The 480,433-nt window shown below is 42.6% G+C and overlaps 3 protein-coding genes and 1 long non-coding RNA gene across 9 annotated transcripts; 2 read left to right on the top strand and 2 right to left on the bottom strand.

Annotated features, from left to right (window-relative positions):
• Positions 1 to 53,144: 53,144 nt before the first annotated feature.
• WDFY2 (WD repeat and FYVE domain containing 2) lies at positions 53,145 to 212,202 on the bottom strand. Its single transcript, XM_040991464.1, has 12 exons — positions 211,861 to 212,202; positions 140,724 to 140,791; positions 128,830 to 128,903; positions 96,693 to 96,747; positions 92,077 to 92,227; positions 82,547 to 82,659; positions 72,285 to 72,411; positions 62,446 to 62,551; positions 57,511 to 57,612; positions 56,568 to 56,698; positions 54,957 to 55,065; positions 53,145 to 53,653 (listed from the first exon to the last, which is right to left on the bottom strand). Exons 1-12 carry the CDS (start codon positions 211,995 to 211,997, stop codon positions 53,624 to 53,626), a joined length of 1,203 nt encoding a protein of 400 aa, XP_040847398.1. The 5' UTR covers positions 211,998 to 212,202; the 3' UTR covers positions 53,145 to 53,623.
• Positions 212,203 to 212,622: 420 nt separating this feature from the next.
• Positions 212,623 to 308,800, top strand: LOC121163722. The gene is made up of 3 exons (XR_005884948.1): positions 212,623 to 212,683; positions 226,216 to 226,335; positions 308,358 to 308,800. It is a non-coding gene; the product is annotated as an uncharacterized LOC121163722 (long non-coding RNA).
• Positions 308,801 to 310,719: 1,919 nt separating this feature from the next.
• INTS6 (integrator complex subunit 6) lies at positions 310,720 to 453,662 on the top strand. 6 transcript variants are annotated; one of them, XR_005884945.1, is made up of 24 exons: positions 310,916 to 311,523; positions 311,922 to 311,999; positions 312,814 to 312,963; positions 329,920 to 330,009; positions 358,362 to 358,545; positions 363,504 to 363,629; positions 364,269 to 364,423; positions 369,357 to 369,509; positions 369,646 to 369,778; positions 370,757 to 370,851; positions 373,847 to 373,957; positions 374,887 to 375,102; positions 376,958 to 377,084; positions 377,875 to 378,017; positions 378,989 to 379,220; positions 383,437 to 383,811; positions 384,752 to 384,845; positions 386,240 to 386,382; positions 403,286 to 403,413; positions 407,365 to 407,452; positions 421,092 to 421,236; positions 421,783 to 422,014; positions 452,065 to 452,217; positions 453,430 to 453,662. XR_005884945.1 is itself a non-coding variant. In XM_040991461.1 (19 exons), exons 2-19 carry the CDS (start codon positions 311,452 to 311,454, stop codon positions 386,331 to 386,333), a joined length of 2,628 nt encoding a protein of 875 aa, XP_040847395.1. In that variant the 5' UTR covers positions 310,720 to 310,935; positions 311,438 to 311,451; the 3' UTR covers positions 386,334 to 390,819. The 6 variants fall into 6 exon arrangements, 3 of the variants coding, with proteins under 3 accessions (XP_040847395.1, XP_040847393.1, XP_040847394.1); XR_005884946.1 differs by lacking the exon at positions 407,365 to 407,452 and having other exon boundaries at positions 453,430 to 453,661; XR_005884947.1 differs by lacking the exon at positions 329,920 to 330,009 and having other exon boundaries at positions 310,917 to 311,523.
• Positions 387,831 to 411,531, bottom strand: SERPINE3 (serpin family E member 3). Its single transcript, XM_040991462.1, has 8 exons — positions 411,276 to 411,531; positions 407,721 to 407,972; positions 406,622 to 406,819; positions 404,549 to 404,747; positions 398,001 to 398,101; positions 390,730 to 390,816; positions 390,189 to 390,272; positions 387,831 to 387,874 (listed from the first exon to the last, which is right to left on the bottom strand). The coding sequence occupies exons 1-8, from the start codon at positions 411,529 to 411,531 to the stop codon at positions 387,831 to 387,833; spliced, it is 1,221 nt and encodes a 406-aa protein (XP_040847396.1).
• Positions 453,663 to 480,433: the final 26,771 nt, after the last annotated feature.

Genomic DNA, 480,433 nt, shown 5'->3' with positions numbered 1-480,433 from the left:
CTCCCACCCAGTTGCAGGGTCCCATGGCTTTGGGTCCCAAGGCTTTGGGCAGTCCTCAACTGCTTTCCCAGGTTACAAGCAGGGAGCTGGATGGGAAGTAGTGCTGCCAGGATTAGAACCTGCGACCATATGGGATCCCGGCACATGCAAGGTGAGGACTTTAACTACTATGCTATCACACAAGGTCCCAAGTCTCTGCTTTCAGTTCCACCTTCCTGCTAACGTGCACCCTGGCAGGCAGCGAGTGATGGCTCCCACATGGGAGACCTGGATTAAGTTCCCAGCTTCCAGCCCTGTCCGCTGGCAGCATTCGGGGAATGGATCGGTGGATTGCAGATCTCTTTCCGTTATTTCCTCTCTTCCTTTCTCTTCCTCTCCCTCCGCCCCCCCCCCCCCCCCCCCGCCAATCTCACACCTTTTCAACTATTTAAATGGACGACAACACATACACACACACACACACCATCTGATTTGGGAGAAAAACATTTTCTGATTCTCTGCCTCTGGCAAAGCCACTGCATGCCGTGCAAGCGTTCTCTCCCTTGCCAGAAACTGACCCCTTCCTCTCAAGCTTTGTCCACCTTCCTGGGCTGAATCAGGCCACAAGGGCTCCGGTCCTTCCTCCTTCAGCCCCCAGCCCGCCTGTCTTTCACTGCTGCCTTCCAGAACCCACCCCCCAAGCAGGAAATCCCCAGGCGCTGGCCTCCTGCTCCCAAGCACTGGCTGGAGGGCAGCCCCAGGCCACAGAATGGACTTGCGGTTTCCCACACAGCCCTTGCGCCCACAGGTGCCCTCTGCTCCCACTGTGGGCTGACTCGGCTTCAACACTGACAGAGGCACGGCTGGCATGCACGAGCAGAAGAGCAGAGTTGCTGGGGAAGACGTGTGCAGCAGAGAGGAGCTGGGCTAGCAAGTCACAGCCAAAAGGAATTGATTAAAGGAAACAAATTCCGACTGCCAGTGGGGGAGACAGGCAAACCTGTGCCCAGTCCTTCAGCAAGCCTTTTTTCTGGGCTTTTCAAATTGAAAAGTTTCCTCTTCTGATAGTGACTGGAAAGGAATGCAGGTGCTGGAGGGGGAACAATACAAGGTTTCGCAGGTCTTCTGAAACCCTCTGGGGTCTAGGTCTGTTCACAGTCCCAGAGCTATGACGGGCAAGGAACTAGAATGGCAGGGGCTTGTGTCCTTGCCCCCTCCGGAGTCACCTGAGAGCTATGAAAGGGCAGGGAGCCTTCCGTTGTGTATACTTTGTGTCTGTTCCCAGAAACCAACTTTTCCCATGAAATAACAACAAAACCAGGATGCCTTCACTGTCACCTGATTGCACTGGTACCCACAGCCACAGTGCTCACACAGGAAGCACAGTGAGTCTAAAATGCTGATTCCTGGCCCAAATTGTTGTGGAGAATCTGGCATGGAAGACAAGACAAAGGCAACCTCGGTTCTTGTCTCACACCAAAGAAGAATTTTCAGGTGGACAATTTCAGCGAGCAAAGCAAGATTTACGACTGTCAGAAACCTGCCTCAGCATCAGGAAGGGGGCTCTACGAGAGGAAAGACCCAAGAAGATGGTGGAAGTGGTGTCTTTTAAGCAGAACTTGGCTGAGCAGAAAAACAACTAACAATCAACGTGAGGGCAGGAGCAAAACCCATCAGAAGGCCAGAAATTGTAATCCTGTCTAATTTGCTCATGATAAAACAAAAAGCCATTGGGGGTGTGACTGGTAACTTGTCTGGATAAGCTAAAAGCTCAGCTGGCTGGGAAGGCACGTGAGTCTTCCTAAAGGCTCCTTCTGGGCCTTTTGTACATTTCTAAAGAGGATGCGACCAACAGGGAGGCGACCCTAACTCCTAATCAGCCCCTCAGGCACACAAGCCGAGACCTACAGTTTCATAAGCCTAGGGAGGTGAAGCAGGAAGTTGAGTTTTAACCTCTGAGTCCCAGGCACATAAAAATGTAACGGAGAACCCTGCTCCACGATGCATACTTACTCAGGCCACTCAAGCCTCACAAGGTGGCGTTGCTGGGATCTGTCAGGAAGGTTCTTCCTCTCAGGGCCGCTTCTCACATCCTGCGTCCCGCATCCAGCACCCTCCCTCTCCGGCCCTCTTCCACCTGTGGTCCCAGCAGAACCCCAAGGCGGAGCAGGCTTAGCGCCAGCCGCCTTCCGACGGCGCTGCTGCCCCCTGGCGGTCCAGACCGAGTGGTGCATCGACGCGCCGAGCGTACAGGGCACTGGGGAAGCCGGCGGTGCGCCTCTCGCGGAGCAGCCAAAGGCTGCAATGTAGCGGCGGTCTTCATCAAGTCCAAAGTGGGTTTGGTCACGGAGAGAATGATCGTAAGCAGCCGTGAACTACTGGGCGCGAGCAAGTCAGTCTCAACTGCAGATTACGGTCCTCTCCGCCAGTCTTCCCGCCTGGGACTGCGCGCAGGTGGTACTGACTGCTCCGTGAAAGCCAGGCGGAGCTCACAGGACGCACGGGTTTCGTTTCCGACGGAGCCGACCTGGCACGTGGCCCCAGCAGCAGCTGGAATCCCTCCAGCACACCCTAGGGTTGCGGTAATCTTGGCTAAACTCTGCGTAGAGGACTGTTGGAAGCGCAGACAGAGCACAGGTTACAGAGAGAACCACAGATGCAACAGGACGGCTCCCGGGGGATCTAGAACAACTCTGCAAACCAGTCAGCCCTTGGGACCGGGCGCTGTATCACGTCCGGTGCCATTTTAGCCCAGCCACAGCTTGGGGGCTTACCCTCGCGCCTCGTTTAAGAATCAACAGTTGGCATACCCCCAATCTGCTCACTGATAAAACCACGTCCACCCGGGTGACACTGGAGCTTTGGGGCTGAACGTAAAGGGAATGTTCGGCGTAGAAGAGTTTCTTCAACGCAGTGCTGTGGAAGCTTGAGGGCAGGTGACGTTTGATTGGGGCGCCTGCCCCATTCCCAGAAAGCTATTTTAGCAACATGTCAGATCTCTATTATCCGCAACCCCCACCACACTCAGGAGGATACCAAGGGTTTGGGGGCATTGTCCCCTAGGGGCACAAGTCATTCCTGATTGAGCATCACGGAGAGGCAGCACTTGGACGGACCATTGGCAGTTGTGATCGGCTCAATTCCATTGTGTCCGTTCGATCACTCACCTTCTAGGAAAGAAATCAGTAGGGACCATTGGCACATGGGCCCTGACCCACCCATCAAAGAGACAGGAAAGGCTTGTCCGTGCCCACACACCCCACCCAGCCACCTGGGAGAGCCTCCTGGAACGGCCCCGGGCCGCTGTGCAGCCCTGGCTGTTACAGTCCGTCTCCATGTGTGAGGGAGCGTTCTTTCTGGCAAGTGGCTCTGCTGGGGGGTGTTAATCCTTTCCTTCCTCCATTACCAAAATCCTACCTCTGGCTGTGCCAGAGGTAGTTTCTCTTTGAAGCTTGCCTTGGTTTCCTCCTCTGGGAGTCTTTAGTGGTCCCTTCCACACACTGACTGGTGGTGTCCATTAGGTATGCATCTTGTCTGCCTAATGAGGCCAGGAGGCTGCTCATGATACAGCTCCCTAAACCTTTCTTGTACACAACAATGGATGGATGAATATCCATAAAGGACTCATTCTTGTTCAAAGCACGTTAGATGTCAAAACAAAACAATAATGCTGACGCTTGCACCTTGCTGTTGGGCAGGCAGGGGTAGCAGAGAGAGGGGAAGAGGGACATATATGAAAAGGAGGGCAAAGATGGAAAGGTTGCATGTACCAGCAGAGACCAGAAGCTGCCCGGGTGAGGCAGGCTGCAGCTCCTTCACAGGTACAGGAAGTGGAGGTGGTCACTTCCGGAAAATAAGGAGCTCATCTGCAGCCATGAGCAAGAATCCAGAGCCTGTGAGCCGAAGTTGTCCTGAGAGGTGCCGTCCAATGCTCTTGCTTCCGCATTCTTCTGCAAATCAGGAATCCCCTGGTCTGTGCCCTTGGCATAAAGAATGATTTGGTTCCCAGGTCCCGATTCCCCTCGTCTCTCCCTCTTGCTCTTTTTGTGAATTCTTTCCTCCACTGGGCCTCTCAGTTCATCTGGTTCTTTCCCTCAGCTTGTGTAAATCAAATTGACAGACAGAAACTTGGGTTGTCTGGGTCAGAATGTGGCACTCAGAGCCTCTTTGGGATGGGTGCCTAGCCCACTTGAATGCAGAGCAGTTTCCCAGTGCTAGGCACTGGGTTGCATGGTTGCCCTGGTAATGGCAGCATCACCAAGATGTTCAGCCTCTGCTTCAAGGAGATCTAACAACCGAGGCTTGGTGCACTGATCCTGGAGGGTCGGGGGGCCCAGGGAGAGGGGAGGACCTGTATCTCTGCGGCTGAGGCCTTCCCATATGGACCCAGTGGTAAAGCAGCCCTCCTGCCAATGAGATTCAACAGCCTGGCTCATGTGCTTATATTCTCTGGTCCCACGCAGCTGCCACTGTCCTCTCGGACGTCACTGACAAAGCACAGGGTCAAAGGGTGATTCAACAGCATGAATAGGAGGAAGACTTCCTAGCTGCATGATGCTGTGCCTCAGGAAGAGGTTTGTTAGTGTTCATTTTGCTATAACAAAAGACCCAACCAGATCCCAGCCACATCCCAATCAAAGCGTCACTTTGTATGACAAGCTTGAGGACACATAACCGAATCAATGGAAGTGGAAGACTAGGAAAAGCCACTTTTTAAAGCAATAAAGTGAGTTGTCCTTGACTTTTCTTCAGGAAAGAGAAGAACCATCTGTCCTTGACAGGGCATTCCAGGAAGCCCTTGGTGAGTGCCGGTGGCTTCTGGCATCCGGGGCTGGGGCAGAGCAGCAGTATAAGAGCTGCTTTTAACCAAGACTTGGAGGGGTGATGTGGGGAACCTTGGCCTTGGCACAGTGGCACCTTCCTAGAACACATTTAGCGCTCTCAGAAATGCACGCCGTGGCTCCTGGCCTCCCTATGTGCAAGCCCCAAGCAAACAACAACTTTCTCTTCCCAGCTGGTGACTTGAGGAGGGCAGGCTTCCCCGGATGCGGGCAGGAGCTGTAGGGAAAACGAAGGGAAAGAGTCTGAGTGTTGCTAGCTTGCTCTTCTCCTTCAGCCTGCGTCGCGTTCACACTCCCCTCTTCTTTGGCCCTGTTACATCCATGGCCCTCACAGATCAGCCAGGTTGGGGGCGAGGCACGACTTCACCCTATGTCTGTCCGTTGTGAGCACTATAGCAAGTGTTGATCATGCTAGGGTCACATACGGGCACGCTACTGTTTTTTTTTTTTCTGCTCAGGGAGTGAATACTTGCCTAACTAGCTTCATAATCCAAAAGTATGAAGTAGAGCGGAGATAGTGTGGGGGAGGGGACAACATGGTCACCTGTCAGAGACGTGATTGGCCTCCCTGCGCGTGCGGCCCTGAGCATTCTGTGCGGACTCTCACTTCCGCCCCCCTACCAGGGGGCCCACCAAGGCGGGGGTCTCAGCATGCTAGAGCAGAAATGGAAAAGGGCATAGGAGTTGTTGCAAACAAAAATGACAAAGAGAGAGATAAAGGGAAAAAAAAACTTACACAAAACCAGTATCTGAACTGCTTCGTAGGTTTGGAGATCTTTTGGAACCAGAGGAGGGGGCTAAGTGTACAGAGTGGGCACACTGCATGCCACTGAACTTCACTTGGAAACCACTCACTTTATGCAAAGTGAATTTCACCTCCAGCAGCAACAGCAACCAAGCAACATGACCAAAACTGAGATCCCAGGCGGAAATGATGCTGTTAATCCTGCCAGACATAAGTGTGACACCTGGCAGGAAATGGGTCAAAACACAAAACCGAATTCTGAAGTCTGCCCAGAGCTAAAGCAGCGATGTAACTGGGGTCGTGGAGTGTCAGTGCCTTCTGCTTGGCCTGGCGCTGTCAGCACAGCTCAGCTGTGAGCACCTGTCAGATGACCCTGCCCTTCTGAAAGAATGTAGGGGCATATCCTGCTTAGGCACCAGGAAGCCTCCTAAGAGAGTGTTTGATAGAAATTCTATTAGGTCCCTTGAACCCTGTGCTTCCTTATCTGGCATCTGGACCTGAACAGTTCATCAATCAATTCTCCAACAAGACTGTGTTAATGAAACAAGATCCCTGAAGGCCAGTTCCTGCTAACTTTATATTCAAACCACTGCAGGGATGGCAGAAAGGGGGATATTGTGGGAGCCACTGCTAGCAGGTTATAGAGTTTGTGTTGGGGGTGATTAAAAATGTTTGGTAATGGTGGCACAAGATGCTGAGTTAACATCACTGAATTGTACACATAGAGGCAGTTAGTGTGGAAAATGTTTTAAATCTTTCATCATAATAAAAACTGTCAATTAAAAAGATGAAGAGAAGAAAAGGAGCAAAAGGAAGAGAAAAGAAAAGATTTCCGTGTTGGTGAAGCCCCTATACCCGTGGAGGGTGTTACCAGAGGTGCTGGGAAGAGCTCCTGAGCCGAAAGGCTTGCCTGTGATACCTGCAAATGGGATGAAAAGCCAAAGTTAAGGTGAGGCCCAAGCCTTAGGTGGGGAACACGGGCATGAAGACAGCTCTCGTTAAATTCATTGGGCTCTTTGAAAGCCATCTGTGCTCTCCTTGCCCCCATGTGAGCAGCAGCTGTTTCTCTTCATTAGAAATGAGCAGATATCGAAGTAATTACTCAATGCTTATCTCCCAGCAAGGTTTTGAATGCAAAGGTGTCTCATACCCCACCCGTCTGGCACCAAGTGCTTCAAGAGCCTTGTGTGTGAAGGTTGGGTTAGGGTTTGAGAACCCTTCCAGTTGGTAATGAAGGCCATGAAAGCTCAGATCACTAGAAGGACAAACCGTGGTGGCTGGTGATGGAGTGGGAGCCAGAGCCTCCTTGTGGGGCCCTTGAACTGATGTGTGTGTGTGTGTGTGTGTGTGTGTGGTGTAGTCATACAAATGTGGTTTACTGCTTCCTCTGCATATGTGCGAAGGTCTTAGTGAGCAATGCCAGGTCAAGTTAAAGCTAGAACTTTATAATGAAAAGAGAGACTTGGATTCTACAGGGAAGATTTCCTTTCCTGGGCCCAACTGTCTTTTGGAGAGATGATGTTTTTGGAGAGCTACCCTCCCCCGCCCCTCTTTCTTTTGTATTTTTACTGGGGGTGCCAATGGCAGTGCATTAAAAGCACTATGTATTTCAGGTCATGCCGAGCTAGGTTCTTGCACCTACTGGTCTGCGTGAGCCAGGGATGCTAAGCCACAGTATCTAAGACAAGGGCCGGGACAGGTGAGGGGCTGTGACAAGCTGAGTCAGAGAAACCACTGGCATGCGTGCGATCTATGGCGGGAACAGGCCCAGTTGGGGAGCTAAGGGGACATCCTAGCTGGGTGGAAGTTCCCACCAAGGAGCACAGGGCTGGAATGAGGGCTGTGTTCTGATCCGGATACGGTTGTAGTCTCACCACAAGTGTGGACTGGGACTGGACGCACCAAGCCAGGCTAGATTCCAACACCATCTGGTGCTCCAGAGGACCAGGGTAGATGTGGGATGGACTAGGATAGGTCTCAGCCCCTACTGACCCATGAGTGAGCTGTATGTGGGTATGGACGAGCTAGGGCTGGGCTGAAACATCCAACAGTAAGAACCAGTTTGGGTTGAAGGCCAGTCAGGAAAAGCCACTATTCCTGCTATGATGGTGAACTGAGTAGGACTGGCTCATGGACCCCCTGGTATGCGCAAAATCTGGCATTGGGAGAGGTTCTGATGGAGGAGCCTGGGCAACTCCTCGGGCAGGACACAGACCCTGCAGGTAAGCACAAGAAGCATGATAGGAAACAGCCCAGAACAGGCCATGCAAAGTTTCCCACCAGCATACATTTGGCATGGATCGGGGCAGACTAGGCTGAATCAGTTTACGTTATCCACTGGCAAACCCTAGCACTGGAACAGAGTATGGGTCGAGCCAGGTTCGGTTGTGACAAAAACCAGTGCACAATAAGGAATGCCAAGGTGAGGTTACATGTACCGGATGTGACCTCAGCGCCCAACCAGCACACATGAGAACCAGGAAGGGAGGGGCGGAGTCAGCAGGGGGAATATGGGGTGTTCCCCTGCTGGACAGCTACTCCCATTGGAGAGCGTGAGCTGGGTTGGGGGCAGACCAGACTAGGCAGGGCTATCACACTTGTGTGCCTCATGTGAGCTAGATCAGGGAAAAGCCAGGCTGGGCTGACTGTTCCTATTGGTGCAAGCACCAATAAATCAGAGTGGGTGAGGGTTGTTTGGGCTTAGCCACAGCATCAGCTGGCAGAAGCTGGCACTGGGGGCTAGTTCTGTCAAGTCAAACCACAGAACTATCTGGGAGTGGGAGAGGCCTGGGAGGGAAATAGTGGGCTCATCCCTCTTGGGTTACCAACCCTGGAGGGAGGGCATAAAACGAGGACAGCTGATGGGGTGGGAAGGTGTGTGGAATAGACTGATTACTGCTACACATACTGGCAAACCAGGGTAGGAGCGGGCCTAGTGGGGGTTATTGTGGGTCGCTCTGACGAGGCTGCAGCTCCCACTGGTTTATGTGAGGGCCAAGTATGTGCTAGGCAGAACCAGGCTGGACTGCAACACCCATTGGTTCCAGTGGAAATCGGAAGTGAAAACAGAACCAACCCAGCAATTGCAACCACCAGCTGATTGAGGCAATGGACTGTGGCAGGCCCTGTACTTGCTAGTTCATACAAAAATCTGGTCTGGGAAGACCTCAGACAAAGTTTCTTTGGAGATCTCCCCAATCGAAATGCCGGACTCAGAACCCTAACCAAGAAAAGACAGAAGACAGAACAAGTCAATCAACCACCTCAGCCATATGTTGGCAATGAAAAACTGGGCAAATGGAGACTCTATGAAGGAACTATGTCAGTCAATGGATTCTTCAATGACCTCATCGTGCTTGGAATGGCGAGATTGGCAGCAATTCATAACTGGTGAACTATCAAAACCACTTGGGCAAGAATCTCAGAGCACGCCCCACATCAGGGACCTTGGATGGGTGGGTGGGAGACTGGGTGGGGCTTCTCCCTTAAAATCCCCCTTTACCTCAGATACATGCAGCAAACCATGTGGAAACAATAGTCTAACCCACTTTCCTGTAGCCCTTGAACCTTTTTACCCTAATTAACTATGTAAGGATTGTCAAAAATATAATTTAAAAATGGAAAAAGTTAAAAAACATTTTTTTTTTAAAAAGCACTGTGTGTTTATCTGTTGTCTGCAATACTTGTAGATTCAGCTGACATCAACTCAGGATTAGCACTTGTGAGAAGTCCTCCTAAGTGTGGCTGTTGGCTTTAGACACAGAATTTTCCAGATGAGGGGCATTCACCAGAGATGCACATCTTTGCAACAGCTTCCTTCCTGCTGTAAGTGTAATGTGTTAGGCTGTGGCTTTGGTCTGAAGACAGGTATCCCAGTTGCCAGTTACCCAGTGAATTTAGCCAATGGGATGCTGTGCGTCTCTCTCTCTCTCTTTTTTTTTTTTTTTAAAGATGTTTACTTTTATTGGAAAGGCAGATCTACAGAGAAAGATAGACAGAGAGAAAGATCTTCCTTCTGCATGTACCCTCCCCAAGTGACCACAACAGCCAGAGCTGTTGTGAAGCCAATGTGAAGCCAGGAGCCAAGAGCTTCCTCCAGGTCTCCCACATGGATGCAGGGTCCCAAGGGCTTGAGCCATCCTCCATTGCTCTCCCAGGCCACAAGGTGGGAGCTGGACGGGGAGTGAAGCAGCTGGGACATGAACCGGTGCTCACATGGATCCCAGAGCATGCAAAATGAGGATTTTGCCACTAGGCTACTGCGCCAGGCTCAACAGGATGTCTTTAAAAACAAGTTTCGGATTAGTGCCATGGCTCAATAGGCTAATCCTCTATCTTCAAGCAAGAGCATTCCATAAGACCACCACTTCTTGTCCCGGCTGCTCCACTTCCAACCCAGCCCTTCGCTTGTGGCCTGGGAAGACAGTGGGGAGAATGGCCCAGGTCCTTAGAGCCCTGTACTCATGTGGTCTCCCAGAAGAGGCTCCTGGCTTCGGATCAACTCAGCTCTGAAAATTGCAGCAGTTTGGAGAGCAAACCAGTATATGGAAGATCTTCCTATCTTTCCTTCTTTCTGTAGATCTGCTTTTCATATAAAAATAAAATAAAACAAATCTTACAAAAAAATAGAAGCAAGTTTTTTCGTTTCAGGCAAAAGACTGCATCTGGTTATGGTGTGTTTGATTTAATAGCTTGGTTTTTTGTTTTTAACAGCACCTCCTTGTTCTCAGATAACGGGATTAACTGACTGCAGTCACAGTCATCAATCAACCATTAAACTCCGATGTCTGGAGCAAAGAGCGCTTCCCTGGGACTCTCAAGCTTGTGTCAGTTTAGGGAGCTGACTTGTTCCGGGGGAAGGAATTGAAGGGGAAATATCAAGGGAACACAAACAGCCTGCAGTTACATTTCCAAAATCCCTGGCCTACAAAAACGTCGCACCTGCCAGAGCTACCTCAGTCAGCCTCTGTCAACGATTCCCTCAGTGGTGGAAGCCCATGTTCTGTCACTATAACGGCATACCAGGGGGTGGAGGGTGGAAAATGAATTAAGAGAAGTGAATAGTTCAGCTCATAATATCAGTAACCCAAGACAACGACTCTGACATCTCCTTGGCTTTGGTGAGCAGGCTTTCCTTGGCTACATTGACTTTGGTGATGGTATCGTGGTGGGAATACCTGAGAAGGAGACCATATGGCATACTGGTCATTTGTTTTATTGGAAAGGCGGACATACAGAGAGGACAGACACAAAGAAAGATCTTCCACCTGCTGGCTCACTCCCCAGATGGCCGCAATAGCCAGAGCTGCGTCGATCCGAAGCCAGGGACCAGGAGACGCTTCTGGGTCTCCCACATGGGTACAGTATCCCAAGAACTAGTAAAGGGAGGTGGCCCCATAGAAGACCACTCCAGTGTCGCTGATTTGATTGTAAAAGCCATCACGCCCAAGCCCGACCCGCCCATCCTCAACACTGTCCAAAAGCCACTGGGCACTCAGTAAATTTACAGAGAGGCCGGGCTTGTCAGTGAGACGAAAGCCACAGTGTCAGGGCACCTGCTGCACTCTGACGCTGCCACTCGCGACAGTGCCTGCCTCTCGAATTCTGAAGCCAGGGACCTTGCCTCGCAAAGGCTATGCTCCCCTCACCAGCAACTGGTTACCTGTAACATTCACACTCCGAAGCTAAAAATCCATCTGCAGAGACGGCTCCTCAGGCCGTGCAACCTGCGGGAAGCCATGAAATCTGCACCAAGCGGCTGTGCATACGTCACAGAGATGGGCACGGACAACGGGGGGGGGGGGGGGAAGAGCCGGATGCAAGGCACCAAGCACAGACGTGACAGCACAGGCTTTGCGTGTATCCAGCTGGGCAGGAGCTTCTTGAATCTGGCAGGAAATGCAGTGCCTTTCTGGTGTTTTCTGAAACACCTGCACTAAGTCTGTCCCCTGAAAGTCTGTGTGTGTGTCTGTGTGTGTGTGTGTGTGTGTGTGTGTGCGCACGTATGCACATATGTGATCAGCCTCCATGACAGCAGATCTGCCCCTGGAACTCACATGGGCACAGGTGCTGCCCAGGCGAGTGAGGCCAGCACTGTGTAATGGGGCACCAGGACCCTCACCTGCGCACAGAGGGATTTTTTTTATGGGATTTATTGTTATTTTTTATTCGAAAGGCAGATTTACAGAGAGAAGGAGAGACAGAGAGAAAGATCTTCCACAAGCAGAGAGCTGGATGGAAGTGAAGCGTCCAGGACATGAACTGGTGCTCATAGGGGACCCTGGTGCCCGTACAAGGAGAGGACTTCAGTCACTAAGCTACTGCACCGGACCCAGGGACAAGGTTTTGTGACAGGGATCCTGTGGCCGCTGAGAGGGCCAGGAGACACCAGGCCGGTACTCAGAACTGACCCAGTAGTTCCCCAGAGCGAACCAAAGCAAGACACTAAGGCCTGTTGCTGATGGCAGCTGTGGACAGGAGCCACCACACCCTGATGGAGTCCTGCCACAGTAGAGCCCCCTGGAGCATGCCATGGAGGGCAGGCCAGGGCAGGGCAGCGAGAGAAGGGGTGGAGGGCTGGAGAGGGACAAGTCGTGAAAAGTGTGCACCCTGGAAGTGGCTGCCACAGAGTGATGTGTAGTGTTGGAGACAGAGTTGGAGCTATCGAGTATCTCTCAGAGTATCTCCACGGTGCTCCAATCCTGAAAGACCGCTCCTATGACAATGGGGCTTGGGGGCACACGAGGCCCTGCTGAGGGTAAATGGCATATTCTCTATTTTTCTAAAATGTCTACTTTCAAAGTTTATTTTTACTCTAAAAGTGATACATGCTATGACTAGAAACTCAATGTCTAAGGGTGTTAAGCAAAATGTCAAGCTTCATCTCAACATCCATTTCCAGTCCCCAGAGAGTCCCCGGCGGGGTGGGGCCTCTGGCAGAGCAGCTGCGACTCTCCTCGGGACACTCCAAACCCTGAGCAGTGTCTGGGTTTGAATCCCAACTCTGCTTTTGATTCAAGCTCCCTGCTAACGCACACCTTCGGAGGCACGCGGTAAGGTACTTGGGTCCCTGTGAGCTGCATGGGAGACTGGACTGAGTTCCTGATGCTGAGCTGTGGCCTGGCCCAGCCTCGGCTGTTGCAGCCTTTGGGGAATGAACCAGCAGATGAATGGAAGGCCTGTTTGTCTCACTGTCTTAATTAAGACACTCTGCCTTAATTAAGACAATACACAGTGTTAACTTTCTAGTGTCCTTTCAGCACCTGACCGAGTATATCTGAGTCCGAGTACATGTGCACCAATTATACAAGACTTTCTGTCATTCTGTAACCCACTTGCTCTTTGCATCATTAGTGCAGAGATGGGCCTCCAACTCCAACACATGCTATCTTCCTTGCACTCGCTTCAAGGGGCACAGTCTCTGTAACTGGCCTGGTATTGTCTTTCTTTTCTTTCCCTTTTCTTCTTCTTCTTCTTTTTTTTAAAGAATTATTTTGGGGTCTGGTGCAGTAACCTAGTGGCTAAAGAAGTCCTGGCCTTGCATGCGCCATGATCCCATACGAGCACCACTATCCGTCCAGCTCCTTGCTTGTGGCTTGGGAAAGAAGTTGAGGACAACCCAAAGCTTTGGGACCTTGCACCCAAGGGGGAGACTGGGAAAAAGCTGCTGTCTCCTGGCTTCGGGTTGGCATGGCCCCAGCCCTTGTGGCCACTTGGGGAGTAAACCAGAAAATCTTCCTCTCTGTCTTTGCTTCCCTCTGTAAATCTGCTTTTTCAGTAAGAATAAATAAATCTTAAAAAAAAAAAGTTAACGTGGTGCAATTCATCTTAGCTATAATTTGCCCCGGGGGGGGGGATGTAAACGTCGGGGGTTGGGGACTCATGGTATAAACAATGCAAAAACCCACTTCCTGTGATGTCAGCATCCCAAATGAAAGCACCGATTTAAGAACCGGACACTCCACTTCCAGCCCAGCTCCCTGCTGTGTGCAGCTCCATGCTCTCGCACACCTCCCCCTGCTCCCGGAAACCTGTCTGTATTGGGAACAGAACCACTTATCTCTCAGCCAAAAGCCCTGAAACAGACTGTGTGAGAGAGGAAGTCCAACACGGGCTGGACCTGCTCTGGCTCCCAGCCACTATCCCGCCCTGGGCCCTCTCCACACCGTGGGTCCTGCAGAGCAAAGCTGGGGCAAGAAGCTGTCTAAAATATTGTTATTCTTAGTGGGTCCTGCAGAAGTTACAAAATAAAAGGCACAAAAGACTATGATTCCATGTGAACTGAGTCTCTTCCCCGCACCTCAGCTCCCCACGGCCAAGTTCTTGCCAGGCTAAGACCCACACTAGGTATAGCTTCTCGTGAAAGGAATGAAACTCTCCAGTAAATTGATGGGTGCTGGGCTCGGTGTGGCAGCCTAGCAGCTAAAGTCCTTGCCTTGCAAACACCAGGATCCCATATGGGCGCCAGTTCTAATCGCGGTAGTCCTGCTTCCCACCCAGCTCTCTGCTTGTTGCCTGGGAAAGCAGTTGAGGACAGCCAAAGCCTTGGGATCCTGCACCCACGTGGGAGACCTGGAAGCACCTCCTGATTCCTGGCTTCAGACTGGCTCAGTTCCAGCCATTGCAGCTGCTTGGAGTGAATTATCAGACTGAAGATCTTCCTCTCTCTCTTCTCCTCCTCTTTGTATAGCTGACTTTCCAACAAAAAATTTTAAAACCTTTAAAAAAAAATCAATGGGAGGCTTAGCATATTGGTTCTCTCCTAGCGGGAGTGCCCATCTGGGAAAGCTGAAGGAACCATGAGTGCCCCAGGAAGCAGCCTGAGCTGCATGGCTGCAGTGCTGGCCACCGCGCAGGAGCAGAGTGGTGGAGAGTGGTCTACACTGGGTGTGACAAGGATCTTCCATAGGGTCCTGGCTCCCCAACCCCCTGCCTCATCTGCTACTCCTTGCTGCTCATTTCCCCTCCTCCCATGTCTATTCCCAACCACCAGCGCTCGCTCAACACCTGCAGTAAATAGTGTCTGACTTCCTGCATACACACGATGGAGGGTTATTCATCTTATTAACTAAGTGGCTTTGCCAGGTAAAATATGAAGGCACTATTGCCATTATGACCTTGTCTTCCATGATCTCATTGGCAGGCTGGTGTTTCCATGACAACTTGGCTAGAAAACCTGCTATTGAGATGCACACTGGTGTGTGTGTGTGTGCGTGTGTGTCTGTCTCTGTGTAAGAAATACAGTCCCCCCATCATATATATCTGGTGCAAGGAACCATGGATTTCTTAATCCACACCGGCTGTGTCTCCCTCCACTTCTGTCAAAATTCACCTCAGGGATCTAAATCAATGGGAAGGAAGATTTAGAGGATGACTTGTTTTTCTGGTCTTTTCAGTGGCAAGCTGGAACCAAGTACCAACTACTGGAACTAAACTGGCAACAAGAACCAAAATGGATGGGCAGAGGGGCTGGCTCAGGGTTCCCGCCTTCAATCACTAAAGATGTGTAAGAATTCCAAGACGTCTCCATGTTGGAGAATCCTCTGGCCGAGGGGTGAAGCCGTTGGCGAAGATGGCAGCCCAGTCACTCTGTGCCACCCTCTGCTTCTGCTAGGTGGCCAGACTGGCGCAGCACAGCTATGGCCGCTGCGGCTGTTTAGGGAATGAATCGGTGGATGGAAGATGCTCCTCTCTGTATGTCTGACTTTCCAATAAAAATAAATCTTAAAAATAAACAGATGGAAATGAGCCATTTTGGTTGCACTGTATGCAACTAAGCTCTCCAGAATGAATGCTTTTTTTTTTTCTTTTAAATATTCCAAGCAACACAGCAACCTTCCGAGGTGAACGTCTCCTTCCCATTTTACAAATAGGAAGGCCAAGACCCGTTCCCACAACGTTCGTAACCCCCCTTTGGCGTCAAGGGGCCACTGCTGCACTGCGTGGACTTTGTGGTTCCAAACCATTTCTCCCAGCCTCCTGTGTGAGCCCAGAGGATTTCTCAAGATAGCTACAGCCAAGCCGGACAGCTTTCCCGCGGCTGACAGAGTCCGCAGCACCAAACTCTGAACACCCAAAATATTCTCCCACCTAAAGCGCATAGGCCTGGAAAGTCACACCCAGTTGGGAGGCTCTGCAAAAATGTGATTTGTGTCAGGGGTAAGGGCCACTCAGGACTTCCAGAGACCTGTCTAAAGCAGAAGCTATTCTGGGGAAGGTATGGGTGCATATTTGGGCTAGGGCAGCGGGGAGGCAGCTGATGAAGGTTCGGCACCGCAGAAGAGCTCGCAGAACCCACTGATTCTGCACTTGAAGGGCAAACAGCCCATCAGGTGGGAGGCCCAGTTCTGCCCCTGCTGCACCCACCCTGGAACTCAGAAAATGCTAGTTATTACAAATAACCCTTATGGTAAATCCGAGTCGTTGGAGATCAATCTCTTAATACAGTCTCATCTTCAGATTTCGCAAGATAGTCTTAGGGAGCCCAGTTCTTGGAGGTACGCGGCGAGCCGTGCTCACAAGCTGCTTGCTCCAGCACGCGCCTACTCCCCAAAGGCGCGACCCCGCCTGCACGAGCAGCGGCCTCCTCCCAGCCTTTCCTGTGCAGTTGGGGCGGGTACATCCCGCAGCCTTTCCCCGTGGAAGAAGAAAAGCCCGGGCCTCGGCGGTGCTTACATAACCGGGATGCCGTCACCGGGGGCGGGCACCGGGGTGCTGCGCGCCGCTCGCGCGGGGCCTTTGCCGCAGCGCCGCGTGGTCCGGGGCTGTGCCCAGAACTCCAGGGAAGGCGGCCGGGGCTGTCACGTGGCCCGCCTTGGAGGAGCGACCCTGGAAAGCAGGTCCCCGCAGCCAGGGTTCAGATCCGGGTGGGAGGGTCGGGAGTGGCCGCGCTCCGGCCCGCACCCGTCCCCCTGACGTGGGGCCCCCCAGCCCGGCGCTGCGGAGCCTCCTGCGCCCCAGCCTGGCGCCCAGGCCCGCGGCCCCTTCCCCTGTGAGGCTGGCGGCGGCGGCGTCAGCCCTGCCCGGTCCAAGTCGCCATAGTGAGGAAGACTCGCATTTAGTCCTTCCCTGGGCGTGTTTCCGAGAAGGAGCGGCGCGGATGGCGCGGCTTCGGGGCTGAGGCCGCCGCGGGCCGCGTGCGCTCGCCTGGCCGTGCCGCCCCGGGTCCTGTAGGCACCCAGGCAGCTCTCCATCCACCTCACCACGGGGTTTTCGGGGTGGCGCGTCCCGCGAAGGACTCAGGGAGCTCCCCGGTGGTTTGCCCGCCCCCCACCCCGTGTGAGCGTCCGTTTTGTTGATGGGAGCTGGAATTACAGGCTTCCGGGCCCGCCCGCCCCGGGAGACGCTGACTCAGTGGGCCTGCGCCGGCCCCGCCTGGCTTTCTAATCTTCCAAGGGACAGACGCCCGCCCCTCCCTACACTTTTTGTTTGTTTTAAATCATTGATTCCTTTCCGTCCTAATAGGGCGTAGGCGGGGCTCCCCGGAGAGGCAAGGCCTTTTGGGGGAAGAAAAATTGAGCCTCCTCCCAAGGGGTCCTGACTGCGGAAAAAGTTGGGCAGTGTTTAGCCATCAGCCCTGGCCTGCGCGGAGCTTCATTTTGAAAAGGAAGCTGCCCTCTGGCAGGAGCCACTGTGTGCTGGATCCTTCTGTTTTACACGGAGCACAGCAAGATTCTGGGCTGCTTTCCCTTCCATTCCCCCACCCCCTGCGCCGGGAGGGGAAAGCAGTCCGTTTTCCTGGGGCAGCATGGCGTCAGGGGGACAGCTTTAGGCGTCTTTCCTGGCTGCACTTGGTGAATTGGAGGGAAAAGACCGCAGCTTTGTGTTGGTGTCTTTGTGAGGGCTTCTGGTATTGCTCTTGGCTCTCCGATGTTTCTCAGGTAGCAGGTCTAATCTATTGTGTTCTAAACTTACCAGAACCTAGAATTCCCTGGGGAGACGTTGCACGGGGCACCTTGGCAGGTGTGGGTGGGACCCATACAAAATCCCTGCTTGGGTGAGGTGGGGGCTGTAGGGTGTTGGGAGGACCAGAAGGCCTGCCTGCTTGCACCCCTCACTGCCACTTCCCACTGCAGTTCCCACCATCAGGGTTCTCAGCTTGAATCTCACCCCAAAGGGTCCAACTCCGGAGGCAAAGAGGGCGTTTCTCGTGGGTTTCCAGACGAGGCTGTTGGCAGCTGTTGGTGGGCAGCCTTTGAGAACAGAAACTTGGGCTTTATCTCCCCCATCCTCAGCGTTGGAAAGACTGGGATCCACAGAGGGTGAGGAGGAAATGCTTCCGTAAGGTGGGAGCAGAAGGGGATGACAGGTGCACCTGCAAAAGTCAATTCTTACTGACACCAGATAGGACCAGGCTGGAAATCTGGTGTGGAAGGCAGTTATCCAAGGCAAGGGCCTGGCGCGATGGTTCAGTGGTTAAATCCTTACCTTGAACATTCTGGCATCCCGTATGGGCGCTGGTTTGTGTCCCAGATGCTCCACTTCCCATCCAGCTCCCTGCTTGTGGCCTCAGAAAGCAGCAGTAGATGACCCAAAAGCCTTGAGACCCTGCACCCTCACGGGAGACCCGGAAGAAGCACCTGGCTCCTGGCTTCGGATTGGCTTGGCTTTGGCTGTTGTGGCCACTTGAGGAGTGAGTCAGTGGATGCAAGACCTTTCTCTCTGTCTCTCTTTGTAAACCTACCTTTCCAATTTAAAAAAAAAAAAAATCCAAGGCAAGAGGACAGAGGGTGGGCAGGGCACATCCTGCAGGCAGGCCGTACGCTGCCCAATTGGCAGGGCCCTCCCAGCCTGAGGTGTGAGGAAGTGCTTGAATCTACTGAAGCCACCCTCAGCCAACAGTAACAGCAGCCAGGAACCCCAACGCCCGATGCCTTCTGTAGTGGGGTGTCGCAGAGAAATACCACCGTGGCTGTGGGCCCCAGGAGAAGGGGGCCTTCCAAGCCACTTTCCCCAGGTCCTGTCGCTTTCTGGCTGGCTGGCGGGTTAAAAACGCTCCCTCGGTCTCCACTGTGGCCGCTCACTGACCCGGCGAGGGCTTCCTTGGTCCTATCAGGAAATCCTTTCACCTGCAATTCAAGGGTTGCGTTCTGCCCGGAGGGGAACAAGTCCTGTGTAGAGCCTGTTTTCTGAGAGGTCAGTGAGCTCATCCCACCGTGGATAGTATTGTCATTAATCATGTGTTAAAAAGCACATGGAATCCTATTTGTAGAGTGCTCAGTATGTTCCCAGTGCTGTGATAAATAGCTTACACGCAATCTCTCTTTTCTGTTTAGGCCATCCAAATCAGCACTCTCAGTATTTATATTGGTATTTCTCATCCACAGAAAGTTTAAATCAACACATTCAATTGCATAGCTACTAAAAGGTAAAGCTGGAAGGCTGGCATGGTGGCTCAATAGGCTAATCCTCTACCTACAATTACCAGCATCCCATATACATACTGGTTCGTGTCCCGCCTGCTCCACTTCCCATCTAGCTCTCTGTTTATGGCCTGGGAAAGCAGTGAAGGGTGACCCAAGGCCTTGAGACCCTACACCTATGTGGGAGACCCAGAAGAGGCTCTTGGCTCCTGGCTTCAGATTAGCTTAGTTCTGGTCATTGCAGCCATTTGGGGAGTAAACCAGCAGATGGAAGATGTTTTTGTCTCTCTTTCTCTATAAAAATCTGTCTTACTAATAAAATAAATAAAACTTTTTAAAAATGCAGAGTTATGTTGTTGATGTTGCGGTGTGGGGAGTTAAACTATATCCTAGTTTGCAGTTGTTTGGATTCTGACATGGTTTTCTGCTAACTCATCCTGACAGGCAGTGGACAATGGCTTGAGTGCTTAGGACCCTGCACCCATGTGGGAGACCTGGATGGAGCTCCTGGCTCCAGGCCTCAGCCTCCTGGATGCTGGGGGCGTTTGGGGGCGTGAAGCAACAGATGGATTGAGGATCCATCTCTTTTTCTCCTATTGTGAAGCAGATGAGCTGTGACTTGCCCTCAGGCTGTTCATGGCAGCAGCGTTGGAAAACCAGCCATTGTTGAACAAGTCCAGCAAGGAGAGCAGTGTGCTGCAAAGCCAGCCTGAGGCTCATCTGCTGGGGCGAGTGCCCCAAGTCATGTCAGGCTTGGAAGTCCTGGGCAAGGACCCCATCATGGTGGACACTCTGCCAGCTTTCTGGGTGGTGTGCCGAGCTTTGGGTCAGAGGTGTGGAGAGCCAGTGTCTGGAGCCTTTTCCTCAACACTGAATTCCCAGTGTGGCCCAGGCCTCCCCCTGTGTCACTGGTTTTGAGCAAGAGTTCAAGCTAACCCACCAGAATCACCATTGGAGCTTAAACCATAGTTACCGTTTAGCTTGCAGCTTTGTTTTCTGAAAGGCAGGGTTGCAGAGAAGGAGAGAGGAACGGAGAGACTTTCCATTTGCTGGTTTACTCTACAAATGGCCTCAACAGCTGGACCTGGGTCAATCCAAAGTCAGGAGTCTGGAGCTTCTTTTGGGTCACCCGTGCATATACAGGGTCCCAAGGCTTTTGGCCACCCTCCTCTGCTTTCCCAAGCCACAAGCAGGGAGCTGGACGGGAAGTTGAACAGGTAGGACACGAACCTGTTCCCACATGCAATGCTGGTGCTGCAGGTGGAGGGTTAGCCTTGTATGCCACATCACCAGCTCCTTTAGCTTGTATATATATCCATACATTCAGCAACTGTTCACTGAGTCTCTACTGCCAGCTAAACTAGTGCTTATCCACTATGGCTGGATGGTAGATCAGAATTTATATGTTATAGTTGGAAAGCCAGATATACAGAGAGGAAGATCTTCCATCTGATGATTCACCCCTTAAGCAGCCTCAACGGTTGGAGCTGAGCCAATCTGAAGCCAGGAGTCGGGAGCTTCTTCCGGGTCTCCCACATGGGTGCAGGGTCCCAAGGCTTTAGGTCGCCCTCGACTGCTTTCCCAGGCAACAAGCAAGGAGCTGGGTGGGAAGCAGGACCACTGCAATTAGAACTGGCACCATGCAAGGTGAGGATGTTAGCTGCTAGGCTACTGCACCGGGCCCTAGCTTGTATCTTAATGAGACACTCATAAGGGTTGATGTAGGAATGTGTTAAAGCTTAGATATGGGTCCTAGTTAAGAGCCAAGGCTACCAGAATGACTGGAGAGCAGAGTACACTGAACTGACTTCCTGCTTGCTGCTGCCTGGCCTCCAGCTCAGAACAGCTGGAGATGAAAACAGCCTCCACTCCTCTTTCCAAACTCTGGACTGGGCAGCAGCTTTCCAGGTGTCCCACCAATTGTTCTGTGGGCCAAAGTCTTCCTCGGAGCAACCTCCAGAATGTCCTACGTGGGTTGAGATGGCATGGGGACCTGGCTGCCTCTCCCCAGAAAAGCTAGGGAAAGGTTGGGAATTGATCTCTACTTTTCAAGATGCTGAAGCTGGATGCTGTTTCTACTTCCCTGCCTTGCTCATAAGACCAAGTTAGGTGTGTTCCCAGGGAGCAGGAGAGCCCTGGGAGCTTTATTTAATGATTTGCCAAGTCAGGAGGAGGATGAACTGCACCTTGGCAACTGGGAAGCCTTCTGCTGGCCGTGGAGGGGCTGCTTTATGACTGAGGCTTCATATGAAGCAGGCCCTACTTATGAAAGCGAGCTCTCTCTACATGGATGTATCTGAAAGGCAGAACTGCACAGAGGGAGAGGCCGAGCAGAGAGAGTGAGATTTTCATTGACTGGTTCATTCCACAAATGGGTGTAATGGCTGGGACTGGGGCAGGATTACTTCAGGCCAAAGCCAACAGCTTCATTCAGGTCTCCCACATGGCTGCAGGGGCCCAAACATTTGCTGCTTTCCCAGAAGCATCATGAGGGAGGTGAATCAGAAGTGGAGCAACCAGACTTTGAACCAGTCCACATATCAGGTGCCAGCGGTTTTACCTGCTACATCCATAGCCCCAATCTCAAAAGTGACTGTTTTTAGTGAAGAAACAGATTCCCAACTTCTTTGTTGCCATGGCAAGGGCAGCCCTCTTTAGAGGGTCCTTGGTGGATGATGGATGCTATAGTGTTTGCTAGAATAATACTGGGACCACTTGCAGATTCCACATTCAGTAACTGTTCCTTGAGTCCCTACTGCCAGCTAGACTAGTGCTTGTCCACTGTGGCTGGATGGTAGATCAATTTTTTTTTTTTTTTTTTTGCTTCAAAATCGGAGTTGCAGAGAGAGAGAGAGAGACATAAAAATCTTCCATATGCTCTTTCACTCTGTAAATGGCTACAACAGCCAGAGCTGGGCTGGTCCGAAGCTGGGAGGTAGGAATTTCTTCCAGGTCTCCCATATGTCTCAAACTAGCACCCATAAGGGGTGCTGGCATCACAGGTGGAGGATTATCCCATTACACTGTAGAACCAGCCCCAACTAGTGAACATTTAGCCTAGCAGCTGAGATACTGGAGTGCACCATAGCACCTAGGCTTGATACCCGACTCTGGCTTCTGGCGACAGCTTCCTGCTAATGCTGACCCTGGCAGGCAGCAGTGATGAGTCAAATCACTGAATCTTGCTACCCACAAGGAAGCCTGCATTGAGTTCCTGGCTCTGGCTTCCTGTAGCTATTGTGGGGTACAAATCAGTGGATGGGCACTGTCTCTTTTTGTTCCTCTGCCTATTGAATGAATGAAAGAAAGAAAGAAAGAAAGAAAGAAAGAAAGAAAGAAAGAAAGAAAGAAAGAAAGAAAGAAAGAAAGAAAGAAAGAAAGACACTGAGATTTGGGTCAATCATCTAACTCTTTAAAAGTTCCCTGAGTGAGTCCAAAGTTCGGTTGGGGTTAAGACTTCTAAGACTGATAATGTACTGGAAAGGCAAAGATGACCGAGATGCTAGCATGATGCAGGTGTACTGCCAGCCCCAACAGGCAGGAGAGAAAGTTCAAGTGTCACCTTCACTATTAACTCACCTCTCCACCTGTGGGATGGGGCATGAAGACTTTCCCAAACAGTCTCAATTGGAGGTATTTTTTTCTGTAAGTCTTCCACGTGTCTTAATTTCCCACTGGGAGCCTGGTTCTCACAGCAGTGGCTATGGATGGTTTCCACCAGGTGGCACAGTTTACCTGGTTTGTCAAAGTCAAGAGCAAACTGCAAGTGCCAAAAGTGAGATCCTAGGGGAGAGCAGGGACCAGGAGAGTGGCTTGTCCCCATCCCACTGGGTGCTCTTGCCTGTGGGCAGCTTCAAGGAGGCTGGGCTACCGCCTGCATTCACAGGGCAACTGCCTTGGTGGCAACGTCAGCCAACAAAGCCTCATCTGCCTTGAGCTGCTGGGACACTGAGGTCTGGTGGTAGCCCTGGGCTGCCTGTGAAGCCAGCAGAGCCAGCAGGCGGGTCCTTGCCGCTATACTGGGCAGTGGCACTGGTAACATTTCCACCCCAGGGGAGCCCCATCAGGAGCCACCAGGAAGTGCATCAGTCCACTCAGTTTGCCTTCCAGTTAAAAGAAAAATAATATTCTGGTCTTGATGAGAACTTCTTGTTTGATTGTTGGTGTTTTGTTTTTAATTTATTTGAAGCAGACAGCCAGCCAGTCTCCCCAAGGCTGGACTGAAGCTAGGAGCTGGGAATTCAGTCCAGGTCTTCCATGGGGCTGGCAGGAACCCAACTACTTGAGCTATCACAGCTGCCTCCCAGGATGGGCCTCAGCAGGAAGCTGGAATTGAAGCCAGACACACAATGTGTGGGGGCATATAACTGCACCCAGCCCAGCAAGAGCTACTTCCTAACAAGAGCCACAGATCTAGCCCACATTTTGTGTTTTTCCACTGAGAGCTGTATCCCAGATTGGCTTATGCAGTATGCAGGGTTTAGTGCCACAGGAGAAGGTAGAACCCTTATGTCCAAGCTCCTGAGAAGTTCGGGATGGTGAAGGCAGAGGATTAAACCAAGCGTGTCTGAATGTAGAGCCCACTCAGCTGTGCAAATCCTATGCCCATGAGGTGGACCCTGCCGGAGGAACCCTGACCCCCAAGGTCAAGTGGAAAGAGAGGAACCCTGGGGATGCCTCTTGGCTGCTCCAGATTACTGTAACTGGAGAATGCCTGCATTCCATGTTTACCTCTCTGTCCAGTGGATCCTGCAACTAGTTGTCCCAAAGGAGGGGAGCAGGGGAGGGGTAGCCCATCTCCCTGCCCTGCATGCTTGGCGTGGCCTCACGTGGAGTATTTTGCATTGGCCCATGAAGCATGTTATTATTTTTCAATTTCTTTCCCCTGCTTACAGACAAGCATTACCTGCCTCACAGCGGCCCAGTGCTGGTGGCAATGGGGAGGGTCTCTAAATCTTCCCTAAAGCCTGCAAGTGCCACTGCGGTCTGCAGTTCTAGAGATTGAAAGCTGGCTGTTGGTCTGCTGATAATTTTCAGTTTTGCTGCCAGAGGATGCAGCAAGAATACTAATCTTGTGGGCAGGCAAAGGAGGGCTTGCTTGGATCCCACTCTACTGGGCTTTGGGACCTCATTAATAATAATAATAATAATAATAATAATAATAACAATTATTGTTATTTTAACAAATGGAAAAAAAAGATGATACTATGGTTCTGTTGATAATATTGACCCATTTCTGTGAGCTCCCCCCATCTTTGGGAAGGCTCCATGCATGCATGTTGATCACACACACACACACCACACATAAAACTCTCCCCCCATTTGGGATCATCAGAAGCCCCTCTGCCTTGTCTCTGTGTGTCTTGACTGACTCTGGGATACCCCTGGGCTCTGCTCAGTGGGGCAGCCTCAGCCACCTTCCCTGTTAACACAGAGGCAGTCCAAGGCAGGAGCTCAGGCCAGAGGCTGCTCACATCAGCAGCAAGCTGTGCATAGACAGGGATTGGGTGACCCTTTGAGGCTTGGTTCTGTACTCTTCTGCACTATGGGCTTGGATGCTGTTTGCTTCCCCAAGCCCCTGGTTTCCCAGACTGAAGATAGGAGTGTTGGTTTGTATATGACCCCTGTGTCAGGTAGTGTACCAGGAGGTGCAGACCCGGACGCAGCAGAGAAGGACAGGCACCCTGTGAGTGATCACTGAATGGGTTTGTGCAGCGTGGGTGTGCCCTGCTGGCACTGCCCTACCTCCTAAGGGTGGGAGGAGTGAGGCAGACTGAGGACCAGTGTCTTTCCCTTTGTCTTTCTCCTTGACTCCTCTTGGCCATGATGCTTTCTCAGACGCCCTAGTTTTTGATGACCTTGATGGATTTGAGGAGTCCAGCAGGTGTTCTGTAGCTGGGATTTGTCTGATATCTTTCTTGTGACTAAACTGGAGTTGGGGCTTTAGAAGGAATGATCACAGAGGACCAGGTGCATGGCAGCAGTTTAGGCCCTGCCGCCCTCTTGCGGTGGTGGGGAGATGCTGACAGCATGCCTGTGTCCCGTGGGGACTGAGCCCCAAGAGGGAAGCTGGGTTTCCATTCTCCAGCTGCCCTGGGCTAACTTGGATTTCCAGTCTTTCCAGTAGGATTGGTTTGGACTCCTGAGTATACTTTATTTATAGTAGATACCACCCCATTCCTACGCTGTGATTTCTACTTTTGAGAGCACCTCCATGCTCTGCTTATGTTTATTAACTGTGGGGATTGATACAGGGAGGCTAGTTCCCGTGATGTCACCTCATGACTTTTGAGCCACATCATGGCCAAGTGGTAGCTCACGTGCAGTGGAATTCTGTTCTGTTTTAAACATTGTGTTTGTGTCCCAGGGTTTGAAGGGTGTGGTGTGGCTCAGAGGTTCCCAGGTGGAAGTTTTTATTGTTTGGGTCCACAGGTAGGAGTTTTTACAAATGTGTATCTGTTTCCACTTCCTTCCTTCCCATTATTTTTTTATAGTTATGCATTTTTATTCTCTGTTAACTCTCACATATCAGAGAAGGCTGGTTTAGTTCACTAAGCGTAATGCTTTCTAATTGTATCTATTTGGTGGCAAAGGTCAGCAATTCTTTCCCCAAATTTTAGTTCAATTGTCAAACATGCTGTAATTCCATGGTTATTTAAAAATACTATAGGATTAAGATTATGTGGTCAAGAGATTCATAATGTCTAATATTCAGTGTGTTTTTATTTTATGTTTATTATTTTCTAATACATTCCATAGGCTCTGGGATTTCCCTTCTTCCCTTCCCCAAAACCCCCCCTCCCATTGATTTCCCCCATATTATTACAATAGTATAGTCCTTCATAAACAGCCACAAGTCCATCATTCTGCTAGTTAAGTGTATCCTAATATTGTACGTATGGACAATGGCAGAAAGTCCAGCATCTTATTGTCGAGACATATTTAACAGTTTCATTGGGAGTCTATCTTTGATTTGGAAATAGAGATACATATTGCATTGCATCTTCACATCTGGGTATAATAGTCTCTATTACATGGTTACTATGCATCCCCTTAAATGAAAAGCCATAAAAAAAAAAAAGATTTGTTTAGTTGACAGGGAAAGTTACAAAGAAAAGGAGAGAGAGAGAGAGAAAACAGAGAAATTATCTTTCATTTTCTGGTTCATTCCCCAGATATCTATAATGGCTGGGCCAGAAACTCCATCTCGATTTCTCATGTGGGTGGTAGGATCCCAAGAACTTGAACCATCTCTGCTGCTTTTCCAGGCACATTAGAGGGGAGCCAGATCAGAAGTGGAGCAGCTGGGACTTGAATTGACACTCCTTTGGGATGCTGGCATTGCAGGTAATCACTTAACCCGAGGTACCACAACACTGGCCCCTTCCTTCTGCTGGCCTCTTCCAGGAGCTTTCTGCTTCCTCTTTTCCTCTGGGGAGGGAGATAATTTCCTTCATCCTTTCGTGGTGTTGCGTCCCACCAGGCTCCCTGATGGAGTGTGGTCCTCTCCTCACCAGCGCTGCCTCCTTTTCATTCTGAGACACTCCGTTGCTTGCAGAAAAGTTCAGGGAGCTAGTGGGATGTGATTTTATGTGCTGGAGTGTTGCTGCTTCTGTTCTTCCAGCTTGGATTTCGGGACTGTGCAGCAGTATCAGGCAGGAGGGAGTCTAGGCTGGTTTCAGAGAAGGCCTTGGCATGAAAGGATGGAGTGTGGAGACTCAGCTTGCAGTCACTGAATCTGGCCCCAGTGTGTGCCAGCAGTCTGGCAGAGTGAGGTCCTTCACAGACATTTGCAAAGAGCCCAGTCCTGTTCAGACAATACTTGTCTTGTCCTTTGAAGATAGAGGAATATTTGATGGAAGCTGAATATGAGATACAGGCTAACTACAGACTTCCTGAGTCATGAAGGGCAGAGTGGTTTCTGTTTTCTCATTCTCTGGTCCCAGGGTGAGAAAACAACAGGTTTTAGTGCAAGCAGAAGAGATTCTTTGTGTTCTATGGCTCCATGAATAGGGAAGCCATGGCAGGACACTAGCTCCTCTGCTGGACCAGGAGGACTGTGGCTGTTGCCCACATCCGTGGTTGGAGCTTCAGTACTTAGGTCTCTGCAACAGCAAGAATTTCTGTCTTGGGTGGCAATCAGTCACCAAGAGATACTGCAGCTCAGAGGAAAGCTGCCTTGCACTAGGCGCTCCCATGCAAGTCCCGGCTTAGCATCGTGTGTTTAAAGGACCACTGTCACCTATTACTATGGTTTGCATAGTTGATTGGGTGTTCCCCAAGGATCTGTGTTGTTGAAGTCGTGATCTGCAATCTTCTGTTGATTGATAAAAGGTGGGACTTAATCCATGGTGTCTGAAGGTGGGGTCTTGGAAAGTGATTGGTTTGCTTTAAGTTGCAGGTCTGTGGTCCCCATAGTTGAATCACGGCCGCTTTATGAAGAGAGCCACAGGACATGAAAGACGAGTGTTTCTTTCTCTCTCTCCCTCCTGAATCTCCATGGGTCCTCCTTCTACATGTGTCTCACCGTCCATTGCCCTCAGCAGCTGCCTGATCTGGCACTGGAGTCTTCTCTACACCTTCCGCTTTAGCGAAAAGCTGACTGGCACGACTGTATGTACGAGCACACGCAAGAGATGCTGGTAGACATGGATTCTCCATCAAGGAGGGAGGATGTAACAGTGTAGTGATAACCACTGATAAGATCATGAACAAGGACTCAGGGTTGCAGAGAAACTATCAGAGCTATGTAAGTGCCTTGTAGCACACCGTTTTGCGAGCTCTATGTAAACTCTAAGTGGTTGGCAGCAGAAACAACGACCTATCAATGCAAAGCGGTATTGCATAAGCATTAAAAGGGATACAGTATGTTTATATATAACAAAGTATCTCTAAGACCTATTATTACTATTTTTAAAGGATATATTTTTTGTAGGAAAGGCAGATTTTCAGAGAGAAGAAGAGACAAAGGTAAAGATTTTTCATCCTCATATTCACTTCCCAAGTGACTGCAACACAGAGGTGAACTGTTCCGAAGCCAGGAGCCAGGAGCTTCTTCTGGATCTCCCATGTAGGTACAGGGTCCCAAAGCCTTGCACCACCTTTTTCTGCTTTCCCAGATCATAAGCAGGGAGCCGGATGGGAAGTGGAGCAGCTGGGACATGAACCAGCACCCAGCCGGTGCTTACAGGCAGAGGGTTAGTCAATTGAGTCATTGCACCAGCTCCATGAACTATTATTTTTTAAATATTTATTTTATTTTTGTTTTAAAGGCAAACTTACACAGAGGAGAGACAGAGAAAGTAAGAGAAATTTGCTGGTTTGCTCCTCAAATGGTCACAACAGCCAGAGCTGAGCTGATCTGAAGTCAGGAGCCAGAATCTTCTTCTGGGTTTCCCACAGGTGTGCAGGGGCCCAAGCACCATCCTCCACTGATTTCCCAGGAACATTAACAGGGAGATGGATCAGAAGTGGAGCACAAATGGTGCCACAGGTGGAAGCTTAGCCTACTACGTCATAGCACCAGCCCCAAGATCTATTATTACTCTTACAATTCAATAACAATTAAATAACAAAACAGTGAACAAGTTATCTAGAAAATGATGTGGATTGGTGGCTAAGATGCCAGTCAAGTTGAGCACAGCACACATTGCAGTGCCTGGGTTGATATGCAGCTCTGGCCGCTGACTCCCTCCAGCTTCCTGATAACATAGACCCTGGGATGACAGTAGTGATGGCTGAGGTAGCATGTGGCAGACCTGCCTTTAGTTCCTGGCTTCTGGCTTCAGTTCAGCAAGTCCTGGCCTTTGTGGACATTTGGGAAGTAAATTAGTGGATGGGAAAACTCTCTCTCAAATAAATACAAACTTGACAAAGCTTTGTATATTCTGATTTTGCCTTAGACTGTTTTCATCTATACACTGCAAACTTGTCTGGTGCCGGAAAATCTGGAAGTTTGCTGACAAGTTCCAGCAGGAGCCTAAACTCAGTGTTATGGTGAGCTTTGTCAGTGGAAGTGAAGGATAAAGCTCGTGTTTGTACATTTTTGTCTGGGTGTGGGCATGTGAGTCTTTATGAAGGAATCTCTTACAGTCAGATCTGCTTTCACCATCAAGGGAGGGGGGCGGGTCACTGGGTGTGAGAGGAGACCCGGGGGTAGGCAAGCGTTGTGGGGAAACGAAAAGGGCCATCCTTTAGGATAGCAAGGTGAGAGACTGCTTCCATTTTCCATCCAATGACCATTTGTATACCTATGCTGATGTATCTTGAAGATCTGGGGCCTGGGATGTTCAGATTAGCTCAGGTGGCTTAGTCCCAAAGATTACGCACGGCAGACAAGCAGAACTTTCAGTGATGCGATCAGCATGGACCTCCATGGTATACTCCTCCCAGATCTTTGAGGCAGAGCTAAGCTGCCTTTTGATCCCAGCACAGCACGTCAGCCCGACCTAGGGCGGAGTCCTCACCCGAGCGGTGTTCTCCCTGGACAGCGTGCAGAGCAAGGGGTCAGCAGAACTGTTGTCGTCACTGGAATGATGGACAGCAACTATCGGCTCCTGGGTGGCAGTGGAGGAAACAGATCCTTTGGCCATGTCTTCCTCTGGTTTAAAATGGGAACTGTAATCTCTAAATCAATCATGCAGGTTACAGTCAGTAAAATAGAGGTATCAGAAGGTGGACTTGGGAAAAAAACTTGGACCTGGGAGAGCATTAGGGATGCCCCAAGTGCTTTGGTGCCTGTGTCCATGTGGGAGACCCAAAAGAAACTCCTGGCTCCAGGCCTCAGACCGGCCTAGTTCCAGCCATTATAGCCTTTTAGAGAATGAACCAGCAGACGGAAGGATCTCTCTCTCTCTCTCTTTCTTTCTCTCTTTGTTAACTTTGCATTTCAAAAACGTGGAGATGGGGGAGAGAGAAGGAGTAAGAGAGCTTTGGTTCACTACCCAAATGCCTGTAACAGCCAGAGCTAGGCCTGGCTGAAGCCAAGAGCCAAGAACCCAATCCAGATCTTTCACATGAGTGACGGGGTCCGAGTATTTGAGCTGTCACCTGATGCCTCCTGTAGTGCACATCAGCAGGAAGCTGGAGCAGGAACAGAGCCAGCACTGAAACCCTGGCATTATGATATGGGATGGGGGTATCCCAAGTGGAGTCTAACACCTGCCTGAGTTGCATTTTTTAGATTTATTGTTATGATTATTTATTTGAAAGACAGAGTTTAGAGAGAGGGAGAGAGAATGCTCTTCTATCCTCTGGTTCACTTCCCAAATGGCCACAACAGCCAGTGGTTGGTCAGCCCAAAGCCAGAAGGCAAGAGCTTCTCTGAGTCTCTCACATGAGTGAGGAGGCCCCAGCGCTCAGGCCATCTTTGTTGTTTCCCCAGGCCATAAACAGGGAGATGGATCAGAAGTGAAGCAGCCGGAACTCAAGTTGTTGCCCATTTGGGATGCTGGTGCCACAGGTGGAGGCTTGCTTTACTATGCCACAGCATTGGCCCCTCAACTTGCAGTTCTTTTTAAAAACAAGTATCTGGAAGGCTGCTCTGAAATAGTACAGCAGTGAAAAAAATATTTCCGGTAGTGGCTTAATTCCAAAAACAAAAGTATCACAATGTATACTTTTATGCCTGAGTCATCCTTGGGTTTGGCTCAGGCGTTGCAGGGCTGACTGCTCCAGCTGGGCCTCCCCGGGGCTGCTCAGCAGGACTAGATCCAGGCTCTGCAGAGACCAGCAGCCACATGAAGGGGGAGGGGTCCTCCGTGGTAAGACACCTGCAGTAACCTTGGAGCGTGAGGCCGAGGGCAGAGTTGTGTGGACTTGCACAGGAAGCAGCCAGCTGTGTCCTTTGCCCAGCCACCTAGTGCTGCTGGCTGTTGGCTGTGTGCTGGGAGATAGGGGGTGCTCCTGTTTGTTCTTTTTTTGATTTGTTTTTATTTGAAAGGTAGGTATGAGGGGCTGTGAGGGAACACTTGGGGTGATGGAATTGTTCTAAACACCACAATCCAATGCACAGAGCTACCAAACCATGTGCGTTTGTCAAAGCTCAGACGCACACATGAACAAACACACATATATCATACACAGAGAGAACCTGATTGTATGTGAAGTGGGTCATTTATTATGATTGTCTGATACTCTCCTTCAGTAATCAGTGAACTTCCAGAGGGCCAGGGTGGGAGGAGGGTAGGGACTGCGACCTCCTCAATGTGGTGGCAGAGGACAGATTTCAGGGCACAAGGATGCTGGTGGGGTCCCGGGCTCCTAAACCACAATTAGGAGTCCCCTTGCATCTGCAAAAAGATCTTTGAGCCCCTGGCGAGGGTTTTGCTTTGAGCTCTACCAGAGAGCCAGCCCAGGGAGACAGGATAAATACACCTCAAAGTTAGTTACCAGCATCGGCTTTGGGATGTCTGCCAACTGTTGGAGTTGCCTTTTATTTTTGTGCTTTGATCGATTGAGACACAAATGTGACTCAGGGTTAAGCCTCTTGAGCTGCCTGGTGCAGGGCCCTTGTCCTGCTTTCTGGGCTCTGGGAGGACTGTGGTCCTGTGTTGCCAGGGAGCACTGGCTCCAAGTGCAGGCAGTCACCCTGTGGGTCCAGGGCCTCAGCAGATTATCTGGTCAGGATTTGGGGGGAGGGTTCTGAAAGGAGTGCTGCCAACAGGCTTTCAGCGTGGTAGTAAATGTCAAGGTGTTGAGATGCTGCTTGGCATACCTGCCTCTCATGTTGGAGGGCCTGGGTTTGAGTCCTTGTTCTGCTTCTGATTGCAGTTTCCTGCAAAGGCACACCCTGGGAGCTGGCAAGGGATGGTTCCGCTGCTTGGGTCCTTGCCATTTATGTGGGAGACCCAGAGTGAGCTCTTGGCACCTGACTTTGGTCTGGCCCATATCTGGCCAGTAGATGGGATCTCATTCACTGTTTTTCCAGTGAAAAACATCATCTCAACTTTCTCATGAACTGAAGCTGAAGTGTGCACCTCGGGGTCCCCTTGGCCCCACAGCTGCGCCAAGTGCAGGCCTCAGGTGCCTTTGCCAGTGTGGTCGGCTGAGTCAGAAAAACCAGTTTGCTGCCTCACCAAGATGGTGTGGAGGGGAGAGGGGAGGGGAGGAGGATGGCACCCGCACATGCCTTCCTCCATGTCCTCATTCCCTGGAACTGCAACCCCCACAGCCTGGATTCCCTTGCTGAGATCACCTGTGACCTGATGCCACCCCTTTGGAGGCCACACCTCCATCCTTACCTTCCCTGCTGTGCAGCAGCTCTGGGCACTCTGTCCTCTCTCAGGGCACCCTGTCCTCACCCACGGGGCACCCTGTCCTCACCCACGGGGCACCTTGTCCTCACCCACGGAGCACTCTGTCCTCACCCACGGGGCACTCTGTCCTCACCCACGGGGCACCTTGTCCTCACCCACGGAGCACTCTGTCCTCACCCACGGGGCACCTTGTCCTCACCATGGGGCACCCTGTCCTCACCACGGGGCACTCTGTCCTCACCCACGAGGCACCCTGTCCTCACCACGGGGCACTCTGTCCTCACCCACAGGGCACATGCTTCTAACCCCACCTGCATCATTTCCTCCCTCTGTATCCATTCTCCAGTCACCAACAGCAGGCCCAGTTTGTTTTTAAATATATGTACTTATTTGAAAGGCAAATTTATAGACAGAAAGAGAAACAGAGAGAGAGAAAAAACTTTCATCTGCTGTTTTACCTCTAAATGGCTACAATGGCCAGAGTTGAGCCAGTCCAAAGCTAAGAGCCAGGAGCTTCTTCCAGGTGTCTCACATGCATGCAGGGCCCAAGGTCCAAGCCATCTTCCACTGCTTTCTCAGATCATTAGCAGGGAGATGGAGTGGAAGTGGAGCAGCCAGGACCAGAACTGGTGTCCATGAGGGATGCTGGTACTGCAAGTGGAGGATTAACCTGCAGACCACTGTATATGGCCTTTATAGGTCAGAGTGCTTTCCAGCCCAGTCCCACGTCCTCCTCTCTTATCCCACTACACAAAATCTCATCTTTGACCAGAGCCCCTGGTACAGTCCTGTGTCTTGTTTCCCAAGGATCTGAGACCATAACTGCGCCCAGCTCAGGGTAGCTGACTGTACTGTCCCTCTCTTGCTCATCTTCAACACCCCTCCTCGCTTCCTGTAGCCGGCTGACTGCTGTGCCTTTGGATTGCCTCTATAAAGTGTATCTGGTCTGTCTCCTCTTCAGCGTCTCTGTTCCAACCTGGCTCCGGCCACCTTGATCCCTGCAATGCTGTGTGTGAGAACACAAGAGTGCTGTGGTGCCCACCTCCCCACCAGCTGCTCCCAGCGAAACCTGACTGACAGGTGATCCTTAAACACACAGACAGTGGGGGGCTGGCCTGGTGGTTAAGCTACAGGTGGGAGGCCTCTGTCCTATGTCATTGTGTCTAGGACAGATGCCTGCCTGCAGCTCCTGACTCCAGCTTCCAGCTAACATGGTCCCTTGGTGGAAGTGGACATGGCTCTAAGTCATTGGATTCCTGCCACTCAGGTGGGGTACCTGGATTGAGCTCCCAGCTCCTAGTTTCTGACCAGCTTCCAGTTATTGTGGGCTTTGGGGCAGCAAGCCAATAGAAGAGTGCTTGCTATCTCTGTGCTTCTCAAATGAATACTAAAAACAAATACAAATCAGTTTTCTGATTAGTCCATCCCTTTTCCCTGGCCCATGGTAGGCCCAGCCTCACCTTGCCTGGGCCTTCTGCCATGCTGGCTTAGTGGAGCTTTCCCAGCTCAGGGTCTATGTGCACAAGCCACACTGGGTGCTTACAACACACTCCTCCCCATGCCCAGCCCTCTCACGACCTCAGACTACCTGTTCCTGCCTCTCCTGTAGTCTTAGCTGACCATCACATCGCTGCTTACGTGGGCCCTCACCCCACCCCACCCATGGTGCTAACAGATGCCTGCACCGCTCTAGTGTGGGGGAGCAGGTTGAAGGCTGATCACGTAATAGCATGTTTCAGGGGTGCTGGTGCCTGCTGAGCCCCTGGGAGCAGGGAGCCCTCACTCCATGTGTTTGGTGCTTAGCGGTGGGTCTGCCATCTAGCAGGCTGTGGAAGAATACTCACTGAGCGCATGGACTGCGTAAGGGGATGAGCTGAGTTTAGGGTGAAGGAGAAGATCTGACTCACCCTCAGGGCTTCTTGCCCCTCCTTCTGGGTTCCCAGCTAATGTGATCTTAGACATTGTTGCTGTATAATTTTTTAAGGTTAGTGAGTGGGTCCCTATCTCCATGACTGTATTAAAGCAGATGTTCCAAGCGACAGTCACAGCAGCAGCTCCCTGCACTCGGAGAGTTGCTGCCAGCCACTTCCAGGGATGGATGGACAAGGATCTTCTTCAGCAGAGGCCAGCTGGAGGAAGTGCAAAACCCACCAGCTGTACCCAAAGAGCTTTCAATTCAGGGTGGCCCTGCAGACTTCTTATGAGAAAACTCTGGTTTTCCTGTGTTGAGCTTAAAACTACTCTGTATCTGTTTCTCTTATGAAAGGATTCCTAGAGCCAGTGTTGTGCTGTCGAGGGTTAAGCTGCCACCTGTGACACTGGCATCCTCTATCGGAGTGCCATGCTGTGGTTTAGCTGCTCCACTTCCAAATCCAGCTTCCTGCTAACGAATCCTGGGAAGCAGCAGGCGATGGCTTGAGGACTTGGGCCCCTGCTCCCCTGGTAGGAGATCTGGATGGAGTTGCTGGCGCATGGTAGCCCAGCCCTAGCCATTGGAGCCATCGGAGAGCGAACCTGTGAACGGAAGCTCCTTCTCTCTCTCTCTCTCCTTCTCTCTGTCTCTGTCTCGCAGGCTGAGCAGAAGTAAATCCTGAAGGAACTGACCGCATCAAAAGACAAGGAGGGCCCGGCGCGGTGGCTTAGCAGCTGAAGTCCTCGCCTTGAACTCACCGAAATCCTATATGGGTGCCGGTTCTAATCCCGGCAGCTCCACTTCCCATCCAGCTCCCTGCTTGTGGCCTGGGAAAGCAGTCATCGAGGATGGTCCAAATCCTTGGGACCCTGCACCCGTGTGGGAGACCTGGAGGAAGTTCCTGGCTCCTGGCTTTGGACTGGCACAGCATCGGCTGTTGCGGTCACTTGGGGAGTGAATCATCAGACGGAAGATCTTCCTCTCTGTCTCTTCTCTCTTTCCATCTGACTTTGCAATAAAAAATTTAAAAAAAAAAGTCTTAAAAAAAAAAAAAGACAAGGCAACTTATCACAAGCCAGGAACACCTGGTGATCTTGAAGCATCAAGCAGCAGACTGAGTCTATCTCTCCCTGCCTCCCGCTGGCTGCAAACAATAAAAGAGAGCTCCACCAGCCTCAGTGCTGTCTTTGCTGAGGTCAAACAGACACTCCCATCCAGAAATGTTCCACATGTCAAGTCTGCACAGAGTCAACACCTGCCATGCTGACGTCACGGCCACAAGCATGCTCACACTGAGGAGCTGCTGCTTCCCCCACCCTCCGCACCTAAGAGGTACAAAGCCCAGTGCTGTGCACCCTGCGTGCTGATTTCCCTCATGGGTCCCTCGGCCATGTGAAAGTGGTCCTAGCCTGTCTCCCACCAGGGAGCAGTCCGGCAGACTCTCCCTCACTCTCTCTTTCCCCAGTGTCTGTCTTTCTGCTCCCTTTTCTCTCCACAGCTACCTCCCTTGCTGAAGTGAATATCTCCTGTGTAACTTACTGTATCTGGCTTTTTTGGGTTTGTGGCGATAAAAGCTAACACTGTCTCTCTCTCTCTCAAGCTCTGCCTTTTAAATGAATAAATGTTTTAATGCTGCCCACATCCATCACTCTTAAGATAACACATCATTTCAAGAGCACTGAGCTTCACACTTGGAGGCTGGCAGCATGGCGTTAGTGAAATGGCAGGTGCTCCTGGCCCCTTTCCTCCAGCACAGCTTCCCTGGACAGAGTTTTACAGCCCTTCTTAATTGGTTTATTAAGGGAGATTTGCTTCAGCTGGTGCACCCATGTAACCAACATCCTTGTTGCCATATTTAGAAGACTGTCCAACATAAATTCTGCTCCCCAATCTCTTCCACGTAATGAGAGCCTCCATCCACATAATGATTCCTTGGAAGGAAGGCATTGTTTAAATGAAAAATACTAATGAGTCATAATGATGTGGAACTGCTTCCCCTATTACAGGCAACAGAACTCACCTCAGACACATTTTCCAGTAGTTGAAGTTGCTTCCCCTCTACCCAGGGCAGCTACTCCTCCTAACCCTGGGGAACCGTGCTCTGCTGCTTCCTTTTCATCTTTCATCAAAACCTTGAATCCATGCTCTTCCCCCTCACAACGACCTTGACACTTGCTGGGAAGTCTAAAAGAAAGCAGGTGACTGAGCCGGTCCTCGCAGACAGCCTCAGCCAGTGCCTACGGAACCTGCCCAGGGGCATTCTGTTGAGCCCCTGGAGGGACCTGCAGGCTTCCTAGCTAGGATGAGTCAGAGTGTCTTTCCAGCTTCTCGCTTCTAGGTAGTGGACACCCACTTAGCCTAAGAGGAAGGGGTGTGTCAGCAGCTCCACTGGCAACTGTCACAGAACCGACCGCAGAGGCACAGCTGGACTTTGGGAGGTCAGGGGCGGCCCAGCAGAGCATTAGCTGCTGGGGTGAACGTGGGCCTCTCGCAGACTGCTGTCCATCTATGTCTTGCTCGGGGGAAGGTAGGCCTTCTGCTTTGCCACACTTGTGGGGTAGACCAGCTGCCCCAGCTCCAGGATTGCATCTCCAGGCTCCCAAGGGAGGGATGGCCTGGTGTATGGTTTGTGTCACCTATCATCCTGAGGCAGTCCACTCTCCCCAAGGGGGTCAAGCCCCACAGGACAGATGCTGGCCAGGCCCAGTGTCAGACTCAGTTCTGAGCTTGTGGCTGGGATGGGTGATGTGCAGCTGGAATCTATCCCCCTAAGCGGCACATCAGGTTGTTTTTATTTTTCTCCTCCGTATTTGGTGGGGAAACCAGATTGTTGAGGGACTTGAGGGCAGGAGAGTGACGTTGGCACAGGTGTTCATGACAGGCCTGTGGCTGAGACTGTGGGAGGTGGGCAGGGAGCACCTGGCGCCAGACATACCAGTCCCTGATCTGTAAACAACCGGGCAGGTGCCTTGGCTGAGACATGGTGTGGGTTAGTGACGCAGGAGAGGGTAGACGTGGCGTCCCTTCTTCATCTGGGACCTGGGACAAGTTGGCTGAACCTCCTAGGGATTCTCTGATTCCAGTGGTCTTAATAACTTCATATACACAGACACGCATGCAATGCATATGCACAGACTTCAAACGGCTTGTGGGAAGAACCATTAAAGATTAGCTTCATTTAGCCTGCAAGGGGCGGGGTCTTCAGATAGTTCAGGCACACTGTGCATAGACTTTAAAGACACTAAATGAACACATCTTTTAAGTTCCTACTTTATGTGGCCTTTTTGAACTATAAATATACACATACACATACACACATATCTTCCTCACACATATTTTGTCATTTTTTCAGCAGGTGATTCCTGCGCTCTCTGAAAAGACTCTGAGATGGTACAAGAAAGGCTCTGAGAGGGCGGCTGGGGGTTTGCAAGGTGCTGATGGCTGGGGAGGGAGCTTCCTAGTCAGCTGGGGCGGGAGGTGCCTGTCAGAGAAGAATTCCTCCCCTGCCCTGCGCAGAAACACCTGCTGCTTCAGCACCGCCCCTTCTGGAAGGAGGAAGAAGGCAGGGGAAAGACCTCTTTGTAGGAAAAGGGAGATTTCCAAAATCCCTAGAAGCCCCAGTGCCAGGAGCTGGGTAGTCTCCCTACTGGTTTAGTGCCTGCACCTGGCACTTGGGGTGCCCTGGAGGAAGGGCAAGTGGGGGCCAGACAATCCCTCTGTGGATGACGCTAAAGTGTTGCAGGTGTTTGCTGACAGAGCATGGAGCAGGAAGCAAAACCTGTGAGCGTCTCCTGGGTCACTCACCTTGGAGGTGAGAGGGCTGCTCTAGGCAAGTGGCAGTTGCAGGGAGCCAGAGTCCCTACCTCTGAGCAATCAACTAGGAGGCTTGGCCAGGGCAGGCTGCATCACAGAGACGGCCAGTGGCTGTGGACACCAAGAAAGTATTATTGATGCCTCCGTGGAGGTGAAGAGTTGCTCAGGACATCATGCAAACCCACAGAGGCCACGGAAAAGGCAGGACACTCTGCGGAGAAATTGGGCTGGGGACTATTCAGGACCAAACCAGCCATGAAGCAACAGGCCTGCCCAGAGGACCTACTAGTCCTCCCAGGATGGACACACAGTTTGATTTCACCACAGGATCCTCTGAGGTTGCGCAGTGTGCTGGCCAGCATCATGAAGTGACCAGGGCTGACCATGCCCTGCTGCTTGTCCACACTCTGCTGACTGAGCCAGGGCTCCAGTGCAGGACCTGGCTCTGCTGGCAGGGCCCTCCCCTCCAAGCCAAGTATGCTTTGCTGGCTGGACCCAAGCCATGCACCAAAGTGCCTGAAGTCGTGGAGGGAACTGCTCACACAGCAGCTCAGAAAGCATCCCAGGGCCTCCCACATCTCCCTCTGACTGGATTCCCATATGTCTTTGGGGTAAAAGGCTTTAGCCACCCTCTTCCCACCTTGGAGGTGCTGGTGTGCACTGTGGCTGGGTAGGATACGCTGCTGCTTGGGATTCCCACATCTCACCTGAGTGTGCCTGGAGTCCCATCCATCATCTGCTATTGTGTCTTTGGGGCATCAGGTGATGGCCTGGGGACTTGGGTTCCTGTCACTCACATGGAGACCTGGGTGAAGTCAGTCCTGCTGATGGGGCATTTGGGGAACCAGCAAGTGTCAGAGCTCTGTCTTCTCTGTCTCTCCCTGTCACTATGCCTTCCAAATAAACAGATATCATTTAAAAAGTAATATGGGCATTATGAAAAAAGTGCAGACATGACAATTCCACCAGAGATCAGCATTTTACACATCTTAGTGCTTCAACATATCATCCTTGTAGACATTTTTCTTCTGTTTGACTTCTTTTCTCTCAAAAAATGGAATTGTTTTATTCCTGCTACTTCAGGACTTCTAGTTTGTGTATATTATGAATATGTCTCTGTGTCAAGTATGATGTTTTCTCTTATTCTATTAAAAAGTTATGGATATATTTTGATTGCAAAATAATCATAAAGCTATATGCTCATTGTGAAAGCATTCCAATCCAAACAGTTCAGAAAGTAGAGCAAAAAAGGAATAAGCCTTTCCTAATCCCACCCTTGAGATTTAGGAAGTATTGCTAAATTTCCTATTCACATTTTTCTATTCACAGATAAGACATGTGTACAAGGATACTTCAGCAAAATTTGTGGAAAATGGAATTCAAAGGGAGGTTCATTTTTGTGTCAACTTTCTGAACCCCGTGCATAATTTTTGCACGCTATGCCTTGTCCTTGAACTTTCCATAGACCCCTGGTTTATGTATGCCTCCAGTTCTCCTTCCGTCAAGGGGCCCTCTGCGTGGCTTTGCACTCCTCTGTGCAGGCATCTTCTCTCAGCACAGGAGGCCACAGGCGTTCCTTCTCAGTCCAGGGCGGTCAAACCTTATGAGACTGAGAAGCTGCAAACTAGCAAGGAGTAGCTACACTCACCAGTCTGCACGATGCGCCTGACACTGTGTCCCCCCAGTCCCCGATGACGGACCTGCTATACTGCCCCCCAGCCCCCTACCGTGGCTGCTCACTCAGCTCAGGTGCTAAGGCCCTACCTTGCCCTCCTCAATGCCCTCACTCACGTGGAGTGCCTTTGCCTTGCTTAGGTATCATCCCCTTACATCCTGCCAGATCCCTGAGCTGGGGGAAAGAACACAGCCGTGGCATGGCGAGCTGACCTTTTGGGGTGACTTGAAAGCAATGACCCTTTCTCCTGGTTGGCAGCCGGGGCAGGTGTATCATGTAGCTGTCCCAAGAGAGTATTTGTGCCCACCCTGGGAGAACCCAGTTCTGTCCACAGGTCCCAAAGGGAGAGGCAGCCATGCCAAGGACTGTGCAAACCCAGGGCTTCTCCCACCGCCCTGAGCTTACTAGGAAAGCGTCAAGGCCAAGGGCAGTGGAAGAGGCAGTTGGGTCAGGAGTTGTGGGCATGCCTCCTGGACACCCTGCTTCTCAAAGGGAAAGGGACAGGCTGACAGGGCTTGCTCTGTCCTGAAGGGTTGGAATGACACAAATCAGCAAGTAGGATGAGGGCTGCTTATATAAGCTACCTTCCTGCCACCATTGTGAGAATAACATCTCCCTTCCCTGATATCCCAATGACTGGAACCTGTGACTGTCCCCTTTACCCAGCAGATGGTGGATGGAGCTGCTAAGGATCTTGCGTTGAGAGGGGCATGTACTAACCCGGTGGGCCAGGTACCATTCCTCAGGTTCTCTAAAGAGGCAGGTGAGGGTGCTGCTGTCTGGGAAGGAGACCTGGTGAAGGCAGCAGGGGCCTGCGAGGCGGCCCAGGGTGGCGGAGCTGGAGAAGCAAGGAACAGGTTCTGCGTGGAGCTGGAAGGGCTCTGCGGCCATCTGGATTTTAGCCTTGTGGCACCTGTGCCAAACACTGCCTTGCAGAACACTAATGGAATTGTCTCAGCCCGCAGTTTCCTGGTCACCTGCCACGAAGGCAGCAAGCAGGCAGAGGTGCTGCCCCATAGGTGGAAGAAAGGGGTGTGTCAGGATATTTCCTTTTGGTCCCTGTGGCATTTGGGCATTGGCCAAGAACTCAGCTGAGCTTCAGCCAGGAAGGATGGCAATGGGGGAAGGGGAGCAGCACTGTCGCGCAGTAGGGAGAGTCATGGCCTGGGATATCTGCTTCCTGAGCCTAAAAGCAGCAGCTAAACAGCCAGGTGCTTGGGCACTGCCCCTAACGTGGATGCCTGGCTTTGACCTGGCTCCCGTCTATCTGTTGTGGACATTTGCAGAGTGAGTCAGTAGATGGGAGATCTCGCTTGTTTCTATGCCTTTCAAATAAACAACATTTTTTGTTTGTTTGTTTAAGAGAGAGAGGATGGAATTTAATGAAACCATGGCCCGTGTACAGAACTTGGCTCCAAGGTTGCTATTCGTTGCTGAGGTGCCTGTGCGAGCTCGTGCCCTGGAGCAGGGATGTTCCCAGGGTGCTGAGCATCATCTGAACTCCTCCCTTGGGAGTTCAGCTCAGCCCTGCAAAGGCCCGGGTGGGCCCTTGCCACCCTCCAGGGAGAAGCCACAGGCGTGGCCGCCTCTGTTCTTGGCATTTCTCAAGCCCACGCAGAGTGGTGGAAGCTTGGACCACAGAGTCAGGAGTCAGCCTTGCCCACATGCCCAGTTCAGGGACATGAACATGATGCCATCTTCACCTCTCTCTGAGGGCTGCCTGCTGGACGGAGGTCACAGGAGCAACCCTGGCTCCCCAGGACATGTGTGTTCAGTATTGACTAATGGGCAGGAAGGGAGTCCAGAGTCTACAGAGTCCAGAGTTGGCTGCTGCTGGGAGGATGGGCAGGATGGGTGTGACCACTCAGGCACGAGCACTCCACCGCAGGTGAAGCAGTGGTATGATGCCAACAGCTCACTTCTTGTTTCTGGATGCCCTGGCCTACTGCCTCCCCGCCCTTGCCACTCGTGTGCTCTACAAAGACCCTGTTCTGCTCATTCCCTCCCCGAGATTGGCTCCTGGTAGCTGCCCCTTGTCAAACCTGCCACATGGGCCAGCCAGGCATCTTCCTGTCACCCAGGGTGACTTGGAGATAAAGCAGCTGCTAGGCATGGCTGAGGCCTGCGAGTAGAGACTGGTCAGTACACAGCCTAAACATGACTGAGGCTTGAGAAAGCATGTGTAATAATCTTTATTTTTTAAGAAAGATTTATTTTAATGGTAAAAGTAGAGAAAGAGAGAAAGCAAGTACATTTCCATCTGCTGGTTCACTTCCCAAATGACCACAATAGCTAGGGCTGGGCTGTGCCAAAGTCACCAGCCTGGGATGCCATCTGGGTCTCCCATGTGGGTGGCAGGAGCCCAACCACTCAGGCCACCTTCTACTGCTTCCCCAGATGCATTAAGAGAGAGCTGAATCAGAAGCGGAGCAGTTGGAACTCCAACCTATGTTCCTATGAGGTGCCAATGCTGGATCTTTATTGTTTATAACTGCGGCATTGTCCAAGGCTTCCCTCCATTGAAGGCAGGTGCTAGTTCCCACCTTAATGGCTCAGTGGTAGCCCAGGCCAGGAGCTGAGAAGCAGTGAGCCGGGAGACCTCACCCTCTGGGAGTGCCTGGCCGTCCAGGGCGTGTGATGTCCAGGGCTGCTTGGAGCGGTGAGGTGTGTGCACTGCTGCCTTTGTGATTGGTGTTGGGTACATTCAGGAGGAAGGGGACATGAAGGGGTCATACCTACTGCACAGCCTGTGGCAGGTGAGGCTGGGTCTTGCTCCGTGCACCTGCTGCCCATTCCTGTCCTGGTTTCTATAGACACCTTCTCTCTCCTGCTCACCCCTCACCCTGTGCAGGGGCCACAAGCGGATCTGACCAAGCAAGTAGTGTGCCCAGATGCACCTGGCAACCCATTCCCCCCTGGTGTGCCATGGCCTGGCTGACACTCCTGGTGTGTCAGGGCCATTTACAACTGAGCTGCTATTTCATTTGGGGATGACTCTCCCAAGGAATGACCTCCAACTGTGTCAGGAAGACTGGAGAGTCACTTCATTTGCATCTGAGTAGGGCATCTTGGGATCAGAGGCAGAGTTTTTGCCTTCAGTTTGCCTTGTGTAGTGTCTGGGTAGGGAAGGATGGGACACAGGGTCTAATGGGTCCTCTTAATCAAAGTGTGACCTGGTGAGTGAGGGCACTCACGTTGTCCTTCTCCTGTTAAAGAGAAATGAACAGGGCTGTGGGACATCAGTGGGAGCAGCTTGGGCATTGGGAGACAGCCCGGGGCCCCGCCCTGCTCCCCAGGTTTTGGGAAAGAATGAGCAGTGCATGTATAGGTGAACACTGAGGAGTGCCAAGGCGTGCAGGGAACTGGAGCAGCAGGAGGGAGCGTGGATCTGCCCGCTCCACAGCTCCCCAGGCTCCCTGATGAACCAAGGTTAGCAGGTACTTGGGACCAAGCACAGTCTCAGTGTCCCTGCAGTCCCTGGCAGGTGGGTACCACTACTGCTGGAGAAGGCGGGGACCTTTCATGGTCCCGCCTTAGTGTCCCAGGAGGAGCTCTCCAACTTTTTTACGAGCAATTTCCTGTGTATGAACTGTATCCCCTTCCTTTTTTTTTTTTTTTTTAATTTGAAAGGCAGACAAAGGGAGAGAGAGAGAGCAGAAAGATCGAGATCTTCCATCTTCCGGATCACTCCCCAAATGCCTGCATCAGCTGGGACTGGGCCTGGCAGAAGCCAGGAGCTCATAACTCCATCCATCTTGCTCCTCCCAGGGTGTGTTTTAGCAAGAAGCTGTCATCCAAAACAAAGCAGGGCCAGTGTTGTGGCATAGCAGTTAAAGCCACTGCCTGCAATGCCAGCTATCCTTCTGGACACCAGTTTGAGTCCTGACTGCGCTACTTCCTATCCAGCTCTCTGCTAATGACCTGTGAAAAGCAAAGGAGGATGGCCCAAGTCTTTGGGCCCCTGCCATCCATGTGGGAGTTCCAGATGAAGTTCCTGGTTCTTCGCTTTGGCCTGGCTCAGCCCTGGCCAAGCGGGAGTGAGCCAGTGAATGGAAGATCTCTCCCTTTCTCTCCTTGTCCCTCCCCCCTCTCTTCATAACTCTTTCAAATAAACAAATTGATCTTTATAATCCAGTGCAGAACCAGAACTGGAAGTCAGGCTCTGCAGTGTGGGATGCGGCAGCTCAGGCAGCCTCCTGCGTGCCGTGCCAAGAGCTTCAATGCACACAGACATCCCTGGGAATTCATTCTGAGCAGAAGAGATGGAGGACAATGCTGTTCCATTGGGCACAGGTGGCAGGAGGCAGCGTGCATGTGAGGGGGGTTCCTGTGTGAAGGTGCTCTCTTCAGGTCTGGAAGCTGCTACTGGAAGCTGTGACTCTGGAAATGGCGAACTGCCTGGTACATGGCATTGGCACGCTCTAGGAGTCTACTTTAGAAGCCTCTGGGTGCTGCGAGGCACTCCGCAGAGCTCTGGCTCGGAGACGTGCCCTCTCCTAGCACACATATGCTGGGGGCTGACTATCTGGGGGCATTTGGGGAGTGTGGCTTCCCAATTCTTGCCACTGGGGGACACGCTCAGCTCAGGTCCCCAGCAGCTGATAGCCCCCACCTACACTAGGCCAACATCTTTGAGAACTGGTATACAAGGCACTGTGGGCAGTGAGGCATGGCAGGATGAGAAATCTTTGGTTACTGTGCAGTCACTGTCAGCCATCGAAGTACCCAGTGCCCACCATGCCTCACAGGTATGAATGACTCTGTGGTCTTAGCGGCCCCAGAGGGCGGGGCATGGGGACAGGTGTCGTGTCTAAAGGGTGTGGCAGGTTTCAAATTCCTCCTTTTCAGTGATCAGCACATCCTGCTTTTTCTGGGGCTGGCAGCTGTGGCATGGATTAAGCTTTTGCCTGTGGTGCTCATATGGGTGCCAGTTCATGTTTTGGCTGCTGCACTTCTGTTCCAGCTCCCTGCTTATATTCTGGGAAGTAATAGAGGATAGCCCAAGGCCTTGGGCCCCTGCAGCTACATGGGAAACCTGGAAGAAGCTCTCGACTTCAGATTTGCTTAGCTCTAGCCATTAGGACAATTTGGGGAATGAATCAGCAGATGGAAGATCTCTCTCCCTGTGTATCTCTTGCCTTTGAAGTATGTAAATAATAATTTAAAAAAGAGAGAAAGATATCCCTTGAGGATGCCATCCTAACCAGCTACCCTGGGAGACTGCCAATATTAGGCCCCACACCATGGCAGGCTTGGGGACAGACTGCCAGGAGCTGGACTGCTCATCTTTGTTCTCGCCCCTGTGGTCACCATGAAGCCTATGTTGTCTTTTTTTCATGGTGACGTCCTCTCTGGCCCAAGGCCGCTGGCATAGTGTTGAGAGGCAAGAGCTCAGCCTGAACTGCATCCTCCCCTTGGAGACTGGGGAATGGGCTGAACCCCTTTGCTCTGTGACTATGTCCTGGCTTCACTGGTTATATTTCCCCTCCATTTTTCTACCTCCCAATGCCCACAACAGCCAGGGCACTGGGTACTTAATCAGGATCTCCTGTGTGTACAAACCTTGAGCTCCATGTTCCCACGGTGTGACTTACTAGGAAGTGGACTTGGGAACAGTGCTGGGACTCAAACCCAGGCCCTCTGCCAAGTTGTGTTGTAACTGCTGTGTCAAACACCTGCCCCACCAGCCCTCATCTTTGTGAACTTGGAGGGTCCTGTGAAGGTGTGCCATTCCCATCATCGGGGCCCGGGTCAGGGGATGAACGGTGGCTGGGAGTTGTGCAGCGGCATTGTGAGGGAGTAGGTGTGCTCCTGCTCCAAGGCCTTGGGAACAGGTTACCGTTCAGGTTCTGTTCTCTATCCAGGGTGAGTTCCTATGGGCCAGGGACCAGAGGAGGCAGGTGTGAGATGTGGTCTGAAACACCTGATCTGGGCATATGCCAGGAGTGCTAAAGTGCCCGCCCCCACCAATGAGATAACCACCTTTGGCTCTATGATCACTGAGATGCTCAGAAGATGGTGGGTATGGCATCCACTCCTACCCCTTCTGCCCACATGTGCCCCTCCTCCAACACTGGTTGCCACCCCTTGTGTCTAGTGTTCCACTCAGCTGTGTATGGCCTCTGCCTGTGACTCTATTAAAACACATCCCTAGCTGCTCCCTTCACAGCCTTGAGCCCTGGAGCCTCACCCATGGGCCCTCCTAACTTGGCACTCAGTGATGGGCAGGGCCTAAGCAGCAGCAGCAGCAGACAGAGGGTGATGCATACTGCTGCCATCATGTGTCTCTGCGTTCTCTTACGTGTGGATCAGAGACCAGTTCCCACACAAGAGCCTTTGGCTTGAATGCTCTCTTCACCAGCCAGAGGACAGACTCTTGAAATCTTGCTAGAGCTGACTCAGATTTCAACAACCCAGGCCAGGGGCAGGTGTTGTGGTATAGCATGTTAAGCTGTGTCTTGCTATGCTGGAATTCCATAGGAGTGCTGATTTGAGTCTCAGCTGCTATGCTTCCATCTAGCTGTCAGCCAATGTACCTGAGAGCAACAGATGATGGCCCAGCGACACTTACCTGGAAGACCTGGAGGGAGTTCCAGGTTTTTGCATTGGTCAGGCTGTTTTGGCCATCTGGCGAGTGAACCAATGGGAGCAAAATCTCCCTCTCTTTTTAAAGAGAGAATTGCCTTAGAAAGAACTGCTTTAGAAAACAATGGAAGGTATAGACTAGGTGTCATTGGACAAACCACTGCAACAGCTCCCGAGCATGCCACTGTGGCCATGAATGTAAATGAGGTCAACTGGACACGAGTTTAAGATAAAGAGCTCCTCCGCGGAGCTGCCTTGGGCACGTTCTCTCAGTGGTATCAGAGAAAGTTCTAACAAAACCAAGGACAGTTTAGAATCCATGGGCCTAGATTCCTGGTGTGTGAGAGGTGACGTGGTTCATGCTCCACAGTAGAGGAAAGGACAGATGGGCGCAGCTCCCTGGGGGGGGGCGTTGAGACATTTGGATCCAGGGAAGGATTGTTCCGGGTGCACCTGCTGGGGCCCTGTGACTGCACAAGTTCTGTTTCTAAAATTGGTCACCCTCACTGGCTGCTGCTCCATGCTGTGCAGGTCACTAGACTTTTATCTTTAAATTTATTTACAAGGCAGCCTGACCCCCCACCCCACTTCCGTCTGCTGGTTCACTCCCCAAATGGGTACAACGGCAAGGACTGGGCCAGGCCAAATCCAGGAGCCAAGAACTCCATCAGGGTCTCCCATGTGGGTGGTGGGGACCCAAACACGTGGGCCACCTTCCTCTGCCTTAGCAGGGAGCTAGATTAGAAGTGGAGCAGTTGGGACTTGAACCAGCACCTCTATGGGATGCTGGTGTTGCAAGTGGTGGCTTAACTTGTTGTGCCACAGAGCTGGCCCCTTCTCTACTTGATTTTTTTGCATCTGTTTCTTTCTCCATAACATGGACTTCACAGCTTTTGAAAGAGAAAGCTTTCCTGGCTGGATTTGCCCAAAGTCCTTTTTCTCCTTGTTTGAAAAGTTTGTGTTAAACAAAGGAAAAGCAGACTTCCATGCAGGTCAACGAGAATGAAAAGGCCAGGTTACAGGTTGTGTTCGCAGGATGTGGAGGAAGGTGGCTCTGCTTCCTGCTGTCTGGACAGCACGCTGCAGGAAGGGAGGGGCCTGCACACTATCCCCACCCCCAGTGGGATGTGCGAAGGTGTGAGTGTAATAACCACAACCACAGGGAGGTTTGCACAGAGATTTATTTCACACCATGGAGGCGACGCCGCACTGTGAGTCTGACATTGGTCGTGGCTACAACGGGTTCACTTGGGTTAGAGGGCAGCACAGTGGTCGAGCAAGTGGGGTAAACACATTGTCAGTGCCCAGCAGCGTCAGGAGGCAGTGCTGGCTACAGACGTGCTGACACCGGAGTCAAGGCTGGCTGATGACTGCCTGCACATTGAGGAGCTCAGCGCCGAGGCTGGCTGGGGGAAGCCAGCGAGAGAGAGCCCAGCGATGCAGGAGAGGTGCAGCTGGAATTGGAGGAACCTTTTGCAGCTCCATGCTCACTGTACTCTCTTAGCCAGGCCTAGGCCCCTTGGGGGCATCTCTTCATTCCATAAAAGGAAAAGAAAAAGGTATCTGTAAAGCAACAAGCCCACTGCAGCTGGGTCCAGATGTGGGCCACAGCCCTGCAGACCTGCCAAATGGATGTCCCTGGTTATGAACAAAGAGGTGGGCAGGCACTAATGAGGGGCTAGCACCTCCCCCTGGCTGTCCAGTTAGTAACAGTTTTTGTACTTTTTATAGAAAGACTTTCTTTTGCCAAAAATAACAGTACCTTCAAAAGCAATCATTTGAAAAGCAAGGCAAACAAACGTAAGAACAAAGATATAAGGTTACAATGGTTAATTAAGAGTGACACAAGTGTTTTGGTCCATATTTCAGACTGGCATACCATATGATATAAGGCTGCATCTCTTTAAATGATTAAAAAATGAAATACTATTTTCAAACCACTTCCCCTTCTTGTCAGTTATGTAGCTGACTCTTTTGTGTGTCCCAGAGGAACAAGAAACACGGAATCACAAATATCAAGGTCCTTGAGCCAACCTGCAACTCCCTGACACTTCCTCTTGTGAGAAGTAGACATTCTTCCAGACTCACAAAGAATACCTTGAGGTACCTCTTTATAATGACATAGTACCAGGAACTTCCATCTTCACCAGGTTTTTCTAAAACCTAAAGCCCTAGGCTGATAGGGAAATCCAGAATGGAATTCACTTGATGTGACAGAAAGCTACAAGGGCATGGAGACTGGCTCCCATTTGCCCGAGCTATCAGCCACATCTGTGTGGTCCCATCACTGCGAGTGGCTTAGGCCAATCCAATAATAAACCAGATCCATGGGAACATGGGACCACAGGGTTGGAAAGCAGCTAAAGAATGACTATCAAATCCATTGCTCACTCAAAACTTGAATTTCCTTCCCAACTTCTCAGGCAAGGTACTATCAACTACTTAGAAAGGAAAAAAAAAAAGGGCCCTGGCATAAGAAATAAAAAAGGGGGAGCCTCTCATTGCAATTTAGGATATATGGTACAATTTTCAGATTCTGTCCTTGTAATTGGGATAGAAGTAGGCTGTTGAATTGAAAGGCGGGAAAATGCATACTGAAACTCCTGTGGGCTGGACTATCGCTCTTGGCGCTGAGAGTTGAGTTGAAGTTTAAACATGAACATCGACATCTCCAAATCTAGTTATGGAGACTTGGGGCTTGAAGAAGCAAGGCAAATGCTGTCACAGCAGGAAATAGGCACTGCCAAGCCACACCCCAGGCCAGAATGGTGGTGGTGGCTGGAGGAGAGGATAGGGGGTGTTTGCCTTAGCAGAGCCAGGTCTCTGAGGCTGTGGCTGCCACAAGCCCTTTAGATTACAGCTGAATTGAGAAAAATCATTCCCTTGCACTTAGCAGGTGGCACTGGGATGAGGACTGACCACATTTTTCACGTTGTACTCCAAGGATCCACTACTTACAAGACCAATCAAGCTAAGGCCAAGAGGGAGAGAGGAGGGCAGTGGTGGCTGCCCTGGCACCAAAACACGTGGTGCTGCAGATGAGTCTAGAATGATCTGTGATGAGTCAGGGTCTATCCTTTTTGAAAGTGGAGCAGCTGAGCTGATCCTGTCCAGCCATGGGTTATTCTGGAAGCTCTTCCAGGCCCACGGCGGTGCATGTGATGGTATCTAGCCCCATCTCAGCCTCTGAGAGAGACCACGAATTAGTCACCATGGGTCATTCTCAGGTGACAGTTCTGGGTACTTCCAGAGAGATGGAAGAGCACACTAGCTAGGGCTGACGAGGGACTGAACCTCTGTAAGAAGCTCCTGGGGTGCTGTGTTGCAGCTTCCCCAGGACCTCGGGACAGCCACAGCTAACAGTGGTGACTCGGGCTGTGGGACTATGGCTGAGCTGCAAGGTTTTCCCAGGCAATGCTCCTGCAGCCCCCATGTGGTCCCTGTGCACTCCTGGGGTCAGTGCTGTTCCTGCAGCCTGCAATAACTGCTTTCTTCCCTCCAACTCCCCCCTCCGACTTGGAAGGCCTTTCCTCTGTGAAGCCCCATGCCGCCAAGCTGGGGATGCTGTGGGCGGGGCCTTATACCATCGCCTCAAGGACCCTGTGCCAAATGATGCATTTCCCCACTGTCTATGAGGCCTCAGTGGCAGAACAACCCACTGCCTTGGGAACAGCCTGGATCTACAGTTGACATCCAAGAAGCAGTTGGTTATTCTGCACTAGAATCTAGGGATCCTCTAGATAAACTGGGAGCTCAAAGTGGCCTTGATTTTTATAATCATGTTGGAACAATTTAATCTAACATTGTCTTAAATAGGGGCAAAATAGCACTGTATTAGAATGCTTTCTTTTACTTTAACACATAAATTTTAAGAGCCGAGCTTACCTATTTACAGTTATACTGCTACAAACAGGCAAAACAAAGGACCCTCATTTAATGAATATTTGTTTCCAGTAAGCGTGACACTTTTGGAGCTCTTCTTTTATTTAAAAAAGCCAACATCCGGGCTTTAAGAGTTGGTTCATGTTTAGCCAAAAAGAAATCCTGCCATTCAGAAGCCAATCTGCAGTGACGAAGAGGCATTGCTCCCTGGGAGAGGTAAATGCTGCACACCCCAGCATTCCCCGGGGCCTTCAACAAACAGGGGCAGGTGCATTCTCAGAGCCCCTGGAGGTCACTCCAATTTTGCCACTGTTGGGGGATGAGTGTAGGCAGTTTCTACAGATGAAAAATTGCAATAATCTCCTCCTCGGATAGAACCCGCCCACTCCTAACCACAGGGCTGGGGCCATCAAGCAGTGTCAAATGCGTGTCAGTAAGAGGCACAGACCTGGTTCCAGAGCTCCCTGTCTCAAGGCACTGCAAGTCGTCTCTCCCATGCATGCCATTACTTGATGTTGAGAAACAAACATTCTTTAAGATTTTTCTTGCTTACTCCTTGCCTCTGTTGGCCTGCTTGTATCACTAAAGTGTTTCCTGTTTGGAACATTCGGGAATTCAAGATCCTTTCCAGTTTTGTGATTCTGTGTTGCTTTGAATAATTCAAATAATTAAATGAGGAATATGTTATGGTTGACCGACCCCAAATAAAATGGTGTGAGATTTCCAGGACCTAACTGTATTATATATATAAAAAAAATTTTTTTCCAGGACTTAATCTAAAAGCATGTTTGCTACTGAGGAAACATGCAGGCAGTGGAAGGCTCCTCTAACACTGTCCTTTCGAAGGAACTAGAACCATCTGATTGGTTTTTCCCACCAAGCAGAAGCGCTGTGTGTGACATGTGAGGTTCTGTCATTTGCTCCACGAAGCCTCATTAGTCGTTGTTTGGCAGAGCTGCTGTATATTTAAGTAGCAGAGCAAAAGCATGTGTAAATGTGCAAAGTGCATACCCAACAAGGTAAAAGACATGTGGGGGAAGTTACGTGCTGGTGCCAGCTTTCACTCCCCACGAATAAAGGTTCTGTACCCCCACAAACACTGGGTAGAACTCTAACACCAGCAAGTTAGGAACACGGATGGAGACCCCCTGATGCACAACTCCAGAATTCACAGTATTACAAACTTGTACATTTGGTACTTGGTATGACAACTCTTTTCATCAAGTTCAAGTTCAAGGAAAAACAAAAGGGTGAAGCTACAGCTACTTTGGATGCACCTGTGGTTTTCCATTTGATTCTCATCACCAATGAGGTTTCAAGTGGCTTATCTTTGAGCGAGATTTTCGGGCAACAGTGACGCCAGGGGAGGTGGTTAGAGTGAAGCACCGGGTCTCAGAGCAGAGCAACCACGATGAGTGATCCAATGGGGACAATCGGAATGAGGCCTGAACCCACCCAGGCATAGCTCAGGGCACACACGAGGCTTGCTGGGCGCCTGAGCCTCCGTGTTCCATCGTACTGCTGTACCCCATCCCCCACCCCATACAGGCCACTTTCAAGTTTAGGAAGACAGAACAGAGCGACTCATTATAGTTCTCCATTATGTGCAACTCAGAAAGTGTGGGTTCTAGGAATAAACTTGAATATTTTAAGTGTAATTCCCTTTTTAAAGCTCTCTTGTGGAGCAGTCATGCAGACAAGACTCAGAGTAGTTACCACAGCTTTGACTGCTGGCAAGAAAGGGCAGGTGGAGGTGATGATGAGTGGCTAGGGCTTCTTTGTGCGTGTGGTACGTGTGTGTCCAACCCTCAGCATTCTGGTCATGTAGGCCGACCTGGCCTGGAGGCTTGCGACGGCTGTCACAGACCATGGCCCATGGGCCACACACACGGGCCCTGCTTCCCGCACGGACCTGGCTACAACGCCTCCAGGAAGCCTCCCTTCAGGACAGCTCACGTGGTCAGTGTGAGGGGTGAGGTATGGCTCGGGGTCATTTCCCCAGTTAGATGGTGGAGTCATGAATGATGGTCAAGGGAACACACTGCTCTCCGGGACAGAAAGACAACGGCAGCGTTTCAGTTTCACTCACATACTACCACCGAAAGTGCCTCCCCCTGCCTCCCGGAGGCGAGCGAGATGCTGTGCACAAGCAGTTGGTCTGTGGATTCTGTGCACAAGCAGTTGGTCTGTGGTGTAGCCACAAGGCTTGATTTAACCAGATGATCCGCAGAGATGCTGATCCCCCTCGTGTCCATGGGGTGAGGTGGTACAGGTAAAGTGCTTAAAATGGGGCAGGCACCTGGCACCTGCTGGCTGCTTATTTAAACCCTACAGGTGAAAATAAGATGTTTCAAAAGGACTTCAATATCCTGAGTTGCGCCATTATAGACAAGAATATTCCACTTTTTCAAGCTTGACTGGATTCCCTTCGAGACAGGTGCTCTCTGGGGTCATTTTTCAAGCCCTCTTTTACATTCCCCAGAAGGAACAAAGCATGTGCCATAGGATTCAGTACTTTTACATTTCAGATTACATGCAGATTTAGTATGAACATGAGCAAAGTGTTTTGATCAAACACCCTAAAATAAAAATATTGGAGAAGCCAGTTTTTAAGGGAAGAAGATGCTGATGATGGGGAACAGAGCACAATTATAATCTGGTAGTAAGGTCAAGGTCAGAGATGATGTCATGTGCAAAAGCATATCTGGAAGACACTTGCTTCTGAAACACACAGGTTTCTGTGTTTGGTTATGAGTAAGGGAGAGTTGTGTCAGGAACACTACAACATAAAGGGCTCCAGGAACTCCAGCTGAATTCTAATTTATCCAGGCACTGATGGTTGAAGCTTTGAGTTCTGCAATTATCTGCTTGGGAGTAGCTTTCTCACAGCATTTTCTAATGTGGGGAAGACGGAGAAAATCGAGGCAGAAACCTAAGCACATTGCTACTCAGTACAAACGTGACTGGGTCAGACATTACAAATGATCTACAGATGATTCAAGAAGTCAGTCAGGGAAGCTGCACAAATGGTTTTCCAAATCTCCCCACTGATGAGGACATAAAGCAGAAACACAATGGTGTAAATGGGGATTGAGGGTGTGAACACCTCAACCCTGGTGGGAAGCAGAGAAGGTGTGGGAGATGCAGAGAGAAGGGCTTCTGGCCACATGGTACGTGTCGAAGCGAAGAACCTCCTGTGTCTGCTACAGAGACCCACACGGCCTGAACAGACATGGCCTAATTCTCCCACACTCAGCAAAGCAACACGGAAAATGGAGCATCGGGAAAACAGACAAATAAAACACACCACACAGATTTTTCAGTATACTCAAAACAAGGTAGCACAGCCAGGCTGTATAAACCATTTGTTAAAAAAATATCATCTTTTATATTGTATGAACAGGTTGGAAGAGGCCCTTGCAAGTGTCCACTCACTGGGTGACCCCTGTGTGCGGCAGGCAGTGCGGATTCCTCTCTGGCTCCTCACGGGGCTGCTTTACTTCACCAGGCATGATGTGCACCAGAAGAACCGTTTCTTTAGTAAATACCATCTCTCTGATTTCTGGGAGAGTCATCAAGACACGACTGGGGTCATATCCCACAGCTGGAGAACAAAGAAGATGATGGAGGATGAATCAAATTAAACCATGTGGAGGAAAAGCAATCCTTATTGCTGAATTCTTCAAGTGAAATATCTTCAGTTAACCAGCAGCTACCGGCTGTATATAAACAGGATTTCCCAACCTATGAAATATTTTTCCATTAAGACGTTCAACATTTGCTGGCAGACGTGACAGTGGCAGCTGGTATACCCTGCACCCCAAGCAGGGGCTGTGGCCTTTCCTTGCCTCCTCTTTAAGCCTTGTGGAACATAAATGAACCAAGGCTTGCAGCCTTGACTTTAAACTTGCTTAAAGTCACAGAGGTTGCTAGCTTCCAAGGGGGCTTATTTTACTTTCTTTTTTTTAGAAAAGAATTGATTTATTTGAAAAACAGAGAGAAAGATGGAGAGGAAGAGAGAGCAAGCCAGAGAGAATGAGAAAGTCTTTTATCCACTGGTTCATATCTCAACTGGGAGCAATGCCAGGATCTAGGAGCTTCATCCCGGTCTCCCACATGGGTGCAGGAACCCAATTATTCAGGCCATCTTCAACTGCTTTTCCAGGCACATCAGTAGGGGGTTGGATGGGAAGTGGAGTAGCTGGGACAGGAACTGGAGCCCAGTAAGGGATGCCAGCATTGCAGGTAGTGGTTTAACCTGCAGCACCATAGCGCCTCCTCCCCACACTCCCTGCCTCCGCCCCCAAAGGGGTTTATTTGAACCACCCATCCTGCCACTGCCTCTGAGAAGGAATTGGAATGGGTCAGGGAGGTAGCATTCCATGTACTGGGTGAGCTGATGCCTCTGTGTTTCTCAGAAAATGACACTGGGGAGTGGCTCTTGTGTCCTGGGCCTCTGATGTGGCAATGAAGCCATGTCTGCTACAGTCCCAGAGAGGCCTTGGATGAACGCTACTGACTGCTCTAGCCTCACAGGTATCTGTATTACCTGTTGGCTAAGTCCGGGCCCACCTTGCAGTTTCTGTTCAACCCCATGCCACCTCCACCCTCAGGCCTCTCTAGCAGCACTGTCTCATTCTGCCCAACTCCTGCTGTCATTCCCTTCTAGGTTACTTTCTTGACTGCCACGTGCAGTAGCCGCTACACCCCTAGTAGACCATTCATCCCCCATAGTCGGGAGCCATGTCTTATTTCTTTGTGTACAACTGGTGTCCAGGCTTGAGCCTTGCAGGCTAACAGGCTCTCGGCAAAGCTCACTGCCAAGGATAACCTCTGAGTTCTTGGTACTCCTGTCTATCTCCATTAAGGCCAAAGGCAGAAAGCTTCTTAATAAGATGGCATCTTACCTTAATCACTTTGTCAGTTCCAGAAGTCAGTAACCAGCTTCTGGTCGCATCAAAATGCACATGCACGATGTGATGTTTACTGTCATGGAAGGTAGCTGTAGGTGCACGTCTGGAAAGGGCAAAGGCAGACTCTGAGTGCGGTAAAGGGTCATGACATAAGTGAGGGAGAGCTAGGTAACACCACGCTCTCACTGTCAGCTTAACACCTGAAATGGCTTCACTGCTGGAAACCCTCCTCAGAGCTTCCATTATTCTTACGCTCTCTGATGATAACAGAGCAAAACAAAGCAAAAACAACAGGCTGAAGGATCCTGATAAGTCTTCCAAATGGGAAAGGATGAAATCTCCCAGAGTCCTTTAGGGAATGGCTTGCTCTGGTGCTTCAGTCGGGGGACCATCTGCACCTGTGTGATGGAGGAATCTTTTTAAAACCACAGGCCCTTTGCTCAGTTCTAGCTCAGAGCACTTGTGAACCAGTCTACTTCGGCCTCTTTAATTAAGAATGCTCAAGACACTATCATTCCCAAGGAAGGGCCAGCCATCCCCATCACTTTATCCATCAAGACAAAATATAAGCGAATGCTATTATCTTCTTATCTGCTTTGTGTGTTTTAATTTTTCTTTTTTTCTTTTTTAAAGCTGGAAGGTCTGGGTGCCCTAGAGGTCATGCTAGTGCCATTGTGAATAGGCCGAAGGGATGGGAAGTGACAAAGAGGGCAGCTGTGTCTTCCCTGCTGTGGGGGCTTTCTAAAGATAGTCTTCCCTTTTTCTGCATCTGAATGTGTAGGGTAGACCTTCAGGATACTCAAACTGGTCATGTTACATTTTAAGAACTAGCAATTTAGGTTTAACTTGCCAAGTCCCTTAGACTCTCTGGCTGTGTGTATAAGATGAGGATTTCAGCTGGAACATCTTTAGGGTTCCAGCTGAACCCTAATTCATGAGAAGGATGCTGATTAACTCCATCATGTTTGATGCGTGGAAAATAATCAATGAACATAAATGCTTACTTATTCAACGGTATTGTAATTTATATTTGATACGGGTAAATAAAAACACATGACTTCACTGTAATCCACAGTGCTGGGAGACAAGTTACCTAGGAGATCATGCTGTAACTGGATACTTGTTTACACCCAGGGCACCTTTCAATTAGCCCACATTAGAGACAAAACAGACTCCCCCAGCTTTCAGTGTTCCCCGGGGGTGCCATATCCTCAGGTCCCAGGTTGCTGGGCAGGAGTGACAAGAAGCAGTTACGTCGCTGGGCAACCTAGCACACTGATCTCTTTTAGACAAAGCAGCTTAGCTTTTTCCTGGCCAGATCCCAGCTTGGGCTAGAAAGTGAGCCTTGGGCCACTGCACTTTTGGACAAATCAGCTTTAAATGCACGTACCCCTGGGGTTAGGACAAGCACAGAGAATTCTTTCAGTGTATTCTCTCTTCTGCCTCACAAGGCAACACAAATCCTTTGGTGGCACAGGAGGGCTATGCCATGGTCTACACTCTAAGTCAGGGCACTAGAGGTCTGAGCTGGAGCACTGAGAGTAGCTCTCCTGTTAGATTGTCCCCCTCAACGCAGGAGTTGGTTGGGTAGACTGTGCAACTTACTCTTCATCTGTGATGGCCTCGTGGCAGCTGTCACAGACCCTCACTTCAAACTCAAAGCCCATCAGCGGGATAGAGGAGCGCTTGGAGCTGCACTTGCCGCAGACAGCCTTCCCACACTTGCGGCAATGGTGCTAGAGGGAGGAGAGAAGACATGCTGGCTATAGTCACGGCCTGAGCCCCACCCTGCTGGTCGACTAGGGGGCCACCAGCTGCAATCAGGTGAAGATGCCTGATGAGAGAGCCCTAGGTAAAGGCACAGCCCCCAGGCATGGTGTGCTCAGAAGGCAGGCCTCCAGGACGCACACCTGACATTGTACCTACTCTCCCCATCACTTTGAACTACAGAGAAACCACCCCATTGTCAGGGCATCTTCAAGTTGGGTATCACAAACAAATGTGCTCTCTAGAGGGGACACTGCTGGATAAAGGACACAATAAGGACAATAACAGAGTCAATCCAATGTGTCTACTTGAGTCCCGCTCATCCTAGGTGACCTAGCATTTGATTTCCTTGGGGAAAAACAAACTGAACCATGGAATCAAACTGAAAAGACTGCATTCTATCTAAATCCCCGAAACTACATCAGGAGGGAGAGTAAAATAATTAAGAAATTAACACCACTTACATAATTTCACAGTTTGGTACCAGTATGAGTTAGGCATGACACCTCTAATTTTAAGGTGTATTTTAATAGAAGGCACTAGAATTCTAAAAGTGTATCTGTAACTACTCACTGCGAATAAATCACTACAGACACAGAATTTAGCTCGACTCAGCTACAGCAAGCGGACCCAGGGAGTAAATTACTGTGCAGTCACAGGATGATTTCAGGACAGTAATTTATCCCCACCACCAGTCCCACCCAGGGGTGTTATTTCTTCCACAATCATAGGTTGTTTCCACACAGCTACATCTGGATGAAGAAACATCCATTTCACCAACCTGTCTCAGGCCAATTTTCTTACTGTCCCACATTTGCTTGAAGTTCCAGAAGAAAGGCTGGTCACACTTTTGGCAGGAGTCACTGTCCAGCCATTCAGGAGTCTTGTGAAATAAAACACATCAAGTCATGGTGAGAAGCAGTGAGGACCAGAGAACCTCTCACACTCAGGAGACTCCTTGACTCAGGATGAGTTTGCAAGGAGCAGAGGGGTAGCATTTTGGTCAATTACTCAAAGATTTTTTTCCAGACCACTTACCTACTGTCAGGCCCTGTGGAGGGGATGTGTTGGTGAGTAAAAACAACCTCCATCATCAGTGGAGCCTATCACTTACTGGGAAAGACCAGGCATGAACACACATATACAGCCACTGACACTACAATGACACAGCCTGAGCACAGTGGCTGCTCAGGGACACCGCCTGTCCACTGTTCCCTCATGGCCACGCCTTGTGGGGTTTGAGACTCTTCTTTGCCTCATGCATGGGGCATGGTGTTCTGGCTTTGTTCATTATTTCAGAATCCATGACTAGCCCTCCAAATGATGCCTGGTGGATTTCAAAGAAAAGTTAGCTGAAAGGGGTTCTTGAACTCTTCCTGGCTGATATGCACTAGCTTCCAGAGGCCTGTGTTTAAACCCGGAATTCATCACTTGGCAGAGGACAGCATCTCTTTTCACCAGCACAGAATCCAAGGAGCCTACACACATGCAGCCCTTCAGGGTCTCCCAGAGGTGAATTCCAGGGAATTTAGGACTTGTGGGACACTTCCTATAAAAGAGGCCTGAGCTTACATCAGCTTAAGAAGTGTGGCAACTGGCAGCCGGCCACTCCAGAGGCCATCCAGTGCACAGCAACAGAGTGGAGGCACCAGGAGGCCTTTTCTCTTGATGTTACCCTGTCTGTGCTATGGGACAGATTTGAGCATCTAGGTTCTTCAACCTTTAAGCAGAAACAAACTCAAAGTACAAATTTTATTTACAGAAAGAAAAGAAAAAGAAAAGAGCAAAAAAGGTAACATTTTACAGCTCTATTGTTGGTCTATTTATTAAAACCATGTCAAAGAAGGAAGTTTATTCACTTTGTAATTTTCATCTAGTTTAAAATCAGAATTAATAAAATAATGCAAATTTTTAAGTGAAAAACATTTTATCCTTAAAAGGTTTATCTATGCTGTGGTTTCCTCAGAAGATTCATAATGAAGGAAAATCAGGAAGATTAAAAAAAGAAGAAACAAAAATTTGTCAGACAAATAAATCAAGTGATGCCTATAGTTTGTAATTGCATTTGGGTTAATCAGGAACTTCTAACAACCTAAAGAAACTGAATTAGCAACACACTTCACATCGTGAAAAACATATTTATATACTCCTTACTCCTTAGAGAACTGATGGGGCATGTTAACACTTGTTTATGGAGCAATTTCTCAAGCAGCAGTTTATGCACATGAAATTCACCTGCTACTTTACCCAGCCCCAAAAAGCCAAAGCCAGAAAAGGGTAAAGCTCAGCTATCAGTGACGATGGGGTGTGAGGAAGCTCTGTCCTCCTCTGGACGGCCACATGTGGGGAGCTGTCTGGTTATTACTTAGCAAAGTCAAAAGGTCCCCACCCACCCCCATCTTGGAGTGACAGCTCTGAGACTCTGACACAGGTATGAGGGCACACGTTGCAAATGTTTTCAGACTTTATGGAAAACGGTTAGAAAAACACTGCATGGGTTTCTATTTATTTTTCCACACTAAAACAAGCTCTAATCTTTTTATTTCATTTTCTCACGGCCTTTTAGAAGTCCCCTCTTACAAGAAGGTCCTCTGGGCATTGTGTGGAATCAGTGAGTTTGAGGCAGATTATTTGCCCTTCTCTGGGGAAAGGGAAAATGCAGAGCTACATACTCTGGGGGCCCTGTGCACAAGCACCCCAAGATACACACAGCAAGGAGGGCCCAAGCAATGTTCCCTGAGAGCGTCTGGAAACAAAAGCAGACTGATGGTCCATCCCTTATGCTCACTGTAGAAATACCTCCTCCCCACCCCAGGACAGCTTTCACAAGGAAGCCTGCCTGTTTAGGACACAACTCAAGGGCCTCATGGAGGGTTTCTATGAGGAAGGCTGCAGGAAAGGGGATGTGTGGAGTATGATTCCGTTCTTTTTAATTTAAAAAAGTCTCACACACATGCATTAAGGACAGGTCAGGGAGGTCTCTGAGCAATGGCCGTGCTTTCCATCTGCTTGTGAGTGTTTCGTGGCTTTCCTACAAAGAACATGGAGAGTGGTTCCCTCTTTTCTACAGCTTCCCTTTTCATGGTTGCAGTCATCTGCAGTCATAAAATAGTAAGTGGGAAATTCCAGATCTAAACAATTCCGAAGTTTTAAATTGCTTGCTATTCTTTTAAAGATTTATTTATTTATTTGAAATGCTGAGAGACAAAGAGAGAGAGACAGCGAGAGTGAGAGAAATTTCCCATCTGCTGGGTCATCTCCCAAATGACAACAAGAACCAGGGCTGCAGTATGCTCGAGTCAGGATCTGGGGACTCCATCCAGGTCTTCCACGTGGGTGGCAGGGACCATCGCCTGCTGCCTCTCAGAATATGCATCTGCAGGAAGCTGGAGTCAGTTGCCCAAAATGTGGCTTAAACCCAGCGCTCTCATACGGGATGCAGTTGTCCTAGGCAATATCTTAACCACTGCACGAAACATATGCCTTGGCTTTGCTCACTGTTTTGAGTAGTGTGACGGAAGTCTCTCACTGTCCTACCCATGGCTTTAATCCTTTTTTTCTCCAGTGTATGTATCCTGTGTGTACACGACCCATCAGTCATTTAAAAGCCATCTCCACCACGGGCTCTACTATTGTGATATTACAACACACTGTTTGAATAACTCTCATTTTACTTAAGAGTGCTCCCAAAGCAGAGAAACAAAGCCAGGAAGGCACCAGGGCATAAGCCATTAACTCTGGTACATGCAGCAATGCTGCAGGTTCAGCATATACAGAGATACTGTTCAGAGTTTCAGGCCTCCGTTACAGGACAAAGGGGCACTACTACTTTACATGCACTTTAAAAAATTTTTTATTTGATGATTTTTACATAGTTGATTAGCGTGATAAAGGGTCAAGGGCTAGAGGAAGGTGGGTGAGATCACCATTTCCACATTCTCTTTTTTTTTCCTTTCTGTATCTGGGAGAAGAAGGGAGATAAGGAAAGAAGCCATACCCCCAGCCTCCCAAACACCTCTGCACCCTGGGATGGAGGACAGCCACCTGGCCCCACCCCAGGGTCCCCGATGTGGGGCATGCTCTGAGGGTCCTGCTCAAGAGGTTTTGATAGTTCAACAGTTCTGAATTACTGCATTTCAAGACACATGATTTATGTGTGTCAAAGTAATGTCTATCAACCATTTTGTTCTTTTTCTTAAGTTTATTTGTTTATTTGAAAGGAAGAGTGACATAGATGGTAGGTGGACAGACAGATAGATCGTCCATATGCTGGTCCACTCCTCAAATGCCCACACAGCCAATACTGGGCAGGCTGAAGCCAGAAACTCTATGTGGGTCTCCCTCATGGGAGGAAGAGATCCAAGTACTCAGCTGTCCCCTGTGCTGCCTCCCAGAGAGTGCATCAGTAGGAAGCTGTATTTGAAGTGGAGGGGAGAAATCAATTCCCAGGCACCTAAAATGAGAATCAGGCCCCCTAAGCAATTACCTAATCTGCTGCACACAATGCCTACCACAACCACTTCATTTTACCTGAGGAAGCCACATCATTTCCTCTTTTGGACTTCTATAAAAGACAGAGGCCACTTGCACCGAGACAAAGCACCTGGCCATCCTTCCCTTCTCTGGCTTCCTCAGTCCCAGAAAGAAACTGGACTGACTAGGTGTGCTGATCCTTAACAAAAGCAGGTGGAAGTCCAGCCAGGACACAAAGGTCCTGTAGGAGCCTGTTAGCATCACCAATACTCACTGTCACAATGCAGTGCCTTTGCACTGAGGGTGCCACGTGCACTTTGCAAAAACAATATTCTACCATTCCCTATTTCCCAACAGTCATGAGCATTCTAATTAGTTACTAATAGAACTCCTGTGGATTTATGGTTTAGAGCAAATAAAGCTTTAATCTTCCTAAGCATTTAAATTACTGACTTTTGAAAGGTGAGATATTGTGGGTAGTAGCAACTACTTTCTTGACCGGGGTGAGGATATGGAAAGAAATTTGGGAAATTGCTTTTGTCCTTTTAAAGTGTTGCTTTTCTAATTCACATCCTGTTAGGGAAAAAAAATTGAGACAAATGGACACAATCAATGGGGAAGGTTACCCAGAATAACTCTGGATAATGGGAAAATGGTTTCCTTCAAAGACTTGTGAAAGGGGCTATCGGTAAACAGAGTCGTGAAGATGCTCAGAGATGAAGAACGAAAGCCATAAAAATTAGTGTTATGATAACATTTAAATGTGCTAAAAGTTACAGTATATACTCACATCTGGGAAACTGCTCAGAACATAACTCTATTAAGCACAAACATAATTCTTTCTGATATTTCTAATATTTCTAATAGACCCATACTAAAAGTTCTTAGTTCACCTGAGTCACTAATTCTCTCAATAGCACAAAGCACACATGCCTTCTGTTTTCACAGGGCCTTTAAATCAAAGGAAATAGATGGCTCCCTTTCCTCACCTAGACTTTTGCTAAGAATGGTGTCTACATCACTGAGTCTACACAGTCTAGTTTCAAAGTCCTCATGAAGTCTCTGTCCCAGTAATGTTACACGTCAACGTGCGAGGGAGTAAAAAGGAACTGAAATTCCTTTTATAGCACACGTTTTAATTCTCGGAAATAACCTCTCTGATTTCACGGTTTCATCACAGAGAAGCAGGAGGGGAGGTGAAACCCAAACTGCAGGGCCCAACCTTGCCCTCTGTGCCACCTACCTCCTGCCTCTCCACATCCATGTTCCAGACGACAATGCCACCATCACCGCCACATGAGATGAGCTGCCGGGTGTGCTGTGCATAGGAGAGCGCCTGGACTTTGTCACTGTGAAAGAAACCAAGGGGAGCCCGATGAGGGAATCCCAGGAGAGTTCACCAACATGCACACCACTCCTGAGCATCCACTGGTCGGTCTTAGAAACCGACGGGATCTTCAGAACACTCATGGCAAGGAGAATCTGAGACTGAAAAGAAGTCTGAACGTGGAGAAGCTCACTGGTACGGCTGCGGCTGGCCTTGTCTCCCAGAGGGAATCCAAACCAGTCACTGATTTGGATTTCACTGATCCATTTCTGTAGTTCTTACTGCTTGTCCTGATTTTGTGTCATTTCTTTCCAGTTTGTGCATGGTTAATAGGTTATTCCCTTTCAGTGGCGAAGATGGTGGAGAATTCAGTTTTATCATCTGATAACAGGTGATCACCACTGGCGATTATAGAGATCTGTTTTCTGATGAGTGAGGGAGGGCAGCAGTTCCTTGGCTGTTTCTCTCTGTATGTTTGTGTATTTGAGCTATTTTTAGCTTACATCAATGAAAAATTCTGTGTCTACTGCAAGTGACAATAACCTGTTAGTGATTTCTGTGTTTTTTGTTTATTCTTGACTTGTAGCAGAAGCTGTAAGACTAAAAAGCTATTATACTCTATTGTGTTTTTATGTATAAAATTTGGACTTGTCTTAACCTCCTGTTGTGTCTTAAATGCTATCTTATTATCACAGGTGTTGATAAATTAGGACACAGCACTTTCTACATTGAAAGAACTCATTCTGATTGGCTTATAGAAAAACAGGTGCCCACAGAGGTAGCATACTCTTAAAATTCACAGAAAACAGGGAGATTTAACCTCTAACATTTTAGATGTGCCAAACTTAAAATAGCAATCCCTCGCTCCTGCCATGGAAATGTGAACCAATTCAGTAACATTTAACAAACACAAGTTCATACAATTAAGTCTCATTTGGCAAAGGAGAGTCTCATAATAAATTTTAAAAAATAGCTATGTCTCTCTGATTTTTTTTTCAATGTTAAGTTTAATACAAGCATATGTTTCTTTCACCTGGTCTTACCTTTACTAAATTTACATAGAATAGCTGGCCAAATAAGTTTATATTATTCTCACATGTTTAAGATGATTGAATGTACAAATTTCTGTTCATTTTAATTAAATAATTATTCCAACAAACTTTTTATATAAATAGCAATTATGTTTTCTAGCATATCATCTTAAAGATAATTTCCAAGATCTTCAGGTAGCTTACAACAGACTAATGTTAACAGAGCTTAAAAACAATTATAGCAAACCTAGATAATTTCTAAGTTATACAGAGCACTGAAACTTTGATTAAAACATACAATACTAACTTTGCATGCTTGCCTCTTATTTTTATACCCTTTAGGGAGGTTATTCCTTTTGGTCTTACCAGTGATTGAATTTACTTCTTTCCATTTTAAGAATACATAGAAGCAGTGAATGTAGTGGAATTTTCTATTGTGTTTTCATGAGTTCTCTAATCTGCCGACATCTGTGTATGGGATAACATGGTTCTCTACTGTCCATTCAATCCTTCCTTCCAATATTTGGATTGATTCCCATAATTTAAATGTGTGGTTGGAATTATGTAGCAATAATGGGAAAGAAGTACCACAGTGTATTTGTTTTGTTTTTGAAACAAGGAAAATAATTTTGTCTTAGAGCTGTGGTTCTCAAACTTGTTGGTCTTAGTATATCCTTTTACATTCTAGAAATATGAGCTTTGGTTTAAATGAGAGATATGAACAATATATATTGCAATTGAAATTCAAATTGAGAAATAAAAAATTCAATGCATTTGAAAACAGCAATGATGAATCAATTCTATTTTATTATCACATGTTTTATGAAAAAATTGCTTTCAAAAACAAAAGATTCATGGGAAAAGTGGCATTAATATTTCTGCAGGTCTTTCTAATGCTCAGCTAAATAGGCGAGGGCAGGCTGCCCTCTGTTTCTGCACATATCATGACATGATACCACTCAGCAAGCAGCCTCTGGAAGGCTCTACTGCACACCTCCCAGGGCAAGGATGTAAAGGCATTCCCAAAGTGTCACCTTGCTCTGGAATCAGAAAGGGAAATCTGAAGGACAGGACTTGGAAACGAAATTTTATTTGTTTTGTTTAGAATACTAAAGTCTTAAAGTCTATAAAAAGCATTGCAGTTTGGCCAAACTTTCTCAGCTTTGATGACTTGCTTCCTTGGTTTACTGATTAATGCTTCTAACTACAATGGAAAGGGATTTTTTTATCCTCCTTGGAATCTGCCTAGCAAGCAGGGAGCTTACACCTCACCAGGATTACTGTCAGTGCTTTATATTGACTTGATTAATGTTCTTTATTATATATATGTGTATATAAAGAACAAAGGGTCCTCACTTAGAAAAAGAGCTAAATTCTTTACAATGGTGTACTTTTCTACTATTTCTAAACGTCTTATCACGACTTTGGTTATAAACTTCACCTGTGCTCCTAGCTTCTCTGAGTGCCCACAGCTCCTCTGACAACTCTTAGCTGTTCCTTTCCAGACTGGACCCTCTACTCCGAAAACACAAAATGGAAATTTTAGGCCATGTTTTACTTCTAAAATTCTCTTTGCGACTTTCCAAATAGTCCTCATACAAACATAGAGATCTGTACCCTTACTCTGTTCAAAAAAAAGAGAGAGAGAGAGGGAGAGAGAGAGAGAGAGAGAGATGCTATAAATAATTGCATTGGTGTGTTATCACTTTAAGAGTTGCATGGCCAGAGCTGTCACTTGAAGATGCTTTTCCTTCCCTAGGCTAAAGCAAACACTTGGAAAATTAGGTGCTTTATGGGATGTCTGTGGATTTGCCAATACCCATGTTGTCGGTAACGTATTTTTTCTTTCAGGGGAAACATTGATCAAATATTGATCAAAACTCTTAAAGAGTTATGTAGGGTATCCTCATGGAGAATTTTACTCTCAACCACTCTTGATACTATTGGTGATAGTGACAAGTTAACCACTATGTCATTCAGTCTCTGCAATGTACAGATAACTTTTGCAATACTCGGATTGCCTGAAGACTCTGCTCTAAGTATAGGCCAGAGACTGCAACTTCAACCAAGCACAACTCCAGTGTTTAATGAACAGTAACTGCATGTTGTAGGTATATTAAAATACTGGGATTTCAGAATAAACTCTTGGGCATAGGCCACTAAGCTGACACTGCTTACAGTGCCAGTGGATCAAGAATTTCCTTGGATTTCTAGACTTTTTCCAATGCAAATGCAGATGGCTTCTTGAATATGGACTACCACACAAAGAACTAACAGAACAAGAATTAAAGTGCATTCATAAGGATGAATAACAAGAAGGAAAGTTTATTGTTATTTCTCTGGAATATTGTTATTTCATTAATACTATATTTTCTGGATATATGAGGTTGCCTTTTCTCTTTTAGAGGTATCTCTGACATATGTTTAGTAAATTCTGCTTTTATAAGCTAACCCAAAACATTTGACACTGACCTCCAAGTCTCACTGACTGCCCAGAATTTCAAGGTGCCACTAAGCCCACTTAATTTTAACAGTAACCTCGCTATCTGCACAGGTTCAATGAGATGCAATTTACAAGATATAATTGGACAAAAATCAATTATATACCCAAGACTTTTCCTGGAGTGCCATATTAAAGAATGATGCTCACTGAGGCTGGCAACATGGCATGGTAGGTTAGGCCTCTGCCTGCACTGGTTCAAGTCCTGGCTACTCTACTTCTTATCCAGCTTTCTAATGTACCTGGGAAAGCAATGGATGATGGTCCTTGGGACCCTGCACCCGCATGGGAGTTCTACAAGAAGCTCCTGGCCCTGGCTTCAAACTGGCTCAGTTCCTGCTGTTGTGGTCATTGGTGGAGCGAACCAGAAGATGGAAAATTTATTTTTCTGTCTTCTTGTCTCTCTGTAAATCTTTCTTCCAAACAAAAATAAATACTTTTTAAAAAAAAAAGCAGCCATTGACAGCATAAATTAAAAAACAAACTACAGAATGATGTTCACTGAATCATACATGACTAGCCACTTTAAAAATTTATGCGGCCCAGATTTATACTGCCCATTCTGGAAACTGGTCTAGTAGCCTCATCTGTATGACACTGGTCTTTGGGGGTTGGAGGTATATGGAGAGCTGAGTGGCAATGGTACCAGGCCAGGAACCCAGCAAATACTAGAAACCTCAAGAAATTCAATCAAGCTGATAAGCATTGTAGGTGAAACATGGTGGAGTCTTCCTTGGAAGTGGTTCCCTACACATGAGCTAGCCAATAACAGAGGATTTGAAAAGTCCAATTAAGTCATCATATTCAGTTAACTAGACAGAAGTTACTTCTGTGGTTTTAACAGTTGTTGAATACCATATAGCTCTAGATCTACAAACTGAAGAAAGCCTAGCTGGTTAATTAATACTTCTACTGCACTAATTATAACTAGGCCAAACCTTGCAAGACTAATCTTTCGTGTATGTAATTAAGAATGGTCTTTGAGGTTATTATCATTATTATTATTTACTGGGGCTGAAGAAAAACATAAGGCAGACAGTGGGCTGGAAGGGAAAAGCCCAGGATCTTCCCAACGGAGTATTTGGTGCTGTCAAAGCCCCTTTTCTGAGTTATCTGATTCTGCACTGATCTGCAACTTCTACTATCTTTACTGGAGCCATTTTGCAACTCTAGCAGTTACAGAAAATCAGCATTACTGCCAACAATCTTGTGCGGTGAAGCACCTTGTCACTTCTTCCAGCCTGAAGACGTCAGTACTGTATCTGTTAGCAAATTCACTCCAGGAATCCCCAATGGCTCGGTTCATTTTTCCTCTGGATTTTCTTTTGGGTTGGCTGTAACATCTTACTGGTTGTCTTATTAATTAATGACTATTGAAAAAAGTCTCTGACATGAACTCATTTTTTAAAAAGCCCACTTTCCCTCATCACCTCTCCTGGTTGTCACCTTCAACAGTATATGGTGACACTGTTCTGATATTCAAAGGAAAGAAAGAAAACATTTATCTAGTTGAACAGCCTCATACCTCCGTGATTTGAACTACATTTTACTTGTTAAGGTGCCTTGATTCATGCCAATGATCTTGAAAATGCAAAATAAGCTGCAGAAGGAACTGCCTTGCCACCCAGAGGTGGCAGCCACGCTCAGCAACAAACAGATAATTTATGGCACTCCAGTATTCCAGTAATTATTCTAACACAGAAGAGTGGAACAATGATGAATGCTGAGTCCCAAGATTTATAATAATGCTGTTCAGGGAATTCTTGATTTAAAGATGCAAAACTGTAATTATTCTGTAGTTAAAAATTTGGTGAGAGAACAACTCCAGGTTCATAGATTAAGGGATATAAAAAAATAAAAAGATACCTTCTTATATTCATATTTTATCTGACATCACTGGAAAATGCTTGATATGAGAAAATATTTCAAAACTGGCTGCTATTTCATGAAGGGATACTCTGTGATACACTGCAAAAGCCCTAAGGAGTGCATAAACCCGCACTTTCATAACCACTAGGATCTGCTATCTATAAATACTACACTTACTGGGATGACCTCATCTGCTTTCTCACCAGTCCTGGAGGCAAAACATATGTCTGATCAGGCCCAGATACATCATTTGAGGGAAGCTGTGTAGAATGAAAATAAAGGGCTCTTTGTTTAAAATGCATTAGGGATGATGAGATGGTGACAGCACAGCATCAAACCTAACGTCACATTTTCTTAAGAATGGGGTTTTGTATCACTGCCTGAGTCACACATTCATAATGAAGTGCCTGTGTCTGACGCAGAAACAGATTCTCAGGCAGGCTGACATCTGCTCAGAGGTCGGTCAGGGCCCTCTTCCATCCTCCAGGAGCAGGAGACCGGCATGTATAGACTTTTTCATTCTCTAATAAAAAGTCGACACCCGAGCTCCTTGGGTGACAGGCAGTCGGAAACTGAACCCAGGGACCCTTGATAAAGCACCAGGGATATTCTGCTATTCAATGGCGCAGGCAGAAGTACAGACTGAGTCCTGCTCCTTGTGTGTTTGCATTTCTTGAAGCCGGTATATTTTAGCGCATGCTGTTCTCTGTTTTGGGTAACCTCCTAACCTCAAGGATAATGAGGATCTTTCCTCCTAAGAACCAGACCAGCAGCAGCTTCCTTGGGGGGGGGGGCATTGTCTTGTGAGCTTGGCATACTGTTCCACTTTCACCCTTCCTTGCATCTGTATCCAGTGCGACTCCATTTGGACAGGAGCTACTTTCTTACTTCTTTTGTGCTTCCAAAGGGTCCAATACAAAGTTTGGGTTGTAGCTGGAGTTCAGTAAACCTATGCGGAATGACTCACGAATAGAGGCATAAGCCATACGCAGCAGTATTCCATAGGAAATGCTACAAACAGAAATAGTAGTTATGTCGAAAAGTGTGATTTTGACCTACAGTTTTTATTAACAAAAATAACTTTAACTGCCACTTATTAGGCCTTTTTCATATATATATTCATATATAGTAAATACGGATATATATATATAAATACACCTTTCTTTTAAAAAAATATTTCTTATTTTCACTTCTTTTTGGAAGGTAGAAATGCAGATATCTTCCCATCACTATTTATTCCCTAAAATTTCACAACAGCCAGGGCTGGGACAGGCAAAGCCAGGTAGGAATTCCACCTGAATCTCTTACGTGGATGGCAGGGACCCGAGCTATCCACCTGCTAGCACCTGCTGCCTCCCAGGGTGTACAACAAGAGGAAGTAGGAATGGAAGTCAAAGAACCAGGACTTGGAGCAAGCGCTACGGTACTGACTGCGGTATCCCATGTGGCAACTTAATAGCTCTGCCACACACTTACCACCATCATTTCTGTTTTTTTTTTTTCCCCTTATCTTAAAGACGAGGAAACTAAGGATCAGACAGATACAGCGCTTTGGTCTAAGACTGCATGACTATTAGCAGAAGGGCTGACTGACAGGGAGCTGGATCTGACTTTGAGACCTGTACACTAACAACCACATCATGGACTTCCCCTCTCTTTTGACAAGATTTTACCCCAAACACAACTCTAATATCTAACACTTTGGTTAACCATGTGGCTAGTTAACTAATTAGAAATAAAAAAGAACTGCTTCCCTTCTGTTTTAACAGTTCCCTAGCACTCCTGTGGGAAATGCTTCCAGATCTCTAATTCTAAGGAGAAAAAGCTATCACACTAAGCTTGGCTGATTTCCTTTCCAGAACCCAGAAATTGCAGGCAAGAATTCTAATTCTACATGAATTTCCTCAATTACAAGGAGGATTACAAGTCACAAATTCTCTGACTGTGTATTGATCTACAAATAGCTCATTTTTTTTTTTTTTTTTAAATCAAAGGGCTTTGAGGACACTTAGAACAAAGGCCTTACATGGGAAAAGTAAAAGCAGTAAGAGACAAACCAAGAGCTGGGATGTGGGTAAGGAGCAAACACCCAAGCCTAAGTGCCCGGAGTCCCGGGTGTGACTGGCCTCACGCCACCTGCATCCATGGAAGGCAGCTCTCTGCTGGCCTCAACTGCATTTGCAGATAGAGGTTTCCACAGCAGCCTTCAATGCTGTCACCTGCAGATGGTATCACAACCCTCTCTTCTACACAGGTGCTAAAGATTATACTGTATGTTTTAAAAGCTACTAGGCATTATGCAGATACAAGAATCACTGCCTGGTCAATTCTCCAGGCAAGGGGCTGTTGCTGTGAAGGCAACTGTAGCAGCTCTCCTTTCCTGCCTGGTGCCCTAAACCCCTCTCCCTTGAACCGCTTTGACACGGCTACCCTACCACTTCCAGCAGCTCCAGTGGCTCATCTTACCCACAGTGGGATTCAGACACATTCAGATAGAGCAACTCTGGATCCTGGCTGAGCAGGCACACTCCCCCCAGCTCTGGAACCTAGGGCAGCCCCTCAGAAAGCCTCCTGTCTAATATGAGGCTCAAACAAGATAAAGCCCCAGGCCAAAGCCTGTGCCACCCGCCTGCCTGCCTCCCTGTCTACGTTTTACGGCCATGAACCTGTCAGCAGGGAAGTAAAGTGAGGCCTCCTCCATGTTCCAAAAGGACACATTTGTACTTCTTAGTAAGCGGAAGATCTATTTGTTCTGGTTTTATTTTTCTTGAACAGAGGCTAGATCTAAACTTTACCATGTCTCCTTGCTTAACCAACAGTAGATGTAAGTTTCTCAGAAGTACGTTTAAGAAACAGATCAAGGGTTCTGAGTGCATAGTGACCCTGGCATTGAATGTAACTGTTTTTCACGCTCCTGTGGATGAAACTGGTGTGTGATTGGTTGGAGTCTTTATCAGATCATTGCATAAAAGTAAGACTTGTCAGGTGATAAACTAAGTGCATTCAACAGAGGTTCCTGACCTTCATCTTACTTCTGTTGGACAGCCTGAGCTGGCAGGAATTACCCAGCAGCGTTGAGTCACAACTAAGAGCTATTAAATAGAACTGTGGTTAAGACTCTATCTCTACTTAGGTGGATGGCATAAACTCCTCCGACATGACCTGGGCATGTACCCCTGTGGTCATGGCGATGAACATGAGGGGAGTTCTTCAGGGGAGCTGAGGGGGTCTGAACGGCCCCAGCAGCCAGGTGAGCCCCCAGACAATGGGGCTGTTCCTTGATAAGAGAGGCAGGGCTCCACAGCTTCCTCTCTAACAGTAAACTCAAGCTAAACTTGTTATCTGTTCTGGGCCTTCCAAATGTCATGAGTTGATACCCAGGAATCTGAACTATAGATGGCACTACTTAGGAGAATATTTGAAAGTCAGTGTTCCAGGCAGCAAAAGCTAAGACTGATGAAAAATCTGTTTGCTCCCAGGAGCATATGCAACCTTTTGTTAATGGTTGCTAAGGTCACTGTTAATATCATTTTGAAATCTTCACCAGGAAAAGCCCATCAGATTAGCTCAGCGTTGTAAAGCAGATCCCATATTCTTTTCTGCAGAATGATTAGGCTCTGTCCCCAGGGATGGCGGCAGCGCTCGCAAGGGCAGCTTGGGGTGGTCTGAGAGTCACCTGCAGGCAGTTGCCCGGGTGGCTTTGTCCCAGCACAGATTCCCATGGCTCCAGACGGGCAACCAGCATCTTAGCAGACAGGGCCCAGGAATTCAGTTTTAAACAAACTCCTCGGTGATTCTTTGTGGAAAGCCAAGTTTGAGAACTGCTATGAGGGCACACGAGGAATTTCCCCGCTCTTGCTCTCGGCTCCCAAAGCCCATTATTCCTCAAGGAAAAGCAGCCTGATAAGCCCCCGCTGCCTATCTGGTGCAGAACAACATGTACCGTGAGGATATTATCTCTCTCCTCCCCTTCAAGCTGTCAGGAAGCTGCAAGCCACACTTGCACTCCGTTACACAGGCTCTGCCGGCGTCCATGACTCGGATTCATAAGCTGTTCCTTCACTTGCTCTCAATTTTTTACTTTTCTCTTCTTCTGGGCTCTAATTTTTTCCTTTTCTTTATTTGCCCCCACTACTTCATCTTATGGCTTTTGTATGCATACTCTCAAATCTCTGTGAGAAAAAGCGTGGGTAGAAAAAAGAAGACTTGTGCACAGACATAAATCCAAGTGGCTATGTGTGTGTGCCTGTCACACCCCACCCCATGCTGAGACCCCACCCAGTGCCTGGGCCACACTCCTTGCTTCAAGTCTCTTCTTGCTTTTTTTTTTTTTTTTCCAACAGAGGCAGACTTACGTGTGTCCCTGGAGCTCGATGGCTGTTCCTTTTCTCCCTCCGATGTCCCACATGATGACTGAGTGATCCGAACTGCCCGAGAACAACACCCGCTGGACTGGATCCCAACACAGCGCGGTCACCCCACCTGGCAAGACAGATACAACTGAACATCAGTCACAAAGTCACACTGCTTCTCCTCCCAGGACCTGAGAATGCAAAGGAGCTGAGATCCAGCTCAGGCCCAGGCACAAAGACATTTTTGTAGAAAGAACAAATATCCCACGAGAAAAATAATAAAAAAAATAAAAATCCCCCCCTTAAGAATGCCGCCCCCAACTCAATGTAACATAAACTCAACTATTATAACAAATGGAGGGAAACAATTAACTAACCTTCAAACAATAAATTTAAGAAGAATAAAACATATTGAATTGTCTATGGAAATAATAGCCAAATTTTCTTTCCTATCTATCTCCCATCCTGATAGTAACACATCAGAAGTAAATGAGATTCAAAATTTAAAAATGTTCAATTAGACTTTTTCTTAACTTAGTACACAATAATTGCATATACTCATGCAGTACTATGCAATGTTTCAATACATTGTGTAATGATCAAAAGGTAATTAGCATATCCATCTCTTCAAACATTTAACTTTCTTCATGGTGGGAACATCTCCAAACTCTTTATTTTGAGATCCAACAACATATTGCTAACCGCAGTCACTCTACTGTGCAATGGAATACTATAAACTGCTTTCCCTTTCTAGCTGTAACTGCTATTCACTGACAAGTCATTTCCACTTCCCTCCACTCCCCAGTCTCTGGTAACCACTGTTCTATTTACTACTTCAGGAGATTACTTTTTTAAGATTGCACAAGTGAAATCATGCTGTATTTAGCTTTCTCTGTCTTGCTTATTTCACCTAACATTAAGTCTTCTAGGTCATACGCGGTGTCACAAATAACAGGTGCTCATCTGTTTTGATGGCCAAACAGAATTCCATTGCTAACACATGTACAAGCATGCAGACACACACACACTTTCTTCACAGATTCACCTGGCTTTTAAAGATGCATAGATTGATTCTATATCCTGGCTGTTAAGAACGGTGCAGTAATAAACACTGTGGTTCAGGTATCTCTCCCAACATACCTATTTAACTTCCTTTGGATACCTAGTACTGACATGGCTGGCTCATATGGCAGTTCTTCTTCTTCTTCTTCCCCTCCCCCCCCCCCCCCCCAATTTGTAGGAGCACTTTCAGGCTGTTTTCATGATGGCTATGCTAATTGATACTCCCACCAACAGTGTTTACAGGGTTCCTTTTCTCTACATCACCACCAGCATTTTTCTATGTCTTTCTGATAACAGCCAGGCTAACTAGAATACAGTGGTATCTCATTCGTGGTTTTGATTCACATTTCCCTACAAGTGATGTTAAGCTATATATATATATATATAAACATATCATCTCTATAAATATCTATTACAGATTTGCTATTTTTGAACATAAGCTGAAACTGGGCTACAATATTGGAATTTAAAATTATTTTTTTCCTTTTGGGGGACTTTAATGTATAGATTCCAGGCAAATAATTTATATCTTTTCAAATGCCAATTTCCTCAACTATAAAATGGCGATGATGGGGACACCATGACCACTATGACTATGATTACTAATGATAATATCAACTCAGCTGCCACCTACTTCATAGGCTGCGGTGAGAATTACCACCTTGGCCGGCTCTGTAAACAGCAGTGTGCAGCACATGGCTATTAGGGTTACTTCAGTGGTTGGCCATAATATATCATGATGTATTTTCTTCATGGTGGTCTCAAACTTCCTGCATAATGAGAACAGTAGTAATATTGTTCCACATAAGAGGAGCACAAAGCCTACACATACTTACAAATGTCAGGAATACTTACGTTTTACATTACTAAAAGATATTATATTCAGAAAAGAACATAAAATGGCTTTCTATTTGTTGCAAACTGACACCTTTCTTATTCAGATCATCAATTTGTTCTCATGAAGAGCTATACTGTAAATGCTCTTAGGAAGGTTGCTCTCAAATAAGTATCTCCGAAGATTTGTGTTTTTTAAAGATCAAAAGGAAAAAGAAATCCCCATTCTTCTAGGCTTGGCTTGTTAGCTTCTTTCCCTACCCGCACAACATTCTGCTGTGTGTACTCCTGCCCATGTAAGAACAGAATCAGGGACTGGCGGTGTGGCCTAGTGGCTAAAGTCCTTGCTTTGAGCACACCGATCCCATTTGGGTGCCGGTTCTAATCCCGGCAGCTCCACTTCCCATCCAGCTCCCTGCTTGTGGCCTGGGAAAGCAGTCAAGGACAACCCAATGCTTTGGGATCCTGCACCTGTGTGGGAGACCTGGAGGAAGTTCCTGGCTCCTGGCTCTGGATTGACGCAGCACTGGCCGTCACGCTCACTTGGGGAGTGATTCATCAGACGGAAGCTTTTCTTCTCTGTCTCTCCTCCTCTCTGTATATCTGACTTTGTAATAAAAATAAAATAAATCTTAAAAAAAAGAATGAAATCACTTGCCCCAGTACATATGTGGTTAGTCACCCACTACAGCTCCTAGCCTTCTCCTCCCTGTTCCACCAACAACCACCCCATAACCACAGCCATGCACAGAGCTGGGTGCACACAGGCTTTAGGGCTGTCTGTCAAATGCACTTTATCTTAGCCAAAAGGCCAAGAAGTGACGCATGAAGACAAAAGTTCTTTTTTCCTTCCAACTTTATGCAAATCTTTGTTTCAATGTTACCTCCCTAGAGATATTTCCCTTGCCTAATTTCATCATTTTTTTCTACTTTTGGTGGTTTTAAAAACTGATTATCTATTGCCCCAACCAAGAGAATGTAAGCTCCAGGAGGGCAGGGATGTTACTCCCTCTTCAGGATGCAGCGTTGGGGTCTGCTAGTCCGGGAAGCCATCACAGCATTCTCAGTCAAGGGAAGGTCGAGCCTCTGAGCAAGTCTCTGTTGTCTCGATCACCCTGCTGAACTGAACTTAGTAGATTGCAGGTCTATCTGTTCCCCAGATAGACTCAGGATTCTGTGTCCGGGTGTCTGAGTGCCTGGTACACAGAAGGTACTCCATAAATGCTTTCAACTGGCCTGATGAGCCAAGCGATAGAGAGGAATGAGGCGTTATAAATAACAGATGTTCAGGAGAGCCTTGGAGTGGGGGCTGGTGGGAAGGTAAGGCACTGCTGTCAGGGCTGAAGGGGCAGGAGGTGAAGGGACACGGCAGACATGAACAACCTCGTACTTCTGCAAGGGGCTCTGTGCAGACAGCAGTTCTCCACATTCAGGTGGCCAAGACAGTCAATGGCCATCAGCGGTACAGATACCTGTACCTCATGGCCCAGCCCATGCCAAGTACAGAGCTAAGGGCTACAAGAGTGTGTTTCTCCAGTGTGTGGATATTTTCAGGGGGAAAAAAAAATCTCCCATTTCATTTTACTTTGGTTTAGATTAACGCTTCTTTTTGTTCCTATTCAAGGTTTCTTTTATGCTTCTTCCTGCCTTCGACTTCTGTAATACCATCAACAGTGCACTTTTCAAATTTAAACAATTTTGTTCTTAAAGATTATCTTTAATGGATGTTGAAAAAGTTCAGGAAATGGACAGTGGAGATGGTTGTATAATATTGCAAATGGACTTAGATGCCACTGAACTACACTTGAAAATGGTAAAATGGCAAACTTTATATTTTGTATATTTTATCAGAAAAGTCACATCACCAAAATATTTTTAAAACAAAAGATTTACTAATTACAAAATGTATCTCTGCTATTATAGACTCTCATAAATGTAACTTGCAGATGGGGTAATAGCCCATTGTGTTATCTCACTTATGGTTAGATTCTTCTTAATTTTGAAATGTTATAAAATAACTCTAAGAATGTTTTCATATGTAGAATTATATGCATAGCTCTGTCTAGTGGAACTGGACCTGAGTCTAAACATTCAAAAAAATTATTATGTGCCAAAATGCTTAATTTTTTCAAAGATATTTACAGCACAGCTTGTAGTATGGAGTGTTGCAAAGTAAGGATTGAAACTTCTGGCTCTGCCTGTACCAGGGGGTGACACAATGACTCACCAAGAGTGTGACATCAGCCTCTCCAGGGTCAGGTGTATATAAACAACACACTGCTAAAGAGGCGCCTCATTCAGTCCTCTGATGATGGAGCCTCCTGAATAAAATATGTGACCTTTTAGTTACTGCATTTTGCTCTGGGCTGAAGTAACGCTAAATGTGTAGAACTAAATGTGCCCCTTCCCTAGGCTGCACAGGCGTATTGCTGGCTGTCTCCTTGCTATCACCCCAGGGATGTCTGCCAGACATATGAAGTTCAAATGCTGTGATAGTCTCCCCGAAGCCCGCTGCCTCCAGCATTCCAGTTTCAGGAAATGTCATCACTGTCTCTCTAAATGCTCCAGACAGAACCTGGAAGTCATTCCTATGTGAATTAGTTGCCAAATTGCAGCTGACCCCTCATCTCCAAAATAGCTCTTGAATCTTCCATCTCATCTCTCTCCAATGCCGTCACTCCCATACTCTAGATGCCACCTTCTCTAGGGGAGAATGGTCACTCCCAATATCCACTCTTATTCCTACCAATCTATCATTGACCACTGTCTCAATGATTTGGCTAAAATGGCCAAGATTGTCTCAGGCTTCCTACCACTCAAGAATAATGTCTGCAGTACCTGACAGTCTCATAGAGTCAACCCACATTTTCCTCCCCAAGCTCTCATGTGGGCCATTTGCCTTGGTTAGGCCACTCACAGGGCCCATCTCCAGGCTTCTTAGCTGATACGTACAGGGTCTGGAGGGCCTTTTCCTCCTAGGAACTCTTCTTTCTCCTAAGAAGCTATGTTTACACCATTTCCTTGGGATGCCCCCTTTAACTCTGCCTAAGGAGAAGCCCTCTTGTAACTTGCTTCTACAGCAGCCAGAGTGTGGCCACTAGGGATTCCCAGCACATCATCACGTTTTGATGAATTATCTCATCACTGGTCTGGTGCTTGCATTGCATTCTCCGGGATGCTGGCCGAACAAGTGCAAGGTTCTTGCTTGTGGTACTCGCCTACCTGTCCCAGAAGCTATTGTAGAGACTGGGGCTGATGACATGACCGACTGGCTGCCAATCTACTGACTTGTACTTTGATAGAAACTGGAACTGTGTGAAAGTCTCCATCATAGATAAAACTAAATTGCTCAGTGGAATTAGTGACCTTGCCTATCTATCTTCTATGACATTTCTTGGTTTGTTTATTTAGTTACACTGTTCCCTTCTCCTGACAGGCAATGAAAAGATCCCTGTTTAATTTTTTACTTATCTGTATGCTTTGGCAGATTTACATGCATGCCCTTTCTTTTCAAATATGTGCTTGCAGCTCAAAAAAGTTCTTATCGAGGAAAAATAATGTATTGATAGTATTAACTTCCACTGATCAAAACAGGATTTTTCTCCCCCTTTATTCAAGTCAGTTTATGACTTTTGGTAGAAATGTATTCTGATTTCTGCAGAAATAGCAAAGAATTCTGATATCTAATATTTAGTTCCCAAAGGAAAACCAGCAGAGGGAGCATAAGAACATAAAACTAGTTCCCTGAGTCCCCATGGATTGGAAAATGTGCTCTGGCCTCTGGACATGACTCTCGGGGGATTCCGTGCAAATCCACATTTGAATGCCTTTCTGTGCTGTGAAAGAGTGATGGGGCTGAACGGTCATGACTCCACGCGTTGAAGGCTGGCCTGCTTCTGAGTTTGAAATGGACCAAAGAGACCCCAAAAGCACTCTTTAATGGGTCTTTGTTTGGTCCTCACTAAAATCTCCTTCCAGAATTGTATCAGGCTGAATTAGGGACTTCCCAGGGCGAACAATGGCCCACCAGACAGGAAGAGCCACCATGAGCTGTGTGACTCATCATGGAATCTCTCAGCCGCCCCTGCTCTGGCTTTGAGCAAGCGGTGCTGCAGCTAGGCCAGGAATTGGCAGATAGGAATGACAAGTTACATATCTGACCTGCTCCATTTGCCTTCATGGCAACAACCTTCTGGGATTCAAAGATATTTTGTGATGAAGATGAAATAATTTAAACTGTTTGAGAAGACACACTGCCATGGTAACATTTTATATCAGAACAAGCGTACAAAATAAGAGAGCTTTGAGCCACATTTGGCTGATGATGCAATGATTTCCAGCAGCTTTCACCCCTCTTCTGACCCATGGGCAATGATGCGGAACTCAGTGGATTCTTATCAGGCATCATGTGGTGACCAACTTCTGAGGACCCAAGAGGTCAGCTGAAAGCCACCACTACCTAATCTAGATCTGGGAACCATCTGGTCTGTCACCAGGCCTGAGGTCACCTCCTCAATTTTACTCTGAGTCTATTTACTCCTCACAGATGCCAAAATAATATTTTAGATGTGCCTTGGTGATCTAGAAGACTCTTGCTGCCCTTCTTGCCCTTTATCCCCACCACCCGCCCTCGCACACAGGGTTCAAGTTACAAAACAAGTGACCAGTAGTTCCTGTGAGACATGCTCTAGCGGACCTTCTTGCCCCAAGCCATTCTGCCTTGCTCTGCCTGCTTGCTTGCTCCTCTCCTCTCCTTGCTCATGAACTCAATACCTATTCATCCCCAGGGATCTCAGCTCAAACCACCTCTCGTTGGGGAGGCCTGCCCTGACTAGCTCCCACTTCCTCCTACTTCAGTCATCCATTCTGAAACTGGAAATATTCCATGCTTGCTCCCCTGCTTAGGGCCCCTGCCTGGTCACCAAGCAGGAGCTTTTCTCTCTCACTGAGTCATGAGCAGTTAGGGGACAATGACTGTGACCTTTATTTCTGAGCTTGGGTATAGTAGCTAAGGTCAACCAGGAAAATAGCATTTAAAGAGAAAAGGACCTGGGGTCGGTGTTAAGACATAATGGGTAAAGCCTCTGCCTATGCTGCCAGCAGCCCATAAGGTATTGGCTCTCACCCTAGCTGCTTTACTTCTGATTAAGTTCCCTGCCAATGTGCCTGGGAAAGCAGTGGAAGACGGTCCAAGTGTGTGGGCCCCTCCCATGGACAGGGCAGTCTTGGCTGAAGTTACTGACTCCTGGCTTCACCCTGGCCTAGCCTTGGCTGTTGTGGTCACCCGGAGAATGAATCAGCAGATTGGAGCTTGCTCTCTCTCTAAGTCTGACTTTCAAATAAATAAAGAGGAGAGGATTCAGGAGAGAGCCTTGGAATTGTGGGTAAGCATTGTCAGAGACATGGAAGGAAAACTGGGAGGGGCTGTGTCACTGAAGCTGAACCAGGGCCGCTGAGCAAGAAAAAAAATCACTGCCAGAAGGTTAAGTAGGACAAGGTATACAACATGTTACAGCAAGGCCATGGGCCGCCTTGGGGAAAGCAATCCAGAGAAATTGGACACAGACCAGATGGCAGGGGCTGGAAAGCAAGGGGGAGGTGAGGATGTTGGAGCAGCTGGAAGATTCTACCTGTTTAAGAAGCCCTGCTGTTTGCTGCAACCAAATGTATCTTGAAGACATTACACTGAGTGCAATCAGCCAGTCACCCAGGGAAAACACTTAATATGAGGTGCCTGCATCCATCACAGGCACAGATGCAGAAAGCTGGATGAGTGCCGTCAGAGGCTGGGGTGATGGGATCACTAAACAAGGACACAGAGTTTCAGTTCTCAAGGAGACAAATATACTAGGGGCCTGGCATGATGGCTCAATTGGCTAATCCTCCCTTTGCAAGTGCCAGGATCCCATAGGGGGAGTGGGTTCATGTTCTGGCTATTCTACTTCCTGTCCAGCTCCCTGCTCATGGACTAGGAAAGCAGTGGAGGATGGCCCACGTCTTTAGGACCCTGTACCTCCATGGGAGACCAGGAAGAAGCTCTTGGCTCCTGGCTTTGGACCAGCCCAGTTCTGGCAGTTGCAGCCATTTGGGGAGTAAATTAGTGGGTGGAAGATCTTTGTCTCTCCTCCACTCTGTAAATTTGCCTTTCAAATAAAAATCAACAAATCTTAAAAAAAAAGAAAGAAACATGTTCTGTGACTGATGGTGGTACTGGGTGCTACTCATGTAAACGTAGTTAGTACCACTAAGCTGCACATTACAAAATGGTGGAAATGAGCAATTTAAAATTTGTATATTTTACTCTGATTTTTTTTAAAGTGCAAAAAAAAAAATAGCACTGCTATTAGGAGAATAAAATGAAAATGGATACAAAAGGACATGGGATTGAGATGGCTCCGTTTTCCTTCTAACAAAGGCAAATTAAGCATGTTGATAAACTGATAAAAGTGAGTTAAAGGGAAGACCCAGGTGTGCAGACCCTGGGAACTGGCTTTGGCTAGAGGAAAGCAGGCTCATCACAGAGATGAGGGGGCGGAGACTGCTCAGGGGCTATACAGTGGCCTTTCCTCTGCTGGCTGGGAAGGGGGCATGAGCTGGGGAAGACCTGTAGAACTTGTTTGTGGGGATGGGGACACATGGTGAGCTTATCAGGCAGCTTGGTGAATCTGGATCAGATCTGCTGGTCACGGTGTGCTAAGTGTCTTGGCTGCACAAGAAGACGTGTAGACAGCTAGTGTAAATCACAGCCAAGCTTACAGAGAATAAAGCACACTCCTGGAACTAAGTGTGCTGGGAGATCCAGGACTGAAGGACTGCAGCACTGTGAAAGAGGGGCAATGAGTACTGAGGCTCTGGGCACATGGAGAAATGGAGGATCAGAATTCTTCACAAGGGAAAAGAGCAGGTGACGTGAAATAAGAGCTTAGAAACTAAAGGGTGATGAGACTTAGGTATTAGTGAGTCTTTAGGTATTAGTGAGACTTTAGTATTTCTTGGGTGGGACATTTTTGGGATTGTAAAAAACCCAGGGTAGCAGAAAAGAAATTTAACCAGGGAAGATCAGGAAACCTCAATCCTACATTTCCATGTTTTTCTACCCAAAGGGAACAGATAATTAAGGTTATATTTTAGAAAAAAAATTTTTCCTGGGAGCCAGTGCATTGCCTTTACTGGCTAATCCTGTCTGCAAGCACCAGCACCCCATATGCGCACTGCTTTGTGTCCTGGCTCCTCCACTTCCCATCCAGCTCCCTGCTTATGGCCTGGGAAAGCAGCAGAGGATGGGCCAATGCCTTAGGACCCTGAACCAGTGTGGGAGACCCAGAAGAAGCTCCTGGCTCCTGGCTTTGGATCAGCTCAGCTCTAACTGTTGTGGCCACTTGGGGAATGAACCAGCAGATGGAAGATCTTTCTCTGTCTCTCCTTCCCTCTGTAAATCTGCCTTTTCAATAAAAATAAATAAATAAATCTTTTAAAAAACCTTTTTTTTTTCCCTTGGATTCAATTTTCTCTTTAGTATGTTTCTTATTCGAGTATTCCAATTCTTCTCTTCAGGAAATCCTTTATAATCAAGCTATTATCCAATTTAATATGAAATTTCCTCTGTTTCTGTTTTTATATAATAAACTCGGAATTACACCTGTTGTTCACTCAATTATGGACTGATAGTCTTCAGAAAACACAAAAGTTCACTACGAGTCATGGAAACAGAGGATATTTCCAGGGCCAATATTTTCTAGGTGATAAAATACCTTCAGCATGTCAAAAATATCAGTAAAAAATGAACCATCAAGTCTTTCAAAGGCTAAGTGTGCATATTTAATAATACCTTGGTCATGTGGCCCTGTACAAAACAGTCGTTGTCAAAGGGAACCTTGGGTTTTAAACTGAGAAGGAACCATTAGGAAAGAAAGAGGTTCCTGTCCTCACTGCAGACCCATGCTACTCAGTATGAATGTGTTTCTCTTTTTATTTGTCATGGACTCTTTCTTACACAACATCCTCTCACTCCAGGAATGGCCAGGATGGAGACAACTGTTCTTTTGATCCTCTCTGAAGTCTGAGCAGTTGCCACAGAGTCTCAAACAATGCACCACTAACGTATGTGCACACAAGCTTGCTCCATGCAGCAGGACAAAGGACCAGCCACCAACATTTTCAAAATAGGTCTTCCTCTTTTGTTTAGATTCTGTAGAAAACTTTTTGACATATGTATTATTGAATCATTCTCTAGTTTAAGGGTCTCATGTATCTTTGCACAAGCTGGGACAGTAGTTTGCTACTTCGAAAATCTAATATCTAACATCTGAATCTGTAGCAGGTGACAATATGTTGTGACATGAGCACGCGAGAGTTTCACTGAGTCCTACCTGTGTGTCCGCGGAACGTGGTGACCAGAGTGCAGCTTTCTTGCTCCAGTTTGAGGATTGTGACTTGGCCTGAGTGGTCACCGATAAACACATGCCGAGTTTCAACGTCAAATCTATCATGTAGGCATTAAGGATTATTTCTCAAAATTGACTAGGGGATTTACAATAAAGAACAAATAAGCAAAAACATAAATAGAAGAAGAAATGTGGAATTCTAGTATGAGAAAAGTTCAATGATGGTGCTGAAAGACACAAAGTGGACTTAATAAAATGAGGGACACAGGTACTGCAGGATAACAAGAGTCAACAGGTAAAGATGTCACTTCTCACTATGGTAATTCATAAATGAAATATAGGCTCAACAATGACATCAATATTTTTTCTCCATAAATGTTAATCCCAAAAATCATATGCAAAGATATAGAAACAAGAAGAGGCCAAATACTTTGAAAATAAGAATATGATACGCGATAAGGGGAGATTAGTGCCCTACCAGATATTAAAATGTTATGCAGTTTCTTTAATTAAAAACATAGTATGATGTTAAATAGACCAATAAAATAGGACAGAAAATTCTAGAAATAGTCCTGAAATCATACAAACATTGAAGATGCTTGGGCGCTTCACATGAATAAGGAAAAGATAAATTTAAACAATAAAGCTGGGGCCCGGCGCAGTAGCCTAGCAGCCAAAATCCTCACCTTGATTGTGCTGGGATCCCATATGGGTGCTGGTTCTAATCCAAGCGGTCCTGCTTCCCATCAAGCTCACTGTTTGTGGCCCAGGAAAGCAGCCGAGGATGGCCTAAAACCTTGGGACCCTACACCTGTGTGGGAGATCTGGAAGAGGCTCCTGGCTCCTGGCTTTTGACTGGCACAGCTCCACCCATTGCAGCTGCTTGAAGGAGTGAATCATCAGATGGAGTATTTCCTCTCTGTCTCTCTTCTCTGTGTTATCTGACTTTCCAATAAGAACAGATGAATCTTTTTAAAAAGTAGCTTATAAAATTGGCACAATCTCTGTGAACTTGACCTTCAGGGGAATCCTTCTATTCACAGGCAGGAATGGCTCACTGTCCTCACCTGTGCAGCAACATGCTGATGCTGACCGCCTGCTCTCCTTCTGGGCGTCTGAACACAGGCTAGGCGGAAGCTGTCAATGTGATCAGCCCCCAGTAGAAGCCCTGGGCACCCGGCCCCTAATGAGCAGCTATGCTGGCTGGTGGAGCCTAATAACCGTAATTCCAGGGACACATCCTAGAGACACACTGGCAAAAATACAAACAGGCACAGCCTGATTCATCCCATATTATCTTATTAGTGAAAGCTTGAAATAATCTGCAATATGGGATTACTGAGTTAATGACGTTACATCCACACAAAAGAATGCTATGCAACTAGAAAACAGAAGTGAAGATCTTGATTCACTCACACAAAACAATTTAACGATGGTATTACTAAGTGGGGGAAAACACCAAGTCATGTAAGAGTTTATCAACTGTACTATCTTTGTCTAAGAAACGGACGGAAATGTAAATGTGAATGAGCGTTCACACATGAGTGAGTGTTCATTTAGGAAAGGAAGCACCAGCATAACCAGGATCTAATAGAAAGGGCTACCCACGGAGGAGGGTACAGGTGAAGGGGCAGTGAGAGCTGAAGCTTTCCTTTAATAAGCTTTAAATTTTACAATCTTGTAAATGAGGGGTCTAGCAAGGTGGCATAGTTGGCTAATCTTCAGCCTGTGGCACCATAAAGGCTGCCAATTCGCATTCCAGTTGCTCCACTTCTGATCCTGCTCCCTGTTTATGGCCTGGGAAGAGTAAAGGATGGCTTAACTCGTTGGACCCCTCTGCCCACATGGGGGGATCTAGAAGAAGCTCATGGCTCCTGACTTTGTATTGGCTCAGTTCTGGCCATTGTGGTTTTGTGGAGAGTGGGCCAGTGGATGGAAGACCTCTCTGTTTTTCCCTCTCTCTACAAAATCTGCCTTTCAAATAAAAATAAATAAAATATTTAAGAAAATTTTGTAATTATCTTGCAGGTTAAAAATACACAAAATGAAAAGAGGGGGAAAAAAATCCCCTACCTGAAAACAAAACAAACTGAACTATCAGGTTAGTAAACAGTCACATGGTTGAAATAATTATTTCAAATGACTTTAGAACACACCATTTTGAATGCAATTCTTTGCAAAATATAATGTAAGGACAAAGAAAGCTGAAAAGAAATCTAAAATCTCACTTGTGAGACTTACTGTTACTGTAGTATTATTCTCACTATTGTGAACCATTTAAATAAAGCACAGGATGATGCAAATAAGGAAATACTGACGTTTCAGCCTAAGACACAAGAATCCAGTGCCTGGTGCGATGGTTCACTGGATAAAACCTCACCTTCCAATCATTGGGATCCCATTGGTCAGAGCTTCATGTCCTGGCTGCTCCACTTCCCATCCAGCTCCCTGCTTGTGCACTGTGAAAGCAGTGGGCGATAGCTCAAAGTCTTGGGACCCCTGTACCCATGGGGCAAACCCCAAAGAAACTCCTGATTCCTGGCTTCCGACTGGCTCAGCTCTGATTTTTCTATCTCTCCTTCTCTCCATATATAAGATCTGTCTTTCCTATAAAAATAAATAAATATTTTAAAAACTTACCTAATCAGAAGCCAGTGTTAAGGTGCAGCAGATTAAGCTGTTGCCTGTGATGCTGGCATCCCATATAGACACTCTGCTGTCCTTTTCTGATCCAATTCCCTGCTAATATGCGTGGGAGAGCATCAGAGGATGGGCCTCTGCCGGCCACATGGGAGACCTGAATGAAGTCCCCTGACTTTGACCTGGCCTGACCCTAGCTGTTGAGGCCAGCTGGAGAGCGAACCAATGGAAAAAGGTCACATGTTCTCTCACTCTTTGTAACCATTCATTTAAAACAAAAAACAAAACCTCTCTGTCAGGAGTGGGAGGAAAGATACGTGACAGCCTAAGAAAGGTAATGTCAGAAAGTCAAAAAGCTACCAGAAACTAGAAGACACATATAAAAAAAGCAGGAGGAAGTAGTAAAGGATGGACAGGCAAGGTCGGCTTTTTAGGGCAACAGAAACACACTGTATGATAATACAATGGTGAGGATGTCATTATACATTTATCCACGTCAATGGGACACATTGTACCAAGAGTGAACCCAGTGGGAACATACACTTTGAATGATACAGGGTCATGATGATAACAGATGTGGCTCTCTGGTGGAGGGATTCTGGAGGAGTGTAGGCATGAGTGGGGACAGGAAGGGTATGATCTTTGTACTTCTTTCTTCTTTAATGTGCATATAGAACTATTCTTAAAAACAGTCATTCTGATGAGATGCTTAAGCCAATGAAGGTAAATTCAAACATTTAAAAAATGGAAATTTATTGAAAAATATGGACTATTAAAAAAAAAAAGAAAACCAAACAAAAAGCCCCAGCACTTCAAAACAAAACAAAACAAAACAAAAGCAAAACACAAACACCAAAAGCTAAGGGTTTATGAAAATACAAGATCCCTACTGGAGGTAGCTAGGGCAGTAAATCTTCACTCTGAAAACCAGCTTAAAAAGACTTAATTATCCTGCTTTCTCTAAAGTAATTGTATTTCAGCGTAATCAAAGAGCCTTAGCTAATGATTCTACTAGAAGAATCATTAGGAGAAAATTCTACTTTCTTCTTTTTTAAGATTTATTTTTACTGGAAAGGCAGGTCAGATTTATGGAGAGAAGGAGAGACAGAGAAATCTCCCATCCTCTGGTTCACTCCCCAGGTGGCCACAACAGCTGAAGCTGAGCCAATCCAAAGCCAGAGCCAGGGACCAGGAGCCAGGAGTTAGGAACTTCATCTTGGTCTCCCATGGGGGTACAGTGTCCCAAGGCCTTAGGCCACCCCCCAGTGCCTTCCCAGACCACAGCAGGGATCTGGATGGGAAGTAGAGCCTTGGACTTGCAAGCTGAATATTTAGCCATTGAGCCATTATGCCAGGCCTGGAATATTCTACTTTCTGAAAGAATTCCAATTACCACATGTAGAAGAATATGACAGACCTGGAGAATGGCTACGTTTCAATTCTAACGACAGGACTAATTCAGGCAATACTCACCAATGGCAGAAACTAGTTTTTAAAAGAATAAAATAGGTAGGGAAGGAGAATGGCACAGCATTGCTGCCCAATCTCAGTTAACTGCAAGGCCAGTCCCCGGCTCACAAGTCTCCCAGCGGGGACTATCATGAAGCGTACACAGAACCATCTCTCGTCTCCCAGGGTTCTTAGCAAAATGGTAAATCAGAGGGAATCAAGATTTTAAAGGCAACTTTCAGTTTTCAGAAAATATGAGAGGAGAGGTAAAAGAACGTGTAAACTGACATCACAGAGGATTGAACATTGTGGCAAAGAGGATTAAGCTGTCACTTTACAAGAGAAACCCATAAGGTGTGTTTGAGTGTTGGTTCCAAATCTAGCTTCCTGCTGGTGAGCCTGGGAGGACAGCAGATAGAGGCTCAAGAGCTTGTTTCCCTGCCACACACATGGGAGACTCAAAGGGAGTTCCTGGCTCCAGACTGGTTGTGGGGTAAACTAGTGATGGAAGATCTTTCTGTTCTTCCCCCTCTGTTTCTCTGCCTTTCAAAGAACAAAAACAAAACAAAGCAAATTACATTGCGAGAGAGATCGATTTGGAGTGTGTAACTGTCTGCAGAACTGGTTCTCTATGTTTAACTTGCTTTCAGTGGCATAAAAAAGTGAAGAGGGGGGATACTGCTATTTACAAAGAAATATTTAGAAGATGATAATCACATGCAATATGTGGATCATGTCTAAATACAAGTTCCAATAAATCCACTGCAAAAATCCATTTGCAAAACAATAAGTGAAATTTTAAAACAGGTTATTATTCAACATATCAAGGAGTGATTAACTTCCAGATACAATAGCATTGTGATTACTGAAAAAAATTCATATATTTAGATCTAATGAAGCATATAAAGATGAAGTGACATAAGGTCCAGAATTTACAATTGTCTAGTTAAAAAAAGTAAAATTATGAGAAAAGATTAACAGTGCAGGAGAATGATGTGTATACTATCCTAATTTCTATAACTCCATACATGTTTAAAATTGTCTCATTGTAAAATATTAAAGGACAAAGCATATGAAAAATTAGATCCTTTTTGCAAATGATCAAATTTATGTAAGATATTAAAATTTATGAGGAAAAAGAGTACCTTAGATTTATCTTAATTTTAAGAAAAAAGATTTAAAAAAGACTCAATTTGACTGACATCAAATACTATTTACAATTGCAACAGCATTCTCAAAAAAATTTTTTTTTGAAAATAAAAATTCAACAAAAGCCATTTAGAAGAGTTTGAAATAAAATGAAAGCACAGCCTTGAAGCCAGAGTGATTGGCATGAACTACTGAAGCAAGAAATTGAGATGATCTAGATAGCTTTCCAGAACTGTTTATCTGCAAGGAGTAAGTCCAAGAGATTACATTTAGGGGGGAGATATTTTACTACTGAGGGTGACATTTGGAAACATCTGGAACATGAAGAGAATCTTAAAATCAGGAGTAACTGGATTCATTTTGTAAAACATGAAAAATGTGGTAACATGGTCAGATAATAAGACATTGATAAATAAGACTGGATTAAGAATCTACACATTTTATACTAGCAAGTGAGGTTAGAAAAAAAAATTATCTCTATTTCCTACCATTGGTTCACTCCCTAAATGTCCACAAGTGGCAGAGTTGGGAGCTGGGGATTTGGTCCAGTTTTTCTGTATGGTGGCAGGAAGGAGTCCAGTTACTGGAGCCACCACTTGTTGTTCCCCAGAGCCTGGGGAGATGGAGTCACAGTCCAGCTCAGGATTGAATCAGGCATTCGGATATGGAATATAGGCCAGAAGGTCTAATCTCTTCAGATTTCTACACAAGATAAGCAAAGTATCAGAAATTATTGAGAAATTGGTAATTCCATTCATGAAATGGTTAGTTTCTGTCTTCCCTTATTGCTCTACTTAAAAATTTTTTTTTATTTTTGTATTGCATAGTTACTGTTCCATTAAGAGACTTTAGAGAAGAGCAAAAAGGAGAGACTTAATTCCATCTGATTTATTTGATCATTTGTTGACTTCAATGGCTCACAGATGGGAGAAAAGCAGTTCATCTCTTATTTAAACCATTAGTTGCCATTAGGAAGACAAATAGGGGTATTGATATAATTAGAAATATTTTATGTAGCTTTCATCAGAACTTACTCCTGCTTTCTTCATCACTTACAAAACTGAAAGCATGTGGACAGTGGCAGAATGAAGGGAAGAGAGGTGGGTGGGTGGTGGCAGTGTCTCATAAATTCATGCATTTAAAAGTTTAAACTGAAAGGTGCTCCCTAATACTGCTAGCTTGCCTGTAAAATGGTGTCTACTAGCCATTTGCAGGGAAAAAACTTGCATCTTCAAGAAATCTCATGGCTCTTGGCTGAGATCCTCTAGGGGAAGCACAGAGCTTTTGTGTCATCAGGGTTTCACACCAGAAAATATTCAAGACTATGTGCTGGCATTATTCACCAAATAATGATGGTGAGGCAGAACTGGTCAAAGCTGAGGAATGTTCTTGGAGGAATTGTCTGTTGCAAGGCAGCTTCCCTTTACCGTAACAGTGATGCTGCCTGGATGGCTCTTGCAGTAAGAACTAAAGCTTGGATGCCTGTACATACCCATAACACACTTCTGATTCCCAACTGCATGAATTTCTGCTTGGTAAACCATTCAAGGTGGCCAAAACCTGAGGATGACTTTTAGAGATGCCTAAAGTCTCAAACTGGTGGGGAAAGTCCTACATGATAGGCTACTACAATGAGGACAAGTTTAACCATGTGTTTTTCATACTTGTTTTTCGGACAATTTAAAAAGTTAAGGCAAGATCAGTAGGATCCTGAGGGTAAGATCTCTAATTTTGTCTGCATTCTTTGGCTTGGCTAAGTGATACAGAAAACAGATAGTAAATATATCACTAGGCTTGGACAGTGAAATGGAGGTCAGTGTAAGAGCAAATTGTAGAGGCCATTAGTTCTGTTCTAAAAGGGACAATGCAGTATAATGGGGAAAAACCAGGAGTCTAAAGACTTGGGTTCTGGTGGTGGTTTTCCTACTAATGGGATGGTGGCCTGAGAGAGGGAATGGGATTCTTTCTAGGTTTAAGCTGGCTTATCTATGACATGTGGGTGCTACAGATGAAAAACTTTCATTAATAAACAAAAACCACATATATTCAAGGTCTATAACATGATGATTTTATGTATAACTGTAATAATTATCAGTCATTAATTAACACATCCATCACTACCAATAATTTACCACATTTGTGCAAAATTGTGTGTGGATGGTAAAGGAAGACAGAATGTTTATGGCCCCCTAAAATTCAGATATTGAAATGTAATGTCCAAGGAGACGGTATTTGCAGATGGAGTCTTAGGAAGGTGACTGGATCAAAACATAAAAGCCTATAAGAACAGGTATGCCCTTATCAAAGAGCTCTAGAGGACTACCTTGGCCCTTCTACCATGTCAGGACATAGCGAGAAGATGATCACCTGTGAACCATAATTGTATCTCACCAAAACTGCTGGCACCTTGATCTGAGACTTTTCAGTCTCCACAAATGCAAGCAATATGTTTTTGTTCTTTACAAGCCACCCACATAATGGCAATTTGTTACAGCAGCCTAGAGAGACTAAGACAGAAGCAGGAGATTAAGGACCCATCTACCGCTAACACTACTAGAAGTCATTTATTTGGGATGGGCATTTGGCCTAGTGGTTAATGCCTCACACTGCTTGCCTTGGTTCTACACCCAGAACTCTTCGTGATTCCAACTTCCAGATACAGAACCTGGGAGGCAGAGGTGACAGCCCAAATGTCTGGGTTCCTGGCTCTCAGCTTTGGCCCCAGATATGGTACTACTGTGGGCTTGTGGGGAGTGAACTGGAAGATGTGAGTTGTCTCTCTCTATTATTTTTTTGAAAAGATTTATTTTATTAATTTTTATTGGAAAGTCAGATGTACAGAAAGGAGGAAAGACAGAGTGGAAGATCTTCTATCCGCTGATTCACTTCCCAAGTGGCCACAATGGCCAAAGCTGAGGCGGTCTGAAGCCGGAACCCAGGAGCTTCTTCCAGGTCTCCCATGTGGGTGCAAGGTCTCAAGGCCTTGGGCCGTCCTGAACTGCTTTCCCAGGCCCCAAGCAGGGAGCTGGATTGAAAGCAGGGCTGCTGGGATTAGAACCGGCGCCCATATGAGATCCTGGAGCATGTAAGGGGAGGTCTTTATAGGCAAGGCTACCATGCTGGGCCCTCTCGCTGCCTTTTAAGTAAACAAATAAAAGTAATTGAAAAGAAATCATTATTGTGTTGGCAACAGAGGCCATATATTTCAATTGAAGCACTCTGTTGCCCTGGACAGGCTGTCAGAAGGCAGGCTTTGCTGGGTCTTTTGTTCTCATGTGGTTCTACTCTCCCAAAGGTTCTCCATTCCCTATTGTCTTTGCCTCTGGTTTTCGTGGTAACTTGGCACTTTATATCCTTTCACATGGTCATGCCTGGAGTCTTAATTTTGTCTTTCCAGCAAGAATAACATAAGCCTATACATACACAAAAATACACCTACTACCACTTAACTGCCAAGAATAGCAATGCATTGATCAAATTACCCAGAATCACTAAGGTATTTTATAAATATGGGAATGAAAACTAGAAATTAAGTCCTACTTTGTTCCTTCGTGCTTTTACCAACAAGTGGTCTCTCCCAGCTACTTCTCATTTGTCATAGGTGGAGAGTCTGAAGGATTTTTACTGAGAACACCAGGATCATTCACACACGCCCCTGGAGTCCAGCGGCCAGGTGTGAGAGTTACCCAGCAGAAGCACGTGGATGCCAGCAACTTGAGATTCCATATTATTGTTCTCCAGGTCCTGGGGAGCCCTCACACCTGGAAAACAGTGTGCAGCATCAACATGTGGATCCTGGCCAATCCTTTCAGGTCATGACATGATAACCTCTCGGTAAATAATAAAATGAGTAAGAAACCTGTGATTCTTTGCTGGATATCAAGAATGTTCACAACCCTAATACACACGTGAATGTTACCTTTGTACAAAAGCCAAAGATTTTATTTTGGTGATGGCTTCATCTCAGTGCAGCTTAATTCTTGCTGAAAGGTAAAGATGTCAAACTAGGCTGCATCCTATCCAGGTGTCAAAGTTTGTGTCACAGTAGACAAAATGCTCAGCTGGGTTTGTTATTTCCAGTGAAGTTATCTCACTTCACTCCATCTATATAGAAATCCTAAATGAGTTAGGAACATCTAGGAACAACTTAATCAGATGGTGCAACTCAACAAGTGACAAAACATACACTTCTCAGACTGCACACAGCTCAGATTTTCACGCATCCAAGAAATTGACAGCCACTTCTGCATCCTAGGATTTTGTCTGGTAAAGGATACTGCAGGCCAGAGGCCACGGCACTGGTGCGATAACCTCCCAGGCGCTGTCCGCTCTCTGAGCAGTGCCAGGCGAACTGCTTGTCCTGTCCTGTGCTCAATACCCACTCCAGTTCCAGGACAAACAGGACCATCGTCACTCTGCTCTGATGTGCTGAAAACCAACAGACAAGAAAACAATCAACAAAGCACCCCAAAGAGGCTGAAAAGCATGGTACACAGAGATGGATTCTTCTCTTCTCCCTCTCTCCTTATAAATAAATTGTGAGACCACCTTAGGACAGAACAGAATAGCGGTTCTCATTAGGGATAGAGGTGGGCCTGGTAGTCACACATGTCTGTGTTCTTATATGAGTTTTAAACACTGTTTAATCCTTCCCAATGCTTCCAATTCAAAAGGCAGTAAAGATGCCCCAACTACCTGTGCCCTAGTCACCCACGCAGAAGATTCACATGAAATTCCAGGCTCTTGGTTTATGACCATCTGGGTAGTAAACCAGCAGATGGAAATCTGCCTTTTTCTCTGTGACTTGCTGCTCCCTTCTGCCATTCTGTCTTCCAAATAAATCAAGTAAATCTTTAATAGAATACAATCACCATCGTTTGTTTTTGTGCACTTATAGAGCATACTAATTTTTCAAATTCTGTTTTATAAGCATGTAACAAAACTCTAGACACAGAGCTCTCTGTCAGAAATCAAATGCTTGGAAAGTACAGAATAATTCTCAAGTGTCATATAAAGGCAAATGACATACAGTCACACATGACTTAATGACAGGGATACATTTTGAGAAACATGTCATTAGGAGATTTCATCACTGCGCAAACTTCATAGAGCATACTTACTCAAAGGAAGACAGCTATGCCATCACTTGGTGACTGATCTTACAGGGATCACTGTTACATATGAGGTCTGCTGTTGATTGAGCTATGTGGTGCACGACTGGGTCCCTTATACCAAAGTGTACACATACGCATATACTCATATACATGTGACAGTTGGAGCAAATTTCCTAGAGCTATTCATATGCAAGGGCAACACAACCACAGTCATTATGCCACCCAATCTTAGGGGATTTTCATGGAATCCAGCTCATCTCCCTATTTTATATAGGGGCAAAGTGAGGAATAGTACAATTGAGTGGATTGGCCAAGGTTCTTCTGGTTTCTCAATTACTGAAAGAAATCAAGTAGGAGGATTTCTATTTTCATGTTGATACAAAATTCTAGGCAGAAAAGTGAAGGAAGATTGGGGTCACTCAATAGAAGCTAACTGGAATGAACAAAAACTACTGTCCTGCTCTCTGGTTCTCATCACACCCTCCTCCTGGGGGCTGGCAGTCTGCTAAGGCATCAGTACCCTCATTTTGGGTATGGTGAGGTGATAGAAAAGTCATTGGGTTCCCTTATTGATCATGAATTCAGAGTTAGGCAGTATGGATGTATAAACACAGTTCTGCAACAAATAACCATAGTACCTTCCAATCTCTAACAAGTGTTATTAGCACAAAGTTGTTCATAATATTCCTTATTAAGCTTTAAATAAACTACTTGTTGGTTTATTATTGCATAATGATTTTATTGGTAATTTGCTCTTCTTTTTCCCTAACAAGTTTATCACTTTTCTTAGTCAACTCAAAAGTCCCCACATTCTTGGTTTCATTAATTTTCTATATTTTCTATCTTATGAACCTCTGCTGTTTCTTCCTTTCTAATAAATAAATCAAAACTATTTAAAAATTCATAGTTTAATTATATGCATTCCATGAATATTCTGAAGATTCCTCATAAGTATGCATATTTCAATTTGAATAATTTTTCCATCCAAAGAAATTTATCTTTCAATTTCAATTCCACAAAGTTTTTAAAATACCTTTGTGTAGGTATATGGTGCTATGAATTTTGCCAAAGGCATTATTTTAGCAACATCCCATACGTTTGGCTTTTCTGTTTTAATACTTTCTAATTTCTCCTTTGACCTTTAGAGAATTTAGAAATGTTAATTGGCTTCCAAATATTTGAGGATTTTTCTAGACTGTTCTGTTTCAATTCCATTCTGAACAGAGACCACACTTTGTATGACTGAATCCCTACAGATTTATCGAGACCTGTTTTTGGCCTTGAATGAAAGCTGTGTTGATTACTCATTCGCAGTTGAAAATGATGTATATTCTGCTTTTGTTGGATGGGATGTTCTACAGATGTCAAATATAGCAAGTTCTTTGACTGAACTTTTGCTCCTTAATGCTTTTTCTCCTTACTTCTCCTATCAATTAATAATGTGTTCAATTAATTGAGACAGGAATATTAAACTCTGTGACTAGAATTGTGGATATATCTATTTCTCCCTAAAGTTTCACACACTGTATCAAGTGCCTCAAAGCTATGTTAATAGATACAAAAGCATTTGGATCATTACAAACTTCTGATTGGTCCTTTATCTTCATAAAACAATCTTCATTCCTACTCATATTCCTCACTTGGGACTCTATTTTAGTATTAATAAACACACTCCTGCTTTCTTTTGCTTAATATTTTCATGGTATCTCTTCTTCCACACTATTGCTTTTGTCTTTACACATAAACTGTGCTTCTGGCAGAGAGCTTACATCTGGGCATTGGATTAGGATTTTTCACTCAATCTCATAATCTCCTGTCTTAATGGGCTTTAGCCCATTTATATTTAACGCGATAATGATACTGTTGTGTTTAAATCTATCATCATGCTATTTGTTATCTATTTTCCATGTTTTTTTTTTTGCTTTTTCTCTTCCTGTCTTATTTTTCCTGACTTGAGGATCAGTGATATGATACCATTTCATTTATAGTTTATAACACTATAATAGTATACAAGTATACTTTAAAAAGCTAATTAAAGATGAAATGAAAATATTATGCACATTTCCATGAACTTTTTGAAGCTACCTTAGATTTCTTTTTCTCCTCTCCCTTGTGCTAGGTCTTGTCATATGTTTTAATATCACATTTGTTATAAATCCCATGCAACTTTGTCATTAGCCACCTGTCTCTTAAAGAGGTCTAAATAATAGGAAAAAAACCTTACAGTTACAATTTTTGGTACTCCTCATTATTTTGACTAGATTAATACTTTCCTTTGGCATTATTGTCTCCAGAAAGACTTTCTCCTCAATTTCTTTTAGTGCAGCTCTATGGATGATGAATTCTTTCAATTTTTATATATTTGAAAGTATTTATTTTACCCTCCATTTTTGAAAGATGCTTTCTCCTGGTAAAGAATTCTATCTTAGCAGTTTTTTTTTTCTCCCTTTCAATACTTTAAATATGTTGTTCCATTAGTGCCGAATCTTTTCCTAGTTTACTCCAGGTCTAATCCACTTCATCTATCCACTGAGTTTTAAAATTTCAAAGTCCATATTTTTCATGTATAAAATTTATATTTGATTCTTTTTCAAATCTGCTTTTCAGTGGTTTTTTTTTTTGTTTCCTTCTGATTTTTACATTTTTTTTCTTTTCTAGAATTATTTACTTGAAATACAGAGTGACGAACCAAGATCTTACCTCTGCTGGTTCACTCCCATATGGCTATTGCCAGCAGGTCTGGGTCATGCTGAAGCCTAAGCCAGCAGCAGCCACAGCTCATTCCTGGTCTCACACATGCTCAGCAGCAGAACTGGAACTTGAACCGGCACTGATGCAGGATGCAAGCATCTCAAGCAGAACCTTAACCTGCTGTACCACAATGTTCAAGCTCTTTGATTTCTTTAATTATTTAAAATACCATGTTATGGTCTCTTTCAGATTTCTGATCAATATCTAAGACTCTAATGCTTCTGTTTATGCTATGTGCTTAGGTTTATACATAGTAGACCAACTGCCTGCCACTTATATAAATGAAAAAATAATACAAGTTAATCTGAAGCAGGACTAGTTTCTACTCTGAATCTTTATACTTTGCTATTTTAAAGAGTTCACGAATTTGAAACCAAAAGGTATCACTGCCCAAGATCAATTTATGTTAATTTCTTAAGGTGGTACTTCTAGTATCAACTAACTATTTTATTCCAAACTCCAAAGCTTTCAGTTTGAATTTTTAAAAAAATTTTTTTAATTGGGAAATCAGATGCCATTTGTAGGAAGCTACAGTCAGGAGTAGGGGGTGACTGGGGTATGTGACATGGGACACAGGAATGTGACATGGGACACAGGCACTAGGCTAAATGACTACCCAAGAAACATGTTATTATTGACATCATTACTGTGTTCCTTTTTTAAAGCAAGAATTTTTTGTTGTTATTCTTTATTTTAATTTAGAAGGCAGAGGCAGAGACATAGATTTTCCACTGTCTGGCCCATGTCCCAAATGCTTGCCACAGCGGAGACTGGGCCAGCCCAAAGCCAGGAGCACAGAACTTAGTTATTTGGGTCTCTGACATAGGTAGCTGCTGTGGGCTCAAGGACTTGAATCATCATCTGATGTCCCCCAGGGCATGCCCCATCGGGAAGCTGGCCTCAGAAGCAGAGTTGGCACTCCATTAAGGCACGCAGGCATCTCCAGTGGTGTCCTAACTGCTATGCCAAACACCTACTTCTCACCATTTTAAAGCGTGGATAGTGAAGCCACTCCCCTCACTTCCTACCTTGATAGTTTTTCACAGGAGTCATCTTGTTATAATCTTCTGACAAAATAAACTCCTGCAAAATAGGAAAGCAAAATGTTAAGTAAAAAGAAATTCTTTAAGTAAATGTTTTGGTAAAATTAGACTGTGTAGAACAAATATCATCAGAGAATTACATCTCACACATGCAACGTTAGTACTTGCCTGTCAGCATTTCATACCTTCTTAAAGGAACAACTGCAATTATGATCTAATGCAATTAACATAGGTTTTGCTGTGTGGCTATTAGGATGACTTCATATATACAAGAGATGAGAAATTAGATCATGTTCAGAGTCTTGATATTGGCAACTCTGAAGGTAAACCTGATGAAAAATGCATTTCTTCTAAAGATGCTACAACTGAAATTTGCTAGACTCAGGTCAGTGATAAATGGATGCATTTGCTCTAGTAGAGAAATAAATTATAAATACTTTGAAGATTTTGTTTATAATACCAGCAATTTATTTCCCCTTGTTTATCATCACTGGATTTCTGATACAGCACCTTGGCACAGTGGGTATCAATAAGCACTGGCCCCAATCTGATGAGATTAGTGTGGGTGTCAGATTTGCTGCAAAAATCAGTGTCTTTTTAGCACACTGCATATACTCCTGGGGAGTTATGTCAGCATGTATGCATTTATAAAGTGACCCACATGCAGAAAACAGCCAGGGTTGAATCTAAAGCTTCTTTCAAAGGCAAAATATCTAATACATTCTTACAAGGTAAGCTGTCAAACATAAGCTGCAAAGTATTATAAACTTATGACTTCATCAGAGCTTAAAAAGAGAAAAAAACATCTTTCAAAAACATTTGGAAGCAACCAGAATTTTATTTTGATGACTAATGAGAGTGGGAGAACAGACACAGAAACCCCTTATTTGCTATCAATGTGTTTACTGAGTTCACAGAGTCTGTGTAATTTTTTAGAAGAAAAAAAATGAACAATTTGTGTGATAAATGTCACAAAGGTGAAATAGGAGGTGATTTGAGAGCATACAAGTTTCTTAGCTATTCATGTTTCTGTTTCAGCCCCCTTTAACAAGCTGATCTACAAATGAATTTCTTCACCATGATTTTCTCAGAAATAGCATTATTCAACTTGTCACTTTTTATCTTCCTATTATTTATTCCTCCAGGGAGTGGTACTTACCTTATCCATTTCTTAATTTCAAAGAGTTTTTAGACTAACAACTGAACAGAGCTGACTCATTTTTAAAGTAAAGTGGCTTGCCATAGGAGCTCCACTGTGGGTAGGGAAAGATAAATGTGCCGAAGCAATGATTCACCCTCAGCCTTTCATTGCAGGTAAGAGCAACCTGACCTCGAGCCTTGTTCTTTATAAAGCCCCAAATATCCTGACATACATTCTGAATAGGCCATTTCGAATCTGACAGAAATATCCAAATTGAGTTTTAAAGACTCAAGACTCACCACCAACATCTAATTGCTTTTAGTGCTCATTGTAGTATATCAAATAATACAGGATGTAAAAAAAAGTCTTCAAAAAAATCATGGAAATTTGCATTATGAAAAAATTGTGCATCGGTATCAAATTTCTTGCATTAAAGTAAGTTTATCTTTTAATTCCATTTTCCACAAACTTATTGAAGTACCCTCCTTTAAGAAAAAAGCTACTACCTGCTGCCACCTGCAATCTCATCCCTTCCAGGCAACCAAACTCAAGGCAAGTCAACAGAATTCAAAGGGAAATGGAGAACTGGGAGACGAGACCCATCTCCATCATCCTCTCTGGTAGAGTCATCCAAAACGCACTGTTTCCGTTCCAGCATTTCTGTCTGTGCATGGAGTTTACGTAGGATGGAGTTCAGCTGGTGTTCGAGTTTCTGCTCCCTTCACTTACACTGCACATCTTGGACCTCCAAATGAAGTATTGGTATCTAAGTTTTCAGTTTTCAGAGAACCAGACCAAAGCAAGAAAATTTATACAACAAGAAATGAAAATGACAGACTGATACATCAAAAGTGCTCTAACTCATAAACAGGATAATACTCATAAAGAACAACTGGTTATCATTTTTTTGTGCATCTATGTTGTAAAAAAATGGAAAAGTTAGGGATGTCCAATGATGATCAGATATGGAAATAGGCTATCACTTGAAAGTGGCAGTGGGTGGGACAATGAATGGATACATACTTTCCAGAAAGGGATCTAGCAATGTTTATTAAGACAGTAAAGATTGGTTTGTGGCACTGTGACTAAAGCAAACGCTTACAATGCTGAATGCTGACACCCCACATTGGAGTGTGGGTTCCAGTCCCAAGTGTTCTGTTTCCAATCCATCTCCCTGCTAAACCGTCAAAGGAAGGCCCAACTACATGGGTCCCCGCAACACACATGTGAGATCTGCATGGAGTTCCTGGCTCCTGGCTTCAGCCTGGCCCAGCCCTGGTTGTTGTAGCCATTTGAAAAGTCGGTCTGCATATGGAAGATGCCTTTCCTGGCTCTGTCACTCTACCTTTTAAACAAATAAATCTTAAAAAGAAAAGACTAGTAAATGTATATAAATTTTGAGCTAGTAATATCTTCTGCATATATTTCAGTTCAAAAGGAGTTACATATTAAAGATCTTTGCCTTCTTTAACATATTCTTTTGGGGTTAGGAGCCAGACCCTAGACTTGATTAATTTGAGAATACTGGGGGAAGATGAAATACACTAAGAGCATGAGTGCCTAAGAGCACAGCCTGGACAAGGCTTTCTCACCCCATACCTGTTTCCCTACTGGTCCCTGAGGTGGCCTTGGTAAGCTGGCATTGTGTATCCCATTCTCACCAGCATGTTAATAATCTTGCCATCCTCTACTGTACCTGTGTCCTGATGTCCATTCCTTGTCAGCTAAGAACCAGGATGAGGGTGATAGTCATCTGGGGCTTGCCACCCCTCCCCCAGGTATCTGAAACTGGCAAGAACCCAAACTGTTGCCTCAGAACCTGCAGAGGGTGCTGTGGTTGTACCCTAGCCTGGCATCACAGAAGACTGGGATACACCCCACGGAAACAAGTGAGAGAGGATAAATGGAAAGGAAAGGAAAGGAAAAAGGCTGGGGTCAGAGGTCAGACACAGGGCTTAGGATGGCCAGTGTACCCTCTATGGCCACTACCAAAATGTTGAGATGCCTCTGTACCACATCCCACATTGTAGCTCAGTGTTCCTGGTCCTAGAGCACGCATGGGTCAGGCCCATGAATGTGGCTATAGATCCAAGCGCATAGCTGTGTAGCATCTCCTGGAAAGGCTCACAGGTTCAGGAAGGTTCAATACATGAGCAATCAGCAGGTCACTGAGCATCTAGCTCTGCAGGTGTCAGGGCTGCCCTTCTGCACTGTTGATAATGTGTTGGCTGAAGGCTGTGGCTGCCACTTCCAATTACTCAGCTGCAGCTCAGAGGTCCCAGGCTGATGGCTGCTTTCCAACAAGGACCCCAGTTCTGCACAGCCTGCAGAAACCTGCAGAGGGTACTGCTCTAGTCACTTGTAGGGAATAGCTGTAACTGAGCAGGAGACACACCTTCTCCACTGTCTGTGCCATAGCCTGGTGGCTGCTGAAGCCAGATCATGGGTATAGGGGAAGACGGTGGAGGAGAAACCCAGGAAGTGAATGAAGTGGCATGTAGTCACTGCTGGCACCCAGAGAGCTCAGACTGGGGTCTGGGATGCTATAATTTAAGAACCAAATCCAGCTGTCACAGATGCTAAGTTTTTTGCCATCTAGCGAATGCATCTGGTGGGATGAGAAGCTAGTGTCATTGTGAGCCCTCCCCAGCCCCAGGTAGATGGCCGATTTGCCTGGGCCGCAGTCTCTTGTCCACCCATGGCTCCTGGACTTACAGGATTTGTTGCACTTGCAGCATTTTTGTAATTGTAAAAAGCAGCAAACAAGTGGAATATCCACTCAAAGGAGAAAGTACTTGAGTAGCATACGGCATATTTATTTCACAAAGCATTGTAGAACCAAAGTTAGAACCATGTGCTTCCTAGAGGGATACCTCTGATAGTTGTAAGTGAAAACAAGTTACACGGTAATGCTTATTATGTGACCTTATTTTTACACAACAAAACAGGAACCAAAAAACCCTTATAACATGCAACTTTAAAGTTAGTTTGCATTTTTAACACAGTTGAAAGAAATGTGAAAGGATACAGGAGAGTGTTCATGTTGGTTACATATATTGGTTTCTTGCCTGGTCCAGCCCCTATTCCCATGGATTTTGGGGTAGTGAGCCAGGGAATGAAAGCTCTCTCTGTATCTGCCTCTCAAATAAATAAAGCTGAAAATGTAATGAGTCTATAAATAATCTTCATCTGCTTTTATGATTATTTTCCTGTGAGTGGTTTTCTAGACATGGAATTACTAACATAGACTAAAATACTTCTAAAGCTCTGGATAAACATTACCAATATTTTTCCTAAAGGGTTTGTACCAATTTATGCCCCTACCAGTGGTGTATGATAGTGACTGTTCAATCCTAATCAACACATTCTAATGCATACTACTACTTGAGAAAAATGTAACTTTTATTAGTCCTATGTATTTCTTTGATGCAACCTTTCTGCTAGCTGTAATATTTTTTACAAGTTATTTATCTGAGAGTCAGTCAGAGAGAGAGAGAGAGAGGGAGAGAGAGGGAAGGAGAAAGTGTGTTCCCATTCACTAATACCTTTCCCAAACACCTGCAACAGCTGGGACTAAGCCAGGCCAAATCCAGGAGCTGAGACCCACCCAATCCAGTCTCCCATGTGGATGACAGGAACTAACAATCTGTGCCACCGCCTGCTGCTTTCTAGGATGCACATTAGCAGGAAGCTAGAATTCAGGGCACAGTTGGTTCCTAATCCCTAACTTTCTGATACTGAATGAAGGCTTAACAACTGACTTTAAAAATATATATATTTATTTGAATGAGGAAAATAAGCCCGGGGGGGGGGCGTGGAATATGGAGAGGGAGTAGGGAAGTCTCAGGCACTGTGGAATTGTACCATAAAATTCATTCAAAATTTAAAAAATTAAAAAAGAAAGGATGAGAAAAAATATTTATTTGAAAGGCAGAATACAGAAAGAGAAGAGACGGAGAGAGAGAGAGAAAGAGAGAGAGAGAGATTGTCCAGCCTCTGGATTACTCCTCAAATGGCTGCAATGGCTCGAGTTGGGCTGGTCTGAAACCAGTAGCCAATATTTTTTTCCAGGTCTCTCACGGTGAGTGCAGAGGCCCAAGAACTTAGGCTGGTTCACTCCCTGAGCAGCTGCAACAGCCGGAACTGAGCCAATCAGAAGCTAGGAGTCAGGAGTTTCTTCCAGGTGCAGGGTCCCAAGGCTATGGGCTGTCTTCAACTGCAGGTCCCAAGTAGGGAGCTAGAAGGGAAGTTGAGCAGCTGGAACACAAACTGGTGCCCATTTGGGATCCTAGTGGATGCAAGGTGAGGATTTAGCCAATAGGCAATCATGTGGGGCCCACACCATTCTATTTCTAAGCTTCAGAAGAAAAGGAAGGGGGCTGTTTCTTTGATGTTTCAGACCAAATTAAGGATGGCAAAGAAAAGAAAAACGGCCACAATGCTTAAACCACAATGTTCTTAGAATCCAACACTGTGGCTTGCGGTGGAGTAAAGAAAAAAAAGCTTTTAAGCTTTTTTGTACATTTGTCAATGCCTTTTCTGCTTCTATTTGTCTCTGAATTCCTATGAAAAGTAAGGCTTGAAAAAAAAATCCATCTTAATTTGGGCAATATCTTAAATGTCGCTAGTAGCTCTGTCATTAAAGAACATACAAGGAGGCCCATGACTGTGTATACACATGCCATTCACAACCCCCTTGTGGCATGTTTCACAAGATTCATCATTATTGTTTTTTGGTTTATAAAAATGTATGCCAAGTGGATACATTGCTTTTTGTTTGCTAACATGTCACCTTATCCAAGAGGAGCTGCTATTCAGCCTTTTGTCAGTCAAAGCAACAGGTCAGGAGGCAGTACTTCATGCTTTTACTCAAATGAAGGGTATCACTTGTTTTCTTAGGTCATCTTAAGGCCCTCACACATTGTAAGTTCTCAGTGATATCTCGTGAAAGATGGGGAATAACGGACTGGCAGACTAGAACCCACAGTGCTGTGTGGTGTCTTATAGTTCCACGCAGGAACAGGGCTTGACAAGCGCACATAAGGCTGAGGCACAGGGTAGTGTTTTCAGTATTTGTCTGTCCTAAATTAAGGGTTTAAAATTAACTGAGCATGTGATGGTATTAGGAGGTGCAGAATTCAGGCGGTGGTGGAGTCATGAAGGTGGAGTACTCAGGAGTGAGATTAGAATCCTTTACTGAAGAGGTGAAACGGATCACACAATCCTTCATTCCCTCCACCTCCTACACAAAGTTAGAACCTAGTGTCCCTCTGTGTCAAGGAAGTAGAAACTGGAACCTCATTAGACATCAAACCTGTTGCAGTCATGATGCTGGACTTCCCAGTCCCTCGACACTGTGAGAGAGAAAATTCTGTTGTTTACAAATAACCCAGTCTCGGGTATTTGTTAAAATATCTGCTCTGGGGCCCGGCGCGGTGGCGCAGTGGTTAAGGTCCTCGCCTTGCATGCCCGGGATCCCATATGGGCGCCGGTTCTATCCCGGCAGCCCCGCTTCCCATACAGCTCCCTGCCTGTGGCCCGGGAAAGCAGTCGAGGACGGCCCAAGCTTTGGGACCCTGCACCCACGTGGGAGACCCGGAAGAGGCTCCTGGCTTCGGATCGGCATAGCATGGGCTGTTGCGCTCACTTGGGGAGTGAATCATCGGACGGAAGATCTTCCTCTCTGTCTCTCCTCTCTGTATATTTGCCTTTCCAATAAAAAAATAATAAAATAAATCTTAAAAAAAATATATCTGCTCTGCCCACAAAGCTATCTCATATTTATGGTCATGTTGAGGCAGAAGCCCTACTCTAAGCCAGATGTACTTACTGGATTTGTTGTCTCCCTCTTTTCCTTCTTCTCAAAAGTAATGTTCAACCATTGCAAAGAATAGAAGAACTTTTAAACAATCAATAACAATTAGGAAACAATGTGCTGGATTCCTCTGCTGTTTCCAGGGCCACTCTGAGTTTACTGACAAAGGAGAACTACACAGTTCCAAGTAAAACTTGACTACTCACCTATAAAACACCCTCCCCTCAAGAATTCCAACATTGGCGCTGGTGTTGTGATATAGTGGATAAAGCCACCACCTGCAAATGCTGCCATCCCTCATGGGCACTGGTTCATGTCCTGCCTGCTTTCAGTTGAACTCCCTGTTGATGGACTGAGAAAGCAATGGAAGATGACCCAAGTGCTTGGGCTCCTCCATTCATGTGGGAGATCAAAATGAGGTTCTTGGCTCCTGGCATTGTCTTGTGCTCGCCCCGGCCACTGCGATCACTCAGGCAACGGACCAGCAGAGGAAGATCTCTTTCTCCTTCTCCTTCTGTAACTGACTTTCACATGCACACAGACATAAACTTGAATTTCTAGTTTCTTTGTTTAAAAGTTCCTCAATGATCCCTATTTCTTAAAACACAGCACTAATTGGAGGATAAAAAGTATTATCTAGGTTATTTGCTACTGATTCTTTGTCATGCATTTTGCTTATTGAAGACATGAACTAACTTTTAACTTTGAACAGGGCAAACATAATTAAGGACTCTTAATGCAAAAATGATTAAGAGTGAAGGAAGAGATAACATCTATTTACCTAGCAAAAGTATCATATCAAAGTACACAGCTTTGGGGTGGGTGAGCTTGTATGTGTGCCTATGCCATGCCATTAGCGAACAGCTAAACACATGAAAGGGTCCTGTGAACCCAGAGGTATCTTGTTTTTGCCTCCAAATAAGAGGATGCTGTAAGAGCAAGAATATTTTGGGATTAGTAAACTCTTCATGCTATATTCACGTAAGAAATCTATTTCTGCTTTTGCGTTTCTGCTGTAGAAATGCATGTATGTACACTGTACTTGTTAAATACATATTTGTACCTCTTTTTTAAAAAAAGATTTATTTATTTTTATTGCAAAGTCAGATATACAGAGAGAAAGAGAGGCAGAGAGAAAGATCTTCCGTCCAATGATTCACTTCCCAAGTGACTGCACTGGCAGTACTGTGCCAATCTGAAGCCGGGAGCCAGGAGCTTTTCCAGGTATTCCATGTGGGTGCAGGGTCCCAAGGCTTTGGGCCATCCTCAACTGCTTTTCCAGGCCCCAAGCAGGGAGCTGTATGGGATGCGGTGCCACTGGGATTAGAACCGGCCCCCATATGGGATCCCTGTGCGTTCAAGGTGAGCTTTATCTGCTGGGCCAACTGCGCTGGGCCCCATATTTGTACTTCTACATGTGTTTGTCAAATACATAATTGAAATCTACTTATTGAAACGAATGTGACTGATTTTTATTTCCTTGTAGCAAAAACATATACAACATTAAAGTTGTCATCTTCATCATTTCTGGGTCCCTAGCTTATTAGGACTGAGCAAACTTACAGTTTTGCACATTATACCTTTTTCATCTTGTAAAACTGACACTCTACACCCATTAAACACCCATTCCTCCAACTCCCTTCCTTCAGGTCTTGATTAATCACCTTTTTACTTCTTTAGTTCTATGATATTTGACGGCTTGAGGTACTTCATTCATGTGGAATCATGACATTTTTATCTTTCTGGAACTGGTTAATTTAATTTAGCATAACATCCTCCAGTCTCAACCATGTTGTAGCAGGTGACAGAATTTGCTTAGTTTTTAAGGTCACATAACTGCCCACTGTATGTATATACTATGTATCTATTCATTTGTTGATGGATATTTGTGCTTCTAGCTCTTCAGTAATGTACATGTGACTGTGAACATGGGGGTGCAATGATCTATTCAAGATCCCTGATTCTAGTTCCTTTGGTCATATACCCTGAAATGGAGTGGCTGGATCATGTATGGTGTTTCCATTTTTAGTTTTTTGAGTAACTTTCATATGTAAACAAATGACTGATTTGAAATCATTGTTAGAAATATATTATTATCTTTAAAACTGATTTATTATATAGTTTCAAAATTAGTAGTGTCTTGTTGTTCCTGCCTCAGATACCAGGAAGTTGAGAGTCAAATTCAAGTACTAACCACACAAACTCTGCTGATCCTCATAGTCTGCACACATTATTTTTATTATTATTCCAGGTTTGACTTAGGCTCTTTTGAGTGTAAGGAACATAAACCACTACAGAGGAGCGGGATATACTGCAAAGACACAGAGGTCATCATGTGAAAGCAATGGGCCAGTGGAGTTGTACTGCCCCCACTATAGCCTTCACAGGCTCAAGGCCTCTCTCGGCATCTCCGATCTGTCATTCTAAGTGCAACGACCTAGTATCCTTTTCTAACTAACTCATCTCTTCTGATTACCCAGCTTCTGTTCTCTCCTAACTGGACCTTGCATGGGCTATCTCAGAACAGGATTTGTAGGACAGGACAACTGAGTGATGGATGGGGACACATGTCATTATGTCTTGGCCCAAACCCCTAGAATCCTCAGCGCCAAGAATGATTTTTTTATGTAAACTGTGGACTTTGAGTGACAATGATGTCAATACAAGTTCATGCTGATAACAGAGAAGGTTATGTGTCTATGGAAGCAGGGGGTCTATGGGAATTTTTTTCAATTTTGTTGTGAAACTAAAATCTCTCTAAAAACCACCAGCAAGTAAAATCTCAAAATCCATGAGAATGGCACTGAGCAAAGAGCTTCTAAGCTGCAGGGGCCTCCTATCTAAGGTTGCCTCCATTCTCTCACCCTGAGTGGCCTGGAGTCTGGGACATCTTAGTTACCTTTTTGTTTAAAATCAGTAATTCTCAAAACTTTGGTTTCTGGTTCCTTTACCCTAAAAAATAACGTATTCTGAACATCTTGGATTTCTGTGGGTTACACTGATTGATACATCTTATTAGAAATCACAGCTGCAGAAATTTTCAAGTATTAAGTCAATAAAACAATGACAATTTAATTACAGTAATGTAAAAATAAAATTTTCTTTACAAAACAAAGAATGTAGTGAATTCAGAAGCACTGCTTTCCAGGTTAGCAATTCTCATTAATGGAGTGACAAGGTAGAAGCCTAACAGAAGACACTTGTGTTCTCATTTGCTTCTGCATCAAATTCGTACATGTGTTGGAAAACGGGATTGAAAGAGACAAGTATCTTGACGCTAGTATGAAAAAGTTTCCTTCTCAGGGATCAGAGCTTGAGAACTACTTTTTTCAGTGACTAAATTGATTTTAGCATTCCAAAATATTCATTTCAGATTCTGCCAGTATGCCTGCAGAATTCAAAGACATATTCTTGTTTATGATTATGAAAAGAGGCTTTGGAGCTAACAATCAGTGGGGATGTTCTCTCATCCAGGCTCTGAGAGGCTAGTTGTCATCGTCCCTAATGTCAAGTGCCTAAAGACTAAAACCTTTTCTGAAGACAGATATTTCAAAAAGGTGGTGAATGGATGCTTTAGCGGCAAACTCCCAGCCTGGACTGCAAGCTCTGTAGGAAATTCCAGACACATTTCTAAGACTGACATGTACCACAGAAGTGTCTGAAACAAGAGGTGGAACAAAGATGCCTAGGGTTTGGGCAACAACAGCCGGTCTCTTCAGATTCAAGATGATGCTTACAATGAAACAAAGTCAGGCTTATAAACTCTATTGATTCTTGTTCAAATTCAGGTTTACACACAAAACATTTCATGATCTCGTTGCACAAAAATTACTTAAGTGGTTGCTCTGCCTGGGTGCTTAAGGGTTTACTTGCCAGCATGTTTGCTTATCTGTGGGCGGGTGTTTTTGTTCTTTCCCATACCCTGGCTTTTCAGTAGCATTTTTCCCAAGAGGATGGAAGGGAGAAGTTGGTTAGGATGCAACCACTCCTGAAACTGCCTCTGGCAAACTGCAGAATCTTAAGGACAAATGCCCTTGAAAGTTATTCAATGAATGAAGAACATCCAGTTCAAGCCCAAAATCTTAATCCATAATATCTATGTTGTACACAAAAGAAAGTCTCTCTGTATCCTGTACCCTCATTATCTTTCACAGACAGTAAAAGAAGTTGCATATGCTAAATGACATTGATACTCAATAAAAATTCTGCTGTTATATTAAACAAATGATATGAGAGATTAGTTTACATAATTTGCCATTTATTTATCTAAACAGAAGAAAACATAGGTCAAAACTTTTGAGAAAATTATTCCAAAGAAAGAAACTGTCTACTGAAGCTGAAAGGATCAGATGCTGTAGGAGCAGGGAACTCAGTCCAGGTCTTCCTATTACTTTGAGTCATTGTCACTGCCTCCCATGGTCTTCATTCGCAGGACACTGGAGTCAGGAGCCAGGCACTCCAAAGTGGGATTCAGGAAATTCCAGCCAGTATCTTCACTGCCAGACCCAACCCCAGCCTCTAGCCTAATAGTTACAGCTGACAACTATTATTCCCAGTTGATACTGAAATTACTCTAGAACTTTAAGCTCTTGCTCTCTCGGAGTTTCGGAGTTTGTAAAGGATCTTAGAGACTACCTTATCCAATGATTCATTCCTTAGATGGGAGACTAAAGTTTAGAAGATGCTTGGACTTGTCCCAAGATCACAAACTACTCTGACTGCAGAGCTGGGCTGAAAAACAGGATCTGTCTCTTGATTTTTTTAAATTCACTGATCTTTTGAGCTCAAAGAGCTCTCCTCAAAACATTGAAACCTGAGAAAACGTCTCACTGAATTTTTATGAGCAGAGAAAAAAACTGCGGTGCAAATTCTGAAATCATTATGCTTTGTAAAAAAAAAAAAAAAAAAAAAACCCAGACAATACACCGTTTAATACCCACAAAAAGGGAAGCATGAAGCACTGTGCGCCTCCAATGATGGCTGCTACCCAGTGAAAGTACAGTCAGCTGGTCTGCCACGGACGCTGATCAGTCAGAACAGATGCTGGCTGTGGACAGCAACAACTGATTGGACTGGCTGTACAAGAGGCTGGCCATTGAGTTATCTTCGTCAATCATTCCTTCTCTCTACTCAAGCTCTCCTACACATCTCTATCCAATCATCATCTCTCTTGAACGCTGCCCCCTCCAATGCACTTCCAACTATCCTGGACAATGACCTGCACATTTCTACCTCCTAACCTTTGCTCTAGTCTCTCTCCAATTTCTGTTATTTCTTAAACCTATCTCTCCAAGCCAGGCTGAATGGTCTGTGTTTATTACACTCATTCCAGGTAGAAAGGATCTTGTTTCCCTGAAATTCAAGAAATTCCAGTGCTCTTTTATGTTACTGATCACAATCTGCATTAAGTCCGTTCTATCTATGATCAGACTTTTTTTATTCCCTACAGATTTTAAATTGAAAGGTAGTTTTGTTTTTCTTGTTGGTGTGTCTCCTACAAGATTACCATTTTCCCTATAGTGTATGAGAGGGAACCAACAAATACGTATGAGTAAAGGAATAATCACTCCCTTTTTAAAAATACAATCAAAATTTTAATTGTATGAGAAAAGCTTCTGTCGCAGAGCTTTGCTCTGTCTTGGCCTCTGTGTGAAACTCCTTTCCCCAGATATTAAGTATGACTCATTCCTCCACCCACTTGTCTTGTACTCAAATGACACCTCATTATGAGGCCCAACCAGTCTATCTTCTAAAAATCACAATTAGGCAAGGTGCTTGGCCTACTGGTTAAGACACCAGATTAGATGCAGGCATAAAGCACTCATTTAGAAGGCCTGCTACTTAGCTTCTATACCTTGGGAGGCTGTGTGTGGCTGGATCCCTGCCAACCTTGAGGGAGACCACGACACAGTTCCTGGCTCCTCCTGGCTGCTGCAGGCATTGGGGGAGTGCACATGCAATTAGAACAATCTTTGTATGTCTCCTCTCTGCCGTTTAAATAAATATATTTTTGAAAATTTCAATCCATTCCCTTTACCCTGCCCTCACATTTCCATTCCCTTTTACTCCACGCTATTTCACCCGACAGTACATATCACCTTACAATCATCTAACAAATGTAGACATTATTATGTTCCTTATCTAAATTGAGTTTATTATATATGACACAGACAGAAGAGGGCCTTTTTAAGAAAAGATGACATATTTAGTTTGCTAATGTATCACAGGCATCTAACACTTGTGGCACACGGAGGGTAATTAATATATTTTGCTAGAAGAATCAAATAAGAATACAAAATAGCATTTTAAATGTAATAACTGAAAAATAGACTTTGAATGCCATAATATTTTACATGTATGAGTTTTAAGAAGCATAAAAAATCAATATATACTACACAAACACAAAATAGTTAAGTCACAGCTGCAGTTAATAACCAACATTTCCTACTTGTGTTTTTATTTAGACAAATCATCAGAGAAAGATTAACTGGTTTACTCATCAACAGTAGGCTTAAAGTAGGACCATATTTGTCATTTTGGGGTTCAATGCTTTATACAACTATGTGAATAAAAATATTTACAAGATATTCAACAAATAAAGGAAAAAAGAGAGTTTAACTGCTAAACATTTACTTCTGTTAATCAATGCCAACAAATAGAACAATTTGTACTTTTCACTCAAATCCCAAGACTAGCCAATGTCTTGGTGTTTGGTTAACACAAAACACAATAATGGGCAGTTTCTTCAATCTGTTTCTAACCATGTTATCCATGCTTAAATATTATAATTTTCTCTTATATTTAAATTCACAAATTTTCAATTCTGAGAATTATTCAAATCTACATAAAACTAATAAAAAAGAAAATTTTATAAGTAAAGCTTATTAGCCAGCAATGGTACTCATAAGACACAACCTAGTCTAAAAATATTTGTTAAAATATATTTAAACTTCCAGTGGCAACTCATTGCATACAAATTAAGTTTGGGACCTGGAATGGTAACCTAGCAGCTAAAGTCCTTGCCCTGCATTTGATGGGATCACATATTGGCACTGCTTCATGTCCCGGCTGCTCTACTTCCCATCCAAATCACTGCTTGTGGTCTGGGGAAGCAGTTGAGGATGGCCCAAAGATTTGGGACCCTGCACCCATGTAGAAGATCCTCAAGAAGCTCCTGGCTTTGGATCGATTCAGCTCTAGCTTTTGAAGCTTCTTGAAGAGTGAGGCAGTAGACCGAGGATCTTTCTCTATCTGCATTTCCATTAAAAATAAAGTGTTTTTTAAAAAATTAAAGGTTTTTACTTTTAGATAAAGCATTAAGCTTACCAAAAAGTAAATTAAAATTTATTTATAGTAAAATAGAACTTTTGCATTACCACCTGCAGTTGCAATTTCTGGAAGACTTTCTGAATGCTAGGCCTCTTTTAATTACTATTTTACTTCTTTTTATTATTATCAATTTATGATACAGTTCCATAGGCCCTGGGATTTCCTTATCCCTTCCCCAATTTCCTCCCGCCTCACTGAGTTCCCCTATATCATTACTATGGAATAGTTCTTCATAAACAGTCATATGTCCATCACTGTCGGCATGGACAATGGCAGAGAGTCCAGCATCCTACTGTCATATAGTAAACAGTTTCATTGGGTGTTCAAATTTGTGTGAAAGTAGAAATGCATACTGCATTGTATCCTCACATCTGGAAATGACAGTCTCCATTACACAGTTACTATACATCCCCTTAAATGAAAAGCCACAATACCAACAACAGGAAGAAAAATAAAAATTTATATTGCTATGAAGCTAACTAATATGCTGCTAGATATGATAATCTCTATTACACCATTACTATACATCCCTTTAAATGAAAAGCCACAAAACAAAATAAACAACAGTAAGAAAAAAAAAAGAAACTAACAACACCATAAAGTTAAATAACATGCTACTGAATCACTAATATGTCGCTGAAGAAATGAAAGTCAAGAACCATCTTCAAGAAAATGATGCTATCTATGATCTATGAGTCATTGAAGAATTTAATCAGAAGAAAATGTTTTGAAGAGATGAAACTAACAAAAAAAATTACAACCCATGAGATACAGTTTCCACTGATCTTTCTTGGTGCAATGTGTCTCCTGTAGGCAATAAATAGATGGGTTTTGTTTTTTCAATCCTGTCTACTAATCTATGATGTTTGATTGAGCTTAAGTCATTTACATTCAGAGTTTAATATGTATGGGTGGTACTTTGTTCCTGTCATTTTAGGAATGGGTTGTTCGTTGGTTTAGTTTTTTGTTGTTACTTTACTGGGATGTTCTTCACATTTGCCTTTGGTTTTGGTGGGCGTTATTTTCTCTGTCAAGAAAACATCTTGAAGTATCATTTGTAGGGCAGGTTTGGAAGAGGCACATTCTTTTAACTTTTCTTGACTGTGGAAGAATTTTATTTAATTTTTAATTTATTTAATTTTTAAAGATAAAGGAAAACTTTGTGGGTATGTTATCCTGGGTTGACGATTTTTTTTTTGTTTTGTTTTTTAGAATCTGGATTGTCACTCCATTCTCTTCTGGCCTGTAGAGTTTCCTGTGAGAGATCTCCTGTGAGTTTAACTGGCATTCCTTTCTATGTCAGTTGATTTTTTTCACGTGTGCATTTAAGGATCTTTTCCTTATTATTGACTAAAGAGAGCTTGATGATCACGTATCTTGATGAAGATCATTTTTGATCAGGCCTGTTGGGAGTTTTGTGCCCCTCCTGGATGTTGTTTCCCAGTTCTTTCTCTAGATTACGGAAAATTTCCCTTATTATTTCATTAAATACATTCGTAAATCCAACTTCTCTTTCTGCACCTTTTGGGATTCCCATAACTCTTGAATCCTTTTTTTTTTTTTTTTTGGTCTGATCCAGCTCTGCTTCCAGCTTTTTGTTTTGTTTTCCCTTGGTGACAGGAAATCTCTTCCAATTTTGACATTCTTTCTTCTGCCTCCTTCATTCTATTTTGGAGACTCTCTACTGTCCTTTTAATTTGCTCTACTGTATTCTTCATTTCTGATATATCAGCTTTCATTGGTCATTTCCAGAGTGACATATTCCTTGAATTCCTTAAATGTCTGCTTGATGTGTTTCTCGTTGTTGACACGAAGTTTTATAACAAGTGTTCTGAATTCTGTATCTCCATTTCTCGATATCTTCCTCAGTTAACTGTCAAGTTGGCAAAGGCTTTTGCTCCTTTGCAGGGGAGTCTTCAGTAATACTCATTGTGCCTCTGTCTCTTCTTTTACTCTTGGTCACTGTACTTTTGGTTAGCAGATTCTTCTCTTTGGGGAAGGTTTCTAAACTGTGTCACCCATAGGTCTACAGTTCGATTTTACTTATTGTAGTTGGTACACTGCTCTTTGTTTATAGTCACTTGTGCCACTTCCTACAGCGAGTTCCTGGTCTGGATTCTTGTATTAGATTTCCTCCATGGTCTCAGTAGCCCCAGCTCCTGGCTCACCAGTCTGTACCTCCTGTGATTCTGTGCTGAGGCTGCTCCATCGTCTGTATAACCTTTCTCCCACTTCTGGTTGGAACAGGTCCCAGGATTAGGGAGACACTAGCAGTCTTATATAGCTAGGTTGTTGTTGGTGTTGATCTTGCTGAACCTTGTTGGCCATTAGGTCTGAGGGTCACATGGACATATTTTGTCCTGTCATAGTCAGTATTATTTTCCTGTGAGACCAGTGCAATGCACTGAACTCAGTGAGTTCTTGCCAGGTCAGTGTGTGCAGCTCAACTGTTGTTCCTGTGGTCTTAAATTATTTGCCACACTGTAAGAAATGTCACCTGATGTACCACTCATGGAGCTGTTGGTCTGCTGGCCGTCAGGTCTGAGGGTTACCTAGATCTATCTTGAGTGGAACCTATAGGATGCCACGTTGCTGCAGTTCACTGAGTCAGAAATGAGTTCACTCCCAGCTCCGTGCATGTCCTGTCCTATAGCTTTCGTCTCCTTAAACAAAATGGTGCCCGACATGCCTCTTGGGGCAGACTGTCTTGTGAAATCCACCTTGTTCTCACACTGCCTGTCCAGGACCTGGTGCTCTGTCTCTGCTCAAGGTCAAATCAAACAGACCAGCAGGGTGGGCAGTTCTTCTGGGTTACCTCCAGAGCTCCTGGTAAATGTCCCTTCGTACCTTGTTGCTGGTGGAGTTCCTGTTTTTGGTGGAGTTTAGATCACTGTTCACTGAATGCCACTGTGGTATCAGTCACTGCAACACCACACAGTTATGTCTATCGCTTTCCTGTGTCTGTCAGTTTCTGGGTACCCCACTGCTGTTGTTCTGTCCTCTCCTATTTCCTGGAATATGGTTTCTCTGCTTCATAGTGGTTAGTATTTCTCCGTTTGTTAAACATGCCCTTACCCTATTTCACCATTTTGATTCTCCTGAGTGCTAGGCCTTTATATAAGTTATGTAATTTTCACTTCAATTCCACATGGCATATACTCCTAACATCCCCAGTGAACAATGAGTAAATTGAGGTTTCTGCAAAATCTGTCCCAGACGATCTGACTAAATAAAAATAGAAATGCAGATACTCTGGAAGCAAAGTCACACCTCAATCACCCAGGCATTTTGTCCTTTCCCTGTGGACGTAGCAGGTGCTAACTGTGAGTTCTCCCATGAACTCTGGGTTCGGTCAGCCACAGGGAGTAGGGCATAAAACAATGACTTCCTCCCTTTGCAAAGTTGATGAGAAACATGGGCTTCTATAAAGATGACTATGTATAAGAGTGAAAATGAAAGGAGGAAAAAACTCCCGTGTGGGGACACAGAGGAGGCCTGTACAGTTTCTATTTACTCAAGAATCAACACTAAAGTTTCAGTTTGTATGAGGTTCTGTACTAGACATTACAAAGTTGAATGGATTTAAATCTCCTGCCTCTACTTGCTCAGGGTAAATAGGTAAAAGAAAAGGCAAATTTCTTTTGGTTACAAGAGACTGTTTGGGGTAACTTATGTATTAACACAGACTTATACAAATAAAATATATATGTAAACTGTGTTTGGCTCTGTGGCATAGCACGAAAGCCACTACCTGTGGTGCTGGCACCCTAAATAGGAGCTGACTGTGTACTGGCTGCTCCAGTTCTAGTAGGCTTTCTACTAATATACCTGGGGATACAGTGGAAGATGGCCCAAGTGTTGGTACCACTGTGCTCACATGGGAGACCTGGAAGAAACTCCTAGTTCCTAGCTCCTAGCTTTGACTGACCCAGCTCCAGCCATTAGAGCCATTTGGAAGAGAACCAGAGGATGGAAGACCTCATTCTCTCTGTAACTCTTTCAAACAAACACGTGTTTTTAAAATATGCATAGAAATTGGGCCTGGCACGATGGCTCAGTTGCTAAATCTTCACCTTGTAAGTGCCAGCATGCCATATGTGTGCTGGTCTGTGACCCAGCTGTTCCACTTCCCATCTAGCTCCCTGCTTGTGGCCTGGGAATGCAGTACAAGATAGCCCAAAGCTTTGGGACTCTACACAAGTGGGAAACCTGGAAGAAGCTCCTGTGTCTTAGCTTCTGATCGTCTCAGCTCTGGCCATTGCAATCACTTGGGGAGCGAACTAGCAGACAGGAACTCTTTCTATCGCCTTCTCTCTGTAAATCTGCTTTCCAATAAAAATAAATAAACCTTTTTTGAAAAAAGATTTAAAAAACCCAAAACGCAAATAATGAACAATATCACATAAATACTAAAGCAGAAATTTGAATTCATAGTGTACAATACCATGAGTAGAAAGCCTTTCAGTCCTGCATTGAAGTAGGCCAGATTTTTCTTAAGAATGGGTTTGGAGTTTTGATTCATCTTAAAAATAGGGCAAGAGTTGTTGGTAAGATCTGGGAGCAGGAAAGCAGTGATGTGGGCATGAGGATGTGAACCAGATAAGTGTGGCATTTAGTAAGAAGAGCTGTGACAGATAAAGTTGGTGAAGTAGAATACAGCATTAGGCTTTTAAAACTCCTCCTGCATGTTGTTGAGAGGCTGGGTAAAGACAAGCAGCATGACTACACTCAATATTATAATATATCTGATGGCAGAGTAGCCGGAGGGAGTGGAGACATCAAAGACTAGGCCTGTCTGGAGCTTATTGCAGCAGACTAAGCAACAACTGTAAGGGGTGGGAAGAAAAGGCACTAGTGGGATCAATCAGAGGGGGAGGAGCCTCTAGTCCTGAGATCAGTCGGTGGGTCACGGTTGCAGAGAAAATGTGAATCCTGTTTCTGGTTGGGGATATTCAATAATGCCATCTACTGAAGCAGCAGAGGAGAAAGTGCCTATCTGAGGGTGAGAGGGAGAAGAGAATTGTGTTTACGTAGAAGCACGTTAAATCAGAGAAGTACAGCAAGCGACAGCAAGGAAGCAGCAGCAGAACAAGCACAGGTGTTTGGGCAGCAGGGCCAGAATCCCAAGTAAGAGCATGCGTAGGAAGGCAGAAGAGTGGGGTGCACCCAGTCACAGCTCCACTACAGGAGGATCTGGGGAGATGTTATGGTTTACAAAATTAAAAACCCCAACAAAAACCCAGCCACCACACCATTCATGCACTGGAAGATATTTCCTCTCCCTATTCAGCACAGAAAAACTCTGAGCTGACCCTGCAGCAAACCAGTTGGACCTGTGTGACTGCTGCTGAGGGAAAAGTTGTACCATTCTTCAGGCAGCTGTGTAATGTGCTTCAATAAACTTAAGGTCTGAATGAGCACCAATCTAAAAAAATGAAAACCTTCACTGGGGACTGAGAGAAGGGTGTCAAGAAGTGAAGCTGGTGGTGAGAGGGGGTAAGCAGCCTTATTCAAGGTGCAGTGTAGGAGGAGCAGCAGATAACAGGGAGGGACAGGTTCCTTGGAAAGAAAAAGCTACTTTGGTTACCATCACCCTAGGCTGCCACAGCATCCATCCTTAGTCAAACAAAGACACACAAAACCAAGCAGGGACTAGGGTCCTCCAAACACTACTCCCCCTGTTAACACCAGCTCCTGGCCAATAAGAGGCACTCACTTTTCAAGATTGCCTGAAATCATACAGTAGGTGAAACATTGAGAGAGATTTTAAGAGAACTGCTTTTTTCAGACAGTTTAGCTCTTGGGAGTTGGCAAACTTCACAACAATGGAATAAATGTCAGATGGTTCTTTGGAGGCTGTTTCATGACTGCTATTGTCAGGGTACTCTTGAAAAGCATACCATTGAAGGTGATTAACAATGGAAATGCCACATCCATCCCTATGGGCTACGAACCTTGCAATCTAGATGACGGCAATACAACTCTAGTCTCAGTTTGTATTAAAAAATTAACTCAAAGGAAAAATTCGCAAAATGTTTGTGTATACAAATACATTCTCAAACCTTTCATGAAAATGACTTAAAAAGAACTTTGGTACCAAAGATACTGATTTTTACTGTTGAAAAATAAGACAAAATTGTAGGCTCAGATAGCTCTCTAGACACTGGCCAATGAAATCTCCAAAGGAATAGGAATCAACATAACCCTTGATGGCTGGGATCCCTTGCCTTCCGCTTCAATCATCCACTTAGAGCATCTTCAATAATTTGTACACCTGTCCAAGGCCAATCCTTTCCTTGTTTGAAAAAAGTTTAAATATAAAGTTTAACAGTCATATTAACAAAAGTATTTATTTATTGGATACTATGTGATGCTTTTTGACATGTATACATCATGTAAAATGCAGTCAGGGTAATTATATCCTTTCAAGCACTGGACATTTCTTTATGGTGAAAACATTCAAAACCCCATCTTTTAGGTATTATCTAGTAGGGATATACAACAAGTTAATATTATCTATCTTCATCCTACTGTACAATAGAACCACAGAACTTCTAACTCCTATCTAGATATAACCTAGTACCCATCAATCATCTTTTTTCAGCCTCTGCTAGCACAAATATATTTTTTACTTCTATGACATCACTTACTTTTTAGACTCCACATATGAGTGAGATGGTGCAATAACTGTCTTTTCTGAGTTTGGTTTATTTTAGTTAACATGATGATCTGTAGGTCGATCTATATTACTGTAAATGACAAGATTTCATCCCCTTTTATGTCTAAGTAATATTCCATTGTGTATATGTACCATATTTCCTTTATACTCACTGGTTGATAGACACTCAGACTGTTTCCATTTCTTGGCTATCCTGAATAGTGCTGCAATAAACACAGAGTGAGAAACTTTGACAGATGGAGTTCACTTCCCTTGGATTTATACCAAGAAGTGAGACTGCTGGATCATATGGTATTTCTAGTGTTTTTTTTTTTCCTTGAGGAATCTCTATACAGTTTTGGAACCCTTGTCTTGATAGGGTGATGGAGATAAAAATGACAATCTGGATAAGATTTCTTCTGCAGAATAAAGAGTGTCTGACAGTCCAGGTTTTATATATCATGAGGAAATTGCTGTGATAAGGCAGCAAAGATGAAAGATGGGACCAGAACTAAGTTGAATCATCCTAACACATTTCTTCCCCCTGGAACTAGCCTACTTCATCGGTATCACACAGATTTTAGCTAAGGTTTCCTGGGTTTTGGTATGCTGTTCCAAGAACTGTTCAAGTATTATGTCAGATAACCTTGACAACAGACACATGAAATGGATGTAACTATAATCTTGTACAGATAAGGAAACAGAAAATAAAGCAATGTGCCCAGAAACACAACTTAAAGAAGTACAACCATGATCTGATTCAGCAAGTCTGACTGCACAACCTGTATTCTTAATCTCTGTCAACTCAACAAACACATTCATTCAATCATTCATCACTTTAGCTGATACTCATATTCACAAATCACTTAAAACTTATAGGCACTTTAATGGGTGCCAAGGGTGTAACAGAGTTAAGCACAGTCCCTGCCTTGAGAAACTTACGCTGAATATACATACTATTAAAATAATTATGCCAATCAATATAAAATGACACTATGAAAACCACTACAAAGGTTCCAGTTTAGGAACGTGACTACTGGAAGATAAGGAGAAACCTCCCTCTAAGACATGAGAAATCAACTGTGATGTGAAAGATGAGAGTAAAATAGGCAAATAGAAGGAAAAACATTCAAACCATTAGGAACAGCAATGACAAAGGCTCTGTGAAGAACGGGAACATGGTGAACAGAATGGACAGAAAAGCGGGCCACAGAGCTGAAACAGTGCAAAGGAGACCGTTCAAAAACACCAGCAGCAGAGGTAGGAATGGCCAGAACTGGCAGGTTCCACAGGCCATGTGAAGGACAGTATTGGCCTGTGTCTACCAGCAAGGGAAAGCCACCTGCTAGATGCTGCCAGGGCACATGGCAAGATAAAATTTGCACTGTGAGATTACTCTAGCTTTAATATGGAAAAACCGGCTGGCGGTGGTGACTAGTGAGGGAGATGCCTGAGGAATCCAAGAAAGAGATGACAGAGAAATTGTGTGTGTGTGTGTGTGTGTGTGTGTGAGACTCCTCAGGTCCTTAGTTTACACAGCAGTACAGACAGGAGTTTCAGACCTTCAAACAAAGAACACTGAGACCAGGTAGGAGGGGAGGGACAGGAATTTGATTTTGAATTTGTTGTTTCAGTTTCCTTTGAGACAGTTAATGAGAAATATTAAGAAAGAATTTGGAACCACAGAGAAAAGCACTAGAGTGAGATAAAAAAAAAAAGTGGCTCTATTGTCAAAGTCACAAATGAAGCGATACCATGGATGAGACTAATTTGAGAGAGAGAAGCAGCAAGGGTCTAGCAGCAAGTGTTAAGAAATCCAAACACTGAGTGAAAGCTGGTTAAAGAACACCTTGCAACAGAAACAGCCAGGGAGCAGGAAGCAAGCCAGGTTTCCAGTGTTAAAAAGAAACTATTTCAGGAAGAAATAGTGAATAGTGTTAAACGCTACTTGGAGATCAAACAAACAGAAAAAGGATTTAAAAGTGTCAATTGGTTAAGTCGACATGGAGATCTTTTATTCCTGCAGCCAGAGTAGTTTGGGTCAACTGAAGGACTGGAAGCTGATTACATTGATTTGAACAGAGTAGAAAATGAGGATATGAGAAAGTGACTATGGAAGTCATTTGAGAAGTTTGATTATGAGCAAGGAAGAGAGGCAGTTGGTGAGGGCTGAGCAAGAGCTGTGATGTTTTACTTCTTAATGAAAAAGATTCTTAATGAAAAAGATTCATTGGTGTGGTTAAAATCCTAGGAGAGTGATCCAAGACGATTATTGAAGTATAAGGTTCCTGAGAAGAAAAAAGGAAACTAACTTAGGACATGATCCATGCATCACTTTCTAGGCACTGCCTTTCCTAAGCATGAGTGTGCTGCAGTGATACGACCAGGACAACACCTATCAAACACACAGCAGTGATTTCAGCCCACCACTAACTCCAATGGATCTCCTCAGCATCTAATTGAAAATAGAGGGCAATGTGGGTGCCGCAGAACTGTCTAAAGATTGGATTAGAAAGACCTCCAAAAGTCCCAAACTGCCAATGGAGATGCCACAAAGCAATCATGGGTGAAAGAATGCGCTTCCTCTCTGTTTTCACTACTATTTGACCAAGTTTTTAGACAATATGCTGATACTCAGTGAAAGATGACAGGACTACCACATACAATTTGTCCTTCAGAGGTTCCATGAAGGTCACCGATCTGCACAAATACCACAGGCACAGTAATGCCCACAGTAACGGCAAATGTTTTTTTTCTTTGACAAAACCACCTCCTGTGAATTATACTGTGTTAATAGACAGCAAACCTAGGACTATTTTTCTGCCAAGCATAGTTCCAACTCATAAAATGTGTGTGAGTTTTTTGTGATATGCTAGCACACATACTCAGAAGAAAGGGTCTATCTAACAATCTCTAAAAAAACTCTTTCTACATTACAAAATCCAGTAATTAATAATGATGAAATGACTCAGAAATGGTGGTCTTTTATAGTCTAAACCACGATAAAATAAGAAAATCATAAGTCAGTGTAAACAACAGTGGGGTTATTATATAAAAGTTAAAAAAAAAAAAATGGAGGTCCAGAATTCTCTGAAGTCAAGACACCCTAAAACTTCCTCCAAATTCACCATCTATTGCTCTCATGACTATGAAATGGTACCACTAGGGCCCGGCGCGGTGGCGCAAGTGGTTAAGGTCCTCGCCTTGCACGCCTGGGATCCCATATGAGGGCCAGTTCTATCCTGGCAGCCCTGCTTCCCTTCCAGTTCCCTGCCTGTGGCCTGGGAAAGCAGTTGAGGACGGCCCAAAGCTTTGGGACCCTGCACCCGCGTGGGAGACCCGGAAGAGTCTCCTGGCTTCAGGTCGGCATAGTATTGGCCGTTACACTCACTTGGGGAGTGAATCATTGGATGGAAGATCTTCCTCTCTGTCTCTCCCCTCTGTATATCCGCCTTTCCAATAAAAAAATAATAATAAAAAATAAATCTTAAAATAAAAAAAGAAATGGTACCACTAAATATCTGAGAAAGTAGGAAGGGCCTGGTGTCATGAAGCAGCACGTTAAACTGCAGCCTGTGACACCAGCATCCCATATGGGCACTGGTTCAAATCCTGGCTGCTCCACTTCCAACCACCTCCCTACTAATGCACCTGGCAAGGCAGCAGAAGATGATATGGACCCCTGCTACCTATGTGGGACAAAAGGATGCTATTCTAGGTTCCTAGCTTCAGCCTGGCCTGAACTGACCACTGTGGCCATTCTGGGAATAAACCAGTGGATGGAAGGTCTCTGCAACTCTACCTGTCAAGTAAATAAAATTTAAAAAGCAGAGAAATAAGACCTTCAAAATAAGACCTTCAAAAGAACAAATCTTGGGGCACATGATAATAATTGGCAGTGGGAGTCCACTGTTGTATTGCTGTTTCTAAGCTAATCAAAGTAAAGGTTTTCAAAAGACCATCCAGTGGGGATGGACAACTGCACAGACAATTTAGACATTAGGTGGAGGCTATAGAATGTGACCTCATCATGTGGATCTGTTCCATGTTGGCTCATTATAGCCTATAGAAATAAAGAACTCATCCTAAATGTCTTGTTAAATTCAGTACTCAAATTCTTTTCTCCTTCTTTTTTTTAAAACAATGGCTAGATGCATGGAGTTACATGAATTCCCACAGCAAGCTCCCAATTCACTATGGCAATTCTTGCTGTTGGCCTATCATGGTTACGTGAAGAAATCAGTCTGGTATAAAACTAAGATGTAGTCTTAAATTATACTTATAACAATATAATAATAATATCCTGGGTCAAGGAAGACTTAGCTCTGCCACACTCTCTTGTCATATGCCTTATCTACTAGATTGCTTAATCTAGAGAGGTGGCATTAGGTGCAGAAGAATAAAGAGACTTCTCCATTCTAATATTCTCTTATATCTCCTTAGAAGGAATGTGAGTCATTCTCTTTAGATATTTCTTCTTGAATGCATCATACTGCATAGTCACAAAATTATTTGCAAATAATCTCTTAGAACACTGTTAAGGGAAACACCATGGCTATAATACCAGGTGTATTGAGTTAAACAAAGAAAAAAGTCCTCCTAAAATTCATGCCCACCTAGAATCTTATAATGTAACTTTACTTGGAAATGAGGTCTTTGAAGATGTAATTGTTTGATATGAGCTCACATCGGATTGACGGAAGTCCTAAATTCAGTGCCTGCTAGCCTTATAAGAGAGCCATCTAAGACACTGAGCTGAAAGCCTATGAAGACACAGACAGATCTGTAGTGGTGCATCTCCAAGTCAGAGAACACTGAGCACTGAGCACTGAGCACTGCCAGGAACCACCAGCAGCTTAGACAAAGCAAGGAATGACTGTCCCTTTCAGCCTGCAGGAATATGGCCCTACCAACATTTTGATATCAGACTTGTGGCCTCCAGAAAAATGAGAAAGTAAATTCTATTGATATGATTCAGCATGTGAAACTAAGCTATGGTAGCTCTAGAAAGCTAGGTATATCAACTCCTGATGTGCTGCACTGACAACTTGCCCTGTTCTGAAGGAAATACAGTAGATCCCCCATATGCATGGTGGGTATGTTCCAAGATTCCTAGTGGATGTCTACAACTACACATGGTACCAAACCCACATACACTATGTTTTTTCCTCTATACATATACATACTTATGATAAAGTTTTATTTGTAAGTTCAGAACAGTAACAAATGAACAATAACTAGTATCAAGATAAAATAACAATATACAGTAATAAAAGTTATTTGAAATTTATGAACTACTATTTTTTTCCTGAAGTTTCCTATTTACTATTTTCAGACCATGGTTGACCACAAGTTACTGAAACCACCAGCAAAAGAAACCACAGCTGCGGAGACTACTGTCCTCAGATATGAGGACTGTCACGGACACTATATTTCAGACCTTCTGCATGTAATAAAAACACTTGAAGTTCAAAATCCTGGTTTCAGGTGACAAAAACTGCTCTGATGACATTTGATGATCCTTCTACATTATGGTAAAAAGTAAACATCCAAAGAAGCGATTTCTCCTTTTCATTTGAAAAAGCAGTAACCCCTCTTACAGCAACTACATTTCTGTCTCTTGAAGCTTCTGGAGCAAGGACACTCTCACTTCTCTGCTGTAGCAAGAACTCCTGGGTTGAGTGCTCTGTGTTAACTTGATACACGGTTCCCTTCCATGAGCTTCTACCAAACCTAGCCCATCATGAATTCTGTTCACAGGCATGATTTGAGAATATGCTTTCTAAAGAATGACAATGGTGAAAAAGATGGAAACAGGGAAACTCTCAAAGCTGTCAATTCAATTTCTGAAATGCTAATCTTTAAATAATGAAAAAATGAAGTGAGAAGGCTCAATTTTTCAAAATTCCAAGAAGTTTTTCAGATTTTTAGTCTTAGATGGGAAAGAGATAATGAAAGATTAATTAACTGCGTATTTTAGGGTGCAACACACTGACAGGAGTAAGTCATATTTCCACTTTGGTTTCCTACTTGCTTATTCAATACATCTGTATTAAAAGATTGCCAAGGAGAGCATAATTTCAGATTCTTCCTGTCCAACACAGTCATTCTACATATACTGTGTCGCCTGTTGAGAGCATATTTGCCTTTTTGCTCTCCTGTTTTTACCAAGAGTTGAAATCTTTTCTTTCTTTCATTCAGCTGACATTTTACAAAGCACCACAGAGGCCCAGGAAGTCTATCAGGACATAAAACTGAAGCAGACATGGTCTCTCTCCTCAGACACAGGACTGTCCTTAGTCGAGGAAGGACACAGAACCACAGAGGACAAACTAGGCCTTATGGCTCATGGATAAGAGTCTTGATGTCAGCTAACTAAGCAGTGAAGGTATAAACATTTTGTAAGTCTTAATTTCCTATCTAGGTACATGTGAGTAATACCCCCTCCATCACCGGATTACCCTGAAGTTAGAATGACACAGCGTGAATGTGTAAAGCAGCGTACCTGGCACATGGCAGAAGATCAATAAATGTTTAACTCACATTCCTTTCCATTCTCTAGTTGCAAACAGTAATATATACTGTAAGAGTATAACAATCACAAGAACTACCAAACAACAACACATCTATCCACAGTGCTATAGTTTAAAAATATTCTTCCAAAAGCATGTGTTGAGAACTGAACTCCAATGGGAACTGTTTGGGTCATGGGGTCACAGTGTTCATAGATTTATGCCATTAATGTGGGAGTGCGTTCCTTATAACAAGATGAGTTTGCCTCTCTTTCTCTCTTCCTCTCTCTTTCTCTCTTCTCTTCTCTCTCATCCTCTCCATGGTCTTCTCTGCCTCTCTGTCATATTATAATGCAGCAAGAAACTCTTATGTGATGAGCCCCACCTCTACCTTAGACTTTCCAGCCTCCAAAATGTGAGCCAACAAACTTCTGTTTCTTAAAAATGATCTGGTCTCTAATATTCTGTTATAGTAACACAAACAGTCTGAAAAAAATGGTCAATACCAATTATTTATACAATAGCAACCATTCTAAGCCGCTAACCACTCTGCAGAGCAGCAATCCCTCCTTGTTGCAATCAACTGTAACACATATATCAGATTAATCTTCACAGGACAGAGATGTAGTCACTTTGGAGTGTTCAAAAAACCTACAATGATGATGGATTTACATCAGCAAAGAGATTATTAAAGAGAGAGAGTTCCTGTATGCTGGCTCACTCCCCAAATGCCTGTAATGTTCAGAGCAGGGCTGGATCAAGGCTGGGAGCTAGGAACACAATGCAGGTTCATGTTCCAGTTCCAGCTCTTGATTCCTTCTTCCCAGTGTTGACCCTAGGAGGCAAGAGGTGTTGAATCAGTTAGTATGATTCCTGAGGTGTGTGGGAGACCTGAATTGAGTTCCCAGTTCCAACTTCAGTTGGAAGTATTACAAATAGCTAATCCACTGAGTATTGTGTGAGATTAATTTCAATGGGTAGTTTTGTGTCTTTTCATTTAAGGGGATATATAGCAACTGCATAATGGAGATTATCATATCCAGCAGCATGTTATTTAACTTCATGTCATTGTAAATTTCTATTTTTCTTCCTGTTGTTGATGTTGTATTGTGGCTTTTCATTTAAGGGGATGTATAGCAACTGTGTAATGGAGACTATCATATCCAGATATGAGGATAAAATGCAGTAGGCATCTCTACTTCCAGATCAAAGATGGACTCCCCAGGAAACTGCTTACTATATCGTGACAATAGGATGTTAGACTCTATGCCATTGCCCATGCCTGCAATGATGGACATATGATTTTTTATTAAGAACTATACTATAGTAATAATACAGGGGAATTCAGTGGGGGGAAGAGGAACTAGGTAGGAGGGTAAGGGAGATTCCAGGGCCTATAGAACTGTATCATAAAATGATAATAATAAGAAAAGAGGAGTTAAAAAAAAAGGGATAAAAGATAACATTTGAAAGAGGCCTTAAAAATTAGGACTTGGTAGAATTAGATGGAGAAAGGCACCTAGGCTACAAGAACAAAAAGAGCGAAAAACACAGATATGAAAATATTTTCATTCAGTCTTTACCCTCTCTCACTAGGTAGTCTCAGCTACTACACAAGAAAAATAGAAATCATTCCTCTTGTACGCCTCTAAATTTAACGAAGTTTATTTCTTTCCTTTCTATCTGAAAAATTGTTCCTATCCTTCTCAACAGCTCAATTCTCCAAGCTGAGCCAGACCCTCTTACTACTTGTTTCCCAGGGATCCTTTTCCGGAGTTTATCCTTTTTTCATTTCCTTCGTAGCCAAATGTTTCAAAGACTGGCCTCTATTTCTTTTATTTCATTTCTAATTCACTATTCAATATATACTTTACAGTGCATTCCTTTCATTTACTACAAAAAAAAAAGTGTCATTATGATTTGCTTTGATTTTATCCTTGTGTTTTTTCTGGAATTTCAGAGAAAGGTAAGGTTTGTTATCTCAATACCATACTGACAGGACTAGGGAGGAGATAAAGTCCCTATCATTGACTCATGTTCTAGTTCTCTGGCAGTTTCATTTACTAAAATAATAATGGCTAACATGGTCTGTCCACGTATACTCAATAGCTACAGTTCTCTATAACTTACGGTGCTCAACCTTCTTGCCTACAAAGACAAATTTATGAGCAGCAATTAACAACTCACATTGATTTCAACAGTGCAAAGGACTATATGTTATGCACAAATCTTCCTGAGGACAATGAGTGTTTTGCACACTATTTTGATTTGTTGGACAGTATGTGGATCTCAGTTCCACTTTTCAGATTCCCTTTATCATAAACACTTCAGTTTACTGAACAATCAAATTTTTTTATTTATTACTTAAAATCTTTACTATTAATCTAAAATATTTTTAAGATATTATTTATTTTATTACTGAAAATAAATTTATTTCACATGCTCTCCTTTTAAATATGCACTCCTAGGGTATTAAGCCATGTGGTTAACAAGCCCTGTGGTTTAAGTTCCATTCTATATGAACATCCTCGGGTTTACTACCTCATTCCAGCTCCTGACCCCAGCTTCCTACAGCTTCAGACCTTGGTAAACAACAGTGATGGCTCAACTGACTAGTTTCTTAACATTCTCCAGGAAGTCTGGATTGAGTTCCTGACTCTCGGCTTTGGGCCTAGATCATTTTAAGTAACTAGGGAGTGAACCAATAGAAGGGAACTCTGTCTCTTCCATTCAAGTAAATAATTTTTAAAATATAAAAAATGAAGTTAAAAATGGTTTTCTTTTTTTTTTCTTAAGATTTATTTATTTTTATTGCAAAGTCAGATATACAGAGAGGAGAAAAGACAGAAAGATCTTCCGTCCGATGGTTCATTTCCTAGGCGTGTGCAACAGCCGGTGCTGCACAGATCTGGAGCCAGGAGCCAGGAGACAGGAGCCAGGAACTTCCTCCAAGTCTCCCATGCGGGTGCAGGGTCCCAAGGCTTTGGCCCATCCTCGACTGCTTTCCCAGGCCATAAGCAGGGAACTGGATGGGAAGTGGAGCTACCGGGATTAGAACTGGCGCCCATATGGGATCCCTGTGCATTCAAGGTGAGGACTTTATCTGCTAGGCCATGGTGCTGGGCCAAAAAAAAAAATGATTTTCTTAAAGCAGATAAAGATATGTTCCATAAATTTCTTTTCTGTCCTCCTAAGGAACAAAGTTTACAGGTTTGCCAAATGCAATAGATATTACAGGAATTCCACAAATATTTGCTAATGGTGTAACTTATATGTAGTGATGGTTAGTATTTCCATAAAGGCTACTAAACAAACTTTTTGATCATAGATTAAACAGAAAATTTCAAGCCCATTTCTAACATTAGCAGAGGGCAGGGCAAGAATATAAACAAAGACCCATATGCTGTATGTCTATATATTTCAAAGTTATAAGTCAAGCTAAACTAGTAAAGAAAATATAGTCTTATCCTCTAAACTTGACAAACAAAACCTACAAGAACACGTCAGGTTGAAATTTAGAATTAAAGTTCTAAGTTCTTGAAGTTCTACCTTACAGTGTGGTGACATGAGAGGGTCAGCGTGCCTTTTTCTATTCTCATTCTCCATTACTGTCAGTCCTAAGTCCTTAGTGGGGACTTGCACACATGCCTGGACGTTAGGCCCACTTCAATCTGCTATCCTTTGTCTACCTCTCAGAACTCGGGTTTTATCAAGTCCATGGAAAAGGCCCCTGTAGACTCTGGAAGCAGGTCCTGTGCTGTTGAGGAAGGAACTCTCAAAGTTCATATGCCAAGGGGCAGGGCAGAAGGAGTGAGGCTGGTCATTTCCTTCAGTTCTGCAGATGTTCACCCTCTGGTATGCTGTGGCCACAGGAGACCCTTCTTATGCGCACATTCCAAGGCAAGATCACCCTAGTCCAGCACTAAAGGCAATTTGACCAAAACGGAAAAGTTGCCAAATTAGTCTGCTACCAGTTAATAGGCTAGTGAAAAGTAGACACTTGTATGTATAAAGATTAAGTAGATGAATAAAACCTGAAACTCCAGTCTTGAATCACTTCAGTTCCCTCAAGATATATAGTCAAAACATTAATACTTATCAGGACCTAGGCTATAGACTATATCCACATCTTGTTCTTGCTTTACAAATCCACACACATTTACAGAATTCCATGTGCATGCTAGAGGGAGGTGAGAAACCAAAAGCAAAAGAAAGAAGGGAAGAACACAGAACATCAAAACACACAATAATAACAACATTCAGATGGAAGAGAAAGTGTGTCCTCCCCGCCTCTCCTCTCCCTGCCATGTTCTGCTGCTTGTGTGGGAAAGCTTAGGACATTGCGGTTTAACCATCTGGTCTAAGTTCAGTAACACAGCAAAGCTAGTGGCACAGCTTGCCTCACTCCTGCAGATTCATGCAGTAGTGGCTAGCTTCCTAATGCCCCACCCTGGCCACTGTGTACATGCAGGCCAAACTGGACTTGTCAAGTAAGCAGAGATCCATGACAGATCATCCTGCAAAGAATCTCAACCTTGCCACAACGTGCCATATTGCAACTTCTACTTTATTTAGCAAGAAAATGAATGTTAATTTGAAAACTCTAATCGGTAACTCTTAATACAAAGGAAGTATTTCAACTGGAAATCTTATTTATGTGTACTTACTGAGATTGTACCATTGTCTAGACCTATGGACAGTCTTCTTGTTTCCGGGTTAAAAGACATGCATGAACATGGAGCTGAAAGAAATGAACATGTTGATGAAATTAACAAAACGACGGTTCTGTTTGTTTCAGGAGTGCCTAGCCAGCTAAGAGTGCTTCTTCTTCTCCCCCCGCTACTTCCCGACTGAAACAGTTAGTTTACAGTTTTTCAGTTATCCTCTCAAGGACTAGAACAAACTGGGAAAGCTTCTGAAGACTTGATCCCAGATTGTTCTATCAGCGTTAGTGTTGGCTGGATTAGATCAGCAATGCCTTGTGCTGTGTAACCTTTCTGTCCCCAATCTCTCTGTTCCATTCAGAGACAATCTGAAACAGAAACAACCTCTCCTTTCTTAACTATGAAGCAGATGATCTCATTACTGTCCTCATGCAAACATATACCCATGCTAGTAGAGAAAGCGGAATTGTAGGGGGCATGTGAACTAAAGGTATCTTCTGCTGTTGGCATTCAGGGAGGCTGCTGATTGAAAATTAAAGAGAATTTGTCTTTATCTAAAACACAGTGTTGGGGCCCGGCGCCTTAGTGTAATGTTTAAGGTCCTCGCCTTGAACGCGTCATGATCCCATATGATCACTGGTTCTAGTCCCGGTGGCTCCACTTCTCATCCAGCTCCCTGCTTGTGGCCTGGGAAAGCAGTCGAGGATAGCCCAAGGCCCAAGGCCTTGGGACCCTGCACTGGTGTGGGAGACCCAGAAGAACCTCCTGGCTCCTGGCTTTGTATCAGTGCAGCACCAGCCTTTGCAGTCACTTGGGGAGTGAATCAGCGAATGGAAGATCTTCCTCTCTGTCTTTCCTCCTCTCTGTACATCTGCCTTTCCAATAAAATAAATAAATCTTAAAAAAAAAAATCAAACACGATGTCAACATAGAGTGACCAAGAGAACAGGTACACCCAGTCCTGGACAGGGACTCTGTTCTGCAAGACTGGCTGACTTAGTACCTGTGAGCTTAAATAAACTGAGTACTAACCCCTGAAGCCACCTGTGGTGAGTGAGTGCTTACTAAACTGCCCACTTCCAGGTTCCTGCCTTCTTTATCTATGCTTGCTGCTAAGAGTAGGGGCTTTTTCACAATTTATTCCATATTGAAAGGATTGTTCTAAAAAGTCCAACACAATTTCTAAATATCTGCCTGCAGAGTCAGACAGTAGCCCTGTAGACCATGAACTATTTATCATCATAAGCATAATCAGCATCAGATACTTTTATTTCTACTTTTCATAGTTATGACTGGATGTCTTACTCAAGGTCATACAGGCAAAAAAAAACCTGGAAAAGGTTCAAAGACATAATTCAAACAGCCAACTTAGATTATCCTGAAACTATAAAAGAACTTTGAGTTCTACCAACAGAGTCATTTCATAAACATTGCTTAGAAATTTCTTTTCATTCTCTAAAAAAAGCCCAGAACAACAACAAAAGATTCTCTAATTTGAATAAAATACTTATTTTGCTAATCTCCTACCTTGACATTTTCAGAAAACAGAAGCATCCAAAAACAAAGTCTCCCTAAAAACTCCCATCAGTACAGCTGACCAGCTTCCTTCTGGTTCCGTCGCAAAACAAACCCAGATTGCCTTAGTTCCCTGCTGAGGAACAGCACTCTAAGGATATGGAGCGCTCTGCTCTAAGAACATCGGTCTTAATCATCTTGACCTATATGGATTTGGCATAACTTCTACACAAATGTTATGATGCGACTTCTCTTAATCTCATAATAAGTGTAGAGTATTAAAAGCTAGTGATTTCATGGAACATTATCATGCTAGCTAATATACAGCAAAAGCAAAACAATGCAAATTCCACACACATTAAGCACAATGTTTGCGTTCAAGTGACAAGATTATTTCTGAGACACTGTCTTTAATATTATTTTGCTGTCCCAATTAATGCTTATTTTAAATATCTAAATTATTAGAATGTAAGCATGAACATACAAAGCAAAACCTGACTGTAGTCCCAAGTGGGTAGAGCTGAGCCAACAAACACCCTTACTATTTCAACTATGAGTATTTTCTATGTAATTTCCTTCACCGTTCATTTCTGGTAATGCTATAGTTAGAAAACCAACTGATTCATGAATGTGATTTAAAAGACTTTACAACACTGCATAGGCTACACTGCTATTTCTACATTGTTATTTCTCTATTCCTTATTTTTTCCCTCTATTTACTATATCTCTTATTATTCTTTCAACAAATATTTACAGTTCTTGCTAAGCTCCAGGAGGAACACAAGGATATAAGCGGTATCACTGCTGTATTAAGGAATTTATGGATTGTGATAGCAACTACATTTAGGAGCTGCATGACAATTTGACCTCCTTGGTTGAACTCACCTTATGTATAGTAAGAAACACCACCAGAATTCAAAAGCAAGAGAAAAGATCTTTTGTATAAAGGCGCTTACACAAAGGAAATTTTAACAGAAATGTTGTTATTCTAGAACTCATATGCCCGAACCCAAGATGTTCCAAAGGGGAGAAGTCAGAGCTACTCAAGCCTTAACTCAGGTGATCCTGCAGGCACTATCATCAACTTAAAGAGGTGGCAGGGAGAAACAGCAATTTTACCTGCCTGTGTACGGGTTAGTGTAGGGAAAGGCTTTTGGTGGGTGAGCCTTATGTGGCCGCTCACATCATGTCTCATGTTTCCACAGGAGCAGGCCCTGGGATGGTCTCCCATTGACCTTGGCAGAGTCAAGGAGGAAGGAAGCAAATTTATACGAATACTGGTGTCCAGATTAATTTTTAGGGAAGTAGACAGACTTTCACAGAGGGCTATTTCCAACCTCACCTTAACAAAAATGAACTAGATTGCTACCGATGAAAGCCTACTTATCATATCAAATATAAAATAATTCCGAATCATGCAAGACAGATATCCAAAGATCAAAACTATTCAGGGAAGGCCAACGAGACACAAGAAAATAAAGGCAAAATTTGGCCAAATGACAAAAAGATTCCTTTAGCAGTAAGGAAAAAGTGGAAACCAACAAAATAGGATTTAGCCATAATCATTGCATTTAGGACACAAACGTGAGATACCTTCACAAGGAAGACCTCTTCTTTACATGCTATATGACTGAAGTGCAGGTTAGAGACAAAGTGACCAGGAAACTTTTAAAAATATATATTTCTTTTTATTGGGAAGGCTGATCTACAGTGAGAAGGAGACAGAGACAGATCTCACTCCCCAAGTGGCCTCAATGGCTGGAGCAGAGTCAAACCGAAGGCAGGAGTCAGGTCTCCGTACGGGTGCAGCGTTCCCAGACCTTGGGCCATCCTATACTGCTTCCATAGGCCATAAACGGAGCTGGGACAGGAACCAGTGCCCACATGGGATCCCAGCACTTGCAAGGTGACTATTTAATATTTAGCCATCACACTGGGTCATAGGAAACTATTTTATTTTCCCATCTGAAATTGCTTTCTTCAAATAGAGACTGAAGTGGCTGACCAGAAGGGCACAGCTGCCCTCTACTGACTTGGTTTTCAAAACTGCAACCTTGAACTGTGATGAAATAAATACCAATGTGAAAATATTTTTATTCCCCCTCCTCACCTTTACCGGCCTCTCCAAGGGTAAGGACAAGCACACTGAAGAAGCTCCATGGAGGGACCCCCAGACCAAGGCCTCTCACAGCTGTCATGTTATATGTAGTTTGAGACTGCTGTGACTGACTCAGTGAGAGAAATGCAAGGCCTTGCCACAGATCACGATGACACTGAGCCTGAGATTCCTATTTTTTTCTCCCCTGTTTTTATACCATGTAAAAGGAAATGATCTCACTTTTTTGATAATACAATATGGAATCCATTTTCCATACTATCTTAAAATAGGATTTCCTATCTATTTATTCTGTCCAAACTAACGACATCCCAACAAAGTAAAATTTTGAGAAGTAATGAAAGGTACAAATAAGACAGAAATGTGTACAAGCTCCTTTATTCTTTCATATTAATATCAGGACAGACCTAATGGCATGTCAAATTTTCACCTAAAATTAAGTACTTCATAGCATTTGAATGTTTTTTAAAATGAAGTCTTTGTAACTTAAGGCAGCTAATCAGTTTAAAGTTCAGGGAAAAACAAAGAGAAGCCCCAGTGTGGGTGATAATTTTAATGATCACATCATTTGAAGGGGAAAGCTCAAAGGATATGAGCCTTAGACAAAGAGGACTCAGGAGACCAACATCACCCTCACCAGGGTCAATAAGTAAATGCATAGAACTGGTTACTTGTGCTTCCAATACTTCTATTGCACAATGTATGTGTGTGTGTATACATAACCCTTGCCTTGAAAAAAATGTAGTTGGAAAGAAGCAACCTGAAAATATTTGTTTGGAGGTAAGTTTTCTAATTTCTATAGCTGAGGTCTATAATTCTTTCCTTTTGTGACTAATTCATCATCCTTTGCTGATTGGTTACCCTTTGGTCAAATAAGCACATTTCATTGAAGGTTAAGCTATGAAATCTAATTACATTGACTATGATAGTAACGGTGTCATTTGGCAGGAGACACTAATCTGTTTCAAGAGATGTTCTTGTTGGAACTTAAAAATTAAGTAAGCACTGGTACATACTGAATAAAACTTCAGGTATGGTTACCAGGTAAAATGCCAGGATCTTCTGATAAGGAAGGTTTTAGCAGAGCCCCTAAGAGGCAATACACCCAACAAGGTAAAAATTTAACTTACCAGTACTATTGCATTCAGCCCTTTTTATCATAGGATAATGTAGCTCAAGTTTGCAGTATGCAACCCATGTTTTATTCTATTAAGCACATGCATATTTAGCACTTGAACTGTCTAGAACTAAAAAGTATTCTTCATTTAAATCAAATTTTTTGCACTCTACTAAACCTAACCAGTTGTTTTCTTTTCAAGCTTGTCTAAAATTAATAAAGTTACATTGAATTAGAAGTTGTCATTTTTCCCTTCAAAATAACTTATAAGTTGCAACTGTAGTAAATTTTAAAAGGCTCTGTCAGATGAAAACCAAACCAGAGTATGCTAACCAAATGCTGTATTTACTCAGATTAGATACTATGTGGCTTCCTTCATCTGGATAATTTATATGTTCCTTCATTTCCATTAAAAATCAAAAGTTTCTTGAGTATATTTTCTTCTTTGTAAACACAAAGATAAAATTCCATATTACATTACTATTTTTAAAAATGAAAATAATAATAGATGATTTTTATAAATGGTTCCATAATAATTTATATTGAAAAACCAATAAACAGTAATATGTTTTACAACCAGGAACAAAAGAATTATTTGAAATAATAGAATTACACAAACACGTAAATTATACAAATATGCAATTATACAAATATCTCCTAGTCTGCTAAGAAGCTCTCTTAATTGAGCTAAAATTTTTTTAATAAGTCACCGAAGCAATCACTAAAAAGCCACCAAGTTCATGACTAAATATCTTTTCTGGGACTAATCTATTCCCCAAAACTCAAACAGATCCAGCAAAAGACGTAAGACAAGCTCACAAATGAGGCTTAAATTGAAGATCTTAGAAATGGAAAAGCTAACTTTTATAATTTATATAAAAAAAAAAAACTTATTCCTAACCCAGATATGAGACAGACAAATTGATTTACTGTCCAAATCCTGAATTTTTATAATAATTTTTATTTTCTTTTTAATATTAATTATATAATTGAGAGAGATACATGCCTATGTGGGCCTCTGACAAAGTCTTCAATTTCAAGTTTTCTGTTGCATCCAGTCCTTCTCAACCAAAGGGAGAAGGGAAGCAACCCGGCCACAAGCTCACAAACCAACCTGCTTTTTCCTAGTAACAAGATCTAGCAGGATAATACCAGTAATGATAACAAATTTTTAATTTAAAAACCTTGAAAATATTGTAGAATTAGCTATTTGATATGTTTAATCATCAAAATATTTTTGGAAACTGAAGAACAAATAGTAAATTTATTAGGTTTCAAAGCACAGCAAATATAAATGACTTGCCAAAATGACTCAGCAAACTGGAAGCAAAAATGAAAACTGAATTCCAGTTCCCAATGAGGCACAGGTTCTAACCTACAGATTAAATGCTCATTACTAAAGAAAATATTTAAAGAAATACACAGTTAATTACTTCATATGGAGCAATGTATTTTTGGAGGTGAATTTAATATAAACAATAATAAACTATGTTCAAACTTCATCTTTATTTGCCTTAGCTTATTGACCTCATGTCTTTCTAATCTAATTTCACAAAGAATTATAAAATGGCTTAAAAAGCTGTAAAAGAAAACCAAATAACAGACAGAAGTAAGGCTTTGTGAGTAAGGGATATGTATATAGAAGGACAAGAAGAAAACTCAAATGAAGATCTCTGGGAAAGTTTCCAGAGGGCCGTGTCTCATTGGCAAGTTCAGGAGCACCAAGTGCCAGGCCCTTAGAGGTGCCGCCCTCAAAGTTTTGCATTTCATGATACACACAGACACTTCTATCTGTGCACACCTGGAGTAAACAAGAGAGACTGCTTACCCCTCCACCTGTCCCCGTCCTGGATAAGGGGTCAGTTTCTCAGGGGAACCAGTTTTCTCTTGGAGAGCACCAGTAGATTGTGGTATATGGGAGCAGAAACTTTCTCCTTCAGAGACAGCAAAGGGCTCCTGGTCTCCAGAAATGAAAAATATTCCTACTGGTGCTTTTTTGTGACATGGGCACTGTGTATTATGGTAGATAATTACTTCAAAACCGGTCATGGACACAGCATATCAGCTAAGGGCACAAGGAACACACACATTTCCACTGAACTCAGAATTCAGATGAATATTCATGTGGTCGCTTACACACAGCCTTTCACTCAACCAGACCTTAGATAGAAATCACAAAGCAGACAGTTCAAGACTGCCTTCATGTGCTTAAGTTGGCTGAGCAGATGGAGGGGTGACTCCACACATGAGAAAGCTGGGAGGCCCCAGCTGCGTGGACGCTATCCCATGGGGCCAAGGCAGAAGGAGGGGAGAAGAAGGAGACAGGTTACTGTACTGCCATGTGCCTTTTATTTTGTTAACTATCTTTAAGAATATATCTTCTGTTCTACTTTGGGGGCAAAAATCATAAACATTAAGGAGCCAAAGTAAATCCCACCTGTCCGGCCTGGCAACAGCAGAACCCACAGAGGTCCTGGTTCTCCCGGTGTGGGCCCTTTCCTGCTACCTATTCACCCAAGGATTACCTGTTCTCCCAGGCCCAGCCATGACACCCAGTCCTTCAACAGAGAAACTCAATCTCCCACACCTGCAAGCCCTTCTCTTGTTAGAGGTTCTTCCCCGCCTCTCCTTTGTCTGGCCCCAGGAATGGCAAGCCCAGGTGCTAAAGTAAACCTAAAATCTCAACTATCAAAGTGGGAGAATGCCTGCAATTTTCATGGGCCTTTTCTCTCTAGCATAATACAAAAGTGGTAGTCGAAATGGTGTCTACTAGAAGCCTGAAAAAAAAAATCATTATTTTTATGGCTGCAAAGGAAATTTAACTGCACTCTAAGAAAAGCCTCTCCTTAAAGGCTTAGGCAGAATCACTCTATAAGACATTCCAGGACAATATCCTTTTCTGAAAGTATACATGGATGCTTCAAAATGTGCATGCAAAAATGAAATTGTAAGACAAGTTGGTTTTGGTGTAAAATATGTAAAATTCATACACAGTTTTTTCATAAGCACTTTCCATGAATCTTTTGAAGATCCCTCATACACAAATTAAAAAAAAAATTGTACCAAAATGCACATCTTTTAATACCATCTCAAAGAAACCTCATGTATTATCATATGCAATAAGGAAATGCTCTGATTCCTCATTCATCCACGAAAAACAGCTGACTTAAAGGAAGCTATAATACAAAGCATCAGTTACCTAAACGCCCTATGGAGAACACAGGATTTTCTTCAGAGATTTTGTGACCCCACCTTGTCTACTTTCCTAAGAGTCCCTATGCATCATGGCTAGTCCTCAGCAAACACCTGTCTTCTCCAGCAACTGAGAGAACCCTGAACACACGAACTGAGTGCCATTTGTAGCTATTGCCTCCTTAATAAACTGTGCAGCCTCAAGTTTGGAATAAGCACTTAACAGTTGCTGAATGAACTGAACAAAGAAGTAAACAGGACAAAATGTTACTCTTTGCTTTACTTATTAACAAGCCCTCTCTTGTCCAAGCCTGTGCTCCCCTCACCCCAATAGGGCTACAGCTCAATCCTCCTGAGACACCCCCCCCCCCAAATGTACAGGTGACAACTAAGATTCATCTGATCAGGAGTAAGTTTACTCAACTATTTTCAGTCACAACTAAGAGAGAATGCCCTGGGTGAATGTAGGTACAAATGGGCATATTTGGTGTCTCTTGAATCCAGAAGCTGAGCCTGATTTAGGGGATTAGGAAGATGAGAGAGGGAATTATCATCAGGTGGCATTTCTGACGTGTGGGACCTGGGATGTGGCCTTCCTCTCTCTTGTTCACTGGAGCAGCTCCATTTGCCCATGCACAGTGAGCTCTGGGCTTTCTGTGTTCTCAGTTTAACGAACCTGCTTAGGCAAGGACTAGGACTTCCTACTCTAAATGCCGGGAAAATCTGATTGGCCCAGGAGCAAGCACACTTACCATGCAGGCCCAGTTGCTCCTGGCTCCTGGAAAAGAGCACAGCCATTCCCCAGGCAGGGCTGTGTCTTTGATCAGGAGATGTCTGCTCTTCACTGTTCCTTAGGAGTCAATCCCTCAAGACCACAGGGCCTGACGCCCTCCCGCAGGCTGGCTGGCTCCCTGTCAAGAACTGTAGCCTTTGCTATCTAGCCAGTGCCTTCAATTCATTTTCTCCATTAAACTTCTTCTCAGAACTACAAAGCATTAATTCTCTTACCCAGAAGAAAACAGATATCACATTTGAGAGTGACAAAAACAATGAAAATAAGTCATATTGTAAATGCTCAGAATATTTTTTGTCTTCTGTATTTGTAATATTACTTATCACGTGCTAGCACAAGTATAAACAAAAACTGTTGTCATGCCTGCTTCATAATGCCTAAGTTACAGCCTATATAGAGGTGGTACCTTTTTACAAACTTCGCAACTAATTCCACTTGTCATTTAAGCATAAGGCTGGGTAACCCTTAACAGCCTCCCATAGAAATTACTGCAAAACAGTTGCCCGGAGAGCCAAACCTATTTCAAGTTCTCTGATTGAAATGTAGCTTATTTCCTTATATAATCAGATGCTCGAGTTAAACAAAGCTTAAATTCTAGCTCAGAAATCAGTTACTGTGTCATCTGAATGCATACGACTCCCAGGAACAGAAAAAGGCAATCTCTGCCATCATGACAAACACAGCCCTTTTTCTCTTGCCTCCCCGCAGCAAGAGAATCATCTAACAACGAAAGAGCACGGAAGTCATTCTCACCAAACGCACTGTGTTCATTACCAAAGCCCTGCCACCTGGACTGGTGGCTCGTTCACGGAGGCATGCAGTAAGTGCTTAAGGACCAGCATGTGTATTTACAAATCAATGTGATGCATGAGGTTTCACATGTGTTCATACATATACATGCATATCATCAACATATTAACCACAATGTCACAAGAAATTTTTCTTCAGCATTATTGTCTAATCAAATCACTTAGTGGTTTTATTCAAATGTGGATTCTGGGGTGGGCATTTGCTATAGCAATTAGGATGCCACTGGAGTCAGACTGGGATGTCTGGACTTGAGTCCTGGTTCCACCTGTGATCCCACCTTCTTGTTAATGCACACTCTGGCAGGCAGCAGGTCAAACAGTTGGGTCCCTGTCACCTACAGGAGAGCTCTGCATTGAGTTACCAGTTCTTGGGCACTTGGGCAGTGAACTAGTGGATCTCTCTCTCCCTCTCTCTTTCTCCCTCAAATTGAAAAGAAAAAAATAATCAGATGCTGGTTCAGTAGCCTGGTGGCGGATTCCAATAGTGTCATTTCTAATAGCATGTGGCATTTACTAGAATGTCACAGATAACTATATAAATGTAGCAGAGGGTCCTCTTTCTCAATGTTCATGTTCAGTCACTAGGAAAATGAATGATGATGTCATCAGGGAAACTCAACTTGATTATCAGATTCAATCTTTCAATAAGTGCATCTTGAGCAACTTACGCCAGCTATGGTGCTACAGCAAACTTAGTCCTTCTTGCAAACTGCCTACTAAATGAAGAATCTCTTCTATACTTTCACTGACATTCAAATACAGAGAATATTAAAATAACAAAATGTGTGTGTGTGTGTATGTGTGTGTGTAGGAAGGGACGGGTCAGCAGTTTTTCAGAGTCCACGTATTCTTAGTATTCCTATTAATGCTGGAAAGACTCAAGCAGACTCCTTACTTGCCATCCTCAGCCCCCGTTACTTCCCCCAGGTCTGTCTCTCGTGCCTGCACAGCCAAAGGAGCTATACTTCTTCAGAGCCAACTTGAAATTACTGAATGATAGTCCTTCCCCATCTCTTCCCTCTAGAGATTTTATCAAGTTTGATGAAAAGCAAGCTAGAGAAAGGACAGGTTATAATCCCTAAAAACCGAATATTTCCTTTCTGTTTTCATTTACTTAGACCCTCATCTCTTCTTTGGTCTGAAAAGAAAGTTCATCAGAGGCCTATGTGTCTGCTGGAAGTACAAATAATGGAAACCTACTGTGTTCATGATTAAAGAAGTTCCTTCTCCAAAGGAAAAAAAGTTGAACACTTGGCACAACTTAGTGGAAAACATCTATTTACTACAAATTTCTTAACACACATAGAGCCTCACAGATAATTTGAAAAATCAGTGAAAAGTGTTACATCCTTAATGATTCACTTGTTCATAAACAAATAAAATTATTATTACAGTATTCCTTTGCCAGAAGCATACACTTAATCAATCGATAGTTTAGCATGGATTTATTTTGGTTCTATCCAGTGGCATGTACCTCTGAAACTGAGGTACTTCTATCAGATGGAGAGACATTGAAGCAAGCCAGAGGATATATTAGCTCTAACAACAAATCTGAAAAAAAAAATTAGGGTACTAATTTTAATTAAGAGTTGAAGGGAAAGGAGGAAGAGGAATTGTGAATACAACTGACACTGAATTTAAATAATTCTTTTGAACTTAATAAACATGGGACAGCACACCCAACTTCATTCATCTTAAAGATAAAAATACTATATTAAAAAGAAATCTCTTATTTTGGAGGTGGCCAGCACTCCTCCACCTGCAGGGAAGCTTCTGTCAAACTTCTTGCACTCACTCACATCTTCGTCTTTGTTTCAGTGTGCTGGAAAGTCTATCAGTGCAGGGGCATATACATAAGATAAGGTCTTGGCAGCAGTGAGATCCACTTCTCATTAAAATGTTTTAATCCTAAGCAAACCCTTTTAAGAACTGAATCGTCTATGCGGTCTTGAATTGGAATAAATGATACAACAATAAGGCAAGGAGAAATTTACTTCACAAATGTAATCACTGGACAAAATTTTTGAGTTGTTTAAGGATGTACTTCATAAAACAGTTAAACAAAAAGTTGAAAAGGAGGGAGACAGCTGTAATCAGAGGATCTGTGTGCTGTACTCTTTCTTCCATTAATCTTATTCAAAAACTATGAATATATAGTCAATTTCAGAACAATTTTCTTACTTTACATAGTGAGAGCTTTGAAAATCTGAAATGATTTAATACGGTACTTTTTATTATAATGAGATTCCTAACAGTCTTCCCAACTCAAGAAGGAAATACAGAGAAGGCAGTCTGGGGAGGAAAGGGAGTGGGGGTGCATAGTCAGTGTTGCAGCATAGGAATTCAGATACTTACAAGGCATGGCATGGTATATGCTCGGCCAGTACTGTCCACTGTCTCTCTTTAACCAAACACGAACTGTCCTACAATAGAAGAAAATGAAATGTGGGAAATTATAATGTTTAGTCATGGGAAAATATTGATTCACAGAAACCAAACCTTGTCATATTAAATACATACTGTGTCTCAACTACATATGTTAACCATATATGTATATAAATGCCTCTTTAAAATGTATATATAGATGTAAATACATTAACCACAAATACATGCACATGCCTGCAAAAGGCCTGTGTTCCTTAAATTTAAAGCTTTTGCATATTTAGAATTATATGATTCTCTGGAAATCACTCTCATCTACACATATATACACATTTAATTGTAAGCATGTTGGAAGTTATTATTTTCATTATTGTCTTGCCTTTTCAAATGTCTGACTTTTGTCTTTGTCTTGTTCTGCTGGAAGCACAAACCTGCCTAGAAAATTATTATGTTTTCCTAGTAAAGGAAATGCAAGGAGACCAAATGAAATAATATACAGCATCTAACATGAAAGGAATGATTACACGGAAAGCTAATCTTGGAAGTCAGACCATTAAATGGAGGCACACATTTTCCAAACAAGGTCAGCAATGGCAAACTCTGATATTCTGATTTCCTGAGCTAGAAGGCAGATCATGGGACTGAGTTCTGGAATTAAAGGTGGTGAGTGCCGCTCCAGATTGGATAGAAGCAAGGTACCCAGGAGAGCTGAGAGAGCAGCACCAAAAGTCATATCCAGGGAGATCATTAGTCTGACGAACCAGAAAGAAGCAATCGTGAGCTTCACCAGCTATCACATCACCTACATTTACCATGGCACAAGAAAAACACATTAACAAGTTAACACAGAACTTTCTGGGCCAGAAGAAATAGCAAACTTCAAACCAAGGAAGATAGTCAGCTTCGCACTGTTGCCAGGTGATCATAGAGGCTACCTATCTTCCCCAACTCCGTAAGCCATCCCAAATAATAATACTAGTAGAAAAAGGAAAAAAGTAGGCTGAGAAACTAAGTGTTCTTCTCCAGAGAGAGATGAACACTCTATCTAAGGAGACTGTTTAAGTCATTATACTGCACCAAGTTTTAAACTGTGTTGGGTATTTTCTCCCATGAGACTAAGCAGGTATCGTACAAATACGCAGTGGGAAAAGGATTGTGCCTCCAAGTAGAGGCACAATAAAGAAACATCATTTTCACTAAACAACAATGAGTTATAATATAGTGGGTGTAGTATACACAGGTGAGATTTAATCTTCTTGGTCAACTATATTAATTTGTGAGATGAATAGGTATAATGGTAAATCATCTACAAGAAGAAACTTTATACATAAACCATCTCCATATATATGTGTATATATATATATATATATCAGCATGTTTCCTTTTAAACAGATTCTTTGACAATATATGCCAGTTCACCATTGGAATATTGATATTATTATCTCAAATTAGAATTCATTTAGTATTTATGCTGCCAAAGTGAGCACTCAAATGAAAATTCATAAATATCATGTGTCTCCCCTAATCTGTGATAACTAATAAATAGAGTTACATAGTCTATAGGAGTGAGAGTAACATTATGGGGTTTGATTAGCTTTTTTATATACTAGAGGATCAGTATGTTTTTTATTTTATTTTTATTGCTCTTGGTTTTTCTCTGCTGTTATTATTATTGTCTACTTGCCAGGCACTGATATCTTTACCTAATACTGTGTTAAACCTGTGACTGCAAATTAAAATCAGAGTATGCTAATGTAAATACCAGGGGAAAAGCAAGAAATTAAAGACGGAATGTGGGTGGGAAATGAGGACAGGAGCAGGAGTAGGGTGGGGGTGCTGGTAAGCTCCTGAATCTACATTGTGATATAAGTAAAATGTGTCCACTTTACATAAACAAATAAGTTTTTAAAAAAGAATCCATACCTGCAATGTTAGTATATGCTTAGATAGCAGAATGATGGACTTGTGAGTGCTTATGAAGGATTATACAGGGGAAATCAGTGGTGGGGAGGGGATTTACGGAGGAAGTATAGAAAATTCCAAAGCCTTTGGGACTGTATCATAAAATAAAAAAAATTTTAAAAAGAATTCATAATAGCAGCACCAGTGTATAACACTGCAAGAATCAGTCCCCCCACCAAACCAACGATAGGTCAAAATTAACTACTTCAGACCATTCACAGTACCCAGGAAGAGTGTTTATCAAGGAAACAGAGTGGTGTGTTTCCGCGAATTGGAGCTTTCCTACCTACCACTGACTGTGCCCCAGGCCCAGGACAGCCAGCTGCAGAAATGGTGGCTTGTATTCCTGAAGTGGTTTGCTGGGACCAGGGTAAAAATTCTACTCTCCATAATCTGGGGATGTGTGTTTTGATTTGCCTGGCAGTTTACTAAGAGATTGGAACAGAAACTGGCCATTGTCCCAGCATTCTAGGACTAAGGGCTTCCTGAGCAAAAATATCAAAGGGAAAATTTTTTTCTCCTATTGGATTCCAGCATTTAAGAAAACTCTTGGTTGACCTCAGAGCTATCAGCACAGAGGCATCAGTAATCACACAGAGCAAGGAATGAAGTCTTTGCTAAAACAACTTGGGAAAGTCATCAAAAAAAACCATACACAATTATAGCATTCAATAAGTGAGAACAGCAATCTCTAGAAACAAGGGGAGGGAATCTGATTTCCAGAGTTATTCTATTACATATTTTAAAAGTCCAGTTCTCGGCAGATGAGAGAATGGCTAATCACAGAAAAAAAAAGGGGGAAATCTAAGGTATTTTCAGAACATCATTAAGTGTTCCAATAACTATGAGAGTATTACAAAAACAAAGAGATGCAGAAAAGTATTTGAAGAAAAATAGGCAACAACTTTGTAATTTTTTAAAATTTATTTTTATTGAAAAAGCAGATTTATAGAGAGGAGAAAAAGAGAAAGATCTTCCATCCTCTGGTTCACTTCCCTAAAGGGCTGCAACGGATGGAGCCTGGCTGATCCAAAGCCAGAAGCTAGGAGCCTCCTGCAGGTCTCCATGCGAGTGCAAGATCCCAAGGCCCAAGGCCATCCTCGACTGCCTTCCCAGGCCATAAGCAGGGAGTTGGATATGAAGTGGAATAGCCGAGACACAAATCATAACCCGTACGGGATCCTGGTGCTTGCAAGGGGAAGATCAGCTAATTGAGACATCCTGCCAAGCCAACAACTTTGAAAGTTTGATAAAAATATGAATCTACACGTCCATGAAACTCAACAAACTCCAATAATGAACACAGAGATTAATATCTAGATATATTATAACCAAACTCAAAAACCAAAGCATAATATTGAAAACAGCTAAAGAGAAGCATCTTACTCACACAAAACAGATCAGCAATAATATTAAGAGTGAATTTCTCATTACAAATCTTTGAGGTCAGAAGCAGTGAGAAACAATATTTAGGATGTTTAAATAAAAATGCATATCATTCAAGAGTTCTGTAATTGGCTAAACTACTCTTTTAAAATGGAGAAGCTATGAGGCTGGCAAGTGTCATGACAGGATAATCTTGTGCTTGCAGTATTGGCATTATATATGGGCATCGGTTCAAGTACTGGCTGCTCCACTTCTGATCCAGCTTCCTGCCTATAGCCTCAGAAAGCAGCAGTAGCTGGCCCAAATCTCTGGGTCTTGGCAACCAGATGGGATACCTGGAAGAAGCTCCTGGCTTCTGGCTTGAGTTACACTATAAACAAATTAAATCTAACATATATTTATTGAGCAGCAGCAGACAACATTCTCTTCCAAGGTGCATATGGAACCTTCTCTAGAACAGATTAGATGTTAGGCTGTAAAATAAGCCTTTATAAATTTTAAGATTAAAGTAATACAAACTATGTTTTACAACCAAAATGAAATTAATTGAAAGCAACAGAAGGAAGATGGGGGGGGGAAATCACAAATATTCACAAATTTAGAAAACATACTCTTAAAAAACAATTTGCTAGGAAAATTAGGAAATGCTCTAAGAATAGAAAAACATACAAAACTAGTGAGGGACAGAAAGCAGTTTTTGGAAGGAAATTTATAGCTGTAAATGCCTATGTAAAAAAAGATTGGTGCAGGCAATCGGCACAGCTGCTAAGTCTCTGCTGGGATGGATGCTCACATGCCGTATCAGAATGCTAGGCCAAGTTTTAGTTCTTGTACTTGTGACCCAACTTCCTGCTAATGAGTGCCAGTGGGAGGCAGCAAATGTGGCTCACGTTCTTAGGCCCCTGCACACATGTGGGAGACCTGGAGGAGGCTCCTGGCTTCATATTCGATCCTGGCCATCGCAGTCATTTGGAGAGTGAATCAGTGAATGAAAGATACCTTTCTCTTTCACTCTCTCTCTCTCCCTCTTTCTGTAAATCTCTCAGATAAAAATATATAAATTGTAATAAACAAAGGCATAAATGATGATTCAAGGATTTGTGTCCCTAAAATCGACCCATGTTCAGTGCCAGGTGCCAGGCTTGGACCTGGACTGAACGCCTTGGATAATCTAGGCATTTCGGGAATTCAATCGGTGGATGGAAAAACTCTGCTTCTCTGTCAAATGTCATGGAAATAAAACAAATTTTTAACAAAGAAAAATAGCACCAATCATTAACCTAGCATTACAGCTTAAAAAACTAGAAAAGGAAACCAATCCACACCCAGCAAAAGGAAGGAAATAAAGATGAGAGCAGGATGGAGAGAGCAATTGCCTTGGCCAACAAGCAAAGGGCATTCATAAAAAAAAAAAAAGTCACACCAATCAAACTTAGGCTAAAATGAGGACTAAGGAAGCTCATTTCCACTCATGCTAGTCAACATCATTGGAAATTCTGGCCAGAGCAATTAGACAAACATAAGACCTAAAAGGCATCCAAATTAGAAAGAAGTAAAACTATTTCCAATGACATGATTTAATATTTAAAAATCCACCCCAAAACTCTTTTAAAATTAGTAAATTAAGCAAAGTTGAAAGATATAAGGTAAAATGAAATGAGCTTTTTCTAAAAAAAAATAATTTTTAAACATTTATTTTCATCTTGAAAGGCCCAGTGACAGAGATGAAGACAAAGAGATCTTCCATCTGCTGATTCACTCCCCAACTGTGTACAACAAAAGTGCTAGGGCAATGTGAAGCCAGGACATGCCATGTGAATGGCAGGGGCCCCAAGGACTTGAGCCAACATCTGCATATCAGCAAGAAACTGGACAGAAAGCCAGGGGTGCCAGGACTCAAACCACATCCCAAACAGCAAACCAGCCTGCCAGTGCTTGCTCTGGCTGTGTTTCTAACTCTAAGTACACCCGCCAAAATACTTTACACAGACATTTAATCCTTACGGTACACTGTTTAACAAGGCTACGTTGTCTAAATACACTGTCTTCCTCATACCACTTTGTATTTGGCATTGATAAACTTTTCATATCTAAAAATAAAATTGTATAAAAAAAAACCTGTTCTCCAAACTTCTGAGACAAAGCAGTAGTTTGGACAAGAAAAAGAGGCGAGCATTCCGGTAGAGCAGGTTAAGTCACTGTCGATGCTGTCTACATCCCATTTCAGAGAGTCCTTTCGAAGGAATCCCCTACTACTTCGCCTCTGAACTTTAGCTTCCTGCTAACGTGCCCAGGGAAGCAGCAGAGGGTGATTAGGTGCCTGGGCTCTTGCTGCTCGTGCAGGAGAACCAGATGGAGCTCCTGGCTTTGGGCTCCAGCCTGGCCTAGAGCTGGCTGGTGTGGTCATCGAAAGGAGTCTGCACATGGGAAATCTCTCACTCTTTGTTGCTCTGCCTTTCAAACAAACAAGCAAATATTTAATACAAATGAAACAAGAATATTACATCCATGGGATAAAATGTGCAATTTGTTTGGTTAGGGGTTTCTCAAATAAATGTAAATCCCACTCTATAAAGCCTAGAAGTTTTAACGTCTCTTAAACCACATTTGAAAAGCCATTTAAAAAGCTCTTAACATGAAAACCTTTTTCTTGAAAAAAATTGACTGAACAACTGAAGAGTCACACTTAAGGAGCCAGCACTGTGCCTCAGCGGGTTCGACTGTTGTCTGCCACACTGGCATCTGATATGGGTGCCGGTTCATCTTGTCTGCTCCCCTTGCAATCCAGCATCCTGAAGATATAATCATGGAAAATCAGACAAAGATGGTCCAAGAACTTATGCTCCTGCATCCACGAGGGAGACCTGGATGAAGCTCCTGGCTTCTGGCTTTGGATTGGCCCAGTCTTGGCCAATGCACCCATTTGATGATTGAACCAGCAGGTGGAAGATTCTCTCTCCTCTGTGTAACTCTGCCTATCAAATAAATAAATAGACCTTAAAAAAAAAGTTACATTTAAGCCACTAGAGGTTAGCGTGTTAGGGGAAAAAAAAATGTATGCCTGATGAAGGAAAAGTGACCACCCCCCTCCGGCCCCATCCCTCAGATTTGCAGGAGTCCAGTAGGGCCAGCTGCGTTGCACTATCCACTCTCCCCTACCTCTTCCTCTCCCTTAGGCTCCCAGGAGTTAGGAAAGAAGACACTGGGAGAGCTGGGAAAGAGACAATGCTCATCTCAAAAATAAAACAGGGTGATCCTCAAAGTTCAAAAGCTGGACTATTTTGAAAAGAACATAATTTGCATGGACTCCGTAGTGTAGTAGGTTAAGCTGCCACTTGGCAATGCTGGCATCCCATACTGGGGTACCAGTTCAAGTTCTGCTCCTTTGCTTTGTATACAGCTCCCTACTAATGTGCCTGGAAAGGTGACAAAAGAGATGGGCCAAGAGAATGGTGCCCTGCTACCCATGCAGAAGACCAGATAAAGTTCTGGGCTCCTAGCTTTGGCCTGGCCCAGTCCCAGCCACTGTGACCATTTGGGGAGTTGAACCTGTTTCTGTTAAAATAAGGAGACATCCATGCTGTTGGAGCCTTGGGTCAGAGAAAACCTTTTAGGAAAGACAGATGATAAGATATTTGATAAACAGATGAACAACCAGCAGAGAGTGGAGTGGAGAGGCAGAAGGAGCATGCTGCTAGCAGGGGCCACCCAGCGGCCCTGCGAGCCAAGAGCAGCAGGAGCAGTGAGAAACAGTCCACACAGAGAAGTGTGGAAGCTACCCAAGGGCCTTGGAGTCCAGGACAGAGATTCTGGATTTTACTTTGAGGACAACTGAGAACCACTGAGGATAAGCCAAGAAACCAGCTTGGGGGAAACCTAGGAAAAAAAAAAATCCTGGTTACTCTCAAGTAACCAGTTTGGAGGATGTAGGCAATATACCAGGCAAGGAAAGAGAAGGATCTAAGAGAGAGAAGATAACAGATTTTAGAGTGTTCTGAAGAACACCTGGGCTTACAGACACACTGGGTGTGGGCTGCCGTGTGAATGGTGGTGCCATCTGATTTTTGTGGAGGGTAATGCTGAGTTCACATGGAACCTGCTGCATCTGCAGACTGCTATGGTTCCAGTGAATCGCCCCCAAGGCTCAAGTGCTAAAAACTTAGCTGCAAGTTTATATGTTAGCGGTATTTGGGAGGCAATTGGGGTGAAACAAAGTCCTGGGTGTGGGTGCCACATGAAGGTATTAGTGGCTTTATAAGAAGAGGGAGACCTGAGGAGCCTCATTTGCTCCATTTCTCTAAAATATGATACATGTTGCCCTCAGCTGTGGGCAACTGCCTCGGTGACCTAGGCAAGTGTTAACACTGTTGGGACAAAAGCAGTCAGTAGCTGTCAGGCATCCTGGGCTTGGTTAATGCCAAATTTGTGTTAAATATACCAGTGTGCCAGCATAGTTATTTGCGCAGTCTTGGGTTTTTTGCTTGCTTGTTTATTTGTTTTTTGAGATGGATCGAGAAGGTGGGAAACAGTGAGCCAGGGCTTGGCACCCTGGCCCACAGATGGTGGGGAGCGGGCAGAGGGGAAGAAGCTGTAGGCGGGGGAGGCTGATGCCTCACTGGATGCCAGGCATACACAGGGTCATGATCTTAACCTTCCCAGTCTGTAGAACTATGAGCCAAAATAGTCTTTATAAATTATTCTGTCTTGGGTATGTTGAGTTACAGAAAACAGACTAAGACATGGACAAAGCAGGCTACAAAGCATTGGAATTGGTGAAGAGAATGAACCTAAAATGCGGGTTTGAGAGTCACAGCACGTAAATGGTACAATCAGTGTAGAAGATGGAAAGCGGGCCCACAGCAATACCCTGAGAAACATCAACATCTAGTGTAGAAAGAAAACATCTGTGAGGAACGTAGAGTAGGTTACCAAAGAGGTTCCGGAAATATAGCTCTTTCCTTCTCACACACAAAATGTGTCCTGATTTTTGTCTCGAAAAATAAAGTCCTCAAAAACATTCCTAAGAATTGAACTGAATTCACAGTAAAAACATACCAACAACAAAATCCTATCTATACAGGTCACTTTTCTGAGAGGAAAGGGAAGATTGGGGTAGCGACAAACACTATCCCACAGGTTGCTAAGTTACTGAATAAAATAAGATGGGGTGTCTACCCATGTTGAAATCCAGGCTTTTAAAAATGTGCCCTGGAATGATGCAACCTTCATAGTTACCATAGTGATGAGCTCCTTTTCCCAGGGGACAATTGTTATTTTTGCCACCACTGAAGTAACGGGGTGAGAGAGTGAGTGGGTGAATGAATATCACTGTTTTTTCAAGACCCTGGCTATCCAGGAAATAATTTTCTAATAGATTACACACTGCAACAGCCATACAAAAAGAGAGAAGGCAGTTCCCAGTGATCTGGAAACTAACGGAGAAACTCGAGGTAACAGGACGTCAGCCCATTTTTTTTTTTTTGTAGTTTTCTCAGTGACCTGTTTAAAACCCAAAAAGTCTGATGCACAGAATGTTGTGGAAATTCTTAGAAATCGTATCTGAAAGAATTTTTGCAAACGCTTATTTCTTAATGATTAGATTTTTCTACTTGCAACAAGAATAAACTATCAGGTTCCCAATAATTGCATTCGGATAACATACAATTATTTTTTTTAAAGTGTGTACAAAAAGTGGGTGGAAAACTTAAGTTTATTTTGGTGCAAAGAAATGCTTCAAATCCACACATCCTTTTTTTCATCATATGAATTTCTCATGAACTTTCTCAAGACCCACTGCACAGTAAATGAACCAAATCACAACATCCTGTATATCTCTGGCATCTGGGGTTCCTCCACAGACAGAGGCTGTTGTGTGGAAAGTTCCGGTGAGTTAGGGCAGGGGAGGGTTACCCTGCAGGGGCTCGAGCTGGGTGCTGTCCAGCCTTGCTTCTAACTGCCAAGCAGCTGAGTTCCTAGCAGTACTGGGTCCTGTCACAAGAGAATGAGAGAATGAACAAGTCTGTTGAAATACAGACACCTGGATTTCTTTTTCTCTCTTTGTTTTTTTTTTTTTTTCTTCTTATTGTTGTAGTAACCCAGCAACAGGCTGAAGAAAAGGTGTGGCCCTTTCACATTTCAACATACTGGGCTGTGAATGACGTTCTGGCTTTGCGAACATTAGCTCTGATCCTCTGCAGTCAATGGCAGCCATGAGATGTATTTATTGCAGCCATCTTCTCTCTGCATTCTAATCAGCTGGGTCATTTCTCTTATTGCAAAGGCTGTAAAAGCCTTCACGGTTTAGAATCTTAGGGAAAAAATGACAGTCAAGTGACAATATTTTCAGTGCTTTTAAAATCTATAGAATGAAGTCTCACAGATTAAATAGACCAAAATATCAGATGAGAAATTAGACTTAAGCAAACACAAAATGCCAATAATTGTTTTTATCTGCAGGAGCCTGCAGAGCCAGACACCCTACACACAGCCCTAAACCTGAGTAGTATGATTAATACTAAGTACTATTTTGTGTTTGTAAAGAGTGTTCCTGCCTGGTAGACTTGTTTTAGTGTATTGTGCTTTCTTGCTAATTTCACTGTTACTGGCTAATGCTTAATCATTCCCATCACTGGCTAGTTCGGAGTTCTATACTTCCCAATCTCCCTCCCTTTTGATGGTGTTACATGAACATCCACTTTCCCTTTTACACTTGGCTCCCCTGTGAGATCTTTGGGACTGCTCAGGCAAAATAAAATTCAAGATCACACTGCACCTTGTTCAGGCCTATGCCAGGACAAGCCACATGAGTGGCCAATTCCAGAACACAAGGGCACCCTCCCAGGCATGAGAAGATGAATGAATTCCCTGAGGACTTTTAACATTCTTATCTTGGAATATTTTTATCCTTTATTTTATTTTATTTTTTATCAGAAAGGCAGATATACAGAGAGAAGGAAATACAATACTTTGATTTTCAATTGCATGCACAGAACAGGAACTTTAAAAGGTTATATAAGTACATAATAGAAAGGAAGAAAAAAGAAAAGAGAAAGACCCCATCTGGGCACAATGGAGAGGAGGACTCCCAAGGAGGTGTTGGACACAGCAATGCAGGGACCACAGAGGCTGGACAGGGCCCTGGTAGGCAGAGTCAGTGATGGCATCTACTTCTCAGGCAAAGAAACGTGAGCATAAATACTACACTCCCAGTCTAATGTAACAATAGGAAAGTATTCATCACCTCACTGAGTAAGAGGAATCTGCATGATTAGGGGAACAGTACAGATTAAAATATTGTTCTTGGCTCCATACACAGTGGGAGAGCATGGACTGTGTGTGACTACTCAACACTGTATGTATTCTTACAGCCTGCCACAGGGGCAGGTACGTGACACATGCTCAGTAGGGACCTAATATAATATTAAAATGAAGGAACAGTGCTTCAGAGGATGCCCTGGTTGCACTGTTCTGATTCTGTAGCTAGATTAACTACTCATTTCTAGGACAGTCACCTTAAAAACACCAGAGCTGGCAGGAGAGAAAATGGAACATCACCGTTTAATGGAAACAGTTTTCTGTCTGAGATAACAAAAGCTGCTGAAATGGACAGTGGTGATGTCAGCACAACACTGGAACTATCCTTAATGCCACTAAACTGCAAACTTAACATGTTAAACTCTGACATATATAGTTTACCACATGCAAAAAAAAAATTAAACATCAGAATGTCTATCTCTCCAAAACCGTAGTTTTCATGAAGTTACCAAAGCAACACCAATTCAAAGCTGGTTTTGGACAGATCAAATCAGTAAACAGACATGTTGGAGGAAAATGTGAAAAGGAATTCACCTGCCCACTCCAGCAGCACAGAGCAGTACCTACATGGCAATCATATTTAACAGGAATTCAGGGTTTGGAGGAATTTACCCTATGAAAGAAAGAACACAGTCTCAGAACCAGGTGCAGATGGGTAAGATTACATAAGGAAAAAATGTGTTTTCAAAAGATTACTTTAATAGCAGTGACTAACTTGGATTAGGCAAGAGAAAGAGGAAAGGCTGCAAGACCAGTTGGGTGCCTCCTGTGGTAACCAACCTATGTGAACACGGGAGTGGCAAGGAAGGAACCTGTTAGTTTTCCAAACAAGATCAAGTGAAGGAGGAGCCAAAGGCAGCTACAACTTTCTGTTCTGGAGAGGCATCTTTATAACAGAAGCACGTGGCAACAGACACTTCAAACTCATATTTTAGAAGAAAAGGAAAGCGTTCATAAAGTCAAACTACCTGCTCAAGAGAGAAAATGGAAAACATTGCTGACTTTCAGCAGTGAGACAAAACAGATACCCCAAAGACCTTCTGCATTAAAACCATCAAAGTACCAGGTAAGACAGGAAACGTGATTTTTGTCACTATTTTTAAACATGGCAAGATACTTGAAAGAATCTGTAGACCCTCCACTCCACCCTCTTCCAAGTCTTCAGATAGTAAGAAAGCTTTTAATAGTTTCAACTCAAGTGTTAAACATGAGTTTCTGTTGAATCCTGGAAATACCAAGTACCCGTTTTATTATTTTTTTTTTAAAGATCTATTTATTCTATTGGAAAGGCAGATGTACAGAGGAGGAGAGACAGAGAGGAAGATCTTCCATCCGAAGATTCACTCCCCAAGTAGCTGCAACAGCCGGTGCTGCGCCGATCCGACGCCAGGAGCCAGGAACCTCTTTCCGGGTCTCCCATGTGGGTGCAGCGTCCCAAGGCTTTCAGCCGTCCTCGATTGCTTCCCCAGCCCACAAGCAGGGAGCTGGATGGGAAGTGGAGCTGCCTGGATTAGAACCGGCGCCCATATGGGATTCTAACACATTCAAGGTGAGGACCTTAGCCATTATGCTATCATGCTGGGCCGTAAGTACCCATTTTAATGACACACTGAGCATGGCATGGAAAACATGAATGTACTTCAAAATGGAAATCTATGCATAGTTTTTTCATAATATGTATTCCCCATGATTTTTTATAAAAGATCCTAAATATGCCTGTATTTCAAATTATTTTGTTCCAAAATAAATTCACCTTTTAATTTGATTTTCCATGAACTTTTTCAAGTATTCTTATAAAAGAAAAGACTCAGATCTTGGCAGAGAGAATCTAAAAGACACCCCAGACTCTTGTTCCTAAGTAACAAATTGTAATTAAAATTAAGATTAATGTTTTAAAAGTTAATTAACAAAATAAATTCTGGACTCTAGGAAATGGACAATCTTGGATAGTCTCAGTTATGGTTTAACAGTTTAAGTTAATTATCCCATGTGTCCAAATGTTAAGAAATTGTATAAAATATTGGAATAATTTTGTGTGGAAGCTATTTTAAAGCTCCCATGTCAAAATATTCTCTGTATAAATAGGACAGCATATATCAATGATAAAGGAAACAAAAACATAAGGGCTTCTTTAAAGTTAGCTTAGTGGATGAAAATGCTTTAACATCCAGGGAGTTAACACTACCAGAAAACACGAAATGGCATAAAATAATTCTGATTTCATACTAAATAATCCATATTATTTCCAGAACCCCTCTACCCATCAAAAAGTCAAGTATTGATTCTTTAGGTGAAAAACATAAACACCTTTACAATCTGCCTATTGTAAAAAGCAACTAACCACAACGCTCACACATTTTTTTAAGTGTTTGTGACATGCTTTCTGGTAGCACAAGGGAGATATAAAATAGGAAAATAAAAAAGATAAATGATATTACATCTAAATTTTGCCAAATCAAATAAACAGGAAACAGTAGCTACTGTTCTCTAGAATTGTGCTTGATATTAAGTGCTGATTTAGAATGAGTAACTTAAAAAATCTCATGTTATCTTGAAAAACCACAGTATACAAACATTCCACCCACCCTATAATCAACCTTATTTCCTATGGGTCTTGGAGAAACAGAATATATACTCACTGGTGTTAATAAATCCCATAAATCAAAACTGCATCAATTTTTCTTCCTTTCCCATAATTTCTAGCTAATTGTGTATCAATATATCACAGGAGCATGGTGTAAAAAGGAAGAGAGCAACATACAAAAGCAAATTTTATTTCTACGTTGGCTGGGGAAAAATCTATTGCTGGAAATAATTCACTATGTCTTGACCACCTTGATTTTAAACCGCCAATAGATAAGCCTGCAAGTAAGCTCACTAAATGAACAAAGAAGCTGGGGAAACAGAACCTTCTGCTTACTAGTCAACATTTATTAATGTTTTTGTGGGTAAAGTAGGATAAAAGCAGTAACAACAATCTAATTATTTGTTAAATTCTCTTCAAGAATTCATCAAATTGCAAAACAATTCTCAGATTTGTTAAGATTCTTGAACTAAGATTGACAAGCCACACAGTCCCATTCCTCCAAGGACCATCAAACAGGCATGGTATGTATGTAAATTATTGCACAACATAATACTCATCAGAATCAAGTTAAGCTCTATAAAAATAAAAGTGAAAAACTTAGCAGTTCGCCCAAGATTTTCAACAGCCAGCTTCTCCCAAGGCGTTCTATATGTAATAAAATGAATGAAATCAGCATTTTCTGACTCCCACAGCATAGCTTTTCATGAATGGGTGCTTATGTGTGAAGATGGATTAACTCTGCGATCTCATTTGAATGAGTTTCTCTTTGTCTTTGAGGGAGTGCACTGCACAGAAGTTCAACCACTTTGCTCTACAGTCATTTAAGTCAATCCATTTAGGAGCTCTGAGAAATGCACGGACTCGCATTTACTTGGGCATACTAAATTCGGCAAAATTTAAAGCCAGAGGATAGTTTAAATAATGTAAAGTTACCTCTGCCTTCCAATAGACTCAGTCCTGTCAAATCTACCTCCTTAATGCAAATAAGTCCTCCAGCTGCCTTAGTTCACAATTCCTGATGTCTCAGTCCCTCAGCTGCCTCCTGACTCCTAGTTCATCCTTTTCTGATCCCCGTTTCCCTCAGCAGCCCAAGTGCCCTCTCTAAAACGCAGATTTGTATTCTCTCTCTCTTTCCCTCTCTCTCGCTCTGTCTCTCCACCCCTTCTTCCTTCTTCCTCCTCCCTCTCCCTCTCTGCCTCTCAAATAAGTAAAATCAATTTAAAACATTTTAAAGCGCAGGAAGGCTTCTGGTCTAGCAATGACGACACAGACTGGCATCCACAGCCCATGCCAGAGTCCCACAGGCTGAGTTTCACTTTGCTTCCAATTCCAGCTTCCTGCCAATCCAGACCCTGGGAGGAGGCAGCAGTGACAGTTCAAGTGGTTGGCTCTTTGTTGCCTACATGCGACCTCAGCTGAGGTCCCATTTCTTGGCCTTGGCCTGGTCCAAGCCAGGGCACTGCAGGCATGAGGGAAATTTTCCTTTCTCTCTCTCAATCTCTCTCTCTCATTCTCTCTAGGTTAGACCACTGCAGGCAATATGGGAACTCTCTTTCTTTCTCAGCTCTTTCCCTGCTTCTCTCTCTCTCTTTTTTCCCAAACAAAATATAAATACAATATGTCACAACTTTCAAAAATTTGAGGATCAAGTCCAACTTTATGGTCCACCAAGCCCTCCAGGATCTGGCCTCTGTCTGCCTTTTTAGACCTAAATGAAACTCCAATTTCCCAATACTGGCTGACCTCATAATCTCAGCTATTCTTTTTTTTTGGTCAAACTTCTGGATTTCATAGGTCATGAAAAACAACGGCTACAAAAACAACTGCAAGAGTGGTGAGTTAAACATAGGGTTGCCAACTTTTTATTTACCCAGAATGATTTTCAAACAAAAATAAAATCTGCCAGCACTTTCATTTTATAAAGCTTTAGATAGATTGGTATTACAATTTTAAAGATTTTATAAAGCTAATTTCAAAAATAAAAAGTTCATTGCATTGCCCTTTTTTAATTTTACTACACAACTTTTGCATCATCTTGCTCAACAAAATCACTACCCCTAACTCATCATACCTCTTTGTTGCAGCACAGGCTGGCTCTCAGAGGTAGCATCTGTCCCTCCTTCATCCGCCCTTGTCATGTACATAACTAGCATACCCCTTAGCAGTCACCTTACAGGACAAGTCTACCTCAAATTTTCAAGTGCCTAAGAATAACCTAGGGATATTGTTACAAAATAGTCTGGTCATAGGCATTATGTCCTATGGTTCTGCAAGTTTCATGAGTTTAGATTTTCATTGAGTCTGTTTTGTGTTCATTTTTTGTACATAGAATAAAATAGAGAATGAGGTTCATTTTTAACTGAAACATATAAAATAATTTGCCCACCACTTCTTGGAAAAAAAATTATAATTTCTCCACTGACTTGCCTTTACTCTTTTTTTTAAATTTCTTTTTAATTTATTATTATCATTTTATGATACAGTTGCATAGGCCCTGGGATTTTCCCTTCCCTCTCACCCCAATGAGTTCCCCTACATTATTACTAACATATAGTTCTTCATAAACAGTCATATGTCCATCATTGCGGGCATAGACAACGGAAGAGAGTCCAGCATCCTATTGTCAAGATATAGTTAACAGTTTCACTGGGAGTCCATCTTTGATCTGGAAGCAGAGATGCATACTGCATTGTACTCTTCTGTTAAAAGTCACTTGATTAGGGGCCAGCATTTGGCACAGTAGTTAAGAAACACTTGGGGCACTCGCATTTCATATTAGTGTCTGGGATGGAATCCACACCTGCTTTCCACTTCAACTTCCTGCTAACATGTATCCTAGGAGGCAACAGTTACGACTCAAGAATCTGGGTCTCTGATATGCATATGGAGACAATCTGGATTGACTTCCTGGTTCTTGGCTTCATCTGGCCTAACTGTAACACTGGCTGTTGCAGGCACTTGGGGAATGGTACCTATTTTTCACTCTGCCTTTCAAATAAATAAAATAAAATAAATTTTATAAAAATCAATTAACCATATACATGTGGAACTTTCTCTAGATTTGGCTCTAGTGCACCAATTTATTTGTGTAGGCCAAGTTATCTCACATATAGCATGACGCTAGTGACCCAGAGACAAAGAGCATTCTGTGCAAATGAGAGCGGACGTGCTCAGATGTTTGCCTGTGCTTTTTTTCCTCCTGTATTGTATGCTTTGTCTTTATTAGCCTTAGGTAAATACACTTTGTGAAGTCTTGTGATCACTTTCAATTAACAGACCCTGGGAAAATTGCTGCAATGATTGTGCTTTCCATGAGTAAAGAGACTTTTCTTACCTCAAAGCAAAAAAAAAAGTGTTTTTCATCCTGCCCACATAAGTCAAGGTCAATTCCCTCATTGCCCTCGATAGTAGGTTGCACATTCCAAGTTATATTGACTATAACCCGAAGGTCTATTTTGATAACATTTAATTAACCATAACTATGACAGCTAAAATCAATTATAATGGGAATTTTTGTAGTCTAAAACATGTTTACAAACATATATATATATGTGTGCGAGGCCTGGCATTAGGCTCCTGAGACAGTAGCATTCCCTGTGAGCATCAGTCCTAGTTCTGGCTTCTCCATTCCATCCAGCTCCCTGCCAAGGTGCCTAGGAAACCAACAAAGAAGGCCCAGGTGCTTGGTCCCCTACCACCTACATGGGAAACCCTAATGGAATTCGGGACTCTTGGCTTCAGCCTGGCCAACCCCAGTTGGTGTGTCTGGTTGGAAAGCCAAACAGTCGTTAAAGGATCTATTTCTCTCTCTCCCTTTCTCCCTGTGTAAATGCATATAAACAAAGAGGACAAATGGGTAGCAGTGGTAGTATGGTCAAAGAAAACCCTTGACCTCTTTTTCCGTTAATTGAGAAAGTTAAATAAAAGAGTAACAATATCTTTAAGATTTGTTACACGAGACACACTGTGGTTTTTTGCCTTGCAATATTTAAACCTCACAGAAGTTTTAGGAAGGACATTGTGTTTTCATTTCTATTTCAGAAGTAAAAACACTGACTTGCCTGTGATCCCCTTCCAGAGAGAGGAAGAACCAGGAGCTACTCCCACACAGTAGGAGTCCAAAGCCTGGGTTGTGCAGGCCAAATGTCCCTAATCCAAAATACTTGGAACCAAAAGTACTTCAGATTTACGATTTGGGGGTTTTGGTTTTTTATTTACAGATTTTGCAATATTTGTAGATAAGTGAGGGATCTTGGGGGAAAGGACAGAAATCCAAACAAGAAACTAATTTATATTTCATAAAAATATGTACCTTACACATAGCCTGAAGGTAATTTCAGACAATATTTTTGGCGCACTTGTGTGTTGACTGTGACTAGGCACATTAAATCAGATATGGAATTTTCCACCCTGACTTCAGGTTTAACACTTAACATATTCAAGTTTGGAGCATTACAGATTTCGCATTTTTGGATTAGGGATGCTCAATCTGTACCACAAAACCTTTCTGAATTTTGAATGTTCACAGAGGAATAAATCAGACGAGGAGGATAAGAGGTGAGAATGGAGGAACTTCAGGAAAAAGCTTGCATTATGTACAAAACAATGACAGCAATCCAAGGAAAATGGCTCGTAGGCATTTAGCACACCTTGCGCAATACAGAAGCTAGATCTGAATTTGATCACTTGTAATTTATGCCATTTTTTCTTTTTCACATTTTTTTCTTTATTTTTTGACAATCTTCACACAGTTAATTAGGGCACAAAGGTTTCAGGGCTACAGGAAAGTGTCTCACATTACAAGAGACAAAAACATGCTGCTCTGAATTTCTGTCAATTAGATAAAGCTGCTGTTCTTCTCCACGTGGAATAAGCAGTAAAGATCATTCTATAATTCATTTCCCAATTCTTCCTTCTAGGACTTTTCTGCATACTGCCCTACCCTCTACTTAAGAACCCAGAATTGTCAGTGTGCATAAAAGCCACTTAATCCAACCATAATGTCCCTGACTGCTTTGAACAATGCAGAGTTTTTGATATAAAAATTACCCAAGCTCCAGTAAAGTTATTTTATCTCCAAGTATAGGAGACACAAGAAGGAGCAGACATGGGGCCTGGCGTGGTGGCCTAGCAGCTCAAGTCCTCGCCTGGAATGTGCCAGGATTCCACATGGGCACCAGTTCCAATCCTGGCAGTCCTGCTTCCCATCCAGCATCCTGCAGTCAAGGACAGCACAAGGCCTTGGGACCCAGCACCTGCGTGTGAGACCTGGAGGAGGTTCCTGGCTCCTGGCTTCAGATCCATGTGGCTCCAGCCATGCAGCCACTTGGGGAGTGAATCATCAGACAGAAGATCTTCCTCTCTGTCTCTCCTCCACTATGTATATCTGACTTTCCAATAAAAATAAATAAATCTTTAAAAAAAATTTTTTTATTTTGACACCTTTACATACTTAATTTGGATAAAAAGGTTCAAGGGCCATAGGAAAGTGGATAAGACTATTAGTTCCATATTGTTTCCTTCATGTATCTGAGGTAAACGGGGATATTAAGAGAAAAGCCCCAACCAGTTTCCCACTTTCCAAAAAAATAAAATAAATCTTTAAAAAAAAAAAAAAGCAGCAGACACAACAGTGTGGTGTTGCAGTGACTGATACCACAGTGGCATTCAGAGAACTACAATTTGAACTCCACCAGCAACCATGTGAATAGGGACGTCTACCAGGAGCTCAGGAGGTGAACCCAGCAAAGAACTGTCCACCCTGCTGGTCTGTTTGATTTGACCTTGAGCAGAGACAGAACACCAGGTCCCAGACATGTGGTGCGGGAATAGGGTGGATTTCATAACCCAGTTTGTTCCAGGAGGCATTTGGGCACCATTTTATTTAAGGAGGAAAGGGCTATGGGCAGTACTGTGCAAGCACTAAGCTGGGAGTGAACTCATTTCTGACTCAGTGAACTGCAGCAATGTGGCATCCTATAGGTTCCACTCAAGATAGATCTAGGTAACCCTGAGACCTGACGGCCAGCAGACCAACAGCTCCATGAGTGGTACATCAGGTGACATTTCTTACAGTGTGGCAAATAATTTAAGACCACAGGAACAACAGTTGAGCTGCACACACTGACCTGGCAAGAACTCACTGAGTTCAGTGCATTGCACTGGTCTCACAGGAAAATAATACTGACTATGACAGGACAAAATATGTCCATGTGACCCTCAGACCTAATGGCCAACAAGGTTCAGCAAGATCAACACCAACAACAACCTAGCTATATAAGACTGCTGGTGTCTCCCTAACCCTGGGACCTGCTCCAACCAGAAGTGGGAGAAAGGTTGTACAGACGATGGAGCAGCCTCAGCACAGAATCACAGGAGGTACAGACTGGTGAGCCAGGAGCTGGGGCTACTGAGACCATGGAGGAAATCTAATACAAGAATCCAGACCAGGAACTCACTGGAGGAAGTGGCACAAGTGACTACAAACAAAGAGCAGTGTACCAACTACAATAAGTAAAATCGAACTGAAGACCTATGGGTGACACAGTTTAGAAACCTTCCCCAAAGAGAAGAATCTGCTAACCAGAAATACAACGACCAAGAGCAAAAGAAGAGACAGAGGCAAAATGAATATTACTGAAGACTCCCCTGCAAAGGAGCAAAAGCCTTTGCCAACTTGACAGTTAACTGAGGAAGATATCAAGAAATGGAGATACAGAATTCAAAACACTTGTTCTAAAACTTCGTGTCAACAACAAGAAATATGTTAAGCAGACATTTAAGGAATTCAAGGAATATGTCACACTGGAAATGAATCAAGTGAAAGCTGATATATCAGAAATGAAGAACAGGGCCTGGTGCGGTGGCCTAACAGCTAAAGTCCTCGCCTTGAATGCTCCAGGATCCCATGTGGGTGCTGGTTCTAATCCCGGCAGCTCCACTTCCCTTCCAGCTCCCTGCTTGTGGGCTGGGAAAGCAGTTGAGGACGGCCCAATGCTTTGGGATCCTGCACCTGTGTGGGAGACCTGGAAGAGGTTCCTGACTCCTGGCTCCGGATTGGCACAGCATCGGCCATTGCGTTCACTTGGGCGGAAGATCTTCCTCTCTGTCTCTCCTCCTCTCTGTATATTTGACTTTCCAATAAATAAATAAATCTTTAAAAAAAAAAAAAGAATATGCTTCTTCCAAACCTGCCCTACAAATGATACTTCAAGATCTTCACTTAACAGAGAAAAGAAATAGCACCCACCAAAACCAAAGACAAATGTGAAGAACATCCCAGTCAAATAACAACAAAAGACTAAATCAACGAACAACCCATTGCTAAAAAGACAGAACCAAACTGCCACCTCTTTGTATTAACCCTGAATATAAACATCTTAAACTTATCAATGAAACATCATAGATTAGTGGGAACCAACAAAGATGAGTGGAAAATATATCTCACGGATTTTAATTTTTTTTGTTAGTTTCATCTCTTCAAATAACTTTTTCTGATTAAATTCTTCAATGATTCACAGATCATGGAATAGCATCATTTTTTTCAAGATGGTTCTTGGATTTCTTTTTCATTTCTTCAGCGACACATTAGTCACTCAGTGGCATGTAATTTAACTTTATGGTATTGTATTTTTTTTTCTGTTATTTGTTTTGTTTTGTGGCTTTTCATTTAAGAGGATGTATAGTACTGGCTTAATAGAGATTATCACATCTAGCGGCATGTTAGTTAACTTCATAGCATTGTAAATTTCTATTTTTCTTCCTGTTGTTGGTTTTATACTGTGGCTTTTCATTTAAGGGGATGTATAGTAACTGTGTAATGGAGACTGTCCTATCCAGATGTGAGCATACAATGCAGTATGCATTTCTACTTCCAAAGATGGACTCCCATTGGAGCTGTTTACTGTTTACTATATCTTGACAATGGATGCTGGACTCTCTGCCATTGTCCATGCCCACAGTGATGGACATATGACTGTTTATGAAGAACTATACTATAGTAATGATATAAGGGAACTCAGTGAGGGAGGAGGAAATTGGGGAAGGGATAAGGAAATCCCAGGGCCTATGCGACTGTATCATAAAATGATAATAATAAAAGAAGTGAAAAACAAAAACAAAAAAAATTCACAAAAACAAAAAGCTGCCTATGCTAAGCTGTTTGAGGCAGTATATCTTATTGTACGTTTAAAAATCACTGATTGGGCCCAGCAAGGTAGCCTAGTAGCTCAAGTCCTCGCCCTGCATGCCCTGGGGTGCGAGTTCTAATCCTGGCAGCCACACTTCTCATCCAGTTCTCTTCTTGTAGCCTGGGAAAGTAGTCGAGGACAGTCCAAAACCTTGTGACCCTGCACCTGCATGGGAGACCTAGAGGAGGCTCTGGGCTCCTAGTTTCAGATCGGCGCAGCTCTGGCCGCTGCACCCACTTAGGGAGTGAATCCTCGGATGGAAGATCTTCCTCTCTGTCTCTCCTCCTCTCTGTATATCTTACTTTCTAACAAAAATAAAGTAAATGTGTTTGTAAAAATGATTAATTTTAATGTTACAGTCAGAAAAAGGTTCTATATACGGAGTAAATCCTCAGATGTTTACAATAAGCAGGGCTGTGCCAGGGCTAGTTAAACCTAGGAAATATTAACACAATCTAAGTTCATGGCAGGGATCCTAGTACTTGAGCCATGAGCTGCTGCCTCCCATGGTAAGTAGTGGCAAAAAGCTAGAATCAATGCAGAGTTCAGCTGGGGACTTGAACCACTGAAAATAGTTTAGATGCCGTGATACCAGATACCAGCATCCTAACTGATGTCTTATCCACTGCAACAAACAGCATGTTCCAGTAGATTTTAAAATACAATAGCTAACATTCATTGAACCCTTTCAATATATTGTGGCAAGCTCAGTCTTAATTTGAAAACTTCACTTGAAAATTATGGCTCAATTTTCACAATTCTCTTACACATTAGCATTATCACTACATCCATTTTAGAGAAGGTGAGGAAGAAACAGGTGATGAAGTAGGAATTAGAAGGAATCAGAATTCAAACCCAACAGCCTGTCTCCAGCCCATTCTGTTAACAGCCAATCTCTACTACCACAGAAGACTCCAATGGCATGGATTAAGTAGAACGTACCAATGGGATAAAACTAACTGCAGACAACAACATGGATCCAAGTATATATGCTAATCAGCATACTAAAAATATCGTACATGTAACAGAAAGACAAGTTACAAAGCATGGAGAACACCATGATTATTCCAACTAATTACATCATTTATAAATTTATAAAAATACATCTCAGATGGTTTAAAGAAGTATCTATGAATATCTGAGAGATCATATATACCTCTCTTCCCTCATCATTTTTTCTAAATTGACCCAACTAATATGATACAGAAAATTCTCCAAATTAACTGACCACTTACTGGATGCCACATCATTGAAACTGAAGCCTTAGTCAGCGGAAAATTGTTGGCAAAAAGAGAACAGTGAGTGGAGAGCCCACTCAGCAGAGTTCCCAGAACGTCAGCAATAAAATTGCTGCCACTCATCCATTCTTGAGAGCCAAACACCCTACAAAGTATCTTAAACCATTAAGAAATTTCTGTAGAAGCAGCCACATGGTTAACCTGGTGTTCAGTGGTTGGACAAGATGATCAATGGTATCAAGCCAAGCAGCAGCAAAGCCAGGACTCAGCCCATTCTACACACAGGAGCGAAGTCTCAGAGCCTCCCACCAGTTCCTGAACTGGAGCAGCCCAGCGCTGGAGCACCAGCTGTGCTGCTACTTTGGCTTGGATGTTAATGCCAGGCAACTCTGCAAGCCTCAAGTGGCCACTGCAGGCACAAAAGGGACACTGTTCCTGAACAAAGGTGAATTCTGTCCTGCATCTGCCTCCTGCTGCCTACAGCTCTGTCCTGACCCCACAGAACATTAGAGCTCTGAGTTGCCAACGAAAATTCCTACTCTCTTTCCCCCTTTGGGCCTAAAATAGAAAGAACTAAATGGACAATGTCTTACACAATCTCTGACAAAGCATATTTCAGCTATCAATGTTGAATAAATTAGACCTCACTTGTGAGATGGAGAGAAGCTAGTAAACTATAAATAAATAAATAAATAAATAAATAAATAAATAAAAGGACTTAATATTTTAAAAGAGGGGCTGGCGCGGTAGCCTAGTGGCTAACGTCCTTGCCTTGCATGCACCAGGATCCCATATGGGTGCTGCTTCTAATTCCACCAGCCCTGCTTCCCACCCAGCTCCCTGCTTGTGGCCTGGGAAAGCAGTTGAGGATGGTTCAAAGTCTTGGGACCCTGCACCCACATGGGAGACCCAGAGGAGGCTCTGGGCTTCTGGCTTCGGATCCGCGTGGCTCCGGCCATTGCAGCCACTGGGGGACTGAATCAGTGGATGGAAAATCTCCCCCTCTGTCTCTCCCTCTTTCTGTTATCTGACTTTCTAATAAAAATAAATAAAGCTCAAAAAAATATTACTGTTAAGTAAGGCGAGAAGGGGCAATAGGAAATAGTATGGGAAAGTAAAAAAGCAAAACTGGTGGTATAGCTCAAAGTCCGTGAAATGTCGACTGGTTACTAAAGAAGCTAGAGAAAACATGATCAATGAAATCTGGAATGCAAAGGGAAATAACAAAATCCAAGAAAACACAAAGGAAATCATGAGAAACATGAACCTGAAAAAGATAGCACTTACATGAGAGATCCAAAAGATCACACATGTTCACCTCGGCAGTTCATCGTGTGTGGCTGTGACAGAAAGCTAAAGACAGTATTTATAAATGAATGGAACCTTACTGGTTCACATTCTTGGAGACGGAGAAGTCAAGACCAAAACCATCTGGCAGTGGCCTTCCTGCTGTATCATCTATGGCGGAAGGTAGAAGAGTCAGGGGCCAGACAGTGTGTGCTGTGAGGCAGGCTTCCAAATGAATACCCACATACTTTTATTTGCAAGGCAGAGAAAGATAAAAAAGCAGACAGAGCAAGAGCTCCCATCTTCTGGTTCAATCCCACACTGGCTCGGGCCAGGGCTAGGACTACAGTCAGGGGGCTGGAATTAGAACAGGCACTCACTCTGCACCTCCCAAATGGGTGGCGGAGACCCAAGTGCTTGAGCTATCACCTGCTACCTCCCAGGGTACACATCAGGAGACAGGTGGATCAGAAGTAGAGCAGAGACTTGAATCCAAACACTCTGATGTGTTAACACCTTTTAATAAAGTTACAAGTAAACTTCAGCACAGATTCCACAGAATATATTTAAATATAGAAGTCTGTAATACTAGTTGCATAAAGAGTAAATAAAATGGGAATAAATAATAATTAAGGGAAATACCTAAGTAAATAGTAGGGGGAAAAAACAGAACATATTGAGTTTTTCACACTGAAATTATTAACCCTGAGCTTGGCAAAATTCACCCTAAGAGATCCACATATCCCAGGAGAATTTCTTAATGTCAGAAAGAAGAAAGTCCGATTGCTATCTAGACCTCCACCAATATTAAAAAGGAATACAAACGAGATGGAAATCAGCTGTCTCATCTACCATACTAAGTGCTAAACAAAAAAAAAAGAGAAAGAAAAAAAAAAGAAAAAGAAAGGAAAAGAAAAAAATGAAAAAAAAAAAGACTTGCAGAACACTGAAGGCAAGACTCAGGGCAAAGAAATGAAAACCTAGCCAAATAATCAATGCTGTAATTACCACTAATATAAAGCAGGAGAAATATAAAAAGACGTAGATGGGCTAAACATACCTTCAACTTCTGCTTGGAAAAAAATATTCTCAAGGAAGGGAAGATATACAATAAACTAGCAAAAATTCAAACAAAGGAATCAAGAAAGTAGAAGATACACAGTAGTATAGACAGGAGAGAAGTTTGGAGGAAATGTCAGTGAACAATAAAACTAATAAAACTAGAGGGGTCGAAACAACATGCTAACGGGTTTGAAATACTGGTATTCAGAAAGGACACCTAGAGGAGCTTAATGTTGAAGAAGGCACTGAAGTACTCCCAACTTACGCAAATTCCACACATGCTGCTCCAATGACAGACAAGCTGGGGGAAGGCTCAGGAAAGGAGCAAATATTCTAATTTCCAGGTCATAGGGTCAAGAAAAAGGAAACCTGATAAATAAGCAAAACTCAAGGAAAAATAAACAAGACAGCATAATAATTTGAAAACCTAACACAAGATGTTAAACATAAGATCGAACATTCCCATTTACCCCTATGAACGGAGTCAAAGAGCAAAGCCTGCCCATCTTCTGGGGTAACCAAATGAGGCAATGTGTGCAAATAGGACAGGTACATAGTAGTTGCTCAAAAGCGTACAAGAAGGAAGAAAGCACTGCAAACATTATGGTAAACTAAAAAAAAAGGACCCAACAAGCTTAAAATACTCGAAAAAATTCAGTAAAATTAAAAAAAAAAAGATAAAAGTAAGTCTCATGCCAAGCAGGTAAGAAATTCTCAGAGTCACATAAAAATATGCAGGCTCCCAGTCATTAGGGAAATGCAAATAAAAACCACAAAGAGGTTTCACTCATCCCCAGATGAATGGCTATCCTACAGAAATCAGAAAACAACAAATGCTGTTGAGCATGTAGGGGAAAGACGCCCTAATTCATTAAGTGAAAATGTAAGCTACTACAATCATTATGGAAGACAGTATGGAGATTCCTCCGAGATCTAGAAATATATTTATCATATAATCTAGCATTCCCACTCCTGGGAACAGACCCAGATGAAATGCTATCAGCGGGTGGGTCTCAGGACAGGCGTCTCATGCCTGGATCCCAGACGACCACCATGTGCACGTGGTGAGCTGTCCCCGGGCCTGCCTGAGCTCCGGGGGCTGCTCCCTTCGGGGTGAGTACACCAAGGGGGGGAGGTCTCCGTGACTTGGCAGGTCCGGGACCCACCAGCCGATTTCAGTGGGTGGTGAATGGGATTTGGGAGGGGTGCGACCTTGGGCCTCGGAGTTTAAACTTCCAGCAATGGGTCTCAGGACGTGGCGTTTCACATCTGGATCCAAGATGACAGCCACCATGTGCACATGGTGAGCTGTCCCCAGGTGGCCAGTGTGCCATTTGGTGCCAGGCTCCGCCTGCTGGCTGCCCGGCCAGGGAGCTCGGGGGTTTTGGTTGTTTGAGTCGCTGCTTAGTTAGCTCCAGGTTGAACTCATTTTGCTTCTAGGACGTGAAGCATTCGTAAAGATTCCCATTGGCAGTAACTCTTCTTTTGTAAAACTTGTAATCACTGAACAATGCTGACCACCAAATACCAGTCCATGCAGAAGCTATGGCTTGGGGCTTGTCCTGCAGAATTATATCATGTTACCTGACATGATGATGGATCAGGAGAAGGGTCACATTAAGCAGGACCATTACATTAACTAGCACTCAAAAATCATAACCGGGGGTAAATTCTGTGAGAGATGTGTGGGCCACATCCTGTGGAAATTCTAGCCCCACTGGTTATCTTAAGAGTTGGGGTGGTGATGGGCTAAGCTAGGTGTGACCTAGGAGCCTGCCATCAATCACAAGTAAAGGAATCCCCAATAGTCTGGACTGCTCAGGGCAGCAGCACCCGATTGTGCATCCTGATTAGGGTGTGGGGTGGGCTGGCTGCAACATTCACCAGCTCATGCAAGGCCAAACGGAAGGCCAGACTGTACCGGGCACTGGCCTAAACCCAATGGCATGTATGAGAACTGGGTTTGGGAATGGATTAAGTGGAAGAACTTGGGAAACTCCCCTGGCGAGTCATAGCTCCTGCTGGTGAACATGTGGTCCAGACCTGGGGGTCGGACAAGCTGGGAAAAGTAGCTCCAACAGCTGGCAAATGTGTACAGGGTAGATGGAACAGGGTAGATCAGGCAGGACTGAGCAAACCTTAACCCACAAGCAAAACTAGAGACCAGGACGGAGCACAGGTCATGCCGAGCTACCAAGCTACAGCTGGTCTGCATGAGCCAGGGACGCTAAGCCACAGCATCTAAGGCAGAGGTCAGGACAGGTGAGGGACTGAGCCAAGCTGAGTCAGAGCAACCAATGGAATGCGCATGATCTATGGCTGGGAATAGGCCCAGTTGGGAGCTAAGGGGACTCCCTAGCTGGGCTGAGGTTCCCACCAAGGGGCATGTGACCTGGAATGGGGGCTGTGTTTTGATCTGGAAACGGTTGTAGTCTCCCTTGGCAAAAGTGTGGACTGGGATTGGATGCACCGAATCGGGGCAGACCCCAACACCCTCTGGTGTCCTGGAGGACCAGGGCAGATGTGGGATGGACTAGGCAAGGTCTCAAACCCCTACCGAGCCATGTGTGAGCCATATGTGGGTATAGACAAACCATGGCTAGGCTGAAACATCCAACAGCAAAAACCAGATTGGGTTGAAGGCCAGTCAGGAAAAGCCACAGTTCCTGCTATAACAGGAGGTGGACTGAGTAGGGTTGGCTCATGGACCTCCTGGTATACACAAAATCTGACACTGGGAGAGGTTCTGATGGAGGAGCCTGGGCAACTCCTCTGGCAGGACACAGACCCGGCAGGTAAGCGCAAGAAACATGATAGGAAACAGCCCAGAACAGGCCATGCAAAGTTACCCAAGGGCATACAGTTGGCAGGGGTTGGGGCAGACCAGGCTGAATCTGTCCACATCATCCACTAGCAAATCCAGAACAGTGTGGGTCGAGCCAGGTTCGGTTGCAACAAAGACTAGTGCACAATACAGAATGCCAAGGTGAGGTTGCCTGTACCGGAAGAGACCGCAGCACCCAACCAGCAAGTGTGAGAACAAGGAAGGGAGGGGGCAGAGCTGGCAGGGGAATAAGGGAGGGTTCCTTTGCTGGACAGCTACTTCCGCAGGAGAGCATAAGCAGGGATGGGGGCAGATCAGACTAGGCAGGGCTACAACACCTGTGCGCCTCATGTGGCCTAGATCAGGGAAAAGCCAGGTTGGGCTGATTATTCCTACTGCTGCAAACAAAATTAGAGTGGGTGAGGATTGTTTGGGCTTAGCCACAGCATCAGCTGGCAGAAGCTGGCACTGGGGGCTAGTTCTGTCAAGTCAAACCACAGAACTATCTGGGAGTAGGAGAGGCCTGGGAGGGAAATATTGGGCTCATCCCTCTTGGGTTACCAACCCTGGAGGGAGGGCATTAAACGAAGACAGCGGATGAGGTGGGAAGGTGTGTGGAATAGACTGATTACTGCTACATGTATTGGCAAAACAGGGTAGGGGGTGGGCCTGGTGGGGGTTATTCCGGGTTGCTCCAGCTAGGCTGCAGCTCCCACTGGTTTATGCGAGGGCCAAGTATGTGCTGGGCAGAACCAGGCTGGACTGCAACACCTTTTGCTTCCAGTGGAAGTCGGGAGTGAAAACAGAATCAACCCAGCAATTGCAACCACCAGCTGATCAGGGCGATGGACTGTGCCAGGCCCTGTACTTGCTAGCACAAGAATGTGGTTGAGCACACCTCAGACAAAGTTTCTTTGGAGATTTTCTTAATCTAAATGCTGGACTCAGAACCCTAACCAAGAAAAGAGAGAAGACAGAACAGGTCAATCATCCATCTCAGCTATGATGGACTATATCAATCTGTGGATTCTTCAAGGACCTCATAGTGCTTTGAGTGGCAAGAGTGGCAGCGATTCATAACTGTTGCAATATCAAAACCACTTGAGCAAGAACCTCAGAGCATGCCCTACATCCGGGACCTGGGGAGGGTGGGAAATTGGGTGGGCCTTCTCCCTTAATACCCCCCTTTAAACATGAAGGAAACAACATGGAAAAAATACTAGTTTTACCCACTTTCCTGTAGCCCTTGAACCGTTTTGCCCTAATTAACTATGTAAAGATTGTCAAAAAAAAAAAAAAAAACACGTCCTTTACAAAAAAAAAAAATGCTATCAGCATATGAGAAAGTTATCTATACCCTCATGTTTATAGAGGCCAATTCAGAGCTAACACATGACATTAACCCATAAGCCTATCAAGTGAGTCAAGAAAATGTTATTCTATTCATTGTGTGTGTGTGTATAGATATCACACACACAATGAAATACTATTAAGCCATAAAAAAAGAATGAAATATTGTCTTTTGCAACTAAATGGAAGCATCTGGAAACCATTATGCTTAGTAAAATAAACCAATCCCCAAAAAGACAAATATCATGTCTTCCCTGATCTGTGTTAATTAAATGCAGAGTATAAAAATGTAACCTTTTTGAGTAAGATTGACATTCTGGTATTTGACTACTGTTTACAGTTTTGTCTGTACTACTGAGCAACAGCAGGTTGTCTGTTTTCTCTCTTTGCTCTGTGTTGATATCTTTACCTAATGGAGTGTTAAGCCTATGCATGTAAAGTGAAATGAAAACACTATGCTAGGAAAGGACCTAGTGTGGCAGCCTAGTGGCTAAAGTCCTCCCATATGAGCTCTGGTTTGTGTCCTGGCTACTCCACTCCCTGCTTGTGGCCTGGGAAAGCAGCAAAAGATGGCCCAAAGCCTTGGGACCCTGCACTTGCAGGGGAGACCTGGAAGAAGTTCCTGGCTTTTGGCTTCAGATAGGCTCAGCTCCAGCCATCGGCACCACTTGGAGAGTGAACCAGCAGAAGGAAGATCTTTCTCTGTGTCTCTCCTTTTCTGTTAATCTGACTTTCCAATAAAAATGAATAAATCTTTAAAAATCAGTAAATAAATCTTAAAAAAGAAAAAAACAAGAAAGGAGGCGGGTGCTTGTTGGGAAATAAAGGCAGGAAGGAGGGGAGGGTACCACTAAGCTCCTAAATCTGTATTGAGAAATATGCGATACTCATTCCATTTATCGAATTAAAAAAAAAAAAAAGAAATCCTCAGAAATTTAACACAACAAAGTGTATCATTTTAGCCCTTAAAATTTTACTTCCAGAAATGTATTCTATATTTCACATGCTATAAAATTAAGAAATCAGGACCAGCATTGTCTACAGCAAATTAAGAAACCATTTGCAGTGCCAGCATCCCATTTGAATGTTGGTTCATGTCTTAGCTGCTCCACTTCCACTCCAGCTCCCTGCTAATTGCAAGAGAAAAGCAGAAGATAATCCAAGCCCTTGGGCCCCTGTCACCTATGTGGAAGACCCCATTGTAGCTTCTGGTTTCTGGCTTCAGCCTGGCCCAGTCTAGGTGATTGCAGCCATTTGGGTAGTAATCCAGCCCCTGCTACTGTGCCTGGGAGAGCAGCAGAAGTTGGCTCAAGTGCTTGCGTGCCTGTCACTTACATAGGAGACCACTGTGACCATTTTATGTCCCAAATGTGAATCAGCCGATATAAGACCTCTCTCTATCTCTACTTAACTCTTCCTTTCAAGTAAAAAAATTTTAAAACAAAGCTGGCAGAATTATGAGTAACTTAATTTTTTGCTTCAAGTACTTTTTGGACTTACCATATTTTTCATAAGAACATAATTTGTGTGTAAAACAAATCAAAGTGTGTGTGTGTGTGTGTGCACTCAGACACATGCATGTGTGTATCTATTAATTAAAGAGGAAGAAAAAGTCAGAGCTCAACCTAACCCCTGATTATAAAGGAACAGAGACTTTCTCCTTGCTTTCCAAATAGAATTCTTTCCAGATTTGCTGTGTATGAGGTTATTAAATTCGCTATTAGCAGCATGGTAGATCTGTATAAAAACTTCATGACACTGTTGATGATAGTTTTCCAAGTACACAGCAACATTTGTATGGGGAACTGAACAGACGCCTGAGTATTTCACATGCCTTTACATCATTCATTATTTACTACAGCCCTTACAGATCAACAAGGAAAGTAAAAATAAGAAGACAGATGGCATGACAGTGAAGAACTTTAAAACTGCAATCATTCAAGAGCTTCTCCCACAGTTACCATAACTGGCAAAGTTAAACACAATTAACTAATACCATCCTCTTTGTATGGATTATTCTTCATGAAGGTAATTAATTAAAACAAATCTATTGTTTCACACCAGTGTCTAAGGGGCTTAAATTCTTTGGGATATTAAATTAATACCAGTAGCTAGCTGTCTTTATGGAGTTTACTGCAGACAAAATGAATCTTTTGGGACCCAAACAAGCATGGAGCAAGTCGCGCTATCCATTGGTGTGCTTGAATGACTCTCCTGACTTTCACATATGAAGAGACAGAACAGACGGAGCCACTTCCCATGAGAGAATCACTTCAATAGCTTTGCCTCCCAAGATTCTCTTCTCCAAAGCCTAAAACTAAATGTTTGGGTCTCAGAATTTCTATTTGAAAGCTGAAGGGCAATTATGAAAGAATCTATTCAACCTCCTCATTAAATACCCAATGATAGTCAATGTTCGTTTAAAATCAGCGAAACAGACGACAGAAACACATAGAATTGGTCCACAGGGTACATGAAGATGCTTTCAAAATAGGCCTATGACCTGCAAGAGCTAAGTCCCAAAAGGGACAGCCCACTACTCAGACTGAAAGGTATTATATAATATTTAATATACTGGCCAGTTTCCTGGGGTGAAAACTGTGGCATAATAGGTTAAGCCTCTGCCTGTGGCTACTCTATTTCCAGTCCAGCTCCCTGTTAATGGGAAAGCAGTGATGGATGGCCCAAGTCCTTCAGTCTCTGTATTCATGTGGGGTGAATCAGCTGATGGAATATCGCATTCTCGGTGTCTCCTTCTTTCGCTGTGACTCTGACATTCAGATAAAAATAAATAACTCTTTAAATACATATTTTTAAAAATAGAAAAATAATATATATTTAAATAAAATATTGAACAATTTATGAGGTCCTAGGAAATCCCAATCAGTTAGCCAAAAAGTACACACTGAAGCACCTAACTGGCATCTGTGATGCATCAAGAGCCTTAATAGGACATCCTGGATCTTCTCGAACAAGGAAATAGAATGAACCTCTACCGTTGTGTTGCCGTTGTTGTCACAGTGGTTATCTTCAGTAATGCAACAGAAGGCACTGAGGTCAGGAATGTGTAAACACCTCACTGTAGTAAAAAATCTACTAAAACAAACTTTTTTTTAGGTTTTGTCTTACTATTTAAATAATTTTTATGTAAATGTACTCACAGTTCATATACAAAATTAAACTGTAAACAATCTGAGATATTAGTTTTCCATCGAAATTAGCAGTTTGAGTTCCACTGTTAGAGAAAAAGGAAGAAGGTATTTTGTGAATCCTTCATCATGGAATATGCTCACTGAATTTCTGAAGTGCTGCCTGGTATCATCCCTCTAACACCTCAAGAGCACGTATTAGAACCTTCTTTCATGGGCCAACATTGTGAAGCGGTGGGCTTAGCATCCACCTGTGATGTCAGTATCCCATTGGAGAAACAGATTAAATCTTGGTTGCTGTGTTTCCAATCTGTCTCCCTGCTAAGTAGCTGGGCCCTTGACATCCATGTGGGAGACCTGGATGAAGTTCTTGGCTTTGGCTTCAGCCTGATGCAATTCCAAGCACTGGAGCTGTTTGAAGAGTGATTCAGCAAACAGAAGCTTGCTCTCTCTTTCTGTGTGCACCCTGACTTTCAAATAAATAAATTTTTTAAAGCCCATCTTATATAGAAGGAAACTCAAATCTCACAGTTGTAAGGAAGACAAGCTGGAATCTGAACTACCCTGGTACCACATCAGCTCTTGTCCTTTCCTGTCATGCACACATGACCACAAGTAGCTACAGAGAACAGAAGAAGATCCCAGTCTCAGTGCTGAAAATTTGATGTTATAAAGACACACCTGAGCTTTATTTCCTCACTTATATAAGCTGCCAAAGTTTCAAGCAAAATTTTGAAATCTGACACTACTCCAAAAAGTTGTGGAAAATGGAATTTAAAACATTAGTGTAAAAATACTTTGAAGTTGATTCGGTTTTTTCATAATGCAAATTTTTCATAAAATTTAAGACCCCTTGAATGCAAGGATTTCAAAAAATATTTCCATCAAAATAAACTTTCCTTTAAATGCCATTTTTTTGTGAGTGTTTTGAAGTAGCATCATGTTCTTTTCCCTCCCAGATCCTCACAAGGAGGTCCCCAGCATGGCAAAGGTCAAGCAACTGGGCTACCCAGCTGAGGCTGAAGGGGCCTGGACTTCCTGATTGATCTGTCAACAACACACGGCAATATTAAAACAATTTGACAGGAGCAACTGGAGTACAAGGTATTAAATGCCACATCAGGCAAAATTCAAAATTCTCCCTGTTGACATCAATTTCTTTCTGAAGTCCTGGCTGCACCTCATCTCTGCCCTTTCAGCGTTCCACCCTTAGCCAGAGCTAGTGGAGTGGCCTAATCTGGGATGAATTGCATGTCATTTTAGCTGGCTTCTATTTTTTGCTTAGCTCTGAAGTCCAGAGTTATCTATTCTATAAATGACTGCCATGTTTGTACCCAACTGCTGAAAACTTTCCAAATGAGGAATATTTTAACCAATTCTTATTAAGAACAAGTACCAAATTTCAGAGGTGAATACCTTGAAGTATCTGGGAACAATTTTGCTTTGTATATATTGTATAAATATCACAATTCTTTTTTTAATGGACAGATTATTTTTAAAAATGTTTTGATGATGATTCCATGCTTGATCAGGGTGGGAAGGGTTGAGGATTAGGGAAAAGTGGGTTAAATCATTGTTTCCAAATTCTCTATTTCTTCTTGTCTCTGGGGGAAGGGGAGATAAAGGGGAAGCCACACTCAGCCTTCCCAATATCCTAGTTACCTAGGGGTGGAGAACAGCCATGCAACACCAACCCAGGGCCACTGTAGAGCATGTTCTGAAGGTTCTGACCAAGTGGTTTGGAAGGTTCTGAAACACTGTCAATTTTGCCAATCCAGGGGCCAGGCAGCCCTCCTGTCCACTGGCTGACACAATCCACCTCAAGTCTCTGTTCATCCAGATTTTTGCTGCCGTCATTTGCTGGAATAGCTGTTCAGTTTGCTCTGTTCTTCTGCTAAGGTGCCAAATGGGCTACTATATTCTCCATATGAGTCAGGGTCTGCATCCACTATTCCACCTTTTTCACTCATGAGCAGGTCGAAGGACCAGGACCAGGTAACTCAAGCCCCGCCAGGACCCCTGCCCCGGGGGCTCACGAATCCTGGCATTCACCTCACAGGCGGGGTTGTGTGTTATGTTTAGGGTATGTTTAGGATAAAGTAATATACCTTTCCACTATAACTTGGGCTAAAGAAAGGATATGTTCCTTCTAACTTTAAAACAAAGCAAATTAAAATTCAAGAAGTATCTTTGCACCCCTAACATTACACACACAGACACTTACACAGGCGCTCTTGGCTGACAAGAAATCATCATAGACACTAGGAAATGTACTGGTATTAAAAGTAAAAAACCAAAGTGCTTTTCCTACTCTATTTATACTTTCCCTCAACACAGCACACCTAACAACAGGCTGGGAGGTAGGGGAGAACCCCACATACCAAGCAGTTCTGCAGCAGATGCGAGCCGGATGTCTCCAATTCCATTCCATGTTGGCACTAGTTCTTGGAGACAGCCTTAGACTCCAGAGACTGAAGGTTCAGTCCCACAATAGATACCAGTCAGTCTGACCAACCAGCCATAAACTAAGCTTCCCAACAAGTTCCACTTTGGGTTTGATTTGCTAGAGCATTTCACAGAACTCAGGGAAACATTTTACCTACATTTACTAATGTTACTATTAAAAAATGTCCCAAATGTACACACAGGGTCAAGCCTGCACAAAAGGCCAAGAGCTGCCCTGCCCCCTCAGCCATGGCTCCCCTCCATGCATCCGCATGTATCCAGCTATTCAGAAGATCCCTGAAGCCTGTCACTTATTATTTTAACAGGGGTTTCATTACATTGGCATGATGAATTAAAACCAGAGGCCAATGGTCATGCGCTTAACTCTCAGCCCTAGTCAAAGTCTAGCCATCTAACCTTCCCTTGGTCATTCTGATGACAAGTTTATATTCTAAAGCTTTCTAGGGACATCCAGCCAACAGCCATCTTAGAAGGATACAAAAGATTTTTATCACTCTAGAGATCCCAAGAAGTTTAAGAGTTATTGCTCAGGGAGTAGGAAGACTAAATATATATTTCACAATAGCAAAACTTGACCAGAAGTTGTCAAATCAAGTTTGAAGTATGAAAGTATACATATCAGCACCAGCATGGTGGCTCAACAAACTAAGCCTCTTCCTTCTCCTTCCCTCCTCCTCTTCTTCTTCTTTTTCACAGTACTTAGTACCTTCTAACATATTCTGTATTTATCTACTATGATTATTTGTCCACACAAGAATATAAGCTCCATGGCGGCAGGAAGCTTTGTTTAGCAACATTATCCCCTGCCAAGAAGATTGCCTGGTATAGACTCGGGGATTCAGCCAGTGTCTGCTCAGCACATTAAGAAATGAAGTCAAACAAGCAGAGCAGAGGCAGCTAGATACTGCAATCACAACAAGATCCTAACACACAAGATTCTTGCCACTGAAAGCAATGAATGGAGCCAGGAAAAAACAAATCAAAAGTCATAAACTACAAAAGCAGTAACTCCTACTACAATTCCAGAGGACACAACTATAAATAATCTAGTAAGGTCTCAGACAGAGTTTGGGCATCTCAGCTCACATCTTAACTCTTGCTTGTGCAACTTCATTTGCTCAGAATGCAACAGTCATCTACCCACCACAGTCTCAACAAGTATGGCCTGGAGTAGCCTCTGATTAAATGTATCATTTTCATCATATGCTGGTTTGTCCCAACTTGATCCTTTCTCTAATCCTTTATGCTTTATCAGATTATCTCAAAATAGGGTTCAGGCCCTCCAACAGCAGCTTTTGTAGGTGGGCATTGTGGAACAGTGGCTAAGCTGTGCCTGTGATACCAGCATATGGTCACTAGTTTGTGTTCTGGTTGCTCCAGCTCTGATCCAGGTAATGGTCTGGGAAAAGCTGCAGAAGCCCTTGGGCCCCTGCCACCCACGTTAGAGACCCAGGTGAAACTCCTGCAGTCTTTAACTCTTTCAAATAAATACGGAAACTGAAAAAAAAAATACAGCTTTTGAAAGGTATGTTGGGCAACAGAAGGAATATTGTTTATTTTTATTCTACCTCCCTTATTTTCAAAGTAAGAATGGAATGGAGATACTGAATAAACTATTTTGTAAGTAAGATCCATTCCTTTAAGAAGGAATTGCCTATAACAACTGCCTGTTGTGGAAGGACACCTGCCTATTGTGGAATGGCCACCATGCCTGGGAGGTCAGGAATCACAGAGTACCCAAAATTTCTATAGGTCATGAAAGAAGACTGGGAGGGAAGAGGGAGTTTCTCACGGTCTGCAGGATGTGCATTCATGCTGTTGAAGGGGGCACTGAACAGACGACTGGTATGCAGTAAGACAGAATGATGAGAACTGGCAGATTAAATCCTACACCTACTTGTAAACACACACACAGAGAGAAAACATCAACATCTACATCCAAGGAAAATCATGGGTAGTTATTATAAAATGAGAGAGATTTTAAAAAGTGAACTCTCAGGCAGTATTCCAGGAGCTTAGATTAATTGACTGAATCTCATTACAAATCCTACATATTGTGTGCTATAATCATGCCCATTTTAGAAGTGATGAAAGTAAGGCATAGAGTTCTTCAAGTGCTTCCAAGCTCCCTTTCATCTTTCCAGCATTGCTCTTACCTGACTGGTCCAGTCATCCTTGTCTGCCCGGAGCTACTCCAGTTTATGCCCCATCAAGCTGGTCCATTAATAGCACTTCTCTTCTCTCCTTTTTAATATATATATGTATTATATATTAATATATGTAATATATAATATATACAATATATTATATGCCATATATTATATAGTATATAATATACTATATATTATATACTATGTATTGTATATATTAAATATAGATATTTATGAAAAAAGAAAATTGCCACTTTAGTTTTTTTTTTTTAATTATTTTTTCATTGGGAAGGCGGATATACAGAGAGGAGAGACAGAGAGGAATATCTTCCGTCCGATGATTCACTCCCCAAGTGAGCGCAATGAGCCGATACTATGCCGATCCGAAGCCAGGAGCCTCTTCCAGGTCTCCCACGTGGGTGCAGGGTCCCAAAGCTTTGGGCCATCCTCGACTGCTTTCCCGGGCCACAGGCAGGGAGCTGGAAGGGAAGCGGGGCTGCCGGGATTAGAACCGGCGCCCATATGGGATCCCGGGCGTGCAAGGCGAGGACCTTTAACCACTTGCGCCACAGCGCCGGGCCCGAAAATTGCCACTTTAATAGAAATCAACCTATTGTTGCTCTTAAATTATGTGTCTCTCTTTCCTTCCTCTACAGTAACAGTCTGCTTATCTACCTCCTTAGCTGACTTAGGAACTCTGTAAGAACAGTTACATATATTTTGTTTTCATGCTCACCATCCATCATAGCCTTGGGCATAACATTAATAAATGTTAACAAGTGAACGAATAAATAAACAAAGGTTACTGTAAAATCCCTAGTGGTTCATTTCCACTTTACAGTCTGCCTTCCACCAAGTGTGGAATTGGAAGCTCGTAAGCTGCTCCAGCTGTACCCAAGATGTGGCATGCAACTGGAGAGGGGGCCAAAGCTGTGGTGTGTACTGCAGCCCAAGAACATTTATGTCTCCACCAACAGTATACTATCAGAAACAGTGAGTGCAAGGACATGTGCATGGGCTTAGAAATATCTGGACACATCCACAAAACTGAAATAAAGAACACAAATAGAAGCAGCCACCTGAAAAAGAAGGGGCTCACAACACAGAGAAGGATGTCAAGCATTCTCCTTAATTATACTTTTAAAAAGATTATCTTTAGGGACAGAGATACTGCAAAAATGCAGAATGGGCATCTGGCTGCCGGGAGTGAAGCAGAACACTTTGGGTTAATCCTGTGTCATTGTGAAAAGGGAGCTAATGATGACCTCCAATTTCAGCACAATTTTGTAAACCTAAAATGCAATGCACAACAGGAAGCTAAACATCTCATCTTGCTCCCTCCTCTTTCTCAGATGCATACCTTCTATTTGTGCATCAAGATTAAAATAGATCACAGTGTAGTTTTTAAAGGACTTTAAAACAGTCTCACTGCATTACAACTGATTACAACCAGGATCAGACCATCTTAATCAGAGTTCTCCCTCTTGTGTATTTTTTAAAATCTCCCTCCATGTTTACTACATTTTTTTCTAACAGTGTCTGCCACTTGTGCCTGAGGGAACACAGAAGTATCAATCTGGTCAGAGAGAGATTGCAGGGATTATTCCCCAAAATACCTCAGCATGGCATGCTGAAGTTTAAACCAAAGCAATTTACAGACCAAAGATCTGATGGCCCATTGTCTGCCTAAATTCTGGAACCATCAAGCAAGAAAACAAGGGCTTCCATTAACAAAGCTTGTGTCAGGAAGAGAGACTCTCAATGCATCTTGAAAGATGTTGGTCCCATCCCACCATCTTCTATTTTGGTGCCTTCAACATGCCAAAGAGAAACATTTCGAAATTGTAAATTATAAATCATAGTCTTGATGTAAGACAGACTTTGTCTTTCAGGCTACTACATATCTCTAAGCCCACTGAGTCCCACTAAAATCATCCTGAATCTTTAAACTGTCTCCATTCTCCCCTCCTTTCTAGAAATGGGGCTGTCAGTAAACGCACTATGAATGCATATTCGCGTGAAGTACATGTGATGCCTTCTCCCCTATTTGACTGGTCTTTTCAGTTAATTCCAGTGAACCTTCAGAGGCACAAGGGTGATTTCCCTTCACTTCTATACCTATAATCACATTGTATTTTTTAAACCTTTAAATCTGAGAGCCAAGATGTGTGCATCCACTTCTGCTTAAATATAAAATATTTTCAATAAAGAATCTTCAATTTGAAATGCTTTTAATTGCTTCAAGGTCTGTTTCTAACATAATCAAATCCCCTAGAATTCTCTGTGATTTCATTAAGACTGCATTATTTAAAATGCTTATTTTATTTATGTGAGAGAGAAAGCAAGTCAGCTCCATAGCTCAACTGCCTAATCCTTCACCTGCAAGTGCTGGCATCCCTATGGGCACTGGTTCACGTGCTGGCTGTTCCACTTCCCTCCCAGCTCCCTATCTGTGCCCTGGGAGAGCAGCAGAGCATGACCTGACGCCTTGAGACCCTATACTCATGTGAGAGACCCAGAAGCAGCTCCTGCCTCCTGGCTTTGGATCAATTCAGCTCCAGCCATTGTGGCCACTTGGGGAGTGAACCAGCAGATGGGAGATCTTTCTCTCTCTGCCTCTCTCCTTCTCTTTAAAAAAAAAAAAAAGTATAATTTTTTTCAAAAAGAGAGAGGCAGAGAAACAGATACCTTTCATCTGCTGGCTCACTCCTTTAATGTTCACATCAGCCAGGGCTAGGCTAGGCTTAAGCCAGGAGCCAGAAACTGTTCAAGTCTCCCAGGTGAGTGGCCAGCCACTTGAGCCATCACCCACTTCCTCCTAAGGAATGCATTAGCAGGAAGCTGGAACAGAAATTAGAGCAGAACTCAAACCTAGATACTCTCATATAGGACGCAGGAGACCCAACAGGCATTTTAATCACTGTGCCAAACTTTTGCCCTTGAAAAAAGTATATTTGAGAGCTACTCATGTACCTGTGTGGAATATGACTTCTCCCAATCTAGCACAAGTGCCCCTTGCCTAGACAGAGCATCTGTTACAGCAGAAGTGTGGAGAGAAGAGAAGCAGAGAGAAGAGCAAAGTTTACACTAGGACCCTCTCTAAACAAAGTTATTTTGTCCAAAATCCTTTAACTTCAGTGTACACAGTGACACAAAGGACAGTTTTACCTGGAGGGAAATTCTAATGTGACAGGGTGAAGAAAGGGGAAAAGAGGAAAGCCACTGGAAGGAGAAAGTGCAGGAACTGAGTGTGTCCACCCTTCCCTCTTGCAAGGGTGCATGCCAGGTAAGGGAAATCCTGCACTGGAAGAGCTTCTGGCATACTCCCTATTTACGATTCTGGGAAATACAGCTGGACACGCCACAAACCCTCATCCCAGGGTCAGCCATATCAAAGAAAATTTGGTACTGCAGCAAAGTCAGAACAATAGCTAGTTTATTTATCTTCTCTCTGCAGCCCTGCCTTTTGTTTCCAAAAGATCCTGAAAATCCTGCCCGAGTGAGGGCAGGAAGAGTGAGTAGACATGCCCAGAATGGGTGGGATGGGGTGTTGAGCTGCCGGAGTTCCTGGCTGCCTCCATGGTAAAGAAAGGCATGACGCCACAGCAAAGGCAGCATGGAACCAGCAGGCCAATAGCAGGATATGGCGGATATAAGGGGAGGCATGTGACAAGTGCCAAAGGGTCACAGAACCCATCGACAGCCATGCCAGAGCGGGGAGGACAGGCAAAGGCCACGTAGCGCACTCCACGGAGGGTCCAGACAGGGTGGCCTCCTTCAGCCAGTGCCAGCCATGGCACTGGCAAGGCTGCTGTTCCACAACAGAGCCAAAAAAGACTGGAAGTCATGAGGTGGGTCATGAATTCCATCCATCTGCCCACAGTCTCCTAACTCATCAGCCCCCCACCTTACAATGTACTATCCCAACAAGGAATGCAAAAGGCAAGGAAGTAACAGAATCAGAGAAATTTATATTTTTTGAAGAATGCACCCAAAAGTGATTTAAATTGTTGTATCTGACAAATTTCACTGGATTAAGCCACATATTAGCCCTTCCTCCCTCTGTATTTCTATACTGGGAAGGAATTTTAAAGATCCTGGATGATTAGAAAATAAGGAATCATTCTTTTTGCATGCAGGGTACATATATAGCCAGTTTCTCTTGCTCCTTATTATAACTGAGGTAGAATGAGGGACAGTAGTATTTGTGGAACTTCATTTCCATGATGAATTTCGGACAGGGCAGGAGGCAGAATGTCCACTAACTACCTTCTAAAGCTCTGATTTGCCTGCTGCTGCAGTTGGCAGAAGCAGGCCTCAAGAAGAAATAAGTGACAGAGAAAGGAAGGTCAAAGAAAGAGAAGCCACTGTTTGTTTTTTCGTGCTTTGCGCTCTAGAGCTTATCACTACGGGGACAGTATTTCCAAGCAGCCAAAAGCATCCCATAGTTTGCTCATTCTTCAACCTTACCAAGGTGGCTAAGCTCCAGCAGTCTTGTGACTGCAGTTTGATGAAAGGTATGTGGCACTGCCCTTTCCCCCTCCAACATTCCCTCCTCCAGCACTCACGATGGCGACAGGCAGGGAGGAGGCACTCTAAGCCCTTATTGTTCTGTACTGGCAAACCTCCCATCTCTTGCAACTGTGAGGTTCTATGTTCAGGAAGATTCCAGCACCATTCTGTGATCAGGCCCAGGTTGAAGCTGATGCTGACAATGAGAGTTTGAAATGAAGTCATGCGTGAAAGCAACAGGCGGGGTTCACGGATACAAGGTAGACAAACTGCACCATATCCTGCCAAGTAAGAACAGCCCCCCACCGCCTGCCCCAGTGACGAATTCCATTTTCAAGATCCATTAATGGACGCATTTGTTGAAATGTATTAAGACTCAACCCAACTTTTTATTGAAGTGGCAAGAGGGATTTCAGGTCTGCTCCTGGATTCTTGAGTTTGCCTGTTTTATAGAAGTTCCACACTAAGGAATCTGAGACCATGAAACACCTGTTCATTTAAGGGGAAACACGATGGGAAAAGCACAAAAACTGAGGGTTAAGGGGAAAGAAAAGAGATTTGAGAGAGAAGAGGAACTTCATGATGCATTGAACGAGGGATAACACAATAGGAATGAACTCTGCATTTGCACTTCATGTGGACACGGACTGTCTAAAACAATTTCCTCTCTTGTCATGGAACGTTCCCTCCCAATCAAATCCTGCAAGCACAGCTAAGGAATTACTGCCATTAAATATATCTGATGTATAACATGATTAGGAATTTTTTTATTAACTAGATTAGGTTAGAGTTTTGCTAGGGCTTTACTCTTTGTATATCAGAGTTAACGATGTTACAATCTTGTAAAAGTACACTAAATGCTTCATTGGATTTTCTTCCTAACAAGCACCTTCTTCATGGAATTAGAATAAATAAGATGGTGTTTGGGGGAGAGGCAGTGGGAGATGGGAGCCGGGCAAAAAGTGTTCACAAAAATCTCACTTGGAAACTATCTTAAGAACCTATAAGTCTTTTTATCTTTTACAGGTTTATTACAACAACACAAACTTAAAACAAAGCAAAAAACAAATACTGGTTGATTTAACAAATATCTAAACCATTTCTAATGGGTCTGCACTGTGCACAGTGGATTAAGCGGAAGGCTATGACATCAGCACCCCAAAGAATCCCAGTTTCAAGTCCCAGTTATTCTGCTCATGATCCAGATCCCTGCTAAGGTGTCTGGGAAAGAAGCAGTAGATATTTGAAATGCTTGGACCCCTGCAACCCATGTGGAAACCTGCATGGAATTCCAGGCTCCCTGATTTGGCCTGGCCCAGCTCCAGCCATCGCAGGCATTTAGGAAATGATCCACTAGTTAGAAGATTCAGTCTCTGTCTCTCTCTCTCTTTCTCTCGGTCTCTCTGTGATGCTGTGTTTTAAATATGTAAATAAATTAGTAAATTTTTTTTAAAGATCTTATTTATTTTACTTGAGAGGGAGAGAGATATTCTCTACCCACTGGTTCACCCACCAAATGGCCTCAACAGTCAGATGTGGGCTGGCCTAAAGCCAGGAATCAAGAGCTTCTTCCTGGTCTTCCACATAGATGCAGCGCCCAAGACATTGGACCATCCTGCACTGCTTTACTAGGCATGAGCAGGGAGCTGGATTGGAAGTGGAGCAGCCAGGACACCAACTGGGACAGTAAGAGATGTTGCTACCACAGGTGGAGGATTAAGGATTAGCCTGACATGCCCCTGAGTCAGCTCCGATAATTTTTTTTTAAGATGGTTTCGGACATCTGTACCACATTACAAATGCCCCAGTTTGCTCTGCTAATGTGTACAAATGCCCCAGTTTGCTCTGCTAATGTGTACCCTGGGAAGCAGTAGGTAAGGCTCAAGTGCTTAGGCTCCTGGCTTCTCTCTGGCCCTGTTCTGGTTACTGAACCAACATAAGGAAGCTTCTCTCTCACTCTCTAACTTTGTCTTTTAAAGATAGATAGATGGGGCCCGGCGCGGTGGCGCAAGTGGTTAAAGGTCCTCACCTTGCACACCCGGGATCCCATATGGGCGCCGGTTCTAATCCCGGCAGCCCCGCTTCCCTTCCAGCTCCTTGCCTGTGGCCTGGGAAAGCAGTTGAGGACGGCCCAAAGCTTTGGGACCCTGCACCCACGTGGGAGACCCGGAAGAGGCTCCTGGCTTCGGATCGGCATAGTATCGGCTCGTTGCGCTCACTTGGGGAGTGAATCATCTGACGGAAGATCTTCCTCTCTGTCTCTCCTCTCTGTATATCCGCCTTTCCAATGAAAAAATAATAAAAATAAATCTTTAAAAAAAAAAAGATAGATAGATGATTGATTGATTGATTGATTGATTGATTGATAGAAACAAAATTCCTCTAGGGTCCAGAGCCATGTGCAGCAAGTCAGATCATCAGTTTAAGGTCTACTGTCATCCTGTATTAGCATCAGTTTCAGGTTCAGCTGATCCACTTACAATCCAGATCCTTGCAATTGCACCTGCAAAAGCAGTGGAAGATGGCCCCAGTGCTTGGTCTCCTGCCATGCACAGGGGAGACCTGTTTCCTGGTTTCAACTAAGTTCCTGCTTCCTGGTTTCAACTAAGTCAAGCCCCAGCTGCTGCTCCCATTTGGGGAATGAACCAGTGAATGGAAACCTCTGTCTCTGTCTCTCTGCCTTTCAAATAAATAAAATAAAACCTAAAGAAAAAAAAAAGAAAAGAAATTCTTTTTGCTAAGTTGTCATATGAGGATTTAAAAAAATAAAAACACTTGGAACTACACCCAAGCCGCTGCTGTTGTGAAAGTTTTCTAGATGGCATCTCATCTCACACTGCACATTCAAAATGCTGCACTAGCCCCAGTCTGTTCACAAATGCCCTGATGCTCGTCTTTCTGAGCACATGGAAGGATAGTGCTCCCAATCCCTTTCAATTCAGGCAGGTTTTGAGATTTGCTTTGACTACATGGAAGAGATGTGTATCACTCACTTCTGGAGGAAGCCCTTAAAAACTCACAGCAGGGCCCAACAAGGTAGCCTAGTGCCTAAAGTCCTCACCTTGCACACTCTGGAACTCCATATGGGCACCACTTCATGTCCCAGCTGCTTCACTTCCCATCCAGCTCCCTGCTTGAGGCCTAGGAAAGCAGCAGAGGATAGTCCAAACCCTTTGGACCCTGTACCCGCAAGCCGGAAGCTCCTGGCTTCTGACTTTGGATCAGCTCAGTTCCAGTCATTGCAGCCATTGGGGGAAGTGAACCAGTGGATGGGAAATCTTCTTCTCTGTCCTTATCTACATAAATCTGATCTGCCTTTCCAATAAAAATAAATAAATCCTTTCAAAAAATTTCCATCCCCCATCCCCCATCCCTGATGTAGTTTGGCAGTGAGGAGCAGCCCACTTCCCTTCCCTACCCTCCCCTCTGACCCCAGGATAGAGGAGAAAAAGAAAAACTTGGAAACACTTGTTCCACCTACCTGGACCCTCATGGGAATACACCCTTTTCAATTAATGTAAACAGCAGCAAAAACAAAATTAAAATTTAAAAAGACAAAAACAAAATACATTCCTTTAAATTAACTGCAATCAAGCCAGGCATGTGTACTGCAGTTAAGACACCACTTGGGATACCTACATCCCATATTGGAGTGCCTGGGTTCGAGTCCTGCTGGGCCCCCAATTCCAGTTCCTTGCTAAGCTACACTAAGAAGCATCAGGCGATGACTCAGGTGGCTGGGTCCTCATCACCCATGTGGGAGACTTGGTCTGAGTTTCCAGCTCCTGATTTCAACCTGGCCCAAGTCTGCCTGTTGCATAATCTTTGTCCCTCAAACCTTTCAAATTAATTAACTAATGAACTACAAGCTTAGTAGGCTGAGAGAACATATACAGAAAAAATACAATTAATTGTGCTTTTTTAGTTGTTTAAATATACATTGAGTTTATTTTACGGTTTTATATAATATGTATATAACCTAGCTCTCAGAGTGCTAAGGTGTTCAAAAGCAACAACAGCATTCATCCTGTAGTGTATTTGCTATACATGCTCTCTGATTTTATTCTCCCATAGTCCCACTAATTTGGCAAAAACACAGAACTCTTTTTGCAATGCTTCTCAAGAGAATTCCCATTTTATCCAGCTGATGACAAGAGGCCCAGCGCAGCTATCATTCCCAGCCTTGTACGCAGCTGGGTGTGGCAGCGTGACACAGTTCTGAGTAAGGTACTCTAAGCAGAAGTCACTCAACTGAGTTCCAGGAAGGCCTTGCTTGGGAACAGGCGCAGCAGGTGTATGCCTGTGGCTATCTGCCCTCCTACTCCTTCCTGCCTGGAAACCAGGGGCACTGCCGACTGGAGAGCAGCCATTGGGAGCCTTCTACATGACAAGATCACCAAGAATGGCAGAACAGCACAGCAAAAGCAGCGTGGGTCCGTGATGGCTCCTTTCAACAGCTGACCAACAACAGAATGTCCACCTTGGCTCTTCTTGTGATGAGAGGAAAGCAATGCCTTCACTTGTTTGAGACATTATTAACGCATCAAGTTTTCTGTTCAGGACAGCACAAAGCAACATATAAACTATAAAGAAGGGTTCACCCAACTCATGCAGATGTTAAAACACACTTTCCATTTTTATAACTTAAGATAATTTTTGGAAGAAAATCTATGTAAGGAGGGCAAATTCTGCATTTGTGGATACATGCTAATTTTAAAAGGATAGGAGTGGTGCAGTGGGCTCGGTCACTGTCAGGGATGCACATATCCCGTGTATGGTGTCTAGTTCAATTCCCAGCTATTCCTTTTCTAGTCCAGCTTCCTTGGGAGGCAACAGATGATCGCTCAAGTACTTGGACAGAGTCCTGTCACCCACAGGAGACCTGGACGGAGTTTCTGATCCTACATCTGTCCAACCAACTCCTCATGGTAGAGGGCTTTGGTGAGTGAGCGTTACTGAAAAAAATAACAAACATTTCCTTAAAGGACAAATTAACATACTCAGTACTTCAAACAGAAATCTGAGAACAATCTCAAGAAGTCAGTAACCAGGGCCTGGCGCAGTAGCCTAGTGACTAAAGTCCTTGCTTTGCACGTGCTAGGATCCCACATGGGTGCCGCTTTGTATCCTAGTGGCCCCACTTCCCATCCAGCTCCTTGTCTGTAGCCTAGGAAAGCAGTCAAGGACAACCCAGGACCTTGGGACCCTGCACCCGTGTGGGAAACCTGGAAGAAACTCCTGGCTCCTGGCCTTGGATCGGTGGCTAGGTTCCAACCATTGCGGCCACTCGGCTACTTCCTCTCTGCATATATCTGACTTTCCAATAAAAATAAATAAATCTTAAAACAAAAAAAAAAGAAGTCAGTAAAAAGCTACATATGATATCACTTGTGCTAATCTTTATATAAAATACTCGTATCAGGACATCACATGGTTTAATCCAGTTGAGACTTAGAGTATTAGAGACATAAAATCTTTCAATAAAAAAAAAATCATAGCTAAGGAATAATTCTAAACAATTACACAGTACTGAATTTCTATTGCCATTAATCGGTTTCCAGAACAATTTATTTTAAATGAAATTAAGAATTTGGAAAATATTCCAAAGGTGCCCAGTGAGAAGTCCCACCCCTGCTAATATCACATTCTTTAAAGCATTTCACTAACCTGGATCCCTGCCACCACCTGGGAGACCTAGACTGAGTTCCAGGTTCCTGGCCCAGCCCTGGTGTTGTGGGAATTTGGAGGGCTCTCCTTCTATCTCCCTGCATGCTTCTGTCTTAAAAAACACGTGTAAATGTATGGGCCCGGTGCGATAGCGTAGTGGTTAAAGTCCTCACCTTGCAAGCCCGGGATCCCATATGATCACTAGTTCTAGTCCCGGTGGCACCACTTCCCCTCCAGCTCCCTGCTTGTAGCCTTGGAAAGCAGTCGAGGATGGCCCAAGGCCTTGGGACCCTGCACCCGTGTGCGAAACCCGGAAGAGCACCTGGCTCCTGGCTTCGGACTGGCTTCAGCTCCAGCCATTGCGGCCGCTTGGGGAGTAAAGCATCAGATGGAAAAGCTTCCTCTCTATCTCTCCTCCTCGCTGTATATCTGACTTTCCAATAAAAAAAAAATAAATCTTTTAAAAAATCTAAAAAAAAAACCCACATGTAAATTTTTTTAAAAATTAAGTTCTTCTGACAAGGGAGAAGCACAGCTGTGTGAACTGTTCAAGCATTCCGTTAAGGGGTAGGACAGTCTCAGATTTCATCTTGCTTCCGTCCTCACTGCAACCAGCCAACCCTCCAGCCTTGGAAGGGCAAGGCGGTGGAGAGGTGCGGATGGTGCTCTGACCCAGGGCTCTCCAACGTGGTAGTCACTTCCACTCCAGAAATGGGCAGGAGGATGGGAGTCACAAACTGTCCTGCTCTGGAGGCTGGAATATCTTAGACATTTTTGCTGCTGCTCCTTTTTTAAAATTTTTTTCAAATATCTATTTTATTTTTATTGGAAAGGAAGATTTACAGAAAGAAGAAGAGACAGAAAGATCTCTGATATGCTGGTTCACTCCCCAAGAGGCTGCAATGGCTGGAGCTAAGATGATCCAAGGCCAGGAGCCAGGAGCTTCTTTCAGGTCTCCCACACGGGTGCAGGGTCCAAGACTCTGGGCCATCCTCAACTGATTTCCTAGGCCACCAACAGGGAGCTGAATGGAAAATGGAGCAGCCAGGGCACGAACGGGCACCTATATGGGATCTTGGTGCATGCAAGGTGAAGATTTACCTAGTGAGCCATCACACTGGGCTTTGCTGCTTCTTTCTTCCTTACTAGTCACCACCAAAAATAATTTGTTTTCAAAAATACCTGACCGGGCAGGCGAGGTAGCCTAGTGGCTAAAGTCCTCGTCTTATATGCACTAGGATCCCATATGGGCACTAGTTCGTGTCCTGGCTTCTCCCGCTTCCCTTCAGGCTCCCTGCTAGTGGCCTGGGAAAGCACTCAAGTACGGTCCAAGTTCTTGGGACCCTGTACCTGCGTGGAAGAACAGAGGCAGTTTCTCTGGCTCCTGGCTCCTGGCTCAGCTCTAGCCATTGCAACCACTTAAGGAGTAAACCAGAGGATGGAAGATCTTTCTCTATGTCTCTCCTTTTCTCTATAAATCTGACTTTCCAATAACAATTAAAAAAAAATCTTTTTTAAAAAATGACCTTCCCCTTTGACAGAGGCTTTATCATGGCATTAGATGTATTTAAATTGAATTATTCATCTATGAATAAACTCACTCAGACTGAACACTGCCCCGATTTGCCTCTGTGATAAGAGGAATGTAGCACAGTCTTCTTACCCAGGGGAAGGAAGAAGGAGATTAGAACAGGGTAGGAAACCGAACCTGGTGCACAAAGAACACTGGTGCACAGAACTTCATGTTCACGGTCAACCATAAACTTTGCTGTTAAAAAACATAAAACCCCTGCTACTCCTCGCAAGCCCAACAGGTTGGACAACTATTTTAACACATTGTTTTACAAATGGATCACCTCACTTCTCAGAATCTGGTATACCTCTGGAAATACATCTACAAGAGTAGGTGGAATTTAACAAATTGTTTGAAATATATACTCATAAGATAGTCAAAAAATTAGTTGTAATAATTTTCTCTTTAAGATTTCAACTTACAAATAAAAATCTAGGTTAGTTAAGAATGCATAACAATTGGGGCTTAGCCACAACATCAGCTGGCAGAAGCTGGCACTGGGGGCTAGTTCTGTCAAATTAAACCACAGAACCACTTGGAGAGTGCATAATTTGGGAGTGGGAGTGACCTGGGAGGGAAATAGTGGGCTCCTTCCTCTTGGGTTACCACCCCTCAAGGGAGGGCATGAAAACTAGGACAGGGGCTGGGGTGGCTAGACAGACACCCAACAACATCCATGAAGGCTGGACAGTTGAGCTGGTTAGATTGAATAAGGTTTTAATACCCATTGACATGTATGAGAGCAGAAGGGAATGTGGGACAGACTGGACTAGTCTGCTGCACATACTGGCAAACCAGGGTAGGGAGCGGGCCTGGTTGGGGTTAATGTGGGTCATTCCAGCTAGGCTGCAGCTCCCACTGGTTTATGAGAGGGCTGAGTATGTGCTGGGCAAACACCCACAGGTTGGACTGCAAACACCCACTGGTTCCAGAGGAAGACAGGGATGGAAACAGAACCAACCCAGCAACTGCAACCACCAGCTGATCGGGGCAATGAACTGTACTGGGCCCTGTACTTGCTAGCACATACAAGAATCTGGTCTGGGAACACCTCAGACAAAGTTTCTTTGGGGATCCCCCCAATCGAGCTTTTGGACTCAGAATGCTAATTATCAAACTACAGAGGACAGAACAAGTCAATCAGTCACCTCAGCTATATGTTGGCAATGAAAATACTGGGCAAACAGAGATGCTATGATGGACTATGTCAATCAGTGGAATCTCCAACAAACGCATCGTCCTTGGAGTGGTGAGAGTGGCAGCAATTCATAACTGGTGAACTATCAAAACCTCTTGGGCAAGACCCTCAGAGCATGCCCCACATCTGGGACTTGGGGTGGGTGGGAGACTGGGTGAGGCTTCTCCCTTAAAATCTCCTTTTACATAAGATATATTAAGGAAACAATATGGAACTAATTGTCTTACCCATCTTCCTGTAGTGCTTGAACCTTTTTACCTGAATTATATCAATACTGCCAAAAATAAAAAAAAATAAATAAAACAAAAAAACCCCCAAAAAACTAACAGGTAATTGTTGTGCTAGAATGTAAAAAAAAAAAGAATGCATAACAAAAAAAAAGCAACAAGAATTTCAAAGCTGTGTCTGTTACAGGTTATCAACCACCAAATAATTAAACACTATCTAAAATGCATTTCAAACACAAATACCTAAGTTTGATAAGCTAGATCCTTTCCAAGCAGGCAGGCAGGGCTGTTTGTAGAATGCCACAGAATGAAGCAGCAAGGCCACGAGACCAGGAATAAGCACGCATGCTGAATTCTGGCTTCAACAGCGAATTCCCTATTTAATGATCATTTTATTTTAACTCTAGGAGTCCCAGTTTCCTTGCCTATAAAATGGCAGTAATGATCCCACTGTCAGTGAGGGTGATCATAACTGGAATGAAAATGTCTTGTCTGGTAACAAGAAGTCAAGCAATAGGGCAGCTCCAGGGTTGGTTCATTTGGTGACTGGCTCTTCCCATGATTCTCTTCCACCATACGCAGCAGGTCGATTGATTTTTAGGTTATCTCTACTTGCAGTCACAAATATACAGATAGATACATCAAATCACAACAACAGGAAGCAAACAATTAGGGATCACTTCCTTCTTCTGAATCCCTTTTAAAAACGGAGGGACCTTTTTCCTGACATCTGTCTCCCCATACCCACATCCCCTTCTCATATCCCTGGCCAGAACTAGGTCACAAGCTAAACCAATCTCTGGCAGATGGAATGAACTTACCCTAACAGGCTTGTACTAATCGGGATTTCATCCTGAGTCATGTGAGATAAGAGTTGACAGCTGAACAAAATCAGGGTGCAGCCAAACAAAAAACATAAAATAGGCAAGTGGGCAGACAATCAACAGTGTTGTTAGGAACCCCTTATTCCACAGTACTATGGCGAAATCAAATGATAAAGTATTAAAAAAATCATAATCTATGGAATGCTTTATAAATGTTAGAGATTATCTCTCATGTTAAGTAATGGGGTAAAACCTCAATAATAAAACACATACTCATTGAAAATTACAGATTTGCTTTTTTAAAAGATAAACTATAATGATCACCATCCAAATTATAGTAATAAAATGTGAGAATACTTTTTTTTTTAAAGATTTATTTATTTGAAAGAGCAGGAACTTGAATTTGTGGCTTACAGAGCAAAGTTGCCACCTGAGATGCTGGCACTCCATATGGACACTGGTTAAAGTCAAAGCTGCTCCACTTCCCATCCAGCTCCCTGCTAATGTGCTTGGGAAAGCAGCAGAAGATGGCCCAAGTGCTTTGGCCTCTGCACCCATTTAGGAGACTCATTAGAAACTCCTGGCTACTTTCTGGCCTGGCCAGAGGAATGAATCAGCAGAGAGAAGACCTCTCTGTCTCTCTCTCTCTCTCTCTCCGCCTTTCAAATAAATAAAATAAGTCTTAAAAGGGAGGGAGGAGACACAATGAGAAAGAAAGGTTCAATCTGGTTTACTCCCGAAATAGCCACACACTCAGGACTGGGCCAGTCAGGAACTCCACCATGGTCTGTCTATACCATATGCAGTAGGAACCCAAGTACTTGGGTGATGCATCATCCACTGGCTTCCTAAGCACACCAGCAGGGAGCTGCATTCAAAGTGGAACAGCTGGGACTAGAGCTGGCAGCACAACAGAGCAGGCTTGTTTCTTGACCAGCAGCTTACACAGCTATTCCACAATATCAGCCCCCAAAGTCTGGAGCTACTGTGAACACACTCATTTTCAAACACATGCAGAGGGATCAAATTGAGCATCAGTAATAGATCTTACAAGCAAGAGACGTTTACATTCTGTATCCAACAAATATTTTCTGAGTACCTTTAGGTAGTGGGCACACTTGAACAAAGCTAACTGCCTGCATATGGGTATTTACGCTGAACACTTAGCTGCATAATAACTTTCGAAGATAAGCATTCTCAGCCACTAACACTTGCTGAATTCAAATTAGCAAAACGCATAATTTTTAATTAATTCCAACTTCGGCTTTTGTGTGCTTCTGTTTGCTCATAACACCAAAAAAAAAAAAAAAAATGTGCTCACCCACAGAACAAAGAGATTAACCAGGTCCTTTTTTGACATTTTTTCTTCCTATTTCTGGGTTAATGACAAAAAACAGAGGCACTCTACATTTCCTGGGAGGGCGGGGGAGTGGGAGGAGGAGAAGACAGCTACAAAGGGCAAAACTAAAAGAGTGTCCCTATCTCAAGTCTCAATCAATCAAAAATACAACAAATACTGATAACCAGTCATAGGAACACATCACAATGTCTGTTTTCTGTGACTGCTGTCCATTAACAGACACTAGTCCTAACATCACACTTTTATCTGAGTCTTACAAGTAAATGGTGCAGTCACACCAAACAAGATAAACAAAGAAGCAAAGAGATCTTTGTTGCCTTAATCTCTATATCTGCAAAAAACTGTTCAATGCTACCAAAGGTAAATATCAATTTAAAAACATATGTACTTGGGCAAAAACTCAACACGTGGGTTCCAAATAAAAGCCCTTTCTCCAGGATGTGGGCATCTGGCACAGCAGTTAATTCACTGTCTGGTATGCTAGCTCTACTTCAGATTCCAGCTGCTGATGAATGCACACCCTGGGAAGCAGCCCAAGCGCTTGGGTCCCTGTTACACATGCAGATTGAGTTTTGGACTCCGGGCTCCAGGGTGATCTGGTCCTATCAGCTGTGAGCATCTTCTGGAGTAGATGGAAGATCTCTCTTTGCACCTCTTTCAAAAACTAACAAAAATAAGTAAATCAGATGTTTAAAAAAGAATTTTCTTGGGCCTGACATAATAGCTTAGTGGCTAAATCCTTTCCTTGCACAGACCAGGATCCCTTATGGGCACCAGTTCATGTCCCTACTGCTCCACTTCCCATCCAGCTCCCTGCTTGTGGCCTGGGAGAGCAGTTGAGGACGGCCCAAGGCCTTGGGACCCTGCACCCGTGTGGAAGACCCAGAAGAAGCTCCTGGCTCCTGGCTTTGCATTGGTCAGCTTCGGTTATTGTAGCCACTTAGGGAAAGAACTAGAGATGGGAGATCTTTCTCTCTGTCTTTCCTCTGTGAATCAGCCTTTCCAATAAAAAATATATCTTCTTAAAAAATTGTTTAATAGTTTCATAGAATAAATGCATAATACATAATTACATGTACATTTATTTGCAAAAAAAAAAAACCTTAGATTTTCTAAACAGACAAGTGCACAAATGCTCAGAAGGGCTTTTCAAAATGCATTTTACTTAACTCAAGGTCATACCAATTTCTTTTTTTTAATTCATTAAGACATGACATTTTCTTTACTCGTTTTAAATAAAGGTAAATGTGAAGCTACAGAGTCAACAAAGCTGCTTCCCCCGTTCCCATTAGCATGAAATACCCCAAGTAGGAGTCAAATGGCAAACTCTATTTTTACCTTGGGAGCAATGAATGGCAAGTGGACTAAGCCATCACCTACGATGCTGTTATCCTATATAGCCACCAATGTGAGTCACAGCTGCTCTACTTCCAATCCAGCTCCCTGCTAATGAACCTGGGAGAGCAGCAGACAACACTCCAAGTGTCTGAGCCCCTACACACACTTGGTAGGCCCACATGAAGCTCCTGGATTCTGGCTTCAGCCTGACCTAGCCTCAGCCAATATAGCCATTTAGAAAGTGAACCAGCAAATGGAATATTTCTCTGTTCTCCCTCTCTTTCTCTCTCTTCCCTCCCTCCAACTTGCCTCTTCAAATAAATAAATCTTTACAAAAAATTAGCTTGGGGTCAGTACCAGGGCTCAACAGGCTCATCCTCCACCCTGTGGCACCCACATATGGGTGCCAGTTCACATCTTGGCTGCTCTACTTCCCTTCCAGATCTCTGCTCGTGGCCCAAGTCTTTGGGACCCTGAACACTCATCAAAAACCCAGAAGAAGCTCCTGGCTCCAGATTGACTCAGTTCTGGTCACTACAGCCACTTGAGGAGTGAACCAGAAGATGGAAGACCTTCTATCTCTAGCTCTCCTTCTCTCTTTAAATCTTTCAAATAAAAATAGCTCTTTAAAGAAAAAATTTTTCTCTTCCCAAATTCATGAAATTCTACAATCACAAAATTATTAATGCAAGAAATTAAGTAGTTGGTTATTGGTTCAAAAAAAAGCCAAGTAAGTTTGGGACAAAATATCGAGATAGTACAATTCTGAGTCCAAGACAGAAGCCCATTCTTGCTCTAAACTGTTTGGGATAAAAGATGTGCTATCTACATATACCCATCTGCAAACATTGGTCCCTCAACCCCAGAGCCCAGTGAACCTTTCACATAAAAGAATGCATCCTTACCATTTCTACTGCTACTTTCTGTATGGGGTTATAAATCAGAAAAATATATATGTTAAGAACGGCATGTGCCTAGGCCTCGGTTTCATTTTTGATCAATCAGCACTGACCGAAAGGACTTCTTTGGGGAGTTTACAAAACAGAATAAACTAACAACTGGACCTCTAAGGCCGCTCTAGAGCAAGTCTCCTAGGAGCCTTCCCTAAGGATCAGTTTAGCTCTTAAAGATGAAAATTGGGCTGCTTAATGCACCATATAATGGATGCATATATTTGAGGCAATCTCACTGACTGAAATTTCAAGGTAACACAAAATGTCTTTTTAAAACACTGTACTTATTCTTCCTGAAATATCTCCCTGTCTAAAATATGTGAACTTTTAAAGAAATTTTTTTCTGAACTCTTAAATATTGGCATCCTTCAAGGTACCGTCTTTTTGTAGAGTGCTGCTTGCTCTAACACCAATTGTCCCCATTTCTCACTTTGCTTTTAGTTCTTATATCCACTTTCTGTAACTTCTTTAGGGCCAATAGTCAATTTTGAACTCTTCTCACAATGCCAATCTCTTGATGGCTAAAAAGCCATATTTTAAAAAATTCTATGCAAAGTAAACTGAGAAATCAAAATCCAAATAATATTTTCCTCTTGGTGTTTATGAACAGGACAGGGCACACAAGCCCTTCAGAGGCGTCCACAGCATTCAATGTCTTGACATGGATAACTATGAGCAACTAGGTTTCAATAGTGCACTTAACTTTGTGCCTTTCTATAAATCTTACTTTTTTAATAAAGTTAAAAGATGGGCCCGGCGGCATGGCCTAGTGGCTAAAGTCCTCGCCTTGAATGTCGGGATCCCATATGGGCACCGGTTCTAATCTCGGTGGCTCCACTTCCCATCCAGCTCCCTGCCTGTAGCCTGGGAAAGCAGTCGAGGACAGCCCAAAGCCTTGGGACCCTGCACCCATGTGGGATACCTGGAAGAAGTTCCTGGATCCTGGCTTCAGATTGGTATAGCATCGGCCGTTGCGCTCACTTGGGGAGTGAATCATCGGAAGGAAGATCTTCCTCTCTGTCTCTCCTCCTCTCTGTATATCTGACTTTCCAATAAATAAATCTCAAAAAAAAAAAGTTAAAAGAACATTATAGGCAAAGAGCAAAATGGAAAGACACAATTTTCCCATGCTATACTTACTTCAGCATACTGACACGTGCATATGCAAACACACACAAAGCAACATTTATTCAAGCAGCAGCCCCATTGTTTGCAATTATTTTTGTAAATGATAGCCAATAATATTTGTAGAGCTGTTTTAGCACTATGTGCAATAGAAAAAGAAAGAAAAAGGAAGGGGAGCTGGAAAACCTGGCAACAATCAAAATGTCCCCTAACAGAATAGTAAAATAAATTATGTTATTAAACAAAGCAATTTAATCTATTCTGGCATGAAATATATCCAAGAATATATTGTTATGCAGGGAGTTAAGCTACCACCACCTCTGACACCAACATCTCATGTAACTGCTGGTGCAAAGCCCAGCTGCTCTATTTTTTTTTTTTTGTAATTGGAAAGTCAGATATACAGAGAGGAGGAGAGTAGAGAAAAAGATCTTCCATTCACTGATTTACTCCCCAAGTGCCCACAACAGCCGGAGCTAAGCTGATTTGAAGCCAGGAACCTGGAGCCTCTTCCAGATCTCCCACATAGGTGCAGGGTTCCAAGGCTTTGTGCTGTCCTCAATTGCTTTCCCAGGCCACAAGCAGGGAGCTAGATGGGAAGGGGGCCTGCCAGGATTAGAATCGGTACCAATATGGGATCCTGGGGTATGCAAGGTGAGGACTTTAGCCACTAGGCTACTGTGCCAACAGTTGCTCTATCTCTAATCAGCTCCCTGCTAACGCGCCTGGGGCAGGAGTAGAAGACCATCCATGTACAATCATCCAAGAGGGATACCCAGATGCAGTTCCAAGCTGCTTTTATCTGGCCCAGGTCTGGCCTTGCAGAGGAGGGAAGGAGAGGGGAAGGGAAGGGAAGGGAAGGGGAGGGGAGGGAAGGGCAAGTCCTATTAAGTCTTTCTCCCATGCTCTTCCTACGTGGGACAACATCTGACAATAGCTCAGGGACAAATCCACAGCATAAACTACAGATAAATTATTTCCATTATAACATACAAAGAACACATCACTCAACATTTTGCTCAGATGTCACTGGGAACGTCCAGCAAGGTTGATGATCTGAGTGCTGTAGGTGCAACAGAAAGGCCACTGAGTGTTCCCAAAAGGTACTTCCCAACCCTTTACAGCATCTAAAGCAATAAGGCAGGCTTTCCCCTCCAGACACACAACTGGATGGGGGCGGGGCTTAAAGGAGCTTCAGATTCCGCAGACCCATTAGGCTTTCCTGAGGGCTGAATGCATGACTACCTTATCACACCTGTAACATAAACCCCCACAAGGAATGTCCTCTCCAGAATAAAAACAATAGCAGAAAACAGACCACACGTTTAGGAAACACATAATAGTTAACAGGGTCTTCTCAGTTCAATATCAGGACTCTAGATAGAACAATTTAGACTACAACATTCATCCTAAAATGAGGACCTACACCAAGCAGCGAAAGCAGGCCTGAAACACAACATGGGTATCATTAGGGGGTGGGGGAAGCCACCATCGCTTTCACAGGGGACAAGATTCTAATGAAACTCATAGAGACACAGTTACTCCTTGACCAAAGCCAAAAAGCCAGTACTGATCCAAAGAACACAGAGAGGTTTTTCTAGCCAAAGACCTCCTAACATCACACTATAAATGCTCCTGACCTTACTTTGGGGTTAAATCCCAATAAACTCATCATAAAATATCATTAAGTCAAAAAGACATTCAATAACCCAACCTAACCAACATCACAGCTTAGCAAACCTTTCTTAAATATGCTAAGAACAAAATCGCTTAACACATCAGGAGTGATCCTGACAATCTCTTAACAGGAGGTCATAAACATGGAGCGGGGGGACCCCAGAGTGGAGCAGGCGGACAGGAGGAGGCTTGTATCCTAACCCTGAAGACTCCCAGATTCTCACCAAGGACTATCAGTACGAGCACCGAGGACTACATCCCAACTGCCAAGGAGACCACGGGGAAATGGAGTGCCTTCAGAGGCCAAGAACTCTGAGGTCACGCATCCCCATTCGGATCTACCACATGGGATGGAAGAAGCCCAAATCCTGCCTTGCAGGACCCAAGCTCATCGGAACGACAACCAGGAGCAGAGCGGTCCACAGAAACAGAAGAACAGTAAACTTCCTTCTGGTCTGGGGAGAGGAGCTTTCTCTGGTCCTTTCCTGGTTCCGACTTTGGGTCCCCACCCTCACCGGCAATGACCATCAGGATCATTCCGGAAACCCCTCAAAACTAACAAACAAGCAAGCAAACAAAAAACTAGAATAGACAGAGAACAACAAGGAAAGCTTAGAAACAGACAGGAAACAGTCAGCGGGGATGCACTTATAACTCACTGGGTGGGACACAAAGATTAGTTACTCCTCACTAGGGTATTGAAGATTTCTCTGCATACCCCTCCTAAAACTGGTCACCTAAACTGTCGACATATCTCTTGTTAGAGTTATAGAGTTAGACTACCCATAAAACAGCCAGGTTCAGCAAAATCATGCTTCAACGCTATAAACTGCTAAATACTAAAATTAAAATAGACATGAGACAGCTGAATCTATAGCCATTTTAAGGTGTATAGAAACCAGTTATATATATATAAACTAATAATTGAAATGTCAATGTAGAAGTCACAGGATGTGGTTCAGAACTTGCAATCTTTTTTTCTCTCTCTCTTTTAACATATTGGTTACTCAATACCATGTCAACTAATTTCATAACGTTATAAAATGTTACTGATGTAATGCTTGGGATTTTAATTGATCGGCATGATACTCTGTCGGCTCTACCTTCAGACCAGAGATGGTCTCCCCAAGAAACCGATGAACTTATCTGGACAATAAGACGCTGGACTTTACACTTGGTAGATGCTTGCAATGAAAGAATCTCAACTGAATTTGAACTGTGGTAATGCAACAAGGTGGAGGAATCCAGCGGGGCGGGGGGGGGGGGGGGGGGGAGTGGCTTGGGGGGGGAATCCCAGTGCCTATAAAACTGTGTCACATAATGCAATGTAATCAATAATTTAAAAAAATCGCTTAACACAAAGCCTGTTTGCTGACCGTATTGACAGTCTCAAGTAATCTGTTGAACACCTGGATCCAAACAACACTGGCAACACAAGCAATGTAGCATCTTGAGCATTTACTCTAGCGATAGTGTGGCTAACTGGGAGCTGCCCAAGTCACGAGAGAGCACAAAGCCATAGATTGCTAGCGTGGGAAGTCATCAAAATTTAAAGTACAGTCTCTACTAATCTGGATCATTTTCATTCCATCATAATTCTGCAATATCAATACTAAGAGCCAGCCAAAAAGGGAGCCACAGGGCTGCAGACAGGACGCCTCAGGGGTTGGTTCCCCTTCCTCCTGCTTAGGTTATTAGTGTTTCTTCTGAAAACCCAAGGTCAGCCTGTTGTGACTTCCCTGGAGGTTCCATTCATGTCCTCCTATACCTCCCTCAACAGAGCCTGATGGAGAGGTGGTGGAGGACAGTGAGGCTGGAAGTAAGAAGGGCTGTGGGGACTGAAGAGCCGGGGGGCACACTCCCACGCTGCCTCCTCCTGGCTCCATCTGTTTCCTCACCTTTCAAAATCAAAGTAAAACACTACTTTGTTAAAAACCTTGTGAGGTCAAATGAGAAAAGGCTCATAAGGGACTTGCCATAGCACCTGGCACATGGTACATATTCAAAGAAAATAATTCAATGATTATTATACACTTGAGGCTTTTTGGCATTCTTTCTGAGACAGAACATACACTGTGCCCAAATATGCTTCCAATAGTTCCATACTATTTGCAAAATTTCATCTTATTAAATACATAGACTTAATAAATATAGACTGGTAAGTCTATCCATCAGGGGAAGAAAGTCTTTTACTGACACATGTGTTTTGAGTTGGAGTTTAGGAAACCTGGCTACAATAAGGGTCGACTCATGAATGCTGAGATTGTCACATAACAATGGCTTTTGCTCAGCATTTATTCTGAAAAACCTACTCATTCCCACCATGTACTTGCTTCAGTAAAACAGCAATTCACATGTCAAGTCAGCAAATGAAGTCACGAGAGAGACAATGGCTACGTGAGTATCTCAAGTGCTACATGAGCAGATTCACAGCAAGACAGAACAATGGCAGTCAGGATTTGAAAAAGCAAAGGTCAGTGCTCGTGATTCATCTGCTGCTGGCACAACAAACAAGAACAGGGTGGACAACCACGCCCACACAGCCAGGTGGGCACCTGCTGGAATGCTGACCACCTCACAGCACTTCTCTCAAATCTGCCCCTCAGCTCACTTCTCTCCTCAGCCAGCAGGAGTTGTCCTGTACCATGACCCCATTTCTGGCCACAATCACAAAGGGGACAGCTGACCCTGGGAGGACCACTAAGTCCATTTCCGGGGAATTCTGCAACTCCTCCTAGGAGCCCAACATCAATCTCTGTCTGCTTATCTGGACTGTAGCATGTAAAATTTGGTAGCAGCTGGCAGCCACGTTCTTCCATGTGGACTAAGAAAGAAACTGAGACAGCCAGAGAGAGCACAAGAAAAGAATGCAGCAGACACAGACACTGATTGAAGAAGGGAGGGTTGGGTTCTCCATATGCTGAGTTCTTCATTTCCATGCCTAAGACACTATACATCCCTGTCCTTGGGTTCTGCAAGATGGTTGAATCTCCTCCCAAGAAATGTCAGAACTGGTTTCGGCATCAGAGGACACTAAGGGGGCCCGGATCGGTGGCCTAGCAGCTAAATCCTCGCCTTGAACACACCAGGATCCCATATGGGCACCAGTTCTAATCCCAGCAGCCCTGCTTCCCATTCAACTCCCTGCTTGTGACCTGGGAAAGCAGTTGAGGATGGCCCAAAGCCTTGGGACCCTGCACCCGTGTGGGAGACCTCGAGGAAATTCCTGGCACCTGGCTTCAGACCGGCATAGCACCGACCGTTGTGGTCACTTGGGGAGTGAATCATCAGATGGAAGATCTTCCTCTCTGTCTCTTCTCTTCTCTGTGTATCTGACTTTGCGATAAAAATAAATTAAAAAAAAAAAAAGAACGCTAAGAAATTCCATGACTATATATCATTAGGAGACAACTGGTTATAGAATGACTCCTTGCCTGCCTGTGAACAAACACAACATAAACCTACACTGCTCCAATTTTGTGTCCTGTGTGTTCTAGCCCTCAAGCTAGAAGGCCTTGAGTGACACAGCAGTGAGGATTCCAGGGTAGAAGGCAAATAATGGCAATGCATGTGAAGCAGTGCTTTAACAAATGCACGCAGAGTGTGTCAAGGGAGCGCAGCTAGGACAAGGGGCAAGAGAAGAGGCTGGAGAGGAGGCAGTGGTGATGGATGAGTGGCCACGTCCAAGCACTGCAGATCCCCAGGCCAGTGCAAACTTTACAGCCACCAAAGCAGAAGTGCTCGCAGAGACCCACTGCTGGGCACCCATCAGGTCACGCCATCAGTTCCCCTGTCATCAGATCATAAAACCGCATGTGGAAAACGACTTAATCTTTCACAGCACATATGTCAGAAGTTTATGTCTGCTTGAATGAGGGTACTTCAACAAGTTTTTGGAAAATGGAATTAAAAGATATACTTATGTTGGTACAAAAATTAAAAAAAAAACAAAAGAAAGAAAATTGAACCGCATGCACAGTGTTTTCATAACACGCACTTTGAAGCCCCTTTATATGAACTATACATTTAAAAACAAGGTCAATTATTTCTTAAATGTAACTGATTAGCACCTATCGTTTGTTTATTTTTTTCAGCTATTTTTCACTCAAGTACTTCCAGCTTCAGTTATGGGGTGGACTAATTAGTTTCAAAGGAAATGAAATACCAAATACCTAAATATTTTTATAAAATCCTATTCCTTTTGTACCATAATTACTCAATCCTCAAAGTGTTGCAAACTCCCAGCTAAGTATTTCTGTCATTTGATCCCATTCTCCCTGCAGATATACCCAGAATTTGTTAACAGCATTAACCTTACTTTTCCACATGTGTAGGCATAGATTTGCAACCAGCAAGAGCAACAGACAGCTCAATTTTTTAAGTAAAAGTTTCAAAGAATAGAAATAAGCTGGGCACTGAATATATTGACTGCAACAGCAGCCTCAAAACGGCAAACCTGATATTTGTGCAATGTAAAAACTAGTTAGAGTGGCTGGCATTGTAGCCATAGTGCGTTAATTCACCACCTGAAATGCTAGCAATCCATATGGGTCCCAATTCAGTTTTAGGCTGCTTCACTTCCAATCTATCTCCCTGGTGATAGCCTGGGAAAAACAGTGGGAGATGGCCCAACTATTTGAACTGCTGTGCATGTGGGCATCCCATATGACTGCTGATTTGTGTCCTGGATGCTCCAATTCCCATCCAGCTCCCTGCCAATGTACCTGTGAAAGCAGTAGAAGACAGCTGGAGTGCTAGGGCGCCTACTACTGACTGTGTCATAGCCAACTGGAGAGGGAACTAATAAAGAAAGATCTCCTCTCTCTGCGTAATCCTGCCTTTCAAATAAAATCTTTAAAAAAATAATAATATTGATTTATAAGAAATGCATAGTTCTAAAATATTAATTTAGTTATTAGGAATTTTTGTTAAAGGTTTAGTATCTTTTTAGATATGTATCCATCTATTTTTATTTATTTGAAAAGTAGAGCAACAGAGGGAAAGAGGTCTTCCATCTTCAAGTCCACTGCCCAGATGGCTGCACAATTTTAAGCGGAGGCAAGAATATAGAAGTCTATGACTACAATCGTAGTTTAGAACACTGCATTATAGAATCTGCTGAAATGAAATATGTAAAATACTAAGAATCATTATACCTAGAGATTTATAAGCAATTATTCTTCATCATGGTCATGCTATCTTTATTTAAAGGTAAACATACTCCAGAGAATCTTTTATCATGATTGTTTAAAACCTAAATTAATTCTTAAAAATTGGAGAAAATATTTTTTTAACTAATAACTAGTGGAAACTATACAAAGTCTCCAAGTAGCTCTATACTGTGAGTAAATATGCCCAGCTAAAAAGAAAGCAGAGGGGGTGGATGTTTGGCATGTAGTTACATCACTGCTTAGAGACCTACATCCCACGGTGGAGTATCTGGTTCAAATCCCAGCTTCTCTGCTTTCAGTACAGTCACTATTTATTTCATGAAAACTGAAATTATGCTGAGGGCTGAGCAGCACTGGCAGCTGCTTTCAATATAGCTCTCTACTAATGCACACTCTTGGAGGCAAAAGATAATGCCTGAATGACTCAGCTCCTGCCGCCCAAGGGGGGAGGCTCACCCTGAGCCATTAGCTTCCAGCTTCCACCTGTCCCAGCCTAGGCAATCGCAGGCTTTTGAAGAGTTAACCAGCAGATCAAAAAGCTCTTCCCTCCATCTACGTCTACGTCTATCAAATAAAATGAACAGGAAAGAAGGAAGAGGAAAGAGGGAGGCAGAGGGATGAAGGCTGTTTAAAATTTGACTTTAAAGGGAAAGCATAATTGGGGCTGGTGCTGTGGCTCAACATGCTAATCCTCCACCTTCAAGTACGGATGCTGGTTTGTGTCTCAGATGCTCCACTTCTGATCTAGCTTCCTGATTGTGGTCTGGCAAAGCAGTCAAGGATGGCCCGGACCTTGGGACCCTGCACCCATGTGGGAGACCCAGAAGAAGCTCTCTTGGCTTTGGATCAGCTTGGCAATGGCCAATGCAGCCACCTGAGGAGTGAACCAGTGGATGGAAGATCTCTCTCTTTCCTTCTCTCTGTAATTCTGCCCTTCCAATCAATCAATCAATCAATCAATCAATAAATCTTCAAAAATTCAAGTTAGAAGAGATCCATCTTGAGCCCAGCACAGCAGACTAGCAGCTAAAGTCCTCCCCTTGAACGCACCAGGATCCCACATAGGCACCAGTTCGTGTGCCGGCTGTCCCACTTCTCATCCAGCTCCCTGTTCGTGGCCTGGGAAAGCAATCAAGGTCGGTCCAAGGCCTTGGGATCCTGCATCTTCATAGAAGACTCGGAAGAAGCTCCTGGCTTCGGATTGGCACAGCCCTGACCGTTGCAGCCACTTGGAGAATGAATCATTGGATGGAAGATCTTCCTCTCTGTCTTCCCTCCTCTCTATATATATATCTGATTTTGCAACAAGAATAAATAAATCTTAAAAATAAAAAAAGACACCCATGCTGGTTGGGGACCATCTCTCCTTCCTGATCTCGGCTTCCTACCAACATGGAATGGGAGGCAACAGTGACGGCTCAAATAATTGGGTTCCTGCCAGTCACCTGGAAGTCTGGACTGAGCTCTCAGCTCTGTGCCTTGGCCCCGATCAATCCTATTTCATCAAATGTTGCAGGCTTTTGATGATTGAACCAAATAATTTTTTAAAATAATGGGCCCGGCGGCGTGGCCTAGCGGCTAAAGGTCCTTGTCTTGAATCGCCGGGATCCCATATGGGAACCAGTTCTAACCCCCGGCAGCGCCACTTCCCATCGAACTCCCTGCTTTTGGCCTAGGAGAGCAGTCGAGGACGGCCCAGAGCTTTGTGACCCTGCACCCACGTGGGAGACCCGGAGGAAGTTCCTGGTTCCCGGCTGTGGATGGGCGCAGCACTGGCCGTTGCATTCACTTGGGGAGTGAATCATCGGACAGAAGATCTTCCTCTCTGACTCTCCTCCTCTCTGTATATCTGACTTTGTAATAAAAATAAATAAATCTTTAAAATAATAATAATAATTTTTAAAAATAACAACAAAAATGTGGCATTCCTGGTTTTTTTCCCAATTCCTTCAGGTTTTAGGATGACATGATGGTTATATCCTTCACAATTTATCTTAACTTACAAGCAAGTAGGTCCCCAAACTGAATCATGCGTCCATCTACTACAAAACAGACTACACAGAGAAACTGATGGTACAAACCTTCAGACAAGCACTGGGAAGCACTGTATTTTACACTGCTGCTCATCATCATTTAGTGGATCATGAAATAAATGAAAAGGGTCAAAAGCATAATTGTATAAGGGCTACAAGAGATCAGAAAATATCTGTGTGCACATCACATTGAAAGGATATGATCTCATACAACTGTTGTTTCAGTTATGTAGGTGTGCACCTGGGATAGTAGCTTGAGTAGAAATGCTAAATAAACCTTTTGATACTTGGTCAAAAAGTTCCCTCAGCATTACTCGGGATAACCCACGCCCTGAAGTAGGTGCCAGCACATCACACAGAGCTAAAGCAGTCAGTGCTTGAAACCAAAGGACTCGTCTAAAAGTAGGAATGCAGTGAATCCAGTTCAGCCAGGTTATTAGGCTCCAATGCAAAATAAATACATCCTGGAATAAATACCACTGGCACCCAACACCTAGGAAAGGCCTGATGCTCCAGTCACACCACGGAGAGCTGACAGCCTCATGCAGTATGCTGCTTCCCGCCCCTCACACACCACTTCACACTTTCTCAACTTGACATCTGAAGATTACCTGGCTGCACAGACTCTATGCTTATCTGCTCATGTTGTGGGCACACTGCAGTACTAGGAAATGCAATTTCTTCCCTCAAGGATGGGGAAACTGAGGCTCCACAAGAAGGAAGCACCGAGGTTGGTGGAGAGCAAAGCTGGCTGGACTCTGGCTCCCAGCCCCAGTGCTTTTCCATGAATCCTTAAAGCACACTGGGGCACAAAGTAGCGCTCCCTGCCATCAGAGCCTATGTTCTCATGTTTGATCTTCTCAAGTTCTTACATCTTTGAAACAATTTAGTAATGACTAAACAAAGTGTTTCAATGAAGAGATTCCTTGCTCTTAAAAGAAACAAACAAATAAGTGGGCCAGTTTGCTGAACTTGAACAAGAAAGTGATTTTTTTTCTACTAGGGAGTTTCTAAGTTAATTGTGGCTCTCTCCTTGGGAGAGCTGAATATAAAAAATACACTGCCTCTTTTTAAATGTTTCTATTTTAATACTGAAGCTAAGGGGAAAGGTAAACATATCCTATAATAATTAATGCTACAGATATCAACAGATCTTATTTGCAATTATCTTAAATCACAAGTTGACTTGTTTTGGCACCTCCCAGGCTATTTTTTTTCTCAATGAAATCATCACGATTTCTCAACAATAAAAAAGAAAAAAAGTTTCTTTCTCAAAGCCAAAAACAAAGTAAAAACAGAAAACCAGGGTAAGATGCTATGGAAGTCAGTCCTATTTCCTTTTTAAAAGTTTTGATTTGGTTTTCTTGGCAGAGATCACTTTTCTGCAGTCTCTTTGGGCTACTTACACACTGTGCCTTCTCCCTAGTTCTCTGTTTCACCTACGCTTAGTTAGCGCTTGAGTTGTAGGGATCTGGTCAGGAGTTCATCATCTTAGAATCCCTCCTTTTAGGACTGGTAGAACTGTCACCATAATAACACTCCTCATGGGGTTGAAATATCAGGGTAGGAATGTACACTGATTACGCTTCATGAGGTGCTAGACGAGCAGGAAATCCGGGCCCTGTGGGAGCCAGGAGAACACAGAAGGAGCTCAGAATCTCCTCTGGTGAGCTTCCTTAAACAAGCTCTCCACAGTGATCCTTCCTCCAAATGCAGGTGGAGCTGCCTTCCAGAGACATGCAGGCAGGCATGTTCCCTGACACTGAGACTGCCTTATGGTTTAAATTCAGGCTGAAGGTCCAGTTTCCAACAATCACATGGAGCAAATTCTCTGCTAGGAATTGGACACCTGTTGTTCTTCCTGCCAAGCCATGACTCTCAGGTGCATAGCTGGAAGTTAACCAGTGTTAAGCCACTGAATACAGATTTCACACACTCAAAAGATTTAGAAGGGTTCCAATTTTGCTGGCTTCACTCCACTCCTGGAGGAAGCTTTCAAGTTTCAGAACTATATTTGCAGTATGAGAAATACACCGATTTGCCTTTCTTTTAAAAATGTATGCAAAGATAAAATACATGGTACATAAAACCCCATCAGGAGCTCAACTGAACTGAGCCAAGGTTTAATTATTAGTGAAACTGATGGTTTAAGGAAAGAACTGAGATAGAGCAATTTCATAATGAAGAGAATTAATGGTAAATGAACCCACACTATAAAGGCTTGGGAGAGGAAATGAAATTTAAACATATCTTTTCAAGAAATAGTCATGACCACTTGAAATCATGGTTGTTTGGAGTGGGGGGGGGGGGCGGGAGGTGGAACCTTAGGCATTAAAAAAAAAGAATCTAAACCACATCCTTGTCCTAGACCATTCTCACCCTTACACCCAGTCTTCCTGTTACTTTGGCTAAGCCTTCCTCAGGCTCAGTGTAAGACTCTGCTCCAGGAAACTCAACCTCTTCAACCCCAGTTCCCAGTTCAGCTTTGCTTCATTCACTCAGTGAACACACACTGTTTACCTGTCTCCTTTGTTCAAGACATTAATTGGACCCCCTTTTGCCCAATACATGGATCTCCCTCAGAGTTCACAGGGAGCACCGCTAACTATACTACATAAATCAGTCCTGAGTAAAGTTAGAAGAGAGCAGTTCTCAGGGCCAGTGCAAGGCACACTGGGTAAAGCCATCACCTGTAAGGCTGGCTTCCTACATGGGTACTTGTTCCTGTCCAGGCTGCTCAACGTCTGATCCAGCTCCCTGCTAATGGCCTGGGAAGAGCAGCAGAAGATGGTCCACCCACATTGGAGACCTGGATGAAGCTCCTGGTTTCAGGTGTTGACAGACATCTAAGGAGTTAATCAGCAGACGGAAGATTCTCTAGGTCTCTCCCTTCCTCTCTGTAACTCTGCCTTTCAAATAAATAATGAATGAATCCATCAAAACAAAGAAACAAAAACAGCTTTCCATTAACAAGAGGACCCCTGGTAAGCTGTAGATTAGACATAAGTCTTGAACAAAGAGAGCAGAGATGTCTGAGGAAGCTCTTAGGCACAGATTGTTACAATGCCCTTTACTCAGAAAAGCCCATCCAGAAAGAGGCTGGGCAAAAGAAACCCAAAGCACCAACGTTTGGCATGTTTGGGAGTGACAGGAGAGAGAACACAGCCACCACCAAACCAAGGACAGACTGAGCTTAAGACCAGTGAGTTCTAGGAATAGGCTCTGTATTACAAAGCACCAACAATCTTTACTGGTAAACCATGATTTGCATATTTCTTAGGTTCTTCTAGATTTACTCCTTTGTTTCAGAACGAAGTTCCAGGTTACTGAACTGTACTAAGATGAACTTGAAGGCAACAGCTTTCACCCCTTCTTAGATTGGAAGATTTATCTGTCTACTGCTGAGGGCACTTGGAGGGCAAAGACAGTAATGCATGTGAAAGAACGTGCCAATCGGAATCCAGCTTCCTTCTCATATGAAAACCTTTTCAATACAAAAATCTTAGAGAGAGTAGCAATACTCTTCTAACATTTCCCAGTTAATTGTTAGCATCTTCAAAAGACATTATCATTTTCATCACTGCTGTGTACTGATGTGATTAGAACACAATACTCAAATGTTTGTTGATGGGGTATATGAGGCAAAGCACTGACTTCTAGGATCTTGAGGCGTCTTAAAGGAAAATCAAGTCTGATAACTTTTTACACAAGGGTATGTTTGTCCACATAAGCCCTTCATAAGTCATCATAAAACACACTCAACAAAAACTGATTAAATGTGGACCATAGTTAAGAAGTGCTTCCCATAACATACAAAAAGACATCAGTCCTGAATAGAACATGGTGCCTGTTGGGTGCCAGGTACGATGTGAGGCCCTGGAGATAAGGGGTAAGACACGTGAAATGCTGTAAGGAATTCAGAAGATAACACGCACCCGAACGATGGCTAGCACTGCCTGAACCAGAAAATGTTGAGTATTTTCGAGGGCAGAGATGAAAGTTAGACAGAGTCAAGAGGTCACAACGAAATCCAGAGCTTCCAAAGAACTTACAGGGGCTACACAGGGAGTGTAGTGGGTAAGATCCTGCACAGGCTTAACCTGACAGGCCAGGAATGGAGAGGAAGAGCTCTGGCTCAAGCAGTTAATGGTAATGGCTGTGCAGGCTGAGATGGAAATCAATATTCTGTTTTCATATCTTTAGCACTATACCAAGTGACATGAACACTGGAATCTGAAAAGCAAGAATACAGACCAATGCCCTTTTAACGAAAACTATAAACAAAAGAGAGCTCTAAATAGGTTATTTTTATATTTGAACATGGGAGCCAAAGAGGCATAGTTGGCAAGGCAAAGAATAAAAGAAAGTTAAAGAATAATACTGGATTTACATGTGGACCTTAGTTTTTGAACAACAACTTACAATGAAATCATTTCTACTAATTACACTGTAAGCTAGGAATGGCAAATTCAAACGAAGATACAGCTTGAACATTTTGATTCTTTTGTCCTGTAATGAATTAAAATTTCTTATTCAGTTTCTTTCAGATCCAGTACTTTAGCTTCTCCAAATATTACAGAATATATTCTTCACCACAACTGTTTCATTCCAAGTCAGCGTGGTACAGGTGCGTGGGACACCTGCATCCCGCATCACAGGGTGATGCAAGTCTCATTTCTGCTTTTGATTCTGGATCCCTGCTCATGTGCACCCTGAGGGGTAGCAGGTGATGGCTCAACTACTTGGGTCCCTGCCACCCATTATGACTGTCACCCATGTTCCAGACACCATGATGAGGTCCTGACTCCTGGTTCCAGCCTCAGCTGGCCTGGGGCCTGGTCCAGGCCACCAACCGGGCTTTTAACAAAGTGAAGCAGTAGACATGAGAACTCGCTGTATCTGTCTTCCAAATAAATAAAGTCAGCTAAACTCTAAAGCAAATGTAGTAGAATGAGAATTAGAAGTCTCAAAAGTAGCAATTCAGGAGCCGAGATCTAAGTATCTTCCCTCCTTCTCTTACCGGACATAAGCAGCTCATTTAGGAATTTCTTATAGCTGTCAGGAACTGATCAGCTTCCTCTCATATTTACAGATAAGGAAAATGATAAATATCAATACAGTCTTTCAATATATTTTATAGAATATATTCCTTAACAAATAATTCGATGACTGAATTTCCAGGTCAGGAAGCAGTCTCTGAATAACAGAATGTTGCCTCTATGACAAAATCGAACATTTTTATACGGCTTCTTGGTGGATTTTAAAAAGCTTCCCTATGCATGTATTCCATTTCCACCATGCATTTCTTTTGTTCGTTGCTACCTGCTTTCCACTGGTGTACGTTTGCAATGTTTTCCATTGTGTCTGCATGAGAAATGATTCAGGAGCCACTCACACAGACAAGGGCATGCTATTAATACACTCGTCTTAGTTACACTGAGGAACCTGAGATAGGAATAGATCAGGAAAAACGCTGGAAACCACACCAAATGCAAAGTGCTGAAGTGACTCCAAACACTGCCAGGAACGCTTTGCTGCTCCCCTCCTGCAACTGCAGGAATCACAGAAGATGAACATCTTTGACCTTAACGTGACTTGAACTTAGATTATAGGAAACCGAACTACTGTTGTGAGGTAAAGGCCCGTCTCACGTACTCTGGAGTATTCGACTTTGTTGAGAAAGCTTACAGGCAGCATCAAAGTAATGGTTCTGGAAAAATGACTCTAACTACAATATCCACGCAGCATTTGTCTAGAAATTAGCTTTGTACACCTTGCTCCTTATTAGAAGACTTTAAGTTACAGTTGGGAGGGGAAAAAACGGTCAGACAGTGAAGGCAGAAGCTCCACTTCTGCAAATGAAGCAAAAAAGAAAGGAAGCAAACGAAGGGAAGGAAACCGGGAGCTATTTGCAGCACGGGTCCCTTGCAGGTTCTGGGAGCTTCCCCCCCGAGCTCGAAGAGGTGAGCAGAAAAGGGAGAAGCCCAAAGTTACTCCCTACTCGTTTCACAACTTGAGTTATTATTCATTCAACTCAGCGTCTGATGTCTGGGCTATCCGGATTGAGAGGGAACGTCTAGGCGCAGGGAGTGGCATCTGCGGTCCCAGTTGGGAGTCCTGAGAACTGTACCAGAGAGTGCTCCCAAACCCTTAGTTATCTAAGAGGCGGCTCGAAGCATCCTCCCCTCGCACACACCTGCAGGCTCTCTATTCCCCTCCGGGCCTCAGAGCCGGACCAGCTTCGGTGGTCAGCACGCCGTTAGCCCCAAGGGCCAGCCGCGCACCCGAGGGCGCCACCCGGCCCCGGGCGAGGCAGAAGCGCACAAGCTCCCAGAGGCACGCAGCGTACAGGGCTGGACACCCGCACCCTGGGTGCACATTGTGATAAACTTGGGGGGTGCAGCACGTCCGCACTCCCCCAGACACTGGCTCGGGAACCTCCGGTCCGTCCCGCGCCTCCTCACGGCCAAGGGGGCAGCCGTCCGTACCTGTCCTCCGAGACGCTGATGACGCCCTCCTCTTTGGGTACGATCACGGCCATGTTCACCACCTCCTGGGACCCCTCCACCCGCTGCAGCAGGATCGGCTTGCGGGTCAGCGGTTTGGGCTGGATCTCCGCCGCCATGGAAAGAGGGGGCGCGGCGGGAGCGCCGCCGCCAACCGCGCCGCGGGGTCGGGCTGAGGGGACCGCTGGGGCACGGAGACGAGCCGACACAGGGAATCTGGCTGGCCGGAGAGGGACGCAGGGGCCCGGCTAGCATAGCCTTGACCGCCTCTCTCGGGAACGACTCTGCGCTCCCGGCCTCAGGCAACAAAACCGCCACCACCGGGGTTGCAACCCGGCGCCACCAGAGGAGGGGGCGGAGAGCTGGGGGCGGGCCCGGGGGCGGGGCCTGCCGCGGGGGCGGGGCCGCGAGGGCAGCTCCACTTCCGGAAAGGAGGTGAAAGAGGCGGGGAAACCTGGAGCGCGAGGCGGGGCGGCGGCGACCCAATGCGCTTGCGCCAGCCCACCTGCTCCGGTACGCCCCGCCCCTCGGCGGAGCCGCGACGCACGCGTACTACGTTCTTCTCCGCCCGCCCTCTGCGGCTTCCTCAGCTGAGTTTGAGCCCCTCCCTTCTTCCGGGAACGCGCGCGTGCACACCCCCGGGAACGCGCTTGCCAGAGGCCCCGCCTCCTCCAAGGTCTCTGAATAAGTGGGTGGAGATTGGGCGGGGGAAAAGCGCGAACTCCGCGAAACCGGAAAGAGCCAGCTGAAAGCAAGACCTGCGGACTCCTTGAGACATGAGTAGGCATGCGCGGGGATTACATAGGTACGAGGCCAGTAACAATGAAGCGAGCAAAGGAGGCGGTTTACTACTCCCGACATGCACCGAGCCCAGGCCTCCGGGGTGCGCCCTGTGGACTCCTGGGAGTTGTAGTTCCGCTGAGCCTTTTCTCCTTGTCCTGAAATGACCCATCGCCCACTTGACAGCCCTCTGAGCCTGGGCAACTCGGTAGCCTCTGGGTCAGATCCCAAGTGGCTTCAAAATAGGGAATTGAGAAGCAGTCTCTTGCTGACGAGGTCGGCACTCCCTCGGCCCAGCTGTTCTGGCATGTCTTGTTGGGTGGTGGGAAAGAAAGGGCAAAGAATCTTCATACAGGCATCTGTGAGGGAGTTTAACGATAATCTGTGTCGTCCAAACCCTCATTTCCTTAGATAACTCAGTGAGTAACTCACACTAAGCTAAAAGCACGACCCATTACTCCAGACCTGAACCCAGGCCGTGCCTGCTGCTGATGCCAACTTAGTTTCCCTTCCCCAGCAATCCAGCGTTGCCCCAGAAACAGGTGGGCGTATTACTGCGAATGTTGAAAGGATAACGGTGTGTGGCACAAGGCCTGACAAAGAGGAAGTTCATGAGATTGGACTGGGAATATGGCCGGGTGACAGGGAAGGTGCACAGAGCCCGTTGTGGGAGCTTGAATTTTAACATCACTGTTAAGGAGAACTGCTGTATCCTCAAAGCACATGGCTCCTGTGTCCAGGCCAAGGTCAGCCCCTGGAGTGACGTGTAAAGGTCATCACTGGGAGGGAAAGGAGATTATAGTAATTGAGCTGTGCTCAGGGCGTGTTGCAGGTAACAAAAACATAAATAGGTATGCAAAGAAAATTCAAGAGGTAAAATGCCCTTCCAGTAGTCACACAGATACAACAGATAACAGAGATCAGATACACCCAATCTGTCTACCTAACTAACATACAGTTCATTTATTCAAACATTACCAACCCAATGATTCTTTGACTTCATGGGAAACTTCTAATCCACTGACCGTCACACTTGTTACTCTCCAAAGTAGCCATAAGATTACATACGATTATATATAATAACTTAAAAGCAGTGCCTAGCACCCAGTAACTTCCACATATAATTTGCCATTATATTATTATTTTCCATTATCCTCTTCATTTTTATTTTCCATTATCCTCTTTTTCTTGCTTTTAGCTCTCAGTTCCCACATTCCATTATCCTAACGGTCTCTTACAAAACCCCTTACAGTCTTGCCAGGCTCTCATTCTTGGCAGGCTAAATCCCAATCCTTACTATTTCAACTCTTCACCTACTCCGTACTTGCACAGGGCTTGCTGATCGGCCAACTCTTGGTCTCTAGTCTCTCTAGTCAGTCTCTTATCTCTTCAGAATTTAGTGACAAATTAGAAGCCACCAAGTAGAAACCATCTCAACTTCTACTCATCAGAAACATCCACCTGCTGGTGTATCCGCCTAGGCTCTCCTCCTTTCTTCTGTAACAGTGCAGAAAGAGTCTGTTCTTCCAGGAAAGGCCAAGGGTAACTGGACCTGTTGTTGCCCAGTCAGGCGTCCTACAGTTGTGTACTCCTTACGTTGCACGATTTTTCCCTTCTCTGTTGTCTCTTTCCCATTGGCACACAATGTGTTTTGCTATTTCACATTAAAAAATAAATTAATACAAAATTCTCCTGGTTGCAAATACCCTTCTATTTCTCCATTCTTCTTCTGAGGACATTATTAAGCAAGTTTTGTGGATTCATGACTCCTGTGTCCTCATTTTCCATTCTGTCTGAACTAGTATTCGGAAACGTCCTAAATCTACACTCTATTGCAGCTGCTCATGACAAGGTCAAACGCTTTCTATCCTGCCAAAATGCAAGCGACACTTCTTTACTCTCATATTAATCTGTTTCTTGGCAGCATTTAGCATAGTTGACCCTTCATTTTGCCCTGAAACTCTTTCTTTGCTTTCTGTGATAGGACACTTTGCTGGTGTAGTAAGAATAATAAAGAAGTGATAGGAAGGTAGTAATTACTCATAATAAAATTGACTGTGGTGGTTGAACAACTACACTAAAGTAGTTGGATTTCACATTGTAAAATTGTAAACTATACAATATAAATTATTGTGGTTTATTATCAAAAATTACTTTCAGTGATTGGCTAGCAAGTTATCTTAGGGCTTCATCAACTGTATTGGCAGTAAAGTATTGGAAACCACCTGATATGTGGAAGTATTCTTTACACAAACACTAAGGTCATTTATTTCTGGATTTCAGGGCAGTATACAAGGTCACGTAATACAACTTACACTTTAATCTGCTACTGTTTCACTTGTGGGGGTTTTATTTAGACCTACATGCTTTTAAATATTGGAGAAATCTGTATTGTTTGAAAGTAAGCATACTTTTGCCAGTACAATCATTTGTTATACATTCGTTGTCGATGTGAAAGGCACAGTGACACAGTGGCAAACATAAAGAGAAAGATATTCCATCTATTAGTTCACTCTCCAAATGTTCATAACGGCCAAGTGTAGGCCAGGAAGGAACCAGGAGCTCCATCCCTGTCTCCTGTATGTGGGTGGCAGAGCCCAAGTAGCTGGCCCATCATCCACCGCCTCCAAGGCACATGAGCAGAAAGATGACCAGAATATGGAATGCAGGGCCCGGCGTGCTGGCGCAGTAGTTAAGGTCCTCGCCTTGCATGCCCGGGATTCCATATGGGCGCCGGTTCTAATCCCGGCAGCCCCGCTTCCCTTCCAGCTCCCTGCCTGTGGCCCGGGAAGGCAGTCAAGGACGGCCCAAAGCTTTGGGACCCTGCACCCATGTGGGAGACCCGGAAGAGGCTCCTGGCTTCGGATTGGCATAGCATCAGCTGTTGCGCTCACTTGGGGAGTGAATCATCGGACGGAAGATCTTCCTCTCTGTCTCTCCTCTCTGTATATCCGCCTTTCCAATAAAAAAATAATAATAAAAACAAATCTTTAAAAAAATGCTAAAAAAAAAAGAATATGGAATGCAGAGGGTGGCTGAACCTACTGGGCACAACTCTAGACCCACAATATTTTTTTTAATATTTATTTATTTATTTTGGAAAGGCAAATTTACAGAGAGAAGGAGAGACAGAGAGAGAAGTCTTCTGTCCACTGGTTAATTCCCCAAGTGCCCACAATGGTTGAAACTAAGCTGGTCCAAAGCCAGGAGCTTCTTCTGGGTCTCTCACGTGGGTGCAGGGTCCCAAAGCCTTGAGCCATCCTCAACTGCTTTTCCAGGCCATAAGCTGAGAGCTGGATGAGAAGTGGAGCAGCTGGTCTTAGAACTAGTACCCATATGAGATCCCAGTGCGTGCAAGTTGAGGCCCCACAATAGATATACGTATTTATAAATAGAATGTTTGATCTAATTACATGTTTTTGTATATTTTTTCCAAATGTTAGATCTGCAGATTTTTATGGAAAAATTCCAGCTCGTTGCCTGTCATCAAGAATATGATATCAGGAAAATCAGACTTATTTGATGCCAGAAATCAGACTACAGTCTTCAGTTCAAGCAAATATTAATATGCACTTTTAGAAATATCATAACAATTTAAAATAGAATATTAAATGTAAAATTTCAATGATGTAGATATGACTAATTTATAAATTCTTAATATTTTGTGAAAAGTAGTAAGCCAATATGCTTTGCTTTTTATTTACTTACTTAATTTGAAAGTCAGAATTAAAGAGAGGGAGAAATCCTCCATCTGCTGATCCATTAGCTGACTATAACAGCCAGGGAAGAGCTAGGCTGAAGCCAGGGGCCAAGAGATTCATCTGGGTCTCCCACTGGGGTGGCAGGGGCTCAAAAACACTTGTGTCATCTCCTAATGTTTTCCCAGGCCTTAGCAGGGAGCCAGATCAGATGTGCTGCAACTGGGACACAACCCAACATCCATATGGAATGCTGACATCATAGGTGATGTCCAATGCTGTCCCTCCAATATGCTTTTCTTATTACTTGATGTAACATAATTGGTAGCATGAGTTACATGTTTTTGTGAAAAAGAAAAAGTAGTAATACATGTGCTGTGATATTCTTTCAATTGTTATGTGTGTTTTGAACTCTGCCATTAAACTTTTGACAGCAGTTAAACAAGAATCAAACAGAAGAATCAAAAATACTGCAATTGATTAAGATAATCATATCCCTTAAGTATAGGGGCTGCTCTGGGATTAGCATGTAATTAGTTTTTATTAATAAAAAGTGCAAATTGTTATAATCTTTTTATTTTAAAAAAGCAGGAAAATGAGAATGCAGGCCATGGTCATAAATAAGCAAATTTTTTATCTGATTTGATAAGTAGGTTTTAACTACTGTACTGTAGAAGGACATTCAAAATCTTTGCTATTGTGGGAGACAATAGCCAATTGAATCCCCCTGAAGGCACCAGGAGCAATTGATAAGGTTTAGATTACGAACCTGCTAGAGAAAAAAAAAACCCATCAGACTCATTCTTGTGATAAATAGTAGGAATAGTTTAAAAAAAAAAAACATAAAATATATGAGGGAAGTCATGGAGGGGAGTCATTCAGTTTATTTTTCTCTGGATCCCCAAACTACCTTTCCCACTATGCTTCTTCTAGAACCATGTGCTCTTCTGCCACATCTAATACATGGAAGAGTCAGCCATTACACAAGAACAGTCATTACTTCTCTACTTTGCCATATGTTTAAATTCAGAATCACCTCAGAGGAGCAAAAACCACCTTGCTTCTTTTCCAGTCTCATAAACAGGGTCCAGCACTGTAGCATAATACGTGAAGCTGCTGCCTACAGTGCTGGCATCCCCTATGGATGCTAGTTCGAGTCCCAGCTGCTCCACTTCTAATCCAACTCCCTGCTCATGCCCTGGGAAGAGCAATGGAAGATGTGCCAAGTCTGTTGGTAGACCTTGGCTTCTCACTTTGGTCTGGCCCAGCTGTGGCTGGCCGTTGTGGCCATATGAGGCATGAACCAGAGGATAGAGGATCTCTCTTTTTTTATTATTTTGATTTTAAAGACTCTCTCTCCCTCTCTGCTTCTCTATGTACCTTTGCCTTTCAAATAAATAATCTTTTTTTAATTATCTTGTTTTTAAGATTTATTTATTTTTATTGGAAAGACAGATATACAGAGAGGAGGAGAGACAGAGAGGAAGATCTTCCATCCAATGGTTTACTCCCCAAGTGATTGCAACAGCTGGAGCCGAGCCCGTCCGAAGCCAGGAGCCAGGAGCTTCTTCCAGCTTTAGGCTGTCTTCTGACTGCTTTCCCAGGCCACAAGCATGAAGCTGCATGGAAAGTAGGGCCACCAGGATTAGAAGCAGCGCCCATATGGGATCCTGGCACATTCAAGGCAAGGACCTTAATTGCTATGCTATCATGCCAGGCCCTCAAATAAATACTCTTTAAAATATATTTTAAAAAATATGGGCCTGGCAGTGTGGCCTAGTGGCTAAAGGTCCTCGCCTTAAATGCGCTGGGATCCCATATGGGTGCCGATTCTAATCCCAGCAGCTCGACTTCCCATCCAGCTCCCTGCTTGTGGCCTGGAAAAACAGTCGAGGATGGCCCAAAGCTTTGGGACCCTGCACCTGCGTGGGAGACCTGGAAGAGTCTCCTGGCTTCAGATCGGCATAGTATCGGCCGTTGCGCTCACTTGGGGAGTGAATCATTGGATAGAAGATCCTTCTCCCTGTCTCTCCTCCTCTCTGTATATCTGACTTTCCAATAAAAATAAAATAAATATTTAAAATATATGTATATATTTAAATAATAAGAAAGTAGAAAGAAAAGAAATACTCGTAAGACATGGAAGATTAGAAAGATCTATGGATTAAGTTGCTTTATTAATCACAAAATTTCCCCTCTCCAATCAATATTTTAGTACTTTTTCTATCATTGCTACCCAGGAGGGATTTTGTTCTTACCCAAGTCAAAACATCCCAATAATTTTGGGAGTGGGTGATGGTCATGAAATGGGAGAACAATATAAATGAAAGCACACCCTTGAGTAAATTGGTTTTAGGAAAAGATACCTCTAAAAGTTGAAGATTTGAAAATGAATAGCCTTAAAAGAATGCTTGTCTGTGTGCCAACTAGAAAGGCTTTCACAGACCTGGGTTGGTCTGCTGCAGCTGAGACAACCACTAACCTTGGAAACCTGGAGTGAGTGTGGTGGACGGCAGCTGTATGACTGGATGGAATGTCTAGGAAGCAGGTGGATTATTCTTAGTAATTGGGCTAAACTAACTTCTTTACCTTTGGAAAGCTAATTAAGGGCACAGTATGAGACTGAGGGAAAGAGGCTCAGAGCAGAGTTTAAAACTCCTTTTGCATGCATCCCTGCATCTAGATGAAAGATGGAATCCCAATGAAACTGTTGGACATGTGTAGACAATGGGATGCTGGACTGTCGGACATTGTCTGTACCAACAATGTCGGAGTACACTTAAATAAGAGACTGATAGAATTATGATTCCTTATGAAGGACTACACTATTGTAACAAAACGAGAAAAATCTGACAGGGGGTGGGAGTTTGGGGGAGAAACCCAGCCTTACACAAAATTGTACCACACAATTCAAAATTCAAAATTAAAATATATTTAAAAAACAAAACACAACAAAACTCCTTCTGGCCCTAAATGCTATGCCTTCTTCCAGCACATCCTCAGCCACCTCAATGCAGACTATCAGGCTGGAGTGAACAGGGGAATCCAGAGAGCATTTGCTGACACCCTGGCATAGGGAACGATATCTCAGAGAAGACTGTTCTGAGCCCCACAGAGGCAGTCAGGGAGTCCCAGGAACCTCAGCTGCCAGACCACTGTGTGCTGCCTCATCGGGACAAATTCCAGAGCACAGCACAGATGTAGTGACAGTTCAGGAAGGCAATGTGGGGTCCCGGAGCTGTAGGGCCTGATGTTTTGAGCCAAGAGGGCTGGATAGGATCTTAGGTGTTAGACTAGCAAACTGTAAAAGAAGAACCACTTAACGCTGTTCCTATAATGAATCTTTTAATATATTGGATGCCCTCCTAGTTTCAAGTGCCAGCAGCTTTGGCCCTGGTCTGACAACATTTAGAGGCAGTGGAACCTTTAAGAGGTGGAGTCTAGTAGAAGATAATCAAGTCTCACTGGTCTCACGAGTGAGAAAGTTCCCACGAGAGCTGATTGTGATGAAGCGAGGCTACTCTCGCGTGCTTGGCCTGTTCCTCGTGTGACTGCTTTCCTTTATGCTTCTCTACCATATCAGGACATAACCTGGTGGCCCTTGTCAGGACGCCAGTGCCAGGACATTTGGACCTCCAACCGCTTGCATCATGAACCAAAGGACCATCTGTACTTTGTGAAGCTCCCCGCCTGAGGTGCTTTGTTATAGCTGCCTGAAATGCACCGAATACCCCACTTCTTCCCTGGTAACCTGAGGGTAATTCCAGCACTTGTCTTTTGGAGAGGTTGTGAAGCATCATGTTAAGATCTTCACTTGAAAAAGCAAATCCAGTGTTTGCACCTAGTTATTCTGAGGGAAGAGGGCAGACAGAAGGAGCTGGAAGGGAACCACAGTGAGCGGGGATGGAAGGCAGGGCGTGGAGATGACAGCTTCCCCTCAAAGCAAGGCATAAATGTAATACTGAGGACTGGGTGGTGAGCTAAAAGCCACCCAGTCTTAGAGCCAAGTCCTGGTTTTTCAGGGGTCAGAACCTGAGAGCAGAGACTGACACAGGCTTTCCACCTTCAGTTCTCGGCTGTTTAGAGAAGTCATTGTTTTGAATGGGAGTGGATTTTCTTGCTGATTCAACTACACTTTGGTGACTCTGAGGTCAGCTCACGAAATCCCGGGGGATTTAAAGCTGATGGTCCCTGGGCATGTGATTACCGTGACGAGCAATGCTGTTCCAGAATAACAGGGGGAGCAGATTTTCCCTAGTCTTATGCTTTCCCTAGTTCTGTCCTGGCAGCAGGCAGTGGTGCTCGCTCTGCAACAAGGTCTCGCAGCTCCTAAGGCTAACTATGTCCCAGAATGCCTCCTGGAAACTTTTTGAAATGGAGATCCCTGGACTCTTTTTGCAAATCACTAGTTTTAGTTTTCGAGGAGTTTGACTTGAAAATGTGAATTTCTTCCCCCCTAAGATATATTTATTTGAAAGATAGAATGTGAGACAGAGCTCTTCCATCTGCTGGCTCACTCCCCAAATGGCCTCGAGAAGTGAGCTGTGGTATACTAAAGCCCTGTGTCACAAGATCCATCCCGGTCTCCTGCATGGAAATACCTGAACCATCCTCCACTGCTTTCCAAGGTGCATTAACCAGGAGCTGGATCAGAAGTAGAGCAAGCTGGGATGGTGATCTGGGATGCCAGCTTGGCAAGCAGTGGCATAGCCCACTCTGTATCAATGCCAAGCCCCTGCGAAACCATAATAAGGTATTTCCAAATGATGTTAATGCAGGTCTCCTTCCATGCCTGGCATCACCTGCAAAACCCCAGGATTCAGAAAGCAGGGCCCCTCAACCATGAGACATCTCTTGTTTGCTTTTCTTTCTGGCCTAGCTCACTGGCTTTCTTGCTGTTTCTGATCAGAGCAGTGTCTCCTCTGTGGCACACCAAGTAACAGAATGCAACTCCAGCTTTTCTACTCACTGGTACTGGAAGCCTTTTTATAGGCTTTTGCCTCAGTCTTTCACTCCACTTCCCCCACCGTCCCCCAGTCCTCTCCAAAGCCAGGCAAGAGTATGCTAACTGATCACACACACAAGGGCTAAGTTGAGGTTCATCTGTATACCGTCGCATATCTGCTTACTTGCCATCTATCTATCTTTTTTTTAAAAGATTTATTTTTATTATTTTTTTTATTGGAAAGGCGGATATACAGAGAGGAGAGACAGAGAGGAAGATCTTCCGTCCGATGATTCACTCCCCAAGTGAGCGCAATGGCCCATGCTATGCTGATCCGAAGCCAGGAGCCTCTTCCAGGTCTCCCACGTGGGTGCAGGGTCCCAAAGCTTTGGGCCGTCCTCAACTGCTTTCCCAGGCCACAGGCAGGGAGCTGGAAGGGAAGCGGGGCTGCCGGGATTAGAACCGGCGCCCATATGGGATCCCGGGCGTGCAAGGCGAGGACTTAACCACTTGCGCCACCGCACCGGACCCTATCTATCTTTTTAATGGATCTTGTTTTTACGGCTGTTTTAGATTCATAGCACAATTGTACCAGGAATACAGAGAAGCCAAGTATGCTTGTCCTCCCGCATATGCACAGTCTCCCTAACTGACAATGTAAGTTCACCATGATGCTACTTCAGTGGACTTAGGTTGATGCATCATTACCACTCAACAGCCACTGTTCACATCAGGGCCTACTCTCTGTGCCATGCATTCTGTGAGTTTGGACAAATGTGTAATGACATGCATCTCCCATTGCAGTACCTCAGAGAGTGGTTTCACTGGCCTAAAAAAATCCAGTACTCCACCTACCCACTCCTCTCCCCCATAGCTCTGGCAGCCACTGCGTTTTTGTTTCTATCTTTTATTTTTGGTCTTTGTTGCTTTGCCATTTCCACGATGTCACAGGGTTGCAATCTGTGGTTCAGACTGGCTTCTTCCACTTAGTAATAGGCATCGAGGTTTCGCCCACACCTTTCTCTAATTTGATAATTCATTTCTTTTTAGTGCTTGATAACATTCCATTGTCTGGGTGCTTTCCAGTTTATTTATCCGTTCTCCTACTAAAAGATATGTTAGTTGCATCCAAGTTTTGGCAACATTAATAAAGTGGTAATTAGTATTCCTATGCAGGGATGTCTGTGAACATAAGTTTTCAACACATTGTGGTAAATACCAAGCAAAATGATTACTCTATTGTGCTCTAAGACTATGTTTGTTAAAAAAAAAAAAAAAAAACTGCCAAACCATCTTCCAAAATGATGGTGCCATATTGCGTTTCTATCAACAATGAAGAAGAGTTGATTTACCTAAATTTCAGGGGAAAACAAATTCTCCTGAAACTTTTAGAAATGTTATATATTTATTTTGGCTTTATTTGAAAGATAGAAAAATATCTTCCACCTGCTGGATCACTTTCCCAGCTATTTACAGCAACTGGGACTGGTCCATGCCAAAGCCAGAAGCCTGAAACTGCATCTAGCTCCCCCAAATGGGTAGCAGGGACCCAGTTCTTGGCCACCATTTGCTGCCTGCCAGAGTGCATGTTAGAAGGAAGCTGGGTTGCAAGCAGAGAAGCCAGGACTCCCAACCAGGCATTCTCTTGTCGGATGCAGGCATTTCAAGCTGCAACTCAAGCCCCTACACAAAATCACACTTTTCTCCTGAAATGCTTGCGATAGAATTACTAGCGCAGGGCAGAATGAAGTGGCAGTAGGAACCAACCTTAGGGAAACAAACTTAGAATGAAATAGTGAGTTAGAAAAAAAAAGCGAGGCGGGGAGAGAGGGTGGAGGAAGGAAGGGAGTTTCATGTGTTTTTGTTCCTTCTTTGCTTTTTCTTTCCTTATAGCTTTCATTTCACCACAAGGCTTGCTCTTAACTGAGCTGAAGTAAGAGGGGGCAAGAATTTTGGGTGATGAAGTGTGTTCCTCAGAAGATCCGGGAAAGGGATGGGTGTGGCAGCGTAGTGGCTGAAGTCCTCACCTTGCACGCGTCAGGATCTCATATGGTCTCCGGTTCATGTCCTGGCAGCCCCACTACCCATCCATCTCCCCACTTGTGGCCTGGGAAAGCAGTTCAGGATGGCCCAAAACCTTGGGACTCTGCACCCGTGTGGGAGACCCAGAAGAAGCTCCTGGCTCCTGGCTTTGGTTCAGCTCAGCTTTAGCTTTTGTGGCCATTTTGGGAGTGATCATTGAATAGAAGATCTTCCTCTCTGTCTCTCCTTCTCTCTGTATATCTATCTGACTTTCCAATAAAAATAAATAAATCTTAAAAAAAGAAGAATATCCGGAAAAAAGCAAATCCCAAGTACAAGGGCATTTGATCGAAAAAGTACATCTGCTATTGAAGACTTTGGAAACTATGTTGGTTGGGATTGGCTTTGTGACACAGTGAGTTAAGCCACCACTCCTGGCATTGATATCCCATGCTGAAGTGCCTATTCTAGTCCTGGCTGCTCTGCTTCTGATCCAGCTTCCTGTTGTGTGCCTGGGAAGGAAGAAGAAGATTATCTCAGTGGTTGGGCCCTTGCCATCCTTAAGTTGTTTAAGAACTAAATGGAATCTTGGCTCCTGGCTTCAGCCTGACCAAGTCTTCAGGAGTAAACATAGTGGATGGAATATTTCAATCTCTCACTGTCTCTGCATCTCTCATCACTAATGCTCATGCTCTGCCTTTCAAATAAGTTAATTTTTTAAATGCCAAGGCCAAATGCTTACTCCAGATTAAGCATTTTGAAAAAGTTGGTTCTCTTTTGGGTTGGTACAATAAAGAGCTAGTCATGGCACCCCTTAGTGGAATTGACAAAGGAAGTGAAAATATGACCTAGTTTCCTACTGTCCCCAATCTCTCTCTCCATATCATTCATCTCATTGTTGCTATGGTAATTCAAGACTTTCATCAGATCGTGTTACCACCTAACAAAGCCTAAAGTATTCAGGAGCTGTTAATGTCTCTAGAATAGAATCTATGCTCATTATCTGGTTCCTCCTACAATCCTATGTCCCACTCCTTATCTCCTGAAAGTAGAATGATTTTATTTATTTATAAAGATTCATTTATTTAAAAGCTTTTTAAAAAGATTAATTTTAAAAAGCATCCTCAATACATATTTTATAGTGTTAAGAAAAAAGGAAAAAGAGAGAGAGAGAGAGTCTTCATCTTCTGGTTTACTGCCCAAATGGCAGCAGTGATAGCTGGGACTGGGCCAGGCCAAAGTCAGGAACCTGGAACCCCATCCAGGTGTCCTGTTTGGTTGTAAGGGGCCCAAGCACTTCCAATGCCTTTCCAGGTACATTAGCAACAAGCTGTATAAGAAGTAGAGCAGCCAGGACTCAAACCAGTAGTTAAACAAGATGCTGGCCTTGTACGCAGCAGCTTAACGTGTTGTACCACAACACAGGTTACACAGATTGATTTTAGTTTTAAGTTATTTTATTTAATTTTTCAAATAATGAAGGGAAGAGCAGCAGTCAGTTAATCCAACTCTGGTGAGGTCATTGGTCCTTTTTTTGCAATTCCCTTAGTTCCGTGTATGTCTTTATCATCTGATTAGTTCCCTTTGAAGTATAAAATTGAATGCAATAGGTTTTAGATTTTAGGTTTCTGTGGTTCCTTTTCCATATCAGTACCAGGGAGAGCATCTTTTTACCAAACTATTACAACAGAGTCCTGGGCTTCTTTCTAATTAGACATAATCCTCCCTCACCTAATAATTCTGAAAAACACCAAGGCTTTACTGCTTAGACTGGAGGATATTCACTATAGTCAACATTTTGTTACTCTAACTAAATACCTGAGGCAAGCTATTTATGAAGACAAAGTTCACAGTATAAGATATTCACAAATCAATGTCAAGTGAGCCATGTTTGTTCAGCTGACTGGCAGAGCTGAAGGATGGCAATTGATAGACAGCTATGACAAAAAGCCAATAAACAGAAAGCGCAGGGCCCAGCGTGGTAGGCTAGCAGCAAAAGTCCTTCCCTTGAATGCAGTGGGATCCCATATGGGCACCGGTTCTAATCTCAACAGCACCACTTCCCATCCAGCTCCCTGCTTGTGGCCTGGAAAAACAGTCGAGGATGGCCCAAAGCCTTGGGACCATGCACCCACTTGGGAGACCTGGAAGAGCTCCTGGCTCCTGGCTTTGGACCGGCATAGCACCGGCCATTGCGCTCACTTGGGGAGTGAATTATCGGATGAAAGGTCTTTCTCTCTCCTCCTTTCTGTATATCTGACTTTGCAATAAAAATAAATAAATCTTTTTTAAAAAAAATAAAGAGCAACTTGACCAGACTCATCTCTCACAACCACCCCTGTCATAAAACCTTCCTTCCAAGGCATTACCCACAATAATCAAAGATCTCTCACTAGGCTCCATGTCTGACCACCATAATTGGGTTGTTTTCATTCTCTTGGTTCCACTAACATATGACCTTGGGGTTTAATGTGCATGTGAGTTCAAGTGAATCCTGTTCAAGTATTATATCCTGAAAGTATTCTATCCCCAGCTCCCTGAAACCTGCATCCTTCACACACATAATTCTGTTCCCAATGGCTCCACAGTCTTAGCTCAGCCCAACAGTGATTCAAAAGTATAAAGTTGAAAGCCTTAGCTGTGACTCAAGGCAAACTCCCTGAGCTCTGAACCCCTGGGAAATGAAAAACAAGTTATGTACTTTCAAGATATAATGGTGGAACAGTCATAAAGGGAATACATTTTCATTTCAAAAGGAGAGAACAAGCGAACTGAAAGGATTAAGCAGATCAAAGCAAGATTGAAAATTGGTAGAGCACACATTTAATCCTAAAGCTCCTGGACTAGCATCTTGGCACACTGTGACAGGGGCTTTTCTTATCTTTCTTACAGGTTGGAACCTTGTCCCTGTAGTGCTGGACGTGGCCATGGTGGTGACAGCAGCTCCACTCTCACATTTCCATTTGGCATTGCCACAGTGAGGGCCCTGCGCTGGATCTGCTCCTGGAACAGGTTGGACCCCCAGGTTGTCTGAGACAGCCTTTGAAATCTAGGTGTAGTCCTCCATGCCTCCCTGGCTCTGATGTTCTTGGGCCACACAGTGGCCCTCCAGGGCTACATGCAGATGTCTGCTGCTTTGTCAAGTAGCAGTAGCATGTTGCTGGTTGCCTTCCTTTCCTGGATTCTACCCACTGGCTTCACTCCCACAACTTCAATAGGTGTTGCTCCCTCAGGGGGTCCACACAGGGGTTCCAGCCATGCAGTATGATTCGGCCTGGTTCCCCAAATTTTCCTTTTACATCTCCATAGAAGCCACCACAAACTTCCAACTCTTGCATCCTATACCCCTGGAAAAACAGCACCATGTGGGCACTGCCAATGTCTGCCAGCAGCTCAAGCCCCTTCTGGACCTGCTAGAGTCAATCACAACTGCATCCCTGGGGTGTTTATGCAAGCTCTTAGAAAATGCCCTGAAATTTCTTGAAATCATTTTGTGCTCCTAAACTTAGGGGACCCATGATGGGAAGGGCAGCTTCAAAGATCTCAGAAATGCCTTTGAGATCTTTTGCTGTTTTCTTTGTTTGTTTTCGCATATTATCACGAGGCTACACTTCAGCTTATGCTAATCTCTTTAGCAAGTGATTTCTCCACCTCTCTTTCCTGTCCCAGAATAAGCTTGTTCTTCCTTGCCTCTCAAGTCCACTGTGAATGTTCCAAATATTTCTCTTATGCTCCTGATTTTCACTGCAAGACTGACTAGCCGCTGCCAACAACATCGATGCTGTAGATGGAGTGTTACTGCCTGGAAATTTCCTCCACCAGGCAAACTAGTCCATCACTACACAGCCAGGCTCTTTGCCATGGCCATTAGTCCAGTTCCAAAGAGAATCTTTATTTTTGTCTGAAACCTCATCAGCATGGTCTATGCCTTCTGAGCATCAGAATCATCTTTAACAATTGGTCTACAACGATCTGGTGTAATTTTATGATGATGCTTCAAACCTTGCCAGTAAGCCAATTCCAAAAGCTGTTCTCCATCTTTATAGGTATAGAAATGACCCTGTTTCTCAGGAATCTATTTCCCGTATTAGTGAGCCTTTTGCTGTGCTATGTGTCAGGATGGGAGGTGAACTGGCTGAGTCTCTCTGGTCTTGGGATATTTGGTCTGAATTTAAGGGATCTAAAGATATTGGCAAGTATGAAGTCCACTATTATTAGCTGCTAATGAGACCATCTGCCAAATAAAGATGGGAATCAGCCGGAGCCTTTCCTAGATGAGGCTCAACCTGGTAACTTGACTAGGAAAGTGAAGTATGGCATGCTATACTCTGTGTTTATTTATTAGCCCTAACCAGAAAGGGGAAAGAACATGCATTAAATGTGATTCACTCTGGCCTCAACAACTCTGAGAAAAGTATAACACACTCATTTTCCTCAATTTACTGAATCTGAGAATAAATAGTAATAGTAATAATAGAATATTACAAAGAGAGAGATTAAAAAATTCAACATTTAGAAAAAAGTGAACCCCTGGTTCACTCCCGAAATTGTCACAATGACCAGAGCTGAGCTAATCTGAAGCCAGGAACCTCTTCTGGGTCTCCCATGTTGGGTACAGGGTCTCAAGAACTTGAGCTGTTCTTTGCTGCTTTCCCAGGCTACAAGCAGGGATCTGGATGTGAAGTGGAGGAGCCAGGACACAAACCAGTGCCCATATGGGATGCCAGTGCCTGCAGGTAGATCAACCAGCCAAGCCACAGTGCTGGCTCCCATGACCCACAGTTTTTAGATACATTTATTCTAGGTAGCTCATAGTATGCAGCAGCCAGAGAACTAGGCAATTTTAGGGAGGTCAGTAATGCATTGAGCACATGAAGGTCCCTACAAATAATGGTGAGAGTAATGCAAATTTTCTGTAGGAGGCTGGGATTCAATGATGGAGTGCACACGGTGTTAGGTGCAATTATTTAGCATTAGAGTGGCCAACGTGGAGAAAACAGGTTCTGTGACCTTGGTGAAGTGAGACATGGAGGCAACAGCCTGAGGCTATTAATAAGTGTTAGATAGTGTAATATAAATTAGACCTCTGTGATGGCACAGCAGCAAGTGACGAATGACTGAGGGAGTGATCAGTGTGGAATGGTATTAGTCAGGGCAGGCTCTCGAAGGAGTGAGTCACAGATTTTTGAACAAGAGGGCTGGCGGCAAGATGTAGATGGTCTTTGAAAAATATGATCTTAGCAACAGAATAGAGATGAACTGAGGTGGGGGAGGCACAAAGCAGGGAGAGCAGGTAGGAGGCAGTAATGCAAACGAGATGATGGGAGCCCCGACTAGTGCGTGGGCTATGAAATAGAGCTGGACTGCTTTACAGAGGGCAGTGCAGCCAATTGCACAACAACGTGGACTTTGCAGACACACTGACTTGGGCTCTACCTGGCCCTACCAATGACCAGCTCTGCTAGTTGGGCAACTGAGCTATCTGCCCTAAGTCTGTTCCTCCATCCACAAACTGGAGGCGATGATAATACAGTGGTAGTGCTTGCCATTTTGGCTAAATAGCCTTCCTACTTTGAGGGAAGCTGGATGTAAGTGAGGAGCCACAAGGGAGGGAAATTCCTCCTCTGCCTGCCTCTGGCAGCTGGAGCTAGGCAAGGTCTCCAGGCAAGGTCTGCTGATGCTGACTCAGCTGTCTGCACATGAGAGTGGTGATGCAAAGGCACTGGGATCAGTTTCAGAATGTTGAAAGCTGCGGGGCTATCCTGCAGGTTATCAGTGCCTTACTTTCCCTTGGCTCCTCTCCTAAGCTAGCCCTCACCTTCCTATAGTTACTCTGAGTTGCCTGGTATTGTCTGATACAATTTCAGTAAGTGCCTTTCCTGCTTTTAAAAAATAATAGGAAAGGTAGATTTTATGGAAAAAGGAGAGATAGAGAAACTCTTCCATCCAATCACTGGTTTACTCCCCAACAGCCAGAGCTGAACTGAACTGAAGCCAGGAGCCAGGAGCTTTCTCTGGGTCTCCCATGTGGGTGTAGGGCCCTAAGGATTTGGGCCATCCTCTGCTGCTTTTCCCAAGTCACAAGTAGGGAACTGGATGGGAAGTGGAGCAGCTGGGACACAAACTGGCTTACTTAGGGGATGCCAGAACTGGAGATAGAGGGTTAGTCTACTAAACCACCACACCAGTACTTCTTTTCTGCTTAAGTTGCCTGCTTTTTGCCATAGAACTCTAACTAAAATGTGACCTAACAGGGATGCTGTGAGTAGCATGGTGTAAATAAAGCCTTTAATCTAGAACCTGTCACAGGTACATTCTTAGTCCATGGTTGATTTGTGAAAAAAGAATGCACTTGTAACAAAATAGTCATAGGCCTTGACAGCTAAATGGATGTGGATGAAGAATGAGGAAGGATGTCAGGTGTACAGCCTGCTTTCGACGGCATTATTTGCCTCTTACAAGAATACGGAAGCTAGGGGCCAGCACCGCGGTGTAGAGGGCTAAGCCTGTGGTGCTGGCACCCCGTATGGGCACCGATTGCAGTCCCGCATGTCCACTTCCAATCTTGCTCCATGCTGATGGCCTGGGAAGGTGATGGGGTGATCCAGGTCTTTGGTTTCCTGCACCTGTGTGAGAAACCTGGAGGAGGCCCCTGGCTCCTAACTTCAGATCAGCTTAGCTCTAGCTGTTGCAGCCATTTGGAGAGTGAATTAGTGTTTAAAAGATCTCTCTCCATCTCTTTCTCTCTCTGTCTCCTTCTTTCTTTATAACTTTGAATTTTGAAAAAAGAATGTGGAAGCTGACAAAGGGCAACCTGCTGAAAAGTGGAGGGCACTGTGGCATAGTGGATTAATCTTCCATTTGCGATACCAGGATCCCATATTAGAGGCTGGCTCTAGTCCTAGGTGCTCCACTGCATATTCAGCTTCCTGCTAATGCATACTGGAAGATGACCAAAGCACTTGGGTCTCTGCCACTCATATGTGAAACCCAGCTAGAGTCTTTAGCCCCTGACTTCATCCTTGCTCAACCTTTTATTGTGGCCTTATTGGGAGTGAATCAGTGGATAAAAGATGTCTCTCAGTCTCTTTGTCTCCCTTTCTCCCCTCCCCCCCACAGTTCTGTGATTTAAATAAATATATAAACCTTTAAAAAAAAAAAGGCAAGCAAAGGTGTTACGCAGTAATGGCAAAGGCAGGGTGTCTCTCAACTGAGAACATGCTATGTTGCAAATATAACAAAGTCTAGACTAGTTGGCTTGGCACATGCTACACCTTGTCACCCTGTTGTAGCCTGCCTGTCCAGCTTCAGTTCAGGCCACTCCCTGAAAAGCACCCAGCTCTGCAGGCAGATGGAGCTGCTGGAGTCCCATGGTCCCACTGTGTGGTGCTTAAGTTTTGCTGACTTGCACATTGGGTCCTGTTGGTCTGGAGTGTCCTTTTTGTTCCTCTTCAAGGTCAGTTTTCCATGTAAGACTTTATGTGTGTATTTTCTCCTTGATGAAGCCCTTCTTCATTTTAATGATTTACTTTATTTATTTGAAAGAGAGAGAGGAAGATTCAGAGAGAGAGATCTTCCATCTGTTAGTTCACTCCTCAGATGGTTGCAATCATTGGAGCTTAGCCAAAACCAAATCCAGGAGCCAGGAGATTTTTCTAGGTCTTCCATGTTGGTACAAGCACTGAAGCACTTGGATCATCTGCTACATTCCCAGGCCCATTATCAGGGAGTCGAATCATAGGTGGAGCAACCAGGACTTGAACAGGCATGCATATGGGGTGCTGGGATTGCAGGAGGGGGCTTTACCCACTCCACCTCAATGCCAGCCCCTGGCAGAAGTGCTCCCTGCTTCCTCTGGGCACTCATGGGATTCCCTTCATACCTCTCTGGTAGACCACATTCTACTCCAGTTTTCCCTCTGTCCTTCAGCCCTGTGTGGTCGCAGATACCAGTTCAGTCATCCTCATGTTGCTCCTGCCTACCATTATGTGACACATAGACAACATCTCATAGACTCAGAAACTTTGGGAGATCAGGAGTCTGACCCAGCCATCAACAACAGGATCTGTTTCTTACTATTTGTTAATGCATTAAGTTGTTTATTTACTTACTTTATTAATTTTTTTTTAATTTGTGAGAGATCTCTCATCTTTGGGTTTACTCACCAAATGTATGCAATGACCAGGGCTGGGCTGAGCTATTGCTGCAAGACAGAATTGCAATCCATGTCTCCCACATGGATGGCAAGAACCTAATTACGTGAATCTTCACCAGGGCCTCTGAAGATCTGCAGTGGAAGGACACGGGAGTCAGGCATCAAACCCAGGTGCTCTGTAACACATGCAGGCATTGTAATTGCTACACTAAACACTCACTTCCAGAATTCCGTTTTGACTCATTGACACCAATAGGATTTTGTACCAACAAGTACAACAAAGGAATTAGACTGCTTTTTTGGAGTGCTGGTTTGCTATGATCACAGCAGTGCTGTTGGTATGATGGAAAGACCGTGGTGAGAGAGACCTGGCCATGAGAGGCCAAACCTGCAGTCTGGGTTACATTTCTTTTTCTACTACTGATCTGCTCTCATTCTCCATGGCTCAACCAAGTCACCTTTCCCAAACAGGAACACCTAATGAAAAAAAATTTTTTTCTCCATGATAAGCTTAAGAACAAGATTCCAAAGAAATATATCCATAAGGTTAAATTTCAGTTACAGTTGAACCTGTGAATCCATAGGGAGTGGATTCTGCTTTTCTAGGTATTAACATCCATGGCTGTACCTTACGTGAAATGGCTTGGTATTTGTGTGCCTGTCTTCTCTTACTTTTAAAATAATCTCTGGATTACTTATCATGCACAATACAATGTAGAGACTATGGAAATAGTTGTCCAACTGTGTGTTTTAGGGTACAATAACAATGGGAATGTCTGCACATGCTCAGACAGACATAACCATGTAGCTCCAATTATATAGTACAGAGCTACAGTTGGTTAAATTGACGGATGCAGAACATTATTTTGCTTTCATTGCCCTCAGAAATGATTCATTCTTATTTTATTAAAAAGCTACTAGAGATTCCATTTTTAATTCATTTTGAATAAATAATACTGTCTCACAATCCCAAATTTAAAACTATATTGTGTAAAATCTCCCCCAACTCTTGCTCCTTACCCATCTGCCTACTCAAAACATAAGCAACCAAAGCAATTACTTTCAGAGACATCTTATGCACATAAGGAAACCTTTTTTCCTACTGCCTGTTACATAAAAGGTAACTTGGTACACACAGTTCTGCATTTTGCCTTTTTTCACTAAACAATTTATCAGGCAGTTTCATATAAGTGTATATCAGTCCATATCTTTCCCTCCCGGCTGTTGGCGTTCTTCTGCATGGGTGGACTGTAATCTGGTAAGGCCCTGGCCTATTGAGGAACATCTAGATGTTTTCCAATCCTTTCTCTTAGAAGCAATTCAGCAACTCCTTTCAGCCTCCCTCCAAATATTCTACCAAGCCTCTGCCTCCTACAGTCCAAAAATATGCCTGTCTTATCTCTCAGAGAAAACAAAGGCCCTTAAGTACAAATTCCTTCAACTTCCTGCCTCCTAGCAACCTTGGACTTGCCTGTCCTTCAATACCAAACAGTTCCTTCAATACCACAGTTCCCAGAACTGCTCTCTCTTACCTCCATACCTTTCTAAAGGTCATTCCCACTCCCTTTTACCCTTGATTTGCCTGGCAAATCTCTATGAACTTTCCCAAGTTTGTGGTAGCATTCCAGAAGGACTTCATTAGTCACTGCTGTATATCATATTTGTATCTTGTTCTTCCATCGTTGGGCTTATCATTGTGGTTTAAAGTTTTTATGCACATGTATGTTCTCTGAAGTCTCTGAGCACCAAGAGAGCTAATTTATATCAGGATGCCCAGCACACAGCATGGAGCCTGGTAGTAGAAATGGCTCAGTACATTGTGCTGAATAAATAATGTGGAAGAGATGTAAACACAGTCTGTAATGACAGGTACTCATGAAACAGTGGAATGTGTCTTTAAATTTGCATGGTGTAGTGGAAATGGCATTGGGCCAGAAGTCGAGAGTCTCAGCTGTAGTTCCCAAAAGCAGGAAACGTCTCCAACACGTATGTTACTTGCGGCATCCTCAGTGACTCTTAGTGCTGAGAAACAATGATGTTTAGTTCTTTGTATCTGGACTTGAATCTGCCCAAGTTGTTTATTTTAAATAGTTTGCCAGGAGACAGCTAGAATCAAAGTATCTGTAGTTTTCATACAAATGAGAGATTATACACAGTATGCAGTCATGGGTAAGTTACCAGAATGGTGGTGAACTTATTACCGTCTTGCCTTGAACAAATCTAGCCTATTTGTTTTTACAAATATATATTTACCTTAAATTTACACATTTGTATTAGTCACTTGTCGCTGTCCCGCAGAGATGGACTTGGTGCACGGAGCCGATAATAACACACGTGGACCCCGACTGATGGTCAAAGCCGAAGTTTATTAGGGGCCTCAGACTTTATACACTGAGAGTCTGTACTGTTTCTCTCTCTTGATTGGAATTCCTTTTGTTTTGTATATTACACCAGGTGTTCTCATTTACATGCTGTTTATACCAAAGGTAGCCATTTGGTTGTTGTCGTGCAAATACTGTCCAATGAACTGCAATCCTGTGCTCGCTGACCTTCCAGGGTCATAATGTCCTCCTACAGTCACTGTTTTTTTGTTTATTTGTTTTTTTAAGTTTAGTGGTAATCATGTGCTTTATCTGAGAAATGAAACAAAAACCTTGGTGCTAATCTCGGGCAAGCAAGGATTTTGGTGCTTCCCCTGCGAACTGGGATGACAGCAATAGGGTGACACTCAGCGACAAAATCACCATACATTTCATCTGAAGCAAGAATTTTTCCCAACCTGCTCTATCACCTAAAGGAGTTCTGTATGCGTTGTTTCCTTGCATCTATCAGGACACAAAATTTCCCCTGTCCTCTCTTCTTTGTCCTACTGAACAGTAATAACTTGCACCATAACATCAATTCTCCGTCTATTTATGGAAACAAAGACCTTTCCTTCTAATGCTTCAGAGCTGATGCCATGAAAACCCACACATTGTGTTTATACCAAGACTAAAGATCAGGACTGAATATTGAAGCTTTGTAAATATTTGTTGATTAACTGAATGAATGTGTCAATCATTAATTAAACCTGTAACCTTGGGCCAATTTCATTTAACTTTTCTAGGTTTCATTATCTTTATACACATGATTAAATCCGGTCATAGTTTTCAAATCATTTTTAATAGTTCAAGTTCTTTCTTAAAAGGAATTTTTTCCTAATATTTTATTTATTGAAAAGCAGAGTTACCAACAGAAAGAAGGAGAGAGAGATCTTCCATCTCCTGCTTCATTTCCCAAATGGCCACATCAGCCACGGCTGCTACAGGCTGAGCAGGAGCCTAGAACTCCATTCAGGTTACCCATGTAGGTGCAGGGGCCCGATCACGTGCACTCTTTGATGCTGCTTTCCCAGGTTCGTGAGTAGAAAGCTAGATCAGAAATGAAGCAGCTGGAACAGTGTTCATATGGAATTCGGCATCACAGAGATCGCTTAATCCACTGTGCCACGATGCTGGCCCCTCAAAGAAAATCTTCAGCACAACTCAATACATGGATCAGAATAAAAGGCAGACAAATTGGGATAAAATAGTTTTGCAGACCATAAACTCCTCTTTTATTCATCCCCATTCGCTGAGCTGCTCTGCTGAGTCCTATAAAAACCACTGAACCAAACATAAATGTAAATAATATTTACTTACAGATTTGTAAGCTGTCCGTTGTGTATAGAGATTCCCATTCTATGGTCTCGGTTTTTTTAAAAATTTTTTAAGATTCATTTTTTAAAATTGGAAAGTCAGATATACAGACAGAAGGAGAGACAGAGAGGAAGATCTTCTGTCTGTTGACTCACTTCCCAAGCTGCTGCAATGGCCAGAGCTGTGCCAATCTGAAGCCAGGAGCCTCTTCCAGGTCTCTCACATGGGCACAGGGTCCCAAGCCTTTGGGCCATCTTCAACTGCTTTCCTAGGCCACCAGCAGGGAGCTGGGTGGGAAATGGGGCTGCTGGGATTAGAAGTGGCACCCATATGGGATCCTGGCGATCTTTAGCCTAGAGGCTAAAGTGTGATATCCTAGAGGATATCACACCGGGCCCATGTCTTAATTGTTCAGGACTGAATAAAGAAAGACCACTTGGGAAGATAAAAGAGCTTCCTTTGATATTGTATCAACTTGACTAATGTCAACTGATTATTTAATACTAAGTAGGATTTAAATTACATAATATGTATTTTTGGTTAATAACAAATATTGGCATGTTAATGAATAATAGATGGAACATGAACATATTACTAGTGATTACCAAAAATGTGATGACAGGAACAAATTACTAGTGAATATATTTTGGTGCATAAATTTTCTCTTTTTAAAGATTTATTTATCTATTTGTTAGGTAGGATTACAAAGAGGGGGAGATACAGAAAGAGAGAAGAGAGAGGGAGAGATGTTCCACACAGTGATTCATTCCTCCAACAACCGCAGAAGCCAGCCGTCAGGAATTTCATCCAAGTCTCCCACATGTGGGCCATCTTTTGTGCTTTTCCAGGTCCATTAGCAAAGACATGGATCAGAAATGCAGCAGCTGGGACACAAACTAGTACCCATCTAGGATGCTGGCACTGCAAATAGCAGCTTGACCTGCTCTTATGCTACAATGTAGATCCCAAAATTTCTCGTCTTATGCAGATAGGGATGGAGAAGAATGAAAGAAATATCTGGTGAATGAAAATATTGAGACTTATGATGAATCCTATTTTCTTCTTTTTTCTTATATAAAAAGAAATGAGGGAAAGAAAGGTCACATAGATTGGCCAATCCATCATGGCTTACTCCTAGCCAACTCTGCAAGCTCTAATCCCAGGGCCCTCTCCCAGCTGATTGTGCTGCGTAAGATCAGCATTTCACCTTGGTGTGTCTGAGAGCTGTGGTTACAAGGCCACTGGAGAACAGGAAGTCCACACTTTATCTCATGATTCTCTAAAGCCTTCAAGTTTGAATTTGTGCAGGAAACTAAAAATCACCATATGCCAGAAATATTTGCTTCACTCAGATGGTTAGCTCCATTGGACAGGAGCATCACTTCCTCCTTGTGACTGTCAACCTCTAGCTCAAGTTTCTAGCTAATGACTAGATTTAGTTTTTAAAGATTTATATCTTTTTACTGAGAAGGCAGATTCACAGAGCGAAGGAGACACAGAGAGAAAGATTTTCCATCTGTTGGCTTACTTCTCAAATGCTGGCTCACTCCACAAATAGCCACAACGGCCAGACTGAGCTGATCCAAAGCCAGGAGCCAGGAGTCTCCTCTGGGTCTCCCACATGGGTGCAGGGTCCGAGGTTTTGGGACCGTCTCCACTTCTTCCTATGGCTACAAGCAGGGAGCTGGATGGGAAGCTGAGAAGCCAGGACATGAACTGGAGCCCGTATGGGATGTAGTTCTTGGAGGTGGAGGATTAGCCAGTTGAGTCAATGCAGCTTCCCATGACTGGATTTTTATAAATACTGACAATGCAGAATAAATGCCATGTAAACCACCTGTGAGCTGAAATTACACATCGTTCCCGGAGTATAGGATTTTATGATGTTGATGAGAGGTAATGCACCTAGTCCATTGAAAGGGAAGACACATTGAATAACATTTGACCTACAACAGCCTCTCTATACATTTTGTTCAGCCTAAAGGTTACTCTGTCTTTAAAGAATTGTAACCTGTGTGCTGGGCAGAATCAAGTTGGACTGCAACACCCATTGGTTCCAGTGGAAACAGAACTGACCCAGCAATTGCAACCACCAGCAGATTGGGGCAATGGACACAAGAACCTGGTCTGGATTCACCTCTGAGTTTCTATAGGGATCCCCTCAGTTGAACTGCCAGACTCAGGTCCCTAACCAGGAAAAGACAGAGAACAGAACAAATCCATCAACTACCCCAGCCGTGTGTTGGCAGTGAAAAATGGCAAACGGAGACTATGTCAGCCAGTGGATTCTGAATAGATTTCTGCATGCTTGGAATAGCAAGATTGGCAGCAATTCGTAACTGTTGAACTATCAAAGCCACTTGAGCAAGACCCTCAGAGCATGCCCCACATCAGGGACCTGGGACGGGTGGGAGACTGGGTGGGGCTTCTCCTTATACCTCCCCTTTTACCCCAAATATAGAAAAAAAAATGTGTGGAAATGATAGTCTTACCCACTTTCCTGTAGCCCTTGAACCTTTATGTCCTAATTAACTATGTAAAGATTATCAAAAATATAATAAAGAAATGGAAAAAAAAAGAATTGTAACCTAACTGATATGTAAACAGATGTGTAACTTAAATTGATATGTAAATAGATCGCAACCTAAAATAAAAGCTAAGTCTTGTAACAAGCAGTACTCTCAGCTTATCATGGGAGCTGAACCTCCAGCCAATCAGAAACTGGCAGCTGCCAAAGCATGACCAATCCCAGCTAGGGCAAATGCTAACAAGAACCAATCAGCGACTGATGGCTGCCAAGACATGACCATACCCAATCAGAGCAAATGCTAAGGAGACCCAATCAGACTGCTTCTGCTCTCATGTCCTTTTCTCTGGCAACACCATCCTACACTTGCAGGGTGGAGCATTCTGAGTCATTTTTTTTTTTCCTCAAAAATCATTCTGAGCTATTCCTTTACTCAAGCAAAATCGACTGAATTTAATCTGAAATCTTTCATGAAACTGGTGGTATCAAAGAGGTGGACAAGGGCAAGAAAAGGAAGGGCCTTGTGTTTCTTGCTAATGGTTTTCTTTCTGATTGGGATGGGAGAATTTGTGGAGACCTTCAGTCAGGGGAAGTGATAACCAGATATAGCCTCTAAAGTTTACTGTTTTGAAAATGGCAAGCATACTGAAATATATGATCTTACAGTTATATAATTCTATTTCATTGATGCATTCCCACATGTATGAAATGAAACATACACGTGGTTTTCCATCATTGACTTATTGGAAAGAATAAAAACTGGATCTGGTCACAATGTTTAGTGAAAGGAGTATTAAAGAAATAATGGTATGACATGAAACTGTAAAACAAACAAGAGGTATAGGGGTTATTAGGATTTCTGGGTTTGATACTTGGTTCAGGTTCCTGGCTCCAGCTTCCTGTTAATGCAGACCCTGTCAGACAGTGGTAATGTCTGGAAAGAACATTTAGGAAAACATTCAGTGGTTCAGGCATGAGCTGATGGTTAGCACTGGGAAGTAACATTGGAGCTGGTAGAAGCAGTCAGTTTAGCGGATGCACAGCCAATCTGACTTGCTGGGCTGCCCATTCTGTTGGAGACAAGGTGTAGGGGTACTGACAGGGAGGAGAGATATCATGCTCCCCTCAGTCTGAGACCACGTGAATGAGCTCTGAGCTTCCCACCAGGTCGGCCGAGACCAAACTGTATCTGTGCCTTTCCATCACTCCCTTTCAGACATCCTTCCTTGGTAGGACTTCTGTGTGTAAATCTCCCAGATTTTATTTCCTGGTGGTGATTTTATTTCTGGCTGGGGACCCAGCCTAAGACAGCAGTAGAGCTCATTAACAGTATATTCAAAGAATAAATAAATAAATCCTCCAAATGATGTTTTGTGTAAGTTAAACCACAGTGTAAAAGGTAAATGGCAGATAATGACCGGAGTCCATGGTGCCCTCTGACCCGCCCAGAGCTTGCTGCATATGCTTTGCACTTACCGCACGTAATTCTGGAAAGGAAAAGCTTCCCTTAGGCCTGTTTGACACAGCTTCCCCTCCACCCTCCCACGTTGTCATGTCACAGGAAGTGGCCTTTCACTCACTGCAACTGATCTGTGAGTGCATTACACAAAGAGAAGACCTGTTTTATTTATCCTGTTATCCAAGCTTTGCTTTTGTTTCTTAACGATTTATATATAACAAAAAGGGCAAGTATTCCTAGAAGAAAGGAAGAGTAATAATGAAGCAAAGTAACTATTCCCCTTAATATTCTCACCGTCGGGCTGTGTGGCTGCGTCTGAAAAACAGACCTCTGATGCTGAGTTGATTTATCATAACCGTAACGACACTGAGATCCGTAGATCTTTTCTGCAGATTCATTTCCGTTGTTGTAATGTGTTTAGCTTTCACTTTTGAAGATGCTATGCAGCCATTAGTAAGAGTTCTAAAATAGCAGTCACAGAGAACTTTCAAGCTTTCCTGTCCAATCCATCACATAGGGAACTGGAGTTTGGCACTTTCTGTTCGTAGCACTCATGTAGCCCAACTCCCATGCAGAGGATAAGTCACAGAGTCTGTCTTCAGGATCTCTCTCAAGTTGGAGAGGCAGAGACAGAGACAGAGTGAGATAGAAAGAGCCCCCATCTGCTGGTTCCCAAATGTTAGCCACTGCCAGGGCTGGGTGGGGTACTGAAATTCCAGTCTCAGTTGGAGCTCTGTGGTTTGAGCCCCAGCTCTGCTTCTCAAGGTCTGTGTTCACAGGAGGTCAGCAGCCAGATTGTTGAAGCCAGGTGCTCTGAGGACAGAGGCCTCTTCACCCCAAGAGCAAATGTCCATACCAGACTTCTCACATCTTAAAATGAATGTTTCTCAACTTATTCCCTTTTCATTTTTTTAAAGAGATTTATTTTATTTCACAAGCACAGTTACAGGAAAAGAGGGAGATGGAGAGTGAGAGAGAGAGAATCTTTCACCAGCCGGTTCACTGACCAAATGACAACAATGACCCAGGCTGGGTCAGGCTGAAGCCAGGAGCCAGAAGCGTCATACAGATCTATCACATGGGTGTAGGGGCTAAACACTTGGGCAGTCTACTGCTACTTTCCCAGCAGCATCATGAGGGAGGTGGATCAGAAGTGGAACAGCTGGGACCTGAGCTGGCACCCACTTGGGATGCCTCAAATACACATGGCAGCTTAACTCACTGTGTCAAAGCACTAGTCCCACTCATGCCAATTTGTAATTTAATTCACCAAAGTGTCATAAATTTTGCTTATGTCAATAGATACTACATTAAAATATTTCATACTTAAGTGATAATTCATAGTATGTATATGTTATTTCATTAGTATCTCATTATTAAGTATGCCTATATTTCCTTCTTTCCACTTACTTCTATAAACAGGCCATCAATGGACATGCTTGCAAATATCTCTTTGTACAAATGTCTGGCTGTTTCCTTAGGACAAATTCTGAGAAGTGGGATCACTAGATCAAAGAGCAGGCACACATTTGATTTTAAGAAACACTTACTGCTGAATGGTTTCAATTTGTATTTCCATCCTTGGTAGTTGCAAATGCCCTTGTCACCCTGAGGACATCATTCGGTTTTCATCCTCACTCATCTAGTAGATGAAAAACTGCATCTTGTTTTTTACTTGCATGGCTTTGATGCCTAGTGAGCCGAGATGTTTGTAACGAGTCCTTGGCTATACATATGACTTCTTTTTCGACCTGCATGCTCACAGTCTCTTGTTCTATTACTTCTCTTATTGAGTTTTAAGGGTTCTTATTATCTATATATTTATCATGTAAATATATATTCTATATCTAGAATTATCCGTAATCCAAGTGGTTTTTCTCCAGATGTCTTAATTTTGAATGTATTATACTCAGAAGTATATAATCTTTTTTAAAAAGGTTTTGCCTATGCTGCATTGCTTTGAAAAGAGACATTCTGTTCTCAAGATATCAATAATCCAAGAGCAACTGTCTTTTGTTTGAGTACTTTATAGACTTTTTAAAAAGTTATTTTTATATGAAAGGCAAATTTTACAAAGGGAACAAGCAAAGAAAAAGATCTTCCATCTGGTGATTCACTCCCCACAGTCAGGAGCCAAGAGCCTCCTCTGGGTTTCCAACATGGTACAGGGGCCCAAAAACTTGAGCTGTCTTCCTCTGCTTTCCCAGACCATAACAGAGAGTAGTGGAGAATCTGGGATTAGAACTAGCACCCGCATGGGATGCCTGGCACTATAGGTGGAGGAGTAGCCTGTTGAGCCACTGCTCTAGCCTTAATCTTTCACTTATCAGTCTTTTCATTGTTGCCCTAAAATAGGACTTTGCCTTCTTTCTTTAATTGTTAGGCATGCCAACATCTATGAGATAACCTGTCTTTCTTTGATTTAAATGATGTCTGAAGTAAATTTAAATCAGCCTCTGAACTCTTTAGTCTGATGGGTTGTTTTGTGAGTCCTAGGCCCATGCTTGATGCCATTCCTGTCATGGGTAGTGTTTGTTTCAGATTGTTGTGGGGCATGCCTGGGGACTGCCTCGCTGAGGGAGAGGCAAGCACCAAGCAGACTGCAGCAAGAGTCCTGTGAGTTGTTCCAATGAAGGGTCTAACCTAGTAGGGTCATGGAAACCTATGAAATTATAACCAGTTGGGCAAGAAGTACAGATGGCCTAGAGGGAACACCAAAGTGTGGCTGGTCCAGTAGGTTAAGCCACCATCTGCACTGCTGGCATCCCATATGGGTGCTGATTCAAATACCAGCAGCTCTGGTTTTCATTCAGCTTCCTGGTAATTCACTTGGGAAAGCAACATAGGATGGCCAAAATCCTTGGGTTGCTGCAGCCATGTGGGAGACCTGATGAAACTTGTGCCTCCTGGTTTTGCTGCAGCCCATTCCTGGCCATTGAAGCTTATTAGAGAATGACTAGAGAATGAAAGATTCTCTTTCTCTCTATGTCCCTCTCTCACTGCAGCTCTGCCTTTCAAATAAATAGAGTAAATCTTTATTTTTATTATTATTTTTAAAGATTTATTTATTTATTGGAAAGTCAGATATACAGAGAGGAGGAGAGACAGATCTTCCGTCCGATGATTCACTCCCCAAGTGAGCGCAACAGCCGATGCTATGCCGATCCGAAGCCAGGATCCAGGAACTTCCTCCAGGTCTCCCACGTGGGTGCAGGGTCCCAAGGCTTTTGGGCCGTCCTCGACTGCCTTCCCGGGCCACAGGCAGGGAGCTGGATGGGAAGTGGAGCTGCCGGGACCAGAACCGGCGCCCATATGGGATCCCGGGGCGTTCAAGGTGAGGATTTTAGCCACTAGGCCGCGCCGCCAGGCCCGATAGAGTAAATCTTTAAACATAAGTGCTTTTTGTTCATTAACTAACACAGGGAGGATTGGGGAGTGAATTATCATTCTGGAAGGTGCTGTCCTAAGGTGCTGTCCCCCTCTGCAGGAGACCAGGACACTCCTTACTAACAAATAAACCTTCTACGTCCTGAGCACCGGTGGGTAGATCCTGACCCTGTGTCTCTGTTTTTTGTGCCTTTTCATTCCAGTCCCCTCTATGAATACATCATTCCTTTAAGATATAAACCACAGTAAAACTGAATGCAAGTGAGTGTTTGGCTAGGGATTAAGCTGTCAGTTGGGATGTCCTGGTCCCTGTCTGACTGTTCTGACTCCAGCTCTGCACTAATGAGCATCCTGGGAGTTAGCAATGTGTAGGCATGGGATATCTGCAGTTGGGTCTCTGCCACCCACACAGGAGATTGGGATTGTGTTCCAGGTTTCTGTCTTTGGCCCTGGCTCAATTCAGATTATCATGGGCATCTAGGGAATGAAACAGTGGGTCAGGGTCTCTTTGTCTCTTTGTCTCTTTGTTTATCAAAAGACTGAAATTAAGAACAGAACCACCCCCCCCCCCCCAAACAGAGTGGGTCAGGCGTTGTTTGCAAAGTTGCTCTCCAAATAGCCAATGAGTTTTCTGCTCTCAGTCTCTTGGGGAGGCATGCCTGTAGATGGCTGGTACATTGCAGTAGTAGAATGAGACAGGTAAGTGACAGACAACAGCTGGGCCCTGGGGCCACATGCCAGCCATGTAATCTCAGATAGTTCTTTAGCTTTTCTCTTTTCCACCTGAAATGAAATAGGAACGATGTTATTATAGCCAACCATAGTGAAGATGAACAAGCATGATACTTCACACAGTGCCTAGTACACTCAGAACGCTCAAAACTTCTAGGCTACTCTATCTACTTCTGTTTTTTTTTTTTTTTTCCCTATGCAGGGAAAATACACGATTTTCTCCAATTAAGTACAAGACACAGAAATATCAACTGAAATAAAAAATCTTGAAATGGGGGCTGGCAATTGTGGTATAGTACATTGAGTTGTCACTTGCCAATGCCTGCATCTTCTGGGATTGCCATTTTGAGTCCTAGCTGCTCCGCTTCTGATCCAGCTCCCTGCGTATGCACCTAGAAAAGCAGCAGAGGATGGCTTGAATGCTTGGGCACCTGCCACCCAGCTGGAGCTTCAGTTTTCTGGCTATGGCCTGATGCAAAAACCAGCCAATGCAGGCATTTGGGGATCGAATCAGTGAATGGAAGATCTTCCTCTCTCCCTCTCTCTACTTCTCTCTTTCTCTTTCTCATATATATATAAAAGAGAAAGAGAGATATATGTATCTTTTTAACATACATACATATATATGTAAAACTCTACCTTTCAAATAAATAAATCTTTTAGATAGTCTTAAATGGATAGATGCTCTACAGAAATATTTTGCTTTCAAATATGACTATGAAGGGACTTCAAAGAGTTCTTGGAAAAGTTGAATTCAAATATAAATTTTTAAAAAATTTTCTTTATTGTTTAGCTTGCTCTATCTGTATCTATCTATCTGTCTATCTATCTATCTATCTGTCTATCTATCTATCTATCTGTCTGTCTATCTATCTATCTATCTAGATAATGAGAGAGAGGTTTGTTTCCTGGTTCACTCCACAAATGCCTGAACTGGTCTGATATGAAATTAGGAGTCAGGCACTGAGTCCAGGTCTTCCAGGAGGTTGACAGGAAGCCAAGTACTTGACACGCCGTCTGTTCCTCCCAGGTCTGCGCTGGTGGGAAGCTGGGGTCAAGAGCCAGAACAAGAGATTAAACCCAATATGGGATGTGGGCAAATTAGCTACTGGACTAAATGCCTACTCCCCAAAATGTTTTTTTATGTAAAAAACTTTGAAATCACACAAAATTTTTTTTAGAATGTGCCTTTCCATGATGTCTTTGAAGATCTCTCATATACTATAACTCTAATTACACGGAGTATACATTTTTGGAAAAGAAGAAATGAAAAAGAGAAAACTTAATGTAAAAATACAATTTTTATTAGCAAATGTCTGGAGTGGAATGCCTACAATTTGCCTGCCTCCATCTTTTGTTGTTGTTGTTATTTGTTTAAGGAAAAAATTATTGGGTATGTATTTATTTGAAAGGCAGACATCAGAAAAAGAGGGCACTCTGCCCACTGGTGTACTCCCCAAGTGGCCACACCAGCCAGGAGTGAGGCAGTCTGCCCTGATCTTCCACATGGGCACTAACGGCACAAGCACTTCAGCCATCCCTGGCTGCTTTCTCAGGCATGTTAGCAGGGAGCTGGATTAGAATCAGAACAGCTGGGACTCAAACAGGCACTTGGATATAGGATGCTGGCATTGCAAATGGTGGCTTAACTCACTACACTACCGTGCCAGCCCCCCTGTTTCCATCTTTGACTTTCTCAAATCTTTTGCAACACAGCAGCTGTTTTGCAACTTAAGGCAATTCCGGCACTTGTCTATTTAGAATCTTCCCACTTCACTCAAAGGAGAAGAAGAATCTTCACAATGTTCCGTAAACCCTTACACAATCTACTTACCCCACTCCACTTTCCTTCCATGACTTCCTTATTCAGAGAGTGGAACTCTCTGCTGTCCCATAAGCATGCCAGGCTCTCCTGTCCCAGGACCTTTGAATTCTCTACTGCTTCAAAGTCACATCTACTTCATGATCTTACTCACATCCCACCTTTCCTGACTACCCCCTTTAAAATGGTAACTTCCTTGGGGGCTGGCACTGTGGCACAGCAAGCTAATCCTCCAAACGCAGTGCTGGCATCCCATATGAACACAAGTTTTCGTGTTCCAGCGGCTCCACTTCCAGTCCAGCTCTTTGTAACCCAGGAGAGCGGTGGAGGATGTCCCAAGGCATTGTAGTCCTGCATCCACATGAGAGACCAGGAGGGAGGCTTCTGGCTCCCAGCTTCAGATCAATCCACTCTGGCCATTGCAGCCATTTGGGGAGTGAACCAGCTGGTGAAAGATCTCTCTCTGCCTCACTGTAAAATTTCTCTCTGTAAAATCTACTTTTCAAATAAAAATGAATAAATCTAAGAAAAAAAAATAATAACTTCCTCTCTACCCACAACCGCAATGCAGTCCTCTTCCCCTGTGTTCCTTAAAGCATTTCACCACCACACTTCCTGTATATGTATGGATGTTCTATTTAGAATGTCTTGCCCCACCCCTGTTGTACTAAAAGTGCCTCCCAAGGGGGTGGGGGTGGCTATGTTCTGTTCGCAGCTGTATCACTAGTTCCTAGGATAGTGGTGGTCTGCTAGCTTGGTCATTGACTAGATGGGTGAATTCAGCAAGGATACTGAGTGTGTTCACATATGCCATCTCACTGGCCTCTGTTGACCAATGATTGATCTTCACAATATGTAACTAAATGGTAGTCGTTAGTGTAATTATGTACTCTTTTTTTTTTTAAAAAAAGGATTTATTTATTTTTATTAGAAAGTCAGATATACAGAGAGGAGGAGAGACAGAGAGAAATATCTTTCATCTGAAGATTCAGTCCCCGAGTGAGCACAACGGCCAGTGCTATGCCAGTCCGAAGCCAGGAGCCAGGAGCTCTTCCAGGTCTCCCACGTGGGTGCAGGGTCCCAAGGCTTTGGGCCGTCCTGGACTGCTTTCCCAGGCCCCAAGCAGGGAGCTGGATGGGAAGTGGTACTGTTGGGATTAGAACCGGTGCCCAAATTGGATCCCTGCACGTTCAAGGTGAGGATTTTAGCCGCTAGGCCATGCCGCTGAGCCCATATTATGTACTCTTATATTTAACTGGCTGGTTCCCTACAGTGCAAAATAAATTGAAACCTTCTTTTATTTCTTGAAGCTGGAAACTGGAAAACTGCTTATTTTAAAGTGTGGGTGGATATCCTTTAAGGGAATCTGACACAAGCTGGGCATAGAGCTTGTCACTCAATATAAAGGGCATGTATTACTTCTGAATTAAAATGAATTGTGATTTTTTTGTAAAGCTACATTGACCTTTACTAATTGGGCATTACTTCTTTAACCTGAAAAGAATAGTTGTAAATTCGCCCAAATGGCTCGGGTAGGCAGAAGTGTGGGCCTGGGGAGCTGCTCCGGCTCATCTGAGATATGGCCTCTGCCTACTGAAGCGCTGGTTTCCCCGCACGGCTTATGGCAGGAGAGAAACGCTTGTAAGAACACATGTTTGGTCGCAGGCTATGGCCTAATTTAATAGTGTGCTTGGAACAGAAAAGCTGATGATTCATTCCAAAGCCCCATGGGGAGGGAGGGGGTGGTTGTAAACAATTTGGAAAGGGGCAAGAAAGCCTAATGGAAAACCGAGCCGGAATCTCAGCAGCAGCCGACAGAGCCTAGCCCAGGCTTGGCAAATTGGAGTGAGTGAGTGTGTGTGTGTGTGGTTTTCCAGAACAATTTTCGCTCAGGAAAGATGATTCGATTTCAAGTCTAGTTTCTTCCCTCTCTGACCTGGGGATTGGGAATTTGTACCGACATTAAGTTTGGATAGTTACAGATGCATGAGGTGTTTGGATGAAAGATGACACCGAGGGTTTCGGAGTTGTGGTTTTCCTCCAGGTGGTACATGTGCTTGTCATTCCCTTTAGGGGCCTTAACCCTCGGCAAACAGCAAACGTTTAGAGATGGAAGAGGATTGTTTTTGAAAGAAAAAAAAAAATTAGAAAGCAAGATTTAAGATGTATCAGCCGTTGAATCAGAGAGCAGCCGCTGCTGCCAGGGGCCAAACCCCTCCCATTGCCTTGCTGGTCCCTGCCAGAAAATTTGAAAACAAGGAGTTCATTTCCGTGGATTAAGACTTTGGCTCTTCAAACACTAAAAGCCCTGCTCAAAGACATTCTCGGTCCTCTGTGGGTCACTTCCACTCGCATGGTTGTGGCTTGCCTCACTGGCTGCTGTTCCACAGGATGACGTGGGGAGGAAAAGGGTATACCCTGACTCTGGAAACGAGGCTGCAGGAGGGTGCTTCAGGAAGTTCATGGAAAATTGGAAATAGAAAGGAAATCAATTTTTGTGCTAAAATAATTTAAAATCCACACAGAGCTTTGTGTGTGTGTGTGTGAGAGAGAGAGTGAGTCACACATAGTCTTTGCAAACTTAAACAAGTTCATTTATTTATATTTGAAGAGAAGAAGATGGAGAAAATGACATCCACCACAAAGGAGAGAGAGCAGGATCTCTCATCCACTGGCTCTCTCACACAGAGCCCAGACCAGCTGAGACTGGGCCACCCTGAAGGCAGGAGGGAGGAGCTGAATCCGGCTTTCCCCTGTATGTGACAGAAGCCCAGCTGCCTGAACCATCACTTGCCATCTCCGAGAGTGTGCATTAGCAGGAAGCTGGGACTTGAACCCAAGCACTTTGATGGAGAGCACAGGTCTTTCAAGCAGAATTTTCACAGGCTAAGCCCCAGCTCCTGTCTGACCTTTCTGAAGTCTGTTCTCATGTCTCCTGGGGACGTGGTGGCAGTCACCCTAGTAGGAGCACGTCAAGGATTGTCAGGAAGAGAGGGGGAGTGGGCAAGTGGATGTGGAAGCTCCTCTTTTGGTAGAAGCCATGTTCACCCATTGTTGCTGAAGTCATCCCACCGTGGATGCTGAGAAATAGCCAGCTGTCATGGACCCCTGGTGTATTGCAGGCCACATACTGGATGCTCAGGTGACCCTAGAGCAGTGTCTAGGAGATCATTGCCCTGACTCCCCAGCATAAATCACCATTTGTTCCACTTTGGTTCATGTCTTTGGTTTTAACAATCAGAAGTGTTTGATTGTCTTTATCATTTCAAAAGGTGAAGCTAATGCCCCTGTGTGTAGTTTTATCAAGAATTAAAAACAGGCTGCTGTGTGGAAATGACTCCACACTTGCTGTTGTTTGTTAGGTTGCTTGAACCAATGTCCCTCCCTCCATGGTTATCTCACTGATAACAAAGACATTGTATTTTAATTTCTTGCCATTTGATTTAGTGATTTTCTTTTATGTACAAGAGGAGCATTTAATAAAGGTTGGCTCCTTGCTCCATTGTAGAGACCAGTTGTGGTAAGGTACCAATCTGAGGTATAACTGCTCCAAAAATCAGCCTTCTTGGCTTATAAAGATTCATTAGGCTGTCTTCATGTTTATTATCATCCATCCACTTATCCCATGCACATGTTATGTGGCAGACACTATGCTGCTGCAGACTAAGGCTGCAGACTTGAAGTCTGCCCTCCTGTCTTCAAGCTGTTCAGCAGAGTTGTTTTGAAGAAACAGATACGTTGTTTCTGATAAGAACATGACAGGAGATTCTGGAAAGCTGTGGAAGCTTCTTGATCCATGCTGGGATGCCAGAAAAGCTGTTCTGTAGGCATCTGTCTGAACTGAGGGTTTCTAGGATGTGAATAATGGGAAGAAGGAACTGGTGAAGTTGGGTAATCGTGTTCCAGGTAGGAGGAACAGCATGTGCAAAGAAATAGCAGACAGAGAACACATCTTTTCATCTGTCTTCACCTCCATAGGACAGAGCACAATTTTTCCTCATTACTGTAAAAAGCAAAACAAAAACACTAGAACCACATCCTCATTAGCAAGAATGCCCTGGTGTGAGCATGCTGGTGGCAGTCACCGACAATGAACTTTTTTCAGAGAATGTTCCAGGCATCTGCCATGAAGGAAGAGGGTTAATAGGATGTCTGCCTGGGTTTTTACCAGCATCCACGATTCACCTAGAGGATCAAACAAGATGCCAAGGCCTTGAGGTTTTAAGTAATGGAGTCATCTATTGTAATTAGTTGCACATAATCCATTTAGTAAATTGGTTATCTTTTCCCATATTATCTTTGTCAAATTGTTTTAAAGGTGTGCTTTCTTTCTTTTGAGAGTCACTGTTTAAGGATTCTGATGCAGTATTGTTTGATTCTGATGATCAGATTCCAGATGGATTCTGCCAAACCTTGGAGACCATTGACCCACTTCCAGAGGAGACACCTGGCATAGGTTTACCTGTGTTCATACAAACCACTTAGAGAAAAGAAACTGAAAACTTTTTTTTATTGATTACATTGCATTATGTGACACAGTTTTATAGGCACTAGGATTCCCCCCTCCACTCCCCAAAACCCGTTCCCCACCATGGTGGATTCCTCCACCTTGTTGTATTACCACAGTTCAAATTCAGTTGAGATTCTTTCATTGCAAGCATCTTATTGTCCAGATAAGTTCAACGGAGAAACTGAAAACTTAATAATTGAAATCCAAAGAGGGGATAATTTACAATACAATAGCACTCTATCTTTCTTCTAGAAATGGAACTAATTTAGTATTGGTTAGAAAACAAACAAACAAAACAAACAAACAAAAAACTGAGGCTAGTTTTTCTTTTTTCAGCTTATAAGCCCTAGCGCATGTGTGTGCCCAGAACAATGTGAGTCAAAGGAGAGGACACATCCAAGTTTAAGTTAGTGGTCCTAGCAAGAAGGCTTCCCTCAAGGGTAATGATGCAAACAGCAGTAAGGATGGTAATGAAAGGCTTTTTATGTCACAAAATTATCCCTTTGGCAGGCCTAGCTGCAGCTGTCAACTTTTTGGGCACATCCAAAAAGGGCAGATATGCCCAACTGTGGTTGTGTCCCCTTGCCAGGATACCAACCTTCGTGCCTCAATTACAGGCCTGGAAGAGCCACCTTGGAAACTCAGCCACAGCTCTGTTATCCTGCACACTGTTGCTCGCACTTTCTGACACATGCTCTGTTGAAGATTGTTTGCTTTGAGGCCAGTTCTTGCTTCCCATCAACTCCCTTGAACTTTGCTACTGGGATGGTTCATTTTATGTGACCATTTCACTGGGCTAAAGGTTAATCAGAGAGCTAGTAGAAATGTAATTTTTGGATATATCAGTGAGGGTGTTTTTGGAAGTTATGTGGAGATTTTCATTTGAATCAGTAGACTAAGTAAAAAATAGATTCATAATTGGCAATGTGGGCAGCACCATGCAGTCCACTGAGGGCCTGGACACAACAAAAAGAGTGAATTTGTCTGGACTTTGGTGAACCAGGCTTTCAAAAGTATTGTGGCGGTAAGTGGCACAGGGTAAGCCTAAGGGACAGATGTTAAGCAAGATTTTAGGTGTGATGATTATTGGAAGAGGTTGAATTCATTCCACATATTTGTTTCATGGAGTCTAAGCATATTCTCTTCTGAAAAGTTGCCAATGAAGTATTGTTCAGCAAATTATTCCAACTTTTGAAAGGATGGAGACCTTGGCTAAACACCTGCTGGATTACCTGGCCTGAGTTAAGGCTTAGCAGTAGGGCCAGAGCTAAAAAACATTATTATTGAAAGTAATTTTGTGAAAGGACTCATTTGTTTTTTTTTCAAGAGTTCATATATGGTCACCATTATTAAAGGCGAGGGGAGAAAGAAAGAGTAACCATTTAGACATGGACTATGGCCTTTGAAATGATGCATTGTTTTCAGCCAGTTACACCTTGCTGAGGGACCAATCCTCATTTCACACAGTGTTTTCATAAACTGCAGAAATGGGACCAATTTAGTACTGATTAGAAAAAAAAAACCTGAGGCTAGTTTCCCTTTTTTTTTTTTTCAGTTTATAAACCCCAGTGCTGTATTATAGCAAGGGTGTACAGAATGAGTTGACTGTTATCCCTGTTCCTGCTCATGCCCATCTTGAACTTGTCAATGTCACCTTACTTGGGAATAGGGTCTTTGCAGATGGAAGCAGTTCAGCCGAGGGCATATTGTACTAGGATGAAATCAAATGATTGGTGTTTTCTAAGAGAAAGGAGAAGGTGATTCCAACATGAAGTCACGGAAATGCAAACGTCAAGTTGGGCCATGTGAGGACAGCTGCAAAGTGGAGTGCAGGGGCAAAGGCCCAAGACTGTGGCAGCCCCTAGGGTGGAGAGCCAGCTGCAGAACCTCTCCTGGAGGCTGTCGGAGCAGACAGACACCTTGGGTACAAACTCCAGAAACAAGAGAGTATGAATTTCTCTTTTTCTAAGCCACCACTTGTAGCTATTTTGGCTATCCTGAGAAGCCAACATAACAGCTGCTTTTAGCTCAGAAGCCTGCCTATAGCATGGAGCTACAACTGAAAGGAGGTGCCTGCTGCCCTGCTGCTCAGCCTGGAGCTGAGGGGAGCTCACAGCAGGTCCAGAAGTCCTGTGCGATCCTTGCCACTCCCTTCTCTCTAACTCCATCTTAACTTCTCTCTGCCATATGGCACTATGCAGCATCTTTCCAACCTTTCCCAGAATCCTTGATTTCTTGGTCATTCTGGAATGTTCTATGATTGATGGTCATATTGCTCCCTCTCTTCTGTCGATCAGGTCTTTACTCCACAGGCATCTTGGTTGAACTTCCCATGTCTTTCCTAGTTAAAATCCATAACCTCCTAGTGTATCTTTAGCTTCCCTGAGGCCTTACTTTAATAGCACTTATTACTGTTAGTAGAGCATACATTTGCTTATCCATTTCATCTCTTGTCTGTCTTCCCTATAGAAAGGGACTCTGCCTGTTCTGTTCGGTGTTACACAGCCAGCACCTACACCACTGCCACGTACTCAGCTCTCAATGAATATCTGTCGGGTGAATGAATGTTTACTGTCAAACAGAGATAGAGACTCATATGAGAGTGAAGAACAGGGCTGTAATCTGAGACTTGCACACAGTGGCCAGGGTGGCCTGTGGACAGAGGATGAAGGCAAGTTTGGGCATTTTTGTTAGGGACAGAGAAATCGGCGTTATTTTGAACAAAAGTTCATTGTCACTTTTGGTGCATGTGGGAGCCAGCAGGCTCTGATTGGTGAATGCCAGCAGTTGCTAATAAATCTGGCCTGAAGTCATAGTTGGCAGTTTTGTTGTCAGCTGCAAAGTCAAAACAGTCTTAAGTTTAGAGCAGGCAGATTCGCTGGAGAGAGTTCCTAGACCCCGTGTCAGAGCCCAGTGGGTTTCCCTTTGTGTCTCGTGGCTCCTAGACTCTGCTTTAGTGGAAGATGGCAGGCATGACTCCATTGTCACTTAAGAACATCCATAGCACACTGCTGTGCTGTTTTGCTTTCCTCTTTTTTCCCCTGTATTTTTGATAATCATTACATAGATGATTAGGGCACAAAGGGTCAAGGGCTATAGGAAAGTGGGTAAGACTATTGTTTCCACATTATTGCTTTTTTTCTATATCTGGGGTAAAAGGGGAGATAAAGGGAGAAGCCCCACTCAGCCTCTCACCCATCTCAGGGTCCCCAATGTGGGGCATGCTCTGAGGGTCTTGCTCAAGTGCTTTTGATAATTCAGCATTTCTGAATTGCTGCTAGTTTTGCCATTCCAAGCATGACGAAATCACTGCAGAATGCGCTGGTTGCCATAGTCCACCTTAGAGTCTCTGCCCAGATTTTCACTGCCAACACATGGCTGGGGTAGTTGATTGATTGGTTCTATCCCCCGTCATCTGTTGTGGTACTGGGTGTCCTCTGCAGGTTCCGACAGACTGCCATATCCTCCATGTGCACCTGGTTATACTGTTCACTGCTCCGTCTGAGCCTCTGAGGAGGCTTGGCTCTGACACTTGCACTCCATGGCAGACCATGGAACCTGCACTTCTTTTCATGGTTAGAGTTCTGAATCTGACAGTCTGATTGGGGAGATCCCCAAAGAAACTTTGTCTGAGGTGATTTCAGACCAGATTCTTGTGTGTACTTGGCAGTACAGGGCTTGGCACAGTCTGTCGCCCCCAATCAGCTGGTGGTTGCAATTGCTGGGTCAGTTCTGTTTCCAGCCCTGTCTTCCACTTGAACCAATGAATGTTGCAATCCAGCCTGAATCTGCCCAGCACACACTTGGACCTCACATATACCAGTGGGAGCTGCAGCCTAGTCGGAGCAACCTACGATAACTCCCAGTAGGCCCATCCCCTGCCCTAGTTCCTGTGCTTGCCAGAAGGTACAGCAGACTAATCCATTCTGTCCCACATCCCATTCAACTCTTCTACATGTCAATGGGCATTGAAGCCTAGTTCAACCCAGTCAAGCCCACTACCCAGCACATGTACATGCTGGTGGGTGCCTTTCTGTCCAGCCGGGTCTGCTACAGTCCTGGTTTTCATGATCTCTAGTGGGATTGATAACCCAGGAGGGAGGTGCCCACTATTTCCCTCCTGGGCCCTTCCCAGATCATGTACTTTCCGGGTGGTTCTGCAGTTTAACTTGACAGATTAGCCACCAGTGCCAGCATTTGCCAGCTGATGCTTTGGCAAAGCCCAACCAACCCTCACCCATTCTGATTTATGCTTGCACCAGTAGGGACAGTCATCCAAGCCTGGCTCTTTCATAATCTGGCTTACATGAGGCCCACAGGTATAGCAGCCCTGCCCAGTCTGGTCTGCCCCCATTCCAACTCAGGTTCTCCAGTGATCGAGGTGTTCCAGTAGGGGCGCCCTCCATATCCCCCCTACCAGCTTTACTCCCTCCTTCCCAGGTTCCAGCCTGGTTGGGCCCTGCAGCCCAGTCTGGCATGGCCTGCCTCACCTCGGCATTTGCCAGTGGGTGCTGTAGTCTGGGCTGGCACGGCCCACCCCAAATTCCAGCTGGTGAGGGTTACAGTCTAGCCCAGCCCAGCATGCACCCAATCCCAGCTGTAATGTGTACTGGTATGTGTTGTGACCATTCCTGGTCCAACCCACATTGTTCTGGAGCTCAGGTTCGTCAGCAGGTGATGTGAACTGGTTCAGCCTGGTCCGCCCCTGACCTGTGCAAAATGTATGCCAGTGGGTACCTTTCCCTGGCCTGGTCTGGGCTGCTCCTTATCGAGTTCTGTAGGGACTGTGTCCTGCCAGAGGAGTTGCCCAGGCTCCTCCATCAGAACCTCTCCCAATGCCAGATCTCATGCGTATCTGTGGGTCCATGAACCAGCCCTACTCAGTCCACCTCCTGTCCTAGCAGGAACAGTGGCCTTTCCTAACTGTCCTTCAACCCATTCTGTTTCTTACTGTTGGCTGTTTCAGCCCAGCCAAGGTTCGTCTGTACCCAGACATGGCTCACACATGGCTCAGTAGGGGCAGAGACCTAACCTAGTCCTTCCTACATCTACCCTGGTCCTCCAGGACATCAGATGGTGCTGGAGTCTTGCCTGGCTTGGCACATCCAGTCCCAGTCCACACTTGTGCCATGGAAGACTGCAACCATATCCAGACCAGAATGCAGCCCCATTCCAGCTACCACACTCAGCAGTGGGAACCCCAACTCAGCAAGGGAGTCCTCTTAGTTCCCAAACCGGGTCTATTCCCAGCCATAGATCACACACATGCCAATGGTTGCTCTGACCTATCTTGGCATAGCCTCTCACATGTCTTGGCCTTTGCCTTAGATGCTGTGGCCTGGCATCCCTGGCTGAAGCAGACCAGTAGGTATAAGAACCTAGCTCGGCATGACCTGTGCTCCCTCCTGATTTCTATTTCTGCTTGTGAGCTATGGTTTGCTCAGCCCTGCCCGGTCCACCCCGTTCCATTACCAGTGCACACATTACCCAGCCATTGAAGTTACTTTGCCCAGCTTGTCTGACCCCCAAGCCTGGACCATGTGATCACCAGTGGGACCTATGATCCACTTGACCCTCTCCCAGACCCAGTTCTCATACATGCTGGTGGGTGTTAGGCCAGTGTCCGGCATAGTCTGGCCTTCCATTTGGCCTTGTATGAGCTGGTGAACGTTGCAGCCAAGCCCACCCCACACCCTATTTAGGATACAGATTTGGGTGCTGCTGCCTTGACCTGCTCAGACTGTTGTCAGTTCCTTTACCCATGAGTGATGGCAGGTTCCTTGGTCACACCTAGCTTAGTCCATCACCACCCCAACTCTTAAGCTAACCAATGGGACTAGTATTTCCACAGGTTTGGGCCCACACATCCCCCACAGACTCGACCCCCAGAAATGGTTCTCTTGTTTGCTGGTTAATGTCATGACCCTGCTTAATGTGACCCATCCCCTGATCCAACATTCTGTTACGTGTTAGGATCTGGGCCTGCTAGACAAGCCCCCAGCCTAAACTTTTGCGTGGACTGGTATGTGGTGTTCGATGATAACAAATTCTACATAGGACTCAAAGGAGGCTGGTATATCAGTCTGTCCCTTCAGGATTTATTCGCAACCCAGAAGCAGAGTGGGCTCAACATGGAAGTACCTAGGCAGCAATTCATACTTCTAGAACCCCAGAGCTCGCTGCAGCGCGGCCATCAGGCAGAGCCTGGCACCAAATGGTGCACTGCCTGCCTGGGGACAGCTTACCGCATGGTTGTGGTGGCTGGAATCAGGACTCCGAGCATGGAGTCTGACCTAGCCTGGGACCTCCCACCCAGACCCCAGTGTCGCACCCTGCTTTCCTCTTTCTACACAGAAGCACCCAGTTCCTGGATGTTTAACATATGAAGAGCTGCCCAAGCTGGCTTTAGAACAAGCTGGCTTTTAGCTGCTGCTGTTTACCATCCAGGACCTCCCGGCAGCGGAGGCTGAGAGCACCTGCTTCTCCTGGTGCCCAGAGAAGCCACAGGGTTCTTGCAGGTTAGTTTGTTGATCTCTTCCGGCCTGCCATAGCAAAACATCTCACAGCATGGGGCTGAAAGAGAAACTGATTTTTTTCTTTCAGCTCTGGGGGCTGTAAGTTTGAGATCAAGTCATTGTTGGCTGGAGTAACTTTGGGACAGTCCGTCTTCCAGGTTGCAGCTGGTATCTTTGTTGCTGCGCTTTATGTGTTAGAAAGAGACAGAGAGAGAAAGAGAGCATGAATTATCTCTTTTAAAAGATTTTTAATTATGGACTCTGTGCTGTAGGTTAGTGGCTAAAGTCCTCACCTTGCACGTGTCAGGATCCCATATGGGCTCTGATTCTAATCCTGGAGGCTCTGCTTCCCATCCAGCTGCCTGATTGTGGCTAAGAAAGCAGTCGAGGATGGGGCAAAGCCTTGGGACTCTGCACCCATGTGGGAAACCCAAATGAGTCTCCTGGCTCCTGCCTTCAGATTGGCACAGCTCCAGCCATTGTGGCCACTTGGAGAGTGAATCAGCAGACAGAAGATATTCCTCTCTGTCTCCCCTCTTCTCTTGATTTCTGCCTTTCCCATAAAAATGAAATAAATATTTTTAAAAAGATTTTATTTATTTGTTTTTAAAGATTTGTTTTAAAGATTTGCGAGGAGAGGATGAACAAACTGAGCCATTGTGTCAGGCCCTACTTATTTATTTGAAAGACAGAGCTACAGAGAAAGGAGAGACAGAGACTTCTTTTATCCCCAAATGATCGCAATAGTGAAGCCAAAGTCAGGAGTTGGATCTCTGTCTGGGTCTCCCAAATGGGTGGCAGAGGTCCAAGCACTTGGACCATTCTCTTCTGCTGCTTTTCCAGGCATTTTGACAAGGAGCTGCATCAGAGGTGGGGCAGGTGAGACTCTACCTAGTGGAAGAGCTAGAGAAAGCTTCTGGCTCCTGGCTTCAGATCAGCTCAGCTCAGCTCCAGCTTTTGCGGCCACTTGGAGAGTAAACTAGCAGATAAAAGATCTTTCTCTTTCTCTGAATCTGGCTTTCCAACAATAAATAAATAAATCTTTTTTCTTTTTTTAAAGAGCTCCAGTTTCATAGTGAGCCCCTTGCCTTTACTACCTCAACTAACTAACCTCAGGCACCTTCCAGAGATTCAGTCTCCAAATGCCATCATGTTGCGATTTAAGGTTTCCACATAAGCATATTCAGGAGGACATAATTCAGTCCATAGAAGTAAGGTTTTTCTGGAATCATCAGTGTTACATCCAGCAATGTGGGACCAAGTAGACTTTTGGGCAGTAATACCCCATGGAGAGTTTCAAACAATCGTGTTGTGTAATGTTGATTATATTTAGTTCATGTATTGGCAACTGTCAATGTAGAATCATACTGATGTCTGTCAACACATAGAGCCTGCATACACTGGGTTGTCTACCTCCCACTTGGCACTTTTTGTTAAACATTCAGTCTAGTGTTAAGCCAGAGATGCAAATGAAATTAATCTTACCAAGAATGTGTGCTTTTGAGTTGTGGTACAGCAAGTTAAACCACTACCTGTTATGCCAGTATCCCATATGAGTACCGGCTCAAGTCCTGGCTGCTCCACTTCAGATGCAGCTCCCTGCTAAGATGCCTGGAAAAGAATTGGTAGATGGCTCATGTGTTGGGCACACTGTCACCTACATGGAAGACCTGGTTGGAGTTTTAGGGTCCTGGCTTTGGCTTGGCCCATTCTTGGCTGTTGCAGCCATTTGAAGGAGTGAAGTGCCAAATGGAAGATCTGTCTCTCCCTCTCTGTCACTCTGCCTTTCAAATAAAGATTTTGTTTAGAATAAATTTTTTAAAATGTGTGCTTTTAACAAGCTAAGGTCACAGGTTCTGGCTCTCCTGAGTGTCCCTTCCTGTGTGCCGGAGGCTGATGCACTGAGGATACTGTTGCAGACATGTGGCCATGAATCACCTGTCCGGGGTGGCTAGGCAAAGGAATGTGGGGGACTCACTGCCCATGCTAGTCATCTTCTTATCTGTCTAACAAAATACCTGAGGTAGTTGACTTAACAAGGGTTATTTAGGCTCACAATGTTAGAAGTTCTAGTCTGCGAGGCAGCATTGGTTTGGCTCTGTGAAAGTGACAGATGGCAGCAGTACTTGAGTATGTGCAGAGGAAGGATCGCAGGGTGACGCTGGCTCAGACGTAGGCTTTCATATCAACCCTCTCACTGCAAACAGCCTTGGCGGGACCCACTCTCAGGAACCTTAGGGTCTCCTACTAAGCCCCACCTTCTAGACATCATAATTGGTCTAGGTTTCTACCTTGTTAGTATCGTTAATTCATTTATGCCTTTGGAGTTTAAAACTCCTGCGTGAGTTTGGAAGCAAAAGTATACCAAGCCATAGCACCTCCTGTCACCTGTACTGTTAGAACAACCCAAAGCCCATGTCTCCCCCCCAGCCAAGGGTTGATCATGTGAGTTTCCTTATAGAAAGGGGAAAAATGGCTTTTAAGACAGCAAAGCATGATGTAACCCATGAAGAAAAATGAAAAGAGAAGGACCATGAACTAGCAAGAAGTTGCATTAAATGTGCTCATTTTGGAGGAAAAAAGGGGGGAAAAGCCTATCAAAAGGCCCATGATGGGCCTAAATTGATAGAATCAGTCCTGGTGGGCTTGGTTCCTCCTTCCTGCCTCAACGCTCCTCGCGTTCATCCACTCTACAGGAGAGCTATAAGTGCCTGTAGGGAGCTCCTGGGTGACTGAAACTTGCTAGAAATCAAAGTAATATAAATCCTGGGATGTACAAATTGAGTGATGAAAGAGATACTTGCTGTCTGGGATAGCCCTAAGAATGTCCAGCTGTCTCCTTGCCGGGTCACATGGGAGCAGGGAACGGCAACTGACCATGGCAGCATGGTTTGGGTTGGCACTGTCTACTCCAGGATCTTGCTCAGTTGGATATCTTCTGAGAACAGCGCTGAAAGCATGCCTTGTCAGTTTCACACATTTTCCTACATCCTGGTAAACAAAACTGGAAATAGTCTCCTAAACAATGATTGGATTTTTCATTATTGTTAAAACAAAGTTTTATTGTTTTTGTTTGAGGCTTTAGAGAGGTCATCTTTAAGAATACTGTCTGTATTGCACGATTATATTGATGGCTCTGAACCCAAGTGAATCTTGAAAGTAACTGAGGTAGAAGGGTGGGTTTAAAATGCATCTTTCTAGGTCCCGTCCCAGGGGTTCAGACTTTGTGAGTTTTGAGGTGAGGCCCAATATACAATTCTGAAAGCAACTCCAGCATAGTCTAACAACTGCTAGGGGCAGTTGCTGGGCACTGTAATTAAGAAGCTGCTTGGGGGGCCCGGCGCGGTGGCACAGTGGTTAAGGTCCTCTCCTTGCACGCCCGGGATTCCATATGGGCGCCGGTTCTATCCCGGCAGCCCCGCTTCCCTTCCAGCTCCCTGCTTGTGGCCTGGGAAAGCAGTTGAGGACGGCCCAAAGCTTTGGGACCCTGCACCCGCGTGGGAGACCCAGAAGAGTCTCCTGGCTTCGGATTGCCGCAGCACTGGCCGTTGCGCTCACTTGGGGAGTGAATCATCGGACGGAAGATCTTCCTCTCTGTCTCTCCTCTCTGTATATCCGCCTTTCCAATAATAATAATAATAAATATTAAAAAAAAAAAAGAAGCTGCTTGGGGCACCTGCATCACTTATTGGAAGACCTAGGTCAGATCCTTGCCCTATTCCTGGTCCTAGTTTCTTGCTAATGCAAACCCAGGGAGGCAACAGGTGATGGAACAGGACTTGGGTCCTCCCACCCATGCAGAAGACCCAGTTCGAACTTCCTGCTCAGGGCTTTGGCCTGGCCCAATCCTGGCTATTGCAGAGATTTCGAGAGTCAGTCGGCAGACAGAAGATCTGTATGTTTGTATGTGTGTCTCTATCACTCTGCATTCTGAATAAAAAATATTTTGTTAAAATTTACTTGTTTTTATTTGAAAGGCAGTTTTACGGAGAGAGAAGGAGAGAAAGAGCAAGATCTTCTGTCTGCTGATTCACTTCCCAAATGGTTGCAATTACTAGAGCCGAGCCAATCTGAAGACAGGAGGCAGGAGCATCTTCTGGTTCTCCCACACTGGTACAGGATCCCAAGGCTTTGAGCCATCCTCTGCTTCTTTCTCAGGGAGCTGGATGGGAAGTGGAGCAGTTAGGACACAAATCAATGACCATAGAGATTGCTGGTGCTTGCAGGTAAGGGATTAGTAAAATGAGCCATGGCACCGAAATAAATATTTTTAGAAGTTGAAAAGTATGGGAGCTGGCAGAATGGCACAGCAGAAATCCTCTGCCTGTGGGGTCCAGTATCCCATCTGGTCCAGCTTGCTGCTAATAGCATGGGAAAGCCACAAAGGATAATGTTAAGTCCTTTGGCCCCTGCACTCACATAAGAGACTTGGAAGAAGTTCCTGGCTCCCAGCTTCGGATTAGCCCAGCTCTGGCTGTTGTGCCATGACTTTCAAGTAAAATAAATATTTCTTTTTTTAAAAGTTGGAAAATAAAAACATTGGGAAAACATTGATAGAATTGATAGCACTAGAAAGACAGCATAAAGGGAAGCAGACAGAGAATATGGATAAATAAATTCTGTTGAAGTTCCTCTTTTGTTTGTGATCTAAATGGACCCATCATTAGAGTGTAAATAGATTCTACATGTTAAGAGTCCCATTTCTCCTACAGAAAGGTTGTAAAACAAAACTCGTATTAGAATTTTTAAAAATGTTATCTATTTAAAAGGTAGAGATAAAAAAGAGACAGAGGCACAGAGAGAGCTCCCATCCTTGGCTCACTCCCCTGGTGTCCACGGTAGCTAGGACTGGACCAGGTCTGAGCAGGAGCCAAGAAGTCAATCTGGATCTCCTATGTGGGTGTCAGGGATCAAGTGTTGGAACCATCGCCTGCTGCCTCCCAGCGTTTACAACAGCAGCAAGCTGGGTTGGAGAGTGGAGCCAGGACTGAAATCCAAGTACTTTGATATGGAGTGAGGATATTCCAAAAAACAACTTAACCAGTGTGCCACTGTGCTAATGCCTGCCCCCCAAACTTGATTAATTTTTATAAGTAAAATAAAATTCCTAACTTCTTCATCCCAGTGCAATTGTTTTCATTTTCCATGCTATCTTCTGGTCCTCTACATGCTTTTATAATTATACTTTGGCATATTTATAATTGCATTCTAAATGTCACTTGAGTTTTAAAATTATTTTAATTGGCACAAAATGATTGTATGTATTTATGAGGTACTGCATGATAATACTATACCTGTGTACAATGTGTAGGATTCACATCAGGTAATTAACATTTCCATCTCACAGCCCATCAACCATTTGTTGTTTCTTTGTATTGGAAATTTTCAAACTCCTCTTTTTTGATTCTTTATAAATTATATAATAAATGATAAGTTAATATCACGATTTGAAAGCACTGCACTTATTTTTTAAATGATTATTTAATTTAGTTTAAAACCAGAGAGAGAGGGAGAGAGCAAGAAAGAAAATCTTATGAAGATTCCATTCACTGATTACCCAAATGGTTTCAATAACCAGGACTGGGCCTGCCTAAAGCTCGAATCCTGGAACTCAGTCTGCTCCCATGTGGGTGGCAAGGACTCAAGTACTTTAGCCCACACCTGCTGTCTCCCAGGGCGTGCATCAGCAGGAAACTGACATCAAGAGCAGAGTAGACAAGCCCAAGTACTCTGGACATCTCAAGCAATGTCTTAATCAGTAAGTACTCTAATTGCATGCCTCAGCTCTGCTTAATTTTGGGTGTTTCAAATATATACATGTATTTTACATTTCTGAGGTCTTTGTATTTCTGATTGTTAATGATCACATAATAGAACATCTTGCTGATGCACTATGCTTTACTAAGTAATTGTCTTATGTGAAAAATGGTTTTGCTTCCAGATTCTGTCTCTCCTCCCTGGCCCCGACCCCTGCCATGTCTTGTAATGAATGCTTTGTACATCATAATTCTATTTCTGTGGAACTAGCTTCTTTATGTAAGTTCCCAGAAACAGGAAGGCTGTGTCAAACAGAGAGAACATCTGTATGGTCCTTGCTACCTATTTCAAAGTAGACAATTTAGGAGTCGTGCTGGGCCTATTGCTTAAGACACCAACTAGAATGCCTGCATCCTCCATCAGAGTGTCTGTGCTTGTGTCCAGGCTCCAGATCCTCATTTCAAAATTCCTTCTAATGCATCCCCTGTAAGCCAAAGGTAGCAGCTGGGACCTTGCCACCCGCCTAATAGATCTGTGTTGAGTTTCTGTCTCCCAGCTTGGCCCCCTGTGCCACCACAAGTATTTGGGGGAGTAAACCAGTAGATGAGAGTGCTACCTTTCTCTCTTGATACCTATCCAATAAACTAAAAATATATATTAAAGGTTATGTATATATGTATATACACATATATGAATATATGTATGTAATAATATAATGTATATGTATTTACACATATACATTCATACACAGACATATGAGTACAGTATCTGTCTCATTATAGTGTGTCAGATCCCAAATTCTAGATGGGGAGTGGGCTCACTCCCAGGACAAAGCATCTTCAAGACATCTCTGGAAGCAGAAACAGACTTTCATGAGAAGCAGCAGTTGAGAAAGCTGTAGTCAGCGTTTGCACTTACACATCGTGGAAGTGGTAGGATTGTAGGACTTGTGAGGGATTCTCCAGACGATGTCATCTTTGTCAAATCAGACCGTGACTTCACAGATTCGTGCGGATGATTATTCTCTGCACAATAGACCAATGTATTCCATATGAGAGTTTTAGGAACAGAGAAAGAACCCAAAAGTTGCTTTTGGGCTCATTTGGAATTCAAACCTAAGTCACATTCTTTGCTCATCGGATAATGCGAAACAAAACAAAACAAAACAAAAAACCATTTCGAACAAGCAGATGTAGAATCATTTTCTCATTTTTTAAAATACAATAAAAGGTATGCCATTTTCAGCTTCTCTAATAAAATTTAGGAGAATTGAAGTATTTTTAAGAATAAAAACAATTGTAGTCCATAATCAGTTTATGAGCATTTAAGGAGGAGTACCTCATTACTAAACAATTCAAACATAGTTAATATAAAATCAATGTCAATTTAACAGTTGCTAATTGCCTACAAATCTGAAGGACACTTTCCAGTTCTCCAAAATCATACCAATTTCTATATCCCTCAGTGGCATGCTTGTTCCTTACAGACTAAAATTCATGATGAAAATAGGCTGGTACTAGGCAACAGCTGCCATTTCTTTTGAAGTTTCAATTATTTCAGTCTTTTGGATTCCAGTAATCAAAAATTTATAACCCATTTCAAAATATAAATCCTTTCAGCTTCTTGCTTCTTAAAATGTGTGTGTGTGTTTTTTTTTTTAAATATAATTACCTGCCTTACATTTCATACTGGGAATCATAAATGCATTTTTTTTTCTGAAGGAAAATGTGGGTAGTGATGATGTCAACCTGTAATACCCAGAAGAAAAGTAAGTTTTACACAGAAAGAGGAAGCCATAGGAAGCAGTAGAAGAGGCCCTGGGAGACACGGGTTGGATCTGCCTCTGCCTTGCATGGCAGGTGTAGCCTGGCCCTCCAGTCTTCCTCTCCTACCAAAAGATTCTCTTTCCTTGTTCCAAAGTTGCCCAAGGAAATACTCACCTGTTTAGCGTTTCTAAGCATGCCATGATTTTACTAAGTAGTCTGGCTTTGTGCACCCTGTTCCATCTACCTGTAATGCTCTTTACTTCCTTCTGTGTTAGGAAGATTCCTGGTCATCCTTCACATTCCTGTTCAACTGTCACACCTACGGTGAACTCTACGCTATCTTTCCTTTCACTTTAGCCATCCTCCTACGTCCAGAAAAAAAAAAAAAATCCACTTACTGCCTTCTCTAAGAGTGCTAGATTCATTTATTCAACTTAAGTGTTTTGTTAAATACCTACTGTTCTAGAGGCTGGCAGCACTGTTACAAAAACTGAAGAGGCTTCATGGGGCTTTTAGCCAAAAGGGGATACACAGACATGGAGAAAATTATGGGTATAGTATGCTAGAAGATGATGGAGAAAATAGACTAGGCAAGGAAAAAGTAAGCGCCCAGAGAGGGTGACTGTGGGGTACAGAGATACTGCAAATTGCAACAATAGGGAGCCAGTAAGAAGCTCACAGAAAAGGTTACATTTAAGCAAAGACTTGAAGGGAGTGAGGCAGTGAACACTGAAGGTATCCCATGAAAAGAGTTCCAGGCAGAGGGAATAGAAGTTACCAAGGCCCTTCAGTGGGAAATTGCCAACAATATGTGGAGAACAGAAATCCTGTTGGGGGCATGGCTGGGGGTGGACAGAGTGAACAGAAATGAGAGAAATGGAGGCTGAACCACAAGAGTGAAAGTGATGACATGGCCCAGATTTCACAAGGCCTTAAGTGACCATTGTGGGGACTGTGGCCCTTTCTGGAAGTGAGACGGGAAGCCTCTGGAGGGTTTTTGCAGAGGATTTGATCCGAGTTGCCTTTTAAAAGATTTCCTCAGGTTGTTTAGGCACTCTTCCAGACAAAGTAAGACAGTAGAGTGGGTAGCAAGTGCAACAAGGGGGACAGTGAGAAGTAGCCCCCATCTGGATACCAGCTGAAGATGGATCCAGTAGGATTTTGTGGGTAGATTTAACGTAGGGGCTAAGAAAAGGGATGATGTTGGTGTGAGCAACTGCAAAGGTGAAATCGAGATGTTTAAAGTCATAGAAGGAACAGATTTTGGGGGAAAAACTACCAGCTTGGTGTCAGGCATGCTGGCTGAGTTTGAAATGATTTTTTAAGTGTGCCAATTGAATGTATGAGCTTAAAGTTTGGGACTGAGATCTGAGGCTAAAACATTGGGAATCATTAAATACAATTGTTTTTTTTTTAAAGCGATGATACTGAGATCATAAACGAGTGGTCATAGGAATAAAATAAGAGTGACATGGCCTGAGCCCCAGAATATTCCAAAACAGATTAGCTGAATACACAGGTCTGTGATACCACATGCACAATTGTTGAAAAGTGTTTCATGCTTTCACTAAACTCTTGCTGCCTTGATGGAAATAACTGGATCATACCTTTTATTTATTTATTTATTTATTTTTATTGGAAAAGTAGATTTACAAAGGGACAGGAAGACAGAGAAAGATCTTCCATCCTCGATTCACTTCCAAGTAGCTGAAATGGCTGGAATTGAGCTGATCCAAAAATAGGAGCCTTCTCTGGGTCTAAAGTATAGAGTGTAAAGTGCAGATGTAGAGTCCCAAGACTTAGGGCCATCCCCCACTGCTTTCCCAGGCCAAAAACAGGGAACTGGATGGGAAATGGAGCAGGTGAAGGATTAACCAGTTGAGCTGTTGCACTTGCCCTGATTGTACCTATTTTTAAGTTTTATTTGGAGCATAATTTATGTACTACCATGCTGATCTGTTTAAATGAACAATTCAATGGTCTTCAGTTTTTGTATCATCAATAGCAAGCATACAGTAATTACTTAACCCTTTCAGATTGAATGTTCAACTTTTAAGTAAATAAATGATTACATGTGACTTGATTTCATTAAAAATGTTTTTTTTAAAGAGATTTATTTATTTTTATTGGAAAGGCAAACTTACAGAAAGAAGGAGAAATGGAGAGAAAGATCTTCCATCCATTGATTCACTCCCCATATGGCAACAATGGCCAGGGTTGGACCAAGCCAAACTCAGCAGTTTGTTTTAAGTCTCCCGCATGGAAGGTAGTTGGGAGATGGGTACATGGGCATTTTCTACTGATTTTTCCTGGGCCAATAGCAGGGAGCTTTGTGTCTTTATCTGCTGGACTACAACTCTGGTCCCAGTATTTAATTTTAAAGTAAATCTTTATAACTCTGAACATCACTTCATTGTCTACCAAACAAGAATGCTTTAGAGACATTTTTTTTTAAAGATTTACTTATTTTTATTGGGAATGCAGATCTACAAAGAGAAGAGACAAAGATCTTCCATCCCCAAGTGGTTGCAACAGTCAGGGCTGTGCCAGTCTGAAGCCAGGAGCCAGGAGCTTTTTCTGGGTCTCCCACACAGCTACAGGGTCCAAAGCTTTGGGCCATTATCTTCTGCTTTCTTCCACTGCTTTCCCAGGCCACAAAGAGGGAGCTGGATGGGAAGCGGAGTTACTGAAACTGGGTCCCATATGGGATCCCAACACATGCAAGACAAAGATTTAGCCATTGAGCCATCACACTAGAGCCAGACATTTTTAAATTATTTTTTCAATCTTGAAATCTAAATGTTTGCTTTGGTGATGTGATGATGATTTTTGGGGGGTCAACATGTCTAGGATGTGGAGTACTCCAACATTTGATCAGGCGTTATTCTGGGTGTGTCTGAGTGTTTCTTGATGCGAACCTTGGAGCTGCTAGACTGAACACAGCAAAGTGCCCTTCATAACCTTGATGGGCCTCATCCAACCCGTCACAAAGCTGACTGAGAAAATAAGATGAAGTAGTAGGAAGTCCTTCTGCATGACTGCTGGTGGTGAGGTGTCAGTCTTTCCCTGCCTTCTGGAAAAGCCAACTTTCCTTGGTGTTCAAGCCTGCTAGCTTCTGGACTGGAACTAAAACCATCAGCTCTCAATAATCTCAGGGCAAAAACTTCCTAGACAATTTCTGAAAGCCAAATTCATCAGGATAAAAAAAATAATAATACATAATAAGTAAGTGAGAATGTATTCCAAGCATGCAAAGTCGATCAACATTTGAACATTGATCATTGTAACCGCCATAGTGAGAATGAATTTGCGAAGATAAAAAAATCTCTAGGGCTGGCATTAAAAGCCACAGCTTACAACACTGGCATCCAATCTGCTGGTTCATGTTCCAGCTATTCTACTTCTCATCCATCTGCCTGCTAATGCCCCATGAAAGTAATAGATGTCCCAAGTGTTTAAAACTCTGTCAATCACATGGGAAACCAAGATGGAGTTCCAGGCTCCTTCTGGCTTCAGCCTGGTCCAGCTGTGGCCATTGCAGCTATTGGGTAGTAAACCCAGAATGAAAGATCTTTCTCTTCTTCTTTGCAACTATTCTTTCAATTAAATGAAGAGATCTTTTAAAAGAAACTCAATATATTTTGAAAATAAGACACATTTCTCAGTCAAGGAAGGATAGCTAAAAGATAAAAACTAAAACCAAAACGTGGGCCTGGTGCGGTGGCCTAGCAGATAAAGTCCTCATCTTGAACACACCGGGATCTCATATGGGCGCCGGTTCTAATCCCTGCAGCACCGCTTCCCATTCAACTCCCTGCTTGTGGCCTGGGAAAGCAATTGAGGACGGACTTTAGGACCTGCACCCGTGTGGGAGACCTGGAGGAAGTTCCTGGCTCCTGGCTTCAGATCGGCGTAGCACCCACTGTTGCGGACACTTGGCGAGTGAATCATTGGATGGAAGATTTTTCTCTGTCTCTCCTCCTCTCTGTATATATCTGACTTTTCAATAGAAATAAATATAAATCTTTACAAAAAAAAAAAAATAAGGTGAAGGTTGTCCTTCACACTGAAAGATTGAATGTTTTATTTCTAATTCTGGGAATTTAGCAAGCCTATCCAATATCAACACTCTATCCAATATTGTACTAGAGAATCTGGCAGGACAATGAGGGAAGGGGTAGAAGAGGTAGGAAGAGAAATAGAAGGCATACACTTCTCAATAAAGAAATAAAATTATTTAGTCATGGATGAAATGACATTTAGAGAAATCCAGAACTAAAAACAAGACATCATAATTCCTAAATTCTCAAAATATGAAATATGAAAGCAGCTTATATTTCTACACAATGAAGTCAACAATACAAGGAGCAATGAATAATTGGAAAATGAAATTAAAATTCTGTATATAATAGCAAAAATGAATTACTTGTTGAAAACTAAATACATGCATAATCTTCAGATAGAAAATCTAAAATGCTGCTGAAAGAATTTTTTTTAAGATTTATTTTATTTTTATTACAAAGTCAGATATACAGAGAGGAGGAGAGACAGAGAGAAAGATCTTCCGTCTGATGATTCACTCCCCAAGTGAGTGCAACGACCGGTGCTGCACTGATCTGAAGCCAGGAACCAGGGTCTCCCACGCAGGTGCAGTGTCCAAGGCTTTGGGTCGTCCTCGACTGCCTTCCCAGGCCACAAGCAGGGAGCTGGATGGGAAGTGGAGCTGCCGGGATTAGAACTGGCACCCATATGGGATCCCGGCGTGTTGAAGGTGAGGACCTTAGCCGCTAGGCCACCGTGCCGGGCCTGAAAGAATTTTTAAGGAAGCATAAATAAATGACAACATATATTATGTCTATGATATATCAAGTTTTTGTAAAACCTGTAGAAACAAGGTAGGGGAGGGGCTCATGTGGTGCTGTTTTCAGGCTACCCCTCCATCTGGGGGACCAGCATCCTGTGTGGGTTACCTGTATCCTAGTTGCCTGGGAAAGTAGCAGAGGATGGGTCAAGTCATCCCACTGCAACCATGTGGGAAATCTAGCAGCAGCTCCTGGCTCTGGCTTCAGATTGGCTCAGCTCTAGTCATTGTAGCCACTTGGGGAGTGACCCAGCAGATGGAAGATATCTCTCTGTGTCTCTCCTTCTTTGAAAATATGCCTTTCAAATTAAAATATATAAATCTGTAAAAAATTGTAAAATGTCATAGGTAGCTTATAAGGTTACTAAGAGTGGTTAATATAATTTTTCAAAGATTTATTTATTATTTTTATTGGAAAGGCAGATTTACAGAGAGGAGAGATAAAGAGAAAGATCTTGTATTCACTGGTTCACTCCCCAATTGGCCAAAACAGCGGGAACTGAGCTAATCCAAAGCCTTGGGACCTTATACCTACGTGGGAGACCAAAAAGAGTCTCCTGTGTAAGGTCCCAAGGCTTTGGGCCGTCCTCGACTGCTTTCCCAGGCCACAGGCAGGGAAATAGATGGGAAGTGGAGCAGCCAGACACAACCAGCACCTACATGGGTTCCAGGTGTGTGCAAGATAAAGATTTGGTCACTGAGCCATTGGCCTACAATATAGTTAAAAACAAAACAAAACAAAAATAAGCTAAAATTTGAAATCTATGCCGAAGAAAATGAACTTAAACTTTACTTCATACTATAAATAAAAATGAAATTAAGTGGATCACATACATAAAAGGGGCTGGTGTTTTGGCATGAGTCTAGCCACTGCCTGTGATGCTGACATCAACATGAGTACTGATTTGAGTTCTACTTGCTTCATTTCCCATCCAGTTCCCTGTCGATGCACCTGGGAGAGCAGTAGATGATGGCCCAAATAGTTGGGTTCCTGCTATGCATGTGGGAGACCAGATGGAGTTTAAGGCTCCTGACATCAGCCTGTTCCAGCCCTGGTTTTTTACCATTTGTGGAGTGAATCAACAGATGGAAGATAGTCTCTCTGGTTACTCTCTGGAAGAATATATTTGTAATACATAGATCTAACATGAAACTTTTATTGAGAATAAACTGTATCATGAACTTGTGCATTCAATATTCTTAGGAAACACAGTTGAATTAAATAGGCAAAAGATCTGAACAAATACCTTAAAAAAAGAAGGTGCAGATTATTGCCTAAAAGTACATGACAATCCATCATGGAAGTATGTCTTAATAATATAGAAAATGCAAATCCAAATTACAGTACGTTAGACCTTCACACACATTAGTGAGACTGTCAGTTGTGAGTGAGAATGGGAAGCAACCAGCAACTGCTAATAAAACTAGAAGCGCACCTACCCTATGATGCATCAAACGTACTCATGAGTATTTACCCAGAGGAAATAAAAACATGTTCACAAAGGTCATGCACAAGAATGTTCATAGTATCTCCATTCGTAACAGTTAAAGCCTGGAAATAACCTGAATGTCCACCAGCGGAAAGGATGAATAAAACAGGGTTTATCTTCTTTTTTTTTTTTTAATTTATATTTTTCATGATATAGTTCCATAAACTGAGAGATTTCCCCTTCTTCCCTCCCCGTTTCCCTCCACTGTTTTCCCCTGTATTATTACAATAGTACTTTCCATCAGCAATAGTCACAAGTCCATCCTTCTACTATTTAAGTGAATCATGACATTGGAGTTATAGACAATGGTAGAAAGTCCAGCAACCTATTGTCAAGACATATTTAACAGTTTCATTGGTAGTCCATCTTTACCATGTATATCTTTATAGTGAACTACTACTCATCAATAAAACTGAACAATGATGTGCATGAATCTCAAAAACATTATGCTGTATGAAAAGGTACAAAGGTGCAAATATGAAAAGGTACAATCAATTTTAAATGGTGGTGTGTTTTAAATTTTAAATTTTCGGTGTATGTGGTGGTTTGTTGGTGAGGAGGTGGGGAGGGAAAATGCTGAGGTTTGTCAAGATCTTATCAGTTTTAGCGAAAGAATTGGTGGTGACAGGGTGGCAGATGGGCTAAGACAGGAGACAGAGATCAGGGAGCTGGTCAGAATGTTCCAGTACAGTTTGTGTTGAGAGTTAATAAGGATGGGACATAGAGCTGCAGAGAAAAGGGATTATCAGGAGCACAGTGGGAGACTCAAACGGGATTTGTCTACCCATAGTGGTGGGAGAGAATGTGACAGGGTGATTATGGAGTGGAAACACTTCTGAGTCTTCAAGCATAATAAACATCTCGACAGTTATGACTTGAGGTCTGAGTACTTCGACAAAGAGGAAAGACTAGGTTTGGTTGGGAGGAGGAGTTCTATTTAGGACGTGTTGAGGCTGAGACCTCTACAGAACAGAGCACCCAGTTGGAAATGCAGACCTGGGGCTTGGGAGATGAGTCAGCCAGAGGCAGATGGAGAGTCACCCCCTTAAGATCACAGTTGAAACTACCCAAGTGGATGAGATCATTGAGGAATCACACATAGCATAAGCATCAGATAAAATTAAAATATCTGAGTGTAAGCCCTGTTTGAACTTTTATAAATACTCTTATTAATAAACCTGAAAACATGATAGTTGAAATACAAAAAGAGAGAAGGGAGACAAACCCTTATTAAGATCCATATTTTCAATGTTTAAGCAGAAGCAGAAAAACAAAGACCAAATTTTAAAAAGAAATGTTGCATGGAGCCTCCAAAAAAACAATTTATCATCACATAGAGATCCTGTCCCTGATATTTTTGCATCCTAGATGAAAATTCAGGATGTGTAAAAGAAAGACAGAGGGAAAGAAAAAATAAAGACGAAAGAAGGAATAAAGTGAGAAAAAAAAAAAAAGAAAGAGAATGAAAAAGAAAGAGGACAGGACAGAAGAGAGGGACAAGCTATGGGGAGTGCCCAGCTCATGGAGCAGATGAAAAGTACTAGTTGTTTACAGATTGGGCTGGAGTTGGTCTAGGAAAGCTCAGAGAGAAGACACGTGGGGCTGAGTCTTGAAGGGTAGTAGAGTGGAGAGAGCAGAGCAGTGCAGCTCAAAGGACCTGACTGTAAAGGCACAGCACGTTTTGTTCATTCATATTTACAATTGAAGAATATAAGAAAAACCTGCAGTCTCACAACACTTGCACCTATCTCCAGTGGTTCTCTAAAGTTTCCGCTTATTCCTAATGCTGTGTGATCACCAGATATGGTAAAACAGTGACGTTTGACTTTCCCTTAAACATCATCTTATTTCAGTTTTTCTCTCGGTTTCCCACTTATTTTAGCTACAGGATTTATTTATATCTTTGGTTTTAAAATGGTAACTCAGTGTCAAAAAGTCTGGCATTCTGAACTACAGAAATGATGCTGAGAGATTGTTGAAAGAATAATTAATTCCCAATTCCTTTCACATTAATGGTTTGAAAGTTGCTCCCATGCCTTCTGCAATGCAGGAGGGCCCCTAGAGCAAGGTCAGGTCCCAGATTGTAGCAGGCATTTGCTGCTCCTGGCCTTCACACACATGTTCCCCCTTCTGTTCTTAGGAATGCTCTGAATTCCTTGTTGGGAATTACTGCCTCCTCATCACAGCAATTTTAGTAGAACTGCTAGCTAAGAAACCTGCCTCTTTTCTGCCCAAAGTAGTCATCAGTTGAAGTTAGTCAACCATATTTTATTCTAGGACAATTAATCTTGAGTAGCATAACTGAATGACTATTAAAAATAAATTTGGGCTTTGCAGTTGGCATTGTGATGCAAGTGCACAAAGCCTCCACTTGTGATGCTGGCATCCCGTTTAGCTACCAGTTTGAGTCCTGACTGCTCCACCTCCAATCCAGCTCCCTGCTAATGCATCTGGGAAGGCAGTGGAAGATGACCCAAGCACTCGGGCTTGTGCACTCATGTGAGAGAACTGAATGGAGTGCCTGGGTCCTGGTGTCAGCCTCACTCAGCCCCAATCATTGCAGCCATTTGGAAAATGAAGCGGTGGATGGAATATCTTTCTGTTTTGCTGTCTCTTCTTCTCTCTCTGTAATGGTGCCTTTTTTTTTTTTTTTAATGAGGTAGGATTTGTTTTAACAATCACGTTTTGAGGAGTCCATCAATCATCATTTGCCTTTGGAATAAACCAGGTTGTCCTTTCTAAACCTGGGGATTCTGTGAGTTGTCCCGAATCTTTAACCAGTGGTTTTTTGTTTTGTTTTTGCTTTTTGAGAGAGTTTGTTTGCTTATCCAATTAGAAAATTGAGTGTTTTTAATTGTTAGTCAAAGTTACCTCTATGTGGCAAATCAAGAGTAATCAGGATGGGTCAACCAAAGGTGAGTAGGACTAGGTAAGCTGCTTTAAGATTCTTGATATTTAAAGACACATAGATAACAAGTAATGGTTGTTTATGTTACTCCATTATGGAGTAACTTGTTACATACCAATAGCAACAGGGTAGGCATCCTGACAGACAGGTATTTTCCCTCTTTTCCTTGATACTGAGCATCACTCATTGGTTCACGTCCCCCTGTCCCCACTGCCATTATTCTTTCTCCAAGTCTGGACCACTGCATGTGACAACTAACTGACTCTCTATCTAAATACACTGTGCCTCAATGTGCAGTGGAAAACCTGTTTCTGACATTTTCCTTATTTAGACCCTTCCCTAGCAACCACTGCCCTTGGAATCAAGGAAAAAAACCATTCACAGGGCTCAATCACAACTCTCCGTTCCTCCAGAGTTTATCGTAGGCTGCTCTCACTCCCCTTACACTCTCTTAAACCTTGAACCAACTTCCGTGCTCTTGCATGCTTCTCCTACCCCTACTCAGCTCAAGTCATCCATCCTTCAGGTCTCAGCGTGTCACCTTCTCAGTGAATGCCTCCACTAGCTCAGAGCTAAGCCCACTGTTATTTACCTTCATAGCAACCTTACTCAATTATCAGTCAGTACCGATTGGGTATTTAACACAAGCACTGTCTACAGGTTTGGAATACATCCGGTGATATTCTTAGCCCTTTGTTCCTGGTTGAGTGTCACAATTTAAATTCAAATAATTGCTTATCTTACTGATTCCTGTCTATTCTCATTGTTGCCTTGTGCAATAGGCAGAGGCTGTTGCCAGTTTGTTTACAGGCATAGGTACTCAATTAATTGTGTGTTGAAGAAGTGAAACAAGTGAACTTTGGAGACAGAGAGAGATGAATTTGAGGACTTGATTTACTTGCTTATAAAATATATGAATTGATGGAAATAAACAGCAGAACCTCTGGATATGAGGATTAGACCATATAATGCATACATGAGCTTAGAACAGTGCCTGATACTTAATAAGCATTCATATAAATGAACCATTTTTATGATTAAAAATAAATTTTATTGGCTTCAAAATGATTTACCATTGCAGCATTTGAGGAGTGAACCAATCGACAAGATCTCTCTATTTCTTTCCCTCTCTTCCAAATAATAATAATAATAATAATAATAATAATAAGCACTAACCTTGTATTATATTAGCATCACAGAATTATTATTTGGGACTTTTAGTCAATTCGTTGCACTCTACATTTTCCTGAGTCATATTCTGTTGCTCAGTGTAGCTAAATGTGCTTGCTCTGATTATTTTAGGTTTTCCCTGAAAACCTGAATCGAGATGGCATTTTTTGAGTTTGCTATAAATTCTCCCACTCAAAGGAAGGATTTTTATCAGGCATGTGCATTTGAGGAGAAAAGGGAACACAATGTATATTAGGAGTATTTGGTGTCAAAGGAATCACAGAAATAAACAGGAGGAGGCAGAAATCCCAAAGCATGGCACAGATATAATTCAAAGTGGAGGACAAATGGGAAGTCACATGGCTCCAGTGTTTGATTATCCTCATCAGGATTATTTATAGTAGATCTTGCTTTGGATTTCTGCTAAAGGTTCTAAACACCCGGAAGAAATCATTGAAAATATACACATCCAATTGCCACTGGCAGTTACCTCTGGGAGAAAGAGGGAGCTTTATGTTTTAGTTTGTTTGATAAGAATGTATTATATATTCTCAAGTGCACATACACACACACATGAGTGCACACAAACATGATTTCATGAATAACTGATTGCAATGTACATCAGAAAAAGGAACCCAGAGTTTAAAGGAGATCGTGTGGGCTTCAGAGTGGTTCTGACAGGCATTTTATCAGCTGTGAAAGCCATCTTCAGCAAGAAAGGGGACATGAGCAGGGACAAGTGGAGGGAGCCCTGGAGAGAGTGAGGCTGTCTATTTAGATGTATTTTTACTCTGTGGATTCGTTGTGACTTAAATAAAGCCAGGTGCCACATAACGACATTTCAGTCTGTATTGGAGTGCACATATACAGCAATCCTCTAAGATAACAGCTCCTACGGGCATCTTCTTTGTATCAATACACTCATTGTAGTTTGCACAACGAAATTTCCTAATGACACATTTTTCAGAACATATCCCAACTGTTAAGAAATACATGACTTCTAAGTAATAATTTCTAAGGTATTGAACATTATTCATCAATTATTTACCAAACATGTTCTTTGTGTGACTCACTGTGCTCGCTACTGAGGCCAACGATCCTTCAAGTGACTTTTCATCTAGTAGGACCTATCAGACAGGCAGCTGACCCTGTAATACAAATGAGAATGGGCGAGGTGCTGCAAGGTGAAAAGCAAGGGTTATAAAGTACAAAGAAAGCAGAAGTCATGTAGGGGGCTGGTGCTGGATGAGAGCAGGAAATCAATGCCTTGCCAAAGGTGAGCTGCATGGAGTACAATGAAGGAGTGAGGAACTTGAGGGTATGCACAGCGAATAGATGAATGTGCCTTTTCTCCCAGAAATATATTGTGTAAGGACAAGGGAGAAAGGACAGTAGATTGACTAGCTATCAGGATTGAAAATTTTCTTACTGTCTTTTTAGAATACAAGAGACCTAAATATAATTTTTTAAAAGGTTTGTTTGTTTTTATTGGAAAGGCAGATTTACAGAGAGAAGGAGAGACAGAAAGATCTGTTTCCTGGTTCACTCCCCGAGTGGCTACAATGGCTGGAGCTGAGCCTGTCCAAGGCCTGGAGCCAGGAGCTTCTTCCAGGTCTCCCATAGGGGCTTGGGATCCCAAGGCTCTGGGCCATCCTCTACTGCTTTCCCAGACCACAAGAAAGCAGGATGGAAAGTGGAGCAGCTGGGACCCAAACCATTGCCCATATGGGATCTTGGCACATGCAAGGCAAGGATTAAGCCACTAGGCTATTGTGCTTGGTCCCTAAATATAGTTTTTGGCAATGAGAAAGGGTAAAGATGCAAGGAAGAATGGGAAAATGATGAGGAAAAAGTCCCACAAGGTATGAGAGGCTGAAATAGACAGAAGGAAATCTGTCAAGAGCTAGAAGGAGTATGGAATATTTTTTAGAAATAGATGCTCATTGGCAGTAGCAATTGAGACATTTAGAAATGGAAAAGATACCCAAAGATAGCCTTAATCTGCTATACACACAGGCAGGGAGAAGAGGTTGTCTTTTGGGAATGTGGGAGTGAGAATGGTGTTTGAGAATATATAAAGTTTTGGATTAGCAGCTGTAGGGAATTTGAGAATCAGCCAAAAGTATGAACACAGAAGACGACAAGCAATTGTGAATTACTCAGATTCTGAGTAGACCCAACCAATACCTTTTGGTGACTTCCTCTAACATTAGACTCGAAGTGAAAATGACAGACTTTCAGGAAGGGGCCCTAAGTTGTGAACTCAAGAAAGAGGTATGAATGTAAAATTCAGAGAGATTATCTTAAATGGTAAAAATAACTTTCCAGCAAATTTTAAGAAATGCAGTAGACACCTTCGGTGCCTGTCACTGCACCCAGGCTGGGTGATTACCAGGGGCTGGTACTCAAGTGGTTTAGCAATGAGTGATTGGGAAATATGCACTCCTACCCTTTACCCTTCTATTTTATGGTTCCAGAGGAACATGAGGAATCAGTGAACTGGTTAACTAACTGACAAAGGAGGCCAAAAACTTTTAAAACCAGGACTCCTTCCAGATCTACTGAATAAAGTACTTGTAGGGGCAAGACCTTGGCATGGTTTATCTTGCTGCACAGCTGAGAATGAGAACCATGAATATGTGAAGATGGGATGTGTTGACCCAGGCCCTTTAGAATAACTGTCTGGTTTAATTTCTTGTGGTTGAATATATGGTTAAATGTAAATGATTTGGGGATGATCTACCATTTTGGATGTTTCATTCAACTATTTTCTTTTGAGTATGGCTAATTGAGAATTGCAAAGATTGTATTACCACCAGTTCAGAAAAGTGAAGAGCACTAAGAATAATATGATTTAGAGCCTGGCACCATGGCCTAGTGGCTAAAGTCCTCACCTTGGATGCACTGGGATCCCATATGGGCACCAGTTCTAATCCCAGCAACCCCACTTCTCATCCAACTCCTTGCTTGTACTTGGGAAAGCAGTCAAGGACAGCCCAAAGCCTTGGGACCCTGCACCCACATGGGAGACCTGGAAGAAGTGTCTGGCTCCTGGCTTCAGATCGGTGCAGCACATTGCCCCGCATGAGTACACTGAGTGCCTTGACAAGTCTGAAATTTCCAAGGAAAGATGTGATAAGGGCACAGGTAGTCCACAGCTAAAATTTGTTCTTCTTCTTCAGGGGCTCCTCCAGTCCACTAGGAAGGCTTTATAAGTGATGGGTTATCAACCAAATTACCTTCCTTCCAAGGATTACTCTTCCTTGCATAAAGTCAATGTGCTGTAGGTATTAATCACATCTACAAAATACCTATATTGGCATTTGATTGACTAACTGGAGACAAGTGATACATAAAACTGACCATCATAACTTGGCAATTTAGCCCATTATAGCATTAAGACAACATGTGTATGTTATGGCCTCGGGTGACACATAGGTGAAGTCAAATCACATCCTTCTAATTCAGTGCATTGAAAGAGGTCTCAGTTAGACATCCAGAGACTTGTTGGGTTCTGGGTCTATGCCTATGATCAGTGGAGATTTACTTGCTCTCTCTGAACCTTTGTTTCCATACCTGTAAAACAAGATAGTTGGACTAAGATTTAAAATGTACAGCTAGTTAAGGATTTTCCAAGATTCACACTTTATTTCCATTTCTTCTTGGTCAATGCCATCCTCAGCCTCCACAAGGTGGCCTCCCAGTGGCTCCAGGCTTACAACCTGTTATAGAAATCCCAAGCCTCATTCACTACAACTTCCAACCACTAATGCTAATGGAAACAGTAGAATTTGGTATAGTTCCCAACAGTCATTAGACTGTGAAACAGATTGCTAAAACTAAAGAATAGGACTAGGTATTTAGCCTAGCAACTAAGACACTTATGTCTCATATCAAAGTAGCTGGGTTTGATTCCTAGCTCTGTTCTGGCACCAGCTTCTGTGAAGGAGGACCCTTGGAGGGAGCAGGAATGGCTTGGGTAATTGGATTCCTGCCACCCATATGGGAGACCTGTATTGATTTCTTGACCCCGACTCTGGCTCCAGCCCAGTCCCAGCTGTTGCAGGTATTTGGATAGTGAGCCAGTGAATAGGATGCCACTGAAAGAGCAAGCGTCTTCTATCCAAGGCAGTGTTTGTAGGCTCAGGCCCTGGACAAGCGTCAGGGCTTCGTTTGGGCAATGAGAGAGGATTGGAAGTGAATTTGAACCCTTTGCCATAGGCAGAGAAAGTAGTTGGAGGGGGACGCTGAATTGTGAAGCAGGCTGCTGGGATTGCTTCTGCTATTCCCTCATGGCTGCTATATCCTGGTATTCCCAGTCTCACCTTAACGTTATAGGAGTGAATATGTTATCCTAACCAGAGGTCTCTTTACCAGAATGGTCCTAACTGGCAAGATTGGATTCCAAGGTTCTAGAATTATGAGAAATAAACATCTGTTCTTTATAAATTACCTCGTCTCAGGGTTTTTTTTTCAACATTTATTTATTTTTATTACAAAGCCAGATATACAGAGAGGAGGAGAGACAGAGAGAAAGATCTGTGTACTGATTCACTCCCAGGCAGCCACAACGGCTGGTGTTGCGCTGATCTGAAGCCAGGAGCCAGGAACTTCCTCCAGGTCTCCCACACGAGTGCAGGGTCCCAAGGCTTTGGGCCGTCCTCAACTGCCTTCCCAGGCCACAAGCAGGGAGCTGGATGGGAAGTGGAGCTGCCGGGACTAGAACCAGCGCCCATATGGGATCCTGACACATTCAAGGCGAGGAATTTAGCCACTAGGCCACGGCGCTGGGCCCATCTCAGGTATTTTTTAATGAAACTACAAATGGACTAAAAATGTGCATGATGTCTCTCAATTACTCATTTCTTCCAACATAGCTTCCATGCAATATTTAACTGCAAAGAGACTTACACACACACACACACACACACAAGACTACACTGTTCTTTACCTCCTGTCAGCATGACAAGGAGGGTGGTAAGAAAGCAGAGGAAAATGAAACGTGCCCTGGTAAATACCACCATCTTGCTATAGAAGAAGCCAACACTAACAATACAGATTTATCTCTTCTTTCCAAAGGAAGGATCACATGAGATATGGCTATATTCAAACAGTAGACAGTTCTTTCTGAAGAAAAAAAGGTAGTATAAGTCAAAATCTTAAAATGGTTGGGGAACTGAAAATATTTCTCGGAAATATACTGTACTGAGACTGTAATATGTGGTTAAGACAAGTGACACATATACTCTATGGATCAGGATAAAATAATAGTAATGAAAGTTGCCTGGGAGAGAAAAGGAGGGAAAGATCATACTGGGTTGTAAAACATCTAGTGCTTTGTGAAGAACTTTGATATATTTTATAGGAAGAGGATTTAGGATACATGCTTTCTAATGCATACAGATTTTCAACAAGTAGAATGTGGAGAATCAAGGGAGAGAAGGCCAATTAAACACAGCGAAAGTATGAGGAAGGCTATTAATGTGTGGCAGTCATATATTCCAGCACCTGACTTTAGGAGGAGGATAGGTTATACATATGGCGGTTGTAGAATAAAGATTTAAAAAGAAGAGCTGGGAACAGGTTGTGGAAGCAGTCCATAAAGGCAAGCTGCAGCACTTATGATCTTCCTGCTGGACAAGGAAGGGAAAAGTGTCAAAGCACTGGGTGTTTGAGGCAGGTTATGTGGACACGTAGTCTGCCTGGGCTCTGGGTTGTTACATGTGAAATGAGGGTGATGTGCTACACACCTCTAAGCATGCATACACTGTTAATGTTCCATGTTAAAGGAGTGAAGCAGTGCTTTAACATTCATCTAGATTGTCCCTTCCCATCAAGTTTGCATTTTGAAGGCAGAGGCAGAAATCACAGTGGTGTCAAGGATGTAAGTTTATAAATGTGGATGTTTGTATTTGGAATGAATTGGAGTGAGAATCTCCTTTAGGAATCTATTCTAATCACCTTGATAAAAAGTGGAGGCACATAACTAGGTCAGTCATGAGACCATAGACCAGAAGGACGTATACCAGAAGGAAGTAATGTATAGGATCACCCATTCGTGGAGAATAATAAACTAGAGTACAGAAAAGCATGATTGATTAGTCATCATGAGGTTTTGGAAGAGTAGTGGTGCTATTAACAAAAGTGAGTTAGTGAGGTTGTGCTTACTTGGAGGCCCATTTATTTTAAGTTACCAATGTACAAACAAGTCATTAGTCAACAGGGGGTTTATAGCAGGTTAAAGCCAGGGCTACATTCTCAGGAATCATGCCTAGTAGTGAGAGTTAGATCCACGAATAAGAGCAAAAGGGAACAGAAGTTTTGAAGGGAGTTCTTTGAGCATGAGCCTCAGGAGGTGGTCATGTTTAAAAACCATCTGGAAAAGAAGAGACAAGGATTAGTTGCTTATAGTGGTAATAAGAAGGGAATTCCATCATGCTTTGGAAGTCCAGGGGTGGTAGGTAACTAGTATTTTGCCCTTTAGACACACTCTCCATCCTCCTCCATCCCGTTTTGAGGCCCATGGACTGCCTAACCTGATTCCTTCCCCTTTGACTTCAGGTCGGATTTAGTTAAAACAGATTAGATGTGGCTGTCAGTTGGCTGTGATCCCTAGCTGAGGGTCACTCACTGTTCTTCTCAAGGCACCTGCTTGACAGGATTATCTCCTCGGACTCTGTAAGCTTCCTTTTCCTCCTTCCTTTGGTCCCAATATCAGAAATGTTCAGTCGCTATCCAAGTTCTTCACCTCCCTCTCTTTTTCTCTTCCTTCCTTTCTTTCAAAGATTTATTTATTTTTATTGAAAGTCAGATCTACAGAAAGGAGGAGAGACAGAGAGAGATCTTCTATCTGCTGGTGAACTCCCCAAGTGGCAGTCATAGCCGGAGCTGAGCCCACCTGAAGTCAGGAGCCAGGAGCTTCTTCCAGATCTCCCACATGGGTGCAGGGCCCCAAGGCTTTGGGCTGTCCTTTGCTCCACAAGCAGGGAGCTAGAAGGGAAGTGGAGTAGCCAGGATAAGGACTGGCATCTATCTGGGATCCTGATGCATGAATGAGGAGGACTTTAGTCACTAGACTACCACGCCAGGCCCTATTACTTTCTTAAACCTCTCCTTTATAAATCTTCCTAACTTTTTTGGTGTGAGGATTTCCTTTATTTCCTGCTGGCATATTGATTGACATATCTCTTAAGTCTGATAAACTCTTAACATGAACAGTAAGTTTTGACCAGGTGAGCAATTGGAAACACTGAGATTGTTCAATCTTTAATCACTAGATCCATTTATTTATTAAAGTCAATAAGAAAATTCAATTCTAGCCATAGTCTACCAAGTGCTTGGACTCCTGGGCTTCTACCCAGATCCTGCCTTTCTTTTTTTTTTTTTAAGATTTGTTTATTTTTATTACAAAGTCAGATATACAGAGAGGAGGAGAGACAGAGAGGAAGATCTTCCGTCCAATGACTCACTCCCCAAGTGAGCACAACAGCCGGCGCTGCGCTGATCCAGAGCTGGGAACCAGGAGCCTCTTTCGGGTTTCCCACGCGGGTGTAGGGTCCCAAAGCCTTGGGCTGTCCTCGACTGCTTTCCCAGGCCACATGCAGGGAGCTGCATGGGAAGTGGGTCTGCCGGGATTAGAACTGGTGCCCATATGGGATCCTGGCACGTTCAAGGTGAGGATTTAAGCTGCTAGGCCACACCTTTGGGCCCCAGATCCTGCCTTTCAACTGAATATTTTTGATAATAAAACAAAGCTGCCTAAAACTAATCCCACACTTTTTGATTAAGATGCTAGTCTATGTAAGAGTGAAGAAAGTTGGCGTATCCACAGATGAAAAGAAAGAATCATTCATTCTCTCTTAAGATTTATTTTATCTACTTGAATATGGAGAGACAAAAGGAGGTATATAGACAACTTCCACCCACTGGTTTACTCCTCATGATAGCTGAGGTCTGAGCAGATCCAACTTAGGGGCCAGCAACTCAGCCTGGGTTTCCCATGGGTGATGGGGACTAAGCAATTCATTCATCATTTCTTGCTTCCCAAGAAGTTCTAATAAGAACTACAGATAAGACTTGAACCCAGATACTCCAACATAGGATGCAGGTGGCCCAAGCAGCTACTTAACCACTGGACCACACATTTGCCTCCATACCTTAGTCGTTGATACTCCCAAAATGCTGCTCTAGAAACACTTCAGATTCTGTTTCCAAATGCTTTATCCCAACCATTAGAAGCTGTCTAGCTCTCAACCATAGTTAGACTTAACCTTGTTTTTGGAATGATTCATGTGCATAGTTAGTTATATGGTCACAATATTGTTCATTGATTATGTAGTGAATCATTGTTATCACTGATCCTGCAAGGATGTAATAAAGTTGATCCAAGCCATGGCATTCAGTACCTGCCTTACAGTTTGACATCCAGATCTGAATTCTTACTGTTGTGAACTTGCTGACCTCAGCATCCCATCTACTTAAAGTATTGGTGATTAATGGCATTCTTCCAGAATGGGTGGGCCTGTGGATCCTGAATCCATTCAGCTCTCTGTACATTGGACTGATTCTGTGACTAGGGATCTGCCTCCAAGCTTATATCCTTGTGTGCTCATTATTAGAATTTCAGGCTGGTAGTGCTCTGAGATTCTCAGTTACAACACCCTTGCAGATCCATCTTCATTCTTCAGTCTGACAGGACATAATATGGCTCATTTCATGGCCACAGAGGCTTCCCAGGAGATGAATGGTATTAAGCATAGTTTTTTTTTTTTCACACTACATTATGTGTTTCACAATGCTGTGAGCATGTGCATTCCCTATAGATCAATTCAGCACGAAAGTTATTATCTTCACCTTTGAATGAAAAGCAGAGGCTCCTGGTGTTAAGGACCTTCCCATAGGTAACTTGGTGGGCAGAGCTGGACAGCTTATGTCCTTGTCAGCAAGTTATTATGAATAAGTTATAATAATTCAAAGAAATGTGTTTGAGAGTTCAAGGAATCCAGAGCCAAAAGTGAACCACTCTGGGTAGATTGATCAGTTAGGGACTGGACATGGGGAACAGATAGGCTGTTGGCAGGTCTTGAGATGATTTAAAAAAAAATGGCTTGCATGGTTGTGGGGCTGGCTAATCCACGTTCTGCCATGCAGAGCTGCGAGGGCAGATGTTGCAGCTGGAGGCTGGAGGCAGGACTCCTTCCTTAGGGGCCCTTAGTCTTTGTCTTCAAGACCTTCAGCGATTGGATGAGGCCATGCAATATAGGGGATAATCTGCTTTATTCAAAGTCTCCTGATTAAAATGTTAATCTCATCATAAAAACTTCCTTTACAGGTATTTTACCCAGTAGCTGAGTATAGTGGCCTACTCATTCTTTTATAAGATTTATTTATTTGGAAAGCAGAGTGGCAAAGGGAGAGAGAGACAGAGAAAGGGAGGAAGAGAGAGAGTGAGCAAGAGAGAGACATTTGAGAGATACAGAGGTATCTTTCATCTGTTGGTTCACTTTCCAAGTGGCTGCAATGGCTGAAGCTGTGTCAGACACAAGCCAGGAGACTAGAGCTTCCTCCAGCTCTCCCACGTAGGTGCAGGAGCCTGGAAACATGGGCCAGCTTCTGTTACTTTCCCAGATGCATTAGCAGGTTGTTGGATTGGAAGTAGAGCAGCTGGGACTCAAACCAGTACCCATGTGTGATGTTGCCATCATGGCTGACAGCCTAGCCTGTGATGTCACAACACTAACCCTAATCCTACTCAATTGGATGCTCAAAATTAAACATCACAGCTAGAAAGAGGACAGGTTGACTCGGGTCAGCTGTGAATGCTAAGTGAATGATTTAGTATTATTAAATTTTACATAATGTACATATAATCCCTGGGGCACAGTAGGGATACAAATCATAATTTTATTTATCTTAAGAAATATTTTGTAAGTTGTTAAGTAATTGAGTATCATGTAATGCTTATGCAGGATTTTTCGGGTGGTTTTGCTATGATGGATGGTGTTAAGAAGGAGTAAGACAGGCAGAAGGGATAACAAAGCAACTGTCACAGATCATTCATGAGGGGGTACACTGATCACTGCCTTTGTGTCAGGTGTGGATATGTGTGTTACATGCACTGTCTCGGTTACGACTCAAAGCTATCCTGAAAAGTGGGTGGTACTTCACCAGTGAAAATCTGAGACCCTTTCCTCCTACCCCACATGAACTTGTCCAAGTCCATGACTAGTCAATGACAGAGACAGGACTCAAACCCAAGTCTGTTTGAATCCAACCTTGCTGTCATTAGCAAAGGTAACACTAGAATTAAAAAAATACAGGGGATAAAATTTGAAAAACATTATGGAAATGAAGGAATTTGGCAACTAATCAGATGCCCTAGTGACAGAAACAAAGATAACTGCAAAATTTTGAATCTGGACTGATTTTTAGTAGAATAAAAGTGTGGCTCATCAAGAAAAACAGGAAAATTGTGTTAGAACCTGGTTTTAGATCAGTCAGATTTTTTTTATTTATTGAAGAAGTATGCATTTAATGGCAACAGTGAGGAAGGAAATCACTCAGATGAGGTCCAAGGCTTATTGTGTAAAATCTTACAGGCCTGGGAGATTTAGTTTTTGATTTGGAATGAGATGGAATGCCATTGGAGGCATCTGTGTGGACCTGTTCCATGACGTGACTTGCATTCTGTCATGTCCAGAGGAGAGTCAGTGGGGTTGAGGGCAGAAGCACAGACTTGTAAGGAGGCTCCTGGAACAATCTAGAAGGAGTTAACGGTGGCTTGGACTGGGATGGACACAGTGAGAAGCAGTCTGATTCTGGATATTACAACAGCAGTTCAAATGTGTTGATAGTTTGAGCATGAACTGTATGGTGGAGGCGATGTGTGGATTTTAGGTATAATATTTGTATTACACCTAATATTTGTATTATACCTGCTCTACTTCCCTCCCATCTCCCCGCTTAAGACCTGGGAAAGCAGTAGAGGATGACCCATAGCCTTGGGGCCCTGCACCCATGTGGGAAACCCAGAAGAAGCTGCTTGCTTTGGATCAGCTCAGCTCTGGACATTGCAGCCACCTGGAGAGTAAACCAGTGGATGAAAGATCTTTCCTTTTGTGTCTCTCCTCTTCTCTGTAAATCTGTCTTCCAAATAAAATAAGTAAATCTTTAAAACAAATAAACAAAAAAAGGAAAGCAAAAGTAGGTGTATATGCGTGATGCAAATGCATGGCTACAGAATAAATAGAAAATATTGAGCCTTTAACAACATGAAGGTCCAGGGGGTCAGAAGGAAAACCAGGATTGACAAGGGAATGGTTGTAGTCATCAGTACCAATTCACTGGACTTTGGATGTTGTGACAGTCTTTGAAAGAGAATGAATCAATATAATAGTGTTATTGCTATTTTTGGAAGTCTCCTACTAATGGTGAAATTATCTGGTCCTATTTGTGATTAAAGCACTTATCATTTAAATCATCCCATAACACATCTGTCAGCTGGTAGAATTTTGATTTGAAAAAAAATCGGAAAAGCAATTGGTATTCTTTACCTTTTTCATGCCATTTGTTTCCAGCTGCTTAATTTGTACTTACCAAAAAAAAAAAAAAGTTTTATTCACCTGTGATGAACTATTCTGTTCTTCCTATGAACAGTAACCTCATTTTTGCTAGAATTTTAAAAAATGTGTAAGACACCAGGATTAATTCACACTCAGTTTTGTGCTTATAGATCTTGAAGAGCAGAACTGGCTTTCACTGGCTTTTTCTTTACATATTCGACAGGCTTCTGACTTATAGTCAAAACTGGGTATACATAAGCAAGGCTTTCTGTATGCAAACAATAAATCTAAGATTTAACTGCAGAGTGAGAGGCCTGCTGTCTTACAGAGAAAGGCATCTAACTAAACAAAATGTCCTGGGTTGATATTGATGGGCTCACAGCTTCTGGACCCCTTGCAAGCATGCTGTGTCCTGCAAAGGTCTTCCAATATGATGGTGATTTGGGTTTGAAAATGTCCCTATGATCCTAGGACAGCAATGTTGACTTTTTTGGTTTCTTCTCATCAGCTGTGATCATCACTCTGTAAACGCATAGTCACCATTTGGTCAGGTTGGGGCAGACACATGGTGTGAGTATGAAGACACCAATTGGAACGCACACATCCCATAGTAGAGTGTCTGGATTCAAGGCTTGATTCTGAATCCGGTTTCCTGCTAATATATACTCCAAGAGGCAGTGGTGGCAGCTCATGTACCGACAGGTTCCTTACATCCCTGTGGGAGGGCTGAGTTGGGTTCCTGGCTCCTGGCTTCAGCATAACCTAAGCCTGGTCAGTGCAGTCATTGGGGGAGGCAGGGAGCAGACAGGAGGGAGATCCACCCGTCTGTCTCCACAGGCTTGCCTATATGATGTGCTCCCTATCTCTCTACCTTTCAAATAAACAAAATAAAAATGATTTGATCAGAATTTCTTTACATCTCTTCACCGTGCAAAGTGACTGCCTTATAATCTCCTTATCCTACACATCATGAGAACTTCCTTCAACCTGGGAATACTCTTTCATCTAGCCTTAAGATGTCTAAATTTAGAAGTTTCATGTTTCAAAAAATATATTTGTATATCTTTTCACCAATGTTCATGCATATAAAAGGAACTTGAGGAAACTTGTAATAGTAATAGCAGCATTATTTGAGAGATTACTCTGAAACATTTTATATAGCCAGTCATTTTATATACTCTGTTTAATGTTTACAGCAAAATTAAATGAGGTAGGTATTATCCCTGGTTTGCAAAGAGTGGGATGGAGTCCCAGGTCATTTAAAAGCATGCATGGTTATAAATTGAACAGGATTTGGCTTCTAGACTCATGAAGATATTTAACCTGAAACTTTTTAAATGATTTACTTATTTCTTTGGAAGGCAGTATATCTCTTTTTTAGGAAGAAGAAAGAAACACACATACACACACACGGGGAGAGAGAGAGAGAGAGAGACCTTCCATTCTTATGATTACCCTCCAGATGGCTACAATAGTCAGGGCTGAGTCTGACTGAAGCTAAGAATCAGGAGCGGGGCACTTCATCCAGGACTTCATGTGGGGTGGGGGGAGGCCCAAACATGTGCCCCAATCATCTGCAGCCTTCCTAGGCCATTAGCAGGGAGCTAGATTTGAAGTGGAGCAGCCAGGACTCAAATTGGAACACATATAGTATGCCAGCATGGCAGGCAGTGACTTAAGCCACTGAAACTGAAAGCTGGCCCCAATCCCCAAAGTCTTACATTAGTGGTTAATGGATTGACGGATTAAAGGTGCAGACTTGCTCCAATTACAGCTCCAATTACTACAGGCCTAGTAGAGGTCTTTAGGACATGGGGACTTGCTAGGAGGTGGTTCTCATGAATACATTGGCTATTAAGCCACGTCCAACCTAGCTCCCCTCCTGGCTTCCTGGCTCCCCATGTGGTTATCCTGGTCCCATCCTCTGACTTCACCAGGAGCCTGAACCAATAGGACTACCTGATCTTGGGCTATAAACCTCCAAACTCTAAGTGGAAATAAAACTTCTCTGGCTTTTTAATTCAAGTAACACAAATCTGATGAATACCCAGGTCATGCAGTCAAAAACTGCATTTGGACTTAAACTACGTGGCTCTCAGGTTCACATCAAGTTCTGACACTCCTCTGCCTCTGCACTTTTCAAAATGAACACTGCATCTACTTGAATAGCTGGGTCACTTAGGTTTCCAAAGGGTGTCAGCATCATTACATTTTGGTTGGGATAATTCATAATTGTGCAAGAGATTTCTACACTGTATGTCAGTCAGCAGCTCATTCCATCATTGAGAAATTAAAAATGCCCTCACATATTTTCAAGTGTATCTTAGTTACGTACCTTCAGCTGCGAATTGAAAGTCTGTATCACTTGAAAATAAATAGGAGCCGATGTTGTGGTGTAGAGGGTAAAGCCACCACCTGTGATGGCGGCATCCCAGATGAAAACTGGTTTGAGTTCCATCTGCTCCACTTCCAATCCAGCTCTCTACCAGTATGTCCGACAAGGCAGCAGAAGATGGTACAAGAGCTTGGGTTCCTGCACCTGTGTGGAAAACCTGAAAGAGGCTCCTGGCTCAGCCCTGCTTATTGCATCCATTTGGAGAGTGAATCTCTTTATGTCTCTTCCTCTCTTTCTGTAATTCTACCTTTCAAATTAATAGATCTTTTTAAATAAGTAAATGCATTCATATACATTCTTCTCTGCCTTCAAACAGCAACATCACTGATAGGCAGTGAAAAAAAAAACCAAAGTTATAAATGTGCATGTGCTTATCATGCTCTTTATTACTTCTGAATAAAATACTTTGAGGCTAAAAGATTTTGCAAAGGGCCGAAGGCTGTAGCATAGTAGGTTAGGTTCTTCCTATGGTGCTGGCATCCCACATGGGTACTGGTTCACATCCCAGCTGCTCTGCTTCCTATCTAGCTCCCTGCTTATGGCCTGGGATGGCACCAAAGTCTTGAGACCCTGCACCCATGCAGGAGACTCAGAAGAAGCTGCTGGCTCTCGGCTTTGGATGGGCTCAACTCTGGCTGTTTTGGCCATTTTGGGGAATGAACCGGTGGATAGAAGATTGTCTTTCTCTCTGTTTCTCCTTTTCTTTATAGCTCCATCTTTCAAATAAAAATAAAATAAATATTTTTTAAAAAAAGAGACTCTCGGGCCCGGCGCGGTGGTGCAGTGGTTAAGGTCCTCGCCTTGCACGCCCAGGATCCCATATGGGTGCCGGTTCTATCCTGGCAGCCCCGCTTCCCTTCCAGCTCCCTGCCTGTGGCCCGGGAAAGCAGTCGAGGACAGCCCAAGGCTTTGGGACCTGCACCTGCGTGGGAGACCCGGAAGAGGCTCCTGGCTTCAGATCGGCATAGCATTGGCCGTTGTGCTCACTTGGGGAGTGAATCATCGGACGGAAGATCTTCCTCTCTGTCTCTCCTCTCTGTATATCTGCCTTTCCAATAAAAAAAATAATAAAAATAAAGCTTTAAAAAAAAAAGAGAGACTCTGCATAAGTTAACATTCATTTTAAAGTAAGATGATCTATTGTTTACCCATGTGCCTAGCAAATCTCTTTTACAGTGCAAAAGTAAACTTGAATTCAGTCTGTGCCTTATACATCTATAAGTTATGCCAATTTCTGCTTTGATTATTTTGGGTTGCCCAAATTAAGACCATCATACAAATGCTTGTTGCCTTTTTATCAGCTCTAATCCTTCCTCAAAGAAATCACACTAAGTAAAAATATTTGCTGGAGTTGAAATAAATTCTACTCTCTTTTCATTTGAGGCAGAGATAGCCAGCACCCCCCCCACACACACAGACAGATTGAAATAAGGCCATTTGTTGCCTTACTTTCTTTTCTTTTCTTTTCTTTTTTTTTAAGATTTATCTATTTTTATTGGAGAGGCAAATCAGATTTGTGGAGAGAAGGAGAGACAAAGAGAAAGATGTTCCATCCACTGGTTCACCCCACACATAGCCCCAATGGCTGGAGCTGTGCCCATCCAAAGCCAGGACTCAGGAGTTTCTTCTGGGTCTCCCACGTGACTGTAGGATCTCAAGGAATTGGGCCATTCTTTACTGCTTTCCCAGGCTATAAGAAGGTAGCTAGATGGGTAATGGAGCAGCCGGATCATGAACTGACACCCATACGTGATCCCGGCGCTTGCAAGGTGAGGATTTAGCCATTGAGCCATTGACATTGGGCCTGGTTTACTTTCTTTTCTTTGTTTCTTCTTCTTCTTCTTTTTTTTTTTTTTTAAAGATTTATTTCTTTTTATTGGAAAGGCGGATATACAGAGAGGAGGAGAGACAGAGAGGAAGATCTTTCATCCAATGGTTCACTCCCCAAGTGACCACAACGGCCGGTGCTGTGCCAATCTGAAGCCAGGAGCCAGGAGCTCTTTCAGGTCTCCTACGTGGGTTGCAGGGTCCCAAGGCTTTGGGTCATCTTCAACTGCTTTCCCAGGCCACGAGCAAGGAGCTGGATGGGAAGCAGGGCCACCGGGATTAGAACCGGCACCCATAAGGGATCCTGGCGCGTTCAAGGCGAGGACTTTAACCACTGTGCTATTGTGCTGGGCCCCTGGTTTGCTTTCTAAGTGCCTAATTCATCCAGGGTCAGAACTGGGACAGAGCCTTCAGCTAATTCAATCCAGGTTTCCCATGTGGTTGGCAACAATGCAACTACTTCAATGGACCTTGGAAAGAGTTTTTCAACCTTGCAGCAACATAATCAACAGCATCTCAGCATTATTGAAACCGTTTGAGCAGTATCCTCAGAACATGCTACATAACAGGGACCCTAAGATGACATGGAGTGGCTGTCTCCTCTCCCTGGGTGCTGATGTAGTTAAGAACTGCTGAGAGCGACCCTTTCTGCCTCTCTCCCCACTTCCCCTAGAAAAGAAAAATTGGAAGCAATTGCCTCATCTACTTTCTCTATGCCTTAGTCCTTCCCACCCTAATCAGTGGTCCACATGGACATTCATCTCAACTATGTAAGCATCATCAAAAATAAAATAAATGTATTTAAAGTAATAATAATAATAATTAAAAAAAAAAGAATGCAAATACTTGAACCATTATTGTCTGCTTCAGCGGGAAGCTGGATGAGGAACTGCAGCGGGGGAATGAACCCAGGCACTCCGACAGGTTGCGGACATCATTACCCAGGCCTTACATTTTGTAGGCTCTGCTAGGTCCACTTTAGTAGACTGACCAATTGGGGTGAAATCCCTCAGGCCATCACTCAACTGAACCACCTCATAAAGCTGAAATGAGAGTTTAACTCTGTTTTTAAGTGACTGTCCCAAGAATGTTCTAACAGTTCTCTGAGCTAGGCACTAGGAAAAATACACTTAAGGAGAAAGCCAGTTACAGGATCTTTTCAGGAATAGATGCCTAGAGGTTTTCTATCTCTTTTGGTTTACTTAGTAGCCAAACAGTTTTAAGCAAGTTATTTTATAATTTGATGCTATATCTTTGTCAAAAACGAAGTAATATTAGGTTTTGTTCCCACCTTCTATTGCCTTGTTTTTGCAATATGCTGCCAGAGCTTGAATAAAATAATAGAGGAGACACCTTCATGTCCCTGAAGACGTAAAATTTAGGCCTCTTATTATTAGAACTATTTAATGATGATGTAGAGAGTTAAAAATAAGAACTTCCCTCTGAAAGCGATGACAGGACAGACAAACCTATATACTGTGCAGTGTAGCACAGTGTCGAAATACGCATTTAATTCCTGAAAAAATGTTTCAGTAGTTTCCTAACATTTGCTTTATTGCAATTGCCTTGAAATACTTTTAAACCTGAGAAAATAAGGCTGAATATGCTTTATAAAAACTAGTTTATCCATATTGTGTGTGTGCATTTTAATTTCATTTTTAAGACCTCCCATGTCACACATTTCTGCATATCTTTTCACTAAGGATTCGAGGTAGTTAGGAGGAACGGGGCATTGCAGGTACATTCAGTGCCCTTTGGTGAAGGAATACTGGAACAGCCTGCAACTGCGATTTCTGAAGACTTCCTGCCAGGCAGGTCTGCTCAGCCTGACCTGGAGTTGCTTCTGGAGACAGAAGCAAACTTTTTGGATCTGAGGAGGCAAGAGGTTTCAGATTCTTTATGAAAGTGAAAATAGTACTCTTTAAAGTACAAAAGGATCTTGCTGGATGCCCTAGAAAGAGAAATAGAGTGCACTCTAGCAAATAAAAAAGTCTTTTATCTGCAAAAGACCAACTGAATTAGAAGGAGACATCCAGTGACAAAAACAAGTGAAATATTCAGGAAAAGGTCAACACAAGAGAAGGAAAAAATTGCTCTGCTGTAAAAGGGGGGTTTGACTCGTAGGAGTGCAGATGAATTGGATAAGGCCTTCGACCTATCTAACCAGCGAATGGGATGAGTGAAGTACGAGGACTGAGGAACGAACAGAGTGCCGAAGGGTGAGAGGTGTCCTTCGGAACTGGGCCTAGCACAGGGATGAGGATGCCGAGGATGGAAATGGCAGTGAGGCTGAGGTGAGCGACAGGGAAAAGCCCTGTGTTAGCAAAGTCCTGACAGACACAGAGTGCTCCTGAGGAACCACGATCCAATTCAGTTCATGAGGAAGGGACAAACCACAAGACAACTTGGGTTCTGTAAAAATGCTGGAATGGAAATCACAAAAAAAGGGAAAGAAATAAAAATATGAATATGGAAGGAGGAATGGAAAGAAATTTGGAAGATACCATCTGGATGTCTAAGGAATTTGGGAAAATATGGAAAGAATTAAACATGCGCACTTTATTTCAGTTATTTTAAAGGGTATTTGTATCTAAACACATTCTTGGCAATTAGGCTTAACTCCACTGATGAGGAAGTAGCCAGCGAAACAGTAATGCTGACAGGTACCATGGGTAAGAACACGGTGTTTACTAATTTGGGCTGGGAATTGTTCTGGCATGTTTCTACAAGAGGTAGAAATAACTTAAAGAGATTTTTTTTAAAAAAAGTTATCAAAAAACAAGGTTAATTATAGGAGATTGAGTTAACCAAATTCAAAGGAGAAAAGCATGAACAACCTCCTAGTGGAATAATGATGTTAAAAGCTGCAATTTTAAGAGATGTATACATGCAAGCATATTAAATGTACAGATATGTAAAACTAAGTAGCTAGTGGGGTTAGACTATTTTCGGTAATGAAAAAAAATATCTTGCAACAAAGGGGAACCTTATAAACTGAATTCACCAATTGCTTATCCATTGATTCACATGACTCTGTATTTATCATGGGCTGTATTTAGAAAGTATATCTGATTGCATTGCATAGATCTGAAAGTTAAAATTACATCTATGAACAACATCAGAGCTTACCAAACTGCCACATTAAAAACCAAGAGATCAAGTCCTATTTGTGATCACTGCCATGCTTTTTGTTTGCTTGCTTGTTTATTTTTTTAAATTTTTATTGGAAAAGCAGATGTACAGCGAGAAGGAGAAACAGAGAGAAAGATCTTTCATCCAATGGTTCACTCCCCAAGAGGCCTCAACGCCTGGAGCTGAGCCAATCCAAAGCCAGGAGCCAGGAGCTTCTTCTGGGTCTTCCACGCACATGCAGGGTCCCAAGGCTTTGGGCCATGCTCTACTGATTTTCCAGACCACAGGCAGGGAACTGCATGGGAAGTGGAGCTGCCGGGATTAGAACTGGTGCCCATATGGGATTCAGGGCATGTTCAAGGCGAGGACTTCAACTGCTGCATTATCATGCTGGGCCTGATCCCTGCCGTTGCTATGGTAAGGAGAAGAGGAACCCACACAGCCGGAACTGAGTTTGAATCCCAGCTCTATGTTCTTGTATGGGATACACAGTTTCTCTGCCTCCTTTCTCTGTTATTCTCTTCCTTTGATTAATAAACTCTCAAAATTAATATAAAGATTGAGAGACCTAAGTATTAATATAGCATTAAGCATAATGACTTTGATATATACACTATGGGACCAGGCGTTGTGTCCTAGAGTCCTCACCTTGAACATGCTGGGATCCCATATGGGTACCGGCTCTAATCCCAGTGGCCTCACTTCCTGGAAAGCAGTCAAGAACGGCCCAAAGCCTTGGGACCCTGCACCCGCATGGGAGACCAGATGATGCTCCTGGCTCGCCTCCTGGTTTCGGATCGGTGCAGTTCTGGCCTTTGTGGTCACTTGTGGAGTGAATCATTGGACAGAAGATCTTCGCTGTTTCTCCTTCTCTCTATATATATCTGACATTGTAATAAAAAATGAAATAAATCTTTAAAAAAATGATAGTAAACATTTCATACATCAATGAAGTAGTCACAGGATGTGGTTAGGAACTTGCATTTTTTTTTAACATATTGGTTACTCAATACCATGTCAATTAATTCCGTAATGTTGTAAATTGTTGTTGATGTTATGTTAGGTCTTTTAATTGATCGGGATGATATTCTGTCGGCTCTACCTTCAGACCAGAGATGGTCTCCCCAAGAAACCGCTGAATGTATCTGGACAATAAGATGCTGGACTCTTTGTTTGGTATATGCTTGCAATGAAAGAATCTCAACTGAATTTGATCTGTAATACTGCAATAGGGTGGAGGAATCCACCATGGGAGGAGGGTGTGGGAAGGGGTTGGGGGAATCCCAGAGCCTATGAAACCGTGTCACATAATGCAATGAAATTAATAATAAATAAATAAATAAATAAATAAAACCACCCTAGGTAGAAAAAAAAATTGAGCTGGCTGGTATTGTGGTATAGTAGGTTAAGCTGCTAACTGTGACTTGCATCCTATACTGCGGCATGAGTTCAAATCCTGAATACTCCACTTCCAATCCCAGACCATAAGCAGGGAGCTGGATGGGAAGTGAAATGGCGGGAACTTGAACTGGCACCCATATGGGATGCCAGGGGTTGCAGGCAGAGAATTAGCCCATTCAGCCATTATGCCAGCCCCAGACGCTTTTATATCTGAAATTCTGCTCAATTTAAAAAAAATTTTTGTATGTGAAAAATTGTTCATTTTCTTAAAAAAATGCATATTTGTCTTTTTTTCCTATTGCTGCTTCACAAAACAAGTATGATTCACAGAACTTGTAGAACTGTGATTCTAGTGGCAATGTTCCACAGTTAGGAAAAATTCTTGCAACTAAAATCAGAAGCCCAATGATCCCTGCAAGCACACCTTTCAAAGGTCAAGATTTTTACTTCACCATATACGAACTGTACATATAAATGCTAGTGGTAAAATTCAGCAGTCCAGCAGGTGCTGTTTCTCAGGATGCTACCTTTTGGAATGTTTTATTTAGATAAAATACACAATTTGATAATTCAATATAATAAATATTTTCCTAGTAATGAATATACACAGAGGAGAAAACTCAAGTATTTAAAAATGTGACTGTAGTGCTCATTCACTGAGCAATATTCAAATGATAATCTTGGTTAGTCAAATGAGTTTTTGAAAGTTGCTGTAGTGCCCAGCGGCATGGCCTAGCAGCCTTGAATGCACCAGGATCCCATATGGGTGCCAGTTCTAATCCTGGCAGCACCACTCCCCATCCAGCTCCCTGCTTGTGGCCTGGGAAAGCAGTTGAGGATGGCCCAAAGCCTTGGGACCCTGCACCCGCGTGGGAGACCTGGAGGAAGTTCCTGACTCCTGGCTTTGGATCAGCGCAGCACCGGCCGTTGCACTCACTTGGGGAGTGAGTCATTGGACGGAAGATCTTTCTCTCTGTATAACTGACTTTGCAATACAAAAATAAATAAATCTTAAAAAAAAAAGAAAAAAGAAAGTTGCTGTATGAATATCCCAGTGCTGATTTTGTGATACACTTAGTTCTTTGTTTTCACTTTATTTGAAAGGCAGAGAGACAAAGATCTTCTCTCTGCTAGTTGACTCCCCAAATGTCCACAAAACAGCCCGGACTGGGCGATGCCAAAGTCGGGAGCCTGGAACTTCACCGAGATCTTTCACATGGCTGATAGGAACCCAGCTATGGAGTCTTTACCTGCTGCCTCCCAGGATGCATTTCAGCAGGAGTCTGGAGGCAAGAGCCGAGTTCCAAATCAGGTCCAGCTATTCTGGAATGGGATTCAGGTGCATGATTGGTACCTTAACCATTACCAAACATGACCTCCATTTTAATACTATGTGGCAGTGTAGTAAAAATTGTGTTTGCTTTTAAAGATTATTTTACCAGTACATTGGATTCATTACCTGCAGCCAGCACTCTGGCACAGCAAATTAAGCCTCTGCCTGCAGGGCCGGCATTCCATGTGAATACCAGTGATGTCCTGGCTACTACTCCACTTCCTATCCAGCTTCCTGGTGTATGCCTGGGAATGCAACAGAAGTCAGCCCAACTTCTTAGGCTCTGTACCCATGCAGGGGACCCAGAATAAGCTCCTGGCTGCTGGCTTCAGCTTGGCCCAGCCACAATTGTTGCAGCCATTTGGGAAGTGAACCAGTGGATGGAAGACTTTTATCTCTCCCTCTCTCTATTTCTCTGTCTCCCTCTCTTTGTCCCAAACTGATAATTTTGCCTTTAAAATAAATAAAATAAATCTTTTTTTTAAAAAAAGAAAATACTTCAAATACTTCTTCCTAATGCTATGTAAGAAATTTGGAGACATCACCACTAGTTTCACTTTTTCCCTAAGAAAACAAGAGCTTCCTGCTTTTCAGCATCTGTTATGTGCAGGTGCTGGCGAGGTACCACACGTGCTTCCTCACTTTCGCAACAGCTGTGCCGTGACAGAGACTGCACTCTGCTTCTAACTAGCTGCCTCAGTGTAGTAGAGGTGGTGAAAAGTTCAGTCAAAAACTACATTTCCTAGCCTCCCTTGCAGATAGAAGTGGTCGTGTGACATAATTGGCCAGACAGATGGGAGATAAAATTATTAGGAGCAGTTTCAGAAAATCTCTTTTTGAAGGGAAACCAGCTGGACTGTCGTGCTTTTTTCCCCCTCCTTCCCATTACTGTTACCAAAGCAACCTACAGTACTTGAGGTGAATCAGGTAATTATGAGTTGATACGCATACACTGAAGGTGGCAAACAAGAAAACAGAGACAGAATAAATGGTCTGAGAGTGCAGGAGAACAGAGTGATGAGGAGGGGCCTAGATTGCCTACCTCTGATATAAGTGATAAAAACAGCCCCTGCTTTTCAGGATTCTTGTTCACAGGTGAATTTAACACAACAAAATGGCCAGTAGCAATCATGTTGCATTTTTGAGTCCGTGTCTGACAAGAAGCAATCCAACTGGTAGAAATCAGGAGAATAGTTAGTCATCTGATTCAAAGGTACTTTTATATTCTTGGATTACAAGTGTTGCATATCATGGGGAGGACAAAATGGCAAGGGCTTAATAAATGTTTACCTTTGTTTGTCCTTGGTTTGTTCATCTTCATTTAAAACTTTTAATGGGGCCTGGCGCGATGGCGCAGTGGTTAAGGTCCTCACCTTGCATGCCTGGGATCCCACATAGGCACCGGTTCTGGTCCCGGCGGCTCTGCTTCCCATCCAGCTCCCTGCTTGTGGCCTGGGGGGGCAGTCGAGGACGGCCCAAGGTCTTGGGACCCTGCAGACCCATGTGGGAGACCTGGAGGGGGTTCCTGGATCCTGGCATGGCATCGGCCATTGCACTCACTTGGGGAGTGAATCATCGGACGGAAGATCTTCCTCTCTGTCTGTTCTCTCTGTATATCTGCCTTTGCAATAAAAATAAAATAAATCTTAAAAAAAAAACTTTTAATGAAAAAAAATTATACATTTATTTCAGAAGCAGGGATAGAGATATTGATTGAGAGAAATGGAAAACAAAAGAGATGTTGAGATAGAACTTTCTTTGCTGGTCCACTCTCAAATGCCCACAACAGGCAGGGCTGAACCAAGCCTGAAGCCATGAGCTGGAACCCAGTCCAGTTCCAATCTAGCCATCATTGCCCCCTCCCAAAGTCTGAATTCACAGCAAGCTGGAGTCCAGAACTGGAAGCAGGTTTCAAACCCAAGCAGTGTAACAGGGCGGGGCGGGGGAGGGGGGAGTGTTTTCACTGTGAGCCCCCCTCCCCCGCCACCACCTTCAACGTAAGAGCATTAAGTGATTTCTAAGACTCCTTCCAAAGAGAACTACCAAAATACTAAACACATTAGGGCATGATCAAACGACAAGGACAACTGCAACCTGCCCTCAAATGCAGAATTCCTGCCCGTCTGAGGACAGCTAGTGAGTGACAGATATTCATTCTCTGAAATTTACTACACGCGAGGAACCTTGTCCTAAGTCTAACAGGAAAAGGCTGAGCAGACACGTGGCAACACACTCTGCACTCCAGTGTGGAATAGAAGAGCTGAATAAAGCCACAAAAGAAAATGCTTTCCATCCATCATTTTGTTTTTCCAGGCAGATATGCTTTTATAGAAGGATCCCAAACACAACCCACAGTAAAAGCTCACAAAGCTGGCAGGTGATTGGTGCATGGAAAAGTCAAATAAAACAGCAAGGTTAAAACATGACGCACATGCATCTTAAATTTTTCTTTTTAATGTACACTACAAATGTATGACATTTCCCTGCAAAATATGTGCAGTTATTTACTAATTTTCCTTAGGCTCTTGCAATTGTCTTGCTTACATCTTGTCTGACAGCAATTTGTTTGGCTATGTTCCCCATTTCATTGGCTCACATAATATTTAATTAATTAATATGATTGCTATAATAAATTTAGTAAAAAAAAAAAAGTTTTGGGAAAAATGCAAGTAGCTTCAACAAGCCTCAAAGCAGCAGTGGGAGTAGAGGTTCCCACACCTATTAGAGTGGATTGCACTGTTGTCAGCAGGCACCATGCTGAGGGGATGGGTTAGAGAGGAGACACGGAGCAGCAGTTAATCCGGCAGAGTAAGTGGATGTCACGTGAGGCACTGTGTACCCATCTTCAGTGACAGAAATTGCGTAATAATTTGCTAAGCCATTTCATTCGCTCTCTTAGAACGTGGGTCTTTGCAGATTGCTGTACTGAATATCATAACGTTATCCTAATATTCCCTTTTATCCTTATCCTCGTTCTTATGAGCAAATTCCTGCACACACATGCTTTGTGGGCGGTGTCCCTATCATTCTCCTCTGCGTCCTTCTCTGCCTTGATGGCAGTTCCTATAGTCACCACAGAAATGGGAACCCTCTCCCTGAACTCCGCTTCTCATGGATGGGTCAGTGATAATCACCGTCACCCCAACTTAGCACTTTCCTCCGGATTCAGATCCGAATTCTAGTTTCATTCTGCTCCGTGGCCTTCGATGCTGTTCATTAATGTTCTGTATTCTCCATTTCCTATTCTAAAAATAAGAACAGTTGGCTTGTAGATTTGTTAGCTTAAGTGACCATGGAGAAGTCAAAGCACAGTTGATAGGGACATGCTTGTTTTCCCCCACTTTCTCGATGTCTACACCATTTGGTCTTTCCCTGTTACCTCCTGGTATATGGCTCTGAACACTCGCATGAACACTGGTGGAAGTCTCCTAAGGCTTGACCATCTGCCTGCCTGCACGCCTGCCCGGCCAGAGTCCAGATGCTCTGCTTGCTTGTCCATGCTACCAAATGGATTTTCCAGGAGCACTTAGCTTGGATTTAGCCTCACTGGATAGTGGTCGATTGCTCAGAGCCCCCTGTGCTTTTCTATCCTCTCGTCTGAATTTTCCTAAAAACTGATTTTTGTCGGGCCCGGTGCCGTGGCCTAGCAGATAAAGTCCTCACCTTGAACACTCCAGGATCCCATATGGGCGCCGGTTCAAATCCTGGCAGCCTCACTTCCCATCCAGCTCCCTGCTTGTGGCCTGGGAAAGCAGTCGAAGGCCTTGGGACCCTGCACCCACATGAGAGCCCCGGAAGAGGATCTGGGCTCCTGGCTTCGGATTGGCACAGAGCTAGTGGTTGCGGTCACTTGGGGAGTGAGTCATCGGAAGGAAGATCTTCCTCTCTGTCTCTCCTCCTCTCTGTATATCTGACTTTCCAATGAAAATAAATAAATCTTTAAAAAAAACTGATTCTGTCATTGAAAATGTAGTAAACATTTACTATATATTGAGGGTATTAGTGAGGTTTCTCCAGAGAAAAAGACCCAACAGAAGGTGCGCGCACGCACACACACACACACAATATTCTTACAATTATGGAGGCTAAGACGTACCAAGATGTGCAGCCAGCAAGCTCGTGCTCCGGACACCAGATGGTGTGGTGCCAGCCTGTGTTGTGAGAATTGAAGGGCTGATGGTATAATTCCAGTCTAAAGGCCAGCAGGCTCTAGGCCCGAGCAGAGGGGTAGTTCACCTTAACCTGAAGCCAGGAAAACACCAACATCCCAGCTGCAGGACAGGACAGGAGGGCTTGCCCTTGTCTCAGTCTATGTTCTGTTCATGTTTTCAACTTCCTGGATGAGTCCTGCTCACATTCTGCCTAACCCAGTGTACACATGCGAGTGTGAAGCTTCTTCAGAAGCATCCTTACAGACACACTCAGGAAAATGTCTGACCCAACACCTTCGTGTGGCCATCAAACGGACACAGCTAACCATCCCACTGACGACTGTGCTAGTCGCTCTGCGCAGGTTCCTGTCAGGATTTCCGGTCTCAGAGAAGCTAACAATGCTTGGTAGGGTACAATTTTATAAGGCTATTTAAAATTTCTTGACTGGGACACTTTATCAAAAATCCTATTCCATATAGACTTCTGTACGTATAAACTGATTCCTCTGGTGAATAATTTGGCCTAGGAATAAAAAAAATTTCAAAAATGTGTATAATGAGGCGCTGGCTTGTGTCTGGCGTGGCTGGTGGCGGCATGGAGAGACCCACGGCCGGCGAGGTGTTGCTGCCCAGCTTGACGCGCAGCTGTGGGAGCAGCTCGTGCAGGTCCACGTCCTGCGGCTGGCCCACTCGCTCTTCCCGTGGGTGGGCGCCGCGCCTGTGCAACCTCGCCGTGGCCATGCCCGTGTCCACCTCCTGCTCAGAGACCCTTCCAACACGAGTTCCACCGGCCTTGCCCAGCGCCTAGCCAGGAAGACTAACAAATAGGTGCTTGTCCGCTATAAGCTTCGAAATACAGACAGTAACTTCGCATTACTTGTGGAGAACAGGATCGAGGAGGAAATTGAGGCCTTCCCGGACAAGTTCTGGCTGAACAGCTGAAGCTCAGCTACGATGGATACTCCCTTAATAAACGGACCGGCTTTCGTTGTGTCATCAAAAAAAATGTCTATTTTTCCCCTAGAGAACTGGATCTCTAAGATTCACCGGGGACTTCTGAAATCATCTTTGCCTGTTTTCTTCATACAGTCAAGCAAGCAAACAATTCTTCGCACAGCTAGTTTCATCCTCTTTGTCCCCAAAGCAGTACCAGTGTCTATGGAGATCACGGTAATAATCTCTTGATCTGTGTCTACCCTTTATAGAAAGAGCCACACTCACCAGACAGCCCTTTGCTCAAAACCCTCCTATTTGTCAGTGTGAAGGTCATTTTCCCCCCTAACCTCACTAAATAATTTGTTTGGACTCAAAAGAACACTCAATAATTGTGAAATGGATGTTTACTCTGATACTTCTGGTTAATCATACAGCTAATCCATGACAGATTCATTTTATATTATTTCTTCAGGAGTAGGGTTATTAGATGACTTCAAATTTGGGCTCTTCGAATTCGAGATGAGGGAATGTATTCATGTTTGCTTTACCAAACCTTTGCTTCGCCGATAAAGCTCCCTCTGCAGATCCTGCTGGCACTCTGGGACTGCATCAACAGATTCACCAGGTGCTTGCTGCTTAGGCCCGTGTTCTCTGACTTTGTCTGCAACGAGTTTCTGTGCAGGGTCAAGTGCCTCATTCAATTCTGCTGCTGAAATGCCAGTCTTCTACAGAACGGCACAGATCGCCCACTGGACAACAGAAGGGAATGCAAAGAGCCACTCGAGGATCCTGGTGCTTTCCGTGTCATCTGGATGCGGTCTCTAACTGCCACAGCCACTGCTGCTTAAAACACAACCTCCAGATTCCCACCTCTGTAATTCTTACTCCGTTTCCTGCTCTATTTTTCTCCAGAACTCTTATCACTATCTGACGCAACATACAGTTTACATCTTGTCTTTTTCCTCCCAATTATGTCAGGGAATCTGGATGGTTTGTTCACCAATGTACTGCCAACAGTCAGAGGGCTAACTAGTGTTTAAAAAGTAGTTGTTGAATTACCACATTTGTTGCATAGGGGCATCCAATGCATCATTACTGATAGAAGTGAAACATGTGGAAATAAAATCCCTAGTAAGAACAAAAACACTGATTATGGTGACATTTAAAAAATTGCCATAAAAAACTCTCAAATTAAATGGGATAAACAAGACAAAGAAGAATATTTAATAAGATCCCAGTTTATTTAAAATATAAATTTTGTTTAAAGTATAAAAGATGTCACATATACTAAAATGTCATTAGTGGCTATTCCTAGATAATAAGATTAGAAGGGATTAAAATGATTTTTACATACTTAAAAAAATACATCTCTCTGTATTTTCAAAATACTGTTTTTGTATTTTGTAATGTGTTGAGAATAAGCTGTAAAGCTTTCAAATAAATAAGAGTTAGAAAAGTGTAAAGTTTTGAAAAAGCAGCTTCGTGCAGCCCAGTGTGATAGCCTTGAGGCTAAAATGTTGGCCTTCCGTGCGCCAGGACCCCACATGGACTCCGGTTCATGTTTCAGCTGGTTCACTTCCCTTCTGGCTCTTTGCTTGTGGCTGGAAGAGCAGTGGAGGGTGGCCCTGCACCAACATGGGAGACCGAGAAGAAGCTCCTGGCTCCTAGCTTCACATTGGGTTGGCTCTTGAAGTTGTGGCCACTTGAGGAGTGAACCATTGGACAGAATATCTTTCTGTACCTCCTTCTCTCTGTGGATCTGCCTTTGCAACAAAAAAATAAATAAATCATAAAAGCTTCCTTAGTCAGTTTTCTTTCTTCTTCTATCACATTCTGATCTTAATGAATTTCTCCCTGCAATCAGAAATGTGATTGATACAGCATCTTTTGGTACTGATTACATTATGCTAGGTCTGCATGTCTATATTTCCTTTACCAGGCTGTACACTTTCAGAAGGCGACATCCAGGTCTTTTTTTTTTTTTTTTAATCATTTTTAGAGCCCCAAGTATCAATCTGTATAGTAAATGACTATATGAAAGAAAAAGTGTCTGAAATGTGTTTGCCAGTCTGGAAAAATGTATTACCACCAGAGAATTTTGAGGACACACAGGTACTCAGACCAAAGTTTTTCAATGAAATTAAGGGGTAAAGTTTGTCCTCCCCTCGGTATCTGCTCAGCTGGGCTTCCACTGCTCTCAGCTTTCTACTCCAATGTCATTTTTTCAGTTGCTACCTTCCCTGTTCTCCAAGTCCAGAACTCCAACTCTCCTTCTTCTGCAAATGTACCATGCATCTTCACTTCCTTTCCCTGCTTTATTCTTCTCCCAAGCATTAAATGCAAATGAACCATGTTATTTTATTTATTGATTTTGTCTACTTCCTCTATTAGAACGTTAAACGTTAAGCCTAGGCAGTTCCCCTACCTTATTCAAGCTTAATCCCCAGCTTCCTGAACCTATCGGGCAGTCAACAAATATTTGTGGAACAAATGACTGAATAAATATCATTGGTCCTTTAGAGAAGTTATACAGCTCATTAGGATCTATAGTTACCAGGAGCTTGATGATACTTTATATGGCATCAGATGGTTTTAACCACATATCAGGAATCGCTTGTGCCAATTCAGCTTATGAAGCGCTGTCAATTCTTTCATCTCAGCGTCTTTGCTTATCTTCTTGTCACATTGCCAGCTGCCCCTTCCAAGGGGCAATGCAGAAATCATTTGATTAATCTCTTTGCTCACTACCTTTTTATCTCAAACCATCCTTTAAATAATTATTGAAATTTTTCTTTTTTGTTTGTTTGAAATGCAGAGCAAGAGTGAGAGAAAGAGTATCTTCCACCAGCTGGGTCACTCTACAAATGCCAGAGCCCGGCCAAGCTGCAGGCCAGAACCTGGTAGTGAGGCCAGTCTACCACACTGATGGCAACATCCCAAGTACTTCAGTCATCAACTGTTGCTGCCTTCCAGGGTGTGAACCAGCAGGAATGCTAGATCTGAAGTGAGATAGGTTCCAGACATTCTAATCAGGAATGCTGGCATTCCAAGTGGCATCTTAAATGTCAATGCCTGCCCCTATAAATTCTTATCTCATTTTAAAAAGAATTTATAGGGGCAGGCATTGACATTTAAGATACCACAAATAAAATGCCTGTCTCATTTTATTTGTATCAAAAATCAGACATATAGAGGGGGGAGAAACAGAGCAAGATCTGTCCGCTGATTCACTCCCCAAGTGGCCACAATGGCCAGACCTGAGCCAATCTGAAGCCAGAAGCTTGGAGCCTCTTCTGGGTCTCCCATGTGGGAACCTGGTTTCAAGGCTTTGGGCTGTCCTCAACTGCTTTCCTAGGCCACATGCAGGGAGCTGGATGGGAAGTGGAGCTGCCAGGATTAGAACCAGTGCCCATATGGGATCCTGGTGCAGTCAAGGCAAGGACTTTAGCCATTGGCCACCGTACCAGTCCCAAAACCTTGACTGTGGATCAGCCTCCCCTCTTCCACATGTGTTCCTTCTTTGCTGCCCTGTACACAGTCATGAACCCTCCCGAACCTTCTGCATGCTAACAATCACTTTGTGAGAGTTAGCTCTTCTGTCCTAAGTACTCATGTGGCTGTTTGGTATGTTCTCCTAATAGCACTTATTCTAATAGCCATCGGTACTAAGTGGTACTTTATTGATATTAAGATATATTTTCTTTCCATTTTAGCATTTCTAGAATTGGAATGTGACCTGCAATGAATGGCATCTTACAATACTATCACCAGAAGGCAGTTGTGAGGTGGTTATACCTGGTGGCATGACTGGGCAATTCCAAACTCTTGAGTTTTCAGTCAACTATTTGAATTCATTTTTTTCCAAAGATTTATTTTATTTTTATTGCAAAGTCAGACACACAGAGAAGAGAGACCGAGAGGAAGATCTTCCATCTGATGATTCACTCCCCGAGTGACTGCAATGGCCAGTGCTGTGCCGATCTGAAGCCAGGAGTCAGGAACTTCTTCCAGGTCTCCTACGTGGGTGCAGGGTCCCAAGGCTTTGGGCCATCCTTGATCGCTTTCCCAGGTCACAAGCAGGGAGCTGGATGGGAAGAAGGGCTGCTGAGATTCAAAGCGGCACCCATATGGGATCCTGGCACATTCAAGGTGAGGACTTTAGCTGCTATGCCACCATGCCAGGCTCATTTGAATTCTTTTTTTTTTAAAGATTTATTTTTATTATTTTTTTTATTGGAAAGGCAGATATACAGAGAGGAGAGACAGAGAGGAAGATCTTCCGTCCGATGATTCACTCCCCAAGTGAGCGCAATGGCCGATACTATGCCGATCTGAAGCCAAGAGCCTCTTCCGGGTCTCCCACGTGGGCGCAGGGTCCTTTGGGCTTTGGGCTGTCCTCGACTACTTTCTTACCCGGGCCACAGGCAGGGAGCTGGAAGGGAAGCGGGGCAGCCGGTTTGAATTCTTGATTATGGTATTAACACCTTTCATTGACAGCTTCTACCTGTATCAAGAAAGGACCAGCATCAAAACTCACAGAATAGATGCCAACTGTTAGGAAAAACTTACCAAAGACAACAGTTGGAGTATTCTTTTTAAAAATGTTGCATCACTGATGTTCCTGTTGACAGTATTTAGTATAGTGTGGAGAAGTTCTAAGTGATTAAAAACATTATGTCAGAATTAGTAACATTTCCCCTCCTGGTTGGTCCAAAAACAGTGGTGTCTTCAGTAATTTATTGTGTCCCCAAACTGATGTTACTGCAGATTTTCAAAGCATCATGCCTAGAGGTTTGCAGAGATCAGGATACTGCCTTCCTGTGTCTTTAAATGTATCTTTTCAGGGTATTACAAATGCCCTGAAGGCCTACCATAACGCTCATCTCATACGTGTACTTCACATTAGTTGAAAGGATGGCTGCAACTTTCATGGGATTTTGCTAGAATAAATATTCTACTTTTGATTCTAATTCTCAATCTGAGTATGCCCATTTTCAGGGTGGATCTCGAATTGTCTGAAATCTCATCTATCTCTGTGATATGCTGTTCATTGCAAAGAGTTAATTTCTTCTTAATAATAGCCCTCCTAGGATTTCTTTTCTGAGGACTGATATAATCCTGATATGACAAAAACTAAATTTCCTTGTACATGTATTGCTTGATTACATTGGGTAGATGTTACTTTTTATATTTACTGTTTTGACAGGTTTTTTATGTTCTCAACAGTGCCTATCATGATCTCAAAGGAGCAAGGAGAGCAGACAGCTGAGGAAATGGCAAGACAGCCTTACGTTACCTGTGGTTACACATGAGAAACATGGGGTTCATCTGGTTAGTTAGTTCAGGTGGCACATCTCAATTCCATACGCCAAGTCACTGGCACATAATTATTTTTAAACCATGTTACCCTCATGAACAGCTTTAAAGTAATTTAAAAGTAACTCTGGTTGGTTCCTACAAATGAATCTTATTCATCAGTTTTTGTTAGAAGTACACCATTTTAACACTTTAGGCTGTTATTTAAGTCAGAGTCACCATTCTTCATTTCTATGTAATTTATTTATTCTCTTTTGACTTTAAGCATGAGCATTTGGACAGCACCCTTTAAAAATAGAATCAAAGGGCCCAATGCAGTAGCCTAGTGCCTAAATCCTTACCTTGCATGCGCTGGGATCCCATATGGGCGCCAGTTCATTTCCTAGGTGTTCCACTTCTGATATGGCTTCCTGCTTGTGGCCTGGGAAAGCAGTCGAGGAAAGGCTAAAACCTTGGGACCCTGCACCCATGTGGTAGACTTGGAGGAAGCTCCTGGCTTCTGATTGGCTCAGCTCCTGCTAGTGAAACCACTTCGGGAGTGAACCAGCAGATGGAAGAGCTTTCTATTTGTGTCTCCTTTCTGTAAATCTGCCTTTCCAATAAAAATAAATCTTAAAAAAAAAAAAAAAAAACAGAATCAAAGAGAGGTTTTCTTGCACATCTCTGTGATCAATGCACTCCCTCCCCCAAATCCTTCCTAATCTCCTAGACCGCAGCGGCACAGGGTCTAGCGCACATCCAATTCGCTTCCCTCTAGGATTGCAAGAGCTCACTGATTGTCAAGTGTGACAAAATGGCTGACTTGCATTTAGGGACCATGTTTTAGAAAAATAAGCCTGAATACAACCAACATCTTTCTAGCATTGTAGATAGAAGTTGCGTCAAGAGGTCCCAAGTTCTCCAAGCCTCACTCATCGGAGGTTGGGGATGGGAGGATGAAGGGGGGCAGGGGGAAAGGCTGAAGGTTACTGAGAACACCAGCAAACTCTAGCAGTATTTATTTATTTTTAACCAAACAGAATATCAGAATTCAAGCAATTTAGACAAACATGATACAAATTCACTATTAAATATACACATTAGTCATGCTTACAGATTTTTTTTTTTAAACTTGCAGAATTACTCTAATTCATTTGAGATGAAGAAAGGGAGTAAGGATACTGCATATGGGATCTGGGCGTGGGGTGGTGTGTGTGGCAGTTCCCAAGGCCTGCGTTTAAATTGCTGAGCCGAACACCCATCCTTAGTTTAGAGCTTTTTAAAAACACAAGTAACCGAAGTATGTGGAAAGTATATACCAATAGCGCATACCCTCCCCTACACGAAGCATGTACACCACAGTTAAGACTTACCTGAGGAGGTTCACCAGGTGTCCAGGCCTATTTAACTCTACTGAAATCACTCTTTGCTGGGGATGCACATTTGGTAAACGACTTTTCTAGAGCTCTGCAGGCGATGCTAATGTACACTCCTAGTCAATAACCATTGGGTCTTTTTTTTTTTTTTCCTCTTATATTTGAAAAGCAGAGTTAGAGGGAGATGGAAAGAGGGGTCTTCGAGGCCAAGTGTTGTGGCACAGTCAGTTAAGCCACCATTTGCTACACCAGCATCCCATACAGGTGCCAATTTGAGACCTGGCTGGTCGACTTCCAATGCAGCTCCCTGCAAATGTTCCCGGGATATCAATGATAATGGTCCAAGTCCTTGGATCCCTACACCCAGAAAAAGCTCCTGGCTTTAGCCTGGTCTGGTTCCAGCTGTTATGGCCATTTGAGGAGTCAATTAGAGATGGAAGACAGCCCTAGCTTTTCTCTTCAACTACCTTTCAACTAAACAACAAAAATATTTCAAAGAGAGATCTTGCATATTTGCTTGTTAACTTCCCAAATGGCCACAGTGACGGGGCAGGGCCAGGCAGAAGGCAGGAGCCAGGAGTTTCAGTTGGGCCTCTCACATGGGCTACAGGGGTCCAAGCACTTGAATAGTCTTCTGCTGCCTTCCAGGCACATTATTAGGGAACTGGATAGGCTAGATTCAAACCAGCACCCGAATGTTAGTTTTGCAGGCAGCGGCCCAAATTGCTGCACCACGATGCTGGTCCCAGGCCTCTAGCAACCAATAACTAAATTGTTTAGCAGAGAAACTAAGAATTAACCTGGCCTATTTCACAATTTTGTCTAGGGGCTGCTTATCAATGTTTCCTGGTTTCTGACTGCTGTTTGTTGTTTCTTTTTCTTCTGCCCCAGGGCATCGTCTTCCAAGACTTCTGGACTCTGGAATTGGAAACCTGACCTTTGATCTCTGGCAGGGTCCTAGTTCCGGTTATAGGCTCCAGGGTAGTGCACTGCGCTTGGCTGACCAGATCTCTGCATCTAACCCTGTCTCTTACACCTGCACTTAGCACCCTGGTATGACAACCTACTGACCTCAACCAGTCAGAAAAGAGGAACTCAGGGCAGCTTTATTGATAAATGCCTTCAGATAACTCTAAGCTCTTCAGGACTGCATGCTTATCTCCAAAAGATGTCTGATTTCCTTCAAACACTGCTTTGTACTTGGCACTCCCGCCCCATTCCCTCAAATTAAAATTCTCCAATTTCTAGGGGCCCTCCCCTCCCAAAAAATCCTTAGCTTGGTATAAAGTTTCTCTACCCATTAGATGGGACCTGCCTGTCACGTACCTGGTGCGCTGCCTAGGTGAAACTCACTGTCCTTTTAAGCACTCATCAATGCTGCCTAACTTCCTGTCTTCACATTTTGAATGTTGGGATGGACTTCATTATTACTGGCAGCTCCCCCTGCCCTCCGCCATTTAAATTCTGCCTGTTCTTTAAACCAGTGTCCCTCAAACCTGAGTAATAGATTCCTATCAGAAATTCTTAATGAGTATAGAAAATATGGTTTTTCACACAGGCAGGGCTCCATAGACCAGTTTGAAAAGCACTAATACAGAAAACTAAAGAGCAAGTCTAATTACGTAAATGACCACTCTAAAAATTTAATCTTTATGGCTGGTTAAAATAATGTGCATTTTGCACTAGAACAAATGATTTTCTTCACATCTACGATTTCAGTTTGAGGAATCAAATGGTACAATTTAAGTGCACTGAGCTTGAACAGCGTTCTTCATCACTCCAAGTGGGTAAGTTTCTTCCTTTCCTGAATTGTTTAGTATCTAATCACTCCTTACCTATAAGCAGCTAATAATACATATGAAATGTCCTAGAAAACCATAAGCTCTCTGAAGGTAGTGGCCATATTTTATTTCTAGCTGCAAGATCTGTGCCCTTAGTTTTTAGCCTAATCTCTTAAAAGTATTCTATCTACCCTAGTCCACACCTACAGAAACAGCACCATAAACCAACACAAAAAAGTCCGAGATTGTCACAAATACCAGAAAGTTCTCAAAGTCAGATTTTTAAACAATGCCGTAAAGTGTATGTCTTCTGTATTTCTCTAAATGATCAGCGAGACAATTCTGATTTCAAGATTACAGAATAAAATCTGTAAAGGAAAGGCTAGCGGGAGACGCCCTAAAAATAGCTAGTCCTACAAAGGCTGTGTGTCTCTAAATGGTACTTCAGGCAATGTCTTCATTTCTCCAAAGAGTTTGAGGAAGCTGTTTTTCCTGGACTTGTAGGAGCGGATTCAGGGGCTTGCCCGAGAACGCTGCTTCTGACACAGTATTTCAAACTACCGGAGAAGCAGCTTATACGGTTAAGGAAAAGCATCGGGAAGGATCCTGGAACCCGGTCACCGTGATCTGGGCAAGTGAGAATTTTCACTTTAAAATGCGGGCAAGGTTTAACGATTTGCTCAAGTCCCTTTCAACTATTTAAAACTGACCCTAAATAAACAGCGTAGAACAAGGTCTTTGGGTAAGAGCAGTTAGTTACGTCGGCTGAGAAAAAGAATGGGAGCAAACCATTTTTATGGCTAAACTCGAGTCTTCCTACGCCGTCTTAGGGTTTGATCCCTTTCGGGTGGCTCTTCCGACGACAGGGTTCCAGTTGTGACTGCGAGTGCAGCTCCCGTCTTTGGGCCGCCGCCCCATTCCAAACCTCGCAACCCCGGCCGAACAAGATCGGGGCGAAGCCAGGCACTCCTGCCCACTGCCCAGCGGTCGCGGAGTGACCAGTCGCCCAGATCAGTCCCCGGTCATAAACAAGCTGTCACTTCCTCTCGCCGGCCCCGGAACCTCCTCCCGCCGCCACCCACAGGTCCCGCGCCTTCCTCAGGAGGGCGGCCGAGGACCTGCCCCGGGTCCCTCCACGGAGTGTTTGGTCACTCCACTCAGCCCTCCTCGGTCGTTCATGCTACAGCGACCGAGGAGGTGGCGGGGAGGGGGGGGTGAAGCTAAGGACAGTCTCCATTTCATTTCCTCCGACCCCGGTCACCTCCAGCAGCCAAGAAGAGGTTTCTGGCCCTGCCGCGCAGGCTCACAGCGGCGGCCGCCTGCGCGCGACGACGCAGGCCCCGCCCCCCGCAGCTCGCGGGTCTTCCGCGGCCGGCCCCGCCCCTTCCCGGAGCCCGCCTCCGCGTCGGCGCGTCCCTCGCGCGCGCGCACCCGACGCCCCGCCTCCGCGCATGCTCAGGAACCACTCCCAGAGCCGGCCCCCAAGCAGCCCCCGCCCCCGACCTGTTTGAATATGCTAATAGGAACCCCGGGAAGAGCCAATGGAACTGCGGGGCGGTGCGTCACGTGGCTCGGGGACGTGTCAGGGGGCGGAGCCTCCGCAGCCCCTGCCCGAGTTAAAACCGGAGTGTGAGAGAGAAAAGCGCTTCAGTAGCGAGAGGGGCTGAGAAAGTGGTGACACCGCCGGGGTGCGGAGGGAGTCCCTGAAACTTCTCCCAACAGCCCCAGGGCCCATCTCCCCTCAGCCCACTCCCCTCGTCGCCAGCCTCCCAGGTCCCCACTCCCTGCACCGGGGGTGGGGTGGGGAGCCGGGCCCGTCTCCCGCTGGGACACACACAGGGGCCGGGAGCGGGGACGGGACCCCCGAGGCGGGGGGGACGGACCGACAGACACAGACGGCCGGGCGTCCGCCTCAGCGGGCAGGCGGGCAGGAGGAGGCGGAGGCAGGGGTACGACGGGGCGGACTGGGTCTGGGGAGTTTCCTCTCAACTATCGGGGGAGAAACTCCCCGCAGCCGGAGGAAAGACCCAGGCGGTGTTTTCCTCCCGGGGGCCGCGCTCCCCCGCCCCGCGTAGCGGCGGCCACTGCCACCGCCGCCGGCGCCTCCACCTCTGCCATCTCCTCTTTCTCCACCACCTCGGGCCCCGGTGTCCCCGGCCAGCACTATGCCCATCTTACTGTTCCTGATAGACACGTCTGCCTCTATGAACCAGCGCAGCCATCTGGGCACCACCTACCTGGACACGGCCAAAGGCGCGGTAGAGACCTTCATGAAGGTACCGACTGACCGAGCCCGGGCGGCGACCCCGGCCCGGCGGCCCGCGGGGGGCGGCAGGGTGGAGGGCGGCCGGCCGGGGGGCTGCGGGCCGGGAGGGGGTGTCGGGGACCCGCCTGCGGGAGCCGCCGGGCTCCGGGCCCCCTCCCCCACCGCGCGGGCGGGCGGGCGCTGCGAGCCGGGCTCGGCCCGGGCCCGGGCTCCTTCCCGGGCGGTGGACGGGGGAGCGATCGGGGCGTGTGTGTGTGTGTGTGTGTGTGTGTGTGGGGTGTGGGGCGGGGGGCGGCCGCTGCGTGTGCGGTACTGTGCGGAGGGGGTGGGGGCGGCGGGGCCGCTGGGCGCCCCCTTCTCCGCCCGGTCACCTCGCCTGTGTGTGCTTCCCTCTCGCCCGGCCCGCAGCTCCGTGCCCGGGACCCTGCCAGCCGAGGAGACAGGTATATGCTGGTCACTTTCGAAGAGCCGCCCTATGCTATCAAGGTAACAGCCCTCGCCCTCCCCCTTCCCTTCCTTCCCTTCCCTGTTCCTTCCTCGCTCGCCCTCCCCGCCCCCCCATTCACCCTTCATTATGCTCCCCTCCCCCACCCGCGGCGCTCCCGGCACCCAGGGCCCTTCCCCGGCCGCCTCGCACCCCCTCCCTGCTCGGGAGCGTCCAGGCGCGGCGCGGACTGGCCGGGGCCGCCGCCGTCCCCTCCCCGGCCGGGCCCGGCCCCACGGCGGCGGCGGCGGCGCTGCGATCAACATGGCCGACATTTCCCCTCCGCGGCGTGAGCGGCAGCAATGAACTGTGGGGGATATTTATTCAAGTTAGCCCGAGTGACAGCCGGGCCCGGCCGCGCCGAGCCCGGGGTTTGCATTAAAGGCGAATCGGCGTGCCTGCCTGCCTGCCAGCGTGCAAGCTGCTGGGGGGCTGCTCGGGGGCTGCTCGCATTCGCCCCAAGAGGGCCGCGGGGGCTGCTGCAGGTTCGCTTCCCAAGTCCTGCTCGGGGCTGCCTGCCTGCCTGTAAGATGTGGGCGTCCGCGAATTTTGAGGATTAGGTTAGATGGTGAATTTCCCAGGGAAGTTCTCAAAGTCTGAAGGCTGTTAGCTACCCAAAGCTGTATAAGCAAGCAGGGTTTTTTTCCTGGCCACCTTTGGGAGAGTTTGCTCGGTAGCGTTACAGTATTAACACGTTAAGCCACCCGTGTTAACCCGAAGTGAAGCAGGTACTAGGCGAACATCAGGCTGTAATGCTGGCCATGTGTTTTTAGCCTTACAGGAAGGAAAAAAAAAATCTTACGTTTTTCTTTTCAGGCCGGATGGAAAGAAAACCATGCAACGTTTATGAATGAACTGAAAAACCTTCAAGCTGAAGGACTTACGACTCTTGGCCAATCCCTAAGGACAGCTTTTGATTTATTAAATTTAAATAGATTAGTAACTGGCATAGACAACTATGGGCAGGTAGGTTGAATATTAAGATGGAAAAAGAATTGATTTTTCTTTTTATGAAAAGCAAAAAAAAAAAAAAAAACCACACACACCAAAAGCCCATTCCCAAACTGTTTTAACATGAAGTGCAAGTGCAGCAAAGCATTTCAGAGGAAAATACAGTATGCACATAGTACAAAGGTGAAACTTCACCATGGGTGATGTATACATCCTTCTTTTTCCTTGAAAAGAATTTGTACTCAGAGATACAATCTGAATTCTTTCCTGTAGTTTATGTGCTTTTGCTTTCAATTCCATGAAAGTTTCTGCATACAAAGGGAAGCATCCCACGTCCCCACGTACTCTGAGCCTCCTGCAAGGGCAGGTGCACAGCTTCAGCAGTGGCTTACAGCCTCTAGTTGGTCAGTTGCCTGTGATAGAGGACAGGGTTCTGTTTGTTGCCTCAGGATTTCCCCCAGAGTCCCTGTTCTGGCAGTGTGAGTGTTCTACAAGCAAGGTAGTTAGGAAAACTTAACTGCTCACGTTGTTTTCTCCTGATCAGCAATTATTGGAGAGCTTCTGGATTAAATGACAGGTCCACAGTCCAGAGTTTTTTTTTAAGTTTTTTAAAGTAATTAAAATCTCCATGGAGGGGGAAGCTGGCTGGAAAGTACAAAAGAACTCCTTCCTTAAACCCTTCAGGAACTTGTATGGCAGTGCACCTGTGTCTGAGTGTGAGAGAAGCTAAATCACAATGATGGTTCACTAAGAAATATTGTACAGTGATCCATCATGACTGTGGCTGTTTTCCTTGAAGTAAAAGATGAACAGTGTGTAATGTTATGCAGAACCACAGAATATTGTCCACAGAGTTCAAGTCTTCCACGGCAGTACAAAGCACTCATAGAGTGGTAGACTTAGGGCTTTGTCCTGTTCCTCGCCCAAGTTCCCTAGTACACCATCTGCATGAGTTTTGCACATTTCTGGGAAATGATTCCTATGACTCCAACTTCACTGCTTTACATAGAAGGCAATAGGGAAGAGCCCCTCAGCATCTCGGAATGGTTGGTTTTAGTCCCAAAGCATTTACAGTGTACACTGCTGTTTAGAATCAATACTTTGTTTATTTGTTTGTTTTTTGCTGCTTTGGTTTTTCTCCATGTTGGTCTCTTTTGAGCACTTCATAACTTAGACCTGAACTAAGGTTGCCATGAACTTTGGGTTTGTTTCTGTGAAATGTTTTCTTTCCCTTTCGTTTTCCTTTGTTGTATTTAAGCTATGTGGTCTTTCATTGCTAATCTAAACTTCTTTGAGTTCAAAGACCCATTCAACACTACCCATTATTTGGTTACCTTATTTGGTTGTTGGTGTGTAGTCGAACTAATTCCTCTTGTTCTGCATTGTGTTTCCAGTTGGAAAAACATTTGGACATATTTGCCTTAATCTGTTAGAGATTTTTTTCTCCTATATGTACCCTGTGGCTTTGATCCACGTTTTAAGTTCAGTGAGCATTTTTTTTTTTAAGATTTATTTTACTTAAAAGAGTTATACACAGAGAGATCTTCCATCTTGTTCACTCCCCAAGTGGCCACAATACCCAGAGCCGCATTGATGGGAAACTAGGTTCCAACAGCTTCTTCCAGGTCTCCAAAAGGCGAGAAGGGTCTGCAGGCTCTGTGCTGTCCTCCACTGCTTTCCCAGTCCACAAGAAGCTAGCAGGATCAGAGGCAGAGCACGTGGAACATGAACTGGGCCCATATGGGATCCTGGCAGTGCAGGTGGAGGATTCGCTTGCTATGCCACACTGCCGACTCCACAGTAGTTTTTAGGATATATCTTTAGAAAACTAACAGGAAGCCTGAGGACATTTGTAACTTGAACCTTTGTTTTGCTATTTCAGTTGCCGTGTTTCACCGAGAACACTATAGTTTTTGTTTTACAAGGCTTATAAAAACTTTGAAGTTTCAGATCACCCTTTGATGCTGTTCTTATCTTTGACCAAGAGAAGAGATTGGGACATTTTTACATTTTAGGTTTATTAAGTTAGCAGGGAGGGGGAATGCTCGTTATTTTGATGAATACAAGGAGGAATATTGGCGCTTATGTCCTGAGTCGCCACATAAGAATGATACTAACATTAATGTGATTGAAAAAGGCTGAATTTCTGAAAAAATTGTTTTTGATTAGAAGAAAATGTATCTTTCTAGAAGATTTTTCCCATCGTGTTTTGTAATGTTTGTTTAAATATCTCACATTTTCTATTCATGAAAAGGGGCAAATGATCAGAAATTCAGCATGCGTGAAGTAATATGTACAGATTCGTGTGTTCCTTGTAAAAACACTATGTATCCATCTGTCTGCTATGGAATACTTTTGTTCTAGTACCTCAGTGTTTTACATAAGTATTTCCCTTTTTGTATTATATACTAAAATCTGTGGAGCCTGCACTACCAAATACTTGTATATAATCTGAATAGTTGAAGGAAATACAAAAAAAGGTGAGTTAGATGGAAGACAGCCTATGTATTTTATAGAGCATCTAAAAAACTTCAAAAAAAAAATCTAAATATAGTTTGATGTGTGTACACTTAAAATTTTGCATATTTACAGCCCCACCTGTGCACATAGGTGATTTTCCTTAATCTCACAAAATTACAAGCATATTCATGTAATTTAGTAGCTTACTTGCACATACATTTTTGAGGTTAGCTACAGTATCAGAATTTGTAGGGCATCAATAAGGAAAAGTAGCTAAGAAAGAAACATGATTTTTGGTAAATGTTTTCCTCAAGCATTTTGGGTATCTCACTAAAGAAAATTTGTCCCTGCAGAAGTATTACAAATATTTAGTTTTGATCCTCAGTACCATTTGCTGACCTTTCTGCAGTTATGGAGCAATGTGTACATAGCTTCCAGTGGCTCTTTTCCCTCACAGTAGTATCTTATTAAGATGGTTGTCAATGGAGATAAATTTGATATTTTTCACATGTTCAACAGTTTGAACTAATGCAAATCATTTGGGAATTAATCAAAATTCTGAACAAACCACATGAGTAATTAGTAAACGTATGAAGCTTTACGGGTTCTATTAAAGTTTTGTGAGTACGATGAGTACAATTTTCATGATGCAAATTGTTCTGTTTCCCCTCAGTGGTTTTTTGGTTTGTTTTGTTTTTTGAAGAGTTAGGTTCCCTCTTGAATTAGCTGCTAAATCTTGCTGTGGTATTTGCCATTTTTGTCACTGGCCTGACCGTACCCCTCCCTAGTCAGGAGACTAGCCAGGGGTCGCTGATTTCAGGACTTAAGATAATACCTGACGGTGACCTCAGTGAATTAATCCATGACCAGTAACCTAATGAAAATAAAATGTGGTTAAGTTCTTGAGGATTTTTTTTTTACCAGAAAATGGTTGCTTTTAGATGAAGTAACAAACTTCATATTTCAACATAAAGGTATCTTTGTTAATTGAATAAATATTCTAGGTAGAGTTCTGATACTACTGCTTTCCCCCTAATTTGCCCAGCATTTCTCCCTCAGAACCAACATGGTACAAAGTGCAGGCTTCTCTTTCAATGTTGACAGGTGAAGTAGTGAAAACCTGATTTGTATTTTGATTTCCTTTCCCTACAGCTCTCAGTTGCTTGGTATTTATTAAACAGTAGTTATCGTTTCAAAAGAAAATAGATTACTTACCCTGGATATACTATGTCAGTATGAATTGGAAACATTGATGAATAACATTTAAGACCCTTAATTTAAAAAGACAACTATAAAACACATGACAAAATGTGTTATCTTAACCATTTTCATGTATATGGGCCAGCTGAATTAAGTGTGAGCGTTTTTCAGAAAGTTCATGGAAAAGCTTATTATGAAAAACTACATGGATTTTGATTTTTTGCAGCAAAAATAAAGATTTAATATCACATTCCCGCACTTTTTAAAGCACCCTTGTAGTTACATTATTGTGCAAACAGTATCCAGATTATTTTCATTTTGCAAAATTGCAACTCTACATTAATACCCACCTACCCCATGGCACTCACTCTTAATTTGAATACTCTGGAGCTCAATGAAAGTGGAATCATGCAGTCCAGTCAGGCTTTCAATATTCTCAGGTTCCACAGCAATGAATTTAGCAGGTGCAGGTAGGAAATATTGTCAGATCTGCTACATATTTCCTTATAATTATTCCCACAGCATCAAAGTGTGAAAATCATTCATAGCCATTAACATATTAGGGATTACAGGGATTTAGGCATGATTTCACTGACTTGGGGAGATGTGAATAGGATGTGTTAGAGCATCCTTGAATTTGAGTGTCCTTGGATCTTGGAGCCAATTCCCAGTGGGCACTAACTCATTTTGTAAGCTCACTTTCACTTAGCACAGTACCATTGAGTTCTGTCTGTGGTGTACCTTGTGTAAGGATTTTCTCTTTAAGGCTGAATAAATTATGCTTCATTGTATATATGTGTATATGTATGCACACAAGTATGCTTGTGTGTATACGTATCTACTCATCCATTGATGATCTGTTTGATTGCTTCCACCTCTTGTCTGTTGTGAATAATGCTACTTTACTCATGGATGTGTCAATCTCATTGAGATCTTGCTTTCAGTGCTTTTAAATATACATCCAGAAATGGTTTCTGGATCATATAGTAATTTTAATTATTTGATCACTTTCCATACTATTTTTCCTAACAGCTGCATCATTTTGGTTCCCCCAGTAGTGCACTTTAAAAAATAGTAGTTTTTAAAAAAATTAGCTTTCCTAGTGGATGTGAGGTGATAATCTAATGTGTTTTATTTTTTTCTGAATTAGTACGTGTGTTGAACTTTTGTTTTTAATTTATTGTGTTTCATTTTTTTTCTGAATTTTTTTCTGTGTTGAACTCTTTTTTTCACATTTGTTGACCATTTGTCTACTTGCTTTGGGAGAAACGCCTTTGCTCAGGTTTTGTTTCACCTTTAATGTTTTTGTTATTAATTATAGGAATTCTTTTATATCCGAATATTAGCTCCTGTCAGATATGGCAAAAATATTCCCATTCAGTGAGCATTGTCTATTCATTTTTTCCTGATCTTTGATGCACACAATTTGAATTTTGGTGCAATCCAATTTATTTACTTTCATTTTTGTTGCCCCTGCTTTTGGTGTCAGTTACAAAATTATTGCTAAAGTCGGTGTTTCTGAAGGTTTTTTTTTTTTTTTTTTCATATTTCCAAGGAGGAGTTATGGTTTTGGACCTAATGGTTAGGTCTATAACCTGCACTATTTCTTATTTTGGACTAAAATTTAAATTAATCAAAGATGTGTTGAAATCCAGTTTCTTCATCATTTGTTGAAGAGACTGCTGCTTCACCGTGAATGAGACTTAGTAGGTCTCTAAACTTTTTAAGACTTATTTTTGATGGTGGAAAGAGGATTTTCTCTTTCTATCTTACATAGAAGAATGGTTGCTGGAAATGTCACCTTGCCGTTGAATCATGATGTAATATTGGGATTGTAGTACCATACCCATACCTTTCCTTGCTCTTATTCTGAATTGGTAATAATGAAGCCACAATGTCCTAAAGAATTGCTGAGTGATTTCAATAGCGTGGTATATTTAAAAATGGAGTTTATGAAGTGCTCAGTAGACACAGAACATGCTTGTATTCCCAAAATATTAGTTTACTTACCTCTAGCTTTGTGTATTTTTTGTTTCAAAATTTGTTAAAATATAGTGGTCTTTAAAGCTAATTTATATTACACACTTTGGAATCTGTTAGCAGTTTAAGTATATATTTTTCCATGGGCTTTTTATTTCAGTCTAGGGAAGTAGGTATGAAAAAAAAAGTAAATAATATCACTTGAACTCGGTCATAGTTGATAGGGTGGGATGATTTTCTAAAAGAAATGCATTAGAAGAAAACAAGGTGAAGTGCAGGGATGTTCTTGTTGAAGAGATTGATGAAGTGACAACTGGATCTGAACAGTTTTCAGACAAATGAAAAAGCCATTCTTTGCCGGAGTATTGACGTGACAAGAGGAGTCTTTTAAAGAGGGAGCTCCCCCTAGTGTGTTTAACACAAGTTGATTTTCAGGGAACCTATCAGGAGCACATCTGTTGGGTGAATCAAGGGATATTTTAGTAATCAAAGCAGCATCAGGTGGATGTGATTTATTTTCTTTTGAACATTAATTTTAATGGTAGCAATTTAAGTGAAAAATATTTCATGGTTTGGATTTTATTTTTCCTAAAAATACTTGCTACAACATTTTAAAATGATTTTATGGACTAAATACTATTTCCTGAAGAATCAAAGATTACTGAGTTATAGTCTTTCAGAAGAAAATGCAAAATATCATAAGGACATCATTGTATTTTTAATTAAAAACTGTCCAAAAAAAACCCCAGAGTACAAAGGCAAAAATAGTAGGCTCTATTATTACTTGTTTTTTTTTTTAAGATTTATTTATTTGTGCATTTCTAAATTAGAAGATTTGGTAATAGTTGGATTTTTTCAATGTAATATGCCATCTGGTATTAATGTTACAACCACTACTTTTCACTTGCACAGTTTTCTACTTAATTATCATATTTTTCTGTAAAAAATTTGTTTTGAAACTTTTTGAGCATTACAGGGAACAGGTCTGGACAATCTGATTGGCTTCATTTATGAATTCTTATTCTACTCATGAGTTTTGTTAAGTCTGTAATCTATCTGCTTCTATTTCCCCATTTGCAAAGTAGGATGATGGCCTGGATCTTGCAGGATGATGGCGAAAACTAAGTGATTATAACAATCAGTTGTTGTAATACAACCAGTTACTTGGTAAATTTATTTTAAAAATTGAAATCCATAGGTAGAGGGTTTTTTGTTTGTTTTTCTATTGTACTCTTCAAGAAGGAACTGCTTTATTAGAAATGGCTGTGTTTGGCCCTGCCACTCACTAGCTTATGTTTCTGCAAGTCTCTTAACCTTTTTGAGCTTCACATTTTTCACACACAATTTTTGAAGGATTTAGAAATGCTATTTGCTAATCGCCTACAACATGCCTTCCTGTCATCTGGTGGGTCTTAGGTGAAGATGATTCTCATCCCAATATTATGACAAGGCTTTACAGTCTGTGTAGTACAAAAGCATAAAAATTGTCGTGTAACTATGTATACCTCTCACAAGAAGCTGGGAGAACTAGGTAGTAGTTCTGACTGAAGTACAATTTCTTGCCATAGGGAACAAGATGGATTGTGGTTTTGAACTGAAGTTCAAAGTGGGCTTTATAAAAGCGTATTTTTGATTTTCAAAGTAACGAAAGTTTATAGAGAAGAGCCCATTTCTGAGATTTGGGTTTTTTTTAAATAAAAAAAAAATTATTGGAAAGTCAGATACACAGAGAGGAGGAGAGACAGAGAGGAAGACCTTGCATCTCTTGCGTCTGTTGTTTCATTCCCCATGGGGCCACAATGGCCGAAGCTGAGCCAATCTGAACCCAGGATCCCAGAGCCCCCTCCAGGTTTCCCACAGAGGTACAGGGTCCCAAGGCTTTGGGCCTTCCTCAATTGCTTTCCTAGGCCAAAGCAGGGAGCTGGATGGGAAGTGGGGCTGCTGGGGTTAGAACCTGTGCCCATATGGGATCCCGGGCGTGTGCAAGGCCATGACTTTAGCTGCTAGGCTACTGTGCCAGGTCCAAGACTTTTTATGTTTTAGAGTTGAGGTTGGTGATGGTTGTAATAGGGTAGGTATAGAAGAAGATGTTCCTGTACACAACAAAGGTAAAATGTATGATCTTTTTTATTCTTTGTCTTTAGATTTATGTGAGGTAAAATATAATAGGATTAACCTAGAAAAATGTTACATAAAGCGTTTTTTTTTCCTTAATGTTGCTTCATCTGTGCTTTGAAATTTGATTATTAGTAAAATGAGAGCTACAGTATGTTAGCTTAAAAATCTAAGAAGATTGCTCATTCCAAAAGGACACATTTATGTCAGTCTAATGATTAGTCTTATTGAATTGTAATGTAAACCTTATGTATTAACTGTGTAGAAAACCCTTATTTGAAAGGCAGAGCTACGGAGAGAGGGAGATCTTTGGTCTGCTGCTTCACTCCTTGAGTAGGTAAAAGAGCCAGGACTGGGAACGTTAGCCTAGTCTCCCAGGTGGATAGCAGGGAGCCACCTACCTGGAGCATCGTATGATCTCTTCTCAAGCACCTTAGCAAGAATCTGGAGAGGAAGACTTGCTGGATTTTAACCAGCTTCCATATTGCAGGCAGGTGTCCAAGCAGTGGCTTTACCAGCTGTACTGTGAGGCTCTTCCTTTCTAATTTTATTCATTATAAAGGCAGAGTAACAGAGATGTGACTTTTATTTTTTAAACCTATTCCTCTTTAAAATAGAGTGTAACATTTCAAGATTTTTTCATCCATCATTAGTTTTGCCTGATTAAAGTGTAGGCCTGACGATGAAGGCCCTTGAAAGGAGTATATCTAAAAAGCTTTATTGTGGTTATGTAAATTCTGAGTATGTGATGAAAAGTTGTAATATTAATTATTAGGTGATAACTTTTTATAAAAATAGTACAAGACAGGATTGATTCTAGCATATTACAGGAAAATTTTGTCTTAATGAAATTAGTGCACCTGTTTAGATATTAGCAAATATCTAAAGTGTTGTGATTATTCTGGGACTTTATTCTGGGATTGTTTTGAAGGAATTCGAAACAATGGATTATTTTACATAAGACTTCAAAATGATTGGGTATGCAGTGTGTGGTCAAAGATTTGACTGCATAAGATGGTGGTATACAGGCTCACTCTAAGACACAAAGTGCGATCCTTTTGTCATTAGTAGCTAGTGAACTGATGTGTCTGCTGATACTGCCTGAGTCGTGATAGTTCTTAGGCATTTATGTGCTTTGGCAGGTAATGTGGATATGGGAATTGGATTTTAATAGTGCAGTTTTCTCAGACCAGTTAAAAGAACTGAGGTTACAGTCAGATGATTGGGCTTACATAAGATAATAGAAATAATAAAAGGTCTTTAATTCTAAATCTCATAGGAATCCAGAATGAGCAGTGTCTTTTCCCACACTGGGTTACATTTGAATGCAGATTATCATGTAAATTGTAATCTCAGAGTTTCCAGTTTAGTGGGGTATAGTAACGTTCTGTATTGTGTAGTGATTCTGTATTGTGTTATCTATGGGGCACATATGTAAGGCAAGATCACTAGTGGATTCATATGCGTAGTAATAAAGCTTAGCAAAGAGTGGGATATAAAGCCCTAGTATTTGCTTCCATTTTTGTTTTCCAAAAATGTCATCTGTTTTGAAAGTTTCAAACCTGAACATTTGGGAATGTGTTCAGTACAAACATCGCTAAAATGCTTGGATTAGAATCTAGCAAAAATGGATTCCTGGAAATATTATTCAAGTCCATATACTTATATAATGGATTTGCAGGAATTTACATGTTTCCTTAGAAATCTAAGTTAGTTGAGTCATTCTCTTTATTAAAAAACTCAAAATCCTCATTTATTTTTATTTTTATAGAACAAAGTCCCTAAAATAAGTTGTGCATGTTGTCTCAGTTAAGTCTTCCAACACAGTATGTGAGAAATAATGCACTGTCAGTTTCACAAGTGTTCTTTCAATAATTTTTGCTATTTGGTTTCTTTAATTCAAATTATAGGATGGTATAGTTATTTCATTTGAATACATAGGCTCTCCTCTCTTGAATTTTGTATAAGCCTTATATTTTACTTACACAAGGAATAATTGCATGTTTAAATAAAGAAATCGTGTTGCTTTAAAGCTGTATAATGAAGCTCTTATATTTTAGTGTGACTCCAACATTTTCTGTAATAGAATGAATGTATGTTAAAATACTAGACTTTTATTCACCAACAGATTTTTTTTTCAATTTTTTTTATTTTGGCATACCAAACACATTTTCATTTTAGGGATTATTGTTTTGAACATGCAATCAAAGTCTTTAGTTAAAAAATTGAAGCATTGTAAGAAGTTGCTCACTTACATTCTTCAGAGGGAATGCAAGGTTAATCAGTTTCTCATGTATTCTTCCAAGATCGTTTCTGTATAATCAGAGATATTATTTAACAGTATTAAATCTTGAATGAATATTGTAGAGTTTAATAGCAAAAGTCATACCACACAACTTGAAACCTAAATAGAATAATCTTGCTGAATTCTAGAATGTGACACTTAAAATTCAGACATTGGAATATTCACTTAAATGTAAGCTTGTCCAAGCCTTTATTGACATCAGTAATTTTATTTGGAATGTCTAAATAACTGCATTTATTTCCTAATGTAATGAGCTTTCTTTAATACTGAAAATTAACAGTATCAATAACTGATGTTTTGGATAGACAAATGTAACAAGCAAATCAGAAATATTTCCTAGTTTCAGGTTAAAAATGAGACAATAAATTCTGTTAAGCTAATAAACAGACATGGAAAAATTCCAATTTTGGTATATGATGTAAAGAAAATGATTATTTTGACTGTCTCAAATGTATGAATTGAAAGAAGCTTTTTTATTTTTACTGTCTTTGTAAATTCTACCAAGATGCAAATAAAAGAACACTAGGGATGATTTAGTCTAGCAACGTAACCATTACGAGAGTTTTCAACAACAATCTTCTAAAATGCTTGTCCATTTTATACATGGACATTGTGGTCCTTCCCCACAAAGCAACATTTTCAGCTCTTAATATTTGTTCACTATTTTTTTAACTAGAGTATAAAGTTTTGGATTGAAGAAAGCACAAACTATCAATGAAAAAAAATTTTTTTTCTTGTTCGGTGGTCATCTGTTGCCTAGGGACATATATTTTGATGTCTAATTTGCTAAATTCTGCTGTTGAGCATGTAACAAAACACCTGAATTCTGTAATGGGCGTGAGTAACTGAGTGCTGTGATGGGCTAGCCAGCGAGCTGACCCTTGGTGTGTGTTTTATTTTCAGACATAGTGTTCATAGATGCTTGACAGTGCTTGACAGATGATGTGGTGGGATGCTGCAGCATTGGAAGAGAGAGAGTTTTGGTGAATCAGGGCTGCTTTCCTTTTGCTTTGGATCAGTTACGGCTTCTTTAAGGATGCAATAAGATTCCCACATTTTCCCTCGTTATAATGTTTTCATTCTCAGACTATAAATAATTCTGAGTATGCAATCTAGATTATTTTATTCCCACAAGTGGGGGAAATTGCTTTCTGTTTAAATTTTCAAAACTTTTAAAAAACAACTTGTTTAAACACTGAATAATTACTTTCTTTGTAAATAGGATTGACTGTCTGCTTATTTTAATTCTTTAAATTTCCTTACTGAGATTTTAGGCCTTAATTGAATTAAGCATAATTGTTGAGAGAATGCTGATAGAAAATCTTTCATGACAGTTTTACTTTATAATACTTCATAGCATTTTTCCTTTACTTGAGGCTTTTGACCAGTGCAGAAATCAGACTTTTCTAAATGCAGGAGTTTTTCTATTAGAAAATAGCTCTAGAGGTAGAATGTGTTCCATAAATATTTTGTGTTACATTTTTTGATATATTTAGATTTTTCTATGTTAAGAACTGCTCTGGCAGTGAAACTTGTATCTGTTCTGCAGATGGGCAAAAGTAAACTTTTAGTCCCTCTACTGGCTATCTTTGTTGTAGCATGGCTTATTTTTTAATTTAAAAAGTTAATTAAAAAGTATATACCGTACCATAATTACAGTAAAGACTGTTGATAATTTTATGACCCAAGTGAATTTTGGGGAAACTTCCAGTGCATTGTTCCCACATGAAAGGACTGTAAAAACACTCAGAATAAAAATTTTTTAAATAAAATAATTGCTGTTAAATATAAGGATTTGAGAATTAGTAAACTGTATAGGCTAGGCATCAGATAGCTATTAACATATTCTAGTGACTAAATGACTAATTTAGGTTTGAACTGTAACACTTGAAACTTTTCCGTTAAACATGAAGAAAAATCAGGTATGCTAGTGAACAAATGAGCCTGTGTTACTTTGACAGATAAATAGTATTGCTGGTAGAGAAAGAAAAAGCTGTGTCTTGTAACAACAAAGGCTGGGCAAAAAAATGAAAAATCATATGTAAGAAAACTTCTTTGGAACAATATGTTTGGCTCATTTTTTTTTCTGGTCATTTAGAAACTCGTGCTTAAGTACGTTTGTAATGTTCAAATATTTGTTTAATGCCAAAAATGATAATTTTTATAGATACATAAATCATTATTCTGCTATTATAGTTAACTATTGCCTTTTTTTATTGTGATTCTTGGCTTAAGTTTTTTAGCTTAGGGGTGAACAGAACTTAGGCATTGCTGATTGAGGGTAATTAAATTTATGCCATAAGAATTACAGTATTTAAAGAAATTCTTGTTCTACCTTTTATCTTTACCTGAAAATTTCATAATTTAAAGCCACAGAAACACTTGCATTATTTTGTTGTAAACACTCTCTGAAAGTTGGTTAAATTGTATAATTTTTTGAAAGTTATAGTTGTTAAAAAATTTGCTTTGTTTTTCAGTGTCCCTACCAATTTGTTTTTTAAAGAAACCTGATTGTTAGCACCATGAATTGTTGGTGGACATGAAATGTCAGGTTGCTGTAGAATTGTATCCAAGAGAGTTTAGCAACTCGCTGGGCGGTCTGCAGGTGCTGAGGAGTGCTGTGTGGTTTGGAGTTGGAACCTCTTATTTGGGTTTGTAGTTAACATCACTTAATCTCCCTAAATGTTCTGCTTCCTCAAGTGCTTTAGGGTGAAATGAGAAGTGGTTTATTATTACTGAGAGCCTAAATATTATATAATTCCAAAAGAAGGACTCTGCGGATGGGGTTAAGTGTAAGATCATATAAAGTTACAACTTAAATTTTGCTTTATTGTTTAAGAAAAGGCAACTTTGATTTTAGTTTTGAATTGAACATAAATTGAATAATTCTGACTCTGCTATGTTTTCATGTATTTTGATTTGATTTTTATGCATTATGGATTTGGAAAATATTTAGTTGCCTCTCAGGATCCATAGGGAATTGGTTCCAGTATCCCTGCAGATTAAGATGGCTGTTGTGTTCACATAAGTCTACACATGCCTTCCCATAAATTATCTCTAGATTATTTATAATACCTAATGGATAAAGGCTATGGGAAAAAACCTTTATCCATTACATTATTATACATTTATCCATTACTGCATTGTTAGAGGATAGTCACAGGAATAAAGGTCTGTACTTATTTAGTACAGACTAATTTTTTTCCCCAAATATTTTCAGTCTGTGATTGCTTGAATCTGTGGGTTTGGTATTCACGGCAAGGGAGAGCCAACCAACTGTGTTAGTGTTTGGGTTTCATCCTACCTAAAATATAATAGGTTTTAAAAATTATTGTTATTACAATTATGACATATTTTCTGGCTCCTAAAAGGTAATTCTCAGAGTGCTCGCACAGGCGTAAGAGTTGGGCGACTGTCCAGGCTTTTGGTCAGAAGATCTGACTTTATATTAAAAAGAGGCCGTTTAGAAGACCCAAGCATAAAAAATTGACCCTTCCCTTGATCACTTTTTAAGCTTTGGATATTTGTTTTGAAATGCAACAAGTCAACAAAAATGGTTTAAGAGTGGAAGCAAGTTAAATTCATTTTGAAGATACTGTGACATCTAGATTTCTTCCTTTGTCAGTTTCTGAGCTGCAATGCTATTGTTAAAGACCATGAAAGAAGACATTAGTTATATGTGCATGCACTTATTAGGCATAAGATGAGATATGATCTATCATGCACCTAACATCACCTAGTGTAAAATTGCCATGTAAACTGCATGACTATTATAAATGTGTGAACAGTGGATGGTGGATGGACATAAGGAGGTAGTATTTTTTTTTTTTTAAGATTTATTTATTTTTATTGGAAAGACAGATATACAGAGAGGAGGAGAGATAGATAGGAAGACCTTCTGTCCATTGATTCACTTCCCAAGTGGTCCCAACAGCTGGAGCTGAGCCATTCCGAAGCCAGGAGACAGGAGCTTCTGCTGGGTTTCCCACACAGGTGCAGGGTACTAAGGCTTTGGGCTGTTCTCGACTTCATTCCCAGGCCATAAGCAGGGAGCTGGATGGGAAGAAGGGCAGCTGGGATTAGAATAGGCGCCCGTATGGGATCCCGGGCATGCAAGGCAAGGACCTTAACCACTATGCACTGGGTCCAGGAGGTAGTATTCTTTTTGATCTCATTGTAGCCCAGTAAAATTATGAGTTGTGATGTGTTGAGTGTGATGGGCATTTCTATTGTAAAGGTCACATACTCGTACATATATTATCTGAAGCTTTTTGAAGTTTGAACAATGTATAAATGATCCTACAGACTTGGGAATATTTGTATTAGGTTATCATCGTGAACCAGAGGAAGGATACATAACCAGAGGAAGGATACATAACCATTATGACAGGATCTTTCCCTTCAGTGTATTCAAACACATGAGACAATAGTAAAAAAGATTTTCCTTTAGATTACAGAAAAAAAAAACCAACCCAAAATTTATTAACACTCTTAAAAGTATATTATTAAGTAGTAGTAAGTGTATTCATGTTGTTGAGATAGATGGTGCATATTTAATTTTATGTTTAATTAGTTGAGGACTGGATAAATGGTATAAGAAGGTGACTTTTGGAAAATGTTCTCCATTAAACCACTGAATCTAATTTCATTTGAAGAAACATTTACTTTTTATTTATTTGTTTGTTCAGTTTTAAAACTTGAAAGCTGTCACATAAGAATTTAGAGAGAGAAGTAGCTGTTCTGAGGACTTGTAACCCAAGCAAGCAGAGACTTAAGCCAGGCCTTACAGAACGAGTAGGGATTGGATAGGTTGTGAACATAGGAAGAGGAAAGCACTTTACCATGTTTCTGCTTTCATGGAAAGATCTAAATTGTTTGAAGCTTTTATTCATTTTGAGGGTGAATGGCATAAGGCAAAATAGTATAATGTAGCGTTTCCCAAAATATATTGTATTTAATGTTACAGAGGAAAAAGAGTAATAATTCATGTTTTTGAAAAAGATTTATTTTTATTGAAAAGTCAGATATACAGAGAGGAGGAGAGACAGATAGGAAGATCTTTCATCTGATGATTGTTCCCCAAGTGCCCACAACGGCGGGAGCTGAGCCAATCCAAAGCTAGGAGCCAGAAACCTCTTCTGGGTTTCCCAGGTGGGTGTAGGGTCCCAAGGCTTTAGGTTACCCTTCACTGCTTTCCCAGGTCCCAAGCAGGGAGCTGGATGGGAAGTAGGGTCGCTGGGATTAGAATAGGTGGCCATGTGGGATCCCCACGTGTGCAAAGTGAGGACCCTAACTACTAGACTATTGCGCTGGGCCCAAAATTCATGTTTTCTTCCTGCAATACTCTTGTGACAGTTTAATACCACAGTGGACTCAAAATCTTCTAGAGATTATATCCAACATTTTAAATTCATTTGAACACAGGAAACTTTACTTTCTGGAACCATTTTATTGCTTGGGCATCAGTTAAAGCATGGCACTGTGAATTGCGTGGCTTGATCAGAATTTGTTGTGGGAGATGGGAGCAGCTAGGTTGCCCCTTGGGATGTCTGCCTCGCTCGTGATAGTCTGGGTTTGCATCTTGCCTTTGCTTCTGATTCAGCTTCCTGCTGAAGCATCCCTGGGAAGCAGCAGTTACAGACCCAGGGTTAGTTCCCTACCGCCTTTGTGGGAGACTTGGCCTTGAGTTTTCAGCTCCTGCCTGACTCAGCCTCACTTTGGAGAAAAACTCACAAATAAGTGGACAGAAAAGCAGAACGAAAACCAAAAATAGGATGATTCTACATAATGATTAGGTTGAATTTACATGCTTAGTATATGCTATAAAATGCTAAGAATTGGTAATTTTGTAAATGTAAGACAAAGGTTTTGGAATCGTTTTAGATTGTTAATACTCTGAACACAGTCTAGACACAGCATAGTTAATCTACTAATCTGTTGTCATACTAGAAATGCAAAATCTTAAATCTTAATCTCCATCTCAGACATATGAACAAGAAACTGCATTTTATCAAGCTCTCCCGGAGATTCATGTTTACATTAAGATTATTACATGTTAGCCTATATCATATCCAACAAAACGATTTGTTTTTTGTTATTGGCAGCAAGGAATTTGTTAGCTTTGATTTCAGACATGAAATTTATGCTCTTAATTTCTACCTCTGGTCTTTGTTCTGTCATCTCCTGTACTGTCTGGTACCTCATGGAATGTTACCTGCAACTGTCGCTGTCATCAGGCTGCTGGGTGGATCTGAGTGTGCTCAGGTTACTGAGTAGAAAACTTCTGTGTAAAGCAGTCGGGAGTCTGAGCTGCTATGTTCTCTGCCTTTGGCTGTTGGCATCTTGTGTTCTTTCTAATCATTTTCTTTTGGTCCCTGTTCTTAATTTTTATCTTTTCATCTTGGATAATTGTTAAGTTTTGCAAGGTTCAGTTTAGCTCTAATACTTCCACGCAACTAGCTTTTAGTTAGCTAGTTCTTTCATCCATGTACCTAATTTTTTAAACTGTGTTTCTAGACAGATCATACTGATATTTCTTTCCACTAAGAAAGTTCCTCAGAAAATGATGTCTTTAATGTAATTTGTAGCATCTGAAAGAGACTGATTTTTAGGATTTAACTTTTAGGATCTCTTAACAAATTAAAAAGTGCTTTAGGTATGTTAATATAAATGTTTATTGTAAAAATTAAATAATTGTGAAATTATACAACAATTGTTAATAATACGAAATATAAAGAATGAACATCCACTCAATACTGCTTCTTCAGAGTTAACCATTTTAGTTTGTGTTTTTTTCTATAATGTATGTATTTGGTAATAGGAAGAGGGAATATACTCTTTTCTATTTAAAAAAGAAAAACTAGTATCTATACCCTAATAGTATCAATACTTTTTTTTTTTTTAAACTTTAGGGAAGAAACCCTTTTTTCTTGGAGCCAGCAATAATTATTACAATTACTGATGGGAGCAAGTTGACTACTACCAGTGGGGTGCAGGAAGAGGTAAGTTACATGGATTATGCAAATGCAGTTGACAAGCGTTTGGATAAGCAGTTTAGAGGCTGTTGAAAACTTTGAGTAGGTTCCCTGATTATTTGATATAGCCCAAAATCATGTGTACCTTAGAGTCCATCTACTTTTTTTTTGTCTATAAAAACAGTCTCCATAAGTTCTTCAATAGAAATCCCTGTTGTGAAATTTTGGCATGTCTGCTGTAATTACACGATGTTTAGGAGTTATGGGTGAGTTAAGTCCGTTATTGAATATATGAGTAAAGTGAATTCTTATTTTCAGTTCTTAAAAAAAGTGACAATAGCGTTCTATTAATTCCTTCTAATATTTCAGTAGATTTTCATGTGTGTTCCACTGTGGGTCCCTAAGACTGCCGTGTGACCAAGCCAACAGGAGAAAAGGAAAACTTTTGAGCATTTTTACAGTATGAATACTCTGTAGCACCCCCAATGTGTTCCTACCAGCATACATTTTGTGGAGGTGCTATGTGTGGTATAGTAAGGTGAATACAATGGTTTTCTTTGTTAAGCTGTAAGTTGTTTTTATTGTGGTATTCAAAGTAATTTGGAGCTGTAAGGTATTTTTATAGTATTCAAAGTAATTTGGAATGCTGTATATGGTTTTAAATATATATTGATGTAGAAAGATGATTAGACTATTCTCTTATTTGCATTAACTTTAGGATTTAATTTTTAACTCCTATGAATTTTCAAGTTTGATTAAATGAGAAAACTAGATTTTAATTGTCATTGTGACAGTGTGTAGTGTAAATAGGATATGAAGTCAGGATGTGTAGTTCAGTTGCTTTGTGACAGTGAACTTTGTATTATTCATCAAAGCTCCCCAAATTTATGTCCATGAAATAAAGGTACTAATACAGAGAGGAGCAGAGACAGAGAGGAAAGTCTCCCGTCCAGTGGTTCACTCCCCAAGCAGCATCACTGGCTGGAGCTGAGCCAATCATAGGCCAGGAGCCAGGAGCCTCTTCTGGGTCTCCCATGTGGGTGCAGGGTCCCAAGGCTTTGGGCCATCCTCAACTGCTTTCCCAGGCCACAGGCAGGGAGCTGGATGGGAAGCGGGGCTGCCGGGATGAGAACTGGTGCCCGTATAGGAGAGGACTTTAATCGATGCGCTATCGCGCCAGACCGAGTTTTGTACTTTGTCAGACTTAGTTACCATGTCAAACTAGTTAGGATTCTGCCATCTCAGTAACAGATGGACATTGAATTATGTATGTAGTAAACAATAGAAATGCCACTTAACTTTAAAGTTGAAGTGCTCAAAATTTATTTTTTTTTGCTCTTAATAGAACCCATAATAATAAACATTTTCATTTAATTTTGTTAGAAGTCTTTGCTTTTTGTTCTGAATAGTTTTAGTTGGAAGGTTATTCCTGTTTTTTGTTCTGAAATATTGTTACATGTGATGTTATTCACTGCAAGTGCTCTGCCTACGATCCTTGTGGAAATGTTGTTTGGATTACAGTGTGTTTTGTTCCTGTATATCTGGATCTGGTGTGTAAAATTTGCTTTAGGGATCTGCTTTATCTTGAAATTTATGTGCATTTTGGAGTTTTTAACTCTGCTTTCTGGTCCTTCTTGGGTGATTTTAGGAGAATGTGGTTGCTAGTAAGACTGGGAGGATTTTGCTGTGGGCAAGGAGCTTTTGCTTCTCTCTTATCTTCTGCAGCTTTTAGCATAGTCCAGAGAGCATACTGTATATTTTTTAAAATACTGATTATTGACATGGTTGGATTGAATTCCAAATGGATTATATTGCTACTGTGTATCCAAAGTAGGATGATTTCTTTTAAGGCAAATGGTTAGTTTCATTTTGAATGGAACGTATGCTTCCAAGCATAACAGGTATTAAAGCTTGGAAATGTCTAGACTCATTTTCTGATGATAGTTTGAAAGTGTACCTTAGATGTGTATGTTAATGAAATTTAATTTTTGCTAAAATGCTGAGTAATATTGTGAGATGCTAGCCTGAGTAAATTATGTGATTTCATTAAAAAAGGTCTTTCAATTCATAAAACAACTTGAAGATGTTTTTGTATTGCCTTTGTGTGTTTGTGTATGCATGTATATATGATTGGTATTATAGTTTCTTTTAGGGATTAATAAACTTCTACTTGTGTATATCTTTTTCTTTGCATCTTCTAAGCTTTGGCTTTGGCAGAACATTAGGGCTATGTATATATAGTTCATGGGTGACTGTATGGCTGCTGTTGATGTGACTTACTACTATGGGTTGGTATGTTCTACTTGTATGTAGACTTCTCTTCACAGTCATGTCATCTAATGTGGTATATTAACTCTGTTCTGTTAGTGCTATTTTTTTTCAGAAATAGTTTGCCTGCTGCTTTAAAGTCGTTATATGAGCATATGAGGAAATAATGAGCCAATCTAGTCTTTTTATTTTGGGCCCAGTGCAACAACTCAGTTGGCTAATACTCCCATTGCAAGTTCTGGGACTCCATATGAGTGTCAGTTTGTGTCCTGGCTGCTCCACTTCCCATTCAGCTCCCTGCTTTAGTGTGGGAAAGCAGTGGAGGAAAGCCCAAAGCCTTGAGACCCTGCACACAGATAGGAGACCTGGAAGAGCCTCCTGGTTTTGGTTTGGCTCAGCTCCTGCTATTGTGGCCATTTAGGGAGTGAACCAGTGGATGAAAAATCTTTCTCTGTCTCTCCATCTAAATCTGACTTTACAATAAAAATAAATAAATATTTTTAAAAAGACATTTTCTCCATAGAGAAAAAGTTATTTGCTTGGGGATAGTGTTAGTTATAAAATGCAGGTTAGAATTTATCTTAATTTCAAGACATCTCAGTCTTCTCCACAGCCTCTCTATCCTTCCATTTCTACCTGCCAGTCTTTGTTCTAATGAACTCACTGTTCCTTAGTTTGATTTACTTTTTGTGAGTTCTTCAAACTTACTCTGTATTTATTTGAATTCTTTCTTGTGTACTTAAGCTTTGTAGTAAGTTTGATGCATTTTTACTCATTCAGTGTTTCATGAATGATTATTATGACTAGAACATTTTTACAGTAGCAAAGATGAATAAGATGTATTTCCAGTTCCTGAAATTCGCAGTCTTATAGGAGAGCGCCTGTTAAATAGCTTAATGAGTGATAAAGTAGAGAAAAATACTAAGCTTATGGGAGTATTGAAGTGGTGGGGAAGGGTTAACACTATCTGGATTATGTGTTTGGCAAACCCTGCATAATGTGAACTTTTGTAATATAAATTAATTTTGATTAAATCCAAGAATCCCTTGGAGGATTTGATCTAGAATATGTTTGATAGCTTGTAGATAAAAGCTATAAATTTATAATGAACTCTATGTAAAGTTGTTTTAAGCCTAGAAAATAAGTAATGAAAAATTTTGGTGTCTTGCTTTTGACTTGGCTGAGTACTTACAGGCCACACTGATCCTGTAACTTCTTGTCAAAAGAATGTAGAAGCTCCTGTGACAGCTTCACACTTAGTAATGTATTAGGAGAGAAGAATAACAGAAGTTTGTGATGGGTGAAAATCTTGAGCTGTCTTTGATAATTTTATATTAATTCACAAGTTTAATTATCTTCTTGGACCTCTTTTAATAAGAATTTGTTTTATTTTGTGAAATTTTATTGTAATATTTTTGAATAACTGTCCAGGGCTTTGGATGACAATTAGGTTGGAAATTTTTGTTTTCATTAAAAATGTAGCTATTTCAGAAAAATGATTATAATATTTTTTCTTTTTTTTTTAAGATTTGTTTATTTTTATTACAAAGTCAGATATACAGAGAGGCGGAGAGACAGAGAGGAAGAACTTCCGTCCAATGATTCACTTCCCAAGTGAGTGCAACGGCTTGTGTTGCACCGATCCAAAGCCGGGAACCAGGAACTTACTGTGGGTCTCCCACGCAGGTGCAGAGTCCCAGGCTTTGGGCCATCCTTGACTGCTTTCCCAGGCCACAAGCAGGGAGCTGGATGGGAAGTGGAGCTGCTGGGATTAGAACTGGCACCCATATGAGATCACAGTGCATTCAAGGCGAGGACTTTAGCCACTAGGCCACGCCGCCGGGCCTAAAAAATGATTATAATATTTTCACTGATGGGGGTGATTTAGATATAAATGATTACAACACAAACGAAAATTATACTACTTATCTTTTTAAGTAGTTATCCTTGCTGTTAGTAAACATTCATATGGCCGATGCTCACAGTGCTGTTCATTATGTTATTACTGATAAATGCTTTGATAATCACCAAATTATAGTTAGTTATTAAAAACATTTTCTATGGCTTTTGTTTCTTGCAAAGATCCTCTCTAGTACTACTTTGCAATGGAAAACTTTTCTCTACTATGATTCTGAAACAGGTGGTAGACTATGTTTCTCAATCAAGTGGCTCAGAAGAAATCCTGCCAGTACTTTCTCAGTGCTGAATGACTTCCCAGGCTAGTGTAGCAGTTATTTTTCTCTTCCTTGAAAGTGCTAATGGTGGTATTCTGTTACAAATATGGAAATTTCCAAATGATGAAGAGGTCTTCTGCACCTCTTTATTGAAAGTATGGTTTCCCTGGAGGCCAATATTTGGAGAAAATGTTTGCAAACAAAATAAATCATTGATTTTTTGATAACAGTTTTTGCTTCCTTAGTGGCTTTCTTATCCTTTGAAGATCAACTAGAACAACTACTTTTACAGCTTCTACAAGCAGACGTGTGTGTTTCCATGTAGAATGAATTCGCTTGAGTAACCCATCTATTCATAGGGTTATATATTGTGTCATATTCCAACTTACATGTCCTCAAAAGTTGATGCAAAAGTCTGTTAGTCATTGAGTGGTAGATTGGTATTAGTGGTTATTTTTTTCTGGATCATTTTAGGCAAGATAAAAAAACAAGGTTCGATAATTATGTCTTGTATTAAACTCTTATTGATTAAAAGGCAGTTGGAATTTTTTTCTTTTTAAAAAAATTTGCACATAATTGTACATAGTTATGGGCACATGTTATTGTTACCTGTATACTGTGAATGTATGAGAAAATCAGGACAGTTAGATTCTGTCATCTCAGACACTTCCCATTTCTTTGTGTTGGGAACATTCAAAGTCATGTGTTTTGAAATATCCAAAGAGTTATTGCTAACTGTAATGATTCTACTGTGCTATGTAATACTAGAACTGATTCTGCTAATGTAACCAATGTTTACAAGTTACAAGCCAATTTTTAGAAGTTACCTCAGACTGTTTCTTAACTTCATCTATGTTTTTTCAAGGTCTATTTTTATTTACTTGAAAGAGTTAGAGAGCTCTTCCCACACCTGGATTAGTCCCCAAATGACTGCAATTGCCACAATTGAGCCTGTCTTAAGCTGGAAGCCAGGAGCTTCTCTGGGGTTTTCCATATGGGTGCAGGGGCCCAAGCTTTGGGCCATCCTCTGTTATTTTCCCAAGCCATACAGGGAGCTGGATGGGAAACAGAGCAGCCAGTTCTCAAACTTGAGCCTATATGGGATTCCACCAAAGCAGGCAGAGGATTAGGTGGCTATGCCACTGTGCTGACCCCCACCTAGGAAAAGTGTGTTTTTGTTTGAAAACAGAAATGAGCAGAATTTACTTTTGGATTTTGGTAATTCAAAGTTTCATTTTTAAGTAGGCTAAGTAAGCATCAAATTGCCCTATTCAATCAGCTTTTTAGTTTCTTTAAAAATTTAAGGATTTCAAGTAAGCATCGACACTGAAACTTAACAGAATGCTGTCACTAGTGCATTGGGAAAGTGTGTGTGTGTGTGTGTCTGTGCGCATGTGGTGTACTTGTACTAATGTCCAGTCAGAGCACATGCAAGGTGGATTCTTAATATAAAAAATAAAACTAGTAAATTGACTTTAACTTCATTGGTAGTTTTCTGTTTGGATATTTCATGTCTCCTAAATTACATTGTAATTTGAGAGAATAAAAATGTTTTGGGTCATTTTCACATAAGCCTTACGCTAGTAGGTTATAAATACCTTGATTATTTAGCAGCTTGAATATTTTATGATTTTTTCATTTCATAGTTTGCACTTTTGGTTCTTTTCAGATACAATATGGTCGACTTTAGATTTTTAGATTCACATATTAGGAAGAAACCTTGTGAAGTGACTGGAATGATACTGAAGCCATGCTCTTTATATCAAGGCAAGGCTACATTTTGATCTAGACAAAGCTGTTTTTATATACTTTTCCCCACGTTCTGTCTTTTCAGATTGAATTGGTAATTTCCCCCTTGTTTTGTTTGTTGTGGTTTTGATGTTTCTTTTCCTTTCAGCTAAAGGAGCGGCCCAGTGATTTTCAAGAAGTGCCAAAAGTGCACTGACTGGTGCCTCAGGGCAGGTCGTGATTCCTGGATACAGGAGCGACCTGATCTGGGATGTCACTTGAAGCAGGCAGAACGTGGGGAAAGCCTTGTGTAATGGCTAGCCTTCCTCAAAGGTCTGGTGCTAGTCATCCCGGAAGGCCTCAGAGGAAACCTTAAAGGTGAGCAGAGTAGAGTATAGTTCTTTAAGGGGGCTGTAACTGTTTGTTGGAAATTCTGATTCAGCATAGAATGACAACCCTGACCTGAGAAATCCCAGTGCAGCTGGTAAATTAAGTCAGAGAGTGATTGATGCAAGTGATCAACTCCCACCTTTGGGGTTGTTAGAAATGACCTTACTAAAAGTACGTGTTAAGAGAGGAATTTGTTATTTACTGTGCTCTTCATCCTTAGAGCCTTAAAGTCTGTTGTTTTAAACAGAAATAATCAATCTTGTGCTGTGGCCAAGGAACAGTATGGTTACAGAATCGCATTAAGTGGTTAAGGACAGAAAGATTTTAAAAACTAGCTGGCACATTGTTCTCTTTAGTTTGTATTCTTATCAGGTATTTGAAGTTTAGGGGCTCCAAGCAAACATTTGTGTGTGATCTCTCATAATAAACTTAAAAAAATCTTTTGAAGTAATTTGATTTTATGTAAGCTAATATATTTAACTTGCAAGAATATTATTAGTACTACACTTGATCTTAGCCAAAAGGCTGAGAAATTATGGAATATTATCAGTACTACCTATGTCATTGAAGTAACAATTTCAGCATCTTGAACATGTTCTTTAGCAATGTTTTGAACATTTCAGTTTGGAGAACATTTAATTCTAGGCTTCTTTATGATTTTGAAGTACTCTTAGAACCCAGATTTTCATGTACTAATCTTTGTTGCTAAATATAAGTAAACTATGGAAGCTTCTTCTAAGACTTAGTGTGTTTTTCTGTTTTGTATACCACTATCTTAAATCTTGGGGTTAGCTGCTTCTGTAAGGTCTTTTTCACATTCATTTTGGGGTAGGTGTTATTAAAGCACACTCAGAGCATTAAAGGAATGTATCAGTGAATTGAGCAGAAGGTTACTGAACAGCAGTAAATTTGACACAAGGTTAGAGTTGAGGTCATGAGTGTAAATTTGTAAAGTTACAGCACTGAATAAAATATAAAATGATTGAAATGTAAGCTAATAAGATGGTATATTTGAGAAAATAATTGCAGCTGCTTTGGGGAAATATTTTGAGTTGGTTCAAGATTGGTTCAAGATATGGTTGTGTTGATGGTTGCAGAAAATGGGAGAAGAAAATTTGGAGAACTTTATGTACCTCAGCATTATTAGCTTGGACAGTGAAACATAGCATCAAGGGGCCTGCACTGTGACACAGCAGGTTAAGCTCTGTCTGTGGCATTGACATCCCATATGGGTGCTGGTTCAAGTCTTGGCTGCTCACTTCCACTTCCTGGGCTGATGTGCCTGGAAAAATCTAAAAGATGACCCAAGTCCTTGTGGATTAGATGAAGTTCCTACCTCCTGGCTTTGGCCTGGGCTTAGCCCTGGCCTTTCAGATCATTTGGGGAGTAAACCAGTAGATGGGAGATCAGTTGATACCTCTCTCCCTCTTTCTGTGTCTCTTATACCCCTTTGTATCTACCCCTCCCCATATGTATATTTTAAGAAAAAGCAGCAAATGAAACTGAACAGATTCACATGGCCCATGGTTATGGTTGGCCAAAGTGAGCTTTGCCTATAGGTTCATAGAATTGTAAGTAAAAATGATCAGATTTTCATCTTAGAAAGTGGCAGTAATGTACACACCAGAAGCAGTTTGTTTTTGCCTTTTAGTAAAGGGGGACACAATTAATGAGCTAATACCAAACATATGGAATAAGTTGAAATATGTTTTAATGATGAATAATAATAAACTCTTGACATGCACTAGCTGGTTAATCTCAAAAACATGCTAGATATGTAGGGCTGGTGTTGTCATACATTGGCTTAAGCCATTTCTTGTAACTTCTTCATCTCACATTGCAGTGCTAATACAAGTCTGGTTTCTCCACTTCCACTCTTGCCCTCTGTTAAGTAAATTGGGCTCTGCCACCCACATGGTAGACTGGGATGCAGTGCCTGGCTCTTGGTTGCTGCATGGCCCAGTTCCAGATGATGCGGGCATTTGAGGAGTGAACTCAGGGGTGGAAGGTCACTATCTTTTTCCTTCTTTTCTTGGTCACTCCATCTTTTGCATAAATATTAGATGTAAAAGTACACACACTTAGGACACAGTGGCTTAATGAGTAAGTCCTCACTTTGCAAATGCTGGGCTCCCATATGGGTGCCAGTTCGTATCACGGCTGCTCCATTTCCTGGTCAGCTCTTGCTTGTGGTCTGGGAAAGCAGTAGAGGATGACCCAGGACTTTGGGACCCTATACCCACCTGACTTCAGATTGGCTCAGCTCTGGCTGCTGTGGCCATTTGGGGAATGAACCAGCAGATGGCGAGTCTTTCTGTCTCTCTTCTCTGTAAATCTCATCTGCCTTTCCAATAAAAACAAACAAATGTTCTTTAAAAAATAAGTAAAAGCACACATATTCAGTGATCATATTTGTATGGCCTGACTGTGAAGTAGATTAGTGCTTGCCTGAGAGATATATTGGGGACTGACTGCAAATGAGAACCTACACTGTGTAGGAAATGTTCTAGAACAGAAGGGTGGTGATAGTTACACAAATCTACAAGTCTATTAAAATTTATTGAGTTGAACTCTTAAAATGGATTAATTTTACAAGCTATAATTATATCAATAAAATTGTCTTGAAATTAAAAATTTAAATACTAGGAAATTATTTACTTTTTTTTATGAGTTACTGTGAGAATAGGAGAGACAGAGATTTTCCGTCTACTGATTTGCTGCCCAAATGGTGTGATGGTTGTGACTAGGCTAGGCTGAAGCCAGGAACCTGGAACTCCATCTGGGTTTTACACATTGCAGTGGAAAGCCCAGGCATTTGGGCTGTCATGTTAGCAGGGAGCTGGATCAGAAATAGAATAGTTGGGACTCAAACTTCCTTATATGAGATGCTGATGTCTCGAGCAGTATCTTAGCTCAATCCTTATGCTACTTTCTTGTATTTGTGGCTGTCCAAAATAATGCATGAAGTTGAGCTTAATCATTAAGGAAATAAGTATAAACGTAATTGTCACTTTTTATTGTTCACTAGATAATTTTATATCTTTTCAGTTCAGGTCTTTAACAGTAGGGGAGATGACTTTCAGAAAAACTGATTCTCAAGTAAGGGATTGAGCTGGGACTTGACCATTGGTTTTTAAGTTTATTGTGATAATTTATTCTTTATTAAAATGTATTTATGCTTATTTGAAGCGATGGAGGAGGGAGGATTCAGTCCTCAAATGCCTGCAGTGGCCAGGGGTGGGCCAGACTGAAGCTATGAGTCTGGAACACAGTTTGAGTTTCCCACATGGGTGGCAGGCTCCCAACTAATAAAACTATCACCTGCTGTCTCAGAATGCACATTAGCAGGAACTGGAGTTGGAAACAATTGGGCCTGGCGCATTTCTGTATGGGATGGTGCTGTCTTAACAGCTAGTCCAAACACCCACATCCCCTTCTCTCTTGTTTTCTAGATCCTATGTTAATTACCATCTTTCTTGATTTTTTAAAAATGATTTATTTGTATTTGAAAGCCGTAATTATAGAGAGGCAATGACTGATCTTTCATTGCTTTTTAAACTGCCCAAATGGCTACCATGGCCAGAGCTTGGCCTGTCTGAGGCTTGGAGTCAGGGGCTTCCACCAAGTCTCTGATGTAGGCACAGGGTTCCAAGGCTTTAGGCCATCCTCCTGTGTTCCCAGGCCATAAATAGGGAGCTGAATTGGAAATGGAGCAGCTGGGACATGAACTGGTGCCCGTATGGGATGTTGGTGCCACTTGTAGAGGACTTGCCTGCTATATCACTGCTCTGGCTCCTTGATTTTTTTTTTTAATATCCTCCTTTTGGTGGTACATAGTCTTCTCCAGTATCCTCAGGAGAAGGGATGTACATGGGAGATAAACGGAAACTCTGTTGAGTTCCTAATGTCTATTTTAGCATTGTGTGTGTTTGATGATTGTTGTGGTTTCTAATTTTTAGTTTGGAAATAGTTTCTCTTTAAGAGTTTAGAAGACATTATTCCATTCTCTCTAACAGCTTTTTGAATGTTGCGATATACGTATACGTGTGTGTGTGTGTACTGTTTTTATTTTTGGTTGTGATGTATTTGTGTGTTCCCTGTTGGAAATGTTTAGACTTTGTTTCATTACTTTAGTTAAAGAGATGATATAGGTATTTCTTGACTTATTATGCTCTGTTTCTGCAAGGCTCTTTCAGTTTTGAAAATGAGTCCTTAAGTTTTTAAAATGTTTTTGTAGTATTTCTTTAATAGGTTACCCCTACTCTGTGTCCCTCCTTTTTTCTTTGTAAATATAAGACTTCTGAATTGATTTTTCTTTTTCTCTTCTATCTTTTCTGTTCTGTCTGGAACTTTTCCTTAACTGATTTGGTGAAGTGCTTGGTTTTTGCTAAGATGCACACACACGTGGATACATATATTTCTGTACATTTCTATATGTATGTTTAATTGCGACAAAATTTACAAAACCAAGTTATTTAAAAGTGGTTAGTTCTGAATTTAGTACTTCCGCTCCTTTTAAATAAAATTCTCATACTTGGCAGACTGTGAAAATACTATGCCAGTGTAGTCGTTTTTTAATTGTGAATTTCCCATGCAATAAATTTTAGAAAGGCGAATCTCTGTCATCAGTTTTTCTTCAGCCTAGATGATTACAGTTTGGAAACTTGAAATTTGAGTTATTCTTGGAAATAATTTGAGAAAGACAGGAACTGGAATTCTTGGAGGATAAAACCTTAGGGAGAGAAAGGAGTAGAAGGACTCAGTGTTCAGTCTTAGAACCATACCTGTGTCTGCTGAGTGAGAGAGACAAACAAGTATCTACAGGTCTATCAGTATTTGCCATGGCTTATTGTTTTTACTTGTTGTAAGAACTAAAATTGCATTATATTTGGAGTAGCAATTAAGACATAGTTTTACCAAGTATATTAAAAGTTTAGTTGAAGCTTTTTTGCCATCTATGCAAGACAATCTGAGTAACTCAGATCTGAGTGGGTTGAAAGTGGAGGTGCCAGCCTTCTGCTTAATGCATCATGAAGGCTTTTTGAGTTAGTTTGATTAGAATGTGTGCTTTTTTGTGCATAACACACACATGCAGTGTCTCTGCACATTTTCCGAAATAAAGAAAACCAAACTGATGGATATCTAGTATCCGATGAAGCCTTCAAGGGTTCCAAAATGTTTTGTGTTTTTTAGGATAGTTTAGCTGCTCTGAGACCACAATGTGATAGTATTTTAAAAAGATAAAAAGATTTTTCTATCATTTCATAGGACAGGTTGGTAGTCAGGAAGGTAGGCTGGTTCTGCACCAGATGTTTGTCCTTGGTTCGTTTAACTTTGTTCTGTTTTTACCTTCATTTTAATCGTTGATATTAGTTTTACCACATATCTTACAAATGAATTCCAGATTGTGGGAAAGGAGTCAGGAGGGCATGCTGCTTCCTAGTTTGAGCATGATCTAACATACGTGACCTTTCTGATCACAGTCCTTCACAAGCTCGTGGCCAAACTTAGCCACAAAGCAGAGTGACGGCTAAAAAAATCTGATTGGTGACTGTGTTCTCCTTAAAACTTGGGGCTTTGATTAGTGGAGGGAAAAGAAGAGATTAAATTGAAAGGAGTGCAGTTAATAGGTTTTGAAATTAACGGGTGGTAAAGAAATTCTTCTTGAGAAGCTTGAAAAGCTTCTTTGCTTTCTAGTGTTACAGCTTGTTCTAAGCTTGGATACTTTTGCCTTGGATTTGGAATAAAGTCCAGTTCCCTGTATTAGAAGATGGTGTGTGGAAACCATAGCCTAGATTTTGGGGTGAGCATTACTGCTGAGTTAGTCTTTGTTTTCAGGCTATTTCAGTAGACAGCTAGATAAAACTTACTGTTAGGTGATGACTTAATTTAGAATTTATGTACAAGGTGAAAGAAAAATATTGTTCATTTTTGGACATATGGTTCACTAATTGTATTAGTGCTGTTGAAGAGACTGTCCTTTTCTCTGTTTGTTGCTGAGAGTTCTTTGTTGAAAATGTGCTCCCCACAGGTTTGTATGTCTATTTGGGGGCTTTATATATTGTTAGTATCTGTCTTTTGCCAATACAGCACTCAGTACTTATTATTGTTTTATAGTAAACCTTGAACTCAGTGCAAGCAATTTCAAAATTGCTCTGTTCTGGGTCCTTTGAGTTTACATATAAGTTAGGCAACTTAGCGATTACGAGAAAGCTTACTGCAATGCGGTTTTTATTGAAATTACATTGAATCTAAGTTATTTTGGGAGAAATCAGTATTATTTCTATTCTTGATGATTCTGAATTGTGAACATACATATCATATTTTAATGTACATTTACTGTTAAATTTGGGGGACACAAAGAAATATTGAATTGATAGGACATCCTAAAATCTAAGTTGTAGAAGATAGGATTATTAGAGGAATCAATAGGATGATTCAAACAGAGTATTCAAACTGTGTAAAAGAGTTTAGTAAATGATGAATTGTCTATACTGTAGAATCTAAGTTATGGATAATGGGGATATTAGAGGAGTAAATAGGATGATTCAAGAAGAGCATCTTACTGAAACTGGTTTTAAGATTTTAGTAAATCATGAATTTTCAGTTAACTTGCTTTGTGATTTTGGGCAAAAGTAGGACTGGAGAAGTACAATTTATGGCATGTTTCTGAAGCAGTGCTATAAGGAAATGTTTACAGCTGTAAGTGCATAAATTAGAAAGGAATGAAAAATCTAAAAGCAAATCACCTAAGCTTCTACATCCAGAAGTCAGAAAAAGGAAAGTTAAACCAGACCCAAAGAAGGAAATAGTAAGTTCAAAGCAGAAGTCAGTGTAATCAAAAACAAAAGAAAATGGAGAAAAGGAGACAAAATTGATAAGCCTACTTCTATGAGATCGGGTGTGCTCAAGGAGATATGGATGTAGGTAATTATTAGTTAAGATCTACTTGGGAGAGAGGAACTGTGTAGAAGTTTTAAGAGGCAAAAAAAAAAAGCATTATTAATTGTAATAAGGTGTTGAACTAGGGGAATGGAGAGTGACTACTAAAAAGTAAGGAAAAACCTGAAGAATATAAGAATATTTGAGAAATGATTAATCTTTTAAAAAAATCCTGTTTTCACAAGTTAGAGACATACTTGATGCACTACAGTAAGTTTCTGTTGATAAATTTTATGCTTGAGACATTACCTGCTTTCAGTAGCCTAGAAAATAATAGCTCTCAAATGATTCACAAACTTCTTTTTTTAAGTTTATGTGCTGTAATAGTCTGACTTATTGATTTATGATTTATTCTAGTTTAAATGTTTTATGATAGATTCTGAATAAGTTGAGGTATTACTTAGCAATTACATATGGTTATATTTTAGTATTGGTAATATTTTATTTCTTTTGAGAAACATGTCTGAGTGTATGTATTTTAGGTTAGTTTCCTAGTCATGCTTTATGTGTGCTTGTTATCCTTTGAACATGTTAAGTCATTGCTAAAGGTAAAAAAAAGTAAAGGTAGAAAAAAATGTTAGGGACTTAGCAATACTATGTTCTAGATCTTGTATACTGTTTTTGGTACCAGTTCCTTGGTTTTTGCTGTTGGTCTTTTTTCCTTTGATTCCTATTCCTTTGTCTATCAGTCACCCTGGTGCTTTTCTTAAACGATTATATTATCTCTAACTCATCCTAGCTACTCAATCTTCCTTTAGTTAGGTAGGAGAATTCCTGTAAAACATAGCCACTTTAGTATGTTTTTCTACTTAAAATGTCTTACTGCTTTCTACCATTCACCCAGATTCTCAGTGCTTAGACCAGATAGCCGGTCCTGCTATATACCATGTATGTATTGCCTGGAACTAACCAGGCAATATATGTTAGAAAAATAATTTAGTGTTTGAGATAAAGAATGTTGGGAAATGGTATGAGTCAAATGCTTTTATATCTCTTAACACACACACACACACACACACACACACACACACACACACACACACACACAGAGACATTTATGACTTTTTGTCCCATGTGAGTCTCTGTGGAAGTATGCCCATGTGGAAGTTTTCATCCTGAGCTGGATGGAATAGATAATGTGGCACCAGGATGTAGATTCTTTGTTTCTCCAGCCTGTCCTTCAGGGTTTGCAGTTCATGTCTGTGTTTTTTATGTGTAAGTATATAAAGGGGCCATAGAAAACAGGTTAGTTGCACATGCACTTGGAAGTAAGGCTGCTTAGTTCTGTAACCCCTCACACATTGCCATGGAAATTGTGTTTGTAAGCCTTTATGTGTGTGTTTTGGGGCGGAGGGAGAACACTGAGAGATGCTCATGTGCTGATTACAGCTCTCACGGTAGCTCTCTTACTCTTGAACTTTCTGGACTTTGGGAGGGAAACTTCAGTTACTCTTTCAGTTGGCAACAGGGAGAGGCAAGAGCGAAGAATCATATTCCCTTCAAGTTGGTAGAATTGGCAGACCAGTAAATGGGTTACTAAAACTGAAGTGATAAGTAGGATTATAAAAAGACATGTACTTTTAAATGCTTCAGTATTAGAACCAGTTGGGAGACATCCAGATGCAAGGAAACATCCTTAAATGTTGGTGAAAATTGACCATAACTCAAGGTGGGCTCTGTTGGAGTTAGGTTGTATTCTAGGAGATTTCTGTTTATATTCCCAAGTTAAAGGTGCCTTAAAAAATAATTTATTCTGTTTTTAACTACTGTCTGTCTTCTATTTTGTGTGTTGTATCTGTATTCTGAGTCTAATGTAGTTTTAACTGCTGTTTATCTGGCTTCATTTATCCATACTGTAATAATGCCATGCTTAGGACATGTGCTCTGTGAATAAACTATTAAAAATAAAATTGAGTCTTGGGACCATTGCAGTAGTGTAGCTGACTACTTCTCCGCATGCAACGCTGGCATCCTATGTGGACGCTGGTAGGTGTCCCAGGTGCTTTGCTTTTGATTCAGCTCCCTGCTGATGACCTGGGAAAGCAGTGGAGGTTGGCCAAACCATTGGGACCCTGTACCTGTGTGGAAGATACAGGAAGAAGGTTCTGACTTTTGGCTTCAGATTGACTCAGCTGTGGTCACTTTGGCCATTTGCGGGGAATGAACCAGTGAATGGAGGATCTCTGTCTACTTTGACATATATGCCTTTCCAATAAAAAGAAATATTAGAAAAAAGCTGAGTCTTAGTCTACTTTCAACAAAATCACAATGAGGATCTGAACTGTGACAAAGAATCAAATAAAAGTGTAACTGTACTTTATAAATATACAAAAGTTTGGCCATGCCTAATATGGACCATCGCCAGACTAATCCACCATTTATTTTTCATTCCATTGCCAGAATGAAGTGTTTTATTTCTTAAAAAAAAAAATAAGTTAAGAAATGGCTAAAGTGGAAAGGTGGAAGGTTCTCTGAAGGGAAGGAGGAAAACTAAGAGTCTTTCAGAACTTAAGTTGCAGTTACGTTTCCTTTTATGCCAACTACTAAGATAATGATATGATGATTGGATTGGTGATAAATGCTAAAATTAATCAATTAAAAATAACAGTATCGAAAAGTTCAATTGTATCCAAGTTAAAGAAGAAACTTAAAGCCTTTCAAATAAGGCAGAGTTACAGACAGAAGGACAAAGAGTAATGTTGCATTTGATTGCCAGATTGTGTCAGTGGCCAGAGGTGGGCCCAGGCGGAAGCTGGGATGCAGGGATTCCTTAGTTTTGCACTTTGGTAGCAGGAGTCCAAGCACTTGTGTTGTGCCGGTTTTTGAAATCCCCAGATAATCATCAAGTCTGAAGTCGGTGCTAAGGCAAAAAGGTGGTTTATTCAGGTTAGCCTAGGTAACCCAGCCACCTCCCCCAGCCCAGCATGGCTGGGCGGGAGAGGGGCAGCCGCAGCCGAGGCTGCAAGGATCCACAAGGAGGACAAGAAGCGCAAGCCAGAAGAGCGAAGGGAGCCCAAGCCCCCCAGTTCTTAAACATTTCAGGCTATTAATTATACAGTCATGACTTAGCAGGCTTCTATTGGTGGGTTTGAAACAAGCAACTTTCAAAAAGTACAAAATGATAAGCTGTTGGGCTGTGAATCTTATCAAACACCAGGTACCTCCTTCCTGAGGAGTGGTCTGCCTACGTGACCTGCCAGGTGTCCTGCCGGGTGTCACGTAGACTATCAGGCCTGGAGTTCACACAGCCCCCAGCCAAGCCGTTAAGGCGGAATCACAAAAGGCAGAAAACGCCTAGGTTCTTCACTTGAACCATCTTCCTCTGCTTTTCCAGGCCATTGGCAACGATTTTGTTCAGAGATACAGCAACTAGGAGTTTAGTCAGCATCTGGTGTGATGCCAGTGTAACAGGAGGCAGTGGTCTAACTTGCTGCACCAGAACACTGACACCCAAATTGGTTTCTTTTTTGTAGAAATATCTGAATTTTTAATTTTTTTAAAAAGATTTTATTTCTTTTATAGTTATATACAGAGAAGGAGAGAGTGAAAGAGGTCCTCCCTCTGCTGATTCTGAACAGAAGGTCACACTGACCAGGGTTGAGCCAGGCTGAAGCCGGGCACTTCCTGCAGGCCTCTCACATTGGTGCAAGGGCCCAAGGATTTGGATCACCGTCTGCTGCTTTCCCAGTAGTTGTATTAATAGGGAGCTGGATTAGAAGAGGAGCAATGGGAACGTGAACCAGTGCCTGTGTGGGTGTGCTGGCATCCCAGGCAGTGGCTTAAAACATTATGCCACAACACTAGCACTAACATTTTGGTTTTTAAAAATGCAGGTAATGGCTTCAATGATGATCCAGTATAATGAAGTATTTAAGAACACAGTAGTAAGGGACCGAGCTGCCTAGGTCTGAATTCTGTCTTCCTGTTACTTACTACTTGTATATCTTCTTGCAGGTTGTTGAAGCTTTCTGTACTTCAGTTTTTTATCACTTGTAAATGGGAATTGTAATACTCCTTTGCCCACTTGTCTCACTTGTTCATTTTGTAGATTGACTGAATTAATACACTCATAAAGGGGTTTAAAATAATAATGTCTGGTATTTAATATTGCTTACTGTAAAATATTATTATTAATAGCTATTTTAATAGTCATTTCTTTAGATATTTAAATTTAATTATTTTTACACTAAATTTTGGGATTAAGACTCAGAAAACCACTAGCCTTTTTAATACTCACCAGAAACAAAAAAAGTAAACATCTTGATGGCTAGCATTGTGACTTTTGATAGTCTTCGCTTTGCTGGCTTATCTTTAAACACAGCTTTGAAAGTTCCTTTCAGAAACTGATCCTTCTTCTCAGAATGCTTTGATACCATATGAGCTGTCTTGATTATTTGTCTTAATTTGCAGAACCTCAATATGCCTCATATTTGGTTGGTCCATAAAAAAGATTAATTATGCACATATAATTTCTGGAACACATGCTGACCTCCTGCAGGGTATTTTAATAGCTAGTCAAATGGAGTTTTTGTTTTATGATACAGTTCTGTAGGTTCTGGGGTTGTCTGTGCCCTTCCCCAAGGTCCCTCCCCTCAACATTGGCTTCTCCTCTAGTTTTACAGTGGCTATACTTCATGAACAGTCACAAGCCCATCTTGTTGTTGAGGTGTTTCTACACAGTGTAGGCATGGACAATGTCAGGGAGTCCATCATTTTACTATTAGGATGTATTCAGTTATTTCACTGGGAGTCCACCGCTGGCCTGTATACTTAGAGGTATACAGCACTTTGTCTTCATAAATGAACGTATCAGTGTCTGCAACACTTCTATTATATATCCCCTAACTTATACAGTCAGAGAGCATAGTCTACATCAACGTGAAAGTGATATGTTTTCATCAACGTGAAGGTAACAATCATCCTACTGAAATAAAAATTTATCACAAGGGTGGTGAAAACAGGAATCAAAAACCTTCTTGTAGAATTAGGTGCCAGTGCGTGACTCTTTTTGCACTAGAGGAATTAGAATTAATAACCAGACCTTCATTATTCATGATATCTAGCAAAACAGTATTGAAATGGACATTTACAATTTCAAGTGTTAGTTCTGCAGGCTTAGTCCCTACAGCATTTATTAAGGAGACCTTGTATCTTCCCTGGTTTTTTTTTTTATTTACTTTTACTGCAAAATCAGATATAAAGAGAGGAGTTAAACTCAATTTTTGCTGAGTTTCCGTTCGATGATTCACTCCCCAAGTGTCTGCAATGGCTGGAACTGTATTGATTCAAAGCCAGGAGTCAGGAACTTCCTCCAGATCTCCCATGTGGGTGCAGGATCCCAAGGGTTTGAGTTCTCCTCGATTGTTTTCCCAGGTCACAAGCAGGGAGCTGGATGGGAAGGAGGGCGGCTGGGACATGAACTGGCACCCTTATGGGATCCTAGCTCGTTCAAGGCAAGGATTTCAGCTACTAGGCCACCGCACTGGGCCCTGGGTTATTTTCTGTTCTTTTGTCAGATTAGATGGCTGTACATGTGTGGATTTGCTTCAGATGTTTCTGTTCTACTCCATTGGTCTTCCTCTCTGTTTCTGTACCAGTATCAGGCTGACTTGATCACTGCCTCCTTATAATATGTCCTAAGGTCTGGGATTGTCATCCCTCCAACTAAGTTCTTATCCTTCAGTCTAGTTCTGGCTAGTTTTGTTATTTTGTGTAATTTTTTCCCAGCTCTGTGAAGAATGATCTAGGTATTTTGATTGGAGCTATGTTGAATTTGTATATTCCTTTCAGTCATTTTCATTATATTGACTCTACCCATCCAGGAACATGGTATGTCTCTCCACTTTTTGAGATCTTTTATTTGTTTTTTTAATGTTTTGTAATTTTCCTCACAAAGATCTTCCATGTCTTTAGTTAGGTTTATTCCTTGGTATTTCAGTATCTTTGTTATTTTGAAGCGTACCATGCTGATTAGTTCTTTTTCAGCCTCAGAGTTGTTTACATACACTAGGATCATTGCTTTCTATTATTTATTTTGTACCCCGCCACTTTACCAAACTGGTATAAGGTCTAGCAGTCTTTTTATTGAGTCCTTTGGTTCTGCTATATAAAGCGTCATATTGTCTGCAAACAGAAATAGCTTGATTTCCTCTTTTCTTATTTGAATTCCCTTAATTTCTTATTCTTGTATGATAGGAGTTGCAAGTACTTCCAGTATTATGTTAAATAGCGGTAGTGATAGTGGACATCCTTGTCTAGTCCCAGATCTTAGTGGGAATGCTTCCAGTCTTTCCTGTTCATTATGATACTGGCATTGGATTTTTCATAAATTGTTTTGATTATGTTGTGGAGTGTTCTTTCTATTCCTGTCTTGTTTAGGGTTTTTAGCATGAAGGAATGTTGATTTTTATCAAATGCTTTCTTGTCATCGATTGAGACTATCATATTATTTTTATTATTTAGTTTTTTGATGTGGTGTATCACATTGATAGATTTGTGTATGTTAAACCACCCCTGCATGCCCAGAGTAAATCCTGCCTGGGCCAGGTGAATGATGTGTCTGATGCATTTTTGTATTCTGTTGGGTAGTGTTTTGTTGAGCATTTTAGCATTGATGTTCATTAAGTATATTGGTCTATTGCTTTCTCTGTTGTGCAAATGGAGTTATTTATAAGAGTTCTTACCAACATCTGAACTTGGTATTACTAGTTGTATCTAATCTACCTGTTATTAAGTGAAGCAAGTGGCATTTTCTTGATTTTTGTTTTGCATAAAATAATGGCATGATTAGAAATTAGTTTCTTAGATAATTTTGTATTATTTTGTTAGAATTTTCTAGTTAAAGAAATGTTTTTACATTAATGTGTTCTAGTATTTTAGAAAGAAGAATTTTGCCATATTTGCCTACTTTTTTTCCTTTTAATAAAATTCTATTTTAGAAAATTTGATGAACAAGGGACCAGCCCAGTGGTGCAGTGAGTGAGCCACTGTCCCTATTGCCATCATCCCATGTGGGGACCGGTTTGAGTCTTATCTGCTCCACTTGCAGTCCAGCTCTCTGTTAATGCACATGGGAAAATAGCAGGGATGGCCCAAGTCCTTGGCCCTTTGCATCTATGTGGGAAACCTAGAAGAAGTTCCCAATTTCAGACAGGCCCAGTTGTAGCCGTGGCAGTCATTTGGGGAGGAAACTAGCAGAAAGAAGATCTCTGTCTCCTCTCTGTCTCTGTAATTCTGCTTTCACAAAGACAAAAATAAGTTGTAAAAAAGTTAGCAAAATGGAACATTGTAGGTGACTGGTGTAATATTGTTTCCCAGGTTGCACATTAGAGGAAGCTGAAACAGAAAGTAGAGCTAGGAATTGAATTCAGGTCTTTTTTAAAAAAAATTTTTTTTAAAGATTTTTATTTTTATTATTTTTTATTGGAAAGGCGGATATACAGAGAGGAGAGACAGAGAGGAAGATCTTCCGTCTGATGGTTCACTCCCCAAGTAAGCGCAATGGCTGATGCTATGCTGATCCGAAGCCAGGAGCCTCTTGTGGGTCTCCCACGCGGGTGCAGGGTCGCAAAGCTTTGGGCCTCAACTGCCTTCCCAGGCCACAGGCAGGGAGCTGGATGGGAAGCGGGGCCGCCGGGATTAGAACCGGCGCCCATATGGGATCCCGGGCATGTTCAAGGCGAGGACCTTAACCACTGTGCCACCGCGCAGGACCCTGAATTCAGGTCTTTAGCATGGGCTGTTGACATACCAACGAGGCTGTGCTCCAGTGGTGGTATCAAACACCTACTCCTACAGTGTTAATGATAACAATGTATAGAGATGTTATTCTGTATGTATTACTTTACATTTTTCCCTTATTTTTTATCTAATATTATTTTTGACTCAAAAATAGACTCAAACATATACTTACCTAACAAGAAAAAGGTGACATCCAAAAAGTGGCTTGAAAAGGATAGTCTTAACATAATGGTGGAAAAAAAGATTGTCTTTTCAGTAAATAGTATTGTGTCAATAGGATACCCATTGGGAAGTATTTTTACTCTCATACTGTACACCCAACTCCAGTTACAGTGCAGTTTTTATGTTAAGTGGTAAAATGATAAAGCTTTTAAAGGAAAATATCTCCAAAATGTTTGAGGGCATAAAAAGCACTGTGAAAGAAAAAAAAATCAGATAAAGTCTTATCAAAAGAAAGCCTTTAAATAATGAAAGAGGATGCAGACGGGGAGATGATTGTGTTACTACTTATATTCAACTGAGCACTGATCCTCATATTAACAATCGTTCAAGTCAGTAGGCAACCCAGTTTTAAGAGGCAGAGACATTAAGAAATACCTCTAAAAGAATACTTTTGAAATGGTGAATAAATATGTAAAAAGGCATTTCGTTTCCACAGATATTAGGGATATAGGAAATTCACACATAAAAAAGATAGTTGAAACTGAGTGTTGTTGCAGCTTGTTCCTTTTTTCATATACTGCTGGTGGGAGTGTAAATTGGTACAGCTACTTTGGAAAGTTGTCAGTTTCAAATAAGACTAAATGTTTTCATGCCCTATGACCTGTCAGTTCTATTCCTAGGCACATAGTAAACAGAAATGTGTTTTCCACAAAGATGTGTACTGTTATTCATAGTTGCACTATTCATAACATACTTGGACAGCCCAAATGCTTACCAACCAGAAAAATAGGTAATAAAATATAATATATTCAGAAATCCAAAGCGTGGCAAACTGAAGGATTGATCTACAGTAACATCCATCAGTATGAATGAATGTGACTTCTTTAATATTGATGAAAGAAGCTATAAGCTGAAGAGATCATACTGTATAATTTCATTTGTATAAAGTTCAAAGTCAGGAGAAACTAACCATTTGGAGTGGTAGTACTTGGCAGAGGCTTCAGTTAGTAAGGTTCTCTTTCCTGGAATAAATGCTAATTGCTCTAGTATATTCAGTCATAATTTGCTTTATTTAATGTATGTGTATTCTTTTGCTCAATTTTTATGATCTAGTTTATGAATTTGGTTCAACTGTAATAGATCCTACTACATTACTTTTTGATTGCCTTATTATACTTTAAGGTGAATAGATTTTCTCTTTCAAATCATGCTATAATCAGTACTCTTGTAGAATGTTGTGGGTTTTGCTAGGAGGTGGCATTGCTGGGTTCTTGGATGTGCCTATCTTCAGCTTTACCAAGTAGTCAGATTGGTCTCCAGATTACTGATATTTGCACAGCATCATAGGAGTATTTGGAGAGGTCACGTCACTTAGTTTTATATTCCTATCAACACTTAGTGTTTTCTAACTTTAAAATTTTTTATGGGCATGAAGTAGGCATGAAATGATATGTTCTTGGTACTTCAATTTGTTATACGGTAACAAGTTTATGGAGGCATTGTTCTGTGTATTACTAGGTCATATGGATTTTCCCTTGGGTATTTTTCTTGACTGATTCTTGGAATTTCCTATTTTTATTATATTTTTGTAATGTTTACTTTTATATTACTCTTGATTTGTGTGCAGTATGCCTTGTGCTCAGGAAGGTTCCTCTTCTTTGTGATTTTAAGGTATTTCTGGAATCTCAGCTATAAATTTTAGATTTGGATAATTCAGCTTTCCTAAGAAGGTTTTAATTTCAGGTTTTTATCTTTCTCTTATTCCTGCTTGCCTGACATTACTCCTTCCTATTTTAATAATACCTTGACTCCTCACTGGCTTTTCTTCTTATTTGAAATGTATTCTAGATTTAGTATTGTAAGAAAGTGTTGTTTATTTTTTACATTGCAGATGCTCATTATCACATGATTAATTTTGTGTATGTGTGTAAGTGTAAGGGGGCTGTGCAGTGCCTATGCTGCGTCTGTTGTGTTGTTCCTAAATTTTCTTCTTTTTTTTTTTTTTTAAAGACTTACTTATTTTCATTGGAAAGTCAGATATACAGAGAGGAGAAGAGACAGAGAGGAAGATCTTTTGTCCAATGATTTACTCCCCATGCATCCTGAATGGCCAGAGCTGAGCTGATTCAAAGCCAGGAGCCAGGAGTTTCCTCCAGGTCTCCCACATGGGTGAAGGGTCCCAAAGCCTTGGGCTGTCCTTGACTGCTTTCCCAGGCCATAGGTGGGGAGCTGGATGGGAAGCCGGTGACTGGGACATGAGCCAGCATGTGGCCCTGATTTCTTCAGCATTCCTTACTTCTTGCCTCTGCCCTCTGCTTAAAGATCAGTGCTAGAGGAAAAGCTCATGACTCTTGGGCATAGTCACAAACTGTTGGCTCATCTTGCTGAAGTCTTGCAGCACATTCTCTTGGCATGAATCTTTTGGACAGAGCACCAGCAAGTGTAGCACAGCTTCACTGGGAACTATTCTTAGAATAGAATCAAGAGGTTTTTTTTTTTGTTTTGTTTTTTGTTTTTTTTTTAAGATTTGATGTAATTCAATGCTTTAGTCTAATTTATGAATTGTAAGGAAATGTAATTAGGTCTTGCTTTGTGAAGGAATTAGTATAAACTTTGGCAGTTGATTTCAGTGTTTTGAGACTGCATTCTGTTTTTAAATATTTTTGTGTTTTTCATTAAAATTTTTCTGTTTTTTATGAAGTTGAACACATTTCACACAGTAATTCTTCCCACCTTATCCTTCCTCCTGCATGTGTTTCCCATCCACCCTCTTCTTTCCTTTTTTTTTTCTTTTAAATTTTAAAATGGCTTATTTTTATTTCTCTTCCCATCATAGGCTTAATACTCCATTGGGTAAGGATTTCAAGAAATAATAAGTAGAAATAAAACCTTACTATTCCTCTAGAATATAGACACAGGTTGTAAAAAGTAATCAAATCTCAAGATGCTCCTCTTATAAACATTGTTTTGTATTCTGTTAGTTACCACAGATTGGGGGAAGCATATGATATTTCTTATTTGGGAGTTACTTATTTTGCTAAGCAGGAATGTTTCCATTTGCATCCGTTCTGTTACAAAAGGCAGGATTTCATTCTTTTTTATGGCTGAGTAGTATTCCATAATGTAAATATAACCACATTTTCTTTATCCATTTGTCTCATGCTGGATATCTTTGTTGATTCCATATCCTAGCTATTGTGAATTGAGCTGCTATGAACATGGTTGTACAGATATAATATCTGTCACATATGCTGGTTTTATTTCATTTGGATAAGTTTTTAGGAGTGAGATGATTGGGTCAGATGGAGGAGTCAATCTTTGATGAACCTCCAAATTATCCTTCATAATGACTATACTAGTCTGCAGTCCCACAGTGTCTTAGGAACTTTCCTTTCCTTCACTTTGTTGTTGTTGTTGTTGTTAAGATTTATTTATTGGAAAGTCAGAAACAGAGAGGAGAGACAGAGAGGAAAATCTTCCGTATAATGATTCACTCCCCAAGTGGCCACAATGGCCAGAGCTGAGCTGAGCTGAAGCCAGGAGCTTCTTCTAGGTCTCCCATGCAGGTGCAGGGTCCCAAAGCCTTGGGCCATTCTCAACTGCTTTCCCAGGCAGGGAGGTGGATGGGAAACAGGGCCACTGGGATGCAAACCAGTGTCCAAATGGGATCCTGGCACATGCAAGGAGAGGATTTCAGCTGCTAGGCTACCATGTCAGATCCTTCCTTTACATTCTTACCAGCATTTTTTGATTTTCTGTTGATAGCCTTTCTAACAGGGATGAGGTGGAACCTCATTGTGATTTATTTCCATATACCTGATGGATAGAAATCCTGGGCATTTTTTCATATGTGTAGTGGCCATTTGTATTTTATCCTTTGAAAATTGCCTGTTCCTGTCTTTACCCATTTCTTAACTGGATTATTTGTTTTCCTGTTGAGTTTCTTGAGCTTGTTGTAGATCTTGAGTATTAACACTCTATCAGTTGCATAAATTGCAAGTATTTTCCCCCATTATATGGTTGTCTCTTTTTGATGGTTTTCTTTGCAGGACCAAAGCTTCTCAGCTTAATGTAATCCTATTTATTTTGCTTTAATTGCCTGTGTTTCTGGCATCTTTTTCAAGAAGTCTATGCCTGTGTCTCTGTCTTGCAGGGTGTCACCAGTGTTTTCCTCTAGTAATCTGATAGTATCGGGTTGATTTAGGTCTCCCATCCATTTTGAGTTAATTTTTTATTAAGTTGTAAGGTAGGAATCTCAATTCATGATACTTTTGCATACATAGATCCAATTTTCCCTGAATCGTTTGTTGAAGAGATTATTCCTTCTCCCTGGATTGATTTCAGTTCCCTTGTCAAAAATTAGTTGGCTGTAGATGTGTGGGTTCATTTCCGGGATTTCTTTCTGTTCCATTGATCTTCATGTTTATTTTTGTGCCAGTACCAGGCTGTTTTGATTACAGCTACTCTGTAATATGTCTTGAAGACTGGTACAGTGAGGCATCCAACTATGTTTTGTTTTGTTTTTGTGAATGTTAGCTTTTTGGAGTTTTTGTGTTCCCTTTTCTATTTTTTTTAAAAAAATATTTATTTTTATTGGAAAGACAGATATACAGAGAAGAACAGAGAAAGAGAGAAAGATCTTCTGTCCAGTGGTTCACTCCCCAAGTGAGCACAGTGGTCAGTGCTGAGCCATTCCGAGGCCAGAGCCTCTTCTAGGTCTCCCACACGGGTGCAGGGTCCCAGAGCTTTGCACCGTCCCCAACTGCTTTCCCAGGCCACAAGCAGGGAGCTGGAAGGGAAGTGGAGGTGCTGGGATTAGAACCAGTTCCCATATGGGATCCTGGCATGTTCAAGGCGAGGATTTTAACTGATAACGCTATCACTGGGCCCCCCTTATCTATTTTAACAGCATTTTTTTCTGGACCTGAGGAGAATATGATAGATATTTTGATTAGGATCACATTGGATCTGTGTATTACTTTTAGTAATGTGGACATTTGGTATTTTTCCAATCCATGATCATGGAAGATTTACTTTATTTTGGTGTCTTCTCTTTACTTCTTTAATGTTTTGTAATTTTCTTCCTAGAGATCTCTTACCTTCTTGTTTAAATTTGCTCTACGATATTTCAACTCTATTGTGAATGGGACTGATCATATATATTCATTTTCAGGCATGGAATTGTTTGTACATATGAAGGCTGTTGATTTTATATCCTGTGACTTTACCAAACTCTTTTGTAAGTTCCAATGGTTTCTTAGATTTTTTTGTTCCCCTAGATAAATCATGTCATCTACGTACAGGGATAGCTTGACTTCCTGCGTTCCAACTTGAATCCTTTTGACTTCTTGCCTGATGGTTCTAGCTAAACCTTCCTGGACTGTACTGAAAAGCACTATTGTTTTTCTAATATTTGTAGAAATATGTCCTTGAGTATTCTGATCTTAGGCTTTATTGATTAATTAGAATTAAAATTTATTGAATGGGAGAGGGCAATTGAATAAATCATTACAGGAGAGCATGCTTTCAACTTCTGCTTCATTTCCCAAAGGCCCTCAGTGCCAAACCAAAGCCAGAAGTTGGAAACTCAGCCTGGATCTCCTTGTGGGTTAGTGGGGAGGCAAGTACTAGTGCCATCATCTACTGCCTCGCTGGATGTGCTTTAGCAGGAAGCCAAGTCAGGACATAGGATTTAGGCATTCCAAGTGACATCATGTTGTGCCAGATGACTGCTACTAGCTGTTGCTTTTAAAAATCATATGATGATAACAATTTTTGTTTTTGCCATGCGCGTTACCATGATCAGATATTGTTAGCAGTTCTGATAAGATACTTCAGTTTTTCCTGATTATTTCCAAGTAACTGTAACTATATTTGTATTTTTTCTCCTCTTCTATGACATTTGCAACTCTTCCTCACCCTTGGCCTTGGACTTTTTCATGACACTGATCATTCATACTATAGAATGTCTCACATTCTGGATTTGACTGATTGCTTCTTTGTAGTGATGTTGAACTTGACTTTTTATTCCTGTTTAACTTGTAGAACAAATGGCTTGCTTGAATTCAGGTTCAACCTTTCTTTTTCCCCTTCCATTTCCCTTTTCTTTCCCATTCCTCCTTTTCTACTTCATTTCTCCTCCATTCCCCTCTCTTCCTCCTTTGTTTCCTTCTCTCCTTTCTCTCCCCTCCCATCCTCCTCCATTTCTGTCCTAGTGTTTCCCTGTTTCCTGCTTTTTTTGGTGAGGATATAGTTACTGGTTGTCACTTTTTTCAGTGATTCTAAGAATGATGCGTGGAATCTCTTGGTATGCATTAATTTTTGATGGAGAATTGCCCATTAGAACCACTTTAACACTTGGTAAGATTCTTAAGAATTGTAAGAGAGTCTTATTTAGTGAATTTAATGGGAGTGTGGAGAAGCATTCATTAAACACACCCTAGACTCTTCTACAGTTACTCAGGTGTGGGAAGAGCCACTACTTTATCATATCATGATTAATATGTAATTAGTGACAGTTTACTTTCATGTAAATACTTTGAGAATGTATGTCTTGCATAAAATGAAGCATGCTTTAAATTAATAAGCAACTGTAAAGATTTGAGATTGCTTTATGTAATAGAAAAAATATTATCGTTGGCCTAGGGAAGAATAAAAGGTATCTCACAAAATTGTTTTAATGGTTAAATGAAATGATTTATTTTAAGGATGCAGTCCTGCACCTGGTGGTTAGTTGAGCCTAAATCCAAAGTTCATTAGAGCAATAAGTATTTAATTTTCAATGCAAGTCTTTACAATAAAGTTTGAGTTGACACAATAATCGAATAATGAAGTAATGCTGGAATAAGCTTTTATTTTTTCATTTTAGCTTGTTTTGGAGTAATATGAGACTCACTGCAATTTTAATACTAGTGGTCTTTGGAAAAAATTAGTGTATGGAAATCTTACTGATTTTTTTTTCTTCCCTACTTTCAGCTCCATTTACCTCTTAATTCTCCTTTGCCTGGAAGTGAATTGACCAAGGAACCTTTCCGTTGGGATCAGAGGCTGTTTGCATTAGTGTTGCGGTTGCCTGGCACTATGTCTGTAGAATCAGAACAGTTGACAGGTGTGCCTTTAGATGACTCTGCAATAACACCAATGTGTGAAGTGACAGGCGGTAAGTTTTATGCCAGCAAAAATTCAACTTAAAAGGCAGAGTTTATCTGTCTGTTAAAATGTACCTTTCAAAAATTGTCCTATTTGTTTTTGTTTAATAAATTATTTGGAATTAATATATGGCTTCAAAACTAATTAATGATGACTTATGGTTTTGCTTTATTAGGGCATATTTAATGGATGTGATAATGGTAATTTTTAACATATGTAGTTAGGAAATGGCTGGTATTTGAGTGAAGTTGTTAATTTTTCTGTCTACAAAGATTACCAATAATTTAGAAATGCTGTAGAATTATGTTTCTGTACAGAATTGAGAGAATCATTTCATTATTCATTTGATAGGATATGCCTGGTTAAGGGCAGTAGTCCCAAGGGGCAAGACATTAGATGGATTAGAGAAATCAGGTGGTCACTTTACTAAACGAATACTAGTGAAAATGTTCATATAGAACATGAGGTGAACACAGACCTTCTATAATGTGGGATGAACTAGCAAGTAGATTAATTTCCTGTAAGTTTACATTGTGTCCCTACTATGTGCAGTTTGTGCTTCCTTAGTCCATAATGCTGAAAACTGACATGCTTCAAAAAATAGGAAGCCTTTTGGATATTGTGCTTAAAATGTTTTATGTTTTGTAGCATGTTAGATTCAGGTTTTAGACTACAAATGTTCAATTGAAAATCCAAAAATTCCAAAATGTGAAATACTTCTGGTCCCAGTCAGTTTGGATAAGGAATGTTGAATCTGTCCTGAGTAAACCTATTATAGCTCAGTAATGGATCTGGCATGCATGGAGTTCTTTTCATGGAGTACTGTAGTTCTCACCTAAGTACTTTTAGTTCAGCCTAAAATGTTGAAGTCTAGCATTACCGCCCATTCACCTGTGGTGGAACAGGACCTCTAACGTGGACTCCAGCCACAGGTGGTGTTCAGAGGTGGAAGGGTGGTAATGCCAAACTGTGTAAATTAAGAGAAACTATAAATACCAATTAATATTTTAGGTACATTTTTTCAAAATCCCGTGGCTTTTGGAAATTGCAAAATTCACAAGCAGAAAGGGATTAGCTTTAGAGAGTTATAAATAGTAGAAGAAGTTAGAAAACTTACTCATTAAACGCTACCATTAAATCTGTGGGTTCTTATACTACTTTACAAAGTGGACATGTGTGTTTTTTGTTGTTTTGTTTTTGTTTTTTAGCAACAACCTGCCTATTCTATAATTTGAAAAGTTTGCTACTCTGAATTTTTTAGGTATATGAACAATATTTTGCCCTGGTTATCTTTATTTCTTTGGAAGGATACACATTTTTGTTTTGAACTTTTTAAAAAATTCTGAGTTTGTTTTTTAACTCTAATGATATTTTACCCGATGGATCATGAAGGGCTTTGACGCTGTAATTTAAACGTTCTCACATTGGAGATTTCTTATTATGAATCACTAAGTCTCAGTTTAGGATTATGATGAAGATGTGGGACTTTATATATGCATTATGACTTTTGTTTTCTAGAATCAGGAATATTTAGTGTGAAATGAAACAAATGGTATAATCATAGAGGATCTGAAAAGAATTTTGAGACATCATATAGTAATTGGTATCTTTGCCTTTGGGCAGTGGTATACTAAAGATATTTTGTTTATTCTTTGAAAGGAACATCTCCAAAGGAGAAGATTCTGAAGTCATCCTTGGTAATATCTTTCGATGCTCCAAAAATCTTAGTCAAAAAAGAGGAAGTTTTCTTTAAATATAGTTTGACTCCCTCCTGATATAATCATCCATTTGCCCTTTCCATGCTCTTCGCCAGTGATAATGGGAAGCTGCTCTAGTGCCACTCAAACATTTTCATGAATCTGAATAATATGTTTTCATTTTTAAAAATTTATAACAAAGAATGTTCAATAAGGAAATGTTGAAAATTAAACATCAGAAAAATAGAATAAACAAAACAACAAATATCTGCTGATATTGCAGCATCCAAATATGTAGCGATTACTAACAGTTCCTGTCCCTAGGGGGATGTGTGTGCCTGTACTTGTTTATTTCATCATCAGAAAAATTCATATTAATTAAAGAAAACATAAAAAGAAACTGGCCTATATTGTCATAGTGATATCTTGTCTTTACTTTTTATATATGTTTTTGAAAGATTGCACAAATAATTAAAGTTATTTTGGACATTTTGCTATCATGTTATTAATTAATGAATGCCCACTGTTTGCCAAATGAGTATTCTTGATGCTGAGATTACATCAAGAAATAAATATAACTTATGTCCTTGAACTGGATGACAGATAGCAATCATGTAAAATTAATAATTAACATTATTTTAAGGATTTCTATCTGTGATGGAGAAAAATAAGGTGTGATTAGTGATTAGAGAGTAACTTGAGGCAGAATTCTAGTGAGTTTTCTTTTTAAGGTTTAACACTTGAGCAGAGACCCAATAATAGAATTAGTTAACTGTAGGAAGATGTAGGCGGAAGGAATGGTAAAGGAACAAACAGGTTTTGTACACTGGGGTGATAGGGAAGTCAGTGTGGGGAGATTATGTAGCAAGGAGTAAAGTTGCATATAGAACTAGAGATGGGCAGGGGCCAAATACTGAATAGTATTTTGGACACATGTTCCATTTTCCATGTGTGTTGAGAAACCATTGGAGGGTTTTTTAAAATAGAGGGTGACGTTTGATTTTTATTGCTTAAGCATCACTTCGGTGTTAAATGAGAATTTCTGTAGATTGGGAGGGAAGTAGGGCAACTAATACTAGTAAAAAATGATACTTTGTGTTCTCGAGGGGAAATTAGTGATCTGGAGATGTGATTCAAAGGAGAACCAAAGATGAGGGCAATCAATGAAAGGAATTGAAGACATTTTTAGTAAATGATTCAGATGACCAAGAACACTGGAGACAAATAGCTGGGCCACGAGTTGAGACGAATTCACTCTGGAGAAACAGGGGTGAGGGGGAGTGCTCAGAGAACAGCAGGTGTAAAAGTGTCTAATAGACATTTTGCTTAAACTATCAACGATAAAATGCATTTTTATAAAGTAACAGACTTTTCTAGGTTATATAAATTTTCTCAACCTATTTAAGGACTGTTGCCTGGCTTAGAAATGTTCTGTTACCTTCTCCGTATTTATTGTGGTGCTAATGCTGCCTTCAGACCCAATATATTTAGTTTAATTTTTTTGTAGATTCTGTATACCTGAAAGTGAGCCAGCTTCTTGATATGAAAGTATTTGCTGTTTACTTTTTTCACAAACGTAATTAAAGTTTCTAGGAACTTTATGTTTCATAAAATACTTTGAGGGCTGAGTTTTACTATAGACAGAAAACACCCAAGAAGAAACAGGAGGATACAGAATCACATTGTAGAGATTACAAAGTATTGCTTATTTAACTTTTAAGATAATTAATGAAGTTTTACTATCTGCCGAATGACTTACACTTATTAATTTTTTGTTAATTTTCAGTAAATATCTTTGTTGTTAGTAATTTTCTCTCACTTTAAGATTATTAGTTTTACTTACACTTTCCTAACCAGCTTACTTGTGATATAACTTGGGAATAGAGAGAATAATTGCTGATCATATACTTAAATATTTTTTATTCACATTTTGGAAAAATACTTATATAACACAAGATGTTCAATCTTTTAAATCTCTAAGTAGTTTTGTGCATAAGGATGGTCAGCCTTTGTATGTTGTTTTATGGATATGCTTAAATTAAAAATCAAATTCAATTTAAAAATAAGCATGATTCCGTATTTTAAGTTTATTTGAAATTAATACCTATTTTCTGGAATACAAAATATATGTACCATAATGTTTCTAGTACCTGGTAAGGACTTAAATCTGACTACCACTGTACTAAATGGGTAAGTTAGTCAACTTTTTGTGCCTTGATTTTTTTGTTTTTAAAATGAGAGGAATGATCTATATGATTACTGTATTAAATTAATATGATAAAAGGATTGGAACACTGTGAGGCACGTAGATACTCAGTAATTGGTGTTTTTATGACTGTGATTGTCATTATTTTATTTACAGGTAAGTTTTTATATAATGAATACTTTTTGAAGTAATGCTTACTGTGAGAGTTTCAGTCACCACTGTCGAATGTTCTCTGAGTAGGCAGTACGAATCATGTTAAGTATAAGTTGGTACCAATAATTTGGTTGTGTCAGATATTCCATATTTAAAAGCTTCATAGTAACCATATTAAAAAGGAACAATTTAAGTTAATGTTTTGTTTAAATCAATATATCCAATATATTTCAACATCACATGTTTAAAAATTGCTAATGGTTTATTTCATATTTCTGCCTATGAAGTCTGTGCATCTTTGCACATGATTCAGGTTCTCAGTAAGCCAGTGTGGCTAATGTCTTCAATATCAGCAGGCAAAGTCTTGATCTTTTTGTTGAAAGTTCTTTTAAAAGAGCTTTTCTTCTGGTATCTTTTTTCTGCTAGCAGACCAGATAAATAACTTTAATACTCTTCTGTGTACTTAGTATGAATCTTCATGATTATACTTTTGTTAAGCAGGAGAAAGTAGTAGAGTATAATTCCTAGAAATTTGTATATGTTTGTTTGTGTATGTACATATGCACATACGTATGTTCTAAAGACAAATTACATTGGAAAATAGCTGGATTTAATGTTATGAGAGTTGTCATTTTCCCCGCTTTTTGTGTATTTAAATCAAGATTTCTTTATTCTGTATAACTATGATTAGAACAAAAATTGTACATGCTGTCACAAAACAGGATTCCTAATTGGTTGGAAATAACTATTTTTGTTCCCTTTATTCATAAGACAATTAAATAAGTCAAATCTTTACCATTGAATTTTTGTTAATTGGGTATATGCTGTCATAAACCTCACCACACCATGGTTCTTCTTTGCTTCAGGTGGGAATTCTTGCAACTAACTAGTTTTTTATTCGTTTTATTTCAGGTCGCTCATACTCTGTGTGTTCTCCACGAATGCTTAATCAGTGTCTAGAGTCCTTGGTGCAAAAAGTGCAAAGTGGGGTGGTAATCAACTTTGAAAAAGCAGGACCAGATCCTTCCCCTGTAGAAGGTATGACTGAACTTTTCTGACAGACATTCTAAATTTGATCTTGTGAGTGTTCAACTAGAACGAAAAAGTTACCACAATTTTAAGACTGACAAGGCCAAATTGCAAAGATGATAAATAAAGCTGTTGGTAAAAGCGAGTTGATCAAAGTGCAGGAGAACCAATGATGGTTTAGTAGCATCTCCTGTTTGTATTAAATGGTTATTCAACAATCTGAAGTTTTAGTAAGAGCCACAATGTTGATAAACGTTGATCAAAGCATGGTATTTACTCTTTCTCTGGCACTCTTTAACAATGAGGATGTGATAAAGCAAATTGGATGCTTGTCATTACTGGGGGTGTGTGGTCATTATTAATAAAGAGATACCACCAACTAGGTTTGATTCTTTCTGATTGGACAAGAAAAAAGTACTCCAGGAGCTCCTTTTAAAGTGATGTAAACTCTGTTGGAATTTACTGTTTAGTGAATTATAATCTAAATGCTGAGCAATAATAATATTTTGTTATTTAAGAAAAAAATTAAGGATAATATAAGAATTAATCAGTATCAGGATATCTTTATTAATAATAAATGTAATTTAATTTCTTTGTGGTTTTTTTTTTAACCAAATGATATTTACTTTGTTTTCATTGCTTTTGTAGATGGTCAGCCAGATATATCAAGACCTTTTGGATCTCAACCTTGGCATAGCTGTCACAAACTCATATATGTCAGACCAAATCCTAAAACTGGGGTTCCTATAGGTCATTGGCCTGTTCCAGAATCTTTTTGGCCAGATCAGAATTCTCCAACACTAGTAAGTACAAGAGAACAATAGCCCATTTTTTCATAAAAGGTGTAAATACCTTTGTTGAAGACAGGCTTTATTTATTGTGATGACAGATTTTTAAGGTGCTACGATAAACATAAACTGTGTTGTTCATTACAGAATAGCAAAAAACAACTTTTCTGTACAATCGAATAGTATGTGTTCTAATTTTTGCCATCTATGTATACAGAATCATAAATGTAGCAATATTTTGTTTTTTGAATGTAAACATGCATAGGATGAGAATTTATCTCTGGGAATAATTTAAAATTTAAATGAAAGCTTAGAAAATTACTCCTGTGGCTAGCAAATTTTACTGTGGTGGGCTGTGGTGGCATACTGCCACTTGTGATGCTGGCATCTCATATGGGCACCAGTTCAGTCAAAGATGCTCTACTTCCTCTCAAGCTTCCTGCTAATGCACCAGGGAAAGCAGCAGAAGATGGTCCAGATGTTTGCACCACGCTGCCCTCTGAGGAGACCCAAATGAAGTTCCAGGCTTCTGGCTTTGGCCTGGTCCACCCCTGCCTGTTTTGGCGTTTGGAGAGTGAACCAGTGCATCTCTTTCTGTCTGTCCCTCTCCCCGTCTCTCTCTCTAAATCTGCCTCTGAAATAAATGAATACATCTCTAAGAAAAATATTCTGTTAATTTGCAATCATTTAGTCCTTAGTTTTGTTGTTGTTTTTGTTTTAAGATTTATTGATTTTCAAGACACGGAGAGATCTTCTATTAATTGCTTTATTCCCTAAATGGCCACAAAGGCTTTAGGGTTGGTCTATGTTGAAGCCAAGAACCAGAAAATCCACCTAGGACCACATGTGGGTGGCGGTGGCCCAAGTATTTTTTCTGTCTTCCTCTGCTGTCCCAGGTGCATTCATGGGGAGTAGGGTTGAAAGTGGAGAGCCTGACTCATACTAGTAGTCATGGGAAGCAGGCAGCAGCTTAATGCATTGTGCCACAACTCTGGCTCCAGGCGTTGGTCTTGGAAATTCATGTTGGCTTGCACGGTTTTATTAATATTTGATGTTGTAGTCCTGAAGTCTAAGCAGAAAAAAAGATTTTCTGATCTAATTTATATGAGTTGTTTACTAGGAACAGTGATGATTGTTGAATAATCACAATTATTACTATTCATTATGTTATACTCTCACATTGATCACAATTACTATTCATTATATTATACTTTTACATTATTAGCTACAAATACTTGGTTAATACTAATTAGTTATTAGTGTTTAATGTAACCATGAATTAAACTGAACTCTTTTGGAAACCTTTTGTACTTTAAATCTGTATTAATTTTTCCATATAACTTAATAAAATGAAATCTGGAATCAGTATTAAAAGTCTTATCAGTATTGATCTGGTAGTCTTTGGCAAATTGTTCAAAGGCATAGATAATGAGTAAAATTTCTGTTAGAGCAGGAACTTGAGAAAAACATGCGGAAGTAGAAGCATATTTGTTTGGAGTAATGGTGAATATATGAATAAGGATAGCTTGTATATCCATGTGGGACATTGAGAGTATTGTTAAGCAGCCATATTGCTCATGATATTAAATGCAGGGTTGAAGAATGTTAGTTTTTTCCTAGTGAAATATATGAAACAATTTTAGGAAATTTAATTTGGTGTTAACATGCAGCAAGATTGGAAAGAGTTGGAAAGCAGCTCGGTTATCTAGAGGGCTATGGATAATGATAGAGTATGGATTAGTTAAGGTAAGGTAATGAAAGAGAGGCTCGTAAGAGATAATACTGGACAAAAATGACAATGTAGTAGCTGGAGGATAATAGAAATGAAATGAAATTTTTACAGTATGTTAAATAAGTATGGCTATTGAAATTAAATGTAATTTCCTAGAAACTAGTTGAATTTGAATCATGTTACATATGTTAAATATGCTTTTGATTAATTCTGTTCTTTAAACCTCAGTTTCCCATCTGCTAAATGGGGATATGTACCTCCTCTCTCAAGATTGTTCTGAGGATGAAGTGAAATTATCTGTCAGAATTTCCTTTCCCCCACTTTTCCTTTTTTGATTCTATACTTTTATTTATTTATTTTTAAACTGGCTGAATAAGCCTTGTGTCAGATAAAGCTAGATTCAGAAACACAAGATGAGTAAAACATAGGGCTTATTGTCTTAGACTTTATCATTTCATGGGGGAGGTCAGATATACGTCAAAGAGTACAGTGTGCCAACTGTATTAGAGGAGTGGAGCTGAGCCCTAGGAGGTAGGACCTGCCTAGCTATCTGATGTGTTAGTTCTGTGGAGTAGAAAGGGCTGTCTCTTAGACGCTGGGACTTCTCAGTTCCTTCTTTAACACTTAGGTTGTTTGCGTTGTGCAAAGGAGAAAATAGTAAGACAGTCAGGAAAGACATTTGAAAAATCAAGGCCATGAAAGATGACCTATTTGGACATACAGTTGGCTTGGGTAGAGCACAGGATCTGTATGGTATGGTAGTAATACAGAAGATCCAATCTTCACATTTTTTTGTTTGTTTGTTTTGGCTTTAAGATTTAGTTTCTTGACAGGCAAAGTAACTGGGAGAGCAGAGATATTCCATCCACTGATTTCATTCCTCAGAGGGCTGCCATGATCTGGGCTAAGCTAGGCTGAAGCCAGGAGCCAGGAGCTTCCTTTAGGTCTCCCGTGTGGGTAAATAGGGCCCAAGCACTTCAGCCATCCTTCACTGCCTTTCCCATGCCATTAGTAAGGAGTGGAGAAGGGACAGGAGCTGATCCTCAGATGGTGCCAGGAGGTGGCAGTCGGAATGCCAGCCCCTGAAATACTTTAATCTTCTTTCATTGAGATAACAAAGTTCTGCATACTTTTTAAGGAGGCAGTGTGATTATTTCAACATGTGTTAAAATTAAGGATAATTATAGTTCTTCATGAATTAATATTAAAGATATTTATAAGGGAAAAATAACCATTTTTCCGTGCTCTGATACTGTAACAATCAATGCAGAAGGCTCTGTAATCTCAAGTGTAGAGCTTGCCCCCTACCAGCAGGAAGCTGGCTAATGCTGGGGCAGCAGATACCAGCTGGGGTTTCCTCTATCCCAGTTCAGTTCTCTATCTACCTGAAGGTGGTGTCAAAGCCCACAGGTTAAGGACTCAGTCCCAACACTGCTTGCCTCCTCCACCTGTGCTGCTGACCCAGCAACTGTCATTTGTTGAGAGGTCCAGTGAGCTCACAGAAAGATACAGCTTTTCTGGTTTATTCTAAAGAATGATAGAAAGGCTGCAGATGGAGATGCCCAGGATGAGATAATGAGGAGGAGTCACGAACTTCCATGCCCTCTCTGGGTGCACCCCCTCCAGAACTCCACTTGTTCAGCTCTGTGGAAGTTGTTTATCCTGCCTTTTTTTTTTTAATGTGGAGAATTGATTGTCCATGACATGGGTCTGATTGCTAACAGGGAGTGGGTCGTCCTCTTGGCCTGTTTTCAAATTCTTCAGCATTCCTTCCTCTTGAGGAGGGGGAGATAGATCTCTGCCGCTAGGAGGGTCTGAAGACCTGCTTCCTGAGTGTCTGTGACCTGCTGTGGGGAAAAGTTAACAGCAGGAACTGTGTATGAAAGTAAAAAATATGTACCATAATTTCAGTTCTAGTAAAAGTGTCTGGGTTCTATTGTTGAGTGATTGGCTGCTGCTTTTACTAAATAAATGGTGATCATGTTTATATTGAATTACCATAGGATTGATGGGAGAGTGCTGACTGCCTAGTTAAGGATACTAACTAAAAAGCAGTTGTATATTTGTATATTCTGAGAACTGATTAATCTGAGATCAGATTTGAGAGCTACCGAGGGTGTAGGTAGCAACTGTGGTCAATGGAATCTGTAATAGCTTTAAAATTCCAGATTATTTCCTTATAGCTCATGTTTTCATTACAGTTGGTAAGATTTTTAGAAAAGAGATAATTAAGGGATAAAGTGAAGACTACCATGCCACTTGAAAAAGTTATTGTTCTGGAAAGGATGCTTGGCCGTAATGTTTAGGATAGCAGTTAAAACATTGGCTAAGACATCGCCACTGCATTTGGGAGTGCCTGGGTTTGGTTCCCTGCTCTGCTCTGCTCTGAATTCCAACTTCTTGCTAATTCAGACCCTGTGAAGAAACAGTGATAATTCAAGTGATTGAATTGCTGCCACCCAGGTGGGAGACCCAGGTTGAGTTACCCAACTTGGGGACCATTGTGCATTGTGGATATTTAGGGTAGTGCACTAGTGGATGGGATACCTTTCTCTCTCCCCTCCTCTCTTTGGGATTTTCAAATAAGTAAAAAAGAATTTTTGAAAATTACCATATTTCTCATATTTCTAGAACAGCAGTCTTCAGGATAAAGCATTATGTACACAACAAAATAACTAAAACAACTAATTGGAAAAGAGAAGAAAATATTACTTCTGTTTTGTCCTATTTTAATATTATTTTGATATTATATTCTATGTATATATTAATAATTTATACATAATTTCAAAATAAATGAAGTTCACATATATGCAAATATTCACCTAGGTATATGATTAGTTTAGAATTCACAGTATATATGAATGATTGGATTGCTACAAATGAGACCTTGTAATTTTCTGTGTATTGTTGCTTGAGCATAAAAATGATAGATGCATATCTAATTTAAATGTTTTTGCTTAACATCTAATAAATTAAGTTTTAATCTGTAAAATTGTCATTTTACATAGATTTTTAAAGTGTTTGTCTTTGGGGGTTATAATGCATTTTAAACATTTTCAAGTATTTTCTTTTAGTACAGTAATTGCTTTCAGTAGTAAATTGAACTCTTACTAGCAAAACTGCGGAGCTGAGTGAGCTTTGCTGGTGAAGAATATTTGTTTTGAGTTTTCCTCTGATATTTTAAGTAACTACTAATGGTGAGATTTCCCTCTCTAGCCACCTCGTACATCTCATCCTGTAGTGAAGTTTTCCTGTACAGACTGTGAACCAATGGTTATCGACAAACTGCCTTTTGACAAATATGAATTGGAGCCTTCACCACTGACTCAGTTTATCCTGGAAAGGAAATCTCCTCAAACATGTTGGCAGGTAAGCTGAGCAACTATAGTGATTTAGCAATTTAAATAACTTAATTTACAAATTAAAAAGAGAAACTTTAAAATGAAAGAATCAACCCTGCATAGGTCATTAAAATGATGTTTTAACTTCTTATTTTTTTTAACAGGTGTATGTGAGCAATAGTGCAAAATATAGTGAACTTGGTCATCCTTTTGGTTACTTGAAAGCCAGTACAGCACTGAACTGTGTCAACTTATTTGTGATGCCTTACAATTATCCAGTCCTTCTTCCCCTCTTAGGTGAGTTTGTATCATGTTCTCCGTAGCTTTGGGCATGAAAGTTTTCTAAACACTAATTCTAGCAACATTCCTTTGTAATTTCTGTTTTCTGAAAAGCAAGGAAAATGTTTTTCATGTTTTAAAATATTGAGCTTCCTAAAAAGGTTTTCTAAGACCTGTTCATGTTTATGGTGGCTGAAAGTTAATGTTGAAACATCTTTGGGTCTAAAACATCACATTTTAAAATTTTGTTCTAACTTTTCTACAAGTTAGGATATCTTATGGTTTCATCGGAAATACAAGAGAACTTTTAAAAGTTGGAATATTGGATTAAAAATTATTTTTATTTGATCTACACATAAAAGCAGTATCAAGATTCATGAAAAATTTGGAAAAATTACCTGTGTATTTCAAGGGTTTTGCACCAAAATAAATTTACCATTTAGTTTTGTTTTCCATAAAATTTTTAAAGTAACTTCTACAGGCTTTATGTTTGGTATATAAAACATTTGTTTAAGTGTTCTATCAAATCTGAATGATTCTCTTATAAAAAATTTATTCCTAATCGATAAATATTTTTGAAAATAGAATTTGTTTTAAAATACTATTAAAAATCTAAAGTTGGTTTCTAGGTATGTCTTTGGGTATGACTTTTTGAGAAGTACTGTGGAGAAAACTTTGCCTGCATGAAATCACGTCAGATTTGTTTTTCCCAGTTTGTGTTCAGGGGTATAGATTGGGCATAATTTCCTTGTTTATTTCCTGATTCTTCTTTCATTATTACATACAATTTTGGATGGCATCTTTCCATTTTTAAGATGATATTACAAATAAAATGCAAAAAGACCAGAAATTTTACTGCTTTTAATTTTGTTAAAAACACGTGTTGTTATTCTCTCACAAATGGCAAACTAGATTTTGAAAAGAAAAATTAATGGACTTCATTTTTTATTTGTGGAAACTGAGTTGTGATAGCTTGTTCATGTTATACATTTCTAGATGACTTGTTTAAAGTGCATAAAGCAAAACCAACATTGAAATGGAGACAGTCGTTTGAAAGTTATTTGAAGACAATGCCTCCCTACTACCTTGGGGTAAGGTTATTATCTTATAAAAAAAAACTTGTTTTAAATTTTGTAATTTGTTTATAGCTTAGATGTTATAGTCTGTTGTAGATTAAATAGCAGGATAATATGTAGAATATATGTAATAACAAAGTTTTCTGAGATTTACAGAATGTGTGAGAATCATGAGAATGTGTATGTACTACTTAATCCAGGCTGGGTGCTGTTCAGAATGCTTTTGTGTGTTAATATCTAATTCATACAGTCATGCTATAAGGTTGAAATGCTTGTTACTTTTACTTTATTATTTTTATTGTAATACAAAGGTCTATTTATAAGTTTCATTGGGAGTCCTATTTGTATTCCAGAGTAGAGGCTCATGCTGTGTGATACCTTTACTTCCTGGTATGATAGTTTCCCCTTGTGTAGTTCATATATGTTCTTTGCATTTTGGCTGTCTTATATCAGAGAAAATGTATGATACTTGTCCTTTTCAGACTGGCCCTTTTCACTAAGCATAATGGTTGCCAGCTGGGACCATTTTGTTACAAATGGTTAGATTTCATTCTTTTTTTATAGCTGAGTAGTATTCCTTAGAGTAGATATACCACATAGTTAACAAAATACTCTACTGGGGGCCTGGCACAGTAGTCTAGTGTCTCAAGTCCTCACGTTGCATGTGCCAGGATCCCATATGGGTGCTGGTTCTAATTCTGGCTGCTGGGATCCTGCAGCCATGTGGGAGACCTGGAAAAAGCTTTTGACACCTGCCTTTGGATCAGCTCCACTATGGCTGTTGCAGCCACTTGTGGAGTGAACCAGCAGATATAAGATCTTTCTGTCTATGCTTCTCTCTGTAAATCTTACTTCAGAATAAAAATAAATGAATCTTAAAATAAAATGAACAACTGCACTAATGGTCTTATCTATGATTACACTCTAGTTTTCCAAAAGAGTATGGCTCTATGAGAAAACATTTATCCACCTAAAACGGTGTTCCTGGAGATTTGGAAGAGTGTTCAACAAAACAATTTTAGATTATTGAAAAGGTGGCTCTTTAAAGAGATTTGTTTATTCTTGAAGCTCACGTTTACAGAGAGAAAAGGAGATCTTCATCTGCTGGCCTGCTCAGCTGGCTGCAACAGCCAGCACGGTGCATGGCCGAAGCCAGGAGCTTGTTCTAATCTCCCACATGGGTGAAGGCCCAAGTACTTGATTCATCTGCCATTGCCTTTCCAGGCCATGAGCAGGGAACTGGATTAGAAGTGCAATAGGCAGGGAACAGCCCAGGGTCCATGCAGAATGCCAGCATCACAGCTTCTTAAAAAGATGTGTGCTGAAACCACTTTTAAGCATTACTTCTCCTTTTTAAACTGTTATAGCATCTGGCTATAACCAATCTCTTAATGGTTCCTAGTATAAGTAGATTAATTTTTTGATCTTTGAAAATCATAATAATGTTATAGTTTGAAGAGAAGTTATGTTGAATGACTTGCCTACAGCAATTGTAAAGAGGGGAAGAGGAAGAAACATTTTGAGTAGGAACTAGTACGGACACTGACTTTGTTTATTTTGTAACAACTGTGAGGTGTTAAACCAGATTTGATGTTCATTCTAGGTTGACACCAGTGCTCATACACTTTCTAATACAGTAGTGGTTATTGTTTTTTTGGCTGTGTCCCATTCACAAATGTTAGCTGCTCCTGCTGGTTGTATTTTTGGCTGCACAAAGTAGTTCTCAATCGCTTTACAATTGCATTTTTTCACTATATCTCATCCATTATAAATATTAGGCTAATTCCTCTTCATACTTATTGTAAGATTTTGTTTTTTTTCAGTATAGCCAATGATAGGAATGATTAATGCATATTGAATGCTTGATGTATGTCTGCTGCTTTTATAAGTGTTTTTCAGTTATTTAATTCTTTAATGCTATGACAAACCTAAAAGGATAGGTACTGTTATTATTATTATTCCTGCTACACAAATGAAAAATTAATCACAGAGGTTCTGTAAGCTGGTTCACCCATATACACAGCGGGTAGGTGAACCATACCCAGGGTAGAAATAGAAATCTTGTGTTTTCCCTGTCCTCTGCACATGTTTCTTTTTTGTTCTTTTCCTTCCTTCCCTCCTTGCTTCCCTCTCTTCCTCACTCGCTACCTTCCTTTCCTTCCCTCACTCCCTCTTTCCCTTTTGCTTTTTTTTCCCTTTCCTTTTCTTCCTATCTTTTCTTTTTTTTCTTCTTTCTCTCTCTCTTTCTTTTCACTTATTTATTTAATTGAAAGGCATGGGTAACACAGAGAGAGTTCTTCATTGGCTGATTTCTTCCACAAATGGCCACAATGACACCAGGACTGACTGAGCCAAGCAGAAGCCAGGCGCTTGCTTCTCTCTGGTTTCTCATGTGAGTGTTGGGGTCCAAACCTCTGCTGCTTTTCCAGAGATACTAGCAGAGACCTGGATTGGAAGTGGAGCATCTGAGACACTAATGAGCTCCCATATAGAATGCCAGAGCTTTAGGTAGCAGCTTAATGGGCTACCCAACAATGCTAGCCCGTCATGTGTTAAAATTTTTAAAAATCTACATTGTAATGGGTCTGTTGTTCATCTTACCCAAATTTAGTTCTGTCTTACGACAATACTAAGCATTGCAGTACTTCATCCTTAGTGCTGAAGGAATGATTTATTTTTAACTGTTTCAGATTGCTTTTCATGCCACTGACAAACATTTTGCTGAAATGTAAATATAATTAAATCACTTCTTTATGGGCCTGGCACCGTGGCCTAGTGGCTAAAGTCCTCGGATTGGCATAGCATCGGCCCTTGCGCTCACTTGGGGAGTGAATCGTGGGATGGAAGATCTTCCTCTCTGTCTCTCCTCTCTGTATATCCGCCTTTCCAATAAAAATAAAATAAATCTTTTAAAAAAAATACTTCCTTATTGAGAAAAAATGGAGAAATTTCTCTACATGGAAACATGTAATTTTAAGTTTGTTGAATAATGCTTGCTTCTTTCCTGTAGCCCTTGAAGAAAGCTGTTAGAATGATGGGAGCACCTAACCTAATAGCAGACAGTATGGAATATGGACTTAGTTACAGTGTCATCTCATACCTCAAAAAGTTGAGTCAACAGGTAATTTAAGAAAGTTAATGAGTCTAAGTTTTTCAGTGTTTTGGCAAAGTTAGTGTGCTAGAAACTACTGATGGTTAAATGGAATTCCATTTTGTTGATATTACATTTTAAAGCCTCATGTGTCATATATTAATATAATTCTGCCTATGATGCCTATAATATAATTCTGTCTATGATCTGCTTGTTTTCAAATGTTATTTTTACGGTTTTATAATTCCCACTTATGAAAATACTTCCTTAATATGACCTAGATTTCCTGCATGGGAACAGTTTTTTTATGGAAATTATGTTAGAAACCCCTCCCCCCTTTGTGAAAAAAGCAGCAATTTCCTTTTCTTTGTGTTGTAGAACCTGTAGATTTTTATTTAAAAAATAGGGGTTTCTTTTAAAATGTTTTTAGAAAGAATACGTTTTATTATTCTGGACATAAATCACATTAAGCGATCCTATGATAGATTGAACTGGCCACAGTTGTCTTGAAAAACACAGTACTTTTGACACTTCTACCTTAACTGCTAGTTAAAGTGCAGTTTGGGAGGAGTCAAAACACTGCTGTTCACTTCCTGTTGATAAATTGTGCACAATTTGCCATATCCTTGTGTACATGTTAATGCAATATCTTTAGGTAACTTGATGAGATTGCTGTTTTTGTAATTTTTCGCAATCTCTGATTTAGGGATATTCATTTTCATGTCGGGTGCTTTTACATGTCATAGGTGTAAGTGTAGTTGGAATTAATAAATAACTAATTGAAATTGTACTTGTTTGTTCTTTTAAAAATTTAGAATTGTAATGATTTAAAGCCATTGCTTGAGCTTCACATTTTTAGGTGCTTTTGAATATATAGTAAGTTTATAGAAGACTAGCTATTGATATTTGGTTTATCAAGTTAGTCATATCAATATAACTACTGTTTGTTTTCACTTTAGGCCAAAATAGAATCTGATCGAGTCATTGGATCTGTAGGTAAAAAAGTAGTACAAGAAACTGGTATTAAAGTCCGAAGTCGATCCCATGGTTCGTCAATGGCATATAGAAAAGATTTTCAACAACTCCTTCAGGGAATTTCAGAGGATGTCCCTCACAGACTGCTGGATCTTAATATGAAGGAATACACTGGGTTCCAAGTTGCTTTGCTAAATAAGGTATAAATCAAATAAATTTAGCACTGTTCTAGCTATGTTGTGTTATGTTGTTGAGTAAATTCACTTTTGTTCATTGTCATTCAGTTTGTCTAAATTTGAAGAAAGTACTTTTGTGTCTGCAGAATAATGATCATTATGTTATCATTGAGTCATTAAATGTTAGTTAAAACAAATTTACATGATATGAGTTGATGAAAAGTAGAGAACCTCATGTATTTCACAGATGAGGAACAAGCGTAGAGATTGTCCAAAGTTATTTTGCTGAACTTTGCAGAACTTGGACTTTTGACCCACAAACAATTTATGAATATTCTTGACAAAATAGCGTTATCCTGACAGCCTTTCTGTAGAAATAGGAAACTGATTCTAAAATTTATGTGGAAATGGAAATGTTCTTACATAGTTAAAGCAATTTTGGAAAGCAAGGATAAAGTTAGAAACCTTATACCATCTGACTTTAAAATTTACTGTGAAGCTGTAGTGGTGAACACTGATTTAGCATAAAGATTAATTCAGTTCAGTAGAAAAGAGGAGTACAGATGAATACCCTCACACATATAGTCAATTTTTAACAGGTGCTAAAAAAATTTAGTGGGTGTGAAAGCAGTCTTAAGTAGGTCACTCTGGAGCAATTAGATGTTGTGTTAGTAACAGGTTTTAAAGCATAACAGAAAACATGAAACAAAGTTGATAAATTGAGCTTCATTAAGATTTTAAAAATTGTGCTCTTCCAAGAAACTTTAAAATGAACAGACAAGCTGCATATATACTTAGGAGACAAGAATACATACAGTAAAGGACTTGTATCAGATATATCACAGACATGTCCAACTCTAATAAAAAGACAAATGTCCCAGTAAAAATGGGAAAAATACTGAATTCATTAAAGATATACAAGTGAAAATGGTCACACAAGAGATAATCAATTCTTAGCTGATAAAGAGATACAAATTAAAATCAAAATGAGAATCTACTTTATACCTTGTAAAATGACTAAAATTTGTGGCTAAAAAACATCCATTGTTGGTGAGTATGTGGAAAACTGAAATAGCTAACTGATGGAGAATAGTTAGCAGTTTAAGAAATTAAATATGTATTTACCTTAAAATTGGCTACTCCACTTATAGATACCTATGTAAGAAAGATGAACATGTATGTCTGTGTACATACAGCCTTGTATGTCCGTCAGTGTTCACATATGGAAGCATTATTTATAATGCTAAAATCAATCAGATATCCATCAACTTGTGATGTAATGGCATTGGTGTGGCATGTCCATACAGTAAATTATTCCAGAATGAAAAGAAGATGCTATGATACATAAGGAACATAATACTCATTGGAAGAAGCCAGATACAGAAACTTAGATATTACAAGAAGTACAGTGATTGCCTGGGAATAAGAATAGATAATAACTACCAATGGGTATAGGAAACTTTATAGAGTGGTGTGTGGTAATGGTTTGATGAGTATAAATTTATCAACACTCATCCAAGTGTGTTCTTACAGAATATGATTTTGTGGCATTTAAGTTACATCAAAGCTATTTCATAGACCCGTTGATCGTTAAAATTTTGAGATTGGTTTTTATTTAAGTAAACTAACTTCTATCAAAAATGTAATAGAAATCTTTAGACTTTTAATATGGACTTAAGATTACATGAGGATAGTTGTATTTACTACAAAATTTTCATCTTTTGGTCCTAAATTAGTGCTTTTTAAGATTATGTCATGTTTTTATTTTTTGAGTTAACTAATATGTGTGACTTATTTCTAAACTAACTGCAGGCTGGAAATTTTAATCTGTTTTAACTCTCTTTGAAAATAAATTTTGTCCTTGAATGTTTTTCAATAGGATTTGAAGCCTCAAACGTTTAGAAATGCCTATGACATACCAAGACGTAATCTTTTGGATCACTTGACGAGAATGAGATCTAATCTTTTGAAGAGCACTCGTAAATTTCTTAAAGGACAGGATGAAGGTTAAATTTTATAGTTCTAATATTAGTGATATTTGTGTGTAATTTTTCTTTATAGCCTGAGAAAATATAGCATGATAATATAAATGTAAAGATTTAGTACAATAAGTGTTACATTTTTATTGTAAAGTTAAACCAGTGAAGTCAAATATAAGTGATTCCAGATGCTCTCTCTTCCCTCCTGGTGTCACTGTTGCTTGTAACTGCTCCCCAGAGGTAACAGCCTTTGTTGTCAGTTTAGTTTCCTTTTTGCACTTTACTCAGATGTTTATATGCAGATGAGTACATACAAGCATGTTCTTTTGATGTATTTGTATTCAATGGCTTAACTCTGTATGACTGGTACATGGCATGTTCTGAAATTTCCTTCAGCTATGTTCATGGCATCTGCTGCAAATCAAGTCAGATGAGAACTTACCCCTTGCTTTAAAATTCTAACTATAGTTTCACATTGAAGGGTTGTTTATATGGCTTCGCTTTTCTACTGTACTACATTTTATTGCTTTCTTTTCTGAAATTTCGTAATGAAGCTTTGGAGCAAAAGAGTTAGGCCTTTCATAATAAATTTATATATGCTGCAATATTTTTTGCTTTGTTTGGAAGTGAAAACCATTTTAAGTTTTATTTTTAAAATGTAGACTTTGTCTTAATATTTATATTACAGCAAACTAAAATATGTTGTTAAGGGAGAATATGATCTTGAATAACACTGGGTAGCATTTATAGATTTGATAACTGGATGGATTGAAATTTAACTTCTAATGTATTTTTATTTTTATTTTTTTTTTTTAAGATCAAGTACACAGTGTTCCTATAGCACAAATGGGGAATTACCAGGAATACCTCAAGCAAGTACCTTCTCCACTGAGAGAACTTGATCCCGATCAACCTCGACGGTTGCATACGTTTGGCAACCCATTTAAGCTGGATAAAAAGGTAAAGTTTGAAGAGTTCCATTATGTAATGTATTTGCGGTGTGTATTTGTCAATTTCACAGCCTCTTAATTTAGCTAAAGTATATTTTCCTGATTGTCTAAGAAACTGAGCGATTATAGTTAAAATAGATGCTACTTTAAATTTATGTTATTTGAAAGAGAGATAGGGACACACAGGGATAGTCTACCACCTGCTGTTCACCCTCCAAGTGCCCATCATAGCTCAGGCTGAAGCTGGGAGCTGGGAACTCAGGCCAGGACCAGCTGCTTAAAACATCAGCTGTTGCCTTCCAGAGCCAAGAACTTCATCCTTGTTTCCCACATAGGTAGCAGGGACCTAAGTACTTGGCCCATCAACTTCTACCTTCCCAGTCACTTTAACAAGAAGCTGCATTGCAAGTGGAGCAGCAAGACTTGAACTGGCTCTCCAAAATGGAATGCCAACATAGCAAGCAGCAGCCTAAGCCATTCTGTGTAATGCTAACACCTCAAGTAGTGTTTTGACCACTATACCATACCCACCCCAAAATACCATTGTTTTAATTGGAGTTGGGATTAGTTCTACCATTTTAGAATAGAATATAAATCCATAACAATTGTATTCTTTTTGTTAAAACTAGAATGGCTAGATGGTTACCAAAGGGCTTGAAGAGAAGGAAAAGGGTGGGGAAAAGGATATTAAGTGTCAGTTAGGTGGGTGTAACCTATTACATTGTATGGTGATCATAGTTTAAATATGTTGTGTTGCATATTTAAACAGAGTCTTTACATTGTCATCATGCAAAATAGAGTGCTTAACTTGTGAGACTGTAGATTTATTAGCTTGATTGAATGTTTGGTGTGTGTTTGCGTGTGCGTGTGTGGAGAACAAAATACCATGCTATACCCCATAAATATACACAATTTGCTAATTAAAAAATAAGTGAAAATAGATATTTAAAAATTGTATGTAAACTCAAAATTGGTTTTTAGGGTATGATGATAGATGAAGCAGATGAATTTGTGGCTGGACCTCAGAATAAACATAAGCGACCAGGTGAACCAAATATGCAAGGGATCCCTAAGCGACGTCGGTGCATGTCTCCTCTCTTGAGAGGCAGGCAGCAGAATCCTGTCGTGAATAATCATATTGGAGGCAAAGGACCACCTGCACCTGCGGCTCAAGCACAGCCAGACCTCACTAAGCCCCTTCCTCTTCATAACAGTAAGATTTTTTAAAACATGTTTTTGGTGCTGTTTGAGTTCTTCATTATAGAAGAAATTTTTGCTCTAGATTTTAAGAATTTGCTAAAGATTTTAAGAGAAGCTTTTCTAAAGTAGCATGTAATAATTCTTGTATGTATTTCTAGTGAACATTTTATATATTCATGATGCTTCATTAGCTATCATTTTCTAAAATATTTGTGAATCTCAAAGTTTTTCAAAGTAGTTTTGAAAGAATCATCAGTTTTAGTAACTAATTAATAAATAGGCTATTTTGGTTAATGTATTCAGTGACCGAGACAGTAGTGATCTTTGCCCTCATTTATGATGAGCAAGGAAAGACAGTTATTGCATAGTTATAAATGTTAAAAAAGAAGTCAGATATATTGTGGAAACTTTTGACAAGAGGTTTTAAATTAGTTTGTGATGTCAGTCACTTTTCCTGAGGAAGTTATATTTTAACTGACCTTGAAAGATTGATGAGAATTGAATGAAAATATGCATTTGCTTATACTAAAGAGATAATTTAAGAAGACTATGTGTACAATTAGTAATAAGAAAAGTGTTAAGGGAATGCATAATTCTAGTGTAGTGTGGATATTGAATATGAGGTCCATGAGTACCAAAAGATAAAATGCCAGAAAAGATGGGGCCTTAGAAGGTGCTGTGAAGATTCTGTACTTTATGTTAAGGACACTTAGAACTCACTGAAAGATTTTGAGAGATGTGGCCTGGTCTACCATTTCATAAAAACTAGCCTGACTGTAATTTGTGAATTGTTACGAAAGAGCAAAAATGAACATAGAGAATCGTTAATGAATGGATTTATTAATTGTAAGTAGTTATCATTCCTGGGTTATTATGATATCTTAAAGGAGAGAAACCAAATATTGTGTACCTTCTGGTGGGATTACACAATGCTGCCACTGAAGTAGTAGTCTCGGTCAAATTTTAGGATTTCTTTTTAAAGATTTATTTATTTTTATTATAAAAGCAGATTTACAGAGAGAAGGAGACAGAAAGATCTTCCATCCAAGGGTTCCTCCTCATGAGGCCTCAACAGCCAGAGCTGAGCCAATCCAAAGCCAACAGCCAGGACCTTCTTTCGGGTCTCTCACCTGAGTGTAGGGTCCCAAGGATTTGGGCTGTCTTGACTGCTTTCCCAGGCTACAAACAGGGAGCTGAAAGGGAAGTAGAGCATCTGGGATACGAACTGGCACCCATACAGGATCCTGGTGCATGCAAGGCGAGGACTTTAGCCAATAGGTTTCCGTGCTGGGTCCTTGATCCAGTTTTAAAAAGTGAGGAAAAGATATCAAATAGTCAGGCTCCAGACTTAGCTAGCAATTGATAGGAAATACAGAGGATAAAAAAAACGTAACATGATAAAACAGGGATATAATTAGCAAAATCTAGACTGTAGGAAATGCTGCAGAACAAGTGTATCTGTTAGTTCTCCTTTCATTCCCCATGAAAAATACATAAGCACAAACAGAAGTACAGAGGGATTTTATAGAAAAAAAGGGTTGTTAAGAGGCTTATCAAGTCCAGTATGAGTATACAGGCTCAAATGGGCCCTGGACCAAATAAATATCAAACTTTTCAGCAAGAGAAAAAAAAGGCAGTTGAAGAATGTAAACTCTGACATAGTGTCTGTGATGTTAAATAGCTACTATACATGTTCAGGGGGAAGTTAGAAAACTGAGGGGAGAGAAACTCAGGATCTGGCTGGCAATGAGATTATTTGTATCTGAGAAGTAACTGAATATTGTCTCATTGGGTATTGGGCCAGACAAGGGAAGCATCTGTTCTGCAGCACTTGGGGAGGACCAGGAAGCAGGGGAAGGCATGATGTGCATGGAAGTACATATTGGAAATTCCACAGCAAAAGATGAGTATTTGAGTCCTAAACTCAAATTGAGTAAGATCTCATCAAGGAGAAACTAGAAGGGAAAAAAAGTGAAGTCCAGAACAAAATGTTAAAAATGTTAGTGTTAAGAATGGAAAACAGAAAAGGAAAAAATCTGATAGGAGAATATAGTGAAGAATTTAACATCATAGAAGCTGAAGGGAACTAGAATGGATTTTTGGTACTCAGTTGCTCAATAAGATAGGTCAGTTAGAGGAGTAGAAAGATTGTGTCAGTAACATGAAAGATGTGTTTAAGGGCTGTTGTGTTGCAACCACTAGAGAGGCAGAATTGAAAATGAAGGCATGAGCACCAAGGCAAAAGGGAGTGTTCTAGACTGCTGTTGAAAGACAGCTACTTCAATTGAGTGGCACGGGTTTGGGTACACATTTAGTAAGGCAAGGTAGAGGAAGTTCCTGGACTACAACTTTGTAATGAATGCTAGGTGACTTTCCCCCACCCCTGTGACACAGGAAGTATGCTGCTGAGGGGGAAGGGATGTCAGAGTGAGTCAGATTGAAGAGGGTGGTGGAAGTTAAAGTAATCTTTGCAGAAGAGGAAGAAAAGTTTGTGCAAGATTGCTGGGCAGTGCTGAAGATGAACAAACTGGTGATTGTGACCACTTGGTAGAGCTCCATCAATGCTTGTCACTTTGAAATGAAGGTCATAAGGAAGCAGATACAGTCACTAAGTTTGAGGTATTGCTTAGCAGGGATTCTAGGAGGACCAGGGAACAAGAGAATAAATGACATTGATAATAGTGATATATCGTGAGAGATAGGTCTGATAGGTAAGAAAGGCACAGGGTGGAACAGCTCTGATTCAAAGGAGGGAGAAAGTAGAGATGTTTCTGAGATAGAGGCTTGGCTGAGTCAAAGAGCATTAGCCAGGGCCCTGCAAAAATGAGGACTAGGCTCTTTGATTCCTGAATTTTGGTTGGATGAATGGACAGACAGCATGTAAGCAGAGTGTTCTTTAGAGTTTAGGAATTGGGGATGGGAGGCAGATTCTTGACAGGTGGGCTGCTTAGTCCAGGTGCCCACCATGGCACTTGTCACACTTTAACGTACCTCTGAAGCACCTGGGGGTCTAGCTAACCCACAGATAATGGGGCTCAAAATGAAACTTTGCAGCAAGCTCTCTAATGATGTTAATGCTGCTTGTCCACAGACTATGCTGAGTAGCTAGGATCTGAAATCAGTGGGTGAGAGGAAGGCATTGAACCAGATGCCAAAGATACCACTGGCTACAAAAGTGCCCTGAAGTTCAGTGTAAGGTAGTAATGAGGCAAGTGAGATGAGCCTCAGAATAGCAATCATTTTTTACAAGAATGCCTGGAATAAATTATGGAATGACACGGGGAGGCCACACACTAAGTGACATTGCGTCCCGATTTTAATTGTGTGGGGATTATTTGAGGGAATGCAATTTCTACTCCAGGTCTCTAAAGAAGTGAATTTTTTTTTTTTTGAGACCTGGATTTCGCTTAAATTGCACAATATTGTAGGGAGTATTCAATGAAGAGGAATTAGGAATTGTGCTGTTCTAAAGCTAGATTTAGGAAGGATTCAGGCATTCAGAGGATTGCAGGGCTGGGTGTACAGGGAAGTATGGGTAAATCAGGAACTGACATTTAGAGATAGTAAGAGAGGACAGCAGAAATGAATTTAGGTGAAGTCTGGAGCTTGATGATTAATTGAGAACTTAGAATTAGAATTCAACTACTTTTCTGTGGGGAGAAAGTAATAATTGGCATGAACTGGCTATTTTGCATGCTTGTGAGGCTAATAGTCTGATGAACTGCAGGAGGCAGCATGTTGCTCTGCATTGTTCAACTCATGCTTACAAGAGAAGGGTGTGCTGCTGAGAAGCATGACCTGTGTGTTCTCTGCAGAATTTGCGAAAGTCAAAGTTGTTCTGTTTACTCTTGCCTCTAAAGTAGAATAGATCCATTGGAATGAGCTAGAATTCTTGAGGGTAAAGATGACCTTGGTAATTTTAATCACATGTATTTCACTAACATATTAAAAACCTTCTTCAATAAAATGTTAAAGAACAAAACAGAACTAAAAGCTAGTTGGAATTGGTTTTTCTTTTTTGGTATTTTTTCCCTAAGGAAAAGGTAAACAGATTTTGTGACAATTATGAATGTGATACATTAAAATCCACCATGTCTTTGGCAAAGCTTAAGAGCCACATCATGTCATTTGTTAATTTACCTTAATCAAAGATATCAATTGTGATTTACTTGGAAGAGGTGCTTTACTTTCAGTGTGCTTTCAGCATTTTTTTCCCGTTTGTTTTTTAGTTTCAGAAGCTACTAATGATTCAACAGCGGATGATGTGATTGAAAATCATGTTACAGACCAACTTTCATCAGATGTTACACCAAATGCTATGGATACTGAATTTTCAACGTCATCTTCTCCAGCCAGTATACTGGAACGACCAACTAATCATACAGAGGCTCTTGGGCACGATCATTTAGGAACTAATGACCTCACTGTTGGTGGATTTTTAGAAAATCATGAGGAACCAAGAGATAAAGAACAGTGTGCCGAGGAGAATATACCAGCATCTTCACTCAGCAAAGGAAAGAAATTAATGCATTGCAGAAGCCATGAAGAGGTCAACACTGAATTAAAAGCACAAATAATGAAAGAAATCCGAAAACCAGGAAGAAGTATGTATAATTAAAGGCAAACTTCAGATTTGATTTCTGTATGTTGAATTAACTAAACATATAGATCTGATTCTAGAATTGGTTTTGAGCACTATTTGAATCATGTGTGTTGATTCTTTGTTCAGTATGTGATCACCGAATATCTGCTATTTCCAAGGTACTAGGTATGACAGGCAGTAAGAACTGGGAGCTGAAGAAAACTATATAAATAAGTTATATATGATTCCTGCCATGATGGACACCCATTGTCATGAGTGTTCTAACCACCAACCTCCCCAAATTAGAGTGAATATTATTAGATGATTTTATGTCTGTAAATATATTTTTGTTATAGAATGTATGTTAAAGATTTAAACTCATAGTGACTAGGGATGTGCTTATGCCAAAAAACAAAATGATATAAATATAGAAGCCCTTTATGGGAATATAACTCACTGTTATTTACATTCATTCAGAAAATGGTAACAGATCACTTGGTCTAATGGTGCAAAAATGACCCAGAGTGGTCCAGAAGTGGGTCAGACTCAGAACTTGGCATTTCGAAGCTAACTTGGCAAAATTGAATGTGAAAATGTGAAGTAGAAATAGCATCTTTAAATCATTTGGGTGTTTTTGTTTTTGTTTTTCATTTGTGTTAAATTTCAGTTTAGAATTTAAATTACAAAGATGGAGTTTAAAAAGGCCACTTCTTGTTTTCTTGTCATTAGTACTTCCAAAAAGCCGGTGTACCCTCATGTTTCTAAGCTTTATGCTAACACCTTCATGGGAACTTATCTGTAAAACATTGTTTGACAAGTTGTTGTAACTTTGTTGACACATACTTTTTAAAAAATGTGTTGTAAACCTCTGAGCAGTGAAATTTTATATAAATTATTTTTGTTTCAATATATCTCAATGTTGTAAGCCACTTAATTTTTCCTTTTGCTTCTCTCATTTTAAGAATATGAAAGAATCTTCACTTTACTGAAGCATGTGCAAGGCAGTTTACAAACAAGACTAATATTTTTACAAAATGTCATTAAGGAAGCGGCAAGGTAAATTTATTTTTTGCTTTCAAATTTAATGATGAATGAACCCACAGTTTGCACTCATATAGGAAATTGTTAATTGTATCTGTGTTTGTGCATGTTCATGACAAACTATGTAGAACTCCCCTCTACCCAAGTTGAAAGCAATTCACTTAAAAAGAAGCCACATAAACCTAAAAGGATTGTAGCTCATTTATCTATGTAAAGTATTAGATGGTTTCTTAATTTTTGCTTATCCTTCTCTGTAGCCTAAATTTTTGGCCTTTATATCTTAATCAATAATTAGATATAACTTTGAAAGACTTTGAGTGCACTTCTTACCTGAAAAGATGGTATTAAAAGTAACAGAGTTGCACAAATGGACCTTACTCTGATTGCTTCAGTAGATCAGGATTATGTACTTTAGGACAAGGATTGTGGATCAATGTTACAAATATCACTGAGAAGTACAGTTAATTGAAAAGCATACTTGTATGGGTTTAAAAGCAATTTTAATGTTTCTTTTGAAACATTATGAATTTTCATATTAGAAGACTTGTGGTTTATCTCATGTTTCGGTTATAAACATACTCATGTTGTGATTAACCCTCTCTCTTCGTTGCTGCATGTATAGAATTTAGAGCAAGCAGTTTTTCCCCTGCGACACAAGCTACCTTTATAGTACATAAACTACTCTGAAAGATCAAGATAAGATCACAGCTTTTTACATGGCTGACAAATTATTCTGTTTTTTGACGCCACAAATGAAATCTCATAGTGACTTATATTCCTGGGATCCATACTACTGCCACTTTTAGAAAATGGACTATTGTGGTGTCTGTCTGTTTGTTACAGGAAGAAAGGATATAGAGCACAATTTAGTGTTTTTACTAATGTTTATGTAGAGGACTATAATTTTAGTCTACCTATATTTATTGCTGACTTTTTTGATTAACTAGCTATTTAAGTTGCAGTAATGGAAAACCATGATTTTAATTCTGTTGTCCGATTTTCATTTCTGCTTCCATTTTGTGGAGATTATATTCATACTTTCTACATATACTGTTCAGTGAGCAATAGTAGCACTTGGATTAATTGTTTTGGGAGTCCACATTTTCCTGGAATGTTTACAATCTGCAGACAGTGGTAGTTTTGTCTTTGGTTTTGTTTTTGGTTCAATTTGGTTGTAGAACTCTTTCTTATTTTTTCTGGGTTCAGACTATTTTAGAGACAAACTATGGAGTTCTGTTGATAAAATAATTTGTTAATCTTTCAACAGATTTTATGCCATGGAAAATTGATTTTCCATTTTTCATTCCACTTTAAAAAATCTTTCAAAAGCAATATTTTGCTCCTTTTTAAACATATTATATTATCCATTAAAAATAATTGAGAGTGCTATTATTTATGTTTTTGTACAGGTTTAAAAAACGAATGCTGATAGAACAACTAGAGAACTTCTTGGATGAAATTCATCGAAGAGCTAATCAGATCAACCACATTAATAGCAATTAAAAGAAAATAGAGTGCGGCCTCTTATTTCACTGTCTTCTCCAAATACAAAGTAAATACAAGACTGTTGTGATCTTGCATTCATTTTTTGACATGCATTGTTGGCTATTTGAAATACTAAGAGCAAGACTCCAGATCCTTTTTCCATCATTTTACAGTGACCTTTTCTTCATTTTGGTTTATTTTTGTAATGTGAAAAGTATCACTCTAAAAAAAATTTTTATTTAACAAACTAAAAATATTCCTTCAAATCTCTTGCTTGTCATTGACTCTTGCGTGTCAATTTCCCTCAGGTTCTATTTTCTTAAACCAACCTTTAAAAGTGTCACCTCTGTTAAGGTTGAACTTTGCCAAAAAAAAAAATTAAAAATAAGTTACTTTGTAATTTTTGGGGAAAAAAAAGCACATACATTAAACTAGGTAATGTTTTGTATATACAGTTATTTTGGATATATTATTGTAAGTTGTACAAATGTATTTTGAAGAATATTTAAGAAAAGCACTTTTGTTATTCCATCAATAAATGCTCTATTTTACTCTTGTGTGGTTTAGGAAATAATGACATTTAAAGTAATCACTCAAGAAACATCTAAAGACAATGGAATTTTAAAGGCCTTGCTTTTTAGCATTGGAAAAGTACACACTTAATGATCATATTTGTTAATGATCATATTTGTTAAATCTACCTGTAATTACTTGTTACATAACACAAGTCTGCATTGTCTTTTTACCATGTTTGTAGTTTTTGTTGGCCAAGCCAACATACTCCCATTTCTAGGTAATGGGAGTGACTGTCTGGCAGACAGACAGACACTTTAAAAGCTACTCAGAAAGCAGACCACTTTGGACATTATTGGTTTTCTTATTTCCCTTCATCCCTGTTTTCTTTCTCAGTAGAATTGTCAGTGGCACCAAGTGGGGGCTGTTAGGGAGTGGTTATGCTTGGGGTGTACTGCATACTCTGAATTGCCTAACCTTTTGCAATCTGATGCCATGCTTACAAAAGCCCATGATTTAGAGGCTCTGAGGGGATCTCCTTCTTCTGCTCTGCTATGCTCACACTGAACTCTCCATTTTATTTAGAAATGAAACGAAAAGGAAACACATAAGATGACTTGTCCCGTTTTGCATTCTCTGTGAGTTAAACAGAATAAGGAAAATTGACTCTTCGCTTTTTGCCTCAGTCCAGTGTGACTTCATGTGTCATTACTGTGGAAGCAGTCTCTGATTCATTCATGCTTCATAGATTGCTGCTGTACCTTTTAGTGGATTAGAGATGCCCAATAGAAAAAAAAGTTAAAAAAGATTTAAACTGAGAGAGCAAAATAAATGTATAAAATTAAAATATTTTAAGCCCATAATATTTGAAAATCACAAAACTTATCTTTTGCATTTTATCAAAACTTTAAGTTGCAAGAATATAGAAAATACAGGAAAATGAAGCTCTTTTATGAAGAAAAGCATAGATAAAAGGAGACAGCATGCTTGAGATCTTCTGATTCAGTCAAGGGGACTTGAAACTCTCCCAGTACTGAGGATAAGCCCTGTCAAGAAAAAGAAGCATTTAATCTGAACATTATGTAGTATTTTCATAAGCAATTCTTTCAAGCTTTTTTGCCTCTACTGAATACCTTTAAGTAAAATTAGCTACCACTCAGCGGATTAGGAATTGTTAAGGAAGTTGCCTGCAGTAAGCATTGCAAAATTCAACATGAACTATACAAAATCCAGAATATGTCTGTCCTCAAATTATATTTAGTTAGATCTTGAGATTAATAGAAAGACTTAGAAGTCACTCATTTAAAATTCATATTTAGCAATAATATCTAGGAAAGAGAATCGCTGTATTCTAATAGTTAGCAGTTTTTTTTTTATTTAAGTTATTTCCGTCTCACAGGTTGCACGAAGTGTAATAATCCTTTAGATCCCTAGCAGGTTGTGCATTTTTCAGAAAGAACTTTTAAGGGGGTTGGACAGTAGCAGTCTGTTCTGTCTTCTTCTTCTTCTTTTTTTTTTTTTTGTCCTTTATCTCTCAGCCACAATGCTCTTTCCATCCTCATCTCCGATCCTAGTTCTACAATTTGAATTCATCATAATGACAGTTTAACATCCCTTTTTTGTTTAAGTTTTTTACATTTTGTAAAACTGCAAGCATATTAGTTTGTGTAATACTTACTGTAGAATTCTTGTCAGCAAAGAGGCAAGTAATTATATATGGGGAGAGTATCATGTCTTTTTTAAACTCTTCATATCACTGAAAATGACCTTAGACTGCGCAAGTGATATTCTCTAAAATTTTAGTCTTCAGGGTTATTAGTTGCTCCTTATCAGTATATTTGTTTGGAGTTGTGAATGACAGAGTTTCATTTTTAATAACCATCACCAGCAGAAAAACCACTTTGTTGCCTTGTGTGTGTGATGTGGGCAAATGCCTCCCAGAAAAAGAAATAAATTCACTAAGATTATGCTTATATTTGCAATGGCTTATGGTACCGGTTTTAGATTAACATTTCATTTTCATTGTAATAACTAAGACAGTTCTGAAAGTCACACCATTGATTTTTGTGGTGTGTCCTTTCCTACTTGCAGGATTTAACATCATTTTTATGTAGTTAAGTTCCAAAAACAATCTTTCTCTTTTAACCATCATCAACCTTTATTGGCTGTCAACTTTTGGCAGTGGCTTTTATGTTCAAGTTTAGTCCTGCATCCATTATTTCTTGAGAGAGTAAAACCTGTCATTATTTTCATCTTTCATTTTTTTGACATGTATTCTTTCTAAGAGAGGGCTCGGCTGCCTGTTCTGAGTGACAAATGGCATTTTCATCTAATCACTATGGGGTTGGGATGATCATGAAATACTGGGAAGATATTTTCTGTTGATGGACTTTTTCTCCTCTAAATAATCCCCAAAACAAGTTATTTTCTAGTGAATGATTATAATCATCCTTTTTGTCACAAAAATGTTCCTTTGATTTCCAGCTCAAGTTACGGCACTAATGATTTTCAGATAAAATGATGTAGACAGTATTTCCTTAACAATTTGTGTAAAACTCTGCGTAATTTTCATTATTCTAACATTTGACATTTTTTTTGCTCTCCATAAATAAAAGTAATACCTGATGTTTAGTTAAAGTAGATCCACCTTTGCTTGATTTTATTAGTCTTGTTCCATCCTATTTGTTTAGAATTGCCAACAGCTCTTTACTGAGAATCTCTGCCTTCTAGGCTAATAAGGTATTGTTAGAGTGGGAGGAGGAACTAATGTAAAGATGTTACATTAAGCTTAACTGACACCTTAAGTGGCACCTCGTGTCTCATGCCACACCATCTCTGAATTAGCATAACATTTGCATATGGGACTTAAAAGTAGTAGTAGGGCAAATATTAGAGTTTCGAGAAAAATCAACTGAAGAACAGTGTAAAAAAGCCTGTTGTGTTGACTGAAATACTAGAGTTGCTGTGTCCCAGGGAGACAACTACTACTTGAGTGGCCTGAAGAAACTCTTACAACAGAGAAAAGAAGGCAAGATTCAGGATTTATTCTACTTAAATGATTTCCCTAAGTATTTCCAGAAATAGAAGCTTATTGAAGTTTTTTTTTTTTTTCCAAGTCTACATAAACTACATATGAGCCAAGGGAATGAGAAAGCAAAAAACAAAACATAACCTCATGGAGAATAATAGTTTGTGTTCATGAAATGTTCTCCTTTCTCAGAGTACAGGGCACAGTGACTGGGAAGCATGGCAACAGCTAGAAGGATCACTTGTTTCAGGCAATAATGGACAAAAGAGCCCTTGTTGCTAGATGGATGCTAATCAATGTTTATTTGAATCCTGTCAAAAATATTATAATACCTGTTTTGGGTTCTCGCAGGAAAAAGATGAATGGCCGATCTGCCTTAAAAATAGGAATTCGAGACCTTTTCAGTAATAGCAAAGCTGCAGAAAAGAAAGAAAATTCTCATTTTACTTTCTATTTACTTGCAGCAAAATCATATAAAGTCAGTTGTATATCCCTTAGTTTTGAGGAAATTAAAGCATCCTAATGACACTTCATCGTTTACTGATATGATGGGGAGAGGTACAAATAGGATCATTGAAAAAGAAAAATAACAACCAAACCTCTCAACCATTTTCAAAATATACCGTGGAATGTATTCCTTTTGCAGGGCAATGTGCAGAACTACTATTCTTTGTGTGATGATCAAAATGGAATTCTCTTTCATCACTTTTCAAAAGAGTTTTTTTGCTTTTTTTAAAAATGCTGTGCCATCTCTGGACTTGGAGTTTTAAAAGGAATGGTTTAGAAGTGTCAAGATTCAACTGTCTAAGTTTAACAAAGGCAAATATGAGCAAGCAGTGTATTGGGAATTGCTTTCCCCTATGGAGAGCATACCTGTGGCTGCAGAGGCTTTGGTGCCTTCCTCTAAAACCGCAATCTTGGCCTTGTGGATCGCTTCAGAAACATAAAAGCCATCTTGGCCTACCTCCAGGAAATGATAAAAATGTGAATTGCTCATTTGCATTTTCTGGATGTTCTTGGTGAAAGCATTTGAATACATTGTAAGAACATATTAAATAATATTTGATGCTACTTACTGTGCAGCCAAAGAGATGAGATACTTGGAAAATTCTCATGTTGCAGTATTTTATGTAACTCAACTGAAATTTGTTAAATTTACCAAATTAAATTTACCAAATCTGCCCCCCAATTGATAGTCAAAGAATTTTCAGAAATTATTTCTACTTTATGCTATAAGCTGATATTTCTAAAACTTTAAGTAGTCATAAAAATCACAAGATTTGTGTTTAAAAAAAACGGCAAATTCTGTAACCAGGAATCATTTGCAGGAAGCTTCTAAGATAACTTTTTCTGAGTGTCTAAACTTCAGTTAAAAGAAGCTAAGTTAACTGTAAGGTGGAGAAAGGTCGACAGAGATTTTGGCTGTCCTGATTCATTCCCTCAGTTGTGTGCAAACAGGGGCCAGGCCAAAGTCAGGAGCCAGGGACCTTACAGGTCCTCAACATGGGCAGCATGAGTCCAAACACTAGGTTATTTTCTGCTTTCTAGGGGTACATCAGCAGGAAGTGGGATTGGAAGCAGGAGAGTTGAGTCTTCAACTAGCACTCTATAAGAGATGCTGGTGTCACAGACAGTGGCTTAACCCAAGACACTGTAACACTGACTCCTTTAGACTGCGTTAAAACTAGAATGACATACATGTATGTTTATATGTATGTATTTGTTTGAAAGGCAGTTACAGAGAGACACAGGGAGAGAGAGAATTTCACTTGCTGGTTCCCTCTCCAAATGGCCACAATAGCTAGGACCGGGCCAGGCTCAAGATGGAAGCCAGGAGATTAATCCTCATCTTCCATATGTATGTAGCAACCCGAGGAGTTGGGTCGTTTTCTGCTGCTTTCCCAGGCGTTTCAGCAGACAAGTAGGTCTGAAGTGGAGCAGTTGAGACTATGGCCTGCTAGGACTGCAGAGGGCAGCTTTACTTGCTGTTTCCACAATACCAGCCCCTAGACTGCATCTTGGGAATTTTTCAGTGACAAAGTCATAAGTGTGTATTACAGGTTTTAGAGGCATTCTATGTATTAAAAATGTCTGATGTTGCATGACTGCATTCTGTACTAAGGCCCAACAGTTATGCAGTGAACTTGCCTCATGAACTACAATTTGGGAAGAAATGGAGACGTTCAAACTGCAGTTGTTGTGTGTGCTAACAGTGTCAAAGATAACATAAGCGAGTGAGCATGAGTGTTATCTTAAAAGGGACTGACAAATTTGTAATATAACCAACATTTTAAGGAAGCCTCCACAGCTCAAATGATTCTCAATGACACGATAAAGAATGAAAGTAAGACTCTTGGGAACTAACTCGAAGGACTTTAGCGACTGTCCAGTTCAATCCTTTCATTTTCAGAGTGAGCCATTAAGTCATTTGAGACCACACACCTGACAGGAAGCAGTGTGCAGGTTTTGTTAACCAGCCCATTTCCCACCCACCCCTGCAACACTCCATCTAGCACTACCACCTTTCAGAGAGTGTTTTCTAGGTACTCTCATAATGCTCCCAGAAGGAGAGCCAGGGCTCGGGTATGAAAGTAACCATGTACATGTATTTTGAAAGAACTCTGTTTTGTCTTAGATTAATATTTAAGCAGGTTTTCATTTGTCATGTACATATAATGAATGTCATGAGAGAATAAAGCCAATTTAGAGAATGTGCAGCAAAGATACAGGGTTTTGTGAACTGCCTCTATTTTGAAAGGAATAATTATTTTCAAACATCAATGAAGAGAACAAGCAAGGGGCAATGGAAGGAGGAGAAAAACTCAAGGAACACTTCACTTTGAAGCATTTGTCCTAAAAATCAGTAGAGGGTCTGGTTGTTTCCACAGTTCATTCCAACCCCCAACCCTGCAGGATCTTTAAGAAAATAAACCAAATTCTCTTTCATGAAACAGTCTCTCTGACTAGGTCATTGAGCAAGCTGAAATGTAGTACAAAAATTTAAAACTTGATGGGTAAAACGTGATTTTTTGGTAGTCTTGAGTTTTTACAGCTTTGGAACGTAGTTACTCTCTAGTTGGTATCTGAACGTTAAATAAATGTTGGTGAAATGAGCAGAGGTTCTTCACTGTGAAAGTCCATCATAGCTGAGTGTATGTTAACCTAGGAACCTTGGCACAGAGTGAGAAATGGGACCGATTGGCATGGTGACGAGTAACATTTATGTTGGCACAGTGATCAGCCAAGCCCATGGCTTGTCATGTCCCTAGAATCAGCATCTCTTCAATGTCATCTCTGCTAAGAGTTGTCATTTTAGAAAACCAGCATGTGTATAAAAATTTGAAGGAGATGCTTGTGAATTTGTTTTTCCTTTGATCTATTATTACAGACCTCTGTTGGCCTTGCAGCTGTTGTAATATGAGGTAGCTATAAAATCCACCTAGAAGTTAAGGAAAAAGTGGTTTTCCTGGCCTTTTTCTCATCTGAAGTGGCAGTTGCTTGCACCATTGAACATCAGACTACCTGTTTTCTAAAAATTTGTTCTCAAAAAATCATTTAGAAATGCTATTCTGCAAAAAGGGTTGCATGAGTAGTTAAATGTGGTAGAGATGTGAGGCAAACAATATTGTGCTCATGTTTTTAATAGTGGACTTCTCAAAGCTGCTATTTAGCTTTCTGGTATATCTCCACAAGAGGGGTCACACATGTAGCATTTAACCATGAAGCAATCCTGGCCATCTTTTGGCTCCAAATGTTCTGGATTATCATTCTGAGCCTTTTGGAAACTAGTGCATCATGAACTCATTTGCTCCTATGTGACGTTTTAATGTCCCCAGCAGAGAGGTGCCTAGCTTCCTGCTCTCCTGGCCTATTCTGTATTCTTCATAGCACCCCCCAGAGGCATTTGCCTTCCGTTTTGACACATAGCTCCTAGTACATTGCCCAAGTACTTCTTCACCTAGCTGACAGTATATGTGTGTATGTATGCTCAGTAAATGTTGGATGACTCAATAATAGACATTTCCCACTCTGTCCATTTGTTTCTTTTCCCCCAAAAAAGTAACTTCCCTAATATTCTTTAACTTGATGATCCTTATAAGGAAGTGTTGGTTGGCATCTGGGGAACTATGAGGTTGCAGCAAACAGGTTTTCGGCAAGTCTCAATCAAATGAGTATCTCGGTGCCGCCTTTTCCCCTTGCTAGTGGAGAACATCCTTCATACCCTCCAGAGTATTTAGTCTTCAAAACCCGGCATTATGTAGATGAAGGAGTCTCAAAGCATAAGTCAGTACCTCTACATTTCGTTCTCAAGTTCTCATAAAACTAGATAAATACTATCATTTGTTGATTCTTTCATCTTTGCAATTTGCTAGTTGCAGTTACTGGCTTTAAACTTACTTCTAGTTTCTCATTCTCATCTCCTTGTCACTCAGTTGCTAAGAGTTGGAAGGTGTGTTTGTGTCACATAGCACCCAGGGCAGGATATAATAAGTGCTGGGAGGAATCTGGGATGGCCTTTGAAATTGGTTGGTTTCTAGTTGATTAATTAGTTTCTCCCCTAACCCATTCCTTCCTCTTTTCTGTAGTAGCTCTGGCTAGACAAATATTTGATGTGGCATTAGTTTACTTAGGTACTCAAATGAACAACTCAGTGGTTTGCTCATTTAAATTCATAGTAAGAGACAGCTTATTATTCTTGCTGAGCCAAGATTATAAACTGATTTTCCACTTATGAAAGCAAAGAACAAGATAGTTTCATCAGTGTTTGGAGTTGGGACACAAGAAGTATGGCTTGTACTATAGATGGCATAGATGTGTATTAAAACCCAGTGATCCTGAAGGAGGGGGACCCTTCTGCAGGAACAACTGCCTGGTACCTTCCATATGAAGAGATGCTGGAATGAACAGCATCAAGCCTAACCGGAGGTTTGGGGGACAGGAGGATGCACCCTGAGCCAATTGGATGTAAAATAAAACAAAATAAATAAGATATAAAATAAATTAAATTAAATAGTTATAATACTAAGAAGAAACAGAGTTTTCTAATAGGAAAGCAGAACTTGTTTAAATGATTCTGGAACCAAGTGGAAAGCAAGGGAGAAATGTCCCGTGTGGTTATGGGCTTTCATCAAGTGAGCAAACTACCTAGCCACTTCTTGTTAAAGAAAGAGAAGCCAGCATTTTTGTTTTTTATGACTTACTTTCTGGTCAGCATGTTGATTCTGCACTATCTGTTGCATTTTTGCAATTAAGATGTTGGGAGTCCCCATTTTAGCAATGAGGATACTTTGTCTCGTCAATATTCAGTGGCCTTGTCTCTAAAAATGAGTCATAAGCTCACTGGGGCATAGAAGTGGCCAAGTCTTTTAATTATGTTCAAAGAAGAGCACTGGAAAGCAATACTTCAGCTGGCAAATTTTCTGTAAAAGTTTGGATATTAAGTACTTTAGCCATTGCTTGGCATATGGTGTTTACCCCATCTACTCAATTCTGACATAGCAGGAAAGTAGATATATAAAAAGTTGCAGTGGCTATTTCAGTAAGACTCAGAAAAAAAAGTATTGGGCCATCATTTGATGCTTTAGAGATATAAAACTTCATGGGAGAAAGCCAGGAACTGGCATGTTTTGTCCTTAAGAAACACAAATGCAAGCTTCACATTCGGCCCATGGTAAGTGCTTGATAATTATTAAATAAGCCAGGTTTATGGGTCTGTGTTTTCACTGGTTTGAACAAATATAAGTAGACTTGGGTTGCATTAGGAAAAAAAGAGATTAGGTGTTTTAAAAAGGTACTTGTAAAACTAGGTTGTTTCTTAGATCCTACCTGGGGAGAGGGAGGTATCTTAGAAGTCATTCTAAATAATGGAGCTGTCTTTGAAAGCAGTCCTGTTTGAGAATGTATGATTGATGACATTTTAAGACTTATGTATTTCTAGGATATACAAGGAAAGAAATTTAAGAGTTCTGAAGGAAGACTCAAGCTACCATGACTAACTGAATATAGTGGTGTGGAGAAAAAGGTCAAAAATGACTCTGAAATTTTGTACCAGGATAATCAAAAGAGGACTAGAACTGCCGTCAACAACAGGAATGCCGTAACCAATCTCTGGGACCACAAGAAGCTGTGACTGATTTTGCACATTGTTAGCGATACAAGACACTTAAGTTCTCCCTCTTTTGTTCTTTTTTGCCCTCTCACCTTTTAACTTCAGTATCCTTCCTTTCTCTGCAGTTTCAGATTATTCCTGTGCCACCCAGGAAAACAATGAGTCATTCTACCAAGTCAGTATCATTTATTGGGAATCCCATTGTATGTCAAACATTGTCTTGGGCAGTATGCTTACCCTTAACTATTGCTTTGTTTGTCCCTTAGCATATTCAGAAAATGAGTAAAGAGATGGTAGATTTAGAAAATTATTTCTAAAATATTATTTGAGAAGATAAGCACAGCTTGGGATGTCCACATTCCACTTTGTAGTGCTTGAGTTCAAGCCCTGGTTTCACTTTGACTTCCAGCTTTCTGCTAATGCACACCCTCAGAGGCTGCAGCTGATGCCTCGGGTGTTTGGGTCCCTGCCACCCCTGTGGGAGGTAGGGATCGAGCTCCTGACTTATGGTTTTGGCCTGGCCCAGACCCAGCTGTTGTGGGCATTTGGGAAGTGACCCTGTGGCTACAGGATATTTAACTGCTCTTTCTTCCTGTCAAATTAAATGAAAATAAAGAAATAATTTTAAAATATATTTAGAAGATGACATAGAGAACTCCCATCAATTGGTTCACTCCTTAAATACCAGGCTGGGCTAAAGTTTGAAGCCAGGAACTCAACTCAGATCTCCCATCTAGATGGGTAGGAACTCAATTACTTGAGCCATTACTGCTGTGTCCCGGGGTCTGTGTTAACAAGAAGCTGGACTTTGGAGTCAGTGCTGGATGATGAGCCCAGGTATTCCAATGAGAGTCTGGTCTCTTAACCTCCAGGCCTGCTAGGTCTACTATTAAAGATCCATCCTCTTGTGCTTGAGTTCATCAATAATTCTGCCAGGTAGTGTGGTCACATCTAAAGCCCAAGTCAAGACTTTTTTTTGTGGATCAAATTCTCATATATATCTGCAATGACTTATAGAGGAGGATTCAGAGTAAAACTTTACAAAACTTTTTTTGCATTAAGGCAATCTAACATTCAGGGAATTATTTTCAAGCCCATCAGGAAAGGAAATGTCAAGGCCAGTGAACATGCCTGCTACACTGTCCACACAGATTATATGCTCTATGTGGAATAGGATCAAAACGAAGCCTTTGAATTGAGAGTAATTTAACTAGTGGTCTCCTGAGAGGTTTCTGGAACACAGGTTCTACTCCCTGCTTACAGAATCAAATCAGGAGATTAAAATTTTTGGTGCAAAAAAATGTACTATTTCATAATATACATTTTTCCATTTGTTTTGTTTTAAGACCTCTCATGCACGAATTTCAGCATTTTGCTTTTGCACTAAAATAAATTTGTAACTTTGTTTTCTCATGAACCTTTTGAAGTCCCCTTTAATTTGATAGAAGTTCAGATTGAAGGCAAACAGCCCTACTGATTGTAGCATGTCATCTGTGGGCAAAGAGATTCAATAGGGAAGCTGAGTAGAACATTTTAGGGTGAAGAGTATGAGTTATTTGAAGCCAAAAAGTTGGATAACTGAGGGAAACTTTCAGGTTTAACTTACTAAAACAGGTTAGAAGCAGGTCAGGGAGGGAGGTAGAATTGAAAGGTGACTGAAGTTAGCTTGACAGCAAGAGGTCATAAGAAGGGGTTCTGTGGCACCACGTCTCTGGTGCACTCTCATGGCAAATGCAGGGAGGCTGGGTTTACTGTGTCCCATGACCATAGACCTCACAGTGAAGGTGGTCTCCAAAGTTCATACTTGAAATTCTCAAACAACATCTGTCCCTTGGTCTCACAAGCAGTACAGCCTTAGCTAAAGCAAAGCTCTTCATTTTATTATACATTGTTATTTCTGACTATTTACCACCGAAGGCTGTAGAGACCAGGAAAAACCATTAATCAAGTATGATAAAAAAAACTGCTCTAAATAATACCAAACAACGAAACTAAACAAAAAACCAACAACAAATTTTGGAAGAATGATTATTACCTGAAATTCCTTTCAAGTTAGCTTTGAGTGGATCAAAAACATCGGTGACTCCCCAAGAATTTAAAATGCCTTTTAGGTCGAACTGATTTTGAATTCTAAATCTAAAAAGGCAAGAAAAAATCATCAACTTCCATTTAAAATTATAATCAATACTTCCACACACACTGGGATGAAGTCCAAAGTCCCTCCCTTGGAAGTCCAGGGTCAGCAGATTCGTTTCTAGCTTTGTCTCCCATCGGTGTTTCCCAGCAGCCCTCCCTACTGACCTAACTGGCCACAGCCAGCTTTATCCCATCTCTGCACCTCGGCTCCCACTGTTCATGCCAGGTCTCTCCCACTCCCCTAGATTGGCTTTGCATGACTATTCATTCTTCAGTTTTTACCCCCTCCTCTTATCTCCAGCTGCTTTGTGATCTTCAGTTCTCTTTTTAATTTTCATTTATTTTCACCTTATTTGAAAGGCAGAGAACCAGAAAGAGAAAAAGAGATCTTTGATCTGCTGGTTCACTCCCCAGATGTGTGCAACAGCTGAAGCTGGGCCAGGCTGAAGGCAGAAACCCAGAACCCAATCTGAGTCTCCCACATGGGTGGCAGGGACTCAACTACTTGCGCCATCACCTGCAACCTCCCAGTATGTGCATCAGATGCTTGTGGAATTTGGGATGTGGGATATGGCAGGGTCTTACAGCAGAGCCAGATACTGCCACCCTACCTTTGGTTCTTAAAGCCCTAGGAGCAGTTCTATGATATATGAAACATTCTGCTTCCATTTCTATTCTTACAGTTACTTGAGAAGCTGTCCCAGTTCATTTGTATTTCTTAGACTAATTAGTAAGTGCTTATAATAGTCACTATGATAAGGACTTCATTTGGATTATTTCATTTAATCTTCATATAACGATAGTATTACTGTCCTCCTCTTTAGATGGGAAAATTGAAGCTTAAAGAGTTTAAGAAACTTGGTAGCCTAATGAGTACGTGGTGAATCTCAACTCAAAGCAAGGCTGTGTGGGAGCAGAATCCATGCTTTGATCGTCTGTGCTTTGCCACCCCTTGTTTTTGTGTTCCATCTCACACATGGGAGGTGCAGAAAGAAGCAGTTGAGTAATTGACAATAAATAGGATGTCTCATTTAATGTTTGCATCAGATAAAACATGTTCTCATGCTTGCTGTGTTCACTCTGTGCTTTGATACACAGCACAGAAAGAATGCAACTGAAGGCCTTCCCAGTAACCAGTGCATCAACTTTATATCATGTCCCTTAGGCAGCTAACAAATCACTGTAGAAGGATCCTTTAAAAGGACTACTGCTGTTGTTTTGCTTTGGAAATAAAAACTTTGAAAATGGAATTTAGATGACCTTTTCACCTAAACCATGTAGAATTTAAAGCACAAGGCCATTTACTATCATAGATCTTTTTTTTTTTTATCAAAGATCTTCCTGACTCTATAAGATAAAGTGACCAATATTTTAAATAAGAGAACCAAACTTTCATAAAAGTGCATTTCTTTAAACTAGTTTCCAAAAACAGTTTCTGCTTTATCCAGGTATGCTGACTTGTCTCAAAAAAAATTTTTTGGACCACTTTTGACATTTTTTTGAAGTATTGAAAACATTCTTTCTGAAAACACAAGATGCTGAAACATAGTGGTTAAGAGCATGACCTTGCACACCTACTGTCAGGGTTTGATTCTTGGCTCAGAATCAGGCTCTGTCTAGTTAAAGAACTGATTATTAATTCACTTCTGGCAAATTAATCTACTTCTCTTTGCCTTCATGTCCTTATTAGTGAAATGTGAATATTAGTGGTGGTTGCTTGTGGGTTGTGGAGATCAAATAAAATCACCTTTAGAAAGTGCACTAAAAACCGCTGTGTTCAGCCTGTGCATGGTTATTGCTTCTCAACAACACAGAGAAAGAATTGAGGACTGTTTGAAAGTAAGGATCATGGTTAGGACATGTAATCAAACTGTAATACCACTTCTGGTAAACTGAGAAAAGCAGTAAAAGTGAGGTATAAGTAAAAAAGATTAGTGATTTATTGCATATCTAGGAAGAGCAGATCCAGGAGAAATGCCACAAAATTAGCTTGAGTTTCAGCAAAACAAAGCAAAACAATAAATTACCCTTCACCAACATCGGACAAGGATACCATGAGAAAACTACAGAAAAAATTAATACAGACATTCAATCTTCAACAAAATACTCCCAAATTGAATCGAGCTCCATATAAATCCCATCATGACCAAGTGGGACTTACTCTCAGTGGGCTCAACATGGGAAAAGTATTTATATAATACACAATAATAGCAAAATAAAGAAGCCTCAGAATCATCTCAATAGATGCAGAAAAAGCTTTTGACAAAATATAGAATCGTTTCATGCTATAAATCACACAACAAATGTGAAGTGGCAGTACCTTCCTCAATTTTATGAAAGGCATCTATAGAAGACCCGAGAGCTGACATACTTTATGGTGAGAGACAGAAAGCCTCCTTTTAGATCAGGAACAAGATAAGGATGTGCACTCTGACCACTTCTATTTCATCTTATACTGGAGGCTCAGAAGGGACATTACATTAGAAAAAGAAATAGAAAGTGTCCACATAGGAAAGAAAGAAGAAAACCCTTCCCTGTTCATTGGACATGGTCCAATCAATAGAAAATCCAAATAATCTGCAGGAAACCTGTTGGAGCTCATAAGTGTTTCAAGGTGGCGTGATACAAGATCAAGATTAAAAAACCAGTTGTGTCTATGTACAATCAATGGAAAATTTAAAAATGAAATGGAGAAAGCAATTGCATATGCAATAGCATCAAAAGAATAATATACTTAGAAATCAATGTATCAAAACAGATGTAAGACTTGTATACTGAATGCTACACACTGGTTGAGAAAGCAAAGATCTAAATGAAAAGACAGACGTCACAGGTTCATAACTTGAAACATTTCATATTGATAGAAGGCAGTACTTTCCACTTTAATCTGGATTTTACACAATCTCTGTATAAACCCTATTTACTTTTTGGCAGAAGTTGATAGATTGATTCTAAAACTCATATGGAAATGCAAGCATCCCAGAATAACTACAACAGTTTTATAGATCTCCTGCTTCCTGATTTCTGGACTTAACAAAAATGACAATAAGCAAAACTGCACATACTGGCAAAAGTTTATAAATTTTTGCCTACGGTGAAATTGAGAATCCAAAAATAACATCTTCTATTTATGGGTAATTGAGTTTGACAAGGAAGCCAAGAAAATTCAGTGGAAGAAATAATTACAAACAATGTTAAGGCAAATGGACTGTCACTAGAATAGTGTATAAATTAATTCAAAATGGATTAAATGACCTAAATATGGACCTAAAAAATGGACCTAAAAGTTTTTCTTTAAAAAAAATTGACACATATCTTTGTGGCCTTGGCTAGGTAATAGTTTTTTAGATATGACATCAAAAGCACAAGAAACAATTAAAAATTAAATGAACTTTATCAAAATTAAAGTTTATGTTTCACGGACAGCATCAAGAAGGAGAAGAGAAGCTCACAAAATTGGACAAATATTTCATAATCATACATCTGATAAGGGACTAGTATTCAGAAAAAGTAACTGAACTGTTGCAACAACGAAAACACAAACCAATTTAAAAATGAACAATGAATTTGAATAGATACCTTTCAAGAAAAATATCAATGACCAACAAGCACACGAAAAGATGTTCCGCATGATTGGTCATTAGGAAAATGAAAGGGAAACCCATGAGATACCACAATGAGATCATTCACTAGGATGCCTGTAGTGAAAAAGATGGGCAGTAATACAGATTGACAAGGATATGGAGAATTAGAACACGCCTGTATTGCTGATGAGAGCATGGAATGGTGCAGCTGCTTGGAAGAATCTGACAGTATGTCAAAATGTAGTGTGCAACATGTAAAATGCGACCCAGTCATTTTATTCCTAGGTATATATATATATATACCCAAGACAAAATTTCTCTCCACATAAGCAAGTATGTAGTGGCCACAAATTAGAAACAAGACTAAAAGTGTCTTGGTATCCAAACTGCAGATTAAGGAATGGAGAAGCCAAGTGGAGTATATTTATACAACGGAATATGACCTAGACATAAAAAGGGAATGAAGGATGAACAATTGAAAATGTTATGCTGAGTGAAAGTAGCCAGACACACACACACAAATCACATGTTGGATGATTTAATTTACTTGCTAGGTCCACAATGGGCAGATCGACAGAAAAGAAGAGAGATTAGAGATTGCCAGAGGCTGGAGGCAGGGGGAAGAGGAGGAACGAGAAGTGATCTGATGGGACTGGGATTTCTCTTTGATGAGACGAAAACATTCTGCAATAATTAGATAGCAATGATCATTTGCCTAACACCATGAATGTAAAAAATATCTTTGAATTGTGTACTTTAAAAGAGTGAATTTTATGGTATATAAATTATATCTTCAATTTTTTTCAAAAAAGGAAACACTCATAGGAAAACATATAGAACACACACTGATGATTAGTAATTAACAGAAGGAATAGCAAAATGGCTGTGGATACCTAAGATGTAGCAGATTTTTAAACACATATATCATAATTTAATATTGGGAAAGAATTCACGCTCAGCTTCCTATGAGATGGACCTAATAATTGAGTATGATATTCATTGAATACATATTTGACATTATTAGTCTATCTTGTGGGATTTTACATGATTGCAGATATAAATGACCCTTAACACTCAGTCTTGATTTTCCTCATTATTGCTTTCATATGTTAAGTATCCAATGAAGATTAATAGTCCCAACGCTTGGTGACATACCCCACCTAATGTCACACAATTCTTGCATTGCCTCCCACAGTGTATGCATTTTTTTTTTTTGCTTTCATTAAGTGAAAAATGCGTGCTAATTCTAGAGCAGGTCATGCTGAATGATGAATGGATAATTTGAGGGAGCTAGGGGTAAATTCTTGCTGACTCGGGGCTTACTTTGCTCCAAAGTTTAGAAATAAATCCAGGCCTAAGACAGTTTTTACATCTTCTGTTTATTTTGCTATTAAAACTAGCTTTAAAATAATCCAATTTAGCTTGGTTTGTGAAATAACCTCATTTTTACTTAAAAAAAAAATCTGTTTTCCTTGGACGAGAGGCGTGGCGTCTTAGGGAGACTGTTTTTTTTAGACCAGGATGAAGTCAGGTGTTAACAACAGTGCTGTTACTAACATCCCTGCCTTCTCACTGCTCCCCTATCCTCCCTGTCTTTCAGGAGCATAGACTTCCAGAGGCAGAATCCCAGGAGAGGAGAGGGCTCTGTGTGCTGGGTGCCTCCCAGCAAGTGCTCTGAGTGGAGACGGATGAGATGAGCCGGCTGCTTCCCAAATCCAAAATGACTGGGTAAGCTCCTGCACTCAGCTGTTGTTTCTCTCTTTTGACATCAAAAGCTCTCTTTCTTCCCTCACTGAGCTTCTCTAAAACGCACCCAGAAGAGAACAGCTGCTGCTTGTCTGCACCACAGAGAGCCATTGAAATACCCTGTCTTTGTGCTTGAGTTTGCGTCCAAAAAGATAGTGTTTATCTAATGAGTTAAGTTTGCCTTCTTTCCTGGGCTGTGCTAGATCTTATGTTAGACCTTGCCCATTATGGCTTGATCTCTGTATGTTTTTTGCTCCAGATCATGGACTTATTTTTAACTCCTCGAGGAAATGCTGCCAAGGCCTTTGCTTTGGCTTGCCAAAAGCCCAGGAAGGGCGGGAGGCCTGATCCCTCAGTGAGCAGGTGCTGTGAATTTACACATGGAAAATGAGGCCCTGGGCAATGTTCCTTGCCTAGTGCGTGCTGACAAATTGTGTATACCTTTCCTGTGATTTCAGAGAAACCCATCATGGGAAGAAGCTCAGAGTTTCTTCGGTTGGGTAATGGGTTTTGCTGCTAGATTGCGCTTTGGAATGACAAAATTGAGCATTATCATCTGACTTTCTGGAAATCTGGGTCTGTACCTATTGAAGTTTCTTAAGGGAAGCTTCCCCACTAGGTAGAACAAATGAGAACTTCAGCATAGAGACTTGCAAATGTTTATACCTTAACTCAGCGTCTGTGCAGAAGCTTATTTATATGAGTGTTTGCTCCATGAGATACACCATTTTGCATCTTAATAATCAAATGCTATGAAGATTTGGTCACATTCCTAAAAGGGAAGCTCACTGTGCTTCCTTCCTTGTCCTCGAACTGGCAGAGGCATAAAGCTACCTCAAGGGGCTTGAGGCTATTTCTGTAGCTCAGTGAAGACAGGTCAGTTTGCTTGCCTTGGAAGGCCCTCGGGAGTTAGCTCATTTCAGCCTGAGCCACAGCCACTCGGTAGTAAGTCAGATGGGCTCTCAGCTAACATCTCCTTGGCTGACCCTCTAGGGCTGCATCAGGCATGCCAGCTCATGGTTAATGACAGACCCAGAGCCAAGCCACCTGGCTGTACACTCACGCTGTGCAAACTGCCGGCCATGGAGTGCTCTGAGAGGGGGACCCTGCTGCTCACCTGGGGAGGAACACGTCCATCCTGGCTCTCCTCAGCCTGTTGGTCCATAGCTGGATGGTGCTGGCTGTGAGCTGAGGCTCAATGTGACCCAGAGGAGTGTCCCTGTCACGGGGCAGCACGAGGATCAGGCTGGCGGCATTTCCCAGGTATGGCAGCTCTAGCACCCCTACTGGATGGCCCACAGCATCCTGGAGCTGGCCTGGGGGGTTCAGTGGATCAGAGGTTAGCTCTATCACTGGAATCAGGGGACCCAAATGGTGCCAGTCCCTGTGAAGGGCCCCCCTCCTTTACATTCCTGGGGCAATTAACCAGGCACACACTTACTTGCAGGGAGCCATTTGTGGCAAAGTCTGTGAGATTCCATGATCACCTTTTGTGATTGCAATGCCTAGAATCTCAAAGGTGATCTCTCAGGACCAGGGCAGAGGCCAGCCATGCTAGGCTTGGTGAGATGATGACAGAAGGAGCAGCAACTGGCCTTGTACTATAGGGGCTACCAATCCAATCTAATCTTGGCCAATCACAACCATGCAGGGCCTTGGACTCTTTGTGCTAGATCTGCCTATCTTCCAATGAAAAAGTCTAAATCTAGATGTTACAGATGTCTAAGTTTTTAAGCTACTCCCCCAGCATGTCAAAACATGAGCCCAGTTGAACTTGGCTTGGGACTGATTCTCTCAATACTTGTGATCTGAACAGGTAGGCCTTAAAATGGGCAGTGGGAGATTGAAGGGAAGGGCAGTGACTGGCGGAGGACAAACACAGCCTGTTAGGCAGAGCCTGAGTGCTGAGCAGTGTGATGGGACAGGTGGTTGCAGGGGACAGCAGATACAGATGGCTGACAACAGGGAGACCCAGTGACAGTTGCTGGTGAGTGCAAACTGCAGCCGGGCTCAGGGACAGGGCAGGGAGGATAAGCAATGTGGATGACCTGCTTTTGGGGGGCTGGTGGGAGAGCTTTGTGATGGACTCCAGCTCCGATCCCATTCCTGGGAGGATGGGAAATGGCCAAAGCCCTGGTATTGACCTGCAGTAGAGATTGGCTGGTCATTAAGGTAGAAAATCATTTTCTCTTCACTCTCCCTACTCTATTATTACTCATTTAGTATTCCTTAGGAGGCCACTGTCACTGATAACACACTGTGTCCTCGAAGAAGCTGCTTGCCTGGGCCCAGCCACAATGAGAAAACAGCAAGGAGAAGAGTGATGTTAGTCAGTGCATTCTCAGTTACCTGACAGGTGCTCTTGGGATCATCATCATAGATTCTCATCCCACTTGACCTCAACAAGTAGTTACTGGTTGAATAAATAAATGAATGTATTTACTCATTATGTGCCTTGCATGGAATCAAGACAGGACTACTAGCAGGCCCTTTGAATGTGAGAGTCCCCAAACACTGATTGGCACCTGTCTAGCTTTTTTCTAAGTCAGTCAAAAGGAGCCCCACGAGCTTCAAACTCAGTACACAGAGAGGAAAATGGATAGCAGGGCAGAACTGTGTGGGAGCGACAGGTTCTGTGCCAGCCATGCTGTGCCAGCCCCGCTGGAGCCTGCTGGGTTAGCAGCTGCCAAGCAGGCATTGAAGCACCCCGTCTAAAAAACCTCCAGCCCACTACCTAGATGAGTAACCATCAGAGTGGTCACAGGGAACCATGACTTTTCAGGACCAGGGGACTTTCTGGGGATGCTGGGCCTTTCAGACTCAACTTTTCTCCTTGATAAGTGGATTTTCATTTTTAGGGGGATGCCTCTCCAGGGAGGTGATTTGGTCTGGATGTTTGACTCCACATGGACTGCTTTTTTTTACTAAGTGCAGAGGGTTCAAAGCCAACCATGAACTTGGCTTCTCTTCCTTATCTGCAGCCTCACTGTCCAGCTGTGTGCTCACCCAAGGTCCTTAGCAGAGAGTCCCCTGCCACACTGGGCTTTTCTTCAGCCACCTGCACAGCCCATAGATTGGAACATGTGGAACCTTGTGGAGACTGTGGGAGGAGACAGCTGGTTCCTTGCTCTGGCCCCTGTGCACTGTCCTTCCTTGCACTTTGGGAGGCCCAGTGGGGGAAAATGCTCACCATAGTTGACCTCAGCCATCTGATGCATCATGGGCACCTGGAGGATGCGGCCATTTGCACAGGTGAAAGGCAGGAGCTGTGAGTCTGTGGAGGAGAACGCCTTCTGCCAGGTGCTTTGGAAGGACATGGTGCTCACAATGGTGAGCTGAGCAGATGCGGCACCCATCTGCTCCCAGAGAGAGCTGCCTGGGCCCTCATCTGCAAGTGAGACAGCAACAGGGATGGGCAGGGATAAAAGTGCAGCATGAGTCACATGACCACCATGGGCATGAGGTCAAGGAGTGCAAAGTTCAAATATTCTCCCACATTCTCCATTTTTCTATTTATTCTCTGTGATTATTTAGGGTGTGGGGGTGGACAGCCTACCTGGCTCTGTGGTAGGCTCAACTTTCTATACCTCAGTTTCTCCATTTGTAAAATGAGGGCAAGACCAGTGCCTACGTCCTAGGATTATTGTGAGGGTAATCTGAGGTCTTAAACTTAGCACAGTAAGAAATAAATGATACAACAAAGGTTCATGAGTGTCACTATCCTGGTGACAATTACAGCTATCTACAATGCCTGGGCTCTGCTCCCTGAATCCCCCTACTTGCAGGACATTTAGATGGTTTCTAGGTCTTTTTCTCCTATAAATCTGAGCTAAGCATCTTAGTGCATGTAACGTTTCTGCTCTTGACTGATTTTGTTAATCTAAATTCCCAAGAAGTCACTTTTTAAAATCCTACTTCATTATTCTGTTCCAGGAGGTTAATCGTAGATGAGAGCAGAGTCCAGCGGAACTCCTTGAAGGAGACAGATTGACAGGATAAAGACTGCCAGATGTGCCTAGAGGTAGGCAGCCATGAGGAGCCCACCACTCTCTGTGTGTGCTTGTGTGTCTCTTTGTGTGTGTGTGTGCATGTGTATTTGTACATGGGAAGAGGGGAGCTGGAGGAGGGGCAGAAAGGGGCCAAAAGTCAGCTGTGTGGCTGCTTCAAACAGCATGCCACCCGAGAGGACAAACTTCTGTTGTAAAAGGGAATAGTGTGAGCAAGGCCACCTTGCCTCTGACAGTGATGGGTGATACTCTCTACCGCCCTTGACCTTAGCCTCTAAGAACTAAAGGATGTTCTTTTACCTGAAGTCCGTTTGGAGTCCATGTCCTTCATCTTAGTGGTGGCGCCACTGGGCTCACTGGGGTCAGCTGACTTCAGGCTGCTGTTGGCCCACCCGGACACCTGCTCCACAAAGCAGGGGGACAGTGATGTTCCTGCTTGCACAAAAAGGGTACAGGCCAGCTCCATCTCACTGGTCCGACCGGAGTTGGAGAATGAGGTGTAAATGGCATGCAGTGAATCTCTCATCCTTGGGTCTGTGAAAAGTAAGTTGTGATCCATTGACCAAAAAAAAAAAAAAAAAAAGCACAGTCTCTCTCTGGGGACATCTGGCTTTGTGCTTGTGTGACTTGCATTTCAGCACCCTCACAAAACTCCTGCTTGTCACCTGTTGTCTAGATGTACAGTGAAAAGGAGACAATGCTGATATGTCCCGCTGCAAACTTGTGTAGATCCCACGATCAGTTCAGCAGGCACAGTGACCCAAGTCATTGAGATGTATTTGCTGCTGCTTTTACTTCTGTGCTATTGACTTTTAACAGAACTGGGCCAGGAAGAGGGCCATCTCTGGTGGGTACACATGACTCTCAGAGCTGTCCTGGGACACTCTAAAGCACAGGGATATTCTGTTAACCAGCACACTGACATGTAAATAACCCATTATTGCTCATAATAGTTAAACATGTTTCCTTAACACAAAAACAAAACAAATCAAAATGTACTGCTCAGTGCTTGGCACTTGGCCTAGCAGTTAAAATGCCTGTAAAGATGCCTGCTTCCTACACAGACAATCTGGGTTTAATTTCTGGTTCTGGCTGCAGCCTTGGGTTTCCTACCAAAGCAGACCCAGTGGAGAAGTGTTGATGGCACACTTCATTGAGTCTCTGTTGCCCACGAGGAGATGTGAATTGAATTCTCAGTTCCCAGCTTTGGTCTAACCCACCTGCAGCTGTTACAGGCATTTGAGAAGTGAACCAGTTGTCAATTTCTCTGCTTGTATCCTCCGCCTCTCAATTACATAAATAATAATTAAAGCCTCTATTTAAAATACAGCTTCTGATGAAGAGGAAAGAGTGAAATTGTTTTCCAAGTGTTAGACTTGTTAGTATCCTTGACATTTAGAGATTCTCCCAAAGGCTCCATGGAGGGTCTGCGAGTCCCTTGTTTGATTAGTCAGAGTCCATGAGCTGCTCTGACCAAGGAGAATTGATTGTAGTTGGTATATTTTCTTTGCAGTGTGGTGCCACTTCCATCTCTCATTTTGCCTTGACCTGATTTTTATTAGACTTTTTCTTAAGGCTGAGAAGTCTATCCCTTCTCTCATATTATTTATTCTTCATGACCCAACTCCAAAATCACATCTTCTAGAGGGCCCTCTCCCTGGCCAGTGAAGTAAATCCTTCACTCCCTTGTACCATTTTTTTTTTCTCTGAAAAATGCAGTTCCAGTACTGTGCCAGAGAGCTTCTCCCTGGGCAAGGTTCCTATGAGACCGAGCCACCTGCCTTCGGAGTTTTCCTTATATGTCCTGAGGCTGGGTTGTTGGCACAGCACTGCACTGGCCTATACAGTCAGTGCACTGGGGGAATGGCATGGCTCGGAGTCTAATGTGATGGAGGCACAGCTCCCTGCGTATGAGCACTGCTGTGATCTCCTGGCGGAAAAAAATGAAGTTCAACAAACTGCTTTTGACTTTAGCTGTCCCCGAAGAGAAAAAGCCATTTGTCCCTCGACCAGAAGGATTGTGTGAATTGTTTTGGCAGGGGAAGGAGTGTGGGGAGACAGGAGCAGGAAGCTCACCTGGGGTCTTGCGGTGGACTTGTTGAATGTTAGCCTCTCCTTTCCAGCTCAAGGGCTCATCCTAAAGGATGCTCTTATTGGATGCATCAGCATTAATTCTTGTATTTTCTGACAAATACTAAGTCAGGTAAAGGTCATCTCACTTTTTTATGGCCATCTTAGTATTTTTTAAATTATTAAAAAATTTTTTTTTCCTGGGAAGGGCAAATTGATAGAAAAAAAGTGAGACAGAGAAAAATCTTCCATTTGCTGGTTCACTCCTCAAAGGGCTTCAAGCCTGATCTGCAGCTGGGAACCGGGAGCTTCTTCTGGGTCTCCCTCATGGGTACAGGACTTAAGCCATCTTCTGTTGCTCTCCCAGACCATAAACAGGAAGATGGATCTGAAGTGGAGTGGCCAGGACATGAACCAGTGCCCATATTGGGATACTGGCACAGCAGGTGGAGGCTTAGCTTACTATGCCATGGGCTTGGTCTTAGTGGACACCTTATTCCAAGAGAGAAGAAAAACTGCATCTGTCACAACCTGGAATTGGGAGGTGGCACAGGGGTGAGGCCTTCAGCTAAGGCCCTAAGCGTGGCTTAGGAGAGACTGGCCTCCATTTGAGAGACTCCTTGCTGTGGCTGGCAGACCTGGTCTAAGATCCAGAATCTGTAAGATTAAACTAGTAGATCTGGAACTGGCTAGAAGTCACAGATTTTTAAAGCATCTGGTCAAAAGTATGGGTCCTGAGCCAGACAACTTGGATTTAAGCCCAGTTTTGCCACTTAATAGCTGTGTGACCTGGAGCAAATTGCTTCCACTCTCTGTGCCTGTTTGTTCCTCTACAAAATACAGACAATCAAATGTCATCAGCCTCAATGGGGATTACTATGTTAATTAGCTAATGCTTATCAGGGGCCTCAGGCACTGAGTAATGCCTAGAAAATACTATGAAAGGATGTGAAAAGGAATGGAAATATTGCCCTGAAACTTGAGATTAGAAGGGAACCTTAAAAAATCAAGGGTTGGGCTGGTATAATAGTCTAATGGCTAAATACTTGCCTCACATCTGCCAGGATTCCATGTTGGCTCTGGTTCATGTCCTGGCTGCTCCACTTCCCTTCCAGCTCCCTACTTGTGGCCTGGGAAAGCAAAGGATGGCCCAAAGCCTAGGGACCCTACACCAGCATGGGAGAGGGAGGAGGCTCCTGACTCCTGGTTTTAGATCAGCTCAGCTCCAGATGGTGTGGTCACTTGGGGAGTAGACTAGTGATCTTTCCTTCTCTCTGTAAATCTGCCTTTCCAATAACAATAAATAAATCTTAATATAAATCAAGGGTTACTGGGGTTGGTGTTGTGGTACAGTGAGTTAGACTATGGTCTGTTAAGCCAGATCCCTTCTAGAAGCACCAACCAGTTCACATCTTGGCTGTGTCACTTCTGATCCAGTTCCCTGCTAATGCACCTGAGAAGCTAGCAGAAGGTGGTCCAAGTGCTTGGGTCCCTGGCAGCTATGTGGAAGATCTTGACGGAGTTTCAGACTCCTGCCATTTGGAGAGTGAATCAATAGATAGAAGATCTCTTTCTCTTTTTAACTCTGCCTTTAAAACAAATCTTTTATTATTATTTTTTAAATCAAGGATAATTGCCTTTCCAGAGTCTGAAAGCTGCTATTCTCTTTCCTGCCCAGTTATGTGTCCTGCTGGGTACTGAGCTCCACTCCTCCCAAAATGGTCTGAGCCAGGGGAGCAGTGGGAGTGAGGGGAGCAGGTGCCTTACCATGGACAGTGTATCCCAGGGCCTGTACCAGCTGCTGGGCTGTGTTCCCTTGGGCTCCGAACTGCAGGACTTCCAAGGGCAGGGTCACACCCGCAGGTGAGATGACAAAATTCGATTCGTTTCTACCTGCTGCCACACTCCTGTAGAGGTGAAGTGCGAACTCAGTCTTTAGCATTGTCAGATCTTCATGGAGGCGGCCATTTGTCATGGGAAAGCAGGAGAGGAGGAGGAAGAGGATGATCAGAAGGCACGGCATTGAGACAGGAGGAGCGCCTATAATCTCAAAGGAAAAGATGCAGTGAGGAGAGAGTTCAACCCCACGGAGAGCCAAAGCTCCCAGCTCTGCCTGCAATAGCTGGTATGAGGGGAGCTGTCTGGGTTATGTACCCCCACTAACGCCAACCATGCTACTTTACTGCCTTCTTTTGTGTTAAGCTAGAGACACTGCCTTGGACCTAACGGTGGGTGGGAATCCTGCTTCTCTCACTTATTGGCTGAGGAGCTTTGGGAAGACTGTGGTCAGATCCAAGATAGCTGGTATGATTTAGAGATGATAGCTGAGGTTTACAGAGACTGCTGGCTTAAGAGCAATGGGGCTGCGACTCAAAATCTGGTCTTCCACAGTAGATAAACGACTGAGAGTGCATGCTTGTGAAAAATATTGATATACAAACTAATTGTACCTAGAAGACTAGAGTCCTTAGGACATGCATTATTCTCTTACAAATAATTTGGTAGAGGATGAAATAATACAAAAATACCTCCTGCCACAAAAATGCACCCTCCAAAGAGGAGAGAGCATCCATCAGGCAGAAATTAATGCAAGAGGAGAAAACACTAAAGCCAAAAGGGACACACAGACCATGAACAGCCATTTTCAGCAAGGTTGTCTTGCTATCAGATGTGGAATTGATGTGAGAGAGACCAAGTTCTTCGAAGTCACTTTCTGGAGAAGTTTGTATCTAAGACTCTGGGTTGGCTTTAGATCAAAGTCCAAGATAGAAGATATGTTGATATGTTCTTGTTTCTTTATTTTTTTTTAAACTCTTCCTCCCTACAGCCAAAGACAACACAGTGCAGGGTGACCTTGGCACATCTGGTGTGTGTGTGTGTGTGTGTGTGTGTGTGTGTGTGTGTGTGTGTGTTTAAATAGGTAGCAAGCTCCATCCCAGGATCATTGATGAAAACTTCAATTCCCTGGATTTTTGCTGTTCCTGTAATCATCTACAAGATAACCCTCAGCAACCAGACCATGATGCCACAGGCTCCCAAGGCTCAGGGCTATTCCCTTTGGATCAGGGACTCACTCACCGGTTCCTGGAGCCCACTGTTGTGTCTGCTTGCTCTGGCCTGCTCTTGTGGGTCTCCAGAATGAATGTGTTGCCTTCCTTAAGAAGTGGAACACAATCTGCCCTGAATCACACGTCAGCACAGGGAGGAAGCTGGTGACGGCCGTCTCTGTCGGCGATGTCTCTACCACTCAGTCCAAATTCCTGGAGCCTGGAGGTCCTGCAGAGGCCAGGAGAAGTGGCCCAGCCCTGGGGAGCAGCAAAGCCCAGATCGGGAACAGAGTGGAGCCCTGGGGATAGAGCCAGCCATGCCTGTCAAGCCTTCTTAGGCTTGTGACCTGGTTGTGCCAGCAAGAAACCCTTCTCCTAGCCCTTTGTCACTTTGAGGAATTCCACTGATAACCCTTGAGTCTAGGCTTTTGCTGGGTACCAGGTACCTAATGCTTTCCCCTCCTCCTGTGGAACAAACAATAAACCAGTCATTGGGCAGGACTGGAAACTTGTAGCAAAGGGAATGCTGCAAAAGAGGAAGAAAAAATGTGGGCCATGGCTCAGTCAGATTGGAGCAGGGCGACTTCCCTTATTATTAAGAAAAGTGAATGCACTCATTATTTATCAGTAATGCAATCACTACAAACAATTCTGCTTTTCTCAGTGGCAACACTAAAGTCCACAACTTTGAGAAAGAGATCATGCTGTAAATATCACAGGTCCTATCAAAAGTCTATCCTTGAAATAAATCCAGGATTGCTCACATTGCTATGATGGTCTTAGTTGTATTAAGTACAAATTAGATGAGAGATTCTGTTTGGGTAAAGATGAAGGGAAAGGAAATGAAGACAATTCTAGCAATTATTTCTCAGGCATCTGTTAGTGTTAATATTTTAAAAATTAATGGGTTTATTTTTATCTGAAGCTTTCCATATGCCTATAATCAGTAGATTACTTACTTGAAAGCAGAATTTTACAGCTGACACTCAAGTCTAAGGTAAATTACATGTCTTAGGATAGTTATAGTTCTATAATTGTTTTATTTGAAATCTCCCCAAATCTTTAATTTAGATGTAAATTCATCATTGCATAACTCAGACTCTGAGTATGATACAGAAATTCATATGTTTAATGTACTATTTTTAAATAAAGTTTATTTGCTAACTGAAAGGCAGAGCAACAGAGGGAGAGACACAGAGAAAGAGGAAGAAAGAGAGTTCTCTCATTCACCAGTTCACTTCCTAGAATGACCACAAAGAGCTGGGGCTAGCCCAGGCTGAAACCAGCAGCAAGGAATTCCATTTCCCACATGAGTGGCCAGAGTTCAACTATTTAGCCATCATCTGCTACTTACCAGGAATATCAGTGGAGAGCTGGAGTTGAACAGGTATTCCAATATGGGATATGTGTGACCTGAGTGGTGGTTAATCCATCACTCTGTAATGCCTCCTCCTAGTAACTTATTCTATAGCACCCAGAAAGGGTGTATCATCTACCCACCCATCCGCCCACACATCCATTCCTCCACACATCCATCCATCCATCCATCCATCTGTCTATCCATTAACAAGGATTTAATTGCTAGCTGGGTTCACTGAGGGTTCACTGGGTTCACTGGGACACTGAGCTGAACATGGCAGGGAACTAACTTTCTGGGCTCAACAACCATGCATCTTCTCCACCGAGTATGCATTTCAGATGTCAGTGCTGAGTGTTAAGAAGGAGCCACAGTGACTTGCAAGGGCTGTCTAGGGTCATTGCCAAATTCATGATGGCTGGCATTACTGAGGCAGAAGCTGATTCACTGTTTGCTAGTGGCAGGGATGGAGAGATGCTTGTAAACAATTTTCTCAAGTTGCAAAGAGGTTGGGCTGTGTGACTTCTGCAAATATTCTTTCCTAACTTTAAGAGCATAGTGTGTGAAATTGCTTTTTAAAAAGTATTCTCAAGGGAAAATGCCAAAGAAATCTAATGTACGATCAGCATTTCTTATACAGTAACCTCACTTGCTCAAAGGAGATCTTTTAAGACCACCAGTAGGTGACTGACTCTTTGGATAGTGTTAAGTATTACCTAAATGTACTGACTGTGTTTTTCCCTCTGTGCCTAGTAGTATTGCCACATGGTGCTATAGTTTGTGCATCCTTCCATGCTTTATGTACTGGTGCCTCATTTGCATTAGTCTAGTACTTCGGAGATGTGATAGATTTCAATAAAGGATATTTGAGTACAAGCACTGTAATACCACCAGTTGATCTGATAAATGAGACAGCTACTGTGTGGCTAATGGGCATGCAGTGTATACAGTGTGGATACACTGGAATGGGGAATGGGCCAAGTCCTGAGCCCCATAGAATAGGACACTAAGATGTCTCCTCATGAGACTCAGAACAGCATTCAACTTATGACTTGTTTATTTCTAGAATTTTCCATTATATATATATTGGACTGCAGTTAACCATCAGTTGCTGCAGCTGTGGAAAGGGAAGCCCTGGGTAAGGGTAGGCTGTAGTGGTTAAACACCTGAAGGCCTGGATTCAAGGTGAGCAAAAGGTGGTTGTTTCTGGGTATGCCTTCAGCTGTGAACCTGGGGAAGACACAATCTAATCATCAAAGTAGAGACTGTCACACTGCTAAGGGAGGCTGCAATCTTGCAGATATTTGTTTATCATAACTGTACTCTGGCAACCTCCATTCACTCTTACAGTGAGTCCGCACCATAATGTCTGAGGGTGGTATTGTGATTCCCATGTTACAGATGAGGAGGTCAACGCTGAGGAGCAGAAGGTCTTAGGCAGGGACCTAAGGCAGGTCCTGCCAGGCACACCCAGGATTTGAACTGAGGTCACCTGACTCCAGGCCTAATGCTTTGCATTCGTCTTGGTGTTGTCTGTCAGAGGCCCAGGGAAAAGGTCTCAGGATCTGTCATGGCTATGGGATTCCAGGACTTCCCTCATGGCTATGGGATTCCAGGACTTTCGGTGCCAGTGACACATATCCTGTCTACCTGTGCTTAGCCGGCATGCAGTGCCCTTCTGATTATGATTAATAATTTTCATTGGTTGATTTCTTATGAGCACAAACAAATGTCTTTCAAACCCAGAGGTCTACCAAACTAAATGTAATGGATAGAAGCACTGCATTTTAATTCCGTTAGAGCATAATTGGCACATGAGCATTTTCTCTTTGTTGTGTGGGATGCTTACCTGGGATTGTACTCAGAGAATCTTCGTTCGTATGTCTTCCCTCGAGGAGATCACCCGAGCACCCAAGAAAGAGAACATGCCACCTGACTGAGACACAGTCAACACTGGAGGCAGTGCCAGGCCACAGCTAGAGGAAGCCAGGGGGTGACACAGAGAGCCTGGAACCTGGCACCACAGATTTGGACATAGAGGCTAGTCCTGGGAGGGAAGGGGGAACCATGTGGGTAGGTTCACTTCATGACAGGGAAGGTGCACAGGGTCCCCTGGACTTTCTGCTGTCACAAGTGATAGTCGCAGCATGGCCTCCTCTGCTTCACAGGTAACCAGGGCACAGACTGACTCACAGTGAGTCCTGCAGCCTGTCTTTCCATGCTTCCCAGCGTGCTCTAGTGGAGAGGACTGTGACCTGGCTTCACATGACTGCCTCTTCTCAATGGAGACCTGGGGCAAGTCCCTGAATAGCTCTGAGCTTTAGTGGCACCTCTTGTAAAGTGGGCATACAATACCTGCCTCTCATGTGACAATGAAAGAAGACAGCTTCTACATAGTAGGCAGCATGGCATCTGATGTGAGGGAAAGTCTCTGTGACTTATGCTCTCTCCCCTCCCTATCTTAGCTTTAGGAAGGTCTGTTTAGGTCACTCTGACACTCGCTTAGGAGGGAACCATCATGTAACTGGCCAGCATGTGAATCTATATTGTCTTTGCCAAAAGCACAGCTTTCGTGAAAAGGGTTGTAAACTTTAATGAAGGCCCCTGTTCTTGAACTCAGAGCTCATTTGGAAGCCCCTCTCCATCCCCATGAGTAGTCAATCTTTCGATGCTGTTGATGTTAGCTCAGGTGCTGCAGGCTGTGCTTGTGATTCTCAGTTGGGCCCATCATCACACTGGTCCATGCAATATCTGTCACTAGTTTGTTTCCTCTTAAAAATATGCTTTGAAAATGGTATACTGTTGTTCTGTGTGCATGCAGTTAGACTGATGTTCTATAACATTCTAATGAAAACTACACTTGGAAAAACTTCATGGGGTGCCATGTGGTGCCACGCATGCGTCTGAGCCTTGGTCTCCAGCTGCTGGACACCACTTGCCAAGTGCAGTGACCACATTTTCCTAAATAGTGCCCCAAGGATGACCATCCCGGCTGCTTTTTACTCCTTACCAGAGCACCCAGCTTCTGAACACCTCTTTTGGATTCTGTTGGGTTTTCTCTAGGATCTGGGAGAGAAATTTCCAGGTTATGGATTATGCTTGTGTTTAATTTAGCTAAGTTCTGAAACATCTACAAACACCTACCCTCCTCAGACACTCCATATCTTTCTTATTTTTTCCAAATCCTTTTGTTTTCAGTGTAATCTATGCAAAATGTGTCTGATGTTAATTTGCATTTGGATGAGCTCAGATAATCTTGAGCATTTTATGGTAGGTCTGTTGCTTTTCTGTGTCTCAGAAAATTACCCATTCATATCTTTTATCCATTTTTCTATTTTGTGTATTTTTTCTTGCATATTTGCTAGTATAAATATCTTTTCAATTTTAGATATTCCTAGTAACTTCTCTCTGTCCCTTAATTATCATTGTTGGCAAGAAATACTTAATTTTGATATATCTAGGTTGCTCTTTTCCATTGGTTTTCAGTATTTTTCTCATATCCACACATTAGCCTATATTCACAAGTGTATGTCTATTTTGTTGGTTCATTAATCTTTAACAGTTTTTATTACCTATGACTTTAAAAGATAGTTATTAAGTTACAGGGCAAGTATCTTCTATTTATTGTTCTTTTTGAAAGATTGATTCAGCTTTCCAGGAACTTTTACTGATCCTCTAAATTAATTTTAAAGTAACTTTATTAAGCACCTCAAAACCCAACTAAAATTTGATTGTGATGAAACCAAATCTATACATTAATAAAGAATATTTTAATATTATTTTCCTATTAAAGACTATTGACTATTTTTCTACTTATTAAAGTCATCTTCTGTAATAGGTTGCTTTAATAAAACTTTGTGTATGTTTGATTAAGTTTCTAGGCTTTATACTTAATACCATATTTGGTTAATAGTCTATTTTTAGAGCTGTTTTAGGCTTCCAAAAAAAAAAAAGCAGAAGGTACAGTTGTCCCCTTTCATAGAGGATACATCTTTCATTTTTTTTTTAAGATTTATTTATTTATTGGAAAGTCAGATATACAGAGAGGAGGAGAGACAGAGAGGAAGATCTTCTGTCTGATGATTCACTCCCCAAGTGAGCGCAACGGCCGATGCTATGCTGATCCAAAGCCAGGAGCCAGGAACTTCTTCCGGGTCTCCCACACGGGTGCAGGGTCCCAAAGCTTTGGACCGTCCTCGACTGCCTTCCCAGGTCACAAGCAGGGAGCTGGATGGGAAGTAGAGCTGCCGGGGTTAGAACTGGTGCCCATATGGGATCCTGGTGCGTTCAAGGCAAGGACTTTAGCCGCTAGGCTACGCCGCTGGGCCCTGGATACGTCTTTCATTTTAAGAACATTTATTTGTTTATTTTAAAGTGGGGGAGGGGAGAAAGAGAGAGATCTTTTATCTTCTGGTTCACTCTCCACATGGTCCAATAGCCAGGGCTGGACCAAGTTAAAGCCAGGAGCCAGGCAGTGCACCTGGGTCTTTCATGTGGGTGTCAGGGACTCAGTCACTTAAGCCAGCATCTGCTGCTTCCTAATTGTACTAGCAGGGAGTTAGATTGTAAGTGTAAAAGTCAGGACTCGGATTGGCACTCTGATATAGGATGGTAGGATCACAAGCAGTGGCTTAACCGGCTGACCCACCATGGCCCACGTAAGGGGTATGTTTTCAGCTGCCCTAGGATGTCTGAAATCATGGTTATTATAACACCTAATAAAGGATATACAATACATATATATATAATACATGTATATAGATATATGCTATGTTTTTCCTATATATATATGAATGATTAATTTATAGGTTAGGTACAGTATGAGCTTAAGAATAATAATTAATAACAAAATAGAATAATTATATAATACACTAATGTTTATAATATGGCATAATAAAATTATTTAAAATTTATGAAGGATTTGTTTCTGAATTTTTCTACTTACTGTTTCTGGAGTACCAGGGACTCCCCCTAACTGCTACACATAGTGAAACTGCACAAGAGGATTGGCTAGATCAGAGCACGCCCACATTCGGTCACTGCTGTCCTGCATTGCTCGTGCTATGCTCCGTCTGTCTGCTGAGTCATGGTAGTGTCCATGTCAATGGCAGTGACCATGTCCAGTGCATGGTCCCCATTACGGCTCCCTCTTTCTGTGGTCTGGTCCCATGACTGTCTCCAGTGTGTCATGACATGTATCACCACTACAGTGACACACGTAGTAGTCTCACTGCTCTCAAAGTCATTTGTGTCCCGTCTACTCCTTTCTTTCCTTCCTTCTTGCCTCCTTCCCCGCCCCCTTGTGCCTAACCTTTTCCAGGATGGGTAAGAGCTGGAATTGTACAACAGCAGCCTTTTGGGATCAACGTTTTCACTTAGCAAATATGTTAAAGATTCTTCCATGTCTTTGTTTGTTTTGGCTCGATAGCTTATTTCTTTTGGTTGCTGAGTCATATTCCATTGCCTGGATGTACCTATTCTGTTTATCCATTTCCCTAATGAAGAACTAGGTTGCTTCCTAGTTTTAGCAATTATGAGTACATATTTGTGTGCTGATTTTTAAAAATGATATCTGTTCAGATCTTTTGCCCATTTTTAAATTGGGTTATTTGTCTTATTATTGTTCAGTTTTAAGTGTTTTTTGTACATCTTGGCATAAAGTCCTTTCTCATGATTTATGGCTTGCCTTTTGAACTCTGAATTTCCTTTTTTCCCTTTTTTTCCTTTTTTGTAGAGATTCATTTATTTGAAAGGTAGAGTTGGAGAGAGAGAGAGAAAAAGAGAGAGACAGAGAAAGAGAGAGAGAGAATCTTCCATCAATTGGTTTTCTTCTCAAATGGCTACAAGAACTGAAGCTGGCCCACGCCAAATTCAGGAGTCAGAAACTCCATCTAGGTCTCACATGTGGATGACAGGGTCCAAGTACTCAAGTCATTTTTTGTTGCATTCCCAAGTGTTTCCATGAGTTAGAAATGGAGCAGAAGGGACCATATGGGATTCCAGTGTTGTGTCCAGTGGCTTAACCCACTGCGCCACAGCATAGGCCTCAGTGTTTTCCCTTTTGAAAATGTATAGACTATAAAATGGTAAATGTGGAGGTCGCAAAGAAAAACAGATGATGTGATTAGCACATGATGGAAATGGCCTGGAAAGAACTGATTGATGGGGATGTCATTGAATGTGAGACACTGTTAGCTGGGCAGCAGTCAGGAGAGTGAATGCTGATTTTTTTTATTTCCCTCCTATTTTGATTCTGAGTGAGAAGAAATGGAAAGTGTAAATAAGGTGCATGAAGCCTGTGCTGTGAGCTAGAAGTAGGAGAATGAGTCACAAGAAAGAGAGATGGAATCATAAAGGCTAGGCTTGTGTGTTGAGGGCATCATGGGAATGCCCAGCCCTGCTGCTCTGTAGTCCTGCTTGGGCACAGAACCAGTGTGAATAATACCTCTGCTCCAAAATCCTGCTGCCTCCCAATGAGGCTGTGGGATAAACTTAAAGGCTTTGTGATAATAATCCTAAACACAGAACAAGTTAAGGAGAAGTTAACTAAAGTTGAAAATAGAACAAGAATTTATTTGGGTTTAGAGCTTCTTCTCTTTAAGCTCTTGCTTTCAGGGTTACTTTCTCATGTATTTCTTTTTCTTTTTTGAGATTTATTTATTTTTATTGGAAAGTCTGATATACAGCGAGAAGAATCTTGGATCTGCTGGTTCACTCACTAAATGACTACAATAGTCAGGGCTGAGTCAACCTGAAGCTAGGAACTAGGAGCTTCTTCTGGGTCTCCTGCACAGGTGCAGGGTCCCAAAGCATTGGGCCATCCTCTGCTGCTTTCCCAGGACATAAACAGGGAGCTGGGTTGGATGTGGAGTGACTGGGACACAAACTGGCACTCATGTAGGATGCTGGTACCTGAAGGTGGATTAGCCAGTTAAGCTGACCCCTTGTGTATTTCTCTATCAACACTATTTTGTAGCTTAGTTGAATTTATTGCCTCCACCAAGGCGGGTAAGTGGACAGGTGAGTGTTATCTTCATTAGGCAGCCCCGCTCCTAAAGAATGGGCAGGTGTTGTTAGTAGAAAAGGCAACACGAGCTACCCATAGGCGCAACGCACTTAATGCTCCTTCGTTCACCTGAAGCTGAGGGCATTGCTGATTTATTTCAACCATTCTCACAGAGAGCTTGGCGGTGACTTACCGTCTCCTCGGAGCAGGAAACAAGGGTGCCGTTCTACCGTACTAAGGCTTGTCCAGGAGAAGAAAAGTATGTGTCATCCCTGAAGGGGCCTGGACTGTCTCAAAAGGACCCTCTTGGCTCATCTGGTAAGACTGCTAGGACCTCCTATGACCCCATGATGCTCAGGACCCCACTGGCTACTAGATGACTTACAGGACAGCAGTATGGGCAGGCGCCTGATGGAATGGATAACATTGTGAAGAATTTCACACACAGCTCATGGGGTCCTGAACCCTGAAGCTCCCAAGAATTGGAGAAGAATTTTTTAGGTGACCACCGGGATGTGGCTGGCTGTTGCCATGCTGGGGGTGGGGGTGGCGGCGACAAGTGGTGGTGGTGTGTGTGTGGCCTGAACCAACCGCATCAGAAAGGTCATCTGCTGGTCAAGATCATGCATGTATACTGTGGAGGTGGTTGTGAGGGTGTTCGGGTTGGGAGAGGAGATTAGTAAGGGCTTTAGAGCAGCTCTGTCCCAGAGAGGACTTTGGGAGAGAAGCTCCTGGCCTCTTGGCAGACCAAGGACTCAGTGTAGCTGCTGTGTTGAATCTATCAACTTGACCAGTTCTGCTAAATTCTATCTTCAAGTTGTGCATTAAGGCAAAATGACCCCACTTATCCCCTCTCCCCCACAGAAAGAAGAGGAAAATAAGAGAGACTGTGAGTGGACATTGAGTTTCAGCTGTTGCGTGGATGTTTTGCTTTGCCAGTGGGCATTTGGCACTGACGTGCCAGGAGGCCATGCCTCCACTTTTCAGCTGCTGCTGGGACTGTGGCACCCTTACTTCCCTGCCTCCCCCGGAACGAGCAAGGTGGCAGAATTCCAGAAAGTGCTTCAGTGGATGCAGCCCTGAAGGAGACTAGGAGGTAAGAGGAAATGGGAGAGGGATGGGATTGAAGTTTTGCATTTTATTAATTTCTGTTTCCAATGCACCAGTGCTTGTGGTGATGAGAGTGATGATCGGCTGGCAGCAGTGGGAGCAGGTAGGGTGTAGCGGGGGCTGCAGGGCAAAGGCTGGCACTGACCTGGAATGCTTGAGGGTGCCCAAGCAGAGACACAACGTCCAGATGAACAACAATGCCCAAAAAGCAAAGCTTGAGCTCCCCTCCCCCAGCAAAGCCGTTGGAAGGAGTTGGCATCTGTGCTGGGCCACAGACCCTGCTGGGTTGTCCTTTGGGATGATAAAGGTCTATGGGCACAGACAGGAATTGATGGGTTGTAAGGGAGGGAGGTTCTCACCTTGGCAAACTGCCTCACCTGGAAGGTTCACTGCGTTGTTCCTTGTTGCAGCTCACTCCCACAGAGCCCAAATCTGATTATTCAAGGGAAAAAAAAAGAATTTTGCAGCACAGTGGGATCCCTGGAACCTCTCAGTGGGGCTTGGCCAGACACATGTGATGCGATTAGTTTTTGTATTCTAAGCAATTACACGTCACACATGCAAACAAGGCTGGGTTTAGAACGTCAGAGACTTCTTAAACACAGACACCATGTCTGATAACAGGGCTTGTGCATGTGTTTCTCTCAAGCTAAGGGGAACGTGGGAGCCACCATGAGCGTGGGGATGAAAGGCATGCTTGCACCACCTGTTGGGGTCTGGCCAATCTCTCAGGGCTTTGGCTGTCACTGCTCTCAACAGGTGCATCTGGTCTCTCTCAGCAGAGGTCTTGGTCTCCATCTTTCCCCAGGGCCTTGTGGTCAGCACATGGTGGGTTACCACCAGCTGAAATCTCTCTGAGGAGGTGTAGGACTCAAGGCTCCTGCAGTCTGGCAGCAGGGATCCTGTGCTAAGGATCCTTGGCACTGCTTCCAGCTGCATCCAGCATCCTGGTTGTACCCTAAGATAACATAGGCATTGCATCATTGGCTGTATGAGTTGTTTCCAAATTTTATGAAGGTACTTCAAAGAGCTATGGAAAACAATTAAAAGATTATTTGGGTGCAAGAGTTTATTAAAATATATTCAATTTTTCCATAATATACACTTTCATGAACATTTGAAGACTTTCCTAATATACCTAGGTTTCAGTCTTTTGCACCAAAATAAACTTATCTTTTAATTCCATTTCCCATGAAGTCTTTGAAGTACCTTTGAACCATAATTTACTCAAATGTTCCACACTTTTTCTGCACAGCACAAAACATGTTTATGACTTCGGGGTACAACAGATATTTATCTGCTTTGAAGGAAGTAGCCACGGGTTTGTCAGTCATGGGGTAAACATATTTACAATGTTAACTGCTTTTGGAGGAAAAACATGTTGACAAGCAAAGGAATATTTTCAGTAAAAAGGCTTGTTTACCAGGCTTCTACCCGGCACACAGGTGTTTATGCATGCCTGGTAAAATGAAGGATAAAGCATCCTTTACAAAAATCCATTTTTGTGGATTGCAGGTTGGATAATGGATTACTGTTGGCACCTCCTGTGTTTCATTGATGTGTGTTTAGATTAGTTTGCATTTTCTGGTACACCGGGCTTGACATTCTAGAAGCAGACTCGTGCTGCTCTTGTTTGGGAGCCATTTACTGAAAAAAAAAGTTGCTACAGAAAAACTGCTCAGAAGAACGAGGGAGAACTAATGGTTTTAGTGACCAGTGTTTCAGGTTTGGATCTTATGGGCTCGCTCAATGAGGAGGAGGCGTGACTCTTGTTTGTAGCTGTATTTCCAATTATGAGAGTTGAATCTGGCATAGGAAAGGTGCTTAGCATATATTTACTGAGTGAATGAATGAATAAATGGGAGAATGAACTCATTCATTGTCACCCCACTTCCCATGAGATAGATACTTGAACTGTTGAGCAAATCAACCCATTAGAGGTTGTGCCCTTGGTTATTCGGATTGGGTCAAGGTGAGGTGTGGTCTCCTGGCTCCTCTCGTGACTCCTCTTCTACCCCTCTACTGGGCTTCTTTCTAGTAGAACCCCAGGTGTGCTAAGGTGCCAAAAAGGGGCAGGAGCCAGGTCAGGGAACCAGGCTTGCAAGGTTGTTCCCACAGGTGAGTTTAGGAGTTTAACCTGAGCTCTGCATGCTGCTATTTGCTGAGTGGGGAGGCTCTGTTTTGTTAACATCTTTGAGCTTCAATTTCTTCAGCTGTAAAACAGGAATGAGAAATCAACCCCAGGCTGTATCTAGGTAAAACAAAGAATATGCAAGAACTGAAAATCCCAAAGTTTCATTGTTGCTTTGATTTTTCAACACCAGCATTGTCTTCAATGTCCATGATCATTCTGCCAGGTAGATGTTCCGCATGGTCATTAGAAACATTTTAATAAAATAGAAAAGTATCAAACAGTAAACAAAATACCCATGATTCTCCTTGTCCATTGGTATGTGCTTATTGAATATTGTTATTTTCTTTGTTCTGTGGAAGAGATGCTGGGCCAGGTGAGCTGAGAGGGGATCACTAGAATCAGGTAGGTAGATAGGGGTGTGTGTGTGTGTGTGTGTGTGTGTGTGTGTGTTTTGGAGGCTGTGTGAGTTGCAGACATTTGGGGTGAAGCAGCAGAGAGGAGATCTATCTATATCTGTCTCTTTCTCTTGCCTCCATCTCTATCCTTCTCCTCTCTATCCCTCCCTCCCTCCTCTCTATCATATAAATAAAACAAAAAGAGAAACCAAAAAGTGCAGGTCCTACATGCCACACTGCAGGAGTCGGGGGATAGACATAATGCTTGATACGGTGAGACTGTTTGGGGGCTATTTTCTGAGCACTTGCAATGTTCCAGAAACCTGGCTCTACGTGGCAAATACAAGAAAGACCAGGTCACTGGGTGATGCCAAGCAGTTGAAAGTAAGCAAGCAAACAAGTCAAAAGGAAAAAGAGACAAAGCTAAGCTAAGGGAGGGTGCTCTTGCCTGAGGAAGCTAGGGGCTCTGCAACCCTGACTCATCAGGCTAGGGATCTTGTGGGCATATACCTTCGGGGAGCTTAGTGAAGTTCCTTTAAAAAATTTTTTTATTTTTGTTGGAAAGGCAGATATACAGAGAGGAATAGAGACAGAGAGGAAGATCCTCCATTCAAAGGTTCTCTCCCCAAGTGGCCAGAGCTGAGCCAATCCAATGCCAGGAGCCAGGAGTTTCCTCTGGGCCTCCCACACAGGTGCAGGGTCCCAAGGCTTTGGGTTGTCCTCCACTGTATTCTCAGGCCACAAGCAGGGAGCTGGATGGGAACCAGGGCAGCCGGGATTAGAACCGGCACCCATAAGAGATCCTGGTGCATTCAAGGCAAGCACCCCAGCTGCTATGCTATCGCACCTGGCCCTGAAGTTCCTTTTGCACATGGCATTTTATTGTTTTGCCTGTAATGGCACCAAGAGACCCATGTAAACTTATATGCATTTTTGGATATTTATAATGTGATGGGATTTTAAAATTATCTCTTCTACAGAAAAAAAGTTGTGTATGTATAATGATTCAAATATAGACATTATTACTCATCTATGGGCTGTTTTTCCCTAAAGTCTTTTTTTTTTTTTAGATTTATTTTTATTGGGAAGGCAGGTCAGGTTTATGGAGTGATAGAGAGCAGGACCTTCCATATACTGGTTTACTCCCCAAATGGCCACAATGGCCAAAGCTGAGCCCATCCAGAGCCAGGAGTTCTTTTGGGTCTCCCACATGTTGGTGCAGTCATTCAAACTCCTTTTAACAAGAACAAAACTTATCACCAAGTAAGTCCACCAGAGGAGAACAACCCAATGCAGATACTAGGAAGTCCTCCACTCACGAAGAAGCCATGGGATTCCATATTGAGCAAAGAACTCTGTAGGGAACAGCCAGAACTTTATAACTGAATGCCTGTGAGGCCAGCTCAGCTCCCCAGAGAGTAAAGTTGTTAGACATTGAGAGAGAGAGAGTTCCTGTTTGGTTCACTGTTCAAATGTTGGGATGGCCAGAACTCAGCTGGGGCTGAAGAATCAGGAGCCAGGAATGCAATAATCCACTTACTTGAGTCATCACTGCTGCCTTCTAGGGTGTGCATCAGGAGGAAATGGAAGCCAGGAATGCTGATGTGGGTCACGGGTGCCTTAAGTGGCTTCATACTATTAACCACCTGCTTTGACTACAGGATGTTCTTGAGAAGGACTGCCTGAATCTGGCAATACAAATGTATGCAAAAATAGCAGGTGGGTCCACAAGCCCTGGTGGGTTTTTTACTCCCAACAACCGCAACATTGTTCTGATTCCCACTGGATTGTCATAGCTTTCCTCCCCATGTGCTCCCACTGCAAGTTGGGGCATCACATTTCCTCAGCCTTAACAATGGAGGCAGCTGGGACTAAGTTTGGACTGGGTGTCACCTGGGCTGGCTGCTTCTGCCAGTGTGTAACAGGCCTCAGGAAGCACATGGGCAGGAGTATTCCAGGTGCCAGAAAGCACGGGAGAGAAGAAATGTTCCCTGCCCCAGAGAAGCTCACTGTTGAAGGAGAGACAGATGAGGTTTGCTCTCAGGCGGAGTTCTGTAGTAGAAACACATGCAAAAATTATGGGAAGACAGAAGAGGGAGTGAAACATTGATACATTTTCTCAACCCAACTATCCTGGGAAATAGGAATTATTGGCCCACTTTTCAGAAGAGGAAATTGGGGGCAGGAACAGTTTCTCGCCTGCTTCTTCTCTCTGTTCTTTCTGTCTTGCCTCTGTGCCACCTCCTCTCTTGTACTTGCCTTTCCCTCTTTTTTTTTTTTTAGGTGACTATTTAGTGAACACCCTCCATGTACCATGCCAAGGAAAGATACAGTTCCTATCCTTCCAGGCATTTCCAAGCCAGTTTTGAGACAGTCAATATACAAATCATAGCATAAACAGCAGTATAATTACTGATAGAAGGAGAACGAGACCATTGACAGGGATCGCCCCCCTGGTCTGGCAGTGGTGATCAAGATCATGTCACTAGAGGGACTCAAGCTCCCATTACCTGACTCTCAAGTTGGGAGCCTTGTTCATTGTGTGATAAAGATGGGAATACAATTACACAGGATTGAAATGGGGGCAGCATTAAGTTATTATAGCGTGTTTACACCAACTAAGTTGGCTAAGACATCATTAGGTGCTACTACTTTTTAAAGATTTATTTGAAGGTGGAGTGACAGACCAAGATCTTCCATTTACTGGAAGCCTAAATGGTAGCAATATCTTGGAACTTGGTTCCTGAACCAGGCCAAAGTCAGGAGCCAAGACCTCCCTCAGGGACTCCTACATGGTTATCAGGGCCCCCAATACTTGGGCCATCCTCTGCTGCCTTCCCAGATGCATTAGCAGGGAGCTGGAATGGAGGCAGCGCACACAGTCCTGGAACCAGCACTCTGATAGGGCAGGCTGGTGTAGTAAACTGTGGCTTAACCTGCTGTACCATAATGCCCAACCCAAAGCAGTGTAGTTTCATGGGACTACTGTCACAATCATCACATAATGAGCTGGTATTTCAAAATTCCCTGGGTGTTTTGTGACCAGGCACTTGAGGAGACAATACTTTTCAGGCCCTCTTCACTGTGACTTGAGGAAAAATACCCAACTGAACAATGATAGTTATTTTTTGTTTTATTTTTTTTCCTAAATGTTTACTTGTTTGAAAAAATAGATCCTTGATCCACTGGTTCTTCCTCAAATGGGCACAATGGCTAGGGCTGGACTAGGAGCCTGGAACTCCATCCAGGTTTCCCATGTGGGACCAGGGGCCCAAGCACTTGGACCATCTTCCTGTGCTCTCCTATGTGCATTAGTAGGGAGCGGGATTGAAAGAGGAGCAGCAGGAACTCAAACAAGTGCTTACCCACTGTGCCACAATGAAAGCCTCAAGCAGATGAATCTCAACACTAAAGTGTAGGGGGTTTTAAATTAACATTAGTCAAGACCTCAAGGACCAAAGCCACACCACTAATTTGTAGAATCCCGGCAACTGAGTTAATATCTAAGTGCACCAGCTTTGCAAGGCACTATGGAAGGAACTGAGTGGAAATGGGACATGGACAGGCATACTACACACCTACCATGCTCCTTTAGGATAGGCCAAGCTGGGAATGCATTTGACCAGGGTCGTGTTTCTAATTTCAAATACTCAAAAGTAGATCTGAAGTTAGTTCATCTATAGAAAAAAAACCCCAGCAATTCACTCATCTAAAATGATTGTCTTTGGAGTGTATGTTTTGGGCCAAGGCACCAAAGCAGATGGAGGTTAAAAGAAGCACTCAAGATGTCATAAGGACTTTGGAGACAGAGACCAGGGGAAGTGAAGGGGAGAGGGTATTTCTCACTGTGGCGAGGGCTGGCAGGAGCAGAGATGCCCAAAGTGCCTAGCGCCAAGTGCTATGCAGGAAATGTGGGAAAGTGATATTCGATAAGGCAGGGAGGGGTCTAGCTAGAGGTGCTGTGTCCTTACAGAAGAGAACACCTAGTCTAGAAATGTCTGAGCAAGCAAGCAGAAGAGCCCGGCCACACAAGAGAATGCCCACAGGGAACAAATGGAGGCTGGATTTGAAGGGTCAAGACAGCCTGCAGGTGACTGCTCGGGAGACCCATACAGGGCTGTACTGAGTGCTACGTAGGCCTGGAAGCCCCAGGAGGTTGGCTGGGTTTTGATTTGGAGGGCTGGATTTGGGAATTGCTGGGAGAGGATTGCAGGATGCAGCTGAGGGTATACACCAGGCCATGTGGACCTGCGGCGGGACTATGGCCGAACAAAGGTACTTCCAAATGTTCTCAGAAAATATTGATGAGTTTGAGTACCAAATAGTATGAAATCCGTGTGAAGTGTTTTGTAATATGCCCTTTTCATGGCCGTTTTGAAGACCTCTCCTATACATGCATCGTGAAAAATGTTTGTACCCACAGTAAACCTACCTTTTAATTCCATTTTTCACAGAAGTTTTGAAACATCTTTGTATGTGCGTACAACATGCTTAGCTTGGATGGCCCCCTGGCTGGTCAATAGACAATAGTGGGACTAACACTGCCTGCTGTGACCCATAGAAATAGGACCCTGGTAAGAAAGTACACACCATGTGACATAGGAACCCTGGCCCAGCTAAATGGCTAAAGGAGGACACCTGGCCTACTTTGGGCTATTGGCTTCCAATCCTTTTTTTCCTATTTCTTTCTTGTGGCTCCTATTTCTCAAAATCTGAACTGAGAAGCTTGGGGTTGGGTGTGGGTGCTGAGCCCCATTTAGTGCAGAGCACAGAGCCTGAATCACCCTGTGGGCCTCCAGTTGGCCTGAGTCCCTATCTTGAATCCTATTATCCAACTCTATAATTTTTTGAGATCATCTTCCTCCCAAATTCCTTAGTTGTTAAGCAGACTTTTCTTATTTGTAAGATAATGTTAACTAATACATAGCAGCAAAAATAATACATGTTTCAAAACTAGTTTCTAACCCTTCCAGGAAAATCTTGTCTAAGATGATGATTTAATCACATCACGTCCAAATTCCTGGTCTTATAATAATTCAGGACTTGGGGGTGGACTGGTACAGCAGTTAAGTTACAGTCTGGGATCCCTACATCCCATATTGAAAGTGCCTGGTTGGAATCTTGGCTCCTCCATTTTTGCTCTATCTTTCTGTTAATGTGTTCCCCAGGAGGCAGTAAGTAATGGCTCCCTCCTGCCCACATAGGGCACTCAGGTGGAATTACAGGCTTCTCGCTTTGGCCCGGCCCAAACCCAGCCCCAGTTGTTGCAGGCATTAGGGGGTGGGCCAGTAGATAAAAGATCTCTCTGCTTCTCAAATAAGTGCAAAACTTTGTTAAAGTTCACCATTCTTTCATGATCATCTGCTCACCTGTCTTGGGCACGGGGTAATTTCAGCATGGGCTACGCTGGTAGCTGCTGGCAGGTGTGATGGAAGAGGAGCCAGAAGGCTCTGTCTTGAAAGTGCTCCGACTGGGGCTGAGCATTCCATGGAGTTGGACAATTCCCAGGGTTTACTATAAGCCTGCTCAGGTTGGTGCGGAGGATGGAGGCTTAGGGAAGAAGCAGCAGCCTGGGTGGACTCAGCCCCTCTGCAATGCCTACTTCTCAGCCAGTAATTGAATTGCATTTCCCAGGTCAGCCAGTAATTGAACTGGAAACATTCTATAAGATCAGGCACAAAGAGGTGCAACAACAATGATCCAATGGTGTGTTTGTCTTTCATTCTTTATTTCTAAGGCACATATTAGGATGCATTTTAGAAATTCTTACTGGTCAGCAGGCACTGGTAACCTCTTCTGAGACTAGGCAGAAGGCTAGAACAACATGAATTTGGGGTGCATTATAAAATTCAATTAATTTGCACATGACTCAATTGCTTTCTCCCGCAAATGAATGAAATCCACATGATTTCTAGTCTGTTTCTATGGTTTCCTTCCTCTGTTCAGATACATTAATTAGCTTGTCAGTTTATTACAGATTTTGGTGCCTTTTTTTCCCCCCTTCAAATGTGAGTCCATATTAATTTAGTTTTCATTTCAACAGTGTTTAAAAATAGAGCAAACCTATTTTGACTAGCACACAATCAGGTCCCTGAATGCTGAAGGAGTTTGATGCAGAAGTTCAGGTTTTTCACTGTGATCTTCTTGCCTTGGATAACATCTGGTTACATAGCCTTCTCCCTAACAGGACAATGGCAGGCACAGTGCTTCCACCTGTAAGTATAGCTGGCCTGAGGCCTTGCTAGCTTGAATACCCAGAGACTTCACAACTGTGTGCCATGGGCTATGTGCCGAGTTTGAAGGCCTGGACTTCTGAGGTCAGGGCATGGCTGAACTTGGTCTGTGCTACTGGCTGTGAGATCTTGGGCTATTTCTTATGGTTTCCAAGCTTCTGATTCCTCATCTGAAATGCAGCCTAGTTTGTAGAATAACCCCTCCTGATATCTTGAATACCTCTCTTGTTATGTTGCTTGAACCTAGGATTCCTGATGCTTCTGTGTCAGGTGCAAGCCCCCGTATGAGACTGGTGACCCTCCCTGGTTCCTAGCTCTGCTTGATCTAGGTGACAAGCATGTACTTAGCTGTGATGGTTAGTTTCATGTGCCAACCTGACTGGGTCATGGGATGCCAAGGTATCTGACTCATCGTTATTTCTGGCTATGTTTATGAAGGTGTTTCCTGATTAGATCAGCATTTCAGCTGGTGGACTGATGAGTAAGGGCAGATGCTGTGCTCTGTGTGGGTGGGAAGTGAATAGAAAAAAAGATGATGGAGGTTGCACTTGACCCTTGTGCTTGAGCTGGGCCTTCTGCTTCTTGGCTCCCAGACCGTCAGACTTACTGGATCTTGGGCTTTTGAACTTTACTGCTGACTTCTGCATCTCCAGCCTGTAGTCAGCAGAGCCTGAAACATCTCAACTACCATACTTACTTGAACTTGTATGTTACAATAAATTTATTTTCTTTTTAAAGATTTTTTTTTTAATTGGAAATCTAGGTATATAGAGAGGAGAGCCCAAGATCCTTTTCTAGTTCACTTCCCTAGTGTCTGCAATGGCCAAAGCTGAGCCAATCTAAAGCCAGGAGCTTCTTCAGAGTCTCCCATGTCGGTGCAGGGTCCCAAGATTTTCCCAGGGCACAAGGAAGGAGCAGGATGAGAAGTGGAATATCCGGGACATGAATTGGGATCCTGGCAGATTCAAGATGAGGATTTAGCCATTAGGCTATCGTGTCTTCATTCCTTCGTTCTCCCTCCTGTTGGTTCTTCTGGAGAATCCTGACTAATACATCACCTCCTATCGAAGAGCCAGACACTGACCGCTTGTATGTACTTGGGGCCCTGCCTGAATTGAGTCAGATCACACAGAGAATTACACTATCCTCCTAACTTTAGGCTTTCCACATGCCAGGATTAGACCATGCAGAATGACACAGGCAGGTGAAGCCTGATGCTTCCTTCCCTGTACTTAGTGCAGACAGCTGTCTGCTCAAACGCCCACCCTTAGCTTCCTCCCCAGGTCACTGCCTGGGATACAACAGCCTGTGCCACCAAACCTTCCTTGGTGAATAGAAAAGCACAAGACAGGCATTAAGACTTCAAGGAGGGCCTGGTGTGATGGTTCAATGGCTAAATCCTTATCTCACATACACCAGGATCCCATATGGGTGCCAATTTGTGTCCTTGCTATCTCTATTTCCCATTCAGCTCCCTGCTTGTGGCCTGGGAAAGCAGTAGGGGATGGCCCAGAGCCTAGGAACTCTACACCCATGTGGGAGACCCAGAAGAAGCTCCTGGCTCCTGGCTTCAGATGAACTTAGCTCCAGCCATTGTGGCCATCTGGGGAGTAAACCAGTATATGGAAGGTCCTGCTCTCTATCACTCCATAAACCTGACCTGCCTTCCCAATAAAAATAAAACAAAAATCTAAAAAAAGGAGACTTTAGGGAAAAACAGCCTATAGATATGTAACAGTATGTTTATATTTGAATCATTATACATACACATCTTTTTTTCTTCTGTAGAAGAGATAATTTTAAAATCCCACCACATTATAAATACCTGAAAATGCATATAAGTTTACATGGGTCTGTTGGTGCCATTACAGGCAAAACAGTCAAGTGCCATGTGCAAAAAGAACTTCACTAAGCTCCCTGAAGGTATATGCCCATAGATCCCTAGCCTGATGAGTCAGGGTTGCAGAGCCCCTAGCTTCCTCAGGCAAGAGCACCCTCCCTCATCTTAGCTTTGTCTCTTTTTCCTTTTGACTTGTTTGCTTGCTTACTTTCAACTGCTTGGCATCACCCAGTGACCTGGTCTTTCTTGTATTTGCCACGTAGAGCCAGGTTTCTGGAACATTGCAAGAGCTCAGAAAATAGCCCCCAAACAGTCTCACCGTATCAAGCATTATGTCTATCCCCCGACTCCTGCAGTGTGGCATGTAGGACCTGCACTTTTTGGTTTCTCTTTTTGTTTTATTTATATGATAGAGAGGAGGGAGGGAGGGATAGAGAGGAGAAGGATAGAGATGGAGGAAAGAGAGAAAGAGACAAACATAGACAGGTCTCTTGTCTGATGCCTCAGTCCCTAAATGTCTGCACCCACCTTGGGCTGGACCAAGGTGGAGCCTGGAACTCAACCCAGGACTCCCATAAGGGTTGGAATTAGTGAAGCCTGAACTCAAACCAGGAGGCAGGTGCTCTAAGTGGCATTTTACCACTGTACCAAATACCTGGTGCTGGGTGCCTATGTACATATTAGTTTCATTTTCCCAATAACACTATAAGGAAAGAACTCTTGCCCTCACCCTTGAAGGTTAGAAATTCAAGAATTGGGTTAGATTACATTAGCATTAGTCATTGAGTTTGATCTTTGCTTAGCTACTCAGCTCTTTTAGTCTGTTTCTTTTGGAGATTATAAGCCACATCAACCCTGACTATATAGTCACTGTTTTGGAGGTAGGATCCAAGTAAAATATTCCTTTGGAACTCTCACAGCACCAGGAGTAACTTATAAATAATTGTTGATTGATCCCATGGAAAGGCTTTGATATCAGGCGGCTGACCAGTCTTATGATGAGCTTTTCTCTTTGAGAGCCTCCAGATCCATGAATTGGCTCCAGGACGTGGGGATGAAAGCAAGTATTATGTTGGAGGTTAGGATTGGGCATCAAGTCTGCAACCCTGGGAACCTGCTTTGCCAGTAGCAGCAAACATGAGTCAAGTTCATGGTTAAAGTTCTTAATACTTTTTAACCTTCTGTGCCCTATACACAGAGACATGCAGTCAGCATGGATTAAGGGATCCCCAATTAACCCCCTACCTCTTAATATTTGGTCACCATGCAGGAGTGGGCTGCCAGGTACCGAAGATTAACTGGCAAGGATAATCTGCCTGGGCAGATTAGCTGGCCCAAGGTGGAGCAGCCGGTGTCCTGCTTCTGGGTGGTGCTTGGTGTGGGTCAGGGCAGTGGGAGTTCCATACAAGGCAGAGGTCTTGGGAGAATTTCATTCTATATGGCCTTTCATGAGCATGCCAGCTTGCTCAGGCTGCCCTAACCAAGGGCTACAACCTGGGGGGTTTGAACAACAGAAATGGATTATCCAGCACTTGCGGAAGCTGCAAGTGTGTGATAGGACTGGGCAAGGGTGGTTACTTCAGAGGCCTCTCCTACCAACTTGCAAATGGCTGGCTCTTCCCTGTGTCTTTGCATGGTCAGTCCTCTGTGTATCCTTGTGTTCAGCTCCTCTTGTTTCAAGAACATCGGTTGTGATTGAACTTGGATCACCCTGATGATCTCATTGCTACTTTGTTACCTCTTGAAAGGCTCTGTTTCCAAGTACAGTCACATTCTGGGGTGCTAGGGGTTAGGGCTACAGCATATCAAATTTGGCAGGGACACCATTTGGCCCGTAACAGTGAGATTCATTGGCATACTCCCCCAAAAATGTTTGTTAGAGACATGCAACCTCAGGCACCACTGACATCTGGTGCTGTCAAAGGAGTTTGTTTCCTATTGTGGCTGCATGAGCCATAAGAAAGGGCCTGACCCGGGGAGCAGCATGGCAACAGCAAGGTGCAGAAAGAAGCCACCATGGTGTGAGCAAAGGAGCTGAACACCAGGCCGACATACAGCATAGCACAGAGTCACTACTGGGAGTGAAGATAAGAGCTATTTACATACCTATGTATATAGTGGGCATGCTCACATAGGGTTTATTCCACCTGGACATATAGTGTATATGTGAGTAGAGACTGCAGGATATATGTATGTGTGTCATTATATGAAGTAAAAGAGATTTTTGGCAAGTTTGTGAAATGTGTTATAAAAAAACTATGCAGGAATTTCAGAGTGTTTACCTCAAAATATATCTCTTAATTCTCCCTTCCATGAATTCTTTGAAGAAAGTGTATGTTTACTACTTACATAGATTTTATAGTGTCCACAGTGATAAATATAAAAATATGTATGGTATGTATGTAGTAGTACAAATAGTGATTATGGTACATATGTTACATATGTGTACATACAGTGGGTACACAGTTCATATGTAACAATGTGGTAGCTATAACACTTTATGTATGTATATGGTACATACGAGTAGTGTATGTATAATGGCTATAGGATAATATGTACATTTTCAACTATTTGCTTCTCTGAAAGGTAGAGATAGAATCTAGAGATGTAGTTCCCATGCATTCATTCACTCTCCAAAGGACCACGGCAGCTGGAGCAGGGCCCAGCTTAAGCTGGAGCTGAGAACTCAGCCCAGATCTCCCACATGGAAGGCAGGAACTCAGGGGCCTGCTGCCTCCTGGAGTGAACATTAGGAAGAAGCAATAGCAGGATAATGTGTGTCTGGTGTATATGTAGTAGGAAATAGTGATTATTTCATGCATATGTAGCTTATGTATGTGTGCGTGGTATGCATTAGCTATAGCCACAGCATAGCTCCTGAATCTATAACTGCCCTCTCTTTGGATCATAACTGTTCATTATGACCCAGATGTGATTTTTACACCAATTTTAACTCCACAGCACTGTATCCACCCTGGATCTTTCTGTCTCCCATGTTTACTTCATTTTACAGTAATGACAACCCTCAGGAAAAGCACAGATTGGATTAGTGTACGGTACTGTTATCTCAGCACCCTGGGGAGTCCCAGCTGTGAACCACAGCTGGGAAAACTGGTGCAGTCCCATTCCCTTTGTTTAAATCAACAGTGACCTAAACAAATGAATTCCAGTGCCCAAGAAACGTAGTTGGAGTCATACTCTGAAAATTGAAAGGCACAGGCAAGAATGAAAGTTTTATGGTTCCCAACAGCTGAAGCTGTAAGCCACCATTCATTGATTTGTCTGTGTAGCCCTTAGAGCTCAAATTTCTCACAGAAATGGCCAAATGGCTTAAATGCAAATGCTACAGCTATTCCAGCGTTTCTATGGAACTCTGCTTTGTGATGGGACTAGACCTTGTGAGTCTATTCCTCATCTGATGTGTTCAAGTCAAACTTCAATGCAATGCATTTTTTAGCCTCCTAAAATGAGTAAGATGCAAGATGGTAATTCGAAGGAATCTCCAGAGCAGCAAAGGAAGAGTCACTTGTTCCCAGGAACCGATGACAGGTGCTTACAGAGGCTGGGAGGAGGTGGGGTGTTAGCACCCAGGAGGGAGAGGTAAATTCTGCTCAGTGTAGAGGGCAGGAATCAATAAAGCATCATTCCCTTCTGTAAGGAACATGGGAACTGGATCGTTCAGATTTTTTTTCCCCTTTGTTTTGCGTTGTGCTTTGGAAGGAGAGATTATGGAGGTTGGCCAAAAATGGCTGAAGAAAACACTTTGCTTTTGTGCTTGATGATACTGCAGGCCAAAAAAAAAAAAAAAAATCAGATATTGAGAGGGAAAGCACACTATACCCCATAAGAATGCTTAATTATTATTTGTTAATCAAAAGCTTTAAAAAATGCTAAAGGGAATGAAACTATTCATTATCCTTATTTGATCATTACACATTATACATGTCTTAAGTTAGCACACTGTACTCCATACAAAGGCACAATTAAATTCAGTTAAAATATATATTAATTTTATTTGAAGACCTAGATATCTGCTGGCTCAATACCCAAATGCCCAGCAATAGCCTGGGCTGGGCCAATCAAGAACCTGGAATTCACACTAGGCTTTTCATGTAGGTGACAGGGATCCAAGTCCTGAGTCATCATCTGCTGTCTTCTAGGATGCACATTAGCAGGAAACTTTATCAGAAGTGGAGCCAGAAACTCAAATATGAGATGCTGGTGCCCCAGCAACATCTTAACTACCATGCCAAATCTCTACTCTTATGTATAGTATTTTTAAAAAGAAGAAGTAAGACAGGAAAGCCTGGGGTTGGGCAGGTTTGAGAGGACTTCTTCTCAAAGAGTTATGGCCTATTCTCTGACTAGCAGAGGCCAGGGGAAAGTAGGATAAGAGTGGGGAGACACCCTGGCTAAAATGTATGACCTAACAAAACATTAACTGAAATGGTGAATTGGTGATGATGGATATGAATTTTTGGGTGGGCAGATCAATAATATTTTCTCTTTTTTGTAGTTAAAGAATTTTGCCCATTTTCTAGAATATTAGAGAATAGAGACCTAAGCATCGATTCTTTCCTGGGGTATACCTTAGCAATAAACTGGATGGGAAATAGTGGCAAGACTTGATCCCAGGCACTTAGATATGGAAGATACTGAATGTGGGTATTTTAAGCAGAGACTTAACTCTGCACCACAACATGCTTTATGCTCCTTCCCCCCCTCCCCCGCTGATTGAATAGTCTTTAAATAATCAAGTAACTGGATTATCTTATTTTGACCAATCCATGATGTTCTGTAGCTGTGGTTTGATAAACCTCTTGCACTGAGAAAACAGACCCACCCCAAGTTCTTTGACCAAGACTTCTTAGAACAGGCGTAACAGGCTCCAGCTGCAGATAACTGAAACCTAGAGTTTTTTTTGTACCTAGGCAAGTGTTACACTTGCACCAGTAGCTGGTGGCATTCCGGGCCTAGTTAATCTCCAAATTGTGTTAACTCTACCAGTTTGCCCATTTAGATACTATTCTTATTTATTTATTTTTTAAATAGAAGTGGGGAAGATGGGATATGGTGGGCCAGGACATCTCACTCTGGTCCCCAGGCAGCAGGGCTGCAGTTTGCCCTGGAGAAGGGGATCTGGGGACATATTGGAATGGGAAAGCAGAAGGAATGTTCAATAGGGGAGGAATGACTTCTGGAGTCTTCCATGGACTAGGCCGCTGTACTTACAGGTAGGCAAGGGAGCTGAGACGGTAGTTTAAAGAGGCAACCTGAGTCAGGCTAAGGTACCTGCCCATGTGGGAGACCTGGGCTGGGCTAAGTAGCATTGCCTGCCACCTACTGGCACATAGAAAAGCTGGGGTTGGAGGGCATGCCTGACTGGGCCAGTGTCAGAGTAGGGAGTGGACCAGGACCATGATGGGCTGGACCACAGCACCCACCAGAATGTGAGACAACTGGATCTGGGGGTAGATTGTACAGGAGCATTGTGGGTTCACCTATGTTGAACTGCATACCTACCAGTTTACACAGAGTGCTAGGACAGTGATGGGCTGAGGCAGGCTGGACCACAAAACTCACCTGAAAAGAACCTACCTGACACTCACTGGGGCTGGGAGGAGGCCAGGCAGGGCCAGGCTACAGCAACCACTGCCATATGCAAAGGCCTGAACTGAAGGTAGACCATGCCAAGCAGGGCTGCTGCCCCAACTGGCACATGTGAAATCTGTGGCTGGGAATAGGCCTGGTAGGGAATCTTGTGGAACTCTCCTACTAGTCTACAGTTCCTGCTGGGGAGCACAAGAGCCAGGGCTGGGGGTGTGCCAGGCCAGACAATTTTGCAGCACATGACTCAGGCTGGGTCAAAGCACTCACCTGCCTGCACAAGACCCAGGACTGGGAACGGCCTCATAGAAGAACTCTGGTGACTCCTCTGTTGGGCTGCAGCTCCCGTTGGTGAGTGCAAGAGCCAGGGCTGTGGGCCAACTAGGCTGAACCAGGTTGCAGCACCTGTGGGCATGCATGTGGGCTGGGTTTGGGGGACTGCCAGATTGGGCTAGGCTCCAGCACCTGCTGGTGATCAGAAAAGGCAGGATGAATGTGGGACAGGCTGAGGTTAGGATGTATTACCTGCTGATACATGAGAGCTGGATCTGGGGTTGGGACAGACTGTGCTAGGCTATAGCACCTACAAGCAAGAGCTGGGCCTAGGGGCTAGCTAGCTAGGCTGAACCGTAGTCCATGCTGGCATGCACAAGACATCGGGCTGGGAGCAGACCTGGTAGGGAAACTTTGGGGGCTCCCTTGCTGGGCTGCTGCTTCCACTGGTGAGTGTGAAATCTAGAACTGGGGACAGGCAAGGCTGGGCTAGTCTGCTGCACCTACTGGCATGCATGAGAGCCAGAATGGGTGTGGGCCAGTATCAGCTGACAAGTGCCAGTACTGAGTGTAAGTCATGTAAGACTTGGAGCACAGTACTTCCTGGTAGACACAAATTCCTGGGCTTGGGTGCATGCCTGACAAGGGACTGTGGGCACTCTCTAGGTTGTATCCATCACTGGTGAGCATAAGAACCAGGGCTTTGGGTGGACCAGGCTGGACAAGGCGGTAGCACCTGTTGGCATACATGAAGGCTGGGTCTGGGTCTGGGGGCAGGGTAGGCTGAGCTAAGCTGCAGCACTAATGAGTGTGCACAAGAGACAGATGAGAAGTAGGTTTGGCTGGACTCAGCTGTAGCAGAGGCTGGCATGTACAAACTCTAGAGCTGAAGGTTGGCCTGATGGGAGTTATCAGGAGTTGCCCCAACTAGACAGTTGTACTCACTGGTATGCATGAGGACTGGGTCTGTGGTAGGCAGGCTGGCTGGACAGTACCCAACAAATTTGAGGAGATAGGGGGTTGGGGCAGAAGTGACAAGACCACTGCATCCACTGGCATGTGTATTAGCTGGTAGAGGTAACAGATTGAATATGACCCTGCACTGGCTGGCACACTCAAGAATAAAGTCTGAGGACACTCCAGGTGAGATTTCTTGGGATTCCCCAACTGGATTGTCAGACTCATACCCTGGCCACAGGGAAAATCATAGGATGTATGGTCTCACCTTGCAGTGCATGTATTGTGACTGAGCCACCCCGGGTGCTAATGCCTGTGCAGTAGACAGCACAGAGGGACATTAAAGCCAGCTCATCTAGGCTAGTAGGGGACCTCAACTGCCTTGGATAGGATGGAGAGCAGAGCAGGCAGGGCAATTGTCCTGGCCAAGCTTTGCATCAGGTTCCTGGGTCTGTGGATGCACTAAGGTGGACTTTGGAACAAATATACCTTGGAAAGATTTTTCTCAACACTGGTGTAATGAAACCAACAATGTCTCAGAACTATCAAAACGACTCAAATAACATCCTCAGAGCATTCTTCCCCACATCGGTGTCTTGAGGGCATCATCAAAAGACATCCCCAGGTACTGATGTAATTTGACAGCAAGGAGTGGCATTCTCCCACTCCTTCCTTGTGGACTCCAAAAGCAGGAAAAAACCTGAAACATTTGTCCACCCACTTTGCTCCATACCTAAAGCTCCTCACCCTAATCAGACCCACATGCAATGCATCCCTCCCAACTATGTAAGGTACAAAAAAGAATGTAAAAATTATAAATGGAAATGGCGGTGGAGAAAGCATCCTCTGGCAGATTTCCTATTGAAGAGGGGCTGGATGAAGGAAATATATTAGGTTGCAAGATAACAATTTTGCTAACATTCAACCTACAACGTAATGCCTTTATTATTCCCTTCCCCCAAGCTCATGCAAACTATGTGAATTCATGCTACAGTTCTTGACTCTAAATTTAGAATTTCTCCAGAAAGCTTAGCAGAGCTTGCTGGCAGCTCTGTAAATATCAAGGACACCTACAATTACCTCCCCAACCTGAATCTCACAAACTGAGGATAATAGCTCACCTTTACAAATTAAATGGTGCAATGCTTTTAAATGCACTTTGCAAGGCACCTGCTGCTTATGCGATACCTGTGCATCTTTTTTCTTTGCAAAGACAATGATATTCATCGTCTCCCTTTACTCACATGATTCAAATGTTCTGAATCCTCTGAGAGGAAGATGCTGGAAGAAGTTAGGTGTGCAGGGGATTCAACAGGGGATGGAATATGTGAAAAAGAGGAGACAGAGCAGGAGGAGGCATGAAGAGCCATCAGACTTTAATGCTGGCCTGACACTGAGAGAGGAGAGGGAGAGGAAGAGGGAGAAGAGTGAGAGGGAGAGAAGAGAAGAGGGTGTGGGACGTGAGAGTGGGAGGGATTGGTGAGGCTGTGAGAAAATCTTCTGGGCAAGGAGTCATCCCTGAGTAAAAACTGCACTTTACAGGATCCTGTAATGATCGGGAGTAGCCTGACTCTGCTGGTCCTATGACCATCCTTTGTGTGAGCCACATTCCATCCAGAGGGAACAGCAACTGAGAATTCCCTACATTGTCTGCCACAGGTTTTCCCTGGAAGCAGAACTTAACCACCCTCCTAGCTGCCAGGAAGAAAAGAGGAATCTTCCTTCACAAATGTACAGAAAAACAGTAACAACCACCTCTACTGTTACTGTGTGTAGAGGCATTCTCATAGATTCCAGATCACAGCTCAAAGTGAAACCTTCAATAGCTGCACAAAATAACCTGGTACAGAGTCCCACTGGGACGGACTGGATTTCACCGCAGAGTCAGGAGGTAGAAAAAGTCTCTCACATAAGATTCAAACCCAAGGACTCGGGGACTGCTTGGCACATGCTGGGTTAATTTCAAATCCTGAGGAAATGCAAAGTGCGTCACACTGCAGAGGCTCTGTCACTGAGTGAATCAAGTCTGATAATTAATTCTCCACTTTTAAATGTGAAATGAGAAGTTCACCAGAGGCTGTGGCATGCGGGAGAATGACAGTTCTCAGGGATAAGCAGTGTGGGGCGTTGGAAGGCTTTGGGAGTGGAAACTTGCTGTTGCTCTCCACACCCCAAAGAAACAAAGCTTTAGGGGAGAGTTAATGGGGGCTTTGATTCTAGTGTTTTCACTGTGTTACTGGGTTCATGGAGATGTCATGATTGGGAGATTCCACCTTTGAGATGGTGGTCTCTGGTGCAGGTCTAAATTTTTTGGAGCTGTAGATTACATATTTTGAGGGATCATTTTAGAGAAAGGATAGAAACATAATGTATTAGGCAGGAATACAAACACTTAAAATGAGAAGAGAATTTGCAGCAAATTACAGATTAGAAATATCTGACAGGCAACACAAAAATCACATACTCCAGAAAATAACCTAGTATTTTAATGATAAAAGCGTCTGGTGCTCTTTTATAATGCTTATATTTTTGAGCTGTGCCATCCTCTTACAGCAATGCTTTTGCAGTGCCATTTTTGTAGAGACTGGAAAGGTAATTTGAACTTTCCTTTGTAGTTGACCACAAAAGAAAAAGTTTTGGTTGTTACTCAATATACATGCAACATGCAACTTCACATACTGAAGTGCATGCTGTTCATATTATTACCTAAAGGTATAGATCTTAGATACAGAAACTAATATATTTTGCTTCATATATTTTCTATAAAATGAATATTTTATGGTATGCTTATAATTGTGTATACTTTATTATTGGGTATATTTCTGTCAGGAGAAGCCTTTGATTTTGACTAAGCACCTATACAAAAGGCCAGAAATAAAATGATCAAGTTGGGGTGGGGAAAAAGTGTATTGTCTTATAAAATGTACGTCTCTTAATCTGGGAGGCTTCATACCAATTTGTAAGAAGCTTATCTTTTAGAAGTAATAGCTTAGTTTATATTCTGACCTCTTTTTGTGACTGACTCTTCTGAGGTACTTCAGAAAACCTTTGGAAAACTGGAATTAAAAATGTTTATTTTGATGTAAAAAATTAAAGTCTATGCATGTTATTTTCATTATGCACATTTCCTGTCAACTTTTGAATAACTTGCATTTGCATCAACTATTTTAAGGGAACACAGAACAGGTTAAACCCATTTGTGTACAACTGACTGGCTTACTCTCACTGAATTGTGCTGACAAGAACACAAGAAAGCACATGCTTTGTGTCTGATTAGAGACGGTGTTCAAGGAAAGCAAGAGGGCTTAAATTTTGGTTATGTGGTTTTGGGCTATTGGCCTTCAGGTGTACATCAACTATGGCCTCTGTTTTCACTTTTCTTTAACTGAACAGAGTCCTTTGCTCACATTTTGCGTGTGTGGGAATTGGAAGGATTCTTCCTAGACAAGCTTTTGGCTTGAGATGTTCCAAATCTTATTCCTTCTCTACCATGCCAACATATGCAGTGCAAGGTGCCAGAGGACGTATTCCAAAGCTAACATGACTGCACCCCTCCACATCATGCTGAAGGCCGTTCTTTGGTCTTTCTGGAAATCATTCTTAGCAATGTGCCATCATTCATCACTTGACTGTGCATGGGAGTGACTGTGAAAGAACTCGTAAATATGTCCTAGATTCTTATTAAGTGTATCTCAGTTTAATCCCTGCTTTGTGGGATACTCAAAATGCTTGTAGATTCTGGTAGAAAATGGATTAACAGGACAGCTCATGGTTAAAATATAGTGTGCAAATTTGCCAAAGTATCTGTCCACATGAACATGTTGCCAGGAAACAGCCATGTAAGTGGGGTAGGGGATTCTCAGTAAATGCACTTCAGGGTGGAGACCAAGGAAAAGGGCTTGGGATATGGAGAAAATTTTGATAGGAGACTAAATCTGAAACACTGATATTGAGGCTGCTCCTACTTCATGCAAAATGTTCCTGGACATTTGCTAAAGGATTGTGAGAAAATATCAGAGTTTGCTTAGAAGATCTAAGGGTAGAGAAAGTGATTTGATTTTAGATTGCTCAAAAATAACAGAATCCCAAATGAAACATTCTCATTCTAGGTATGATATTTAGATTTGCCCATGCAAAAACATGCATTACAAAGGCTCCATCACGTTGGGTTCCTCACATGCAGTTCTATGAGCTGGAGTCAACCAATAACACCGATTTCTTGTGTTTCAGTTCTGCTGATGCAAACAGCTGTATGACTACATGGCTATATTTATGCTCACATTAAGGACTGCATGATGTATACATGTTTGTGTTTGTAATAATTTTCCTCTTGTTGAAAAGCTAAACGCAAGACTGTTACAAGAATTATTCTATTCCTTGCTCTTCTGACTCAATAAAATAGGGGTTCTTCAAAAAGTTCGTGGAAAATGAAATGGAAAGATAAGTTTATTTTGGTGTAAGCAAAATTGAAGTCATGCAGTAGTGTCACATAATGCAGACTTGCACGGATTGTTGGGAGACCTTGGTATGTATTAATTTCATTTTTTTGCACCTAAGTAAACTCACTTTTTGATTCCAGTTTCCATGAATCTTTTGTAGTATTATATATTTCAGAAATTGTACCTCATAAAATTTTTTTACAGTGTCATAATGATTCATGGAATAATCCATATTCATATGACCTTATTGGTGGTCATATGTTCATTTGTGACTTGCTCTAATATCAAAGCTTCAGTTCGCATACTATACGTTATTCCTTATGGGCAGCTGTTCTGCTCATATACATTCTTAGATTTGGAGTTGAGAGATGACGTGTGTCTGTAACTTCCATTACAGAATGCTTCACTGGCATCCATAGAAATTGTGCTGGTACTTCTTTCCCTCCATCTTTGCAAGCAATATCTCTCTTAAAACTTTTAACCTTTCCACTCTGATGGATTTAAAAAAATATCCAACTGTGATTTCAGTAAACATTTCCCTCTGAATGCATGTTTCCGATTCTACTTCTGTCATCACATCTTTGGTCTCCTTTTTCCACTTTTAAGGGCCCTTGCGATTACATTGGGCCCACATCAACTTTGGGGCTAAAAGATTAGTATTTTGCAGACATTAATTTTGTTTGCAATGGACCATCTTTTCTTGTTTCAGTGTTCTTCTTTTCTTTTTAAAAATGATTTATTATATTTATTTTGAAGTCAGAAGGAGGTAGAGAGCTTCCTCTGCTGGTTTGCTACCTGGATGACTGTAATGGCCAGTGCTTGGCCTGACTGAAGCCAGGAGCTTTATCTGGGTCTTCCATGTGAGTGACAAGGATACAAATGTTTAGGTCACCTTTGTTACTTTTACCAGGCTGTTAGAAGGGAACTGGATCAAAAGTGGAGCAGCTGGGACATGAACTGGTCCTTATGTGGGATGCTGGTGTTACAAGTGGTAGTTTTATGTTATGCCACCATGCCAATCCCCATTTTGTTCTTGTCTGGTGTTGTATACATTCCCTACACTCTCCCTGCCCCTCCCATCCATGTTTGATCTTTCTTACTGTTTTGTGTAAGTTCTTTGTATATTGGAAAAAGGAGTTCTTGAGATGTGAAGTACATGTGGTTCCCCTCAGTCTCTTCCATGAAGTTTGGTCTGGATATGATTTTGCATGTGATGGTTCTTGAACCATCATCTTCAGTTTTGTGTAATAGAATGTATTTAGTTTGTCTTTTTAATTTGAGGTCTTTGTGCCATTTTTTGGCTTTCATTGCTCTGGGATTATAAAAGAATTTCACTTGGATTTCTTCTGCTTTTAGGGTTTCATTTTGCTTTTAATGTTTAAATATTGGAAATACATGAAGTCTATTTGGTTTGAGATAAATTATTTGGCTCCAACTCTTCTCTCTTTTTTTTTTTAACTATATTTATTTGAAAATCAGAGTTACTGATATATATATACAGAGAGAGGGATATCAGTCTTCTTGATGGTTCACTCCCCAAATGGCCATGGGAGCTTGCACTGGTCTTGGCCAAAGTCAGGAGATAGGAGTTTGAGTCGAGTCTCCCAAGTTGGTACCAGAGTCCAAGCACTTGGGCCTTCCTCTGCTGCATTCCCAGATGGTTAGTAGGGAGCTAGATGGCAAGTAGATCAGTTGGGGCTTGACACTCATGTGGGATGCTGGTGGCAAGGGTGTGGCTTTACCTACTATACCATTTTGCCAACCTCACTCCTTGCTTTTTAAGATTTATTCATTGGAAACGTAGAGCGACAGAGAGGAACATGCACACAAATGTGTAAGTATACACACACATACAGAGTGGTAGGGAGGAAGGAAGGAAGACTTACAGATCTTCAGTCCTCTGGCCCATTTCCCAAATACCCATAGCAGTCAGATGTAGGCCAGGTGGAAGCCAGGGACCTAAGCCCATCTTGCCTTTTCCATGTGTGGCAGGGACCCAAGGACTTGAGCAATTCTTTATTGCCTTCCCAATGGATCAGCATGGAACTGGGTACATTACAAACAGCCCCTTATCTACTGCCCTCCCAATGCTCTCCCAAGTCAATGTTTTTGATCTGTCCGTTTATTTAGGAACTAATACCACACTGGCTAGTATCTACATTTAATTCTCTGGTAAAGACAGCTCCTCTTCATTATTTTCCTGGCCATTCTTATTCGTTTTCTTATATGGAGATAGAAAAATTTTGTTCATTAAAGACAGTCCCAAAACAAAGCAAAGCAAAATTCCACTGATATTTCCTTGAATTATGCTAAATTTATGCACTGAAGGAGAACACATGCCATTTTGTGCTGGAGAATCTTCTGAGAATGTAGTAGATTTTATTTCTCCAAATCTTCTGTCTTGAGTTTCCCATTTTAAGTGAGACTTTAGTGCATGAATTATTGTCATGTGTACCAGTGTGTTTATAGGATCATTCTTTAGAATGGAATTGTCTTTATATCATAATTTTTTGGTTACCCTTATTTCTAGGATTTTTTAAATTGCAGTCATCCTAAGTAGATTCATTTCTTAAATTCTCATTCTAATACGCAGGTCCTTGGTTTCCATGCATTACAGTTTTAAACAATCACCTTCTTGAATGCTTCTTGTTTAACAATTTGTCTTTTGGCTTTCTCAGTTTTTTCGTGTGAACATTGTTTTACTTTACTAATAATTGTCATTTTATACTTGCCTTTTTAATTGTTCTACCTTTAGTTCCATTGTGCTGTTTGGCCTCATTGACCCATGGCCTAGAACAACAGTAAATAATTGAAAGGCTGGAGGACAGCCTTGACATCTTGCTTCCAGCCCGCCTAGGAGCACTCCTAGTGTTTCATCAGTAAGCCGGTCTTTGGGCTGGGAGGGAGAGAGTAGTTTATGTCATCATCTTAAAGGCATATACGACTATTTCTTGAGTTAAGGGTTTATACCAGTCATAAACATTAATGAGGCACTCAGCTGGTTGTGTATCTGATGAAGTGTTGGATAAAGAATCTTAATCCACTGGTTTTGGTATGTCAAATTTTCTAAGTGTGTAGAATTTCTGAGGTCTGTGCTCGGAATATCTTAGAACAAAGGATCTCTTGACATGCTTCCTACTCCCTGGGCCCTGCTGCTCCCCCACCCATCAGAAACTTAGCAAGAAGGACACTGACACAGGCAAGGGAGAAGTGGTTCCATATGACCTGTTACTGTCCTGCTCCTGCTATAACAGATCACCACAAGCCTAATGTCTTAAACACACAGCTATATTACATGTGTATAGTTCACAAATCTGAAATAGATTTCACTGGGTTAGCGTCCAGGTGTTGGTAGAGCTCTGCTCTTCCCTGGAGCATATTGGGGAGATTTCTCAGCATTTGGACACACTTTTCCTGCTTTTAAGGTGGGGTTCACAGCCCCTCCATCCACCTTCAAAGCCAGCAACACAGTGTCTCTGTGACCATGCTTCTGTTGTCAGACTGAATTCCCTGACTCTCTCCTCTCCTGCCTCTTCATCCACATTGAAGGACTTTGTGGCATTGTCTCTTGTATGTAACCTAACATACACAGAAGTGCCTTGGATTAGGAAGAAAATGACTTTGGAAGCCATTTTTTCCATGTGGAGATGTAGGGAGGAAATAAAATCTGGGGGAACTATGTAAAAAGAGGTGTCAGCAACTGGGGTGACTCTGCTACCTGGGAGCCCAGCTGGTGTCTGATGGCTCCCCTCACATCCCACTGACCTGTGGGGGACTCTGCCTGGCCCTTGTAAGGGAGTGGAAATTACCAGTCTTCCTATCAGTAACTGGGTCGGATGGACACATATGCTGGACCTGAGACATGGGTCTACTGGCCTTTAGGTGTATGGAAGTCACTGTTCTAATGGTTCAGTGGGACTCTTCCTGATGATGACTATGGGTACAATCTAAAGTAAAACTCCTCACATTGGTATTGGTGAAGATCATTTCAATGATGCTAACAAAAACATTTAATTCTTGCTTTCCAGCAGTTTTTTTAAAACGTTTTTTTTTTGTCAGAAAGGCAGAGCTACAGAGAGAAAAGAGAGAGATTGATTTTCTATCTACTTTTTTTTCTTGATTAATTTCTTGGTTTCTTTTTTTACATTTTATATTTTATTATTATATCATTTTATGATACAGTTTCATAGGCTCCTGGTATTTCCCTTATCCCCCCATTCCCTCCCACCTAGTTCCTCTATATCATTACTAAATAGTTCTTCATACAGTCATATGTCCATCATTGCGGGCATGGACAATGGCAGAGGGTCAGCATCCTGTTGTCAAGATATAGTAAACAGTTTCATTGTAAGTCCATCTTTGTGTGGAAGTAGAAATGCATACCACACTGCATCCTCACCTCTGGATATGTTAGTCTCACAGCTACTGTACATCCCCTCAAATGAAAAGTCCTAATACAAAATCAACAATAGAAAGAAAAATAGAAATTTACAATGCCATGAAGTTAAATAACATGTTACTAGATATGACAGTCTCCATTACACAGCTACTATACATCCCCTTAAATGAAAAGCCATAAAACAAAATCAACATCAGGAAGAAAAAAGAAATTAACAACATCATGAAGTTAAATAACATGCTACTAAATGACTAATGTGTAGCTGAAGAAATGAAAATCAAGAACCTTCTTGAAGAAAATGATGCCACGGCATGATTTATGAGTCATTGAAGAATTTAATAAGAAGAAAGTGTTTTGGTGAGATGAAATTAACAGAAAACAACAAAACCCATGCAATATAGTTTCTGCTGATTTTTGTTGGTGAAATGTGTCTCTTCTAGACAACAAATAGATGGGTTTTGTTTTTTTAATCCAGTCTACTAATCTATGATGTTTGATTGAGCTTAAGTAATATTCATTGTACCTCTGTCTCTTCTTTTGCTCTTGGTCATTGTCCTTCTGGTTAGCAGAGTCTTCTCCTTGGGGCAGGTTTCTAAGCTGTGTCACAATGGGTCTACAGTTTGATTTTACTTATTGCAGTTGGTACACAACTTTTTGCTTGTAGCCAATTGTGCCACTCCCTCAGTGAGTCCAGTTCTGGGTTCTTATGTTAGATTTCCACAGAGAGCTCCGTAGCCCCAGCTCCTGGCTCACCGGTCTCCATCTCCTGTGATACTGTGCTGAGGCTGTACTGTTGTCTGTACAACCTTTCTCCCACTTCGAGCAGGTTTCAGGAATAGGGAGACACCAGGTGTCCTATATAGCTAGGTTGTTGGTAGTGCTGATCTTGTCGGAACCTGTTGGACGTTAGGTCTGGGTGCCACACGGACCTATCTTGACCCGTACAATGCTGTAGTAAGTATTATTTTCCTGTGGGACCAGTGCAATGCACTGAGTTCAGTGAGTTCTCGCTGAGCTCAGCACATGTGCAGTTCATTGGTGTCCCCTGCAGTTCTAAAGTGTTTGCCACAGTGTACAAAATAGCGCCAGATGTACCAGTTCTAGAGTTCTTGATCTGTTGGCTGTCAGATCTGAGGGCTACCCAGACCTGTCTTGGGTGGAACCTGTAGAATGCCACATTGCTGCAGTTCACTGAGTCAGAAATGAGTTCACTCCCAGCTCAGCATATGCTCAGTCCTTTCTCTTGCTTTGCCTCATTACACAAAATGGCACCCAATTCAGCTCTAGGGGGCTGACTGGGCTATGAAATCCACCCTGTTCTCCACTGCCTGCCTGGGATCTGCTGCTCTGTCTCTGCTCCTGGTCAAATCAAACGGACCAGCAGGATGGACAGTTCTTTGTCTGGGTTCATCTCCAAAGCTCCCAGGTTCCAGGAATAGGGAGACACCAGGTGTCCTATATGTCCTAGTGAAAGTCCCTTCCCACCTGGTTGCTGGTGGAGTTCAGATGGCCGTTAGCTCAATGCCGTTGGAGTATCAGTCAGGGCAACACCATACCATTGTGTCTGCTGCTTTCCTGTGTCTGTCAGTCTGTAGGTACCTCTCTGCTTTTGTTCTGTCCTCTACTATTTCCTGGAATGTGTCCTCTCTGCTTCATCCTGATTAAATGTTTTTCTGTCCGTTTAACCATGTCCTTACCCTATTTCGCCATCTTGATTCTCCCGATTTTCGATCTACTTTCTAGTTCATTCCCCAAATGGCCACAGTGGCTGGAATTGGAAGCCAGGAGCCTCTTCTGGATTTCCCATGTGATTGCAAAGGCTCTAAGATTTGGGGCAGCCTTTGCTGCTTTCCCAGGCTGTAGCAGGGAGCTGGACTAGAAGTAGAGCAGGTGGGCCATGAACTGATGCTGTTACAGAATAACTGGAACTTTAGGCAAAGGCCAATCCTACTATACCACCCTGCTGTCCTCCATCCCCATTGGATTTTTTTCCAACAATGAGTTAAAGGCAGAATGCATTATCAAGTCAAATAATTGCATGATGACCCATGAGTGAGGATGACATTCTGATTGAATTGAATAGTGGTGACTCAAACAGCTGGTACAACTTCAGCTCAGGAAGAAGGCTTAGAAATCTTGACAGTGTGGGAACTTCCTGACTATTGTAGCCATTTGAGGGATGGGAAATAGCTTTCTCTATGGGTGTCTGTGTTTCTGTCTCTGTTGCTCTTCCCCCCCACCCCCCCGAATATGGACATTGAGGGCCTGAGGACTTTTGAGATGTCGCTAGGTCTCAACAATCTCATATGGGAGTTGGTGAGATCAGATCCTGCATTGGCAAGCAAGCCATGTTACCAGGTGAGGGGAAGGGTTAACAGGATCAGTCTCCCCAGGCCACTGTCTTTGTGGAGGTCTTGGAAACAGAGCGGAGAAAAGTGATATATACCAGAGTTCAGGGTCAAGTGTTGCCAAAGTGAATGCCAAAGGATGGTTTGTAATCTTGATGGCACCTGGGCTTGGCTTCATTTGATAAGGCTTGATGAAAGGGGACTGCTAACTAACTGAGGTGGATTCTTTTTTTTTTTTTTTTCTTAACTTGGGGATCTTTATTGTGATAGGAAACGATGTTTACAATGATGCTGAGAACCTGCGCTTTTCTTCATCTTCATCTTCACTGACAGCCTGTGCTGTCAGTGTCTGTGTGCTCTATATGCTTTATTGCTTGTTTTCTGGACTTGCCTCCTGCCTGCTTTCCTTTACTGCATAGCTTTTGTAATGGAGGAGTCAAGGGAGATTCCTGTGCTACACATGAAGAGTCGCAGTCAATATGTTGTCAGTTTTATCTTGGACTATTCCGTGTGCCTTTGATGTCAGGGAGCCTACATGAAGCTAAATGTCTGATTAATCATTCATGTAGATTCTGGAGTATGTGGAGTCCTTACTGCACAGAGAGGCGATGCGTTACTGCCTTTCCTGTTGGGCTGTCAGAGCACAAAAAGGAACAAATCAAAGCTGCTTAGGCTAATCTGCAGTGCTTTAATTTATTTTTAATAAAAATGCTAAAAGATCCCAAATTTTATCAGGATCTCAGTGTCCTTGTTTTATGGGTGTCAGCTTTCATGATTGTCCCTGATTGGTAGCTATGAGTACAGAGTGCTGATGTAGGCTATGCTGCCTTTCTCAACTAGAAAAATTAAAGAAAAATACTTCCAGCTTGTTTTATGTGTGTTGGACTGTAGTATTTACCAAGCACCGTTATAATAGAATATCTCATAAGGGTCCTGCAAGTCAAGGAAACTGTTCATGGCTCTTAGGGACTGTGAATCCATATTAAAATGTATGTGATCCATGTGCCTGCATCACTATAGAATTTGCATGATGATTTATAATTCATAAAACCCTCTTAGAAATATATCCACTCAAGGAAAGGAAATTGCTTAATGCCTCTGCTCTGTTGGGTATAAATAAATACAAAATGGGGCTTTAATTCATCAGGCTTGTTTCCTCTGTTCAATTAAGATTCTTTACTTAAAACCTGAACACCAGGAGAGGTGGCACTTGGCTGAGGACCACTGGTTTGCGTCGGGAAGGATGGCAGTTTTTTGCTGTTACAAATCAACTTCTCAGCTCTACCAAAGTTTTCCTTTGGTATCTTCATGATTTCTTGCAGCTTGTAGGCTAGACCCTCTCTCGAGTAAGCTGCCATTCCTCTGCCTGAATTTGTCACCCAGAGTTTAGTCATTCTTCCCATTTTTCCAGTCACAGGTCAATGGCCCTTCACCTGAGACACCAGTGAATGCCTGGTAACTCACAAAGCCTGGGACAGGGAATCTGCCTGCTGGAGGCTGCCTCTCACTCACTGGCACCATTTCTGAATTCAGTTATATTTTGGGAACTTATTTATCCCAAATGGTAAACTGCGTCTTTTTCTCAGCATTTTCTTTGTATATCATCACAGTTCAACAGAGATGGAAAGCATCGCAGTATGGCTTGGGTGTAGTTTATTCCCATGGGTTCAAGTCCTGGCAGCCTGGGTTCTTGTGTAGTGGTATTAAGATAGTGAGGCCCAAGAGGTAGTCTCAGGTGGGAGGTGGTAAGGTTGTCAGGGTTGCAGCCCTTGGAAGGGAGGAGTGCTGATCTCACAGCGAGTGTGAGCTCTCCCCCAAGGACACTGTGCTCAAAGCAGCAGGATCAGCTTCTCACCCGTCTCTGGCTTGCTGTCTCACCACATGACCACTCTTTTATTTCGAAAGTGTTACAGAGAGGAGGAGAGACAGAGACAAAGATCTTCCATCTGCTGGTTCATCCCTCGTATGGCCACAATGGCCAGCGCTGAGCCCATTTGAAGCTAGGAGTCAACAGCTTTTTCTGAGTCTTTCATGTAGGTGCAGGATTTCATGAACTTGAGCCATTCTCTGCTGCTTTTCCAGGCCATAAACAGGGAGCTGAATTGGAAGTAGATCAGCCAGGACAGAAACTGGCACCCTTATGGGATACCAGCACCTAGGTGGAGGCTTAGCCTGCTACACCATGGTGCCAGTCCCCATTTGATTACGCTTGCATGCACTTTTGCTGTTGGAGTATTATCTAACATGTGGTCCTGCAGCTGAGCAGGGGCTGACAGCATGCCTTTTAACCTCCCAGACTGCTAACTGAATAAGTCTCTTTTCTGTATAAAGTACCCAGTTGTAGATATTTTGTGATAGTAACAGAAAATGGACTAACATGCACAGTTAAACTCTAATTCTTTCCCTCAGCCCTTCTCCTACCTATTGGAGGTGTCTGACCCTGCACTCTGGTCCATGTTTTTTCTCTTTCTGTCACTGGCTCTGTATTCGATGCTGATAGAATCTGTGTCATTAACTCAGTAATAATGATAACAAAGCAATGAAGCAAAAAGTATTTCAAATGTTTACTTCTCAGAACTTACACATTTGCTCTACTTTTTTTTTTCCCTAAAGGAAGGATTTATTTTAAAGGTTAAGTTAGAAAGATCCTCTACCACTGGTTCACTCCCCAAAAGGCTACAACATCTGGGGCTGGGCCAGGACAAAGTTAGAAGCCAGATGCTTCTTACAGGTCTCCCATGCACATGACCCCCTGGGTCATGCTCTTCTGTTTCAGAAATGCATCAGCAGACAACAACTGGTCGAAAGTGGATCTGCTAGGACCTGAACCAGTGCCCGTACTGATGCTGGCACTACAGGTGGTAGTTCAACTTGTTATAACACAGCACAAGCTCCTCTGTCTTAAATTATACTCGTGGTTAACCATAAGACAAAATGCCCCTTCAACATGTTTGCCTTCTTCCTCTTAATAATAGACTCATTTAAGTTTTGGTTAGGCACATGGATCCCAATTCCAATCTCTGATGGCAGCCTCCCTTGCAGTTATGTCTGACCATATATGATGTGTCTGAGCCAATGAGATGTGAGTGGATGTAATGTGAACAACATCTGGTTTTCTACTTAAAAGTGTTTGCCTTGGAGCAGGCTTGTAAGTCGCATGTTGAGGGATGTGGAATGGCACCAACCTCTTCTTCAACTAGCCACAGGCCACTCAGTTGTGGACTGTAGTGCTTGGCACGGTCACTTGTCTGTTCTTGATTGTTGTAAAAGTTATTAAAATACTGCATTCCTTATTGTCAGAGAATGTAATTTATTTAAATGAAAGCTGTGTATGTAAAGACAAAGGTTATAAAGACAAGTGATTTTTAATTGGTCCTCCATATTTATTCTGTCTTGAATCCAATCTCCAAATGATTGCCACAGAAGGTTATTGTGTTGGCTAAAACCTACTGGGTACTAGAGGTGTGACATGGCAGCTTAAGCTGCCACCTGCAATTCTGGCATTTCATATGAGTGCTCATCAGAGTCCTGGCTTCTCCATGTCTAATTCAGCTCCCTGCTAGTGTGCCAAGGAAAACAGAAGATGGCCCGAATGCTTAGGGCCCTTCCAGCTTTGTGGGAGGCCTGGCTGGAGTTCCAGGCTCCTGGATTCAGCTTGATTAAGCCCCAGTTGCTGTGGCTTTTTGGAGAATGAACCAGAACATGGAGGATCTCTGTCTTCTGAGTCTCTAGGAATTTTACATTCTAAACTCAGTGTGAGATAGGGGGTCACGTCAGGATTTGTTCTAACAGTAAATCAAATATTAAGGCTTTGGTCTTCTCTCATAGCAAGAAATCTGGAAGGAGGTATGTCCAAGACTGGATGAAGAACTCAGTGATGTGAAAACCTTATTTTTGCTTCAATTTTTTTTGGCTTTTCCCTCTTGTTAGGAGAGGCTGCAAGAACTGGAGGCCTCATGTCCTTTCCCCTCCCCAGATGTGGGAAGGCGAAGGAGCTCTGCCGTTGGTTTTCATCGGAGTGAGGAGAGGAATCTTCCCCAGAGTCTCCTGGCAGACTTTCCTCAGGCTCTTTTGGCCAGACATGAATCACATGTCCATGTCCTGGCCACCACTTAGCTGGGAAGTGGACAGTGTCTTGTGGAAGGAAACTGCCCATGTTGCACTTAGGAGAAGGTCTGGCAGCCAAGACATGCTTCAGGAGCCTCTCATACTTCTCAGTACATTGAAAAAAAGCATTTTCTGTGACACTAAGTCCCGTTTATAAATATCTTTTGAATTTCTGTTATTTATTGATCAATGAACCACTAACCAAACAACATTTAGTATTTTGATAAACCATGACATTTAAAAAATTTTGATTTTATTTAGAAATATCCTTCATAATGCTAATGACATGCTCATTTACATATTGAGCAATTACATGGTGGTAGGCCTGAGGTCTGCCTCTCCTTGGTATTGGTAGTTATCACCTATTTAACTTCTTTTCCCAGTCCTTCTTGGCATGGACTCCAACTCCAGGCAGCTCCTCTTACCACTGGAGTTCCTCTGGTTGGAAGGTATTATGTCTTGCTGGGAAGGGGAAGGTTTAGCCATCAGTTGCATTCTAGTCTTATGTCTATAGATTGAAGTGCTGAATACCCTTACTCATAAAAGTCAGTTGATGGCATGGAATGTGTTTTGTAACAGTGAGGACTGTCTGCTCTTTGCGCTCCTTCTGAGGAAAATCTAAAAGCACACGTGGTGATCTTCAGTCATCTGGGGCAAGTAAGAGGCATGCTTTCCTCTTGTAAGAAGGGAGATGATGGGAAAGGGGAGCCCCAGGTCACTCCCACTGCAGGGTGTGCTGAGCAGCTCGGATACAGGAAGAGGGCAGAGAGCAGCTGAGGGCTCCATACTGACTCAATGCCATCCCAACACTTCCCCCTTAGAACATCTTTGGGGACCCTCATTGATGTACAGATCTCTGTTTGGAAACCACTGGTTGAAAGGATCAAATTAGGCAGTCTGCACACCATAAGGAATATGACAAGTGTTGCTGATGATAATTTATTCCCTGTTGCATGTTTTCTGTTTTTCCAAAAATTCTGACTACCGCCCACAAAATAAACAAAAAGGCTCTCAAGAAAACTACCCACTATCAGGCAAACCAGCTTGCTTATTAACAAGCCTCACCTACAATAAAAGAATGTTGGAAGAAGCCAGAGGCCACTGTTGTCAGAGAGGTGAGTAGGCTGGGGAAGGTAGCGTGGAGGTTGGGACAGGCTCATACAGAGTGCCCTCCTGGGCCCTGGCTTGCTGTCTACTTCACAGCATCTGCTCACTTCTGGCTGATGTGAACAGAAGGATAAAATCTGCAGGGAGCCACCCCTGGCTTCTGGGGGTCCCTGCTGTAGGAATCAGGAGCTAGATTGGTGATAATGACCAGCAAAAGATGGAGACTGACCCCAAGCCCACCAGCGTGTTGTTGCTCAGCATGGCCATGTCTTTAGGCTTCTTGCTTTTCCTGCACCAGTACCAGAGGAGCAGGCTCAGGGAAGGGGACCGGAAAAGGGGCCCTATCCCTCCATTTATCTGCTCCATGCATGCTCTTGGTGGTGTTAGCTTGCAATAGCTGATTGTGCCTATCTGTTGCCAGCTCTTCGTTGTTAGCATAACTTCCATTAGTGTGAGAATATTTAACTGCTGACTACAAAAAACAGTTACAAATCAGTGCTTGTCGCATGTACCTGCCACTCCCAAGCTGAGACAGGAAGGGGTCAGAGTGCTGAGTCTCCCAGCACATAAGTGACCAGTAGTCCTTAGAACCTTCAACCCAGCCTGCAGGGGCAGGGCATAGGGGAGGGATGTGAGTCAAATTTGACATTTAACAATGGACAAAATTAAGGCTCAGTAACTCAGATGAGCTGATTTTAATGACAGTGTTCAAAAAGCAGGATTAAGATGTTTTTAAAGGAACCTGCATACCAGCAGAAAAGTTGAGTTTGGCCAGGTACTAAAGTATGCTAGAAAAACAATCTGTTTCATGTTTATTTCATCAGTGGAATCTCTACAATCAAACTGCATACCTTTCAATGAAAGGTATTGAAAAGGGTCCATTTTAATCAAGAGCTACTGAACATATCAAAGTGTTGGGTATCTGAAAGAAGTACACCCCAATGGAATCCATTGTGACTGAGCTATAGAGCAGTGCTGGTGGGTTGAACCTTGGCTCATCTCCTGGTTTCTGCAGGAAACTCCCTCCTGGCCCACGGGAAGGGCAGGAGCCACCCCTCTGCTGGAGGGGAAAGGCCATGAGGCAGCTCCTGGCTTGGCAGAGCTGGCTCTGGCTGCAGAAGCCAATTCTGCAGGAGTGCCAGGCTCACCCTCCCTCTGGTACATGGGCCATTTTTAAGGATGAGCAGCTGCACAGAGAATTAGCCAGAATCCTTCCAAGAGACTAATTGTTTTTATAATAGGACTTTTGCAGGAAGGGAAAAAAAATCTCTCTCTCATAAAAGCAAATGGATTCTCTCTCTGCTCAGAATGCACATCTCTGCCCAGCAGGTACCAAGATGCAGATGGTGTCTTACATTCCCAACTGGGTGGTTAATGAGCAAGGAAGGGGTCGGAGCTCTCCACTCTCTCCAGCCTTGACTACACATTTCCTCTTCTTTGTGTTTCACTAGAAGGATATCTATTTTAAACAAAAGGCAAAAGATTCAAGATGGGATTTAAATCAGGAATGTAAAAACAAGAAGACAACCACAATTGTTTCTAGGTCCCTATGTTTTAAGACTCCTTGGACTACAAGTTGCCAATTCCACGTGATTTCAGGAACTGTGAGATTCCTATACCAGTTAGGACTAGGCTTGGTTGAAGCAGAATCCAGAGCACAGTACCAGAACTGAAGAGGACCTGTTTTACTCACAGATCCATAAACCTGGGGACAAGCCTTCCATGCTGCCCAAGGCTTTTCAGGGAACCCACTGTGGACCCAAGCTGCCTCCAGCTTCCAGCACTTTCTTCCTCAGGGGGCTTTTTCTCCTTTGGGGTGTTGCCTACAAACCGTACAGATGATGGAGGGCAGTAGGTAAAGTGCAAGACAGTTTGCTACAATTGACCATTCATGCTCTGTGGTGGTTTGAGTATGGTGTGTTGAGGTTTCATTTCCCAATGCAGTGACACAAGCAGTGGGGCTCGGTAGGGAGTGTGGGGTATGAGGGCAGAACCCTTATGGATGGAGTGATGCACTTATCCAGGGGATGCCTTGACTACAGCAGGCACTTGGCTCTCTTCCTTCTGTTCTGCATGTACTTGTCCTTTCACTTGCTGCCTTGAACTGAGGCAGCCAGGTTCCTGGATTTTCCAGCTTCCAGAACTATAATCTCTCTTTGTAGATGCCTCAGTCTTAGGTCTTCTGTTGGAGCTGTAGCAACCAGACTGAAGCACACACCTTGGTATTTGCCCAGATGAGCTAAAGGCTTGTGTTCAACAAAGACCTACACATGTATACTTATATTAGCCTTCTTAAGGCCCCAGGCTTTCTCAAGTTACCCTGGTATAGGTGAATGGATAAATGTTGGCATATCCAGCTAGTGGAATTTGGTGTTAAAAGAAATGAACCATAAAATCATGAAAAGACACACAAGAATCTTAAATGCATGTGACTAAGTAAAAGAAGTTAATCTGGAAAGACTGTATTCTCTACATGGTATTGATTCCAATACCATGACATATTGAGAAAGATAAAACAATAGAGACAGTGAAAAAATGAGTGGTTGCCAGGGATTACTGGAGGGAGGAAAGGGGGAAGAGCAGTGAAATCACACTGTGTGATAGATACTTTAATAGCAGACTTGTCATTAGATGTTTGTCCAAACCCACAGAATGTGCAGCACCAACAGGGGACCCCAGTGGACCAAGTGTCAATATGTGTACATCAGTGATAAGTACATCATTCTGATGGGTGATACTGAAACTCGGGGAAGCTTGTGCATGTGTGTGAGCAGAGGCATGTGAGAAATCTCTGCATCTTTTCAATTTTGCTATGAGCCCAAAACTGTTTTAATAGGTCAATGTAAAAAATGATGAGCCAGTTGAATTTATCACTTTTCATTAAGAAAATGGCTTCCCTGGAAACCCCTCACAGGAGGATTATGCTTAGGCTTCAAAGGCTGGATCTGGGGCATGAATACACCAGGTGACAGGGAGTGACCACTTTTATATCACAATTTTACAAACACTATTTTTATTTTGTATCGCTGACATTTTCTCTCCAAAAGTTGAAGGACTGTTAGAAAAAAAAAGTGAGATAGCTTCCTTTCCTGATGGGCAGTTGTGCTGTGCACTGTCTGATACCCCCAAATCGGCCATTTAGCAAAGTATCCCTTTACTTAAAATTTGCTTCCTATTAAAATGAAATGTTCTTGGGAAGGTTGCATATAATTGTTGGCAATTATATGCAAGGTTAAATAAACTTACCCAGTATTCAGAAGTCCATGTTCCTTCAGGTTTAATAGCTCTGAAGTCCCTCCCCAGTTGGAATTCTAAAACCCTTGAGTCTCTATGGATGTGGGAGACCCTGTTCCTTGGTTAATGGTTGCACAGCCAAGTCCTGTATATCCATGACCTAATGGGCACAGAGGCTGACTCACCATGTGTCTGTGGTGGGCATTGGTAGGCGTGGCTCCTAGCTGACTCCTTTGACCTCCCAGAGATTTGATGAGCTACCTCATTTCCTTCACACATTCTTGGCGCTTAAACACCACTATGTCAGAGTGGGTTCTGTTGTCATTTGTAACCTGTGTCTGTCTGACAGCCTATCCTCCTAGATCCCTGTCCTAGATGAAGGCCTCTTCCTTGCTCTTAGCACACTGTGCTCCGTGCTCTCTCTCCACATCCTGTAACCTTCTCCTCCTGTGTCCCATTCAGATTACTAAAGAAACACCAGCCCATGGCAAATTCCTACATCCCTGGACCTCCCCAGCTGTCTGATTAGCATGGAATCCTATACCCTACCTACCCTATTTACAGCACATGATTGTTGTTCTCTGTCCCATGTGCCTTGAGACAGCTGGGTATAGCCATTTCCACCCATATCTCCTTTGCTTCACAGATTGCATTTAGACCTCTAAGAGCCCAGCTTCTCATCAGATCTTCCCATCCATCATGCTCATTTCCCTGGCTCACAGAGACTGCATAGTAGACTCCAGTCCTATCTACAAAGGATTGTTCATTTTGCACCTGACATGGGCTGCTTTGGGCTCTGGATCACTCACTTAATACAGTTAGATTCCCTTCCTCCAGGACCCAGTCTTAAATATTTTTTCATACTTGACATCTTGGAGCCCAAGGCCATGTTCTGTGCATAGTTGGCCCCCCAGGAAATAATTGAAGGCACTATTTTTAGTGGACCTAAATCTTTATCTTAACCCTTTCTCGTCTCAGTATCCATAGTGGGAATCTCAACTTCACAAGATATTCCCAAACTCCATCCAGAGGACATTGCAACCATTTCAGTTAAAACTGAATAATTAGACACACTCAACGCACAAATGGAAAGTGAGTGAGTGATGGCTGACAGTGTTGGAGGACCAAAGCTGATAAACACTGTTCAGAAGCTCTGGCTGATCCAGGCAGTTTCAGTAGAGAATCTGAAACACAGACCCAGGCAAGGCCAAGAAGGAATCAGAACAGTCATGACATTTCTGCCCCAAATGGCAGTTGGTATCATTCCTGGCTTTATTCTTCCTGGCTTGTGGCATTTCAACCTGGATTTCTGCAACTCAAAGTCTCGAGTCTTCCTCGGTCCTCTCACATGTTTCTCTCTGTCGTCAACCAGGACGTTGGATTTTGTGGTTCACAGCTAAGAACATTTTCAAACCAAGTAGGAGACAGATGGTAGCAGGTAGTGATTTGAATCACGGTCTTTGCAATCAGATAGGCCTGAGTTTGAAATTTGACCTAGTTGGTAATGCGCCTTATGGCCTTACAGTTGTTTCCATAACTCTGTTATATGTCTATCCTGTTTCTCATGGATAAACTTAGTAAAACTTGTGAGTTCTGAGGATTAAAAGAAAATTGTTCATAAAAGCATTTACTACAATGGCTACCATAGAGTTGGTAATCAGTAAATCAAACTGTATGTAAGGTACATTTATTGCTTTATTTATTGTTGCTGACGTGGTGGCTCAAAAGGCCAACCCTACACCTGCCAGTCCTGGGTGCTCCACTTCTGATTCACCTCCTTGCTTATGGCCTGGAAAGCAGTGGAGGATGGCTGAACTGCTTGGATTCCTGCATCCAAGTGGGAGACCCAGAAGAAGCTCCTGGCTTGGATCAGCCCAGTTGTTGCCATAGCAACCATCTAGGGAGTAAACCAGAAGATGGAGGGCCTTTCTCTCTCTCTCTTCTCTATAAATCTGTCTTTCAAATAAAAATAGATAAAATATAAACAAAATATTTATTTTTAAAGGCTGATTTGAGAGAAAGAGATAATTCATCCATTGGTTCACTTCCCGAATGATCACCATAGGCAAAACTGTCTTCCACATGGATGCAGGAGCCCAGGCACTTGCACCATTCTCCACTGCCTTTCCAGGCCATTAGCAGGGAGTTGGATCAGAACTAGGGCAATTGGAACAAAGATCTGTATCCATATGGGATGCCAGGGCTACAGGGCTGAGGACTATAGCTTACTATGCCACCACACCAGCCCCACGGATTTCCTCTTTCACCTGTTGGATTGTTTCAGAATTTTTCTGCCATAATGATCCAAAATGAAAGATTGGCAATGGCTAGAGGTAAAAATGCCTCCTTTTGCCTGTTGCGACAGTTGTTTTTAGAACCTTCCTGGTATAGGGGCCATTTGGAATTCTCTAGAAGCTAGCAATGGCATCAGGTGCTTTCTCTGCAGAATACAGTGCAAACTTTTTATACTGAAAATTGGTTTAGCTACTGATTCCAATTAGGCAAAGGTAATGGTGACACTGAAGATACAAATTTAGGTGGATTGGACTGGGGCAGGGAGCAGAGTGGATATGGAAGAATACAAACATTAGCATCAGACAGGACTTCAGCAAGGCTTTGCTAAATGTTACTTTATTCTATGAAATGTAAGAGCAGCCTCAATTAATTTATATCTTGTTTTGTCATCATTCACTTCTGGTCTACATTTAAAACTGTCATCCTGGCCTCCCTGTTCATTTGGTCCAATTATTCTTTTGAGTTATTTCTGGTTCAGCTGTTTCCAACATGCTGATTTATGCAGCCTTGTTGGAGATACTCCTTGAGGAGTGAGCTGCCAAATGCAATGGGAGACATTTGCAATTCAGCAGATGGCCTTAACTGTGACACCATCTTCATCTTTATGCTCCAGAGTGGCGAAATGGTGCTGGAGTTGCCTTAAAGACCCCAAGTGGGCCATATAAAATTAAATCAATTGTTTTTGGGACATAGCATGATGGCTCAATTGGTTAAATCCTCCTCTTGCAAGTAATGGGATCCCAAATGGGTGTGCTTCATGTACTGGCTGCTCCACTTCCCAGCGAGTTCCCTGCTTGTAGCCTGAGAAAGCAGCGGAGGATGGCCCAGGTTCCTGGGACCCTGTGCCTGAGTCGGAGACTTGGAAGAAGCTCCTGGTTCCTGTCTTCAGATTAGATCAGCTCTGGCTGTTGTGGCCACCTGGGGAGTTGACTAGCAGATGGAAGATCTTTCTCTCCTTTTCTCTGTAGATCTGCCTTTCCAATAACAATAAATAAATATTTAAAAAAGAATAGATTATTCTTGGCTGAGGAAAAGTTGGGCAACCTCTGATGACTTAAGGGAAGTATGGTACAAGCTTTGATCTGCAGAAATGACTTTTGTTCAACAGTGAAACCCATGTGTGGGACCCAGGAACTCATCTACATGCTACAGTTGTATCACTGTGCTTGATTTGCTTGCTATGGTGAGGCTTGGTCCACCATTCCACTCCCTGCCCCAACCCACTCCTGCCCTGGTACCTCCCTAGTTCCAAGTGAACATTTTACTTCTCAAATCAGTATTAAGCAAACAATTTCTTATTTCTGTTTGGGACTTGAAGACTCCTTTGACTTGATTGAAATGCCACATCAGATCTGACTCATGTCCCATCTGATTTTGGCCACACTCTTGTTCCTTTCTAGGCCTCATGCCCTTATTTGTGTAGTGTGGAGAGATTTTGGGGGGGTTTAATGGTGCTGATGGCATTGCACTGAGTCAAGACTTCCCAGAAATTTTCGGGTGTGATGGTGACAAAACTTCAACTCTTCCCCACTTTTCAGTGTCTCCAGGGGAGCTTTGGGATTCTGTCATTCTTCTTACCATCTCTCCATGGTAGTTTTGCTGGGATTCAGCTCTTGATTGGTGTAAAGGGAAAGCAGTTTCTTTTCCAATTTTTGATGTCACTCTAAACCAAGAAGGGGAGGGGCAGCCCCCAAGTTTACATAAAGAAGGCTCATCTCTTTTTACCAAACCATGAGTGCAACTAGGATACTTCCAACCAATAGTCCAACGTGCACTGACCGACCATGATGGGTCCAAGACTGTTCAGACACACCTGCCTTCATTTTGCCTTGCAGATCCTGTGGTCTTTTACAAATTGAAGGAGTATAGTCAATCTGCCTTGAGCAAGTCTATCAGTGCCATTTCCCAATTATGCAGATGATTGTGAGCAGCTTCTAGCAATTAGCTAGTTAAAGAAAAGATTTATTTTGAAATTCAGAATTACAGAGCAAGGAGATTGAAAAATAGAATGAGATCTTTCATCTGCCGGTTCACTTCTTAGATGGTTGGGATGACAGGCTGGACAAGGCTGAAGGCAGGGATCAGGAGATTTATCCTGGTCTCCCACACAGTGGCAGGCGCTTGAGCATTTGGGCCATCTTTAAAGGCTTTCCCAAGGTATTAGCAGGAAGCTAAATCAGAAATGGAGCAACTGGGACACAAACCTGTACTCCTATGGGATGCTGGCATCACGGGGCAGAGGCTTTATCCACTGCATCAAAGCACTGGCCCCAAATCAAGAATTTTTAAACTAAGGCATGTGCATTTTTTAAATACTTAATGCTTTTGCACACTTAGGAGACTTCATTTAAATGTAAGCATAACATTTTCAACTTAATATTTTATTATTAGTTTTAACATGTTTTTAATTTGGCCAAAGGCTTATTAGCTTCCCTGAAGAGCTCAACAAACAAAAACTACAAACACCATATTCCAGCAGGAATATAGGCATGGGCTATAAGCAATAATTAAATGAAAAGATGTTTAATTTAAAAATAGCCAGAAAATCATCAAAATTAAGTATAGTAGCACATAATTCCTATTAATATGCACTAGGAAACAAGCAAAACGTATGGACCTCCCTTGATCATGATACTTTTTTTTTTAAAGATTTATTTTTATTGCAAAGTCAGATATATAGAGAGGAGGAGAGACAGAGAGGAAGATCTTCCATCCAACGATTCACTTCCCAAGTGAGAGCAATGGCCGGGCTTTGGGCCATCCTCGACTGCCTTCCCAGGCCACAGGCAGGGAGCTGGATGGGAGTTGGAGCTGCTGGGATTAGAGCCAGTGCTCATATGGGATCCTGATGCATTCAGGGCAAGGACTTTAGCAGCTAGACCACTGTGCTGGGCCTGATACTTGCTTTTCTGCAGGAGTCTAAAACAAAGCCTACCATGTCTCTGTGACCTGTCTGTGTTCTTGGCTTTCACAGTGGGCCCTTTAACTACCACACATAGGCATCCCTTTCTAAGGCAGACACATTCCTGCCTCCATGTGCTGCAGGCAGGGCTTTCCTGTTGATGAGTGAAAGAACAGTTTCTTCAGTTAGTCTCGCTGCTGACCGTGACCAAGACATAGGCATAGGGTTTTAAAAGAATTTGCTTACAATGTCGGAGACCTGAATTTTGTTCTACAACTACAAGCTACTCCTGGCAAATTTTTCCCATCTGATACAAATGTTATCACTGTCAATAAAATGATTGTACTTATGATTAAATATGGGAGTAAAAGTGTATTTGCATTTATATTTTACTTATAAAATAGTAAGTGATAATACTGGATATGTTGGTTTGATTCTTGTCCTGAAGGATGCTATGGTTTAAATGTGTCTATTCCATCCACCTAGCAAAAGAAGGTATTGGAAACATAATCACCATGGTAACAGTGGTCAGAGGTTTTTTGGTTTTTTTTTTTTACATTTCATCTTTATCATCTTTTATTCATTTTTTTGTTTTACCATTTTCTTTTACTGGTTCACTTTTTTTTTTCATTTTGGTGCAAGTGAATTTCAAAGCACTTTTTCGTAGTATACAGTTCCATAAATTTTTTTTCCTGTATCTGGGGTAAAGGGGGAGATAAAGGGAGAAGCCCCATCCAGCCTCCCACCCATCCCAGGTCCCTGATGTGGGGCATGCTCCAAGGCTCCTGTTCATGTGGTTTTGATAATTCAACAGTTATGAATTGCTGCCAGTCTCACCATTCCAAGCATGATGAAATTGCTGCAGAATCCACTGGTTGACATAGTCCACCTTAGAGTCTCTGCCCAGATTTTCACTGCCAACACATGGCTGGGGTAGTTGATTGATTGGTTCTATCCCCCGTCATCTGTTGTGGTACTGGGTGTCCTCTGCAGGTTCTGACGGACTGTCATATCCTCTATGTGCAGTTTGGGCCTTTTAAGCAATGATTAGGCCACAAGAGCTCTGATTTCCTGAGTGACTAATGCTGTTACTGTGGGAGTGGTCTCTTTCAGAAAAGGTAATGGTGGTTCCTTTCTTTTGGTTGATATATTTGCCATGTGTGATAAAGCAGACCATTGCTAGATAGCAGCCTGTTGATCTTGAACTTTTCAGCCTCCAGAACCATGAGCTATTGCACTTCTCTTCATTGTAAATGACCTAGTCTGTGGTGTTCTGGTATACCAGCACTAAACAGAGGATGACAAGGGAGTTTGACTTAACACATGTTTTTCTTTGGATGGACTTGCTCATATTGTTAAGTTTTATTTCCCTCCAAATTCAGATCAATTGTCACCTTAGCTGGGATGAGTCCCTACTTCTCTTTAAGAATTGAAAGCTCATGTCACTCAGCACACACTTTGCTCTTCTAGACATTTCTGTATTAGGTTACTTCACCTGGCATATCCCAAACATGGTTCATGTTACGTACAAGTTGACATGTTCTGCAGCAACTCAACAAGACTCAGTATATTTGTTTAAAATAAAAAGAATGAATCAACAATGACAGTCTACAATTAGCTATTTATGTGATCTTGGACAATTTCTTACTCTCTTTATGACCATTTTCTCATGTATAAAATTATGATAACCACAACCTCCTACCTTTAAGAGTAAATGAGATTGTGTGTATAAAGTGCTAGCCCAGGACCTGGCACAATGGCTTTGTAATAAACATCAGCTTTTGATGATATTGTTATCAACATGGAATGTGTTTCTCAGCAGGTGTATTAAGGTAGAGATGTTACATTGCTGACTGAGAGTGTGGCAGTAAATGATGGTTAGATTTGATCAACACTATCCAGTAAAAGTAACAGCAAAGTAACAGCAATAAAGCTACAGTAATTTCAGCTGGTAAAATGGTGCTTTAAATTCTATACACAATAATGGAAAGTTTCCAGAAGGGCCTCAAGCATGCATTTGGCACATAAATATATGACCCAGTTTCATCATAAATTTGATTTACAGCCAACATAATTGTGTCCATTATTGAGGGAGTGCATGTTGTGCTGGTCTTTGTGATAGAGCACACCTTTCTGGGGAGCAGATTGGACACTCCATGCTTTCACAAGGAGTACCCAAACAGAATTAACTATAAGCCTTCCCTCTCTGCATTCATGTTCCCATGGTAAACGCAGGTCTTTGCAATCATCTTATGACCCTCTGATCAGCAGCCCATGTAGGTATGGGCAATGTAGATTAAGGATGACATGAGAATGATCTCTCTCCCTGGGCCTGGATTCAATGCTTGTTCCCTTGCTGTTCTTTGTCTATTCCAGTTTCACCCAAGCTACTCCATGTCTCTCTCTTCTGGTGTCAGGAGTTTTATCTTATCTTCCCAAACGAAGCCCAAGAATCCACCTTCTTTAGGAATGTTTCCTTCATTCTCTGTTGGGTTGGAAAAACAGGATTCAAACTCAGTTTCTCTTACTTATACAATCGTATCACTTATCCCTTTTGACAGCAGACATGTGGGAGTTTTTTCTATACATCAAACAAACAATTAACACTGGCAGCAGACACCAGCTGGGGCTTCCTCTAACCCAGTTCAGTTCTCTCTCTACCTGAAGGTGGTGTCAGATCCCACAGGTGATGGACTTAGTCCCAACATTGCTTGCCTCCTCCACCTTGCTGCTGACCCACTCCACTAGCTATCAGTCATGACAGAGTAATTTGTTGACCTCATGGAAAAATGTAGCTTCTCTGGTCTATTTTAAAGAATGATACAAAGGCTGCAGATAATGAGATACATGGGAGGGGTCACTGAACTTCCATGCCCTCTCTGGGTGCACCCCCTCCAAAACTCCACTTGTTCAGCTCTATGGAAGTTGTTCAATCCTGCACCTTTTTAATGTGGAGAACTGGTTGTCCACGACATGGGTCTGATTACTAACTGGTAGTGGGTTGTGCCCTTGGCCTGTGTGTTCAGATTCTTCAGAATTCCTTCCTCTTGAGGAGGGGGCAGTGATCTCTGCAGCTAGGAGGGTTGTAAGACCCACTCTTTGGTTTCCTGTAACCTGTGGTGGTGATGGGGGGCGGGGTGAAGCTATGAGCTATAGAGGAAAACCAAAAAAAGATACATGTATTAATTTCACACTATGAAGAGTTCATTGCCCCTTTGGTCACTGTAGGATTGTCGTTATTTATACTATTGCAGTTTCCTTATTTCAGGGAAAGGTATATTTCAATAATTGTTTCCACTGGAAGACTTGAAACATACAGTATGTGCATCTGGTTTTGACAATTGTTAGGTCTTTACCTTGTAATAGCAGAGTTTGGGACAATGGGATGGGCAACTTCTCTGAGCCTTCCCATAGGCCTAGAGTACCACTCCTGTGGTCATGATGGTAGCTGCCGTGGACTGCTCAGCTCTTCTCTGAACCCTAGTACGATAGGAGTCCATGCTCTTAGGCACCTACTGGACATAGGATGGGAGCCCCAGTGAAAGCTGGGATTTAACTCCTTGTGGGAATAACAGATGAGAGCTTTGGGGAAAAATCCCCAAATGATCTATAGAGATGAGAGAATCTAATATATCATGGACCCTAGTGTTGTGGTCCAAAATCACATATAGAGACTCATCATAGTTGCAGGAAAGCATTCATTCAGTCATCTCTGCCAGCTACCTATTGAGCACCTGCTGGATGGCAGGACCTACAGAATAGTGGTGTGTGTTAGAGGCAGCCTCTGCTGCCATGCACAGTATTACAGATGATGTGTGAGAACAAAACTAACACAAGATGCAGGCAAGTACATGTACACATTGTGAACTGTTACATAAAGAGTACAACCAGGAGCTGAGATGAGAACAAAAGGAATGGAGGGAAAGGAATGCATCTGTGAGTGTGTAAGCAGACTGATGGATAAATTTAGATAGTAAAGAAATAGTTAATTGCTAGGTGGCCAAGGAAAGCCTTTTAGAAAAGATGATGTTTAAACTGGGGCCAAAATGATAAGGAGATACAGGAGTAAGAATGAAGGAGAAGAGCAGTTGAGGCAGAGGGCAGCTCATGTGTGAGGATCTCTCTAAGAGGCTGATGTACTGCCCAGTGGGGTGGATGACACAGAGAGCAGTGCAGATGGGACACGCAGGACAAATTTGCCCTGTGAACAGAGAATTTGGTTTTAGTACCAGGGTGAGGGGAGTTCATTTAAAGACAGAGCAGAATAGCACAACCTTCACAGAATCCATCACCTTCTCATTCCTTTGGCTTTTATTTCTTCGCCTGCAAGATAGGGTGGCCTCAGAGGTTCTTAAAGCATCTGTTTCTTGTAGGTGGGTTCTCTACTGCACCTATTCAGGTTCCCCTCCTCCCAGGACAGACTGGCAATATAGTGCTCCCCCTGAGGTCGTCCCAGTCTCTGCCGGAAGGTGGGTTTGCTGAGAGCAGAGGCCAGACCACTGAGCACAGGCAGGTGGCAGCACACCTTGAACCAGACTGGCTACCACTTTCTTCCTCCATCAACCCTTGGGCTTCCTCCAGGTCTGGTTCCACACCTGAGAAACCTAGTATTGGAGAATCTGATTTTCCACTGGATTTTTAGAATGAGTGAATTGTACAGTCAATACACAGATAAGCAAAAATTTAAGGCAAAGGACAGAGTTTGGGAACTGCAGCCCCAGAGGGCAGTGGCTGACCTAAAGCACATCTGAGGGTATCCCATTGGCTCTTCTATGTCATACACATGGCTTTGGAGGTAGAAAAAGCTACAGAGGGAAAATATGGACAGTGATGATGGAAATGTTTTCTAGTCTTAGACAAAGAAACAGGTGCAATGACTGAACTCCCAACCCTTACTTGCAATGTTATAATTCTACTCTGACACACACTGGAGAGAGCAAATAGTGCATTCAAGCACTTTCTATCTTCCTTTGCAAGCACATGGATCCATGTTAGCTGGCTTTAGAGATCATTCAGTTTGTATTTTTGCCAAGTTTTGTGGCTGGAAAGTGTAAGAATAGCTGAGTACACACAGGATGTCTTCAGGGGAATGGAGGTAAATGCTAAGCTGGAGAGAGGTTGTGTAAGCAAGTGCTTCAGTGTTTGGCTCTGAATGTTAGCAAAGACAAGAGAGCAAACTAACAATCGCATCTTATCCTCAGTCCAACCAGGGTGTCTGAATCAATATGTGGGGCTAAAGGGAATGATTCAGAATTACATTAAATAATCAAAATTTTACACACTGGGTAGGTCTGTTTTTTAAATTTTCTTGAAAAATGCTTTATTATCTACATACAAGCATATAACATAAATGAATTCTGGATTACAATAATGAAACAAACTCATAAATCTACCTCCTGATTTAGGAACTCTACAGCTAACGCTGTCTGAGTGTTCCCCTCTCTTATTTCTCAGGAATCATTATCCAAAATTTATCATTTTATTATCTTGCTTGAAAAACATATGTAGTTTTATTATATACATATGGAGCCCCAAATAATTCAAAGTTTTCATAACCCAATGTATTTTTTAATTTATTATTTATTATTTTAAATTATTCTTTAATAATTTTACTTAGTTGATTAGGGTACAAAGGGTCAAGGACTACAGGGTGAAAGTGGATAATATAATTGTTTCCATACTAATATTATCATTTTTCCCTGTATCTGAGGTTAGAGGAGTAACAAAGGGAAAAGCCCCACCCAATCTCCCACCCATCCCAGATCCCCAATGGGAGGCGCGTTCTGAGGGTCCTGCTCAAACAGTTTTGATAGTTCATCAGTTCTGGATTGCTGCCAATCTCGCTGTTCCAATCACAATGAAACCTATTCAGAGTCCACTGGCTGATAGTCTCTTCATGGTTGGGGTTCTAAGATCAGCAGTTCAGTTGGAGGGATCTCCAAAGAAACTTCATCTGAGATGATCCCAGATCTGATTCTTGTGTGAGTTTGCTAGTACAGAGTCCAACACCGTCCATCACACCAATCAGCTTATGCACATGCTGGTCGTTGTGATTGCTGGGTCAATTCTGTTTCCAGCCCTGTCTTCCACTTGAACCAATGGGAGTTGTAGTGCAGCTCGATCCTACCCAGTTCACACTCGGTCCTCACGCAAACCAGTGGGAGCTGCAGCCTAGTTGGGGCAACTCCCCATAACTCCTACCAGTTCTGCACCCTACCCTGGTTCCCATGCTTGCCAGTGTGTACCGCAGGCTTGTCCAGTCTGTTCCATATCCCATTTAGCTCTCGCACATGTCAATGGACATTGAAGCCTAGTTCAACCCAACCAACCTATTATCCAGCCCATACACCTACTGGCAGGTGCCTTTCTGTCTAGCCACTCCTGCCCCTGTCCTGGTTTTCGTGCTGTCCAGTGAGAGTGTTAACCCTGAGGGAGGTGCCCACTATTTCCCTTCTAGGCCACACCCACTCCCAGATTATGCACTCTCTAGGTGGTTCTGGCATTTGACTTGACTGAATTAGCTCCCAGTGCCAGCCTCTGCCAGCTGATGCTGTGGCTAAGCCCAACCAACCCTCACCCACTAATTTTTGCTTGCACCAGTCGGAACAGTCAGCTCACTCTGGCCCTTTCCTTATCTAACTCACATGAGATCCACGGGTATTATAGCCCTGCCTAGTCTGATCTTCCCCCATCCCGACTCACACTTTCCAATGGAAGTAATTGTCCAGAAGGGGAGCCCACATTCCCCTGTCGGCTTTGCCTCCTTCTCCTGATTATCACATATGCTGTTTGGGCGCTGCAACCACATCTGGTACGGCTCATCCCACCTTGGCATTTCTTAATGTGTACTGGTATGTGTTGCAACCGAACCCAGCTCGACCCACACTCTGTTCTGGTGCTCAGATTTGCCAGCAGGTGAAGTGAACAGGTTCAGCCTGGTCTGCCCCCAACCCATGCCAGATGTTTGCCAGAGGAATACTTTCCGTTGCCTGGTCTGGGCTGTTTCCTATTGTGCTTGTTGTGCTTACCTGCAGGGACTGTGTCCTGCCGGAGAAGTTGTCCAGGCTCTTCCATCAGAAACTCTCCCAGTGCCAGATTTTGCGCATACCAGTGGGTCCATGAGCCAGCCCTACTCAGTTCACTTCCTGTCCTGGCAGGAACAGTGGTTTTTCCTGACTGGCCTTCAACTCAATCTGGTTCTTGCTGTTGGATGTTTCAACCCAGCCACGGCTCTTCCATACCCCCTACAGCTCACACATGGTTCAATAAGTGCTGAGACCTAGCCTAGTCTGTCACATGTCTCCTCTGGTCCTCCAGAGCACCAGATGGAGTTGGAGTCTGGCTACACACCGGACAGGTCTTTAATCTAGCAATTACAGTGCTGCTTGAGATGCCTGCATCCTACATAGAAGAACCTGGGTTTGGTACCCAACTCCATCTCCTGATTCCTTCTTCCAGCTACTGATGGTGCCAGAATTGAGTTGCTGCCACCACGTGGGAGAACTAGATTGAGTTCTTGGGTTCTGGTTTCAGTTTGATCCAGTCATTGCAGGCATTTGGTGAGAGTTTTCTCTACCTGTCTCTTACCCTCCTCTCAAATAAATGCACAAACATTAACCAAAGGCATTGCCACATTTAAACATTTAAAAATAAATTAAAAAAATTGAAAGGTAATGAGGGAAAAACATGGGAAAAAATTCCTGTTGGATAGGTTAGAAAAGTCAAGATTCTTCAGTCTGAAAGGAAAAAGACAGGGTTGAAGCTTAAACGTAGTGCCAGGGGCTGAGACGAAGGTAAACGCAAGCATGCCTAGTCACAACCTCGCGTCAGGATGGCCACATTCCAAATTCAAGCATCTGGATTTGCTACCCAGCTTTGGCTCCTGACTGCAGCTTCCTCTTAATGTTGGCCATGGGGAACAGTGGTGATGGCTCAGGTAGTTGAGATCTGGATTGAGTTCTTGGTTCCCAAGTTAGGTTCCTGGGGTGGTTGTGAGCATTTGGGAGAGTGAACTAGCAGATAGCTGTGATTGCTCACTCACTCTCTGCCTCTCAAAATTAAACAAAATTCGTCCTTCTAGGTCTGTAGGTGGGATACATTGATGCTGGTGCTATGGAAACCAGTTTGGAGTCTGCAAACTAGGAGCGAGGCAATAGCTCATAATGATGCTAGAAAGTGGATGTTGGCTCTCAAGCCACCAAATCAGGGGTGCCAGGAATATGGCTACTTTATTTCCTTTAAATCAAAGCAATTCTGATTCAAAGTTATCATCCTGTGTATCCTTGGGGAACCCCCTGCCCCAAATAGCGACACCTCAGAAGCTAGCTGATGATGTGGCAAGTGAACACAGTTATGGGGCCTCTGGTGTCTTATGGCTTGATTAGGAACTTCCTTGCTATTCCTGTCAATGGTCCATGAAGGCCATTTCCACATTATGGAGACAGGAGTAACTGAATGTCCTTACTTTATAGATGAGGGATGTGAGTCGCATGAAGTTAAAGAAGTTGCTGTGGTTAAAGGAGTAGAACAATCTTGCTCCAACCACTAGTCTTTACCAACTGCCTTGGCGGGGATGGGTGATGAGAGGAGCAGAAGCCCCTAAAATCTGGAGAGCAGCATGAATAAGCAGGAGTGGGGACAGGTTTGTTGTGAAGATTGAGATACTGAAAAAGGCTTGCTTTTCCCATACTAATCTATTACCTTTATTTTTAACTGTAAAGCTGACACTTGTCACAGAAAATACATCAAATTCAAAAAGGAAAATGAAACAAATATCAATCATAATTCTATCACGTGCAAAAGAAATGTTTCTACTTTGACATTCGAGATTTTTTTTTTTTGCAAAATATTTTTATTTAAAAAGCAGATTTACAAAGAGATTTTACATCTGCTGGTCCACTTCCCAAATGGCTGCAGTGGCTAGAGCCAGGAGCTTTCTGAGGGTCTCCCATGTGGTGCAGGGCATAAATCCTTGGGTCTTCTGCTGCTGCTTTCCATTATCAAGGAGCTGGATAAGAAATGGAGCAACTGGGACAATGAACTGCTCCTATATGGAATGCCTGCCCTGTAAGCAAAGACTTAGCCCACTATGTCATGGTGCCAGTCCCAACATTCAAGAATTTTTTACTTTAAAATTTTATCAAGATTTCCATTTTACCATTTAAACATGCTTTAAATCATTATTTGTTGTGGTTGTATAATATCCCATTATACAGGCTCCTAATTTATTTATTCATTCTTGTTTTACTAGTTGTTAACACACCCAGATTGTTCCAGTAACAATCCAAATGGTTTGCTGTTACAAACTGTGCTATGATGAACCAATGCAGATATTTGTACTTCTGATTTGGATAATTTCCTGGGGATAGTCCTGAAAATTAAATCATCAAATATAAACATTCTTTAAAAAGATTTATTTATTTAAAAGGCAAAGTTACAGTAAAGACAAGATACAGGCAGAGCTCTTCTGTCCACTGGTTAACCCGCCAGATGGTTTCAATGGCCGGAGCTGGGCTGGTCTGAAGCCAGGAGGCAGGCGCTTCTTCTGGGTCTCTTGTGTGGTCATGGGGCCCAAGTACTCAGGCCATTCTTTACTGTTTTCCAAGGCCATTAGCAGGGAGTTGGGTCAGAAGTAAAACTGCGAGGACTTGTACCCATATGAGATGCTGGCATCCTAAGCAGAAGCTTAGCTTGCTATTCCATGGTGCCAGCCCTGAAAAAGCATTTATAAGACTATAGCTACATTGATTATTATACTTCATTCTAAGAAGATCAGTGTTAAAGCAGAGTATGAGCATAAAGTCAGTAACATTTTTGAAATCTCTGCTAATTTGAATGATGTTGGTGATGTCTCACTATGCCTAGATTTCCTTTTTGATCTCATTCTCCAGAATGCTCCTATAAAGAACTCATTCCTTAAAGTTATATAATTTTGAGGACTTTTTTTTTGTATCCTTTTAAGTTTTGCTGTAGCAAGTGCCTCACATACTTTACACTAGTCCTGGCCCCATTCCCATGTTTTGTAAATAAGGAAGTCATGATTAAGAAAGAAATTTGATTAAGGTCCCACAGGTAGGATTCAAATCCAGCAATGCATAGTTCCTTTCCACTAGGCTGTCTTGGTGATTCACTTCCATTTTTAAATGCGACTGATGAGAAGAACAAAGGAAAACAGGACTAAGACATCCCACAGAAAGAGGGAGGACTGGTTCTTTCCATGTATACTGTGTGTGCCAGTTTAGTGGGGGTTGATTTAGAAGTATAGGAAAAGCCCAAATCATGGCATGCAGCTGAAAATTCAGATCTGGCTCCCAAGAGAGAGTATGGCCCAACATGTGGAAGAAGCCACAGAGTGGGCATGTAGGACAATACAGTAAGGCCCTCGCCCCCTAAATAGAAAGCTCTGGTGTGTATCTGGCTTAGACTAGGACAGAACATGACAGAGTTCCCAGGGATGGTCATGTGTGGCTGGGATACAGTCCTGAACTTACAGCCAGAGGCCTGGGAGCACATCAGTTCACTAGTTCACTGCCTTCAATAAGGGCAAAGATGGACAGAGGGGATACTTCCCAGGGAGCCAGGGGCAGGAACAAAAGCTCTGAAGCCAGAGAAGCCAGAGAGACCAGCACAGGACTACAGAGCCAGGTATGGTGAGGAGATCCCAGAGCCCATGGTGGGAAGATTTCACTTATACAGGGCACCAGAGGCCCATTTTGCAGAAAGTGCAACATAATTCTTGGAGTAGAGTAGATGCAAGGTGGTCTGTTGCACAAACCAGTTTCCTTGGTTCTGCCTGTGTTTAGATCACTATCAAGGGCCAAGGTCTTGCTTCTTACCTCATTTCCAATCAGAAACATCTTTGTGACAAGGTGGTCACTACGGAGTGCCTGGATGATTCTGGCTTTGGTTGGATGAGGTACAAGATTAGCTTCTGAGTGGGGAGCTGCCCAATGGATAGGGGGGCATCTGGACAGTTGAGACAGGTTTGCCTGCAAGGGTATTGGTTGTATGGGGGTGACGATATGGTGTGGTCTGGCAGTGATGGGATGGAAATGGAGCAACTTACAGCAAGGTTCAGGGTCTGGCAGATGAGATACACCATGGGGGCAAAGGTGCCAAGAGAGGGCAGCAGGGCCTTGGCTATGCTGGGCTCTAGGGTCAGGAGATGGCTCAGAGAAGACAGGGTGGGCTTCGTAGTTCTAGGGATTTATAGGGAGGAGGGAGCAAAAGAGAAGTGATTCCAGAAGGGAAACTGAGAGCTGAGGCTCCAGAAGAGAGGGTCATTTTGAGTATAACATCAGCAAGGTCCACTTTGGGGTGGTGGCTTGACATGTGGAAGGGAAAATCAGGGGAAGGAGCATGTGATGGCTGGCATGGTGGCCACCCCTGGCATGACTTCCTGCTTGGTGGGTGGGTGAACAATGAAGTAGACCAGTTGGGAGCAAAGAGCACCTCAAGCAAATCCTGATTTTAGCTGCCTCTCAGACAGCCTGAGAAGGGCAGTGTCAAGCCTTCTGTCCAGAGTGTGGCCTGCCTTTAGCCTCAGAAAAGGACATGATATTCACGACTCATCTGGCATGTGGTAGGCAGCAGAAGGGCATTTACACATGTTATGTACTTTACTTCCAGAAATGACCTTTCCAGGTGGGGATCCCTGTCTGTGTTTTACAGGTGCTGACGCTGAAGCTCAGAGAAATGAGAACATTTGACCTTTGTTAACATTTGTGAATGACAGAGTCAGGATTAGAGGCTGGGTCTCTTTGATGTCAAAACCAGGGACTCTGCTTTTACTGGCAGCAGAGGTTGATTCCAGTAGCTTTATGGGTAAATGGAAAACAGTGATGAGAGTGGTGGGAGCATGTTAGTTCCACAAGGGTCAAGATGGTATCTCTCCCCCTCAGTCCTGTGTCCCCAGCAGCAAGCCTGCTGGTGACACATAGTAGTCAATGGACTACTCATTGAGTGTTGAATGAATGAAAATAAGCAAGTATACTCAGAGGTGAGAGGAAAGAAGTGCAGGGACTCAAATTCCTTTTTATTTTCAGGTATCTTGGTGGGTCAGGGGTGGGGAACCTTTTGGATATTTATAAGATCATAATACAAAATTATCAACTTAAACATTAGTCTGCTATAGAGTTATTGAAGTTTGAGTCCCAGCTGAGGTTGCCTTGGTGGGACCAGACCAATGATGTTATAGGCTATGGCCTATGGGCTGAACATGCCACAACCATTGCAGGGAAGGGTAACCTAGGGGGATTTACCATATCTGGAGGGGTTCCTTTCCAACCTGGGAGAAATAACATTGGAATTGGCTTTGCAACTGTGAGGTGTGGTGGAGCAGAGTGGACTCTAGGAGACGGGAACTCGTGGTGCAGGTTGGAGTGGGGGACAGAGGCTCTCAGGGTCCTCGCAGAATGGTAGCCTCACACCTGGCTGTCCTCTGCTTTCCAAACTTCATAAATGTGGCCAGAAAGACTCAGCTCCTCAGGAATTCTGTCAAGGATAAGGTTCCCACCTGTCATTACCTTCCCTGGGAGGAGGACATGCAGGGAGGCTCATCCAAAGCGTGTGGGTGCCCTCCACATGTCAGTTCCATCCTCCAAGGCAGAAAGGCACAAACTTGGATCACATTTGACTCTGTGGAGAATATTCCAAATGAACAACCGCTGATGGGAAGTTCATTTAGATATCTGTAACTAAGAAGAACTTGGTTTTCTCTGAGGAACTACATTGAGGCAACTTAAATTACAATGAAATGAGATGTTGTCTCTGGATTCTTTAATCATGAGAACTGCATAGCTACATGTCTTTCTTTTTTATCTGTGTCTTCCAGGAAATTCGACTAGAGCTTTTTCTTTATAGAGATGACATGCTGGTAAACTCCTTTACTTTAGCCCTAATTTTATATTCTCTTGCTTATTTCATGTTAATTTACATTGCCTCAAAATTTTGCAGAAATAAGCCAAATGGAAAATGAATTGCAAAATAATAAATGGAAATACCTCCTTTCCTAATTCATCTGGGTATTCTTCAAATGCAAGCAGCAGTCATGGACCCTCCTGGGCACAGTGGCCACCAGGTGGCACCAAAGCTTTCCCAGCTTCAGTGTGGCAATTGGGTCTGGAAGGGTTTCAGTTTAGCCAGCCATTTCTTGGATTGTACCATACCGAGTGGCTCCAAACCAAAGTGCACTGGTCTTCCTTCTAGAGTCTGGTAAAGTTGATATAAGGGGGTTGGGAGGGCATGCTCAAGACTCTGAACTTACCAAGACCACTCCACCTTGCCCGGGGCGGGTCAGGACTGAGATGCAGCTGCATGTCCCTACACCACCTGTGGCCTCTGAGTTTCTTTTGTCACAAATGGAGAGTCTGGGAAGGGTGTTACAGGGACAGGGAAAGAGCCTTTCTTCCTTCCACCAAATGCTCTCGTGTGACTCCTGGCTAAAATGCATTGTTTCTGATAATGACATGTCACTGGCCAGCAGTTATCAACACCTACAAAATAGATTGGGGATGAAGCGACCCAAGTGTGCTGCCTCATCACTCATGTGGAACTCTGTGATTGATTTGGACAAATTGAATCATTTGAAGTCATTTTGTAAGCATACCGCTCAACCCCCAGGTTAGCAAACAAGCTTCAGGAGAGTTGGGAGAATACTTATACATAATCATAAATGAAATTCTTAACCACTCACGAAGACATTTGTTATTATTTTTAATGAAATTGTGTTTACTTGGAAGGGGAAGAGGTAGATCTCTCATTCAATGGTTCATTCCCCAAATGGCTGCATCACCCAGGGCTGTCCTTGGCCAAAGCCAGGAGCCCAGAACTCAGTCCAGGTTTCTCACTTGTATGGCAAGAACCCAGGGACTTGAGACATCACTGGCTGCCTGCCAGGGTGTGCACTGGCAGGAAACTGGAGTTGGGACTGGAGCCAGGACTCAAACTCAAGCACTCCAATACGGGCTGCAGGTATTTTAAATGTTGTCTTAATAACCACACCAGTTGCTAACCTCTATCCGTTCTAATAATTGTGACAATAGGTGTTTTCCTTGCATATCAACTGTATTTGTGTGGGCCTATGCAACATGAGACCTTGGGTCCTTGATTAGGACTGGTCCTTGTCATGGCTGTTGAGGCTTGAGGAAGGGACAAGCTTCCTATGATTGGTTTTATTTGCTTTTGTTGGACTTCTGAGTCTATGCAAGTGCTTGCTAGCTGAAAGCCTGCAGAATTTATTCATCTGCTGAAAGCAAGGTGCAAGAGGATGCCTTCATTTCTCCCATACTACTTGGGGCTGAAGCAGTAAGACTCATACCTGCAGAAGTAAGCACTTGGTGTCACCTGTGATGAGTTTAACACATCCTGCTGTGACTGTCCCCTGCTCTCTGGCCCTGGAATCAGTCAGCACCACAATCTAGTTTGTTCTACCACCTGCCAGTCCTCCCACTGTCATAGAAGGCTCAACCTCTGCCTTCAAGGGTCCCTCTGATCCTTATGTTAATTAGGTTACTCATGCCAGTTCCTGTAGGGCTTGCCAACTCAGTTGGGCTGGATTGAGAGAAAGGTAAGACCCTCACGGCAGACTCTGGCTTATGCTTAGTACAGCCAGCATAGGGCCATAAGCAGTAATATAGGGGAACTTACTTGGAAAAGAAGCAAATAAGGATGTGAAATTGATCATGGCACTTATTGGCATGGCTCTCTGAGCCCAAGGAGACAAGAGATTGTGTCCTTTTAAGTGACAAGAGCTAGAGTTAAAAACAAGACTGACTACCTCACAGAGCCTACTTTAGGAGAAAAACAATAAACATGGCAACCTCAGTTAATTAAATGGAAAAATTTATTGAGCACCTATCATATGCCAGCATCTGTCACAAGGACGATATCCAAAAAAGGTCAGAATTCACCAGTGGGGGATGGTCAAGAGCCCTACAGGAAGAAGAAATGCTGGTGCTGTAGCCAGAAGGAAAGCAAAGACCTCGTGGAACCTGTTCCTACAGTTCCTGCTCACAGGGTGGTGACTGCCATTGGCCCACCATGGGCCCTGTAGCTCCTACATGTGGTCTTCCCCGCAGCTCGGGATGGGCGCATTTGCATTTCCAGCTTTTGATCGGCATCTGACATTCTTGGGGTCACTCTGCTTGGTAGAGCTAAGGTGAGGGTGGGCTGAGGAGTGTGCAAGAAGAGGCACAGGTTAAGGATGAAGACGGGGCCATTGATTGCCAGCTTGTCTTCTTGCTTTGGCCTTGTTGACATCTGCAAGTGCTGAGTTTGTCCCCCCTGTTCTCTGGAGGTTGTGTCATTGCCTCTGAGTTACCTTTATCCTTTTCCTTGATGCTACTTTTCCTCACCAGGTATTGACACTGAGTCACACTTGCAGGCAGCAGGGTCCTGCTGGTTCTTCAGAAGTCCCGGACTGTTCCCTGGCTTGACTGAGCAGTCCGTTTTCTTGGTATCACATCCCAAGGTCACTGCAAGGTGCACACTTAAGTCTGTGGTTAACTGTGGTGGGAGTCTCCAATCAACCTTGGATGATCTAGATTAAGAGCTGTTAACTTTAACCCTTGGAGCATATCTGGCCCACCTACTGTGCTTATAAGTCTTACTGGGCCTCTGCCATGCTTGTTCATTTATATTCTGTCTATAGTTACTTTCATACCAGAAAAGGCAGTAGTTAACCATATGACTGAGAAAGCCTAACCTATATAGTATGTAGCCCTTTTAAGAAAGTCTGGTTAGTTTTGGTCCAAAATTAGAAGAGACTATGTTTTTATTTATTTACATTGGAGCAGAATATTACAGTTCCAAGGCAAGCACAGGTGGTTGGAGGCAGAATCTAAGGCTCTCATAGCAAGGGCACTGAAGACCTGAGTCTGAGGATGGTAATGTCCTGTGGATACCTGTGCTGCAAAGGGTTCTGAGGCCCTCTGGGCTGGTGTGTTTCGAGAGTAATGCAAATGATGCCATGAGTCATTGAAGCAAAACGCACCACACTGGGGCAGGAACAAGGCAAATCCGTGTTCTCTTTCCCCAGAGATAAATATTTATGCATCTGGGGAACAACTTGGCATTGCTGAGGCTGGAGTTGTAAACATACCCTTACTGGGGTGAGATTTAAGGACTGTTCATGATG

The sequence above is a fragment of the Ochotona curzoniae genome, unplaced genomic scaffold (assembly GCF_017591425.1).
Source record: "Ochotona curzoniae isolate NIBS_2020 unplaced genomic scaffold, NIBS_Ocur_1.0 contig_64, whole genome shotgun sequence".
In the NCBI taxonomy this organism is placed as follows: Eukaryota; Metazoa; Chordata; class Mammalia; order Lagomorpha; family Ochotonidae; genus Ochotona; species Ochotona curzoniae.
Note: the sequence above shows the minus strand (reverse complement) of the source record. Positions and strands in the feature narration are given on the sequence as shown.

Excerpts from the sequence above, each read along its gene's own strand:
- WDFY2 (XM_040991464.1), bottom strand. The coding sequence starts at position 211,997 with ATGGCGGCGGAGATCCAGCCCAAACCGCTGACCCGCAAGCCGATCCTG. Across the intron at positions 92,228-96,692 it reads TCCTGTGAAAAACTATCAAG|CACATCAGAGCAGAGTGACG; the intron begins GTAGGAAGTGAG and ends GTTGGTTTTCAG. Across the intron at positions 62,552-72,284 it reads ATCGAGCTCCAGGGACACAC|TGACAAAGTCCAGGCGCTCT; the intron begins GTAAGTCTGCCT and ends TTTCTTTCACAG.
- INTS6 (XM_040991460.1), top strand. The coding sequence starts at position 311,413 with ATGCCCATCTTACTGTTCCTGATAGACACGTCTGCCTCTATGAACCAG. Across the intron at positions 312,964-329,919 it reads GCATAGACAACTATGGGCAG|GGAAGAAACCCTTTTTTCTT; the intron begins GTAGGTTGAATA and ends TTTAAACTTTAG. Across the intron at positions 375,103-376,957 it reads AAGTTGCTTTGCTAAATAAG|GATTTGAAGCCTCAAACGTT; the intron begins GTATAAATCAAA and ends GTTTTTCAATAG.
- SERPINE3 (XM_040991462.1), bottom strand. The coding sequence starts at position 411,531 with ATGCCGTGCCTTCTGATCATCCTCTTCCTCCTCCTCTCCTGCTTTCCC. Across the intron at positions 404,748-406,621 it reads GATGGCTGAGGTCAACTATG|GCCAGCTCCAGGATGCTGTG; the intron begins GTGAGCATTTTC and ends TGAACCCCCCAG. Across the intron at positions 387,875-390,188 it reads CCTGCGAGAACCCAAAACAG|GGCTTATCCTCAGTACTGGG; the intron begins GTATTATAATAT and ends TTTTCTTGACAG.